We start from the raw sequence: 576,716 nt of genomic DNA, 5'->3' as shown, positions 1-576,716 counted from the left end.
TACACAGAATAATTTCAAGAGTTTGTAGTAATGACTGTACCAGATTAGTATATTTTGGCTATTTTCAGTCCATTGTATCCTATGGGATAGTATTCTGGGGAAAAACAAATTGTCGTCTAAATGAGATTTTCAAATTGCAAAAACACACTATTCAGATAATGACCCAGAGCCCACCTCAAACACATTGTAGGCCCCTTTTTAAAGTATTGAAAATTTTAACAATTTCATCATTATACATTCTGAAATGTCTGTTGGTGATCAAAAGAAATCAGAACAAAATGAAAACCAATACAGACTACCATAATTATGATACGCAGCAATGTAAAGATCTCCACTTACAATCAGTAACAAGGACCCGAAGTCAGAAACATGTATGTAATCATGGCATCAAACTTTTTAATGCACTACCAAAACATATCAAAGAGCTGGTAAATGAGGATAAATTTAAACCTGTTATAAAGAATCACATGCTTAACAAATGTTATTACAGTGTAAGTGAATTTCTATGCTCAACTGTATAAGAATATAAAGAACCACATGCTTGACAAATGTTATTACAGCATAAGTGAATATCTCTGTGCAACTGTATAAGAATATAAAGAACCACATGCTTGACAAATGTTATTACAGCATATATGTTTAAGTTAATGTTACAAATGAAATTACATCAATGAATATGTCTATCAAGCACATAATAAGATTAAGAACCACATGCTTTACAAATGTCACTACCGTATAAGTGAATAGTTCTGCTCAACTGTATAAGAATATATAATATCGTAAATGTGACAAATGAAATCACAACATCAAGGAATAGGTCTGTCAAGCACATAAGAAATTATGTTATAAGAACACTTATTAGTTGTATATTGTGTTAAACATAAGATAGATTCATATGAATTCAGCATAGAAAAAATGTTTGTTAAAATGTATCCTGACAAATCCTATATCACAAATGTGATCATTAGGATGATAATAAATAAATAAATAAAATAAATAAACCCAGCATGTTCTGTTGGTGCAATTAGTGTGTGTCTTACTTTTTCATTTAGAGTGATTTATTCCAGCAGATGTTTATGGTGTGGTGTAAATTGTCAGATTATTTATTTCTTGTTTAGAAGGTTCAATTAACTCCACCCATCATGTGTATGGTATATTTGCATATGTTCTTATAAATCAGTTAAATTCCCTACAAATGCATTTGGCACCATTACTTTGTGAGTGAAAGTGAGACATTCATGCTTAATGTCACTATCTTTCATAAGATCTTTCCATTTCCGACATGTGAAGTTCAATGCACTGTCTGTAAGAAATGCAATAGGTTTGCCAACCAACGGCATGTATGGTTTGTGAATTGTTCTTATTATAGCAGATGCTGCTGTTGACTTTAAGGCATCTAATTTAAATATTTAGAGAAAAGATCATAGAAAACTAGTAAATATTTGACACCTCCTCATGCAGTTGCACTGGCCCAGCTGCATTGACAAATACTAAATTCAATGGTTTTGTTGGCGGTATTGGGTGTAGTTCAATATTACAGCATTTATTTGTTGGCTTAGTCTTCTGGCACATGAGACAGGTTTTTAAAAGCTGTTCAGTGTATCCGCAAATATTTGGGAAACAGCAAAATAAATTAAGTTTTTTCACATGTTTAGTGCCACTGTAGTTAGCTCAAGCATAGTGAGTATGCCAGAATAAAGATTGTCTACATGCACTATGGATACATACATACCATTTATAACTAGTGACATTGTATTGGCAAAAAAATATGTCACTGTGAATCTTGTAATTTTGTCAAATCCCCTCAGATGGGTTGTCTGATAGAAGTGTTCTTATGTTATGCCACCTAGGATCTGAATCCTGCAATGTTATTACATGTATCTAAATAATACTGTATGTAGTGGGTGTCTTTCATCAGAAGTATTAACTGAGATAAGTAAGTTTACTTGCTCCTTGTGGGAGCCATGATAATGCATCAGCAAAAGCATTGTACTTACCTTATGTATGTGATGTTTCAAAGTTGTATTCTTGAAGAAATATAATCCATGTAGCAATTATAGGGTGCTGTGACTTACATATTTCATCTGTATATGTAATTTATTTATGCACACAATGTAAAAACATAATAATTATTTGAAATGAGCAACAAAAAGTTGTAAGACTGCAAGGAGCATCTATATCTATACTTTATTTTTGCTCAGAGGCAGCATGGAGAATCATAGAGGTTACACAGGACACACGAAATATTAGCAGATGATTCACATCACTGTCTACATCACTCCTTCCCAAGTGTCACTGATATTTGGGGTGGAAACGTATGCAATTTCCAAAACGAGTCATGACTTGAGGTTAATTTCGAAGCATGGATGGTGGTGCTGGGAGACTAGTTGTGTCTGGTATCCTTATAGAACTACATATAGGTAGCATCTTGGAATCAGCTGAGGTTAAGGCTGGCTTGAGTCTGCCAATGGGTATTACGACAGAAGTGTCATTGATATCAAATCAAACGTCATGTTGTAGTATGCCAGTACTGGGTGTGGGCCATCATATGGTGGTTGTATAGGTTTATTACAGCATGATGTCAATCAAAAATCTGTTTGCAATACTTTAAGTCACAGAAAATGAGTGGTCAGTGAGTAGAATGTTCTTTAGAAATGTCAGGATGGAGTTTATGGATCTGTGTGTGAAGAGGTTGCACAAAATCCAAGGCTCTTTAGAACACTACCTGCTATATTGGTACAGAACTCTCTCACCAACTGATGTGTCTGCCCATTCGTTAATGAACCTGTTGTTGCATTGAGGTTGTCTTTAAAGGCTGTCCTGAGAAAATAGTAGGTAGGCTGTCAGTCCAATGTTCAGTGGCACGGTATCTTAGCGATGCCTTTAATTGTCGATGAAGGCTTTCCACAAGACTATTATCTGTCAGGTGGTAGGCACACTTCAAATACAGTTCATGCCAAGCAATGCTGAGAGAACTTTAAAAGAGATTCGACTCACATTCCTTGCCCTGATCAGTAGTGACATGGAAAGGAACACCGAGGTGTGGGATCCACTCACAGAGAAAGGTTGTGGGTAGAGTTGCTACTGTGTATCTTTCATAGTATACACTTCAGGCCAATGAGAGAAACAGTCAATTTCTGTAAGGCAGTACTGGTATCCTTCTGATGGTGGCAAAGGTTGAATACTGTCAATGTGGAGATGTTCAGCGGGGCGAAGGTACCAAGTGTAGCTGTTACATGCCATGTTACTTTGTTGTGCTGACAGGTATTGCACCGGTGAACAAATGCCTTACAATCTTTCTCAATATTTGGCCAGATAAATGCCTTGTTCACCAGTTGTACAGTAGCCCTTACTCCTGGATGAGAGAGGCTGCACAGAGATTGCTTGCAAAAATCTAGTGCTGAAAGGTTGCACTTGTGGCACTGATGTGAGCTCAGTATCCGGATGTACTGAAGCTGTAAGCCTGACAATGCCTTCAATTCACTGTCATCTTTCTGGGTGTTGGCAAGTGCTACGAAATCAAGTTCCTTCACAATAGTATCAATACGAGACAGTGCATCTGCTGTTTAATTCTGCACACCATCAATGTCAATACTAAATTGCACAATGAAGTCCAGGTATCATAGCTGGTGTGGTGACGCCTTGTCTGCCTTCTGCCGGAAAGTAAACACTAATGGCTTATGGTCTGAGAGGAGCACAAAATGTCTACCCTCAAGCATGTGCCTAAATTTTTTTAGTTGAGGCGCATGTCACATAGAGCTCATGGTAATGTGTTGACCACTTTGCTTGCAAAGGCAATAACTTCTTGCTAAAGGAAGCTAGGGGTTGCCAGTTGTGTTGACACATTGGTGTAACACAGTTGCAGTTACCGTTCATCATGCATCTACCATAGCTGAGAGGAGTGCATCAGGAAGAGAATGAGTTAACAATATGACCCCTGCAATAGCAGCTTTCACTTTGGCCCAGAATGTTTCCTTTCATCAGTCCACTGCAGTGTATCTCCAGTTTAGGTGGACCTTTAAACATTTTGTTGAGAAGTGCTGCCAACAATGCATGATTACAAAATGTCTATAAAATTGGTCAAGCCTGAGAAACGACATAATTCTCATACTGTAGTGGGCTGAGGAAACGGAGAAATAGCTTCCACTCTCTTGTGAGGTGGCAGTGTCCATTGCGCATTGATAAGGCATCCTAGGAACTTTACTCTTATGTCACAATGAAGAAACATTTTTGCAGATTATTCATTAAACCATGTTCTTGTAGTCTAGTGAATGGTTGCTGTTGGTGTGCCAGATGCTCTGGCTCCTTATATGACATTACAAGCAGGACAGCAATGTGGGCACAAAAAAATCTAAATCTCTAGTTTCTTCCTCCATGATGCAATGAAAAGTCTGGGCAGCACTGCATAGTCCAAAAGGCATTTTGACAAATTCATAAATCTCAAATGGACTTCAGACAGTGGTTTTGGGTACATCTTCTGGTGCAATTGGTATATAGTAAAAAGCACAGATGAGGCCTGCTGTGGAGAAAACAGTCTTTCCATGAATGTGCATAGCAAAGTCTTTGATATGTAACATAGGATAATGGTAAGATATTGTTCTAGCATTTGACTGATGATAGTCACCACATGGGTACCACCTGTTATTCTTCTTGGAAACAATATGGAGTGGAGACGATCAGCTACTATTTGAAGAGTAACAGCTACCGTGGGCTAACATTTTGCTTTGTGGTCCTAAGTTTCTCTGGATGCAGAGAATGAAGCTTTCTATGAACTGGTGGTAATGGTGTGACAATGTGGTGTACCACTGAGTGTCTTACCAGTGCTGGAGTAGTTTGTGGGTGGGTGACTGCAGGGAACTGATGAAGTAGGTCATTGTACGGTGGATCACTCGTAATCACAGATTAGCATGGCATAAATGCCTATGACTAGACAGCTATGTTGTAGAATCAAGCAGGTGTTGATTGCGAGGATCTGGGAAGAGAATATAAAAAGATAACAAGTTTGCTCCAACAATCAGGTACAGCATATCGACAACAATGAATCTCCACATGATTTCATGTTGAAGATTGAAATTAAGATGTAAGCTGATGTAGCCATTAGTCTTAACAAGAGATTCATCTACAATATACAGATAAATGCCCCATCAGTTTTCTGTCATGGAAGACAAGAAGAAGGGTAAAATGAGAGATTTGCACCTGTGTCAGCAAGAAATTGTAGCTTGGTAGTATTCCCTGTCATAAATACCCAATCGCTGTTCGGCATGAAATCTGTCACCATTGCTACTGATTTCCTGTGGCACGTCCCTTGTCACAGGGTATTCGACACTGCTGTGCTTCATTTCTAAATTTTTTGTGATACCAGCAGATAGTCTTCCTGGTGGGTGAATGCTTGTTTCTGCTGGAAGATTGTGTCACTGTGCATATGTGGAGTGCTGTATTTGTAGGGCTATGACTTGCTTAGATAGTCCAACCACATGTGCTTTTACTGTTTACAGAGAAGTGTGTGTTTTGGCAGAATCTGTTGTGATGCCCATTGATGGATTCATCTTGATCAATTGGTCATTAGTTTGAGTGAGAGTCTCGAGATCACCAGTGCAAACTGCAAGTATTTTCTGTGTATCTTCAGGAAAGCATGCCAGCCATATATTCCACAGAATATCATCATTAATTGCATCGACTGCCAGTGTGTGGAGATGACAAAGTAGATGATCATCGAGTTCTTCACAGCAGAACAATTTTTCAAGGTGCTTTGCTTCTGACAGTGACTGGTGCATTACAAACTCATGCTTGATAGAGTCACATCTTTCAGTACTTGTGGTGAAGCTATGATGTCTTGTATTTCTGTAGCCATTTGCTCATTAAGTGCAGCCAGCACGTAACTATATTTTGCTTCATCTGAGGTGATGTGTGCCAAGACAAATTGGCTCTCAAGTTGGGTGAACCATAGAACTGGACCGCAGTGGTGGGGGTTTTACTGCATTTGGGTTAAGGAGCATGTCCGCCACTGGTAAGTCAGTGCTTTTCATGACAGGTGTTGATCACATAACGTGGGTGTTCATGGAATTCTGTGCACTGGATGCAAAAACTTAAGTATTATGCCTTTAATCAGTTTGGCTAGTCATTTAATTTTTCAGCCTACAATGAAACTGTTCTGGCACATAATTTGCAAAATTCTGGGTCACCAAATGTCACATGTGATGCAATTAATTTATGCACACAAAATAACAATGAACTAATTAATTACAACAAGTAACCAAAACTTTTAAGACTGCAAGAAGCGCCTTTATCTATGCTTTCTTTTTGTTCAGAGGCAGTGCAGAGAATCAGAAAATCTACATTGCACACATGAAATACTAGCAGATGATTCACATCACTGTCTACATATGTTAATAGAAAGCTAAGTTCCTGGAGATCACAGTATACTTTGATTTGTTTACATAACTGTAATAATTAAATTTCTTAAGAGCTCAAATGACAGCTAGAACTTTTAGCTCAGTAGAGCTGCATATCCATGTTCATATTCAGACAAAGTTCTACTTGCAAAACTGGCCATATCAATCTCAACTTTACCCTCTCTCTCTGACACCTGAAACAGGCAGGCTCAAATCCCTGAAAACGATTAAAAGCTCAGTTCCTATCAAACAGTCAACTACAACATGCTTTAAAATTGGGAATGGGCATAAAGTTACTCCATTACCTACAGAAATATTTACTTGAGTTTGGCTTTTGACAAGCTTTGTTCTTGCACCAAGAGCTCCTATTATCAGACAATTATGTACTGGGCATACTGGTACTTTGCTTACTTCTTTAATTCTATTAAATGGATTTTGCAACATGACATTCACAGAGGCACCAGTATCTAGAATAATAATGGTAGCGATTATTTCTACAATAGCATTTACAGATGCTTGCACAATAATTTGCATTTCATTCGAATCTGTATGCTGCTCATTGTAAAATTCTTTTCTAATATCATTAACTTGATTATAGTGTAACATTTTTATGTGACTGCCAACACTCCCCCCCCCTCCCCCCCACCCCCCATCCTGCACTACCACCAGCGTTCAAGAGCTTAGTGATGTCAAAACCTAGTTTGTTGAATCTTCAACAGAGGCAGCTGGCAGCAGTTTATTTGTTACTTCAATGATGTTCACAGAATGGCCTCGATTTGGCCACCTGTTGTCAGGCAGACCAGTTGGCACCTGACTATGTTGTGAGTAAGTACTATTTTCATTTCTCTGGTTCTGATTTGCAATGTGTTCATGCCAGTAACCATTATTATTGTCTCTGTAATTTCATCCACCATCCACCAGGTCAAACAGACTTGACCTTTTTGAGGAAGTTAATCTAGGAGTGACCATAATGTTGTTGTGGCTTCTACGTCAAAAGTTGGAGGAAAAAAAAAAAAAAAAAAAAAGAAGAAACATAGAGTTTTCTTAGTTGGGAAAGAAAATAGAAGTGTCATTAATGAATATCTTCATAGTCAGCTACAAGCATTCACTGCGGGACACAAAGATATTGAGCATCTTTGGTCAGAATTTAAAGGTATTGTCCACCACGTGCTAGAGAAATACTTGCCTAGCAAAAATATAGGGGAGGGAAAGGATCCATCTTGGTTCAACAAACATATTAGGAAGTTGCTGAGAAAGCAGAGAATTTTGCACAGTTGTTTTAAACATAGTCATTGCCCTGCTGACAAACAGAAATCATGCGAAATGAAAGCAGTCTCAAAAGGTCAATGAGAGGTGCTTTTAATGAATTTGAAAGCAATATTTTATCTGCAGATTCTAAAAATAACCCCAAAAAATTTTGGTCCTACATAAAACCTATGAATGCTACAAAATAATTCAATACCTTCTCTTGCTGACAGTATGGGTAATGTAATGGATGATGATAAACAGAAAGCCGAAATTCTAAACCTAGCTTTCAAAAACTCGTTTACAGTAGAGGACTGCAGCACCATTCCCCCTTTCAATTATCAAACAATTGCAAGGATGGCTGACCTAGTATTTAGTGTATCTGAGATTGTAAAACAGTTAAGGTCCTTAGAAGTCAGGAAGGCATCTGGCCCAGGCTGTATCCCCATAAGGTTTTATGTTGACTGTGCTACAAATATAGTACCATTCTTATCCATCATCTATCAGAGATCATTGGAACAGTGGAAAGTTCCACGGGACCTCAAGAAGGCCCAGGTCATAGCAAGCTATAAAAAGGGTAGAAAATTGGATGCACATAATTACCGACCAATTTCACTGTCATCGATTTGTTGTAGAATCATGGAACATATTTTGTGTTCAGACATAAAGACCTTTCTAGACTCTGAGAAGCTCATCTGTATAAACCAGCACAGTTTTAGGAAGCAGCAGTCATGCGAGACACAGCTGGCCCTCTTTGTGCATGATATATAACAGGCTCTAGATACCGACTCCCAGATTGACGCCATATTCCTTGACTTTTGGAAGGTGTTTGTCTCAGTTCTACACTGTCGCTTGCTCCAAAAAGTGTGCACTTACAGCCTATCTGGTGACATGGGCAGTTGGATAGAAAGTTTACTAACAGACAGAGAGCAGTATGTCGTCCTGAGTGGGGAGACTTCAGCAGAAACAAGCATTGGGTGTGCCCCAGGGCAGCGTAATAGGCCCACTGCTTTTTATGATTTATATAAACAATCTGGTTGATGGCATTTACAGTGGCATTAGACTGTTTGCTGATAATACTGTAATCTACAGAAAGTAGTATCAGGCGAAAGTTGTGAACAAATCAATGAGAATTTGCAGAAATTAAATGCATGGTGTAATGACTGGCAGTTATCTCTCAATATTAGTAAGTGTAACCTACTGCATATAACAAGGTGAAAATCCCCATTAATGTATGAGTACAAAATAAATGCCCAGTCTTTGGAAGTGGTAACATCCATCAAGTATCTGGGTGTGACTATTCAAAATGACCTCAAATGGAACAATCAGATTACACAAGTAATAGGCAAGGCGAACTCCAGATTGCAGTTTATTGGTAGAATCCTGAAGTGATGCAGTCCTTCAACAAAGGAAATTGCTTACAATACTTTAGTTCATTCAGTCTTAGAGTACTGTGGGTCTGTATGGAACCCTTACCAGTTGGGTCTGATTCAAGAGATTGAGAAGGTCAAAAGAAGAGTGGCAAGATTCGTGACTGGTACCTTTTATGACCGCAAGAGCATTACAAATCTCATAGAAAGTTTGAAGTGGGACACACTTGCAAACAGACGATGCACTAAACAGAACGGGCTGCTCACTAAATTCCAAAATCCGATCTTCGCTGAGGATGTAGGGCATATATTATTACCACCAACTTTCAAACTGCACGATGATCACCATTCAAAGATAAGTCAAATTAGAGCTTGTACTGAGCTGTTCAGACAGTCGTTTTTCCCTTGCGTGATCCACGAGTGGAACAGAGAGGGGGAAATATGACTTTGGCGCAAATAGTGCCCTCTGCCACACACCGCTTGGTGGCTAGCAGAGTATATATGTAGATGTAGATGTAAATTCCTTGATACCCAGGACGATACTGGGTGTTACTGTTATTATACCTTCAATTATTATTATTTCTGTTCAGGTTCTGTGGGCGATGATCAGAGTGGCTCCCTTCATACACTGGTGACATCAGCTGCGACATCACAAGGGGATTGCTTGTTACTGCTGTGCTGCTGCCTCGGCAGTAGCACGCTAATGTAGACATTGTAATTTTTATTAGCCTTCACATCTCTGTATATAAGGTCAGTAAGTCTAGAACAGACACAAAATGTTGTACATCATCTTCCAGTAGGTGTACAAACTTTTTATGAATATCTAATGACAATTTTGCCTGCAAAATTCTTAGCATAGCTTTGTGCATAACTGACTCGTCCCAGTAATGGGATTTGTTTAAATATTTTTCAAAGTAAAAATGAAAACTACCTTGCTTAGAATGGAATTGTTCTTGGTTACAAACCTGTTTTCTAAGTTTACACTGATGACCTCGAGACCAATATTTTGAGGAAAAGGCTTGTTTGAACTGTTCATAAATTTTACAGTACTCAGCTGTTTGTGTCACCCTTAGCACTCCATTACCTTGTATACATCCTGCCATGAAGTATATGTTTTGCTGCTCTGGCCAGGATGGCAGCAACGTACATTTGAAGGCCTTAATGAACACAATCGAGTGAGAAGTATTTCTTTCCATTATAAAAGACTGGAATTATTTGTGTTTGAGCAGGTTCTCTTTATGTAACACATTATGCAAATATGTGTTGCTGGTACTTCATATAGTACTCAGTAACAAACCACAAAAAGTCATAGCACTACCTTATGGCTTAGGAAGAACATTGTGATTAATGCATTCATTACATATTGGGTTTGCAGTCAGTGCTGCACCTTCAATTAAACCTGAATAATCATCTGGCCATGCCAGCCTGGTAAATCTTTATTTAAAATCTGTTTAATCTGTTTGAGCTCTGTTTTAACAGATTCACCACAACTGTCACAATCTGACACAGTGGCAGTGATCATTTCACTCGTAACTCATCTGAGTTGGGAATTTAATCTGTCATTAATTTCTGTATCTTTCTGTGTCAGCCATTGCAAAAATCATCAAAAATGACTTTGCACTGATCTTTAAACTGTTTTTCCCTTTTGCCCCCTAATAATCAACAAAAGTATTTACTTTATTTTCTAATTGTTTCATGGTACTGCATCTTGTTTTTCTCTTTCATCAAAACCGATATAGCTTGCAGAATAACAATATTTCATCAAAATATACAATCCATAAAGAATAAAGTTCAGCAACTAGAATTAGAATTGCAAACACTGGACAGTACCATTGTATGTATCACTGAACATTGGTGTAAGGAAGATGAAATGGTATTGTTGTGACTTGCCGATCTTTTTAAGTGCCGCCGCACAATTATGCGTGTCCTCTACATGCGGTGCTGTCTCCCAACCATGCAGCCGCAGCACCACCTAAGCGGCCAGCCAGCCAGTGGCGCTAGGTTCGGACTCAGTTATGATTTGACTGTTAAAGTGTACACACGTCTTACTCTGTTTACTTGATCTGTGACTTTCGTGTATTGCATCTTCCTTGAAATATATTGTTCAACTTGAAGTTATAACAATTGGCGATGAGGTAGTGATTTTTCTTTTCCATCGTTGACCCACATGTTTCCATGGCTACTTTAGAGCAATTATTGCAAGGTCTCATAGAACAGCAAACGCTTCTCAAAAATGCGATTCGTGATTTCGTAGTGGCATCATATGCTTCGTCGTTGTCTCTACCTCCTTTTCCTCCTTACGACGCGAGACGGTGGAAGACTGGTCTGATTACGAAAAACGTCTTCAACAGCACTTCTTGGCATTTAATGTCGCGGACAAACAAACATGTAAGTCTCCGTTCCTTTCATGGATTTCACCTCAAATGTAATGGTTGTTGTCACAATTGGCTCCTTTGAAAGATCCTGCGTCTTTGTCCTTTGCTGAAATGTGCTCACTTCTGTCCGTCTATTTTCAAAAGCAAACACATGTGGTAGCCTCTAGTGTTGTCTTTTATCATTGTCAAAAAGAACCAAATCAATCCTATCGCACTTGGGCTGCTGAACTTCACAGCCTCAGTAGAAAGTGTCAATTTGTTACTGAAGTTCACCAAAAATCCTACGTCAATTCCATGGTTATGGGATGGTATTATCCGATTGGCGCCTGACAAAGAAGTTAGGCAACATGCCCTTCAGTTGGCAAATCCAACTCTAGATGAAGTCCTATCCATCGCTCAGTCTTTTTAAATTTCTCGCACCGCTGGAGCGCAAATAAATGCATGGGGTGACGCTGGGGAAATACAACCTCTGTGCAATGTTGACGAAGCGTGTGGCGTGTCCCCACCAGCCGTACCAGCAGTACACTCCCAAGCACAGCCTCGGCCTAACCGTAAACAAACCTCTAAGAAACTGCAGCAAAACATCTGGCAACTTCCTTCATGTCCGCGGTGTTTTACGAAACATTCACGGGAGGATTGTCCCCAATGTTGGGTCGTGTGTCACAATTGCAAAAAGAAGGGTAATGTGTCATCCGTTTGCAAATCCGACCGCATACCTGGTGTTCATGACCGTGACGCTGATTCTGATTCTGTGTTGTCTGTCAGTTGTACTTCTTCCCTTTCAGGGAAGTTATTCCTTACTGTCCAAATACTTGGTCGAGATGTTCGCATGCAGGTGGATACTGGTTCTGCTGCCACCATCATCAATTCTCAGACGTATCTTCAGTTGGGTTCTCCAATTCTATCACCTGTCACTCGGCAATTACGGACGTACAATAAACAGAATATTTCTCTCTTGGGACAATTTAATGCTGAGGTATCTTACAAATCCATCGTTCGCACTGTTACCATATTTGTGGTCGACCATAGTAACAAGGAAAATCTTTTTGGTTTCCATGCTTTTCGCGTTTTTGGGTTCTCCATAGATGACTCTGTCAATATCGTCTCTGATGCCATTCCTTATACTCAATTGGATTCCTTGTCGACGACATTTTCGTCCCTTTTTTCTCCTGCGTTAGGCCGTGCAAATGATTTTGAAGCTCATATCCCGCTCAAACCCACTGCTCGGCCTAAGTTTCTTCGGGCTTGGCCCATTCCTGTGGCCCTTTGTGATCAGGTAAAACGGGAGCTGGATCGTCTCACTGCTTCAGGGGTCTTGCTTCCTGCCACTTCAAGTGAATGGTCCTCTCCTGTCATTGTCATTGCTAAGCCCAATGGTGATATTCGTCTCTGAGGTGATTTCAAAGCCACTGTAAATGCTCAATGACTCATCGACAGTACCCTATGCCCCAACCTGAAGAATTGTTCACTTAATTTGCTGGAGGCCAGTATTTTTCTAAAATTGACCTGTCAGAAGCTTATCCTCAACTTCCTCTCGACGCTGCTTCCTGGCAGTTTCTGGTCCTTGACACACCTTTCGGCCTCTTATCAGTACCAACAATTGCCATTCGGGGTTGCCAGCGCCCCTGCTCTCTTTCATCAATTCTTGGAACAATTATTGCTCCCTGTCCCTGGGTGTATCAATTACATGGACGACATTGTTGTCACTGGCTCCACCACTGAAGAACATCTTCAGAATCTCTGCACACTCTTTCATGTCTTACAGACTGCTGGTCTTAAGTGTAATATTCAGAAATCAAAATTTTTTCAGGCATCTATCATGTACTTGGGGTTTCAACTCTCTCGGGATGGTATTCGTCCACTTCAGCAAACTGTCGCTGCGATCGATGCCCTTCCTCGCACTACATCTGTTAAGGAACTGCAGGCCTTCTTGGGGAAAATAGCATACAATCACAAGTTTTTACCGTCTGCTGCTTCGGTGACTCAGCCGTTACATGGCCTGTTGCATAAAAACGTGCCTTTTCACTGGTCCACGTCATGCAATGCAGCTTTCCAGAAATTGAAGACTATGCTGAAACAGGCCCTGTGCCTGGTTTCTTATCGACCTGGCCAACATCTTGTTCTTGCCACAGACACCTCTCAATATGTGGTCGGTGCAGTCCTTGCGCACCGTTTTTCTGACGGTTCTGAACAACCCATTGCTTATGCCTCCAAAACACTCACGGATGCCCAACAAAAGTATTCTCAAATTGAAAAAGAAGCTTTTGCCATTATTTATGCTCTTCATAAGTTTGCTGTTTTTGTTTATGGATCCAAATTTCATAATGTTACGGATCACAAACCACTTGTTTCATTGTTTCTTCCATCAACATCACTTCCCGACAAGGCTGCACACCACCTCCAGCGTTGGGCTCTTTACTTGTCTCGTTTCAATTATGAGATTCATTTCCAGCCGATGGCACAACATACGAATGCTGATGCACTGTCTCACCTTCCGATGTGTCCTGATTTGGCATTCGATAGGAACGAACTTTTGTGTTTCCACCTGGATGTTGCCAAGCAGCGGGTTGTGGATGGGTTCCCCATCACCGGGGACCGGCTGGAGGCTGCTACGGGTTCTGACCCTATCCTCTCCCGGGTTTTACGCTGTATTCAGAAGGGTTGGCCAGATTGTCCGTCCGCTAAGACTTCTGATCCTTTGCAGAACTACTACACTTTACGTTACTGCCTCATGCCTAGGGATGGTGTTATCCTCCTTTCCACCGAAAATGCTTCGCCGCATGTTATGGCACCTGCATCTTTTCGTCCTTCGGTCTTGCGCCTCCTTCACCAAGGGCACTGGGGTGTCTCTTGCACAAAATCTCTGGCGCACCATCATGTGTACTGGCCCGGCATTGACTCTGAAATCGCACACATGGTCGCTGCTTGCGGCCCTTGTGCGTCACAGGCCGCCACCCCGAAGTCATCTTTGTCGCCATGGCCTTCGCCTGAGAAGCCCTGGGAGAGTATTCATGCTGACTTCGCGGGACCTTTTTTAGGTACTTATTGGCTTCTCATGATTGACGCCTACTCTAACTTTCCTTTCATTGTCCGTTGCACGTCACCTACCACCGCGGCAACCACCAATGCTCTAGCTCGCATTTTCTTTTTGGAAGGCCTTGCCTCTACTCTCGTTACTGATAATGGTCCACAATTTGCCTCTTCCGATTTTGCGGATTTTTGTGCCCGTCGTGGCATCATGCATCTCACGGCCCCACCGTTCCATCCACAGTCAAATGGTGAGGCTGAGCGACTGGTGCGCACATTTAAAGCTCAGATGAGGAAACTCTTAACTTCTTCTGCTACTGATGATGCGCTTCTCCAATTTCTGGCTTCTTACCATTTCACCCCCATGGGCGACCACAGCCCAGCTGAGCTCTTACATGGCCGATAGCCCCGCACGGTACTTCATCTTCTGTGCCCTTCCACCTCATGGCCGCGGGTGCCTTCGCTTGGCCAGTTCACCGCCAACGACCTTATATGGGTATGGGGATATGGCAGGTGGCCAAAATGGAGTCCTGGCCACATCTTACGACACCATGGCCATCGCCTGTATGAAATCCAGATGGACACGGGTGTTGCAGTGTGTCATTTGGACCAGCTTCGGCTTTGTGTGCCGGCAACGTCTGTTCCGGATGCTGCTACACCACCTTCGGCTCTACCTGATGCTCGGGTTACTGGAATCTCTCATTACTCACAATGCAGTCCTCTCACCATCATATCGGTGCCAGCACAAGAACTGACACCACCATGATACGTGCCCATGCAGGAACCAGATGACCATCATGTGTCGGAGCAACTCTACTCGCCTCCTTCTCCTACGGATGCAGACACATTGCCCATGTCTCCTGCTATAAAAACCGGACTTGTCGCAACAAGCAGATTGGTGCACGGGGCCCCAGCAGATTCGACCCCCACGTCTCCTGTCATCTCAACCCATTATCATCGGGGACACTTCCGTCCGTACGGGAGGCCTCCTCCTAAAGACTTTACGCCCAGTCAAACAACACCTATGGATGTTAGCAATCTACGGGCCACCTCCATCAAGACAAGTGCAAAAACTTCAAAGGGGGGAAAAGTGTTGTGACTCGCCGATCTTTCAAAGTGCCGCCGCACAGTTACGCGCGTCCTCTACATGCGGCGCTGTCTGCCAGCCATGCAGCAGCTGTCTGCCAGCCATGCAGCAGCAGCGCCACCTAAGTGGCCAGCCAGCCAGCGGCCCCTAGGCTCGGACTCAGTTATGATTTGACTGTTAAAGTGTACACACGTCTTACTCTGTTTACTTGATCTGTGACTTTCATGTATTGCATCTTCCTTGAAATATATTGTTCAACTTGAAGCTATAACAGGTATACTTTGCATTAAAATCATATGGTCTGGCCTATTTATGTAGCAGAAATTTCATGAAAGATGGGGGTTCACGTATTTGTGTGAAAAAAGTTATTACATTTAAAATCAAAAAGGACCTTGTAGCATTAACTGAAGACAAACAATTTGAATTATCAGCAGTTGAAAAATTAGAAAAGAGTATTTCAAAAACATTATTTGTATTTTGTTTGTATAGATCCCCTAGGGGTAATATGGACTTTTTTTTTCAAAACTAGTCCAAAAATTAACATTCTCATATGTGGAGACTTACATATCAACACAATGAAATCAGATGATATTAGTAGGGCATAATGTCACTCATAAACTGTCAAACTAGATTGGCTAAACAATCTTCCTCAATAACAGACCATGTGGCAACAGACATAGAGAGAAAGCACAGCAGGTTCTTTGTTCAAAATCTAGGCCTATCAGATCATTTCTGTCAGATATTAAAAGCAAATACTTATATAGAAAAGTCTGATAAATTTAACGCATACAAAAGGGTCTTCTCAGAACCAAACCTGTATCAGTTTTCATTCCAGCTACAACATGAAAGGTGGGAAGAAGTGTATACAGAAACAAATGTTAACAAAATGTGTAATAAGTTCAAATATAAACAAAATGTTTAAACTAAAATTTGAGGAAGCATTCCCCAAAACATTGCATTCCATTGGAGCATCAAAAAAAGTTATATGGATGTCCAGAGATATGGAAAAATCATCTGAAACTCTAAGGTATCTCACATCCATCAAAAATAAACAGAGTGACCCAGTGTTTCCAGAATTTTAGAAAAAATTCAGACAAACGTGTAGGCTAGAAAGGTATTAGTAGCAGCAAAAAAGCTTTAAAACAGTAAAACATTAATGAAGGCAGATAACAAAAGCAAAGAAATCTGGAACATAATCACACAGGAGACAGCAAATCTTGGGCCAAAACACATGGCAACACAGACTAAAAACAAACATGTTCAAATCAGCAACCCAAAGAAACTAGTAAACTTTTGTGAATGAATACTTCAGCAGCACTGCTAAGAAGCTGCAAGAGAAATTTCCAGATGTATATGTTCTACACCACTAGGATCAGCCACCACACTCAATGGTGCTCTTTACAGTAACAGGGGAATAGGTAGCACTGGTAACACACCAATTAAAGAATAAAAAACCCACAGGGTTATATGAGATTCCAGTCAGTGTCCTTAAGAAATGTATAACTAACATAAAAACCCTCTTAACAATAATAATCAATGATTCTTTCAGATCTGGCTGCTTTCCTGAATATCTGAAACAAGCAAAAGTAATACCAATACTAAAAAATGGTGACCCAGAAAATGTAGAAAACCACAGACCAATTTCTTTATTTTCTTGCATTTCCAAAACAATAGAAACTGTAATGAAAAATAGACTAATGAAGTCCTTAAATAAATACAGCCTTCTATGTAATGGACAATTCCGTTAAAGGCCTACAAGAAGTACACAAGTCAGCTATAGCACAGTTTACTAAAGTTGTACTTGAAGCACTAGACAATGGCAAAAACACACTAGGCATCTTTTTGGTTCTACCAAAGTCATTCAACGCAGTTGACCACAGAATTTCACTAGACAAATTAGAAAGATTAGGACTGAGGGGTATGTCACAGAACTGGTTTAAGTCATATTTGGAAAACAGGGTGCAAAGAGTTGAAATCTCACACATTTTTAAAAGTTTAGTAGTAAACCACTTACCAGAACTGAAATATATTAATACAGGCGTCCCCCAGAGAAGTGTATTGGGCCCAGTTTTCCTCCTTATGTATTAAATGATTTCCCTCTGAGTGTCAGGTATGAAGAAAAAATACTATTGCCAATGACAGCACTGTAGTGATTACAGACAAAAATTCAACTCAGTTAGCAGAAAAAGCCAATGGAGCTCTCAGAGACATCCATAACTGGTCATTAAGGAATAGAGTAACTTTAAATATGAAAAAGGCTAAATGTACAAACTTCTGACAAAATAAAAAACCCAATAATACTATATTAAAGTAAATAATGATGTACTAGATTGTGTAAACAATACCAAATTCTTGGGGATGAATGTAGATTGTCAGCTGAAATAGACAGAACATGTGAGATTTCAGCAAAGAAGTTATCAGAATGTTATGTCCTGCAAATCCTTGCAACTGTGTGCAGCATTTCATGCCTCAAAGTAGTCTACTTTGGATATATGCTTTCAGTCCTCAGTTATGGGATAATCTTTTTGGGAATAAGTGCTGGGAACATACAGACTATTTTCAAGATACAGAAAAGAGCTGTATGGATAGTGACAAATAGCTGTCACTGGACACACTGTAAAGATTTATTCAAAAACCTGGAAATTCTGAAAGTTCCATGTGAATATGTCTATCAAAACATCATGTATATAAGAAAAAATCTTCATCTGTACACCACAAACAGCACAATACATGACCATGGAACCAAATCCAGACAATGTTTACGTCTAAACAGAAGAAATGAGCCATAAACTCAAAGTAGTGAATTATACTATGGAATAAAATTGTACAACAGACTACCACAAGAAATAAAAGACGCAAATGATCCCCACACTTTTAGCCAAAGCCTAAAAAACACTGTTTGAGGAGTTTTGGACTTGTTTTCAGAAGGCATAGGGTGTGCTATGAATGTTTCTCCTCATATTTCTTTGAAATCCAAGGCTCAGCCACCTTTTTGTTGTGTGCAATCTATTCCTGTTGCCTTCAAAAATAAAGTGAAAGCAGAATTGGACAGACTTCAGTTCTATGAGTGGTGCAACCTGTTATGGCTAGTGAATAGTCATCTCTGCTATTTGTAGTTTGGAAGCCATTGGGGAAACTTCACCTCTGTGGTGACTTCAGTACCACTGTCAGAGTGCAGTCAATCATTGATAGATATCCTCTCCCATGCCAGGAGGAACTGTTGGCAAAAATGCATGTGGCCAGTACTTTTCTAAAATTGTGAAGTGTATCTGCAGGTTCTTGTGAATGAAGAATCTTGGCGAGTTCTGGTTCTGAATACTCCTTTTGGTCTCTATCAACATTTCTGCCTTCCTTTTGGTATGACTAGCGCCTCTTCTATTTTCCAATGATTTTTAACATAGTTGACTACGTCTGTCTTAGGTTGCATTAATTATCTGGATGATAGTGTTGTCATGGGCCCCTCCATGCTGATCACTTGAAAATTTGAGTGCCTCGTTTTCTGTCCACAGGCTTACAATGCAACCTTAAAAAAATCTCAGCTTTTTCAACCTTATATTCTTTATTTGGGGTTTGAGGTCTCGTGAGATGGGGTTTGTCCTCTGCCAGACCACACCTTCACTGTTATGTCTGTGCCTCGCCCCTTGTCCACGAAGGAGCTTCAGTCCTTCCTGGGGAAGATAACCTACTACTATAAACTCCCGCCAGAGGCAGCTACAGTGACCTGCCCTTTGCATGCCTTTTTATGTGAGAATGTACCTTTCTTCTGCAGCCTGAATTGTGGATGTGTTTTTCAAATATTAAAATCCAAACTAATCTCAGCCCCTTGTTTAGGTACGTTCTCTCTGGATCATCATATATTTTGATGACTAATGCCTCACAGTATATCCTTGGCATGGTCATAGCACAGTGATGTGCTGATAGCTTTGAATGACCTGTTGCTTTCCCCTCTAAATCCCTCGCTCTGACCCAACAGCGATACTCGCAGATGGATAAAGAGGCTCTTGCCATAGTCTACACTCTCCAAAAATTCCATACTTATTACTGAGTTCCAAGGATCACCTTATTACTGGCTTAAACCCTTGGTTTCCTTGTTTAACTCTCAAGCATCCTTGCCTGACAAGGCAGCACACTGTCCACAACACTGGGTGCTGTTCTTGTCTTGCTACAATTTGGAAACCCATTTTCAACTTATGTCTAAGCATGCCAATGTGGACACCTTATCCTGCCTGCCTGTGGGTGCTGATCCCAACTTTGATCATGAAGAATTGCTTTGCTTCCATCTTGATACTGAAATGCAGGCTGTAGTTGAGGGTTTCCCAATTACGAGCTCATGCATAGTAGCTTCCATTGGCATCGACATAGTTCTCTGCCAGGTGGTTCAGCTTGTTCAACAGGGCTAGTGACATAAACCACTGGGTCAGGCTTTGGACTCCCTGTGCAACTATTTTACCTTACGGTATTGACTCTTTGTTTTGACAGTGTTTTGGTATTGTCCATGGAAGACCTCTTTGCCCGAGTCGTCATTCCCACCACATTATGGCGCGAGGTTCTCCGCCTTCTCCACCATGGCTATTGGGGAGTCTCATGCACTAAACTGTTAGTTAGGAGACATGTTTTATAGCCATGGACTGATGACAAAATTGTCCATTTTGTCATGGCTTGTGAGCAGCGTGCCTGACAACAGACAGCTGGCAGTGTGTCTCTGTCCCCCTGGCCCATTTCATGCCAACCATGGGAACACATTCGTGTAGACTCTGTGGGTCCCTTCTTGAATCCTCAAGGGCTCTTGAATTGGATGCGTTTTCCTGGTTTTCTTACATTCCTCAGTATGCATCGATGTTGGGTGGGGTCACAATTTCGATGTTTTTGTGGGTTTTTCCTATTGAGGGGTTGCCTTGTACCTTAGTTTCCGATAATGAGTCCCAGTTTGTTCCTCACATCTTTCAACTGTTTTGTTCCCGCCACAGCACTTGTCATGTTATGGTTTCACCATTCCACCTCCAAACAAATGGTGAGGCGGAATGAGTAGCTTGTACATTCAAGTCCCAAATGAAAAAGTTTATTGTGGATTATTCACTGGATGATGTCCTTCTGCACCTATCCCTCCACATCTACGGGGGATCAGAGCTTGTCTGAATTGCTTCATGGCCAACAACCACACAAGCTCCTCCACCTTCCATGGCCTGCACCGTACATGCCACAGTTGGGTTCATCTGGCCTTTTCATGCTGGGATCGCAGGTGTGGGAGTGAGGATTTGGTCACTGGCCCAAGTGGATACTGCCCATTGTTGTGTGCCACAGGGGACACTTTCATCAGTTGCGCCCCTGCTCACCACCGAAAGCTACCAAATTGCAGGTGTGGCCCCCATCACCACAGCCTGCCTCACCGCCCTCCACCTTCAGCCCATCATCGTCTGCTATGAAGGTGTCCCCATCCCATTGGCTGCCTCCTCCATGTGTGGTGCCTGGGGTTTCAGCTTTTTAGTGCTGGGAACCAGTCCGTCTCCGGCCACGGGTCTGTTGCTGCAGCCTGCTGTTCTGTTCGGGCCACTTCCACCAGCCCCCTCACTGTCATCCCCTCAGCCATTGTCACTGGTCGGCCCAAACCTATCCTCTCCACACAGTGACTTGCCTGCTGATGACGTTGCAGAGATGGCAATGGCATCCGTCTCCCCAGTGTTGTCATTGGGCACCACGTGGGCCACCGCCCTCACAGGTGCCCACTTCTCCATGCGTTCCAGCCCAATGCTCTGTTGACCACCTGGCATATCATCCTGTCCCTGCAGTCGGCACTGGTTGCCACCACTTGGATATGTCTGCCATCAGGCCGCTGGCATCTCCTCTGTTGCCTTGGTGCCCTCTTCATATGAGTGAGAGGTGTACTGTATCCTGCCATTAGTGCCTGTGAGTGTGGTTGCACGAAGTGTAGTCTGGCCACGCGTGTGTACTTAAGTCAACTGCCAAATGTGTCAGCACAGGTCAGCCACTATAGGCCACTTGTTGTGAGTGTGCACATGGCATGGTCTCCACCAGGCTGCCAACGACTTGCACTAACATACATGCGGAACAGTGCTGACTCACCCTCCCTATGTTCTAGTAGTTTGTACTGCTCAAATCAGTTGTTCTGTGTATCACTTATGTTGCATCTTCTGTATGATTATTTTGTCTTGTTATATGTGGAGTCATAAGAGGCTTGTTTCTGTTACTGTTCAGAGTTTTATGAACAAAGTCACTTTTGTGTTACTTGGATTGGTTTCGTGTATTACTTGGTTATTACACAACACAAAATTGTGATTATACAGAATGAGCATGTGGTTACTGGATATGAACAATCCAAATTCCTAGGCTTTCAGATAGTTGGTAAGCTGTCAAGAAAAGCCAATTTTCTTGGTCTTGTTCAAAACCTGAATGTCAATTTATTTACCATTAGAACAGCATCTACAATAAGTGACACTCCAACATGAAAATTAGTCTCCCATGAAATATGGCATACTGCCATTTTGATGTTTATTATTAAGAATATGCCAGCCTCAGTAGGTGTGGCTTGAGAATGAACCAGCTGGTTTGACACTAGTTGTCAAACGTGTACAGCAACTGTGACAGATTGTTAATAAATGCTTCATGAAATATTAAAAAGGTTGCTGCTCCTGTGTCAGCAAAATGTTGAAACCAAAATATCATTATTATCAGTCTTTTAGTGTGTCGTGACATGGAATACAATTTCTGCAATGTCTGTATTTTATAGTGTTCAGATAGTACTATGCATTGTCCTTCAGATATGCATGCTTGTCTGAAGGACATTGCATAATGCTATGGAACACTATAAAATACAGATATTGCAAAATTTGTATTATGTGCCAAGACACACCAAGACACTGATAATAATGATATTTTGGTTTCAACATTTTGTTGACACAGGAGCAGCAGACACTGCTGATGATCTACAAGTCTCATGCATTAATCGGAAGATTCGGGTTTGAGTCCTGGGTCAACACAAATTTTCATGTGTCGCAAATAAATTGTACTGCTGACATCTAATAATATTCACAGTTTGCAAATACACTTCTTCATTTCACATGGCTGTAGCGTCTGCTCTTTCAGACATGCATGTATGTCTGAAATCCACTGCATACTAATATATAAACACTGTAAAATACAAACATTGCAAAAATTGTATTACATGCCAATAAAGGCCAAAAATATGATAGTAATAATGTCTCTCCCTGTGTGGGAATCACAGAAAGTGTGTGATTACTACAGGATGTGGAGACAGTCACTCATGCAGGTTTCGATCAGTCCAGGAAGTGTGCATGGATAACTGATGTGGTTAAGGTGACCGCTTGCATTAAGTGGGAAATCTGGGTCTGAGTCCCAGTCCAGCACAAATTTTCATGTTGTTGTTGTTGTTGTTGTTGTTGTTGTTGTTGTGGTCTTTAGTACTGAGACTGGTTTGACGCAGCTCTCCATGCTACTCTATCCTGTGCAAGCTTCTTCATCTCCCAGTATGTACTGCAGCCTACGTCCTTCTGAATATGATTAGTGTATTCATCTCTTGGTCTCCCTCTACAATTTTTACCCTCCACTCTGCCCTCCAACACTAAATTGGTGATCCCTTGATGCCTCAGAACATGTCCTACCAACCCATCCCTTCTTCTAGTCAAGTTGTGCCACAAACTCCTCTTCTCCCCAATTCTATTCAGTATCTCCTCATTAGTTATGTGATCTAACCATCTAATCTTCAGCATTCTTCTGTAGCACCACGTTTCAAAAGCTTCTATTCTCTTCTTGTCCAAACTATTTATCGTCCATGTTTCACTTCCATACATGGCTACACTCCATACAAATACTTTCAGAAATGACTTCCTGACATTTAAATCTATACTTGATGTTAAGAAATTTCTCTTCATCAGAAACGCTTTCCTTGCCATTGCCAGTCTACATTTTATATCCTCTCTACTTCGACCATCATCAGTTATTTTGCTCCCCAAATACCAAAACTCCTTTACTACATTAAGTGTCTCATATCCCACTCTAATTCCCTCAGCATCACCCAACTTAATTCGACTACATTCCATTATCCTTGTTTTGCTTTTGTTGATGTTCATCTTATATCCTCCTTTCAAGACACTGTCCATTCCATTCAACTGCTCTTCCAAGTCCTTTGCTGTCTCTGACAGAATTACAATGTCATCGGCGAACCTTAAAGTTTGTATTTCTTCTCCATGGATTTTAATACCTACTCCAAATTTTTCTTTTGTTTCTTTTACTGCTTGCTCAATATACGGATTGAACAACATCCGGGAGAGGCTACAACCCTGTCTCACCCCCTTCCCAACCACTGCTTCCCTTTCATGTCCCTCGACTCATAACTGCCATCTGGTTTCTGTACAAATTGTAAATAGCTTTTCGCTCCCTGTATTTTACCCCTGCCACATTTAGAATTTGAAAGAGAGTATTCCAGTCAACATTGTCAAAAGCTTTCTCTAAGTCTACAAATGCTGGAAACATAGGTTTGCCTTTTCTTAATCTAGCTTCTAAAATATGTCGTAGGGTCAGTATTGCCTCACGTGTTCCCATATTTCTACGGAATCCAAACTGATCTTCCCCGAGGTCGGCTTCTACCAGTTTTTCCATTCGTCTGTAAAGAATTCGCGTTAGTATTTTGCAGCCATGACATCTGTCAACACCTGCTTTCTTTGGGATTGGAATTATTATATTCTTCTTGAAGTCTGGGGGTACTTCGCCTGTTTCATACATCTTGCTCACCAGATGGTAGAGTTTTGTCAGGACTGGCTCTCCCAAGGCCGTCAGTAGTTCTAATGGAATGTTGTCTACTCCCGGGGCCTTGTTTCGACTCAGGTCTTTCAGTGCTCTGTCAAACTCTTCACACAGTATCATACCTCCCATTTCATCTTCATCTCTTCCATTTCCATAATATTGTCCTCAAGTACATCACCCTTGTATAGACCCTCTATATACTCCTTCCACCTTTCTACTTTCCCTTCTTTGCTTAGAACTGGGTTTCCATCTGAGCTCTTGATATTCATACAAGTGGCTCTCTTATCTCCAAAGGTCTCTTTAATTTTCCTGTAGGCAGTATCTATCTTACCCCTAGTGAGATAAGCCTCTACATCCTTACATTTGTCCTCTAGCCATCCCTGCTTAGCCATTTTGCACTTCCTGTCGATCTCATTTTTGAGATGTTTGTATTCCTTTTTGCCTGCTTCATTTACTGCATTTTTATATTTTCCCCTTTCATCAATTAAATTCAATATTTCTTCTGTTACCCAAGGATTTCTACTAGCCCTCGTCTTTTTACCTACTTGATCCTCTGCTGCCTTCACTACTTCATCCCTCAGAGCTACCCATTCTTCTTCTACTGTATTCCTTTCCCCCCTTCCTGTCAATTGTTGCCTTATGCTCTCCCTGAAACTCTGTACAACCTCTGGTTTAGTCAGTTTATCCAGGTCCCATCTCCTTAAATTCCCACCTTTTTGCAGTTTCTTCAGTTTTAATCTACAGTTCATAACCAATAGGTTGTGGTCAGAGTCCACATCCGCCCCTGGAAATGTCTTACAATTTAAAACCTGGTTCCTATATCTCTGTCTTACCATTATGTAATCTATCTGATATCTTCTAGTATCTCCAGGATTCTTCCATGTATACAACCTTATTTTACGATTCTTGAACCAAGTGTTAGCTATGATTAAGTTATGCTCTGTGCAAAATTCTACCAGACGGCTTCCTCTTTCATTTCTCTCCCCCAATCCATATTCACCCACTATGTTTCCTTCTCTCCCTTTTCCTACTCTCAAATTCCAGTCACCCACAACTATTAAATTTTCATCTCCCTTCACTACCTGAATAATTTCTTTTATCTCATCATACATTTCTTCAATTTCTTCGTCATCTGCAGAGCTAGTTGGCATATAAACTTGTACTACTGTTGTAGGCGTGGGCTTCGTATCTATCTTGGCCACAACAATGCGTTCGCTGTGATGTTTGTAGTAGCTTACCCACATTCCTATTGCTTTATTCATTATTAAACCTACTCCTGAATTACCTCTATTTGATTTTGTATTTATAACCCTGTATTCACCTGACCAAAGGTCTTATTCCTCCTGCCACCGAACTTCACTAATTCCCACTATATCTAACTTTAACCTATCCATTTCCCTTTTTAAATTTTCTAACCTACCTACCCGATTGAGGGATCTGACATTCCACGCTCCGATCTGTAGAACGCCAGTTTTCTTTCTCCTGATAACGACGTCCTCCTGAGTAGTCCCCGCCCTGAGATCCGAATGGGGGACTACTTTTCCTCTGGAATATTTTACCCAAGAGGACGCCATCATCATTTATCCATACAGTAAAGCTGCATGCCCTCAGGAAAAAATTACGGCCATAGTTTCCCCTTGCTTTCAGCCATTTGCAGTACCAGCACAGCAAGGCCATTTTGGTTAGTGTTATGAGGCCAGATCAGTCAATCATCCGGACTGTTGCCCCTGCAACTAGTGAAAAGGCTGCTGCCCCTCTTCAGGAACCATACGTTTGTTTGGCCTCTCAACAGATACCCCTCCGTTGTGGTTGCACGTACGGTACGGTTATCTTTATCGCTGAGGCACGTAAGCCTCCTCACCAACGGCAAGGTCTATGGTTCATGGGGGGCATGTGTCACTAATAAATTGTACAGCTGCTGTCTAATTTTATTTGTAATCTGTGAATACATCTCTTCTATTTCATACAGCCGTAGACTGTCAGCAGTGTCTGCTCCTTCAGTCATGCATGCATGTACTATATAGCCATTGTAAAATACAGACATTGCAAAAATTGCATTTTCAATAATCTACCACAAGGATTAAAAAGTCTTAGCGGTATTCCTTGCACTTTAAAGTCTGAACTGAATAATTTCTTCATGGTACATTCCTCGTACTCTGACGCAGAGTTCCTGGAATTCCTCGTACTCTGACGCAGAGTTCCTGGAAAAAATTGAGCTAATACCTGTATTATATGGTTGATTACGCTGAAACCTACTCAGCAGTTTGTTATCTAAATAGGATTCATTTAAAGTTTATTTTATCTATTATTAATGTTTGTGATGTTAATTTCATGTATACACTTGTTCCATGAACATGAGGATGTCGTCCTCAATATGGTCACATGGAACTAGTCATATAAATAAATAAACAAAAATAAATATTATTATTACCTTAGGTTATTTGAGTTTCTGATGGACTATAATATTATAGCTTAAAATCTGACAGTTTTTCAGTGCCTGTTTCTTAAATTTAGTTTTAATTTCAGGAAAAATATTAGACTACCCACATGAAAATGGACAGTGCAATGCCACAGTTTCAAGTAAAATTTGATAGTAAGTGGTTGTTTCAATACGTTAGATATTAGTTACACTTTTAATTTTGCACTAGAGCCTCATTTTTGTACAAGGAGACAAAGAATTTATTTTTAGATGTAAGTTAAGGCACTGAAGTTTCTAATTACTCTTAAATTATTTCTCAATGGATATGCTGGTGACAGTGACTTTAGATTTTAGAACAGGCAAACATTAAAAATTTTAATTAAATGCATTAGCACCTTTTGAGTTTAGAAGTACTGTGGTGTTAAAGGCAATCATACAATGCATGATAGGTCATTTCCACTATTTTACAGTAGCTAGCCGCTAGAAGAAACCAACTTCAAAGAATTTAAAATCATATAATAATATGTGGAATCCTAAACATACTTCTGATTTGTAACTTCATAATAAAATGAAGGAGAAGAATGAATCACAGACCCTGGAAAAATGATCTGTTGAGAAAATGGGTTAGCTACAACCTCTGGTTTGTGAGATTTTCACTTTGCAGTGGACTTTGAGTTGTTTGGAAACTTCCTGTGTGCTGGACTATGTCTTGAACCCAGTACCTTGCTTTATTCGAGCACAACTCTTGATACCCATTCTTAGCTTCAGTTCTGCTGGGACCTCTCCCTCATTTTCCACTAGTACCCCAAGATATGCAAGAGTGCTCCTGTAAAGTTTGGAGGATATGGGAGAGGTACTGGAAGAACTGAAGCTGTGAGGGCAGACAGTGACTTGTGCCTGAACAACTATGTGAGCATTTCCCACAAAAGGTCAGGGTCAAGGTTCAAATTGCAATTCAGCACACAGTTTTAAGCACTCAGGAAGTTTCAAAACAGTATACTCCCTACTCTCCACTATAGAGTGAAAGTTTTGTTCTGGAAAAAGCTATTAGAGTGTGACTTATCTATTTCTCCACAATATCATTTTTTTTAGGAATGCTAGTCCGGTAAGACATGCTGTTGGGCTTCTGTAAAATCTGGGAATTACTGGGTGATTACAATTTAAGTGCAACTACTCACCGAGGTCCAGTGTGGTCTGTAAATATCGAATGTCACTGAAATTTGGTTGGTGTGCCAATGTGAAAATGATTTACATTGGAAAAAAATTAGTTCCAATTTTGGCCATCATTGCAAATCTGACACTGTGAATGTAAGAAAGATATATAGAAATGTTTCCATATGTAATGGATCTGGTACAGGATGTAGACAGAACAGACCAAGCAAGTGAGAAAGATATAATGTTGATTTTACCATTAACTGCTGCTAACATAATTCTTTCAATATGAACACTGGAGACAACAAATGCTGGATCCATAAAATGACATGATTGACAGCTGCTCACAACAGTTCTGGTGGAAACTGGGCAACAGGGTTTTTTTTTATATTGACCTTCAGGTGACGTAAAACTAAATGTGTCCCTGGTAAACACGTTCCTTTAGATATCCTCAGAATCAGAAGTCACATGGATTCAGAACAAGTGATCTTGCAGACCCTGCATCTGGAAAAGCTCAGGAGATAACACGATCATGGAAAGTAGTATTAAGCAGCTCTTTCACTGGGCAGGAGACATGATGTGTTGCCCCATATTGTATGAAAACTGATTTCCACACAGTTGCTCTCTTCCAAAGCAGGAATCACAAGCTGTACAAGGAGGTCTCAATAATGTGCAATGGTCATGGTTCATCTAACGGTACTTCTGTGTGTTTTCTCTCCAAAGAAGAATGGGCTGAAAACAAATGTTTCGTGAATCTACACCACACAGTCTCATAAAACGAATGCAATTGTTCTCTGTGCACAACACGGAGTTTAATAGTACCTCAAATTTGGCAGTTCTGTGTATTCACTGCACCCTGTAATGTAAAATGTACCTCGTCACTCCATAGAATATTGCCTGGCCACATGTCATCAACTTTGATCCATGCCAGAAATTAAAGAGCAAGTTCAGAATGTTGTTGCAGATCATGAAGTTTCAGCTGCTGCACTGTCTAATCTTGTACATATACCAGTGTAAAATAGACTTTAAAAATTTCCATACTGTTGACCATGGGATGAATGATTCTCGTGATACTGTATGAGCATTAATGCTACCTGAGGTACATGCTACAGGTCAGATTAGATTAGATTAATACTAGTTCCATGGATCATGAATACGATATTTCATAATGAGTGGAACGAGTCAAATTTTCCAATACATGACATAATTAAGTTAATTTAACAACATAATTAAGTTAATATAACAACTTTTTTATTTATTTTGTTTTTTTAATTTTTTTTATAATTTTTTTGTTTGGTTTCTTTCTTTTTTTTTCTTAATTTATATCTAAAAATTCCTCTTTGGAGTAGAAGGATTTGTCATTCAAAAATTCTTTTAATTTCTTCTTAAATACTTGTTGGTTATCTGTCAGAGTTTTGATACTATTTGGTAAGTGACCAAAGACTTTAGTGGCAGTATAATTCACCCCTTTCTGTGCCAAAGTTAGATTTAATCTTGAATAGTGAAGATCATCCTTTCTCCTAGTATTGTAGTTATGCACACTGCTATTACTTTTGAATTGGTTTGGCTGTTAATAACAAATTTCATAAGAGAGTATATATACTGAGAAGCTACTGTGAATATCCCTAGATCCTTAAATAAATGTCTGCACGATGATCTTGGGTGGACTCCAGCTATTATTCTGATTACACGCTTTTGTGCAATAAATACTTTATTCCTCAGTGATGTATTACCCCAAAATATGATGCCATATGCAAGCAACGAGTGAAAGTAGGCATAGTAAGCTAATTTACTAAGATGCTTATCACCGAAATTTGCAATGACCCTTATTGCATAAGTAGCTGAACTCAAACGTTTCAGCAGATCACCAATGTGTTTCTTCCAATTTAATCTCTCATCAATGGACACACCTAAAAATTTTGAATATTACCTATATGCTTCTGATTAAGGACTATATTTATTAATGGCGTCATACCATTTACGGTACGGAACTGTATGTACTGTGTCTTATCAAAATTCAATGAGAGTCCATTTACAACGAACCACTTAATAATTTTCTGAAAGACATTATTGACAATTTCATCAGTTTATTCTTGTTTGTCAGGCGTGATTACTATATTTGTATCATCAGCAAAGAGAACTAACTTTGCCTCTTCATGAATATAGAATGGCAAGTCATTAATATATATTAAGAGCAACAAAGGACCCAAGACTGACCCTTGTGGAACCCCATTCTTGATAGTTCCCCAGTTTGTGCTGATCTTTGCATATTATGGGAACTGCTTATTTCAACTTTCTGCACTCTTCCAGTTAGGTACGAATTAAACCATTTGTGCACTGTCCCACTCGTGCCACAATACTTGAGCTTGTCTAGCAGAACATCATGATTTACACAATCAAAAGCCTTTGAGAGATCACAAAAAATCCCAATGGGTGGTGTTCGGTTATTCAGATCATTCAAAATTTGATTGGTGAAAGCATATATGGCATTTTCTGTTGAAAAACCTTTCTGGAAACCAAACTGACATTTTGTTAGTACTTCATTTTTACAGATATGTGAAGCTACTCTTGAATACATTACTTTCTCAAAAATTTTGGATAAAGCTGTTAGAAGGGAGATTGGACGGTAATTGTTGACATCAGATCTATCCCCTTTTTTATGCAAAGGTATAACAATAGCATATTTCAGTCCATCAGGGAAAATGCCCTGTTCCAGAGAGCTATTACACAGGTGGTTGAGAATCTTATTTATCTGTTGAGAGCAAGCTTTTAGTATTTTGCTGGAGATGCCATCAATTCCATGTGAGTTTTTGCATTTAAGCAAGTTTATTATTTTCCTAATTTCAGAGGGAGAAGTGGGTGAGATTTCAATTGTATCAAATTGCATAGGTATGGCCTCTTCCATTAACAGCCTAGCTTCTTCTAATGAACACCTGGATCCTACTATATCCACAACATTTAGAAAATGATTATTAAAAATACTTTCAACTTCTGACTTTTTGTTCGTAAAGTTTTCATTCAATTTGATGGTAATACTGTCTTCCTGTGCTCTTGGTTGACCTGTTTCTCTTTTAATAATATTCCAAATTGTTTTAATTTTATTATCAGAGTTGCTGATTTCAGACATGATACACATACTTCTGGATTTTTTAATAACTTTTCTTAATATAGCACAGTAGTTTTTATAATGTTTGATAGTTTCTGGGTCACTACTCTTTCTTGCTGCCAGATACATTTCCCTTTCCCGGTTACAAGATATTTTTATACCCTTAGTAAGCCATGGTTTGTTACATGGTTTCTTACGAGTATATTTAACTATTTTCTTGGGGAAGCAGTTTTCAAATGCATTTACAAAAGTGTCATGAAATAAATTATATTTTAAATTGGTATCAGGTTCATGGTACACCTCATCCCAGTCTAACTTCTGTAGGCTTTCCCTGAAATTTGCAATTGTTAAATTGTTGACTGAACATACTACTTTGGAGGACTGTTTAGTACTGCTGAATGGAGCTATGTCATATATTGTAACTAGCTGTGCACCATGATCAGTAAGACCATTCTCAACAGGCTGAGCATTTATCTGGTTAAACTTATCTTGGTCTATAAAGAAGTTAACTATCAGTGAGCTGCTATCCTTTACCACCCGAGTAGAAAAATCAATAACGGGTGTCAGATTGAAAGAACCAAGTAATACTTCAAGGTCATTTTTCCTATTACCCTCTTTCAGAGAATCTACATTGAAGTCCCCACAAATAATAATTTGCTTCCCCCTGTCTGACAGATAGCACAACAAGGAGTCCAAATTTTTCAGAAATAGATGAAAATTTCCCGATGGGGACCTATATACAGTTTTAATTATAAATGTGCCTTTATTTAATTTAAGCTCACAGGCACATTCTTCTATATGTTTCTCTACACAAAACTTTTTTGTTTCTATACTTTTTGCACAATGATAACTTTTGACATATATGGCAACTCCTCCTTTCTCCATATTTTCTCTAATTACATGTGCAGAGAGCTTATATCCACTTACATTTACCTTATTCATATCCTTAACAATGTGATGCTCAGACAGGCATAGTGTATCTATTTCATCCTCAGCTTCTAAATCTTCTAAACAAACCAGAAGCTCATCTATTTTATTCTTTAAACTCCCAATATTTTGATGAAATATACTTACATTATTTTTAATTATACTTTTATGAGAACCTTTCCTTATTCTAACATTTGCAGTACTCTCCTGTCTGAGTTTCTCATTGTGCTTAGGCCTAGTTCCTATACCAGTGGTCACATGGTGTTCAGAGAGGCACATTATGTCAACTGGGTTGGGTGACTTTAATTCATCAATGCAATTACCTAGGACTGAGATACAACTTGGTGGAGACAAAATTTCTGGTGATTGGTGAAAATTTATAACTGACAGCTGTGATTGGTGATCCAATGTGCTAGAATTGTGCTGTTTAATTTCTTTCCTAAACTGAAGATTTGTTTCAATCCTGACCTCTCGTAGAACTTGACATCTTTCTGTCTTACCTATCCTAAAAAAGGTGCTGCTCCAACACCTGTAACCACTGGTATTTTACCATTTATGGCAGTGCCTCCCCCCCTTAAATTTCCTGCTATTGCTCCAGCCAGTTTACCCTTCCCTTTCCTGTTGAGAGATGTAGGCCGTGTCTGGTATAGTCCCACCTACTGAGAGAATCAACAGGAACCACACCAATGTGAGCCCCTGCACCCGACCCAAGCAGCCGTTCCAACTCCAAATTAACTCTCCCAACAGAAGAGTTCAAATGAGGCCGGTCGTGGCGTCTCAGGACAGATACAAATTCAACAATCTTTACCAGGTCACACTCTATACTGTACCCAGGATCTCTGTCGATATTGTTCCCTGGCCCTCCCACAATAACCACAGTGTCTTTCCTGGTAAATCCTTTACAGAGTGAACCTAAATCCTCTGTCACCTGATCCAGACTAGCACTTGGTTTGAAAAAATTTGTGACCCGGTATTCTGGTCCTAATTCCTCCTGCAGAAGTTGGCCTACACCTCTGGCATGAGAACTGCCTAATAACAAAACTTTCTTCCTTTTCGATGACTTTTCTACATTTTTTTTCAATTTCCTATTGAAAGTTTGTTGTGTCCTGTCTACACCTACCTCTGCTTGAGGCTCATCAGTTTCTAACTGAAGCAACGGGTCAAACTTATTTTTGAGATTCACCACAAAACTGTCAGACTTAGTTCTAGTCCTGTTCCTTCTGTTACCTGTTGCCACTTCCCACCTCTCTTTGCCCTTCTCCCTCCTTAACCTGTCCAGATCTTCCCCAGCCTGATCTAGCTCAGCCTGAAGGGCAGCAATTTTCCCCTCCTGTTCCACTATCTTATCTCTGCTGCAAATCCTACATAACCACTGATGAGCCTGATCCACTTTCCCGACACCCACGCCACTGCAGTCCCCCCCGCAATGAAAAAAACTACCGCATCCATCACACCAAACTGCAGAACTAACAATTCTACGGCAAGTCAGGCACTTCTCACTCATGGCAAAAATAATACTTTAGCTAGAATAAATCAATTAAATTACTGAAAATCAAAAAAGACGTTACAAGAATTAAGCCTATTCACAAATGTATATAAGTAAGTTTCTGATTTAAAATAAAAGTTACAGCAAAAGCAACCTCGTCAATAACTTCCATCGGGATAGGACACCTTCCTGTTCCAGGTGCCACACCAAACTCACCTGTGTTTTTGAATTTGATTATCACATTTTTTTAAACCATTTAATAACAGTGGGCCTCTCTTCAAACTTTTCAGCCAGTAATACTCTCTCAATGCAGAACTGTAATTGCTACCATTCACATAAAGTAGTTTCACTAACTGGTTTGATGCAGCTCTCCATGCTACTCTATCCTGTGTGAGCCTCTTCATCTCCAAATAACTATCACACCCTACATCCTTCTCAATGGTGCTTCCTGTATTTCTTTCTTGGTCTACCTCTATGATTTTTACCCCTCACACTTCCCTCCCATTCTCTTCTTGTCTAACCCATTTATTGTCCACGTTTCACTGCCATACATGGCTACACTCCAGTCAAATACTTTCAGAAAAGGCTTCCTAACACTTAAATCTATATTCAGTGTTAACAAATTTCTCATCTTCAGAAACTTTTTCCTTGCTGTTGCCAGTCTATTTTTTATATCTTCTCTACTTCGGCCATCACAAGCTAATTTGCAGCCCAAATAGCAAATCTCATATAATACTTCAACTGTCTCATTTCCTAATCTAATTTCCTTACCGTCACCCAATTTAATTCAACTACATTCCATTGTCCCTGTTTTGCATTTGTTGACATTCATCTTATAGCCTCCTTTCAAGACAATGTCCATTCCGTTCAACTGCTCTTCCAATCCTTCGCTGTCTCTGAGAATTACAATGTCACTGGCAAATCTCAAAGTTTTTATTTCTTCTCATCAGACTTTAATTACCACTCCAATTTTTCTCTGGTTTCCTATGTTGCTTTTTCAGTGTAGAGATTGAATAACATTGGGGAGAGGCTACAACTCTGTCTCACTGTGTTCTCAACCACTGCTTCCCTTCGATGTCCCTAAACTCATATTATTGCAGTCTGCTTTTTGTACAAGTTGTAAATAGTGAATAGAAATGTCAAGGTATGCAGCGCTGAGTGGTTTCAAGTCAGAAACAGATGCGACTGAGCAAATTTGCAAAGGCTGCTGAATTCAGTCTTTTACATATGTCCAGGACCTGAACTGACCAGCTTAGTTTCTTGTTAATAAGTAATCCCTGCAATTTGGAAGACTCAGTTCTCAATATTTCTTTTTCTCCAAATTTTATTTCAACATCTTCCTTTTTTATGTGGTGTATGAAACTGAATGAACTGAGTCATGTTAACATCGAGAAACAGATCATTTGAAGTGAACCAATCTGAGCTTCTTTAATTGTGGTGGTCACAGTGATCTCTAGACTGCAGTCTGGTATTTTGTCAGTCATAATGGCTGCATCATCTGCAAATGGAATGAAGTGTGTTTTGTGGCACATACAGCATGGCAGGTTATAGATACAAATTGAGAATGGTGAAGGTCCAAGCACTGATGTTTTTGGTACTCCTCATTCCACTGTGCCTGTCAGGTGCCATTGCAAAATTATTCACCACTACACTATGACTTGTGATGCTCCCCTACTTTACCATTTAAGCCATTGTGCTTAGCCAAATGCTCTACAAAGATCACAAAAGATTCCAACTAGTCACATTTTCTTGTTTATGGATTTGATGAGTGTGTTAACAAATGAGAACATGGCTTTTTCATTTAAAATAACCTTTTGGAATCCAAACTGATTTTTACTATGGATGTTGTGTGTATTTACATGATACATAATCCTCACATACATAAACTTCTCCATAATTTTAGAAAGACTTGGTAGCAATGAAAATAGCTGGTAATTGGAAGCCTCAGCTTTTTTCGCCTTTTTTGAAGAGTGGTTTGACAAGCATATTTGAGTCTATTAGGGACAGTACATTGATTTACAGATTCAGTAATGTGAGAAGGAGAACTTTAAGAATAAATTTATAGCAGTTCTTCAGCACTGAATTTGTGGCTGAGTTTGCCCCTCTTCTAACTATAATGTATTGTAGATCCCACGGGAAGAAAGTGTCCAGTTCTTGGCAAGAAACACAGGTCACACCCATCTACTAGAAGGGTAGTAGACGTGATCTACAAAACTACCATTCCATATGCTTGATACTGAACCTTAGAACATATTCGAAGCTCAAACATAATAAGATAACGTGAACAGAATGACCCCAGTGCCAACCAGCATGGATTCCACAATTATCAATCATGTGAAACCCAACTCTCACTTCTTTTACATGACATACTGGAAGCTTTGGATCAAGGCAGCCAGGAAGATGAAATATTTCTTGATTTCCAAAAAGCATTTGACTCGGTGCCACATCTACGCTTACTGTCAAAAGTAAGATCATATGGGGTATCAAGTTAAATTTGTGATTGGATTGATGACCTTTTGGTAGAGAGGATGCAGCATGTTATGTTGGATGGAGAGTCATAATTAGAAGTAGAAGTATCTTCAGATGTGCCCCAGGGAAGTGTGTTAGGGAGAGGGGGAGCTGCTGTTCATATTGTATATTAATGACCTTTTCAGACAATATTAATAGTAACCTCAGACTTTTTGCAGATGACACAGTTATCTATGATGAAGTGCTGTCTGAAAGCTGCATAAATATTCAGTTTGATCTTGATAAGATTTCAAAGTGATACAAAGAAAGGTAACATCTTTACATGTTCAGAAATGAAAAATGGAGCACTTCACAAAATGAAAAACAAAAACATATTATACTATAATATCATTATCAATGAATATAATATCAACTGGAATTGGCCAACTCATACAAAATAACTGGGCATATTACTTTGTAGGCATATGAAATGGAATGATCACATAGCCTCAGTTGTGAATAAAACAGGTGGTAGTTTTCGCTTTGTTGGTAGAATATTGGGGAAGTGTGATCAGTCTACAAAGGAGACTGCTCACAAATCACCGGTGCAACTGGCTCTACAAGATTGCTCAAGTGTACTGGACATGCACCAAATAGGAATATGAACTGTATACAGAGAATGGCAGCACGAATGGTCACAGGTCTAAGATCCATGGGAGAGTGTCACAGAGATACAGAAGGAACTGAACAGGAAGAATTTTGCAGACAGACTTCAACTATACCGAGAAAGTCTATTAAAAAGATTTCAAGAACTGGCTTTAAATGATGACTCTAGGAATATATTACAACTGTTGAAGTATCATTCACAAGGGGATTATGAGGATAAGATTAGAATAATTATTGCATGCACAGAGGCATTCAAACAATCATTCTTCCTGTGCTCCATATGTGAATGGAATGAGAAGAAACCCTAATAATGCACAGAGGCATTCAAACAATCATTCTTCCTGTGCTCCATATGTGAATGGAATGAGAAGAAACCCTAATAACTGGTACAACGGGAAGTACCCTCTGCTATGTACCTCAAGGTGGTTTGCATAGTACAGATGTATATGAACTTTGATACATATATATTGTCCACATCAGTGGCATTTTGTTTTCATTTGTCTTATCACTTTCTTAATCTCTTCTGTTGCGATATAAGGGTACATGCTACTGACAACTTTTGTTCTGCACTGACTGCTGTAGAAGACTCACGGCTTCAACTACAGATCTCTTATAACAAATCTGATCAGCTATGGTGCTGTCAAAAACGACTGCTGAAGATATTGGCAACCACTTTATCTTCATCTATTATGCTGTCATTATGTCACACTTCAGTACTGTCTGTATCCTCTGAACATTTGTCAGTCCCCTTCTTTCCACCTTCAAAAATGTTTTTACTACATTATTTGAACTGTCAGTTTCAGATTTAATGTTTATGCTCTTGAATTCGTAATCACACTGATGCTACAGCATAATCTGTAGTGTCCCCATATCCTATCACCATCCAGTAAGTCAACAATATGCTAGATTTAAAGTATCAGCCCTGAGATGATCCGAAGTTATCTGCGTATCTTAGAATGACTTTTTATCTGAAATGACTTATACCTTAGGTTTGTTAAAAAGTCTTTAATCCAGTTCCAAACCTAGCTACTTGCGTAATACAAACATTTTCTTTAGTGAGTGTTGATATGATATTGAACCACTATTAAGAATTTAGAGACTTGTAGGCCTATGAGAGAAGTGGTCAGCAGGAGACCAAAGTGTAAGTTAATTAATGCAATCACAATATGTATCCATTGGAAATAATGAGTGATGTTTCAGTACTGCACTTTGTAAAGACAAGTATTACTACAGAAGAATATTTAGTATGGGCTTGTGAACCACAACGCTCTTGCGAAATTAACTTTGGAACGTTAACCAAGTGTGTCAGCGTAATAAAATAAAAAGCATAATCACTCCGTATGTAAGAGGGTGTAAGATATATAGATATATTTTTTTTTTCAATGTGATACAGACGTTTGAGCTACTTTGCAGGTATTGTTCTGAGATAAGTGACACTAAAAAAAGACCTGTAAAATGAATAATTCTTTTAAAATTTCCTATAATTCAAATGTGGTCTAAATCATTTCTGCGAAAACTCTTCTAATCCATAGAATTAATGACATAACATATTTACTCCTAAGTTCTAAAAGCAGATTGCTGGGAAAATCTTTCTGTGACGAAGTAATGAGTATCTTCCACAAAAAAAAAGTAGTTCTGAGTAGGCCAACTACAGATTCGTAATTACAGCAACAGAAAAACCCCTATGGTTAAAGTAGGCTATCATCGTTACCGAAGGTGAGAGTCACAACTACTTTTATAAGTAGCTACTACAATATAATCCGTTGCCACTACAATGGACACATCCGAACTATACAAATGACATTGACGGGCCTGAAACAGAACACTGGAAGTCTTGTTAAAACATAAGTACAACAATTCGCCAACAGAGATTAGTCTTTTAAAAGTAACGCAGCTTAGGGCGATGCGTAAATCTGTCGCGTCGCAAAATGCTATTCCAACACAGTGTTTCTGCATGAAACGCTCGTAAATATGCGTATAATTCTTTTTTACAATCCATTAGTAACATGTAAATAAAGTCAACTAGCTCTGTTTCTTACGGGTGTTTCTACTTTAGTGCCGAACACAAGCCACTTTCATGTCTGCAATAAAAGAATACGCTCGTTATGTGTACGTCCGACATTATGTTACACTAATTAACAACCGATACTCGGTAGTAAACATGATACAATATTTCAACAGTATAGTATTTAATTGTGTTGTCATGCTTCATATTGGATATACCCAAGCTCTGTGTAATATCCCAGGCATTTATCGCGCTTTCGAATGCTAATAGGCTTCCACAACCATGTTTGTTGAAAATCATTGTAATAAGTTTATGTTTCTTCATTCATTGTATGTATACAAGCGGTAACGCTCGCCATTCGCCAAGATAAAGTGTTTCTCCCAACTTTCTACGTAGCGAAAATAAGTTTATCCAATACGCTTTATGAATGACAGCTTCTCACATTTTTATTATCATCGTCGATTTAGTCGAATATTGAATGTTTGTGTGTTTTAATGCTTATAAGCTTTTTCGCTTTCATTCAAGTGACAGTTGCAGTTATCGATATATTTGACCATATGTGATTCAAACAACTGGCTGTGGAAGATCTCTGACGCAAACATGGAGCGGAATTGTCAACATGTGTTATAGAGAGGAGACTAAATTAATGGTACCAACAAATTGTCTATAGTTCAGTGTGCAAGTGTGGAGTCAAGGCTTGACCTATTGACAGTCTGTGAATCCAGGAAGCAAATGTGCGTCCTGTAGGGAGAACGCTGTAGTGATAATAGTGAATTAGACAACAATTTCCAAAATGCCAAAAATTAAGGCAAGAGGCTTGCACAGTTCATGGCTACACCATAGGGAACTTGGTCATCGTTTCCCACTGGGACACAGTGACCGATTTTCGAAAGAACTGTACTCGTCTCTTATGCCTTGTAATGGCTGGGACCAAAGTGAACATCTGAGAAATGCTGTGCACGGTGGTGTTTTCAATTTGGAGTTTTCACCCGATAGGTAGGAGCAACTTATCGCTCGACGTAACTTCGTAGTAAAATACCATATTAAGTGAAACTAATTAGTTTACTTTGCAGCTCCCTACTCGTGGCAGCTTGTGAGAAGAAGAGCATTTTAATGTTTGATCCCTTGTGCAGAAAGTTAATACATGCAGTGGACAATGCACATCGTGACTGCGTGAACTGTGTCAGGTGAGACAGCCTTGCGTCTAGAATTTCGATCAAAATGTAGACATTGACTATCACTTTAAAATTTGCATGACTTTTTTTTTTTATTGTCGAGTATCATGGAGCACATTAAGGTGCTAAACTGCAATACATGTAGTTCTGTTGTTGATTTTCTTTTAAATTAAAACTGTCCACTATGTTATCCAAGAAGGAATGTAACAAAATACCACATTAAGTACTTCTGATCTAGTTACTTTCTGTTGTTCTTTGTATGTTTCAGATAATTTTGTTACTCCACTCTCTCTGTTTGCTAGAATCAGGCATTCTTCTGTATATGTGTGTTCATGACCTACTGTTGGTTTGAGCTGTAAGCTATATAATGTTTTGCTGCAGGCTTTTCTTGTTTATAAACAAATTTCAGCATAGTATGTTTTCATTCCAGTTTTTTATCATTATGTTCTCAAGTAATTTATGAAGGTTGCATTTGCAATGAGCTTTGTCTGTAAGCCTTGTTGACATCAGTAAAATCAAATGATGATTCAGAAGCATTATTCAGTTAGCTACCTGAGAGCACATTCATTCATTACACAAAACATGTAAACTGTGTTGGATTACGTTAATCAGGAAATATTTCTGTAATTGTGGTACTTTTATGTGAAGATACTATGAAATTTCATTTACGTACTTTCTTATTCTGTCGTCTTGTTATATCATTGAATGTAGTGTGTTTTTTGTGTAGATTGAGTATACAGTGTATTGCCAAACTCATTTCAAGGTATACAATCAGAAATTCTTCTCTTGAAGAGTTATATTTTTTGAGGATCACAACTTGACAGTGAGACAAGATGCATTGTTTTATTAGTTTGAGAGACATCTTTTTGGTGAAAGATTCCTGGATATGACTTTATAAAGCAAAAACATGTTCTTTGTAGTATAATCTGACAGGAATCATTGGTGTGTTTTCTACGCCACATATCTTTTGCATTTTGTAAATCATAAGATGCATGGGAATGAGCGTTGTAGTGTACATTCCTAAAGGTAATATTTATTGTGGGTACATGCATCACGTTACTGAAATTCTGGTACAATCAAATAAGTTATTTTGTTTCAGCATAAAATTACTTTGTCTGGAAATGTAGTTAAAACATTGTACCACATAGTTTCTAAATTTGCTGTATTCATTGATTGTCTCATAAATCAACCCAAAGATCACTTAATCGCATTGACATGTTTTGTATCATATTCACAAGAACTGTATGATCATGATGTAAGGGGTGAATAAAATTGAACAGAATTGAATGGAATGACATTAGATCAAAAGTGTGAAACTTGTATGACTACTGCTAAGGAAGCTACTGTAACATGACATCATGACATAACATGTAAGCCTGTTTTTAGGCATACATATGTTGTACTTCTATGACTAAACCGGTTGTTCACCATTTAACGTAGTAATAAAAGTTTGTTTGTAATGGCCCACCACCTTAAGTACGTGACATAAAAGGCTGGTTCATCAATTTTCCCCATTCATTAGTAATAGTAATGTTGGTAGTAGTGTATGTAATTATTCATCCAAGGATCATCTAATAACAATGTAAGAATGTTCATGGTAATACAATTAAAATTAGTTGCTCAAAAGATGCAAACACATAGAATGTAGAAACATACTATATGAGGATAGGGAAAGTGTAGTTTATTTGTCCATAGACAAGTCACATTAATACTGTTTTAAACAAAATAGCCTATATACAGTTTGTTTACAAATTATCTGCAGGTATGGGAAAACAAAGGGATATATAAACTGTCTTCAAGTACTAAAATGCTTATTTTTACACAGATAACTACTTAACAACCAATATTAATAACACTGTCATAGACATAAGCAAAGCAGGCATATACAAAAAGTCACAAAGGTATGCCACACTGAAGACTCTTTCAGAAGCAGTTTTATATGAAATGTAAACACCGATTTTTTAAATGTGATTTGCATTAATCCATGCTGCGAAGGAAGTTGATGTGAAGAGGGAAGAGGAGAGAATTGCAGAAATTTTCTCATATGCAAGCAAAAACGTACAATAAGTAGTTGCTTGGTTTGAATGATGTACTGTTGAATTTTAGTTTGGAGGGTTAATGTCTGATTTCCATATAATCTTTAGTGCTGTTTGGCTAAGATTATCGTAACATTTTCATTTATTTTTGAGTAGCAGTCTGTTTTTATGATCTTACGGTGTTGTTTGTGTAAAAGAGCATTTATTGGGAAATTTCCAGATAGATGAAAGTATACGGTAATCATTCATAAATGTTGTATTGGTATATTATGTTCTTGGTCAGCGAAATAGGACAATTTAATTTCGAATGCATTATTGTTTCAGAGTACTGTCAATATTATAATTTAACAGTTTAATGTCCAGGTTGGAGCAACAACAGTTATGAAAAGGGTAGATTGCTACTCACCATAAAAATGACATGTTGAGTTGCAGACAGGTACAACAAAAAGGCTGTTACACACTTAAGCTTTCAGTCAAAGCCTTCTTCAAAAAAGAAGGGAAAACACATACATTCACACAAGTGGGCACTTCTCATAACTGGTCACTCAAGCTGTCCTTTCTATTATGAAGATGGCTTTGGCTGAAACCTTAGTGTGTGACAGTCTCTTCATTGCGCATGTCTGCAACTCATTTTTACAATCAGTAGCAATATATCCATTTCATAACTGTTAATATAATATAACTTGTCTTCATGTATCAGTCCGTTTTTCAACTATGGACTCATAACGTCAACTTCACACATTAGGCCTATATGATTACTAACTTTTTGTATTAGGTCAAGAAATCAACCAAAAATTTCCAATTTATTCGTCTAACATTTTCTGTTACCGTTTTTTGTATACCTACACTCCGTTTCACTTGTTAGAAATATGAAAATACTTTCTGTTAAACTGGGAACATTGTTTGAACTTCTTGTTATAAGATTTGTATTATCCATTAGTTTGTGTAATACCTCAGCATATTGCTGATTAAAAAATATTACTAACTTCATATGAATCCCTCTATTCCTTTCCTCCCTTTTGCAGTGTTATTTTACTGCAATCTGCCCTCTTTATTTATTTAACAAAGACCTGACAATGATACTGGATTCATTGTGGTAATAAAATGGAAATAAATAGCTCAAAAATACACACACACACACACACACACACACACACACACACACACACACACAGAGTATATAATTTTCATTTATGAGGATAGGGCAGGTGGTCAGCTGTGGTTTTGATGAAGAAACCATCCTGGCATTTACTTTAAATAATTTAGGAAAATAATGGAAAACCTAAGTCAAGATTGCCAGATAGATGCAAAATTCGCATTCCCGAATATTAGGTCATTGTCTTATCAAGTCCACTTTCGCAATCGGTTTGTCCCTATTCTACAATGTTCTTTGATTCACACACAATTTGCTCCAGATAACTTATAATAAAACTTAATTTTGCTCTTCCTTGCTGCATAAACTAAGACACCTGCTGGTGACTCCTGGACAATGAACACGCTGCTATGCCCCTAGAACTAACTCAGTTTGTTTGGAAAACTGCCTCCTGGCTCATAAGCATGCAATTGTACCCCATATACATCTTTATGGCCTCTCCTAGGTCCAGCTAAAAAAAACTGATGACTGAGGTGATTTCCGTGGGAAATTTGTTGTAAGATTTTTTCCCTAATAGAAAATGATGATTTGAATCTTTTGTTTTTCCTTGATAAATGTAAGTCCAAACTGGCTTTTGTTCCATGGTTTGTGTAGAACTGTTAGCGAAGGTAGTAATGTTTTTTTTTTTCCATATATGCGCAACAGATGGTTGATATACTCGCAGGGTCCAATAAGGATATCCAAGTTTTGAAACAGTTCCTTAGAATGAGCCTGCCTAGCACTTGTAGCATAAAAATTGTCATGTTTTGTGTCTTTCAATGCCCAGAAAATTATCCTTTATCTAAGAACTGAGTGTGTCATCACAAGACACTGGCAGTTACAAACTGATAATCCTAAGAGCAAAACATGCAGATGACCTTTTTCCCCAGTATCTTTGTGTGTTCATTACAAGTTAATTGAGAAGCAATATTCACCCTTAAAAACTTTGTGTTTGTTACACAATCTGTAGAATTGTCATCTATGTTTAATGTGACAGAATTATTTTCCATATTCATGCTGAAGTACATTTTTTTTTTTTTAAAAAAAATATTCACCGCTGATTTATTACACAGTGCCCAGCTGTAAACATCGTTGAGAGTTTTATGTGCTTTAGCTGATAGGAGATAAGGTGTTTTATCAGGGACTATGATGTTGCTACCATCAGCAAAGAGAATTTTTTTCCATGTCTTATACCCTCTGGGCGGTCATTGATATGTGTTAACACTTTAACTATTGGCAGCATACATATCTGTGCACAGTTGTCATGGCTTCAGTGCTAACAGCATATGCGTGCAACAGAAGCTAAGCATGCCTGGAGTGCTAATGTTGTATACATATGTTTTCGAGATTCCTCGTAAGTGTATGCTATAAAGCACACACTATATGTTGACTACTGGTACAGAAGTCCATCTCTGTTCAGCTATTTGCACTAAGGAACAAAAATTACAGTAGGTACAGTTTGCATGCACAGTGAAGGTACGCCAGAACTTGAAGCCAAACTGTAGTGAGATGGAATTTGGTTTAATAAACATTACAATGGTTTTGAAGTGGTGTGACAGAAGAGATGTACGTATGTTGATGACATATGTAAAGCTGCGATGAAATCGGCTATGAAAGTGGACTTACAAACTAATACTGAAAAATTTAATCTGAAATGTGTGTTTGATTACAGCAAGTGGGCAAAGATGTCAACAGAATGTGTTCGCAAAACACTGAAATGGTACAAAATACTGTTTTTTCACTCCTTAGATGTGTGTGTGTTAAATTCCCACATTATTTACAAGGTTCATGCCAAAAAGAATTCTTCACTCACCGAATTTCACCTCGGCCTAATTTGAGATTTTGGAGACATACCACTAAGAAAGGAAAGCATCAGGAGGTCGTTGATCAGTGGAGGAAAATCCATTGTGGCTTTGAGCAAGGAACTTTCCAAGTACTGTTAAATCATAAGTAAAATAACATGTACTTGTGAGGAGACTGTACTCAGTTGCATTACTGCTGTAAACAGTGTGATGCAAAACTCTGTGTTATGCCTTGTTTCGAAATGATCACACAAAAAAATTTCTTAAATGTGATTCTTTGTAATGTTATCTGTTTTTGGGAACTTCAGCAACTAAAATTTATTTTAAGTTCTTATTAGTGATAATAAATACAGAAGACCCTGTGGTGATGAAGATGCAGCATGGCAAATGCTGTAGTGCTCAACACCATATTGTGCCCAGCATTGTCCATTGCATTACCCTGAGGAACACCTATGTTTATGTGCTTGTCTGGCAGCTGTTTTACTAAAAGTTTACCAAGTGTAAACTATCCATACTTTTCGCACCCCGATTTTCGGGGTAAGATTGTAACCGTTCATTTGGGATCCTTCCTATGCTTAGTGCTTCTAGCTTATCGTGTATTTTATTTTCAGCTAGCTTATATTGTAATTTATTTTCAACAGTGTCAAAAGTCTTGGATGAGTCCTAAGAACATGCATGTAATGCAGACATCTGTGTCAAGACCTTGGAGTAGCACTTTAGTGAAGTCTCTAATGGCCGATACTGTACTTGTCCCTCTTCGGTAACCAAACAGTGATTTGTTGCAAAGGTTGCATTTATTCATGGAACTCATTATTTTTTGTTGCATGATGGATTCAGTTACTTTTGAAGAACACATACAGTAGTAGAGTTGCCTGCTGTTTTTAATACCCTTCTTTAACGAGGGCACAACACATGCAAGCATTAGATACTCCTGAGAAATGTCAGTTGAAGGACTCATTTATTATGTTTGTCAATGGGGCTTCTAGGCCGAACAGAAACTGGAACATCATCTGTGCTTGCTGACTCCTTATTTTTATCTTCCTGACTTCAAGCTCTGATATGGGAAACACCACTATTGTTCTTGCTGTGTACGTCAGTGTGAGTGCTATATGTATTTTAGGAAGATTCTGTTGGAACTTCTCCACAATACCAGAAATAATAATTTACAAAATTTCCCAATTTCTGAGGATTTTCTGCTATTCTACACCTGTCTTTGATTTATACTGTATTGTACTTGTTTCTGTCTTTTGTGTTTCATGTCATCCCATACTACTTTGCTTTTAGTTTCTGCTGTATTGTTTTGTCATGGTGTGTGTGTGTGTGTGTGTGTGTGTGTGTGTGTGTGTGTGTGTGTGTGTGTTGCAAGCAATACCATCCTGTACAGTTTTTATACCTGTGATACTAATTTAGAAACTGGATTATTGTAGTGGTTTTGTAAAGAACTGACAGATTTGAATTTCTTGGAGGACTTCCGAATACCCACAATCATCTACCTATTCTCATTAGCTGCTGCTGATGTTGTGGCTACTTTTGGAAATGTCTAATAATAATAATAATAATAATAATAAAACAATAATAGTCTAAACAGAATGCAGAATTTAGAGAATTTAGCATTTACATTATTTTCCAGTTACGCTTCATCCAAGGTTTGATTTGCTAATGCCCTATGAAAGTATGTACTTCTAAGAAGATCCTTGTAGAAGACTGCTGTTTTGTGGGTTTTACCAAACCTGCATTTAACTGTATTATCTGACAGTAGTGATTAGAAAGGCCAAGATTTCTTATAAATACTTTGCAACATTTGGTGTCAGTGTCTGTAAGTATTTGGTCCAAGACTGATGTTGAAATTTTTGATATCCATGCAGCAGCAGTTACCATACGTGCCACTCCAAAAGTGCTTAAAATGTTTAGGAAGTTATTAAGTTATTAATTTCACCTTCAACTCCTGTGTTAATATTCATGTCTCAACTCTTTATGATAATAGTTTTCGGGAGTCTCAAAGGACTTCAGATAATTTGTTGAAGAAAGTGTCCATTTATTTGGTAATTTGAACCTTCCCTGTTGTCATTTCTGTGGCACCACATGGCCTTAGAGGTATTATTTGAAGTTGTGACTTCATTTTGGTAAAATGTGCCTAACATGAGATTCATTAATCTGGTAATTTTCATATCTCGTTTTAAGTTCTTCCCTTGCTGTGAAAACAGTCCCTGCAGTCCATTTCTTATTATGATTCCTAATTGTTTGCCTGTGTAAAACAGGGATGGCTGTATTTTTGTAGTATCATAGAGTTGAATATTTTTACATTTGTCCTCTTCATTTTTAGCAGAAGGGAATTATTTGATAGCACACACTTTAGCCTTTCCCAACTGGACATCTTAGCTGCTGGTGAATCTTCCAGATTGTATGATCTTGGTCCATGATACGTTTTCATTCCTGACATTTCTTCCAGAGTTGCATTAGAGATCTTCAGAGATGCTCATGGTTTGGCTAAGTTGTAGGGGCTCTCCAGGAGCATTTCTAAATGTGTCCAGCTCACAGTGAGGGTGTTTGTGAGACGAAAAAAAAAATTGAATTTCATGTTATGTTGTTGTTGTTGTTGTTGTTGTGGTCTTCAGTTCTGAGACTGGTTTGATGCAGCTCTCCATGCTACTCTATCCTGTACAAGCTTCTTCATCTCCCAGTACCTACTGCAACCTACATCCTTCTGAATCTGCTTAGTGTATTGATCTCTTGGTCTCCCTCTACGATTTTTACCCTCCACTCTGCCCTCCAATACTAAATTGGTGATCCCTTGATGCCTCAGAACATGTCCTACCAACCCATCCCTTCTTCTAGTCAAGTTGTGCGACAAACTCCTCTTCTCCCCAATCCTATTCAATACTTCTTCATTAGTTATGTGGTCTACTCATCTAATCTTCAGCATTCTTCTGTAGCACCACATTTCGAAAGCTTCTATTCTCTTCTTGTCCAAACTATTTATTGGCCATGTTTCACTTCCATACATGGCTACACTCCATACAAATACTTTCAGAAAAGACTTCCTGACACTTAAATCTATACTCGATGTTAACAAATTTCTCTTCTTCAGAAACGATTTCCTTGCCATTGCCAGTCTACATTTTGTATCCTCTCTACTTCGACCATCATCAGTTATTTTACTCCCTAAATAGCAAAACTCCTTTACTACTTTAAGTGTCTCATTTCCTAATCTAATCCCCTCAGCATCACCCGATTTAATTTGACTACATTCCATTATCCTCGTTTTGCTTTTGTTGATGTTCATCTTATATACTCCTCTCAAGACACTGTCCATTCCATTCAACTGCTCTTCCAAGTCCTTTGCTGTCTCTGACAGAATTACAATGTCATTGGCGAACGTCAAAGTTTTTATTTCTTCTCCATGGATTTTAATACCTACTCCGAATTTTTCTTTTGTTTCCTTTACTGCTTGCTCAATATACAGATTGAATAACATCGGGGAGAGGCTACAACCCTGTCTTACTCCCTTCCCAACCACTGCTTCCCTTTCATGTCCCTCGACTCTTATAACTGCCATCTGGTTTCTGTACAAACTGTAAATAGCCTTTCGCACCCTGTATTTTACCCCTGCCACCTTTAGAATTTGAAAGAGAGTATTCCAGTCAACATTGTCAAAAGCTTTCTCTAAGTCTACAAATGCTAGAAACGTAGGTTTGCCTTTCCTTAATCTTTCTTCTAAGATAAGTTGTAAGGTCAGTATTGCCTCACGTGTTACAACATTTCTATGGAATCCAAACTGATCTTCCCCGAGGTCGGCTTCTACTAATTTTTCCATTCGTCTGTAAAGAATTCGTGTTAGATTTTGCAGCTGTGGCTTATTAAACTGATTGTTCGGTAATTTTCACATCTGTCAACACCTGCTTTCTTTGGGATTGGAATTATTATATTCTTCTTGAAGTCTGAGGGTGTTTTGCCTGTTTCATACATCTTGCTCACCAGATGGTAGAGTTTTGTCAGGACTGGCTCTCCCAAGGCCGTCAGTAGTTCCAATGGAATGTTGTCTACTCCGGGGGCCTTGTTTCGACTCAGGTCTTTCAGTGCTCTGTCAAACTCTTCACGCAGTATCGTATCTCCCATTTCATCTTCATATACATCCTCTTCCATTTCCATAATATTGTCGTCAAGTACATCGCCCTTGTATAGACCCTCTATATACTCCTTCCACCTTTCTGCTTTCCCTTCTTTGTTTAGAACTGGGTTTCCATCTGAGCTCTTGATGTTCATACAAGTGGTTCTCTTTTCTCCAAAAGTCTCTTTAATTTTCCTGGTGGCAGTATCTATCTTACCCCTAGTGAGATAAGCCTCTACATCCTTACATTTGTCATCTAGCCATCCCTGTTTAGCCATTTTGCACTTCCTGTTGATCTCATTTTTGAGACGTTTGTATTCATTTTTGCCTGCTTCATTTATTGCATTTTTATATTTTCTCCTTTCATCAATTAAATTCAATGTTTCTTCTGTTACCCAAGGATTTCTACTAGCCCTCGTCTTTTTACCACTTGATCCTCTGCTGCCTTCACTACTTCATCCCTCAAAGCTACCCATTCTTCTTCTTCTGTATTTCTTTCCCCCATTCCTGTCAATTGTTCCCTTATGCTCTCCCTGAAACTCTGTGCAGCCTCTGGTTCTTTCAGTTTATCCAGGTCCCATCTCCTTAAATTCCCACCTTTTTGCAGTTTCTTCAGTTTCAATCTGCAGTTCATAACCAATAGATTGTGGTCAGAATCCACATCTGCCCCTGGAAATGTCTTACAATTTAAAATCTGGTTCCTAAATCTCTGTCTTACCATTATATAATTTATCTGATACCTTTTAGTATCTCCAGGATTCTTCCAGGTATACAACCTTCTTTTATGATTCTTGAACCAAGTGTTAGCTATGATTAAGTTATGCTCTGTGCAAAATTCTACAAGGCGGCTTCCTCTTTCATTTCTTCCCCCCAATCCATATTCACCTACTACGTTTCCTTCTCTCCCTTTTCCTACTGACGAATTCCAGTCACCCATGACTATTAAATTTTCATCTCCCTTCACTATCTGAATAATTTCTTTTATCTCATCATACATTTCTTCAATTTCTTCGTCATCTGCAGAGCTAGTTGGCATATAAACTTGTACTACTGTTGTAGGTGTGGGCTTCGTATCTATCTTGGCCACAATAATGTGTTCACTATGCTGTTTGTAGTAGCTTACCTGCATTCCTATTTTCCTGTTCATTATTAAACCTACTCCTGCATTACCTCTATTTGATTTTGTATTTATAACCCTGTATTCACCTGACCATAAGTCTTGTTCCTCCTGCCACCGAACTTCACTAATTCCCACTATATCTAACTTTAACCTATCCATTTCCCTTTTTAAATTTTCTAACCTACCTGCCCGATTAAGGGATCTGACATTCCACGCTCTGATCTGTAGAACGCCAGTTTTCTTTCTTCTGATAACGACATCCTCTTGAGTAGTCCCCGTCCGGAGATCCGATTGGGGGACTATTTTACCTCCGGAATATTTTACCCAAGAGGACGCCATCATAATTTAATCATACAGTAAAGCTGCATGCCTTCGGGAAAAATTACGGCCGTAGTTTCCCCTTGCTTTCAGCCATTTGCAGTACTAGCACAGCAAGGCCGTTTTGGTTAGTGTTATGAGGCCAGATCAGTCAATCATCCAGACTGTTGCCCTTGCAACTACTGAAAAGGTTGCTGCCCCTCTTCAGGAGCTTTAAAAAAAAGTAATGTGGTACAGATTGGTTGCATTGCATAACAGTTAAAGTTGTGGGTTTGGATCTCTACAGGTGCTGTTGGTGCTATCAACTTTTTAATTTTTAAATCTTTATTGAAATGACTTTGATCATTATTTTTGTTCTCCACGTAGGAAAAATATATCTAAAAACAAAGATGATGTGACTTACCAAATGAAAGTCCTGGCAGGTCGACAGACACACAAACAAACACAAACATACACACAAAATTCAAGCTTTCGCAACAAACTGTTGCCTCATCAGGAAAGAGGGAAGGAGAGGGAAAGACGAAAGGATGTGGGTTTTAAGGGAGAGGGTAAGGAGTCATTCCAATCCCGGGAGCGGAAAGACTTACCTTAGGGGGAAAAAAGGACAGGTATACACTCGCGCACACACACACATATCCATCCACACGTATACAGACACAAGCAGACACATTTTTGTCTTTAAATGTGTCTGCTTGTGTCTGTATATGTGTGGATGGATATGTGTGTGTGTGTGTGTGTGTGTGTGCGCGCGCGCGCGAGTGTATACCCGTCCTTTTTTCCCCCTAAGGTAAGTCTTTCCGCTCCCGGGATTGGAATGACTCCTTACCCGCTCCCTTAAAACCCACATCCTTTCGTCTTTCCCTCTCCTTCCCTCTTTCCTGATGAGGCAACAGTTTGTTGCGAAAGCTTGAATTTTGTGTGTATGTTTGTGTTTGTTTGTGTGTCTGTCGACCTGCCAGGACTTTCATTTGGTAAGTCACATCATCTTTGTTTTTTTATATATATTTTCCCTTGTCGCATAATTTTATCTCTGTATTATTTTCTTCAATGGCTTTCATCTTTTCCTTCTTGACATTTTTGCCACTCTGTGTTGTCAAACATGTATTTTTCGTTACAAGATGTACATATTTTTTGGATTGTAATTGCCGTACAAACATTTAAAACATAAATTCTTATTACATGTGGACAAAGTAATGCAGATGAAGATTTAAGTGAAAGAATGGGTTATAAGTAAAATTAAATTCAAGCAAAATGGGGAGAAGAAATAATGAATGCAATAACATGGACAAAAATATAATATTATAAATATTATTAAAGTCACACGAATAAAGCTTCCAAGTGGAAGAAGACTGATAGGAAGAAAAATTAGAGCAATTGAAGAAGTTAATACAGTGATTGAAATGATGTGATGGACAGATAGAAATAAAAAGTTACATTTAAACTAATTAACTGAATCAAAATTATGATCCACAACTTATAAAGATTTAAAAATAAAAAATAAAATAAATATAAAATATTTGAAAGAAACTTTGGCAATACAAACCCACAGCTTTGGTATATGAGGACTGCACCTTAATCTTATACAATGCAACCAAACTGTAGAACATTACTTTTTTAAAGCTGTAGAGGTTCATGTGAAATAGCAATATTTTTTCGTTGATTACTCATACGTGAGGGCCCACCAGGGTGAATGGTTGCAGAGTATTGTACCTCAGACCTTAACCTACATCATCGTCTAGCTGGTTTCAAATAGTTGATCCCACCTCTGGGGACCTTTCCTTGTTAGATCTGTGTAAAATGTCATGAATAACCATGCAACTCAGAAGATTCACCAGTAACTAATTCTTTAATAACTGCCATTGAGAGGACTTCAAGTTCTTCTAAAACAACTAGTTATGAGAGTCAGGTGACTGGACCCCCTTAAAATTTTTTGTCACAATGTTCTACTGACCATAGGATACTTGGTTTTCTCACGTAGTCAGCATTTATTGCCACTACCCAACCCTCATGTTCAGGTGTGTGTGTGTGTGTGTGTTGTAAATCATTTTAAGTTGTAAAGGCTTATTTCATTTTCTCTTAGTTCATGTTTAGTAGTCTGTAGCCATTCAAGTCTCATGTTTCATATATAGCTGAAGGTATGTCGAATGATTAAAGCTGTACATTAAGTCAGAAGCAGGCATGTTTTGTGAATTACCAACAACAAAATATGACGAATGGAAAGTTACTTGGAAAGAAAACGGTACTTGGAAAGAAGTCGGCATTCTTCCTCCCACACAAATCACTTGCTGTTTTGATATGATAGATCTTACAAACATTTGTCTTGTATTGATTCTGAGATCACTCTCAGATGACTCTATAGTAGAAAAGTTAAAACACATTTAGTATTACCATTAGTGTTAAAACTGGACATTCAAGAATAAAAGTTGTATGTATTTGAATGCAGAGGGATGTTTCATGGATTGCCTTCCCAGTCATTCATTTTCATTCTTTTACACACACACACACACACACACACACAACCACACACACAGTGTCCTGTAAATTCCATAATGAAAGCAAGCATTCAGCAATGTGGAATGGGACAAAATATACATTAACCCTCGAGTGACTGCTTCCGTTCTTATTTTGGTGGGCATGCAGTGTACTTTGAACTCCATATCTATCTACCACATATTGAGCACTCAATGGAGCCATGTTTAAGTACTATCTCATTTATTAACATTTTTTTATTATTTAAAGTTGTGTAATTGACAACATTTGCTACAGATGGGTTGCTTCTAGCGGAATTGTGTGTGTGGGGTCCTTAATATATAAAAGTATGCTGACTTTGATATAAGCATTTTCCTTTTATTTTGTAAATTAAATGGATGTTTGTGTTAAGACTCTAATAAATGGAAGTGTTATCATGATTTGTTTTGTTTCGGTTTTATTGACAATGCAGATTTTCGTCCATGTACTCTGTTCGTCTCTTCCTAGGAAAGACATGTCATTTTTAAGCTTAGGAAAGATGCATAATTTTTTAAGCTAACTAATACTTCTGCCTCCCCCCCTTCTCTCAGAGGCTAAGGATTAATTTGCCGAGTAAAGCTTTGCATCCCTGGGGTTCCTGAGCTGGGGACTGGTAAGCGTCGTCAGTCCTCTGTCACTGTAAGCTCTGAGCATGCTTCAGCAACCACCATGTGGCACAGTGGTGCAACATTGTGCATATCAGGGAATGGGGATCTTGGCTTCATTGCCTGGATAGTGAGGATGGAATAAACTTTTCTAAAAAAACCTGTCAATCTCAAGGTGTGCTGCATGCTGATGAGATGCATGGCTGTTAAGGGTGAACAGTCATTAGCAGACAATCTCTGGGGAACTTGCTGCATGTCAGTTGCGTAAGGCTTATGCAGGGCTCTGTCCGAGTGGACCCTTATTTCCCTAGCTGCTCGTTGGACCAAAATGGATCCTCCGAAATTTTCTTTTCCTCCTCCCAGCATAAAGGGTGGACTGCTCATGAGTACTGACACCCAATCAAGTAAGAGGGCTCATATAGCCAGTCCTCCTGACTCAGGAGTGAAATCTAACTGTTTCATGTCTAGTAACAGAACACATGCTGGCAGTGAGAATGTTTGCTTTAATCGTCAAAAGGAAAGAGAGCAGCTTCGTGAAAGTTTCTCCTTGTTATATTCAATGAGGGTTGGAAGGCATTGCTGACAATTTAAAATCTGTTAAGCGATTGCATTGTGGGGCACTGGTGGCAGAAACTGCTAATTCCCAACAAGCAAAGAACCTACGAAATGCGCAGTGCCGGGGGGAATATGCCATTGAAACTGAGCTGCACACCAGCTTGAGTTGTAGCAAGGTGTTGTGATGTGCAGGAATCTGGTGGACATTTCCAGTGAGGAACTTTTAAGATGAGTGGACTCCAGAGGGAGTAACTGACGTGCAAAATATCATGAGGGGGGTGGACAGGGATCTTTATCCTGATATTTAATAGCAAGAAACTTCCTGAGCATGTAGGCAGGTTTCCTTTGCCTAAGCATGTAACCTTATGTACCCAACCCAACGCGGTGTTTCAGATGCCAGCACTTTGGGCATACTACTATTGGGTGTCATGGAGAAGCTACTTGTGGCAAATGCGTTAAGGCAGCCCACAACGGTGTCTCTTGTTCCTCTCCACTGAAGTGTGTAAATTGCTCTGGAGCTCACCCTGTGTGGAGTCAAGTCTGCAGCATGTATCTGGAAGCACAGAAAATACAAACAGCTTAAAACTGAAATGCATCCCATATGATAAGGGCAAAAAAAATGTATAAAGCCATGCTGCCCCCAACTTTTGCTGCCTCCTTCATTTCAGTTGTTAAAGAGTCAGTGCAGAACGCTGAGGCTGCTACACGAATGGAAGTTGCTAGTATCAGAACTAGTACCTATGTTTGTCCATGCTCTTGTCCTGCTGCAGTCATTTCTAAGCCTGTCCTTCTCCCCCAGAACTTCATAAAAAGCTGTGGTTGCTAACGTTGTGAAGCTCCCTGCCCCTCCAAAAGTTCCGTCTGGTATGCTGTCTGATTCTGCCACAACCACAGCCACTGCTATGGCTGCAAACTCTATGCAGGGGAAAAAATCAAAGGCAAAATGTCCACCACAGTTGGAATTGGGCAGTAAATAGCCTGATGATGTTCAGTCAACCTCTCTCATATCTCTGTTGATTCTTCTTTAGAGACCAGCAACCTGGATGTTGAACTGAGACAATCATCTTGCCCCCAAGAGAGACCCATTGTGGGCTCCCTCCACAGCAGGAAGTCAGGATGAAAGTGTTACCCCTGTAATAGGCAGTTTTCATCCTCCAGTGGAATATTAATGGGTTCAGGACACTTGGAAGAACTGAAGCTCCTGGCACAAGTATGCCCCCTTTGCATGTTTTTGCAGGGAACACATTTTAAGGCATCTGTCCTATGGGGCAGTACACTCCATCGTAAGGATGACCTGACTGGGGAAAGGGCCAAGGGAGGAGTTGCTGTGTTTGCTAACAATGTGCACCAGTCCTCTGCTCTATCCCTGGCCACTGACCTGCAAGTAGTTGCTGTTGAAATTCATGCACATTGGAGGTTTACAGTTTGCTCGCTGTAATTACCTCCCCTAGATACAGTAGAGTCTGTGGCTTTCACAGATCTTATGGAACAAATCCCTCAACCATTTCTCCTTCTGGAGACTTCAATGCCCATCATGTCCTTTGGGGCTCAACCTCTACCTGCCCTCAGGGTCAAGGTTTGGAGAGCCTCCTGACATTTGAAGAGCTGTGCATCCTAAACACTGGTTCTCCCACTCATTTCTGTGCTGCTGCTGGGTCGTTCTCGGCCGTCGACCTATCTCTGTGCTCCCCAGCCCTTGCCGACGCTGTTCACTGGGAGGTCATTGACGATCTTCATTCCAGTGACCACTTCCCAATCTGCATTCACCTACTTGATGGAGGATTGCTTCAACAGAACCCACCAAAATGGATGGTCAGCAGGGCTAACTGGACGCTGTTCAGCCACCTGGCTGTGTTTGAACTTTGCAACAGTGTCACATGAGTGATCCAGCGTGCCGCTGACTTAACCGTCCCGAAGTCCTCAGGTCACCTTAAGAGGAGACCTGTACTTCAGCAACCCAGTACAGGTGTGTGGCTGTTTGACAATTTAAATGCTGCCCTACAGCAGACAACCTCAGAGCCAAGGCTCGACGTGCAATTAAGGAGAGTAAGAAAAGGTCATCGTGAACCTTCTTGAACTCCATAAACTATTCCACTTGTTCTACATAATTGTGGGAAGCCATCCAGAAGATTTCTAGTAAACAGTCATTTACCAATAACAGCAATTCTGAAACAAGGGTGTCTCCAAACAAAACCTGGAGATATTGCTCAGATGCTGGCAGAGCTAAATATGTTCTTCCTGTACTAAATATCTTGTCTGTTCTGATTCTCTGAGTGCCCTTCACTCTGTACAATGTTCGTGCCCCTCAGATAAAGTAGTCCAAACTATCCAGGATGCCCTCCTCCAACAAGACAACTAGGGGAGGAGGTGTCTTTCTGCTGGGTACCAAGGCACATGGAGATCACAGGGAATGGAAGGACGGATGTAACAGCCAACATGGTGTGTCAGGATTCTCAAGTATTTCAATATACCATCCTCCTGCATGCTATAACTTTGCTGTTGAGTTCCAGTGTCTTGCATCTGTGGGAGGGTGAATGGCTGGAAGTGACAGACAGTAAGTTCCACTTAGTAAAGTCCACAATGCGTCCGTGGTGTACTTCCTTCCACCCACATCGGTAGGATGAGTTTCTCCTCACTCGTCCTCGTATAGGCCGCAACCCTCTAGTGCATGACTTCTTGCTCTGATGAAAGGACCCTCCAATGTGTGGCGCTTGTGGTGTACAGATCACTGTGCACTACATTTTATTGGACTGCATTTTATTTTCTGACCAGTGGGCTGTGACTGTTTTGCTAATGAGTCTGCAGTATGTTTTAGATAACATTCCAACAAATGTGAGTTATACAGTTTTGTGAATTGTCCAATGTTTTCTCCAAGATTTTAGGGAGACAATTTTAATGTGTTAACAGGGTGACTAGCTCACCCATATTTTACATAAGTAGTCAGCCAGTGACATTTTCCTGTTCATTTTAGCTCCTTTGTCGTTTTACTTGTGTTTTAGTCTCCGGTAAAGCATCTTTTATTCTTTCCTGTTTTGTTAGCGTGCATGGTCACATTTTAGTATGAGGGTGGTTTGAAAAGCTCTTTTAATCACCACGAGAGGTCAACGCTAGCGCAACGAGTTGTTCACATGATATTCATTGGACTGTTGCCTGTAAACACATGCCACGTCAGTGCTCATGGAAGAGAGCTGTGGCTCTGTTGTTCCTGTGTAGTGATTTGTGAAGATGGAAAAAGTCGAGATTCGAGCAGTGATTAAGTACTTCGTAAAGAAAGGTATGAAAGCAGAAGACATTCATGCCGATTTCCAGAATACACTGGGGGACTCTGCTCCTTCATATTCAACTGTTGCCAAGTGGACAAATGAATTTAAATTTGGTCGGAAGAGCTTGGATGATGATTTGCGCAGTGGTCGGCCAAGATGTGTCACTACTCCAGAAATCTTTGCAAAAGTGCGCTAAATGGTCATGGAGGATCCCTGATTGAAGGTGTGTGAAATTGCTCATGTTTTCCAGATGTCATCTGGTAGGGTGTTCACATTTTAACTGAAGAATTAGAAATGAAAAAATTATCTGCAAGGTGGGTGCCACAACTTTCGACACTGGATCCCACACGGGCCGTCGCCAGGCAAAATTACACGAACTAAGGTATGAATTGTTGCCACGGCTCCGTCAGACTTCCATCTCTTCCTAAAACTGAAAATTTTTCTTGGTTGATGAAGATTCACTTCAAACAAAGAATTGATAGCCGAAGTTGACAACTATTTTGCAGGTCTGAAGGAAACTCATTTTCGAGATGGGATCAAGGCACTGGAACAGTGTTGGACCAAGTGCATTAATCTACAAGGAGACACACTGAAAAATAAAAAAAAAGTTTCAGTGATGTAAGTACTTTTTCTCCGTTCTGAGAACTTTTCAAACCACCCTCGTAATTTTATTCATATTTGTTTCTTTTAATGTGTATAAGGGTCATGATAACTTCGCTGTTGAACACCCATAAGCATCACACACACACACACACTATTATGTTTACTACAATCATCTTCAGGATCGTAGTCCTACTCACTTTGTGAATCATGCTTGGTATAATCAATGGTGTCCTCTTCTTCATTGGAATTATCGTCATCGCCATCTGAAGACTGTACTTTAGCTTCAGAATTCGTACGGGATAGTTCATAAAGTTTGTCATTTGTGATGTTTTTGTGTCTCCTGGAAAAGAAGTCTTAAAAAGTACTGTATAGAACACTTCTATACAAAATCATACACAAAACAGCAGCTATGATACTGAAAGTAGAAAAACTAAACTAGAGAAATTTTACGTACATGACAAGGTGTGAGATATATATTATATGCCAAACTTGTGACTCTCATTTTTAAACTTCTCACAGACACACTAAGGTGTTAGATAATGGAAAAAACCTGCCAGTATTGTAGCTGAAACAGTAATGAAGGAATAGCTGATTGCCCTGACCCAACAAAGGATCTAAACTCACAAAAATTAAACTTAATTTGCGTTTAGTGCACTTCATATGCCAGTGTGGATGCTGTTGGGTTAACTGTCAGAATCACACTTGAAAGTTTTTGTGAAGAACTAGGCTGGCTGCGGAGTGCTAGATGTATCATAGAATTGAGAATTCTAAGGTCACCTAAAGGTTTCAGAGGACAATACTCATCAGAGGCTGATACCCAGGTGGCACTCTGGGTGTTCGTTGCACACAACGTCTTTTTAACGTAGGTGGCTCACCATGATAGCTGTAGGAGGCACTCCTCCCCCAATCACCACCAATTCTTCTCCTCTCTTTGAAGTATTAATGTAAGACCCAAAGCTATGGCCACCCACAGATGAGCCTTTTAAAAGCCTGGTGATAAATTGCTGAAGCATTTGCAACAGTGTCCCAGAGTGTGATGCAGTTCCAAAAAGCACTGGACTTCACATAATACCGTAGTCGTGTCAACGTATGATGATGATCCCTGACAGTTGGAGTGGGTTGGATTTGGCAGCTTCGCGGGGCTACTTCAACCAATCATGCAGTGCGATTTTCTAATCATCTTTTTGGCAATGGCTCAGTGTTGTCACATATCTGTTAACAGCTATTGTTTTTGGCTGTAGTTGTTTGTGTTTCGCAGTTGAAAGCTGACAACAGTGCTGATAGCTGTCAGGGATCATCTTACACCAACTCGACTGTAGGACAGAAAGACGGCTGAAATCTGAAGTTGATAGCAGTGAGATTTTTATAGTAAAGTAAGTTTGTATTGAAATAATAGCCTAATGGGAAATCTAGGAGGCAGACAAAAAACTGAGATCCACCAAGGTGGAAATTGAAGCTGCAAGTGAAACTATTTGGGCAAGGATGGGCATAAACTTATTACAAGAAATATGTAGCTTTGGCTGGAGCATGTAAAAGAAATGTGACTAAAGCTTAGAGAAATAGCTGACAAAGCACTGGATACATATGTTATAGAAGAACGGATCATAATTGGAAATAATATTTATTTATTGCTTATTTAACCTGATCAGATTGGGGCCATAAGGCCCTCTCTTACTGCTGACCAGGAACAACCACCCTTCTGGGGACACCACCTTACCGAAGGCACCCTTAACTTTAGTGCTGGGTGGGAGGATTTGCATGCCTCAGTGACACTGAGGACTATTCTGGTGGTAGCATGGCTACTGGTAGGGCCACCTAAGCCAGAGGTGCCTGACAAAGAGTGTCCCACGACTTAGGAAAGTGTTGGCTGTGTTTTGCCCAGGGAGCCCCACCAGCAGTGGTTGGGTACAGGTATGGCGACCCTGGGTTTCCACAGCTGGTGACTGCTGTGAACTCGGGGCATACTTTAGAGACCATCATTGGGAATGTTGTTAGTATGTTGTGTGCTTCAGAGAATGGGAGCCTTGGCTTCACCATCTGGGCCATGAGAAAGATACACATAAAGCTAGGTTGGTCAGTCCTCCCGTGAAAAAATCTGAGTTATAGTAGCGGGGCATAAGTTTCACATAACATCAAACCAAGTATCTAAGCTTCTGGGATGTTAGGCTTTGGGTGGCTACTCTGAGGTGGCTGAGTTACATGACATCCTTAACTTCTGGAAAGGCATAGTTACATGCTCTGATATAAAGGCAGTGGACCCAGTGGAGTTGCATGAAAAATGGAAGTGCAGAACTATAAGATGAAAGTCAATGGCACATTGGAAAAATCTGCAATGTTTGTTCTAATATTTAACATTCAGGGGTTATCTGAATGTATCCTTGCAGGTTACATTAATATTAAGGCTTGACTGTTTGCTCTCAACCAAATGCGATGCTTCAAATGTCAACAATTTTATCATACAGCTTTGGTATGTAATGAGAGAGCCGCACGTGGAAATTGTGGCAGCTTAGCTCATGAATCAGGTGATTCTTGTACACTTCCTTCAAAGCACAGAAACTGCTCAGGGGCTCATTCAGTATGGAGCAGAAAGTGTGGGATTTATAACAAGGAAAGGAAAATTCTGGAGTTGAATGTTATGAGATGCATACCTATAGTGAAGCTAAAAAAGCTTTTAAAGCTATACAATCTCCAGTATATTTGCTACTGCTTTTGCTTTGGCCCTTAAGAAACCAGTTGCTAAGTGTGATGCCTCCACACGAACCCAGACCACAGATTCATGTATGAGTATTTGCGCTTGCCGGTGTACCTGTGGAGGGAAAGCCATACTTCAATCTGAAATCTTTCAGAATCCATTGACGGTGGACCTGAAACCTCAGTCACCTACCACTGCACACCATCAGAAGGCCACTAAGCTGTCCCCCCTACCCATATGAGCAACTCCTCCCATAAGTAAGGGTAGACGTCATACAAAAGTCAAACCAAATTGAAGAAAGTATGGGCTAAACCTTCAGATTGATGAGTCCCCTCACTTTCTGATGTGATATTACTGTCAACGATATTGATATCCACATGGAGGAACCGGAGAGCTGGAGACCGCCTAACATTCCCTCTGACATTTCGGGTAAATTGCCTGTGCCAACTAAGGAGGACAACCAGTGCTAATCATCTCCCACAGGGTCTTACATGTTGCTGGCACATTTGGAAGAATTACAGCTTCTGTTCCAGTAGAGACTGTCCTGCATCTGCTCGCAAGAAAATCATTTTAAAGTTACTGTTACACATGCATAAAGGGGCTACCACCTGTACAGAAAGCACAGTGTTTCTGGAGACTTTGCCAAGGGTGGTGTGGCTGTTTCCATTGATGTCGGATGCCTCTCCTCTACTGTCCTATGACAGCCACACAAGCAGTTGCAGTGGAATTTCTCACACAGCAGTTAAATTGCAGTGTGTTCGTTATATCTTCCACCTCATGAAGAGATGAATGCAGATGCACTAACAACAGACCTTTTATGGGCACTCTCCTGTCCATTCCTCCTCGTGCAGGATATTAGTGCACACAATGTGCTGTGGGTCTCAGCTACCACTTGCTCCAGGGGTCGAACTCTCGAGGATCTTGCCCATTTAGACAATGCATGTCCTTTGAGCTCTTGTCATGGGACACACTTTTCCATAGTTAGAGGATCATCTTTGGGCATATCCCCTTATTTTTGCTCCCCAGCTATTGCAGACTGAGTTTTATATTTTATTTATTTTACTTGTTTAATTCCATAGGGCCAAATTGAGGCGTAAGTCTCCAAGGTCCTGGAACATGTCAGTACATGAAATTACATCACAAAAAAGTGCTAACAGACAAAATAAAAGTTTATGAATCCAAAAAAAGACAAGCCATAAGTTTAAGTAAACACAATCAACAATGTAACACAAGAATCAGCTTACTTTTTCAAGGAACTTCTCGAGAGAATAGGACGAGTTACTCATGAGGAAACTCTTCAGTTTTGATTTGAAAGAGTGTGGATTACTGTTAAGATTTTTGATTTCCTGTAGTAGTTCATTGAAAATGGATGCAGCAGTATACTGCTTGCCTTTCTGCACAAGAGTCAGTGAGGTGCAATCCAAATGCACCACTTATTGCCTGAACTGCCTGTTTGAGCCAAAAATATCATTTGAGAATGGGAAGAGTTACCCCAAAACATAATACCATATTTCATAAATGAATGAAAATAATCAAAGTAGAGTACTTTTCGTGTTGAACTATCACTTACTTTGAATGGTATAAGAACACATACTGTTCAAATAGTAAAAATGACAGCATTGAGTCTTTGAACAAGGTCCTGAATGTGGACTTCCCCTGACAGTTTACTATCTATATGAACACCTAGAAATTCGAACAGTTCTGTTTCACTAATCACATGTCCATTCTGTGAAATTGAAATGTCTTGTTTTGTTGAATTGTGTGTTATAAACTGTAAAAAATGAGTCTTACTGTGATTTAGTGTTACTTTATTTTCTACAATCATGAATTTCTCTCTTGAACTGCACTATTTGAAACGGTGTTGACGTTGCACACAACATGTCAGCAAATAGAAATATTTTGTAATCTCCTCTAATACTACAGGGCATATCATTTATATAAATAAGGAATAGTAGTGGCTCCAGCACTGATCTGTTGGGCACTCCCCATTTAACTGTGCCTCCCTCAGACCCCACATCATAGCCATTCCCAGCACAGTGGAGAATTGCCTTTTGCTGTCTGTTATTAAAGTAAGAGGTTAACCAATTGTAAGCTACTCCCCATATTCCATAATGCTCCAACTCCTGGAGTGATATTTTGTTATCAACACAAACAAACATCTTAATTTAGTCAAAAAAGATGCCTAGCATTCAAAAAGTTTTGTTTCATACATCAAGTATCTCGCAGAGAAAAGAGAATATAGCATTTTCAATTATTAAACCACTTCTAAAACCGAACTGTACATTTGATAGCAAATTAACTGAAATAAAATGATAAATTATCCTTACATACACAGCCTTTTCAATAACTCTAGTGAACACTGATGGTATAGAAATAGATCTAAAATTATCTACATTATCCCTTTCTCCCCTTTTGTAAAGTGGCTTTACTACTGAGTACTTTAATCGTACAGGAAACTGACCATTCTGAAAGGAAAACTTACAAATATTGGTAAGTACAGGTGCAGCACAGTACTTAAATATTCTGCTAGGTACTCCATCATATCTGTGAGAATCCTCAGTCTCCCCCTTGTCAGTATCACAGATGAGTATTTCAGACATCAATCTCGGAAGGGCATTTTCCAAGAGTGTAACATGATTCCCTGTGGAAACTAAGTTTTTATTTAATTCACCTGCAATGCTCAGAAAGTGAAAGTTAAATATTGTACATATATCCGACTTATCAGTAACAGAAAAATTTTTGCTACGAACTGACATTATATTGTTAAGCTTGTGCTGCTGACCAGACACTTCCTTCATGACTGACGAAATTGTCTTAATTTCGTCCTTTGAATTAGCTATTCCATTTGCATACCATGTACTTCTGCCTTACTAATAACACTTTTAAGCACCTTACAATACTGTTTGTAATGAGCTATTGTAGCTCAATTGTGATTACATCTAACATTTTGATGTAGTTCTCACATTGTTCTACGTGATATCCTTATCTCACTAGTCAGCACCCCAGGCTGCTGCTTACTGCTAGTACCTTGTTTAGAATGTTCTAATGAAATGCAACTTTCAAAGAGCATGAGAAATGTGTTAAGGAAAGCATTGTACATGCCATCTTTGTTATCCGCACTATAAACATCCTGCCACTCATGTTCATAACAATGTTTAAAAAACTCTCTTTGCCGTAGGACTAGTTTTTCTACATAGTTTGTAATTATATATAACATTTGTTTGAGCACAAAAACCTGAATGAATAAAAATATTGTCTATGGTTGTTCTGCTGTTCCCCTGCACCCTGGTTGGAGAAAACACAGTCTGCATCAGATCATATGAATTTAGGAGATTTTTCAACATCATTTTTCTTGCACAGTCACACACACAATTAATATTGAAGTCACCACATATAACTCATTTTTGGCACTTCCTATAAAGTGAACCAAGAATCCTCTCTACCTTGAGCAGAAATGCTTTGAAGTCGGAGTAAGGGGGCCTATAAATAACAACATTTAGAAGTTAAGTTTCACTAAATTCGACTGTCCCTGCTTAACATTCAAATACGTGTTCAGTCCAGTGCTGTAATATGTCTACAGACTCAAGTGGAATACTGTGTTTTTTTCATACATTGCCACTCCTCCAGTCCGCAAAGAACTCCGTGAAAAACACCCAGATAATCTGTATCCTGGTAAAGCCTCTGAATTGCAAATTATTCAAGTGGTGCTCTGATATACCAATAATGTCAGAGTCAACATCTATAAGCATTTCCCTAACTTTATCTCTAATACATTTTACATTTCAATGAAATAAGATAATTCTTTCACTACTTTAATACCTGACCTGTTTTGAAGGTGATTCCTCTGTTAGAGAGACTTCCTTTGACCAGGGATACCAATCAGCTGACTTCAGTGTAAAAACGGTGCAGCTCTAACACCAAATACAACAGGAATTTTTCCAAGAGTGATCCCACCAGTGCCAACTACACTGTCACCTATAAGTTTTGCCATCCTCCCCTTCCCATACCTATTGAGCTACAGGCCATGCTTAGTGAAACCTGATCTATTGATAGACTCAGCTGGCACCACTGCAATGTGAGCCTTGCCCTCCACCCTAATTGCCTTCTCCAGTCCATTGTTAACACACCTGACAGGAACATTAAGATGAGGCCTATCATGATGCTGAATGTTTGCACAAAGTGCACATTAGTGCCACCAGTTTGAGTAGCTATCTTTACCAGCCCACCACTTACATCATACACTACTGGCCATTAAAATTGCTACACCACGAAGATGACGAGCTACAGACGCGAAATTTAACCAACAAGAAGAAGATGCTGTGATATGCAAATGATTAGCTTGTCAGAGCATTCACACAAGGTTGGTGCCGGTGGCGACACCTACAACGTGCTGACATGAGGAAAGTTTCCAACCGATTTCTCATACACAAACAGCAGTTGACCGGCGTTGCCTGGTGAAACGTCATTGTGATGCCTTGTGTAGGGAGGAGAAATGCGTACCATCACATTTCCGACATTGATAAAGGTCGGATTGTAGCCTATCGCGATTGTGGTTTATGGTATGGCGCCATTGCTGCTCTCATTGGTCAAGATCCAATGACTGTTAGCAGAATGTGGAATCGGTGGGTTCAGGAGGGTAATACGGAACACCGTGCTGGATCCCAACGGCCTCGTATCACTAGCAGTCGAGATGACAGGCATCTTATCCGCATGGCTGTAACGGATTGTGCAGCCACGTCTCGGTCCCTGAGTCAACAGATGGGAACATTTGCAAGACAACAACGATCTGCATGAACAGTTCAATGATGTTTTCAGCAGCATGGACTATCAGCTCGGAGATCATGGCTGCGGTTACCCTTGATGCTGCATCACAAACAGGAGTGCCAGCGATGGTGTACTCAGTGACGAACCTGAGTTCACGAATGGCAAAATGCCATTTTTTCGGATGAATCCAGGTTCTGTTTACAGCGTCATGATTGTCGCATCCATGTTTGGCAACATCGCGGTGAACGCACATTGGAAGCGTGTATTCATCATTGCCATACTGGCGTACCACCCGGTGTGATGGTATGGAGTGCCATTGGTTACACATTCCGGTCACCTCTTGTTCGCATTGACGGCACTTTGAACAGTGGACGTTACATTTCAGATGTGTTAAGACCCGTTGCTCTACCCTTCATTCGATCCCTGCGAAAGCCTACATTTCAGCAGGATAATGCATGACTGCATGTTGAAGGTCCTGTACGGGCCTTTTTGGATACATAAAATGTTTGACTGCTGCCCTGGCCAGCACATTCTCCAGATCTCTCACCAATTGAAAACATATGGTCAATGGTGGGCGAGCAACTGGCTCGTCACAATAAGCCAGTCACTACTCTTGATGAACTGTGGTATCATGTTGATGCTGCATGGGCAGCTGTACCTGTACACGCCATCCAAGCTCTGTTTGACTCAATGCCCAGGCGTATCAAGGCCGTTATTATGGCCAGAGGTGGTTGTTCTGGCTACTGATTTCAGGATCTATGCACCCAAATTGCTTGAAAGGGTAATCACATGTCAGTTCTAGTATAATATATTTATCTAATGAATACCCGTTTATCATCTGCATTTCTTCTTGGTGTAGCAATTTTAATGGCCAGTAGTGTATTACCTGTCCCCATCATGACTGTCGTCAGCTCCACCCGCAGTCACTACCTGATCCTCTTTCATAAAGTTCCTCCCTTATATTAAGTCACCTGAGTCAACCCTTCTTTTTGTTAGGATGACTGACTGAGGCTCTCTAACTAATTAGGATTACTGCATGTGTCCTACACCTACAGCTACAAGAAGCTCCTCTCCACTAAACTCTGACAGTTGGTCAAGTCTATTGGTTATATGCAAAGCGTGGCTGTCTGAATATCTCCTCCTCCTAGCTGCCTTCTTACCAGCAGCCAGTTCCCATTCCCCAGCACCCTTTGCCCTCCTCATCCTATCTAATTCTTCATTTGCATTTTGTAACTGCACCTGAAGGGCACAGATCTTACGCTCTTGCTCCTCTGTCAACTTATTTCTGCTACAAATTCTGCACTTCCAGGAGAGGATCTCGCTAGAATGACCACTGGCTTCCCCACTGTATTCCCCCCAATGAAAATACTTTGAACAAATATCACATTGTAACCCACTATTCACAATCTTACAGCAAAATGTTAACAGTTACTGAAAAAACTAAACGTCTATATTACAATAAGGACAATAACTACAGTAGAACTATTTCAAGAACTAACAACAGTAATCTCGAATTTTGCTCTCTACTAAGAAAACAACTGCTTTTATTAATACCACTAAACCAGAGCTAATGCAACAAAAACTTCACACAATTCTTATATAAAACCAAAACTTCAAGCTACTACCGGAAAACTCAATGAAATTAAACACAGTAAATGAAAGTTTTACTGAAATATATCACTACAAACAAGAAATATCAGTTGAAAACTACCATACTAAATTTAATAAATGACTTCAAAACACACAAACAACTTAATAAAACACAGTGAGTGAAAGTTTCCAGAAGTTCATTAAACCATTATTTTACTAGAAACAGCATGAGACAACATTGAAAACTGCTAAATTTAATAACTGAATAACAGTGCACAAACAACTTTTTTGGAACTTACGAACCACTACAGCTGCAACTGCACTCTGCGAAATGTAAAAACACTGCTGAGACTTCGATGAACAATGTAAGCACACTCACGAATAACAGACCACTCGAATCAATAATACAAAAAGGAAGATCGAGATGAATCAAGGTCCACTAATATGTTACTTACTTTTAGAGCAAATTATTAACACCAAAAATCTTTAAAATAAGTATCTAAAGTATAAAACCTTGTAAACTATTGGTGTGTGATTTGAGTAGCAGTCCAGCACATGATGTCACACCAAAGTTCAGTGGGAAATGGCCACAGATTTGCATTTCAGTGATCACTTTCCAGTGTGTATTTATCTGCTGACTCGGCTGGTTGTCCAAGGGAGACCACAAAGAAGGAAGATTCAAAAGGAAAATTGGCCTTGATACAGTCAGTGGGCCATTTTCTAACAAGATTATGCTCAGAAGATAGTGGACCTCATCACCTGTGAGGTCCACTGAGCTGCCAGAGATTCCATTCACCAGTGTAGCTACCATGGCAGACGGCTCTCTGTCCCTGTTGCTCAGCAATCAGAGCCAAGCACGTGGCTTTGCAAAGTTTCAAACACCACCCTACCACCGAAAATCTTTCTACCTTCAGACCTGTGAGAGCACAAGTGAGATGATTTATGAAAGAACTGAAGAATAACTCCTGGAAGGAGTTTGCAGCTTCCAACAATAATCAGTCTGCTTCCAATGCCCAAGTTTGGGACTTAGTAAGACGAATTTCAGGCAAGAGAAGTACACACTTCCATTTACAACCTTGTTGAGTAATGGGGTCTTATTGGACACGTCGAAGACATTGCTCTGATTTTCGCTGAATATACTTTTACCGTCACTGCATCATCCAGACACACTCTTACGTTCTAGGTGTTTTGTAGGACTTTGGAGATCAGGAGGCTCCACTTCTTTTCGCGTAAAGCAAATTTCTACAATCTTCCATTTTCCTCGTGGGTATTGGAGTCAGTTCTGTCTGCAGCCAGAGGTGCTACTCCAGGCCAGATTAAATTCATTATGCCTTGCTCCGTCATCTGTGCTCAGAAGCCAAAGGCGATATCCTATCTTGTTTCAATCAGATCTTGTTTGATGGACAGTACCCCATGACTTGGAAGAAATAAATATAAATTTCTGTATGGAAATCGGGCAAGGATTGTACCAAATGAAACAGTTATTGGAGTGCCATTCTTACCAAATGTGTGGGTAAAACTGTTGAGCTCATAGTCATCTGCTGCCTCGTCTGGGTCTTCGAATAAGGAGGTCATCTGTGCTGCTCCCAGTGCTGTTTCAGCTGCTTCCATTCTGCCCTTGACATCTTAATTGTATTGGGGACTGCAATGCAAGATTTCTTCTAAGGCTTGATTGAAGTTTTTTTTTTATTTACCCCACCTCTAAAAAGCGTACACCACCACTTGGAGGTACGTCACCCTTCACCAGCTTCATGGAATGGAGACTGTGAACGTCTGCCACTTCTTATCCAATCCTTTCTCAAGGGCTGGTGCTTCTGGTATTGCTTTGGCGGTGCCTTATCTGATGGCTATTTCAGGAGAATAGATCCCCCAAGGCAGTGTACTCAGGTGTCGCATTGTTTGCAATTTCTATCAGTGGCACCTCCTCCACAGTCAGGAGCCTTGTTAAATGCTCTTTGTTTGTGGATGACTTTAGGTATCTGCTCTTCCTGTGGCCTTGCAATGACAATGAGGCAACTACAACTGTCTGTCAGGAGGCTGGAATCTTGGCGTAATAAAACGGGTTTTCAGTTCTCTCCAGAGAAGACTGTGTGTGAATTTTAACCATGCTCTTCAAAAGTTTAACCAACCAGAGCTCACAGTGGATGACAACATTTTACATTTTAAAGACACTGTGCAGTTTTTGCGTCTACTACTCTTTGATTCTGAATTAACCTGGCTACCACACCCGAAAGACGTGCTATCGGAGGAGTTGTAATCATTGAATATTTTAAAATGCTGCAGTGGAAAGGCGTGTAAGCTGACAGGTATCATTTTTATTTTGTCCACTAAAGGAATGCTTTCATCTTGGATCAGCATTCTTAAAATTTGTTTTTAAATCAGTTTTAATGTTTGCAGTATGGCCTGGTCCATTGGCTGTAGAAGTGGTGTAACATTTGGCGGCAAAAACTTTGCCACAATTTCTTCATCACACAATTCGTCAGTGCTGGGGTGAGATGGCGCGTTATCAGTCAAAAGGATTGCATGGGGAGACAAGTGATTTTCCTTAGAAAACTGTCGAACAGAGCAAACAAACTGGCTGTGAAACCATTCTTTGAACAGCTTACCATCCATCCATGCTGTTTTCTGATTGCGATAATATACAGGTAGGGACTTCATGCTGCAGTTTTTTAAAGCTCTGAGCCTAGCAGTTTTGCCGATCAGCATTAAATGCAGCTTGTGATTACCAGCAGTGTTGCTGCACACTAATAAAGTCACACAATCTTTGCACATTTTAAAACCAGGAGCATGGTCTTCTGCTTTTGATGCCAGGCTTTTTGTTGGCAATGCCCTAAAATTAAGGCCAGTCTCGTCAGCGTTGTAAATTTGTTGGGGCGAATACTTTCCGTCTCTTATCATTTTTTCAAACTCTCCCAAGTATTCCCTTGCTGCACAGTTAGAAGAAAGCTTCTCTCCAGTAATTGTTAAGTGATAGATTCCATGATGTTTTTTGAATCTGTCCAACCAACCCATACTCACCCTAAAAGACTCATTCATTAACTTGTTCAGGTAAACAGCCTTCTCCTGAACCAGTGCTCCACTCAAAGGAGTTCCCCTTTCTCTTTCCTGTGTAAACCGAAGGAAAAGCACTTAATCCACTTTATCATGCTGGGAGTGTTTCAAAGTCTGCCAAATTTCGAGTGTTTTTCCCGAAGACATTACGCAGGACTGTTCAAGCTTCACTCAGTTCTTCTTCCAATCACAAATGGTTGCTTTACCAACACCCATTTCCATTGCCAGTTGAGATACATTCTCACCATTGTCTATCCGCTTCAAGGCATTCAGTTTTTCTTTGAGAGTTAACATTGTATGTTTCCATTTACTCATGACGAAAATACGTACACCTGAACGAATACAGTACAACTGTTACGCGTGCCAGCGACCAATAACTAACATAACCAAGCACTTTGCGAGCCAACTGGCAGTGCACTGACCTCAGACACTACAAAGATCTCAACAATGCACAACAATGAGGGCAGCGAATGAGAGTGAGCCATTGTTCCCACACTTGTTCCCATTTATTACCATGGTGTACCTACTTATCTGCTTGGTATACTTCATTCTAGAAACTCACCACCATAATTCCAGCTAATTCGAACAAATTGGTAATCCGAACAAGGTCTTGTCCCAATTAGTTCGAATTAATGGGACTCTACTGTACTATATATATTACTGGCTAAGTAATAAAAAATTTTGAGGAAGATCGTTCACAAGTCAGGTACCTTATACAGAAAGTGATTTAGAGAACATGACAGTGTTGTGTTGTGATAGTGAGAGGATTTTACTCTGTTGAGAACAAGTATTGCTGCTGTGCTGTTGAGATGGTAGTGTAAAGGTTGAAGAAAAATGAGAGAGTGCGATTGAGAAGGCATAGAGCAAACACAGGGTATGGTAATCTCTAAGCATATCAGCACATAGCCATGGTAATTGTTTCTAGGCAAGAGTGATATGATTGAAATAGTGTGTGTCACAAACGTGTCGTACACAAGCACTTATCGCCAGTTCTAGGCGTCATGAGCTCCCGTACAAATATCCTTTGAGAATACAGTAGCCGTAATCAGTAATGGGGTGTAATAGTGATTGTGTGAGGTTTTTTTTTAAGCTCTTCATTGTATTCACTCGTGGTAAAGATAGTCACAAAGATACAGTGACTGCAGCTTAATGGCATGATAAATGTAAAACAAAGCATTGGATTATAGATAGAGAGATGGTGATACAACCTTTTTGATGCCAAATGGGCAGTGTGTCAATCGTACAGTGACTATTGTAGCATAATCCTGTCGAAAGATTTCTCACAAAGACCAAAGGAATTCTCACAATATTAGGAACTGAAATTGAATGTAGCAAACCAAAAGCAGAAACGCTGAACTTGGTTTTCAAGTGTTCCTTTATAAAGGCAGATACAGGAGTTCTGTCTCGGTTTCCTTATTGCACCACTTTGGGAATGATACAAGGAGTGATGTAGGAAACCACTGATATTTACAAAGTTAAGCAAGGTTTGAGGACCTGATATAATTCCACTCAGGCTATTTACAGAATTTGGATCTGAGTTAGCCTCCATACTATGTACTGTAGTCGTAAAAACAAAACAAAAATATGCCTGATGATGGTTGGGAAAAGGCATAGGCCATATCTTTCTACAGGAAATGATACAAAACAGCCAACCAGTTTCATTGACATCCAGTTGTTGTACAGTCTTGAATTCAGAGGTCAAATGAACAGAATTACCCCCTTCATGCCAACTCAGAATGTCTTCTATGGACGTGTCATGTGAACCCAATTCACACTTTTCTCACACAGTATCCTGATAAAGACAGTTGGTTATAAGCAGTATGCTTTTTGAAAAATTATTTTGCTTAGTATCAAGCCAATATTTATTAATGGAAGTTCAAAGTTTAATTCGCATCAGAATTGAGACTTTTTTGGTAGGGAGCGCACACAATGTTATATCTAATAGAGCGACTTTGACATATGCAGAAGCAAGTCCAAATGTACTCTAGGGAAGTGTATTGGGACCTTTGCTATTCATGATGTATATTGATTGATAACGTGGCTGATAGTGATAATAGCCTCAGCCTTTTTGCAGGTGGTATAGATATATACAATGGAATGCTATATGAAAAAACTGTACAAATATCAAGTCATATCCTGATAAGATTCCATAGTGGTTCAAAGACTTTTAATGCCCTGAAATGTAAAATGTGCTCTTGAACAAATCAAAACTATGACTACACTATCAGTAAGTCACACATCAGTTGTAGGGAAAGTTAGTGGTGCACTTAAAAGTTCTTTGGAGGGATACTAGTAAAAAGCAGTCGGTCTACGAAGGTGACTGCTTACAAATCACTTATGTGTCCCATATTACAATACTGCTCAAGTTTAGGAGTATTTAGGAATATTAAATACATTGAAAACTGTTTAATGTGAAAATACTTAACACAATAAATTGCTTTGCAGAGAATTCTACTGTAATCTTGACAAAAATAGCATGTAATCTCATACTTTTTTTAAAAAAACCTCTTTTTAAAATGCAGTAATTTCACTTTTGAGATGAACAGTTAACAGCTTTTCGCATCTGCAAAGTCAGCAATCATTATTGATTTATTTTTCATCATCAGACTAAATGAAGTAAACAGTGGTTGTGGCACTCGTCTTTAAATACTGCCATTGTCAAAACATTGCAGTCAGGTTTCGAATTGACACTCATGGAAGAGTGTGACAGAAATGCTAAGTAACATGAATTGGTATATATTTGAAAATATTGACTATCCTGCACAATCCCACATCGAGAATCTATATTAAGTTCAGGATGAGTCTGTCTCTGTGGTCTAATGGTCAGCATTATAAGCTAATGGCATAGAGATACCTGGTTAAATTTCCAGTATCCACATCACATTTTCCTGTGTGAAAATGCCTGTAGTGCAGCCAACTCATACCCATAGATCATATAAGAATGTGATTGAATCATAAAGCAGTGAAATTAACACGCAGTCACCAAACTGCTGACAAATAATAAGCCTTGTATCAGGCTGGGAGCCATTGGGAATTATTTATGTGTAACTGAAGGACATTGGACACTGGCGTAGTGCTTACTCCACGTACTGCCTCTACATCCAACCTTTCTATTATTCACTGTCCTCACCCCACCTTCCTGCAGAACTCACCCACCTCCCTCCAGAATTGTCTCCTTCCACCCTGTAGAAACCTCTTCTCCTTGCTAATACCATCCCTCCTCCATCCAGCACCCAATGCCACCTCCGAACACAACTGGCCACCAACCACTACCCCCACCCCCGTGAGCTTTAGTACTCCTACCACCGCCACCCTCCAGTAATCCCCTGCCAAACACATGTACCCCGTCTCCCACCATTACAGCTCCCACCTCCCACCCAACTGTAACACACTTCTTCCATGTGACTTCCCTCGTGCCTCCCCCTGGTCACACTCAGCCCCCTCCTTCCTTCCTTCCAAAAGTGACCCTCTTGCTACCTGACCCCCCCAGGTGCTCCCACTTAACACCTCATCCCTCCCCTCTGGTGACCACCAGTGCAGCCCTTGTACCTGCCTCCCCCTACAGGTACTCACTGTGTCCTTACACACACACACACACACACACACACACACACAGTATCACCCTTAACTTCCTGTCTTTACCGTGCCCCCCGCCATCTAGCCATGGCTCCCCCCCCACCACTCGTCATCTAGCCCTGCCTCCCCCCGCCACCTGCCATCCAGCCCTGCCTCCTCCCCGCCACCCGCCATCCAGCCCTGCCTCTCCCCGCCACCCGCCATCCAGCCCTGCCTCCCCCCCGCCACCCGCCATCTAGCCCTGCCTCACCACCCGCCATATAGCCCTGCCTCCCCCCCGCCACCTGCCATCTAGCCCTGCCTCTCCCCCGCCACCCGCCATCTAGCCCTGCCTCTCCCCCCACCCGCCATCTAGCCCTGCCTCCTCCCCCCCGCCACCCGCCATCTAGCCCTGCCTCCTCCCCCCCGCCACCCGCCATCTAGCCCTGCCTCCCCCCCTGCCACCCATCATCTACCCCGGCCTCCCCACTATCTAGCCCTGCCCCTTCCTTCAAATTTTGCCACCATTCTCTAAACACCACTTCTTGAAGACTCTCAGCCCCTCCGCCTCCCCGCCACTCGGCCCCTCCGCCTCCCCGCCACTCGGCCCCTCCGCCTCCCCGCCACTCGGCCCCTCCGCCTCCCCGCCACTCGGCCCCTCCGCCTCCCCGCCACTCGGCCCCTCCGCCTCCCCGCCACTCGGCCCCTCCGCCTCCCCGCCACTCGGCCCCTCCGCCTCCCCGCCACTCGGCCCCTCCGCCTCCCCGCCACTCGGCCCCTCCGCCTCCCCGCCACTCGGCCCCTCCGCCTCCCCGCCACTCGGCCCCTCCGCCTCCCCGCCACTCGGCCCCTCCGCCTCCCCGCCACTCGGCCCCTCCGCCTCCCCACCCCACTCGGCCCCTCCCGACTCCCCCCCTCCCGACTCCCACCCCCACTCGGCCCCTCCCGACTCCCCCCTCCCGACTCCCACCCCCACTCGTCCCCTCCCGACTCCCACCCCCACGCGGCCCCCTTGTCACCCCCCACGGCCCCTCCGCCTCCTCCCTCCCCCCATCGGCCCCTCCGCCTCCTCCCTCCCCCCGCGACCCCTCCGCCTCCTCCCTCCCCCCGCGGCCCCTCCGCCTCCTCCCTCCCCCCGCGGCCCCTCCGCCTCCTCCCTCCCCCCGCGGCCCCTCCGCCTCCTCCCTCCCCCCATCGGCCCCTCCGCCTCCTCCCTCCCCCCATCGGCCCCTCCGCCTCCTCCCTCCCCCCATCGGCCCCTCCGCCTCCTCCCTCCCCCCATCGGCCCCTCCGCCTCCTCCCTCCCCCCTCGGCCCCTCCGCCCCCTCTCTCCCCCCGCGGCCTCTCCGCTTCCCCCGGCCCTCGGCCCCTCCGCTTCCCCCCGGCCCTCGGCCCCTCCGCCTCCCCCCTTCCTTCCTCCCAGCCTTCCCCCCACCTCCCCCCCCCCAACTCCTTCCCAGCCCTCCGCCTTCCCCCCGACCTCCCCAGCCCCCGCCTTCTTCTCAGCCCCCCGCCCTCCCTGCCTTTTCCCCCCGGCCCCCCTCCTTCCCCCCTCCTTCCCTCCTCCTTCCCCCCTCCTTCCCCCCCCCCGCCTCCGCCTCGCCCCCCCCCCATTTCCGCCTCTTGTATCCTTCTGCCTCTGGCACTTCCTCCTCTGCCCATGGGCCACTATCTTATTCTGCCTTCTCCTCATTCCCCACGTCTGCCCCCCTGCCCCCTACCACTCTACCTCTCCCTTCCCCTCTGCTACCCCCACCACACTGCCCCTCCCATCCCCTCTGACCCCTTTTCTGCCCCCCCCCCCAATCATTCTGCCACTTCCTCTACCCATAGTCCTCCCACTCTATCCCTCCACTGCCCTTCTCTATGCGCCCACTCCCAACTACCTTCCCACTTCATTATTCTACCCTACTATTTTCTGTACTGTACTGCCTGTCTGTGCTTGCCCACTTCGTGACTGTCTGCTTCCAGTTTCCCAGTTCCTGCCTGCCTGCCTGCCTCTGCCTGGCCACCCGCTGCCTGCCTGTCTGCTTCCGCCTGCCTGTCTGCTTCCGCCTGCCTGTCTGCTTCTGCTTGCGTGCTGCCTGCCGGCCTTCATCCGCTTGCCCCCTGTCCTTTCCCTCACCGATCCCCAGTGCAGCCCTTGTACCTGCCTCTCCCTGCAGGTACTCACTGTGTCCTTACACACACACACACACACACACACACACACACACACACACACACACACACAGTATCACCCTTAACTTCCTGTCTGTACCGTGCCCCCCGCCATCTAGCCCTGCCACCCCCCCCCCCCGCCACTAGTCATCTAGCCCTGCCTCCCCCCGCTACCTGCCATCCAGCCCCGCCATCCGCCATCCAGCCCCGCCATCCGCCATCCAGCCCCGCCATCCGCCATCCAGCCCCGCCATCCGCCATCCGCCATCCAGCCCCGCCATCCAGCCCCGCCATCCGCCATCCAGCCCCGCCATCCGCCATCCAGCCCCGCCATCCGCCATCCAGCCCTGCCTCCCCCCGCCATCCAGCCCTGCCTCCCCCCGCCATCCGCCATCCAGCCCTGCCTCCCCCCCGCCACCTGCCATCTAGCCCTGCCTCCCCCCCGCCACCTGCCATCTAGCCCTGTCTCCCCCCGCCACCTGCCATCTAGCCCTGCCTCCCCCCGCCACCCGCCATCTAGCCCTGCCTCCTCCCCCCCGCCACCCGCTATCTAGCCCTGCCTCCTCCCCCCCGCCACCCGCCATCTAGCCCTGCCTCCTCCCGCCACCCGCCATCTAGCCCTGCCTCCTCCCCCCCGCCACCCGCCATCTAGCCCTGCCTCCTCCCCCCCGCCACCCGCCATCTAGCCCTGCCTCCTCCCCTCCGCCACCCGCCATCTAGCCCTGCCTCCTCCCCCCCGCCACCCGCCATCTAGCCCTGCCTCCTCCCCCCCGCCACCCGCCATCTAGCCCTGCCTCCTCCTCCCCCCCGCCACCCGCCATCTAGCCCTGCCTCCTCCCCCCCCGCCACCCGCCATCTAGCCCTGCCTCCTCCCCCCCGCCACCCGCCATCTAGCCCTGCCTCCTCCCCCCCGCCACCCGCCATCTAGCCCTGCCTCCTCCCCCCCGCCACCCGCCATCTAGCCCTGCCTCCTCCCCCCCGCCACCCGCCATCTAGCCCTGCCTCCTCCCCCCCGCCACCCGCCATCTAGCCCTGCCTCCTCCCCTCCGCCACCCGCCATCTAGCCCTGCCTCCTCCCCTCCGCCACCCGCCATCTAGCCCTGCCTCCTCCCCCCCGCCACCCGCCATCTAGCCCTGCCTCCTCCCCCCCGCCACCCGCCATCTAGCCCTGCCTCCTCCTCCCCCCCGCCACCCGCCATCTAGCCCTGCCTCCTCCCCCCCCGCCACCCGCCATCTAGCCCTGCCTCCTCCCCCCCGCCACCCGCCATCTAGCCCTGCCTCCTCCCCCCCGCCACCCGCCATCTAGCCCTGCCTCCTCCCCCCCGCCACCCGCCATCTAGCCCTGCCTCCTCCCCCCCGCCACCCGCCATCTAGCCCTGCCTCCTCCCCCCCGCTACCCGCCATCTAGCCCTGCCTCCTCCCCCCCGCCACCCGCCATCTAGCCCTGCCTCCTCCCCCCCCCCCGCCACCCGCCATCTAGCCCTGCCTCCTCCCCCCCCCCCGCCACCCGCAATCTAGCCCTGCCTCCTCCCCCCTCCCTGCCACCTGCCATCTAGCCCTGCCTCCTCCCCCCCCGCCACCCGCCATCTAGCCCTGCCTCCTCCCCCCCCGCCACCCGCCATCTAGCCCTGCCTCCTCCCCCCCGCCACCCGCCATCTAGCCCAGCCTCCTGCCCCCCGCCACCCGCCATCTAGCCCTGCCTCCCCCCCCACGCCACCCGACATCTAGCCCTGCCTCCTCCCCCCCGCCACCCGCCATCTAGCCCTGCCTCCTCCCCCCCGCCACCCGCCATCTAGCCCTGCCTCCTCCCCCCCCGCCACCCGCCATCTAGCCCTGCCTCCTCCCCCCCCGCCACCCGCCATCTAGCCCAGCCTCCTCCCCCCCGCCACCCGCCATCTAGCCCTGCCTCCTCCCCCCCCGCCACCCGCCATCTAGCCCTGCCTCCTCCCCCCCCGCCACCCGCCATCTAGCCCTGCCTCCTCCCCCCCGCCACCCGCCATCTAGCCCTGCCTCCTCCCCTCGGCCACCTGCCATCTAGCCCTGCCTCCTCCCCTCCGCCACCTGCCATCTAGCCCTGCCTCCTCCCCTCCGCCACCCGCCATCTAGCCCTGCCTCCTCCCCCCCGCCACCCGCCATCTAGCCCTGCCTCCTCCCCCCCGCCACCCGCCATCTAGCCCTGCCTCCTCCCCCCCGCCACCCGCCATCTAGCCCTGCCTCCTCCCCCCCGCCACCCGCCATCTAGCCCTGCCTCCTCCCCCCCGCCACCCGCCATCTAGCCCTGCCTCCTCCCCCCCGCCACCCGCCATCTAGCCCTGCCTCCTCCCCCCCCCCGCCACCCGCCATCTAGCCCTGCCTCCTCCCCCCCCCCGCCACCCGCCATCTAGCCCTGCCACCTCCCCCCCCCCGCCACCCGCCATCTAGCCCTGCCTCCTCCCCCCCCGCCACCCGCCATCTAGCCCTGCCTCCTCGCCACCCGCCATCTAGCCCTGCCTCCTCCCCCCCGCACCCGCCATCTAGCCCTGCCTCCTCCCCCCCCGCACCCGCCATCTAGCCCTGCCTCCTCGCCCCCGCCACCCGCCATCTAGCCCTGCCTCCTCCCCCCCGCCACCCGCCATCTAGCCCTGCCTCCTCCCCCCCGCCACCCGCCATCTAGCCCTGCCTCCTCCCCCCGCCACCCGCCATCTAGCCCTGCCTCCTCCCCCCCCGCCACCCGCCATCTAGCCCTGCCTCCTCCCCCCCCGCCACCCGCCATCTAGCCCTGCCTTCTCCCCCCCGCCACCCGCCATCTAGCCCTGCCTCCCCCCCCCGCCACCCGCCATCTAGCCCTGCCTCCTCCCCCCCGCCACCCGCCATCTAGCCCTGCCTCCTCCCCCCCGCCACCCGCCATCTAGCCCTGCCTCCTCCCCCCCCCCGCCACCCGCCATCTAGCCCTGCCTCCTCCCCCCCCCCCGCCACCCGCCATCTAGCCCTGCCTCCTCCCCCCCCCCGCCACCCGCCATCTAGCCCTGCCTCCTCCCCCCCCCCGCCACCCGCCATCTAGCCCTGCCTCCTCCCCCCCCCCGCCACCCGCCATCTAGCCCTGCCTCCTCCCCCCCCGCCACCCGCCATCTAGCCCTGCCTCCTCCCCCCCCGCCACCCGCCATCTAGCCCTGCCTTCTCCCCCCCGCCACCCGCCATCTAGCCCTGCCTCCTCCCCCCCCCCGCCACCCGCCATCTAGCCCTGCCTCCTCCCCCCCCGCCACCCGCCATCTAGCCCTGCCTCCTCCCCCCCCGCCACCCGCCATGTAGCCCTGCCTCCTCCCCCCGCCACCCGCCATCTAGCCCTGCCTCCTCCCCCCCGCCACCCGCCATCTAGCCCTGCCTCCTCCCCCCCGCCACCCGCCATCTAGCCCTGCCTCCTCCCCCCCGCCACCCGCCATCTAGCCCTGCCTCCTCCCCCCCCGCCACCCGCCATCTAGCCCTGCCTCCTCCCCCCCCGCCACCCGCCATCTAGCCCTGCCTCCTCCCCCCCGCCACCCGCCATCTAGCCCTGCCTCCTCCCCCCCGCCACCCGCCATCTAGCCCTGCCTCTTCCCCCCCTCCACCCGCCATCTAGGCCTGCCTCCTCCCCCCTCCACCCGCCATCTAGCCCTGCCTCCTCCCCCCTCCACCCGCCATCTAGCCCTGCCTCCTCCCCCCTCCACCCGCCATCTAGCCCTGCCTCCTCCCCCCCGCCACCCGCCATCTAGCCCTGCCTCCTCCCCCCCCACCCGCCATCTAGCCCTGCCTCCTCCCCCCCACCACCCGCCATCTAGCCCTGCCTCCCCCCCACTCGGCCCCTCCGCCTGACCCGCACTCGGCCCCTCCGCCTGCCTGCCTTCTTCCGCTTGCCCCCTATCCTTTCCCTCACCGACCCTGACACTGGGTTCCTGGGGCCCTCACTGACCTCCTCCCCCCTCCAGGCCCCCGGTGCCCTGACTGACCTCCACCCTCGCTGGACTCCCATGTCTTCGACGACATTCCCTCGTCATGCACCTGTCTCCCTCTTTAACCCCACTTGCCGACCACTCCCCCCTCTTTGCCAACCTCCCCCCCTCTCTTTCACTTCTAACTCTCTGTAGTAGTTCCTTCATTTCCACTTAATATTCTCCCACAGCATAGTGCTGCGAGTGAATCTTAAATTACTGATTCTTCATCCTCCAATCACCAGTCTAGCTATAACATATTTTCCGTAGATACTAAATAGAACTGGTTATAGGATGCACCCTTGTCTAATGCCTGTACGTGGTCCAAAAGGACTTACCTAGTGTGATTTGCTGCCGTGCTAATAGTGTAAAAGTTTCTGATAAGAGTAATACATTGATCAGGAAGACCCATTTCTGCTAGCACCATTCCACAGTTCTTTCACAAAAAACAGTGAAATGCCTAGCTACAGTCCAAGAAAGTAAAGAACTGAAGGGGTGTGTTCCTGTATAATGCACAAACACAGCTTGCTTTGATGATATTTCTGTATTTAAGCAGGCTCTTACGTATTCATGGATGATGTTTAGAAGAATCTTACTGGCATTTGAAATCAATTTAGTAGTTCTGTAATTCTGTAGTTTCTCTCAGCATATTTGTTGATCAAACAGTCCACGGGTGTATTGCTGGTCCATAGTGTCCAATGGACACAATGTTTTGGCAATCAAGACATCTCACCATTGTCAGGTGCATTGATGAACTCGGTTCCGGAGGGTGCGTGGCTGACTTGCATCCCATCTCATCACAAGCCAATCTCTCTCTCATCTACACCTGAGGGCACATCAGCACTCGTGGAGACGCTCGCACTGACATCAATGATAACATTGGTGTAGTTACTGTGTCACCAGATCGTTACTTGCTGTGTGTTCTTGACCTTTACAGGCATGTCCTAACATGCACATATTTTCTATTTAATGGAGAATGATATGAGCAAATGGAGGGAGTTGCTGACCATTCTCACCAGTGGTTATGAATTTGTATATAGAGCACTTCAAGGAAGGCCCTGGCATCCTTCAAATAGAAACCCGCTTTTTATGTTATGTGGAATACGAGTTCATCATGTGGCTCTGCAGAAGAAACAGACTCAGCCGCTTCTTTCTACATCTGTAATCAATATATCACAATATCAAATTCACTGTGGAGCAGAAGAAGGAAGACTACCACTCCTGGATGTAATGGTCAAGAGAAGAGCTGATGGCACCCTCTGCACAACATGTATCGAAAGGGAATGCACACTGGCCTGTATTTGCACACAAATAGCTGCCACAGACTGGCAGACTGCTGGGAAATGTCAAGGCCATACTGAAAAAGCATTGCATAAGAACTGTTTTTTTTTTTTTTTTTTTTTTTTTTTTTTTTTTTTCCTGCCTGGTAAACCATTAGCATTATTGGAGAGTGTCAGATATGACTTCAGTTTGCAGAAGACCAGGGTGTATCAGGTTCTGTGCCAGTGTGACAAGACATATATTTGACAAACAGTGCACACCTCTGAAGGTCGATGCTAAGAGCACCAGTAGCACACTCAACAAATGTACCCCAACAAGTCGGCAGCTGTGTAGCACTGTTTGTCGAAGAATAATGGGATGGAGTATGAGCATTCCAGGATTTTTGTGCATGCGTCCAAATACTGGGACAGTGTCATTAGAGAACCCATCGAAATTTGCACCATGGTAACCTTATCCATTGGGATTGTGGCTATAATCTCTGTAAAGCTTGGGAACCAGCACTAGGTGAAATTAAGATGGCACGCAGAAAAAACAATGATCTGGTTACCAGGCGGACAGAGGAACTGCATCGATGCTACCAGAGACGCCAACGCAAGCACCTCTCCCTGAGTGCTGAAGTGTGCCCTTGGGCACGATCCACAGATGGAACGACTTGTGGTGGGAGAGGATACAAGTCATCCACATGCCCTCAGGAGCTCAGTGTATCAATGCCCTTGATGATGGTGCCATACCGAATCGCTGAAATATTAGCCTGTAGGACACTATGGACCATTAGTACACCCATGGACTGTTCAATCAAGTAGTTCTGTAGTTCCCACAGTGTTGTGTGTGCCCTTCCTTATGAAAAGGAATTATTAACAACATTGTCCAGTCTTCCATTCAAGTTTTGTTATTCCATGTGCTTTTACATATTTCGTATTTGATTTACAAACCCAGATCTTCAGATGCTTTTATCATTTTGACAGTAATAAGGTCAGGTAACGGCTGAAAGCAAGGGGAAACTACAACCGTAATTTTTCCCGAGGACATGCAGCTTTACTGTATGATTAAATGATGATGGCGTCCTCTTGGGTAAAATATTCCGGAGGTAAAATAGTCCCCCATTCGGATCTCCGGGCGGGGACTACTCAAGTGGACGTCTTTATCAGGAGAAAGAAAACTGTAATTCTACGGATCGGAGCGTGGAATGTCAGATCCCTTAATCAGGCAGGTAGGTTAGAAAATTTAAAAAGGGAAATGGATAGGTTAAAGTTAGATATAGTGGGAATTAGTGAAGTTCGGTGGCAGGAGGAATAAGACTTTTGGTCAGGTGATTACCGGGTTATAAATACAAAATCAAATAGGGGTAATGCAGGAGTAGGTTTAATAATGAATAAAAAAGATTGGAGTGCGGGTAAGCTACTACCAACAGCATAGTGAACACATTAGTGTGGCCAAGATAGACACGTAGCCCATGCCTACTACAGTAGTACAAGTTTATATGCCAACTAGCTCTTCAGATGATGAAGAAATTGATGAAATGTATGACGAGATAAAAGAAATTATTCAGGTAGTGAAGGGAGACGAAAATTTAATAGTCATGGGTGACTGGAATTCGTCAGTAGGAAAAGGGAGAGAAGGAAACATAGTAGGTGAATATGGATTGGGGGGAAGAAATGAAAGAGGAAGCCGCCTTGTAGAATTTTGCACAGAGCATAACTTAATCATAGCTAACACTTGGTTCAAGAATCATAAAAGGAGGTTGTATACCTGGAAGAATCCTGGAGATACTAAAAGGTATCAGATAAATTATATAATGGTAAGACAGAGATTTAGGAACCAAGTTTTAAATTGTAAGACATTTCCAGGGGCAGATGTGGATTCTGACCACAATCTATTGGTTATGAACTGCAGATTGAAACTGAAGAAACTGCAAAAAGGTGGGAATTTAAGGAGATGGGACCTGGATAAACTGAAAGAACCAGAGGTTGTAGAGAGTTTCAGAGAGAGCATAAGGGAACAATTGACAGGAATGGGAGAAAGAAATACAGTAGAAGAAGAATGGGTAGCTCTGAGGGATGAAGTAGTGAAGGCAGCAGAGGATCAAGTAGGTAAAAAGACGAGGGCTAGTAGAAATCCTTGGGTAACAGAAGAAATATTGAATTTAACTGATGAAAGGAGAAAATATAAAAACGCAGTAAATGAAGCAGGCAAAAAGGAATACAAACATCTCAAAAATGAGATCAACAGGAAGTGCAAAATGGCTAAGCAGGGATGGCTAGAGGACAAATGTAAGGATGTAGAGGCTTGTCTCACTAGGGGTAAGATAGATACTGCCTACAGGAAAATTAAAGAGACCTTTGGAGAGAAGAGAACCACTCGTATGAATATCAAGAGCTCAGATGGCAACCCAGTTCCAACCAAAGAAGGGAAGGCAGAAAGGTGGAAGGAGTATATAGAGGGTTTATGCAAGGGCGATGTACTTGAGGACAATATTATGGAAATGGAAGAGGATGTAGATGAAGATGAAATGGGAGATAAGATAATGCGTGAAGAGTTTGACAGAGCACTGAAAGACCTGAGTCGAAACAAGGCCCCGGGAGTAGACAACATTCCATTAGAACTACTGATGGCCTTGGGAGAGCCAGTCATGGCAAAACTCTACCATCTGGTGAGCGAGATGTATGAGACAGGCGAAATACCCTCAGACTTCAAGAAGAATATAATAATTCCAATCCCAAAGAAAGCAGGTGTTGACAGATGTGAAAATTACCGAACTATCACTTTAATAAGTCACAGCTGCAAAATACTAACACGAATTCTTTACAGACGAATGGAAAAACTGGTAGAAGCGGACCTCGGGGAAGATCAGTTTGGATTCCGTAGAAATGTTGGAACACGTGAGGCAATACTAACCTTACGACTTATCTTAGAAGAAAGATTAAGAAAAGCCAAACCTACGTTTCTAGCATTTGTAGACTTAGAGAAAGCTTTTGACAACGTTAACTGGAATACTCTCTTTCAAATTCTGAAGATGGCAGGGGTAAAATACAAGGAGCGAAAGGCTATTTACAATTTGTACAGAAAGCAGATGGCAGTTATGAGTCGAGGGGCATGAAAGGGAAGCAGTGGTTGGGAAAGGAGTGAGACAGGGTTGTAGCCTCTCCCCGATGTTATTCAATCTGTATATTGAGCAAGCAGTAAAGGAAACAAAAGAAAAATTCGGAGTAGGTATTAAAATTCATGGAGAAGTAGTAAAAACTTTGAGGTTTGCCGATGACATTGTAATTCTGTCAGAGACAGCAAAGGACTTGGAAGAGCAGCTGAACGGAATGGACAGTGTCTTGAAAGGAGGATATAAGATGAACATCAACAAAAGCAAAACGAGGATAATGGAATGTAGCCTAATTAAATCGGGTGATGCTGAGGGGATTAGATTAGGAAATGAGACACTTAAAGTAGTAAAGGAGTTTTGCTATTGAGGGAGTAAAATAACTGATGATGGTCGAAGTAGAGAGGATACAAAATGTAGACTGGCAATGGCAAGGAAATCGTTTCTGAAGAAGAGAAATTTGTTAACATCGAGTATAGATTTAAGTGTCAGGAAGTCGTTTCTGAAAGTATTTGTATGGAGTGTAGCCATGTATGGAAGTGAAACATGGACGATAAATAGTTTGGACAAGAAGAGAATAGAAGCTTTCGAAATGTGGTGCTACAGAAGAATGCTGAAGATAAGGTGGGTAGATCATGTAACTAATGAGAAGGTATTGAATAGGATTGGGGAGAAGAGAAGTTTGTGGCACAACTTGACTAGAAGAAGGGATCGGTTGGTAGGACATGTTCTGAGGCATTGGAGGGCAGCGTGGAGGGTAAAAATCGTAGGGGCAGACCAAGAGATGAATACACTAAGCAGATTCAGAAGGATGTAGGTTGCAGTAGGTACGGGGAGATGAAGAAGCTTGCACAGGATAGAGTAGCATGGAGAGCTGCATCAAACCAGTCTCAGGACTGAAGACCACAACAACAACAACAAGGTCAGGTACAAGTGCTTTGTCATTTTTAAATTTAGCAGTAACTTTTCAGACTACTACTTTTGAGTTGGTGCATTCCTCTCCACTGGAATGTTTACATGAACAAGTTTTCAATTGTTATCCTTGTACAGCATCTTGCAGTATGTTCTCCACTCATCAGCAGCCAGTTACTGTTGGGTAGCAGTGTATCATCTTTGTCTTCTAGAGCCCATGTTCTTTGTTTGAAGCATCTATTAGTTTCTTTACTTCATTGAATGTGTGCCTCATCTTGTTGTAATCTCAGGACTTCTTGATTCTCTTTCCAGTTTTGTTGATGTAATTATTTTTTTCTCTGTAGCAGTTTCTCTGTATTAACGCCGATAACTTGTAGTACTGCAGAGTTCCCTGCAACCTCTTCATCTTCAGTAATGTTTGTCATCAGTGATTTGTATAATCTTGGCAGTAAGTCAGTTTTTTTCCCCCCTGACTACTTTCTCAGCAGCTTCAACCAGTGTCTGTCCTGAAGTTGGATTTCCATGCAGATGTCATATTACGTGACGGATTCGGTGAAAGTTTTTCTTGGACTTGATACCCAAAAATTTCCGTTTCAGCCTTTTGCAATAGTCTTCTTGTTTTTGGAATTGTCCACTTACATTTTGTCAATTTCATTCTCAGTTCAAGACATAAGAAGTCAATGATCAGAACCCCAGTCGGCACCTGGAAGCATCTTAATGTTTTTAATGGACAATCTCAATCTCAAGTGAATCAAAAATTAGTCAGTCTGATTATAGTGAGTTCCATCGGGTGAGGTCAAGGTGCAAAGTTTTTGTGGATGGTGTTAAAGAAGTTGTTGGTAATTACAAACTTATTTTCCTGACAGAACTGAATCAGTTTATCTCCATCAATTTTTGTCGAAATCATGATAGCCAAGTACTTCATTTGATGAGTCACATTTTCTTAATTTAACATTAAAATTTCCTTGAACCATTCTAAATTTGTTTTTGACTACCAATTCAAGGCGGTTGAAAAGAGACTTGTGAAACTTTTCTAGCCCTTCATTATCAGATGTTGAAGCTCATGCATATGCCTGTAGAACATTTAACTTACAAGGATTAGTACTGAATTTCACTAGTACTATTTGGTTACTGGCAGGCTTGTATTCAATCATTGCGGTCCATCCCTTGTGTACTAACAACGCAACACTATGAATGTGGAATTATCTGTCCTACATGAAAAATATACTGTATTGTCTTTAGCTGTTCTGAAGTGCCCACTGCCTTTCTAATGAGACTTTGCTATTTCCAGTGTTCCGATTTTAATTCACTGATGTTCTCTTTACACAGTGTAATTTTCCAACTTGGCATAATCTTTGTAAATTCGAAGTCACAATCTTGTGTATATTCTTTTGGATGTTTGTAGCTTTGTATGTGACTGCCCTCCCCCTCCCCCCCTACTGCCTAAGATTTAATGTACAATTGTATGTGAATTTTAGTTAAATATGTGCAACCTGTACAATGACATGTTTTGCATTGTGGTAGTTACATATTGCTATATCGGTAACGGGAGGCAGTATTAATTAAAAAATCTTTGTGCAAGGGATGATGTCAGTCAAGAGAAGAAAGGTAATCTTTCATCAGTATAGTGAAGTCTTTGATACTTTCTTACAGGTTTTTGGATTCTAGAGTTTTTGCAACATGCAGTGATGACAGCACAGTTGCCCTTTGGGATGCACGAAATTTAAAGTCACAGATCAGAACTCTGCATGGACATTCAAATTGGGTGAAAAATATTGAATTTTCACCACGAGATGGTCTTCTTGTTACATCAGGGTTTGATGGAAGCATTTACACTTGGGACATCAACAGGTGAGAACATCTTATGTCAAGTTCAGTTCCAAATGTATGTAACACTTACTGAACATTTTGAAACCACCCTTGGGTGGCATTTTCTTTTGAGAGAGAAATATAGGACCTTGTCAAATGGTGGGCCCAGTATTGCCTTGCATTGAGAACTTACACTTTCTTTCCAGCTACACAGAAACTGGTTTTGTATACACCAGAGTATTTCATACAAATGGGTTAATGAGAACTCGTCTTAACCCGGATGCTACAAAGATGGTAATTTGTACAACAAGCGGCTACCTTATGATTGTTCATGACCTTGATCTCACAACATTGCAACAGGACTTGGCTGGATTTAAGGTATATTATTTATTATTATCTGTTTATAGTTTCAAGATGTACTCTCATTTTGTTCATGAATGACTGTGACATTGCTTGGTAGTGTTAAGCAGTGATGTAGTTTTTAAAGGTATTTGTGACATGATAGTTTGGTTTTTGGGAATGTCATTGTGTGAATAAGAGGCTGCACAAATTTTTCTTCACAAGTAATACATATTTCAAATTCTTATTAGTTACATTTGTAAAAAGGAGATTTTTTGGAAAGTGTTGCTGAAATATGCACAAACTTTTGCATTTGTTTCAAGGTATATGTTGTTTTTTTTCTTAAGTTTATGCATTATTCTTAGAATTTTTGTGACAGTAGTGTATTCTGAGTAAGGTTCACAGCCCCGTTGTAAATGGTAATCTTGTCTTCTGTAGTACTCCTTGCAGACAAATGAAAGTATTGTACTTCTTAACAACCAGAAGAGAAATAAGGTCTGTCTAGAACAGACAGAACAGAAAGTAGTTGCATATGTAAATCAGTGGTGCTGTAGCAGTAAGGTTGTTAAGTTTCAACACTGCTGTTGCTAGACTTAGGCTTACTGTAACGTAACACCTTGCTCAGGTAACTGAGACATCCTCATTTTTTAAACATTGTAAGAATAGTGTCTCAGCATGCGTGTACATTCAGAAGCACCCTATAAACCGTAAGTATGCAGACCATTTTTATTTACAGTTGAGTCAGTAGAACACAGATGCTGAATGATGCTGTTCATCCACTCCCATCCTCTTACATGTTATCATATTTTTTATGTTTTTGTGTAATTATTGGTTGTAGTCATTCAGGTTATGATATTAACAGCCATAAGTTGAATGACTACATTCAGTGTTGTATTATTAGAAGTGTATGTTTCAGGGCTTCTTCCAAGTATTAAGGATTGTTGTCCCACATCCTCTCTGTTTCTGTTGGACTTGTGGTCATGTAAGTGAATCACATGAGAAGTGGATAATAAGAAAATAAAAAATGAAATTCCTCAAAAAGGATTTAAAAAGGGGCTGGCAGCTAAGTCAAAGATAATCAAAGAATGGTGTAAACCTAAAAGTCCAAGTGGATCAAAAGTGGTGTGAAGAAGAAGAAGAAGAAGAAGAAGAAGAATAGAGTAGTAATGAAGACAAATAAAAAAAACTGAGAAAGTTGTAAAATGCAACTGAGCAAAGTTGCGTAGTAGTTAGCATACTGGACTCACATTCGGGAGGATGACTGTTCAAACTCATGTCTGGCCATCCAGATGTAGATTTCTCATGACTACCCTAAATTGCTGGGCTGGTTCCTTTGAAAGGGCATGGACGATTTCCTTCCCCATCCCTGAGCTTGTGCTACATCCTAATGACCTTGATGTCGACAGAATGTTAAACTCAATCTTCCTTCCTCCTTCTAAAATACAAGACAACACAGACCTAAATCTTGATGGCAAGGATATGTCAGCATACTTTGATAGGATAATAATCCTGATAAGAAAGGATAAACTTGAAAATTGCATAGTGTTGTTTCCATTAGGAAACTAACTTTCAGCGGAAAAGAGCTAGCAGGCTGAACTTTCGGAATTAGATCATGAATTGTGATTGGGTAGGTTTGTCTATAGAGCATTATCCATGAAAGACAAAATCCACAGTTCAAATCTTGCATCAGCACAAATTTTTTTAATAGTTGACATCTTACGCAATGTGGAAATGTATCAGAAAGCTTCCTTAAGCAATTCTGTACTTATTTTCTTTCTTCCAATGGTATAAGTTCCACAAGGTATGCAGGGTAGCTACTGTGACATGGAGGATATTAGGAAAGAGGTATTGACGTATGAGCACTGTAAGAGACCATGGCATTTCATCAATTATTGTCATTTCATCTTATTTCAGTAGAAAGCTGGCCATAAAAAGCAGATCAACCTACAGTTTTCAAATATTGAGAACTGAAAGATTTGGCTCCTTGGAACTATCCTATTTCAGTTTTTCTCTGATTTTCCTGAATTTCGTAAGATGAAAGTATGTAAATGTTTTTGACAAGTTTATATTCAGTTCATTACTTTCATGTGAAAACAGATATAGAGCTTGTTTATCATTGACCTTGCTGGTGGTTAAAATGGATCATTTATGAGAGAGAAGACAACCTAGTAGATATATTCCACTTGCAAGAAGTATTCAAGAATGAGGTACTTAACTGTTTTGCGAAACAGTCCACTTCAACATGCTACGGTTCTCACCTCACACTATTGTATTCAATAGTGCCAGTAGCTTTAACTTGAGTTGAACTTTCATATCCATGTTTGTTGCAGGTATTTTTATGAGGTGATATGTTTCAGTTGTGACTCAAAACCTTTTGATTAAGGCTGCCATTTTTTTCTTTATATAAATTGTAATTTTGCCCTTTATAATAACAAACAAAATGTGAAATTCTGTGGTGTTTAAGACACTGGACTTATACTGATGGGCAACAGTAAAGGAGTGCTATAAAAGTTGAAATATCAACATCTGCTTACTATTTTATTTTACTTATGAAGTGGTGTTATTACGTGACACTTTTTACGGAAAAAAGGGATAAGGTAATATTTTACTACCACACCTAGTAGTGGTAGATAAAATCCACTATAGTATAAGTGTATTCTTAAGTCATCTTGTATGTTATATACTCTCTTTACTTGTATGCTCAAATTGCCCTCATCGCTGTTTGTTAATGTTGATGATGTATATACTTCATTAGTCAGTCTTATTTGTGTTATGAAGATAAAAATTGATAGTTCTCTCAATAACTTCATGTGCCAATACTGTAATTATTTGAGAGCTTTTGACAACATATTTCACTGTTACCTTATTTTTTGTTTTAGCCCAACATGTACCGCCTAATGCAACTAAGTCAGACTACAATTCCTGTTGCTGCTACTTACACACACCTATTTTCAAAGAGTCGCAAGGTGAATAGGGTTGAAATTGTCGCAGACTTTCCAAAGGGGGATGATGCAGAAGTTGTTTCATCACTCCAGATTCATCCACAGGGATGGTGTGCACTTTCTCGTAACATCAGTAATAATGAAACATCTGAGGTGGGTCACTGAATTGGTACAGGTTCATTACACATTGTATGTATTTTGATTATTGCTGTTGTGTTACTTACAGTCCTGAATACTTTTTGATAATTTTCATTAATACTGAACCTTTCATTGTGTTCAAATGTTCAGAAGTACAGAATGAATCAGCATTCATGGGAGCTACAATTCACCTGTATGGATATTTGAAGGCACACAGACCTCCTGAAAAGGCAGACAAATAGTGCATCACTTTTAGTGAATTGTAAACTCTCCAGTGGCAGCTACCTTGGTTATAATGCGTATAGAGAAATCAGCTAGAGCAGAGAACAAACTGTTCCTACAGGTGGATAACACACGATAGACACCCTATAAGTAATAAATGAGTTCATGAAATGGGGCAGGGCAATCAGTATACAAAGTAAATTGTCTACAAATCACTTGTGCAACCAGTTCTAGAATATTGCTCAAGTGTGTGGGACCTATGCCATATATGACTGATGGGATACTGAATGTGTATAGAAAAGGGCAGCACAAATGGTCACAGGTCTGTTTAATCTGTATGAGTGTGTCACAGAGATAGTGAAGGAAATGAACTAGAAGATCCTTGAAGATGGACGTAAACTATCCTTAAAAAGTCTGTTAATGAAGTTTCAAGAACTGGCTTTAAATGATGACTCTAGGAATTCACTGCAACCCAATATGCACTGCTTACATAATGATCAAGAGATTAAGATTAGAGTAATTACTGCACACACAGAGGCCGAATAAATGGTACAATGGAACGTACCCTCTGCTGTGCACTTCATGATGATTTGCAGAGTATGGCTATAGATGTAGACATAGCAAATGTGAGACTATGGTGAGAAAACTTTTAAAGCATGGAATTAATTGAATCTAGATATTGGTTAAGTAACCTTCATATCTTCAATTACAAACATGAGGAGAATGACAGATTCAAAATTAAGAAATTAAGTTTGGAAGGTAACTCCATACTATTTCTTACAATAACTTTGAAAGTATTTTTCAATTGATGTACTGGGGGGGAGAGGATTGAGCCTTAGTGGATTTTACTTGAAACAGCTTTGATTTTTTGCTGCTGCTGCTGCTGTAGTCATTGTTGTTGTTGATGCTGATGCTGCTGCTGCTGCTGCTGCTGCTGCTGCTGCTGTCGTCCACAGTCCAAAGACTGGTTTGTTGCAGCCCACCCCCCCCCCCCCCCCCCCACCTACACACACTTGCCTCCAGTACCCCTCTAGGTTCTCATAACTGTTCCATGAGTACATGATTTGTTGAGCACAGGCCCCAAAACTATTGGAATACATCTTTCCTTTCATTTGCTGTAGTCTCTCATCTCTGACAGTCCATTCTGCTTGTTGCTCACTTTCTCATGGTGGCAGCTATGATGTTGACCAGCTATTCCTGAATTTCTGCTTTCAATGTTGGAATCTTCTTTCACTCACCTTCTTGTGGCTGAAGTAACTTGGAATTCTTCTCTGTGTTTGACCTTCATTTTCCAAATTTTTTTGTAGTGCGGACTGACTGGGGAAGAAAAATGTAAATAGTGCCTACTGCATACAATGTCAAAGATCACCTGAGCACAATACCTGCATAGGCTGCTATTTGCACTTCAAAGGTAACACTGTAGCCAATCTGGCACACCCTTTTGATTGAACCTCCTGACAGGGATCAGACTGCTGAAGCCTGCAATGCTAGGTCCCCACACATGTCAAGGTGTAGATGCTCGTTTTCCTGAGGTATCAGAACTCCTGACAGTGGGCATCGTGCCAGGTGGCCTTTGCTGCAGCTGGGAGGAACCCATGGGGACAATCCTCGATTGAAGTAGGTTGCATCACAGGGTTTTTGCTCATGAAATGTATTGAATTACACCAGAACAGTGGCCATTTCGATCCGGCCCTCTCTTTAGACAGGAATCAAAACTTCAACGCAGACAGCTAAAACCCTGCTGCTTTTCCTATCCTGTTTACACTGTGGGAAGAGGGACAAACCTAACAGCTAGGATTGAAACAATTTATACAATAATTATTATGTATTTAAGCTGATATGGATACTTTTACTGTGACAAAGTCATTATTTTTGTGGAACATATTGAAGATAATTTTGAAGTAGTTGAGTCATTAGGAAAAATGCACGTTGGATCACTATTGATTCAAGTCCCTTCTTCTGCACAGTCTACAGCTCTTCATACATGTGAACATCTGGATGACATACCAGTGACAACTGCCCCACACAAGACTTTGAATATGGTCCTTGGAATCATCTGCCACAAGACTTAATGCTCCAAATAGATGAGGAGCATTGAAGTAATCTTGAGTGGCAAGGTGTACATTTTGTCTGACATGCCCAAAAAAGTTCCAAGGATAATAGAATAGAGACAGGTACCTTTAACTTTGCCTTTGAAGAGAGTGTCTGCTGAAAAAAATTAGTCATGACATACAGCTGTGATGTGAAACTTTATGCCCATTGCCCACGAGATGCTTGTGACGCTTGCACTTTGGTTATATGTTGTCCTGTTGCACAGCAGACCCAAAATGTGATAACTGTTGATGATCACTCCGTGGAGGCAGTCCTTGTGAACAACCACCTCTGTGTGTCAGTTGTACAAACACCATTCTCCATTTCGCTGGTTTGCCCAGTCTTCATGAAAGAAAAGAATATACAGGAAAATAAACCTATTGACAGTCTGTCATGTATTGAGGCATGTAATAAAATGCGAATGCCTGCATCCTGTTGAAATGATGTCCAATTATGTGAAAGTCAAGGCCATCACTGCCACTACCTTGATTTCTTTGAAATTGGTTCTCCCACCCCACCTTATTTCTTGCAGTTCCTGGCACCGTATTCGGGAACCACTTCTAATGTTTGACCAGGGGAGCAGTTTCCTCCTTCGGCGTCTACCAATGACAAGGCTTCTTCTTGGGAACCCTCTTGCTGGAAACCACAGATAAGATGCCCAATGCCAGCCAGTGGCTGAAGAAACTGTGCCTTGTAGGTCCCAAGGTTGCTGCTCTTCAGCTGTCCACATGCTCATTGCAGGTAGGCCCTCACAAGGATCCCAGCCACGAAAGGGTGTGAAGGAGAAGAAGAGGAATTGGGATGAGGCTAATCCAATGACTCTGCAGGCACCACATTCCTCCATGCCATGAGAATCTGAACCAATGCTCGTGACAGGCAGTGAGCGATCCTGGGGTGTTACCTGTCCTCCTGGCCCCTTCACTCCTAACCTGGACACAAGTAATGTGCTCATTCAGAGGAACTGTAATTGTTATTACCACATGTGCCAGAACTACAACACCTAGGGCATGGATGTGTGTGATGTCTTTAGGTTAGTTAGGTTTAAGTAGTTCTAAGTCTAGAGGGCTGATGACCTCAGATGTTAAGTCCCATAGTGCTTAGAGCCAAGCCAGAACTACAACACTTCATTTCCTCTTCTTCTTCATTATGCATTACTCTGCAAGAAATGCATTTGTGGTGGCCATTCCCCAACGCTGTATGGTTATCATGCATTCTGCTGAAACTGTGCTGCCCTGAGAGGGCATCTGGAGGTGTCTGTACATTGGTTCGCCAAAATGCCTTCAGTGAGTGGATTCCTCTTCATACCACATTGTAAGCAATAGTGGTACAAGTGCAAACCAACTCAGCAGTCATCATCTGCAACATTTACATACCTCCAGGCCTTCACTTGGTGGGCTTCTTACTGACCATGATCTGTGTTTTCTCAGTGATGGTACTCCTACCCACTTCAGTGCTGCCTATGGCGTCTTTTCACCTATTGGGCTAACAATCTTTTACCTCCTGTCTTGTGGCTTCACTGACTGATCACTATGGTCACTACATGATGATCTTTGTGACAGTGACCACTTTCCAGTGATTCTGTCACTTCCTTGCCATTGCCAGATGGACTGACCAGATTGCACTGACAAAGTTGTGCAAGACATTTCCGATGCAATCACCCACGCCGCCGCTGTAACTACTGTTCCCCTTTCTGCAGGTCCTCTCTACCTCTGGCTGTTGTCGTGTTGGACCGCAGACATTGCAGTAGCTCTTAGGATAACTGAACAGCGCTGCATCATTTTAAGTGACATCCTTGGCAGGCCAACTGTATCACTTTTAAGCGACTACATGTTAAGTCTTGCTATTTAATTAAACAAAGTAAAAAGAAATTCTGGGAGTGCTGAGTCTCCTCCCAGAGGATATATGCCTCTTCCTCCCAGGTTTGGAGCAAGGTCCTTATTCTTCTGGACTGCAAATGATCAACAGCTGTTCCAGGTCTTGAGCTTCAGGTTAGTCTTTGTACCGATGCATCGGTTCTTAATTAAAACCTTGTGATGCACATTGGCAGCATCAGCATCCTCTTCTTATCCAGCTACCTTTCTACTGCAGAAATGACAAGTTGACGAAATCTGCATTTGTTTCACTCTCCACCCAGGTGAATCATATTTTGAACCTTTCACGGACTGGGAACTGCTTCAGTATATTGCCGTGGTCCCAGCCCCTGATTCAGTTCGTAGTCAGGTGTCCCAACACCTGAATATTATTTATAGGTTATATATACTCTGGGACTCAGTAGCACATCTTTTTCTTATTGCACTGGGGATTTGCATTCCATAGTTCACTCAAAAATTGCTTCTTTTTTCCAACAGCTTTATTAATGGCTTTGTTACTTTACTGCAGTGTTTTACAAAATGATGATGATAATTCGCAGGAACCAGAAAACTCTGTAATTCTGTCACATTAGTGGGGGCAGGAAAATTGTCTACTACTTTTGTTAGTTATAGGTCAGGTTTTACACCGTACGAGCTAATAATTTGGCCCATATTGAACCTGTGATTTTGCAAAAGAACATTTTTCCGATTCAGGCTGAAATGTGTGTCTTGTAATCTTGACAACAGACTTTCTAACTCTGTAGTATGTTTCTCAATCATTTGGGAAAATACAAGAATGTCATCCAGACAGAGCAAACACACAGTTGGTTGTAAAGCTTCCAATAATAAGCTTGCAAGTCACTGGAATGTGGTGGGTGCATTTCGTAAGCCAAAACGCATCCTTAAAAACTCATATAGCATGGAAGATACTTACAGCCTGTCTTGGGATGTAGTCAGCCCTGCCTGATCTCATATCTGAAGTGATAAAGACTTTTTAATTCCCTAGTTTATCCAAAGTTTTGCTGATACGAGGCAATGGGTAGGTATCAGGCATGGTGACTGTTTACTGCAGTCATATCCTCACGTAGATGGTAAGTCTTTTCTCCATTAACAGATTTTTTAGGGACTGGAGGAATGTTGTATAATTCCAACTTCAAGCTATTGCTGAAAACACTCTTCAACTACTGACTGCAAGAGATATGGATCTGTAAGGTTTTTGTGCTGTTGGTGTGGTATCCATGGTTGCAATTTGGAGGTAGTTGGCAAATGTTGCCTCTCCTCAGAGAACAACACAAATTCCTCTAAGACTGGATACAAAAAACCTCGCTTAAACTTGGATAAGTGTAGTTACTTTCCCTACAAGCGACTTTTAAGCATTGCAGTAATTTTATAAATTTCTGTTATAGGCAAGGATTTCTGCTTCTTACTCGCCTGAAACTGTTTTCTTCCCTTTGGAGGTAACTCATCAGTAGTTATCTTCTTTTTACTGACCAGTACAGTTCCACAAGGTGTTAAGGCATCTTTCTTCCCAAAATTATCTGACCCAACTTGAACATACAATTTCTCACCTATTACCTTGACTTCACAGAGACCCTGTTTCATATGTCTTGTAGCTGGTAGAGAAACTCATTCTGGATGAACTGATCAACCAGACACAGTTCTGCCAAGCTCTTGGATTCCAACTGTCATCCAGAGGACTTCCTCTCTTCTGCTACATATAGTTACTTTGATGTTGGCTTTCAACACCAAAATACCTGGCTGTATAGAAACTTGGGAGATATGTTGCTCCCATCCCTCTGAGTTTCTCAAACGTGTGCATACTACTGCCATTGAAATGATTAATTGCTTCACCGAATTCGACAGTATGTGACCATTAGTCAGTCACACTTTAAGGACTGGTGCAGAAAATCATTCCCCTGCATAACATCAAAATCCTGCTTCTGTTTTCCTACTGTCACCATCTTGAGTTTATAAGTGGTTTCATCCATTATTGGCCCAACAAAACAAATTCTTGTAGGCATATTTATTTCAGATACTCAACATTTAATACAGCAGTGGTGTGGCTTCAGTGCCTGCTTTATTGCACGTGTCAACTAAAATTCTTGCTTGTCTTCCTCGCATTGTTTCAGAAACAATCACTTATTGCCACTCCTTGTACCCCACGGATATTGATGGGGTGTATAGTTCTTAATGGGGGCAGGATGGCTACGACTAACCCCTCACCCCACCCCCTGACCATTTCCCTTATTAGCTCTCATTTCTTTGGTAACCATAGTTTGACCTGTCTACTTCTGAGGGCAATTTATGCCCACGTCCTACTTCTCTATAAATGGGGCAGCAGGGAACCTGATGTTGTAGGTGGTATGACCTGCTCTCCCACATTGTCTGCAGTTAGTTTCATTAGTGAACACACAACACAGCTCATTATGGTTTGAAGGGGTAGAAACAAATTGCCCTGCTTTTTCACATAACAGTGGGAAACAAACTGCTTCGTCTAGTACTTAATTATGAAATGCATTCCTGTTGAGGGTGCATGTCTGACAGGAATTAGTTCCGGTCCAGTTAGTAAATGTCTTGGAATTCTCCCTCAGTCCCTGTCAGAGAATGAATTGTTTATCGTGACAGTAACTGACTCCCCATTTATCCGAATACCACTCTGCTAAACACTTTGCCAAAGTTTCAGATCCCTCTCTATTCTTCAGTGCATCAACATATTCAATGTACGTGTGTGCATCCCCATGTTCTTTATTTGTGCCATGTTTAATAAAAAAACTGTTTGGGCAAGAACAAATGCAGTCAGCATTGCAGACATTTTGCAAGAAAGTAATCAATTTTCATTAGATTTTCCTGAGAACAAGGAATAAAGTTTACCATTGGGGAAACTACTCACAGCAGTAGACGATGGAACAATTATACTTGCCTTGACCACTTTAGGCCCTCACTTTCTGGTCACTTGAATCTGATTTTGATGTGGCTGCACACATTCAAATCTTGCCTCCAACTGTAAACTTTTATGCAAGAGTTTCTGTATTTGATTTGACAGAGCTTTTATGGGGTCACCACCATGCCCTTAAGCAAGGCTTTCCTGCAGGGATCATGTCAAAGACTTGGTTATAAACAGAGGGGCCTATCACTTGCACTAGAAACAATAAAATTAAAGCAACGTGATTAATAACTCATAGAAAGAGGGAAAGTTCCCGCGTCTTCAATGCAGCTACACCAACTTAGTAATTTGCAGACAGACTGGTGAGAAGTGGTGAAAAGAGAATGACCAGTATGTGCACTGTGGAGGCAGAGATGGCAGCACACCATGTAGTGGCAAAGCCAGACAGAACCCATGGCCCTCGGAGAGGAGGCATTGTGGCAGTCATGATGACCAGGTGAAGGTGCTCCCATCGCTGGTGCTCAGACCCTCATGGAAATGACTGTGCAGGAGACAGCAGCAGAAAGGTTGTTCCAGCATTGGATGTCAAGAGGACAGCGACAGGAGATGAACTGAAGAGGCATAGCTGGGCAGCATTGGGGGAGGCCTGCAGTCAGCAGAACTTTGTGTGGCTGAAGACAGTGGGATTCGTCATGGTGTGCTCATGTGCAGCACACGTTAGCGCTAGATGCCTGGCAACAATGAAATGTGCCAGATGGCACGGACAAACTCCATGCCTCGCAGTGCTGTCTTAAAAAAGCCAGATACATCCAAGGGCTAAAGTCTGTTTACTAATAAGACTATGACTCTCACCCTTTGACAACAGTCTCATAACAATATCCAGCCATAGAGGACAGTAATTACTGGATCATTTGGTGGTTGCCGTCCTGATTCTGGTGCCAGACGTACATATGGGAATGTCTAGGCTTAGGAGCAGGCATACAATGTGGGTTTTTACTTGTAAAAGAGGAAGATTTGCCCGGGCAATTGCGAGGTATATTCTGTATGAAAATGGGTACATAGGCACACCTGTGAATGACACCAAACATTTTGGGAGGCCATTACACACAAAGTAAGGAATAATTAATAAGAGGGTAGGAAATGACAAATTGTCTGTTTGAGAGGCAGTAGCAGAGAGAACAAGCCCAACTTGGTAGGCCACTCTGCTATTTGCATTACAGTCCTCATGTGATCCTCTCCCTAGGTGTCCAGTGGTAGAGGGGATGCGAAGACACTCACCAAGGCATCCATTGGTCAGCAGTCCTTACCGTGGGGACTATGCTTATCCCAGCATCATGTGCTGGAGCAGTGCACAGGGTGTGAGAGTGTTCTCTCAACAAGCAGCTAATTGAACCAAGAAACCAATTCAGAATATTAAAGAAATAATAAATTTTCCAGGTTGTGTCCAAATGGATCACCTGCATATCTTCCACTCTTCCTTCCTTCCTTCCTTCCTTCAGTATCACCTTATTTAGTTAGACCAAATACCATTACCATTATGTACTCTTGTTGGTGCTCATTTTATAAGATACTATACAATGTGCTCAACACCTCTTCCAAATCCTTTGCAGTCGTAACAGAATTACATATTCATCAGGAAATCTCATAATTTTTATTTCTTCTCCATGGACTATAATTACCTTTCCAAATTTCTTCTTGGTTTCCTTCACAGCGTACTCGGCATACATATTGAATAACATTGGGTATAGGCTATAACTAAGTCTCATTATGGCTTTCCTTCTGTGTCCTTCAATTCTTATAACTGCAGCCTGGTTTCTGTACACAATGTATATAACCTTTCACTCCCTGTATTTTATCCCTGCTACCTTCAAAAGTACAAAGAGTGTAATCCAGTCAACATTGTCAAAAGCTTTTTCTAAATATACAAATGCTTATAAATGTAGATTTGCCTGTCTTCAGGATAATTCGTCGGGTCAAACGTGTTCCACATTTCTGTGGAACCTGAACTGATGTTCCCCAATGTCAGCTTCTAACAGTGTTTCCATTCTCCTATAAATAATTTGTGCCATTGTGTTGCAACCATATCTTATTAATCTGTTGGTTCAGTAGTATTCACGCCTGTCAGCACTGCCTTATTTGGAGTTGGAATTATTAAATTCTCCTCATAGTCTGTAGGTATTTCTCCTGAATTATATATCTCTCCCACTGTGTATAGTAGTTTTGCCATGGCTGGCTCTCCCAAGGATCTCAATAATTGTGAGAGAATGTTGTATTTTCCAGTGACCTTTTTTCTACTTAGGATTTCAGTGCTCTGTCAAATTCTACTCGCTGTATGAAATCTCTCATCTCATCTTCACCTACTTCCTCTTCTTTCTGTATAGTGTAGTTCATTACCCTTATATGGATTATCTATATATTCTTAACACCTTTTAGCTTTCCCTTCTTTGCGTAGTACTGGATTTCTGTCAGAGCTCCTTGTTTTCATACAGTTGCTTCTTTTTTTCTTCAAAGGGAAGATGAAAGTTCAAACCCTGTCCAGTCATCCAGATTCAGACTTTCCATGAGCGCTCTAAATTGCTCCAGGCAGCTGTCAGAATGATTTATTTCAAAAAGGGCATGTCTGATTTTCTTCACCATACTTCCATAATTTGAGCTTGTGCTTCATTTCTAATGACCACACTGTCTTCGGTATGTTAAACAACTTCCTTCCTCCTTGCTTTTCTCCAAAGATTTCTTTAATTTTTCTGTAGGTGGCATCTACTCTAATGAGCCAAAACATTATGACCACTTGCTTAATAACTTGTTCATCAATTTTTGGAATTAAATAAATCACTGATTTGGCTTATTGGGATCTGACAGTTTGTTGGTAGGTTTGTGGATTAGTTGTCTACGCACAGGTCATATAATTCACGTAAGTAATAGGCCACTGATTTTTGTATGCAGTGATGGTGCCCATTAGGGACCCAGATGGTTTCCGCATGATTTACGTCAGACAAATTACGTAACTGAGACATCAACGCGAGTTCACTATAATGCTCCTTAAACAACTGTAACACCATTCTGGCTCTGAGACAGCACAATTATACTGCTGAAAGATGACTTTGTCGTCAGGGAAGACATCAAGCATAAAGGAATGCAGGTGGTTCGCAGCTGTCAACATGTCTTCGATTACTACCACAGGTCCCATGCAAGCATAGGAGAATGTCTCCTATAGCTTAATACTGCTCCCACCAGTGCATGACTATGGTGCACTGCATGTTTCAAGTCACTGTTCACCTCGAAGTCAGCGTTTGTGGAAACAGTCATCAACCTAGTGTTCCAAAAATGTGATTTATCCAAAGCGCCAACACATTACCATTGATCAATGATCGAATCGTGATGGTCCCATGCCCACTGCAGTCATAATAGACGATGTCATTGGGTCAACATGTGAACATGTAGGGGTGGTTTGCAGCAGAGCTCCCATGTTCAACAATACACGATGAATTGTGTTCTCCAAAACACTGGGTGTGCACTGGCATTGTGCTGTTTTGGCAGAGATGCCACAGATCACCATCTGTCTTGCTTTATAGAGCAGACAAGGCTCCAAACCCCACATTCTGTGAAGAGTCATGGACATCCAACTATTTAGTGTATGGTTGTAGTTTCACTGTCCTACATCTTTCTGTAGATGCTCACGACAGTAGAACGTGAACATATGACTAGCTTCAGTGTTTTGGAGATACTTGTTCACAAGCTCTGTGTAATGATAATCTGCCCTTTGTCAGAGTCACTTATCTCAATGGATTTTCCCATTTTCAAGCCCTATCTTTGCTAGAGTGATCCCCCATCTGTGTCTGCTCTGCTTACATACTTGCATCACATGCCTGCAATGCCACCTGTCAGCGTCAAACATTGCAGTGGGCAGTGTTAATAAAGTTGTGGATGATCAGTGTGTCTTTCTTCTAGTTATGCATGCTTCTATAGCCTTGCACTTGTCCTGTGCACAAACTGACCTCTTGCTTATGTCCCATCAATATTCCATGGGATTCATGTTGGGTTATCTGGGTGGCCAAATTATTTGCTCAAATTGTCCAGAAAGTTCTTCAAACCAATCACGAACAATTGTGGCCTGGTGAAATGTCAAATTGCCAACTAGCTCTGCAGGTGATGAAGAGGTTAAAATAATTTAAGATGAGTTAAAGGAAATTATTCAGATGGTTAAGGAGGTCAAAAATTTAGATGTGTTGTGTAACTGGGAATTTGGCAGTTGGAAAAGGAAGGGAAGGAAAGATAGTGGGAGAATATAGGTTGGAGGAAAGGAATAGTAGACACACCTACATGAGCTAAAACTTGCTTTAAGAATCATGAAAGAAGATTGTATATATAGAATATACATGGGTACAGTAGATATTTTCAGATTGTTTAGATAATGATAAAACAGAGATTTAGAAATCAGATTTTAAACTGGTAAGACATTTCCAGAAGCAGATGTGGACTAATATTTTGGTTATGAACTGTAAGTTAACTGCAAAAAGGTTGGAAATTGTGGATATGAAACCTTGAATGAGTAGCAGACCTAGTAGAAATTCTGAACAACAAAGGAGATATTCTGCATATTGATGAAAGGAGAAAATACAAAATGCAGCAAACAAAGCAGATGTCTAAAAAATTAGGTTGGCAGAAAGTACAAAACGATTAAGCAGGAATGTTTAGGGGACAAATGCAAGACTTTAGATTCATGTGTGACTAAGAGAAAGATAGGTACCACCTATAGGAAGATTAAAGAGACCTTTGTGCAAAAGAGAAACAGCGTTTTGAATATCAAGAGCTCAGGTGGGAAACCAGTTCTAAGCAAACGGGAGGAAGCATGGAAGGAACATATAGAAGGTCTCTATGAGGGAAATGAACTTGAAGACAGTATTGTAGATAGGTAAGAGGAAGTGGATGAAGATGAAGTGAGAAATTTTATACTGCGAGAAGAATCTGACAGGCCGCTTAAAGACCGAAGTTGAAACAATTCCCATGAAATAGAGCTAGCCGTGGCAAAACCCTTTCACCCAGTGGGCAAGGCATATGAGATGGGCAAAATACCCTAAGAGTTCAGGAAGAGTGTAATAATTTCTCCAAAGAAGGCAGGTGCTGACAGGTGTGAATGTGACCAAACGATCAGTTTAATGAGTCATGGTTGCAAGGTACTGACTCAGAGCATTTACAGAAGAATAGAAAAAACGGGTAGAACCTGACCTTCGGTGTTAACAGTTTGGGTTCCAGATGAATGTAGGAACACGGTGGAATAGTGACGTGACTTACTTTAGAATGTTAAAGAAAGACAAACCTTCATTTACAGCATTTGTTGATTTAGGGAGAGGTTTTGACAGTGATGACTGATCTACAGTCTCTGAAATTTAGAATACATCAGGGGTAAAATACAGGAAACTAAAGTTTATACGGCTTCTACACAAATCAGACTGCAGATAAAAGAGTTGAGAAAGGAATGAGACAGAGTTAGATTTTATCCCCAGTATTATTCAATCCATGCATTGAGCAAGCAATGAAGGGAATCAGCAGAAGCTCTGGAGAAGGAATTAAAACTCTTGGAGAAGAGCTGTGAGGTTTGCCAATGACTTTGTAATTGTAAGACTGAACAGCATTTGAACATAATGGATGGTACTGGGTAGTTTAGTTAAACTGATGGTGTTTAGAGTGCTGCAGTGTGGGCTGTTTGTATCACAGGATGCTGAAAAAAATTAGGTATGTTCATTAAACAGTGCGTTCAGAGTATGCTGAAACAAATAATAGTTCCATTTTGTGCCATCAGGTGAAAACATGGTTCTTTAAGCAGTCAGAATGTGGTGTGGGTGCAAAAGGAGAGGAGAATCATCAAATCTATGATAATGGTAGTTCTGGCTCATTTATTAGGTACAAGTTACAACATGTGTTCAATAGTGTCTCCCATTTCAGCAACATGTTGCATCCGTAACACAGCACAGTCGACAGTTGCTCGCAGCATATCTGGTGTAATCCGAGTAATATGTCATCCTATTCTATCCTTCAGATCAGGAACAGTCTGGATACATTCTTGATAGCCACAATGTTTCAGATATCCCTACGACCAGAAGTCACATAGATTTACGTCAGAGTATCTGGAAGGCTTCACATCCTGAAATTTCCTATAGATGATGTGATCGTTACTGAAGGTTTCTTGAAGCAAATTTTCACTTGGCAGACAATGTGTGGTGTTGCCCAATCTTGCATGAAAATAGTGCTGTGGACGCAGTTATGTTCTTGCAAAGCTGGAATCACATGTTGTACAAGGAGATCACTATAATGTGCAGATGTCACAGTACACTTAACAGACCCGTGAGATGTCTTCTCGTCAAAGAAAAATGGACCGAGATTGAAGGAGCTTCTGAAACCACAGAACAATCACATAATTGGAGTGCAGAGGATGTTCCTGCATGGCATTTGGTGGAATATAAACCCATTTTCGACAGTTCTGTACATTCATGGCACTGTGCAGAGAAAAATGTTCCCCCACCCCATGTCATCCATTTCCATGCACGCCAAAAAATGAAGGGCAAAGTCACGGGATTGTAGCATTTCTTTGGAGTTCATGTGGTGCACATTCTTAATCTTGTAGGGATACCAGTGTAAAATTCACTGCAAAGTCTTTTGAACTGTTGAAAACCAATTCCCTTGACACAGATCGAGCACTGGCTGCAGAATTTGAGCCATGTGCTGCACAGTCAGCTGTAGCTACAGAAACTGTATCAACAACTAACATGGGAATGGGCCACCTGCCTCTCCCTGCTACATCACCTACTTCATCAGTTTCTTCAAATTAATTGTTGATCATATTCTTTAGCTCATTTGTTGACGTGGGGTTTCTTCGCAGGTGTTTCTGTTGGCGATATTCCTGCAGTGCTGCACTGCTATTGCTGCTGTTAAGAGAAAACTACTTTACCAGCAGTGCATAGACTTTCTTCTCAATAGCCAATGTGTTTTGTGTGGAAAACTTCACCTTCTCAACCCTTTACACCAACAATCACTTCACAGAAGAAATCAGCACTTGTCACCAAGTGACAAACGGCGTACTGATGTAAAAAACAGGAAACATTTCACATTATGACTGCTTACAGCACTATATTTTCACCTTGTGCAGAAAATGGAACTATTTTTTTTTCCAGTATACTCCATGAGTGCACTGATTGATGAACATATGTACAATGTTTTTATGTCCTGCGATGTATACAGCCAACATTGCAGCACTAGGAACACTGTCAGTTTAATTATAACCATCTGGTATCTTGAAAAGAAGGTATAAGATGTGTGGTAACAAAAGTAAACCAAGGATAATAGAATATAGTTGAATTAAACCAGACGACTGAGGGAATTAGATTGGGAAATGAGATATTAAAAGTAGTACATGAGTTTTGCTAATATCAGACAGTAAAATAACTGATGATGGGCAGAGTAGAGAGGATATGAAATCAGACTGGTGATAGCAAGGAAAACGTTTCTAAAAATGCACTTATTAGCATTGAATATAAATTTAGCTCTTAGGGAGGCTTTTCTCAGGGTATTTGTCTGGAATGTAGCCTTGTATAGATACCAATGTGGATGATAAACAGCTAAGACGAGATGAGAATAGAAGCTTTTGAAGTATGATTCTGTAGGAGAATGCTAAAGATTAGATGGATAGATCAGATAACTAATGAGGGAGTATTGAATAGAATTGAGGAGAAAATAAATTTGTAGCACAACTTGCCTAAAAAAATGGATCAGTGGCTAGGAACCCGTCTGAGACATCAAGGAATAGTTAAGTTGGTAATGGAGGGAAGTGTGTGTGTGTGTGTGTGTGTGTGTGTGTGTGTGTGTGTGTGTGTGTGTTTTGGGGGATGTACAATATATGAAAAAGAAAGAATATGTGGTAAAAGAGATTTATTTCATGGTATTGAAGATGTAGTAATGTTCATAGCATCTTATGGGATGCGTTTTAGAGCCTTTCTTGCTTTGAATGGTCATTCCTGTCATATTGACCTTTCCTCCTGGGACACACTGTAGAGCTTATAATTATAATATAGGATTATAATAAAGGGATCTTGTATAATCTCAGTGGTTGGCACTGAAATTTTACTTCTGTCATGCAAATTACACTTTTTGGGGGTAGTTATTGTTGTCACAGGTACAGATTCTGAAAAATGAATGCAGTTTCATCACTAACAGATACCACTGAGAGTAAACAACAGTTGATGATCTTGTAACAAAATTGTAGACATAATTTTAGACATAATTTTAGATAACATTATTGGGAACAGTGATTTGTAAGTAAAATAAAATTAATACGAAACAGTCAGTTTTTACCTGTTTTAAAATTGTAGACACTGGACATTGCGTCACATGTGCAGTTACTGAAGATGATCTTGCATGTGTTTGTCCACTGTGAGATGTATAGTGATTCATCACAGGCTAAGAATATGGCTTTGAAAGGCCTCAAAAATCACTTTTGTATAATTCTTCACTTACTCTTACATCCTCCTCTAAATTGAATTAGTATACCCATATAAGATGACTCACAAGGCCCTGCAAATCATATCAGTCATACACAGGGTATATGACACTATTTAATCACAAATTCTGCATCTAGGGAGCATCAGTGGTACACAGCCATTATAGCTCAACAGGGGTGACAAAAGTTGTGGGGTATCTCCTAATATTGTGTTGAACCTCCTTTTGCCCTGAGAAGTGCAGCAACTTGACATGGCATATACTCAGCTAGTTGTTGGAAGTCCCCTGCAGAAATATTGAGCCATGCTTCCTTTATAGCCACCCATAAGTGTGAAAAGTATTGCTGGTGCAGAATTTTGTGCATGAACTGACCTCTCGATTATGTCCCTGGATGTTTGATGGGATTCATATCGGGCAAAGTGGGTGGCCAACTCATTCGCTCGAATTGCCCAGAAAGTTCTTCAAACCAATTGGAACAATTGTGGTCTGATGACGTGGTGTATTGCCATCCATAAAATTTACATTGTTGCTTTGGCACACAAAGTCCATGAATGGCTGCAAACGGTGTCCCAAGTAGCTGAACGTAACCATTTCCAGTCAGTGATTGGTTCAGTTGTCCCAGAGGAGCCAGTCCATGCCATGTAAACAAAGCCCATACCGCTATGAAGCCACTACCAGATTTCACAGTGCCTTGTTGACAACCTGATTCTATGGCTTTGGGGGTCTGCACCATAGTTGAACCCTACCATCGGCTCTTACCAGCTGAAATCGGGACTTACCTTTGCAAAGGCTCTCATGTCTGTTGTCTGCTGCCATAGGCAATGAACACCAAATTTCACCACACTATCCTAATGGATTCGTTCATTGTACATCCCACATTGATTTATGTGGTTATTTCACACAGTGTTGCTTGTCTATTATCACAGACAATTCTACACGGATACTGCTGGTCTCGGTCGTTACGTGAAGACCATTGGCCATTGCGTTGTCTATGGTGAGAGGTAATGCCTGAAATTTGGTATTCTTGACACACTCTTGACATTGTCGATCTCTGAATGTTGAATTACTTCATGATTTCCAAAATGGAATTCTGCTGTTTCTTAACTCCACATATCATCCCACGGGAAAGTCTGGTAATTTCTGTCATGTGTCCATAATCATGTCAGAAACCTTTTTAAATGAATAATCACCTAAGTGCAAATAACAGTTCTGCCAATGCGGCGCCCTTTTGTGCCATGTGTATGCGGTACAACTGCCATCTGCATATGTGCGTATTGCTGTCTCATGATGTGTCATCTCGGTGCATTTCCCAACAGTCTCGTGTGTGCAACTTCTGTAGTAGTGCACTGACATATAAAGCAAAAAGGAAGGACATTTCAAAGCCTGAGTTTTAAAATTGCTTTTACTTTGATACAGACAAGAAATAAATGTTACTTTGGTAATGTTTATATCCGAACAGTTAATTCTCAAGATTAGTATTAACTCTTAATCCAAAATCTTTTACCTCTAAGAAGAATGGCAAATCTTCTTGGGAAATTCCTTTAAAACAGTTTAAAAACGCTTCTTGATTCTTATGTGAAGCAGGACTCATAAAATTTTCATTTATTTTTTTTAAATATGAGAACTGATTACAGTCCCTTGCGGATTTGTTTAGTATTCTGTAATTTAAAACCAAAAGATGCTATTCACAAGCTGAAATTTCTTTCATTTTAATGTTTTTTTTTGTGTTCTTGTTTTAATTTACAGTTCTGACCATCTTTCCTTTTTTCAGTGGACTTGTGTTCATGACATTCAGGATTTAGATTATCCTGACACGGAGAGTGAAGTAGATTTTCAAGAAGCTGAGGAAGAGGAATCATCCTTGTTGAGACCTGGGCACAGTCAAAATAGTGGAGGCAATAACGACACAGGGCAGAGTAGTTTCGCGCCATCAACTCGTGCAGGTGCAGGTGCAGGTGCAGGTGCTAGTGCTTCTAGTGGTTCATCTCAGACTGCATCATCTACAGAAAATGAGTCATTCGAAACACGTTTAAGACGTGATGCAGATGATTTGCTTGCACGCGCATCAGAATTGAGTGTTAGTCGTGGTTTCTCAGCTGCTAGTGTGGAGCTTCATGTTTCTTCAGCAGATGTGTGGGAAGCTCTGGTTGCCATAAGGGAGGCAAGAATACGCCGTGAGCGAGAACGTGAAAGGGAACGTATGGAGCATGAGTTTTCTTTGGACCAAGATTCTCTGCCTCGTGGCTTCCAGTTCCGGCTGTCTTCTGCAGCTAGTGCAGCTAGACGAATAATATCTGAGGAAGTTGCAAATGATGCAAGCATGAGTGATGTGCCTCATGGCCCTGAAGGAAGAGCAGCAAGGTTTCGAATATTAGTCCACAGGACTTTTGATGACGAACCTGCGCCTGGATCATCACCTCGCAGAAATTCCAATCAAGCAGATAATGGTGATGCACCTGATGCACAAGTGTCCTCCTCATCTAGAAGTAGGCCTGCTGTTTCAGGGAACACTGTAAACAGTCCAGCAGTCCTGATACGTCCACATGGAAGCAATGGCTCTGGTGCAATACTTATAGTAAATCATCGCGACGTGTCTCGCTCTTCTGGTAATTCATCTTCATCTGAGACGAGGCGTGTAGGACCTACAAGAGTGTATAGAGTAAATACAGGGACAATAAAGCCAGATCATCCAGGCAAACTCAATCGTCAGATACATCAGAATATGCAGCGACTTACTCATTACATAGAGGAACCAAATGTAGGAAAGGGTTTTATAAAGGAGCTGTGTTTCTCTTCTGATGGCAGGCTTATTTGCTCTCCTTACGGTTATGGTGTTCGGCTATTGGCATTCTCCCCTGACTGTGCTGAATTATCCTCTTGTGTTCCTGCTGTTCCCCCTGTGCGTTTGTATGAGTTAGCCTCACATGTATGCCATACAGATATAGTTGTTAGTACAAAGTTTTCACCTCAGCACTGTTTACTTGTGTCAGGTTGTTTGACGGGAAAAATTGTGTGGCATCAACCAGTGGTGTGATTGCACTAGACTTCAAGTGAAACATGGAGTGTCTGTTGCAGAAAGCAATTAAAATGTTTATATGTGTATGGACATGTTTCGTAAATGTGGTGATATAGTTGATGTTATGATAAGCTTGGCTTGGCACTGTAATCGTAGAACTGAAATTTGATGTTTGATGTACCACAATACTTAAAAAGTGTAACTGTAAAAAGAATCTCAGTGATAACTTTTTTATCATTTGTGTTTTGAGTAATTTCCAAAATTAATGTGGGCTGCTCCAGGATTTCCTTTTTATCTTTTAAAATTCCCATGCTACAGGAGATAAGACTTTATTTAGTTTATATATATGTATATTTTCAGCTGCATGTAAAATTCATTTGTGAAAGAGCATGGTGTCAGCATATTTAAATTCCAATTGTGTTCCAAGGCACACACCATTTTATACATTAATGTATATGTATGAAAGTAGTTACCATTTAAACCAGATTTGAGTGCTTATTACTGTGTCGGGGAATTATTCTTGTTTCTAAACAGGTTTTTATTCTTGATTAAAATTATGATGTGTGCGTATGTAAGAAATTAATGAGAATTTTAGCTCTTTCCGAGGTACACTGTTGTTACTGAAGTCATATTTTTCCTCTTCTGTAAACCTCATATCACACATTTTATTCCAAGCATCTTTAAACAGTAGTAGGCATATTTCATTAAAAAAATGTTTATTGTAATGTGAATCTCTAAGAGAGGATCATCTCAAGTTAAATCTTTTATAATTGACAAACAGTGCATGAGTATTACTGTAGACACCAGAGATTGCTATCAGCAGTTGAACAGATCATATTAAATGCACTTGATCGTGTAGATATCAATGTAACAGTATGTAATATGAAAGGCATTGCAGATAAATATTGTCAAAATAAATTTAGTGTAATATACTGGAACATGCTGTATGTTTGTGTCATTAATCAGTGAACTTGTTATAAATTATTCTCTGTGAAAGTTTACTTTGACCACATATTGAGCATAATGTGCACCTTGAGTAGTGGACGTGGTCAGAATGCATATAACTGAATGTGATTCTGATTCTGTGTGTGTAGTTAGTTTTGAGGTTGGAAATAAGAGGAAAAAAGGTGTGTGATGGTGTGAGTAAGAGTGCGATGATTGAAGGAGAGGCAACAAAATCTGGACAAATTTTAAGTTTCTTTAAACAAAATTTTATTTGTGAAATGTTATGTAATATCCTTTCACACTTTATGTGGACAACTTCAATAGAGCACAATTACTCAGTGAGTCCCCCTTTACATTCAAAAGTAATTGGCACATGCATTAAGACATTTATCATACTGGGTGACGAGATGAGCAATTGGCCTCTGATGGATCCACAACAGCACCTACCCTTGCACTTTGTCTGACTGAAACTGATGTACATTTTTCTCCTTCTTCATATTGCCAAAGATGTAAAAATTGCACAGTGAAAGATCCAGGCTGTACAGAGAATGTTGCAGCGCTTCCCAACTGAATTGCTGAAATGTAGCATTTGTTTAATTTGCAGCATGGGGAACGGCATTATTGTGTAGGACGGTTCTGTCCAAAAGCATTCCTGGGTCTTTGACTTTATGGTGCATCACAGTTTCTGCAAAATGTCTTCATAGCACTGCGTGTTGATTGTGGTTTCATGCTTGAGTAACTCGATGAGCTGAGGGGCCCCTGCAGTTGAAGAAGAAAGTTATAATGATCATACCAGAACTTGCGTGAACAGCTTTGGATTTCTTAGTTGGGAGACCGAGCGAGGTGGCGCAGTGGTAGGACACTGGACTCGCATTCGGGAGGACGACGGTTCAATCCCGCGTATGGCCATCCTGATTTAGGTTTTCCGTGATTTCCCTAGATCACTCCAGGCAAATGCCGGGATGGTTCCTTCGAAAGGGCACGGCCGACTTCCTTCCCCATCCTTCCCTAATCCGAGCTTGTGCTCCGTCTCTAATGACCTCGTTGTCGACGCGACGTTAAACACCAATATCCTCCTCCTCCTCCTCCTCTTAGTTGGGAGAGATGTGGGATGTTTCCACTGTTAATACTGCTGTTTGCCCTCTGTCTTTCAAAATGCTGTTGGATGCAATCATTTTGTTGCATGATAATGCCTGCCCCCATACTGCCAATTGGACAAAGGCTATGCTTCAGTGATGTAGTTGGGAAATAGTGCAACATCCTCCTTACAGCCTAGTTCTTTCACTGTGTTTTTTTCTCATCTTTGGCAACATGAAGAAAAACATTAGGACGAGAAACTGCAAGAGTAGGTGTGGTTGTTGATCCGTCAGCGGCCGACCGCTTTCTACGAAACTAGAATTGATTGTCTTGTCCCACAGTGGGAAAAATGTTGTAATGCATATGGTGATTACTTTTTAATGGGACTGTTCCATGGTCGTGTTGTGACAGGTGTTTGGCTTTCATTTTACTAGCTCTCGTAATATAACTGAGCGTCACTGAATAGTGGCTGAGGTGGTCTAGTGGTTAGAGTACTACTCTCTCACTGTGGAGGTCTTGGGCTCCATCTCAGGTCGAAGTGAGGTTTTTCTATGTTCTAGTTCCTGCAGGATGGCCTGAGGTCCACTTAGCCTGCTATTAGATTACAAACCTGGGCTTTTTCCTGGGTGTTCAAGGTGGCCAGGATGATTGGCTCACCATCCTTTTGCTACCAGAGCCACTGTGAACGAAAGGCTGCACTGTATCTGCAGTTAGATCAGAAGTCTGGTTATGATTGACTGCTATAGGCTTTACTTTCTGTCTCAGTGAGTGCTGCCTTAATGGTGTCACATAGGGATGTAGAGATTTGTTGGAGACCTTAAAACTACACTCCATACATATTAATTCAGAGAATTTAAATCAGGGCTGTTAGGAGGCTAGAATTCTCTAGACCAAAACATCAAAACTATCTGACATTCAGTTTTGCATCAGGCTGCTCATGTTGACCAGTGTACCATCTTGCTGAAAAAGATGAGGAATTCTAAGACACCATTGTTCCATCCATGACTTCACAGTATCTGAAGTTATTTTCAGATAAACTAATTTTGTGACAGTTTTCCTGTTTAAGAAAATGAGAGGCTATGGATTGCTCCTCACTGGACACAAAATAACACTTTGCACACGAAGAGTAGTGGGAAATTTTGTTCTAGCAATAGTGGGAAGTGGTCTGGATTGTGTGGGAACCAGAAATCATATTTCTGGTTGATTTTTGATCTTCTATATAAATTTTCTTGTCAGAAAAGAATCTGATTTGCTACACAGCATTGTTTTTCATTAAACTCAAGAGTGAGTAGCAGTTACTAACCCGCTTTGCTGCAGTTCCAGAGAGTATTTATCTTACTTTCTTTGTGTAAGATTTATATTGCAGATCCTTTTAGGCCATTATCTGTGTAGGAGTTTTGCTTTTGCCATTAATCTTCTCCAGTGATTGCCTCCCTAAATCAGTAATTGAATTCTTTTACCAACTTAGGGCATTTCACCATCAAATCTTTCAAATAGCTTGTCCTCACAATTGCACACTTAAATCTTTATTCACCAGTTTTGAAGGTAAATATTTTGCCACAACATCAAAAACTGTGGAATTCGGCTATTTAAAGAAGTGAATTACATGTGCTGCTGAGTGCCCATTGCAGGCAGTGAACAATCACGGCTTTTATCGTACTTTGCATTTTGTCTGTCTGGCCCCTGAGCACTACCCATGTCACATTCTGCCCCCTGAGGATTCCCCACATACTCTTCTAAATCCCTCACAACTCGCCACATGTACTCCCTTGCATTTACCATTGAGGAAAAGAGAGAGAGAGAGTGAAATCCTGGGTGATTTTATTAATCTTGGTGAATCATCCTTTTCCAGGTAAGTTAATTTTGTATGTTTGTTTACGTCTACCACTGAATTTCAATTATCATAAATATGCTATATAGTAGCTGAATTTTGAGCCCCTCTGAAAAAGTAGCAGCCCAGTGTGATAGTGGTTTAATTACATTAGTAGCACTCTTGGGGTATGACCAGTGGTTTAATTATATCAGTAATCCTCTTGGGGTAAGACCAACTATATTGTGTGCAATGTGACTTTCACTGTGGGGGCCTAAATCAAGTGACTGGATCCTACTGATAGTTCACAGCAGGATTCAGATAGCCTGGATTTGAAAATTGATGAGTGTTTTCATTTTGTATTTGGTATAGTACTTTGAATTTACAAAACTGGCATTTCGGAGGGGAGTGTCAGGATTTCAAACCATTGTCTCCCCTTCATTTGTAACAGCCATTGAGAAGAATTTGCTCAATCATCGTTCCATAGCTGCCATCCAGGTAGCATTGTAAGGACCAAATACTACCATACAAATAGTTTTTGTAGATTTTTTGTGTGTGGCAACACTGTTTCGTTCATACTGCCAGTGGCACAGTTCGTAATTTTGTTGGAACTAATCAATGTTTGCTTTTTGGAAGTTTTGTGAAATAACAACTGTCAATGATTTGAATGAAATGGGGTAAATGTCTTACTCAACTGGATTAATTCCACAGGTGGACACAATTCTGAAATCTTGGAATACACACACAGAAAATGGAAGGTGGACTCTGATGGAGATATCCAATATTGTAACTGCTGAGTAAGGCAGATGTTGCTGAGAAATCATCAGAAAGAAAACATTGTTATCCTGTCATTTACCTTGAAGGACCTGCCTCAGTTCAAATCATACAAGAAATCACATTGGACAGAATTCTATGGGCTGAGGCAATTTGCAGTAGCTGTTTTGTGAAGGAAACAGACTTTTTAGATATCATGTAGGGTTATCAGAAAATGACTTCATCAAAAGTGTAAAGCTAATGCAGTGATGAGCAGATGAATAACGATGAGTTCAAATACCGGTAATGGTGTTTGATTTATTATGTGTTTATAGAAGGGTTGTGAAATTGTTGTGGATAATGTGTTACTATTAAAAATGGATAAAATTCCTGATTAAGACACAATAAAGGTAGAAATTGATCAGAGGCTAAAAGACAGATAAAATTATACATTTGTGCTGCTATATGAAAGCAGATATGTTGGAGGAAGTCAGTTGCCACAAGCACTTTTATAACAGTTTCAATTAGACTGCACAGCAGCAGAAATATACTAAAAGTTTGTGGGGCTCCTCCCTTCCCTTTCCACTGCCAAGAAAAAGTACATGGACCCAAGTGAAAAAACAGGTATCTCCTGAAACTTCATATTCAAAGATATGAAACATTTTTGTAAAAAGGAAACCGTTGATACTGTTACAGTGGAAGACTGGATTAAGTGTGTATGCCATACTGAAGATTCACAAAAAATTGTCTGTATGAAGGAAAACACTAGGGAAATATTTGTGGGAGAATTGTCATTGATTCAAATGACTCCTCAGTAGCAAATGGACTCACCTGTCCGTCACCAGCATACGCACAATAGAAGGAAACACAATCACTTGTGAGCAAGTGGTCTAATGTATTGGTGTCACTGTTATCAAAACAGGAACAACGGAATTGGATCATGTGCCACAGGTCGTACAGCACGACAGTGTCATAAAGTTCTTCGAGAGGGGTGTGGGGAATCGGCAATGCCATACAGAACAGTGACATGTTACGTAAAAGCCGTCAACAAAGGTCAGCAAACTATGGCAGACATGCATCAGGCAGGTCATCCTAGTGTCTCTGAAGGAGACAGGCATGCTGTTGCTGCATTAGTGGACAGTGATCGACACCATACGATTCGTGAGCTCACCCAGGAAACCAAATTAGCGCGTATTGCTGTGCTTCACATCCTGAAGGAATGCCTGGGCATGCGAAAAATTGCATCATGAATGGTTGCATATGTGTTCACAGAAATGCAGAAATTGATGCATTAAAAGACTGCTCAGACGCACTTGGAGCCCTATGAGTGCTAAGGAGAGGCTTTCTTACGCAGTTTCGTAACTCTGGATGAGGCATGGGCCACATCGTACAAGCCAAAACTGAAACGTCAATCCAACGAATGGTGTCATTATGGGTCGCTGCAAAAGTTGAAAGTGTGCCAGAGCCCCAGTATGGTGAAAGTTATTTTGATTCTCGTGTACAACTGTGATGGTGTTATCCCAACGCATTATATTTCTCATGGCAGACCATCAGTGCACAGTATTACTGTTCAGTTTTTGAGCATCACCTGCGACCAGCTTTGTGAAAGAAGCTGCGACACTTTCTGTGCAACCCACCCATAAATTTTGCACAACAATGTGCAGGCGTGTGCAGCACAAGCTGTGGCTGCTCTGTTCGGTCGATGGGACTGGGAAGTACAGTACCATCCACCATACTCCCCAGACTTAAGTCCTTGTGACTTTGATTTGATTTTGAAGATGAAGGAACCACTTGGTGGCACTTGCTTCAGAACTGTTCCAGAGATTTGACAGACAGTAGACTGCTCCATTCGCACCATCAACAGAACGGGCTCTGCTAACGGTATTGTGTGCCTTCTACATAGCTGGTAATGGGTTCTACGCAATGTTGGTGACTACTTTGAAGGACAGTAACAGGTGCAAACATGTAATTCTTTCGTATCGGTTGTGAATAAATAGTTGCCACTATTTTAAGTTTCAACCTTCGTACAATAGGGTACACTTACGGTCATTTTTCATGTTCCTTCTATTCCCACTACTTCTCTCTCTCTCTCTCTCTCTCTCTCCCTCCCTCCCTCCCTCCCTCCCTCCCTCCCTCCCTCCCTCCCTCCCCCCCCCCCCCCCCTCGCCCTCTCTCGTCATTTTTATTTGTGCGGAACAAGGACGTATATTTTCTGTTTTATATCATAGTTTCTCTAACATCTGGAGCTAATTAATCCTTAAATGTTCAAATAATTGGAAATGAAATGCATTCTGCCACAACACAGTTCACAGTGCATGCTAAAATAAATTAATTAGTGAAAGATTAAAGAATGAAGCTTTGGCTGCTATTTCACCACATTATTTTCAGTCCTTTTCTTCACCTACAATTCTACAGACACAATACATTGTTAAAAGATGGTATTGTCTGCTTCTGGCTGTAATATTGTTACTGAAATGTACTGTTGATAAATTTTGATAAAGTGATGGTCATCTCACATGTGTCAAACAACTTAGTTAACAGTATTGTTGGATGGCAAAGGAAGCTGGGTCCGTCTAGACATTTGGGGATGCAGGCCTAAAAGCTTCAGATTTCTGACCTGATTCTACGCTGAGGGTGAGTGGCCTAGCATGCAGAATAAGTGGAGGACGTACACTCCTCCAGGCATCGGCCCCCCCCCCCCCCCCCCAGAGGGCTCACAGTTCTTTCGTGAGTCATACGTGGCGCACGCAGGGCCCCGAGCTATTGCAGCCCATTCTTCATTCTGTGGCTGCATTTCCCTCACCCCGTCCCCTCCCTCCCTATCCTTGATCTTTCCCCATTGCCACCTCCTCCCCCCTCCTCTTGTTATGATTTATATTGACCTGGCTATCCACTGGGTTTCCTGTATTGGTTGAAATTTTGTTCCTTTTGCGTGTTCTTTCATCCTTTGTGGCATTTAGGTCTCCACTCGAGGTTTGACCTACACTTCAAAATTTCCTGTTTTCAGTGTGAACCATATGGGGAAGAAATCTCTCCCTAGCATCTACGGTGTGGAATTCCTCTCCCCCCTTTCATTCTTGTCTCCCTTCCCCACTGCAGCCCCCTCCACCATGCTAGGTCACCAGCATGTGCAGCCAGTCCATGTGGTGGGGTCGTTATGTACCCGTATGGTTGAGCCCCCTGACAACATAGGGATCAAGTGGTACCTGAGCTGTTCCCTCCGCATGTATGCCAAGTAGTGGTTGCTTATCTTCTTGGAGCATCGGAACTCCCGGCAATGGCCACTGTGCCAGACAGCCCTTGCTGTGGCTGGGTGGAGCCCATGGTTGGAGTGGGTGGTATCAGGGTGGATGCTTGGTGCATAAAGCGTATCAAGCTGCAAAAATCTGACCGTTCTCAAATGGCCATCTCTTCGAATGGTGAAGGATCATTTTATGCTGCCAACCTTGCCTTCCATTCCGTGGCTACGCCATGGGAGGAGGACCAGGCTCGCCGTCTTCAGGTGAAACCCATTCCCATTACCTCATCTGTGTGAGGGCAGATGGGGACACATTCACCGCAACAAAAGCCATTGTTTTTTGTGGAAAATAACGAGGACAAGTTTGGTGGAGTTTCTTAGTAAGATGTCAGGCTCCCTGGTGATCAAACTGCTTCTGCCACCCAATCCGCAGCTCTTCATGCCTGTGATCATCTTGGCAATGTCTCGGTGTCCATCACTCCTCGCCAATCTCTGAATATGGTTGAGGGAGTAATTTTTCTTAGGGACCTCATGCTACAAACTGATGAGGAACTCCGGGCTAATCTGGAGTGGCGTGGTAATCATTTTGTTCGACATGTGCAGAAGGGTCGCAAAGACAACCGCACCGATCCTGGCGCCTTCATTTTGGCTTTCGAGGGGGGATACTCTCCCAGAGGAGGTCAAGGTTATGTGCTACAGATGTGACGTGAAGCCGTATGTCCATCCACCTATGCAGTGCTTTTGGTGCTTGTGTTTTGGGCTTATGTCTTCCCGCTGTACGGCAGACCCTTTGTGTGATGACCGTTGACACCCACTCTGTAAGGGAAGCCCCTGTGTTCCGCAACCTGTGTGTGTCAGTTGTGCTGACTGCCACTCCCATTGCTGGCTGGATTGCCTGGCTTACAAGAGAGAAAAGAAGATCCAAGATTACAAGTCCCTGGATTGCCTGTCGTCTGCTGAGGCTTGCCGAAAGTATGAGAGACTCCATCAGTATCACTGTTTTCAACTTTTGCTTCTGTTACTTCATTTCCTCCTCCCTTGTCCTTAACTCAGCCTTGTCCCTCTCTCCCCTCCCCCTCTCTTGTAGTTCCCACGACCTCCCGTCAGTGAGCCGCTCCCACTCCCCAGCTGAAGAAGTGCCCCCTTTCTTCAGCATCTGCTGGTGATTGGGCTCCCTCTCCCCAGCACCACTTGGTCACAAGGCCCACCATCTGTGCTCCGCAAGATATCCCGCTCTCTGTAGGTTCCAGATCTTGCAGAAGCCTGTACTCCCTCTGTACCCTGCCCTCCTGCACCTCAGGAAGAGAAGAAACCTCGTCTCCACCTGCAGGTCTGGGGGCAAGAATAGGCCCGAGGTATTCCTGCCTGTCCTAAGAGGCGACTAAAAGGAGTTTCACACATTTCGGCCTTTATGTGATGATCCCCTGTAGGGTCCGACCTCCCTTCTTCAAAATTTTCCCGAAGAGCGAGCCAGTTGGGGAAGGGCGCCTTACATGGTGCATCGTGCATTGAGATATTTAGCCCACTTTCTCGTTATCACACTTCAGTCCCACTCATTCTCCATCTCTTGGCCGAAGACACCTTCCTGTGTGCATTTTCCACCGTGCAATATGCAGTGTCGCTTTCTGTGTCGACGATGACCATGAACTTCTTTGCACCTGATATCCAGCATGGTAGCCAGCCCGTTTTGGTGAGGCCGCCATGTACCCTGTTGGTTGTAGCCCCTTGACCACACAGGGATTGCTCTGCTAATGGCTGCGCCATTAACTTCCCACATAGGTCAAGGGATAGATGCCCATACCCCAGGGGCATCGGGACTCCCAGCAATGGCCATTCTGCCAGGTGGCCTTTACTGCAGCTGGGTGGCACCTGTGGGGAGGGCCCCTGGTCAGAGTGGGTGGCTTCAGGCGAGAGACACGTGATGAAGCTTAGTCCATCATCTCTTGCTGGTGGTAAAATACCAGCAGTCTTTAAGCGTTCACGAACTCAATTCAATGCACAGAAGTATGACTCCAAATTGTTCCCCTCCCTGGCCACACCATGGGAGGAACGTCAGGCTAAGGATGGCAGCAGATCTTATTCACCCCGATACCTCAAGAGCTGATGGGGAATCTTTCATGATGATGAAGCCTCAGTTTTTTGTTGAGCAGTAGAGGACAAGTTTGGGGAGGTGGAGGGATTGTCCGAAATGAGATCTGGGCCAGTCTTGATCAAAACGCCATCCTGTGCCCAGTCATGGGCATTACTCGCTTGTGACAAACTGGGGGATGTTTGTGTAACCATCACGCCCCATAAGAGCTTAAATATGGTCCAGGGTATCATATTTCACAGGGACCTTTGTTTGTAGTCTGATGATGAGCAGCGCGCCAATTTAGAATGGTGAGGTGTAAATTTCGTCCGGCGTGTCCACCAGGGTCCGAGGGATAATCAGGTTGCCACCGGTGCCTTTATCTTGCCCTTCAAGTGTGATACATTGCCCAAGGAGGTCAAGGTGATGGTCTGCTGCTGTGATGTAAAGCCCTATATCCTTCCCCTGATGCGGTGCTTTAAGTGCTGGAAGTTTGGCCATATGTCTTCCTGCTGTGCTTTCAGTGTCACATGTCGAGATTGCGGATGCCCATCACATCCCAATACTCCATGTGCCCCACCTCCCATCTGTGTCAGCTGCAGAGAGCACCATTCACCTTGCTCGACAGACTGCAGGATTCTCCAGAAAGAAAGGAAAATCAATGAGTACAAGACCCTGGACAGACTGACCTACACTGAGGCTAAGAGAGAATTCGAACACCTGCATCCTGTGCGTATGACATCGTTCCCCCCAACTATCGGGGATGTCCATCCCCACTTCTAAGCCGGAGAAGTGCAAGTCTTTTTTCGCTTCTTTCCCTAGGAAGGGGTCCCTTGGGTCACTCCCTTTCCAGGTTTCTGCTAGTGGAAAATATGACACTCGCCAGTGGCTGAACAGCTCAAAAGCAGCTGAACGTAGGGCTTCATGCTCGTCCTCAGTCCCGGAGACAGCCAGTGAAGTCCTCCCAGCCAGGGAAACCCAAGCAGCAGCGAGAGAAATCCAAAAAGAAGACCCCTAAGACCAAGGAAATTGTGGTGGCACCCACACCACCACTACCTACAAGCTCTGCTTCTGAGGATGGAGTGGCGATTCTGGCATCCACTGAGGTCCTAGATGTCACCAGACCCTCAGACACAATGGATATAGACTGCTCAGGCAATAAGTCGGTGACAGCAGGTGAACCTGAGGTGTAAACTGCCTCACTGAATGTTCCATGCCTTCCCAGTCTCACGATGACGTCATCCTCCAGTGGAATTGCAGTGGTTTCTTCCACCACCTGGCTGAGCTACGGCAACTGTCAAGCTTTACCCTTGCTATCTGCATTGCCCTCCAGGAAATGTGGTTCCTGGCAATGCGGACCCCTGCCCTCCGCGGCTATAAGGGATATTACAGGAACCATAGCGACTATAATCGAGTGTCAGGTGTAGTTTGCATTTATGTCCTAAACTCAGTTTGTAGTGAAACTCTGCCCCTTCAAACCCCTCTTGAAGCTGTGGCTGTCAGAATAAGGACGACAAAGGACATAATCGTCTGCAATGTATATCTTCTTCCAGATGGTGCAGTACCCCTGAGTCTATTAGCTGTACTGATTGACCAACTCCGTAAACCTTTCCTAATTTCGGGAGATTTTAACGCCCATAACCCCTTGTGGGGTGGCACCGTGCTTACTGGCCGGGGCAGAGGTGTCAAAACTTTACTGTCTCAGTTCGACCTCTGCCTCCTAAATACTGGGGCTACCACATATTTCAGTGTGGCTCGAGGTAGTGACTCGGCCATTGATTCATCAATTTTCAGCCCAGAACTTCTCCCATCTATCCACTGGAGAGCACATGACGACCTGTTCGGTAGTGATCACTTCCCCATCTTCCTGTCACTACCCTGGCATCAGGCCCACAGACGCCTACCCAGATGGGCTTTAAAGAAGGCGGACTGGGGAAACTTTCACCTCTGCTGTCATGGTTGAATCTACCCCAAACGGTAACATCGATGTGATGGTTGAGCAGGTGAATACAGCAATCGTTTCTGTGGCAGAAAACGCGATCCCTCGCTCTTTAGGGTGCCCTGGCGTAAGGCACTCCCTTGGTGGTCACCAGAAGTCACTGAAGCAATTAATGAGCGTCGGAGAGCTCTACAGCGGCACCCTTCCCTGGAGCACCTCATAGCCTTTAAACAGCTCCATGCCCGCATTTGCCAACTTATCAAATGACGGAAGCAGGACTGATGGGAGAGATACGTATCGGCCATTGGGTGCCATAAGTCACATTCCCAAGTCTGGGCAAAGATCAAACGTCTTTTCGGGTACCAGAGCCCACAGGTGTTCCCGGTGTTAACATAAATAGCATGTTACCTACTGACACGAACGTGATTGCCGAGAACTTTTCTAAGCACTTTGCTTGAGCCTCTACATCGGAGAACTATCCCCCAGCCTAACGCACTCTGAAACGGCGGCTGGAAGGGAAAGTCCTCTCATTCACTACACGCCACAGTGAATCCTATAACACCCCATTAACAGAGTGGAAGCTCCTCAGTGCCCTTGCACATTGCCCTGACACATCTCCTGGGCCTGAACGGATCCACAGCCAGATGATTAAACATCTGTCATCTGACTACAAGTGATATCTCCTCGTTGTCCTCAATCGGACCCAGTGCGATGGCGTCTTTCATTGCAATGGTGGGAGAGCACGATCATTCCAGTGCTCAAATCAGGTAAAAACCCACTTGTGGATAGCTATCAGCCTCACCAATATTCTTTGTAAGCTGCTGGAATGTATGGTGTGTCGTCGGTTGCGTTGGGTCCTGGAAGCTGCTGGAACGTATTGTGTGTCAGCGGTTGAGTTGGGTCCAGGAGTCATGTGGCCTACTGGCTCCATGTCAGGGGGGCTTCTGCCAGGGTCGCTCTACCACTGATAATTTTGTGTCCCTCGAGTCCGCCATCCGAACAGCCTTATCCAGATGCCAACATGTGGTTGCCATCTTTTTTGAGTTATGTAAAGCATAGAACACGACCTGGCGACATCATATCCTTGGCACATTGTATGAGTGGGGTCTGCGGGGGCTGCTCCCGATTTTTATCCAGAACTTCCTGTCGCTCTGTACTTTACATGTCCAAGTTGGTGCCTCCCATAGGTCCATCCATATCAAGGAGAATGGAGTCCTGCAGGGATGTCTATTTAGTGTCTCTCTATTTTTAGTGGCCATTAACGGTCTAGAAGCAGCTATAGGGCCCTCCATCTCACCTTCTCTGCATGCAGACGACTTCTGCATTTCGTACTGCTGCTCCAGTACTGGTGTTGCTGGGTGTCGCCTACAGTGAGCCATCTACAAGGTGCAGTCATGGGCTCTGGTTTTTGACGCTCATTTCACTTGGCTCCCTCATCTTTGTCAGCTTAAACGGAAGTGTTAGATGCACCTCAATGCCCTCCGCTGCCTGATCAACACCACCTTGGGTGCAGATCGTTCCATGCTACTGCAGTTCTACAGAGCCCTTGTTCAATCCCGCCTTCACTACAGGAGTGTGTTTTATGATTCAGTGGCGCCCTCAGCACTGCGTTTACTCGACCCAGAGCACCATTGTGGATTTCGACTAGCGACAAGAGCTTTTAGGATGAGTCTGGTGACAAACGTACTGGTGGAGGCTGGAGTGCCTCCATTGAAGATCAGACGTGTACCAATGCTCGCCAGTTATGTTGCACGCATTCATAGCTCTCCTGAACATCCTAATTACCGTCTTCTTTTCCCAACCACAGTGGTGCACCCTTCGCATAGGTGGCCCAGGTTAGGGCTAACGATTGCGGTTCCCATGTAATCGCTTCTGTCTGAACTGGAGTCCTTCGCTTCACCACCTCTCCTCAAGGCCCATTCACGTACACTTCCATAATGTAGCTGTAGGCCGAAGCTTTGTCTGGACTTTTTGCTTGGCCCCGAAGGAGTCCGCTAACCCTATGGCTCTCCATTGTCACTTCCTCTCTATTCCTGAAGTGCTTCGGGGCTCTGAAGTGGTTTACACCGACAGCTCGATGGCTGATGGTAATTTTGGCTTCGCCTTTGTCCACAGAGGCCATATTGAACAGCATTCTTTGCCTGATGGCTACAGCGTATTCACTGCAGAGCTTGTGAACATGTATCGTGCACTTCTGTATATCCGTTCATGCCCAGAGATATCGTTTCTACTGTGTAGTGACTCCTTGAGCAACCTACAAGCTATTGACTAGTGCTACCCTTGCCATCCTTCGGTGACGTCCATCCAGGAGTCCATCAATGCCCTGGACCGGCCCTTTCATTGAGTTCCTTGATACAATAATTTACCAACAGCCGTATGTATTGTAGAAATTCATTTTATTTTACGAACTTCTATGTACTACCAGTTTCGGCATTACACTGATGCCATCTTCAGGCCCTGCTTGTCATAGTCGAGTGGGGTCTGAAGATGGCATCAGTGTAATGCCGAAACTGGTAGCACATAGAAGTTCATAAAATAAAATAAATTTCTACAATACATACGGCTGTTGGTAAATTATTCCATCCGTTCTGACTTACGCTGCAGGGATTTTTGGCTTTGGGAGACGGAATGGCATAACAGTATGCACAACAAACTGCATGTCATTAAGGAGACAACGAATGTGTGGAAGTCTTCCATGTGGGCCTCTCGCAGGGAATCAGTTGTCCTCTGCCGGCTCTGCATTGGCCACGCTTGGGCGACCCACAGCTACCTCTTGCGCCGTGAAGACCTGCTGCCTCAGTGTCAGTGCAGCGCCCAGTTGTCAGTGGCTCATATTCTGGTGCACTGTCCCACTTTGACTGCCCTGCGACAAAATCTTGGGTTACCGAACTAGTTGCCGGTCATTTTTTCTGACAATGCCTCATTGCCTGATTTAGTTTTACATTTTATTTGTGAGGGTGGGTTTTATAAGTTGATCTAAGTTTTAGTGCATGTCCTTTGTCCCTCTGTGTCCTCCATCCTAGTGCTTTTAGGGTGGAGGTTTTAATGTGTTGCAGAGTGGCTGGCTTTTCCTTTTTATTCTTGTGGTCAGCCAGCCACTGTAATCTGCTTTCTAGTTTTACTCTCTTTTGTTTCTAGCGTCTCTCTATTGTTTTCTTGTCCTCTTTTGTTCCGTTTAGTGTTTGTTACCTTTCCTTAGTTCTTGTGGTTTTTTTTCCTTTCTTTCCATTTTGTGTTATATGTCTCGTCTGTTTTATGCTCACACTTGTGCCATTGTTTTATTAGCAACATTGGACCGATGACCTCGTAGTTTGGTCCCTTCCCCCCTCTTTTAAATCAACCAACCATCCTTGTCGTTTATGACTACTGACCGAGTGATGTGACCTCCTCCTCAGCTTTTTCATGAATACCGTGGACTCTCGCCACATAATCATCCAGTGGAATTGCAGTGGAAACTATCGTCACCTACTGGAAATGTAATGTCTTGTCTCCTCCTATTTTGCGTTCTGTCTTGTTCTTCAAGAAACATTTCGATTTTGACCACTCTCAAATTTTTCTTGGTTGGCATACTGTCGGATCCATGCTGACCCCAGGGTAGCATCTGGTGCGGACTGCACTTTGGTTCACTCCGATGTTATTAATGACTGGATCCACCTATGTACAAACTTGGAAGCAGTAGTGGCTCGATTGCAAACGACTCCAGCAATCACCATTTGCAATTTCTACCTTCCTCCAGATAGGCCATTTCCTTATGTTGCACTGTCTACCTCAATCTAGCAACTCCCGCCACCATTTCTCTTCCTTGAGGACTTCAATGCACCTCATCCACTGTGGGGGACTGCCACTTCAACGGGTAGGGGTATCCTAATTGACAAACTTATCATGGACCTCGATTTGTGTCTCCTCAATGATGGTTCCCCTACCCACTTCAGGGCTGCTCATGGCAACTTCTTTGTATCGATCTCATGATCTCCGGTCTTCGTAGCTTACCTACATTGGTCATTGTGACGTCCCCTCTCCGCCGTGTGCTGGTGGTGTTGACGCCGTGGAGCTGTTACTGCTACAGCTCGGTCAGTAGAGTCGAGACGTGATGCGCGATGATGGATGTCTCCGTCGGTTAACGAGAGACAAGATCTGAAAAAGCTCTTAAGACATCGTTCCTCGCGTAATGATTAAAGTTTGATTGCAAGTTCGCACAGTTTCCTTAACTAACGCGAGATCCAGAGATACTCTTTAACAATGTCTTAATTATCTTTCGTTGTAATATTGTGTGTATCCAAACCTTCCTTGTCACAAGTAACAGTCCACGAATTTACTTCCAAGTTAAATAGTCACTGTTCATTAACTTTTGATGAACAATTACCAAATATTCACAGATTGATGGAGGCGACACGTTGAATTTCCACTTTTGATGAACAATTTTATTGTTTCTTTTCGTTAAATACTTTATAAACATCACGCCACACGCACACACGGTTAATTAGCACTGGCAGTTGTGTTAGTTTCAAGTATCGTGACAATTACGACAGCTTTAACCCTCGGCGTAATTGTATCTTCTTCATGTATTCGTGTCAATGTCTCCTACTCGAGACTGAACGTGTATTATAGTCTTTTGAAATTTTGTACATTCCTTTCTATAAGTTCATTTATATCAATGTTGAGTCCAATATTACCTACTTCCATTAATGAAGTCCAACAACTCGGTATACACAGTCATCATACTATCTCGGTTCAAGACTCTAGTCTGAATATCAGTTCACAAAATCCGTGCATCTACGTCGCGCAACGACGACTCTTGAAAGTAAAACAATCTCGTCGCGCTCCATTCGCTGAACTGTGGCAAGAGATGCTGTCATATGACTTGATAGCACGATAGCTAGCAAGCGACTTACTTTTTCCGTGAATGAGTATGTATTGTAGCTGCATTGAATTTCTTCGTTGCGTTTACAACTCTCTTCCACATAAAATTTATCTCTGACTTACATTTCTTTGGACTTAACTTTCATGGTATTAATTTGCAATTATTACTTAGATGTTTGGCAAATAACTAAAGATGACGTTTCTTTCTTCGTCCTTTCTACCAAAACACACTCTTAATGCATAATTTTGGTGTTTATCGAGACTTTCTGGTGTTATATCATCGGCAAAGTTGTTGTACCAGGATAACTTTTCCCTAATTTACATCATGATGGTCTTTCCTAATTGGGTTTTGGGGTTCATTAGGGTGTTACAGTTGCCCCCGCACGATGAAGTGGGTATTTTATTCCCCTTTTGAAGTCCCTACTTAGGTCGGGTCCTCGTTTTTTTTCACACTCTTACACATACATTTACAAATTTGAAATGTACCACCATTCATACACATACATAAACATGAAATAACACATCGATTTTTACAAACATATGAACATAAGGTTCATCACTTAAATAATTCATTTCATTGCACTGTTGTTGTCACATCGTCTCACTTATGCTGTGACAGCACTGGACCATGTGGGCTGCGAGACATGGCCCAGTTCGTAGCCTGCTTCTTCTGCTCCGAGCTTCTGGCGAAGCTGCTACATCATCATATCGTACAAAGCAGCGATTATGATCCGATTGTCGCCAGTTGAGGGTTGATCTCCGTGGTAGAATGCACTACAGCTCAGTACAGCCTGCAGCTTGGCTGTCCGCAACACCACAGTCAGAAATCTGGAACACTTATTTTACTCCTTTCCCTTGTGCAAACACACAACACTAATGATTTACTGTTTTTAACGACACTATGTTTTGCCTCTGTCTAACAATGTCATTCAGTAGTTTGAATAGTATCTTGGCATTCTACACAAGTTTCTTTAGTTTATTGATCATAGACTGTTCACAGTATCGTCACTTTACGTATTGGTTCTGTCACTTAAAACAGTTCTCAGTCTCTGGTACCCTCAATGCTTACTTGGTCGCTTTCTATACAGGCTGTGCTTGCTTTCCCCAAAATCAGTGATCTCGCTTTTAAAATTACTCTCCTATCCGAATTAATCCTGATTATAGTTCTCATTGTGCTTGTATGAACTTGTGTGTGGTGCTTCTTTCATCACAGAACATGTGAACAATTATTCTAAACAAACATTCATCATTAATCTAGGATAAACATATAATTAAGTAACTAAAATTCCAACACATCTCCTAGATGGTTCTAGCAATAACTCAGTGGAAACTATAAAAATAATAACTATTAACTGCTAATCTGCTAATCTAAATAGAAAATATAAACATTCTAAGTCTTCTCCTGCTTCACAAAATATCTTGATGCATAAAACAATTATTCTGGACTAACTAAAATACCTTTTTAATTCAAGATGAGGATAAACTCCTTTTATTTTTCTATGTTCTTCGTCTTTTAGAACAGGGTTGTCCAAACTTTTTAGTCTGCGGGCCACATTGACTCCTCCACAAAGTCATAAGGGCCAAGATCTACCTAGTAGGATTAAAGCACCCTAGAACTCCATGATCACCGTAATGTAAGGCTAAAGGAAAGATGAAATCGCAAAAATCTAAGGTTGTGGGAATAGCTAGCACTGTAACGAACTACGATTTTTATTTAATTACATAATTTTGATTGGTGGATGTACCTGACCGAAATTCTGGCGTATTTTATTCTGGCGAATTTCACCGACAAAAAAGTATGTCACTGCACATTCTGTATGTATTTTACAACGTAATAAAAAAAAAAGTGAAACCTCGCTTAAGAAGCATCCTCCATAATGATTGATTACTAAGGCTAGTCGCCGAAGTGGCGTCCATTTGAAAGACTTGCACCAGACTCGTGAGTAGAGTAAAATGCAAAGATTTTTTTTACTTAAAATGTTTTCGCCAAACTAGTCTGTTAACCGTTCTTTTTTTTTTTACTATCGCATGGAGAATGGTCTGTCTGTTTATTGCGGATAGCCACAAGTTTAACCATGACCTTCCGATTTGTAAAGATAGAGCTCCGACAATGTCGCGGTGTATTGGTCGCGATAGGCCTCGAAACTCAATTGTTGCCAGTATAGGTACCACCTCAAGTACACTCCTGGAAATGGAAAAAAGAACACATTGACACCAGTGTGTCAGACCCACCATACTTGCTCCGGACACTGCGAGAGGGCTGTACAAGCAATGATCACACGCACGGCACAGCGGACACACCAGGAACCGCGGTGTTGGCCGTCGAATGGCGCTAGCTGTGCAGCATTTGTGCACCGCCGCCGTCAGTGTCAGCCAGTTTGCCGTGGCATACGGAGCTCCATCGCAGTCTTTAACACTGGTAGCATGCCGCGACAGCGTGGACGTGAACCGTATGTGCAGTTGACGGACTTTGAGTGAGGGCATATAGTGGGCATGCAGGAGGCCGGGTGGATGTACCGCCGAATTGCTCAACACGTGGGACGTGAGGTCTCCACAGTACATCGATGTTGTCGCCAGTGGTCGGCGGAAGGTGCACGTGCCCGTCGACCTGGGACCGGACTGCAGCGACGCACGGATGCACGCCAAGACCGTAGGATCCTACGCAGTGCCGTAGGGGACCGCACTGCCACTTCCCAGCAAATTAGGGACACTGTTGCTCCTGGGGTATCGGCGAGGACCATTCGCAACCGTCTCCATGAAGCTGGGCTACGGTCCCGCACACCGTTAGGCCGTCTTCCGCTCACGCCCCAACATCGTGCAGCCCGCCTCCAGTGGTGTCGCGACAGGCGTGAATGGAGGGACGAATGGAGACGTGTCGTCTTCAGCGATGAGAGTCGCTTCTGCCTTGGTGCCAATGATGGTCGTATGCGTGTTTGGCGCCGTGCAGGTGAGCGCCACAATCAGGACTGCATACGACCAAGGCACACAGGGCCAACACCCGGCATCATGGTGTGGGGAGCGATCTCCTACACTGGCCGTACACCACTGGTGATCGTCGAGGGGACACTGAATAGTGCATGGTACATCCAAACCATCATCGAACCCATCGTTCTACCATTCCTAGACCGGCAAGGGAACTTGCTGTTCCAACAGGACAATGCACATCCGCATGTATCCCGTGCCACCCAACGTGCTCTAGAAGGTGTAAGTCAACTACCCTGGCCAGCAAGATCTCCGGATCTGTCCCCCATTGAGCATGTTTGGGACTGGATGAAGCGTCATCTCATGCGGTCTGCACGTCCAGCACGAACGCTGGTCCAACTGAGGCGCCAGGTGGAAATGGCATGGCAAGCCGTTCCACAGGACTACATCCAGCATCTCTATGATCGACTCCATGGGAGAATAGCAGCCTGCATTGCTGCGAAAGGTGGATATACACTGTACTAGTGCCGACATTGTGCATGCTCTGTTGCCTGTGTCTATGTGCCTGTGGTTCTGTCAGTGTGATCATGTGATGTATCTGACCCCAGGAATGTGTCAATAAAGTTTCCCCTTCCTGGGACAATGAATTCACGGTGTTCTTATTTCAATTTCCAGGAGTGTATTTGGCGGGCCGGATACCGGAGATGACCGGCCAGCTAACGCGGGCCGGTTTCGGCCCTCGCGGGCCGTAGTTTGGAGACCTCTGTTTCAGAAGATAACTCCCAGCATGAGGTATCAGAATAATTCGGTATGGTCCATTATATAGATTACACCATTTCTTATTCAGTCTCTTTTTTCTTGACGATTTAGGATGGTTTCTTAATAATGCAGAATCACATATTTTATAGCTAATTACAACGCCTATTCTCTTATCAAACTGGTTCTTGCGTATTTTAGCCTTATGTTTTAATCTCAAGTGTGCTTTACGTATCATTTCCTGGTGATTTCTTCCCTTCTGATGTATAGTTGGTAAAGTACCAAGCCAGTTGTCATTACTCTGCTTATTGTATAAGATTTCATTTGACGAATAACCAGTCGATAGGTGTGGTAGTTCATTGTACATGGTTTCAAAACTATCTATCAGCTCTACCCATCGATGGTGTTTGCCCACATACGTTCTTGTAAATCTATTTAGTTCTTGAAATATCCTTCCAATTGGGTTCCCTGACGGGTTGAAGCAGGCTATGAACACATGAGGCATTCCCCATGTCTTCATTGCTTCATGCCACATCTTACTTCTAAAGTACGAGGCATTATCTGAAATTAACCTCGTCGCTTTACCTACGTTAATTAGTCATCCCTGATTTTTCTCAACATTGGTCTGACGTTAGTGGACCTTAACGGATACAATTTTACATGTCTAATTGGATTTTGAGGTTTATTAGGGTGTTACATCATGCCATGATGACCTTCGTTACAGTGACTACTTTCTGGTGATTCTATCGTTCTCCTGCTACCGCCAGGCAGACAGGCTCCCATGTTGGGCATTCTGCACGGCCAATTGGCCTTTACATACATCTGCTGTCTACTTCGATACCTCCCTCTTGAATTCCATTGACGTAGTCGTGCAAGGCATGTCTTCCACAATTCCTCATGCTGCTGGCACTGCTGTCCCCCTATCTACAGGTTCCCCTCGTCATTGACCAGTCCCGTGGTGGACCAAGGACGTCGCAGTCGCTGTCCAGGGCCGCCAACAGGTGTTGCAGCGATTTAAGCGACACTCTTTACAGACCATCCTCCTCACTTTTAAGCGTCTCCATGCTAAGGTTCGTTACCTTATTAAGCAGAGTGAAAAAGAATGCCGGGAGCGCTATGTTTCCTCCCTGGGGACATATGTCTCTTCATAAGAGGTTTGGTCCGAGCTCCGTAGCCTTCTTTGCCCTTAGCTCTGTGCTCTGATCCATCACCCCCTCCGGGTCCGGGGGTTAGAATAGGCCCGAGGTATTCCTGCCTGTCGTAAGAGGCTACTAAAAGGAGTCTTTCACGTTTCGGCCTTTATGTGGTGGTCCCATGTAGAGTTTGACCTCCATTTTTCAAAATTTTCCCAAAGAGTGAGCCAATGCGCCTTACATGGTGCATAGTGTCAATCGTGTTCTGAGACCTCTAGCATCTTTCGTTGACATGGATCTGTGCTTCCGCCCATTCTCCAGCTGTTGGGCGAGGTCACACTCTGTGCAGTATCGCTTTCTGCACTATCGACGATAATGGACTTCTTAGCTCGTTTGTGCCTGATACGCAGCACGGTAGCCAGTCCATTGTAGTGGGGCCACAATGTACCATGTTGGTTGTAGCCCCCTGACCACATAGGGATCACTCTGCTGATGCCTGCGCCATTAACTCCTCATGTGTACCAAGGAGTAGATGCCTGTCACCCTGTGGCATCGGGACTCCTGGAAATGGCCATCCTGCCAGGTGGCCTTTGCTGTGGTTGGGTGGCACCCATGGGGAGGGCCCCTGGTTGGTGGCATCAGGGCAGATGACATGCCATGAAGTGTTGTTGTATGTCAAACACCAGCATTCTCGAAGCAGTCATGGTCTAACTTCAGTGCTAAGAAATTCGACCCCAAATCGTTTGCCCCCTCTGGCCACACCATGGGAGGAATGCCCGGCTAAGGATGGCAGCAAAGCTTATTCACCCCATTACCTAGTATGTACGAGACTTGATAGGGAATCTTTCTTGTCAATGAAACCTCAGTTTCTTGTGGATCATTTAGAACACAAGCTGGGAAGGTGGAGGGCTTGTCCAAAATGTGGTCAGGTTCACTCTTGATCAAAACAGCATGCTCTGTCCAGTCACGGGCGTTACTCGCCTGTGACAAGCTGGGGGATGTTTCTGTTTCCATCACGCCCCATAAGAGCTTAAGTATGGTCCAGTGTATCATATTTCACAGGGACATTCTTTTGCAGCCTTACGACGAGCTGCCCCCCAATTTAGAGTGGCACGGTGTCCATTTCGTCCAGAACATCCACCAGGGTCTAAGGGATAATCAGGTTGCCGCTGGTACCTTCATCTTGGCCTTCGAGGGTGACACATTACCTGAGAAGGTCAAGGTGATGGTCTACCGCTGTGACGTAAAGCCATATATCCCTCCCCCCAATGTGGTGTTTTAAGTGCTTGAAGTTCGGCCATATGTCTTCCCACTGTACTTCCAGCGTCACCTACCCACTGTGGGTCTGGGGGTTAGAATAGGCCTGAGGTATTCCTGCCTGTTCTAAGAGGCGACTTAAGGAGTCTCTTACTTTTCAGCCCCATGCGTTCAGGTCCCATTCTATGGTTTGACCTGTCACTTTCAAAATTCTACAGAAGTGTGGGCTATACAGGGAAGAACACCTTACGTGGTGCACGAGTTATTCATAGTGCCCTTAGATTCTATCTCCTGAATCTCTTATCATGGCTTTGCATCTCCACCTGCGGTTTAACTACTTGGGCGAGGACACTTTCTGGGATAAGTCAACTTCCTCTGTTGTCTCCTGTACTTTTTTGCCCCCATGATAATATTGGGTTTCTCTGTGTCCAGTATCCTGCACGGTAGCCATTCTGTTGAGGTAAGGCTGTCATGTACCAATTTGGTGGTATCTCCTGACAATACAGGGATCACATTGCTGATGCCTGAGCTGTAAACTCCACACGTATGTCAAGGAGTAGATGTCTGTCTTCCTGGGGCATCAAGACTCCCAGCAATGACCATCATATCAGTTGGCCTCTGCTTTGGCTGGGTGGCGCCCATGGGGAGAGTCCCTGACTGGAGTGGATGGCATCAGGGCGGATGACCCTCAATGAAGAGGACTAAGTCATCTCTTGCTTGTGACCATACGGCACCAGCAGTCACTAAGAAGGGCATGATCGAATACAATGCCAACAGGTATGAGCATAAATCGTTTCCCTTCCTCGCTACACCATGGGAGGAACTTAAGGCTACAAATGGAGAGAGCCATATTCGCCTCGGTTTTTAGTCTGTAACAGAACTGATGGGGACCCTTTTCTAGCTACGAAGCCTCAATTTTTCGTTGAACACCTTGAGGATAAGTTTGGAAAAGTGACAGCGCTGTCCAAGATGCGAAATGGCGCATTTCTGATTCAGAGAGCATCTCCACCCCAATCCTGAGCGTTACTCGCCTGTGACAAGCTGGGTGATATTCCTGTTTTCCGTGTCCGCAGCTCGTGGTCGTGCGGTAGCGTTCTCGCTTCCCGCGCCCGGGTTCCCGGGTTCGATTCCCGGCGGGGTCAGGGATTTTCTCTGCCTCGTGATGACTGGGTGTTGTGTGATGTCCTTAGGTTAGTTAGGTTTAAGTAGTTCTAAGTTCTAGGGGACTGATGACTGTAGATGTTAAGTCCCATAGTCCTCAGAGCCTGTTTCCGTCACTCCCCATAAAAGCCTCAATGTGGCCCAGGGGATCGTTTTCCATCACGATCTCGTCTTGCAGTCTGAAGACGAGCTCCACGCCAATTTAGAACGGCAGGGTGTTCATTTCAGCCAGCACGTATATGGGGGACCCAAAGACAACAGGGTTGTGATTCATTGCCTGTGACATTAAACTGTACATCCCTCCCCCTAAACGCTGCTTTAAGTGCTGTAAGTTTGCACTACAAGTGCTACGTGTCAAGATTGAGGATGTCTACTGCACTCAGATACTCCGTGTGTGACTCCTTCCACTTGAATCAGCTGTGGAGAGTACCACTCCCCCTGCTCGCCAGACTGCCCAGTAGTCCAAAAGGAGCGGAAAATCATGCAGTACAAGACCCTCTACCGATTAATTTACACAGAGGCTAAACGTAAATTTGAAAGATTACAGCGGTCGACGTCGACATACGCTGCAGCTACATTACCATCGCCATCCGAAGTGCCAGTGGTTCCTCACTCTGTGCCATGAACAGTGGGCCCTCTGGGCCATCAGAATACATCCGCCCCCTTTGGTAGGGGGGCAAATCTTCCTCTGTTGCTCTCAAAGCATCTACTTAGGGAGCAAGGCCCCCGAAATGCAGGGGACATCGATCCCCTCCTCCCTGCTGGAGAGGCAACAGTCTCCTCCGGCTCGTCTCGTGTGGAAGGGGTCCCTTGGGACCCTCTCTCCCAAGGTCTACACTAATGCCACAGCAGACACTCGCCAGTGGCTCGATGAGCCAAAAGCTGCTGGACAAAGAGCTTCATGGTCTTTGTCTATGCCTGAAGCTGCTTTGGATAAATCTTCCCAGCAAGCCCCTAAATCGAAGAGAGAGAGAGCAAGCAAACTAAGAAGAAGGCTTCTAAGAAACTGGACCCTCTGGTGGCCCCAAAACCACCACTCCCTATCAGTTCTGCATCTGAGGATGCAGTGGAGATCTCAGCATCCCTTGCAGACCTGGATCTCATTAAGGCCTCATCCACCATAGAAATGGCTACAAATACTTAACTGGTGGCAGCAGGTGATCCTGAGACATAACCTGCCTCCTAGAACGCTTCATACCTTCCCAGCCTCACGATAATGTCATCTCCAGTGGAAGTGTGGCAGTTTTTTCACCACCTGGCTGAGCTACAGACACTGTTAAGCTTTACATCTGCTTTCTGCATTGCCCTTCAGGAAACCTGGTACCCATAAATGCGGACCCCTACCCTCCATGGCTATAGGGGTATTACAAGAACTGTAGTGACTACTATAGTGTGTCAGGTGGAGTTTGTGTCTGTCCTGAACTTAGTATGCAGTGAACCTATGCCCCTTCAAACCCCTCTTGAAGCTGTGGCTATCAGGATGTGGACGATGCAGGAAATAACTATCAGAAATGTATATCTTCCTCCAGATGGTGCAGTACACCTGAATTCATTGGCTGCACTGATTGACCAACTCCCTAAACCTTCCTACTTTTGGGAGATTTTAACCCCCATAACCCATTGTGGGGTGGCACTGTGCCACTGGCCGAGGCAGAGATGTTGGAAATCTACTGTCAAAACTCTACCCGTGCCTCTTCAATACTGGTGCCCCCACATGGCACATATTCGGCCACTGATCTGTTGGTTTGCAGTCCTGGACTTCTCCCATCTATCTACTGGAGACCACATGATGACCTGTATGGTAGTGACCACTTCACCATCTTCCTGCTTTGCCCCAGCGCCAGGCCCATGGATGCCTGCCCAGATGGGCTTTTTAAACAAGGCGGACTGGGAAACTTCCACCTCTGCTGATATGGTTGAATCTCCCCCACATGGTAACATCGATGTGATGGTTCAGCAGGTGAATACAACAATCGTTTCTGTGGCAGAAAACGCGACCCCTGGCTCTTTAGGGTGCCTGAGGGGTAAGGCAATCCCTTGGTGGTCGCTGGAAGTCGCTGAAGCGATTAAGGAGCGTCGGCGAGCTTTACAGCTGCATAAGCGGCACCATTCCCTGGAGCACCTCATAGCCTTTAAACAGTTCCGTGCCCGTGTTCGCCAACTTATCAAACGACGGAAGCAGGAATGATGGGAGAGATACGTATCACATTCCCAAGTCTGGACAAAGATCAAACGTCTTTTCAGGTACCAGACCCCAACAGGTGTTTCCGGTGTTAACATAAATGCCGTGTTATCTACCAATGCAAACGCGATTGCTGAGCACTTTGTTAAGCAATTTTCTCGAGCCTCTGCGTCGGAGAATTACCCCCCCCCCCCAGTCTTTCGCACTCTGAAACGGCAGCTGGAAGGGAAAGTACTCTCATTCACTACACGCCATAGTGAATCCTATAACGCTCCATTTACAGAGTGGGAGCTCCTCAATGCCCTTGCACATTGCCCCGACACAGCTTCTGGGCCTAATCGGATCCACAGCCAGATGATTAAACATCAGTCGTCTGACTACAAGCGATATCTCCTAGTCGTTTTCAACTGGATCCGGTGTGATGGCGTCTTTCCATCGCAATGGCCGGAGAGCACCATCATTCCAATGCTCAAACCAGCTAAAAATCCGCTTGATGTGGGTAGCTATCGGCTTTGTAAGCTGCTGGAATGTACGGTGTGTTGGCCGTTGGGTTGGGTAGGGTCCAGGAGTCAGGTGGCCTAATGGCTCCGTGCCAGCGCTGTTTCTGCCTGGGTTACTATACCACTGATAATCTTGTGTCCCTCGAGTCCGCCATTTGAACAGTCTTTTTGCAGATGCCAGTACCTTGATGCCATCTTTTTTTGATTTACGAATAGTGAATGACACCACCTGGTGACATCATATCCTTGCCACATTATACGAGTGGGGTCTCTGAGACCCGCTCTCGATTTTTCTCCAGAGTTTCCTGTTGCTTCTTACATACCATGTCCGAGTTGGTGCTTCCCATAGTTGCCCCCGTATCCAGGCGAATGGGATCCTGCAGCGCTCTGTATTGAGTGTCTCTCTATTTTTAGTGGCCATTAATGGTCTAGCAGCAGCTATAGGGCCGTCAATCTCACCCTCTATGTATGCAGACGGCTTCTGTATTTCGTACTCTTCCACTAGTAGCAGTGTTGCTGAGCGGCGCCTACAGGTAGCCATCCACAAGGTGTAGTCATTGGTTCTAGCCCACGGTTTCCAGTTTTCGGCTGAAAAGTCGTGTGTTATGCACTTCTGTCGGTGTTGTCGTCGTACCGTTCATCCGGAACCAGCACTTTACCTTAATGACGATCCCCTCACTGTAGTGGAGTCATATAGATTTTTAGGACTGGTTTTCGACGCCCGATTGACATGGCTACCTCACCTTCGTCAGCTTAAGTGGAAGTGCTTTCAGCACCTCAATGCCCTCCGCTGCCTTAGCAACACCAACTGGGGTGTAGATTGCTCTATGATGCTGCAGCTCTACAGAGCCCTTTTTCAATCCCGCCTTGACTATGGGAGTCTGGTTTATGGTTCGGCGGCACCCTCAGCACTGCGTTTACTCGACCCAAAGCACCACTGTGGCATTCGACTAGCGTCAGGAGCTTATAGGACGAGTCTGGTGACCAGCGTCCTGGCGGAGGATGGAGTCCCTCCATAGCAGGTAAGGCGTGCACAAGTGCTCACCAGTTATGTTGCACACGTTCGTAGTTCTCCTGTGCATCCGATTAACATCTCCTTTTCCCATCCATGGTGGTTCATCTCCGGCATTGACGGCCCAGGTCAGGGCTTACAATTGCAGTTCGTGTCCAATCCCTTCAATCTGAACTGGAGTCATTACCTTTACCACCTATACTCGAGGTCCATTCGCATACATGTCCATGGTGTACAAGTAGACCGCTGCTTCACCTAGACCTTTCACATGGCCCAAAGGACTCAGTTCACCCCAGAGCTCTCTGCTGTCAGTTCTTCTCGATTCTTGACATGTACAGAGACCATGAATTGGTTAACACCGACAGTTCGATAGCTGATGGTCACATTAGCTTCGTGTATGTCCGTCGAGGACGTATTGAACAGCATTCCTTGCCCGATGGCTGCAGTAAAATCACTGCAGGGCTGGTGGCTATACCTCGTGCTCTTGAGCACATCCGTTCATCCCATAGGGAGTCATTTCTTCTGCATGATGACTCCTTGAGCAACCTACAAGCTATCGACCAGTGCTACCATTGTCATCCTTGGGTAGCGACCGTCCAGAAGTCCATCTATGCCCTTGAACGGTCCACTTTCAGTGGTGTTTGTGTGGACCCCAGGACACATCGGAATCCCAGGCAATGAACTTGCTGACAGGCCGGCCAAACAGGTTACGTGGAAACTGTTTATGAAGATTGGCATTCCAATAACTGACCTGTGTTTTTTTTATGCCGCCAGGTTTTTTTTCTTTTTTTTTTCTTTGAGAGACGGAATGGCATAACAGTACACTCAACAAAATGCGTGCCATTAAGGAGACTATGAATGTGTGGCAGTCATCCATGCGGGCCTCTCGCAGGGACTCTGTGGTTCTCTGTCGGCTCCGCATTGTCCACGCTTGGGCGACCCATGGCTACTTCGTGCACCGTGAAGGCCCACCTCAGTGTTGATGCGGTGCCCAGTTGACAGTGGCCGATATTCTGATGCACTGTCCCATTTTCACTGCCCTGCGACGTAATCTTCAGGTACTTGACCCGTTCCCGCTAATTTTATCTGACAATGCCTCATCGACTGATACAGTTGTATCTTTTATTCGTGAGGGTGGGTTTTATCATTTGATGTAAGTTTTGGCACATGTGCTTTGTCCCTCTGTGTCTTCCACCCTAGAGTAAAGGTTTTAATGTGTTGCAGAGTGGCTGACTTCTCCTTTTAATTCTCATGGTCAGCCACCCATGGTAATCTGTTTAGTCATTTTAATCTCTTCTACCTGTTTCTTGAGTTTCTGTGGTTTTTCTTCTCCCACTCTGTCCATTTAAGAGTTTGTTGCCCTTCAGTCGTTTTTGTGTATTTCCTTTCTCTCCGTTTTGAGTTTTCAGTCTGACTTGTTTTATTCCACCCTTGTGGAATTTTTATTCGGAACAAGGGACCAATGGCCTAGCAGTTTGGTCCCTTCCTCCACTCTTTTAAACCAACCAACCAGCATCACCTGTCGGGCTTGTGGATGTCCTTCACATCCCAATACTATCTTTGCCCCGTCGCTCCCCCCCCCCCCCCCCCAACCCCCCCAATCTGTGTCAACGGTGGAGAGCACCATTTGCCTTGCTCCCCAGACTGCAGGATTCTCCAGAAAGAAAGAAAAGTAATGAAATACAAGACTCTGGACTAACTGACCTACATTGAGGCAAAGAGAAAATATGAGAGGCTACATCCTTTGCATATGACATCAACCTACACTGCCACTTCGCCATCGGTTCTACCATCTTCTGTTCCGTTGGCTCTCAGAGCTGTCAGACTCCACCTACCCCCATGATGGTGGGGGCCACTTCCCTCCCTGTTGCTCCTGCACAGCCTACTTCAGTAGCAACACTCCCCTCCCCCCCCCCCCCCCCCAACCATCAGGAACATCAGTCCCCACTTCTGAGCTGGAAAAGTGCAAGTCTGCTTTGGCTCCTCTCGCCAGGAAGGGATCCATTGGGTAACTCCCTTCCCAGGTTCCTACCAGTGGCAATGCTGGTACCTGCCAGTGACTGAAGCAACCACAGATAGCTGATCGTAGGGCTTCATGGTCCTCCTCAGCCCCTGAGACTGAATCAGTGAAGCCCTCACAGCCAGACAAACCTAAGGAGCAGTGAGAGAAACCTTAAAAGAAAAAGACCCTCAAGAAACAAGGCACTGCGTTGGTACCCACGCCACCACTACCTAAAAGCTCTGTGTCTGAGGATGAAGTGGAGATTCTGGCATCCGCTGAGGACCCAGATCTTGCTGGGGTCTCAGACACAATGGATGTCGATCGCACAGGTCCTGATGTGGTGGCAGCAGGTGACCCTGAGGCGTAGACTGTCTCAATGAATGTTCCATGCCTTCTCAGTCTGACGATGACGTCATCATCCAGTGGAACTGCGGTGATTTCTTCCACCACCTGGCTGAGCTACGGCAACTGTTAATCTTTACTCCTGCTTTCTGCATTGCGCTCCAGACAACCTGATTCCCAGCAATGCGAACCCCTGCCCTCTGCGGCTATAAGGGATATTACAGGAACTATAGCAACTATAATATAGTGTTAGGTGGAATTTGCATCTATGTCCTGAACTCAGTATGTAGTAAACCTGTGCCCCTTCAAACCTATCTTGAAGCTGTGGCTGTCAGAATGAGGATGACACAGGAAATAACTGTCTGCAATGCATATCTTCGTCCAGGTGGTGCACTACTCCTGAACATATTGGCTGCACTGATTGATCAACTCCCTAAACCTTTCCTACATTTGGGAGATTTTAACGGGCATAACTCCTTGTGGGGTGGCGCCGTGCTTACTGGCTGAGTAGGGAAGTCGAAAATTTACTGTCGCAACTCTATCTCACATTTCAGGTGGCACATATTCGCCCATTGATCTCACAGTTTGCAGTCCTGGCCTTTTCCCATCTACCCACTGCAGGGAACATGACGACCTGTGTGGTAGTGACCACTTCCCCATCTTCCTGTCACTGCACTGGCGTCAAGCCCGCTGACGCCTACCATGATGGGCTTTAAACAATGCAAACTGGGACACCTTCACCTCTGCTGTCATCACTGAATCTCCCTCACATGGTACCATCGATGTTGTCGTTTAGCAGGTCACTACAACGATCGTTTCTGTGGCGGAGAACGCGATCCCTCGTACTTTAGGGTGCCACCTGCGAAAGACAGTCCCTTATTGGTCGCCTGAATTTGCTTAGCTAGTTAAAGAGCGTCGGCGACCGCTACAGCGACATAAGCAGCACCGTTCCCTAGAGCACCTAACAGCCTTTAAGCGGCTCTTGCCCGTGTTTGCGGGCTTATAAAACGATGGAAACAAGAGTGCTGGGAGAGGTACGTGTCGACCATTGGGCGCATCCCAAGTCTGGATGAAGATTAGATGTCTTTTTGGGTACCACACCCCAATAAGTGTCCCTGGCATTAACATCAATGGCGTGTTATCTACCGACGCAAACGTGATTGCCGAGCACTTTGCTCAAGCCTCTGAGTCAGAGAACTACCCCTCAGCCTTTCACATCCTCAAATGATGGATGAAAAGGAAAGTCCTCTCATTCACTACACGCCATAGTGAACCCTATAACGCCCCATATACGGAGTGGAAACTCCTCAGTGCCCTTGCACATTGCCCCAACACAGCTCCTGTGCCGGATTGGATCCACAGTCAGATGATGAAAATCAACCAGATCTGGTGCGATGGCGTCTTTTCATCGCAATGGCGGGAGAGCACCATCATTCCAGTGCTCAAAACCCGCTTGATGTGGATAGCTAGCAGCCCATCAGCCTCACCAACTTTCTTTGTAAATTGTTGGAATTTATGGTGTGTCGGCAGTTGGGTTGGGCCATGGAGTCACGTGGCCTGCTGGCTCCATGTCAGGGCAGCTGCAACCAGTGTCGCTCTACCACTGATAATCTTGTGTCCCTCGAGTCTGCTATCTGAACACGGTTTCCCAGACAACATCTGGTTTCCGTTCTTTGTGACTTATGTAAAGCATACGACATGACCTGGCGACATCATATCCTTGCCACATTGTATGTGTGGGGTCTCTGGGGCCTGCTCCCAGAACTTTATCTTAATGACAATTCACTTATCGTAGTGGAGACATATCGATTCTTAGGACCGGTTTTCAATGCCTGATGGACTTGGCTACCTCACCTTCATCAGCTTAAGAGGAAGTGCTGGCAGCACCTCAATTCACTGCGCTGCCTGAGCAACACCAACTGGGGTGCAGATTGCTCTACGCTGCTGCAGCTCTACAGAGCCATTTTTCAATCCCGCCTTGACTTTGGAAGTCTGATTTATGGATCTCCTTTTCCCAACCATGGCAGTTCATCATCAGTGGCCCAAGTCATGGCTTAACATTGTGGTTCACATCCCATCCCATTTGTCTGAACTGGCCTCTCTCCTGTTACCATCTCTCCTTGAGGTCCATTCATGTACACCTCCATCGTGTACAGCTAGGCCACAGATGCTTCTGGACCTTTCACTTGGTCCTTAGGACTCTGTTAACCCTGCGGCTCTCCACTATCACTTCTTCTCGATTCTCGACATGTACCTGTGCCATGAAGTGGTTTACACCGACGGCTCGATGGCTGATGGTTACGTAGGCTTCCCGTATGTTCATGGAGGACATATAGAGCAGCATTCCTTGCCAGATGGCTGCATTGTTTTCGCTGCAGAGCTGGCGGCCCTATCTCGTGCTCTTGAGGACATCCACTCATGCCCTGACAAGTCATATCTCCTGTGTATTGACTCCTTGAGCACCTACTAACTATCGACCATTACTACCCTTGCCATCCTTTGGTAGGGTCAATTCAGGACTCTATCTGTGCCCTGGAATTATCCCGTCTTTTGGTGCTGTTTGTGTGGACCCCAGGACACGTCGGAATCGCATGCAATGAACTTTCCAACAGGCTGGCCAAACAGGCTACGCGGAAACCGCTTCAGGAAACGGCCAACTCCGAAACTGACCTGCATTTTGTCTTACACCGCAGGGGTTTTCGGCTTTGGGAGACAGAATGGCATAACAGTACCCACAACAAGCTGCTTGGCATTAAGGAGACTACAAATGTGTGGAAGACTTCTATGCAGTTCTCTCGCAGGGAATCAGTTGTCCTCTGCCAGCTCTGCATTGGCGATACGTGACTAATGCATGGTTACCTTCTCCGTTGTGAGGACCCACCTCGGCGTCGCTGTGGATCACAAATGACAGTCGTCCACCTCTTGCTGGACTCCCCATTTTTAGCCACTCTGTGGAGGACTTCTAACTTTCCCAGCACCCTACCTTTGGGCGACAATGCCTCAACAGCAGCTTTAGTTTTAAGTTTTATTCGTGAGGGTGGGTTTTATCATTTGATCTAAGTTTTAGTGCATGTCCTTTGTTCCTCTGTGTCCTCCATCCTAATGCTTTTAGGGTGGAGGTTTTAATGGGTTGCAGAGCGGCTCGCTTCTCCTCTCTATTCTCATGGTCAGCCAGCCATGGTAATCTACTCTCTTGTTTTGATCTCTTCTAAATGTGATTTGCATCTCTCTGTGGTTTTCTTGTCGAAATTTGTCCGTTTTAGTGTTTGTTGCCCTTCTGTCATTCTTGTGGTTTTCTCCTTTCTACAGTTGTGTTTTGCATGCCTTGATTATTTTACTCCCACCCTTGCGGGAGGCCAATGCCCTAGCAGTTTGGTCTCTCTCCCCCTCTTTTAAACCAACCCACCTACCGCTGATCCATTGGTCCTTGCATAAAACCTCACAACACACTTTGCGATGACATCGTTGTGCTCTTCCTACCCTCCTACCTTTCACCAAACGAGGTGGCGCAGTGGTTAGCACACTGGACTCGCATTCGGGAGGACGACGGTTCAATCCCGTCTCCGGCCATCCTGATTTAGGTTTTCTGTGATTTCCCTAAATCGCTTCAGGCAAATGCCGGGATGGTTCCTTTGAAAGGGCACGGCCGATTTCCTTCCCCATCCTTCCCTCACCCGAGCTTGCGCTCCGTCTCTAATGACCTCGTTGTCGATGGGACGTTAAACACTAATCTCCTCCTCCTCCTACCTTTCTCCAGTTTCATCCGGCACCACAAGCACTATAATGTCCCCTCCCCCCCCCCCTTTCACTGAATGGGATTTGGTGCAGGCTCTTGGCTCTTCACAAGACACAGCCCCAGGCCTGAATTCCATCCACAAACAGATGATCCAACACTTGGATGTTCCCCAGAGGCAACAGCTCCTCAGAGTCTTCAACCACATTTGGCTCACGGGCACTTTTCTGTCACAATGGTGATACAGTGTAGTTATCCCCATCCTTAAACCCGGGAAAAACCCAAAATCTCTCGACAGCGACAACCCAACTAGCCTGATGAATGTACATTGCTCAAAAGGATGATCAGCTTCACATTATGTTGGGTACTATAATCTCGGGGGTCTTTTGTCCCCATATCACTGTGGCTTTCAGGCAGGGAAATCTCCAACTGACCATTTACTCTGATTGGAATCAGCAATCTGACAGCCGTTTACTCACCACCCGCACCTTGTTGCGGTCTTCTTTGGCCTACATAAGGCATATGACATGGCTTGACACCATCACATTTTAGTTACCCTCCATGACTAGGGCTTGCCTAGTCCCCTTCTGAATTTTATCCACCGGCTCTTCTGGGTTTGAGTTGGCACTTCACTCAGCACCCCTCAGATTCAGGAGAATGGTATTCCACAGGGTTCTGTGCTAAGTGTCACACTCTTCCTCATTGCCATCAATGGGCTTGTGACCAATGTTGGGCCTCTGGTTACCCCGACATTGTACATCGACTATTTTTGCATCTGGTGCAGCTACCATTCGGTAGCGTCTGCTGAGTGCCCGCTCCAAGGTGCTATCCAATGGACCTCTGTGTGGGTCACAGCCCATGGCTTCATTTTCTCCCCACACAACGTGGGTTATGCATTTTTGTCATAGACCCACAGTACACCCTGATCCACAACTTTATTTAGGCATTTATTTAGGTCTTCGTTTTTCCCATGCGCTGTTCGGGAGTGGAATGGTAGAAACATAGTATGATTGTGGTTTGATGAACCCTCTGCTAAGCACTTAAATGTGAATTGCAGAGTAATCATGTAGATGTAGATGTAGATGAAGAACCAACTCCTCGATGTTGTAGCACAGTCCCGTTTCTTGGGCCTTATTTTTTATAACAAGCTGACATGGCTGCCCCACGTTTTCCACTTAAAGATTATGTGTATGTGGAAGCTTAATGCTCTGTGCCTCCTGGCCCACACATCTTGGGCTGCAGACTGTTCCGCTCTTTTCCATCTTTATTGTGCTCTGGCCTTGTTCAGACTAGGTTATGGTAGTCAGCATCTCCTTCCAATTTGAAACTCGTTGACCCTGTCCATCATTGTGGGATGTGTCTGGCTATTGGTGCCTTTCGAACTAGTAGTCTCCTCACAGAAGCAGGGATTCCCCCTCTACACATCCTATGGAGCCAACTCTTTATTTCTTACGCAGTCGTCATTTGCCATTTCCCTGACCATCCTGTGCTCTTTGCCAACGATGGAGTTTCCCTCCTAACACCTGCCCACAGGTGGGATGCTGGGAGGTATGTGTCTCACTTCCCTCTGTCAGGATTTACATCTCCATTCACTGGACTGCACCCCCTGTCTTCGCTCCCATAAACCCCCCCACCCTTTGGAAGGTGCCTAGACCGCAGATTAGGACTGATATATTCCAGGGTCTTAAGGTCTCTGTCACCTCTATGGTGGCTCGTATGTACCACCCTAGCAGAATTCCAGGGTTCCACCATCTTTTACACTGATGTTTCTAAGACAATCAATAAGGTGGGTTACACTTTCACATCTCCTACTGGCTTCAAACCCTATTTATTGCTGGGATCATGTAGTGTGCTCGCAGCAGAGCTTCTAGCCATTCATAGGCCCTCCTTTTTGTTTCCCAGCCCTCCCTCCACAGTGTTTTAATTTGCTCAGACTCCATGAGCAGCCTGCAGGCTATTGACTGATGTTACACTTGTCACCCTTTGGTCCTTGCTGTCTATTACATTCTCTCTGCCATTGACCGTGCTGCCTGTTCAGTTGTCTTTCTCTGGGTCCCAAGTCATGTGGACATCCCAGGGACTGAATGGACTGACAGATTGGCTAGAGAAGCAACTACTTATCCTCCATTCCCTTTCATGATTCCAGCTGCAGATATGCAGATCTGTGTCAAAACTCTCTCTGCCCAAAAGTGGAATGACATCTGGAACGCTACTGCCCATAGTAATAAACTCTGCACAATCAAGGAGTCTACTGCAGGTTGGCACTCTTCCTTCCACTCCTCTTGGAAGGAGTCCACTGTTTTATGCTGTTTATGCGTTGGTCATACCCGGCTCAGCCATTCGTTCCTCCTACGTAACAACGCACCCCCACAATGTGGTTGTGGAGCCAGACTGACGATATCTCACATATTCCCCCCAACGGGCTCACAGTTCTTTCATGAGTACGTACATGGCGAGCACAGGGCCCCGAGCTATTGCAGCCTTCCTTCTATCCAGGGCTGCATTTCCTTGCCCTTCACCCTCTCCTCTCCCTCTCTTGGTGTCCTTGCTTATGTTGGCCCCGCTATCCTCCTGGTTATGTTCGTTTTGCAATTTAGTTTTGTTGCGTAATCACCTCATGCTTTTGGCACTCCATGGTCCCCCCTGGGGTTTGACCTCCATTACTAAATTTCTCTTCCATAGTGTGAGCCATTTGGGGAAGAGCACCTTACCTAGTGCCTCCGACGTGTGCCCTCCTAGTTCATTCCACCTTTTCTTTCACGTCGTTGTCTGATGCTAGGGTGCATAGCCAGCCCATGTGGTGGGATCGCTATGTACCCTTTTGGTTGAGCCCCCTGAACACACAGGGATCACACTTCTGATACCTGAGCTGTGACCACCTCATGCAAGCCTAGGAGTGGTTGCTTGTCATCCTGGGCATCGGAACTCCTGGCAATGGCCGCCTTGCCAGACGGTCCTTGCTGTGGCTGGGTGGCACACGTGAGAAGCGCCCCTGATCGGAGTGGGTGGTATCAGGGTGGACGCTATGCAAATGAAACACATACGGGTCCAGAACTCTGGTCATTCTTCTGCAGCTGTCTCTCTGTGTGGAATTGATTCTTCTAGTGCTGCTTCTCCTGCCCCTTCGGTCTTCCCTTCCATGGTTACTCCCTGGGAGGAAGGTCAGGCCCGTCGGCTAGGAGCGAAACCTTTCCCTCACTATCTGGTTTGCACCAAGACTGATGGGGATACTTTCAACAATACCAAAACTTTATTCTTTGTGGAAAACATTGAGGACAAGTTTGGCGAAGTGGACTCCCTGAGCAAGATGTGACCGGGTTCATTGTTGACTGCTTCAGCTGCCCAGTCTGCGACCCTTTGTGCCTGTAACCATCTTGGCACAATTCCTGTGTCCATTACCCCCCCCCCCCACCAGTCTCTAAATATGGTTGAAGATGTGATTTTTCACATGGACCTCATCCTTCAAACTGATGAGGAACTTCGGGACAATCTCGGACGGCGGGGTGTTTACTTTGTTCAGCATGTTCAGAAGGGTCCAAAGGACAATCGCATTGATACTGGTGCCTCTATCCTGGCCTCTGAAGGGGATACCCTCCCTGAGAAAGTAAAGATTATGGTTTATCGATGTGATGTGAAGCCGTACATCCCTCTTCCTATGAGGTGTTTCAAGTGCTTGCGTTTCGGACACATGTCTTCCTGCTGTTCACAGGCCCCTCTCTGTGGTGACTTACTCCATGAGGGGAGTTCCTGTGTTCCCCCTCCTGTGTGTGTAAATTGTCATGGCAATCATTCTCCACATTCAACAGATTGCCCAGTATATAAGGAGGAGATCGTCTAACCTACACTGAGGCTCATAAGAAGTATGCACGTCTTCACCCTGTGTCCATGACATCTAGTTATGCTTTAGTTACATCTTCACCCCTTCCTCCCCCTTCCTTACCCCAGTCCCCGACCTCTCTCCTCCCCTGAGGCTCCCACACCTTCTCCTCTGGGCTCTGCACCCCCTCCCCAGCCGGAGAAGTGTCCCACTTCTTCGGCATCTGCCGGTCAAGGGCGTTCCTCCCGGGACACCCCTTCCCGGCACCTTCCAGGACAAAGGTCTGCTGCCACACGACGACCGCGAGAACCACGGTCTGTTGGCCCCCAGGTTGCCCGATCTCTTTCTGTTCCTGATCTTGCTGCCGCTGGCTCCTTTATGCCACACAGCCCTCCTCGATCTCAAACAGAAAAGAAGAAGAAATGTAAGTCCCGGGACAAGGAGCCTCTGGTGTCACCAGAGGTCCCATCCCCTGCTTCACAACCAGATTCTGACCTGTTGTTCATGGATGTCACCCCTTCCTTGTTGGTGACGGGTGGTGACCCAGTGGTATGATTGGCTTTAGCCTGTTCAGCCCCCATTTGAATCATCGTTCTGTGGTTATCCAGTGGAATTGTAATGGATATTACCATCACCTTCCGGAATTGAAATCCCTTATTCCGTCTCACTCTGCAGCTTGCGTGGTTCTACAGGAATCTCATTTTACTGATGATCACTCACCGACCCTCTGTGGGTTCCGTGTTTTCTGTCGAAATCGGGTTGACCCCCTGCGGGCTTCTGGAGGCGTTTGTACGTTGGTCCATACAGACGTTACTAGCACGTGGATTCCTCTTCTAACTACATTGGAAGCGGTTGCTGTTAGGGTCCACCTGGACTCTGAGGCTACAGTTTGCAATCTTTATCTCCCTCCTGACAGGACTCTTACACTTGCTGCCTTAACTGCCCTTCTTCAGCAACTTCCTCCTCCCTTCCTCCTCCTCGGGGATTTTAATGCTCATCATCCCTTGTGGGGCAGTGCATTTCCATCTAGACAAGGCCTTATCATAGACCAGTTTATTACAGACCACGACTTGTGCCTTCTTAATGATGGCTCCCCTACTCATTTCAGTGCCGGTCATGGTACCTTTTCTGCCATTGATCTTTCTCTTTCTTCTACCTCCCTCTTCCCTTCATTACACTGGTCACCACACGACGACCTTTGTGATAGTGACCATTTCCCATTGATTCTCTTGCTCCCTTCCTGCTCCCCGATGAACAGGTTACCTCGTTGGTGTTTCCCACGTGCCGATTGGTCTTTATACACTGCACAGGTTGTGTTTTCTCCCTCTTTGTCTGGTTGTATTGATGACGCCCTACGTGACGTGTCTGCCAAGATTGTTGGCACTGCTAGCCTTGTTGTACTGCGCTCATCTGGACTATTTCGCCGCCGGCACGTCCCGTGGTGGAGTACGGCCATTGCCATTGCCATCCATGGTCGCTTTTTTATTAAACACAACCGCGTTTTGTTATGTATGGACTCCTGGCTATTGACCGGTGTTTTTCGCGTCATCCCTTCGTCTCTGCCATCCATGACCATCTCACTGATCTTCAACATGCTGCTTGTTCTGTTGAATTATTTTGGGTCCCTGGCCATGTGGGTATCCCAGGTAATGAGCTTGCTGATCGTTTGGCTGGGGGAGCAGTCACTTACCCCCCTCTCCCGTTTTTTATGACCCCTCCTGCAGTGGATTTATGGCTTCACATCAAATCCCACTTCGCACAATCATGGGCCAACTCTTGGAAGGCTACCTGCGTGTCTAATAAACTTCATGTGATTCATGTGATTAATGTGAAACCAGGCCCATGGAGTTCCTCGTTTCACCTTTCCCGAAAGGACTCGACCACACTGTGTCGTCTTCGCATCAGTTGACCCATGGTTTTCTTTTGCGTGATGAGCCACACCCACTTTGTGGTTGTGGAGCCTTCCAGTCAGTAGCCCACATTTTGCTTGAATACCCCCTTCTTTTGGCTCTGCGTGCTAAGTACAGACTGCCCCGCACTTTACCTTTGATGTTGGCTGACAATTCCCAGATGGTCGAACTGGTTCTCAGTTTCCTCTGGGAAAGTGGTTTTTATTCTCAGTTTTAAGGTTTTTAATCTCACTTTGGTTTTGGGGCAGGGCAGTGAGTGTTGGGGTATCTACCACTATAAGCTGTGTTTGGAGATTCCCGACTCCCCTCCCTGGCTGAGATCCTCTTTTCTTCCCCTTTTACTCTGTTTTTATCACTTTTTAGGATTGGTAAGTCTCCTTTTCCCATACACACTTCTACATTCTAGCGGTTGCACGCTTTTAAGTCGCAGGTGGTCTACTGCTTCAGAGGTAGGATATTTCCTGCCTCTAGCATAACGTTGGGATTGCTCTCTTGCTGATTTACCTCATTTTGTTTTTACCATTGATGATATGACTGCACTTTTACGTTTTTTAGCCTTTTCCTTTTTATCATTCTCACTTTTCTGAGATGTCACACTATCTGAATGGACCACATTTGAAACAAGGGACTGATGACCTTGCTGTTTGGTCCCTTTAACCCCAATCAACCAACTATCTCACATATTGGTGGAATGTCCCCTTCTTTCAGCTCTTCGTGTTAAGTATAGTCTTCCCAATTCCTTAAATTTAATATTAGCAGATGATCCATGGATGGTTGAACTGGTCCTCAGTTTCCTCTGTGAAAGTGGTTTTATTTCCAGATACGAGGTTCTCCTTTAGTCTGGGGACAGGGGCAGGTTGGTTGTGGATAGGACTTCCTTTACAGTCTTCTCAGTCTGTGAGTCCATGACACCTCCCCCCCCTTCCCCCTTTTTTCAGTTTTCAGATTTGGTCTCACTTCTTATGCCTTTATTGTGTGTGTTTAATGTTCATTTTTTCTATGATTTGGCTCCCCTGACTGGATCTGTCCACTTTAAGCAGACTCTCTTTCTTCAGTGGTGCACTTCGGAATTTCAGGACTGATGACCTCACCGTTTGGTTCCATAACCACTCTCAATTAATTAATCAGGCAATCAATCAATCAATCCAGGCATCAGTTTGAGGTCTAGAGTTCTTTCATCTAAATATTACTCACACTGAACAGTTTCCACACACAAAACTCTCATATTGTTGTTATACAGCATGACAGCAGGATTAGTTGCTGCAAATTTCAGGGTGGATACATATCTGTGCCCAAATCCAAAACTCACATTGACTATCAACATGTTGCTGTCAATCACATTTGTACCTATGGAATGCGTTATCTGCATGTTGGCACTAGCTTGCCTACAAAGTATACGTTGTAAGATAGCTAGAAAACATAGCTTTCTGAGAGGCAAATCTGTAATTTTGCAGTCAGGTGCAGATGGCGTACGTGCAAATAGCAGAGGAACCTATCCCTGTTGATTTGTTACTGTTTGTGCGAGTTAGAATGTTTCAAAAAATTAACAATTCAATCACATGTGGCTTAATGCCAATGGTAAAACTTCTCAGTGCAAAAGATCAGAATTGAGCTAAATTTCACAGTGAACAGTTAAGGACCTTCACTGATTAGTGCAACTAATGCGAGCCAGTGGTGTCTGCATTGAGGCAAGCCTTTATAAATGTGTAATAGGAAGACAGGATATTGACAGACTTGTCAGACGGATGAAAGGCCCTTTGGGCATATAAATGAGCTAGTGCTGGGCAGTCATTTCTTTAGACTACAGTTCATCAGTTTTCACACATTTCCCAGGAAACTGTAGTTCTAGAATATGTCATCAAATCATTTTCAGTTGTGTCAACAGGTGAGTTTTGTAAGCAAAGAACCTTTGGCTATCATTCTGTCACAACATCAGAATGAATGTAGTTCTTGGATGTGCCAGAGTTAGATGGGACATGACACCCTGCATATGCACATCTCACCAGAGAAACACACCAAACAACTGTGTCAAGGACATCTCCAGGTGTTCATCATCATGTGTTCTCACAGCATAAATCTTCTATTTTGTTACGTTAGAAACAAATAGGTAGATCAGAAAAATTAATAACTGTTTTTTTACAAACCTAGCGATCTGTTTGTTGTAATGAGCTGCTCAGGCAACTGCTTAGGTACTTGGCATGAAAGCAGACCATTATGCATTGTATTTAATCAAAATTATTTTGTGTTAGAGAATTCTTGACAGGGTTCTGGTTAGAAAAAGTTTCCCAAATGTTGAAATTCGGTAACATGGCTAATTGTGTTAATAATTTGTTGCCACACACAACAGTAAATTCGAAATGTAGTGCAAATCTTCCAGGACACACTGATGCCAGTTCCATATTTGCGCACTAAATAGTTTGTCTGTTTGAGTGAGTTCAATAAAATGTAACATTAGGCGTGCATTCTGTGCCAGACACGGCTGATGAGACGCATCAAGAACCTTCTGAAGGAGGAGGGGAGGTAGTGAGAAGGAACTCCCTCAGCAGAGAATATACTTAGAATTTTTTATTCGTACAAAACTGAGAACTTTCTCAGAGGATCTCTCTCTCTCTCTCTCTCTCTCTCTCTCTCTCTCTCTCTCTCTCTCTCTCTCTCTCTCTCTCTCTCTCTAATGAAAGCCACAAAAGTACAAGGATTACTGAAAGAGTTGTTTTGGGTGGCAGAGTATCCTACATTAGCTGTTAATTTTGATTCATATTATAGTATAGTTTCAGTGAAAAAACAACATTAAACTGAACAAAATAGAAAGAAGCATCACACTGACTGATTTAAAATATGTGAATTTTAAGTGGCAAGAGAAATGGCTAGGAAGTCTTTTGTGATGGAGTCCTTAGATAAAAAAGTTCTCCATAAACTTGGCAGTTTCATAGAAAACTGAAATAATCAAACATACTAGGGGAAAAAAGTATGAGAAATGAATAATCAGATCATTAACAGAAAAAAATAAGCAGCAGAACACATGTTATGTAAAAGCTCTGATTTAAAAATGGCCTGAGAAATGAAACTGACACAAGCAAAATGTAGAACAAGCAGCATGTTAAAGAGGGAGAAAATAGTGAAATTATAAGGCGTGACTGCACCAAGAACTGACTTAAATTACATGCAATAGAAAATTAAATAAGAAAAATTAACATTTTAAAGGTATGCAAAGGATGGCACACATTTGACCCCTGGAAGCAAAATGCCTGTTATTGCTAACAGAACCACTTAAAATAGGAAGTTGCAATCCAACATTTTGGAACTACATTTTTCCTATTTCAGGGAGGAAAGAGTTATTGGTTGTGGAAGGTTTAGAGGAAAAGAAGCAGAGAGAGAGGTCATTCAGGCCCTATTTTGGGGAGGACGAGTCAAAGGGACAAAATTAGAAGTAAAGATGGACTGAGAGGAAAGCAAATGAAAAGTCAAATGAATAATGCTATTAAGAAATCAGAGAGAGAAAATTAGTAGAAAAATAAAAATGAGTGAGTAAATAATAAAATATGACCATATGAGGGAGATGGAGAGTTGTCAAGTGAGGCTAAGCTTAGAAGGGTGATGGAATGAGAGGATATGTTTGAAAATGAATTCGCATCTCAGGAGTTAGGGGAAATTAGATAAGGTTGGGGAATTCAAATGCATTGTGTGTTACAGCTTATATTCTGGTCTCTTGAGTCTTTCTGTGGAACAGGCTCTGTGACTGTGTAATTGGTGTCCCCAAAGCAAAAAGTTCTTGTGTGTCAGTTCATGTGTACTGCCAGTTTAGTGATAATTATTTCCATATAAGAAGTTACACAAAGAACTTGTGGTAGGCATAATAATCGATTTTACATGTTGCAATGCCTTTGATGTTAGATGATCTGGCATCGGTAGTAACGAGGGTAGAGTAATCAGTAGTGGGGGAATGTATGGAGCTGGTTTTACTGCAGGGAGTATTGCTGGGACAGAATCCTTAGAACAGGAATAATAGTCTAGGAATGCCATTTGTTTTGACAAGGGTGTTGTGGACATTCAGGGGTGTGTGGTGTGTGTTGTGTGGTGAGTCAGTGGGGGATGATCTCCTTTCAGAGCTCGATCTGAGAAAGTCACATTCATTCAAAAACAATGTGCTTCTGACTTTTTTGGAAGAGGGAGCCATATTTGTTGCAGAGTCGAAGCTGTAGACTTACTAGGAGATTGGTTTGTGAACAAGATCTGTGGGGCAGTTGTGGAAGAGGTTAGTGCTATAGGTAGGGATGGGCAAGGTGAGAATGCATGTCATGAGGACTACTTCATGCCTTTCTCATAAATCATTCCTCACGAGACTCTCGGGAATGTAAGAACATTTCTCATGTCATGATTCTGTGACACACTGTGATTCTGATTACAACGGGCTTGGACTCGTACAGAATGCCCCAAAAGACTGTCTTAATGTGAGGTGTGACCTTCTATTTGCAGTGAATAATGTTGATCTGGTAGGCTTCCAAACACCAAACAATAGAGGGAGAAAGTTTGGTCATATCATTTGAACTGTATCACCTGTTTTGTGAAAGTAAGGAAACATTACAGTACTGTACATTAAAACCAAAACTTTTATGGCATATTGATGACAATGAAGAAGAAATTATGGGCCTGAAAATATTTCATGTATGACCCAGAAAATAAAGGGCAATGTCGTATTTGTTCCTTGTATTTTTGGAAGCAGAAATACTATGGCCAAAATTCACCACTTGAAGTAGCATAACATGTTTCAAGGCAGTCAGGCAACAAGCAGGTCTTCTTATTTTTGGTTACTAGTACAGGCATGACTAATAATAACAGTATGTCACTCACGTTTTGGAAGGGAATGTATTTTATACGTTTGTTAGGGATTAAACATTTTGATTGTCACTATATATATGGTATATGTGGGAGCCTTAATTAATTGCTGCCTTCTTTACTTGCTTACTACTGCTCTGTCTTCATTTAAACAAAGTATAAAATGTATTTGGACACACAAGTTTGCGGTTTGTGTAGCTGATGAGTCACAGTGTTAACAAGAGCGTGTTCTGCAGACTGTAGATGTTAATAGTATTTATTTTATATGTGATGCATGCACAGTAATTAAATATGTAAGTTTGCATCAGATAAAAGGAAACTTTAAACAGTCATCCAATGTAGAGACACACCAGGTATTTGTATATTTACAGTTTTCTTTTAATAGTGCCTGTGGTCAAATACTTGTGTTTACATCTATTGAATATGTCTGGGAACTGTTTTGGTGGCATAGAATATTGATTTAGACCATTGCTTATCCTTAAACACTGAACTGTAGTACTTTCTGTGCTTAACGATGTAGTCTAAATTTTATAGTTTCTCCCAGATACAGTCTCTTCAGAATGGTTGCCACAAACGATGTGTGTTGGGAGAGTTGAAATATTAATTTAATTCTTATTTTTTGTTCTTGACTGTGACAACTTGTAAGGCTATTTACACTGCTTTTATGAATCTGGTGTGTAGATAAGAAAACCTACACCACATTTCTCAACTATACATCAAACAGATTATGAGATGATGTCCATTAATTCTCAAGATCAATCATAGAATGAATCTGAAAACATTTCATATGTATTTTGCAGTTTAATTGTTGGTTGTTGATGTATGAGGGGAAAGGCAAATGGAAACTAAACAGTCACCACAATGGGACCATGGAATGGTTCCATTCGAAATAATCACCTCACATGTTAAGAAATTTATCCAACTGGGGGAGGAGATGATCAGTTCTGGTTTTGTAGTACGATGTTGGCCAATGATGGACCCACAACTGCACTAACTCTTGCACTTCCTCATCTGATTTAAACATTCGTGCATGTATCTTTGCAGGCGGCAAAGGATGTGAAAAATCATGCAGTGAAAGATCCAGGCTGTACGGGGGATGTTGCAGTGTTTTCCACTTAAATCGCTGAAGTTGAGCCTTTGTCCAATTAGCAGTGTGGAGGTGTGTGTTATCGTGCACCAGGATGATTCCATTCTGGAAGGATTCTGACAGCCTGAGGCTGAACAGCAAAGCCAACAGTGGAACATCCCATGTCGCTTCTGCCAAAGAAGTCCAGAGCTCTTCACACAAGTTTCAGGAAGGTCTTCAACTGTAGGGGCCCTCTGCCTGTAGAGTTCCTCAAGCATGGAACCACAAACAATGCTCAGTGTTAAGAAGACACTTTGCAGAAACTGTGATGCATTGTAAAGTCAAAATTGGGTGGAGTCATCCTGTTGCACAATAACACCTGCCCCCACACTTCCAATTGGACAAAGGCTATACTTCAGCAATTCTCTGTTTTTCTCCATTACTGATATTTTGTCCCAAGCTTTTGGAAAAGCTCTCATTATATTGTTTTCAATTGTAATTTGATTGCTTAAGTGTGGGATTCAAAAATGTTACATGAATTTGCAGCATGGGTAAATCAGGAGTCTTCAGTTGTTCTACAGTGTTGTACAGGAAGCAGTTATAGTATTTGTGACAATATGTTCAGTGAAAATGTACTGTTGAAAAGTAAAATTATTTTCTACATTCCACAAGTTGCCATACAGTGTGTGGTCAAGGGAACCTTATGTTCCACAGTTTCTAGTTTAATCATATTTTTTTTTTTTGCATTTGCACATGTTTGCATTCAGTATATTAGTACATCAAGTTGCCCATTATTCTCTCCATGAAATTCAGTTTTATGATAACAGGCCACCTTATGCACCTCCAAACAAGCATTGACTCCTTTAATTTGTGATTGGAATTACTGTAAGTTACATATTTGTAGTTAAAAATATAAGTGCCAGAAAACTATAATATCTTTGATATAAGAAAATACTAATTTTTTTCGTTAAGAACTGAATAAAAAATGTTCTTAATTTTATCTGGTATTACTTGCTATGAATCAAAAACTTCCATACATCTTTGTATTCCTTTTTCTGTGACTTGAGCATTTATGATTTTGAATCAGAAGTTTAGAACAAATCAGACCATAAGTTAATGTTATGCAAGGGCAAGTAACACTTCATTCAATGGAAAACAATAAAATGTGTTCATTTATAGTAATTATTTAAACTAGCTTTAATTTTATGTTATTTCTTTTTGTAAATAAACTATTCTTTTCATAATAACTTAGAACAGATGTTTTGTGCAAACAACTACTGTTGGAGATGGAGTATATCTACTCTTCATTCAAGTCAGCATCAACCACAGCAAGTCAGTAGCTTAATCTGATAGCCACACTCCTAGGGAGTACTTTGTACACCAATTGTTTGTTGATTTTTATATGCTGTTGAGAGGGCAGCACTTCTAAAGATGCTTTTCCAAGACTCTTGAGAATTTGGCCATATTTCTCAAGACTCCTGAGTGAGACAAATTCCTGTTCCTAGTTGTAGACATTGAGAGATTTAATGATGGAGCAGATAAATTTACCATAGTTGCTTTGGCTGTATGGATGGGAGTATTGGACTTGGAATGGGGTATGTCTGTCAAAGTGTAAATATTGTTATTTAATGTGGTTAGAGACACATGTGAGCCTCAAGTGAAATGTAGGACACCATTTAGGAAGGTAGCTGTGGATTTAGGGAAGAACAAGGCGAATTAAAATTGGGAAAAGGAGTTGAGCTGTCCTAGGAAGTGGAGATATTCATCATAAGTCCACGTTGTAGTTGTAGTTGTAGTTGTTGTTGTTGTTGATGATGTTGTCATTGTTGCCATTGTCGTTGCCATTCTTGTCTTCAGTCTGTTTGCTGCAGCTCTCCATGCTACTCTATCCTATGCAAGTCTTTTCATCTCCAAACAACTGCTGCAACCCACATCCTGTTTTCTCTACTCATCTCTTGATCTCCCTCTATGATTTTCACCCCCCTTCCCCCCACACTCCACCCCAGCACTAAACTGGTGATCTCTTAATATCTAAGGATGTGTCATAGCAATCAAGCCTTCCTTCTAGGCAGGCTGTGACACAGATTTCCTTTCTCTGCAATTCTGTTTGGTACCTCCTCATTAGTGACTTGATCTACCCATCTAGTCTTCAGCATTCTTCTATAGTGCCACATTTAAAAAGTCTCCATTCTCTTCTTGTCTAAACTATTTATCATCCATGTTTTGCTTCCAAATATGGCTATGCTCCATACAAATACTTTCAGAAAAGACTTCCTAACACTTATTCGATGTTAACAAATCTTTTTTCTTCAGAAACTCTTTTTCTTGCCATTGCCAGTATGCATTTTATATCGTCTCTACTTCAGCTGTCAACAGTTACTTTGCTGCCAAAATAACAAAACTCCTCTACTACTTTAAGTGTGTTGTTTCTTAATTTAACTCCCTCACCATCATCTGATTTAATTTGACTACATTCCATTATCCTCCCCCCAGGGGGTCCACAACTCTTTTGTGGATACATGCGTAGCGAGCACGGGACTCCGAGCTAATGTGGCCCTCTTTCCTTTCCGGGCTGCATACCTTCCTTTTCCGCATCCTTCCCTATCCCCCATCTTCGCCCCCCCCCCCCCCCTCACCTCTGGCTCTTTCCTTCCCTTTCTCCCCCTCTGGAAGTATGGTTTGTGCCTACGTCCGGAGACGGATGCTCGTAAATTTAACGCATTCTTCGCCTTCTCTGCTTGTATGTCTTCATCCTCCCTTTGTCCTTCTCTTTTCCTTACCTCTTCTCTTTACCCTTTTCTCCGCTGCGTCATTTGAGACCTCTCTTATTTCCTTTCCCTTTCTTTGTTTTTCCCTTTCTCTTTCTTCCTCCCTGTGCATGTCTGCAGGCCGACCCACGCATTTTCGTGCGTAGCCGGTGACGGGGTAACGCGTAATTCCCCGCCCCGGGTAGACAGGTAGGACACGTACGTACCCCCTGGTAACGGCCAGGCCCAGGGAGGGGTGATTACCCGAGCTGATACCTTCCGAAAGTGCCGATTCGTCCCTCCGTCCGTTTGTCGGGAGGTGTGACCTGAGGTGTGAACAATCACCTAAGGCGGGAGTGCCCTCAGAGAGGGCCCCCACAAGGGAGGAGCACGCCATCAGAGACGCCGGTAATCATGGGGGATTCTTCCGCAATGGTTTCCCCACCTTCCACTATGTCCGCTCACAAGCGTAAGTTCACTGAGTCTCAGCCACAGACAGTTCTTCCATCGTTGCCACAGTTCCTTGTTGTTTCTCGGTCTGATGAAGGTCACGACTTCTCCACGGTCAACCCTTTCATTATTCAGAAAGGTGTCGACGCAATTGCAGGTCCTGTAAAGTCTTGTTCCAGATTATGGAATGGCACCTTGTTGTTAGAAACAGTCAGTGCCCTCCAGGCACAAAAATTGCTGCATACTTCACTTCTCCACACCTTCCCTGTCCGGGTGGAACCGCACCGTACTTTAAATTCCTCGCGTGGAGTCGTTTATACACGCTCCCTCGATGGATTGTCTGACGAAGAAATTCAGCACTACCTTTCTGACCAGGGCGTCACGGCTGTTCATAGAGTTATGAAAAGGGTTGACACGAACATCATTCCAACCCGCACTGTCTTCTTGACATTTGACAAAGTTCAACTCCCATCCAAAATCAAAGCAGGCTATGAGATAATTTCCGTTCGCCCTTATGTCCCAAACCCTACACGTTGCTATCGGTATCAGCGGTTCAATCACACCAGCCAGTCCTGTTCCAATCCGGCCAAATGTGTTACATGTGGCAAGGATGCCCATGAGGGTGCTTGTCCACCTCCATCCCCTCGCTGCATCAACTGTATGGGTGACCACGCTGCTTCCTCTCGAGATTGCCCCATTTTTAAAGACGAAAAGCTCATCCAGGAAATCAGAGTGAAGGAAAACGTGTCAACTTTTGCTGCTCGAAAATTATTCGCCAGTCGACAGCCCACCGTGCCTCGGACAGGAAAATACAGCACTGTCCTTGCTTCTCCTCGGCCAACAAAGGAGGCGGCCACGCAGACTTGCGACCTCACCTTTAGTGCCAAGGTCGTCAGATCGGCCAGCGCAAAGATCGCCCGTTCAACCTCACCACTTTCGCCTGCCCACTTTACGGCTCACCCTTCATCGGGTTCTACTAAATCTCGAGCCCAAAAGTCAGACACCAAGACTTCGAAAAAAAGAGCATACTCGTGAAGATTTTTTACGTACCCCAACTTCACAACCATTGGTTCCTCCTTCATCTAAACATCATATTTCCAAGAAGGCTACTAAGAAACCCAGTTCCTCTCCTTCTCCGCCAAGGCGTGTCTCTTCTACAGCACCACCTGGCGGAAATCGCCCTCGGCCGTCTTCTGTGTCGCCGAGGCGCACTGCTGGCGGCCGATCAACCGGCCGATCGCTGGTGGCAGGAGCTGCTCCTGAACAACCTATGGGTCAGGATCTTCTGCCTTCGGCTGAATACCATTCCATGCTGTCGGTCGCAAGCTCAGAGCAGTCGTTGAGTTGACGGCAACCTTGGTCACATTCCTCCATTTTCTGTTCACCCTATGTCCATTATCCACTGGAATATCCGCGGCATTCGAGCCATTTGGGATGAATTGTCGATCCTCTTACGATCCTACTCGCCGGTCATCTTCTGTCTTCAGGAAACAAAGCTGCGACCCCATGACCGCTTTGTTCTCTCCCATTTTCAGTCCGTCCAATTTGATCTCCCCTCTGTCGAAGGCACTCCAGCCCATTGAGGACTCATGATTCTTCTCCATGATACTCTCCATTATCACCTAATCCCCTTAAACACTTCCTTCCAAGCTGTCGCTGTCCGTCTTTCCCTTTCTGGATATACCTTTTCTCTTTGTACTGTATACATTCCATCGTCCACACCCATGGCACGATCTGATCTCCTTCATCTTCTTGGTCAGCTTCCACCCTCCCCCCCCCCCCTATTTGCTGGTTGGGGACTTCAATGCCCACCACCCGCTTTGGGGATCTCCACATCCTTGTCCACGTGGCTCACTATTGCTAGACGTCTTCCACCAAGCGGACCTAGTTTGCCTCAACACTGGGGTCCCTACATTTTTGTCTGCCTCCACGACAAATTTCTCTCATTTGGACCTTTCGGTCGGTACTGTTCCGCTAGCTCGGCGCTTCGAATGGTTCGCCCTTGATGATACACACTCGAGTGATCACTTTCCATGTGTCCTTAGACTGCAGCCTCAACTGCCTTATATGCGCCCGCGACGCTGGAAGTTTGCCCAAGCCGATTGGACACTTTTTTCGTCTCTAGCGACATTCGATGACCGTCACTTTCCTAGCGTCGACGATGAGGTCACACATATTACCGACGTTATTCTTACAGCTGCGGAACATTCAATACCAGGCACCTCCGAATTGCCCCGGCGCCCCCCAGTTCCTTGGTGGAACGAGGCTTGCCGTGACGCAATACGTGAGCGGCGACGTGCTCTTCGCGTTTTCCGCCACCATCCTACTTTGGCCAACTGTATCCGCTATAAGCAGTTCCGTGCGCGATGCCGTCGCGTCATCCGCGATAGCAAGAAGGCAAGCTGGAAATTCTTTATTAGCTCATTTAACACCTTCACTCCCTCCTCAGAAGTTTGGAGTCGGATTCGACGGTTATCAGGCGCGCCTAGTTTCTCCCCGGTCTCTGAGCTCACTGTCGCGCGTGATACATTAGTGGACCCCGTCGCAATTTCTAACTCCTTGGGTAAACACTTTGCTGAGATTTCGAGTTCTTCAAATTACCCGCCAGCGTTTCTCCCGAAGAAACGTGCAGCGGAAGGGCAACCTCTTGCTTTCTTCTCTCAAAATCGCGAAAGCTATAATACTGTATTCTCCATGCGGGAACTCCAACATGCACTCTCTTCTTCTCGCTCCTCCGCCCCAGGACCGGATGGTATCCACATCCAAATGTTGCTGCATTTATCACCCCATAGTCTGCGTTACCTCCTTCGCATTTATAATCGAATTTGGACCGACAGTACTTTTCCCAGACGATGGCGGGAAGCTATCGTCGTTCCTGTTCCGAAGCCTGGAAAGGACAAACATCTCCCCTCTAGCTATCGCCCCATTTCTCTCACGAGTAGTGTCTGTAAGGTTTTGGAGCGTATGGTGAATTGCCGTTTAGCTTGGTGGCTGGAGTCCCGCAGTCTTTTAACACCTGCCCAATGTGGTTTCCGAAAGCATCGTTCTGCAGTTGACCATCTTGTTGCTCTCTCCACTTATATCATGAACAATTTTCTCCGGCAACGCCAAACAGTAGCAATATTTTTTGATCTGGAGAGAGCATACGATACCTGTTGGAGGACAGGCATCCTCCGCACACTGTTCTCTTGGGGCTTTCGAGGTCGGCTGCCCCTTTTTCTTCGCGAATTTATGGCAGAGCGCACATTTCGAGTGCGGGTGAACGCTACTCTCTCCCGTACTTTCTCCGTGCTAAGTGTTGTACTGTTTGCTATTGCCATAAATCCAATTATATGATTGTCTCCTTCCTGATGTCTCGGGCTCCCTCTTTGTGGACGATTTTGCGATCTATTACAGCTCTCAACGGACCAGCCTTCTTGAACGACGTCTTCAAGGATGTGTCGATCGCCTCCACTCTTGGAGCATCGAAACCGGCTTCCGTTTTTCTCCCAGTAAGACCGTTTGTGTTAATTTTTGGCGACGTAAGGAGTTTCTTCCACCCTCCTTAGATCTAGGACCGGTCAACCTTCCGTTTTCGGACGTCGCTAAATTCTTGGGTCTTATGTTTGACAGAAAACTGTGCTGGTCCTCCCACGTTTCCTATCTTTCGGCTCGCTGTCTGCGATCGCTCAACACCCTCCGTGTCCTGAATGGTACCTCCTGGGGAGCGGACCGAGTGGTCCTTCTCCGCCTCTATCGCGCCTTAGTGCGCTCGAAATTGGACTATGGAAGCATAGTTTACTCGTCTGCTCGGCCGTCTATTCTTCGTCGTCTCGACTCTATCTACCACCGTGGATTACGTTTAGTGTCTGGAGCTTTTCACACCAGCCCTGTGGAAAGCCTTTACGCTGAGACTGCTGAACCTCCGCTGTACAATCGGCGAGCAGTCCTTCTGAGTGGTTATGCTAGCCATCTGTCTTCCATGCCTGCTAATCCAGCCCATGACATTTTTCTCGACGCCTCCTTTGATGTAGGGTATGCAGGCCGCCCCTCCTCCCTACTACCACCGGGAGTCCGCTTCCGTCAACTGCTCCATTCTCTTTCCTTCCGCTTTCCTAAAACCTTCTTGACAACTTGGGGTACAGCACCGCCTTGGCTCCGTCCCCGGATCTGCCTGCTCCGTGACCTTTGTCAATTTCCCAAGGATGGTACCCCTTCACTTGTTTATCGTCGGGCATTTGCTGCTCTATGTGCGCAAATGAAGGAAGCCACATGTATCTACACTGACGGCTCGAAAACATCGTTAGGTGTAGGGAGTGCCTATATTGTTGGCGACACCCCAAATCAATTTCGGCTTCCCGACCAGTGTTCGGTTTATACTGCGGAGCTTTACGCTGTTCTCCACTACATCCACGCTGTCCACTACATCCGCCGCCCTCAGCGGATACAGTATGTTATCTGCTCAGATTCTCTCAGCTCTCTCCTCAGTCTCCAAGCTCTTTACCCTGTGCACCCTCTGGTGCACCGGATTCAGGACTGTCTGCGCTTGCTCCATCTGGGGGGCGTCTCGGTGGCGTTCCTCTGGCTCCCGGGACACGTTGGTATCGGTGGAAATGAGGCGGCCGATATTGCGGCCAAGGCTGCCGTCTCTCTTCTTCGGCCAGCTATTCAATCGATTCCCTTCGCCGATCTACGGAGCGTTTTATGTCGTCGTGTTGTTCTTTTATGGCACGCACATTGGTCGACACTTCCCCATAATAAATTGCCGGACGTGAAAGCTCTTCCTTGTGCTTGGACCTCTTCCTCCCGAACGCGTCGTCGGGAGGAGGTAATTTTAACTAGACTCCGGATAGGGCACTGTCTTTTTAGCCATCGACATCTTTTAAGCGGCGATCCTCCCCCACTCTGTCCCCACTGCTCTCAGCTGTGGACGGTAAGACACCTTTTAATTGAGTGCCCCTATTTTACTCCGTTACGCGCCCGTCTACAGCTGTCGCCTGATATATCGTCAATTTTAGCAGATGACACGCGCTCGGCCGATCGCGTTCTCGAGTTCATTAGTGCCAGTGAACTGACGTCAGTCATTTGAAGCTTTTTTTTTTTTTGGGACAACCAACCCCTTTCTGTAATGGATTTTTTTCCTTCTGCTTTTAGTTTCTCCAATTTTTTGAGTTTAGTTCCCATTGCTGCTGGTTTCCATTTTCGGTTTTTACTGTTTCCTAAGTCACGGACCGGGCGCTAATGACCATAGCAGTTTTGCGCCCTAAAACAAAAAAAAAAAAAAAATTCCATTATCCTTGTTTTGCTTTTGTTGATGTTCGTCTGATATCCTCCTTTCAAGACATTGTCCATTCTGTTAAACTGCTCTTCTAAGTCCTTTGCTGTCTCTGACAGATTGCATTGTCATTGGCAAAGCTCAAAGTTTTTATTTCTTCTCTCCCAACTTTAATTACAAATCCACATTTTTCTTTGGTTTCCTTTTTGCTTGCTGAATGTACAGATTGAGTAACATCAGGGATAGGCCACAACTTTGTCTGATTCCCTTCTCAAACCCTGCTTCCCTTTCATGCCCCTAAACTCCCCTAACTGCTGTCTAGTTTCTATATAAGCTGTAAACAGCTTTCCGTTCCCTGTATTTTACCCCTGATACCCTTCAGAATTTCCGAGAGAGTATTCCAGTCAACATTATCAAAAGCTCTCTTTAAGCTATAAATGTAGGTTTGCTTTTCCTTAACCTTTCATTTAAGTGAAGTCATAGGGTAAGTATTGCCTTCGGTGTTCCTACATTTCCCCGTAAAACATTTGTGTTAGTATTTTGCAGCCATGACTTATTAAACTGATAGTTCAGTGATATTCACACCTGTCAGCACCTGCTTTCTTTGGTACTGGAACTATTATATTCTTCTTAAGTCTGAGGGCATTTCACATTTCTCATACATCTTGCACACCAGATGGAAGAGTTTTGTCATGTCTGGTTCTCCCAAGGGTACCAGTTGCTCTGATTGAGTGTTGTATGCTCCTGGAGGCTTTTTTTGACATAGGATTGTCAGTGCTCTGTCAAATTATTCTCACTGTATCCTAATTCCCATCTCATTTTCATGTATGTCCTGTGTAATATTGCCATCAAAGTCCATCTCCCTTGTATGGACAAAGACATACAGTGAACATGTCAGCTGATTAATAGAGCTTAGTATTGTATGTAGTCCTGTTACATATTTTTTGAGCGCTTGGATCAGAGTGGGCCGTATTGAGTGGTTGCATGGAGGCAGGTTCTACAACAGGAACGGGTAGAAACCATAGGCTATTAAAACAGTGGGTTTTAATAAGAATGTTGTAATGGTTGGAAACGTGAATGTTAGTGGTACTTTGAGGAAATTTGTGAACAGTGAACTCATTTGATATTGTAATGGGAGAGGCAATTGGCATAGGTGCTGAGGAAGTTATTGTTGGAGCAGGTTTGTTGTCGAAGTGGAGATTATGTTGCTTGTTGGGTTGTTTAGTATAGGCCATTATTTGGATGCTCTGAAAATATTGGTTCCGTTGAGAGCCCTAATTCCCAGGCGTCTCTCAGTTTTACATCTTAATTTAAGTACACTGCCCTAACGTAACTGTGTAGGCTTCGTCAGCCAGTGTCAAGTTGATTAACATTGTCTGATGTTGTACTGTGTCACTTTATAAAATATAAAATACTTTAGAATATAAACTACTTTAAGATATAAAATATGTTAAAATATAAACTATAAAAGTGACATTCAGCCATATTACAAAGGCTTTCATCAGAACAAAACTGGTTTTTCTGGAGGAAGGGTGCCCCTATTTACTGGAAACTATTGGTGTCAATATGTCATATTTCTGAAACTTCATTGCCCCTGGAATATAAGAGACTAGTCATGCCGAAAGGGAGAGAGTGAGGTGGCGGTGATTCGTGGACTGTCCAGCTTATCGATGATGGGTGCTTATCTGCAAATCGGCATACCATTGACAGTTGCTATATAGCCACTTGTTTAAGCTGTCACGTCCGTGCCTGGATAGCTGGCAGCCAGGACACTGGAAGTTTGTAGCCATCATCTCCATTAATGTTGTCAGGCTGCTTAATGATTTCAAAAGCATTTTGCATATGTGTGTCAATGACTTTTACCAGTACAGGGCTTCCTGGAACATGATAGGTTGTCCAGTCATGCTGGTGTTCCGCTACCAGGATTTATTGTGCTATGCTAATTGCACATAGCATTCATGTTTTGCTATTTCTGTTCTGGCTGCCTCCCTTCTCCCCTTTGTAGGCAGCTCTGCACTTATAATGTAGCTCAGGTACTCTAGTATTAAGGTTGTTCACTGCATCCTTGATGAATCTATCATGTCGTGGAGCCTGTTGCTACTGTGTGAAACCAGTTTGAATCATTGTTGGCAGAGAACACTTCGTATCCATTCACTGATGCCCTGCACATACAGGAAGTGCACTAGTAGAAGCTTCTCTTCCGAGGCTGCTTTTCTTCTTTCATTCAGGTTGGCTTGGGTTGCCTGTATAGTAATGTTGTTGTCATACCCATTAATATGAAAGGTGTGATATAGCTCTCTCAATTCTTCTTTAGTATCACTTATCCTGTAAGCATGACCAATCATTGTATGTAGGACAGAGCACTACTGAGCTTGGTGCTGGCAGCTCCCACGTGTAGTTACTGGTTTGTGTGGCTGGTACATCTGCTGTCCAAGCCTGCCACACCTCCATGTGCAAAAATGGGAATGCACTGTTGTTTTTGGTTTTGTGCATGAACTGTATGTCCTTATGCAGACTGATGAACTGCTGTTGGAAGTTTCCTGACTCTGATTCACCATGTAGCTAGATGATGAATGTGATATCTACATTTTGTAGTGAATAATGGGGTGTCACTGTGCAGATGCAGAAAAGCTTCCATGAAGAGGTCTGCAGCAACTGCCACTCTACCAAATTACTGGTATAATTTCCCACACCATGTTATGTTGATAACAGCAAAAGTGCACCATATCACAGATATTGGGTGGGATCTGCTTCTTTATTAAGTAAATAGTCTCCTCTACAGGTATATTGGTGAAGAGAGACTTCATGTCAAAAGTAACCTATGTGTCAGTAGACTGTATACATTGTTTCTTTCTGAATTATAAAAAGTGGGAAGAATTCTTTGTGTACAGATTGTTGCTCCCCACTAGATGATGTAATTTAGGTGCCAGGTGTTTCGCTACATTCTTGGTACGTGGATCGATTATGTTCAGTAAAAGATGATAGTAAATGGTTCTCACTTTTCTAGTAGCAATTTGTCGCCGCATCCTGATTAATTTCGAGACGACGTGTTGGTCACGACATCTTTTGAAGAACAGCAGATCATTCAGCAGTTTCACCTTCCTCTTCCTCAGCAGTTCCAGCTTCCATATGAGACGTTAAATTTACTATCCATACAGGTCACTGACATAACTGCCCTAGCTTCTGCAACATTACGCCCTTCTGTTGGCTAAGGTATGCAGACGACATGTTTTTTATCGGGCCACATGGGAAAGTGAAGTTGGTAATTTTCCAATGGCGAACTACTGTGTTCATCATAAGAATAAACCTGATTTAAACATTGTCATGCTTCCGCGTTTTCTAGGCTCTCACTGATTTTCGTTTCACATGGAGCTAAAGACAAGCTGTCTCGAGTACAGTCTAGTACGACAATAAGGATACAGTTTATGCTGTTCGTCACGCGCACATCTACTGAGCGATAATACAGGACAACAGCTTTACCGGCGCATTTGACTTGGACAGCACTGCTGGTCCAACTAACTTGCAGTGACGTGAGCAGTTGTACTTACGACATAAAAAAGAGACGAAACACAAATAATACAGCTTCGAATTAGATTAGATTAGATTAGATTAGATTAATACTAGTTCCATGGATCATGAATACGATATTTCGTAATGATGTGGAACGAGTCGAATTTTCCAATACATGACATAATTAGGTTAATTTAACAACATACTTAAGTTAATATAACAACTTTATTTTTTTGTGTTTTTTGTTTTTCTTTATTTTTTATTTTTATTTTTTTAATATTTTTTTCTTTTTTTTCTTAATTTATATCTAAAAATTCCTCTATGGAGTAGAAGGAGTTGTCATTCAGAAATTCTTTTAATTTCTTCTTAAATACTTGTTGGTTATCTGTCAGACTTTTGATACTATTTGGTAAGTGACCAAAGACTTTAGTGCCAGTATAATTCACCCCTTTCTGTGCCAAAGTTAGATTTAATCTTGAATAGTGAAGATCATCCTTTCTCCTAGTATTGTAGTTATGCACACTGCTATTACTTTTGAATTGGGTTTGGTTGTTAATAACAAATTTCATAAGAGAGTATATATACTGAGAAGCTACTGTGAATATCCCTAGATCCTTAAATAAATGTCTGCAGGATGATCTTGGGTGGACTCCAGCTATTATTCTGATTACACGCTTTTGTGCAATAAATACTTTATTCCTCAGTGATGAATTACCCCAAAATATGATGCCATATGAAAGCAATGAGTGAAAATAGGCGTAGTAAGCTAATTTACTAAGATGTTTATCACCAAAATTTGCAATGACCCTTATTGCATAAGTAGCTGAACTCAAACGTTTCAGCAGATCATCAATGTGTTTCTTCCAATTTAATCTCTCATCAATGGACACACCTAAAAATTTGGAATATTCTACCTTAGCTATATGCTTCTGATTAAGGTCTATATTTATTAATGGCGTCATACCATTCACTGTACGGAACTGTATGTACTGTGTCTTATCAAAATTCAGTGAGAGTCCGTTTACAAGGAACCACTTAGTAATTTTCTGAAAGACAGTATTGACAATTTCATCAGTTAATTCTTGTTTGTCAGGTGTGATTACTATACTTGTATCATCAGCAAAGAGAACTAACTTTGCCTCTTCATGAATATAGAATGGCAAGTCATTAATATATAATAAGAACAACAAAGGACCCAAGACTGACCCTTGTGGAACCCCATTCTTGATAGTTCCCCAGTTTGAGGAATGTGCTGATCTTTGCATGTTACGAGAACTACTTATTTCAACTTTCTGCACTCTTCCAGTTAGGTACGAATTAAACCATTTGTGCACTGTCCCACTCATGCCACAATACTTGAGCTTGTCTAGCAGAATTTCATGATTTACACAATCAAAAGCCTTTGAGAGATCACAAAAAATCCCAATGGGTGGTGTTCGGTTATTCAGATCATTCAAAATTTTACTGGTGAAAGCATATATGGCATTTTCTGTTGAAAAACCTTTCTGAAAACCAAACTGACATTTTGTTAGTACTTCATTTTTACAGATATGTGAAGCTACTCTTGAATACATTACTTTCTCAAAAATTTTGGATAAAGCTGTTAGAAGGGAGATTGGACGGTAATTGTTGACATCAGATCTATCCCCCTTTTTATGCAAAGGTATAACAATAGCATATTTCAGTCTATCAGGGAAAATGCCCTGTTCCAGAGAGCTATTACACAGGTGGCTGAGAATCTTACTTATCTGTTGAGAACAAGCTTTTAGTATTTTGCTGGAAATGCCATCAATTCCATGTGAGTTTTTGCTTTTAAGCAAGTTTATTATTTTCCTAATTTCAAAGGGAGAAGTGGGTGAGATTTCAATTGTATCAAATTGCATAGGTATGGCCTCTTCCATTAACAGCCTAGCATCTTCTAATGAACACCTGGATCCTACTATATCCACAACATTTAGAAAATGATTATTAAAAATATTTTCAACTTCTGACTTTTTGTTCGTAAAGTTTTCATTCAATTTGATGGTAATACTGTCTTCCTCTGCTCTTGGTTGACCTGTTTCTCTTTTAATAATATTCCAAATTGTTTTAATTTTATTATCAGAGTTGCTGATTTCAGACATGATACACATACTCCTGGATTTTTTAATAACTTTTCTTAATATAACACAGTAGTTTTTATAATTTTTGATAGTTTCTGGGTCACTACTCTTTCTTGCTGTCAGATACATTTCCCTTTTGCGGTTACAAGATATTTTTATACCCTTAGTAAGCCATGGTTTCTTACAAGGTTTCTTACGAGTATATTTAACTATTTTCTTGGGGAAGCAGTTTTCAAATGCATTTACAAAAATGTCATGAAATAAATTATATTTTAAATTGGCATCAGGTTCACGGTACACCTCATCCCAGTCTAACTGCTGTAGGCTTTCCCTGAAATTTGCAATTGTTAAACCGTTGACTGAACGTACCACTTTGGAGGACTGTTTAGTATTTTTAAAGAGAATGAAATAATATTCGGCAAAACTCTACCAATGTCAACCAATGTCACACCTTTCTCTAGGGGACCAGACGGAAAACAAAACATGCTCTCGTTCTTAACTAACTTAGTATCATAATTAAAAACAAGAGCGATGAAATTTCCGTATTGAAACACAGCGTAATTGTTCTGCGATAGACACGTGTAATGCAAAAGCATATTGCAGGGATTTCACCATATAGTTACATATTGAAGCCCCTGAAGGTATTACTTACAATCGGTCTCTGGTAATTTCTCAGTTACTTCCCTATCCGAATCCGAGAAATACATTTCAGTATACCTGCTACACTGGTCACTGGTTAACGAGTCTACCATCAGCAAAATCTACGAAGCCATCCAAGCGTCACATTTTCCTTGCTCTTCTCCCCCCCCCCCGCCCCCCCCTCCCCCCCGCCCCCTCCCCCTCCCCCCCGCGCGTGACAGAACTTCGTGCGTTAGTATGTTTGTTATTTCTCACGACAAATTCCTTAACTTCGCTCCAGATCAGATCTGATGGTTTCGCACTGCAGTCGTAGGATGGCAGCTGTAAAAATGTAGCATCTGTGCTCATGCTGTGAAAATTATTATTGTCCATGTTTTCACGACACTTACGGTATCACACTAGCTCGTGTGTGGCCAAATCTTTGGTACAAAATGTTGGACGTAGCCCGACTAAAGTGTGTTTGATTTTTCATTTTTGCCTTAAAAATTTAAATTGTCATGTTTTATTAATTTAAGCAACCTTTGTTAACAATCTTTTATAGAAAACCAATAATTGAGAATTTATATTTGTAATGAAAAATTGGAATATTGGGTGCAATATATAACTAAAAACAAGACGACGTGCGTTTTTCATTAAAATGATTATACGTGATAATTAGCATATATATTGTTGAATTTTACAGATGTAGGTATTCCAAACCGAACAAAAAAAGACGAAAACGGGGTTTGAACCTGCAATGCTACAGACTCTTAAAAATCTCTTCACTTACCGTAGTAAATACAGTTCCCCGGAAAGGTTGTTTTTCCTGTAAACTTGAGAAAAAGATTACGATCACGCTATTGCTTGCCACTGTAAAGGTGTTTCACGCGCGTGTTTCACTGCGGGGGCAGGAACCAGCGTCAGCCATTTCTACACTGCGTACCGGTACCTTATTAGCAGCACGACTGTCAGAGCACAACAACAGACACTGCCACTGTACACTGTACACGATTGTTGAAATAAAAACTATGTAGCGGAAAGATGATGGAGAAAAACGTTGATGGCTAATATATTTAGAATATCTTAATGTTTCATTTACCATAACGTAGTAATAAGATATCTAATTCATAAGTAGGCCCTACTTTCAAGAGTGTAACAACTCCAGTGTACATGTGTTACGGCTGCTGGCCGAGCACCGCGTTTGTTTGTTTACATCAGGTTCATTCTTATGAAGAACAAAGTATAGGACACAAATTGTCCAGGGAGCCAACCCACACAAACAGGTACCTGCATGTGGAGAGCTACCATCACGCAGGTCTTAAGTATTCTGTCCGGTATATGACTGACTGCCCATGCCTACCAGATAGATGATACTTAGGAACATCTTGAAGGATTTGAGTGTCTTGTCCACTATGACAAGTACACCACCTCCATTTCCCATTAGCATATACGAGGGTCACTCCAAAAGAAATGAACACTATTTTTGTAAAAATACAGTCTTCATTCTGCATGTGTGAAAGTTTTACAGTGTGTAGACACATCCTTCCTGCTTGTTTTCAAACTTAGTTAAACCTGTTCCCGTGAGTGGCGCCGTCACAGCATGTCTTCAATATGGCTGCTACACTTGACGTTCGTCAGAGGCAACGTGCTGTCATAGAATTCCTGTGCTGTGAAAATGAGACAGTGGGAAACATCGACAAGAGGTTGAAAAAGGTGTATGGAGATGCTGCTGTCGATTGCAGTACAGATAGTCAGTGGGCAAGCAGGTTACGTGATGAAAGTGGGCAGGGCAATATTGAGGATTGTCCTCGCAGTGGCAGGCCTCGTACTGCACACACTCCAGACAATGTGCAGAGAGTTAACGAATTGGTGACTGCTGACAGACGCATCACAGTGAACGAATTGTCACGCTATGTTGGGATAGGGGAAGGAAGTGTTTGCAGAAAGTGTTGGCGTTAGAAAAGGATTTTTCCAGGTGGGTCCCGAGGATGTTGACAGTGACTCACAAAGAAACAAGAAAAACGGTATGCAGCGAACTTTTGGAACAGTATGAGAATGGTGGAGATGAATTTCTTGGAAGAATTGTGATAGGTGATGAAACATGGCTCCATCATTTTTCACCAGAGACGAAGAGGCAATCAATGGAGTGGCATCATGCAAATTCACCCAAGAAAAAAAATTAAAAACCACACCATCTGCTGGAAACGTTATGGCCACGGTGTTTTTCGATTCCGAGGGACTCTTGCTTGTGGACATCATGCCAAGTAGAACCACCATAATTTGTGCTGCATGTGTGACGACACTGAAGAAACTTCAAGCTCGACTGAGTCGTGTTCGACTACATCGGCAAAAGCAGGACGTTTTGCTGTTGCACGACAATGCACAGCCACATGTCAGTCAAAAAACCATGGAAGTGATCACAAAACTCGGATGGACAACAGTGAAACACCCGCGTTAGAGTCCTGACCTGGCTCCATGTGACTATCATCTCTTTGGGAAAATGAAAGATTCTCTTCGTGGATCAATGTTTGAAGATGATGACTCCCTTGTGCATGCTGCCAAACAGTGGCTCCAACAGGTTGGTCCAGAATTTTACCGTGCGAGTACGGAGGCGCTGGTTCCAAGATGGCGTAAGACAGTTGAGAGGGATGAAAATTATGTGGAGAAATGAAAATATTGTTCCTAAAGGATGTATCTACACACTGTAAAACTTTCAAACATGTAGAATAAAAGATGGATTTAAAAAAAAGTAGTGTGCATTTCTTTTGGAGTGACCCTCGTACATTTAAATTCACTGTCAACTTCAGGTTTTAACCAGATTTCCATACCTACTATTATGTGAGCTTCACTGCTTTTTAGGAGCACTTCAAGTTCTGGTACTTTGTTGTGAAAGCTGTGGAGTTAATCACTAGGGTTTTTATACTTTCATCTATGGAGCGCATTTCTTTGGATCATAAACTGTTCCTTCTGAGTTTCCTACAACTGTCATTATCTAGACTGGATGGAGAGTGCGTAATCTAAAAACCTCTTATGTGCACCTCACACACAGCCAGTTACCTGGGTAGATGCATCTAATGTGTAGTGCACACCTGGCACATGTAGAGGGTCCTTACAGTTGTCGACACTATGGCGGCAGTCTAGGAAGTCACAAACTAGCTTGTCACTTAACCTTTGCAGTCCATTGTTGAAGCCTCCCTCTAGACTCAGACCCAGGGGACCACGATCAGTTCTGAGGACAACGGTGAAACTTGTGAGCTTCGTTGGAGCTCTTGTGTGCAAACTGGTCTTTTCAACCTTATCTGCCAGTCACTGTAGTGAACCAAGTATGACGTCAGACCCTAGATTACAGTCATCGTCTGTTCCAAAATGTGCCACAAACTGTAGATGGTTGCAACCTCTCCCATCAATGGCTGCCGCAATAAACTGTTCAACATGCTGAACGAGGCCACCAGGCATGCACACTGAGTGCACCTGGTGTTCTTTACCATCCCTTGCTGCCATTTCCCCAAGGGATACCATTATCTGCTGTACATTTGAACTGATAATGATTAACAGATCCATACCGATTTGCTTTTGCGACCTCTTCACACACGACACGGCTAGTTTCCCAACAAGCGAAATGAGTCTCACTAGCTCAGTTTTAAGTTTCATGGAAGAGAGAACCTCGAACCTGTTTGTTAGGTGGATTAGTGTGTAACGCGTCCTCGTATATTGTTATGTTTTTGCCATTGTTATTGTTAGAAAAATCTTTATTCAGTCGGTCGTCGGAATTTTGAAATAAAAGTTATTGTGGATGTCGCGTAATAAATATTTCGCGTGAAGCGCTGTTGCGACACAGGCAAAGATCAATTGTGGAAACTAAGCCACTGAATATTACAAACAATGTTGTTAAAGAGTACGGCCGACTGACTACATCAAATAAGAGGGCACGTACATTCGCGAATGAGTGATAAAGAAAATCGTTAATACTGTGTAGGAAATGAGTGTTAAATATAGTTACGCTTGCACACACTCAAATGTATGCGAACGTACGAACGGGATACAGGCACGTACATTTTGAGTGCTATCATCCCCCGTGGCCTAGATAAAAAGAATTACAGTTAAATGCATTTATTCGTCTTAGAACGTAAATATGTGGACTTCGAAATCAAATGAAAAGAAAGACTGCAGGTTGTGAATGTCGCGGCAAATATATTGAAATTGACGGTAGAGGCCGCGAAAGGAAAAAGATGAACACATTCACGTACCTCTATTGTTGAGCAGCGTCGCCGTGAAGATCGTCGCCTCCATCTAAATTCTCTGCATAAAATTAAAATAATAGTAATAATTTTCCAGAATTTCAGGAGCTGGGACCCATGGTATCATTAAAGACGAAACGCTCTGCTTCAAAATCACTTTCATTAATTAACCCAATTTTATTAGTAAGAAATGGCACAACACGTCTTAACACTAGGACAGGACAACAGCGAAAGGGTAACTTATTTTAAAACTAATAAACGAAGAGCGTAAAGCTTCTTTTGTTCAGCAAATGCTTTATGCATCAATCTCTGGTAGTTGAACTAGTGTCTACAAATTCATAAAAAAATTGTATAATTCCTTTACTATACCCGCCTTGGGCGAATTGTCCGAAGAAATGTCAGTTTCCGGGAAACGAGCCCAACCACTTGACACACTGGTAGTTCTTAACTCCTCTACACACGTACTTAAATGGCATTGTTCATTTCTTTAATGGAGTTCTCTTCATCATTTAGTTTATATAGTCTTGGTGCTGGCACTGGTACTTAACATGGAAAACAAAACGTACACACTAGGGCATACAAAATACATACTAGATACAAAAATTATTACATCGTCCTTTACATTAAATACATGGATATTACGTTACATCATCTTTTAGATCAAACACATGGATATTACATTACATAGTCCTTTCGATCAAATTTATAGTTCAGTTCTTTACAATTCACAGTGTCATTGTTCCTACGCACAAAAAACATCTTCAGTCGCACATTGACAATAACATTACATTTCGCAAGTCTTTTCTATGATTCTGCAGTTACATTATTGCTGAAAACAAAGTTTGACAAGAACGTCGTATATTTTAGTGTATCGATCCAGGCTGTATCTGGAGTAGTAAGTGGGAGAAATTCTTCCTTATAGTTGCTTATGCTCTCCACTTCCTCCCTCTTTTATACCAAGATCTATCTGATAATGTCCTTTCTGGGTTTCATAGTTGTCTCATCATGAGCAAGATAAACATGTAACAAATGAAATTCACAGAGATTAGTACTTATTCTAGCTTAACACCAATATATACACAAACATGGGTACTGTTCAATCAACATGGGTGCCGTTTTTATATTTTGTTTTTTAACGTGGGACGTAAATCATGAGCTATAGTGGTAAGACTTTATTTAGTAGGTCAGGAAATATAGTCTCTACGCCTCTTTGCACTATGGTGAGCGTCCATTTGAACGTAGATTTTTGTTTCCTATTCAAATTGCCCTGCAGCTTCACGCTGTCAGTCAATAATGTGTCAGTTACAAGCAACCGCAAGCGCAACAATGAGTCTGGTGGCACGCTACGCGCCGTTTGGAGTCCAGTAGTCAAGAGTTTTAGGGAGAGCATATGGGAACAATTGTCACAAATGGGGGAAAGAAAATCAGTAGAAGAAGAATGGGTAGCTTTGAGGAATGAAGTAGTGAAGGCAGCAGAGGATCAAGTAGGTAAAGAGACGAGGGCTAGTAGAAATCCCTGGGTAACAGAAGAAATATTGAATTTAATTGATGAAAGGAGAAAATATAAAAATGCAGTAAATGAAGCAGGCAAAAAGGAATACAAACGTCTCAAAAATGAGATCGACAGGAAGTGCAAAATTGCTAAGCAGGGATGGCTAGAGGACAAATGTAAAGATGTAGAGGCTTATCTCACTAGGGGTAAGATAGATACTGCCTACAAGAAAATTAAAGAGACCTTTGGAGAAAAGAGAGCCACTTGTATGAATATCAAGAGTTCAGATGGAAACCCAGTTCTAAGCAGGAAAGGGAAAGCAGAAAGGTGGAAGGAGTATATAGAGAGTCTATACAAGGGCGATGTACTTGAGGACAATATTATGGAAATGGAAGAGAATGTAGATGAAGACGAAATGGGAGATACAATACTGCGTGAAGAATCTGACAGAGCACTGATAGACCTGAGTCGAAACAAGGCCCCGGGAGTAGACAACGTTCCATTAGAACTACTGATGGCCTTGGGAGAGCCAGTCCTGACAAAACTCTACCATCTGGTGAGCAAGATGTATGAGACAGGCAAAATACCCTCAGACTTCAAGAAGAATATAATAATTCCAAGCCCAAAGAAAGCAGGTGTTGACAGATGTGAAAATTACCGAACAATCAGTTTAATAAGCCACAGCTGCAAAATACTAACGCGAATTCTTTACAGACGAATGGAAAAACTAGTAGAAGCCGACCTTGGGGAAGATCTGTTTGGATTCCGTAGAAATATTGGAACACGTGAGGCAATACTGACCTTACGACTTATCTTAGAAGAAAGATTAAGGAAAGGCTAACCTACGTTTCTAGCATTTGTAGACTTAGAGAAAGCTTTTGACAATGTTGACTGGAATACTCTCAAATTCTGAAGGTGGCAGGGGTAAAATACAGGGAGCGAAAAGCTATTTACAATTTGTACAGAAACCAGATGGCAGTTATAAGAGTTGAGGGGTATGGAAGGAAAGCAGTGGCTGGGAAGGGAGTGAGACAGGGTTGTAGCCTCTCCCCGATGTTATTCAATCTGTATACTGAGCAAGCAGTAAAGGAAACAAAAGAAAAATTCGGAGTAGGTATTAAAATCCATGGAGAAGAAATAAAAACTTTGAGGTTCGCCGATGACATTGTAATTCTGTCAGAGACAGCAAAGGACTTGGAAGAGCAGTTGAACGGAATGGATAGTGTTTTGAAAGGAGAATATAAGATGAACATCAACAAAAGCAAAACGAGGATAATGGAATGTAGTCGAATTAAGTCGGGTGATGCTGAGGGAATTAGATTAGGAAATGAGACACTTAAAGTAGTAAAGGAGTTTTGCTATTTGGCGAGCAAAATAACTGATGATGGTCGAAGTAGAGAGGATATAAAATGTAGACAGGCAATGGCAAGGAAAGCGTTTCGGAAGAAGAGAAATTTGTTAACATCGAGTATAGATTTAAGTGTCAGGAAGTCGTTTCTGAAAGTATTTGTATGGAGTGTAGCCATGTATGGAAGTGAAACATGGACGATAAATAGTTTGGCCAAGAAGAGAACAGAAGCTTTCGAAATGTGGTGCTACAGAAGAATGCTGAAGATTAGATGGGTAGATCACATAACTAATGAGGAGGTATTGATCAGAATTGGGGAGAAGTGGAGTTTGTGGCACAACTTGACAAGGAGAAGGTTGGTAGGACATGTTCTGAGGCATCGAGGGATCACAAATTTAGCATTGGAGGGCAGCGTGGAGGGTAAAAATCGTAGAGGGAGACCAAGGGATGAATACACTAAGCAGATTCAGAAGGATGTAGGTTGCAGTAGGTACTGGGAGATGAAGAAGCTTGCACAGGATAGAGTAGCGTGGAGAGCTGCATCAAACCAGTCTCAGGACTGAAGACAACAACAACAACAGTCGTGCAAACACCGCTGGATAGCGATGTCGCGGTCGCCGATCAATACATTTCTGTGAAGTGTTTTGTGCAGCGTTCGTAGCTTTTACGAAACTACTGCATCTGCTTCCACTCGTTGTACTCCTTGGCCGTGAGAAGGGCACCTCCTACGGTCACTGCACGAAGGTAATTACTGCACTTTATCATTTAGCTTGCGAACGGCACACTGTCCTATACTTCGCACAAACACTCGTGCCATAACAGGCTTTCTCGATTTACCAAGTCTTCTTTATTTCAAAGGAGAAAGCTTGTGGTGTAATAGTATTCTCACCGGTTCCTATGCGTAAATCTCACATGTCACTGACACCGAGTAACTCACTGTCGTTGGTAACTATACGCCGTCCCGTTGATTTTCTTTCTGTCGTCCCCCCCCCCCCCCTCTCCACTCAAACAAAATTATTTATATGTATATAGCTCATGAGACCACTGGCTGATTTTAGTAGTTTATGCCCAGGTTCGTTATTTGCTCCTGTATTCTCTTTCAAAACTTTACTGAGGTACATATTGCTCAAATTATTTTATTATAGAAGTTGGTAGGAGAATGTGTTCACAGAACGTACGTGCCTCTAGTACTGCAGTTTGCAATCGCAATACTATCTGACATCTCACAGGGCATAAGAAAACACGTTTCGTGAACAACAACACTTTCCTAACTTAGGATCGTGCTAAAGACACACTTACACGTTGAAATGACACTACGAAAAATGAATGAACAAAAAGTGCTTACAGAAATTGTCTCTAAATGAGGCAAAGTCTGTTCATTTACTACCCGCGAGTTACTGTGGGTGGAAGGGGGGGGGGGAGAATTTCATCTTTACATCACCTAAGATTGTAACAACAAGAACAAGTAGAAAGAAGTTAAAAAACCAAATAAATAAATAAATCACTATACTAAAATTCATACATAAATAGAAAAATTGAAATGTTAGGCAGTACGAACAACAGATTGATAATGAAACTTGGCCGCTGTACGCTATACAGCTTTCTGAGTCTGTGTCTGTGTTTGTGCATGTTTACTTGGGTGCATCATTGTATCACTGGCACGTGTGTCTGGCCATTAAAATTGCTACACCACGAAGATGACGTGCTACAGACGTGAAATTTAACCGACAGGAAGAAGATGCTGTGATATGCAAATGATTAGCTTTTCAGAGCATTCACACAAGTTTGGCGCCGTGGCGACACCTACAACGTGCTGACATGAGGAAAGTTTCCAACCGATTTCTCATACACAAACAGCAGTTGACCGGCCTTGCCTGGTGTAACGTTCTTGTTGTGCCTCGTGTAAGGAGGAGAAATGCGTACCATCACGTTTCCGACTTTGATAAAAGTCGGATTGTAGCCTATCACGATTGCGGGTTATCGTATCGCGACATTGCTGCTCGCGTTAGTCGAGATCAAATGACTGTCAGCAGAATATGGAATTGGTGGGTTCAGGAGGGTAATACGGAAAGCCGTGCTGGGTCCCAATGGCCACGTATCACTGGCAGTCGAGATGACAGGCATCTTTCCGCATGGCTGTAATGGATCGTGCAGCCACGTCTCGATCCCTGAGTCAGCAGATGGGGACGTTTGCAAGAGAACAACCATCTGCACGAACAGTTCGACGGCGTTTGCAGCAGCATGGACTATCAGCTCGGAGACCATGGCTGCGGTTACCCTTGACGCTGCATCACAGACAGGAGCGCCTGCGATGGTGTACTGAACGACGAAGCTGGGTGAACGAATGGCAAAACGTCAATTTTTTAGATGAATGCAACTTATGTTTACAGCATCATTATGGTCGCATCCGTGTTCGGCGACATCGCGGTGAACGCACATTGGAAGCGTGTATTCGTCATCGCCATAGTGCCGTATCACCCGGCGTGATGGTATGGGGTGCCATTGGTTACACGTCTCGGTCACCTCTTGTTCTCATTGACGGCACTTTGAACAGTGGACGTTACATTTCAGATGTGTTACGACCCGTGGCTCTACCCTTAATTCGATTCCTGCGAAACCCTACATTTCAGCAGGATAATGCACGACCGCATGTTGCAGGCTCTGTACGGTCTTTTCTGGATACAGAAAATGTTCGACTGCTGCCCTATCCAGCACATTCTCCAGATCTCTCACCAATTGAAAACGTCTGGTCAGTGGTGGCAGAGCAACTGGCTCGTCACAATACGCCAGTCACTACTCTTGATGAACTGTGGTATCGTGTTGAAGCTGCATGGGCAGCTGTACCTGTACACGCCATCCAAGCCCTGTTTGATTCAATGCCCAGGCATATTAAGGCCGTCATTACGACCAGAGGTGGTTGTTCTGGGTACTGATTTCTCAGGATCTATGCATCCAAATTGCGTGAAAATGTAATCACATGTCAGTTCTAGTATAATATATTTGTCCAATGAATACCCGTTTATATTCTGCATTTCTTTTAGTGTAGCAATTTTAATGTCCAGTAGTGTAGAATACACTCAAGAATTCTGCAGCAACCCCTGTTAAAGATACTGGTATGTAATTATGTGGGTCCGTAGTTTTGCCCTTTTTATCTCAGGGAGTCACCTGCGTGTTTTTCCAGTCATTCGAAACTTTGCGCTGGGCGAGAGATTCATAATAAATGGAAGGTATGCAAGGCACCAGTGCCGAAGAGTACCGTCTGTAAAACGTATCGAGTTGTTAGTTGAGTTGGGTTGTTTGGGGAAGGACACCAGACAGTGAGGTCATCGGTCGCATCGGATTAGGGAAGTATAGGGAAGGAAGTCGGCCGTGCCATTTCAAAGGTACCATCCCGACATTTGCCTGGAGCGATTTAGGGAAATCACGGAAACCTAAATCAGGATGGCCGGACGCGGGATTGAACCGTCGTCCTCCCGAATGCGAGTCCAGTGTCTATCACTGCGCCACCTCGCTCGGTGAGTTTTGCTTTTTAACTCTTTCAGATGCTTCTTTGCGCCAGGGATGCCTATAAATCTACTGTGCCCTCCATACGGGAGTCCTTGCAACTCCCAACGACGATACGTCTGTACGATCCTCCTGTGTGAATGGTTTCTTAAACGCGGAATTTAAAACTTAAGCTTTCCTTTTATTGTATCTGCAGAAACACCAGGCCGATCGACGCGTTACTGTGTAGAAACCTACGACCCGGCACTCGCTTGTTATTAAACCACGGTAGACCTTTTCCATTCTTAATTCATCTAAATGGCCCATAATTTTCCAGAGCGCAATTTACAATTAGTTTAAATATTACTCATAATTCCTCTGCGTCCATCATATGGGAACTAAATGGTGCTAACAACTGCTTATCTGCTAGTTCCAGCATAAATACTCTCCTAGCCGTCTTGATGGATTTATTCAAGTGATATTTGATATTGTGATCACTAATCCCTGTTTCTACAGTGACACTGTCAGTAAGATCAAGACTGTTTGTAGCTACGTGGTCTAAAACAGTTCCATCGCACGCAGGTTGTCGAACTTACTGCCCAAGACAGTTTTCAGAAAATGTGTTCAGAACTACTTCCCAAGGCTCTCTGCCCATATCACGTGCAATGAATCCATAAACTTCCCAGTCTACACTCGGTAGATAAAGGTCACCTCTAACTAATATTGCATTATGGGTGTATCTCAACGCTACTGGACGTAGGCTTCACTTGAATGAGTCTAAAAAAGCTATGGCGGAATCGTGTGGCCGATAAAAACGTCCGATGATTAACTCAAGTTCAGCTAGGCCAGTTTCTTGTTAGTCATATCCAGATAACTTTACAGTCATACTCAATTTCGACCTTGGTAGAAACAATATGTTTGTCGACTGCAATTAACACTCCTCCTACTACAGCGCCAAATCTATGTTTTCGATATGCTTTCAATGCCTTGTTAAAATATTTCGGAGAACTGTACTTCTGGTTTCGTCCAGTTATCGGTTCTGAGAATGCTCTGAGTGCGACAACATTCCTGGAGCAAAGGAAATTCAGAAACTTTGTTACGGACGCTTCGGCTGTTTACTGTTAAAATTTTGACAGTCGAAGTGCCTTTACTTTGTACGTGATTTGATTTCCCTTGATGTTTCGAATGCCAAGTGCTCATCAGAGAACCTCAAACTATCACTTAGCCTTCAAAGCTTCCATATGCACTCCACAAGTACTCTGTTACCTGAGTAACTGCTTCCTGTGTGTAGCACATCCATGACATATCAAGGGAAGTCCTACAATTCTCTACTCCATAAAGCAGGTCTAGAAATCTGCAGCTAAGGCTCTTGCAGAATTGTTGGAGCCTCTGGTTGGGATCCTCCACACTGCTCCAAACTAAAGGAAACAGATCAATTCTGGGTACGATGCTGCCCATTGTGAGCTCCGCTTGCTCCCTGCGAACAAGGCCAGCAGGCTTCCCTGCTTCTGCCAGCTGCCCGTATGAACTGAGGATGACCTCGGAACCTAAGCGACAGGCATCATTGGTGCCGACATGAACCACAACTTTCAGATGACTACACCCTGCACCCTCGATAGCCGACGGCAGAAATCTCTGATGAGGCCTCCCAGCAGACAAATTGAGTGCACACTGGATACCTTTCCAAAACTGGACACCATTTCCCTAAAAGGTTCCACAACATACCTAACAATGGAGCACCTGATAACTAACCCGGCCCTCTCCCTGTGTGCCTGCTTGGGACCCTGCTGAAGAAGCAGCCAGTTGTCCAAACATTGACAACCAAACATTCACTATGCGGTGAGCACAGATACACTGTGTCGGGTATGCTGAGATGTTTCTCGATCGTAGAGCCCTTGGGTGAAACAAGCAACAACTGGAGATGTTTCATGGAATGCGCCAGGTTCTCTAGCGCCACTACACTCTGAAGACTGTGTCGAACACTGTCTTCAGTTGTTCACGAAAAGCAGCCAGCTCCTGTGACTCCGCTCATCATGCACTCACCCTATCCATCCTACTACTACTAATTTAAGAACCACACAGAATAAGCTAACTACGTAATTTTTTACTCTCCCGGTGTGTCACAAACGGAAGCTAGCACCTGAATGAGCTCTTTCCAGCTCTACCTCGCTGTTCAAAACAAAGGACAACTGCAGCACAGGCTGGGTAAACATATGTACATTACGAAGTTATAAACCGTGAGGAATATATGGCTAAATCACATAACTAATGAGGAGGTGTTGAATATAATTGGAGAGAAGAGAAATTTGTGGCACAACTTGACTAGAAGAAGGGATCGGTTAGGAGGGCACATTCTACGGCACCAAGGGATCTCCAATTTAGTATTGGAGGGCAGCGTGGAGGGTAAAAATCGTAGAGGGAGAGCAAGAGATGAATACACTAAACAGATTCAAAAGGATGTAGGTTGGAGTAGGTACTGTGACATGAAGAACCTTGCACAGGATAGAGTAGCATGGAGAGCTGCATCAAACCAGTCTCTGGACTGAAGACCACAACAACAACAAACCGTGATACTACACCTCTTACGTAAACAAATAAGCAAAAATTTAAGAATTGGATTATAAAAACACGCAGAAAAGCTACTCCCCTGGTGTGTCACGAATGGAAGCTAGCGACTGACAGCACCATGCTGGTCGTAATTTGGTTTCTGCATTTACAAAAAATTAATTTGAGCACTCCCGCCATAGAGCGTAATACTAAAATACCTGAAGGTTTTATCCATTCTTTTGCTTGATTGTGTTAAATTTCATCCGTATCTATTTTAGGAGAAAACGCGATTCAAAACTATATTTATGGATAAGCAAAATTTTTCATTTTCCCTATTTGCTTTGTACGAATAGATCTCTTCAGCGCCTTTTTCCTGTGAGTTCCATCTGAGCATTGTGACTGCCTGATAATTTATGATTCTTTGAATTGTTCTTTGGTATTCAGCTGGGCAGATAATTCAGATTTTGGGCTATTTTGGTAAGCAACTTTTGTCATCAACAGATGGTACGAAGTTGGCTTGCCGAAATGTTGCAAAATATGAACAACACTGCCCAAATAAATAATAGAGGACAGTTGAAAATAATCATAAACAATGGAACTTTAAAAGCAAATGGTTACGATGCTATTTTATTGTGTTTTTCTTTTATTATGCTGTGCTAGTTGATCGGAGTGCTTTATTGTCAACATTTGGCCATCATTATCAGATAACTACGTATCTATTCCGCAAGTCGGCGGACAGTAAAGCTCTATCATCTTCAGTAACTGCTTGCAACACTTCATATGCCAATTGAACATCTGTTCCTACCTTTATTCTGGAATTCGGCGGACAGCACAGTTCACTGTTTTTATTTTAAAATCACTGAAATTATTTTGGTCTAAAACAATTATTCAATAGCTGTTCCACCCATGCCATTAAAACGTCATTAGGATATGTGCTGATCGAAATTCTCCGGAAGTGGACATTAAATGACTATAACTGATCTACAGTATTTCTCGCTGACAGAATATCAATATTATAGTCTCCGCAGGTAATGACTTTCCAGTTAAATTTTCATAAGTATGCTAATACCATCTCTATTGCATTGATGAAACGTGAGATATTTCTCATTGGTAGCTGTTTGCTGTCGGGAATACTATTCCATCCATTTCCAAATCCAGTAAAGCAGCCAATATTTTCCAGCTCTATGTGTGATATAAATGAATCCATAATCATTCATCCTTGTAGGGTGGATAACACACTTTAATCTTCTTTTTCGGTTGCCTCTGTACTTTATCCCTATAAGCTGTTCGTATAAGTAATATTGTGTGGTTTCTGGATATACATCAGCACATACGGTGTGCTGCTCTTATAAATGATTATTGTTATACTATCGCCACGAAAAGTGAACAATATTTAAAAAAACATTTAATCTCTTCTGCTAGAAGAAGCTGTAATGAAAGCCAATAATATCCTTAGAATGTTATGTGCTGCCCTGATGAAGATGTGCCGTGAGTACATTGAATTACGAGAAACAACTGCCTCTAGTGTCATCTAATGGGCTTAAGGAGCAACACTGTGATGACAGGAGTTATCTTTCACTGTGTGGCTTGTAATAGTGGATAGTTGGTCTACTGTGCAGCAGATCACTCTTCCATAAAAAGGTGAATTACAATAACTTGTGAGCAGCTATACAATTCATGACATGTCCCTGCTGTGAGCCGAAAAAACACAGCTTTGCATGCAACCCTTCTGTTTGTTGCACCTTGAATACCGATGGTTGGATCTGAGCAAAGGCATCCTATCTACCAATAGGGCACCATCAGCGAGATGGTGGATTTTTTGTCATGTGGGAGGTGTTTACAAGGGATAAAATGGGTCTCTGGAATATCAGCCATTATGCCTCGTCAGTGAATGATACAGAACCATCTGTCTCTTCATGTGCTTCTGTATGTTTTTCTGTACTACCCTGAATGTGACATGGACATTTAGGACGATTATGCACTACCCATTTATTCCAGAATTTTGGCAGAATGGTTCGAGGATGCTTGATTGGCTACCTGTGTCACCTGACCTCAGTCCCATTTGAGTACTAAGTGAGATATGCATACCTTGGTCTCAGCTCTCATCACTCTCTGAGCCTGAGAAACCGTTAATTGACAATCGAAGATTTCTTCATGCTTTTTGTGTTACTTGGTGACCATGCCATGATGCATCACTTTCTCACCAAAACAAAGAGGGATGCTATATGATACTAGATATTTGTGCCTAATTCAGTTGCATGTGAGTGTAGTCTAATATATGTAGTTAAAGTATCTTGAAGACAGCTGCTTTGCTTCCATTCCAGGTTACTTCATTGATACCCACTGTTCTGAAACCCTGAAAGTTCTTTCCCATTGATTTGTATTGCTATTATGTCTGCTATCATAAAAAATGAAAGTGTAAGGAATAGTATTGTCCAATGTATTCAGAGCAAGGTGCACACAATTTTGGCTTATAGATGAGTAATGCAATTACCTGTCTTGTGTTTGATGTGTAGCAGTGAATCTTGACATCTAAACAGGAATTCTTTAAATAATCTATTGTGATGAGGCTCTTTCTCTGCTCCTGTGCACAATATACATATTTAATTTTGTGTTGATTTAATTTACTTTTATTTCCTATTTTACATCAGAATATTTACAATAATTTGATATATTTGATGCATATATGTTAACAGTTCAGTTTGGCAGTTATAATTTGTACACTGTATCAAAAATAAAATCTACTTTGAGGATATACTGATATCAAGTTCTGAAAAGTACAAAAATATGATTCTTGGAACAAGAAAGTAGAGACTTACTACTAAACATTGTATAAAAAAACAACAAGAAATTAATTATATGTACATTTCAAAATTGGTTTCATTGTAATCCAGTATAAAAGAAAAATAGCTCTTTCTCTATTACTAAAATTACTTGAGGACAGACTTCCACAGTTCTGAACAACCTGTCAGATAGGGTAAATGTTATTTTTACCGTTTATTAGGAAAAATTGAAGTAGATGGAAATTTTAGATTCCTGGAACCCATTTTAATGCAATATAAATGAAATTGCTGTATTTGAATCTTTTTTTAGGTGCTCCAGTTGCATTGTTATATTTGTGAAGAATAGTAAAGAGATACAAATCTGAACAGCAGTAACAACTTTTAGGTATGTTATTTTGCTATCAGTATTAATTTTTTGTATTTTGAAGAATAACACTGTCAGATTTCAGTCACAGTAATGTTTACAAACATTTATATTTGCACAAGGCAGAATAAGAAATGAGCAGTTTGGTCACCAATAAAAAATATGAAATCAAGGCAACATTTCTGCAGTCCAGCTCAGAATATATGGTCAGAATGGTACATAATGAAGGATGAACAAACAAAAATACTGAACCAGCATTAAGTATTACTTTCTTCTGACTGCAATGAAATCAATAAATTACAGCATGTCATAGTATAATTAATAATAACTGGCTTAGTTATTTATAATTATGACTCTTTTATTTCTTATTTAATCTTCAAAATGTAAAAAAAGAATAAAGAAAACTTAGCTTATAAAATTAGTTAACTAAATGTGAAATATTTTGAGCAGATATTTTTGTATGGTGAAAATGTGGACATTTGTAATGATACATTGAGAAACAAATCATTGGCGAGTATACTTCATTAATTTCTAAGTAATACAAATAAACATGATGATCACAATGACAGTTTAGATTACAAAATAAGGACGCTACACATATACAGAATACTATTGTTTAATTTCATCAGAATTTTAATAAATGCATGTATTAAGTATTATACTTCCATTCACGCATCTATGTTTTAACTGGAATGGAATGACAAGTTTCAGATATACACAATGAATTACCCTAGGTTTCCTTGAGGAATATAGTTGATGCTTAATAAATAGCTGAATTTGTTTGTGTGATGTACATGGAAAGGTGAATTTCCAAATTTATTGTTAGCATGCATAATACTTAGTAAGTATGTATTGTCACTTGTAACTACCTCCATAACATTTGCATGAAATTGTAAAATGAATTATAATAAATAAATGCTGAGGATGAAATGTGTAATAAATATGGTTTAAAATTACATCAAAAGTGCACTTGAATTTCAAAATTATAATGTGGCAGTACACCATGGTTCAGTATGTAATTTCAAGCAACTGAATGATTAGCGAAGTTTTTTCTTAATACTTCATAATACTCATGAAAACAATTTGTTGTGATTTTGAGCTCAGACGTGGTAGAGTACATGTTTATTAAATTTGCAATGATAATACATCACTCTGTGCTGTTGCTGACTCTGCTAGGAACTTGTAATAGTTTCTTCTGTCAGTACTACACAATTGTTTGACAAGGATGGTAATCACTTTTAAAATGAAGAAAACATAACAGATCACTTAACAGTTCTCTGTTTACCCTGACTCAACTGTTGAAAGGAGCACAGAAGGCATATATTTACATTACAGCCAAACAAAAGTGGCTACCAGACACATTATTAATGCCATGCTCTCTCTGTGGACTGTACATGGAGAACCATTTACAGCGTTACCCCTGTTGCCAACTCGCATGTCCTCTACATGTATGTGCTGCCTGTCTTCTTCCTGGTCATCATCCTTATCACTAACATGATGACCTGGTTCGTGATGTGGAACAGGTGAGCGTTTGTTCCGACTGAGCCCTCTGGAGGTGGTGTGTGGATCTTCCCTTTGCACAAAACTACTTTGATTTATGTGTTGTGTAGGTTCTGTGTGCTGACTAATGTTCTTGCTCAAGACTGTTTTGTCTGGTGAAGCCATTTCCTCACTTTTGAAGCCACTAAGGTCATCCGTGCTCTCAGCAAATGGTATTGCCACTTTCTTTGCGGTTTTAAATTTTCTTGTTTTTACAGGAATTAAGAATTCTTTTATCTCTGAGGCTTCTGGCGTGAGATCTGAAGAAGCCTCATCCGTACTTTCTACCTGTCTGACCAAAGACAGCCGTGTGCTTCGAGCCGAATGAGTGCCTGGATAATTCGTTTTCTGTTCACCAGTTGAGCGTTGTGAATCACCAGGAGAAAAATGCAGTGGTAAGGTTTGTGCCCGCTTTTGGTTCTGAATTCTGAGTTGTGGTATGTTTTCTGTCTGCACTACAGCAGGTACAGGTGGAGGAATTTCTCCACGAAATGGTCCAAACTGTGGTAGCTCTCTAATAAGGGCAGCAGTGCCAGAGGGACTCCGATAATTGGATGAGGATTCTCCAGGAGGGTTAGAAATAGAGGACGCTAGAGACGCATCTACCACGGACTTCCCATCGTATGTTACTACTGTACCGGGAGCAATTGTGGCGTCGATACTGGGCGATATACTTGGCTGATGATTTCTTACAGAACTCGTTTTATATTCAACTGGAGGTAGATAATACGTATCTAAACGTTCAGCCGCCATTGGTGTTTCATCTTGAGATTCTTCAGACTTTTGCTGGTGCCTGAAAGAGGGGACGTTACCTCGAGGTGGAACTCTAAATGTACCAGCATTGTTGTTAGGATACAATGGTCTACGGACATTACCTGGTCTCGGTCTATTTGCGAATAAATGTGGTGGGCTTCGTAGAGGTTGGCCACTGTTTCTGTGATGGATGCTGGCTGCCGGAGGTATTAGATCGTCTGGCAGCGAAACAGGTTTCTTGAGATTCACGTTTGAAGTATTACTGTTAATTATTCTATCAGGAGGGGAAGGAATAAACATTGGTTCGAACAGTTCTGGTCTCTGACCTTTAAATGGGTTTTCATTCTTGCTCTCTTCCGAAGATTCTGCAACTACATCAGACAGCAATTCCGCGTCTAGCCTTTCAGAAGATTCCGCGAGAGTTTCACTTTCGGCAGATGATCTGTCCTGAGCAGCTGCGTTTTTCTGTGTTATGGGCTTAAAGCCGCCTTCCACAATAACAGATTCGGGGTGGAAACCCGTGTTTATAGCTGCAGGCATCAATGCCGACGGTTCGTCTCCGCCCTGTGTCGCTGCCGACGCGAATGTTGCAGGTGATTTGCTTTCGGCGTTCTCCTGTGATTGCGGTTTGTTAGCTGAGACTACGTGTACTGCAGGGGGCGTAACTTTGGGTGCGACTCGCTGGGCCGCCAATGACGGCAGTTTGGTCACAGTCTCTAATCTGTTAGTTGGAGTTGCAGTTACTCGTTGCACATTTCTCTGTGAGAATGTGGTCTGTCTTTGGTAAGTCGTCATCGATGGTATGGTTCTCGGACTGCTAGGATATAAAGTTAACGGCCTTTGATATACAGAGGAACTTACTAATGGTCTATATGTGCCCATGTTTGGCGTCCTGTAATAATGTTTCTTCATACCGAGTGCATAATTTTGCGGCGCTGCTGTTGATATGTGCGGCTTCCTCATTGCGGCTGGGATTAAGGGCCTGTGCATATGGGGCGGGGAACGGTGAGCGACGGGTCTTCGAAACGAAAGGTGCATCTGTTGAGGTCTGTAACTTATCGCTTGCGTGTACAACCCACTTGTTGGCGGTTTTGAGGCCGGAATTGTCTGTTTTGTGGTCGTCAGTTCTGTAGAGGATTGTCCGTCTAGGTTGGCTCCAGCAGATTCAATTTTGAGACCCGTTCCGTCTACATTTCCCGGTTTGGGTGTTTCCGACTGTCGCACAGTACCTGTCGGAGGAACCGGTTCGTGTTTCAGTTCCTGCAGGGTGTCCTGCGTTCTCAGTGGTGCTTGGGAAGAAACTTCCGCCCCGCGGTCTGTGTGGGCGGCCAATGAGTAAGGAGTGGTTGCGTGGATCACCGGCCTCCTCATTGGATCGACAGGCGTCAGTTCTCCGTGACTGGAGTGGTAGCTCTCTTTCCAGCGGGATACGTCCGTTTCCGTGCTCCTCGTGGCATCGTCGCCTTTAGTTTTGTCAGTTTTCGCTTCTGCTGCTTCACCAGCGTGTTGTTCAGATTTTGTACCCAGTTTCTCCGATTCCCGATGAAATTCGACACTGGCCTGCTGTGATGATGCGGCTAAAGGATTTTTACCTGGGGACGCGGCGAATTCGTCGATGTCTGACGAGATGTGCCTCTCGCCTTCATCATCATCTTCATCATCCTTCCCAATTGTGGAGTACGCGTAGGGTGTCACGTTGTCTTGGGTGTTACCGTAGAATACTTCGAACGCGTCTCCTTTTCCGTCGCTCGCAGTCTTGCTGTTGTGGTAGAAGACGCCGTTCGGCTTGACCCTGGTGGAGACGCGGATGCTGGCCCCGGGCTGCAGTTCGCCCTCCTCAGAGTCGTCGTAAGCGGGCGGGTCTTGGGGCCCACGGCTGACGCTCGCAGCCACCGGCTCGCTAGCGCTACCGCTGGCGTCGCACCTGTCCAGGACGTTTATCTTCCAGCCCAGGTATCGATGAGTGAAACACTGAAAAAGAAGGACAAAAATTGTGCATCATTTTCCAAATGGACAATATCACGACATAATTTCAGCTACAAATTACTAGATTCCTGATTTCCTGTCAGAACAGTCACAGTTTGTGGTAATTGAAACCAGTCATACCTGGGATTCATCCAGGGAAAGTTGTAGGTATGGATAGAAGAAAATAGTTTTCACCAACTTTGACCCCATACGGAACCGTTGTGCACAGCGGCTGTATATCATTACAAGGAAGGATAGGAATACAGCGATCAGTCGCAACCCAATTATTTATTTACACTATTGGCCATTAAAATTGCTACACCAAGAAGAAATGCAGATGATAAACGGCTATTCATTGGACAAATATATTATACTAGAACTGACATGTGATTGCATTTTCACGCAATTTGGGTGCACAGATCCTGAGAAATCAGTACCCAGAACAACCACCTCTGGCCGTGATAACGGCCTTGACACGCTTGGGCATTGAGTCAAACAGAGCTTGGATGGCGTGTACAGGTACAGCTGCCCATGCAGCTTCAGCAAGATACCACAGTTCATCAGGAGTAGTGATTGGCGTATTGTGACGAGCCAGTTGCTCGGCCACCATTGACCAGACGTTTCCAATTGGTGAGACATCTGGAGAATGAACTGCGAGGGCAGCAGTCGAACATTTTCTGTATCCAGAAAGGCCCGTACAGGACCTGCAACATGCGGTCGTGCATTATCCTGCTGAATTGTAGGGTTTCGCCTGGATCGAATGAAGGGTAGAGCCACGGGTCGTAACGCATCTGAAATGTAACGTCCACTGTTCAAAGTGCCGTCAGTGTGAACAAGAGGTGACTGAGACGTGTAACCAATGGCACTCCATACCATTTCGCCGGGTGATACGGCACTATGGCGATTACGAATACACGCTTCCAATGTGCGTTCACCGCAATGTCGCCAAACACGTATGGGACCATCATGATGCTGTAAACAGAACCTGAATTCATCCGAAATAAAGACGTTTTGCCATTCGTGCACCCAGATTCGTCGTTGAGTACACCATCGCAGGCGCTCCTGTCTGTGAGGAAGCGTCAAGGGTAACCGGAGCCATGGTCTCAGAGTTGATAGTCCATGCTGCTGCAAACGCCGTCGAACTGTTCGTGCAGATGGTTGTTGTCTTGCAAACGTCCCCATCTGTTGACTCAGGGATCGAGACGTGGCTGCACGATCCGTTACAGCCATGCGGATAAGACGCCTATCATCTCGACTGCTAGTGATACGAGGCCGTGGCGTTCCGTATTACCCTCCCGAACCCACCGATTCCATATTCTGCTAACAGTCATTGGATCTCGACCAACGCGAGCAGCAGTGGCGCGATACGATAAACCGCAATCGCGATAGGCTACAATCCGACCTTTATCAAAGTCGGAAATGTGATGGTACGCATTTCTTCTCCTTACACGAGGCATCACAACAACGTTTCACCAGGCAACGTCGGTCAACTGCTGTTTGTATATGAGAAATCGGTTGGAAACTTTCCTTATGCCAGCACGTTGTAGGTGTCGCCACCGGCGTCAACGTTGTGTGAATGCTCTGAAAAGCTAATCATTTGCATATCACAGCATCTTCTTGCTGTCGGTTAAATTTCGCGTCTGTAGCACGTCATTTTCGTGGTGTAGCAATTTAAATGCCCAGTAGTGTAAATATTATTGCATACAGGTTTCAGCTGTAAACAGTCATCTTCAGTCCATTCGACTGAGTTATAACCCAACAGACTCCCAGCAGTGCATGCCACCATACGACTTTATTCTACTCACGCATACATGACCATATTTCTTTGGCAGCGGCTTCAGCTGCCAGAGACTGTGGTCATGTGCGTGGGAGTTGTGTTTGCGCGCGCGCGCGCGCGCGTGTGTGTGTGTTTTGTCTAATTTCGAAGAAGGCCTTGTTGGTCGAGAGCTCACTTTACAACAGTGTTTATGTTGTGCCTGTCTGCGACTCAGCGTCTCCTCTGTATGGTGAGTAGCAACTATCCTTTTCATAATATTAGTGCAGATACAGTGATTCAAAATTACAGCACAACATATTTTGTAGAATTAAAATATATCAGTTCACTACAAATTTTTTGCATAGAACGTTGGAAAGAGTTTTACACACTTCCCTTGCAAGTAGCCACTATGGTGAACGTTAGTTGCCTTTCGTGCTAGGACGGATGTGCTGTGTCTTCATTTTCTGCAATGTTGTCCCAGTTGTCCACGTGTTTTTGTTGCGACCCCTACTGCTGCTAAGTTGTTGTTTCTGTTCCTCATCCATCAGAAACAACTTCATGCTCTCTAATAATGTGGGATACAAGCTGTTAACTGCAGCAGCAGTCGTATATCAGTAATGTTGTTATGATGAGTGATGGTAAATAAGCAAGCTGTTGTACATGCAATAACGCCAGCCGCCTTCATGTGTCTGCGTGTTTGGGTAAGCACTGTTCGTATCGTGGCCCATCCCCCACCCACCCAACTGTCCCAGTCCACAGCGCAGTGATTCGCACAGCACTGCACTGCGTCGGCAGGAGTGGCACACCTAAGCATTATGCTACTGAAGCAGCTATACATTATACAACATGTACATCATGCAATAAATTTAATGAGTTTTTAACATTTTTTACGTTCACTGGTGTAAAAAAATATGTTCCAGTGCCTACTTCACCCTCTTAGAAGTTTATTATTATGTTTTAGTTTCTAAAGGAGCCTATATTCTTCTCCAGGGTTCAAGCTATCTCCACGTCAAATTTCAATGAAATCGGTTCAGCGGGTTGGTCATGAAACCGTAAAAGGCAGAGTTATTGTTACATTTAATAATACTGCTATGGAAGTATGGATTAAACACATTGAAGGTTGTATGAGCATTGAGTTGTATACATAGAACATATCAACCAATAAAAGCATTTTCACAAATCTGATGAAGTTCAGAAGTCAAAGATTAATAGTTTTTTCAAAGAGTAAATATTTTCCCTAATTTCTGTAATATTCTTCAAATATGCGTTGTCTTTTTTGTTTTAAGGGCTCTTTTTTCTGCGGTCGCAGTGTTAGAAGTTACGTGGGTTATACCGTCTTTTACAACTGTAATACAATTATTATTAAGACAAAACGAGCTTCACTTTGTTGAAAGCGTCTTCAGTGGTCACTGTAACAATATGCCTTTTCTTACAATTTTGTCTACTACCTTCATGAACAGTTATCATGCTTCCACTGACTGTCGTAAATAGTATTAAATTATCATCGGTACTCTCGGTATATTTGTTTCTTACGTCGTTCTTCACGTTCTTCTGACATATGTGGTAGATTTTAGAACAGAACACTATCACTAACACTACGTATATTCAGGTTTATTTGTTGTGAAGGTCCGGCCGGCCTTTGTGACCAGACTGTTCTAGGCGCTACAGTCTGGAACCGCGCGACCACTACAGTCGCAGGTTCGAATCCTGCCTCGGACATGGATGTGTGTGATGTCCGTACGTAAGTTAGGTTTAAGTAGTTCTAAGTTCTAGGGGATTGATGACCTCAGCAGTTAATTCCCATAGTGCTCAGAACCACTTGAACCATTTGTTGTGAAGGTCCACTTCCCATCTCTCCATTTCGTGTGCCCCGTTTTGATATTGCAGGATGGATTCATCACGTTTTTGTCGTTGCAGGAATGTCTGCTACTGCTCTGTGTGTGTTTGTATTTTTCGACTGGTGTGTGTGTGTGTGTGTGTGTGTGTGTGTGTGTGTGTGTGTGTGTGTGTATGTGGTTTTATGATTTTTTTTCGACTTTTGTGTAATAAAGAGAGAGAGAGAGAGAGAGATGTCTTTATATGTGTGTGTAAGAAGAGTTTACATGCCCAGTAGGTCCTAACTTCCGTGTGCATAAACCTGTACCATAGTAAAGCAATAATTTTTGCACACAGAAGCTCTCCTTAAACACACACACACACACACACACACACACACACAAACAGGCAAACCTGTTACCATCAAAACAAAAGCAAAACAAAAGACGAACGCGTGCCGCAATATCAAAAAGAAGTACAGGCAATAGCGAGATCGCAATGGGTCTTCACAGAAAAGGTTGGGTTGGGTTGGCCGCGCCGGATTAGCCGAGCGGTCTAGGGCGCTGTAGTCATGGACTGTGCGGCTGGTCCCAGCGGAGGTTCGAATTCTCCCTCGGGCATCGGTGTGTGTGTTTGTCCTTAGGATAATTTAGATTAAGTAGTGTGTAAGCTTAGGGACTGATGACCTTAGCAGTTAGGTCCCATTATATTTCACACTCATTTGAACATTTGGGTTGGGTTGTTGTGGGGGAGGAGACCAGACAGCAAGGTCATCGGTCTCATCGGATTAGCGAGGGACGGGGAAGGAAGTCGGCCGTGCCATTTCAAAGGAACCATTCCGGCATTTGCCTGGAGAGATTTAGGGAAATCACGGAAAACCTAAATCAGGATGGCCGGACGCGTGATTGAAGCGTCGTCCTGCCGATTGCGAGTCCAGTGTGCTAACCACTGCGCCACCTCGCTCGGTTACAGCAAAGGAAATGGAAAATAGTGGATATATTTAGCGTATCCGAAAGTGTTCTGTACTACAGTTTACAACATGTGAACAATGTCCTTTCCACATTTCCAATGACATGTCTGGTTTAAGCTCCTCGATACATACTTTCCGTTGTTTCTTTTTCAGTTGTGTTCATTTTCTAAATGACATGGGAGTTTAATGCGAAGACGTTTATAAACTAGGACACGTGAAGCGGCCATGTCGTGTTTTGCGCCCAACGCTATGCTTGTTGCATAGATGTTCACACGTCTCCATTCCCCATTAGTGAGCGTACAGAAAGTCACTTTTTTTACAGTTTTACAGGCACCTGTTTTACATGTGTATTGTCATCACTTGGCATTGCTTGTATCAGAACTAAATTGTTCAATTTCCTCGGAACGTAGTACACCACACACGTTTGTCTCGAAAAACCATGCAAACTTGAACTAACATCTTTGTGTTTATTGGGTATGAGGCTGTAGAGTCGGCCAATGTGCCATGGATCGTGCTAAGGAACCCTACTTTTAAGGGTTTCCTGGAGAGTATCAACGGACCTAGTATACAAGATGAGTAGACATTGCAGAAGAAATATTTGAAACAGGTGTATAGGAAAGCTGTTGCCGATGCAGAAAACAGACGCCGGTGACCACTATACTTAGCTTCCAGTCGATGAGACCACTGACATTTATGTCAGATTTGTAGCTAATGTCGTGGTGGGGAAAGTTAGATTCGTGTGCACCAGGAAAACCCCGACTACTACTGTGAAAAGAATAGGAGAAAACGAATCACAGTACTGTAGTCCGAACTGTCAGGTATGCCATGCGCATCCTATGGCCAGGAGAAAACAGGGGTGAGAAATTTTTGCTGTTAGCGAGAGCAGTGCTGCTGCCAATATGTTAAAAGCGGGAGCAACACAGAGAGAATTCTACCCTACTATGAGCCTGCCTTGATGTGGCCTATGGTGTCTAGCAGAGAAGTCAGGAATAATTTTCCTAAGGTTAACATTATAATTTCCTCTATTAAGAAAGTACTTCTCAAAGCTCCTACCCGCATCCAATCATTTAAGCAAATAGCGCTAAACATTCCCCTTCCACCTGAAACCATTCGTTGAGCACCTGCCTCTTGGCAGCTTTAAATTACGCCGAATGCCACCAAAAAGTCAAAGATGTAGTAGACACATTCGATTCTAGTAAATCATCTTTTAATGGAAAAGGCAAGATCGCCCTTAAGAACAACAAGGATGTTACATCCTTGGCATTTTTAAGAGTTCATTTCCAACATCTATCTGTTGCAATTCACTGCCTACAACCTGTATCTCTGCCACTGAAAGATGCTGTAAACGTCCGTCTCCGAGGTGCAGATGTATCTGGAGAAAATACCTGGTTCACTGTGTCACTAAATTAAGCAATATTCTTCCGAGGACTCCCAGATATGAAGAAAATGTCCGACATCAATCACGGGGAGAATTTTGAAGGTGGACTGCATCGGGGGGCCTCGAGCAATTGCGTCGTTGAATTATGCACCATTGACCTCATGTGGTGAAGAGAGATATTTCCCAGCGTCCAAAAAAAGAAGAACTGAGAGACAACAGGAAAATTTTCACTTCACAAAAACTTGGAAATGTGGGTAAGTGTGTACTGCAATACCAAAATGTAATATAAAATTGCTTAGTAGTTGTAGCATTAGGCTACGTATTGTGGTCAGACGTAGGTAAAAATCTCAAGTCTGAGTTTTTATGCGAGTGACACATGAAAATAACTTTTGAGTCAAAGACTCTTCATTTAAATATTATAAAAAGAGAAAATAATTGTTGCACAGGTAAATATCTCAATTGTTAATGCATTTTTTCGAGTGCCGATATGAAGGGATAGTTAATTGGCCGTCAGTGACTGATCAATAGGTCAACATTGCATTTGTAACTATATGTATTGCTGTTATTGTACCTTTTATTTAAGTCATTGACCTCTGCCACGTAAACTTGAGTCTACGTATCGTATATTTATAAACGTATTTATGCAATTTAGGACCTCCATTACGTATTACATACTTAACGATTGTGATATGCTGTTATTTGCCGTCAATTATTGAGTTGTAGGGCAATAATACATTTTTATCTGCTTATTCCGACTACTATTGTATCTTTAAATATATGTCATTGGCCACTGCCTCGTAGACGCCGTTCTACGTTTTGTACACTTCTATAGCAATTTATAAAACTTAGGCATTTCTTTTATAACATGAAAGTGTCCTTTTATGTTGACTGTTATGATATTGCGCACTGTTTTAACTATGTTTCTGCACGTGTAGTACACAATGACTGAAAATATGCAGTAACTTACGCACATAGACGTGGAGCGCTGTTGGGTTGCACGAGTGGCCCATATTATTTGTCGTCAGTGATGGTTTTGTAGGGCGATGTTGTGTTTACGGCGTGGATAGCACACAGATTGGACGTTTGAAGTAACCTAGACATCGATAACTTATCACCTAGACGTGCGGTTCTGTTTTGTTGTGCAGATGATGTATACATCCAGATAAACTTTGCATATTCTCTAAAGAATACTAAGTTTGACTGTTAGATGTGTATTTGCGTAGATTTTGTTTGCTGCAATAACTCTGTAAGCCAGTCTCTCACGCCATGTGTGTGACATCATTACGATGTACCGGGTGATCTAAAAGTCAGTATAAATTTGAAAACTGAATAAATCACGGAATAATGTAGATAGAGAGGTACAAATTGACACACATGCTTGGAATGACATGGGGTTTTATTAGAACCAAAAAATACAAACCGCTTCATCTGATCAAAATAGCAATAATTAGCATAACAAAGTAAGACAAAGCAAAGATGATGTTCTTTACAGGAAATGCTCAATATGTCCACCATCATTCCTCAACAATAGCTGTAGTCGAGGAATAATGTGAACAGCACTGTAAAGCATGTCCGGAGTTGTGGTGAGGCATTGGCGTCGGATGTTGTCTTTCAGCATCCCTAGAGATACACTTGCGACTTCAGGTAACCCCAAAGCCAATAATCGCACAGACTGAGGTCTATGACAGGGTGTTGTGTGATGTCCTTAAGTTAGTTAGGTTTAAGTAGTTCTAAGTTCTAGGGGACTGATGACCATAGATGTTAAGCCCCATAGTGCTCAGAGCCATTTGAACCATTTGACTGAGGTCTGGGGACCTGGGAGGCCAATCATGAGGCAAGTGGCGGCTGAGCACACGATCATCACCAAACGACGCGCGCAAGAGATCTTTCACGCGTCTGGCAATATTTTTTTTTGTTGATTCTAATAAAACTCCATGTCATTCCAAGCATGTGTGTCAATTTTTACCTCTCTATCTACATTATTCCGTGGTTTATTAAGTTTTCAAATTTATACTGACTTTTTGATCACCCTGTACATTGACGCACACTCTTCGTGGTATGTTGGTCGTGTTTATATTTTGTATAATTTTAAGCCAGCCCATGTTAATGGGCTTTCTACTGGAGTCGCATTCGGGAGGACGTCGGTTCAATCCCGTGTCCGGCCAACCTGATTTAGGTTTTCCGTGATATCCCTGAATCGATCCAGGCAAATTCCTTTGAAAGGGAACTGTCGACTTCCTTCCCCGTCCTTTCCTAATCCGATGAGACAAATGACCTCGATGTTTGGTCTCTTCCCCCAAAACAATCCAACCCAATGGGCTTTCTTTTATCTGTACACATATCAAATGCTTGTTATATCCTTATATATAAAATTCTCGTGTCACAGTGTTAGTTGCCATATCCCTCCGAACCGGCTCGATCGATTCTGATGAAATTTTACCTGTATGTTCGGTTGGTCTGAGAATCGGTCGTAATCTATTTTTCATACTCCTAAGTGATAAGGGTGGTAAACCCCAAAATATTTTTTCTTATTTTTTAGACAGAACTATTTTTGTTTTTTATGATGTGGCATTAAAATACAAGCAACCCTAAATTTTCACCCTTGTACCACCAACCCCTATTTTTAATAGCGATTTTAGAAATTTAATAATTTTCAACCCCAGTCGATAACTGATCAATTATCGCTTGATCAACGGCTCTATCGATTGTGATGAAGTTTTACATGTATATTCGGTACGTCTGAGAATCAGTCGTAATCTGTTTTTCATACCCCTAAGTGATAAGGGTGGTCCACCACAAAATTTTTTTTCTTATTTCTTGGACAGAACTTTTTATATTTATTTTTTTATGATGTGGTATTACAAAATACACGTAACCCTACATTTTAACTCTTCTACCACCAACCCCTATTTTTTAATAGTGATTTAAGTAATTTAATAATTTTCTACCCCGATCGATAGCTGATCAATTATCACTTGATCAGTTATCCCCGCCAGGTGTCTATCGCTGATAGTCTTTCACTATTCGATAGATAGGTAATTGAAGAAACGTACCAAAAGCAACGACTCGAATATCCCTCTTTGAATCGACGTAACTAGACCGATAAGTTTAACTAGGCAGCATGTGTCATTCGCCAAACTGACATTTAGGCCTAGCGCACACGCATCGATTTTTATCGTACCGAAATAGAAGTACCATATTTTTACGTACGATAAAAATCGATGAGTGTGCACTTGGCCTTATTCATTATGCTGGCGAACACTTTTCGACACGAAATTGCCGCAATGTTTGTATGCTCATGGACGAGCCGTGTATCGGCTGCAATTGTTAAATCCGCGCGATCTACCGGAGAAACGCTAGAACTAATAGTGGCCGATACTGCCGGACTTCCCCCTAAGCCTTTTCTCACTCCCTACACAGTTTTCGGCCTTTATTATTGTTTGTGTCACGAGCTCCCGCGGACAACGGCTATTGTGTTACACGTAAACATTGTGTGACACGTATGCATTACTTTTCTAGACTAGAGATAGTTTATATGGCAAAACGCCGTTTGCCGGGTCAGCTATGACATATAAAGATTTTTAGAGGCGGAACGAAGTTCGCCGGCTATAGCTAGTAGATCTGTATAAAATAACATACTATTACTCCTTTCATTTTGATAAAATTAGTACGCCAACTGCAAAACTTCTTCCTGTGCAGCTTAGAGTTTATATTTGTGCATCTTGTCTATTTTACTCTAGTATTTCATTGCATCAACTGTGAACTGAAACTTTTTTTCGTTTCATTTTATAACTTAACTGTTGTGTATTAGTTATAACGCTACTTGAAACTGTAATGTAATGTGCTGCCATCTTCTGTCACATTCTTTACCTATGGGTCTCAGCACTTCGCATCGGTCACTGCTTACAATCAGCTCATGGAATCTATGACTGCCGCTGTCACCATACATAATTGCTGTTTCCTGTGTCACTTTGAATGCGGGAGAACAGTGCGTACCTACACTTATTATGTATCCATGTTACAAGCACGAGTTCACAGCTATGCCTGTAGTGTCATGTTCTATGTAACTTTAACGCTATTATCTTGTCATATATGGCACGCATAGACATACATTATGATTGTTATACCTGTATTTTACGTCTTTTTATTGTATGACAGCTGATGCATGTACTTTAGAATTGACACTCCCGTGCGTTGTTGACAGCCAACTGACAAAAGTCTCCTTTTATCTTAAAGACGACTTTTTACTCTCTGGTATGTACTGTTCAATAACCTTGTTAAAATCTTTTGAAAATCTATTAATGTTGAATACAATTCCTGTCTTGTAACCCTCCATTCCAATATCTTTCAGATCTGAAGATGCCTGGAAACGGTCGAACCCATTTATCTATTTTCCAACATTCGATTTTGTCTAATAAAGAATTTACAAAAAGTCAGTATTCATTGGACTAGTCGACTGTTTATTTTCTATCAACAAGTAGAATAGCTGTGTAAAAAACATAATAAAATTTTCTATGTAAATATTAGTTTTCATGATATTTTTCGTCACAAAACTAAAAAAGTTAAAATAGTTTGTTTAAACCTTAAAAGGGCTATTACAAGAAAATAAAATGCTAAAATCTATCTTGCAAAAAGCTAAAAATCCGGGCCGTAATCATTATTATACGAAAACAACGAAATTAAATGTGGAGTCTCCTAAGTTCTTCATTTGTCAACTGCTGTTGAGTTTCGTGGTCGCATCGAGTGACACGTCATTTTCACATCACTTCATAGCAAGCCAAAGTGACTCTATCTTCTCCCGCTATAGGGATGCTGAAATCAAGAAAGTGACGTCGTGCTCCTTCTGTTAGTATCAATGGTCGAAGTTACTACAGTGAACATAATGCGGCTCAGTCACTTCGAATCACCACAAGAAAAGGAAGCTTTAGTTTCAGAATGGCCGTCTCGTTTGCTTAACGGATACTTCTGAATCTACATGATTACTCTGCGGTACACAATCAACTGCCTGGTAAAGGGTTCACTGAACCACCTTCCAGCTACTTTTTTACCGTTCCACTCTCGAACAGCGTGCGGGGAAAATGAACACTTGAATCTCTCCTTGCGAGACTTCTATTATTTTCTTACGATGATCGTTTCTCTCTATGTAGGTGATCTCTAGCAAACATTTTTCACTCTCTGAGGAGAAAGTTAGCGATTGTCATTTCATAAGAAGATCCAGCCGAACGAAACCCGCCTTTGTTTTAATGATTGTCTCCCCAATTACCTTATCATATCCGTGGCACTCTCTCTCTTCTTTTACGATAATACAAAACGAGCTGCCTTTCTTTGAACTTTTTCGATGTCCTCCGTCAATCTTATCTGTTGCGGATCCCACACCGAACGATAATACTCTACAGAGGACGAGCAAGTGTAGTGTAGGCAGTCTAGTGGATCTGTTGCATTTTCTAAGTGTTCTACCAATAAATCACAGTCTTTGGTTTGCTTTCCTAACAACATAATATATGTGATCGTTCCAGTTTAAGCTATTTGTAACTGTAATCGCCAAGTATTCAGTTGAATTTAAAGCCTTTAGATTTGTCTGATTTATCGTGTAACCGAAATTTGTCGGATTCCTCTCAGTACTAATGTGAATGACTTCACACTTTTCATAATTTAGAGTCAGTTGCCGCTTTCTGACCATACAGATATCTTGTCTAAACCATTTTGCAATTGGTCTTGATCATCTGATGACGTTACCAGACGGAAAATGACACAATTATCTGCAAAAAATGTAAGAGGGTCGCTCAGATTGTCTCATAGATCACGAACAGCAGAGGGCCTATAACACTTCCTTGGGGATCGCCAGATATTACTTCTGTTATACTCGATGACTTTTCTTTAGTTACTACGAATGTGACTTCTATGTCAGGGAATTACAAATCCAGTCGCACAACTTAGTCGATGCTCCATAGGCACGCAATTTGATTAGAAGTCGCTTGTGACGAATAGTATCAGAAGCCTTCTGTAAATCTAAAAATACGGAAACAATTCGACATCCCCTGTGGATAGCACTTACTACTTCGTGAGAATTAAGAGTTAGTTGTGTTTCGCAAGAACGATATTTTCTGAATTCGTGTTGGCGATTAGCCAATAAACCGGTTTCTTCGAGGTAATTCATAATGTTCGGAGACAATGTATTGTTGCAAATCGACGTTAGCGATATGGGTCTGTAATTCAGTGGATCACTCCTATTTCCTTCCTTGGGCACTGGCGTGACTTCTGCTACTTTCCAATCTTTAGGTATGGATTTTTCGATGAGCGAACTGTTGTATATGATTGCTATGTCTGGAGCTATCGTATCAGCATACTCTGAAAGACACCTGACGGGTATACAATGTGGATCGAGGAATTGCGTTTATTAGGTGATTTAAGCTGCTTAACTACACCAGGGATACATACTTCGAAGTTACTCATGATGGCAATTGTTCTTGATTCGAATTCTGAAATATTTACTTCGTCTAATTCGGTGAAGGAATTCCAGAAAGCCGTGTTTAGTAGCTCTGCTGTAGTGGCAGCGTCACGACTAACATCACCATTGTTAACGCGCAGTGAAGATATACCCACGACGAGAACATGGCAAGTGCTACAACCGAATTTCCCAGAAACTTCGCTCAGTGGAGATGGCGTCAAAATCAGCGAACACATGTCTCGGCTAATCTATAGATATTCTACAATTTTAGTGAAAACGACGGCCACAGTTTTCGAGGTACCTTATGTGCTTTTTAGCGAGTAAGTCATTCAGTCGAAGTGGTAGCGTGGTGTATAGCGTCGCGGCTTCTCACATTTGCACCCCGTGTTCGAAACCCGATTATTGTTATTTTTGTTGTTCATTTATCTACCCTATGTAGGCATAAGATTACTACAAGAATGTTTTCCTATGTATAGTGAAGTAAGTGTCCCTTACCCGTTTAGTTAGTGTGTTGACGAATGAGTAAAAAAAAAGAGAAAGAGAAAAATAAATGAATGAGAAAATTATTTGAAAATGTTTCGTTGAAATTCTTGAACTGTACCTTGATTCATAATCAAGTGCCAGTTTTCGGAACACTGATCCATTGCGCCTGGTTTGCCGCCTAATTATTGCCAAAGCATGAAATCTTCAGCAGTGCCGACATTCTATCCGAAGGAAGTTTCATGTCAGTGTGGCAAACCTGCTTTTCCGTGATGTTCGTGGTCTTCCGAATTTCTATGTTTCGAGTGTTTCTATAATCACTATTATCTAGGACAGGCACCAAGTCTTCCTGAAGAACAAATAAACGAATTAAATATACAAATTAAGTAAGAACTGATATAAGAATACGAGAATTTAAAAAAAGCTCGTAACCTCTGAAAATACCGTACGCACTCACATGGAAGCGACAAAGAAACTAGTATAGGCACGCGTATTCAAACAAAGAGATATGTAAAAAGGCACTATACGGCGCTCTGCGGTCATCAACGCTTATATAAGACAACAAGTCTGTGGCGCAGTTGTTAGATCGGTTACTGTTGCCACGATGGCAGGTTATCAAGAGTTAAGTGAGTTTGAACTCGGTGTTATACAGAGCTCGCGAGAAAAATGTATACACACTTTAAGGAACGAAAAGTATTACTTATATGTTTATTTTAAATTTAATAATTGATCACACGTGTTGTACAACCTTCCGTTTAGCACATGGTTACTTTAAATGTTCAAAATTTTGACCGTTGGCGGTTATACACATAACAGAACGATAGCGGTCGCCGCAACTACGTCAGTCAATGAATTTTACAGTGGATGTCGCTGTAATCTGATGGCGAAGTTCAACCGCGTACGTGGCTTACGTCGATAGACGTTATCTTTCACAGTTCCCCACAAGTAAAAGTCCATAGGTGTTAGATCTGGTGGACGTGAACTCAATGGGCCCTCTTTGTCCAATCCAGTGTCCCGGAAAACTGTCATTCAGGAAAGCTCATATGACTAGGTGGTAGTGTGGTGGCGCCCCGTCCTGTTCGTAGAAGACCTCTTCATTAGCTACACAAAGCACACGTATACCTGTCAAAATCGATGCACGTAACATTTCTCTAGCGATAGTAGCATCAAAGAATAAGGGTCCTACTAAGCCCCTAGATGATAGTCCACACCACACATGAACCCCTGGCAGACTGACCGTTTTATCCATATAAACATGCGGATTTTCCGGTGCCCAGTACACACTGTTATGCCGATTCACGGTTCGATTAAGTTTAAATTATGCCTCATCACTCCACACTACCTTCGTCACAAATTGTTCGTCATCAGTACCATTTGTTGGTACCTTTCGCAAAATTGCATACGGCGATCAAGATCGTCATCATTAATCGCGTGCAGTAATTGTGGAATGTAAACTTTCCACTTTGCAGCTTTCAGAATTCTTCGTACACTTGTACTGCTAACCCCCACTTCACGTGCACGTTGCGCAGCAGACTTTTGTGGAGAATTAACAAGCGTTTCCAACACGAGAGCCGACGAAGCAGGACGTGTAGCTGTACACTGTCTTCCTGATCTTCCTTTGTGAATTTCACAAATTGTTCCACGCAATTCAAACTTGTGAATGATGTGTTTAATTGTTAGTTGGTTTGGTTGTTCTGTTTCAAACTCCCCCTTCCACTGACGTTGCGCTTCAACGGCTTTATCAAACTTGAAAAACCACTTCACAATACACTTTCGTTTCTCGAATGTCAAGCATACTCCAGCCATCTTGTTTTCTCAATACGGAGACGAAAGTACTAACATATGTTGAGCCAAAGACCACACTACAACACATTCGTAACTCAAATCGAACGATAATATCGATATCTCGATAGAGCCTGACAAAGAGTGAATACATTTTTCTGGCGGACTCTGTAGTCGGCGCACAAGCGATGGGACACAGCATCTCCGAGTTAGCAATGAAGTGGAGATTTTCCCGTGCAAATATTTTACGAGTATACCGTGAATGTCAAGAATCCGGTAAAACATCAAATCTGCAACATCACTGCGTCCGCAAAAAGATCCTACAAGAACGGGACCAACGACCACTGAAAAGAATCGTTCAACTTGACAGAAGTGCAGCCGTTCCGCAGATTGCTGCATATATTAAGGCTGGGCCATCAACAAGTATCAGCGTTAGAAACATTCAACGAAACATCATCGCTATGGGCTTTCGGAGCCGAAGGCCCAGTTGTGTACCCTTTATGACTGCACGACAGAAAGCTTTACGCCTCGCCTGGGCTCGTTAACACCGACATTGATTGGAAACATGTTGCCTGCTCCAAAGAGTCTCCTTTCAAATTGTATAGAGCGTATGGGCACGTACGGGTATGGAGACAACGTCATGAATCCATGGTCCATACATGTCACCAGGAGACTGTTCAATATGGTGGAGGCTCTGTAACAGTGTGTGGCTTGTGCATTTGGAGTGAAATGGGAGCCCTGATACGTCAAGATATGACTCTGACAGGTGACACGTACGTAAGCTTCCTGTCTGATCACCTGCATCCATTCGTGTCCATTGTGCATTCCGACGGACTTGGGCAATTCGAGCGGGACAATTCGAACCCTATAAATCAAGAATTGTTGCAGAGTGGCTCTAGAAACACTCTTCTGACTTTAAGAACTTCTTCTGGCCGCCAAATTCCCCAGACATGAACAGTGTTGAGCATATCTGGGATGGCTTGCAATGTGCTGTTCGCAAGATAACTTTACCCCCTCGTATTCTTACGGATTTATGGACAGCCCTGCAGGTTTCATGGTGTCAGTTCCCTCCAGCACTACTTCAGATATTGATCGAGTAAATGCCACGTCGCGTTGTAGCACTTTACGTGTTCGCGGCGTCGTACACGATATTAGGCAGGTGTACCAGTTTCTTTATCTATTCGCTGTATATTGTGTAATAGATGTATGACATTGTGAGACGCAGCTGTAATTTTACAGTCAATATAATATCCTTGAATCCACTAACTTGATAAGAAACATTCGTATAGTAACCTTTTGCGGACATGGGTAGATTATTGAAAAATGTTAAATGAAATAAATACAAACAATAACCGGATTTCGAACACGGGGCACCAAAGTGAGAGGCTGTGACGCTAGCCACTGTGCCACCATTTTGGCTGAGATTATAGCGCCCTAAATGACGTCAAAATTAGGTTGAAAACTTTGATCATTCTTTTCTCAGGAACTCTTGAGTATCTATGGATAACACGTGACACGTATTCGCTTATTTGTACTCTTCCTCCACCGAGCGAAGTTTCTGAGAAATCGGGTTATGGCACTTGTCGTGTTCTCATCATTAACAGTAGTGTTTTAACAGTTACATTAAATATCGCCCATCCGTACTCTGTGTATAAAGGCGCTGGCCTCCTCACACTGTGTGTGCGTATTGAAGCATCCCCAACTCTCTTGTGGTTCCCTTTTTAGGTACTCCACGGCGACGTCTGCTCTTAGATACGTCTCGTCGGTAGGTTTTCCGGCTTTACTTCCCGATGTGACAGCGACGACTTTCCGATGAGGTGCGGGCCTTGTGTTTTGCTATTACTGCGAGTCTTGTAAATATCGCTTTTATTTATTAATTTGCCCGGCTAAAACTCTCCCCTTTTATGATTAAGACAATCTGCGCCAACTTTCGGAGGGGGTGGGGACCTCAAAGAGTCACAAAAGTTCATATTAAGCAGTCCGTAAAACACGTAAACGTTCACTTCACTTAGCGTGTTAGTTAATGCCTACGCTTTCCACTAGATGGTGCTGACGTACTGCTGTATAGCTTTGGTTCAGTAAAATCTTCACTGATTAGTACTAGGTAAATGAAATAAGTACAACATTGTATTTCACTTTCACTCTATATTCAAGGATTAAGATGGTGATGGATGATGGCCTATTTAAAAGGTTCCTAGCCTGGAGGAATCAAAATAGTCCGCAAAATGCCGATATGCACGCGCTCTACGTCCAGATTCGCAACTAACGGCACACGACACTTTCAAAAGTCCACACGTTAATATCTGAATACCGGTACCTCTGAATTCACTCGTATCAGCAGATAATTTGAGTTTCTGTCGTCTATATGTCCGTAAAGTTCCAATCTAGCATTAAAGTCCTAAAATCCCCTTAATACTCCGTTGCTACCAACAGTCAGAGGTCGTACACTACATCACTTTTAATCTCCGTAGTCTTCTAACAGTTTATCGTGAATTTTAACACGATAAGTCCAATCTATTGTCTCGCTGACTGACACGGGTTCCCCGCCCTTTAACGAAACAATCAAGGAAAAAAAGGGCGGCAATAATGACGATCAGGCCTTTTTATAGGTTTTCATCACAAGAGCTTTTAACGTCACTGCCTTCTCCATGACGGAGCTTCCGTGGCTTTGCTGTACTTAGACATTAAACTACTTGCTTGTATATTATAATTTTGGTCTGCAATTACCGAACTCTGATTCTACACTATTTTCCCCTCTAAAAATTCTATTCTTAATTTTAAATTATTCTTTCTACAGCTTTTATCACTGTAAACTGAACCGAGGTATTACAGTATATGTTGAGGCGGTCTCACCTGGTAGTAGACGGTGTCGGGCGTGTCCGGTCCCGGCGTCCACTGGACGACGCCCGGCTCGCCCTCGTCGCACTGCAGCGTCAGGGAGCGCTGGTAAGCGCCGAACGACGCGAACTCGTCCGCTGGCGGCTGGTCGGGGTCCGGGGTCCAGTTGCACAGCCGACCCGTGCCGGTGGGCACCACGTCACCCCGCCGGTTCACCGACACGCCCGCGAAGATGCGCACCTCCTGAAAGCGCACGTCATCGCTTGTATCATATCCTGCACGAGCTTTAAAGGACTAAGAAACCCGACTGCAACTGTGGAACAGCAGGTACGGAAGTGGAAATCAGTATAAAGACACGAATGTTTGCAGGAAAATTAACATTGTCGGTTGGCGTAGTTATGCACAATGTACACAACTGGCCATTAAAATTGCTACACCACGAAGATGACGTGCTACAGACGAGAAATTTAACCGACAGGAAGAGGATGCTGCGATATACAAATGATTATCTTTTCAGAGAATTCACACAAGGTTGGCGACACCTACAACGTGCTGACATGAGGAAAGTTTCCAACTGATTTCTCATACACAAACAGCAGTTGACCGGCGTTGCCTGGTGAAACGTTGTTGTGATGCCTCGTGGAAGGAGGAGAAATGCGTACCATCACGTTTCCGACTTTGATAATGGTCGGATTGTAACTTATCGCGATTGCGGTTTATCGTACCGCGACATTGCTGCTCGCGTTGGTCGAGATCCAATGACTGTTAGCAGAATATGGAATCGGTGGGCTCAGAAGGGTAATACGGAACGCCGTGCTGTACCCCAACGGCCTCGTATCACTAGCAGTCGAAATGACAGGCATCTTATCCACATGGCTGTAACGGATCGTGCAGCCTCGTCTCAATCCCTGAGTCAACAGTTGGGGACGTTTGCAAGACAACAACCACCTGCACGAACAGTTCGACGACGTTTGCACCAGCATGGACTATCAGCTCGGAGACCATAGCTGCGGTTACCCTTGACGCTGCATCACAGACAGGAGCGCCTGCGATGGTGTACTCAACGACGAACCCGGGTGCACAAATGGCAAAACGTCATTTTTTTTCGGATGAATCCAGGTTCTGTTTACAGCATCATGATGTTCGCATCCGTGTTTGCCGACATCGCGGTGAACGCACATTGGAAGCGTGTATTCGCCATCGCCATACAGGCGTATCAAAAAAATAGCTCTGAGCACTATGGGACTTAACATCTCAGGTCATCAGTCCCCTAGAATTTAGAACTACTTAAACCTAACTAACCTAAGGACATCACACACATCCATGCCCGAGGCAGGATTCGAACCTGCAACCTTAGCGGTCGCGCGGTTACAGACTGAAGCTCCCAGAACCGCTCGGCCACCAACGGCCGGCATACTGGCGTTATCACCCGGCGTGATGGTATGGGGTGCCATTGGTTACACGTCTCGGTCACCTCTTGTTCGCATTGACGGCACTTTGAACAGTGGATGCTACATTGCAGATGTGTTACGACCCGTGGCTCTACCCTTCATTCGAACCCTGCGAAACTCTACATTTCAGCAGGATAATGCCCGACCGCATGTTGCAGGTCCCGTACGGGCCTCTCTGGATACAGAAAATGTTCGACTGCTGCCCTGGCCAACACATTCTCCAGATCTCTCACCAATTGAAAACGTCTGGTCAATGGTGGCCGAGCAACTGGCTCGTCACAATGCGCCAGTCACTACTCTTGATGAACTGTGGTATCGTGTTGAAGCTGCATGTGCAGCTGTACATGTACACGTCATCCAAGCTCTGTTTGACTCAATGACCAGGCGTATCAAGGCCGTTATTACGGCCAGAGGTGGTTGTTCTGGGTACTGATTTCTCAGGATCTATGCACCCAAGTTGCGTGAAAATGTAATCACATGTCAGTTCTAGTATAATATATTTGTCCAATGAATACCCGTTTATCATCTGCATTTCTTCTCGGTGTAGCAATTTTAGTGGCTAGTAGTGTATAAACCAGAACGAAGATACAGACAGGGGATTTAGCAGTTTATGCTACAAACCATTGACTAAGATTCTCTGCTGGCCAGTTACTAGAAGAGGAAAGGTCCTGCAATCGTTGAAAATGCAACAGATGCATGAATTGAATTACCCCCATGTGAAATTGCGGGGTGTATCACTTGCTATGGCCGTGTGTAATGAGCTGAAGCGTCTTCGACAGCCGGCGGAATACGTTCTTCATGGTCAGGCATATGAGCTAATCTGGGTCTACCTTGGTCCGACATTTTAGTGCTGTGGATTCCTTCTCAGCAACACCAAGATTAAGAACAGTTTCTCATGAAATCTTATTGGGCTATCACCAGACTCCTGGTGTCGTGTTGTCGCAAGGCTGTCGTTGGCGAGGAAGGTCTGCCTACCAAGGTACAGTGCATGCGCGAAACCTTTCGCAAGAACCGCTACTAGGGAGGCGCAAAAAAGGTGCTTTCTCCAACCGGGCAAGACGAAGAAAGAAAACAATACATAAGAAGAAACCAAGCGCCTGGCATTGCTTCCGTGCGCAGAGCCGCCCACAGCCAAATAAAGGAGAAGCGCAACATAAAACATTATTCACCTCTCAACGATTAAAACGAAGAGTATGCTTGGGTCACTCAAACCAGGGCTTCGGGCACCCGGTGCCTGCGGCTTCAGTGGTGAGTGTGCCAGACGCAGCGATGCGTCTCCCAGCGCTGTTCGGAACATGTGAGGAGCGTTCCCCTCGCCCAAACTGACAAGTCTGTAGTGGCACAGTACAGCGTCAACAAAGAAACCACATTTGTCTCTGAACAGAAAAAGGTGCTGTGCCGCACCAAGATCTGCGATTCGGTCATGAAAGAGGCGGTGGAAATATGAGTAGAAGAGGGTGTTGCACTTGGAGGATAGTGCTCCTAGTAACACGTGAGATATAGTGGTCAGTGTTCCAATCTTACAACAGATTTCAGAATCACATGAAGGAACGTGCAGTAGGGAAAGCCATAAGCAGTTTTCGGCGTTTTTTTACTGTTTTTATCGTCTTGTGACGTGAGATTCTTAAATGTTACGAGTTCTACATACTGAAGTGTTGGGTAACATGTTGAAGCTTTTCGGAAGCTATTGGTAATTCTTCAGATGCAGAGTTTTATGGTGAATAAAATTCTGTGTCTTTTTAAAACTAGTTACATAACGTGTAGACAGATAAGCCATATTTCGTCAGTCATGCATCATCTTGCACGTTGAAACGGAAGGTATTCTATGATGGAGCGAATGATATTTACAGATGAACTGAGGTTTTTTTATGTCTAAACAATTTTCGCTTTCTTGTGGATGAAAATTTGTGATACTTGCAACAGATTCTATTTCAAAATATTGTAACTTATAACTGGTTTCTGATAAAACTTCTTCTTCATTTGGTTTCACTTGCATGCTGTCGATGTGGAGTGGAGTAATAACGTAGCTCACAATCTATTAAATACAGTACTGGCAATGTTTTCTAGAGTCCAACACTTTTAAAGTTGAATAGAGTATTTGTTCCTAGGTACCTGACCATGTTGTACCTGGGAGCAGATTTCACTTTTGGAAAAACTTTAGACCCTCAGAGAAATTTTTGCAATTTCAGAAAAAAGATTGTAACACACAGAAAGTGAACGATATCAATTCAAAATGGAATAAGAAAATGTATTGAACTTCTGTTACATGGATAGTTAGAGAAAAAAGTTGGAAAGTGTTTCAAGTTATAGTTCTCTCCCCTTAGTGACTATCTCGGCAACCGGGACTGCGGTTTACAATCGATCTCCGCGTGGAATGCGGCATTAGCAAAAATACATCAGGAATGCTCTGATGAAAGCAGTGGAGGCAATGGGGGGAATAGTTAGACAGCACCAGGACTCGAACCCCGGTCCGAACCCCCCATCCACCTCACAGACTCCCCTCCTCCCCCCCTACCCCCCCGCCCCATCGTTGGCTGCGACACTCCACCGGAGGCATACGACTGCCCCACCTGTTGCGTCCCCGACAAAGGAGTCTGTGGTCCAGCGGCCATAAAGGAACGAACTGGACATGAAACCAACTTTCTAGTCAAAATGAGTAGGAAACTCGTCGAAACGTTGCGGCAACAGGACGCAACTACTCTTCTAATAACACGATTTGCAGACACAGAAGCCATATACGGGGTGAAACTTCAGAGAAGAATTCCTGACTGGAAATGGAGGAAAACAGGTCTTACGAAGGTGTCTCCGGAAGCGTATCGCTGCCATGGTAGATGAGGCTGACGAATGGGAGTTCCTCTGGCCACATGCCGTATGTTCCTTGTGTGTTGTAGGCTATGTGATAGACGCAGCGTACTGTAAGCAGCAGAATGGTCCATTATTCATGTCGGGAATAAGCAGAGATGGTGTTTGTGTTCGGTCAAGCAGATGGAAACGGTCTAGAAGCAGCACGGTGGCCGAGCGGTTCTAGTCGCTTCAGTCCGCAAGCGCGCTGCTGCTGCAGTAGCAGGTTCGAATCCTGCCTCGGGCATGGATGCTTGTGATGTCCTTGGGTTAGTTAGGTTTAAGTAGTTCTAAGTCTAGGGGACTGATGACCTCAGAAGTTAAGTCCCATAGTGCTCAGAGCCATTCTGAACAGCACGGCAGTACCAAAACGAGTACCCTCACAGACACCAACCACATCGCACAACACTTCAAGCCCTTTTTGGGCGTTTGTGTAATCACGGGTCCTTTGAGACAAACGAACGTGTAGGGAGGCGGCAGACTGTGCGTACACCAGATTCAGAGGATCATGTTCGGCCGTATATTGAGGCGAGCCGTAGTACAAGCTCCAGGCAAGTGACCCGCCAACGTGGTGTAAGCCAAAGTACAATTATGTGTATCCTGCATGACATCCGCTACTATCCCTATCACCTACAACCAGTGCAAGGATTACCAGCAGCGGAGTTTCCTCCACGGGATGGATTTTGTGATAGTTTTTGCACCGGACCGTCATAATTGTGGAATTTCTGGCAGCAGTCCTCTTTACCGACAAAGCAACCTTTACCAGTACTGGCGTCATCAACCTGCGTATTCATCTGAGGCTACGGACACGGTGCGTGCTCAGAGGACCTTTCATTCGCCAGCGCCATCTACCGTGGCATCGACGCATTTCTGGACACATGTTCATAGGGCCCTTTTTCCTCCATTTTCAGTTAGGAATCTGTCCCTGCAGTTTATCGGTTTTAATAATGTTCACCCTGTTTACCATTGGTGTACGACAAACAGTTAAGGAGATATGACTTCATAAGCATTGAGCAGTGTGAAAACTAAACTGCAGGGCGAAATTCGCTTGAGATACAGGTGAAATATGTTAACTATACGTGACATGTGCGTACGCGAGCAAAGACACGGATAAAAAGTTCCTCCTAAACCCCTGGATAGATTTCAGCCAAGCTTGGTGCACATATTACTAACTATTTGGGAAGATAATACTGTGGGGTGTAAGAACCAGTGAGTTCATATTGGGGGAGGGGGAGGTGATAACGTGGCGTAAGAAGGGTAATGAGGAAGTGGAGAGACAGAGAGGAAGAAGGAGGAGATGGACAGAGAAAGAAAAGAGGAGAAGATGGACAGAGAGAGGGAGGAGGAAGAGATGAACTGGACATATAGAGGAAGCGGAGGAGTTGGAGAGAAAGAGAGGGGTTGGGGCAGATCGACAGAGACAGGGACAGCAGATGAGCAGACAGCCTTATAGGCGGGGCAACCACAGCTGTGAGTATTCATCTTGGGTATTAATAATCGCCGCAGCTGTGTTTTGGTCCTTTATTACTGTACCATTGCCGGTTTCGTGGCGTTAAAGCCACATCTTCAGGTGACATCTGTATAACAATAAATCCAGAAGGAATATCAACTCTGACACATACACTGGTATGGTAAATTGTTTTAAGTTTTAAAAAAATATTAAAAAAAACTTTTTTCCCAACATTCGTTGTCTGTCAAATACAAAACACCGCTAAAAGACGGTATGTCATGGATTAAAAACTGTCAAATTCCAATACAGTGGATGGGTCCAAAACAAATCGTATGATAGTGATCTATTGGTAAGAAGAAAACAAATGAATACAATTAAGATCTGATTTTGGACCATAATGAAAAACCAAGGAGTGTTTGCCACACAGTGGAGGGCTGCTCTACCTAGACAAAATCGTCAAGTAAATGGCTAATGAGGGAAAAACAGAATCTGAGAAACGCACTTACCGCTTCTCCAATCTATATGGAACCGCGTACAGGGGACGCGGCCGCGTGCTCTGTTATTGTATACTGACGGCAAGAAAGCAAACAGCTTGCCTGCGGACGCCTCGCGCATGAGCTGATGAAGCGCGGGCACGACCCAATGATTGGTGGTCTTTTGGAGATTACACGAATGGTGAATGAAAACAAGGAATGTTGGGATACAAAGTGTAGCAACTTTTTTAACCATCTGTACAAAATCAGTATAGTAGTGACAGCTCACATTTTTCGTTGATGACGCCCCTAAGTTATGTTAAAACTAGAGTGTAAAAGAGGAACATCACGTGCATATAAGCTAGCGCAACGAAAATGGTGTGCTGGCACAGTCAAAAATGGTTCAAATGGCTCTGAGCACTGTGGGACTTAACTTCTGAGGTCATCAGTCCCCTAGAACTTAGAACTACTTAAATCTAACTAACCTAAGGACATCACACACATCTATGCCTGAGACAGGATTCGAACCTGCGACCGTAGCGGTCGCGCGGTTCCAGACTGAAGCGCCTAGAACCGCTCGGCCACTCCGGCCGGCTGGCACAGTCCACTTAAAACTTCAAAATATTTTTGAGTAAATTAAAATTCTAAAAATTATGTTTTGTAAAAATGCTTTAAAAATTCTTCATTTTGACAGTTAAAAGAATCCAAGACTGAAGTGAATTTTGATACTTAGTAACAGTCACTAAAATTTAAGGAAATTTACAAAAACTTTAAATAAATACTTGTAAGGAAGACGTGAGAAACCTGAGTCAGTCCGCAGCTCGTGGTCGTGCGGTAGCGTTCTCGCTTCCCGCGCCCGGGTTCCCGGGTTCGATTCCCGGCGGGGTCAGGGATTTTCTCTGCCTCGTGACGACTGGGTGTTGTGTGATGTCATTAGGTTAGTTAGGTTTAAGTAGTTGTAAGTTCTAGGGGACTGATGACCATCGATGTTATGTCCCATAGTGCTCAGAGCCATTTGAACCAAACCTAAGTCAATAAGGCAGATGCATAGGAGGCGGGAGGCGAGGCGAGGTGAGGAAAATAGAAAGGGCGAGGAGGAACAAAGGGACTGGGTGATGAAAGTACAGAGTATTGCGTCCAGTTAACTTAGGCAATCGAAATTTTCCAAAATACTGCGATGTCTCAACTCCGTTTGTCCAATATTGAAATTTGGCAGTTTTTAATCCATGAAATATCATCTTTTAGCGGTGTTTTGCATTTGACAGACAACGAATGTTGGGAAAAAAGATTCCGAGCTTTTACTCTCTAATGTTTTAACCATGTGGGTAATAACATTTCCATATTCTCATGTAGAAGTTTTTTTAATATTTTTTAAAATCTTAAAACAGTTTACCATACCAGTGTATGTGTCAGGGTTGTTATTCCTTTCGGATTTATTGTTATACAGATGTCACCTGAAGATGTGGCCAAAACGCCACGAAACCGATAGTGGTACAGTAATGAAGGACCAAAATACAGCTGATGCGATCGTTGATACCCAAGATGAACAGAGAGTGGGTGAGGAGGAGATGGACAGAGAGGGGAGAGGAGGGAGGTAATGGACAGATTGAGGGGGAAGGAGGAGATGGACTAATAGAAAACTGGATTAAATACGTGCCTGGGCAAAACTGAGCTAGTGTCAAATATAAACATATCTTCATAGCAATATACCATCATTGAGGATACAACGAATGCATCAGCAGGTTGACTTTTAAGAGAAGGCTAGAAGGTCGTAATGTAGCCAGGATGAAGAACCGACAAAACAGATTGGTGCACAGTGGCTGACTCGGTGTAGCACGGCACTCACCGCTCGCTCCTCCGGCGTCTTGTGCTCGTAGCCGCCCACGGGGTCGTCGGTGATGTAGAACGGGTGATAGCGCGCCGGCGTCTCAGGGTCGAGTCCGCCCTCCACCACGAACGTGTACGTCTTGCCGCGCACCACGTTGATCTCGGGGATCAGCAGACCGTTGATGTACCACGAGATGCCCCAGCCGACGTGGCCTGCGAATATCAGGCCCGCTTACTGAGGAGCACAAAGCACACACTTTAAAATCTCAGGCGTAGACAAATCATTAGACGCCAACGGAAGGTTTATTATGTCTAACGAGCACCTTGCCTGTTAAAAAAAAAAGTACGAGGCGCAGTCCAAAATTAGCGCCCGATTCGCATAAAAAGTTCGCAACAGATACATCCCAAAACCTTATAACAAAGGTGATACACAATCTGCTCAAAAGTATCCGGACACGTATTAGTGGACATCAACGTGGAGTGTGTCCACCCTTCGCCGTCATGACGACGTGAACTCTGCTGGAGACACCTCCAGTGATGTGTCTGAATACCGGTGGAAGAATGGCAGCCAACTCATCCTCAAGAGCTGAAATCAGAGAAAGCAGTCATATTTGTCCTCGGAATCTTTCGTGACGGCCTACATGAATAAAACGTTCTCGGTTTTCAAGCCGCGTCAATTCGAATAAAATCGTCGAGCTTTCGATGACCATCTCCGCCATCGTCGTCAAGAGTCCACTGAACTCAGTGAACTCCTGACGACGCTGGTGGAGATGGTCATCGAAAGCTTGAGGATTTTATTCGAACTGACGCGGCCCTAAAACCGAGAACGTTTTATTCAAGCAGTCATATTAATTATACGCTGCAGCCTGGAGCGTAGTCGACGTTCGGACTCATCCACAACTGTTGGGTTCCGGTCTGGACTTTGGGAGGCCATGAGATTTCAAAAATGTTGTTGTCTACAAATAATTTGCCTAACGCAGGCTGCTATACGACAGGGTGCATTGTCACTCTGATAAAAACACTCATCGTCTTTGAACTGTTCCATTGCTGCATGCAGAACACAAGGCTGTAAATTATTTTCATAGCCTTCCCCATTTATTGTTTTCTTAAGCGCAATAAGGGGACCACACCATGAGCATGACCAACACCAGTTCCTCCGTACTCCACTGTTGGCACTACACGTGATGGCAGGTAACGTCTTCCAGGCATTCGCCAGTACCAAACCTCTCCAATGGACTGTCACATGGTATAGCGTGATCCATCACTGGAAATCACTTGTTTTCATACCCACACTGTTCAGTGGCATCGCTCTCTACAGCACCTTAAGCTTCGCTTAGCGTTACTGCAGGAGCTGCTCGACAATTGTATTCTATCCATGTTAACCGCGTGGGATTAGCCAAGCGGTCTAAGGCGTTGCAGTCATGGACGGCGCGGCTGGTCGCGGCGGAGGTTCGAGTCCTCCCTCGGGCATGGGCGTGTGTGTTTGTCCTTAGGATAATTTAGGTTAAGTAGTGTGTAAGCTTAGGGACTGATGACCTTAGCAGTTAAGTCCCATAAGATTTCACACACATTTGAACATTTTTTATCCATGTTAACCCCCTGTGCAAAGTCGGTGCGTTCGTTACACTGCTGGTAGCACGTTGGATCTCACGTGTGACTCTTCCGCTGATTTCATGAGATACACTATGTGATCAAAAGTATCCGGACACCTGGCTGAAAAATATTTACAAGATCGTGGTGCCCTCCATCGGTAATGGTGGAATTCAATTTAATTCAATATGGTGTTGGCCCACCCTTAGCCTTGACGACAGCTTCTTCTCTCGTAGGCATACGTTCAGTCAGGTGCTGCAAGGTTTGTTGGGGACTGGCAGCCCATTCTTCACTGAGTGCTGCACTGGAGAGGTATCGATGTCGGTCGGTGAGGCTTGGCACAAAAACGGCGTTACAATACATCCCAAGGGTGTTCTATGGGATTAAGGTCAGGGCTCCGTGCAGGCCAATCGATTACAGGGATGTTATTGTCGTGTAACCACTCCACCACAGGCCGCGCATTGTGAACAGGTGCTCGATCGTGTGAAAGATGCAGTCGCCATCCCCGCATTGCTCTTCAACAGTGGGAAGCAAGAAGGTGCTTAAAACATCAGTGTAGGCCTGAGCTGTGACAGTGTCACGCAAAACAACAAGGGGTGCAAGACCCTTCCATGAAAAACACGACCACACCATAACACCAACGCCTCAGAATTTTACTGTTGGCCCTACACACGCTGGCAGATGACGTTTACCAGGCATTCGCCATACCCACACCCTCCCATCGGATCGCCACATTGTGTACCCTAATTCATCATTCCACACAACGTTTTCCCTCTGTTCAATAGTTCAAATTTTACACGAGGCGTCATTTAGCATTTACCGGCGTGATGTGTGGCTTATGAGCAGCCGATCGACCACGATATCCAAGTTTTCTCACCTCCCGCCTAACTATCATAATACTTGCAGTGTATCCTGATGCAGTTTGGAATCCCTGTGTAATGGTCTGGATAGATGTCTGCCTGTTACACTTTAAGACGCTCTTCAACTGTCGGCGGTCTCAACAGACGAGGTCGGCCTGTCCGCTTTTGTGCTGTACGTGTCCCTTCACGTTTCTACTTCACAATCACATCGGAAACAGTGGACCTAGGGATGTATAGGAGTGTGGAAATCTCGCGTACAGACGTATGACACAAGTGACACCCAATCACCTGGCCACGTTCGAAGTCCGTGAGTTCCGGGGAGCACCCCATTCTGCTCTCTCACGATGTGTAATGTCTTCTGATTTCGCTAATATGGGATACCTGGTAGTATGTGGCAGCACAATGCACCTAATATGAAAAAATATGTCTTTGGGGGGGAGGGGGGGGGGCTGTTCGGATATTTTTTATCACATAGTGTATTTTACAACCACCTTCCACGATGTTCAATAGTCCCTGTCCGTGTATACTTGTTGTCTGTCTAGTATTGGTTTAGCTGTTGTTGTTCCTCCCTGTTTCCACTTCACAATCACATCACCAACAGCCTATGTGGGCAGCTTTAGAAGGGTTCAAATGCTCCTGATAGATTTGTTACTCAGATGACAAGCAGTGACTACTCCACGTTCGAAGTCAATGAGCTCTCCTTACGGGCCCATCCTGGTGTGACTACTTTTCTGATGACAACACAATTTTTTCTGCCTCCTTTTACACTAGTAGGTCTGCGTCTTGTTAGGTCTAGTGGTCCAACCCGCATTACACAGGGGTGCATGGGTACTTCTGATCAGGTATTGTACGTATGTTCCACAACCAGTCAAAATGTTTAAGAATTTTTAATCTTACGACATCGTGTCGCGTTTCGAGTCAGTAGTGCTCACAGTCAGATATCAATACAAATGAATCAGTTACGCTATTAATACACTCATGTTCAGAAAGAAACAGAACACGTCTAGGACGTTCATACGCACGGGATATGTACATTAGTATGTTCTGCAGAAATGACTAGCATTAGAACCTTGTCGGCCTGCCGGGTCAAGGTCCACATCGACAACGCCGCGCAACAGCACCTACGGGTAAAGTGTGCGTGCGACTCTCGTTCTCGTGAATGTAATGGATCACTGAGACACGAGCAAACGTGCACGACGCCTCGCAGAAGTGTGGACGAACTGTGCCATCAAATTAGTGAGTTTGAAAGACTGAAAGACTGTGATACATCCAGCCGGGAAATTGCTGCTTGTGTGGCACAGTGTTTTGGCAGTGCAACGGATGCGTGCAGAATGGTTCACGGAAGGCCGTAGAACACGACAACGACACCTCATCCGAATGTCAGTGCAGGACAGACTTGCGTCCTCCTCTGATCTAGCACAACAGTTGCACATTGTAACACATTATTATGACAAGTGCGTCACCGTTTATTCGGCATGGGTTACATGCGGGTCGTCCACTTCTCCGCCTACCTTTGACGAATGTGCAGAAACATGCTAGGCAGCAATGGTGTATGGAACGAGGTCACTAGAAACAGGATAGTGTTTTCGGACGAATCGAGGTTCTGTTTGTTTAAAAATGATGTCCACATTTTCCTTCGCCGCAAACAGGGGGTGCGACTTCACAGTGACTGCTTTCGCACACGAGGTACAGCGCCAAATCAAGACCTGATGGTGTGGGGCGCTAACCACAAATCACAGTGGGCACGTCCAGGGCAGTGTGACCAGTGCGACCTACATGAATGACATCTTGGGACCCGTAGCGGTACCCTTTCTTTACAACACCCCGGATGCCATTTTTCAGCAAGACAATGCACGATCACATGCTGCTGTACAAACACGTGCCTTCTTGGCGTCACAGGAAGTCAGCCTTTTGCCCTGGCCCGCCAGGTCACCAGGCTTGTCGCCAGTCGAAAATGTGTGGGATATGATGAAATGACGGGTGCAGAGCTGTGACCCAATGCCAACTACGTATACTGAACGGAGGGGAATGAAATGCTGATCATTTCTGCAGAACATGCTAACTTATATGTCCTATGAATATTAACGTCCTGTCTCTAATCGTTCAAGGTGTTCTGATTTTTTTTGAACATGAGTTAACTATTGGCTATATTATCGCTAATTAGTTGTGTTGGCACAGTCCTTGTTAGGTCCAGAACACATACGGGGTGATTCAGCTGCCCCTACCTAAGGATTTTATGCAACCCACAATGCCTTCAAAAAATCACATGTGAGATTTTCATATTCCCTTTCTCACTACACGCAAGCTCTTAGTCCTATAGAAAAAATGAGCAGGAGCTTTTTGTAGGAAATTTAACATAGTTAAGTTTTGTGCTGGGACACGTTTTCGCTGGAGGCCACGTTTCTCGAGTTATTCAAGAATAACGTACAAAACTGACCTTGAAAAGCTTTTTCATTGAATAACTCGAAAACCGGGTCCTCCTGGGAAAGCGTATCCCAGTACAAAATTCTACATTAAATTTCCTACAAAAAGGTGCTGTTCATTTATTTATGTAGGACTAATAGTTTGCACATAACGAGCGAGAGAATACAAAAATCTTGTCCGTGGTTTTTGAAGGCGTTATGGATTGCATAAAACCCTTAGGTAGCCGCAACTGAATCACCCTGTACATCCATACATACAAAAAGGAAAGAGAAACTACTGTATTGCCACAAGATGTGCTCTTATGTAGAAGTTTTTGGTGATACTGTGCTGATTACTTTCTGTATTTATGTCAGCTGGTTGCTGCGATGGTCTCGCATCTATTCTCCTTACTGTAGTACTTTTTTGCACTCAAGTCACGTTTCACCTTCCACAGTGATAACTAGATATACATACTGTTGGTCCAGAACGTCTTCACCACTTATTTAAAAGCGTGTTGGTCCTCCTTTTGATCGCAGAATAGCAGCGATTGTGAATGGCATGGATTCTACAAGCCCTTGGTACATCTGTTTTGTTGGCCCAGCGGTGGCGCCCGATAGCGACCCAGATGTGTTTCATTGGTTTCCGATTAGGCGAATGTGGTGACCAAGACACAGACCGTTATCCAGCAGCGAGATGTCATCGCCGTCAGGGAAGACATCAAGCAAGAAGGGACGCAGGTGGTTCGCAATAATGTCCATGTTGTCCACAGTTATCATGGTGCCTTCGATTACTACCACAGCCACCACTGAAGTTCAGATGAATGTTACCCATGGCACCAAAGTTGTACTTTGTCGTCAGATCTGCCGCAGATGGCCATTTATCCTGCTTTACAGAATGGGCATGTCTTCCATCTTCACGTTCTATGACGACTTGGACGTCCAACACCTAGTCGCTTTCACCATTCTTCAAACACTCTCCATAGATGCTCACGACAGTAGCATGCGAACAATCGACCAGTTCCGCCATTATTCAGGTGCTCCTTACTAGATGTCGGACCATAACAGTCCGCCTTTTGTCAAAGTCACTTATAACAGCGGATGTCCTCATTTGCGGACTGTATCGTTGTTGCAACAATTCCCCATTAATCTCTGTTCCACTTATATACTTTCCACACCGCCTCGGGTGCCTGACAAAAAGTGAAGCACCCATAAGACATGGGTGAATATCAACGTAACATAGTACATGTACACACCATCGGCGGATATGTAGAGCTGCTATTATCTGTGACATATTGAACGACCACCAGAGTGCATCAATGTTGCTCATGTTCTATAATGTTACCAGCGGTCAAGTGCTACCCAGAACTCCTTCTCAGATAAGAAAGTTAACTATCTACAGTGAGCGTGGACACTGTTACAAAACATGCTTCCCCTGCATTACTCCTCTCCATTGCAGCACTTGCAGCCTGCGACGCCATTTAAAGACAACCAAGGTAAAATGTGTGTACTATACTTACTATACTTATTGTTCGTATATTAGTTGAGTGCTGCATTGCATACTTCTGAACTGGCAGAAGTTGGAAGATTCTAGGCTGTTAATGCTTTATGTCTGGGCACAGACACAAATAGTAATATAATAATAATAATAATTCTGTGTATAGCGCTATAGTAGACCTCATGTAGTTGCTGCTATGTCGTGCTGTAAATTAATTAATTCATCTGTTTCGAAGCGGGTAATGTAGCCATTTCCCGACTATTGTAGGTACTATCTACAACATCGAGAAGACATTTTATTGAGATATTTAGCGTTTGTTAGGTATATGTCTTACTTTTATCATCAGCGATATACGGGACAAAGCACAACTTATGTGTGTAGTGGGTGGACTATACGAGGTGCATTCAAGTTCTAAGGCCTCCGATTTTTTTTCTCCGGACTGGAAAGAGATAGAAACATGCGCATTGTTTTAAAATGAGGCCGCGTTCATTGTCAATACGTCCCAGAGATGGCAGCACCGTACGGCAGATGGAATTTTACCGCCAGCGGCGAGAATGAGAACTGTTTTAAATACTTAAAATGGCGGCGTTTTCCTTACTTGAACAGCGTGCAATCATTCGTTTTCTGAATTTGCGTGGTGTGAAACCAATTGAAATTCATCGACAGTTGAAGGAGACATGTGGTGATGGAGTTATGGATGTGTCGAAAGTGCGTTAGTGGGTGCGACAGTTTAATGAAGGCAGAATATCGTGTGACAACAAACCGAAACAACCTCGGGCTCGCACAAGCCGGTCTGACTACATGATCGAGAAAGTGGAGAGAATTGTTTTGGGGGATCGCCGAATGACTGTTGAACAGATCGCCTCCAGAGTTGGCATTTCTGTGGGTTCTGTGCACACAATCCTGCATGACGACCTGAAAATGCGGAAAGTGTCATCCAGGTGGGTGCCACGAATGCTGACGGACGACCACATGGCTGCCCGTGTGGCATGTTGCCAAGCAATGTTGACGCGCAACGACAGCATGAATGGGACTTTCTTTTCGTCGGTTGTGACAATGGATGAGACGTGGATGCCAGAAACAAAGCGCCAGTCAACTCAATGGAAGCACACAGATTCATCGCCATAAAAAAAATTTCGGGTAACCGCCAGTGCTGAAAAAATGATGGTGTCCATGTTCTGGGACAGTGAGGGCGTAATCCTTACCCATTGCGTTCCAAAGGGCACTACGGTAACAGGCGCATCCTACGAAAATGTTTTGAAGAACAAATTCCTTCCTGCACTGCAACAAAAACGTCCGGGAAGGGCTGCGCGTGTGCCGTTTCACCAAGACGACGCACCCGCACATCGAGCTAACGTTACGCAACAGTTTATTCGTGATGACAACTTTGAAATGATTCCTCATGCTCCCTACTCACCTGACCTGGCTCCTAGTGACTTTTGGCTTTTTCCAACAATGAAAGACACTCTCCGCGGCCGCACATTCACCAGCCGTGCTGCTATTGCCTCAGCGATTTTCCAGTGGTCAAAACAGACTCCTAAAGAAGCCTTCGCCGCTGCCATGAAATCATGGCGTCAGCGTTGTGAAAAATGTGTACGTCTGCAGGGCGATTACGTCGAGAAGTAACGCTAGTTTCATCGATTTCGGGTGAGTAGTTAATTAGAAAAAAAATCGGAGGCCTTAGAACTTGAATGCACCTCGTATGAGGAATCTGTAACCTTCACAGCGTTAATGCTACCTCATTGAGCAAAAGTAATTATTGATCATCATTTTCTTCATCGTCATTTTCTTTGTGCCTTTGTCCAACTCCAGCGCGGGGTCGGCCTTGTTACTACGCATTTACGATGTTAGTGTCAGACGGTGGCCGGAAGCCCTTCCTGTCGCCACCCCGCCAGAGAGAGGGCGGCGATTTGGGAACTGAGATAGTGCCCTGACATTGTTGTCTTACCTGGTGACAAAGAAAACATTATTGTTATTCCTTCCAACAAGGATTACATTGAGAAGGTGCAGAGCCTGCTAGATGACGACTCATACAGGATGATCAACGCTGATCCCAGAAAGAAGCTGGAGAAAAAGATTAGGGCTCTTTTCAAGGACGCGGATTAGCAGAGGGGGCCCTGTACCGGCAAGACTTTATGGACTCACTGAAGTCCACAAAGATGGGGTGCTGTTGTGCCCAATTGTCAGCAATATTAGGGCATATACATGTTTGCTTGCAAAATACGTGACGGAAATGCTAAGCCATTATGTGGGTAAATGCCCTCATCACTTCCTCAGTTCTGTGAATTTCGTAAAACGCCTCGACAGCTTCAAGATGAAAGACTCAGACATCCTGGTGAGTTTTGACGACGTTTCGTTATTCACTAGGGTGCCTCTACGAGACTGACTGGAGCTTGTTGGTCGGAAATTTGACGAGAAGAGCACAGAGCTTTTCAGGCATATCCTGGCTTTTATGTATTTTCTGTTTCCATATTCCTACATAATAGTCGTAAGAAGTGTGACCAAAAAAAACTTAAATGTTTATTTGAAACTGCAATAGTGAAGCCATTGTCACAGTACATAACTTTTTTTCTGTAAAAAGGGGGTTACATTACAGGTTTCAACGAACTACGTCGTCGTTTTTAAATGTGAACCATCAGTTGAAGAAAATATAATGAGAATTATGACCACACATATTACAAAACTTACGAGAAATTTGCCTGGTCCTATTACTTCCCGTAACTTTTGTAAGATGTATATATTCTCCAACTGATTTTCTACATTTGAAAATGACGGCGCAGTTCGTTGAAACCGGTAAAATAACCCCTTTTTTAAAGAAAAAAATTATGTTCTGTGGTTACGGATTCACTATTGTAGTATGAAATAAACATTTATTTTCTATTTCATGGAGATTAATATGAATGGAGATTACTATAAACTAACGGAAAGAGTCGCAATGGGCAGCCCACTCTCGCCTGTGGTCGCGATTTTCTATTAGGTAGGGCATTGGAATAGGGTAGTTAGCGCAGCAATGTTAGCTATAGTGCTGTGGTGGTGTAAGGGCTAGCATTGTTGCGTTAGTATGCAACGAGACCTGGGTTCAAGCTCTGGCCACGGCACTAGTTTTAATTCATTATCATAGATAAAGATGACACTCAAATGTCTCGAGGAAAATTATTGAAGTCAATAGATCGGAGGCTGGTCAAAAGATCGAACAGAACCCGAAATCTCTCGAATTGCGACGTAAAGTGTTCCAACAGTTCGAGTTGTGCTCAAACACAGCCCAACTTGGGTCAGTGAAAAGTGAACTGAAACAATAGAAGCCGATTTCTGCAAAAACACTATGAGATACTTATCGTAATATGAAACAACAGAGGGCCGCGCGGGGTAGATGCCATGTCTAAAGAGCCTTGCCACGGTTAGCGTGGCTGCCCCCGTCGGAGGTTCGAGTCCTCCCTCGGGCATTGGTATGAGTCTTGTCCGTAGCGTAAGTGAGTTTAAGTTGGATTATGTAGTGTGTAAGCCTAGGGATCGATGACCTCAGCGGTTTGGTTCCATAGGAACCTACCACAAATTTCCAAATTTGAAACAACAGATGGTGCAGGTAGTCATCTTCTGATACAAGTGAAGACGTATTCATTTGTCACATCCCGTTGACATCCAGTGATTTAAATATGCCCTTCGACTTAAAGCAATTGCAGTTTCCCATGTGGCTTGCATTTGATGTCAGTATGAACAAGGCACAGAGCCAATCACTTTGTGTGGTGGCTCTTAAACATCCCGGGAAACGCCGTGCGCTGCAGCTAGTTAATAATAAGTGACCCAAACTCTGGCCGGACATGGGGGTTGAACCCGTCTACCATCCTCCACACCTACAAAGTCTTCATCCATCCCATCCTCTGTTATGCCAGTCCCACCTGGATATCCATCCCCCAAATTCTGTAAGTCCCTCCAGATCCTCGAGCGCCATGCACTCCACCTCACCTTCTGTATACACCTCCTGTCTCCCACACGGATCCTCTACGACCTGATTCCTTTCCCCCATCTGCTCCTATTCCTCGAACATATCTGTGTCCTCTACACCTCTCGCCGCCTTGATCCCCCCCATCCCCTGGTTGCTCCTCTCCCCTCCAACTCCCGCCCTCTGCTGCACCTTCACCGTTGTGTCCCCCCTACTCTCCATCTCTTCACCCTTCATCTCTTTTCTCAAGGTGGCTTCTGTCGACTCCCCTTCCCGGATGATGCCCTCTCTCCCTCCATTTATCCCTCCAATCAACTCTGATCCTCACCTTCCCCTCCCTTCCTCTGTCCTTTTTTCTGGGCTCCCTCTCCCCCCCTTCCATCCTGTTTTCTCCCTGCCTACCCTCTCTCTGTCTCCCTTCTCTACCCCAAGTCCTTTTGCATTTCACTCCGCTGCCATCCCCCATTCCCTCACCGAGCGAGGTGGCGCAATGGTTAGCACACTGGACTCGCATTCGGGAGGAAGACGGTTCAATCCCGCGTCCGGCCATCCTGATTTGGGTTTTCTGTGGTTTCCCTAAATCGTTCTAGGCAGATGCTGGGATGGTTCCTTTGAAAGGACACGGCCCACTTCCTTCCAGGTCCTTCTCCTATTCGATGAGACCGATGACCTCGCTGTTTGGTCTCTTCCCCCAAAACAACCCAACCCAACCCATTCCCTCTCACGTCTGCCCTGCCCCCCCCCCCCTTATGAGTCCTCTCCCTCTGTCGCCCTCCCCTCTTCGTTTTTCCTCTGATCCCCCCTTTTTCTTTCCCCTCATCTGTCCAGGTCCCCTCCCCCCCCCATCTGCCCTTGTCTGTTGTGTGTCATATTTGTGCCATCTTTTTAGTGCAGTGTTCCAGTGAGTGTTCACTGTTGTGCGTCTTTCCAAAGTGTTGCGAACAGAAATCATGCTGTGCTGGGTGTGATTTTTATATCTCTTGCGAACAGAAACCAGACTGTCGCCGTGTTTTTTAATTATTTATCTATTATTTTACCTGTCTGCTCCCTGTGTTTTTTTATTAGCATCGCCAACCCTTTGTTTTATGTTTTAGCCGGCTGCGGTGGCGGAGCGGTTCTAGGCGCTTCAGTCCGGAACCGCGCGTCTGCTACGGTTGCAGGTTCGAATCCTGCCTCGGGCATGGATGTGTGTGATGTCCTTCGGTTAATTAGGTTTAAGTAGTTCTAAGTTCTAGGGGACTGATGACCTCAGCTGTTAAGTCCCATACTGGAGTCATTTGAACCTTTCTTTTTATGTTTTAAGTTCCACAATTTTCAGCCATCTTACCATTTAAGTCACCGATTTTATCGCCTGCTTTTATTATTGATTATTTTCATTTACTTGCTATAAGGGTTCCATTTTTACCGACTTTGAAGATTCTTTGCTGATCACTGTGCTAAACATTTAAGCCATATAGGCTTTTGTAACTAAGTCTCACATATCCCAGGGCGGGGAAGGGGGGACTCGGCGTTGACTGTTCTGCCAGAAACGCTGGACCACCTCGGTACGGCTCTCCGTTGAGTTCTCAAGTCATCTGTCTGGTAGACGTCACTGTCACTTTGCAGTAGGAGGATACAAGATGATTTGAACAGGATAAATGTAAATTAATGCAGATGAATAGGAAGAAGAAGCTCGTAATGTTTGAATACTCCATTAGTGGTGTACCGCTTGACACAGTCACGTCGATTAAATATTTGGGCGTAAACATTGCAGAGAGATATGAAGTGGGACAAGCATGTAACGGCAGTTGTGGGGAAGGCGGATAGTCGTCTTCGGTTTTTGGTAGAATTTTGGGAAGATGTGGTTCATCTGTAAAGGAGGCCGCTTATAAAACACTAATACGACGTATTCTTGAGTACTGCTCTAGCGTTTGGGATCCCTATCCGGTCGGATTGAGGGAGGACATAGAAGCAATTCAGAGGCGGGCTGCTAGACTTGTTACTGGTAGGTTTGATCATCACGCGAGTGTTACGGAAATGGTTCAGGAACTCGGGTGGGAGTCTCTGGAGGAAAGGACGCGTTCTTTTCGTGAATCGCTACTGAGGAAATTTAGAGAACCAGCATTTGAGGCTGACTGCAGTACAATTTTACTGCCGCCAACTTATATTTCGCGGAAAGACCACAAAGATAAGATAAGAGAGATTAGGGCTCGTACAGAGGCTTATAGGCAGTCATTTTCTGTTTGGGAGTGGAACAGGTAGAGAAGATGCTAGTTGTGGTACGAGGTACCGTCCGCCACGCACCGTATGGTGGATTGCGGAGTATGTGTGTAGATGTAGATGTAGACATATGGAAGTGGAACGGTTTCGATGTGGTTGATTACCATGAAAGAGATAGCGGGGTTGTTGGAAGCTGTGCGGGTGTTGCGTCTTACCGGTGATAGCGGAGTAGCCTCGCTTGCCGCCGGTGGGCCCCATCTGCGCGTAGAAGACGCCGTCCTCCGGCTCGTAGCACTGGATGGCCGGGATGTGCCAGGCGTCGGCCACTCGCGCCACGGGCGCCGGCGTGGCTCGCGGGCGGCTCGGCCTCCGCGGCGGCTGCAACACGGAGGCTCAGTCCAGCTGTCTGAGTACACTCGCTGGAGCTGGAGGGAAGCGACTAGCTGCGCCTCCCTCCAACAGCCACGTCGCGGGAGGCAGCACTAGCTCACTAACTAGCGAAGTAACGTACCGGCATTCACTATGGTATCGCGATCTGTATCAGGATGTCTAGACGTCGATGAGAATCTTTCCTTCTTTCCTGCTCATAATTTGGTCTCATGGCAGTTCTTCGCGACCGACTTCTTGGGTAAAGACATCTCTCGGTTGTTGAGCTGCAGTAATTTGGTGTCCGAATACCAGCTTTTGATGGCGGGCCCATTGCCACTTACATCTACACTACTGGCCATTAAAATTGCTACACCAAGAAGAAATGCAGATGATAAACGGGTATTCATTGGACAAATATATTATACTAGAACTGACACGTGATTACATTTTCGCGCAATTTGGGTGCACAGATCCTGAGAAATCAGTACCCAGAACAACCACCTCTGGCCGTAATAACGGCCTTGATACGACTGGGAATTGAGTCAAGCAGAGCTTGGATGGCATGTACAGGTACAGCTGCCCATGCAGCTTCAACACGATACCACAGATTCATCAAGAGTAGTGACTGGTGTATTGTGACGAGCCAGTTGCTCGGCCACCATTGACCAGACTTTTTCAATTGGTGAGAATGTGCTGGCCAGGCAGCAGTCGAACATTTTCTGTATCCAGAAAGGCCCGTACAGGACCTGCAACATGCAGTCGTGCATTATCCTCCTGAAATCTAGGGTTCCGCAGGGATCTAATGAAGGGTAGAGCCACGGGTCGTAACACATCTGAAATGTAACGTCCACTGTTCAAAGTGCCGTCAATGCGAACAAGAAGAGGTGACGGAGACGTGTAACCAATGGCACCCCATACCATCACGCCGAGTGATACGCCAGTATGGCGATAACGAATACACGCTTTCAATGTGCGTTTACCGCGATGTCGCCAAACACGGATGCGACCATCATGATGCTGTAAACAGAACCTGGACTCATCCGAAAACATGACGTTTTGCCATTCGTGCACCCAGGTTCGTCGTTGAGTACACCATGGCAGGCGCTCCTGTCTGCCTGTCTGCCGTCAATGCGAACAAGAAGAGGTGACCGAGACGTGTAACCAATGGCACCCCATACCATCAAGCCGGGTGATACGCCAGTATGGCGATGACGAATACACGCTTTCAATGTGCGTTTACCGCGATGTCACCAAACACGGATGCGACCATCATGATGCTGTAAACAGAACCTGGACTCATCCGAAAACATGACGTTTTGCCATTCGTGAACCCAGGTTCGTCGTTGAGTACACCATGGCAGGCGCTCCTGTCTGTGATGCTGCGTCAAGGGTAACCGCAGCCATGCGGATAAGATGCCTGTCATCTCGACTGCTAGTGATACGAGGCCGTTGGGATCCTGCACGCGGTTCCGTGTTACCCTCGTGAACCCACCGATTCCATATTCTGCTAACAGTCATCGGATCTCGACCAAAGCGAGTAGCAATGTCGCGATACGATAAACCGCAATCGCGATAGGCTACAATCCGACCTTTATCAAAGTCGGAAACGTGATGGTACGCATTTCTCCTCCTTAAACGAGGCATCACAACAACTTTTCACCAGGCAACGCCTGTCAACTGCTGTTTGTGTATGAGAAATCGGTTGGAAACTTTACTCATGTCAGCACGTTGTAGGTGTCGCCACCGGCACCAACCTTGTGTGAATGCTCTGAAAAGCTAATCATTTGCATATCACAGCATCTTCTTCCTGTCGGTTAAATTTCGCGTCTGTAGCACGTCATCTCGTGGTGTAGCAATTTTAATGGCCAGTAGTGTACCTTCCACACGCCAGCTTAAGAAATGTGTCTCGGGGAACCTCTGGAACCTCTGTAATTCTACCCCCTTCTCTATTCTATTCCCGACTGTCGATGAGCTTCCGTGTTAGCACTCATTTCTCTGCCCATTACGTCGCGGTCATTTCGCGAGGTGTATGTGGGAGAGAGTAATATTCTGCCTAAGACCGTGGAACGCACGATGTCGAAACATCAACAGTAAACAGATCCGTCATGCACAAAGCCTCTCTTATATAATGGTGATTCCGATTAACGCTTAAAAACTCCTGAAGGGACGTATTTAACGCTGAGCCATGTAATTTGATATTAGACACATGGGCCCGCAAACGTCGGGAAGTACCAAAAAACTGTATCAGAAATATTGAATATGTGACGTCACCAGATGGCGTGCCTCACCGCACATGAAGCAGTGGAGTTTTCAAGTCGGTGTGACTCCGGGCCTACATGCGCGACTATAGTATGTGTGGTTCAGGAGTCTGAGTCTTGCGTCCCTTATTTTCTTCCACTGTGTTGACAGTTATGTGTCTAAACTGAGGTAAGATTTATTAATTTGTTCACCGATCCCGCATTCTCCGCCAATTAACCGAAAAGCAGTCCGCCCCGGTAGCTGAGTGGAATCCGGCACGGTAGATCAGCGTGTTCGGTCAGAGGGGTGCTCGCCTTCTGTAAGAAAAAAAACTGAGTAAAGGAATCAACGATCAACTTGAACGGATGTCTTGTGACGTCCGGCCAGACCAAACGCAACGAACAATACCGAACAAAATGGAAAAAAAGTGGTCAGCGCAACAGAATATCAATCCTAAGGGCTCGGGCTCGATTCCCGGCTGGTTCGGAGGTTTTCTCCGCTCAGGAACTGGGTGTTGTGTTGTCCTAATCATCATCATTTCATCCCCATCGACGGGCAAGTCGCCGAAGAGGCGTCAAATCGAGAGACTTGCACCCGGCGAACGGTCTACCCGACGGGGAGAGCAACCGACCGTATTGCGTCACAAGTAAATAAGTATAAGCTTCCGAACTGCATCGCTACCAGTAAATGATGTACATGTTCTCTACAAAACAGTGTCTGTAAACAAATAAAAAAAACAAGGTACGAAGGGAAAGACACAAAAATTTAGTACAGGTTTTGCTCGGTTACACCGAGGACAATAATTTTCTAACTTCTACGTGTACAACAGATCACATTTACAAAAGGTGTTCGAAAACAGAGTAGTCTAGCGGAGAGATGTTAGCACAGCCCCCTACCAGCGAGGATGGGAGCGACAAGCCCAATCGCTGCACGTGTGGCGAGCTACGTCATCTGGTGACATCACATCTTCAACATTTGTCATCCACTTTTGGGGTATTCCCTGACATTTGTACCCCCCTATGTCTCATACTGAATTACTTTTCTGGGTCTCACCCACGGCGCTTCAGGGGTTTTCAAGTGTTAATAAGAACCATCCCCTGTAGTGACTGCCACTGGAGTATGATGAGCATCCCTGTGACGCTCCCGATTTTATTAAACGACCCGTGACGAAATGAGCTGCTCTCCTTTGTTTCTTCTCTGCTTGCTATATTAGCGCTTCATGGCAGGGAAGAGATCAAAAGATTCAATAAACAGCTGCATGACTCGTCACGCCTTTGTTTAGTAAGCGTGAAGCTGTCTCAGGGATGATAGACAAATTGCAGTGGCAGTCGTTACGTGAAATCCGTTGCGCAGCACAAAGAGTTATCCTCAAAAAATTCCGACAGTCACTTTCCAAGATAAGTGATGAAATTTATTATACTGCCGGCCATTCATTTATTCCTCATCCAGTACTGGGTACGCACAATAAGTAAAATTTGTTGTCTGTTATTTCTTATCTTTCCTATTGTTGGAATTGTAATGATCAGAATTAACTTACCACATCATACATACACTGTAGTACAGATTTTGCCACGTACCACCTGCGGATAGCACAGGAAGGAGGCATAATGATGCTGGAACATCATGCACTTTCGCTACAACCCGAACAGTGGCTTGCGGGGTAAAGGCGTAGATGTAGTGTCATTGCAAGTGTCAGGAAGACAGTGGCGAAGAAGATGAGGTTGACGGGGTGGGTGGTGAGAAAGCGGTACAGTGCATGCTCTTAATTGTGTGTTAATGGACAGATGGAATATGCTGCAGGGGACTTGATGTCCACAATCACAGCTACAGCCATCGACCTCTACATCTGGAAACATCCAGGCAGCTTTTCAGCAAGCCAGAATAGAGGATGTGGAAACACTCTAAAATAAAAAATTCTCTCTTGACTTTCCATTTTACTTTGTCTATTTTTAAACTCTGGATGCCACAAGTTAAAAAGCGTTCATCTGTTTCGTACTTGTTATTAATTTTGTATTTGTTGGCACTCCAATTCCATTAATTAAATTATTCAAAATCAAACATAGTTCTTATTGCCCATATAGTGTACTAAACATTTATTTACCTTCACATATTCCTCCTTCAGTCCTTCACAGATCGCTTCACTCGTTTCTGGAATTATTTTGGTTAATGTACAAAGTGAAATTCGAGTGCTGTGTTGGAAACTAGAGTAGCTCTCTCATGTATCAAGAAATCGCATTGGCACAGTTTGCCTGTCTGCTGCACATACAGCATTTCTCAAGAGTGTAGTTCGCGCGGCTCCCCCCGTCGGAAGTTCGAGTCCACCCTCGGGCGCGGTTGTGTGTGTTATCCATAGCGTAAGTTAGTTTAAGTTAGATTAAGTAGTGTGTAGGCTTAGGGTCCGATGACCTGTGCAGTTTGGTCCCATATGACCTTACCACAAATTTCCAAAATTTTCAAGAGAGTATTCTGTTTCGTAATATGAGAAGCCACTTTCCTGAGCAAATACTGAAATACACTCTCATCCATTCGTAAGTAATTTGTGTGTTATGACTTGACTTCCTCCACTTGCAACTCACGTAACAAATTGTGCTAGATGCTTTTATTATCTCGATGTAACACCTAGGGCTCCATCCAAGTATGATTCCGTTTTTTACGCCGCTTTTCTTCCAAATACACGCACAATGAAATTGTGGTACTAGCAATTGCAGCGCATAATAACGAGTTGTCGTCCGCCATCTTGAAATTTGACGAAAAATATGACAATAGTATAATATCCCTTTTTAGCGGTACGTCAAAGGTCTTTGTCAAAGAAATTTGACGAATATTTGATCATATTTCTTTGTTAAACAAATATGATAGTACGAGGGTCACTCCAAAAGAAATGCACCCTATTTTTGTAAAAATACACTTTTCATTCTGCATGTGTAAATGTTTTACAGTGTGTAGATACATCCTTCCCGCTTGTTTTCAAGCTTAGTTCAACCTGTTCCCGTCAGTGGCGCCGTCACAGCATGTCTTCAAGATGGCTGCTACACTTGACGTTCGTCAGAAGCAACGTGATGTCATAGAATTCCTGTGCTGTGAAAACGAGATAGTGGGAAACATCCACAAGAGGTTGAAAAAGGTGTATGGAGATGCTGCTGTCGATCGCAGTACAGTTAGTCGGTGGGCAATCAGGTTACGTGATGAAAACGGGCACCTCAATATTGAGGATTGTCCTCGCAGCGGCAGGCCTCGTACTGCAAGCACTCCAGACAATGTGCAGAGAGTTAACGAATTGGTGACTGCTGACAGACGCATCACAGTGAACGAATTGTTACGCTATGTTAGGATAGGGGAAGGAAGTGTTTGCAGAATACTGGAAGTGTTGGCGTTAAGAAAGGTTTGTGCCAGGTGGTTTCCCAGGATGTTGACAGCGGCTCACAGAGAAACAAGAAAAACGGTATGCAGCGAACTTTTGGAACAGTACGAGAATGGTGGATATGAATTTCTTGGAAGAATTGTGACAGGTGATGAAACAAGGCTCCATCATTTTTCACCAGAGACGAAGAGGCAATCAATGGAGTGGCATCATGCAAATTCACCCAAGAAAAAAAATTCAAAACCACACCTTCTGCTGGAAAAGTTATGGCTAGAGTGTTTTTCGATTCCGAAGGACTCTTGTTTGTGGACATCATGCCAAGTGGAACCACCACAAATTCTGATGCATATGTGACGACACTGAAGAAATTTCAAGCTCGACTGAGTCGTGTTCGACCACACCGGCAAAAGCAGGACGTTTTGCACGACAATGCACAGCCACATGCCAGTCAAAAAACCATGGAACACGTATTATGTTCGAGTATAATGTCTTTTCTGGAGACTAGAAATCTATTCTGTAGGAATGAGCATGGGTTTCGAAAAAGACGATCGTGTGAAACCCAGCTCGCGCTATTCGTCCACGAGACTCAGAGGGCCACAGACACGGGTTCCCAATAGATGCCGTGTTTCTTGACTTCCGCAAGGCGTTCGATACAGTTCGGCACAGTCGTTTAATGAACAAAGTAAGAGCATATGGACTATCAGACCAGTTGTGTGATTGGATTGAAGAGTTCGTAGATAACAGAACGCAGCATGTCATTCTCAACGGAGAGAAGTCTTCCGAAGTAAGAGTGATTTCAGGTGTGCCGCAGGGGAGTGTCGTAGGACCGTTGCTATTCACAATATGCAGAAATGACCTTGGGGATAACATCGTAAGTTCACTCAGGCTTTTTGCGGATGATGCTGTGGTATATCGAGAGATTGTAACAATGGAAAATTGTACTGAAATACAGGAGGATCTGCAGCGAATCTCAATGTAGACAAGTGTATTGTGCTGCGAATACATAGAAAGAAAGATCCTTTATCATTTAGCTACAATATAGCCGGTCAGCAACTGGAAGCAGTTAATTCCATAAATTATCTGGGAGTACGCATTAGGAGTGATTTAAAATTGAATGATCATATAAAGTTGATCGTCGGTAAAGCAGATGCCAGACTGAGATTCATTGGAAGAATCCTAAGGAAATGCAATCCGAAAACAAAGGAAGTAGGTTACAGTACGCTTGTTCGCCCACTGCTTGAATACTGCTCAGCAGTGTGGGATCCGTACCAGATAGCGTTGATAGAAGAGATAAAATGGTTCAAATGGCTCTGAGCACTATGGGACTCAACTGCTGAGGTCATTAGTCCCCTAGAACTTAGAACTAGTTAAACCTAACTAACCTAAGGACATCACAAACATCCATGCCCGAGGCAGCATTCGAACCTGCGACCGTAGCGGTCTTGCGGTTCCAGACTGCAGCGCCTTTAACCGCACGGCCACTTCGGCCGGCGATAGAAGAGATAGGGAAGATCCAACGGAGAGCAGCGCTCTTCGTTACAGGATCATTTAGTAATCGCGAAAGCGTTACGGAGATGATAGATAAACTCCAGTGGAAGACTCTGCAGGAGAGACGCTCAGTAGGTCGGTACGGGCTTTTGTTGAAGTTTCGAGAACATACCTTCACCGAAGAGTCAAGCAGTATATTGCTCCCTCCTACGTATATGTCGCGAAGAGACCATGAGGATAAAATGAGAGAGATTAGAGCCCAGACAGAGGCATACCGACAGTCCTTCTTTCCACGAACAATACGAGACTGGAATAGAAGGGAGAACCGATAGAGGTACTCAAGATACCCTCTGCCACACACCGTCAGGTGGCTTGCGGAGTATGGATGTAGATGTAGATGTAGAAGCGATCACAAAACTCGGATGGACAACACTGAAACACCCGCCCTATAGTCCTGACCTGGCTCCATGTGACTATTATCTCTTTGGGAAACTGAGAGACTCTCTTCGTGGAACAAGGTTTGAAGATGATGACTCCCTTGTGCACGCTGCCGAACAGTGGCTCCAACAGGTTGGTCCAGAATTTTACCGTGCGGGTATACAGGCGCTGGTTGCAAGATGGCGTAAGGCAGTTGAGAGGGATGGAAATTATGTAAATATTGTGTGGTGTCACCGCCAGAAACCACACTTGCTAGGTGGTAGCCTTTAAATCGGCCGCGGTCCGTTAGTATACGTCGGACCCGCGTGTCGCCACTCTCAGTGATTGCAGACCGAGCGCCGCCACACGGCAGGTCTAGAGAGACTTCCTAGCACTCGCCCCAGTTGTACAATCGACTTTGCTAGCGACGGTTCACTGAAAAAATACGCTCTCATTTGCCGAGACGATAGTTAGCATAGCCTTCAGCTACGTCATTTGCTACGACCTAGCAAGGCGCCATTACCAGTTACTATCGATATTATGAATAATGTACCGTCAAGAGCGACGTTCACCATTTATGGATTAAAGTTAAGTATTCCACCGGCTACGTCCTTTTTTTCTAAAGTCTAATTTCCCTGTCCTGTTCCAGACCTCACGCCAGCCTGCGTGAGCTAAAACGCGTGCCTTTCGGCTTCCTCTTGTAACCCGGTGTTGGCTCTCCTGCCAACCCACAATATATTGTTCCTAAAGGATGTATCTACACACTGTAAAACTTTCAAACATGTAGAATAAAAGATGGATTTAAAAAAAATAGTGTGCATTACTTTTGGATTGACCCTCGTATTGTATCACCCAATGGCAAAGCGAAGAGAGTAGAGGTATCAACTAGCGCTACAGGTGGTCAGACAACGAAACGCGTTCGAGTAAATCCACAGGGTTCTGCAGGTCGAATCTAAGTGCGCCAGCACGAGTGTCGCCTGCTGCGAGGCACTCACCTGGGTGGCTGGTGGCTCCTCTGTGGTGGTGGTGGTAGCCCTGGAGGGCCCCCGGCGGCGGGAGGGAGCGCCCGTGGTGATGCTGGTCGCCGCAGGCGTCGTGACGCGGGGGGCGTCCGTGTCCGGCAGAGGGCAGTTCCAGCGCGGGGACCGCCCGAAGTCGATCAGCACGTTGTCTGCACACCAAAGAGATAACACAACACGTGGAGAGGCTGTGGCACGATATTCAGCGCTCCCTGTGCAACTATAGTAGAGCGTCGATTGTCCGAAGTAATTGGGGGACATGGGTGTCCGGAAAACTGGTTTGTTCGGATAATCGTACTGTACATGTTTATTTGCCAAAAAGAAGTACAGTACAGTAAATTTACTCATAAAAACAGGCAGCTCTTTTAGTATTACAAAGTAACATACAAAGGCAACTTCAGTAGGAATATACAGGGTGTTACAAAAAGGTACGGCCAAACTTTCAGGAAACATTCCTCACACACAAATAAAGAAAAGATGTTATGTGGAAATGTGTCCGGAAACGCTTACTTTCCATGTTAGAGCTCATTTTATTACTTCTCTTCAAATCACATTAATCATGGAATGGAAACACACAGCAACAGAACGTACCAGCGTGACTTCAAACACTTTGTTACAGGAAATGTTCAAAATGTCCTCCGTTAGTGAGGATACATGCATCCACCCTCCGTCGCATGGAATCCCACTGTATCACAGCCGTCCACAATACGAGCACGAAGAGTCTCTACATTTGGTACTGGGGTTGCGTAGACAAGAGCTTTCAAATGCCGCCATAAATGAAAGTCAAGAGGGTTGAGATCAGAAGAGCGTGGAGGCCATGGAACTGGCCCGCCTCTAACAATCCATCGGTCACCGAATCTGTTGTTGAGAAGCGTACGAACACTTCGACTGAAATGTGCAGGAGCTCCATCGTGCATGAACAACATGTTGTGTCGTACTTGTAAAGGCACATGTTCTAGCAGCACAGGTAGAGTATCCCGTATGAAATCATGATAACGTGCTCCATTGAGCGTAGGTGGAAGAACATGGGGCCCAATCAAGACATCACCAACAATGCCTGCCCAAACGTTCACAGAAAATCTGTGTTGATGACGTGATTGCACAACTGCGTGCGGATTCTCGTCAGCCCACACATGTTGATTGTGAAAATTTACAATTTGATCACGTTGGAATGAAGCCTCATCCGTAAAGAGAACATTTGCACTGAAATGAGGATTGACACATTGTTGGATGAACCATCCGCAGAAGTGTACCCATGGAGGCCAATCAGCTGCTGATAGTGCCTGCACACGCTGTACATGGTACGGAAACAACTGGTTCTCCCGTAGCACTCTCCATACAGTGACGTGGTCAACGTTACCTTGTACAGCAGCAACTTCTCTGATGCTGACATTAGGGTTATCGTCAACTGCACGAAGAATTGCCTCGTGCATTGCAGGTGTCCTCGTCGTTCTAGGTCTTCCCCAGTCGCGAGTCATAGGCTGGAATGATCCGTGGTCCCTAAGACGCCGATCAATTGCTTCGAACGTCTTCCTGTCGGGACACCTTCGTTCTGGAAATCTGTCTCGATACAAACGTACCGCGCCACGGCTGTTGCCCCGTGCTAATCCGTACATCAAATGGGCATCTGCCAACTCCGCATTTGTAAACATTGCACTGACTGCTAAACCACGTTCGTGATGAACACTAACCTGTTGATGCTACGTACTGATGTGCTTGATGCTAGTACTGTAGAGCAATGAGTCGCATGTCAACACAAGCACCGAAGTCAACATTACCTTCCTTCAATTGGGCCAAATGGCGGTGAATCGAGGAAGTACAGTACATAGTGACGAAACTAAAATGAGCTCTAACATGGAAATTATGCGTTTCCGGACACATGTCCACGTAACATCTTTTCGTTATTTGTGTGCGAGGAATGTTTCCTGATAGTTTGGCCGTACCTTTTTGTAACACCCTACATAGTATGTGGCACGGTTTATTAAACAAAAATATATACATATTACATACGTATTTTGCATGAACAATACACACAGTATATAAAATTAACGTTTAAAAAAATCCTTCATTTTGGGCTGCCTACGCTACACGCTTACCGGCAGCTAAGTCACATACTTTTTTCATTACAGATATCTGAATCTGGTCACTTTCATCTTGGGCTTCAAACCATCGCAACGCCTCAGAAGCTGTTGGTATACTTTCATCTTCACTTTCTGGAGCACTGATTGATGGGATGCTGGCGGCGTCATCTTTATCAGTGACGACGTTTACAATCTCGCTGTCCTGCATGATTTGGTGTCCTGGATCTGCATCATCGATATTCATCCATTCATGAACGTCTTCTTCCTCATATTCGTGGCAATCTATTTCTTTCAGCATACCGAGAATTACAGACATATCATTCTGTTCGTCATTTTCAATCATGTAAGCTCACGAATGCCGTGTCTTGACTTGAAGCGTTTTAACCAGCCCGTGCTCGCTTTAAAGTTCGAAGGCCCACTGCCGCTATTTCTACTGCCAGTGCCAAGCCGACAGAAGTGTGCTGATTGTTGAAACACAGCGACAGGCGGCTTGGCCGGTCAGCGGCGCCTTGTGAAGGCCCCATTAGAAGCAATGTTCCGCCAGCAGTGGCCCAGTGCGGCGACTAGTGTGGGAAACTTGGTATGGGAGTGAGGGGGATGATGGACGGTAGGGTACGAGCGTTTGCAAGACAAAAACCACCAGCACGAACAGTTCGACGATGTTTGCAGCAGCATTGACTATCAGCTTGGAGACCATGGCTGCGGTTGCCCTTGACGCTGCATCAGAGGCAATGGTGTACTCAGCGACGAACCTAGGTGCGCGAATGGCAAGACGTCATTGTTTTCGGATGAATCCAGGTTATGTTTAGAGCATCATGATGGTCGCATCCTTGTTTGGCAACATCACGGTGAACGCACATACACTCCTGGAAATTGAAATAAGAACACCGTGAATTCATTGTCCCAGGAAGGGGAAACTTTATTGACACATTCCTGTGGTCAGATACATCACATGATCACACTGACAGAACCACAGGCACATAGACACAGGCAACAGAGCATGCACAATGTCGGCACTAGTACAGTGTATATCCACCTTTCGCAGCAATGCAGGCTGCTATTCTCCCATGGAGACGATCGTAGAGATGCTGGATGTAGTCCTGTGGAACGGCTTGCCATGCCATTTCCACCTGGCGCCTCAGTTGGACCAGCGTTCGTGCTGGACGTGCAGACCGCGTGAGACGACGCTTCATCCAGTCCCAAACATGCTCAATGGGGGACAGATCCGGAGATCTTGCTGGCCAGGGTAGTTGACTTACACCTTCTAGAGCACGTTGGGTGGCACGGGATACATGCGGACGTGCATTGTCCTGTTGGAACAGCAAGTTCCCTTTCCGGTCTAGGAATGGTAGAACGATGGGTTCGATGACGGTTTGGATGTACCGTGCACTATTCAGTGTCCCCTCGACGATCACCAGTGGTGTACGGCCAGTGTAGGAGATCGCTCCCCACACCATGATGCCGGGTGTTGGCCCTGTGTGCCTCGGTCGTATGCAGTCCTGATTGCGGCGCTCACCTGCACGGCGCCAAACACGCATACGACCATCATTGGCACCAAGGCAGAAGCGACTCTCATCGCTGAAGACGACACGTCTCCATTCGTCCCTCCATTCACGCCTGTCGCGACACCACTGGAGGCGGGCTGCACGATGTTGGGGCGTGAGCGGAAGACGGCCTAACGGTGTGCGGGACCGTAGCCCAGCTTCATGGAGACGGTTGCGAATGGTCCTCGCCGATACCCCAGGAGCAACAGTGTCCCTAATTTGCTGGGAAGTGGCGGTGCGGTCCCCTACGGCACTGCGTAGGATCCTACGGTCTTGGCGTGCATCCGTGCGTCGCTGCGGTCCGGTCCCAGGTCGACGGGCACGTGCACCTTCCGCCGACCACTGGCGACAACATCGATGTACTGTGGAGACCTCACGCCCCACGTGTTGAGCAATTCGGCGGTACGTCCACCCGGCCTCCCGCATGCCCACTATACGCCTTCGCTCAAAGTCCGTCAACTGCACATACGGTTCACGTCCACGCTGTCGCGGCATGCTACCAGTGTTAAAGACTGCGATGGAGCTCCGTATGCCACGGCAAACTGGCTGACACTGACGGCGGCGGTGCACAAATGCTGCGCAGCTAGCACCATTCGACGGCCAACACCGCGGTTCCTGGTGTGTCCGCTGTGCCGTGTGTGTGATCATTGCTTGTACAGCCCTCTCGCAGTGTCCGGAGCAAGTATGGTGGGTCTGACACACCGGTGTCAATGTGTTCTTTTTTCCATTTCCAGGAGTGTATATAGAGTATATTCGTCATCGTCATACTAGCGTATCACCCTGCGTGATGGTATGGGGTGCCATTGGTTACACGTCTCGGTCACCTCTTGTTCGCATTGACGGCACTTTGAACAGTGGACGTTACATTTCAGATGTGTTTCTACCCGTGGCTCTACCCTTCATTCGATCCCTGCGAAACCCTACATTTCAGCAGGATAATGCGCGACCGCATGTTGCAGGTCCTGTACGGGCCTTTCTGGATACAGAAAATGTTCGACTGCTGCCTTGGCCAGCACATTCTCCAGATCTCTCACCAATTGAAAACGTCTCGTCGATGGTGGTCGAGAAACTGGCTCATCACAATACGTCAGTCATTAATCTTGATGAACTGTGGTATCGTGTTGAAGCTGCATGGGCAGCTGTACCTGTACACGCCATCCAAGCTCTGTTTGACTCAATGCCCAGGCGTATCAAAGACGTTATCATGGCCAGTGGTGGTTGTTCTGGGTACTGATTTCTCAGGATCTATGCACCCAAATTGCGTGAAAATGTAATCGCATGTCAGTTCTAGTATAATATATTTGTCCAATGAATAGCTGTGTATCATCTGAATTTCTTCTAGGTGTAGCAATTTTAATGGCCAGTAGTGTAGCTAGGTAGTGTCTCAAGTATTAATTTCATAAACTTATGATCATCCAACATCGTCGTTGTACATTAAACTGGCCAGCTTGGCTACCGTCTTGTACCTTAGGTCTTTTCATGGTGCGAGATATGCGCCAGGTGCCCTCTATTCCTAAAGTGCGCCATCCAGCAGCAGCAATGGCCACCTGGCTTAATGGCCATTGCCCGGAGTCCCGCTGCTGCTAGACGGATGGGCACTTGCTCTTCGGCATACGTAGGAAAGTAGCCGCCTGGGCAGCAATAGAGCGCCACACGTGCAGTCAAGTGCCACCACCTTACAGGTAACTGATGGTCCCCCACATGGGCTGGCTACCATGTTGGGTAGTGGCCGAGCTTCCTCGCATGATCCACACTTTTGTAAAAAAAAAAGTAATTTGAAAGGGTTGCGGGCAAACCCAGATGTGGGGACCGAAGAACATAGTTAACCGAAATAGGTAAGACTGAGAAAAGCATAGCAAAGCATAAAACAATGCAACGGCTTGGGCCCCATGTTCGCCATCTACGTGCTCACATAAAAGAGCTGTGAACCCATTCCTCTTGCTGCTCTCTTGCGTTTGTTCTTCCTCTCATCACTCGTTCTGCAGCTGTAGCACTTTTGCCTACTGTCTGTGCTGTCTGACAGCATGTTGCTTCTCTGCCACTTATGCCAATGATAAGCTGCACATGCACCGTCTCTGGACATGCTGTGTTGCGATCTCCATCTAAAAAGTTCCAGTACCGTTGGACACACGTAATACACGTCATGTGCTCACACCATTCTTCATCTACATCAGTACTCCACAAGCCATCTGACAGCGTGTGGTGGAGGGTACTTCTGGTACCACTAACTGATGTTGCCTTTCCTGTTCTACTCGCGAGTGGTGCGAGACAAGAATGAAATGAGTTACATTTCTTCCTTTTAATCTCAGTCAGGCCTCTGCTTTTCCTACTATTTGTTTCATGTGGTCATTCCATTTAAAGCAGCTCTGGGTAGTTACTACTAGTTATTCTACGTTAGATAATGTTTCCAGCAATTTGTCATCAATAGTGTAATCGTACGGATAGTGGATTTCTTTTCATATGTACCCGTAATGTGTTACGTTTGGTGACGTTAAGTGTGGACTGCCAGACCCTTCACCATACATGAGTCCTCTGCAGGTCATTCTGCATGCCGATACTGTCTTCTGCCGTTGCTACTTTCTGACAGGCAGTTGCATCATCTGCGAACAGTCTTAAAGAGCTGTGGACGCTTTCTACTAGGTCGTTTATATACGTTGTAAACAGTAACGGTCCTATCGTGTTGAGTTGTGTCTGCAAAGAAGTCTTGAATCCAATCGCAAATCTGGTCCTATATTCCGTAAGCTCGTATTTGTTTTTCACTTAACGGCGGTGCGGGGCGGTGTCAAATACGTTCATGAAGTCAAGGATCAGGGCATCAACCTGAGCAACGTTGTTTATAGTGCTCTAGATTTGTCTACGTCTACGTCTACATCCATATTCCGCAAGCCACCTGACGGTTTGTGGTGGAGGGTATTTTGAGTACCTCTATCTTATAAGAGAACAGAGCGGGTTGAGTTTCGCAGGACCTTTGTTTGCTGAATCCGTGTTCATTTTTACAGAGGAGATTTTCGTTCTTCAGAAACACTATGATCGTTTGGTCTGAAACATGTTATATAGTTCTACACTAGATTGTCGCCAACGACATAGGCCTATAATTATGTGGATATATCCCACAACCCTTCTCGAAAACGGGTATGTCATGCACTTTTTTCCAGTCGCTTGGTACCTGTCGTTGTTCCAGCGAACTAGAATAAAGTTCTGCTAGAAGGGGAGCAAGTGCTTTCGCATGATCCTTGTAGAGTCTTATAGGTATCTCATCTGGTCTTGATGCCTTTCCACTAGTAAGCGATTGTAGATGCTTTTCTATTCCTCGATCAAATATCTCAATATCTGCCATTTTACCGTTCATATGATGACTGGAAGTTGGGACCGTTTTAGGATCTTCCTCGATGAAAGTAATGCAGAAGATCGAATTCAGTATTTCTGTCTTCTCTCTGTTGTCTCCCGTTTCGGCACCAGTGTGGTCATTGAGTGACTGAATAGGTGATTTCGAACCGCTTACTGATTTTACGGAAGACCAAAACCTGTTATGATTTTTAGTCAGATAGGTTGACAAAATTTTAGTATCAGAGTCACTGAATGCTTGTTCCATTGCTCTGCCTACGCTCATTTCATCTGTTGTTATGGTTTTTGTTTGTGATTAAACTATCAGAAAGAAGCTCACGTAAGGTTTACATTTTAATCAACATATCCTACAGTAATTTAGGCAAAGCAGCATCAGTTTGATAGCGTTGGTCGAGGAGTTAATGGTGTGGTGTGCGTACTGTAAGACCTTCAGTACACACACCATCAGATTAATTGACTTGTCGCTCTAACGAAGTAGGCGAGTGTCAGCAATATGTCTCGTGGTCTTATCGTGGCTTGTTTATCTTCTGCCGTTAGGTTAGACGATAGAAATGCCACTTGCACGTTTTGAGTAGCAGATTGACGGTTGTAAGTAGGCTGTTTAGGTTTTTTTATTGGTAACGCCACCTCTGTATGAAAATCACTGGCTGTGCTGTGTGCAGTCTGTGGCTGCTTTGCATTGTTGTAATACTCGCCATTGTAGTGTTAGGCAGCTGGCTGTGAACAGCGCGTAGCGTTGCGCAGTTGGAGGTGAGCCGCCAGCAGTGGTGGATGTGGGGAGAGAGAGATGGCGGAGTTTTGAAATTTGTCATGAACTGCTATATATATTATGACTATTGAGGTAAATACATTAGTTGTTCTCTATCAAAATCTTTCATTTGCCAACTATGCCTATCAGTAGTTAGTGCCTTCAGTACTTTGAATCTTTTATTTAGCTGGCAGTAGTGGCGCTCGCTGTATTGCAGTAGCTTGAGTAGCGAAGATTTTTGTGAGGTAAGTGATTTGTGAAAGGTATAGTTTAATGTTAGTCAGGGCCATTCTTTTGTAGGGATTTTTTGAAAGTCAGATTGCGTTGCGCTAAAAATACTGTGTGTCAGTTTAAGCACAGTCAGGTATAATTGTTCAAAAGGGGACGTTTCATATGTCGACCCTTAGCCGAGGATACCTCACTGGAATCTTCTGATTTTTTCCTTGTAGTTTGTGTAATTAACGTAGTTTTGTTTATTGCTAGCGCATAATTGTAGAGTGAATCTCCTTTGTAGTTGCAGTCTTTCATTGTTGTACAGTAAAACAGGTGTGGCACGCATGTAAATTTGCACCAAGTATTTCGCAGTTGCGCTTGCAATTAGCTAGATATTATTTTCAGTGCTATGTTAATGTGTTCTCTTATTTTTGCTCTTCAAATTGTGTTTTTCTGTGTTGTCGTGTGAAATATTGTGACAATAATGGCGTGTGAAAAACGTAATACTAGGCTCCAAAGTAAACTGAGAAATGACAGTGAAGACGAAAGCAGTGTGTTAGCGCCACCGTGTAATGAATTAACTAATGTTCAACATAGTAATTTGGTAATTGTGCATAGGGAAATGGAGCGGGCGGCAAACAATGGCGTAGGCAGTGAAACAATTAGTGAAGAGGGAAGCATTATCGATCGATCGCTCGGCAACAGCTCGCCTCAGGAATCCGAAATGACAGGACACAATTTTGCAAATACTGTAGATTCAGGTTTTGCGTCCTCACCGTTTTCTCAAATGAGTCAAGACACATTTTCCGCTTGTCAAAATGTGAATGTTGCCGGTGCAAATTCACTGCCGAAAAGCACTGAGGAACATGTTCCAGACACCAGTGCATTGTTATTACAATTAATGCAACAAATGGGACAAAAGCTTGAAAAGTTAGACACAATGGAACAAAATCAGAGACAAACACAGCAACAGTTAGACACAATGGAACAAAATCAGAGACAAACACAGCAAAAGCTTCAAAAGTTAGACACAGTGGAACAAAATCTTAAAAAGTTAGACACAATGGAACAACACCAGAGACAAACACAGCAACAATTAGACGCAATGGAACAAAAGCTTCAAAAGTTAGACTCAGTGGAACATAAGCTTGAACAAACACGTGAAGATTTAACTACTGAGTTACATAACATCGAATCGAAATGTCAAAAAGTCTGTAATGACGTAAAAACACAAATTTGTGAGCATTTTCAACCTATTTTTTCGCGGCATGAAAATGCATTACAGAATCACGAAGCAGCCATAAAAGAACTGCAAACCATTGTTCATGAAAATCACGACACCTTGCAAGCTAAAATTAACTCAGTTGCATCTACCGATTCGGTTAAGCAACTTGCAAAAACTCAGGAAAATTTAAAGGACACAGTAAATACTCTGAAACTTGGTTCAGAAAAACACACTGAGGAAATAAGTACACTATCGGAGAAAGTAGCCGAACTTTCGGATCAGTTCACTAACTTATCTACAAAGGTAGATGATGATCTCAATGACACAAGACCGGTAGTCTTTAATGACACAGAAGAGTGCGAACAAATTAGGAAATTCAAACAAAATCAGAATCAAATAAATACGCAGCACCAAAGAGAAATCCGGGAAGTACAAGATCAGCTGACACAGGTAATACAAAAATTACAAATTTCAGAGGACACTCGCGCTCCAACACGGGAAGAGGGACTTAGAAATACGGAAAAGCCGCAAAATAATAACACAGGGCATTTCGGAAGTTATGAAAGAAATTGGCAATGTGCACCGAATTTTGAGATGGAACGGCCGACACGACCTAACAATGACCGATATGCGACTCGCCGACATGATGATTTTGACTATAAGCTGTTCATTACTACACGTAAATTCAAAACTCCGCCATCTCTCTCTCCCCACATCCACCACTGCTGGCGGCTCACCTCCAACTGCGCAACGCTACGCGCTGTTCACAGCCAGCTGCCTAACACTACAATGGCGAGTATTACAACAATGCAAAGCAGCCACAGACTGCACACAGCACAGCCAGTGATTTTCATACAGAGGTGGCGTTACCAATAAAAAAACCTAAACAGCCTACTTACACGGTGACCCACTTTAAACAGAACTTGATTAATTTTCACACACATTTATTAAAATAATAACAAGCATAAAAATTAGTTAACTTGGTTCTGGATGCTATTTACAATTGACAATCTGAAGTTCCTTTGGTATTGGTACGTTAATCTTATTCTCACATATATCTCTGATACTTGACAAAAGTGTCTATACATTTATCTTCATGCCTATGTACAGGAAGATGGTAATCTTTTTAGGGGCAGACTGAAACTTGACTATAGACTGGTACAGACTGGTGCAGACAAATGCAGACTCACTAATCGGAGGTCTGTACACTCGTTATAATACCTTGCGCGTTCGTGTATCACAGCGCGAGTGTGATCCGCGAGGAGAAAAGGTTCTACGTAAGCAGCAATCTCATTGGCTGCGTTACATACGAGGGTTGTTTTTTAAGTAAGGGCCGTTTTTATTTTTTAAAAAAGATACAAATACTTTTGTAAAAAACTTTTATTTTCTGATTCTACACACTTTTACCTATTTTTCTACATAGTTGCCTTGTTTATTTAAGCACTTGTCATACCGTACAACTAAGTTTTTAATTCCCTCTTCAAAGAATTCGGCCGCCTGCTCCGACATCCAAGAGTTCACGGCCGCTTTCACTTCATCGTCGTCATTGAAGCGCTGCCCGCCAAGATGGTGTTTCAGGTACCGGAAAAGGTGAAAATCGCTAGGAGCAAGATCGAGGCTGTATGGTGCATGGTCCAAAACTTCCCAGCCAAAAGAATCAATCAAATACTGAGTCTTTTGAGAGGTGTGAGGCCTAGCGTTATCGTGCAGGAGCAAAACTCCTTTTGTCAGCATGCCGCGCCTTTTGTTTTGAATTGCCCTGCGGAGCTTCTTTAGAGTTGCACAGTAGGCATCTGATTGTCGTTCCTCGTGGCATAAAGTCCACTAGCAAAACACCGCGCCGGTCCCAGAACACAGTTGCCATAATCTTGCGCTTTGACAGCGTCTGTTTGGCTTTGACCTTGACGGGTGAGGTTGTGTGTCGCCATTCCATTGATTGTCGCTTGCTTTCGGGAGTGATATGGGATACCCATGTTTCATCTCCAGTGACAATTTGACTCAACATGTCATCCCCTGCTTCCTAGAGATGGGCAAAACTGTTCTTTTCAGAGATTGGATCAGAACTGTTCACTCCCTGAAATGAATTAGCTGTTTTTCATGACTCACCACTCATTTACAAAAGAAAATAAATGAAAGGCACATTGCCCTTTAAACTTGGTTTATTCCAGTACTATACCTGTATTTTGATCTTATTTGATCCTATTTTGAAGTAACATAGATAATGAGTAAGAATTTTGTATTGTTTATTGAAATTTCCACGATATGACAAAGTTTTTGATTATTGATTTATTTTGCACTAGCGTGGTTTTTTGGGTGATCGGAAAATGTTGTAACTTGAGATTTACATTAACAATATATTTGGCTATAATGTATTAAAATTTCATTAACCTCATACAAATACATCGCAAGCCATATATTTTTCCTTTCGAAGACGCCTAAAATCGCAAAATCCGTACCAGAATAAGAAAAAAAAATATAAATTTGACTGTAAAACGAAAGTGCTGCATATAGCCTTACGCAGAATAAAACAAGGAAAATATTGGTGTATCACATTTTGCGATACGTTTATCGGTTCGCTCGTAATTAAAGCGTAAATTCGAGTGTCCATAATAAAAATCCTATAGTAAGAGTAGTCATCAGGAACCTAATCTAATCAGTTTAAACAAATAAAAATAAAATAAAAACAATTGATGTATACATAACATAATAATGTAATATACATAGCGGTATTACTATGAAGAACAATATCCAGTGGGGACAAACTCCGATGCAGAGGCGCTGAGTCGAGCAGGTCGAGCCGCGAGCTGTATTACTGCGTGAGCTGAGACTGCAGAGACCAGAGTGACACCAGAGTCGCTTTGCTCGACGCTCTGGCTAGAGTCGAGACGGTGGGGTGAGCGTTGAGCGGGCGAGTTCCGAGGGTGGGGGGAGCTCACCCGCTCCGAGACAAATCGTCCGCTCCCTTGCGAGCAGGTTTTTGCAAGTAGTTCCTATGTTATCCGCTAGGTGGCTCTCTGTCCTGTTGCTGGCATCAACTGCCCAGAGGGCAGGACGTGCGACTGAAACGATCGCCGACAGAGTGCGATGCGAAGTTAAGCTGCGCCAGACACTGCACAGTGCACACGGCAGACCCGCACAGAGACGGCCCGGCATATGTGAAACACAAAATCCAATGGGGCACTGCACAATGCAGGCAGCCAAGGTAGAAGCAGGGCAGAGGCCGGCGCTGGCTGTGTTGTGTGGCGTGCACTGTGCTCTGACCAGCAGAGGCGCTGCTGATATGCTCCGTCTCTCTCTCTCTCTCTCTCTCTCTCTCTCTCTCTCTCTCTGCCTGGGAAACGTTTGGAGCTACCGTTCTTTTTTTCTGAATCACTGATTGTTCACTCCTTTGAAAGATTGAACTCTATGAATTAGTTCAAGAGCGGATCCCCCATCTCTACTGCTTCCTCGTAACGAATCAAAAAGTCCAATGAAGTGGCAAATCTCTTCCCTTTGTGGTCCTCTGTGAGGAGTCTGGGTACCCACCGAGAACACAGTTTCTTAAAGTTTAGGTTTTCAGACACAATTTTGTACAAAACCGATCTTGAAACTTGTGGAAATGCCAAAGAAAGAGTGGAAATTGTGAATCTTCTGTCCTCACGAATCTTTGTTTCGACTGCAGCCACCAAATCATCAGTGATCACAGAGGGCCGGCCTGAGCGTTCTTCGTCGTGGTCGTTTTGACGGCCATCTTTAAACTCTCTAACCCATTGACGCACTTTACCTTCACTCATTGCATTCAAGCCATAAACTTCTGTTAACTGACGATGAATTTCTGCAGCTGACAGGCTTCTCGCGGTCAGAAAACGTATCACTGACCGTATCTCACACCCGGCGGGCGATTCAATAATCGTAAACATTATAAAGTAGCACAGCGATGCTTTCACGTCAGCTACAGAGCTGCAACTTGCATCAGTGTGAACGGGAAGGATGCCGGCAAGTGGCGCGAACTACGGGACTATACGCGAGAACGGCCCTTACTTAAAAAACAACCCTCGTATTAATACGCGGATCGGCGGAAGCAGAACTTGGTCTGTCTCTATGGCAGCGTCATCTCGTAGTGCGGAGACGGACGAGCGCTGCGCCTGCGCTGTTGTGCATAGCGGGGCGCGCTCTAGTGGGAAAGTTGTGTACGCGCTGACTACGCGGAACTATGTACACAACAAATGGTACAACACTTTTAATTTCTGCCAGTGTAATTGAAACTCACTAACCTACATTGAGCTCTACACGCTCTGCATTGACCTATAGAGAGAGACTTTGTATTTCTTTTCTGTGATTTTTTTAAATTTTTTAAATTTTTTTATTTATTTTTTTTACTGGGGCCACTATGGTAGGGGGCAGTACGAGAGCATGCGACTTACGCTTGTTGAAAGTGTGGTGGAAGGAGACCTCTCGGCGATCGTTGAGCGGTCCGACGGCCCAGATGACGGCCTGGCTCTGGTTGGTCAGCACGGGCAGGTCCAGCTCGTCGCGGGCGCGCAGGTGGCGCTGGAACGTCACGATGGAGTAACCGTTCACCAGCGCCGCGTTCAGAGGCAGCACGGTGTTAGTGCCCTCCTGTGAACACCACGAGCGCAGTCAGCGGTTGACCCTGTAGACAAGTTTCTGCAGCGAAAGCTGATTCTCTTGAGTAAAAATTTGTATGCAGGGTCATGCTTCTAGAAGCTTCGAGGGATGACAGAGCACATCAAAGCAAACTGCTGTTAATATGACTGTGTGAGACATAATGATGGCCATCAAACGTGCACGATCTCATCAAAAGAATCCATACACCCTATGTGTTGCGGAATTCACCAGTAGAGGTCACGACAGGCGTACCTGCCATTATACACTGAAGTGCCAAAGTAACTGGTATAGGCACGAGTATTCAAATACAGAGAGATGTAAACAGGCAGAATACGGCGCTGCGGTCGGCAACGCCTATATAAGACTACAAGTGTACGGTGCAGTTGTTAGAATGCTTACTGCTGCTAGAATGGCAGGTTATAAAGACTTTAATGAGTTTGAACGTGGTGTTACAGCCTATGTATGAGCGATGGGACACAGCATCACTGAGGTAGCGAAGAAGTGGGGATCTTCCCGTACGACCATTTCATGAGTGTACTGTAAATATCAGGAATCCGGTAAAACATCAAGTCTCTGACATCACTGCGGCCGGAAAAGCATCCTACAAGAACGGGAAAGTTTGGAAATTTGTGGTAAGGTCTTATGGGACCAAACTGCTAAGGTCATCGGTCCCTTAGCTTACACACTACTTAATCTAACTTAAATTAACTTACGCTGAGGACGACACACACCCGTGCCCAAGGGAGGACTCGCACCTCCGACGGGGGAAGCCGCGTTGGCAATGACAAGATGCCTTAGACCGTCGGCTACCCCGTGCGGCAAAGAACGGGACCAATGACGACTGAAGAGAATCGTTCATCGTGACAGAAGTGCAACCTTTCCGCGAATTGCTGCAGATTTCAGTGCTGGGCCATCAACAAGTGTCAGCTTGCGAGCCATTCAACGAAATACCATCGATATGGACTTTCGGAGCCGAAGGCCCACTCGTGTACCCTTGATGACTGCACAACACAAAGCTTTAGCCTTGTCTGAGCCCGTCGACGCCGGTATTGGACTGTTGATGACTGGAAACTGGTTACCTGGTCTTGTTTCAAATTGTATCGAGCAGATGGACGTGTATGGGTGTAGAGTCAACCTCATTAATCCATGAACCCTGCATGCCAGTATGGGACTGTTCAAGCTGGTGGAGACCGTGAAATGGTGTCGGGTATGTGCAGTTGGAGTGATATGGGACCCCTGACACGTACGTAAGCATTCTGTCTGATCACCTGCATCCATTTATGTTCATTGTGGATTCCGACAGACTTGGGCAATTCCAGCAGGTCAGTGTGACAACCCTTGCTTCCAGAATTGCTACAGAGTTGCTCCAGGGACACTCTTCCGAGGTTAAACATCCGCTGGTCACCAACCTCCCCAGACATGAACATTATTGAGCATAACTGGAATGCTTTGCAACGTGCTGTTCAGAAGAAATCTCCAGTCCCCTCGTACTCTTACGGATTTATGGATAGCCCTGCTGGATTCATGGTGTCAGTTTCCTCCAGCACTACTTCATACATTGGTCGAGTCCATGCCACGTCGTGTTGCGACACTTCTGCGTGCTGACGGGGGCCCAGTACGATTCTACGCAGGTATACCAGTTTCTTTGGTTCCTCAGTGTATGACTGTATGAGGCATAATGACGATCAACAAACGTGCACAATCTCATCAGAAGTATCCGAACACCTCTATGTATTGCGGAATTCGCCAGTAGACGTCACGACAGCCGTAACTGCCATGGGAGTATTGTGTTCTCAGTAAAGAAGTGGTAACAGCAGAAAGGGTCTACTAGGAGAACTCACTGCCTTCGAACGTGTCGCCAGAGTAACATATCCACCATGGACATTTCAACCCATGTAATGCTGTCCATGTCGACTATTGATGATCTGATGTTGAAGTGAAAACTAGAAGAAACAACCACAGCTGAACTAAGACCATGCAGACCTCATTTAATGACGGACTCAAAACGTTGAGCATTGCAGAAGATGACTGTAAAAAAAAGCACGAAATCAGCGGAAGGAATCACCCCTGACTGGGGAAACTAGTCATCGTACTCCCCTAACAGTTAGTGGTAAGATGGCCCAGTGGATGACCCATCAAAAACTGAACACAGCCGAGTATGAAAACAGGAAGAAGGTGTACTGAACTGTGGAAAGAAGAAGCAAAACCGGAACAACGAACGGTCCAAGCTCATGGTGTGCAACATCGAGGAAATTGCAACAGCCACAGCATCATGGTTGTGTGGTCACGGTGTTGGACTGTGCTTGGGGAGATCCTCGTCAAATCTCCCTCGCACCCCATTATTTTTTTTCTTTCTTCACAGGTTTATGAACTGTCCGTTCGGTCATTGACGTGTCTGTTAGCTGCATTCAAATCTGTGTCTGTCTCGTGGTGTAACGTCCCTTTGCAACAACGAATTGTAAGGAAGGGACCTCCGCACGTATGTACCTCCTATTTGTTCTGCACAAGTACCACACGTTATGGCTCGAGTGCTCCTTTTTGAAAGTGATGACTCTTGAATTCATTTGTTGCAACATAGTTTAAGCTCGTTTATTTGTTGTTTTCATTTCTGTGAGAGGTCTATGAGGCATCTCGCCTGTTCTCACTATTCTTCACATTTACTTGCGACGGCAATCTATGTGGCGTCGATAGTTACGATGCCAGAACGTAGGTGCACGCTCTCGTAAGTTGGCACTACGAGAGAAGAGTGACTACGCCGACCACAGCGCCCTCTGGCTGGCGCTGTGGAGCTCACGGAGTGCCGTCTTGATTTCGCCCCATTTGATCAAGAGCAGACCGGCTGGACATAGCGTTTCTATTACCGAGTGAGCTAGCTTGCTATTGAGACTTTGTATTAGTTACGTTCAGCTAAAGTTTGGAAAGCAATGAGTATTTGTTAGTTTTGAGATTATACAGAACAGTCATCCTAACTTCACAGGATTAGACATTGGCTACGGCTTCACACCTAAGTGCTCATCCTAGCCAAAGTTATGGTTCAAATGGCTCTGAGCACTATGCGACTTAACTTCTGAGGTCATCAGTCCCCTAGAACTTAGAACTACTTAAACATAACTAACCTAAGGACATCACACACATCCATGCCCGAGGCAGGATTCGGACCTGCGACCGTAGTGGTCGCGCGGTTCCATACTGTAGCGCCTAGAACCGCTCGGCCACCCCGGCCGGTGCCAAAGTTATGTATGCATTTGATATTTACTTGTGTTTTTGACTTTATTAAAAGTGTTAAAGTTACATGCAGTGCCGAAGTGCTTCACCTGTCCTGCTCCTACTCGCTTCCTTCACTCTCGGCTTATATTACAGAAGCAGTTCACAGGAGCAGACCCACGCACCGCCTATCCAGGCAGGATACAAAAATCTATTCTTGCCACGTGTGTCGTTTCTGTAACCAGCTGCATTGTATATCAGTTGCCAAGACTACAGAAGAAGAACAGACACATCAGTGACTGGACGGACAGTTCATAATTTCGTGAAAAAGAAAAAAAAATGGGGCACGAGGGAGATTTGAACACGGATCTCCTACTTTGCTGTCCCACACCGTGACCACACAACGACGAAAACGTGGCTCTGCCAATTCCCTCGATCTTGCGCTTCTTGGGCTTGAGCCGTTCACTGTTTCTATTTTGGTTCTTTTTTCACAGTTCAGTACACCTTTTTGCTGTTTTCATGGTAGATCTATGTTCGGTTTCCACTGGACCATCTTACCACGTGTGGGGGGGGGGGGGGGGGCGATGAAGAGTTTCCCTTGTGAGTTCTGAAGTGTTACAAGTGGTCCACCTAGCTCAATGACTTCGCGTAGGGAGTTAAAGAGTAGTATAATCGTGCAGCTCGTCTTAAACCACACAGTCCTGTAGTCACTTATAAGCGACGATTGAGGTGGTGTAGAGGGCAGCACCACTGGGCAATGGACATCTGGAAACGAGTGACTTGTAGTGATGATTCATGCTGTACCCTGTGGCAGTCAGTTCGAAGGGTTCGGGTGCGGTGAATGTCTGGAGAGCGTTGGCCTGAAGTGCCAACACTGAAATAGGAGGAGGTGGTGTTACGTTATGGGGATGTTTCTCGTGTTAGCGTGTGGTCCCCTTATTGTGCTTAAGATAACGGTAAATGTGGGAGGCCATGAACACATTTTACAACATTGTAACATTGTGTACTGCGAGCATGTACAGCAGCCGTAGAGTTCGGGAACGATTTATTTCATTTTATTTTACAAGTCTAGTTCCGTAGGACCAAATTGAGGAGCAAAGCTCCAAGGCCGTGGAACGTGTCAGTACATGAAATTACAACATAAAAGTCCAAGAAGGTTATATGATTCCCTGGGGAAGTGTTTATTTAATTCGCCAGCAATGCTCAGAAAATGATTGTTACATACTGTTAATATCTCTGATTTATCAGTAAGAGAAATATTTTTACTACGAACTTACTTTATATCGTCGACCTTGTGCTCCTGACCAGACACTTCCTTCAGAACTGATAATATGGTTTTAATTTCATCCTGTGAATTAGCTATTCTATTTGCGTACCACATACTCTTTGCCTTTCTAATAACATTTTTAAGCACCTTACAATACTGTTTGTAATGGGCTACTGTAGCTTGATTGTGACTACTTTAACATATTTATGTAATTCCCACTTCGTTCTACACGATATCCTTATCCCATCAGACAGCCACTCAGGCTGCCTTTTACTGTTAGTACTCTGTTTAGAACGTTCTAATGGAAACAAACTTTCAAAGAGCATGAGAAATGAGTTAAGGGAACCATTTGTCATCTATGTTATCGTCACTATAAACATCCTACCACTCTTGCTCCTTAACGAGGTTTAAAAAACTCTCTATTGCCGTTAGAATAGCTTTTCTGAATAGTTTCGAATTATGTATAACATTTGTTTGAGTACAAAAACCTTTTAGTGTTTAGATTGTGCTTCATGGTCTGAAACACCATTCACCTTTTTACTAACAGAATGCCCCTCTAGTAAAGAAGAACGAATAAAAATATTGTCTATAGCTGTGCTTCTGTTCCCCTGCACCCTGGTTGGAAAAACACCGTCTGCATCAGATCATATACGTTTAGGAGATCTTTCAACATTCTTTTTCTTGAAACTTCCTGGCAGATTCTTTTTCTTGCACGATCACATACAAAATTAATATTGAAGTCACCAAATAAAACTAGTTTTTGGTACTTCCTATAAAGTGAACCAAGAACCCTCTCTACCTTGAGCAGAAATGCTCTGAAGTCAGAGTTAGGGAACAACAACAATTAGGAGTTTAGTTTCACTAAATTCAGCTGCCCCTGCACAACATTCAAATACCTGTTCAGTGCAGTGTCGTGATACGCCTGCGGACTCAAATGGAATACTGCTGTTTACGTACATTGCCATTCCCCCACACCGCAAAGAACTCCTTGAAAAACAGCCAACTAATCTGTGTCCTGGTAAAGGAAGCCTCTGACTTGTCAAATTATTTAAGTGGTGCTCCGGTATACCAATAATGTCAGAGTCAACGTCCATAACAAATTCACTAACTTTAATATCTCTTATATTTTGATGAAATATGCTAATTCCTTCTCTACTTGGATACCTGACCTCCTCTGAAGGTGATACCCTTCTTAGAAGACGTTCTTTATGTAGGGATAATGTTGCGGCGTAACGACAAGAGCCGGCACGACGAAGAAGAACGGAAGATCACAGAGGGCTGTGAGACGACGCCAGGCGATAGTACGCTGACTAGGACGACACCCCGACAGGAGCTGCATCTTCACGAAGAGAACATAAGCGCCGCCCCGCCTAGCCGCCCCCCCCCCCCCCCCCGCCCTACTACTGCGTCACTGCGCCCCACCCTCGCCTCTTTCCCTCCCACGTCCTTCCCTCCCTGGCCCTCTTCGGCGCGCCCCCTGGCGGTCTCCCCCCCCCCCTCCTATTCCTCTCCCTCCCTTCTTCCCTTCTCCCTCATCTCCTTGCGCCTGGCGGATCCTCCGTTTTGCTCATGGTCATCAGTGTTGTGTTTGGTGCTGTTCTCCTGTGCGTCGAGAGCTGTGATTTTAAATGTGTTGGACTTGTACATAGTGTTACTGTCAGTGATTGTTATGTGCTACGCCGTCCGTCGATACTTTTATGCTCCGGTCATACTTCACCTCGTGTTGTTTTAATTGTCCCAGTGTGTGGTTTTTTGAGTGCGTCACTTTTTACGGTTTTCATCTCCATTTTACAGTCGCCCCTTTTTGTCTATTGTCTTTTTTGTATCTATGTACACCATATTTTCTCCTTTATGTTATTTTTAAATGTCTTCTATTGTATATTCTATGTCTTTCGGCTGAAGAGCAGCGCATATGCTGCTGCCAGCCCGCCCCGATGGGGATTTGTAATACAATAAAGAAAAAAAAAAAAGAAAAAATATAGCCACGACCGGATTGGAAGACTAGCCGTCATAATAACGCTACAGCAGTGACTTATGAACTGAACTGTTTTGCTTACGTTGAAATTGTCCTACCGAAGAACACTGATTATTTGCATGTCGCCATTTGCTTGCGACACACATTTGTGAATACGCCGAGTTGAGTATTGTCAATTTAACTTACTGTAATAAACTCCATTAATATGATTTGTTTGGAATTGTTGTCTAGCGATCTGAGAAACAGCTTTCTAGGCACCCTATATTAGACGAGTGGGCAGGATACTACATATACCTATCAGCTGATTATTGTTTGTCTCAGCATGAGAACGCACCTTGTCATAAAACTGCGTCTGTGAGACAATGATTTGTGTACAGCAACATTTCTGAAATGGACTGACCTACCAAAGCTTCCCATCTGAGCCCAATGGAACACCTGTGGGGTGAGTCACAGCGTCGACTTCAGACTCCAACTTCCAATATCACTAACTTCTCTTCTTCCGGCTCTTGAAGAACAATGTCTCCACAGACATTCCGACACCTCATTTAAAATGTCCCTAGCAGAGTTACAGCTGTCGTATAAGTGAAGGACGGATTCAGCCTATATTAATGGCCATTAAAAGATGTTCAGATACTTTTGATCATATAGTGTAAAATCTACAGCAAGCTGGTCACAAGAATGCCTACGGGAGATAAAGCGAGCAGGGTAACAGTCCTTTTCCCTCGCTTCCCGCGACAGTCCGAAAAATACTGCATTACCAGTAAACTTTATTTCCAGCCATGTTGTGTTTCGTTATTTGCCGTTTATGGTCTCAGAGTTTCTTTAATTTTTTACGTACAGCACCAGTGCCAAAGGGGGAAATTATAGTGAAACGTGCGTACAGGCATCATATTCGCATTATAAACCAGAAGCGGACGAGAAAGCCCTACCACTGTGTTAACGAAAGAGCTGACTCTTCATGCATTAGCCACAGATATCAAATACACACAAATCAAGAGTTTGACCGATATTACTTCTGAAGTATTTGAACGGTGAGGAGATGAAAAGATTTTATATATTTACGTTCCTAGAACATCTTCATGCCAGTCACATCACTTTGATGTATTCCATTCATGAAAATCTCTTTAGAATGGTATGTAGTATTCTGTATGCACGCATCAGGCTAATAGTAACTGTATTACTGTACCGCGCATTCTTTTCAGCTGCTACATGATAATTTTTGAGTAGCGGCGTTCTGATATGATGCATCTATATAAAATTTATATAGACTCAATAGAAATGTATTGGTAGCGAAAGTATCGAATGCTATGAGGATAAAATAATAACATTTCATTACTAGTTTAATGGCATGTTATCAATTTGAATAGCGGAAAAATATCCAAGACTGTGGAACATATCGTGTGGGACAGGAAGAAAGACAGGTGCCAAGTGAGTTCTTGAAGTCAGGAATAACTGGTCTGAGACGAATATAGAGGTGGAAGAGAAGGACGTTTACAGAAACAAGGACACACTGACCAATGTGACAGACATCAACAGAGAAGAATACGGAAAAAGAACTGAGAGTCACCAGAGGAACAGGAAAATGAAGAAGAACTCAGGGCGAGAAGAAGGGATGGGATGAAAAGTTGTCGAAAGAGAACAAGAAAACCCAGTCCGTGGAACGGCTACCTATGGTCCTACAGAGGCCGTAACGAAAGATAAAGGAAAAGAAGAAGAAAAAGAAGAAATTACATAATACGTGCAGTGCATAATGAAAATACCAGACTTCAGCAAGATGTACCATTAGTATAAAGTATGTATCTGTTACCATTGGAAATTTCTTACAGGACTCATGTAAAGAAACGTAGGTATAGGAAAAAGTCAATATTATTAGGTGGCATATCAGAAAGAATGATTCAAATAGACAAGACTTTTTACTACGAAAATAAGTTTTCTTGTAATAATTATGTAATAATAATGTAGCATGTAGTTTACGTTAAGACCAATAATTTTGTTTGTGTCTGGAATAATATTGTCCTTTACCTGATTTTATACTCGCGTTTGTTCATGGAAACAAAGCACAACTTTCATATTTTGTCTTGAATGCGATATTAGCCATTTTGTATTAAAGAAAATATTGAAATATGTAAGAATGCAATCAATGCCTTTCAGTACTTTCGGTACAGACAGTTTTGTTCCATTACTGTCAAAGTATCAATACAACTACCGATACAAAATATTGTTTTGAATACGATATAGGGCTGTCCCTTTATGTGAGTGTTAGTAGCAATTACTGAGTAGAGGTTTGAGAGCTGAAAAAGGGGCAACGTTAAAGATTGTCCTCATTGTAAAGGGACTTCGGCAGGTGAAAAAAGGAATAACTTGTGAATCACTTGCTAAAACGACACCATTAGAGAATATATGATGTGCTGCAGCGAGTGAGGATACATTGGAGGATGGACTCTCCAGAATATGAACACAATTCTGATTTGAGTTACTGACACTTAAAGCGCAAGTGGCAATATTTAAATTTCGAACAATCATTTGGTTTTCTTATATTCATTCATGTTTTCTGTCTTTTTTCCAGACGTTTCCGGTTTTTTGTGTAATCATATATTTTCACGTGATTTGTAAAGAAGTACCAAAGTTGGAAAAGCGATCTTACGAAATGCAGAGGCAGACAATAAATTACTGAGACTGCTGGAATCTGAGAAAACTACGTAATTCTGCTTATTTACTCTGTGTGTGGTTGTGGTAGTATTATCATAAGCTGAAATCAACATTGAACTAAAACAAGATAACAGAGCTCAATATTTCTCACGTCACTAGAACACCGTCTCTCACTTACTTTCATAAGTATTTCTCCTATCGTGTCAGCAGTTTCAGTTACAATGTCGAAGAAAACGATAAAGACTTAAAATTAATTAGTTTAGATCACCTTAAAATATCTATAAGTCTACTTAATTACTACAGGCGAAACAAAAACTGACTGCAGTGTGTAATAAGTAAGACAACGCAATTAATGATTGTCGTTGAAACGTAAATATGACCCTGCAGATTTGTCCGTGTGCACACACATTTTGGACGGATCTGAGAAATTACCTTTTACACTATTACTGAGCAGCTATCCAACGGTTGCTTCGTCCTTACTTGCAGAGTATAGAGTGATAGAAGTGTAGAAATGTAAGGCAGAGATTGTATACAACAGAGTTCGCTGCGGAATTACTTCCTCCTGCCGCTGTGATAACAAATGAATGTTCAGATCCAATAAGCTATTCGTGTTCTTCTAGTTGTCGTCCTGCGTTACATTTTATTAAATTTGTGATAATTTTATCGCCGTTCTTTTTATGTAATGTTTGTGCTGCAGAAGTTTACCGCAGAACGAGGTGAGTTAAAATTCCAGAACATTTTATACACTGCTGTACTGTAAATGAACCTTCGATTACCTCTGACAAATTACTCTTACTCTCTTTCGATTCGTTTTAACAACCAGTAATTGAAGCATCCCAAAAGAGTGGAAAATTTTCTTACTTTTTAATTACAGCACATATGAGCCTTGAGTAAATTATTTTTATACACATTCGCATACAAACGTGAGGCACTGAGATAGGTGGCGCAGTGGTTAGCACACTGGACGGTGGTTCAAACCCGCTTCAGGCCATTTTGATTTAAGTTTTCCATGATTTTCCTAAATCGCCTCAGGCAAATGCCGGGATGGTCCCTTTGAAAGGGCACGACCGACTTTCTTCCCCATCCTTCCCTAAACCGACGGGACCGATGGATGTGCTGTTTGGTCCCCCTCCCCTAAATCAATGAACCAACCAAACGTAAGGCACAAAGTATGGGGAACGTGACTTCGTCATTAACGATGCGAAACTACAGTACGTTTTTAAGACGCTAACCATATCCTGAACGTTTTCTTTTATGCTACACAGTAATCTCAGCTGCAGTTGTTTGTATCATGAAATCAGATGAATAGGCCGATGTTACATTCTGTAATCTGAGGACACGTAAACTATACTGCAACGAAAGTGTCGATCGTCACCGAAGCGTGGTGGTTAGCTGTTGGCTAAAACCGAAGAATTCGATGGATCGATTCTCGATAATCACTTCGGTTTTTCTGTTGGGGAAAGGTGCGGAGCTGGATCCTCTCAACCTCTCGATGTCAGATAATAAGATGTCGCTCGCATACATGACTAACAACCTGCTGAAGTAGGATCGAATTCAAAAGATAGTGCTAATTTAGGGGCCACAGGACGCTCATTTCCTTTTATCGAAAGATTGAGAAAGAAAGTTTGAAGTTTTTGGGCTATTAATGATAGTTCCTGTCGACAGAACGAAGCGGTGGATAACATGTAGATAGTGAACCAGATTACGAAACCTTAACTATTTTCAGTGGACTAATGTTAAACACCTATCTGTAAGTCATGTTGTTATAAAATGATTATATCGGAATATGTTATAAGGGGCAAAATTTAAGAGTCACTGTGCTGTTGCTTATACATGTTTCAGTAGCGACGTTGACAATGGTCGTAGTGAGGTATTATGGGAACGCAAAGGTGTTCGTACCCAGGGGGAAAATACCAGATAGACGACGTGTTTCCAAGCGATGAAGTGAAGGCACTCTATCACCTTTTGTAATGAAATATGTTAGAAATCAACTGCGGTCAAGAACCCGAGGTGACCCCTGCGTAACTATAAAATCAGGTTGCAAGGGGACGGAAACTGGCGCAAACTTCCCATGATTAACTGAATTACAATCACAGGAAGTGCACTGTCCATGGAAAAATGTAGTGATCAATCTGCGTCAGTTTCTGTGGAACTGTTGAACTCGTTTGTTTACGAAGAGGTTATTTCGCCTATGTTCTTATACCCTAATGCTCCCAAAACACTGGGCTACACTATACGATGCAAGAAAAGTCAAAGGGCAACGAAAACTCCGAACAGTAGCGGAAGCTCAGTTTCGACGCTAAAATTCTGCAGTACAAAAAAGTGTTCATCCTGGTACTGACCTTAGTGAATCTGTTTGAATATTTTCAACTCTAATTCTTTTGTATGTGATAGTGTTTATAGTGCCAATGGGATCCGAAATTACTTTTGAGCGGTTTTCTCTAATGCGTCACGAACTACATAACGTTTTACAACACATATGACTCAACACACACGCACACACACGCACACACACACACACACACACACACACACACACACACACACACACACACACACACATATATATATATATATATATATATATATATATATATATATATATATATATATATATATATATATATGTGTGTGTGTGTGTGTGTGTGTGTGATATGATTGTCGAGCAAACAATACACACAACTGCTGGTAATTTACTGTACATATAGTATTCTCAAATTTCTTCATTCACTGACACATTTAAGCGACTTTTATCAACGGTTTTCGAGAGCTCTTGAAGGTACTAATAGCCTACAGTAACATAAAAAGTATTAAAGTCAGAAGCGGTATCTTTGATAAAAGCATAAAACGTCGGCACAGTTCAGATTCAACGCTGCTGCTACGTAAACATCAGACAACAATTTGGAAAATGAGTTGCCTTTATTTTTAGTATTTGTTCATGACTAGTGCCACACATCAACAAGCGTCTTCTACTGCTGTACCTAGGAGGTATCGAATGCTGTAAAAGAAATGCAGAGAAATTCATTTGAAACCATAGTTGTTTTAGAATCTCGATAAATATAGGTAATAATGATTACTAAATATCGGATTATATGCATCATAAACACCTTAAAATATGCATGTAAATATACGTGAAAAATGCTTAAAAATGCATGAAAAGCGTCGAAATATGCGAGATCAAATAATAAAACAAATATGGCATTTACTGCATGCAACCTGTGCATATCAATTACGAGGAAGAGCGCCGACCACGCGAAAAATCGGTACATTTAGAACGCTGATAACATTTTCTGAATACTTTCTGGCAGAGCTTAGAAAGGGGGCCTTTGTGGGACTGTTTTCTAAAAATTTGCAAAATGGGGACGTATACTGTGTTTCAAGAATTGTTCCTTCTTTGCTATTGTTGGCGGTAACAAGCAGATGCGATCTGAGTGAGTCGCACCGAAACAATCGATATCTGCAGTACCAAATTCGAGATATATCGCACGCATAGGGGCATGCCCAAAAACTCCGTAATATTTTATTTAAAAAACAACATAAAGCCATGAATTTTATGGAATAGCATTAATGTTTAATTACTACTATGGGATCAAAACACCATTTACAATTTATTTTACATTTTCCTACTACTGTAAACATAAATGACAAATGGGAAAGGAATTCCGCCTTATGAAACACACCTTTTTTCTGTTTTGTTTCACCCAGACATGTTTCAGCACATTCTGTGCTATCTTCAGTGGGTTACTTTCTAACTGTAAACTGTTGTTTCATATTTATATTTAGCGAAACTTTGGTACATAATGTTTACAATTGTGAATGAATAATTGTTGTAAAATATTATACATCACTTGTTCATAGTTCACAGATGAGATAATTATTAACGACCTGACGCACTATGTGTTGTTTATAGCATTATGTCAAAGTTCTGTTAATAACAAATTGGCACCGAGCGAGGTGGCGCAGTGGTTAGCACACTGGGCTCGCATTCGGGAGGACGACGGTTCAATCCCGTCTCCAGCCATCCTGATTTAGGTTTTCCGTGATTTCCCTAAATCGTTTCAGGCAAATGCCGGGATGGTTCCTTTGAAAGGGCACGGCCGATTTCCTTCCCAATCCTTCCCTAACCCGAGCTTGCGCTCCGTCTCTAATGACCTCGTTGTCGACGGGACGTTAAACAACACTAACCTAACCTAACAAATTGGCAAAAATTAGTTTACATATCTTACATGATACTATTGGACATTTATTTTGGTAGCTATTTTGATAAACAATCTACAATTTCTCATCTGCAAAACAGCAAAACGTAATTTTTATTTTTCTGTTTATTATGCTTTTACAAACGGAAATGAATATAGATCACATTTTTGGGTTTAATTTACGGTTTTGATATTGTGTTGCTTTCTCATCTGTTGTAGGCGAAGTGAACAGGCAGATTTCGTGACCTGTGGTCGCTTGACACTGCACTTTCTCCGATTTTTCAAAACATAGGCAGAGTTTTCGCCGGCATTATGTGTTGTTGTGGATGTGTAGTGTTCATTTGTTTCGAAGCGCATTTGGCTGGGTGAGGCGTACGAGTGAAAAGTGTATTTGGCAGCTGTGGTGTTTGGTTTGTTTGTTTGTGTTTGTGTGTGTGTGTGTGTGTGTATTGTTTAAAATGTATTCAAATTTTTCTTTAAGTTTTCGTGGGAATACCTAAGATAATGAGGAGTTCACTAAAATAATTTTATTCATTAATTCAATAGCTTCATTCAGCGCTAAACCTTGTGTTTCACGCTTGTTAATATTTGCTGGTATATGTGAAAAATGAGTGCTGATCACAGCAATGTCTTTTTTAATACTGGAATCATTAAAAGCTTCCTTGCAATGGCAAACTCCCAAAGCCTCTGCATTATCGAAGTAGTTTACTACTCCTCTAATGGCCTCGAAATGTTCATTGTAAAACAACACAGCTTCGACCCACGTACCCCAACGAGTTACCACTGGTTTGGGAGGCAGAGGCACATTTGGTACTTTTTCTTTGTATGTCTTGACGTGAGCAGGAGCCTTTAGAAACACTTTCTTTGTGGATGAAATCAGTTTATTTACATTCACAAACGTGGAACGTACTTCTCCAGCAATGCGATGTGCTCTATGAGCAAAGCATGTCACATGAATCAAACTGGGATAAAATACTCGGAGGGCTTTTCCTGCTTTGATCATATAAGGAGCAGCATCTGAAATAAACACAAACGCCCTTTCATCTGCAGAAGATTCTGGAAATATTTTTCTAATACCCTCATTCACAAATCTGGCGATCGTTGAATGATTTACTTTTTCAAGTTCTTGCAGGCAGCTAAATAGGAAGAAGAAAGCTCTTTTTTTAAAGTTCCAACAATTAAATTTGCAATGTAACGGCCACAAGTATCTGTAGTTTCGTCAACTGAAATCCAGATGATGCTGTCCTTGAGTTATTTGTGTATTTCTTCCAGAACATTTATGTAAATTGTCGGTATGTAACTTTTACGGAATGTTGATTCACCTGGTATATTTTAATTTAAGCGATATTTGCGCAGGAAGCCTTTGAGGATATGATTTGTAAGTTTGCTTGCAATGAATGCTTCACATAGATCCATGTTAAACCGACTGTTTTGGTTACCTTTGGACAAATCCCTGCTACTGCAAAAGCCGTTGTGAGAAGAGGTCGTGGTCCTTTCTTCTGCTTTCCTGCGATATGAAAACTTGTCTTGAGATGCTGGTCTATTTGAAACTTTTTTTTGCACGAAACGTTTTTCTCACAAACTCGACAATATAAAACAACTGCGTATTATGTAAATGTCCCAGAATAGTCAGTTATCCACGATACGACGTTTCTTTTTGCAGGCGGCATTGCGCACAGCACATTACACGCTACACGTCGTATACATGTTCGATGTGTATAAGTAAATAGAAAGCTAAACTGAAACAATGGACGTGCGACTAGAAGCTTGCGTAGTTTAATTGTTGCCGACGATTGCGGTATGACAGCGGAGGGTATTAGCCGGGGGCACGGGCGCAGGAGCATTGACTCTGCCTGTTCCTGTTCCTCTTCTGTAATTATTTCGCTAGACAGTGGCCTCTCGGTTAGCGATTGCACGCAGTTCTTGGTCGCGGTCAATCTGTGAGACATCAAAACTAAAACGGGCTACAGACCGCCCGTCTAAATTTTTAAAATATTGTAACCACAGAGCGAAAATATGCATCGTCACTAGTTTTTAGTTAAAATATGCAATAACCGGTGAAAAGGAGCCAAATATAAAAATGCATATGCAAGATGCAAATACTTATAACCCGGTCTGTAATGGGTACCATTACCATACAGGAAAATGCTTGCCATTTGTGTACTATCATATACAAATTTCCTCATATCGGTGTGTGACCCGTTTTGAAATACTTGTTATATGCTTTTAAACAAACTGTTACATGAATGTCATATTTCAGAATATCGTTACAGAACCTTCCCTCCAGGAACCACCTCTTTGCCTTTAGCACTTCTAAAATATTTGCTAAAGGGAGACAGCTGCTTTGCAGCGACTACGAACAAGATGAAAGCAATTGTTGTAATCGGGTTAGTAACGTGATAATTTGAACCAGATGCAGACTGGGCGGAGGCCACGCTGAAGAGTAATGAATTTAGCGTAACTCTCTTACGGTTAAAAGTAAACAGAAATAGTAGTACTATCATGTTTGTTATGTTGGAGGGAGAATATAACGTTAGATCCTTCATTATGTAGCAAAGTTAAGTTGATAACTATACTCTGGTTTTTGTTACACAGCGAGAGAAGACTTATTTGGACAAACTACATTTGTTGCTGATATTACAACAGAATAAGCTGCACCATCTCATCATCCCGCTAAGGAAACAAGTGTTTTGCAAACTTTTAATAATAGGGGTTAGACCATTGCCGATGACAATCACATCCAGTCCAATCTTAATTAAGCATTTGATACCCGTGTTCTAGGAAAGTTTCAACAAGAAAAACAATGCGGAAGCTTCGTGGTACAATCGGCGAAGGACGCTTCGTGACTCAGCGGTATAGGCTAAGCTCGTAGAATTTCTTCCGTGTGCGATGACTAGTCAAATAGAACGCGTTTTCAAGAGTCGTGAATTGAAACGAACTTTCTTTCACACTCCACTCCTTTCGTGAAATGTCATTCCCCATTAAACGAAAAGTCGGACGTATAGTATCATGTATTGTCAAGATAATACTGTGTGCCGATATAGTGATATCTGTACTGTGCAAAAAGAGATAATTGACTAAATAATGAAAAACGTGACGTCATCCACATGAATACTAAGAGAAATGCTTTAAATTTCGGTTACACGATAAATGTCACGAATCTAGAGGCTGTCAATTCAACTAAATACTTGGGGTGGAATGATAATTAAATGGACACCCTAGCTGCAAACAGGCGTTGATGGACTTCATCGAGGACATGTTGAAAATGTGCGCCGCGACCGGGACTCGAACCCGGGATCTCCTGCTTACATGGCAGACGCTCTATCAAAAAAATGGTTCAAATGGCTCTGAGCACTATGGGACTCAACTGCTGTGGTCATAAGTCCCCTAGAACTTAGAACTACTTAAACCTAACTAACCTAAGGACAGCACACAACACCCAGCCATCACGAGGCAGAGAAAATCCCTGACCCCGCCGGGAATCGAACCCGGGAACCCGGGCGTGGGAAGCGAGAACGCTACCGCACGACCACGAGATGCGGGCGACGCTCTATCCATCTGAGCCACCGCGGGCACAGAGGACAGCGCGTCTGCAGGGACTTATCCCTTGCACGCTCCCCGTGAGATCCACATTCCCAACATGTCCACACCACTACATTCGTAGTGCGCCTAATAGATAAAATAAATACTTGGGGATAGATATAATAAATACTTGGGGATTACAGTTACGAACAATTTAATTTGGAACTATCACGAAGATAATACAGGATGTATCAAAAGGGATCATCCGATTAAAAAAAATCATAACTATTACGTTATTTGAGATATGTGCGTGAACAATGTACTGTTGGAAAGAGCAAACTCTCGAGTTTTACTTGGTTCCCACCGGTAGCATCAGTGTGCGTCCACTTCAGTTCTAGTAAAAACGGTGTCGGGACAACAGAAACCGTTTTTTGTTCTGAGTTTTGCGCATTTCGGGTCAAACTGTTCAGTGTGAATTTCGTACTAAGTATAGTGTGGATCCTCCTGCAGCACAGAGCATTAGACGATGGTATGAACAATTCCAAGAAACAGGTTGTTTGTGTAAAGGCATATCGCCGGGCCGCCCGGACTGCCTAACACAGACGTCGAACGCATCCGCCATAGTTTCACAAGGAGCCCGCAGAAATCCGTTCGCCGTGCAGCTCGACAGCTCAGCATGTCCCCATTGTCGGTCTGGCGTGTGTTGCGTCGACGTCTGCACATGAAACCATACAAAATTCAGCTGCCGCAAGCTCTTCGTGAAGGTGACAAACAACAACGTGTGGAGTTCTGTAATTTCTTTCTTGGCAAGATCGAAGAAGACATTTTTCTTCCACGTTTAGTGTTTAGTGACGAGGAAACATTCCGTTTAAATAGAAAGGTGGTCCGTCGTAATGTGAGAATATGGAGTACGGAACAACCACATGAAATTGTGCAACATGAGACAGACTCTCTAAAATTTAATGTGTTTCGTGCAGTTTCACAGGAAAAGTGTATGGTCCCTTTTTCTTTGCCGAGAACACTGTTACAGGAAGCACATATTTCGATATACTTGAGAAATTTGTTTTCCCACAGTTGGAAACTGATTCGAACGACTTTATTTACCAAAAGGATGGGGCACCGCCACATTGACATCTGGAAATATGGGAATTTTTAAATCAAGAGATTACTGAACCTTGGATCGGATCAAACGATTCTGCCTTACATCACTGGCCACCAAGGTCACCAGACCTAACTGTATGTGATCATTTCTTGTGAGGGTTTGTACAAGACTCTAGTTATGTGCCTCCGTTACCAACAATAATGAATGAACTGAGACATCGCATAACAGCAGCTGTGGAAGCTGTAACTCAAGACATGCTCGCTGCAGTGTGCAACAATTTGAATACCGTATTGATATATGCTGTGCATCTCAAGGGATGGCATAATGAACACTTATGAAAAGGAATGGAAAAGAAAAACTTTTTGAGTTTCCCGTTCATCAAAAAACAAAATTCATAATAGATGTTTATAAGTACCAGAAATATAGACGTGCCAAATCGAATGATTCTCTTTCATACTCCCTATGTTGTGGGGTATGCGAACAAAGGACTTCGTTTTATTAGCAAGATGCAACAAATCCATGAAAGAGACTGCCAACACTACGCTTGTGAGTCCTTTACTAGAGGACACTACGCTTGTGCGTCCTTACCAAACAGGCTTGTCGACAGCATCGAAAGAGTTCAAAGAAGGGTAGCTCGTTTTGTACTATAGCGAAACAGGCAAGAGAGTGTCACGGATGTGATACGCGATTTGGGATGTCAAGAACGGGAGGGGCACGCAGTCAGTGACATGACGCCTCAAACCGCGCGGCCATTCCGCGCGGCCTCTGGTTGAAGGCATACGCGACATTCATGGGTGAATACAACGTGATGCCAATCCTCAGCGGTCCATTCGGCATGTTGTTGGGCCCATCTATACCGCGCTACATGGTGTCGTGGTTGCAAAGACGGACCTCGCCATGGACGTCGGGAGTGAAGTTGCGCATCTTGCAGCCTATTGCGCACAGTTTGAGTCGTAACACGACGTCCTGTGGCTGCACGAAAAGCATTATTCAATATGGTGGTGTTGCTGTCAAGGCTCCTCCAAGCCATAATCGGTAGGTAGCGGTCATCCAATGCAGTAGTAGCCCTTGGGCGGCCTGAGCGAGGCATGTCATCGACAGTTCCTGTCTCTCTGTATCTCCTCCATGTCCGCACAACATCGCTTTGGTTCACTCCGAGACGCCTCGACACTTTTTTGGTGAGAGCCCTTCTTGGTACAAAGTAACAATGCGAACGCAATCGAATCGCGGTATTGATCGTCTAGCCGTGATTGAACTACAGACAACACGAGCCGTCTACCTCCTTCCTGGTGGAATGACTGGAACTGATCGGCTATCGGACCCCCTCGGTCTAATAGGCGCTGCTCATGCATGGTTGTTTACATCTTTTTTTGGGCGGGTTTAGTGATATCTCTGAACAGTCAAAGGAACTGTGTCTGTGATACGATATCCATAGTCAACGTTTATCTTCAGGAGTTCTGGGAACCGGGGTGATGCAAAACGTTTTTGATGTGTGTAGTACTTATCATTTCGTTATGTAATTTCTTCGAAAACTGCTGTAAATTTGTTAATGATTGACAGCCGTTTATAGAATAGAAATGAAATGGCTCTGAGCACTATGGGCCTTAACATCTGAGGTCGTCAGTCCCCTAGAACTTAGAGCTACTTAAACCTAATTAACCCAAGGACATCACACATCACACATCCATGCCCGAGGCAGGATTCGAACCTGCAACCACAGAAGTCGCGCGGTTCCAGACTGAAGCGCCTAGAACCGCTCGGCCACAACGGCCGGCTTATAGAATAGATTTTGTCATTGTGCCCTGATATCTTACACTGTCGTCGCAGTCTCGGTAACGTATCGATAGTGTGTGTACAACAAAGTAATTGTCAGAGATTCTCGGAATAGAGATTAACTATTAAAACAAGTTTACAGCAGTCTTAGAAAACGTTTCATACAGCAGTAATGGACGCGCTTTCAAATAGAAACTGAAGAGTTTCTTCATGGGTCAATCTTTCTATTCTCTCGAGGAGTTCCTTGAAAAATTAAACTGAATGTTGTTGTATTGTTAATTGCGTTTACTTAAACATAAGGCTTGACTTTTTTAGGGTTCATAAACATTTTATTTTATCTGTTATTACTTTTACGATATAATTTCATGTACTGACACGTTCCATGACCTTGGAGATTTGTTCCTCAATTTGGTCCTATGGAAGTTGACATGTAAATAAATAAATATATAGGCATATATACATATACGTTTGTACACACACACATGCACACACACAAGCACAAACACACACACACACACACACACACACACACACACACACACACACACACATGTACACACACACACACACACACACACACACACACACACAGGACTGTAGCGGTCATTGTACAGGGTGTACATAAAGTCCGGGGGCACTTTCAGTTATTTATTACACAAGAACTAAACATTGTACAGATGTAATACATATTGCAGAGTGACCCGGGAGACGTCAATACGGTAATCGAATTCTTGCCATACCCGTCCCAGCATGGCATCGTCGACTATGGCAGTCGCTTCTCGTACTCTCTTCCGGAGCTCAGCTACATCACGTGGTAGAGGCGGTACATACACCAGATCTTTAATGCGTCCCCCCAGAAAAAAGGCACACGGAGTGAGCTCTGGTGATCGGGGAGGCCATTTTATGAAACAGCTGTCCCCTTCTGTAGCACGGCCTATCCATCGATGCGGCAGCTCCGTGTTCAGGTAACCGCGAACTTCACGATGAAAATGGGGTGGAGCCCCATCCTGCTGAAAGATGAACGGAGAGTCCGATTGCATTTGAGGCATCGGCCACTGCTGCAACATGTCCAAGTAGGAATATCCAGTGACAGTGCTCTCGGCGAAGAAGAATGGCCCGTACTGTTTTCGACGTGACAATGCACAAAAAACAAATTTGTTGTGCCAGTGGTAAACGGCTTTCCTTGTTGGTGGCTTCTTGCTGTACTTCTAAACATACGTTGAACAGCTGTAGCAGATTTGTTTTTGTCGAACTCCAACACACAGACAGCTCGCTCCGCACCTGAACTCGCCATGTTTGCGACTTGCACTGACTATCGACAAATTACCAAACTGCGCTGTGGCGGTATACGTGAAAAAAAAAATAACTTCTAGGGTTTCTCGTCAAAATGACGTATGTATGATGTCTGTACAGTGTTTGGTTCTTGTGCAATAAATAATTGAAAGCGTTCCCGGACTTTATGTACACCCTGTATAAGTATCTAATGATAGTCGTGCCCAGTGGTTGTGTAAGTAGCGGCAGTGAAGCGAATCCCTGGTTATACTTGCGAACTCAGGTGCTCGCTCTCCTTTCTAGTCGTGCCCATTGGTTGTGTAAGTAGCGGCAATGGAGCGAGTCCGTGATTATACTTGCGAACTCAGGTGCTCGGTCTCCTTTCTGTTTGTATAGTCCACTCGTACCCAACAACAGTCTCCAGTGATGTGTGTCCAATTAAATGGCCAGGGGCAGAGACTCGCGTGTCCGAGAGCACAGAGACGGCGAGTTCGGAGATGACGTCATAGGACCCGCTGGTGAGTTTAAAGCGAATACATAGGTGCCACTGAGTGAGTCTAGAGACGTACCCTGATGCGCTCGTCGGGGCAGCTGCCGGTGCCGCCGGAGCACTGCGACTTGGCGCCCAGGAAGTAGTCGTCGGCGCCGCCCTGCAGCGTGTCGTGGTCCACCCACGCCACCGCCACGTCGCCGCCCACCATCCTGGACCGCTCCGGATGCCCCGAAAGACCGAACGCCATGTAGTCGCCATTGGCTGCAAACAGTCAAGCCAACTTCAATTTTTTAAACTCCTGAATTATACTTTAATGAAGAAAACTTGATAGTTGGAAATTTGTGCCAGATCGGAACTCTCGAAATTGGTTTTCCTGCTTATGGGCAGTCGCCTAACCCTTTAGGCTAAAGAGTACTCATCCAGGGCAGACACGGGCCACGGGCTTTCATCGCTACATATGTTTTAATCTCTGTGATTTCCATACTATACTGTCAAATGTTCTCTCATGGGGCAAGTGGGAGTGTCACCACTAGTGAAAAAAGTCTGTGGAGAACAGTACCTTATCCTACCATAAAGATTATAAGACATGTATTAAATGTACCGAAATGATATGAATGGATACAGTGTGATATATGCAGGTCCTCTATCAGCCACAGTAATTTTCCCGCTTAGTTTCTCCGGAAATTCATGACATAAATCAACAAAAGTGTTGCGTCTCCCCGATATACCGTGCAGGTATGTTGCTATTGTGGCTTTCCTCTACCGATCGGTAGGTCACTCCTGACGTTGTTTGTAAACATACACACAGTTATCAAGAGCCAGAACCCGCTCTCGATTCCATTGCACTTTTTAATTGAAAGTAAAGCACCATCAGGAACGAATTAGAGACATCAGTGCAACAGTAAAGTGAACATTCATTATGCCACGAAGGACAGTCGCGAACAGTCGTGGGGCGGCATCAACACGCTACGCGCAGAACGCACGTGAACCATATAAGATTTTGACGTCAAAATGATGTGGTGCGGACATGGAACGGGTTATAATGAACAGGTAGTGTTGAGGACTTTCACTGCACAGGCAGCACAATTTCGACAGATGCACTGAAAGATCGATGTCAACGAGTTTTGGATCAAAGAAGCCGGCCCCTGTGGACGAGCGGTTCTAGGCACTTCAGTCCGGAACCGCGCTGCTGCTACTGTCGCAGGTTCGAATCCTGTCTCGGGCATGGATGTGTGTGATGTCCTTAGGTTACCTGGGTTTAAGTAGTTCTAAGTCTAGGGGACTGATGACCTCAGATGTTAAGTCCCATAGTACTTAGAGCCATTTTTTGTATCAAAGGAATTGTGGGCCGAGTACTCCAGAACTGCATGCGGCGCTGGAGGAACGTCATGTATCGCATTGAACTGTGACGAGATGCTTACATAATGCGAATCATCGTTCCGAAAGACTTTGGTAATCACCACGTTGTACCCCAAAACACCATGCACTCCCTTCCAGAGGAAAAAGAAATCTTTCAGAATGGACACCCTAGGATTGGTGTCACGTGTTGATTACGGTCGAAACTCAGATCTGTTTACACTCTGATAAAGGCAGACAACGCGTTTGGAGATAACGCCTTAATATCGAAGCCTCCAACACTGATCCCAAATGTGTAACAAGGCGGTGGTGATGTTTTTGGGGTGGGTTACATGGTGCCACTCTACACCTCTCGTGGTTGTTGGGGGCAATCTCACTGCTCTGCAGTACAGGGAGGAGAATCTGCGACCAGCAGTGGGACAGTATCGCTAACATTTTGGTGACAGTTTCATCTAAATGGATGGCAGAAGTCTAATGAGATATCTATTAAAGCAACAATAATGGTTATCATTGTCCCTTTACGTATTCGTTATCCTTGTACATCCTTCTTTCCAGGCACAACTACCTCATTTCCCAGTATTCTCAGCTGGTGTAGCCTCCTTCAATTTCCTTCCCTTAACAACTCGCTGTATCAGAAAACATCTGTTTTGTACATATATAAATTCTTTTTATGTCTTCCACAATCACTATTTTTATTACTGTCACTGTTACTATTACTATTATTATTATTATTACTATTATTATCATTACTAGTGGCAGCAGTAGCAGAAGTACAAGTTCTGCCAACATTAACTTTATTAGTTCAAAGTATATATTTCTTACATTGTCAGTATGGACACTAAAAATTTTTAATACTATTTATCATATTAAAATTATTTCTTTGATTATTGTGATGTAAAAACGGTACTGTAATTCAGCGTGCTAAGGATCACGAAAACGGAGTGACTAGCTTCTTCTCCGGAAATGAACCCAATCGAACATGTGTGGGATCGATTGAAAGGAACTGTTTTTGTACATCGACAACGACCATGTACTATTCACGACTTATGTAGAATCGTCACTGAAGGCTGGGACAACTTGGACCGAGCCTGGCTCGATCATCGCATGCCTCATAGTCAATTTTTGTTTCCTGTCCTATTAATTTCGAAATAAAAGTGTGATGCAAAACTTTTCCTGATGTATGTATTTTGAAAGCCGTTCAACAGAAGACAACTGCGTCTCATTTATCTTGACCCGAGGTACAAGTCACTGGAAAGATGCCAAAACACTCTACTCACGGGTTTCGTCTGCTAGGAATGGAGACTGGCTATACTGCAGGTTTTTTCATTAGGTCTTTTTCCGTATCAGGATTGGAAGATAGGAAGGGTAACAAGGTATGTAAATCAATAAGTAATAATACGAGTAAAAAATGAAGCAAATAAATTTCTTGAACGACGCGGGTTTGTGAAGAAACCTTTCAATTTTTCTTGTAGGATGCTATTTTTTAGCATTTGTATCGCTGCTGCCACTTCTTTCCTTCGTGTGAAGGAGACGAGATAGTTGTTATTCTGTTTTATGGATAGACTAAAAGAAGGACGGATTATACACTGAAGAGCCAAAGAAATTGGTACACATGCCTAATATCGTGTAGGGCTCTCGCGACCACGCAGAAGTACCGCAACACGACGTGACATGGACTCGATTAATGTCTCAAGTAGTGTTGGTGGGATTTGATACCATGAATCCTGGAGAGCTGTCCACAAATCTGTAAGAGTACGAGGGGGTGGAGATCCCTTCCTAACAGCACGTTGCAAGGCATCCCAGATATGCCCAATAATCTTCATGTCTGGGGAATGTGGTGGCCAGCGGAAGTGTTTCAACTTAGAAGAGTGTTTCTGAAGCCACTCTGTAGCAATTCTGGACGTGTGGGGTGTCGCATTGTCCTGCAGGAATTGCCCAAGTTTGTCGGAATGCATAATGGACTTGAATGGATGTAGGTGATCAGACACGATGCTTATGTCCGTGTCACCTGAGAGTCGTATCTAGACATATTAGGGGTCCCATGTCACTACAGCTGCACACGCCCTACACCATTACAGAGCCTCCACCAGCTCGAACAGTCCCCTGCTGACATGCAGGGTCCATGGATTCATGAGGTCGTCGCCATACCCGTCATTCCATCCGCTCGATACAATTTGAAACGAGACTCGTCCGACCAGACAACAAGTTTCCAGTCATCAACAGTGCAATGTCGGTGTTGACAGGCCCAGGCGAGGCGTAAAGCATTGTGTCGTGAAGTCATGAAGGGTACACGAGTGAGCCTTCGGCTCCGAAAGCCCATATCGACGATGTTTCGTTGAATGGTTCGCTCGCCGACACTTTTTGATGGCCCAACATTGAAATCAGTAGGAATTTGCGGAAGGGTTGCACTTCTGTCACCTTGAGTGATTCTCTTCAGTCGTCGTTGGTCCCGTTCTTTCAGGATCTTTTTCCGGCCGCAGCGATGTCGGAGATTTGATGTTTTAACGGATTCGTGATAATCACGGTACAGTCGTGAAATAGTCGTACGGGAAAATCCCCACTTCATCGCTACCTCGGAGATGCTGTGTCCCATCGCCATCGCTCGTGCGCCGACTTCAACACCACGCCCAAACTCACTTAAATCTTGATAACCTACCATTGTAGCAGCAGTATCCGATCTAACAAATGCGCCAGATACTTTTTGTCTTATATAGACGTTGCCGACAGCAGCTATTCTTCCTGTTTACGTATCTCTGTATTTGAATACTCATGCCTATACCAGTTTGTTTGGCGCTTCAGTGTATATATTTCGAGGCGCAACTACGCCACACTCTAATTGTAACTTTATCTCTGAATTAACAGGTGAGTCTTAGTGCGTATTGCCCATTCTGCCCTCTGTATTAATCGAATACTGCGTATTTTATTTTTGCAGAAAAATTTACCGAAGAATCTCTAGCATTTGCTCGACAGCGTCGCCATTTTTTCCAGAGTAGATAAAACATAATCGTTGAAAGTTAATAAGAACCACCACAGCTATAGTAAGGTGCATTGATTACGTCATGACAGGTTTCATTCGTTGCAGATCTCCAGGTGGCACAGCAAACAGTTTTCATAAGAAATTCTATATCGGCACAATTCTGTGAGAATTTGTTACAGAGACTTTTATCACTGCTGCTTGATGCTGCATATTGAACGAAACCGTCCGTGACATAATAAATGTGTCTTAATATAGCCGTGGTGTTGGCTCGTATCAGCATTAACTTGAATCACCTGTGATGGACAAGATTATGACCTGGAGATATCGTTCCAAAGTAAAAGAAAATGTTAGAACCTGGAAGATAGGGAAGGTAGGTGTAAACGTGGATAGGTAAAGATACATTAAAAATAGCGACATTCTAACATACAGATGAAATCAATGAAGAAATGTTGTTTTAAGTATCGCATTTTCCATAGACTGGAGGTTAGGCATACCTGAACGCTTTGCATTGCTATCTTTTCATGTGTTTGCTTCTTCCCTGATTTCGCGCCCACCTGTCTATTCATTGCATTGAATTCAGTTCATTTTGAGCTAAACTTTCATGGAGATTTTTAATTTCTGTTCTTTCCTTTCCATTGTGTTAAACTGTTTATTTACCAGACACTTTAGTCTCTTACACACATAAACAGATACTTCAACATACTATAGTTTCTCAGATTTTGTCTGAGGTGTATCGTCCCAGAAAAAAATTAAATTTAGCCCCAATCCATGAATTCAGACCAATACTTCAATTAAGTTCTGAACGAAATGTATGCTACTGATAAACTTACTAACATGTTAGAACTGTGTAGTGGGTGGTATTCAGATCGAGACCATTAGCTTTCACGCGAAACCATTTTACCGACGGATTATCTAGATACGACTCAAGAAAAGTATTCACTTTCCAGGAAAGCTTGCAGAACAGCTTCTGTGAATTGGTATAGCTAGATATGAACAAGGGATTCGGCATACAAGGCTCACAAGGTATATAGGAGAGGTTATGTGGAGCAGTCTAGATAGATACTCAGCACCGTTTTTGTAGACTAGTACAGCAAGATTCGTAGGAAAGTTTCTGCGAATTAGTCTATCAAGGTGTAAAGGAAAGTTATTTGGCCTAGTGTAGCAAGATACGGAGGAAATTTTCTGTGGAATAGTTTTGCAAGGTAGACAAGATAAGTTATGTGGACTAGTCTATCGAGGTATACAGTAGAATTTGTTTAGATTAGTCTAGCAATGTATGCAGGAGAATTCGCACGGACGAGAGTTTCTTCCGACTAGTGCAACAAGATATGCAGGGTAGGTTTTCTGGAATAATCCTTCGTGATGTGTGTAAAATATTTTTTGAAGGGATTTCAGTCTACAAGTGCATTGCCTGAGGAGACAATGATTCTCTTTCGAGGCTTGGCCCGGCATACAGTTTTGTTACCTGAGAAAGTTCTATGTTGAACTGCACTAGACACTACATTAGAATATTAACCAGATATAGTCCAAGAAATTTCGCACAGAATGTTTCACTTAATGTATTACTATTTATGGCTATTTAAGGCAGTATGTTCTGTTCAGTTAGAGACTTAAAGTTTATTATCAAACAACCATTCGTCCCATGTAAGTCAGTGTAGATGAAGGTGGGCAGGATGATTTGATAATAGCGACATAAGCGTGAGCGCATATATATGTGTGTGTGTGTGGGAGAGAGAGAGAGAGACATTATGACTTCAAGAGGTGTTTAGAAAAATAAGTGAGTCCTAGGAGCGCACGCCAGGCTTCTTTGCTCTCGGTATTTTTATTTTCTTGGCAGAATGTCAGAGGTGAGCTCATTTTCATAAGAGACTCAGTTTGCGTTGCTAGCGCGGCACCTAAGAACTAACATAATGCCGCGCTAATGCACCTCTTCCGCGCTACAACAGGTCATTTGCGAGTGAAAGGGCGGGCTGTGAAAGCTGGGGGGAAAGCTGGATTGGAGACGTTCGGGAGGAAAAGAGAGAAGAAATGTCACAGCCGTTGAAGCGCTGATGGCAGCTTAATTCGTCTTCCATTCGAGCGAAGCGTTACCTGGCTGCTATGTTACATGACAACTCTCTGCCGCATGGCATATCTCTTGCAGCCCAGATAAGTACGACAGTAAACCATGTGACAGAGCAATTTGTGTTCCACGATCTTGATGATGCAGTCGCTGTCTAATAGAGTTCCAGACCTTACGTGTCAGAATCAAAAGTCAAAAACCGAAAAAATTAGGGCTTAACGGCCCATTGATTTTAAGAGATTAAACACTATCTCGTATTTGGGAAGGATCCCGGACTTTTCCTTAGGTGATTTAGGGAAACCATGGAAAATCCAAATCTGGATGGCGAGATCAAGATTTGAGCCTCCGTCCTCCTGAACGCACTGCGCCACCACGTTCGCTGATACATTATTTTTCAGACAACAAGGAGTCCCGACAAAACTGATGAACAACTTGTTCGTTTGAAAGAAAACGTGTGTAAAATCAATACTGTGTCACGGAAATTGCTGTTTTCATATACCATGTCAGGCTGTTTGCCTTCAAAATTGTGAAACGATGTTTGACGTTCTTTGTCCGAAAGTATGGAATTTAGGAACAAAGAACTCTGCGTGTGGTATAGCTCCATCGGATATATCATTTATAAGACGCCAAGGCATATTTCAGTAAGCAAATCAATTAGCTAAGGTTTACATGATCCATGCTTTGCAGCCATCAGTAACTTTTAAACACCACAGAATGTGAAGCCTAAAACGTATCCAGTACATGAAATAAAAGTATAAATGTGGAGATGACGTAGGTAGTGTTCCTTAGTAACTTCAGTTAGGTATACCTAAAATTTCTCGCCAGCACTACTTATGCCATAAAGAAGAGACCTTCCATATGATTCAGCAAGTTTTTTATTTTTAATTTATTTATTTACATTCACCATTTGAGAATTTGGGGCTGCAGACTAGCTAATATGAGACGGACGGGACAGATTACGTTGTAATCTCCCTGGGAAAGGGTGTGAAATGCTTTGAAATGCAGGGTGTTCGGAAATTCCCGTTACAAACTGCTAGAACTTGTAGAGGCGAGTGAGCACATTATATTTTGAAGAGAAACCCATGTCTGGAAACGTATCTTTTCCGTGCTTCATTCGTTTGAAAACATGTTTGCTAGCTAGGTTTGCAGCATGGTAATCATGTTGGGGGGGGGGGGGTTGTTGCCGGATTGGTTGGCTTTATGTGACATCTATCCAACCTCTCTGGCCTGGTTGAAGTCTCATTCATGTGTCTGTGTTATAGCAACACGGTTTAGTACATGTTTGCAGAATACACGTTTGTGACTCAGGTTTGTGGGAGACGTAGAATAGGTGAAAACGTCCTTGGTATTTGGTGAGCTATGGGGAATTGATCCTTCTGTATAGTGAAGCTCACGGTAATGGAAGAGCTGCTCGTTTCCGGACATGGTTTCCTGTTCAAAATATTATCTACTCACTTCCCTGTACAAGTCCTAGAAATTTGTAACTGGAATTTCCGAACAGCGTTTATAAGAAAGATGGTACATTGGGATAACGACGCAACATGTAAAAGTCCTCAAGCGTGAAGGATACGATGGACCGTTTTGACTCAGGTTTGCGGGAGACGAAGGATAGCTGTGGGAAAATTGGTAACCCGGTACTGAATGCAGGGAGGTAAATGTAGCCAGACATAGAAAACGAGAGGAAGTGTAAGGCGTTCAAGGATTTGGGGGAAGTTTTAAATTCGGTTGCGTGCTGTGTAGGACCCCGTGTTTGGCCAATTAGTATTTTAGTCTGTTATGACTTTTCCTTTAGGTGACTGATAGGAGGTTCAAATGGCTCTGAGCACTATGGGACTTAACATCTGTGGTCAGCAGTCCCCTATAACTTAGAACTACTTAAACCTAACTAACCTAAGGACATCACACACATCCATGCCCGAGGCAGGATTCGAACCTACGACCGTAACAGTCGCGCGGTTCCGGACTGAGCGCCTAGAACCGCTAGACCACCGCGGCCGGCCGACTGATAGGAGGGAATCCGAAGCTATTTTATGTTCGAATGCTACTTCTAGTAAGTCAACCAGTTAAAGTTATGTTAATAACCATATCTTCGAAACAGCAGACAACGAAATCATGTGACAAATACTTTGAATTCGAGTCAGTATGGCAAAGTTAGTGAAAAATTACGTAGGTATCATTTGATAGCATATACAGGGCTATTACAAATGATTGAAGCGATTTCATAAATTCACTGTAGCTCCATTCATTGACATATGGTCACGACACACTACAGATACGTAGAAAAACTCATAAAGTTTTGTTCGGCTGAAGCCGCACTTCAGGTTTCTGCCGCTAGAGCGCTCCAGAGCGCAGTGAGACAAAATGGCGACAGGAGCCGAGAAAGCGTATGTCGTGCTTGAAATGCACTCACATCAGTCAGTCATAACAGTGCAACGACACTTCAGGACGAAGTTCAACGAAGATCCACCAACTGCTAACTCCATTCGGCGATGGTATGCGCACTTTAAAGCTTCTGGATGCCTCTGTAAGGGGAAATCAACGGGTCGGCCTGCAGTGAGCGAAGAAACGGTTGAACGCGTGCGGGCAAGTTTCACGCGTAGCCCGCGGAAGTCGACGAATAAAGCAAGCAGGGAGCTACACCTACCACAGCCGACGGTTTGGAAAATCTTACGGAAAAGGCTAAAGCAGAAGTCTTACCGTTTACAATTGCTACAAGCCCTGACACCCGATGACAAATTCAAACGCTTTGAATTTTCGGCGCGGTTGCAACAGCTCATGGAAGAGGATGCGCTCAGTGCGAAACTTGTTTTCAGTGATGAAGCAACATTTTTTCTTAATGGTGAAGTGAACAGACACAATGTGCGAATCTGGGCGGTAGAGAATCCTCACGCATTCGTGCAGCAAATTCGCAATTCACCAAAAGTTAACGTGTTTTGTGCAATCTCACGGTTTAAAGATTACGGCCCCTTTTTCTTCTGCGAAAAAAACTTTACAGGACACGTGTATCTGGACATGCTGGAAAATTGGCTCATGCCACAACTGGAGACCGACAGCGCCGACTTCATCTTTCAACAGGATGGTGCTCCACTGCACTTCCATCATGATGTTCGGCATTTCTTAAACAGGAGACTGGAAAACCGATGGATCGGTCGTGGTGGAGATCATGATCAGCAATTCATATCATGGCCTCCTCGCTCTCCCGAATTAACCCCATGCGATTTCTTTCTGTGGGGTTATGTGAAAGATTCAGTGTTTAAACCTCCTCTACCAAGAAACGTGCCAGAATTGCGAGCTCGCATCAACGATGCTTTCGAACTCATTGATGGGGACATGCTGCGCCGAGTGTGGGAGGAACATGATTATCGGCTTGATGTCTGCCGAATCACTAAAGGGGCATATATCGAACATTTGTGAATGCCTAAAAAAACTTTTTGAGTTTTTGTATGTGTGTGCAAAGCATTGTGAAAATATCTCAAATAATAAAGTTATTGTAGAGCTGTGGAATCGCTTCAATCATTTATAATAACCCTGTATTTATAATACGAAAAGGGAATATGTGCACTTAATATTTTTAGGTGACATGTGATTTCGTGATAGCGTCTCTCGTCATCCATTAACATTTAGAGTGAGCTAACACACTTTAAAGATCCATCTTAGGTGATCTCCGCACATGCATCAGCTGCAGGCGTGTTGAAGTTACGCAAATCGCTTTCAATTATCCTTTAAAATGAGTTCGTCGTATGTCTCACATTGATTTCTGTGGTAATTTCAGGCATTGTTGCTTATCTGTTAGCACTGACAACTCTACGCGAACGCCGCTGTTCTCGATCGTTAAATGAAGGCCGTCGGCCACTGCATTGTCCGTGGTGAGATGTAATGCCTGAAATTAGATATTCTTAGCACACTGTTGACACAGTGGGTGTCAGGATATTGAATTCCGTAACGACTTATGTCCTAAGCGTCTAGCTCCACCTACCATTCCGCGTTCAAAATCTGTTAATTTCCGTCGTGAGGCCATAAACATGTCGGAAACCTTATGACATGAATCACCTGCGAATAAATAACAGTTCCGCCAATGCACTGCCCGTTTGTACCTTGTGTATACGATGCTACCGTCGTCTGTAAATGTGCATATCGCTATCCCATGACTTTTGTCACCTCAGTGTGTTCAAAAAGTACGATTTTGCATCACGATAATTCCGACCCTCATACAGCTAATGCATTCAAAGTATTGATTTTGAGCTGCTCGAGCAATCACTGATCTAGCTCCAACAGATTATTCATTTTGTGGATCGATGAAGGAGCACCTGTGCGAATCTAACTTTTCCACGGTGTCACAAAACGTCTTCCGGGACGGAATCAGAAAGCTTGTCAAGAAATGGATCAAGTGCATAGAGGGTGTAAGATATCGTGTAGATAAATGATGTTACTTTATATGTTGCTGTTACGATAAAACGTTCCTTAAAACACTGTCTCTTCATTTTGCTTATGCATTCTACTCCTTATTGTAGTTTTCTCCAGGCTACTCACCGACTTTTCCAACGAGCTGGACGACGATGCTGTCCCCAGCGATGGCCCATCGCACCTCCAGAGCCAAGTCGTCGTGCAGCACCTCGCAGTTCAGCTTCGACTGCAAGAAAAAAAAAAGATGTAAAGCGGCGGAAAGGCACATTTACTAATAGGCAAAAGCAATAGCTCATCAAATTCGTAAAGCAGTACAGCATTATTCGCGTTTTACCGGCGATCTCATTTCAGCATCTCGTTGCTGATCAGCTGGTACATCACATTACGCGCTTTGAACGTTAAGAACTTTAACTCAGAATGAACAAAAAGAAAATATTACATTTATTCGTAAACTTTATAGTTACACAATGGGGTTATCGTAAATTAGGTGAAAACAGAAGGACAGAAATCCTTTGACAAAAAACATAAACAACTGATACAAGAGTTAAGTACGTTGTGATCACAGGTAGCGCTTCACGAAACTAACACATGCAAACCAACGGCCGTTTAACCCCTCATATAAGGGGAGGACAAAAATATGGAAACACGAAAAACCCCACGCATTACCATGCCTAATACGGAAACCCGCTGACATTCAAAACTGATTCCAGTCGCCCTGGAATGGATAAATGCAGGTCCTGTGCGACTTCAAGGGAATCTTATACTATTATTCCTGCAAAATAGTGACAAGTTCATGTAACCATGATGGAGATTTGTAGCGATCACCCACCCTTTTCTCCAAAGTAGACCACAAAGGTTCAGTCATATTAGAATCTGGTGACTATGGTGGCCAGCAGGGATGCGACAGTTCATACTCGAGCTCAAAAAAACAGTCCTGGGACAATGGTAGTTGTGTGAACAGGGACCCTCTCGTCGTGGAACATAGCGTCACCATTGAGAAACAAACCTTCTGCTATGAGATGGACCTGATCAGTCAAAATGGTCACATAATCCCTGGCAGAAATGCGACCTCGCAGACTGATGGAATTCCACAACACTGCTGCGAATCATAACCGAATCCCCGCCATGTTATGCTCTTGGAACGTAAACTCATCCCCAAGTTAGAAACAGAGAGAAACAAGTCTCATCCGACCAAATGACATTTCGGCATTGCCCCACAGTCCACAGACCACGGTCTTACGCTGATGACCGGGCATGAAAGAGTCCCAATCCGAATGTATTGCGCGGTAGTTTTTCAAGCAAACATGGACGCGTCAGGTTCCTTACGGCGACTTGGACAATTATTCGTACCCAACATCGGTGTAAAAAGAATTATGACATATAAAATTACGACCAAAAATGACCTATGACATACGCCTAAAAATTTCGCGATCTTGGTTAGTAGCTCATTCTAGCTCTGTTTCTCTTATCAAAACACCGAATTGTGGGTCAGTTTAAATTATTTGATGTGGCAGCTCAGAGTTACAAGAAATCGTAACATTTATTAAAGAAATGACTAGAATCGGCTATTATAGACTTTCGTAAGGCTTTCGACCAAATATCATACATATGTTTGTTGAAGGAAGGTGTATGTCCGTAACCATCTAACATGATTTGTGACTGGACTGAAATTTTCATAACAGATAAAACGCAACAAAAAAAATGTTCAAATGTGTGTGAAATCTTATTGAACTTAACTGCTAAGGTCATCAGTCCCTAAGCTTACATACTACTTAACCTAAATTATCCTAAGGACAAACACACACACCCATGCCCGAGGGAGGACTCGAACCACCGCCGGGATCAGCCGCACAGCCCATGACTGAAGTGCCTCAGACCGCTCGGCTAAACCCGCGCGGCTAAAACGCAACACTTTTTCCTGGTTGGGGAGCCATCTTGTCTTTTTGTATAGTTCTGTGAAAGGTTTTGGAACCAGATAAAGACAAAATTCTCGCAAATTTAGTTTTCCAGAAAAAATTGCATGAACAAATATTATTTTAATTTACAGAAAGTTTTTAAAAATCTGATACTGTGAAATTATTGTTTCAGCTGCACGAACAAATTCTTCACTAACCAAGCATGGACGCCCATTTTGTTCGGCATTGTGCACGCGGTAACGTCATTCATTGCACTGTCAGACCTATCTCTGTAAAATTCACAAAACCTTTGGATGAATGCCGAGTGGTTCAGTGTTCTTCGCATTCAGCAAACGAATTAAAATCTCATAAGCGACGGGATTTTCAGTTAGCTTCGGTATTCTAAACAAGCACTATACAGAATAACAAATACACAACCAACTCTAAATGGTGTCACCTCCTCCTCCTTGAGTCAAAGCAACTACCGCGCACATACCGAGCTGCGACTGCAGAGCTGCTGCGGAGGGAAATGCAAACAGAATTTATTCTCTGGACGACCTTGTATTTTAAGTGCTTTAAGGATATGATTAGTTGTAATCTCAGACTTGTGGCAGTTTGTGTGTTTAAATCACCTCGGGGTATGACCATGCGGTACATTTGACCTGTGGTAGTCACTCGGTGGCGCTGGCAGCAGTCCACATACGCAGAGGTGTGTTGGTGCATGTCAGAGTACAGTGCAGCGAGTAGGTGTGCAAATGTTTTCAGACGTGCTAATAGTGACTGTGTGTTGAAAATGGCTCAAAGAACACACATTGATGACGTTACTTGAGGGGTAGAATACTAGGGCGACTGGAGGCTGGTCAAACACAGCAGGTCGTAGCACGGGCCCTCCGTGTGCCACAAACTGCGATCTCAAGAGTATGGCAACGATTCCAGCAGACAGGAAACGTGTCCAGGCGCTACATTACGGGACGTCCACAGTGTGCAACAGCACTAGAAGACCGATATCTCACCATCAGTGCCCGCAGACGGCCACGGAGTACTGCAGGTAGCCTTGCTCGGAACCTTACCGCAGCCACTGGAACAGTTGTCTCCAGACACATAGTGACAGACGACTGAACAGAAGTCGTTTACTCGCCCGGAGACCTGCAAGGTGCATTCCACTGACCCCTGGTCACAGGAGAGCCCGTAAAGCCTGATGTCAAGAACACAGTACATGGTCATTGGAACAGTGGTCCCAGGTTATGTTCAAGGACGACTCCAGGTATAGTCTCAACAGAGATTCTCGCCGGGTTTTCATCTGGTGTGAAGCAGGAACCAGGGACCACCACCTTAATGTCCCTGAAAGGGACCTGTATGGAGGTTGTGGCTTGATGGCGTGGGGTGGGATTATGATTGGTGAATGTACACCCTTGCATGTCTTTGACAGAGGAACTGTAACATGTCAGGTGTATCGGGACGTCATTTTGCACCAGTATGTCCGCTTTTTCAGGGGTGCAGTGGATACCGCCTTCCTCCTGATGGATGATAACACACGGCCCCACCGAGCTGCCATCGTGGAGAAGTACCTTGAAACAGAAGATATAAGGCGAATGGAGTGGCCTGCCTGTTCTCCAAACCTAAACCTCATCGACCACGTCTGGGATGCTCTCGCTCGACGTATCGTTGCACGTCTTCAAGTCCCTACGACACCTCAGGTGTTCCGACAGCCACTGGTGCAAGAATGGGAGGCTATACCCCAGCAGCTGCTCGACCACCTGATCCAAGGTATGCCGACCTGTTGTGCGGCCTGTGTACTTGTGCATAGTGATCATATCCCATATTGATGTCGGGGAACATGCGCAGGAAACGGTGGCGTTTTGTAACACATGTGGTTCGGGACGGAATTCTCAATATATCACCAACACCGCGGACTTACAGGTCTGTGTCGTGTGTGTTCCTTATGCGCCTACGCTATTAGCGCCAGTTTTGTGTAGTGCCACGTTGTGTGGCACCACATTCAGCAATTATCCTTAATTTATCAGCATGAGCGTAGTAATATCCTGTCACATGTAGAATAAATGAAAATCATGGTATGAAGGCCGACAAATAGTCTGCGAAACATGATCAAAGGATCGCTTTTTTGAAACCCCGTCGCTGTCTCCCATTGCGCAGCAAAAGTTTGAAATTTGTCTCAAAGCCGCCAGAAACCTCCCTCTCTTGTGATGCAAAAGCGTGGTGCTATGTGATGTCATTCTCGAGCTCGGCGATGTTTCAGGCAGCAAGTTGTCGACACATGCGAAAGAAAGGCCACAGCTCAGAAGTTAATGGGAGCTGTAAGGTGGGTTAGCACCAAACTTCACCTCGATTCTGCCCAACGCCACTACGGACGTGCCACACTATCCCAAGGTCGTTACAGTCTCTGTTACCCACAATTCACCTCTTCCTTTGACGCCTCTGCGATGGAGATCAGAACCACGACGCCTAGAGCTCAAATTACACAGGTTTCTTCAGGTTTCTTATGGACAACCGAGGAGACCATTTAGAACATACCGCCGCTGATAATCGACATCAAAAGGCCTTAGGGGTGGTCCAAATGGCGTCAATAAAACCACCCATTCTTAGGGGCGCTCATTTTTACACATTTCGTTCTCGAAAAGGACATTTCGCAGTGCGATGACCAACAGGACGACGTTCTCGACAAATTTTGCGACTGCTGATACCTCTTTATAAGAACATAAAGTGTCTACAATCCCGCTGAACGTGGGCGAATCCCTTTGGAGTGTAGCATGGCCACGAGTTTTGTTTTGGTATACGGAGTAGAGCTATTAGGGACTGTTCAAAACCATTCGACGAAATTTGAAGGCGATCCGAAACAGGAGGGTGTTTACACTTTTTCGTTCTTCCTTTTTCACAGTATCCTGTGGCATGTGTATGATGGGGTGCGACACATAAACGCATTTGAATAAAACTGCAAAGACTCCGTCTAAGATCGCCCAGTTCGGCTACACCCTCGATGCACCTGCGCACCTTTGTCGGACACTTTAAAAATGTCTCTGCACACAGACACCATCTACCGAACTCTGTCTACAAGCCAGACTGGCTTCCCTTTCGATACGTCTTTGATTTCGTATGCAGCCAGCAGGCGCTAGTGTGGAGCGAGATTCTTGTCTCTCCTGCGGGTAGCGATCGATGTATGAGTATCTCAGTACAGGAACATTTTTAAAGTGCCCAAAAAAGGTGCTAGAGTGGCACGAAGGGTGTTGCCGAACTGGGGGTCTTAGAGGACCCCTTGCATTTCATTCAATGCCGCACCAGGACATATACACATCGCAGGACGGTGCGAAAAAGGAAGAATGAAAAAGCATAAACACCCTTTCCTGCTTCGGTTCACTTTCAAATTTCGGTGAACGGTTTTGAACAATCCTTAATGGTTCCAGTCAGGATACTGAAACAAAATTTGTGATCATGCTACACAACAAGGGGGTGATATGAAGTTCTACAGGGTTTCAGCACCGCGACGTCCTTAGAAAAGGATTGAATCTCCCGTGAAATATCAGCCGCGCAAAATTTGTCAAGAACGTCTGCGTACCGTACATCGCACTGCAAATTGTCATTTTCGATCGCGAAATGGGTGAAAATGAACGCCCTTAGGGAAGGGGTTGTTTCATTCCCGCCTTTTAGGCCACCTTCTGAGACCTTTTCGGGTCGATTCTGAGCGGCCATGTGTTAGAAATGGTTTCCTCGGCGACTCACAAGAAACCCGCGTTGTATCAACGCTAGACGTTGAAGTTCTGACTTCCATCGCAGAAGCATCAAACGAACGGGTGAAACGTGGATAAGACGGGCTGTGATGACCTTCCCATTCGTGTGGCATGTCTATTGTGGCGTTGGGCACAACTGTGGTAAAATGTGGTCCCAATGTGACATCATTTACCCACCTTACAGATTATATGAACTTCTGAGCTGTGATCTTACTTTCGCACGTGTCGACACCTTGCTGTCTGAAGTATCGCCGAGTTCGAGGGTGAAATCATAGAGAGCCACGCTTTTACACCATTGGAGAGAAAGGTTTCAGGCCCCTTTGAGCTAAATTTCAAACTTACGCGTCGCGACGGGAGGCAATAACGGCGTTTCAAAACAATCATCCTTTATTGTGTTGCAGTATTGTTCTTAACGAATACAAATGTGCACTAAGCTAAACTAACGCGTTGGCTGAAGAATTGACGATCACATAAACTCTGCGTAAGCTAAAAGAAATGGTTAGCTTCGTGTTGCTGCTAGACCACTGATCAACTGCCATTTATCTACGAAGAGTATTACTTACAAATATGTATCTAGTCCGTTTTGGAACGTAATTAAAATTTATTAAGATCCGTGTTAGGCTGGACTAGCAAGGGAAATGGTGCGAAATCAGTAAAGAGCATTACAGACGGTCACAGGTCGTTTGCCTCTCGGGATGGTGTAAACGGTGAGCTAAGAAAACATTAGAAGGAGGATCTTGAATATCTCCCGGAAGTCTATGGATAAAATTCCAAGAACTAGATTTCATGATAGTATAGAAATATTTCTAGGTACTCTATTATCATCTCCGTGCATGCCATGACGATAAAAAGTAGATACATGTAACAGCTTGAAAAGAGGCATATAACCAGTCAATCTTTCTGGGTTGCATCCATTAATAGAACGAAAAGAAACCGTATTACAGAGCAGAATAATGTCTAGCTCTTCACAACGGTTCGTCTAGTACAAATGTAAATTCAGAAATTTTAATTTTTCCGCACAGAAATTCAGTTATAACTCACGTTTCACGACCGAGGGAATTACTCAAGAAAAGAACTGAGATTTCCTCTTATGTAACATCGCTCAGCGTGAGCACCTTTCTCTTTCCGTCAGTCTGTAAGAAGGAAGAAAATGCTATTCTACATTGTGCATAGCGCACATCTAGTTTTATTACACGGTTAAATGAAGGGAAATTAATATTCTCTCAAAACTTTCTCTTAAAGCCTGTTTTGTCTACAGTCTGCAGTATGGAGCGAATGGCATCTCTCAGCACCGAGGAACGAGTAAAATGTCGAATTTCTTTATCATAGAACGTTATCAGTATCTGGCGTGCAAATACGAAGTGCGTCTAAACATGGAGTGCGGAGACTGTCGAGAACGGCCACGTAGCCTTGAGCCGCATCTACGAGGATCGTTCAATAAGTAATGCCCCACATAAAAAAAAAAAAAATTAATATACGTAGAGAAACGTTCTTGTTGGTGCTTCACATTTGATGTTTGTTCTGTGTGCCTGTGAAGTTTCGAACCGTTCTGGCAGATGGCAGAACCGTAGTACAGCGTCAAAATGGCGTCTACATACGGCTCCGTTACAAGCAGCGTGCTGTTATTGAATTCTTGAGTGCAGAATAAGAAATCAGAGTGAAATCCATAAACGTTTGTGTGGTGTCCCCGCCAGACACCACACTTGCTAGGTGGTAGCCTTTAAATCGGCCGCGGTCCGTTAGTATACGTCGGACCCGCGTGTCGCCACTATCAGTGATTGCAGACCGAGCGCCGCCACACGGCAGGTCTAGAGAGACTTCCTAGCCCTCGCCCCAGTTGTACAATCGACTTTGCTAGCGATGGTTCACTGACAAAATACGCTCTCATTTGCCGAGACGATAGTTAGCATAGCCTTCAGATACGTCATTTGCTGCGACCTAGCAAGGCGCCATTACCAGTTACTATTGATACTGTGAATCACGTACCGTCAAGAGCGACGTTCACCATTAATGGATTAAAGTTAAGTATTCCACCAGCTACGTCCGTTTTTTCCACATTCTAATTTCCTTGTCCTGTTCCAGACCTCACGCCAGCCTGCATGAGCTAAAACACGTGCCTTTCGGCTTCCTCTAGTAACACGGTGTTGGCTCTCCTGCCAACCACAACATTGGCGACGAGGCAATACCGCGTTCTTAACTATACTGCCCTGATTTACTTGTGTAATGGCTTCGCCACCATCTCCAGATGTACTGTCCGAATTTTATCGCTTACAGAATCAGCAGATGCAGGCCTTACTGGATGCCCTTGGACAGCTCGTCCAGGGTCAATGTGCAATGCAAAACGATGCGGCAGCCGCCGCTCCACCGCTAACGCATCCACATCACGCTGTTGCACCAACTTTTCGACCTTTTGATGCTGCACTGGAAAGCTGGACGGAGTGGTCACGCCAATTTGGATTCCATCTCGCCCCCTACAGAATTCAAGGTAACGAGCGGCAGCCATTTTTGTTGTCTTCGGTCAGCGTACAAACGTACCGTGTGATAGTCAAATTATTTCCCCGACGCGACGTAGCAACTCTGTCCTACAACGACATTTTGTCTGCATTAGATGCATATTTCAAAGACTCAGTCAATGTAGTTGCCAAACGGTGCACCTTCTTTCGTACAAAACGTACGGCAGGTCAGACTAATAGGGAGTGGGTTGCAACCTTGCAAGGCCTTACTAGGGATTGTGCTTTTGAGTGTCAATGTGGACTCCCTTATTCAGATACTATGGTATGTGATGCAATTGCACAGAACGTTTCTGATGTTCATATAAGGGAACAGATTTTGAAACTAGTCAATCCCTCCCTTCAACAAGTGATGGACATATTGGATCGGCAGGACACACTTGACTTTGCTCAGGAATCATTTGCAACTTCGCCACCCGTGTGTCAGGTTAACCGGCCCGCCGGGCGAGCTGCACGGAGCAGTAAACAGCCCTCGCGCCCGGCCGCGCCGCTGCCGCCAGGCTCTCCGCCACGTGTACCACGGCAGCAAGCAAATGCAGTGCTCAAATCATGCCTGCGGTGTTCTACTAGACATTCGCGTGAGAATTGCCTGTCACGCCAAGCTATTTGCTTTTACTGTAATAAAAAAGGACATGTTCAAAGTGTTTGCCAGAAAAAGCTCAGATCGGAAACTCAAAATCATTCCAGGCCCTTTGCTTCGCGCCGGAATCGGAATCGAACCAAGGATACTCAGGCTCGCGAAACTTCGCCCATGGAAATTCATATAGTCCATTCCACTCCGCCCAGTGCCACTCTCTCTAACAGTGACTGTGTTCGTCCCACAAATAGTGTGCGTCGACATCGCCCGAACTCCCGTCAAGTGGCAAGTGATTTTGTACCAGTGTCAGTTCACATTGCACGAGACAGTCGCTCTTGTCGCCAGCGGGGCAATAAACTTTTTGTGGACTTGGACATTAATGGCAAAGTGATACCATTCCAACTCGATACCGGGGCTGCAGTTTCACTGATCAATCAAGACACTTACAAACTGTTGGGCACACCTCCGTTGCGTGCCGCAACTGTTAAGTTAACTAGCTATTCAGGTCAAGAGATCCCTGTGTTAGGACAGTCAGCCTTCTTGCAACATACAAGGGACAAACAAAACTTGTGTCATTTTATGTTCTTCGTTCTTCTTCTGCAGTGAAGTTGTTTGGTTTAGATTTATTTCAGTTGTTTAACTTGTCTATAATAAATCAGGTCCCATCAGTGAACCAGACTGTGCCTTCTGACAGTGTTTCTCGTCTATGTGAAGAATTTGCAGACATTTTTGCACCGGGCTGAGCTTTTTCTGGCAAACACTTTGAACATGTCCTTTTTTGCACCGGGCGGTTGCGCTATGAACTATAAAGCACATTTGGAACTGAAAGTAAACGCGCAACGGAAATTTTTCAGAGCGCGCAATGTTCCCCAAGCATTGCGTGATGAGGTCGCAAAAACATTACACGATTTGGAATCGCAAGGTGTAATTGAACGTGTGCACGCTTCTCTCTGGGCATCACCCTTAGTAATTTTGCCAAAACCTTCGGGAAAATTGAGACTTTGTGTGGACTTCAAGGCAACAGTGATTGCGCAAGTAGTGATTGCAACTTTTCCTTTACCCCGCCCGGAAGATCTTTTTGACAAACTGTGCCCGGTTAAATACTTTTCGAAGTTGGACCTAGCGGATGCGTACTTGCAAATACCGGTGGACGAAGAATCCAAGCGCGTTTTGGTGGTTAACACGCATCTTGGTTTGTATCGATTCAAACGACTGCCATTCGGGTGTGCATCCGCCCCTGCATTGTTTCAGCAATATCTAAAAACTGTTTGTGTGTCGGTCCCTACTGCAGCAAACTATCTGGACCATATTGTGATCTCCGGAAAGACGGAAGAAGAACATATAGCCAATCTCAGAACATTATTTCAGGTCTTGCGACAAAATGGTCTTCGCATGCGGAAGGACAAATGTGTGTTTTTTGCTCGTGACTTGCCCTACCTGGGACATGTACTCAATGCCCAAGGCATACATCCCAGTCCCGAGCACCTCCGTGCCATACAAGACTTGCCTTCGCCGCAGAATTTCAAGCAGCTACAGAGTGTGCTGGGAAAAATTAATTATTCCAACAAATATGTGCGCCACGCCTCTTCCATTTCAGCTCCGCTTCATCGCTTACGCCGTAAAGGTGTTCCGTTCGTCTGGACGACGGAATGCGAACGCGCCTTTCGCCAGTTTAAATCGGCGTTGCTTTCCAATACTTGCCTTACGCCATTCGATCCCCGGAAACCCCTTTTGTTGATGGTAGATGCCTCGGATTTCGGGATCGGTGCTGTGCTTGCGAACAAAGATGGTTCGCATGATCGTCCTATTGCCTTTGCGTCCAAATTGCTCTCGTCTGCGCAAAGAAATCATTCACAGATAGAGAAAGAAGCATTGGCTCTCGTATTTGGTGTTACAAAGTTTCATGATTTCTTGTATGGTGGTCACTTTACCATCATCACAGACCACAAACCTTTGACATCGCTTTTTCATCTGACCAAGCCTGTACCTCCACGTACGGCGCAGAAATTCATTCACTGGTCTATTTTCCTCTCGCAGTACCGCTACGATATCTTGTATCGGTCCACTGCGAAGCACGGAAACGCCGATGCGTTGTTCCGTTTGCCTGTTGCTGAGGATAGAGCATTCGATTCCTCCGAACATGCTTGCATGTTCATTGATTCGGAAACCGATGACGTGGTCGAATCGTTTCCGATTGATTTTCGTCGTGTAGCTACATCCACAACTGCCGACCCTGTCCTTGCTACCGTTCTGCGTTTTGTTGCTACGCAATGGCCCTTGTCAAAAAAAAAATGGTTCAAATGGCTCTGAGCACTATGAGACTCAACTGCTGAGGTCATTAGTCCCCTAGAACTTAGAACTAGTTAAACCTAACTAACCTAAGGACATCACACACATCCATGCCCGAGGCAGGATTCGAACCTGCGACCGTAGCGGTCTTGCGGTTCCAGACTGCAGCGCCTTTAACCGCACGGCCAGTTCGGCTGGCGCCCTTGTCAAAGTCACGGATCGGGGACCCGTTGGTTCGCCGATTTTTTGCTCACCAGGAGAGACTTTTTGAACGACATGGTGTTTTGCTGTTGCGTTCAGATAATGATCAGTCCAGGGTCGTGGTACCACGTTCGTTACAGTCCACTGTCTTACAGCTTCTCCACCAAGGACATTGGGGTATAGTGAGAACGAAACAAGTTGTTCGTCAGCACTGTACTTGGTTCGGAATCGATGCCGCGATTACGAATATGTGCTCTTCTTGCATGGTGTGTGCTGAACAACAATCAGCACCACCGCGGACATTCTTCGCATGGCCAAAAGCCCCTTCCTCTTGGCTACGCTTACACATCGATTTTGCTGGTCCCTTCTGGAATGCTCGATGGTTGGTTGTCGTCGATTCATTCAGTAATTTTCCTTTTGTTGTCTGGATGTCTTCCACGACGTCATCTGCCACCATCCAAGCGTTATCTGCTATCTTTTGCATTGAAGGTCTTCCACAGACTATTGTTTCCGACAATGGCCCACAATTCAGGTCCGCAGAATTTCAGTCATTCTGCAAGGCCAATGGTATTCAACATCTGACGTCCGCGCCGTTTTCGCCACAGTCAAACGGTGCCGCTGAAGGATTGGTCAGGACTTTCAAGTCGCAGATGTTGAAGTTGAAAGAGTCGCATTCTCGGGAGGATGCATTATTGCTCTTTTTGTCCTTGTATCGCTCTCAGCCTCGAGATGGTCACTCGCCGGCTGAGTTGCTCCACGGTCGCCCTTATCGAACCTTGATGTCTTTTCTACAACCGCCGCATCAGATTCCTGTGCAGCGGCAGACACCTGCTTTTGCCCCAGGCGACGTTGTCTACTACCGCCACTATCGAGGTTCACAGCGTTGGCTCGAAGGGCGCATTCTTCACTGCCTCGGCCGCGCTATGTATCTGGTTTTGGGGGCCTCTGGTGAGGTGCGTCGGCATCTCAATCAGCTGCGCCTCTGTCGTCGCACGGGATCTGCCGCTCCCCGTCTGCTTTCAGCGATGGTGCCGTACGGTCAGCGCCCTGGGGACCCATCTACTGGCTCGCCTCAGCCCCAGGTGTTACCGACGCTGCCTTCCATTTTGCCCAATGGCGACGCGCCGCCGCCACCGCCGCCGCCGCCTGTTCTCCCGCCGGCGACGCCCGCAGTCGACGCGTCGCTGCAACCGCCCGGCGCCTCCCTGGGTCACGCGCCGCCGATCGCTTCCCGTGACCAGTTGTCCTCCGACATGGAACTCTTGCCCGCTCCGGACCATATGTCGTCTTCACCCGTCGGGTGCCCCGGCCCGATGGAGGTCTTCGGCCCCTCCTGTCTCTCTACTGGCGCATACACCGCATTTTGACGTTCACCCTGGAGCAGGTTTTCAGGCGTTTCCTAGCTCCCCTCGGTCCGAATGGCAGGGTGCGGGTGGCACGGCCTTGCCTGTTGTTAGGCTCCCCACCTCGTCGCATATGTCAACATGGGGTCCTTCCCCCGGCGGGCGGAAACCTTATGGCACAACCGTCCGCAGATTTTCGGGGGAGGAATGTGGTGTCACCGCCAGACACCACACTTGCTAGGTGGTAGCCTTTAAATCGGCCGCGGTCCGTTAGTATACGTCGGACCCGCGTGTCGCCACTATCAATGATTGCAGACCGAGCGCCGCCACACGGCAGGTCTAGAGAGACTTCCTAGCACTCGCCCCAGTTGTACAATCGACTTTGCTAGCGATGGTTCACTGACAAAATACGCTCTCATTTGCCGAGACGATAGTTAGCATAGCCTTCAGATACGTCATTTGCTACGACCTAGCAAGGCGCCATTACCAGTTACTATTGATACTGTGAATCACGTACCGTCAAGAGCGACGTTCACCATTAATGGATTAAAGTTAAGTATTCCACCAGCTACGTCCGTTTTTTCTACATTCTAATTTCCTTGTCCTGTTCCAGACCTCACGCCTGCCTGCGTGAACTAAAACGCGTGCCTTTCGGCTTCCTCTAGTAACACGGTGTTGGCTCTCCTGCCAACCACAACAGTTTGTGTATAGTGTATGTTGGTGCTACAGTTGATAGGAGTACAGTTGGGTGATGGGTAAAGAAAGGTACAGCCACAGGAAATCCAGAAACAGTGTTCCATGATCAACCACGCTCGGTACGTCCTGTCGGAGCCACTGCTCCAGACATGTTGAATCATGCGGATGCCATTATTCGTGACGACCGGCGCATCACAACTCCACAATTGGCTCTACAGTTGTCGGTCAGCACTCCAAGTGCGTCTTCAATGATCGAGACTCCGATATTCAGAGGCGCTCACGATGGATTCCACGAATGCTCACAGCAGACCACAAGAGTCAAAGAAAGGCCATTTCATCTGAATTGTTGGAGCTTAAAGATTCTCTCCAGGGAACACGCTTTGAAGATGACGAGTGTGTCAGTCATGCAGTGAAAACATGACTACGCCTACAGGACAAGAGCTTGTACCAGCAGGGAATACATGCTCTTCCACAATGTTGGCATATGTCCATAGAACGTGATGGAGACATCGTAGAAAAATGGGACATGGACAAGACATGTTGATGTATATTGTCACCAAATTCTGACTCTCAACAACAAATATGATGTGAAAAAAAAGAGTGGGGCATTACTTATTGAATGACTGTCGTATCTCCAATTTTCGTTACAAATAGCTAAAACTGGCGACAGAGACGTACGTGATAGGTAAAATTAGTGAGGGTCAATGGATATGAGCAAGTTTTTCAACTGGAAGCCACTTTGGCGAATTGCATGTCTGTAATCTGCACTACTTGTCCAACTGGCAAAAGGGGACCAACTGTATAAATTTATAAATTGGTATGCGAGTCATGTGTAGTTCCTGGCGATTCCTCACATCATTGAGGGAAAAGGCAAAATTTAAGACCGACGAAAATTTCCTTCATCCCACTGGGATTCGATACAGCGACCTTTCGGTTTCCAGAACATGCTTTACTCCTGCACAACCAGGTCTGACATGTACGTGGTGAAGCAGCACAGTTATCACCAGATATGTTTACGACTCCCTCTATATATATATATCTGCATATGTACACCAGACCTACCTTTCGGATTGAGGTGGTATGTGCTTCATTTACCGTTGCCACTTCATTTCCTATTCCAGCTGTGAATGGCGTGCACGAGGGAAGAACGACCGTTGGTAAGCATTCGATTGAGGTAGACTCGATTTTTACATTGGTGGCTCTTTCGCGAAATATGTGTAGGAGAAATTAATAAATTGATTGACTCTTCTAGAAACATCTGAACGTCCGCTCTGGGAATTACCACCACCATCATCAGTATTTCCTTCCAGCGAACCGGGTAGGAAATTTGTGAAGGACATGACTCCATTGATTTCTGTATTCGTATAGCTATTGTATTTCCACTGCATCCCACATCCTGGGATCTTCGTTAACCTGGTCTGTCATCCGCTCTGGGAATATTAACTGTGAACTACACCGTGATGTATGACACCCCTCTTGTAGAGTCTGACACTGGAATTCTATGAGCATCTCCATGACACTTTTGCTGTTACTAAACGAATCCGTGACGAAACGTGCTCTCCATATACACGGTGCAGTCAAATTGTGTTCAATATCAGTGTGCAAAGACAAATCAAAGATGGCAGGTTGCAGCGCTAGTAGTGGAGGATATATAAAGCGTGTTGGGGGACGTTGAAAACAGTGCAGTCATTGCTGTCATGTGGAAACCGAGATAGTTATCGTTCAAAAGGGCTTGATCATTGGCTTTCAGGCCAAAGGTGGAAACATTATGTGGTCCACCGTGGTTAAAGTATCCCGTGCAAGACAAAATGGCGCTATCAGAAACTGGTGTCGAGCCAACTGTGGTGCACCACGGACCATAGATGACATGGCGCAATCACAGCTGCAGAGTGGTGCACAGCCGAATAGACGTACAACTGTTTTCCAACTGACAGCCCTGAAGAACCAAGGGACTCCCAACAGTCTCTCCTCAACGACAGTTCAGCGAACGTTTCTGCGTATGGACCTTGTAAGACGTCGTGGTCTCCTGACCTTCATTGCTTACATATTCCGCCCTCACAATCATATTCCGCACATCAAGACGCTTCATTCGAACCCAAACTCGATAAGATAAAGTCAGTGTTGTATGAATTCATGTAAACGATATGCAAATAACAAGTAAGCACACTGTGGTTGAAATACTCGAGGCTGGCGTACACACACACATTCAAGACACGACGGTCGCAGGGGTTGGCTTTTAGTTCGGGAGAGAAACCACACAACGGAACGCCGGCCCCTTCAGAGGACGACTCAGCCTATCTACGTCGGCCGGTGACAACCCATAGAGGAGACAGCATTGGCCTGAGTGAAAAGGGGGAACAACCCCGTCTTCGGCTTAAAAGCAAATTCCGCTACATTGTGTGGGAGTGGCCAGCCTACGCATTCTTTACACATAGCATGTAGTTTCAGAGATTTTCACAGGGAGACAGCAAATGCCAATGCTATGGATTTCCGGATTGGTCGTCTTAAACGAAACGTCATTCTCCCATTTTAGAAGAGCAATGCTGATTGGCAGACAATATTTCTGACGCCTGGAGCTGAAGGAGTAATGGAAGAGACTGAAAGATATACCCCTTCACGTCTGGTGTGGAGAGGGGCCGTTCCGTTGTCGCTCTTGGAGCGAGAACACATAACAAGAGCGTGCGCGCTCGTGCATGTACTCAAAGAGCGAGGAACAAGTCTCTCCTCAGTACTTCACTGGGAGAGCACCTCTGTCGAGCGGGAATCGAAGTGCGACTCTATATTGAGTCCTTGAGATTAAGCATTGTTCACTGTGTTGGCCGACACACTTATTGTGCGGTGTGAACGGACAGAGTTATAGTTAAACGCATGCGAGCGAATTTTCGAGTGGCATCGCAGTGGACTGGTTATCTGACCGGTGTACCACGCCAATAGTTAGACTAGGGGCAAATAGGAGTCCTTGACTTCATCAAGGCGTAGGGAGAGTTTGATTGGCGAAGGTCAATCAAGATAGAATGAGAGTTATCTTAGTTGTCAGCAGCGCAGACAGCTGTCATCGCAGCTTACGGTATTGTGCGCTACAGCTATTGCGAGCCCCATATTTCCTCCACAACAGTACACTGAATTTCACACGCGACAGCCTCGACCGTAGCTAGTAACATTCTAATGGATAATTATTCAAGTTGAATAGGTGCGGCTCTCAGCCATTCTTCAGCCATTCTGCCAAGTCAATAACAATCTTAAACTTTGTATAGCAATTTCGTTAGCGAATCCTATCCTTGAGAGGTAACTTCACATTCCGAAAAGAACCAGGATATAATCCCACGCTCACAACCTCCTCAGCAGGTGCCTGGCTAATGCACCCATGATGGCTGCTGTTAGTCAGTGACAAAGGATGGAATTTGCACACCAGCACCGTAACTGGACGTCCACTGAGTGGTGACAGGTGAAATCTTCAGATTAATCACGTTTTATGGGCCATCTGACACAAGGCAGTTGGCGTGTATGTGAAATGTCTGAAAGCTAACATCGAGCAACCAGGAGGGAGCGTCATGTTCCTCGAATAGATTCGTGGCATTCCCTGAGTAATTTCATCATTATGGAACAAACAATGGATCAGCACAAGTATGCATCTATCCTTGGGTACCATGTCCACCCCTACACCCAGTTTGTTTTTCCTTGGCATGACAACATCTGCCAGCAGGACAATGCAACGTGCCACACGTCTCACAGTGTACATGCATAGTTTGAAGAGCACCAAGGTGAGTATACTGCACTCGTTTGGCCACTAAACTCCCATGGAGCCTTAGAAATTGAAGACATGTAGGCAAAGAGTGTAGCTCTCCTGCGAAGTTATCTGGAAAGAATAATTATTTTTTTCAAAGCTGACATTAAAAGCTGCAGTAGCGTGGTGAGCGCCACCGGTCCTGACTGATGGCACAAACATTCGCTGTGAGATCAGTCTGGAAACGACACCGCTCGAAACAGGCACTTCGTCATCGGTGCCGTACATACAAGGCATCTGCCTCAACACTCCTCAGCTGGCGGTTGGGTTTCGTTACAGTGGTGCACAACAATGGTGACATGTTGCTCCAATGGCTTTGGTTTTTCCTATCGAGGAACAGTTGGTAGCTTTTTACTGCAAACAGTTAGTGTAAGATACAAACAGAGCTTCCGAAAAGTTAATAAAAAGTATATTATTGGGGGGTGGGGGGAGGGGATGATGGGGTTAATTGCGCTTGAGCAGTGCAAAGGAGATCTCCCGTCCACTGGATTCCATAGATTATGGAATCTGCTCATGTAACCACAACAGCTTTTAAAATGGGTATTTTTTTCCTTTATTGAGTTTCGATTCCCCCCCCGAAGGGGGCGGGCTGGGAGAAGCTTAGTACGCCGCTCTTCAGCCTACAGAATTAGTTTTAAAAAGATGAAGATAATAAATAATAAAAGCAGACGATAAAATCGATGACTTAAATGGTAAAATAGCGGAAAATCGTGGAACTTAAAACATAGAACAAAGGGTTGATGATGCTAATAGAATACATATGAAGCAGACAGGTAAAAGAATAGACAGACAAAAAAACACAGCGACAGTCTGGTTTCTGTTCGCAAGTGATATAAAATTTACACCCAGCGACAGCATGGTTTCTGTTCACAACACTTTGGAAAGATGAACAACATTGCACTAAAAGCTTGGCACAAATATGATATACCACAGCCGAGGGCCGATGGGGGGAACCTGGACTGATGACGGGAAAGGAAAGGGGGGAAGAAGAGGAAAAACGCAGTGGGGGTGGAGGGGAGAAAGGAGCCGATGGAAGACGAGGACCCATAAGAGGGGGGTGGGTGGTGGGCAGATGCAACAGGGAGTGGGGAAAGAAAGGGGAGGGGTATAAAAAAGGAGTCGGGGGGGGGGAGACAAAACAGGATGGAAGGGAGGGAAGAGGGAGCCCGGGGAAAGGACAGAGGAAAGGAGGGGGGAGGGGTGAGGATCAGAGTTGATAGGAGGGATAAATGGAGGGTCAGAGGGCATCATCCAGGAGGGGGATTTGACGGAAGCCACCTTGGGAAAGGAGATGAAGGGTGTAGAGATGGATGGTAGGGGGGACACAACAGTAAAGGCTAGGCAGAGGGCAGGGATTGGAGAGGAGAAGAGCAGGGGGATCGAGGTGGCGGGAGTTGTAGAGTTTGCGGTTATGTTCGAGCAGATTGGGGAAAGGAATGAGGTCGTAGAGGATCCGCGTAGGGGACACGAGGCGTATACAGAAGGCGAGGTAGAGTGCATGACACTCAAGGATCTGAAGGGACTTAGAGAATTTGGGGGGGGGGGGGAGGCGTAAAATGGGTAGTGCCACAAGTTACTTATACAGTCACATTTTAGAGTCAGGCTGAGGTCGTGATTATTTATAGATGACTTCTGAGGGTAAAACGAGAAGAAAAACTGGAGTTAGATGGAGATTATACAGGGATTGTTAGCGCTACATGTTTCCTCATAGGGCTATATCTTCCACATGAATGAAGATATAAATCTGAGGCAAATTTTAACTTAGGCATCGTAACTAGAAGTTTACATGAGCGCCAGTTGTAAGTTGCTGGTTCATGCGGTTATCGATAGGGGTCTCTCTGGTGCATAATGCCAGCTCGCAGTGTGCGCCGAATCTCAGTGGCGATGAAAAACAACAAAAGATTTTTGTAGTGAGTACAGCCGTGCACCTCCTACAGCTCAAAACTTTCGACGTCGGTGCCAACAGGCTCAAGACAATTGTTCTCTACGTAATGGGAGCTCCACAGGTGACTCCTGTGTGTTCGTTCAATCCGCTTTGGTAATTTTGGTTGGCTGGTTGATTTTGGGGAGGGGTCAAAACAGCGAGGTCATCGATCCCGTCGGATTAGGGAAGGATGGGGAATGGTAGGATCATCGGCGGTACTGGTAGCATAGATAGGAGGAAAACATAAATGGATATGTGTGAGAGAAACTGGGAGACAATGACTTCTCTTTCCTTCTTGATCTTTTTTTTTGCGTGTAATTAGAACCTCGCGTCGTTCAGCGTTAGCCTATTGCGTATTTTATATCCTTACAAAATCTAAATTCCATTTTATAAGTAATAGAAATTAGTTGATCACGCAACTTCTGTGCTTTTGTGTAACCAAAGGAATCACTTTTAATGCAAGTACAGTTTTCAGGCACAAACAAAAAAAAATCTATTTAATTATTGTTGCTATTTTGTACTCAATAGAACGTTATTCTTCTTAGTCAAAGGCAAGAGTTTCCTGTCATTATTGGTAAGGGCGAAAGTTGTTTAGCAATAACAGAAACATGTTTTATATAATCTCGATGAAGTAATGAACCGATGTTTGATACCTTTTTGTTCTGCTTTTTTCTTTAGAATTTTTTTTGAGGAAATTACATTCTCTAGCGCTATATGATAAATATTTATATTTGAAATACTTTTACTACAACATCCCCCTGTTTCACATTACAAATCAACAATTTTCGTGTAAAACCTCAATTATCCCTTGAAAATTTCAATTTTGCTATAAATACTGTTTATTCTTAAGAAGAGACTGGAGGGTAACTACATGGATCAAAAATGTTCCGTAGGTTGCACTGCCCTTTATAACTCCTCACTCAGTTTCTAGATGGTTCACCGCTTCCGGTTTCCAGAGGAATCTAGTAAGACACTGATCGCATATGCAAAGGAAGTGATCGAAATGAGATAATGCCCAATAGATGTGCAACATACCTAATGCATAGGTAATGCGGTTACGAACTTAACTGACCAAACCTACTAGAGAAACTACCGTGGTCTACACTTACTTACGATAGTGTACGGTAGCCGATGGTACTTTTACAACTCTAATCTAACTTGTATTGAAAACATGTTTGTGTCTGAAATCATAAAGGACTCAGTTACTACAAATTCTTCATGATGATGATAAACAACAACGTGTACAGGTTTGGAATTCATTCTGGGCTTGGCAATGGAAGGCAACAATTTCTTTTCGCGTTAAGTGAGTGTTCAGCGACGAGGCTACGTTCTATAATTGGGGAAGTCAGCACCCACATAATATCGTCCAGCACGGGAGCGACTCTCCAACGCTACTTGAGTTTAGTGCGTTTCCCGAAAAGGGATCTAAGGATTGTTCTTTTTTGGGGAAGAGAGGTTATGATCACAAAGTGTGTGATTTGACGAATGTTTGTTTAACACGTGGTCTATGTAGCTCATTTTTCACAACTTTAGGTGAACCCCGATGTCACATGCGGCAGCAGTAAATTAAATGACACGAGACGTACTCGCAAAAATATAGGACGAGGCATCCGCGGTTTCCGTGGAGAACGCGTTAAACATTAGTGAGTGGTAAATGAAAACTTCGACCATAAATTTAATTGTAAGAAGAACCTCATGGATGTATGTGCATGCATGTGTAAGACATAGCCTGATAAAATCAGATGTTTCTTTCGAAAATAAAAATTTTGTGGTCCTGTACTTAGTAAAAATTAACCCAAAGCTTCTGCCCTCATTCGTGTAGAAGATATGGTCTTATGAAGTCGTTCGAAACATACCTGTATCATAATGCGGAAAGCTGATCCAGCTCCGCCGATTAACAGTTAATTTGCCGACAATGACTGAATTATGTCTCGTAGAGACATTGCGTGCGTCACGAAGGTCTAAAGCGCGCGGACGTCAGAAAGGACGTGCTTTCGTGACAAAACGCTGTTAAAAATTGGAGGAGTCGCTTATTTTGCAGCTTAATATATTCATAAGCATTCACCGAATTTAAATACAGATCGCTAATATGCTATTATGGAAATTTGTGCAATACAGACTCGAAAACTTTGTAACTTCGTAATGTAATATTTCTAATTTATGCAGTCATAAATATTACTTTGATCACGAAACCTACGTATTATACACTCATTAAGGGGCAGGGAAGACTTTATTGACAGTCTGAATGCAGACGGACAGCATGGTCGCTTGAATTAAGCTTCAGGATGCAAGACGCTGATAACATCAGACGGCATTTGTTAACGGTAAATGAAAACTTTGATCCTAAATTTAATTGTAAAACTACCCCAAGGTTGTATGGGCATGTATGATTTCCGGAAAGTATTTGACACGGTGTCCCGCTGCAGACTGTTAACGAAGGTACGAGCACATGGAATAGATTTCCACATGCGTGAACGGCTCGGAGACTTCTTAACTAATAGATCCCAGAATGTTGCCCTCGACAGCGAGTGTTCATCAGAAGTGAGGGTATTATCAGGATGGCCAAGGGAAGTGTGACAGCAGTGTGTCGAAGTTGAGTGACCGTAAGAGGATACAAGATGACAGACGAAATCTCTACTTGGTGTGATAATGCGCTAAATGCAGAAAAATGTAAGTAAATGCGGATGAGGAGAAAAAACAAACACTTAATGTTGGGATACAGTGTTAGCAATGTCCTGCTTGACACAATCGCATTTCTTAAATCTGGACGTAACGTTCCAAAGCGGTATGAAATGGAACGAGCATGTGGAGACTGTATTAGGGAAGACAAATGGTCGACTTCTGTTCTGTTCGGAGAGTTTCAGGAAAGTGTGATTCATCCGTAACGGACACCGCATGTAGGACGCTGGTGCGACCTGTTCTTGAGTACTGATCGAATGTTTGGTTTTATATCCCGCCAGGAAGGCGGCGCGTGCGTCTGTTCCTGTAAACTGAAGGGTAGGTTGAATGTTGGAAGTGAGTAGGAGCATTAAAAGGTAAAACACGTCGGTACTGCGTATCAACTTATGGATGTTTACTATCGGCAAAAACAAGTTAATAAATTAAAATATCCACGGGTGTACTGCCGGTCTACAGTGTCCAACGGGCACAGTATTTCGGCGATCATACATGTCGCCATCATCAGGTGAACTGACGGACTGAGCTCCTGTGAACGTGCCGGCACGGAGATCCGTACACTATGGCTGCTCAGGGGGAACTGGGTTCGGTCGCGGCGGCGGCCGATTTAAATACCCTCCGCCCGCGGCGCGCTCACTCCGCCGTCCGCGCCCCGCGCCACGGTCGCGCGGTGGAACAGATTGCGACGGCGTCTGAGATGACGTCGGTGTGATGGCTCTGTCCGCCGTGGTCGTCACAACTATACATTTGCTCGATTTACTCTTGATTAACCCAATCGCTGGTTCCCAAGCCTTGCTAAGATTATAGCCACAGTCACGGTTTATGAGGTCGTCATTGGTGCGAATTTCGATGGCCTCTGTAACAACGCTGTCCCAGTATCTCGACGTCTGTACCAGAATCCTGGTGCGTTCATACTCCATAGCGTGATTTTCCGACAAACAATGTTCAGCGACCGCCGACTTCCTCGGATACATCAGTCGAGTGTGCCTCTGGTGTTCACGGCATGGATCCTCGACGGTACGCATCGTCTGACCAATATACGACTTGCCACATTGACACGGAATCTGGTACACGCCGGCCTTCCTCAAACCGAGGTCATCTTTGGCGCTCCCCACCAGTGCACGAGTTTTATTCGGAGGGCTAAACACAGTTCCGACCCGGTGTTTCTGTGGTGTCACCGCTAGACACCACACTTGCTAGGTGGTAACTTAAATCGGCCGCGGTCCTGTAGTACATGTCGGACCCGCGTGTCGCCACTGTGTATTCGCAAACGTAGCGCCACCACAGGGCAGGTCACAAGACACGGACATGACCTCGCCCCAGTTGTACGGACGACATAGCTTGCGACTAGTCCTACCAAGTATTCCTCTCATTTGCCGAGAGACAGATTAAATAGCCTTCAGCTAGTCCATCGCTACTACCTAGCAAGGCGCCAGGTGTATCATTGCTAATTGCTTACTACTATGCAAGAGATGTATTTCAACAAGAAGAACATCATTAAAAGTTAAGTAGATGACAATCTCTCTTCTTTTCTTTATAGTTTTTCATCCAGTCTCCTGTTTCAGAATTTACGCCCGTCTGCGTTAGTTTCGCGTGCACCTAGCCACTCATTGTGTCGAGACCTTAGGGAATCGACACAACAATATTTTGGCGACGAGGATGGGATGCCGCGCCCACGTTGCAGTCTTTGTGTTCTATTTGCTCTAATTTGCTTGTGTCATGGCTTCGCCGCATTCTCCAGATGTACTGTCCGAATTTTTTCGCTTGCAGAATCAGCAGACGCAGGCGTTATTGGAAGCCCTTGGACAGCTCGTCCAGGGTCAACGTGCGCTGCAAACCGATGCGGCAGCAGCCGCTTCATCGCTACCGCAGCCACACAACGCTGTCGCACCGCCATTTAGGCCCTTTGAGGCCACAACCGAAAGCTGGACTGAGTGGGCCGATCAGTTCAACTTCCACCTCACTGCTTATGGAATTCAAGGTAAAGAGCGGCAGCCGTTTTTGCTTTCTTGTGTCGGTGTGTCTACCTACCGTGTGATAGTGAAATTGTTTCCCCGACGCGACGTAGCAACTCTGTCCTACGCAGAAATTTTGTCTGCTTTGGATGCCTATTTCAAAGAAACAGTTAATGTTGTTGCAAAACGGTATACGTTTTTTCGTACAAAACGTACGGCCGGTCAGACTAACAGGGAGTGGGTAGCAACTTTGCAAGGCCTTACTAGAGACTGCGCGTTTGCCTGTGAATGTGGCCTCCCATATTCAGATACTATGGTGCGTGATGCAATTGCACAGAACGTTTCTGATGTTCGCATAAGGGAACAGATTTTGAAACTCGTTAATCCCTCCCTGCAACAAGTGATAGACATATTGGACAGGCAAGACACACTTGACTTTGCTCAGGCATCATTTGAACCTTCGCCGGCAGTGTGTCACGTTAATCGGCCCGCCGGGCCCGCTGCGCGGGACGCTAAGCGGCCCTCGCGCCCGACTTCGCAGCGGCCGCCTAGCTTGCAACCACGTGCGCCGCGTAAGCAAGCAAATGCAGTGAAATCTTGCCCGCGGTGTGCAACTAGACATTCGCGTGAAAATTGCCCGTCACGCCAAGCTATTTGCTTTTACTGCCAAAAGAAAGGACATGTACAAAGTGTTTGCCGGAAAAAGTTAAGATCAGACAATCGCACAAATTCCAGGCCCTTTGCTTCGCGCCGGAATCGCACCCAGGACAATCAGGCTCGTGGACCTTCGCCCATGGACATTCATGTCGTTCATTCCCACCCGTCCAGTGACACTTTAGCTAACAGTGACTGTGTTCGTCCCACCCAACGTGTGCGTCGACGTCGCCGGAAATCCCGTAAAGTCGCAAGTGCTTCTGTACCTGTCTCCGTTCAAATTGCACGAGACAGTCGCTCTTGTCGTCAACAAGACAATAAACTTTTTGTGGACTTAGACTTTGCAGGAAAAGTGATACCATTCCAGCTCGATACCGGAGCTGCAGTTTCATTGCTCAATCACGACACGTACAAACAGCTGGGCGCACCGCCATTGCGTGCCGCAAATGTTAAGTTAACTAGTTACTCAGGACAACAGATCCCTGTGTTAGGACAGTGCAGCCTTCTTGCCACATACAAGGGACAAACAAAACTTGTATCATTTTACGTTCTTCGTTCTACTTCTGCAGTGAACTTGTTTGGTTTAGATTTGTTTCAATTGTTTAATATGTCTATTGTAAATCAGGTCCTATCCGTGAATCAGACTGTGCCTTCCGCCAGTGTTTCTAGTCTTTGTGACGAATTTGCAGACATTTTTGCACCGGGCCTTGGTTGCGCTAAGAACTATGAAGCGCATTTGGAACTGAAAGACAACGCGCAACCGAAATTTTTCAGAGCGCGCAATGTTCCCCACGCATTGCGTGATGAGGTCGCAAGAACATTAGCCGAATTAGAATCTCAAGGTGTCATTGAACGTGTGCAGGCTTCTCTCTGGGCCTCACCCTTAGTAATTTTGCCAAAACCTTCCGGAAAATTGAGACTTTGCGTGGACTTCAAGGCAACTGTGAATCCACAACTTGTGACTGCTACTTTTCCTTTGCCCCGCCCGGAAGATCTTTTTGACAAACTGTGCCCGGGAAAATATTTTTCAAAATTGGACCTAGCAGATGCGTACTTGCAAATACCTGTGGACGAAGAATCCCAGCGCGTCTTAGTGGTTAACACGCATCTTGGGTTGTATCGCTTCAAAAGACTACCGTTCGGGTGTGCGTCCGCCCCTGCTTTGTTTCAGCAATATTTACAAACTATTTGTGCGTCGGTCCCTACTGCTGCGAACTATCTGGACGATATTGTGATCTCAGGAAAGACAGAAGCCGAACATTTGCAGAATCTCCGGACCTTATTTCAGGTCTTGCGTCAGAATGGTCTTCGCTTGAGGAAGGACAAATGTGTGTTTTTTGCTCGTGACTTACCGTACCTGGGCCATGTCCTTAACGCCCAAGGTATACATCCGAGTCCAGAGCACCTTCGTGCCATTCAGGACTTGCCGTCACCGCAGAACTTAAAACAGCTACAGAGTGTGCTGGGTAAGGTAAATTATTATTCAAAGTTTGTGCGCAATGCTTCTTCCATTTCAGCTCCGCTTCATCGCTTACGCCGTAAAGGTGTTCCGTTCGTCTGGACGACGGAATGCGAACGCGCCTTTCGCCAGTTGAAATCGGCGTTACTTTCCAATACTTGCCTTACGCCATTCGATCCCCGAAAACCCCTTTTGTTGATGGTTGATGCATCGGATTTCGGGATCGGTGCGGTGCTTGCGCACAAAGATGGCTCGCATGATCGCCCTATTGCCTTTGCGTCCAAATTGCTCTCATCTGCGCAAAGAAATTATTCACAAATAGAGAAAGAAGCTTTAGCTCTCGTGTTTGGTGTTACCAAGTTCCATGACTTCTTGTATGGTCGTCATTTTACAATCATCACGGACCACAAGCCTTTGACATCGCTTTTTCATCCGAACAAGCCTGTCCCTCCACGTACAGCGCAGAAATTCCTTCGCTGGTCACTTTTTCTCTCGCAGTACCGCTACGATATCTTGTATCGGTCCACTGCTAAGCACGGCAACGCTGATGCGTTGTCCCGTTTGCCTGTTGCTGAGGATAAAGCATTCGATTCTTCCGAACTTGCTTGCATGTTCATTGATTCGGAAGCCGATGACGTGGTCGCATCGTTTCCGATTGATTTTCGTCGTGTAGCTACAGCCACAGCTGCTGACCCTGTCCTTGCTCCCGTTTTGCGTTTTGTTGCTACGCAATGGCCCTTGTCCAAGTCACGGATCGAGGATCCTTTGGTTCGCCGATTTTTTGCTCACAAGGAGAGACTTTTTGTACGACGTGGTGTGTTGTTGTTGCGTTCCGATAATGATCAGTCTCGAGTCGTCGTCCCACGTTCGTTACAGTCCTCTGTCTTAAAGCTTCTTCACCAAGGACATTGGGGTATAGTGCGAACTAAACAACTTGCTCGACAGCACTGTACTTGGTTCGGAATCGATGCTGCGATTGCGAATATGTGCTCCTCTTGCGTGGCGTGTGCCGAACAACAATCCGCACCGCCGCGGAAATTCTTTGCATGGCCGAAAGCCACTTCCCCTTGGCAACGCTTGCACATCGATTTTGCTGGTCCGTTCTGGAATGCTCGATGGTTGGTTGTGGTCGATGCTTTCAGTAATTTTCCTTTTGTTGTCCGGATGTCTTCCACGACGTCTTCTGCCACCATCCAAGCCTTGTCTGCTATCTTTTGCATTGAAGGTCTTCCGCAGACTATTGTTTCCGACAATGGCCCACAATTCATGTCCGCAGAATTTCAGTCATTCTGCAAGGCCAATGGTATTCAACATCTGACGTCCGCGCCGTTTTCGCCTCAGTCAAACGGTGCCGCTGAACGATTGGTCCGGACTTTCAAGTCGCAGATGTTGAAGTTGAAAGAGTCGCATTCTCGGGAGGACGCTTTGTTGCTCTTTTTGTCTTCTTATCGCTCTCAGCCTCGCGATGGTCGCTCGCCGGCTGAATTGCTCCATGGTCGTCCTCATCGAACTCTGATGTCTTTGCTGCATCCGCCACATCCGGTTCCTGTGCAGCGGCAGACTCCTGCTTTTGCTCCTGGCGACGTTGTCTATTATCGCACCTATCGCGGTTCACGGCGTTGGCTCGCAGGGCGCATTCTTCGCTGCCTCGGCCGCGCGATGTATTTGGTTTTGGGGGCCTCTGGTGAGGTGCGTCGGCATCTCAATCAGCTGCGCCTCTGTCGTCGCCTGGGTTCTGCCGCTCCCCGTCTGCTTTCAGCGACGGAGCCGTCAGGTCAGCGCCCTGGGGACCCATCTACTGGCTCGCCTCATCCCCAGGTGTTACCGACGATGCCTTCCATTTTGCCTCATGGCGTCGCGCCGCCGCAGCCGCCGCCGGCGCCGCCAGCAGCGGACGCTTCGCTGCAGCCGCCTCGCGCCTCCCTGGGTCACGCGCCGCCGCTTGCTTCCCGTGACCAGCCGTCCTCCGCCATGGACCTCTTGCCCGCTCCGGACCAGATGTCGTCTTCGCCCGTCGGGTGCTCCGACCACATGGAGGTCGACCCCGCGGCTCCTCTTATATCATTCCGTGCGCAAACACCTCATGTTGACGTGCACCCTGGACTAGGTTTGCAGGCGTTTCCTAGCTCCCCTCGGACCGAATGGCCGGGTGCGGGTGGCACAGCCTCGCCTGTTGTTAGGCTCCCCACCTCATCGCATACGTCAACATGGGGTCCTCCCCACGGCGGGCGGAAGCCTTATCTCACGACCGTTCGCCGATTTGCGGGGGAGGAATGTGGTGTCACCGCTAGACACCACACTTGCTAGGTGGTAACTTAAATCGGCCGCGGTCCTGTAGTACATGTCGGACCCGCGTGTCGCCACTGTGTATTCGCAAACGTAGCGCCACCACAGGGCAGGTCACAAGACACGGACATGACCTCGCCCCAGTTGTACGGACGACATAGCTTGCGACTAGTCCTACCAAGTATTCCTCTCATTTGCCGAGAGACAGATTAAATAGCCTTCAGCTAGTCCATCGCTACTACCTAGCAAGGCGCCAGGTGTATCATTGCTAATTGCTTACTACTATGCAAGAGATGTATTTCAACAAGAAGAACATCATTAAAAGTTAAGTAGATGACAATCTCTCTTCTTTTCTTTATAGTTTTTCATCCAGTCTCCTGTTTCAGAATTTACGCCCGTCTGCGTTAGTTTCGCGTGCACCTAGCCACTCATTGTGTCGAGACCTTAGGGAATCGACACAACAGTTTCTTCAACATGCGGGCGATTTTCCCCGAGAGTGCGCCTGTATATGGGATAAACGCAGTGCCCACCTCCTCCCTCGTGATTTCATCCATCTCCACAGGTTGTGCTGTAGTGGGTGGGCGGAGAGCACGTTGAATCTGCCACTCTGAGTACCCATTTTTTCGAAATACAGTTCTCAGATGTTCCAATTCCTGGGGTAGACTCTCTGCGTCAGAGATAGTGCGCGCCCTATGTACTAGAGTTTTAAGCACCCCATTCCTCTGTGAAGGGTGGTGGCAGCTGTCTGCGTGCAAATACAGATCAGTGTGCGTCATCTCAGACGCCGTCGCAATCTGTTCCACCGCGCGACCGTGGCGCGGGGCGCGGACGGCGGAGTGAGCGCGCCGCGGGCGGAGGGTATTTAAATCGGCCGCCGCCGCGACCGAACCCAGTTCCCCCTGAGCAGCCATAGTGTACGGATCTCCGTGCCGGAACGTTCACAGGAGCTCAGTCCGTCAGTTCACCTGATGATGGCGACATGTATGATCGCCGAAATATTGTGCCCGTTGGACACTGTAGACCGGCAGTACACCCGTGGATATTTTGATTATCAAATACGCCGGGAGAAACTCAAGAATCACAAGTTAATAAATGGTTACACAACTTGGCAATGATGAGCAAGCTTTAGACCCGTTGTAAGTAGTGCAAAGTCTCTATGAAGCGAAACTGAAGCAAAGTGTCTCGGCCGTCTGCTCTTGATGAAATGTGGAGAATGTGGAGCGGAGTTCGTAGAGCTATCCCGCTCCGGCTAGAGTGCGCTGTCGTCGGTGTCTGTCGTAGTGCTAACCTAGCAGAGCGCACCTACATTGCGGCATCGTAGCTATCGATACCACATTTGGTATCCGTACCAGGCCTGATTAAAGGAAGGCATCGAAGCAATCCAGAGGCGGGCTGCTACTTTTGTTACCGGTAGGTTCGAACAACAAGAAGTGTTACGGTGATGCTTCGGGAACTCAAATGGGAATCTCTGTAGCTGTAGTGACGTTATTTTGCAGGAACTCTACTGAAAAATTTAGAGAACCGGTATTTGAAGCTGACTGCAGAACGATTCTACGGCCGCCAACATACATTTAGCTTAAGATTCACGAAGGTAAGGTTCAAGAAATGGGCAATATACAGTCGGTTTTCCGTCTCTATATCTGTGAGTGGAACAGAAAAATGACTAGGAGTGGTACAGGTACCCTCCACCACGCAACGTACGGTGGCTTGCAGAGAATGTATGTAGATGTAGACGTAGATGTAGAACGCATGAAGATAGCATAAGAAGGAGAGTAGCGGCTTCAGAGGGCCAGAGCAGAGGATAAAGCTGGTATATTATTGGAGCTACAATACTGAATGCGGGGATTAGTTGATTTTTAAGGTGAGAATATACTCCATAATGTTGTTAATTCAATGTCAGCGTAGGTATCGAAGCCACAAAAATAAGACGAAGCTCTTCTGGCAAAGCAACTTAAGCATGATGAGCCAAAACATAATGACAACTGTTTACTGCGAGACTGAATGCCGCCTCGTGGTGTTATAGGCGCATCACGCGGAAAGGAAAATATATAAAAGGAGCAGAAACGAATGAAGTTCATTCTAGCGACAATACGGGCCGCAAATGGGGAAATCCATCCGACTTTGAAGGAGGGTAGATATTTATGGGCGGCACCTGAAAATGAGGGTTTTGGAATCGACGTCCGCCTCCGTAGCGCAGCGGTAGCGTTACCACCTACCACGCAGGGGGCCCCGGCTTCGATTCTCGGCAGGGGACTGGGTGTTGTGTGTCCTTCATCATCAAATGGTTCAAATGGCTCTGAGCACTATGGGACTTAACAACTGAGGTCTTCAGTCCCCTAGAACTTAGAACTACTTAAACCTAACTAACCTAAGAACATCACACACATCCATGCTCGAGGCAGGATTCGAACCTGCGACCGTAGCGGTCGCGCGGCTCAAGACTGTAGCGCCTAGAACCGCTCGGCCACTCCCTTCATCATCATTTTCATTATCATTGACTCGCAAGTCGCCGAAGAGGAGTCAACTAAAAAGGACATGGCGGCCGAACTCCCCTGACTGGGGCCTCCTTGCCAACAATGCAATGCGATCATTTTTTTTCTTCTTCTTTTTTTTTTTTTTTTTTTTTTTTTTTGGAAGCGACGATATTGCTGTTAGCGTGCTACTGTCGAGAACGTCTATGGGAGGTGGATGAGGGACGGTGGAACCACGAGTAGGTGACAAGGTGTTGGACGTCCACAGAAAGGGGAGGTCGGAGGTTTTCCACGCTGGAAAGTACGATAGGTGGCACACTGTGGGATATCTGACGACAGAGTACTACGCTGGTGCAGGCACAAGCGTTTCGGAGCACAGTGTTCAACGAATGTTCGTGAAGACGGGCCTTCGCAATTGACTATCCCCATATGTTCCCACGCTGACGCAAAGACCTTGTAAAGTTAAGGGGGGACGTTCATGAAATTGACCGAACACGTCAATTTTGAATTTATTTTTTATTTATTAGCAGAATTCGTGGACAATAAGTCCCCAAAGTTTCGGTGATGAAATACACTATGTTATCAAAAGTATCCGGACACCTGGCTGAAAATGACTTACAAGTTCGCGGCGCCCTCTACCGTTAATGCTGGAATTCAGTGTGGTGTTGGCTCACCCTTAACCGTGATGTCGGCTTCCACTCTCGCAGGGATACGTTCAATTAGGTGCTGGAAGGTTTGTTGGGGAATAGCAGCCCATTCTTCACGCGGTACTACACTGAGGAGAGGTATCGATGTCGGTCGGTGAGGCTTGGCACGAAATGGGCGTTCCAAAACATCCCAAAGGTGTTCTGTAGGATTCGGGTCAGCACTCTGTGCAGGCAAGTCCATTACAGGGATAATACTGTCGTTTAGCCACTCCTCCACAAGCTGTGCATTGTGTTGAAAGATGCAATAGCGATCCTGGAATCGCTCTTCAACAGTGGGAGGCAAGAAGGTGCTTAAAACATCAATGTAGGCCTGTGCTGTAATAGTGCCGCGCAAAACAACAAAGGGAGCAAGCCCCCTCCATGAAAAACACGACCACACCACAACACCACCACCTCAGAAATTTACTGTTGGCACTACACACGCTGGCAGATGACGTTCACCGGGCATTCGCCATACCCACACCCTGCCATCAGATCGCCACATTGTGTACCGTGATTCGTCACCCCACACAACGTATTTCCACTGTTTAATGGTCCAATGTTTACACTCTTTACACCAAACGATGCGTCGTTTGGCATTTACCGGAGTGATGTGTGGCTTATGAGCGGCCGCTCGACCATGAAATCCAAGTTTTCTCACCTCCCGCCTAACTGTCATAGTACTTGCAGTGGATGCTGATGATGTTTGGAATTCCTGTGTGATGGCCTGGACAGATGTCTGCCTGTTATACATTACGACTCTCTTCAACTGTCGGTGGTCTCTGTCATTCAACAAACGAGGTCGGCCTGTACGCTTTTGTGCTGTACGTGTCCCTTCACGTTTCCACTTCACTATCACATCGGAAACAGTTGACCTAGGGATGTTTCGGGGTGTGGAAATCTCACGTACACACGTATGACACAAGTGACACCTAATCACCTGACCACGTCCGAAGTCCGTGAGTTCCGCGGAGCGGTCCCATTCTGTTCTCTCACGATGTCTAATGAATACTGAGGTCGCTTATATGGAGTACCTGGCAGTAGGTGGCAGCACGCTGCATCTAATATGAAACACGTATGTTTTTGGGGGTGTCCGGATACTTTTGGTCACATAGTGTAGCATGGCTGAAATATAATTAAATGTGTGACACGATCTTTCTGCTACGTCCACTTTTTGAAGCAACGCTTCAATACCAGCTCAGTGAACAACGAGTCCGTGGGTTACTTTCAAGCAGACTTGCACGGGATACAACCAGAAGGCTGTGATATGCACTCTTTGGTTTTATATATCATCTTCGGTTTCTTAGAAACAACAACAAACCAGCTGCTTTGTTTATGAAGAAGCAATTCTTGTTTTGCCTTGTGCTGCTGACGGAGATTTACGCAAGTGTTCTATTGCAATGCAGTTCTTTAATGATGGGAACGTAGGAAAGATAGAGGTGTTAGAGAGAATGGGCTTTAAGATAGGAAATTTCACTGAAGACATCTTGAGAAAAATAGATTTACAGCACCTCTCTGCAGCTGAGAAGCCACTTGAAGACCTAGTAAAGGAAAGAAGGCAGAAAACAAGAAACGACAAGAGAAGTCTTGACCGGAAAGAGGACCCTTAATACAAATCTTGTGGCTTCTGAAGAGGTAACATAAAAAAGTTAGGTTGAACTTCAAATTGCATTTCCTGAAAATTACGTTTATGAAGTTTATACCTTTATCTCAGTATCTACGAAGGCTAGAATTACGAAATTTTGTGCAATTATTTCTGTAAATGAATAAATGTTGTCTCAAGAGTTTTGAAATTCTGAGTGCGAGCTGAGATACCTGGCAAAGGACTTGAGATTTTGCATGAATTTGTATTATATTCATAGTATTATAATTAAAAATTATAGAAATGCTCCTATTCAATATATTTTAAAACCCTATGAGAGTAGCTTATCTTAAGCAAAGGGACTAAACAGAGAAAATTTTGTAGAAATCTGTTGAACAGTTTCTGAGAAAAAAGTACGTATATTTTTTTAAATAAAATTTTTAAATCCCATAGAAAAGTTAAATATATATAATCCAAGGAATGTAACAGTAAAACGTGTTAATTTCTTGTAAAGCATGGTGCAAAATTTGATTGATTTGATGCCTCTTTTAAGTAGTGTGTTTTTCATGAACGACACGCCTTGGTGCGGGATCATCAAAATTGGAGCGTGCGGCAATGGAACCGTGTCGCCTTTCTTGTTACAACAGGTTGATGGTCTTGTCCGGGTATACCGTGATTCAGGAGAACAGCTGCACCCCGCGACGGACGCAGGACGATACGGGCAGTATTATGCTACGCGGGACAGTCATAGGCGATTCCGTGGGACCTGTGGCAGTAATCGAAGCACCATGGCAGCTGTGGAGTACGTGAACATTATTCCAAACCACCTGCATCCCTTCACGTTTGATGTCGACCCCGACGGCGATGGCATATTTCAGCAGGATAACCATCGGTGTCTTGCCGACCAGTCATCTACTTGTATCCGACGGAACAGATCAAGGACGCTATGCACGCCAGCTACTCGCCCACAAACATTGGCTCGTAATTTCCGGGAATTACGTGGCCTCTGCATAGACTTCTGGTGCCACATACCTCCGGAGAATCATCAATGACTGCGCCTTGCCACGGTTCGCGCGGCTACCCCGTCGGGGGTTCGAGTCGTCCCTTGGGAATAGGTGTGTGTGTTGTCCTTAGACTAGGTAGTGTGTAAGCTTAGGGACCGATGACCTAAGCAGTTTCGTCCAATAGGAACTTACCACCAAAATCTGAGTGTGAACTTTACGATTTAAGAGCACTGTAAGTATATTGCTCGTATTCTGCGTTATTATTGTCTGCATCCGTTTTCCGTATTTTCTCGCATTTAGTGGAGAATTCCATGTTAGCAGGTTTTAACAGTGTTGGTATTCAGCTTTATTATATCTCCTCACAGAATTAGTATGTAATTCCGCTTTGAATGGTGTTGCTACTGAGTGCCGCGCATTTCACAGTGTCTTCCAGAGTATGAATGTAGATGTAGATGAGTACGCGCTGTGTTTTGTAGTCTTGGTGACTAGAGCAATCTTCCTTGGAAATGTAGAACAATGCAACAGTAGTTACGCAAATGTATTCACACTTTACTGACATGTATTGCAAACAGTACATTTTAGCAGAAGTCAATCAATATCTCGGAGGCCTCCAGTTAATGCGGGAGTACGAAAAACTGATGGTAACAAAAACAAAGTGGAACGGGAGCAGTATACTTACAGTGCATTTAACTCAACAGTTCGCACACGGCGACTGGTCGCAGCGGAGGTTCGAGTCCTCCCTCGGGCATGGGTGTGTGTGTTTGTCCTTAGGATAATTTAGGTTAAGTAGTGTGTAAGCTTAGGGACTGATGACCTTAGCAGTTAAGTCCCATAAGATTTCACACACATCTGAACGTTTTTTAGTTCACACACGGATTCGTAGAGTCCACGGAATAGCATGCGACGAAAACAGTTTATGTTCATGGGAAACAAAAACAAATATGGAATCATTTACTCCGCCCAATAATACGAATGAGAGCAAACATTAAGCAGAATACGAACAGCATATTTACGTTGCAACTCAAAGAGTGTAATACGCTCAAGATCGTGGTAATTAGGAAAATAATTTCCGCCTAATAACAGCTACACGGCTGAAATTGCAATATTGGGTTTTAAAAATAAATACACGTTACCACTAGACCACCAGACCCACCAATATTGGGTTTTAAAAATAAATACACGTTATCACTAGACCACCAGACCCACCATAAAGTATAAATAAAAAATACTATCATCCAGTACTAGTATTTCGAAAAGCAATAATACGAACTTCCGCGCAGTATTTCTGGTATTCAAAGTTAACTGACATTCGTAACATGGGCCTTGCACTTCTTATCACTGAAGCGCTAAGGAAACTGGTATAGGCATGCGTACTCAAACACAGAAATATGTAAACAGGCAGAATATGGCGCTGCGGTCGGCAACGCCTATATAAGACAACAAGTGTGTGGCGGAGTTATTAGATCGGTTACCGGTGCTACAAAGGTAGGTTATCAAGATTTAAGTGAGTTTGAATGTGGGTGTTACTGTCGGCGCACGAGCGATGGGACACTGCATCTCCGAGGTAGCGATGAAGTGGGGATTTTCCCGTACGACCATTTCACGAGTGAACCATGAATACCACAAATCCGGTAAAACATCCAATCTCCGACATCGCTGTGGTCGGAAAAAGTTCCTGCAAGAACGGGACCAACGAAGACTGAAGAGAATCTTTCACCGTGACGGAAGTGCAACCCTTCCGCAGACTGCTGCAAATTTCAGTACTGGGCCATCGACAAGTGTCAGCGTGCGAACCATTCAAAGAAACATCATTTATATGGGCTTTAGGAAAAGAAGGCCCAATCATGTACCCTTGATGACTGCATGAGACAAAGCCTGGGCCCGTCAACACCGACATTGGACTGTTGATGACTGGAAACACGTCTGGTCGGACTAGCCTCGTTTCAAATTGTATCGAGCGGATGGACGTGCACGGGAATGGAGACAACCTCATGAATCCATTGCCCATGCATATCAGCACGCCACTGTTCAAAAATGGTTCAAATGGCTCTGAGCACTATGGGACTTAACATCTATAGTCATCAGTCCCCTAGAACTTAGAACTACTTAACCCTAACTAACCTAAGGACATCACACAACACCCAGTCATCACGAGGCAGAGAAAATCCCTGACCCCGCCGGGAATCGAACCCGGGAGCCCGGGCGTGGGGCCACTGTTCAAGCTGGTGTGGGGCATGTGCAGTTGGAGTGATATGGGACGCCTGATACGTCTAGACACGACTCTGACAGGTGACACGTAGGCCTACGTAAGCATCCTGTGTGATCACCTGCATACATTCGTGCCCATTGTGCATTCCGACGGGCAATTCCAGCAGGACAATGTGACACCAGGCACCTCCAGAATTGCTACAGAGTGGCTCCAGGAACACTATTCTGAGTTTAAATACTCCTGCTGGTCACCAAACTCCCAAGACATAAACATTATTGAGCATATCTGTATCTGGGATGTTTTGCAATGAGCTGTTTAGAAGACATCGCCATACTATAGTACTCTTACGGATTTATGGACAGTGCTGTAGAATTCGTGGTGTCAATTCCCTCCAGCGTTACTTCAGACATTTGTCGAGTCCATGCCACGTCGTGTTGCGGCACTTCTGCATGCTCGCGGGGGCTCTACACTGTATTAGGCAGGTGTACCAGTTCCTTGGGCTCTTCAGTGTACTTTGATGTTCTGTGGAGCAGACGGTGAGATTAGCGACTAGCGCACCCTCGCAGACGCCAGAAGTAGTGGGTGGCCGGCACCCCTTCTTCCCTGGAGATGAGGTAACTGTAAACACGGAGGTGGGCACGCAGGAACGTAACACTGGCCCACATCCGTTAATTGGCCAGCGCGGAGGGCGTGGCGCGGTGGCGCCACGGCCGTTTCCGAGCGGCGTCGGATTCCGGACTCGCACGTTCCGGCAGCTGCTGGCGCCACGGCTGACCGCCGCAGGCGAGCAGGCGCCGTCCGGGCGCGAGCGGAGGCGAGGAGAAAGAGCAGAGCGCGGCTAGGGTTACGTCGACCGCAGCCACCAGAGGGCGGCCTGCGGCCCGTAACCGGAATCCCGCCGGACGGCGCCAGCCCGGCACACTAACACCGCCGGGATTAGGCGCTCGCCTTCCCCTCCTCTTTATTCACTCCGAGCGCAGTTTCTCCTTCCGCACTAGTAGGACACTCGCCGGTTGGTAGGAAAGAGAGTGACGTCAAACACCTCGTCTAAATCCTGAGACGTCCGTTCGTCTCTTCCTCAGTGAGATCGCAGCGTCGCATATAGTCTCATTGTGGCCGCCGCAGGAATTTATGCGACGCTGTCACGCGAGACATATTACGCGATGTACACTGAGGTAGGATTACTCCTAATATAGTGTCGGACCTCCTTTTGCCCAGGGTAGTGCAACAACACGACGTGGCATGGACACAAGTCCTTGGGAGTCCCATACAGAAATACTGAACCATACTGTCTCTATAGCCGTCCATTATAGCAGAAGTGTTGCCGGTATAAGATTTTGTGAACGAACTGATCCATCTGTTATATCCCATAAACATGCGATGGGATTCATATCGTCCGTTCTGCGTGGCCAAATCATTCGCTCGGATTGTCCAAAAAAATGTTTCAATGGCTCTGAGCACTATGGAACTTAACATCTGAGGTCATCAGTTACCTAGAACTTAGAACTACTTAAACCTAACTAACCTAAGGACATCAAACACATCCATGCCCGAGGTAGGATTCGAACCTGCGACCGTAGCGTTCGCGCGGTTCCAGACTGAAGCGCCTATAACCGTTAGATTGTCCAGAATGTTCTTCAAACCATTCGCGAACAATAAGACTTTGACATGAAATCCGTGAATGGCTGCAAATGGTCTCCAAGTAGCTGACCATAACAATTTCCACTCAACGATCTATTCAGGTGGACTACAGGACCCATTCCATGCAAATACTGCCAACATCATTGTGGAGCTACCACCAGCTTGCACAGTGCCTTGTTGACAACATGGGTCCATGGAATCGTGGGGTATGCGCCACACTCGAGCCCTACCATCAGCTCTTATAACTGAAATCGGGACTCATCTAATCAGGCTACAGTTTTCCAGCCGTCTAGCGTGCAATAGATTTGGTCACGAGCCACAGACCATTCCTAAGGACATCACACACATCTATACTCGAGGCAGGATTTGAACCTGCGACCGTAGCAGCCGCGTGGTGCTGGACTGAAGCGCCTAGGACCGCTCGGTCACAGCGGCAGGCTGGACACTGATTTCTGTCGTTATTTCAAGCAGTGTTGCTTGGATATTAGCGCTGACAGCTCTACGCAAACGCAACTGCTCTCGGTCGTTAAGTGAAGGCTGTCGGACACTGCGTTGACCGTGGTGAGAGGTAATGCCTTAAATCTGGTATTCTCAGCACACTGTTGACACTGTGATCTCGAAATATTGAACCCCTTAATGGTATCCGAAATGCAACGTCCCATACATCTAGCTCTAACTACCGTTCGCGCCCAAAATCTGTTAATTCCCGTCGTGTGGCCTTCATAACGTCGGAAACGTTTTCACAAGTCACCTTAGTTCAAATGACAGCTCTGCGAATGCCGTGCGCTTTTATACCTCGTGTGCGTGATACTACTACCATCTGTATAGGTGCATATCGCTATTCCATGACTTTTCTCACCTCATTGTATTACTCGGCGCGTGGAACTACTGGCTGGGCAACCTTAAATGACAGCTTTAGCCACCATGTCATAAATGATTATTTCCTTCGTGCAAGTTTTCCCTTTTGCCTGCAGCATGTGGGAGTTGTCTTAAGGGTATCTAACGAAACTACGACGGTTGGAACTTTAATAGTTGCAACTATTTATTTACAGCTCGTACAAAATAGATAGGTGTTTCAAAGTTTTAGTGACCTTCAAAGTAGTCACCAGCATTGTGTATCACCTGTTGCCAGCGATGTGGAAGTCGTAGGATACTCTTAGCAGTGCTAGTTGTGTTGACAGTTCGAGCGGCGCGGTCTATTGCCCGACGAATTTGTTGCAGTTCTGAAGCGAATGCCATGAAGTGTTTCCTTCAGTTTAGAAATCGAGTTGAGCTCATGATGGCTTAAGTCAGGGGACTGCAGTAGGTGGTATAGCACTTAGCATCCCCATCAGTCGAACAAATCAGTGACAGCTTGCACTGTCCGTGCTTGAGCAATGCCCTGCAAAATGATGGTCAGGTCCTGCAGAAAGTGTCACCAGTTCTGTCTCTAAGCTGGTCGTAGGTTGTTCTAAAAATGAACAGCATAAAGACAGAAGTGATGACACTTTCTACATGACCTGACCATCATTTTGCAGGAGAATGCTCAAGCACGTACAGCGCAAACTGTTATTGATTTGTTTGACTGATGGGGCTGCTAAGTGCTATACCACCTACAGCACTCTCCTGACTCTCCTGAAGCCATCATGAGTTCAACTCGATTTCTAAACCGAAGGAAACACTTCACGGCATTCGCTTCAGAACTGCTACAAATTCGTCTTGCAATAGACAGCGCCGCTCGAACTGTCAACACAACTGGCACTGCTGAGAGTATCCTACGACTTCCACATGCTGGCAACGGGTTATACACAATGCTTGTGACTACTTTGAATGTCAGTAAAACTTTGAAACACGTATCTATTTTGTATGAGCTGTAAATAAATATTTACCACTATCAATGTTCCAAACCTCGTATATGGTTCCAGAGACCTTTTCAAGTCTCAAACATGTATCATGTATATATACAGACTCAAGCGACGAATGAAAATTTGTGCCAAGGCCGGCTATCGAACTTGGGTGTCTTTTGATTAAAGCTCCTATTCTCGATTTTCAGGCAAGATCCCACATTTCGTTCGATGCTGAGGTGGTATTCCAATACAGTTAGAGTTCCTTTGCAATGCTGTTTGAGTTTATGCGGAATACTAAGTGAATTGAGGCCTGAGAGGGAATTTGGATTGAGGAGGGAGGCGTGCTGGTGTAGTGTGTGCAGTTCTACAAAGTCGCTGTGACAGGGTATTGCAGAGGTTATTACATCTGCCTAGTGAGCGGGAGAACCGGGTTCGAATTCCGGCCCCGGTGACCAATCCCCACGTCGCCTCCATTCTCACCACCGATGGTCATTCGGAATAGTGCAAACCCGAAATTAATCACTGAACACAATCATCAGTCCATGCTTCCCCACCATGGCACCACTCAAAACGCAGCCGTTTCTATTGTGATATTAACGACAGCCTACGCATCGGACAGTAATTCCATGGCCCGGCTGCCGCTAATCCCTGATCAGAGGTGTGGAATGTCACAGTTCGTTCAGGGACTAAATCACTTGTTTTCGGATGGCGGGTGTAGGTGTGAAGAGGTTATGATGTGCTTGGTGCACAATACGGCCATCCTCTCTGGTGGTGCTCAGACTTTTCCGATCGGGACTTGGCGACGTATATGCCTGGCTCACGTTCCCAAGTAATCCAACATGGAGACACCGTTACATCTGAATGCCTCACAAATCAGGATACTGCACGATTCGAATTGCTGGACAAATGGAAACTCACAATGACACACCTCTCAAACTCTGTCAGTTGCTGATATCGCTGTCTCATACGATTACGCGGCATCTTTGTATCTTTCACAGTGACCACTAGATATCCGACGCTGTTCACGCGCGTCATATGCCCCACCAGGCCTTTTAACAACATTAAACACGAGAAACAGTAATCCACTCCGGTGGCCGATTCGCCTGTCACAGAGAATTGCAACCCTTAATTATTTGCATACTCTCCGATGGTGCGTATGTGCACGAGCTTACATTGACATCATATCACGTGTCCTGGCTGCTTCACATTTTTGTCAGGCAGTGTAAATGGTACGTGGGGAGGAATACAGTCGGTACTGTTTTGTATAATCCTCAATTTTTCCAGCTTCGTCGCAATGGTCATGACGTACGATATGTGCTGCAGGAAGCAGTTCGACGTTGCATTTTGGATCGTTGGCCTCTAAAAATGTAAGAGTAAGGCTTTTCACGAATCAGTACTTGATTCTTATGGCGTCGGTCATTGCAGTTTTTGAGCGTTTTCGTGACACTCTCATGCTGACTAAATTGATACATGATAATCCTCCAGTTCCTCTTTCAATCTCCTCTATACCTTACGTTAATTCAACTTAGGAAGCGTTTCAGACTTATAAACAACGCTCTATAGGTAGTCGGACAAGCGTTTTGCAAGAGACCTACTTAGTTAGCGAACTGCGCTTTCTAAGGATTCTTTCAATAATTATCGGTCTCCCAGTCAACAACGGCATATGATCGCACATTTGGTCTCCACAGATGGCAACTGTCACAATATCTCAAGGAAAAACATGCAGAGCCCTTCGTTCTTGTAACATGATGCCATTCCACACGTGAAAACAGACGCCCTTCACAGCATTATGCTGTCTCCCGAAGCCCACTGAAAAAATTTTCACTCGACCAAATTATTAAAGCTACATACACAGTGAGAGTCAGATTTTTGAGATATTTCCTATGCTGGGGTCGACAAAAAATCGAACTCTAAGTCTCCATTCAATGATGCTAGAAATCCAACTTTTTGGTTTCACCAGTAACAACTTGGTGAGTTCAACTGGTTGTAGTCCATTCCAGGAATCTGCTCAGGAGACCCTCCTGTGTACCATCTACACATTCAGCACATAGGTACGATCATGAAGCTCTACATCTGATCAGTACCGTTCATAAACATCTATGAGACAATTAAGATTTTGGCAGAATGTACGAAATTACAGTAGATTTCCTTCATTATGATATGCTGAAATTAGGTACTTTATGGCAGTGTCATATAAGTCTAATCAAATCTAGGAGAACGGAAAAACTAAGTGTTTCCCCAGCAGTCTATTCTCATTAAGGTATCATTCCGTTAGTTAGAGTTTAACAACATCTGGTGCCCTGTCAGTTGAGTCACTACTCAAAAATGCTGCTCGTTATTTCCTTAAGTCGAAGAAAACGTGCTCATGTGCTACACTGTCTTAAAGCGAAACGTTTCATAGTTAAATCACGTCATGGTATCAAGCGACGCAGTTTGACTAAATAGATTTAATGCGTGTTACATATCATTCTATGTAGAATGCTCTGAAATTATTTCGAATTACTTGTGGCACTGGTATAAGAGATTTTCTCATTTTTACAAACAATAGAAAATCCAGGATGGAATGTAACAATATTATGAGACGAAAGTTGCTACTCACCATATAGCGAAGATGCTGAGTCGCAGATAGGCACAACAAAAAGACTCTCACAATTATAGCTTTCGGCCATTAAGGCCTTCGTCAACAATAGACACACATACGCACACCCACACACACTCACGCAAACGCAACTCCACACACGACCTCAGTCTCAGGCAACTGTGTGGTTTCACCAGTGTGGTTTCAGTTACCTGACACTGCAGTCGTGTGTGTGAGTTGCATTTGCGTGAGAGTGTGTCCGTATGTGTGTCTATTGTTGACGAAGGCTTTAATCGCCGAAGGCTATAATTGTGAGAGTCTTTTTGTTGTGCCTATCTGCGACTCATCATCTCCGCTACATGGTGAGTAGCAACTTTTCCTTCTCATAATATTTTTTCATATATACAGTAATTCTGTTACTGTATAATATATTACTGCATATCACTGTATATTATAACTTTCAGTTAAAAAGTGCCCATTGAAAGCCCAAATCATTTGGGGAAACGAATGTAAAAGTTCTCAAAGAATATTTTATCACAGAAAGTTAATTTGTTCCGGTTTCTGTCATCTAGATTTCAATGGAGAATATATTTCGTAAATACTTACAACATATTCCGATGTTATTAATGTGCGAGCTCACCTTCCATCTAAGTCTTCTGTGTTTTCCCCGCTTTTCCTTTTTTCTTCGTACTTAAGGGCCCAAAAGGAATCAACTGCTGATAGTTGTCACTGTTGAGTTCTGTAGTGGTATTCTATATGATAATACAGTGCCGTACTAAGTGATTTCCTAGTAGTGTAGAAAGCAGAGAATACAAGCAGTTTAGCCGGCCGGAGTGGCCGAGCGGTTCTACGCGCTGCAGTCTGGAACCGCGCGACCGCTACGGTCGCAGGTTCGAATCCTGCCTCGGGCATGGTTGTGTGTGATGTCCTTAGGTTAGTTAGGTTTAAGTAGGTCTGAGTTCTAGGGGACTGATGACCTCAGATGTTAAGTCCCATAGTGCTCAGAGCCATTTGAACCATTTTTCAACCAAGCAGTTTAGAAAATATTCTTCTTCTTAACTACCTTATTTTGGTTAAGGCCTTTCACCTGCAGCTATGTTGCTATTGTGTCAGTGTCGATTCCTGCAGTGAGAAGTTGTCAAAGGAACTGTGTTGTTATTTATTCAAAATATTTATTAGAAATTTGGTTAAGGTGTCCAGCAACGAAATGGTAGAAGTTTATTTATATGCTAGCGGAATTATCTGAAACATTTTGGATGATAGTTAACAGATGAAAATCGAGGCACTAGTGCCTGCAAGTTAAAGATTTGCTGAGTTGTAGTCTCCGTCAGATGCAAAACCGGCTGTTCAAAAAACGAGCAAATTGCTAATTCCTATAAAGTTTATTTAAGTCGATGCACACATAAATGGTTTAATGGATATCCTGGTTACGACTGTCTACCCATTACAAATAGGCGATACATTTTTCTTAGCCGATGGTTGCATTAAGGATGCTAGGAGTCTCATGGAAATGTTGACTCTTAACATGCTCTGAGGCAGCCATCGACTAAAAAATGTTTATGGGCTATTGATAACCTGGATATCCACTAAACAATTTATGTCAGAATTGAATGAAATAAAATTTGCACTTAAAAGTACACGGCGTATATGAATGTGTTCTACCCAAGCAAAGTAATGACAGACTGATTAGCATTAGGACCATCGAGCGTCCATGATGTGCTAAACCCGTCGAACTAAAAATTAGTTACTTTGTGCGTTGTGGTACTAGCAATTTCATCCGACTGTATAAAGATGTGGGAAGTATGGTAACTGAGTGTTGAGTGTGGGATAGCGTTTAGTATTCACGAATTCCTTACAATGTAATTCCATTTCTTTACATCGAGTGGAACGTGGCAGAAAACCGATGCCATAGAACGAAGCATCTCTCCTGTGTCCTCAGTGTTTCATTCTGGCTGCGTGTGCTGTGGTTCTGATATTTCCTATCTATACGTATTATAAATTAAACCCCCAAGCCGTTGTTTCTGTCTGTATATTCACGTTAATCTCTAGAAACACTGAAGGGACTTTGATACGATTTTCACTAAAGATAGAGTGATTAACACAAAGATTTTTGTATATAGTCTATTACCGTTAAGTTATGATAAGTGTGAAATCTATGTATTGTTACCTGTTCAGTTTGTGTTTGGAGGAACATAATCGTAGCAACGACGGCAGCTCCTAACTGGTCAGCTACAGAGGAGGCGGTATCTAGCGGGAGAGGCACCAACAGCTGCCGCAATTGTAGAGAGCAGCGAAGCTTGACGAGAATCTATGTCGGGCCTGGTGCCCTAGAGTAAAGTGCGCGCCTGGAAACCGAAAGGTCGAATCCTGGGCGGACCACCGATTTTTCAGTCTGTTTCTTAACTTAACATTCACCTTTCAGTGATGTGGAGATTCGCCAGATATGCACGTCATTCGAATTCCACGTTAAACTGTAGGTCCCCTTTCCCCAGATACATTACTATGGTAGGTTATGGCTGCGCAGTTCGCGGAAGTGGCGTCCAATTGGAAAACTTTCACCAGACAACTGAGCTACATGAAAATATTATTACCAGCATCTATACGTCTATACACATATTCTTCTTCGTCTACACACATTATAAAGTAAAGCCCGCTGCCACGTATTTGTAGGCTGATCTCAACAACTACTGGAGGAATTTCGATGCAGGTTTCACTAATATTTATTTATTTACACAGTGCCCACATTGGAACACTAAAATCAAACATACAACAGAGTCTACAACGAATAAGTTTACATCTTAGCACTCAACAGTTTCTTTCTTTACCAAAAGTTTTTCATTCGGAGTGATCTGGCGACTCTTTCTTCTGAAGATACGACGTACTTCTTCCGTTGTCATGTTTTGTATGTCAATCATATGTATTTGTTCTTCAGAAGCAACTTCTCTTCGATACCTTCAATTTGCCGCGCGGAGTGGTCGCGCGGTTTAGGGCGCCATGTTACGGATTGCGTTGCTCCTCCCTCCGAAGGTTAGAATCCTCCCTCGGGCATGGGCGTGTGTGTTGTTTTTAGCATAAGTTAGTTTAAATAGTGTGTAAGTCTAGGGACTGATGACCTCAGCAATTTGGTCCCTTAGGAATTCACACACACACGTTCAATTCGATGTATGATAATGTTCAGATCATTCATATCCATTTGTACTTCTTTAAACCAGATTTTTTATGTCGTGCTGTCCCAGAGGTGGTCAAAAAGTTGTTTCGGGAGTCTGTTATTCGGCAAGCTAGAAAGTGGCCAAAAAATTCAACCTTTCGTTTTCGCATCGTATCAGCAATGGATTCACTTGATTAGTGTACCACCGAATTGGGCAAGAGTCTCCACTGACCATTAACTTGATGCCTTTTTTTTTTTAAATAACAGTTTGGAGTATTCTTCTATCAACTTCCTGCAGTTTATCAGATGTTGTTTGAATGCGTAGTTTAAATAGAGTTTCACTTGTATACCTTGCCTCCGGCTTAACGATGAAGGAATTGTTATGATTCTCGTCGTCAGATGTTATGATGAAAGGTAGCCAATGCTAAATAGAAACATATATTGCAGGTTTGGCAGTGAAGTCGGTAAGGAGCTGGCTGCATAGTCTGTATCTGCAACGGCTGAAATAATTATTAGTCGTTGGTTAAAAATAATATATATTGTACTTAGTTTGTGTTGCAGGCTTCTTCATATGCTGCATACATATAATTACAAACAGATATCTAGAGAGGCATTACTTGTGCCATACTTGACTAAGCGCCTTGTTAGAGGTTGCTTCCTGTAAGCTGAAGGCTGTGCTACGCTCCTAGTCGACGTCCCGAACAAGAGTGGACGAGAGTTCGCTAGGTACTTGTCACAAGCCGCGAAGCGGCGCTAGTCGCGACTCGCGGGTCCAGCGATATGTATTACGGACGGCGGTCGATATCTGCAACGCCTAACAAGTGTGATACCGAACCTTGATACCACATAAATAATGCCGAGGTTTAGCATTTTTTGAAAGATATCGTTTTTTGTAAGTTAGTCACGTAGTTCTCTGGGTTGGTTGTAGTTTTAATGCTCTATGTCTCAATGCAATTCGCATTCCAAGTAATAATCTCACCAAGATATTTAAACTTTTTTATCATCTTGTTTTTTGAGCATTATGGTATTATGGCTTTGTCAACTGGGAAGGAGAGCATCATTCCTGTTTTCTTAAAGGAAATTTGCAATCTACCCTTTTTGTCGCTGACAGTTCTAGCTCTTCTGTCTGAAACTTTGCTTCATCGATACTGGTTGCTAACAACGGCAAATGATCTGCAAATGCAAGCAAGACAGTTAAGTCGAATCTTCCATCCAATCTTAGTAGATATTGCACATACCTTGGTCCAGTCACGCATGATTTTCTCCAGCACACGGTTAAACAGTAATGGAGACAATCCATTTATATAAATGATGCAGGAGGATGGTTTGTGTATGTAGTTTATTACTGTTACGGCAGACAAGTAGGCTGGCCATGTATACTTAGCACACGATATGCAGAGTCTGCGTTATTCCGAACTGTGATGATATGTTCCTTTGGACATGCATGCATGACCAAAGGAACAGACACTACGGCGACTACAGCCGTTATGAAATACATTAAATGAATTCGAAATTGCGAATATGGACAACCATCAGCTGTGTAATGGAACGACGGCAAAGAAAATTTGTGGTGGACGGGGAGGCGAATCCGCATTTCCCGCTTACCGCGAGCACTTGCGTTACCATTAAGCTATCCGAACACAGCTCACAGCCAGACTCACGCTTCCATATGCAGCGAACCATGAGTTTACAATATATACTCCGACACCAATTACGTATATGTCCGTAGACATTTTACTTGAAAGGCGCTTGCCTTGTTTCGGCGGATAACACAGGCGCTGCAATATCTTGTTTATCCGCCCACAGCGGGCAAGCGACTTTCAAGTAAACTGTCTCGCATGTACTGGAATATAATAATGGATGTACGAGTACAGGTTGTAGGCACGTGGTTGACGACGTACGGGTGGTCGGTTCTTGTCGTAAGTCGTGTACAAATAGTCAAATGGTAAAACGACTGCTGGGGATAAGCAGGAAATCCAGTTTCGAGTCACAGTCCGGCACAAATTTTCATCGTCGTCATTCCATTCTACAGCTGATGGTTGTCCGTCAATAAACAAAGGAAAATGAAGAAAAAAACAGTAAAGCTGTCACCACTGGACGTTCACTACATGATTAGCTTTTCAGAGCATTCACACAAAGTTGGCGCCGGTGGCGACACCTACAACGTGCTGACATGAGGAAAGTTTCCAACCGATTTCTCATACACAAACAGCAGTTGACGCGTTGTCTGGTGAAACGTTGTTGTGATGCCTCGTGTAAGGAGGAGAAATGCGTACCATCACGTTTCCGACTTTGATAAAGGTCGGGTTGTAGCCTATCGCGATTGCGGTTTATCGTATCGCGACATTGCTGCTCGCGTTGGTCGAGATCCTATGACTGTTAGCAGAATATGGAATCGGTGGGTTCAGGAGGGTAATACGGAACGCCGTGCTGGATCCCAACGGCCTCGTATCACTAGCAGTCGAGATGACAGGGATCTTATCCGCAAGGCTGTAACGGATCGTGCAGCCACGTCTCGATCCCTGAGTCAACAGATGGGGACGTTTTCAAGACAACACCCACCTGCACGAACAGTTCGACGACGTTTGCAGCAGCATGGACTATCAGCTCGGACACCATGGTTGCGGTTACCCTTGACGCTGCATCACAGACAGGAGCACCTTTGATGGTGTACTCAATGACGAACCTGGGAGCACGAATGGCAAAACGTCATTTTTTCGGATGAATCCAGGTTCTGTTTACAGCATCATGATGGTCGCATCCGTGTTTGGCGACATCGCGGTGAACGCACATTGGAAGCGTATATTCGTCATCGCCATACTAGCGTATCACCCGACGTGATGGTATGGGGTGCCATTGGTTACACGTCTCGGTCACCTCTTGTTCGCATTGACGGGACTTTGAACAGTGGACGTTACATTCCAGATGTGTTACGACCCGTGGCTTTACCATTCATTCGATCCCTGCGAAACCCTACATTTCTGCAGGATAATGCACGACCGCATTTTGCAAGTCCTGTATGGGCCTTTCTGGATACAGAAAATGCTCGACTGCTGCCCTGGCCAGCACATTCTCCAGATCTCTCACCAATTGAAAACGTCTGGTGAATGGTGGCCAAGCAACTGGCTCGTCACAGTACGCCAGTCATTACTCTTGATGAACTATGGTATCGTCTTGAAGCTGCATGGGCAGATGTACAGGCCATCCAAGCTCTGTTTGACTCGATGCCAAACTGCGTGAAAATGTAATCACATGTCTATTCTAGTATAATGTATTTGTCCAATGAATACCCGTTTATCATCTGCATTTCTTCATGGTGCAGCAATTTTAATGACCAGTAGTGTAAAAGAAAAAGAAAGACTTTTTCCATTTACTTTTTTCTGCAGTTGCGCCATACCCTGAAGCCAGAAGTGGTTGTTCTGGGTACTGATTTCTCAGGATCTATGCACACAAACTGCGTGAAAATGTAATCACATGTCTATTCTAGTATAATGTATTTGTCCAATGAATACCCGTTTATCATCTGCATTTCTTCATGGTGCAGCAATTTTAATGACCAGTAGTGTAAAAGAAAAAGAAAGACTTTTTCCATTCACTTTTTTCTGCAGTTGCGCCATACCCTGAAGCTTGTTGTCTTTTTCGGCAGACGAAATGTGGAATTCAGGAGACAGACTGTTGTGCGCAATGGTTTAGTATGAGGCTGGTACGGAAACATCTTCCCCGCAGCGTTCTGAGCGCCGGCGACCGCGCCTTAGAGCCACCTAGAGGCGCCGGCTGTTGTGTGGGAGCCGTTTCTGTAGCAGCCAATGTCTGCAGTGGAATCCAGCGCGTGCCAGTTCGCACCGGGCCACACGGTTATACGATCCACATGTTGGCGGAAGAGTGGCCGCAGCGGATCAGTTCCTGCACAAGTACCGGCCATCTCTAAGCCCTGCTCGAACCACTCCCGCCTTCACTTGCCCGGCCGTACCCGAGACTTTATCCACAATATTCCATTCTTTCTTTCTGAAGCTTTTATGTAGTTGTAGAACGCTTTAGTTGTAATAAGCTCTATTTGCAATCTCAGCATCGAGACTGAAGATTTGCATCGTAATAAATCATTATTCAGAGATTGGTCGATTCCTAACACCATCCTTTCACAGACTTGTATTAGTTTCGCTTTGTTTTCAACGAGACGGTGAATAAAAAAAGTGCTTCGGCTACGACCAACTACGTTCGTTTCTAATGCGGGCAGTGTTAGTTTTATTACCTACTGAATCTTCATCTAAAACCAATACGGTGTTTCCTCAAACTTTCTTCGTTATTTTTTGCTTCTCTCTTCATTCATAGGTAACCTTGAAATCTGTTTTCTTAAGAATATCTTCCCCGTTTCCCCGGCGGTCTCACTCTCCTCGCTTAGCATTTTTTCCCTTCACATTCGCCAGGTAATCGTTACGTTTTTCCCCTTCATCTGATCAGTGGGTACGTTGCTTGTTTTCTCTTTAATTTCTTATCTGTTATATTCTCTAGAGCCACTTCATCATCGTCTATCTTGCTTCTAGACGTTGTCAAACCTTTCATGTTCTTTTAGTATCACACACCATAAAATCGTTTAGACAAACTCTTTGTTCCAGGCGATACTAAATGTCTTGTTTACAGGTAGTTGCCACCTTTCTGTAATAAGACACCTTGATACTGGAGTCCTTTTTCGTATCTCCGTGCACTAACTATTGTCTGTTGCAATTATAGTATTTAAATCAGGCAAGCTATCGACTTGTATTTTACTTCTGAAGATTTGTTATTTTTCAATTTTTCGTTTACTAAGTGGGGTTCTGTTGGTGTTAAGTTTAAGTTAAATTTTTTGACTGTCGCAAATGTCATCTACATAACACGTAATTATTCACAGCATGCCACTGCAGCAGTACTATCTGTAAATTATGCCTGTGTAGTACAGTTGTTCCCAACCAGGGTAATTAAACCCTGAAGGATATCATTAAATTTTCTGTGAGGTGAAAACAAAGGAATTCAATTGTGTTTGTCACGAAATTAAATTTCCTTTTAAAATATTTTTACTATGAGCGGTATTTCATAATACTTCATACTCATTACTTGAGTTACGAGTAGTTACTTTTTCAAATACTAGCTTTAATGCGCGATACAGTGTGATGATTACAGCTTGTGAAACGAACGCATGAATACAATCTTCCTCCCTCGTTCCATCCACTACACATGTATTTTATACCATTCATCTATGCCACTAAAATTGACAATTGTGGGTCACATAAGCGTAAATATAATACGAAAATGCCTTCTCCATGTTGTACATAGCTCCCGCAATAGACCAGAAATTCCTTCATTATACGCTTCACAATAGATAAACGTAGTAGCTGACACCACAACACGGCAGTAACTATAAAACGACTACTACGTTGCTATTGAGCCTACTCAGTACTATTATTATTATTATTATTATTATTATTATTAGCGGCAGTGATCAACTTCAAAGCATTAACAGCCTGAAGTCTTCCAGTGTCTGCCAGTTCAGGAGTTAGGAATTCAGCAGTCGACTGATTTACAAACATTAAGTCCAGTGCACACATTTTAATTTGGTTGATTTTAAATGGGATTTGGGAGGGAGCTGTTTCAAGATGTCGGAGAAAAAAGTATCACTAGGGGGAGAAGTAGGACGAAGGGAGCATGTGTTGTAACAACACTGACAGAAAGGGCAACGTGGGCCATGCAATCCTCAGAAGCTGCTATCGGCTTAAGAGGGGCTAGGAAGAAATTTGCCGTGTTCTGCAGGGGTGGACATTTACTGTCCTAAGAGAATGCAGGGCGAGTAGATGATTAAATTCAATGCTAGAGGCCAGAGAACCCTGTAGAGTGGGTAGTGCAGGCGGGAGGTTACACTCTGGTGGAATGGAAAAAAGTTCAGAATAGCGTCCTTAAGAAGGAATGCGCAGGATCACAAAGGATGGTCGCAGGCTGACTTCTAAGGAATTTTCTCACAGGAAGTGAGGGGGCACGCTTCCCATTGAAAAGCAGGACGTGTATTTTATTGGCAGAGTCCTAAGGATGTAGGAAGGAAATGGAAATTTCCAGAAAATCTTCGGAAAGGAGTATGAACTTCAGGTGACTGACTGGCAGATTCATGACCCATATAGTGTGAGCGCAAACATAGACGCTGCTTGTACAGGGCGGAGTGGGATATGCCATGGAGAGGCACTTCTCTGCAGGGATTAATAGAAGACATTCCCTCTGGCGAGAGTCACAGTGGATAACCTGGCAATTAGATTCTGAGAAGTGTTGCTTGGGACATAACAAGCACATGAAGTCATTTCTCTGTTGTTAATCTCTTTACTCGAGTGATGATTCCTTAGCTGCCTGTGGTGTCTGACATACATTGAAGTGCTTCTTTATGGGAGAATACTTGGTTCGAATTTCTGTTCATGGCTAGAGATTAAACGGAAATCTTGACTCGTGTTCTGTCTTCTACTGAAGCAATTTCAGCCCTAGCAGTATGTGGACGGCATATTACGTCCACTTTGTAGGCAGAGAATTGGGGGTATGTCACGCACATCATCTGCACAGCGGCCAATACCCCAACGAGCAGATCATCGGTGTAGTACAACAGTTGTCCGTACTTCAATAGGTGATAAGTGCACTCCGATTCGGCGGAGAGGAAAACATCACAGTAAATGTGTTCAGTTTCATTTGCTTGCCCCATGAACTTGTTCTGAAAGTGCCTATCAGGGTGTAGGTCTTTCGTTTCTCATTGCTTATTAGTACCAGCCAACTTTGAGTCCATCAAAAAGCGGGGGTTGCTATCTATAGAAAATAAAACATATGTTCTGCCCCTCTCTAAATTACAAGGAGGGTAGAAACCGACATTGTATACTTGCTATTTATACAATTTTTTGCACTCTACATTTTCTTGAGAATAAATAACTTACGGTATTAATTTGTGATTAATTCCAGTAGCATCCCCATAGGAATGACTGGTTTGATGTGCTACACTGTGGTGAAGTAAAACCACAACACGATACTTGATTTCATGCAAATTCCTAGGTGTAGATTGTCAATGGCAGGGTCATTTTCATCTTTTCTAAGCATGAGAATTCCTTTGCGGAGACAACATTTGGCAGAACATAGTAGCTACACGACCTACATGTTACTTACATCACGGGTAGTTACAAGGAGTATACCAACTTTCAGTAGCAATGCACTATATATCTGAATTTAGGATTCTTGTCACAAGTTTTCAGAAGTTCTGAAGGTAGGTGGTCACATAAAAAATGGTTCAAATGGCTCTGAGCACTATGGGACTCAACTGCTGAGGTCATTAGTCCCCTAGAACTTAGAACTAGTTAAACCTAACTAAGGACATCACAAACATCCACGCCCGAGGCAGGATTCGAACCTGCGACCGTAGCGGTCTTGCGGTTCCAGACTGCAGCGCCTTCAACCGCACGGCCACTTCGGCCGGCGGTGGTCACATACATTCCGTTATCAGATTGTCGGGTTGCTTAGAATTTGAGGTGTTACATCCTGTGCTCAATACGTTTTTTGTAAATTGTAAATTTGTGCTAAGGTTCTATGGGACCACACTGCTGAGGTCATCGGTCCCTAGCCTTACACACTACTTAATCTAACTTAAAATAACTTACGCTAGGAACAATACACACCCATGCCCGCGGAACGGCTCGAACTTCCGACGGGGGCAGCCGCGCGAACCGTGACAAGACGCCTAAGACCGCGCGGCTATCCCCGCGGTATGTTTTTTTTTTTATACTGGCTTCATGTACGGCGAATTAGATGTCTTAGCTGTCCAGTGTCGCAGCAATACATGCTATACTTTGGGGCATAGTGTTACAATCCACGAAAGTTAAATCTACTGAAAAATAAAATCCCTCAATTTTCTCATTACAGTGAAATTCATCTGTAGCCGGCTCTATTACGAAGATGCTTGGTGAAGTACCTACTCTAATCACGATATCCAACTAGACTATGAATAAGGGACCTTTTTTTCATCCAGTGCGCTATGTACACTGCTGGCCACCGTAAATGCAACACCCTGAAGGAAGCATCCGAATCAAGTGAAATTTACACCATGAGTTTGCAGCGATGAGATATGCAACTGATTAGAATTTCAGCGCAGACGCACATCACGCGCGCCTGTGGCGCCACCTCATAGCGCCATTTAAGGCTTGGCGATTTCGACGAGTGTACTTTCGGCACGTGTGTTTATCTTGTGGTTTTTTCACAAGACGATCAGTTATGCCTCGTAGACAACAGCGAACTTCTTTTGATCAAGTATCCGAGTTCGACAGAGGAAGGATAGTGGCTTACCGAGATTGTGGATTATCATACAGAGAAATAGCTAGTCGTGTTGGACGAAACGAAACAACTGTAATGCGGATATGTGACCGTTGGATGCAGGAGGGTACGACGGACCGACGTGGTCGATCGCATTCACCTCGGTGCACCACTGCACGTGCTGATAGGCAAATTGTGCGCATGGCAGTGACGGATCGCTCAGTGACATCCCGAACCATAGCACAGCACATTGCGTCTGTAACGCATCATCCAGTGTCTGCGCGTACCATTCGACGCCGTTTACAGCAGAGTGGTCTGTCCGCAAGACGTCCATTGCTTCGTCTACCATTGACGCAGAACCACAGACGTCTCCGTCGCCAATGGTGTGATGACAGACGGATGTGGACGGCAGAATGGAATGACGTTGTCTTTACTGACGAGGCACGCTTCTGTCTGCAGCACCACGATGTTCGGATTCGAGTGTGGAGACACTGTGGAGAGAGGATGCTGGACAGCTGCATTATGCACCGCCACATTGGTCTTGCACCGGGTATTATGGTATGGGGCGGTATTGGATATTACTCTCGCACGCCTCTAGTAGGCATTGCCGGTACTTTAAATAGCCGGCGCTACATATCCGAGGTGCTGGAGCCAGTTGTCCTTCCTTACCATCAGGGCTCGGCCACAGCCATATTTCAACAGGATAATGCGCGACCACACGTGGCACGCATTGTCCAAAGGTTCTTCGTCAATAACCAGATTGAATTGCTTCCCTGGCCGGCTCGCTCTCCGGATCTTTCGCCGATAGAAAACATGTGGTCCATGGTTGCTCAACGAGTGACCCAGATTACATCCCCAGCTGACACACCAGATGATCTTTGGCAACGTGTGGAAGCTGCTTGGGCTGCTGAACCCCAGGAACACATCCAACGTCTCTTTGACTCAATGCCGAGACGTGTGGCAGCGGTGATCTCCAACAATGGCGGCTACTCTGGCTACTGATTCTGGCAGGAACCACATGTCACAGACGTCTGTAAACATGATCATCTGATACTTGGTCAACATGTTATCTACAAAATAAATTTTGTTGTGCTACCTCTTGTCTTTCTTGGTGTTGCATTTACGGTGGCCAGCAGTGTATAAACAAACTGACTTTGACACTTTAGGAAGCTTTGGGTTGACTTCTTTCGGGATGATTAGTGGCAAATTTTACATCAGAATAATATTTTTGTCAGGTTGTCGTTAGTACTTATTCCTTTCACTTGCATTACAGATGCCTACAGATATCTTTAAATGACTACCAGATATCTGATGACAGCTTCTTTGAAAACCAATATTTCCAACGGAAGCGGTGTCGCAGAATTTTTCACTTATATGGCATGTGTGAATCTCAGTATGCAAAGAAAATCAGTTTAGAAAGTTTTGATTTTTAATTTATTAAGCTGTCAGTTATACTACTAAATTTAATGGCTTTGAGAATACCCAACGCAATTTTGTAATTTTTAATTTCGATTTTTACACTGGAGGCTGAATCGCGAATCAACACCAAGCTATACTATGTATGCATTAATGCGGAAACAGCTTATTCTTTCCGAACTTACTGTTTTATTCTCGTACCATGTAATCCTATAAATTTCCTGCCTTGGAGATATAAATGCAAAATATTTTCCAGAGTTGTATCGTGATTTATCTTTTCGCATGCGCATTGAGAACTATTTGGAAATCTGAAAAGATGATACAAGCTAATACACAAAATTTCGCCGCGTTCCATAGCTGAAAAGATGTATTGAGCTGCATAAAAAGCATATGGTCAAAGAGGAAGGTATCTGACGGTACTATAGAACAGAAACAGGTCTATCTCAAATGTAATATTAGGAAGAGGTACAAATGGCAATCATGTCACATTGTTTTGTATATTGACTCTTAAGAAGAACAGCGAACACAGAATACATTTGTTTCAGATTTTGATTCGGGTTAGCAAAATTACAGAAGTACAGAAGTTTCGTCAAAATCTAATACTGCAAAAAAGGAGACAGACTAAGGAAAAGAACAAAAAGAATTAGAAGTAGAGAAAGTCATCCTTCGTGATTTTATTTCCTGCAATATGTTACGTCCATTAAAAAAAAACCTATGGTTGAAACCTGTGATGTCGATTCGTAATTCAGCCTCAAGAAAAGCGGCTACTACTCATTCATTACCGTAAAGCCAGTGTACTTCCACTACGTCAATTAATGGGCTTCGTTAGTTGGTCACAGTTCCTTGCCGTGCATCGAAGTCTCCAGGGAACTTGCAGACTTGAACAAATGAATAACTTAATGTTCGAATAATTTCAATTAGGGAATAACCTACTGATTCTTGAGAAAGGTAGAAAGTTATTCCTTCGCTTAATACACAGTACCAGAATTCGGGAGTACCAGGGTTCAAATCCAGGTTCGACCGCAATGATTTAGGATTCCCGTGGTTTCCTTACATCTATTCAGACCAGTACCAGGATGCTTCCTAAGGCAAGACCACTGCCGACATTATTCGCCGTCCTTGCCCATCTGGTCGCTAAACACTATGACATCGACTCGATGTTTATCTAGAACAGTCCATTAGTGTCTGACACTACATTATAAGAAACGAGGGCTAGCTTAGCTTGATGGGATTACGCGATTAGTCACCCAAATCTGAAGGCTGTAAATTCAAAATACTTAGAAATTACAATTACAAAGAACCTGAATTGGAACTATCACATAGATAACGTCGTGGGTAGAGCAAACCAAAGACTGCGATTCATTGGCAGAAAGAAGGTGCAACAGGCCTACTAAAGAGACTGCTACACCACGCTTGTCCGCCCTATTCTGGAGTATTGCTGTGCGGCGTGGGATCCGCATCAGATGGGACTGACGAATGACATCGAAAAGTTCAACGAAGGGCTGCTGGTTTTGTATTATCGCGAAATAAAGGAGATAGTGCCGCAGACATGATACATGATCAAGAGTGGCAATCATTAAAACAAAGGCATTTTTCGTGTCGACTGGATCTTCTCATGAAATTTAATCACCAGTTTTTTTTCCTCCGAATGCGAAAACATTCTGTTGGCACCCACCTAAATAGGGAGAAAAGATAATCACGATAAAATTAGAGATACCATGGCTCGTGCAGAAAAATTTAAGTGCTCGTTTCTCCCGCACGTCGTTCAAGAGTGGAACGGTAGAGAGACTACTTGAAGGTGGTTCATTGCACTTGTGAATAGCAGAGTAATCACGTAGATGTAGATGAAGATGTAGGAACGAACTGTTCGTGGTATTTTTTCAATGAATCGATTTCTTACTCATTCGAATAGATTTAGAAAAACTAGGCAAAACGTAACCTGAATACTTTTTTTGTTGTGTGAGTATTTACATAACAGCCACTACGGATGTTATTAAAAGAAGAAAGCAACACAGTAATCTACAGCGGAAGCACCCTGGCGCTACAAACAGAAGAATAAAATTAAGTGTGTTTGGGATTTGGTATGTGCTTAACACTGACAGTAGTACTGTCATGACTGAATTCGGGACAGATTGTTGTGCAACGAGGCTGATATGTTCCTCCTGGCAAGAAAATGGAGACCGAAAAATTGGTTTTGACTAATTCCGTGTCTGTTTTATTGTAGGGTGCGTACCATTACTCACAATCGTTGTAATAATGGACAAAAAATTAAAGCCTTGTACTAACATCGCACGAGCTCGTTACACTCGACTAGTAAATGAAAATATCTATTAAAGCAAGAAGACTGACGAATTGTAGATTGTTTTTTCACTGAACAGGTATTGGAGCTGTGAGTAGTCCCAAGTAAATAGTTGTGAAAAGTTATATTAATTCATACTATTTTACGGTGGGAATTGCTATTTAGTATCAGCTGAAAATCCTTCCTATTGACAGAGAAAATAGCATAGAAATGTCCATCTTTCCGCACGCAGCTTATGAGCCAATCTACGTTACTCCGAGGACGGCTGGGACACTATAGCAAAAAATGGTTCAAATGGCTCTAATTACTATGGGACTTAACATTTGAGGTCATCAGTCCCACGGACTTAGAACTACTTAAACCTAACTAACCTAAGGACATCACATAAGACAGTATTCGAACCTGCGACCGTAGCAGCAGCGCGGTTCCGGACTGAAGGGCCTAGAACCGATCGGTCACAGCGGCCGGCACAGTATAGCAATTTCAACCTCTTGCTTCTTAACTGAGATTTTTGCTGCGTGTACCATTTATTGAACATAGTACCTCGCTGCAGGATCAAACTAAAACTAAATACGTGAGCGTCGTAGTACAAGCGTTACGTTTACAGTGTGAATCGCTTCTGTTGTATACTGTTTTTGTAAGTGTTCACCGATAGTTAAGCGCGTTTCACATTCAGCTTTTTTTCACATTTCTGGATGTTTTTGATGAAAACGGCAGGCCTCTTACTTTCACCTTCACGGGCGTCATTTCTGGCAACAATTTGTCCCAGACGAAGGCGATGAAACCATAGTCGAAAGCTTTCCAAATATGACACGACAAAAAAACTGCACATTTTATACCAGGGGACGCTGTCACGAAAGTGACGTCATTACTGCTTCTTCAGCAGAAATTTCACCTTCCGTAAGTGGAAAATGAAATACACGACGGATCATTCTCCTTCCAGAGTATGAAACGCACACTGTTATCGTACGATACTATTCTAAAGTTTCCATCGGATTTCACAATTCTGTATCTTACAATTAGTACGCTCATATATGCAGAGTTGTCAAAAACAGTCTGAAAAGCTTCAAGGGTGTTGCAGCGTAGGTTGGGCTGAGAAATAATTGTTACGAAAAAAATTTGATACGTTGCGCCGTTTCCGAGTTAGTGACCAGTGAAGTAAGCCAGTCACATCGTAGCGCGACTAAATTCAAGCGGCCCGCTAAAAATGGACGAGAGAGCTATACAAAAATTGGACATGGGACTGTAGTAAGAATTGAACCCGAGCCAGAGGCTGAGTAGTCTTGTTATCATCTATGCCCTGCAGACAACTGACGCTAACTGTGTCTGCTGAGCCTCTTACCCCCGCAATGACCTGATTGTCTAACTTCAATGCTAGTTAACTCAATAACGGCGCAACGTATCGAAGTTTTTTCTTTATAATTATTTCTCATCACAACCTGTCCTGCAGCACCCTTACAAGTTTTTCAGACTGTTTGTAACCATCACCATATTGATTGATTGGGCGTGGGCAAGCTACAGAAGAATGAAAGTGCAAAGGGTCTCTGAAAAAAAACTGGTGGGGTTAGTCAATGTTTTATATGTAATAGCCAAAAATCGATTATTGGTTCAAACAGTGGCTTAAAATATCGTAGGTAACTTTTTGCAAGATTTTACGATCACTGTTAAAATTCAAACTTTTACCTATGCATTTATTTTGGGAATTGTGCTCGGTGGACAAAATAAAACTAACCAGGAAAATATTTCATGCACCATAACACAGGAAACCCAGCTTGTGTCTTCGACACCCAGGGCGAATGATGTGTGGTGGGTTGCCTGTATTAAGGTGCACGAAATGCTGCTGTGTCTTGCTCGTTTGAGACAGGTTGATATGTTAATAATGCTCATTATTAAAATAGCAAGCTGTCAAAATTAACGACAGAATATGTGAGAAAAAAAAACACGTAAATTTAAAGATGATGCCATTGTAATATATATGGCACATTTTTCTGCTGCAGAAAATGACCTAAAAGGCAGAAACTGGTTAGAATGCAATGTTAGACTGCAGTAAATACAATGGAAGTGGAAAAATGACATTTTATTTATAGGCATCATCCTAGTAAGCAAAAGGAGAGTAACCAGAGATCAGTGTCAGGGTTATCCAACCACACGCAGTTTCTTTAGAGCTAAGACATATATGTGGTAAGATCCTACGCGACCAAACTGCTGAGGTCATCGGTCCCTTGGCTTACACACTATCTAACCTCCGAAGGGGGCAGCCGCGCGAACCGTAGCAAGGCGTCGAAGACCGCGCTGCTACCCACGTGGCTTTAGAGCTTGCTAGATGGGCTTCTTTCGGGGATCCTGTAGAAGCACGTAAGGGGCAGTTATGAAGGCACATGGCACCTTGCTGTAGTTACAGCTTGGATGGTCCCTCCTTCTCCTAACGTAGAGAGTAGCAGCTTTTCTGCCTTTCTCACAGATTCAATTTTTCCAGGTGACACGAAGAAGAAGCTGGCGAATTTCATGGTTGGACTTTCTAGTCGCAAGTAGCCTTGTTGTGGTGAAGATGACCACCCCGAATTCCAGCCAGCCATAGGATTAAAGCGTTGAGTAACAAGTCCACAGCGCCCTGTACATATACTGGTTGTCGTCTGGGACGAGGTACTGGCAGAAGTAAACCTGTGAGGACGGGTCGTGAGTCGTGCTTGGGCGGCTCAGTTGGTAGAGCACTTGCCCGCGAAAGGCAAAGGTCCCGAGTTCGAGTTCGAGTCTCGGTCCGGCACACAGTTTTAATCTGCCAGGAAGTTTCATATCAGCGCACACTCCGCTGTAGAGTGAAAATCAAATTCTAGGATACCCGTGTTCGAATCCCGGTCCGGCACAAACTGTCACACTGATTTCAATCGATGCCCATTCGCAGCCAATACCTGTAATTTCTTTGTGTCTTAAATGCCATTTTACTCGGATTCGTCCATCAGCCGTCGGTATGCGGCCGACTTGGTCGTAAGCAGTGGACTCTTGCCAGTCCCTGAATATGTCGTGGGATTAGTCGGCCGCGTGTCATCGTATACGGCCGTCCAACTAGTCGGACGGATACGATTCCAGTGGACACTCAGCCAGAAAGCTTGGACGGCCGCGGTACTGTAGGCTGCACGAGAGCAGCCGTCCGAATATTTTTAGGGCGCGCGTGGCGCGTGTTCCCAGGCGGCCGAGATGTGTTCCGGAATGTAGGAGGGCGTCTGCGTGGCGCCCAAGGTTACCGCTTTTGTTAATGTAGGGCAGTTTTAGAGATGTGAATAACCTTGGAGGCACGCGCGCGCCTCTCTCCTCTCTTCGCCTTCTTTTTCTCCAGGTGGGCGGAGGAGCAGAAGGCGGCTGCCGTTGTCACGCACTACCGGCCGCTCCTTCCTTCTTTCTTTCTCGGGCGCGTGGCGCGACCCAGTACAGAATGTGTTTCAGGCGCCTACTTACAAGCAATCACGCGCCTCTTAAACACACCGTCTAGCGTGCTTTAAAAATAACGCGCGGCCGATCATTAGTGGGGCCTCGCAGCACGTATTTACGGAGAGATTACGGGCGGTAGGTGTCTATTTCTCCGGCGACCGGGGCTGATTGTGTTATTACCGGCGGGAGAGCGGCGCGCGGGGCGAGCTGTCACTGGGGCTGAGTCCGGCATCGCTTACGACCTAATTTACGACCGCCGGCCACAGCCCGAGCCGCCGCGACTTCTCCTTCCCTTGCACGGGAGCAACTCGTAGCGTCTTGTTCGACGGTTGCGACAGTTATTAGGTTGGTGAGTAAGATCGCAGCGTTTTTGTTTCACCTGCTATTTCAGTTGCTATGGGCGTATGAAAGTAGAAAATATAAAAATGCAGTAAATGAAGCAGGCAAAAAGGAATACAAATGTCTCAAAAATGAGATCGACAGGAAATGCAAAATGGCTAAGCAGGGTTGGCTAGAGGATAAATGTAAGGATGTAGAGGCGTATCTCACTAGTGGCAACATTACTGCCTACAGGAAAATTAAAGAGACCTTTGGAGAAAAGAGAGCCACTTGTATGAATATCAAGAGCTCAGATGGAAACCCAGTTCTAAGCAAAGAAGGGAAAGCAGAAAGGTGGAAGGAATATATAGAGGGTCTATACAAGGGAGATGTACTTGAGGACAATATTATGGAAATGGAAGAGGATGTAAATGAAGATGAAATGGGAGATACGACAGTGCGTGAAGAGTTTGAGAGAGCACTGAAAGACCTGAGTCGAAACAAGGCCCCGGTAGTAGACGACATTCCATTAGAACTACTGGCGGCCTTGGGAGAGCCAGTCCTGACAAAACTCTACCATCTGGTGAGCAAGATGTATGAGACAGGCGAAATACCCTCAGACTTCAAGAAGAATTGGTTCAAATGGCTCTGAGCACTATGCGACTTAACTTCTGAGGTCATCAGTCGCCTAGAACTTAGAACTAATTAAACCTAACTAACATAAGGACATCACACACATCCATGCCCGAGGCAGGATTCGAACCTGCGACCGTATCAAGAAGAATATAATAATTCCAATTCCAAAGAAAGCAGGTGTTGACACATGTGCAAATTACCGAACTATCAGTTTAATAAGTCACATCTGCAAAATACTAACGCGAATTCTTTACAGACGAATGGAAAAACTGATAGAAGCCGAACTCGGGGAAGATCACTTTGGATTGCGTAGAAATGTTGGACCACGTGAGGCAATACTGACCCTACGACTTATCTTAGAAAATAGATTAAGGAAAGGCAAACCTACATTTCTAGCATTTGTAGACTTAGAGAAAGCTTTTGACAATGTTGACTGGAATACTCTCTTTCAAATTCTCAAGGTGGCAGGGGTAAAATACAGGGAGCGAAAGGCTATTTACAATTTGTACAGAAACCAGATGGCAGTTATAAGAGTCGAGGGACATGAAAGGGAAGCAGCGGTTGGGAAGGGAGTGACACAGGGCTGTAGCCTCTCCCCGATGTTATTCAATCTGTATTTTGAGCAAGCAGTAAAGGAAACAAAAGAAAATTTGGAGTAGGTATTAAAATCCATGGAGAAGACATTGTAATTCTGTCAGAGACAGCAAAGGACTTGGAAGAGCAGTTGAACGGAATGGACAGTGTCATGAAAGGACGGTATAAGATGAACATCAACAAAAGCAAAACGAGGATAATGGCATGTGGTCGAATTAAGTCGGGTGATGCTGAGGGAATTAGATTAGGAAATGAGACACTTAAAGTAGTAAAGAAGTTTTGCTATTTGGGGAGCAAAATAACTGATGGTGGTAGAAGTAGAGAGGATATAAAATGTACACTGGCAATGGCAAGGAAAGCGTTTCTGAATAAGAGAAATTTGTTAACATCGAGTGTAGATTTAAGTGTCAGGTAGTCGTTTCTGAAAGTAATTGTATGGAGTGTAGCCATGTATGGAAGTGAAACATGGACGATAAATAGTTTGGACAAGAAGAGAATAGAAGCTTTCGAAATGTGGTGCTACAGAAGAATGCTGAAGATTAGATGGGTAGATCACATAACTAATGAGGAGGTATTGATCAGAATTGGGGAGAAGAGGAGTTTGTGGCACAACTTGACAAGAAAGAGGGATCGGTTGGTAGGACATATTCTGAGGCATCAAGCGGTCACAAATGTAGCATTAGAGGGCAGCGTGGAGGGTAAAAATCGTAGAGGGAGACCAAGAGATGAATACACTAAGCAGATTCAGAGGGATGTAGGTTGAAGTAGGTACTGGGAGATGAAGAAGCTTGCACAGGATAGAGTAGCATGGAGAGCTGATCAAACCAGTCTCACGACGGAAGACCACCACCACCACAACAACAACAACAACAACAACTCTTCAGTTTGCATCACGAGGCTGAGTGCACCCCGAAAAATGGCAGTAGCGCATGGCAGCCCGGATAGTCACCCATCCAAGTGTCTGCCACGCCCGACAGCGCTTAACTTCGGTGATCTGAAGGGAACCGGTGTATCCATCGAGTGGTGCTATGGATGCTAGAAAATAGAGTGCCAGTTCGAGAAATCGGAACATTACCGACATATTATTCTGTTTGAGTTTAGTAGAGGGGCACAGCAATGGAGGAAGCCAGAAATATTTGCACAGTGTGTATGGGGATAATGCCACTGGGCAGAGCACGGCAAGAAAATGGTTTCCTCGCTTTAAGGAGGTTCACTTTGACATTACTATCTCTCCACGTTCAGGAAGACCTTCAGGGTTTGATGAAGATCGTTTAAATGCATTAATCCACAGTGATCCAAGTCAGTGTGTACTCGGCAACTGGCAAACGTGAGGAACTGTAATCATTCCAACATCGTGCAACATTTGCACGCAGTGGGCAAAGCTAAAAAATCATGTGTATGGGTACCGTATGCTCTATACCAAAATCACAAAAATCAGCCGGTGACTATACGTGCGTCTCTGCTTACTCGCAATCAACTTGTCCCCCTTCTTGCAGCGGTGTACCGTAGGTCTCTAGAGAGAGCGTAGCGTTCCAAAAGCTTGGAAAAGGGCACAGGTCATCCCCGTTTTCAAGAAGGGACGTTGAACAGATGTGCAGAACTATAGACCCATATCTCTAACGTCGATCAGTTGTAGAATTTTGGAACACGTATTATGTTCGAGTATGATGACTTTCCTGGAGATTAGAAATCTACTTTGTAGGAATGGCTCTGAGCACTATGGGACTTAACTTCTAATGTCATCAGTCCCCTAGAACTTAGAACTACTTAAACCTAACAAACCTAAGGTCATCACACACATCCATGCCCGAGGCAGGATTCGAACCTGCGACCGTAACGGTCGCACGGTCCCAGACGGTAGCGGCTAGAACCGCTCGGCCACCCCGGCAGGCCTACTCTGTAGGAATCAGCATGGGTTACGAGAAAGACGATAGTGTGAAACCCAGCTCGCGCTATTCGTCCACGAGACTCAGAGGGCCATAGACACGGGTTCCCAATAGATGCCGTGTTTCTTGACTTCCGCAAGGCGTTTGATACAGTTCCTCACAGTCGTTTAATGAACGAAGTAAGAGCACAGGGACTATCAGACCAATTGTGTGATTGGATTGAAGAGTTCCTAGATAGCAGAACGCAGCACGTCATTCTCAATGGAGAGAAGTCTTTCGAAGTAAGAGTGATTTCAGGTGTGCCGCAGGGGAGTGTCGTAGGACCGTTGCTATTCACATCTCAATGTAGACAAGTGTAATGTGCTGCGAATACATATATAGCAGGTCAGCAACTGGAAGCAGTTAATTCCATAAATTATCCGGGAGTAAGCATTAGGAGTGATTTAAAATGTAATGATCATATAAAGTTGTACGTCGGTAAAGCAGATGCCAGACTGAGATTCATTGGAAGAATCCTAAGGAAATGCAATCCGAAAACAAAGGAAGTAGGTTACAGTACACTTGTTCGCCCACTGCTTGAATATTGCTCAGAAGAGTGGGATCCGTACCAGATATGGTTGATAGGCGAAATAGAGAAGATCCAACGGAGTCCAACGCGCTTCGTTACAGGATCATTTAGTAATCGCGAAAACGTTGCGGAGGTGATAAATGAACTCCAGTGGAAGACTCTGCAAGAGAGACGCTCAGTAGCTTGGTACGGGCTTTTGTTGAAGTTTCGAGAACATACCTTCCACGAGGAGTCAAGCAGGATATTGCTTTCTCGTACGCATATCTCGCGAAAAGACCATGTGGATAAAATCAGAGAGATTAGAGCCCACACAGAGGCATACCGACAACCTTTCTTTCCGCGAACCATACGAGACTGGAATAGAAGGGAGAACCGATAGAGGTACTCCGCCACACACCGTCAGGTGGCTTGCGGAGTATGGATGTAGATGTTGCTGTAGAGATCAATTGGCTCGCTAACAACACCGACCACTCTTACCCTGTGTCTTTACTGGTGACGAGAAATGGTGTCTTTATGCTAACATAAGGAAGAGAAAGGAGCGGTTGAGCCCAAACAAAGCACCGATTTCCTGTACAGAGACCTGTGCACTCCCACAACCTATAATGTTATGCATCTGGTGGAACAGCCACGGTATGGTGCTCTACGAATTACATCTCCGAGGTTTAACGGTCACTGCTGACATTTACTGTCAACAAATGAGACAATTTGCAGACGCAATCCAAGAAAAACGACCAGGAAAATTGCGTGAAGTGATGCTGTTCCACGATAACCCCCGCCCGCATTCTACTGGACTGACAAAAGAAATTGTACTGGAGTTGGCTTGTGGAGTCAGTCAGCACTCACTTTATTCAGCTCATCTGGCACCCTCGGATTTTCATCTTTCCTTCTCTCTATCGAACTTCCTTCCCGCATTAAAATGTGTTCCGAACATGGCTCAACGAGTTCTTCGCCTCAAAACTACGTGATTTCTAGGACTGCGCAATCTAAAAGTTATCTCAACGTTGGCAGACTGTTGCAAATAGTGAAAGAGATTCTATTATTGATGACTAAAGTCTCTGTTATGTGTTTCTGTTGTGTTTATTACACCTTTGGGAAAACCAGTGCACCAATCTAAAACAATTAAACTTACGCATTATGACATTACTGCCAGGAACTTGAGGATGTGACAGGATGTGACAGCTGTACACATTACGCAGGTTTTTAGAGGTTGATATACGTTCTTCTGGCACACATCGCAGAGTTCTAATTAGCACTCGACCCTAATCTTCAGGCGATTTCCCTTGTCGCAGTAGGCAGTGCTTGGTCGCCGCCTTGTTCGTCACCCATCTTTGATGCTACACTGGTCGCTGCGGAGAACTGCTACACTATCTGATCAAAAGTATCCGGACACCTATTAGCGGACATTAACATGGGGTGCGTCCACACTCCTTGTTTCTGACGGCTTGAACTCTGCTGAGAACAGTTACAAATAAAGTTTGTATATCCCTTGAGGAATGTTAGCCCGTTCTTCCTCAAGAGCCTAAACCAGATAGTCCTGACTCATCTCAAAGGTGTTTCACTTAGTCCAGATGACGATTCTGGGTAGGCCAGTCCCCTTCAGAAATGTTGTCGTCCACAAACCACTGCTTCATAGATGCTGTTTAGTGACAGCGTGTATTGTCATGCTGATACGAACAGTAATCATCTCCGGACTATCCTTCTACTGTAGGCAGCACACAGCGCTGTAAAGCGTGTTAATATCCTTTCGCTTATTGCCTTTCCTCATGGCCTAACCGAGAAAATACCCCCGTACTATAGCACCATTTCCTCTGTATTTCACTGCTGGCACAACATACGCACTCAGTTAACGTTATCCAGACACTTGCCAAACGCAAGCCCCGTCTATCGGATTGCCACAGGATATAGCGTGATTCATCACTCCAGATCACTAGTTTTTGGTGTTACATGTTGGAACTTTGCCGGCCGGAGTGGTCGTGCGGTTCTAGGCGCTACAGTCTGGAACCGGGTGACCGCTACGGTCGCAGGTTCGAATCCTGCCTCGGGCATGGATGTGTGTGATGTCCTTAGGTTAGTTAGGTTTAATTAGTTCTAAGTTCTAGGCGACTGATGACCTCAGAAGTTAAGTCGCATAGTGCTCAGAGCCATTTGAACCATTTGTTGGAACTTTGTCTCTTGCACAGTGACAAACTGTCAACCAAAATCATTCTAACTGTTCTCGTTGCTGAGAAATTCGTCGTCGTAGATGCTTTTGCGCAGCATTCAACAAGTGTTTCTCATAGTTATTTTCTGCGTAAAAGATATCATACACACCCTTTCCTCTGATGTGGTTGTGGTGTTGTCTATTCGATACACCTATTATCGGCGATTATCCGGTGCCATGTTATTCACTTTCTAACACGGTTCTGGTCTTCTAAGCCCTTCGGGAGAAGTACGAGTACAATAACGTGTGAATAGTGACTAATTTCTGCGCTACTGAAAATGTAGAAGCAGACACCCTAGAAACTGCCACCACTTTCGGATTTTGCCAAATTATCAAAATAAAGAATTTTGTGATGGAACTGTATTCCATTTTATATATTTCAACGAAACACATACGATAGAAATACCTTAAAAAACTATTCCGAAGATGCAAATGACTCTTGGATCATGGAGCAAGTACATAAAAGAAATGTTTCGTTGGTCTCATATTCTTCTGAGCTGATTGCTTGACCATCAAAGAAAGAACCCACATTGAGTTCCCAGTACCGCTAAGAACGTATCCTTGTTGTTTTTCGTGATGGTTGGGGGAGAGGAGGGGGAGGGAATGATTAGCGTGCACTCTGCTTCGATTTTAACAGTTGGCAGCGTGCTGAGGTAACCATCGCACTTCCACACTGACGTCCAAACGACGCCGCAGGGAGATACGTGACACAGCATTCAGTCCATCGCGTGATCTTTTGGGTCCCTCGCGGGGTTTAGTTTACTTTCTCTCGGCTGATGTTGTGCAACAGCTTTCTAGGCTCCGCAACACGACGAAACGCTAATTTGAAAGGATAAAAAAGTCAGAAGCGCGGAGCCGTTAAACATTCAGAATGTACAGACCTGGAAGTGAGACAGCTCCCTAAACACCAAGAAACCTAGTTTATATGCAGATCGCCCAACAGGCATTGGAAAAAAAAGCAACCTAACGAAGTGGAACGTGCTGTCTTATTTGTGGCGAGTTTAACACGAGAACATACAAGGTGGACTAATCTCAATGCCCAGATGACTATACACACCTTACTTAGCGATGGTGACTGCCATTAAAGTTTTGGGCACAGTATAAACACCTCATAAAAACGCAAAATTGCGTAGCGCCGCAATTTTAACACTAATCTCAAATTTTTTAAATGCAAATACGCTAGTTAAAATTTTACATATTGTTTGACAAAATCACCTTTAATATTGCGTCTAAGTGTGTTCCTCTGAAATTTTGATTTGGATTTGTTTGTCACCTATGTCATGTGTAAATCGTTTGTCGCATTTTATTACGAATTACTGCCTAAAAATGGAAGTTCCTTATCTTATATTCCGCCTTGCAGATGTAATTAATGTATCTTGTGTTATTATTATGGATTGACATAATGCGTCCTACTGGCATGAAAAAAGAAAGAATGAAGTCTCAGCAGTTTCGAAGTGAGCAGTTGCGTAACATCTCGAAGTTACTATCTCCTGATGACTTTATCTAGAAATTTTGGCCTGTTCTTGCATAATTTGTAACTGATTTATTTAAATTATTTCTTTTAATATTGGTGGCTGTTGGACAACCACTTCGTTTACCACCGCCATTCTATCAACAGTGCTTTTGCAACAGTGACACTTCGACAATCCTTGTCTGAAAAGAGTTGGGGAGGGAAGCCACCTGTTATTTTTGAGTCTATGTATGTTCATCTTTTCAGAGATGGCTGCGGTACGTGGTTGTTCGCTACAGGATGTCAAATCAAACGTCTCGATACAATCTAAATTCCTGGCAACAGACCAGTAGCTCATTTGGACAAGGGTGGTGAATGAAACCGTCTCTAATCTTATGAAAGAGAACAGTCCAATTTTTTCTTCAACGATTTAAGAAAAGTCATGGGATACTTAAAACTGGATGGAGCGGAATTTGAACTACAATATCCAGTATATGAATACAGTGTCTTGGTGCAACGAAGGAGCATAGCTTGGGTGTTGTATGTACCCGTAGACCGCTGAAATTACCAGAGGACAGGAAGGAGCAGCTCTATAGGTTACATCGGGAATGGTAAGATGTTGCTGATGGTTGCTGTCTGCAACTCGACAATGGAGGATCGCTGCAGGAGATGTGCAGTCGTGTCGGTCGCTGCTGTTCGGAGAAACACTTCGGTTCCTACTGCAGTGCTCTGAGGCGCTCTATTATACGTCTTTTTGTTTCCAGCGCCGTTATTAGCAGGCACACGTAGTAATCAGAGTTTTTCCCATCTGTTTTGCTCTGTTGTGATAGCTTCACTGCTCTGGTCGTTCAGGGTTAATACGCTTTAGCTGCATCCTATTTAATCAGTACAGCACCTCGCTCAGTCCGTCTCAGTTCTCCAGACTGAGCAACAGAGCGATACCACATACTGCTAGAATATTTGGTATACAAGCGTGAGGTGATTAGTTTCAATATCATATTCCATAAAGTCAACCGATGGTTTGGTATGTATTTTATACGTATTTTTGTATAGTGTGGGTTACTTCATTTGTAGTTGGGTAGCTTGGACCGCCAGTTTTCGAACATTTTCGGATATCAGAATCATAGAGCATATTCTGAGCTCAAACGAAACCGAGTATCTCCATAGTCGAACAGCGTCACCTTCATCATGTCAATATATTGAACAAATGATTATGGACAATGGGAAGGAAACACATTATAAAATTGCACTTTATTGTTTTCTAAATGTGTATTAAGCTCAAACAATCGAACAATACATAGATAAACGCAACTATTAAATTTTAGATTCTTCAAAATATCCATCCTGTGGTTCAAATGGCTCTGAGCACTATGGGACTTAACTTCTGAGGTCATCAGTCCTCTAGAACTTAGAACTACTTAAACCTAACAAACCTAAGGACATCACACACATCTATGCCCGAGGCAGGATTCGAACCTGCGACCGTAGCGGTCGCGCGGTTCCAGACTGTAGTGCCTAGAGCCGCTCGGTCACTTCGGCCGACTATCCATCCTTTGCTTTAATCACTATCTTGCGTACGCCCGGGAAACAATGGGTCAATATTGCCAGCGTTTCAGTTGGAATTAGTCTCTGTTCTTGCTGCCGAACTTCCCACAAGTGTGTCTCAGTCAAGACTCCTCGTTTCCGGATCCTCACGTCCAACTCATCCCATAGTAGTTCGATTGGGTTACAAGCGGTGGACTGGGGAGACCATTCCATGTTTTTCGAAACTGGACGAACCTCCAAAGACTTCACACACACCAGCCTAATATTGTGTAGCGCCCCTCGCGCACGCAGAAGTGGATCAACACGACGTGGCATGGATCCGACTAATGGCTGAAGTAGTGCTGCTGGGATCTGACACCATGAGTCCTGCAGGGCTGTCCGTAAACCCGTAAGATTATGAGGCGTGGAGATCTTTTCTGGAAAGCACGTTCCAAGGCATCCCAGGTATGCTCAATAATGTTCATGTCTGGGGAGTTTGGTGGCCAGCGAAAGTGTTTGAGCTCAGAAGAGTGTTGCAGGAGCCACTCTGTAGCAATTCTGGACGTGTCGGTTTTCGCATTGTCCTGCTGGAATTGCCCTAGTCCGTCGGAATGCGCAATGGACATGAACGGATGCAGGTGATCAGACAGGATGCTTACATACGTGTCACCTGTCAATGTCGTATCTAGACGTATCAGGGACCCCATATCACTCCAACTGCACTCTCTCTACACCATTACAGAGCCTCCACCAGTTTGAATAGTCCCCTGCTGACATGCAGGGCCCATGGATTCATGAAGTTGTATCCATGCCCGTACACGTTCATCCGCTCGATGCAATTTGAAACGAGACTCGTCCTACCAGGCAACATGTTTCCAGTCATCAACAGCCCAATGTCGGTGTTGAGGGGCCTAGGCGAGGCATAAAGCTTCGTGTCGTGCAGTCATCAAGAGTGCACGTGTGGGCCTTCGGCTCTGAAAGCCCTTATCGATGATGTTCCGTTGAATGGTGCGCACGCTGACGCTTGTTGATGGCGCAGCATTGAAATCTGCAGCAATTTGCGGAAGGGTTGCACTTCTGCCACGCTGAACGGTTCTCTTCAGTCGTCGCAAGTCCCGTTCTTGCGGGATCTTTTTCCGGACCCAGCGATGTTTTACTGGATTCCTGATATTCACGGTACACTCGCCAAATGGTCGTACGGAAAAATCCCTACCTCATCGCTACCTCGGAGATGATGTGTCCTATCGCTCGGACGCCGACTATAACACTACGTTCAAAATCACTTAAATCTTGAAACGTGCCACTGTAGCAGCAGTGACCGATCTAACAAGTGCACCAGACTCTTTATAGGCGTTGCCGACCGCAGCGCCGTATTCCGCCTGTTTACATATGTCTGTATCTGAATACGTATGCCTGTATCTGTTTCTCTGGCGCTGCAGTGTAGTTCTGACACAAGCGGGATGTGTGTTTAGGATAGTTCCCAATCAAACGCAAACCAGATTTCTTGGCATGTCGCTGGAAAATATCATGATATTACATTTGGCCCCTTTTTTCCATCTACTTTCAACGAATCTACGGCATTATTCCATTCAAAGATCTCCACCCATACCATCACAGAACCCCCTCCATGCTTCACAGTAGGAACCACGCACTGAGGATTCAAGCGTTCTTGGGGTAAACGGCTTTCGAATTGACGGCGTTTACTTCCTAATATTTTGAACTTAGATTCATCACTGAATAAGACTCTTTCCCAGTTCCCTGCTGTCCAAGGTTGGTGCGACGTGGCCCACTGAAGCCTTTTCTTTCTGTTAAAAGGTCCCAAGAACGATCCCCTTGCTGCCACGTAACCCTGGATGTTGTTTTCCGACAGGCGCCGTCTTACTGTTGACTCACTCACTGGTGTATCCCTAGTTTAGTTCAATAGTCAGTTCACTGACAGTTCTAAATCTGTTACGTTTACTGTCCACTACAAAATACTTTTGCTGGAGTTCTGATATTTTCCTACGTGCACCTGAGCAAAGACGATCATCATGGGAGCCTGTATCTCGATGCCGGTGTATGGCCTTGACAACTCCTTCGATATTTGTCGGACACTATCACCTTTTTTTGGTGTAAAGTGATTATCTTTACCCGTGAATCATAAAAAATCTTGCAGTTTGGGGCTGTTTTCATTTACTTTCGATGCGTGTAATACCTTGTTTCTCGCCGTGTCCCACATTCATAGAAACGGAACTACAGTTGAACAGAACTGTAAACAACGTACCTCTACATAGTCGTGCCGTTTACTGGCGCCACCTGCGTTTTTAGTGAACTGGTTGGAAGATAAAGTCAGTTTCTATAAAACTGAGCAATACCATTATGAACGTATATGTACAATAATTACTTGTTCAATACTGTAAATCTCACTGTTAATCGTTATTTTAGGATACTATTCTCTACAGATCACTCTCATCTTGCTCCGATGTAATACGCAGCGCGGTGTTTCAAAGCTTGTGGCGGGAAAGCACTCCATGTCACTGAGAGGTTAATTTAGCCAACTACTTAATTAGGTAATCTGATAGTCCATATATCGTTATCATGCTGTGGAAGGAGTGGAATACCAAAATTTTATAGGCAGGCACATGTTACGTATTTATAGATGACTATGAGAAAGTTTGAAAAATAGCTTCGTTTAACAACAGAAAATAAGCATGTCATTCTTTTACCCTGAATATGTCAAAACTTTCTAAACAAAAATGAAATAGAAGCTCCAGGCATTTTACACGATTACGCAGATGACGACAAAAGAATTATATAATTCAGCCTTTTATGAGCCAAAATCACTTTTAAACAATAATAAAGGAGGTAACTTGTTTTCGCCTAGTAACATAATCATGAAAATGATTATTTCTTTGAAACGGGTGAAGTATTTACAAGTAATATATTTCAGTGAATATGTTTATTTTCTGAATATATTTTATTTAAAGTTTTTCTTTAAAGAAGTTAATAAAATATGTGCCTGAGCAGATGTTATCCGCACTTCGGAGCTCGCAAAACATTGTCTCTAAAAGATGAGCCGTTGCAGGATGTTATATCACATGACATTAGCGTATGAATATTACCAAAATAAAATATCGATTTGTTTCACAAGAGCTTGAATTGAAGACATGGAAGAACGCTAATACTCACCTTGTTAAAGTTTCAGCGTTTCAATTTTAATTGTCATCTATATCCACACGTAAAATTTCAGTAATTTCCACTTGCTAATTCCTAACCTTTTGTTAAAATTATGCATCGGTTTGTCTAACCGTTGAGCAAAATTGTTTCCGAAATTAAGGCAGTAACTCTCGGTAGTATCCTTACAAACATTCCTCTGTTTCCAATGATTGTGATTTTGGTGATCGCTGCAAAATTTTGTTATAAATTTTGTTATACTTCGAAAAAACCCTATCCACGTGAGGAACAATTTTGCACTTCAATTTGAACCATGTTGAAGAGCATAAATAAATTTTTCTCAGTGTGTAATCTCTTTTACAGCTTCATTATGTGACCCATTTGGCTCAACTGTATGTGTTTTTTTTGTCACATATGATATGAAACAACGATTAGTTAAACCATTGAAGCAATTAAACCTTAGATTTTGTCCATTTTTGAATATTTATCCAATGAAATGCGTTATACACATCACAAGAAAAAATGCATTTATTTCCTTATTTAACACCTATAATATTTAGAAAATAGTTGTGCGAATGTGAATTTCAGCAACCTTTCTGAAATGCTTATTGTGTTTCTGCAGCAGTGTATGGAATAAAACCCCTTGCTGTAACTTCTGAGCTACAGTCTTCTCTTTAAGAATGATTACTAAACTTGCATGTTATCTGCGAAGTTTTATGTATGATTTTCTGATGCAGATGACTGGTGATATTACATTTTTCTGCAACCGTTTGCCTTATTCATTTTTACGACATTTTACAACAACTGCGAAAGTTTTATTTATTCTTGGTACTGAATTAATGTTCAAAAGTTAACGATAATCAGTAAAAGAAAAGTTGCATATTAACGTTAGTGGCCGTTAAGGTTTTTTGACAAACAAAGTACGCTAAGTGTACATAAAAGGCGTACTGAAGAATCTGAATTGCCGCTTGATTCGAAGATGACGAAAAACAATGCATTAGACTAATAATGTCTGTCATATCTACACTATCCTAGAAAGTCGTTGCTGGAGATTACAGCCTAATGCTCCAAAAGTGACATTTTGGGCACTGTTTTGAATGGAAGAACTTACAGATGCTTGATCGGTTAAAGACAGCAATTACAGCAACGTGGAATGTCTTCATTTCAAAGTTTAGGCGACGATTGCAAGAAACACAAGTTGTTTCTTGTAATCCAGTTTAGGATCAGACTTGTTTTCCTCTGTTACTCTAGTACTGCAATACCCAATAAACCGAACATGCCTTGGAATATAAAACCTATTTCTGAAGATCACCTTTCACAACTTAACAGATTGTTCTAAAATGTATTTACAAGTAAACAATATCGACAAATTCGAGTAGATTTACCAACCAATCAGACGCAAACTTCCATTCGAAATTACTTCTTTAGAAGTACATTAGATGTGTCTCAGACTGAAAACGTTCTGTGAGCATTTCCGTCCAGTACCGTTTCCAGTAAATGTGATGTCGTTTTTGCGTTATACTTAACGAGCGCTGGTGAATATGAAGGTTTCTTTTCAGTTTAAAAGACACTCTAACAGAGAGAAAATCGCGTACCTAAGTTGGGGTAGGGGTGCGGCGTCATATTAATTTTGTGGAAAGGGGACGGGTGGAGGAAACGACGCACAGTTTCTTACAAAATAAAACTCATAACTATTAAAAATGTGTTTATTAATCGTCAAACATACTAACGCTATCACTGTAATATTTTACAGTGACCCACTATTTAATTTACTATCAGAGATTTGTACATATTATTTTTGTGACAGGCAGATAACGTTGAGATACGTATGCATTTTAGTACTTTTTTACCTTCGCTGGTTAAAAAAAATTGCAAATTGAAGCTACAGCGCCGCTGGAAGCTTTTAGAACACAAAGTTTTTTATTTGCAAGGAGAACAGTGGCAAACGGGGAAATAGTTTTGAGTTTTACGAAGAATGGCTTGTTTTACACTTGCCAGTAGCCATTATCTGTTATACGTTCTGGCTTTCTTCAGGCTGATACTGAATTGATAAGTATGTCTGTGTGGCGGGACGAGGAACGAGTTCGACTTGCGAAGATCAAAATTATTATTATTATTATTATTATTATTTTTGAGTGGGCAGTTCCTCTCCATTGAACCTCGTTTGGGAAATCTTTGGCTAAAGCCCTTTGAGTTATAATTTTTAAAAGGCTATTCAATTTAAATTTTCAATTTCTTGGTTAAAAAATTTATTTGTAAATAGTGACTCTAATTGATCATAAAGCATGTTACATTGTATACTAGACTCTTGTTCTTACTAGATAAAAATATTCCTTCTGTACTGTAATATTACCATGGAGTTCCAATTGTAGCTTCACCTAAGAATTGTCATTGTTTCCAATAGTGGCTGATAACATTTTATCTATAATCAGAAGCAAAACTACATTTTCGTAAACAAAGCACACATGTGGCTTTCTGCTATACGCAGCTTTTGCTTCTTATAAATAGTACAGCTATACTCTGAAGTATTGTCGGAAGACTTCTACACACATTACGTAAGTGTGTCAATAAAGTACTGTAGATGTGTTTGATTCATTCAGTAGGCTAACCACCTGAAAGAAGGAAAATTGTATGTAAGGTAACATGCACGCCGTTCAATAAGTGCGACTCATACTGCGAACGACACAGTCCTTACTTGCACACAAACTGCCAGTTTGAACAAAATAATTTAGTAACGTCGGATTCAGTTGACGTGCCTGAAATAGATAAGCACTGTAGAAAGCTTTGAAATGGCGTGTAAACATTTGCTGTTCACGAACAGAAACTTCCTAATGATGTTCATATTTCCAACGTGACGAGTACCGACGTGTATGCAGCTGTAAGGTATGTGGGTTAAAATTAAGGGGAATTTAGGCTGCAGAATAAGGGGATGACTGAAGTGTTTCTCACATTACTCACGCTACTTTCATGTACAATGGGTCAGGCCAAGAGATAAATTCCTCAGAAACGGATTACATGATTCAGAACGACAGGTAGGTAACTATCCATGTTAGAGCTATGTAAGCTAAAACTGAAACGTTAAGAAGGAGATGCAAAGGAACTTACAAATGGTGGAAAACTTAAGCTTTGCGTGTAAAAATGGGACATCTCCGTAGTGCAATGCAAAATCTTTCGATATTTAGATATTATACTCTCGAAATACCGATAGTTATATTCATTTTGGTGAAGAGGATGAACTAACCTTTTTCCAATCGTTGCATCTCAGCAACATTTTTCCTCCTAAACTAAAAAGCCATGAATCAGGATCTCTGTAATATCCAAGGCTTTATTGGATAAGTTATACGTTATAATTATGCCATTGCGATCAAAAATGACAATCCTTTGGAGGTTTGGCGGATTGGTGTTGCCGGATGGTCTCAGTGTTCAAGACTATCACTATTGAAGTTATCTGTCTCCCGTATTTCCAGGATTTTTACCCGATTCTTAAATATTAAGTCACGTAAAGTTTCAATTGTAGGGGAAGAGCAACATCCGTTGTTAAAGTGGCACCTTTGAGCCATTCTCGCTATCTTGTGATGTACTTACTGTAAATGGCATTAAAAGGCGTACACTAAATATGCTAGGTTTTATACGACTTACGTACGCGATCATTATTTTCAAAAATAGCTGAAGCGCATCCTTTGTTACTTGGTAATGTCGTTGCTAGTGATTGACAGGAGAGTTTTTAGCTCCCCCGTGGGTGCAAGTGCTTAAATATGTCTCAAGTTTCTGAGCAATGGCTTTCTTCCACTGTAACATTCTGAAATGGCGACGTTAACCTATCGACAACGACGGAAACATTTCGAAAACTCCTCGATATTTAAACACATAGGGGACGCGGAAGCTGGGTGAGTCTGCGATAATAATGATAACTGCGTTCAGGATACTTGAATGGATAGATTATGTAACTGAAGATCAGTGGACCAGACGCACAGGAAACAGTTAATAGCTACGTTGTACATTGATTCCGTATACAGACGATGTAAACTATCTTGTTTAAAACATACTGCATGTTTAGGTGACGGTTTACCTGTTAAAGGTTATTAAGTCAAAGCCATTCCAAGTGTTGTTAAAAACGTTCATCCATATCGAGCAAGGATCACAGTGATTAAGACACTGAACGCTTATTCGGGAGGATGGCGGTTCAGATCTCCGTCCAGCCATGGGGGATAAAGGTTTCCTGTTCTTTTCCTAAATCGAAATAGACAAGTACCCAGACATTTCCTTTGATAAGCGCCGACCATACCACTAACTCTGAGAATGGAAACATAAAATGATTGTGCTGCGATTATTTATGTTCAAAAACTGATTTCTACTTACAAAACCGCCAGAAGACTTTTGTGAGTTATTTATGAAATTGTTCTACTAGTGAGGTTTGAAAGGAACTTCGATATTAGCATTTTTGTGCGTAATCACAAAATGGTTCTAATGGCTCTGAGCACTATGGGACTCAATATCTGAGGTTATCAGTCCCCTAGAACTTAGAAATACTTAAACCTAACTAACCTAAGGACACCACACACATCTATGCCCGAGGCAGGATTCGAATCTGCGACCGTAGCGTGCGTAATCACATTAAAAAAAAATTCCTAGTGCTTCTTTCCACCACCAAGTAGTCAGCAGTTAATAAAGAGCCGGATATGCGGAGAAATGTCCGTAGAGCTTCAAAAGAAAAGTTTCTAAATAATGTATTAACACATGGAAATTAAATAGTTTCATTTAATTATAATTTCTGAATGATATGAGTTTAATTGATTGCAAAGTAACGTCTTTAAAGCAAATGATAGGCTCATTTATTTATTTCACATTCCGTTGGACCATATGAAGGAAGGAAACAAGATTAGTCCGTCAAGTCACGTCGACATTTCTGTCATTAGACACGTGACAAAAGCTCAGAATCAGTATGGACGGGAGTGAAATTAACCGTTTTCTTTCTTTCTGAAAAGAACCATAGCGTAATTTGTCTATAGTGGTTTTGGAGAACCAGGAAAAAGATGAAACTGGATAGCCGGACGAGTATTTCATTGTCGTGCCTGGAATTCGAGACCAGCGCTTTAACCACAGTATGGTGGCAAAAAGTTCAAAAAAAAAAAAAACTAAAAGAGATTAAAAACACGAGAAGCAAAGATTTGTGATAGTATGTAAAAAGTAATAACGCCACCTAAGGGCTCTGAACTACTGGAGCTCCTGTACAGAATGAAAAGTGTGTGCCACAAGGAAGCTTTCTAGATTAGAGTTGAAGGTCTTGGACTGTCACTCAACTTTTTCGTTTCCTCTGGAAGTCTACTGAGAACTGATCTGCAGAATATCATGATAAGGAAATTTATCTAAGTGTGAATCACTTTTCTGTCTAGTGACCACTGAGTCAGTATTGCAGTGGCTTTTATACATGGCCACTCGACTAAGACAAATCACCATAAATATATCCACAACGAGTAAATACAGGGTGTTAAAAAAGTGTTCTCTAAAAAGGTGGTAATATGGACCAAAACAAGATGCAAATGCCCAGTAAACGTGGACTCTAAATTGTTGTGAAACATTTCTTCTCCTGCAAGCTCTTCGGTATTGCGAACGACCTACAGGATTCAGCAAGAAGATAAGGACATATTCCATTACTATTGTTCTACCAAATGACTTCCCTATCCTGCTAGAGAAGGGGCCATTCCAACGGCTGGAGATGTAGTTCATTCACTACGGAGCACCAGCCTATTTTATCCGAAATCTCCCAGAACATCTCGCAGAGACATATAATGGCCAGTGGATTGGTCAGAAAGGTTCCCTCGCTCTTAATCCGTTGCATTTTTGGTTGCGAGTACACATGAAATCTGTGGTGTACGTAGGTCCCATTAATAATGTGGGCTACAGACACTACAGGAACCCATCTTCAATAGCTGGCAGCGCGTCCGTGACCAACCTGGAGTTTTTCAGAGCGTGCGCAATATGTTGCTATGAATGGACAGCATGTTAAGCAGCTTCTTCAGCGATTGCTCAGAAGTACGGGCAGTATGTAGCAGCAAGCAAATTGCATTAAAAGTTCTGCTGTCGCTCAGTAACAGAGAAATCTGTTCTCATTTGTTTACTCATTTGTTTACTGCTTTGCATAGGCCGTTCCTAATAGCAAAGAGCTTGCAAGAAGATATGTGTTACAGAGCAGCCAAAATCAACAAGTGTTCGCAGCTCTTTAGGTATGCATTTTAGAGCCCATGTTTTCTGGACATTGTTTCTTGTTTTGGTTCATACTACAATCTCTCAAAATATGCAATAATTTTAAACACCCTGCGTATCTACGTAGGTAAATTCACGAAGCGTAGTTTTAGTTAAATGTTTGCTTATGTTTGGTGCAGTAGAGCATAGGTTTGTCGGATCCCTTGAAGGCGGGTCAGTTGTTTGCAGCGACCAAGTTTCGCTCGTGCGATGTCGTTCGAAGTGCTCTTTGAAGGTTTTTTTACGGTCCCACAGTGAAAAGTACTTATTTACATTTGAAAAAAAGAATTTGATGCCACACTTCGGCATCTTCAAACATTAAAAATTATTTGCGTGCTTGAGAAAATTCGCCAGACTGTCCGCGGTTACTTATTGAAAACAGCACCTTGGTACATTTACTCGTTCTGGATATGTTTTAAGTGTCTGTCTCAGTTACCTTACCCTGTATTTACAAGCAGAGTTAAAAATCCGAAGTGCTTCAACGACGACCGGTGCCAAGTTCGTGCACCTGTACTGCAGACCGTTCTCAGTATCATTTTCTGATATAATAATATTATTTTTGAATGGGCAGAGTTTCCAAAAAAAAGGCCATAATAGATAATTGTGTTGAAGTAAGGATTTTTTAGAAAATTGGGTAACTAAATTTTGTCTGCGAAGGACATAATTCACAAAGCTTTTTAATGCCTTTAGCTGAATACTGCTCTGTCGTATGGGCATTCTTATCTGTTCGAAACGACAGAGGTAGTAGGGCGTATACAAAGATAAGCGGCGCGAATATTCACAGACTTATTTAGTTGACAGGAGAGATTAATACAAACATAAATGCTGAAAAATCGCATTTTCAGGCATTCGAATAATGACATTACCTGTCCAATAGAAACCTGCTTAGAAAATACAAAGATCTTGTTTCCAAGATAGACACTACGGATATTCTCAGTCCTTGCATCAGAATCCTGTAGAGGTCGTGAAGATAAAATTACACAGAGGTGTTCAAGGAGTCATTATTCACACGCTCCATAAGTGAGGAGAACGAAACAAGAATAAGTGATTCAATAAAAATCATCGTTAAACTCACACTGTCTAGTGATTATAAGAGCATTGGCGTGGAGGTACATGTTTGTACATGTAAAGTTCATTACCTTATAGAAAAGGCTATAATATCGATAGTGAAAAGTGTCTGGTTGGTTGTGCACATGATACTCCTTTTCTTTTGAGAAATACGCATAGATGCTAAAATATGAGATACAAAGCTAACAAATTTCGGAACCAGTTGTGCATAACAGATCGTGAAATTGAGAAACCAGTAAAATCCCTTACGTAGTGTTTTAAGTGATTGGTAGCTAAGAAAAAAAGACGATACAAACACGTCAGGAATCAAGTTTCATACAAAATTTTATTTTGTGATATTTTTTATACATTTATATATAAAACTCTATGTACATCATTATAATAGTGTGACAGAGTTAGTCATTTAACATAAATGATTTAGAATGTTTTGATAAATTTCATTTCGAGTGAACTGCTCATCAGTTAACTATCGTAATAAATAATTCTGAGTCTGATATGATAGTATAAATAAATGTGATAGATATAGCTGTGAAACGCAATAAAATGTTTGTGGAAATAGCAATTTGTCCAATTCCTCCTGTTAACGTACCAACATGCGTTTGCTTCCAAATGCTGCTATTAACGTCTTTTAAAAAGATGAGTCATCGCACAGTCAATATCTACGTGTACGAAGCGCAGTAAAAGAGATAAAGCAACGCAGGGATCGCCATCTCTTTCGAACTCGTCGGTCTGCTTAACTTTCATAATCTCAGACATTCATTACATTATCGCTCTTAGGTGAGAGAAAAAGCGCAATCCTATGGGAAACGCCGACCACTCGTGCTAAAAAGCGGAACCTTTTCGTTGCTGATTTATTTGTGCAGTGCAATAGTCTCCATTCAATATACGTTCTTTGTTTTGCCAACAACTTTGCGAATTAAAGTTTCATAAGGCGTGGTAGGCTACAGCAAAGTTGTAAACTACTTTCGGTACGAGCCAACCAGTTCTGATAACAGCCAAATCACACGAAGTTTATATCTGCTTTGTTTATACGAGGGACTTTTCAATAATTAAAGAGACAAACGGATGCGGAAATGAAATTTGTGAGAGGAGTTCTTCTACTTTCATGACTTTAGGTTGGCATCACTAGTATAAAAAATGTTTTGTGTGTAGCCTCAGTATTGGATTCAACGATGCTGTTTCCCCGTGAAGTTTCCACAGCAGTTGAACAACGTTCAGTGACCCGTATTTTACTTTCTGAAGGTGAAAAACAGGCTAAAATCTTTTCTCAAACGATTTTACAGTATGGTGAAAGTTGGATGAATCTCGGAAATTTTTGTGAGTGGGTGGAGCGGTTCGAAAACGGTAGAGCCGGAGTGAATGGCGAGCTACTTCCTGGCCGGCCATTTGAAGTGCCAACTCCGCCTCTTGAAACCCGTAGTGACGGCATTATTCCGACATGTTACAGTTGAACATATAGCAAAAACAATTACAGAAACTGTTGACACAATTTATGCCGTTATCAGTAACAAGCTCAAGTACAGCAAAAAAAATGAAAGGTGGGTCCCGAGAGAGTTAACGGAACAACACAAGGAAGTAAGATTCGGTGTGTGTACGCACTTGAAAGATAGGTACGTAAGGGAAGGCGATCCTTTTTTAAACGAGATTTTAACGTGCGATGGGTTCAAGTTTTTGATCCAGAGTCCAAAAGGCAAAGCAAAGAATTGAAGCACACCAGCACACCTGTCAGAAAGACATTCGGAAGGCAAATATCAACAGGTAAGTCATGTTGTTCATGTTTTTGGAAGCCAAAGGTATTCTCTTTTGTGGTTATTGGGATTATCAGCGTACAATGAACAGTGCCTACTACTCAGACGGGCTGATGAACAAAAAAAGGCAGCAATGAGAGAAAAACGTTGCGGTTCTCAAAGAAATGCGTGATATTTCTACGCAACAATGCTCGCCCTCACACCGAAACCACTGAAAAAATGGGTTGGGAGGTACTACTTCACCCTCACTACAGTTCAGACTTGGCTCCCATCGGATTTTCGTTTGTCTGATCTACTCAAGGAAGTATTGTGCGCAAAAAACTTTAGCAATAATGAAGAGGTTAAAGACTTTGTGGGAAAACTAAAAAAATCAGGTAAAAAGTCTAGTTCATAGTTGGGACAAGTGTAGGAACAGCTGCGTTTTGTAAAAATATTCAGCTTTTTTCTACATCAATTTATCTCTTTAATTATTAAATGATCCTGGTCCGTAACTTTCTGGTTCTTGCTAGAAAACTATGCACTACTTTTTAAGTGATTTTGTGAAGTGAACTGTTTGACGATACGAAGAGAGACATTAAGAGTGGACGTTGTAATTCGTGCGAGTATGACTAAGAAGAACCACAGTGCTCGGGCGCGGAGAGCGACATGAGTGAAAGCTCAAATGTGAAAGGTGCGGACGGGACGGCAGTGCGCTGCGGGCATGAGAAGCATGTGGACGGCCGGCGGTCGGCTCTCTCTTTCCCAGGACCTTGTCGAGGGTCGCCGCTGCCTTCCGCGAAAGTTCCCAGACATGCATTAACCAATGAGCCGTTGCGTAACGCCGTCTTGCTCCCGCTGGCTTGCGTAACCATCACCGGTGGGCGATGCTCCCAAAGCCGACATCCTCCTCACGTTTTACCACGTGCTGTCCAGACAGCCACACGCCTGGACCGTCGGGGGCTCTAGGGCTGCCAGGTCGCCTAAGGGAAAGGAGTTACGAACTCTTTAGAAAGTTGACGAAGACAAAACTCTTTTTTTTTCGAGTTGTATGGATGCTCATGTTCACGTAAGTGGAAAGTATCTCATATACGTGTAGAGCTTATGTTTCAGCGAGGCTGAGCTATTTCCACGGAGAGCAGCCGATCAAAATTTACCCACACAGTAGCAGTAGCGATTACTACGTCACGACTTGCATACATTTTCTGGGTTTTGTAGCAGGTTTATATCTCAGCGCGCTATCATTTGTACTTGTCCCTTGAACTATTTGGTGAGCTGTACCCAGGTATTCCGACAAATCGTCGTGCCCCAGACTTGGTGCAAGCATTTCGATTTCGGAAAATTTCGGAGGTATGCGTGTTAGTTTCGATGTCTGTTTTGTCAAGATTCTACTTATTAGGATTCGCAAACGGCGTGAATTTTCCGTTCTAGATATTTCCACCACAGAAAGACCGTAGGTGGTCACCGTGAATCGATTTCGGGATCGTCGTTTTAGTAATCACCAGCGCTCTGGTTCGGCAAGGCGGCCTGCTTATGACAGCTGAATCTATACAGACAGTTGAACCACCCCTTGATTGCACCTGCGACGCATTGTTTTATTCGCTCTTTTTTCTTTCTTCTCTATCGCTGGCTTTGTTTGCCTGCGTTGAAGTTTATACAGCAATAATTTCGTCCTGTCAGCATATAATAGTAGTTTGCCTCTTGAACTCAGGAAGTGATGAACCTCCCAAGACAAACTATAAGACACTGTTTGCCGTGTGTAGCACATTGCTCTTGTAAAAGGAGATTCCCAGACAAAATAGTGATGAATGCTATGGAAAGAATTACCGTCACTGTAACTGAGACTTGTTCAGTTTGCTCCTACTATTGTAGCGTGAGACATTCGGCATGAGACATGCTGTAGTTCCCAAATTCATATTCTGCTGACGCAGGCCTTCCTTCGCTATCGGTCTTTTCAGGTGCTACATTTTATAAGTGACATCTTTTTCTATCGTCCAGTGGCTCCATCCCTGCTGATTACGAGCGAGTTCGAGGATGAAATAAGGGCTACTCAGGAGCATTAGGTAGAGTCTCTCTAAAAAAAAGTAAAAAGTCCCTGCTGGGAACAACTCTCTCTTTATGTCTATTTGCTTCGATTTGGCTGGGAAGTACCGAGAGCTCTGCCAACCGTCTATTCTGAAGACTTGAGTAAGAAAAGATGTAAAACGTCAGTAGACAGTGTTGCTTCTAAAATGTTTCCTCCTGTTATACAGTACAGACAGTACGTAATAAATCTTCAGAATAGAGAATGCTTCGCCTCCGGTGGATTACGAGTAAAGGGTTGCCGCAGTCGGTTCGTAGCACAAGGGGTTTACGCCTAGATGAAGGTGAACAGCCGCGTTAGAGAAGAGATATGGAAACCCTCTCCAAAATGTTCCCAAATGGGGAGACTCTTGCTTCACTGTCTGCTCGCTTCATTTGCTTGTAAACTACTGAGAATACCGTCAACGGGTTGTTCTGCGCATATGGTTAGGAAAGAAAACGTAGGAATCAGGCGGTTATTTGTTCCATAGCATGGAGTTGCACATCAGCGCGAGGAACGGCCCCACTCTGGTGGATTACGATAGAGAGTTCAGGCCCGAAATGAGGAGAACTAAGCGCGTTAGTGAGAGTCCGGAGACCATCTCCAAAACATTCCCAACTGGGAAATTCCTTCTCCCGTTGCCTTCCCGTTTACACATGGCTGTAAAGTTCCGAAAATACTGTTCTTGGTCTACACTGTGCGCTTGGATAGGCGATTATTTATTCCTTAGGCAGTATGGAGTGGCGCTTCACCATGATGAATAATTCGACACTGGTAGATTACGAGATAGGTTTCCAGAATGAGATTTTCACTCTGCAGCGGAGTGTGCGCTGGTATGAAACTTCCTGGCCGATTAAAACTGTGTGCCGGACCGAGACTCGAACTCGGGACCTTTGCCTTTCACTGGCAAGTGCTCTTCCAACTGAGCTACCCAATCACGACTCACGACCCGTCGTGGAGAGACGTCTACAGACGTTAAAGTAACCTCTGGCGTGCCACAGGGGAGTGTTATGGGACCATTGCTTTACACAATATGTGTAAATGGCCTAGTAGATAGTGTCGGAAGTTCCATGCGGCTTTCCGCGGATGATGCTGTAGTGTACAGAGAAGTTGCATCATTAGAAAATTGTAGCGAAATGCAGGAAGATCTGCAGCGGATAGGCACTTGGTGCAGAGAGTGGCAACTGACCCTTAACATAGACAAATGTAATGTATTGCGAATACATAGAAAGAAGGATCCTTTATTGTATGATTATATGATAGCGGAACAAACACTGGTAGCAGTTACTTCTGTAAAATATCTGGGAGTATGCGTGCGGAACGATTTGAAGTGGAATGATCATATAAAATTAATTGTTGGTAAGGCGGGTACCAGGTTGAGATTCATTGGGAGAGTTCTTAGAAAATGTAGTCCATCAACAAAGGAGGTGGCTTACAAAACACTCGTTCGACCTATACTTGAGTATTGCTCATCAGTGTGGGATCCGTACCAGATCGGGTTGACGGAGGAGATAGAGAAGATCCAAAGAAGAGCGGTGCGTTTCGTCACAGGGTTATTTGGTAAGCGTGATAGCGTTACGGAGATGTTTAGCAAACTCAAGTGGCAGACTCTGCAAGAGAGGCGCTCTGCATCGCGGTGTAGCTTGCTGTCCAGGTTTCGAGAGGGTGCGTTTGTGGACGAGGTATCGAATATATTGCTTCCCCCTACTTATACCTCCAGAGGATATCACGAATGGAGGCTTTCCGGCAGTCGTTCTTCCCGCGAACCATACTCGACTGGGACAGAAAAGGGAGGTAATGACAGTGGCACGTCACACACCGTTGGGTGGCTTGCGGAGTATAAATGTAGATGTAGATGTAGACGAAGGCAAAGGTCCTGAGTTAGAGTCTCGGTCCGGCACACAGTTTGTCTGCCAGGAAGTTTCATACGAGAGAGGTGTTGAATGTACTGGATTATAAAACCAAAAGTTCAAGGACGAAGTTGGGCGACTCAGACGCGTTACAGAAGAGATGGCGAGCCCAGGGAGACGTGAACACTTCGAAACGCAACTTTTGTCTAATAAATAATTGGACCGATAGCCCTAACCGGCTATTCTAAGTCAATCCTAGGAGACATCTCCGAAGGGGCTTGTTAGGGGGCTGGGGTGAGGGGGTCGTTAGTTCTGCGAGAAGGAGGCGCGTCCGCGTTGCCGGCGGACGGCGCGCGCCCGCTGCCCCGTGTACGACAGTTCGTCGGCGTCGGCGTCTGCGCGCCTCTGAGCTTCGGCCGCTTCCTCGGCCTCCTGCTGCTCGTAATACTGCGAGCTCTGCTGGCGCGAGTGGCTGCCGCCTCTCCTCTGCTGCCTCTGGCGCTGCTGCTGCTGCTGCTGCTGCTCGTGCTGCTCCCGCAGCTCGTCCGGCGTTAGCGACACCGAGGGCACGATCTGCACCGACGTCGACTCCGCGGCGGAGTCCCTGAACCGAAAGGCGCCGCGCGACGGCTTGTACGTGGTGGCGCGCAGCTGCTCCTGGTACAGCTGGGCAGAGCCAGCGGCCGAGGACGCGCCCTGCTCGCTGTCGTAATGGCGGGGGGCGGGGCCGGAGGGAAGATGGTGCTGTTGTTGTTGTTGTTGTTGTTGGTTGTAGAAGGTGTTAGTCTGGTGGCCCTGGTCGAAACCGTGGGAGGCGCTACGGTCAACGACGCCGCTGAGCGTGTGGGGCGCAAGCTGTTGCTGATCGTACTGTTGAAGAATTTGGGATATTTCGGGAGATCTCGGTCTTTTCTGTAACAGACAGAAAAAGACAAAACAGATAAAGTAGGGTGCAGGTGTGTGTCCCTTTCGTTATTATACTAAAAGCTTTTAATAAAAATTGCAGAGAGAGAGAAACAGAGAGAGAAAATGGCAGAAATTATGCGAGTGGTTAGAAAATGAAGCAAGCGTAATAGGATGAAGCTGGGTCATATTAGGAGGGGCATGCGTTACTTTGTCACCGAGCGTCGTCTGTGAGGCAACGCCTCAATGTTGCTGAATATTAAATTGCAGTCGTGAGTCTGCTATGAAAGAAAGTATATACGTTTAGTACAGTAGCGCCAAGCTAGGTAAACAGAGAGTACAATGCACTTGTTACGTGCGAAAATTTGGCTCGGAGAGAATTTTTAAGCTTGTCAGACAACATTGTTTTGGGGTACCAGGGCCACCATTGCTTTCTACTCATTAATGATTTGTAATTAGTTAGAAGGGAAATATAAGTAGCTTTCAATGTTTGCGTGTCTCATGGCGATGAGTATTCCGTGAGATTGTGGTATTTAAGAGGAAGGCTATTGTTTCTTAACTGAGGCGAGGCCACCACCATTTGGGTTAATATATAACAATGAATGTATGGATTTCTAATGGCTCTTAGGGATTGTAGCTTCGTAGTCAATAATTTGTAGAACGCTTTCTGACTACGCTGGACATGTTCAAATGGTTTCTATTTTGGTGACAGCAATGACCTAATTCTGGTACTTGCAGCGTACGAATTTTAGTAAATTAAATATTAACGCACTGCATTTTATCTTCCTGGATGAAAACAACTGTAAATTTCACTAAAGTTCTGTCCTCTACTTTAGGCGGCAACGAGACGATACTGATAAAAATTATTTGTTCAGTTTTTGATGGATGCCAGTCGAAACTATTAGATGGAGATCTTGGAGCGTTACGCATCAAACTTAAGTTGTCTGCTCTACTATTTTGTCTTTCTCATACAGGGAGAAGAGTACAAATGTATCACGTGTGAATGTGTGTTTCGGCGTGAGGGGGCGTTTACATGCTTACAACTATATCACTTGCGCGCGCGCATGCGTGTGGTTGTATGTGCATGAGTGCGTATGCGTGTGCGTGTGTGTGCGTGTGTGTGCGTTGATGGCGTACTCACACGTGAAGCGTAACATGGTGCAGTGCCGTGAACTATGAGAAACGCACTACAGAAGGAGAAAACGAGAATGCTGGTCCACCGAATAGTACTTTCACCTGTGCACACGAAGTAATGCTGTAAATCCAGTGGCAAATAGAACGTGATAGTTGCCACGCCCTCCCCCCATGAACCATGGACCTTGTCGTTGGTGGGGAGGCTTGCGTGCCTCAGCGATACAGATAGCCGTACCGTAGGTGCAACCACAACGGAGGGGTATCTATTGAGAGGCCAGACAAACGTGTGGTTCCTGATGAGGGGCAGCAGCCTTTTCAGTAGTTGCAAGGGCAACAGTCTGGATGATTGACTGATCTGGCCTTGTAACAATAACCAAAACGGCCTTGCTGTGCTGGTACTGCGAACGGCTGAAAGCAAGGGGAAACTACGGCTGTAATTTTTCCCGAGGGCATCCAGCTTTACTGTATGATTAAATGATGATGGCGTCCTCTTGGGTAAAATATTCCGGAGGTAAAATAGTCCCCCATTCGGATCTCCGGGCGGAGACTACTCAAGAGGATGTCGTTATCAGGAGAAAGAAAACTGGCGTTCTACGGATCGGAGCGTGGAATGTCAGATCACTTAATCGGGCAGGTAGGTTAGAAAATTTAAAAAGGGAAATGGATAGGATAAAGTTAGATATAGTGGGAATTAGTGAAGTTCGGTGGCAGGAGGAAGAAGACTTCTGGTCAAGTGACTACAGGGTTATAAACACAAAGTCAAATAGGGGTAATGCAGGAGTAGGTTTAATAATGAATAGGAAAATAGGAGTGCGGGTAATCTATTACAAACAGCATAGTGAACGCATTATTGTTGCCAAGATAGATACGAAGCCCACACCTACTACAGTAGTACAAGTTTATATGCCAACTAGCTCTGCAGATGACGAAGAAATTGAAGAAATGTATGATGAAATAAAAGAAATTATTCAGATAATGAAGGGTGACAAAAATTTAATAGTCATGGGTGACTGGAATTCGGTAGTAGGAAAAGGGAGAGAAGGAAACGTAGTAGGTGAAAATGGATTGGGGCTAAGAAATGATAGAGGAGGCCGCCTGGTAGAATTTTGCACAGAGCACAATTTAATCATAGCTAACACTTGGTTTAAGAATCATGAAAGAAGGTTGTATACATGGAAGAACCCTGGAGAAACTAAAAGGTATCAGATCGATTATATAATGGTAAGACAGAGATTTAGGAACCAGGTTTTAAATTGTAAGGCGTTTCCAGGGGCAGATGTGGACTCTGACCACAATCTATTGGTTATGACCTGTAGATTAAAACTGAAGAAACTGTAAAAAGGTGGGAACTTAAGGAGATGGGACCTGGATAAACTGAAAGAACCAGAGGTTGTAGAGAGTTTCAGGGAGAGCATAAGGAAACAATTGACAGGAATGGGGGAAAGAAATACAGTAGAAGAAGAATGGGTAGCTCTGAGGGATGAAGTAGTGAAGGCAGCAGAGGATCAAGTAGGTAAAAAGATGAGGGCTAGTAGAAATCCTTGGGTAACAGAAGAAATACTCAATTTAATTGATGAAAGAAGAAAATATAAAAATGCAGTAAATGAGGCAGGCAAAAAGGAATACAAACGTCTCAAAAATGAGATCGACAGGAAGTGCAAAATGGCTAAGCAGGGATGGCTAGAGGACAAATGTAAGGAAGTAGAGGCTTATCTCACTAGGGGTAAGATAGATACTGCCTACAGGAAAATTAAAGAGACCTTTGGAGATAAGAGAACCACTTGTATGAACATCAAGAGGTCAGATGGAAACCCAGTTCTTAGCAAAGAAGGGAAAGCAGAAAGGTGGAAGGAGTATATAGAGGGTCTATACAAGGGCGATGTACTTGAGGACAATATTATGGAAATGGAAGAGGATGTAGATGAAGATGAAATGGGAGATACGATACTGCGTGAAGAGTTTGACAGAGCACTGAAAGACCTGAGTCGAAACAAGGCCCCCGGAGTAGACAACATTCCATTGGAACTACTGACGGCCTTGGGAGAGCCAGTCCTGACAAAACTCTACCATCTGGTGAGCAAGATGTATGAAACAGGCGAAATACCCTCAGACTTCAAGAAGAATATAATAATTCCAATCCCAAAGAAAGCAGGTGTTGACAGATGTGAAAATTACCGAACTATCAGTTTAATAAGCCACAGCTGCAAAATACTAACACGAATTCTTTACAGACGAATGGAAAAACTAGTAGAAGCCGACCTCGGGGAAGATCGGTTTGGATTCTGTAGAAATGTTGGGACACGTGAGGCAATACTGACCCTACAACTTATCTTAGAAGCTAGATTAAGAAAAGGTAAACCTACGTTTCTAGCATTTGTAGACTTAGAGAAAACTTTTGACAATGTTGACTGGAATACTGTCTTTCAAATTCTAAAGGTGGCAGGGGTAAAATACAGGGAGCGAAAGGCTATTTACAATTTGTACAGAAACCAGATGGCAGTTATAAGAGTCGAGGGACATGAAAGGGAAGCAGTTGTTGGGAAGGGAGTAAGACAGGGTTGTAGCCTCTCCCCGATGTTATTCAATCTGTATATTGAGCAAGCAGTAAAGGAAACAAAAGAAAAATTCGGAGTAGGTATTAAAATCCATGGAGAAGAAATAAAAACTTTGAGGTTCGCCGATGACATTGTAATTCTGTCAAAGACAGCAAAGGACTTGGAAGAGCAGTTGAATGGAATGGATAGCGTCTTGAAAGGAGGATATAAGATGAACATCAACAAAAGCAAAACGAGGATAATGGAATGTAGTCGAATTAAGTCGGGTGATGTTGAGGGAATTAGATTAGGAAATGAGACACTTAAAGTAGTAAAGGAGTTTTGCTATTTGGGGAGCAAAATAACTGATGATGGTCGAAGTAGAGAGGATATAAAATGTAGACTGGCAATGGCAAGGAAAGTGTTTTCAAAGAAGAGAAATTTGTTAACATCGAGTATAGATTTAAGTGTCAGGAAGTCTTTTCTGAAAGTATTTGTATGGAGTGTAGCCATGTATGGAAGTGAAACATGGACGATAAATAGTTTGGACAAGAAGAGAATAGAAGCTTTCGAAATGTGGTGCTACAGATGAATGCTGAAGATTAGATGGGTAGATCACATAACTAATGAGGAAGTATTGATTAGGATTGGGGAGAAGAGAAGTTTGTGGCACAACTTGACCAGAAGAAGGGATCGGTTGGTAGGACATGTTCTGAGGCATCAAGGGATCACCAATTTAGTATTGGAGGGCAGCGTGGAGGGTAAAAATCGTAGAGGGAGACCAAGAGATGAATACACTAAGCAGATTCAGAAGGATGTAGGTTGCAGTAGGTACTGGGAGATGAAGAAGCTTACACAGGGTAGAGTAACATGGAGAGCTGCATCAAAGCAGTCTCAGGACTGAAGACCACAACAACAACAACAGTTGCCACGCTAATTTTCTGGGTTGTAGCCAGTGTGTGATCAGGTACTTAACGCATTCATTGGATGGGTAGTGTACGATTTGGGCAGAAAGATACGTTTGTCAGTCAGTTATCGTTTCTTCCAGGATGGGTGCGCTTTCATGGTTCATAGGATAACGGAATGTGGGAGAGAACGTATAGGTTTGTGTCAAAAATGTGCAAATATAAATTACTGAGTGGAAGGACATATAAATTCACAGCTCGCAAATAACAGTCGGCCGCTTATATAGATAAGGAGGCCAGAAACCGCAGAGTTTGTCATTTTTGTGCTAGTGGGTTATGTTCACCCCGTGAGAGGCCATAAATTCCACACATGGAAGCCTGGACAGAGATGCTTTTCCTCCTGGTGAAATTTGACAGTAGGTTGGTTATACTTCTCCCATTTTCTGACACATGGATTAAATGTTACGAAATAGTCCACAAAACCATGGAAAATTCGCCGGTCTGTGTTTGAATGTCTGTCCCGAGACGACAGGAAGTTCTGGAATAGGGTGCTAGAACGTTACAGTTTCGGCAGCAAAATTCAGAATCTAATATTGCAAGGGACATATTGAGGTAATTAAATTACTTGAAGTGAGGAAACTGTAACAGCGTGTGAGCCTCAGATGATTCATGTGTAAAGTCCTTTCAGTGTTCTATTTCTTCAACTTTTTGCTAGGTAGTAAGAGCGTATATAGAGAGTAGAAGAGCCCACAGCAGTGATGAGAAACTTCCGATCCAGTGTACAAATTTAGGAATTTTCTGAACAAGTCAGGACCAGAGCTGCTTGGGTATGTATACCTTGCCTCGTGGGAAATAGCAAGGTGGGTGGGTGACCTGTAATTAGCTACACGGGGACCTGCGCCACCGTGTGCAAGAAGAGGGGGAGCCGTTACAGACTCAAGTTATACTGTGGCCCGAGAGAAATGTCCGGGTACTATGACCGCAGAGAAAATCCGAGTTTAAGCCGCAACTCGGCACGCAGCTTTAATCCATAGTAAAGTTTAATTGACTGTTATTTTACTCAGCTTCCCACTCCAAAGCACTGATATTTGTCGCTACGAATACGCTGTCAAATAGAACACATAGCGATATCTCAACGTTTTGGGAACCGTTCATACTGCAGCTTGTAGAAAAAAGGCGACAAAATTCTGTAATTTTGTATTTTTTAACAGCTTTGTATATCGTATACTTTTTCTATCTTCTCCAACAAGCAGGTGTCTCTGTGCTCTCTAGAAGCAAAGATGCAGATGTGGGAATGTGAGTGGTTACTGTCTGATCCATTTAATTCAGAGTACTCCATCTCCGTGGACTACTCTAAACTGACATTCGGGAGGAATTAAATGGAGTCTGAAACAAATAGCATTATTGTATGACTAACATTGGAGAAAAAGTGTACTTCTGCGATCCGTAATGCGCTGTAAAATCTGTGTAAAAGGAGGGTTGTCATACAGTAAGTTTAACTTTCGTCCAGTTTCATTAATCAATAATCACTTGAAGAATGACTGGCTGTATGCGAATGTACAAGCCGTATGTAGTCCAAGTGAAACTCCGCTGTCTGTATAGGAACGTTATGTATGAGGGGCAGTCAAATGACAACGGGAAAAATGGAGAAAAATAAGTAAACTGTTTATTACGTCAAAAGTAATGGCCATAATTGGTAATACATTTATCTCACTGATGGCCAGTGTGTTCGTGGGAAATATTTGTGGCTGCCTACGGAACCATGATTATACTCAGGTGTCCACCTCTACGTCCGAAGGGAATCAATGGCCACAAATGTCTTTCTTCAGGGCTCCTAAAATTTGGAAATCGCACGGAAAGACAGCGGAACTTCTGCAGCGTAGCAGAAACAAACTTGGCACCATGTGGTCGGGCATTTTGCTGGCAGGTTATTTCAACTACTCTGCAGGAGTTTCGCTGTCTCCCCGTGCGATTTCCAAATTTTTTGAGCACTGAAAAAAGACATTTGTTACCATCGATTTGATCCGGACAACGTGGTTCCGTAGACAATCGCAAACATTTTGCACGAAGGCAACGACCGTCTTATCTCACAGTGGAGTAAATGTATTGACGATTATGACGATTACTTTTGGCGTAATAGACAATTTACTTACTTCTTTCTATCTGTCTCATTTTTATCTGATTGCCCCTTACAGAAGACTATATTCCTGCAAACCTTTTTAGAAATTTCTTAGCCACATTACATGCTTATTCCAGTTCCGATTTTTCATTTCTGTGACACCCTCCCATATTTGTTATACAAGTGTTTTATATCCCTGTCATATGCTAACTGCAATCCCACAGAATCCTCTTCATATCCCAGCCCACAGACATTCACTTACGGTGCATGAATTATGTCAGTTGTGACTCATGAATCGTATAGTCAAAGGCAACCTTTCCTGAAATGCGCGTTCGTAACAATCGAGCTTCTCTGAAACGCAGGGTCTCCTAAAATCAGCCTAATTACACGATGTGTCCCACCGATATTTGAGCAAGACGCTCTCCACTCTGCACTCAGACGTTGATCACGGATTTGCGGATCTGCGCTAGTGCAGGAAAATTAACAACACTTGAGGAGGCGACGACTGATGGATCTACATAGAAACTGACACTACCAGTTAGAGTAAAGCTTCGTAGCTCCAGATACCTAAGAACGTAAGCTATATTACATTTGATCGTAATATAAAGCTTAGGATGTAATGAAATGTTGCAATTGTACATTCTAAATAACTGTGTGAAGAACAGGAGAGCCTTTGCCAACCGCAGCCCAAGTTACAATGACCTGAGTATGTGACTGCTAAGCGATGATGCCTTAAAGCTCCTGATTCACATAGCTTGAGCTAATGCCTTGGCTTGCTTCTCAATTCTATCCAGAGACTCTAATAGAATGACCGAGCGAGGTGGCGCAGTGGTTAGCACTCTGGACTCGCATTCTGGAGGACGACGGTTCAATCCCGCGTCCGGCCATCCTGATTTAGGTTTCCCGTGATTTCACTAAATCGCTCTAGGCAAATGCCGGGATGGTTCCTTTGAAAGGGCACGGCTGGCTTCCTTCCCCGTCCTTCCCAAATCCGATTAGAGCGATGACCTCGCAGTTTGGTTTCTTCCCCCAAACAACCCAACCCCTCTAATAGAATGAGGGAGTATGACACTATTGGTGGAGATCCACCAGTTGGATAGTTCCGTTAAATCTGCCTGGCCTGCTCCCTAGTTTTCGAGTGTAGTTGGTTACGACAAGGTACCAGTTTTCAACCTTTTCTGTTTATGCTTTCCATAGACATCCATGCCAACAAAAACACAACACTGCAGGTATTCATCAGTCGACCATGTGATAGAGACCCTCACTTGACACTTAAGAGCAGATCGGATGAAGGCAACAGCAAACTTACTCGCCCAAAGCGGTAGTACTGGATTCTCGAACTGTTCACAATAGCCACTTACTGTATGTGAGACGGACGCGATGCGGTAGTATGGAGAGTTGGTATATTAAATGCCAATTTTTTTCTTGTAGCAGTTCTTTTGCGAACTTTTCTGTTGATCTTTGTTGTGATGTGAAGGAGAAGTTCGAGGCTGAAAGTCTAGAGGTTCAGGGGTGCCAACTTTCTTAACTGAAACATATGCACCAAGAGTTGCACAAATGTCTCTCAATGGAAATGTGACTTTATTGGCATCGGTTAGGTTGCCTTTTTAGTATCTTTTATATTTCTAAGATCACATTTTATTTCAGTGGCTTACTATCTTCATCACGTCCGCTATAGGAGAGAGTTATTTGTAACAACCTGCTTCTAAACATCGATTTCAGTTAACAAAACATTTGTTTGTATACGTTATTTAATTTAAAAGTAATTTATATTTAGTACGTTTTCCACTCATTTACTTCGGTGCAATCATTAAAATAGCTGTGGCGTCACTCATTTGTTTTTGAGGAGTTTTCTATGTCGTTAAAGATCGAATCACATTGATAAAAACCTGTATGAAGAAAATAAGGCTGCTTTAACACTTAAAGAAGAGGTTTCATCTATAGAGAGTCAGAAGTAGATGATGTTTGTTAAATGTAAAATTTCTGGTAAGTATATTTCTGATATGTGTCCAGGTGTAAATCATTTCAAAAGAGAAAAACAGTGCTGCAGTTGTAAGAACATAGGTGCCAGTATTCATTTACGAATATAAGTAAGTGCATTTAACTCAGGAAAAAGAACGCTGATATCGAACTTCATATAAGATTTACGCAACTCAAAATTTGTCTTACTTTATCTATTTAGATTAGGTTGTTCTTTCCAAAAGACACCAAGAAAAGTCGGTTTATCTACCGTAAGCGCAGTAAAATTTGTTGCCAGTTGAGCGCACACAGATCCCGGCCTATTATGCGGCGTGCGTACCGTCGATAGGAATGGAACTGCGATATTAACGGAGGTTTGTTGCTAATGACATTTCAGTCAATTTGGAGGGTGTGCAGCAAGCACGTCTAAGACCACAGCTCGCGGCGCCTGACTAAATCAGTACCCTATTATTTATGCAGAGAAATTGAGTTTTCAGACCTGTTGTACATCTAGAAATAAGAAGTACGATAAAAAAATTGGCGGATAGTGAAAAATGTGGCAATGATTGTACAGGTAGTGAATGCTGTCAGTAAGTGTTTCCTTCATGATGGACCGAATGAAATGTGATGCAAATAACTGTCTATTGTGACCCTGATAGTTGTCAACTCTATTCAGCATGGAACTGGTAGTATTAGGTATAATCTACTATGATGATAGATCTGTCACATGCGTCAATGAAATTTCCAGCAGTTGTAATCTATAGCGACCTACGCTTGTCAGTCAATATGTTGCGCCATAAATCTTTCTGAATGATGGCGTTAACACTGTTCTAAGTAATCTCTTTGTATCAGACTCGGAATAACTGATTTTGTGACAGCATATATCGCACTTGGTAAATCTCGCCTGTCGTCCTGGTTGTCGCCAGTAGATCTAAACCAATTATGATGTTAATTGTTCCATAAAGTTTCGAGAAAACTGGAGAATGTCTATAAATTGCTGCCCCGATGTTTCGCTTCATAGTCTTCTGATCATCATCAGGTGCATATTGGTGGAAGTTCACTGAATTCCTGGCGCATTTACTATGTACTCACAGCTCTTACGATCGTGACGATATTCGTATTTCCAACGATTCCTTATGGCCCTGGTCTCAGGATCGTTTCCCGGCATACATTCCAGGTTTTTCTGTCGCGGAAAGAACTGGAATGGTGTACATTTGAAAGACTTCGGTTGCTCACAACAACACTTTTCAATTGAGCGTGAAAGTGCGCCACATATTTGTCTTCTGTTCTCGCACCAGAGTAGCATAGTCAGTTAGGCGGCATTAAGGTGCATTTACACCTTTGCGACTTTCCGTGCGCACTAGGTGCATGCAACTGTTGCACGAAGACGCAAGGAGGCGCAAGCGTCTGAGTTGTGCGCAGGGGCGCGCAGGTGTCTCCCCGTACCAAACAGGAAGATACCTGCTCCTATTTCCATGTGGGGCAAGCACAGTCACACGGCGACTAGCCACAAGGTGCACAGGTGTAAACGCATCTTCACTCTACCTGGCTCAGGCAAATTTCGCTGAGCAGTCTCATTCAGGTGGTGCGTCCTGCGAAACTCGAAGTCTTCGATCTGAATTAGCCAATACGAACCTATGCTGCTTGAAATCGAATGGAGACAACGGGTTTTGAAGATAAAAGCCCTATACGACCGCCTCACGCGTGATAATGACTTTCTGGTTGTGGTTTTGCGCACGGCAGATGCAGGTGTGCAATTTCAACTACCTTTCTGAGGCCGCTGCATACTTTTGATATAATCGTGCATTTCGTGTGTATCTTGCGCCTTGGCAGATTGTGTTACTTTTGAATCAGACAGGTACAGGATATATTCTAGCGACACTTGTTTGATAAAATTATGAAGAAAACTTACTTTTCTTTGGGATGAAATCGGCACCAAGTGGCTCAGCAGAGAGTGATATTCATTTGGTATAATCAAATCCATGAAAAATAATGGTAAAGAAACTATCTTTCTCTCTCTCTCTCTCTGTCTATCTATCCATCTCGCTCTCTCTTTCTCAATGTCAGCTTTTTTGAAATTTTTGATTATGTGATGTGCAGATGTTTTGCTGATTTTTGCGTGGTGTTTCAGACGCATTGTAAGCACACACATAGGGTTCTCTTTCGTGTTTACAGTACTTTTGAGCATTAGAATATCTTTCTACCACAGTTTGGCTTTCATCTTTTCGTTACTGTAAATGGTTTCCTTTGTCCGACCTGCAACCATGGAACTTTATATGTTTGCACTAGTATACTGTTTCCTTATAGTATCTGCTCCCCTTTTTATTATTTATTCACAGTACGAAATACACTTCTTTTACTTTACAGTTGACTTACGTTGTCTTTCATTTATAGCTATCAATAAGTTACCGAGTCGGAGCTTGCTGATGTGTGCTGTTCGAAGCAACATCACCAGATCAGTCTCTTCAATACACTTTTTTAATGTTATTAGGAGCTGTAAGTTATCTAAGTGCTTAATTTCATATTACACACATGAAAATACATTATCTAGCTCTAGTTTTGTCTGTAAGGTGGAACCTAATACGCAGACAGGCATTAAAGCAACAACTTTACTTTGTAAATCTTATGAAAATGTGTGTTTGTGGAACTTTTAACGAATCTCTCCGTTGTGCTTGCGAAAGCACTACCATTGTTCTTAGAGTTTACGAGTCAGATTGTGTTATCAGGGAACAATGCTTAGATTTTGCCCAATTTGAAACATTTTGCAAGAGGAAGGTAGACTTCCACACTTCATGGGCATGTGCAAGCACGCAATTTTAACAGCCGACGATATACAGATTTTGCGGCGTCGAAGGAATTTTCCTCGACGCACTCGGAGTGTCGCTCACAGCTACGTTGGGACAAGAGCTTTAAATCTCCCGCCGATGCGAAGCCGGGCGATATCGCTCTTCCATCGTTGGCTGTTCTCCCCTCATGGGGGGGGGGGGGGGGGGCGCCACACATACAAGCCACCAGAGGACGAGAAACTGAAGTGACATAACTGCCCGCGCCTCTGACTGGCTGGCTCACCTCTTTGTGGAGTCGCAATTCAGATCCAGTGCATTATACACTTATTCACATGAGTACACAAGATTCCAGTGAGGACATTACATCAACATAACACGAAGCTACTACACATTTCTGATATTCATAGACTCATACAGGTTGAAAATTGCTTAAACAGACAAACTGTGGGAGGTTGCACGGGAAACCAATGCAAACAGTTTTCTCTAATTTTGTAACTACCTGTGAGCAGTTTTTAATCAAGTAAAGGGGGTCATCGCTCTTAGCACCCATGGAATTGCACGTAACGTGGAGACTAATCAGAAGAATGTAAGAAACTTCCTCCACGAGCGATTGTTTATCCTTTTCACTTACAGCGTGTGCACAGCCTGGAACCAGATGGTTATTCATTCAGAGCACAGTTTTCGCAGTGCTGTCTGGAACAGTGTCAAATGAGCCCCTCATTTCTGTCCTCTGTGCTGTTTACAGATGAAGCAACGTTCGGGCGTGATGGGGTCTTCAACATCCACATTTCGCATGGTTTGAGTGTGGTTAATCCACGTGTCACATTTATCCGCGGTCATCAGTTGTGGTTCTACGTGACCGTGTGGGAAGATGTTTTGGTGACTGTTTAATTGGGATATATCTCCTACCCTAGGCCATTAAATGACAGGCATTATTGCAATGTCCTCGCCAGAGCATTGTCAGAGCTGCTGGATGACATGCCACTCGCTACCAGACAGCGGAAGTGGTTCCAGCAAGACGGGGCGCCGACACATTTCCTGTACCATGGTCTATTCGATTCCCTGATGTCACCCCTCTAGACTTTTTGTGTGACGAGAGATGTGCAGCCTTGTTTACAAAACCCCTGTTGATTCCGTTGTAGGGGCAGTAGGAATTACGAACATTCCTGCAGTCTTTAACCGTGTTATACACGACATGGCCCACCTATGTATCCTATGTTCCTATTGCAACTATATTAATATTGTTGTCTCTAGGTAATGAAAAATAACCTCTTGTTTATGTTACGTTTTGTCCACATTAGAAAAAGTGTTTTCATTGCCCCATGCAACCTCCCAGAGTTTATTAATTTAATTATTTTTCGTCCAGAGAAAACTCCCTCTACCAGTTTAAAAATACCGTCACAAGAAAATATAACGTGGGAAAAATATTTGTTTCAGTGTCCCGTGCAACCTCCCACAGTTTTTTGGTTTAAATAATTTTCGTCTTTTACAAGTGTATTAGCATTCAAGACCATTTGTTAAAGTCAAAAACTTTACTCTTTTTGTTTGAAATTCAGCACCACGGGAGAACCTACAGCATTCAGAGTTATGTGTAACTCAAGTGTACATAGCGTAAATAAACTTGTAAATGTCTTATCTTTTTGTAGATATCTGACTATGTTTATTGGCCACCTCCACTAATGACACAGTAGATATAAGATATTCTATTAGTCCTCTGAGTTCACAACAGGCACTTTGCAAACATGAAAGTAAAAGCAATAATTTCATCTTGAACGCCGCGCGGTTTAGGGCGTCCTGCACGGGCTGCGCGGCCACTCCCTGCGGAGGTTCGAGTCCTCCCTGGAGAGTGGGTGTGTATGTTGTTCAAAATGTTCAAATGTGTGTGAAATCTTATGGGACTTAGCTGCTAAGGTCATCAGTCTCTAAGCTTACACATTACTTAATCTAAATTATCCTAAGGACAAACACACACACCCACGCCCGAGGGAGGACTCGAACCTCCGCCGGGACCAGCCGCACATTCCATGACTGCGGCGCCCCTGACCGCTCGGCTAATCCCGCGCGGCTGTGTATGCTGTTCTTAGCATGAGTTAGTTTAACTTAGTTTAAGTAATGTGTAAGCCTAGGGACCGATGACCTATGCAGTTTGGTCCCTTAGGAATTCACACACATTTTGAACATTATCTCGAACTCTTCCGTTGGTTCGTGTTTGCATACAAAAATAACAAGTTGGGATTATGGGTCTGCCTAGGTGAAAAACACTTTTGTTACTTATTTATTTATTCCCAAACTAGTTTTAGCGACAAATATCGCAATTATCAGTGGGTTCTTTGATTCTGAAACATGCAGAAATAACATACTTACAGAACATTGTAAAATATTATTACATATGTTTTTCTTGGTTCCGAAAATTGTTGTCTGTGAACAATACGTCACAGCATCGTTTTACGTGTGTTGCCACTGCTTCCGGCATATTTTCTGCGTTTTTTGGTGCAGTTTTTCTCGGTATACATCGTGTCAGCTGCAGTTGTATGAGTGGCTGTTAGTAAACAAATACAAAAGCGTGAACTAATGTATGTCAACACTATACAATTGGGATTGCGGTAGTGTTGTGGATAGAATTTTAGAGTACTAGGTTCTTACAAAGTTTGTCATGTACTCACGTTCGTTGGACGGCTTGCAAGTACTTTTACACACAGAAAAAACATAACTTTCGCGCCTTGTTCGTAATCCAAGACATTACGCCATCTTGCTGTTCGCGTGTATCGCGATAAATTCATCGCATATCGAGAAAGTTATGAAAATTGTAGCTGGCGTTCTGACGACTTCTGTTCCTTGTTTATGTCTTTGTGTGTGTTGGGGGAGTGGTTTTATGTGTGTGTGTTCTCTGTATCCTGTGTCACTTTTCTAGAGTGGTAGTAGAGAGCTCTAAAGAGTGACAGCACACATTCCACTTTCACAGAACATCTAATGAACAAAAACCACCACCCCAATAATGTAGAAAGTGATCTACAGAGCCTGAAACGCAGCAACAATTTATGGCGAAAACTAACAATAGAAGAAAATTATTGTAAACAAAAGACTGCGGTAAAAGGGAAAACGTAAAAAACGAAAACACACTTTTGAATAACACACTCTTTACCGCTCTAAGAGAACTGACAGGACACACTCACTCTCACGCACACATACACACACACACACACACACACACACACACACACATAACCACGCGCGCGCGCGCGCACACACAAAACCGCACCCCCAACACACACACAGACAGAAATAAGGAACAGAAGTCATCAGAACTTCCGCTAAAATTTTCATAAGCTTCTCGCAATATGCGATACATTTCTCGCGACACACGCGAACAGCAAGATGGCGCAATGGCTCTGAACATTATGGGACTTAACTTCTGAGGTCATCAGTCCCCTAGAACTTAGAACTACTTAAACCTAACTAACCTAAGGACATCACACACATCCATGCCCGAGGCGGGATTCGAACCTGTGACCGTAGCGGTCGCGCGGTTCCAGACTGTAGCGCCTAGAACCGCTCGGACACTCCGGCCGGCGATGGCGTAATGTTTTGGATTGCGAACAAGGCGCAAAAGTTATGTTTTTCTGTGTATAAAAGTAGTTACCAGCCGTCCAACGTAAGTGAGTACATGCCAATCTACGCAACAACCTAGTACGCTCCAAAACTGTATCCATAGCAATACCGCAATCCCAATTGCATAACAGTGACATGCATAAGTTCATGTTTTGGATTTGTTTGCTAGTAGCCACTCATACAGTTGCAGATGACGTGAAGTATGCCGAGAAAGGGCCAAAAAAAAAAAAAAAAAAAAAAGCCACAGAAAATACCTAAAAGATGCTGCGACGTATATTGAATAAGGTATTACGAAATTATTCGCAGAAAACAATATTTGGAACCAGGGAAAACACACGTAATAATGTTTTACAATGTTTCATAAGTGTGCTGTTTCTACACGTTTTAGAATAAAAGAACGCACTGATGATGACAAAATTGTCGCTGGAACTAGTTTGAGAGTAAATAAATAAATAACAACATTGTTTTACATCAGGGCGGACCCATTTATTTATTTATTCGTACGGCTCACATGCAGTTTAAAATTTCAGGTGTAACATTAGCAATACTATGTATAACAGGAATACGAAAATATAAAACTACATATAAAACTATCTAAATGTCAATGTCTAGGTTCCTAATCAGTGTAAGAACCGTATCGTCAGTTTCATGAGGTCGCTTCTACTCCCCTGGTAGGAACGCAAGGGGCGTTCATCTCAAATGCGCTTGATTGTCTGGTTTGGAGACCCACAATCACAAACCGGAGACTCTGTAGCACCCCATTTGTAAAGAGAGTCTGTGCACCGTCCTTGCTCAGTGCGAGCTTCGTTGAATTTGACCCACAGTTTCCTGTCGAGTTCTGTGCCTGCAGTATCTCAGTTATACCAGAATCCCGTATTGTCGATGGAAGTAAAAGGCCAAAAGCAACAAGAGGAAAAATAAAAGCGGAACAGTCTGAGAAAGTCGTCTTAATAGGGTTGGTGAGCAGAACGACGTTTGCAGCTGTCGAGGCCGGGCGGCCGAACGGAATCCCAGGACCACAGTAGAGCAGAGCAGAGCAAGCAGCGGGAAGCGGAGCCGGTGCCTACCTGGGCGGAGACGCCGAGCATCTTGAGCGAGGGCGGCACGTTCATGTTGGCTGGGACGCGCACGTGGCCGAAGTCGACGGCGAACGCCTCACACCAGACGCCGAAGTGGCCGATCTCGTGCACGGTGAGGTCGGCGGGCAGCGTCAGCACCAGCGTCTTGCGGTCGTAGCGCCGCAGCGGCTCCTCGCGCCCGTTCTCGTCCGGCACACGCGTCCCCTGCGAGCTGGGCTTGCTGCCGCGGCCCACCCAGAACTTGGCGTCTGGCAGAGAAGAGAGTGCGGTCAAAGTACAAGGTCAAAAAAATTCATGATAAAAGGCTAAATGTACAGACGGGTGGCTCTGTTGGCTGAGAGACTCGAAGGGAAGGTAGAGCCGCCTGGAAAGGTTTTTTCTATGTTTTGCATACAACGGCACTTTCCTTCGCGAAGTATGAGAGCTGTGTGCTTTAGTATATCTGATAGGCGTAAGTGAATGTATTGGGGTGTGGTGTCAAGTTCTTTTATTGGATGCTCATGTGAAAAATGGTACCGGTGCATTGCCTACAGCTCTCGAATAAAATTAAGGGGATCAGTAAGGTTAATGCCCCAACCCGACGCATGGATCTATGCCAACGTATCTGTTGTATCAGGGTCGGTACCAACCTACCGGCGTACCATAGTTGGCAACTGGCACTGAACATTATGGGACTTAACATCAAACACATCCATGGCCGAGGCAGGATTCGAACCTGCGACCGTAGCGGTCGCGCGGATCCAGACTGAAGCGCCTAGAACCGCTCGGCCACACCGGCCGGCGTTGGCAACTGAACTGCAGCTTTCTGTCCAGCGACGAGAGCGGTCGTGAGGTATCTGCCGGACCCAATTGAGCACCCCCTCTGAGCCAGGCCTCCAGCGGCTTTGGACAACGTGCGCCTTCGACCGCCACGACATACACTGAATAGCCAAAGACACTAGTACACCTGCCTAATATCGTGTAGGACCCCCGCGAGCACGGAGAAGTGCCGCAACAAGGCGCGCCATGTACTCGACTAATGTCTGAACAAGTGCTCGAGGGAATTGACACCATGAATCCTGCAGGGCTGTCCGTAAATCCGTAAGGTGACGAGGGGGTGTAGACCTCTTCTGAACTGCATGTTGCAAGGCATCCCATATATGAAACCTCCTGGCAGATTAAAACTGTATGCCGGACCGAGACTCGAACTCGGGACCTTTGACTTTCGCGGGCAAGTGCTCTACAAACTGAGCTACCCAAGCACGACTCCCGCCCCCTCCACACAGCTTTAATTCTTCCAGTACCTCGTCTCTTACCTTCCAAACTTCACAGAAGCTCTCCAGCGGGAGACCTTCTGTGAAGTTTGGAAGGCAGGAGACGAGGTACTGGAAGAATTAAAGCTGTGATGACGGGGCGGGAGTCGTGCTTGGGTAGCTCAGTTTGTAGAGCACTTGCCCGCGAAAGGCAAAGGTCCCGAGTTCGAGTCTCGGTCCGGCATACAGTTTTAATCTGCCAGGAAGTTTCATATCAGCGTACACTCCGCTGTAGAGTGAAAATTTCATTCTAGAAACATCCCATATTTGCTCAATAATGTTCATTTCTGGGGAGTTTGGAGGCCAGTGGAAGTGTTTAAAGTCAGAACAGTGTCCCAGAAGCCACTTGGTAGCAATTGTAGACGTGTGGGGTGTCGCATTGTGTTACTGGAATTGCCCAAGTCCGTCGGAATGCACAATGGAAATGAATGGATGCAGGTGATCAGACAGGATGCTTGCGAACCTGTCGCTTGTCAGAGTCGTATCTAGACGTATCAAGGGTCCCATATCATCCAACTTTACACGCCCCACGCCATTTAAAGATCCTCCACCAGCTTGAACGGTCCCCTGATGACATGCAGGGTCCTTGGATTCATGAGGTTGTTTCCGTACCCGTACACGTCTATCCGCGCGATACAGTTTGAAACGAGACTCGTCCGACCAGGCAACATGTTTCCAGTCATCAACAGTCGAACGTCGGTGTTACTGTGCCCAGTCATCAAGGGTACGCGAGTGGGTGTTCGTCTCCGAAAGCCCACATGGAGGATGTTTCGTTGTGTGGTTCGCACGCTGACACTTGTTGACGGCCCAGCATTGAAATCTGCAGCAGTTTGCGGAAGGGTTGCACTTCTGTCACATTGAACGATTCTCTTGAGTCGTCATTGGTCCCGTTCTTGCAGGAACGTTTTCCGGCCGCAGCAATGTCGAAGATATGATGTTTTGCCGGATTCCTGATATTCGCGGCACACTCGTGAAATGCTCGTACGGCAAAATCTCCACATTATCGCTACATCAGAGATGCTGTGTCCCATCGCTCATGTGCCGACTTTAACACCACTTTCAAACTCAGTTAAGTGTTGATAACATGCCATTGTAGCAGCAGTAATCGATTTAACAACTGTATCAGACGCTTGTTGTCTTATATAGGCGTTGTCGACCACAGCGCCGTATTCTGCTTGGTTACGTATCTCCGTATTTGAATACGTATGCCTGTACCAATTTCTTTGGCGATTCAGTGTAGGATGGCCGGCAGTAGCGACCAAGCCATTCACGCTCGGAGCCACTTCGCTACGTCACCTTCGTTAGCGCCTCATATTTGCGGACATTGTGATAGCTGGAGTCTGTTTCTTGCTCTAGTACTTGACTCTGCATATTTGGAGCAACATGAATTAAATGAATCTTCTGTTTCTTGTGTTAGCTTGTTCGCTAATCATTTCTGCTCCTGTCCAGCTTTCGTACGACGGTAGTTGCTGCACCGCTCTGTAGCCCACTTCTCCTTACCGTTGTGTATGAAGTCGTACACAGCAATATCCTCTCTTCATGAGGGACTGCAGACAGTGTGAAGTTCCTCTTGTTTTTGGGCAGCATTTTATTTTCTGGGACTCTGCAGCTAGCAGAGTAGTTCGGTGCCTTAAGCAGCGCTGCAGAATACGGTAGGACCGAGTGAGAAGCCGGTTCTCATGTTGACATTGGTAGCGAATGGACCATGGGGTGTAGTAGTGAGCCATTGTAGCGCGGAGAGGTGCACGAGCCGTGAGGAAAGATCTTTTTTGACAATCTATACGTATCACTGGCGCTCTGGCGCTATACTCATAATTTTATTTATTAAATAGAATTTTATTTATTAAATTCAAATGTCGAAGTCCACTTTTGGCATAGCAAATACAAGGAGTAGCCTACGAGTGATTAGAACTTTAATACAAAAATAAGACTATGCAGTAAACCAGTTAAATCAGTAGACAAATGAATTTTATTAAGGTTTCGACGACGTGCGATTAGCTACAAGGTATGCAAGAGATTTCAGCTTCGCGCCAACCTCGCCAGTCGGTGATAGGAGGTTCTCAGAGCTTCGCGATAATTCTCATTAATTGTCCCGTCTCGACTGATCACATGTTTCGGTTACTCTGAATCATCTTCTGGTCTAAGTAGTTGCATCAGCAACCCGCCTTGTCTACACAGAACCACATATCAGAGGCCGGCCGCGGTGGTCTCGCGGTTCTAGGCGCGCAGTCCGGAACCGTGCGACTGCTACGGTTGCAGGTTCGAATCCTGCCTCGGGCATGGATGTGTGTGATGTCCTTAGGTCAGTTAGGTTTAAGTAGTTCTAAGTTCTAGGGGACTTATGACCACAGCAGTTGAGTCCCATAGTGCTCAGAGCCATTTGAACCATTTTAACATATCAGAGGATAGGTCTGCACATACAGTACTTTTTGCTGATTGTAAGGAAGAGTTAAAAGGCCTCAGGCCACCTGCGGACACCAAAAGTATTCCGAAGAAGATTCCAGCAGTGCGTTCGAAATATCAGGTTTATAGAAAAGGTGGAAAGGACTGTCTGCTGACAACTTGCATTATTCTTTCATTAACGATGGTCACAGAAGCCTGCCTATTTATACAAACAATACTTCAAATAGAAACAAATTAGGTGTGACATGTTAGCTTTTTTTTACCGAGAACTGTAATAATACAACGTGTATTAGCCATTGTAAGCTCATGGGATCTCATCACAGTGCCATCACCTGATAGGACACATTCAAAATGTTCTTTCGTTTGATCGTGAATTATGGTATGTACAGGGTGCAAATCATAACGATTTACAGCATACCACAGTGGTGTAGGGGAAGTTGTGACAAGCAATTTGATAGGACGCTTGCGGTCTATCAAGCGGGAAAACAGCCTCAGATTGACCTACAAAAGCCACGTAAGCGCCGCGTGACGTTTTCAATATCCTCTCGCCCACTTACGACGCCGGCTTAGACGGCAGTTCCGTTAACATTATCAATTTAAACTTTCCCGTGAGGGTGATGAAATAAAAAAAAAACTTTTGTAATCGTTTTGCGAAAACTAATTTCGTTTAAATTTCATCTAAGCTTAATCCTTACAAGCACAATAGTTTCGTAATAAGGTCAGACGAACAACACAATTTACTTCTCAATTTTATGCTGTCAAAATTCACAATAATTGGAGTTTTACACAAACCTCAGTTTATATTCTGTAAATGCAAGATCAAGAGTTTTTAATATTCAAGGATGATTTTAGACAGAATCTCCCGGAGCGCGCATGCGATTTAGTTTACGCGGCTTTTGTAGGCCCGTTCCCCCAAGTGTGCTGAATCAATGTATTTGTCTCAACTTCACTTACACCAATGTGGTTCTCTGTAAACAGTTATCATTTACTCCCCGTATATGTGCAAAAGATGTGCAACGTTAAAGACGGGTTACCCACAAATTTTCCCACGCGATCAATGTAGACACATCTGAATGTAATCAAATCGACACGATTTATATGATGAGTTCAGGAGCCGTTTGAGTCGTATCGCTGATTTCAGTGAAATGATACGGTAACCAGGATAGAAATCTTGTAATAAGGTTATCGGTAATGATTTACCATTTGACAGAGCAGAGCAATATTTTGATTTATTGTTTACAAATAGAGATGCTATATTTGCACAATATATTCATTCTACATGATTCTAAGTAGATGAGATTGAACCCTATCAGTAAGCCGTGATTGGCGTACAGCAGGACGTCTAGTGCTACACAACAAATCAGAAGAGAATATTCACTAAATCTATAACCATGTAAAGATGCAGATAGGACTCTGTTTTACAACGTGAAAATAAAAGAAAAGTATTCGGCCAAATTAAAGCGGTCATTACTAACCTGGAGCTTCACCATCGTATGAGAAGTGGGGCACGAGCAGTGTCTGGGCGTCGACGATGACGATGTTGTCCGATGACACGGCGTGCACGCCGTCCAGCGGATCGATCTTCTGCGGTTTCGGATAGTCGAAGTTCTTGGGGATTTTCACGTCGCCGAAGTTCACCTGCAACAGCACAGCCACCGTAGCATGAGAAATTTCGTGTTTACGTATGGACTGGTTTAACTTTGTCGCTTAGGACGGCAGATGTTTAAGTATTTGTTCTGAAATAGGCATCTCACAATCTCACTTCGTTTTTGTTTTATTTATTTATCTTTAGTTCGTTTGGCGTCGTGATCCCCATACTTAAGTCTCTCCTTTAAAAGTTGTGAAGAAGAACATGACTAATGTCCAATTTATATTTTCTATAATGTTATTTATTGATCTCTTGTATAAATGACTTTAGGTGACCGAATAGTCAAACTAACAGAACTCATTAAAAGAAAAAAATAATCATGATTGAGCCGTGCGTGGCTCGTGTTCGTGCCATCTATTATGTAACATCTTGTTTTTACCATACGGCCAACTCGTCATTTTAATTTAAATTACTGGTGTCACTGAATTGCTGTCTTGCCTGCCTGTGAGCGGCACCAGAAGCGCGTGTCGATAAGTGCACTGTTGTACTATCTCTGGGCGACCGATAGTATTTCCGGGTCGTCGTGTGTTTGGTAGTTAGTTGGAGACTGTAGCAGCAGTGCAGTCGGGTACGGAGCCCCAGTGAGGTGCGCACAGCCATCACCAGTTGGGACGACCGTTGGTTGGTCGTTCGGTCGGTCGTCTCATCGACGACGTGTATTTGGGTCGGTTCCTTCCCATGCAGAGATGTCGGTTGTGTTCCCTCTGGATGGTTGGATCCGAGCCAGTGTCTCCGGGACGTCGTCCGTCCGAAGGAAGTCAGTGAGTTAGAGACACACCAGCAGTGCAGTCGGGCATGGAGCAGCAGTCGCGGACGGACCAGCAGTCTAGTCGGTCTGTTGGCATGGAGCAGCAAGCAAGTCCCCGTCGTGCGGAGTCAGGCTGGAGCCGCTGGCGGCGTGCATGCTCGGTTGGAGTGTGAGGTGCTGCTTGCTAGTGCTACGAAGTTCGTCGCCCACCAATGTTGGATATGAAAGTTGAGTCTTCACTTAACTTACTATCGAGCCTCAACTGTTTACATTTCTTTGTTTGATCCTGGTTGTTGCTTTTGGGACATTCCGGCGGGCAAACGACGTGTGTGTATTTAAGTCGGGTAAGATTCCAGCTGTCTTCCAGTGTAATTTAACTTTATTTATTCCGTGTTATTGAAGTTCACCAGCGGTATCTTCTGTCTTGTAGCCGTTGATGTTCCGGTTACCTGCCACGGTCGTTGACGTAATTTTAGGCAGTGTATTTTCCTCCTCACGTTGTTGCTGTCCAGTGCGGCGTGTAGTTCGACAGCTGAGGTGTTGTTAGTCGCTGCGGACGTCAATATTCTGTGTGTCGTTTTATTGAAATCTTGTGCGGTAGCGTTCTCGCTTCCCCCGCCCGGGTTCCCGGGTTCGATTCCCGGCGGGGTCAGGGATTTTCTCTGCCTCGTGATGGCTGGGTGTTGTGTGCTGTCCTTAGGTTAGTTAGGCTTAAGTAGTTCTAAGTTATAGGGGACCATTTGAACCATGTTGAAATCTTGTGGTAGTTTTGATGGTTGCAGGTAGTGGTAAATGCAAGGCTATAGAAACATCTGTTGTGGATGTAACAGTAAGGTCTGGGGCACAAGCCCATGACTGGCCTGGCTGCAGGTAGGTTCCAATCTTTCTCTTTGCCACGGCAGTAGGAAGGGATGGACCCCTCGCACTAGCCGCCTTTTACCCATGCCAAAGAACCCGGGCACTCATTTTGACAGCAGGGTGTGTGGTCCTGGGACAGTCCTGGACGGACTGGAACGAGAAAAATCCTCCCTCCTCCCCTATTAAGGATCGAACCCAGGGAACTCGAAGGCTGGAGTCTAGTGTACTATGTGCTAGACCATCATGCTCTCAGAAATATGTTTGACTTGTACAAATATAGATGCCGCCTATAGGAAAATTAAAGAACCGTTTGGAGACAAGAGGAGCAGCTGTATGGATATCAAGACGTCAGATGGCAGGGTAGTACTAGGCAAAGAAAGGAAAGCTGAAAGGTGGAAGGAATAAACAGAGAGTCTATATAAGGGAAACAAACTCGAGGACAATATTATAGACCGAGAATAGCAAGTAGGTGAAGACGAGATAGGAAAAAGGATACTGCGAGTGGAATATGAAAGAGCACTGAAAGGACTTCGTGAAAACAAGGCCCTTCGAGTAGACGACATTCCTTCAAAATTACCGAGATCTTTGGAAGAGCCATACATGACAAAACTATTCCACCTGGAGTGCAAGATGTAGTACACAGAAGATATATCTTCAGACTTAAAGAAGAATGTAATAATTCAAGTTCCAAACAATACAAGTGCTGAATATTACAGAACCATCAGTTTAATAAGAGAACGTTGAAGAATAGTGACATGAAGTATTTACAAAGAATGGAGAAACATGGTAGTAGCCGAGCTTGGGGAAGATCAGTGTGGATTTTTACATTTAATGTTAGAAGATTCGTTGAAGAAAGACAGACCTACGTTTACAGTATCTGTTTATTCAGAAAGAGCTATTACCGGTGGTGACTAGACTACACTCTCTGAAATTCGTAAGGTGGCAAGGACAAAATACAGTACAAAGATTTTTTATAGCTTGTTCAGAAACCAACCTTCAGTTGTAGGAGTCGAGAGGCATGGATGGTAAGCAGTGTTTGAGAAGAGAGTGAGACAATGTTGTAACGTACCCCCAATGTTATTCAATCTGTACATTGTGCACGCTGTGGAGGAAAACAAGGAGAAATTTGGAAAGGGAATTAAAGTTCAGAAAATAAAAAGAGGGTTGCCAATGTCATTGTAATTCTCTCATAGATGGCAAAGGACTTGAAAGAGCAGTTGAACGGAATGGATAGTGTCTTAAAAACAGATTATAAGATCGCCCGCATCTCGTGGTCGTGCGGTAGCGTTCTCGCTTCCCACGCCCGGGTTCCCGGGTTCGATTCCCGGCGGGGTCAGGGATTTTCTCTGCCTCGTGATGGCTGGGTGTTGTGTGCTGTCCTTACGTTAGTTAGGTTTAAGTAGTTCTAAGTTCTAGGGGACTGATGACCATAGATGTTAAGTCCCATAGTGCTCAGAGCCATTTTGAACAGATTATAAGATCAACAAAAGTAAAACGGGGATAATGGAATGTAATCAAGTTAAGTCAGGAGGTTCTTGGGGAATTAGAGTAGGAAACGAGACACCAAAGTATTAGATGAGTTTAGCTATTTGTGCAGCGCAACAACTGATGGTGGTCAAAATAGAGGGGGTATAAAATGTAGACTAGAAATAGCAAGAAAGGCACTTCTGAAAAAGAAGAATTTGTTAACATCTAATATAAATTTAAGTATTAAGAAGTGTTTTCTGAAAGTATTTGTTTGCGGTGTAGTTTAATGCGGAAGTGAAACGTGAATGATAAGGAGTTCAGACAAGAAGAAAATAGATGCTTTTGGAATGTGGCGCTGTAGAAGAATGCTGAAAATGTTTTGGGAAGATCGAATACTTGTAAGGATATACTGAAAGAATTGGATAAAAAGAAATTAACTAACAGGCGGGTGTCGGTTGATGGAACTCATTGTGAGGCGTCAAGGAAGCCAGTTTGACATTGGAGGGGGGAGGGGGGGGGGTAAAAATTGTGGGTGGGGACCTAGCCTTGAACACAGCAAGTTCAAATGGATATAGGTAGCCGTGGGTATGCAGAGATGAAGGATGTCGCGCGGGATAAGGAACGCGGCTGCAATCTACTCGTGCCTTCCAAAGACGTGTACCGCCTGCGGGATAGGGTATTTGCACGCTTAGGAAACTAATAGTAAGTCCGAGAGAAAGCAGGAAATGCTTGCTTCTTATAAAGACTAATTACTCCGCATTTGTTTCAGATACAGCGTGAAGTAAGCGATGCTACTACATACAACCAACGGAATAATGAGCTGAGTTACCACAATGGCGCTGTAATTGATTCCTAAATTCCTGTAAGCAGTAGTTCCGTTTCTGCCAATGCCCGTATCCTTCAATTTCAGAGTTTTTTGGGATAATTACTTCTCCATCGCCGCTGCTCTATGTCTCAAATGAACCTTAACTTCGGATATTAAATTTACTGTCGTAATTTGTAGTTTTCAATTATTTTGAACAAATGTTAATTATATATGGGCTTTAATCAATTGTAAAGCGTTCACGAGTACTTGTTACGTAGCATATTTATTAGACTCGTCGCAGAGCCCACTATAACTCCGGTGATGCGGTGTCCGCAGCCAGTTGGTTCTTATTCTAGTGTGAACAGCAAATTTTGACCTCGTTACTTGGCCGGCAAGGGAAGGAAGAATGGGATCATAGAGTTGCTGTTCATCAACCTTTACCCCAATGTAAAGGGGAGATGTTTAGCAAACTCAAGTGGCAGACTCTGCAAGAGAGGCGCTCTGCATCGCGGTGTAGCTTGCTCGCCAGGTTTCGAGAGGGTGCGTTTCTGGATGAGGTATCGAATATATTGCTTCCCCCTACTTATACCTCCCGAGGAGATCACGAAAGTAAAATTAGAGAGATTCGAACGCGCACGGAGGCTTTCAGATAGTCGCTCTTCCCGCGAACCATACGCGACTGGAACAGGAAAGGCAGGTAATGACAGTGGCACGTAAAGTGCCCTCCGCCCCACACCGTTGGGTGGCTTGCGGAGTATAAATGTAGAGGTAGATGTCTCGGGCTAAATCAGAAACATAACCGCAGGATCTTATGAGGGCACTATTGTTAATCTCTTTCGTCTCAGCTTTGATTTTCATCCTTTTCCCTTTTATTTCATAGTCTCCCATAATTCAAAACCACAACATTACATTGTACCTCACCACAGTGGTCCACACGACACGGTAGTCCCATCTACGTCTACACCTACAAGCCACAAACCACAATATGGTGAATGGCAGGTACAGGTACCTCTGTTGTTTACCATCTTAGCTGTTACATTCGCTTATACTGCACTGGGAAACTAATTTCTTATCGTGGCCATTTCGAGAAGTGTATACAAGGGGGAGTCGTTTGTTCCCTTACTCTCCTTGGAACATGCGCTCTCGGAACGTTAACAGCAAACTTATCCGTCAGTCATGACGCCCATCTTGCAGCATCTGCCATTGGAGTTTGATAAGCATTTCGTTTGCACTCTCGATCTTACTAAAAGAACTTGTGACGAAACTCGTTGAACGAGAATTGCCGGCCGCGGTGGCCGGGCGCTTCTAGGCGCTTCAGACCGGAACCGTGGGACAGCTACGGTTGCAGGTTCGAATGTCCTTAGGTTAGTTACGTTTAAGTAGTTCTACGTTCTAGGGTACAGATGACCTCAGGAGTTAAGTCCCATAGTGCTCAGCGCCATTTGACCCATTTGATTTGAACGAGAATTCAGAGGACTGATTCTTAAACATACCGGCGTGATGCGCTTGCCACATGGATTATTGGTCATAGGAAATGTTACGGACACATATATCCCTCACACAAAACCGAAACTTGACTTATCGGAGAAGGCTAACTGTAGCCAGTCTACTGTCCAGTTTCAATAGCGCTGATCAAATTTAAATCATTTCCTTGATGACACCTGGTAGTGTAGTACGTAGCAGGGTTAATGAAACTATTTTGGTAGATGTTAGACTAAAGATGCCACTCACGTTGGAGAAATTCACCACTATAATTTCTCGCAATAAATTACAGCTTCAGTCAGCGAAATGTTGAATGGAGAATGGCAGAAGTCGTCGAAAAAGTAGTGGAAGACTTTACGCACAGATATACAGGGTGACAATTATTGAGCTATATGAATAAAGAAGTAAATTAGTTACAAACATGGCGTGCACACACATTATTAAACATGTACACGTCACCACAGATAATCTGATTTAGGTTATGACAGCTTGACGTGGTGGCCGAGCGGTTCTAGGCGGTTCAGTCCGGACCGCGCGACTGCTACGGTCGCAGGTTAGATTCATGCCTCGGGCATGGATGTGTGTGATGTCCTTAGGTTAGTTAGGTTTAAGTAGTTCTAAATCTAGAGGACTGATGACCTCAGATGTTAAGTCCCATCGTGCTCAGAGCCATTTGAACCATTTGATTTGAACGAGAATTCGGAGGACTGATTTCTCACGCCCGGGTTCCCGGGTTCGATTCCCGGCGGGGTCAGGGATTTTCTCTGCCTCGGACATGGGTGTTGTGTGATGTCCTTAGGTTGGTTAGGTTTAAGTAGGTCTAAGTTCTAGGGGACTGGTGACCATAGATGTTAAGTCCCATAGTGCTCACAAGGGAACCTCCCCATCGCACCCCCCTCAGATTTAGTTAGAAGTTGGCACAGTGGATAGGCCTTGAGAAACTGAACACAGATCAATCGAGAAAACAGGAAGAAGTTGTGTGGAACTATGAAAAAAATAAGCAAAATATACTAACTGAGTAGTCCATGCGGAAGATAAGCAACATCAAGGGGATGGTGGGGTCAGTAGCGCCGTGGTCCCGTGGTTAGCGTGAGCAACTGTGGAACGAGAGGTCCATGGTTCAAGTCTTCCCTCGAGCAAAAATTTTTACTTTCTTTATTTTCGCAAAGTTATGATCTGTCCGTTCGTTCATTGACGTCTCTGTTCAGTGTAATAAGTTCAGTGTCTGTGTTTTGCCACCGCACCGCAAAACCGTGCGATTAGCAGACGAAAGGACGTGCCTCTCCAATGGGAACCGAAAACATTTGTTCGCAAGGTCATAGGTCAACCGATTCCTGCACAGGAAAACACGTCTGGTATATTCTATACGACACTGGTGACGGCATGTGCGTCACATGACAGGAATATGTTGTCGACCGACCTAACTTGTACACTTGGCGAATGGGTGAAAAGATTCTTTTACCTTGCCCGATTTAGGTTTTCTTGTGGATGTCATAATCACTCCCAAGAAAGTGATTAAAACATAAGAGTTTGTCACATAAACTGCAACAAATGAATGCAACAGTTTCACAGTCGCACAGTTTTCCCTGTGCTCTGTCAAAACATATGTTTTTAACGTTATCAAATTTTTCCGTGTGTAGACTGTCAAATCCTGCATATGTCCAAGCAAATCTGAACATGTCCTGGAATTTTGGAGAGCGAATTTGATTATGCGTGAGTACTTGAACTTTGATAATTGTCTGAAAATAAAAAATGAAACTTTTCACGCGAGGGAAGACTTGAACCAAGGACCTTTCGTTCCGCAGCTGCTCACGCTAACCACGGGACCACGGCGCGATGTTGCCTATCTTGCGCATGGACTACTCAGTTTGTATATTTTGCTTATTTTTTTCATAGTTCCACACAACTTCTTCCTGTTTTCCCGATTGATCTGTGTTCAGTTTTTCAAGGCCTATCCACTGTGCCAACTTATAACTAAATCTGAGGGGGGTGCGATGGGGAGGTTCCCTTGTCAGAGCCATTTGAATCGGAGAACTGATTCATAAACATACCGGCGTGATGCGCGTGCCACTTGTATTATTGGCATAGAAAATGTAACGGACACATACATCCCTCACACAAAACCGAATGTTGCCATGAACGTATACACTGGCATAACAGAAGTCATCGGATATCTCCTAATATCGTGTCGGACTTTCTTTTGCTAGGCGAAGTGCAGCAGTCCAACATCTCATTGAAAGTCCTCTGCAGAAATATTGAGCCGTGTTGCCTCTGTAGCAGTTCATAATTGCGAAAGTATTGCCGGTGCAAGAATTTCGATTATGTCCCGTGAATGTTCGACGAGACTCCTGTCGGGAAATCTGGCTGACCGAATCATTCGCTCGAACCGTCCAGAATGTTCTTCAAACCAATCGCGAACAATTTTGGCCATAGGACATGGCTCATTGTCATCCATAAAAATTCCATTGTTGTTTGGGAACATGAAGTCCATTAATGGCTGCAAATGGTCAATGTTCCAGTCAGCTGGACCAGAGGAGCCAGTGCGTTCGACGTAAACACAGCCGACACCATTACTGAGCCAACACCAGCATGCACAAGGCCTTGTATAGAAATAAGGTCTATCGCTTCGTGGGGTCTGCTCCACACTCGAACTATACTATCAGTTCTAACCAACTGAAATTGAGACTCATCTAAACAGGCCACGGTTTTTAAGTCGTCTAGGGTCCAACCGATAGGGTCACGAGCCAGGAGAGGCGCTGGAGGCGATGCCGTGCTGTTAGCAAAGGCACTCGTGTTGGTCGTGTGCTGCACTAACTCATTAACACGAAATTTTTAAGTGCAGGCCGTCGGCCACTGCGTTGTCCGTGGTGAAAGATAATGCCTGAAATTTGGTAGTTTCGGCACAATCTTGGCACTGCGGACCTTGGAATATCGAATTCCCTAACGATTTCTGAAATGAAATATCCCATGCCTCTAGCTCCAACTGAAACTTCTTTATTAAAAATTTTACTTTAACTGCTGAGTGAAATTGAATGCATGTGAACCTACTTTCTCTTTACTTATCGTGTCAACACTGACCCACTATATTCTAGCGCAACGCAATCTGACTGCTCAAAAAAAGGATAACCTGAGTTCAAATAATTAATTCAAAAGAATGGCCCTGACTAAAAAGAAATCCTAACAATATCCTGTACGTTTCATTAAGCACTTACCTCACAAAAGTCTTCATTACGCGAACTACTGCAATACAGCGAGCGTCAATACTGCTAGCTAAATAAAAGGTTCTAACTACTAAAGCCACTAACTACTAAAAGGCATGTGGTTAGCAAAGGAAAGATTTTGTTGCAAACCAAATAACGTATTTTTTCAAACACGAATATAAATCGTCATTGACATCTAGTACAAAGGTATATAATCATGAATAATATTCAGTCTCCAAGTCGAACATGTACAGATCGTTAGCCTACGCTAACACTCCAGACCTGGTAATTTCCGAGAATGATTGCCTGTCGAAGTCGCGGGGTGCAAAGGATACATATCGAACGTGAAATCCTAAATCGATCACGCGACTCTGGTGGTCGGCGTTATGAGTATGTTTACGGTGGTCACTGCAGCAATGACAAAAGAAGACCGTTACAAAAATACTTGTAATCACAAGAAAGATGGCTCACCTTACTCGTCGTTGGTGTTGTTATGTGAAAGGCCATGTGATGTATACACTACGGGAACAATTCCCTTTTTGCCATTAACTCACGAAGGTATGTAACAAAGAGCAACTAAGGGAACGACGGAAAACAGATAAAAATGACGATCACAAATAATTGATGATAACGCCCGCAACCAGAGTCGCGTGATCGATTTAGGATCGCATATTCGATATGTATCGTTTGCACCCCGCGACTTCGATAGGCAATCATTCTTGGAAATTACCTCAGACCTCTACCCTCCATCAATGCTAACTTCTCACATTCAACATCTATCACTGCTGGCCGTTCACCTCCAACTGCCCAACAGTACTTCCATTACTGCTGGCGACTAATTTCCGACAACGAGTCCAACCAACCACAGAGTCTCTTACAAAGAAGCGCAGTCAGAGATCCAATGCAAAGCTCTACACAGTGTTGCCAACACAGAAGCAGCCCACTTACACAACTACCACTCCGCGTGTAAAGTCTGTTAATTCCCGTCGTGCGGCCATGATCACGTCAGAAACGCCGGCCGGAGTGGTCGAGCGGTTCTGGGCGCTACAAAAAAATGGTTCAAATGGCTCTGAGCACTATGGGACTCAACAGCTGAGGTCATTAGTCCCCTAGAACTTAGAACTAGTTAAACCTAACTAACCTAAGGACATCACAAACATCCATGCCCGAGGCAGGATTCGAACCTGCGACCGTAGCGGTCCTGCGGTTCCAGACTGCAGCGCCTTTAACCGCACGGCCACTTCGGCTGGCCTCTGGGCGCTACAGTCTAGAGCCGCGCGACCGTTACGATCGCAGGTTCGAATCCTGCCTCGGGCATGGATGTGTGTGATGTCCTTAGGTTAGTTAGGTTTAAGTAGTTCTAAGTTCTAGGGGACTGATGACATCAGCAGTTAAGTCCCATAGTGCTCAGAACCATTTGAACGTCAGAAACGTTTTCACACCTGAGTACAAATGAGAGCTCCGCTAATGCACTGCCCTTTTTTACCGTGTGTACGTGATGCTACCGTCATCTGTATAAGTGTACATCTCTATCCCATGACTTATGTCACCTCAGTGTGTGTAGATGTAGTATGTGTTCAATGTGGGTGAGTGAAGAGGAAAGAGCTGATGAATTAATAAGCTAATATGGTAGTTGAGTGGGAGGGGGATTGCAAATGGCAAAAGCAAGGTGCAGTGTATGACATCTATTTTTGTTTCCTGTGGCAGTTGGCCGTGGGAAGGTTAGTAAGAAACGAGGGATCCCTTCGGGCACGCTCGTGGTGGACTGATTGGCAAGCGGCGCTGCGTGCGGGTTGCGTTGCCGGCACGCAGCCTTGCGTGCTCTCCCACGACCGCAAGCGTGGCGTAATGCCCCATAATTCCATACGCGACGTCCGCTCATGAATATGCGCGTAGCGCTGCTGCGCCTTCGCGAGGCAACAGCCGGAACGCAGCGCGACCGCGCCTCGGGAGACGGCGACTCCGCAATGACGGCTCGAATTTAGGCCGTCGCCTGTCGCCTGGTAATGAGCCGGCAGCTGTGTGTGACGCCGAAAAACTCTCCCAGGTAATCAAGCAGCCGAAACCGAGGTAGGGATGATTTATTGCGGCTGGCTGACTTTGCACCAACTCGAGCGTTCACCGGATCCCAGAGTTGCGTTTCCACCGCTTCTGCCTGACCGGGTACCATTCAGGTGCGAAAATAAATCCTGCGTTATATGCGAATGTAAACTAGCTCGGCGTGTACGAAGACTAAGATTTCTCGACAGTGTAATGGTACTTGAATTACGTACCATTACGGCACCTCATCTGAACCTCTCGATACCAGTAATATTCTACTGTGTTTCTGTAAAGTAGTTTACATATTTCTGAGACAACATTCAGATTTGATTTCATTTGTGATACTTCGATATGTTTATATTGCAACGATATTATTCTTATGTGTATTCTTTCTTTTTGTCACTACGATCTTTGACGTACTTGTAACTCTGATTTTTGGGCGCGTAATCGATCATTAGTTAGTTGTTGACTTGTTAGAGAGTCGGACGTTGAGAAAGTCAAGTCTTGGACGTCGTGTTGGAAAGATGCATATTGTAGTTGGCTTATAAAATGTTTTGTGTGTTACGTGATATTGCAATAAAAGCAATTAAAAGGAAGTGTAACTTAAATTCGGAGTGCTGATTATTTTTTTTACATCACTATTGTGCTAACTTTGAAAGGTTTAATCTCCAAGAATGGTTTGTGAAGTGCGTCTACAAAACTTTTGAATATAGCAGAATAAAACCTAGGCCTCTTTGCATCCGAGCTTGGAATCATAACCACCTAGATTTTCAACGATTGAGCCATGATTTTACGACAAGACCAGCGTGGGAAACACAGAAAGATGAGTGCCTAGTTTTTCGATTATTACATTAAATGACTTTATTAACTGTGCTATAATGACACCTGCCACATAATATGACTGTTGTTGCCCGAAAATGCAGTATTTAGCAGCGTGAGCAACACTACAATCGTTATTAAATGCTGACCTTTGTTGTGGTAGGGTTGTTAGCTCAACTGACTGATGTGCTGATCTACAGTTGCGCTTTCAGGATCACCATAAGATCGTATGTGCCAAAGAGAGCACATTTTATTGTACCGTATAACTCGTGCAGAGCAAACTGGAATATAATGAATTTGCAAGAGAAGCAAAGGACTGCTCTGTTAAACTGCGCTAATACAGAAAGCATCGCTCGTGGGAGCGACAGGTTGCTCTTTCCACAGATGATATCCTGGAAACCATGAATGCAGACTGTAATGGTCCTTTATTTACGTGACCATTACGGCAGTCCAACCCCAGTTCTCGATACCAGTAATATCGTAATACTTTTCTGCGAAGTAACAGACATATTTTTGTGACAATATTCACATTTGGTTTTATTAATGTATAGGTACTCCGATGTATCGATGTATTACAGTGATATGGTTCTTGTGTGTATTCATTTCTGTGAGACTGTCATAATCTTTGACTTACCTGTAACCGTTTTGGTGCGAATGCGCACAAAGCAGTCTTTCTTTCACTTTGCAGAAGTTAAGTTGTTATTTCGCTTTGTAAAAGAACAGTCAAGTGTTTGGTTGAAGTGGAAATTAAATATATGAAGATTGATACAAAACTGTTTTCTTGATGATGTGACAATTTAGAAGTACATGTGAATTTACAAGAAGTTTAATGAAAATGTGGATCGTGAACGCCAAATCAAAAATTATTTCTACCATACCATTGTTCTGATCTGGGATTGTTTGATCATTAAGAATTGGCTGAAAAACGCATTTGTTAGGTCTTCAAATATTGCTAAAATACAGATCTGGACCTTCTAGCAGTCAAAGTGGAATCACCCTAGAATCAACAAGATGAGCCATAACAACTTCGACGAAATCTACGTGGAAATCCATTTAAGATAAGTGCCAAAATTAATGATTGTTTTACAATGACTTCATTATTTCCATTCTGACGATACCATCCAGCCGGCCGGTGTGGCCGTGCGGTTCTAGGCGCTACAGTCTGGAACCGCGTGACCGCTACGGTCGCAGGTTCGAATCCTGCCTCGGGCATGGATGTGTGTGATGTCCTTAGGTTAGTTAGGTTTAAGTAGTTCTAAGTTCTAGGGGACTGATGACCACAGATGTTAAGTCCCATAGTGCTCAGAGCCATTTGAACCATTTAACACCATCCACAGTCAGTGACTTTGTTGTTTCCTGATGAAGCGAACATATGCTGCTTGAGCAACATTATTAATCTGATTTCTAACCTACTTTACAAGTGGTGGTATTGTTAGAAGACCCATACACAGATTCCATATCCCTACATTTTCTGAGCATTACCACATCTCAGGCTGTTGACAAAGATTCGATGATACAGCTACATCTACATACATACTCCGCAACACACCGTTCGGTGCGTGGTGGAGGGTACCCTGTATCATAACTAGTCGTTTCCATTCCTGTTCCACTATAGAGCGAGGGAAAAACCACTCTCTAATGCCTCAGTACGACCCGCAATTTCTCATATCTTATCTTCGCAGTCCCTACGCGAAATGTAGGTTGGTCGCAGTAGGATCGTTCTGCAGCCAGCTTCAGATACCGGTTCTCTCTAAACTTTCACAGTAGTGTTCTTCGAAATGAATGTCTCCTTCCATGCATGGATATCCACTTGAGCTCTCGAAGCATATCTACAACACTTGCATACTGGTCGAACCTACTTGTAACAAATCTAGCAGCTCGCTCCTGAATTGCTTCTATGTCTTCTTGCAATCCGATCTGGTGCGGATCCAACACGAGCAGTACTCAAGAATAGGTCACACTAGCGCAGGGTTTCACAACATACGTGCTCGCGGAGCAAGCTATGAGCAGCAAGGCGCGAGCACGGAGCAGCGCGAGCACGCTACCCCCACTACCGGACCAGAGCGGAGAGTGGGGAAAGTCACGTGGGGCACACAACAGCTGCCGCCAGTCAATGTAAATCCGCGGCCACCTGCAGGGATATCACTCACGAATTGTTACTGCGACAAATGAAACAAATAAAGGAGAATGTACACATGCCACATAATTTTATTAGCTTTGCATTAATTTGTGAACTGTTACACAATAAAAGGTGTCACTGAAGTGTGGGATTCTCAGTTATCTTGTACTTTTTGCCCTTTACAATTGCGTCTATGTTCGGAGTAATTGTCCTTGTGCATTTTAGGCGCAGCGTGCAGTTTAAATTTCGATCAGACAATGCGTTTCTCAGGCGCGTCGTGTTACATTTCATTGCAGAGAACAGTTGTTCACAAACATACGTGGAACCGAACATTGATATTATTGTCGCCTCCAGTTTGTGCAAACGAGGAAATCTATCTTGAGGGAAGTGTCTGTAGAATTCCAAAATGTTTGTCTTGTTCTGAAAGTTGTCTCTGTATTCTCTGTCACACTGCAGGTCAATAATTTCTTGCTGCAGTTCAGGACGAATCTCTTAAATATTCGCTGAATATGGAGAGAACAGATCAAAATCACTGTCTAGTGCTGTCAGATCTTGAAAGTGCTGATTAACTAAACTATGTGAATAACGTTCACAGTCTTTGTGACATCTTGCATGGATGATAATTTAGGAAAATGAGCTAGGTTTCCTGTTTCCAGCTGACTCACCCAAAGTGTCAATTTCATTTTAAAAGCTCGTATTCGATCTATGAAATGAGTAATTAGCAGATCTTTACTTTGTAGTAAAATGTTCAAAGCATTCAGATGGCTAGTTAAATCTGCTACGAACGCGAGATCACATTCAAACGTGCGCGCGCATTTCCCCTCCCTCCCCTCCCTCCCTACTCCACGACCTTGCACCTGCTCGCGAGCACGTGCCTGAGCAGACGCGAGTACTCGCGCTCAAAACTGGCCAGTTGTTAAGCCCTGCACTAGCGTTATATATGCCACTCCTTTGCAGATGAACCACGCTTTCGTAAAATTTTCCTAATAAACCCAAGTTGACCATCCGCCTTCCCTACCACAATTCTCATATGCTCGTTACATTTCATATCGCTTCGCAGCGTTACACCCAGATATTTAAACGACGTGACTGTATCAAGCAGGACACTACTAATGTTGTATCCGAACATTACGGGTTTGTTTTTCCTACTCATCCGCATTAACGTACATTTTTTCACATTTAGAACCAGCTAGAAATTTTGTCAACTTCATCTCGTACCAACCTACAGTAACTTAACGTCGCCACCTTCGTGTACACCACAGCATCATCAGTTAACAACCACAGATTGCTGCACATCCTGTCTGCCAGATCATTTACGTGCATAAAAAATAGTAATGGTCCTATCATACTTCCTTGAGGCACTCCCGATGTTACCCCTGTTTCCGATTAACACTCGCCGTCGGGAACAACATACTGGGCTCTATTACTCAAGGAGTCTTCGAGCCAGTCACATGTCTGGAAGCCTATTCCGTATGCACGTACCTTCGTTAACAGCCTGTAGTAAGGTACCGTGTCAAATGATTTACGGAAATCTAGAAATATGGAATCAGCCTGTTGCTCTTCGGCCATAGTTTGCCGTGTATCACGTGAGAAAAGAGCAAGCTGAGTTTCACACGAGGGATGCTTTCTACAGCCTTCTGATTCGTGGACATGAGCGTTTCGGTCTCTAGGAAATTTATTATATTCGAACTCAAAATACGCTCTAGAATTCTGCAGCAGATCGATGTTAAGGATACTGGTCTGTAATTTTTCTGGTGCGTTCTTTTACTCTTTTTATATACAGGAATCATCCTCACATATCTGACAAGCTCTAGCATTATGAGCGACACCCGAGAGCATCGTCCAGGACGCCGGGTCTTTATCAAAAACAAAATTATGGCTACAAGGGCCCAATGCACAGTGTCGCTCTTGTTTCCCTCAGATATAAAAAATTCAAACAGATTAAAGTTTGTGTTCACTATTTTATTGAAGAAAATTGTTCCGACGTATCAAAACGCTGTCACGAAGATGAAGAAGGCAGGAGTAGAGAAGGCTGTGAGACGACGTCAGCAAGTAGCACGCTGATTAGGACGTCTCCACGGCAGGAGCGGCCTCTACAAGAAGAGAATATAAGTGCTGCTCCTGCCAGCCTCAGACGGACAGTAGAAGACAGACACTAGTAGACCGGACTAGAAGAGAGCAATAGAAGAACTGTCACGTGTGATCTATGTCCATTACTTGCATGGATATTCTATATAGCGAAAGACATAGATTATTTGCATGTCGGCAGTAGCTTGTGACACGAGATTGTAAACCAAAGTTAAGTACTGTCAATCTACTTTATTGTAATAAAAACCATTAATGTGATTTGTTTGAATTGTTGTATAGCCATCCGAGAAAGCAGCATCCTTTAGGCACCCTATAAGAGACGAGTGGACAGTGCCCCACACAAATAATAAAATAGTAACTTCAGTCTCTCTGCAAAAAAAGTAACGAGTGATGATCCAGGTAATATCCACTTTTTTGTACCGACTTGAAACCACGTTAACGTACAGCATCATGTATACTAATAGACCTTCCAGTAATAAGAAAGTGTAATAAATTTCAATTTTAAGTTATGTTACAATTCAGTTGAAAAAATTAGAGTAATTTTTATGGTAAAAATTAAACAACTGCTCCGGTCAAAAGCCGGTCAAAAATTCTTTTATTGCTCTCAGAACGGATGTAAGTTTATAAGTTTTAGGACTTGATTTATTCTTAGAGCGCAGTTTTGCATTGTTGTGGGAGAAAGTAGAGCTACGGAAAAATGTAGGGAATGTGATATTGTGCTGCGGACAGTTATTACAAAACTTCCCTATAATGCCGTCAAATGGGTGCAGTAAGGACCTTGTTTTCTGATTGAATAGCTCAGAGTAATTTTCCAGTCAGCTTTTAAATTAGGGATCATTCAGAAGCAATACGGTGTCTGCTCCCGGACAAAAAACAGGTAGGGTGAAACATGCAGTTTGATACCACTGACACTAGAAAGAGAATATGGAAAAAAATGGGAGGAAGGAATATCTCGTTGATCAGAAGGTTATTTGAAACAGAGTACGGGGACGGCGCAGGAAATCAGCCATGTCCGCTTCAAGGTAATCATTCCAGGGTTTTCCTAAATCAGAATGACCGTACAGGGATACTAAGGAAAAACCTAATTTTGATTAGCAGTACGGCAATTTGAACCACTCTGCTTCCGAACGGGAATCTAGTAATTTATTCACTGCGTCACCTCACTCGGTAAAAGAAATTTTGAGGCACTTTGGCTGAAACCGAGAGAACAAAATTACCTAATGACGAGAAACCAAATTAACTGTGGTGTGGCTGAATTAAGAGCTAAATTTTTGGTGTAATTTTTTCCGTGATGGATGAAGAAACACTGTGACTGTGTCGTGTATTAATGATAAGCAATTGCAGCAACCACTCGCTACTTTATCGTATTTATTTTAACACGCTTTACCGGTTTCAGGAGTTCTCACATCGCTGTATGGAAGGTGCACCGCTGTATGGAACACGTATCTGACATGAACCGTAACTTATAACTGATTTTCTTAACATTATCGATCTATTTCACCACAGATTACATTCGTTTTAAAGAAGTATTATTTCCATCGTACTGATTATTGTTACAGATTTATTTTGTATTATAATTGACATACATATTACTATTTCATTTAAATAGCTGTGCCAACTACTAATTACGGTTTTACAACTCCCATCTTGCTGGAAGAAATACACTTGTTGCGGAGAATAATGTAATACTTAAGAACTTCCTTTCTTCGGCCATTCTTTATAAATTTGCTTCTTTGATAGGAGAGGTGTTTCAGTTCTTCTATTAGTACATAGGCATTAAATTGTCCTAGACACTTCTGAAGAGCAGAATACTAACTGTATCTTCTTCAGTTGCATAAATCAGTGTGATTCCACAAACGAGCTACAGCGAGATCTAGCAAAACCGGAACGCCTTGTGCCGCCTTCAGTAACATCAGTACTATCGTATTAGAACTGCTAGTAATACGAGCGCTGACAAGTGGGAATTCTAGTCCACATGTTGTGCAGACAACTATTTTTTTTCAACGCCAAAACATGTTTCAGCATATTTGGCTCTCGTTGGTTTCTAAGGTTTGTAAAATGCATACATGTTCTAAGTACTAATTATTCCAAAGTAATATAGGCCTAAACCATTTAGCGTCATTGTGATTATCGTAATAGACATAAAACTTTTTTACTCCTGATTTTTATTCCAGTATTTATTACTTAATACGTGTATGAATTTCACAAACTTTCAGAGAGCACCTACTGAAGATTGGACAATTATGCCAGGCGATGTGTGGGCGTTGAAAACAATAGGTGTCTCATAATGTGTGGATCTGAAAGCCGATACTGTAGTCCGCAAACATGGCTGCTGGTAAAACTTGAAAACCAAACGGTAATCACTCGAAAACTGCGTTTAATGGTGAGGCTTTTTCATTGCTGTTTCAAATTGCTAACAAATTGTAAATTAAAAGATTTTGTCCTGACAGAGAACAATTAAGTAACGACAGATCCCTAATTTGGACTGTCCATAGAGGCGGGCGTTGTAATCCCTCATCTTCTAACAGACAAAAATGAGTATTTATTTATTTTTGTTCTTTTATGCGTTTCGATACCATTCATACGATTACGATAATACTTTTGTGCTCAAATCCGCGAAGGTTTCTGAATTGGTGCACCCAACCACTCCTACCTCTCTAGGGGTGGAGACTGGGTGAAGGGTGAGAACCCGTGGCATCTAAAAAATGTTTTATAACGACGGATATTAATATCGAATCCACACTTTTCAGGGGCGCTAGGCTTATTTGTGACAGTCCCGATGACGGTTTCACCTTTACAAGGTAGCGGGGGGAGGGGGGGGGGAGAATTTTCCAGAATATTCTTCAAACCAATCGCGAACAATTGTGACCTCGTTGCATAGAGCATTGTCATACATAAAAATGCCATCGTTGTCTGCCTCTTTTTCTTTCTAAGTGGATACATCTATATTCCACACATACACACTATATACACTGTGGTCCATTGATAGTGACCGGGCCAAATATCTCACGAAATAAGCATCAAACGAAAAAACTACAAAGAACGAAACTCGTCTAGCTTGAAGGGGGAAACCAGATGACGCTATGGTTGGCCCGCTAGATGGCGCTACCATAGGTCAAACGGATATCAACTGCGTTTTTTAAATAGGAAACCCCATTTTTACTACATATTCGAGTAGTACGTAAAGAAATATGAATGTTTTAGTTGGACCACTTTTTTCGCTTTGTGATAGATGGCGCTGTAATAGTCAAAAACGTAACATTCCGCCAGTGTTTTAGCTGCTGTCCCGGCTAATCCGCACATCAGTAGCAGACAAATTACGCGAAAATCGGGAATCTCAAAAACGTCGGTGTTGAGAATGCTACACCAACATCGATTGCACCCGTACCATATTTCTAAGCACCAGGAATTGCATGGCGACGACTTTGAACGTCGTGTACAGTTCTGCCACTGGGCACAAGAGAAATTACCGGACGATGACAGATTTTTTGCACGCGTTCTATTTACCGACGAAGCGTCATTCACCAACAGCGGTAACGCGAACCGGCATAATATGTACTATTGGGCAACGGAAAATCCACGATGGCTGCGACAAGTGGAACATCAGCGACTTTGGCGGGTTAATGTATGGTGCGGTATTATGGGAAAAAGGATAACTGGCCCCCATTTTATCGATGGCAATCAAAATGGTGCAATGTATGCTGATTTCCTACGTAATGTTCTACCGATGTTACTACAAGATGTTTCACTGCATGATAGAATGATGATGTACTTCCAACATGATGGATGTCCGGTTCATAGCTCGCGTGCGCTTGAAGCGGTGTTGAATAGCATATTTAATGACAGATGGATTGGTCATCGAAGCACTATACCATGGCCCGCACGTTCACCGGATCTGACCTCCCCGGATTTCTTTCTGTGGGGAAAGGTGAAGGATATTTGCTATCGTGATCCACCGATAACGCCTGACAACATGCGTCAGCGCATTGTCAATGCATGTGCTAACATTACGGAAGGCGAACTACTCGCTGTTGAGAGGAATGTCGTTACACCTATTGCCAAATGCATTGAGGTTGACGGACATAATTTTGAGAACTTTCGCATTAATGTGATATTTACAGGAAACCACGCTGTAACAGCATGCGTTCTCAGAAATGATAAGTTCACAAAGGTACATGTATCACATTGGAACAACCGAAGTAAAATGTTCAAACGTACCTACGTTCTGTATTTTAATTTAAAAAACCTACCTGTTACCAACTGTTCGTCTAAAATTGTGAGCCATATGTTAGTGACTATTACAGCGCCATCTATCACAAATCGAAAAAGTGGTCAAACAAAAACATTCATATTTCTTTACGTACTACACGAATATGTAATAAAAAGTTGGGGTTCCTATTTTTACAAAAACCTAGTTGATATCCGTTTGACCTATGGCAGCGCCATCTAGCGGGCCAACCATAGCGCCATCTGGTTTCCCCCTTCAAGGTAGACAAGTTTCATTCTTTGTTGTTTTTTCGTTTGAAACTTATTTCGTGAGATATTTGGCCCGGTCACGATCAATGGACCACCCTGTATATGTATCGTTTGTGTGTTCGGAATACCAGTGTAAGCACTTAGAAAGAAAAAGAGGCTTTAAATGTATGCCGAGCACAGCTAGCATTATGAAAACACTTCGATTTTGCTTAATCAGAACAATATATGTTGTGTTTGGCAGGTATACACTCAGGATACACAGAGCATAGCCAGTGTTTGAACTCGATACTTCAGAAAGTCCAGTAATGAACATCATCAAACGAAGTATCGTTCTTGTAGCCTGTTGAGACTTGGCACATACCATTTCGTCAGAGGGAAGGTAGTTATGGAGAAGGTAACCAGAGCGTGCAGTGTAATGTAGGGTACTCACAGCGAATTCGTCGCACCACACGGAGAACCACTTGATGTCCCTGAGCGTCTTGTTGTCCGGCAGGGTGACCGTTATGTGTTTCTTGCGGTAGCGCGGCAGCACGTTCGTTCTGCAACAGAATGCCTCCGTTCTTAGGTGAACCGGGCGCCAGGGACAGCACATAACAGCGACAGAAACGAGGAGCTACTTACGTTCCTTTCTCGTCGTTCACCTTGAAGCCGTAGCTGCTCGGGCTCTTGGTATCTCCAGCCCAGAAGAACGCAGCTGAAACACACGTGGAATTTTTGTATCAGTGCACATTCATCAGGTGGTAATTCGTGTTATTATAAAAATGAGCAAGCAGGGGAAACTTTTCAAAGTATTTTGCTCATATTATGAGATGGTAAAATAGTGCAAGATGTTCTAAACTCTGTCATAAGTAAGATTGAGTGCATGAGTAATTTAGAAGCAGATATCTTCGGAATAGTGAAGCTACTTAAATCAGTTAATAAAAGCAAGTCTTCCAGTCCAGACTATGTACCAATTGGGTTCCATTGACAGTAAGCTAATGCAATAGCTCCATACTTAAAATCATATACAACCGCTCGCTCTACGAAAGATCCATACGCAAAGTCTGGAAAGTTGCGCAGATCACTCAAGCATTTAAGAAAGGCAACATGAGTAATCTGACAAATCCATATCATTATCGTCGATATGCAACAGGATTTTGGAAAATATATTGTGTTCGAACGTTGTGAATTACCTTGAAGGGAACGGTCTATTGACACACAGTCGACATGGATTTAGAAAACACCGTTCTTATGAAACACAACCAGTTCTTTACTCACACCACGTGTTGAGTGTTATTGAAAGGGATTTCAAATTGATTCCGTATTTCTAGATTTCCAGAAGGCTTCTGACACCGTATCTTACAAGCGGTTGTAATGAAATTGCGTGCATATGGAATATCGTCTGTTATGCGACTGGATTCATGATTTCCTGTCAGAGAGATCACAATACTTAGTAACTGACGAAAAGTCATCAAGTAAAACAGAAGTGATTTCTGGTGTTCCCCAAGGTAGTGTTATAGGCCCTTTGCTGTTCCTTATCTATATAAACGATTTAGGAGACAAGGTGAGCAGCCGTCTTCGGTTGTTTGCAGATAATGCTGTCGTTTATCGTCTAGTAAAGTCAGTAAAGTCATCAGAAGATAAAAAAAATTGCGAAACGGTTTAGAAAAGATGTCTGTATGGTGTGAAAATTGGCAATTCATCCTAAATAATAAAAAAAGTAGGCCATCCACATGAGTGCTAAAAGGAATCCGTTAAACTTTGGTTACTCGATAAATGAGCCAAATCTCAATGCCGTAAATTCAACTAAATATCTAGGAATTACTATTACGAGCAACTTAAATTGAAAAGAACACACAGAAAATGTTGTGAGGAAGGCGAACCAAAGGCTGAGATTTATTGGCAGGACACTTAGGAAACGCAACAGATCTACTGAAGAGACTGTCTGCACTGCGCCTGTCCTTCTTCTTTTGGAATACTACTGCGCGATCTGTGATCCTTAGTGGATAGGATTAACAGAGTACATCGAGAAAGTTTAAAGAAGAGCAGCAGGTTTTGTATTATCGACAAATAGGGGAGGGAGAGTCACGGACATGATACAGGATTTTTGGGGGGGGGGGGACACATCATTAAAACAAATGCGTTTCTCGTTCCTGGGGGTCTTCTCATGAAATTCCGATCACCAACTTTCTCCTCCGAATGGGAAAATATTTTGTTGAAGTCGACGTACATAGGAAGAAACCATCATCTTAATAAAATAAGGAAAATCAGAGCTCGCACGGAAAGATGTAGGTGTTCGTTTCTTTCGCGCTCTGTTCGAGAGTAGAGTAATAGTGTATTATTGTGAAGGTTTTCGATAAACCGTCTGCCAGGCGCTTAAGTGAGATTTGCAGAGAATCCATGTAGATTTAGATGCAGATGTAGATGTAAATGTAGGAAAAGGAGGGGAATATACTATACGTACGAGAAGCAAGAGGGAACAGTTACGTTCTTTACGTGTCTGGGTCACCGAGTATACTGCATATTTCCAGTAAACGGCCACATGGACGGCTTTGTCATTTGCTATGATAAGGTCTGCCACTGTGCAAATTTTGCTTATTTTTGGGCATATCATTAGATGTTGATAATCTTGTATTGCATCATTCCCTCAGGAGTCGATCTCTTCATATCCCAATTTTCTCTGATTGGTATTGCGCAGTGTGTCGTCAGTTCCAGCGTTTAAGCACTCTCCATGTCAGAAACTGGAGACGGTACCTTGCAGCCGGTTGTTCTTTAGACTTTATTAGCGTCTGATTAATGTCTGATTAATATAGTTTTGCCATACATTTTCTCTCCGTGTTTCAGGCGGCTCGTCTGAGAGAACGATAAGAACGGAAGATCAATAGATCTGGAAGACTTGAAATCAAATAAGGCAGAAGGGATAAATAACATTCCATCAGAATGTATAAAGTCATTTGGAGGAGTGGAAACCAAACGACTGCTCAAGTTGATGTGGAGAATCTATGAGACTGGCAAAGTAAGTGTAGAAGGAGAACTGTTTCCATCGAAATAATGTTTATCTTTAGTCATGCTTCATCAACAAATAAAGACCTTCAGTGTGAATTATTAATCCACAGGAATTAGTAAGCTGGAAGGAAAGAGGATTACAATTCCTGATCAGCGACGAACTTTACAGACAGCTATTGAAAATTTATTCAGCAACTTGACAGTTCCCAGTGAAAATAACCACTCAGAGAGAGAGAGAGAGAGAGAGAGAGAGAGAGAGAGAGAGGGGGGTGGGGGGCGAAGTGAACTATCGATGCTGAAAACAGAAACTATTGTACATGTGTAGCTACATCAAAAAGGAAAAGCGAAACTAAGTTCCGTCAGAGTTGACGTAACGTGCGCTAACTGCTGAATGTTAGGAGATTTAATTTTCGTCGTAGTCCAGGACGAGATTTGCACTCTGCAGCGGAGTGTGCGCTGATATGAAACTTCCTGGCAGATTAAAACTGTGTGCCCGACCGAGACTCGAACTACGGGACCTTTGCCTTTCGCGGGCAAGTGTTCTACCATCTGAGCAACCGAAGCACGACTCACGGCCGGTACTCACAGCTTTTACTTCTGCCAGTATCTCGTCTCCTACCTTCCAAACTTTACAGAAGCTCTCCTGCGAACCTTGCAGAACTAGCACTCCTGAAAGAAAGGATAAAGCGGAGACATGGCTTAGCCACAGCCTGGGGGATGTTTCCAGAATGAGATTTTCACTCTGCAGCGGAGTGTGCGCTGATATGAAACTAACTGTGTAGTGCAGGTTGACGACATCGTTTATAATAGGGGCCTCTCTTGTCGAGATGGTTCTTCATGTTCTTTTACCTGCATTGTCACTAGTAAACGCTATGACAGTCTTTTGCACGCCAACGCCATTCCAATTTAACAGCGAGGACGTTAGGATGGAATCACTTTTATGCAATATGGCGCTCCTCTGCACAATGTACAGCCAGTGAAGCGGCTGCAGACATTTTGGAAATGCTAGAATCATCAGCCGTCACTGTCCTACATCCTGGCAGTCCAAATCACCTGATCGTAATCCGTCTGAATTCTGGCTGTGGGACTGTCGGAAACATGCTGTGTTTAGTGCTGCGATTGCAAACGAGGCTGAATTGCAGGCATGCATTGCGCTACCCATTCTGAACTTGACCCCTGCACTCCGATCTGTTGTGGAAAATTCTGTTTCTCGATTTTATCTTTACCTAGATTGTAACTCAAGATGTAACACAATGTTCTGTCAAACATTTTCCAGATTTCCAAAAAGACATAATGCGATATTCACGTGAATTTTTTTACGGTAAGGAACACACGTTTCTTTTAAACTTCAAAAATTATTCTTTTGGCTAATTTTCTGTGATACTCTATCTTTTTTAGAAATATCAATGCTTTTGCTACTTGGGTTTTGATATTTTTCGAATGTTTTGGTTTGAAACGTGGAAAGAAACATTTATGTCAAAGGCGCTGAATTTTGAGCAAAGAAAGCGGTGAATGTTAGTTGCTCAGGAGTCAACAACAATTCAGAACAACTGAAATATGTCATAGCAGGTGAGGAAACATGGGATTACGCCTATGACGTCGAAATCTAGGCTCAATCATGTAAGTGAAGACATTCTGGATCACCAAAACCGAGAACAGCTCGGCAAGTGTTGTGAATGTGAAGGTTATTTTCGTTATTTTCTTCGATTTTAACGACATTGTTCTTGCCAAATGATCAAAGGACCAATAAGGGAGTACTACATACAATTTCAACACCGTTTACGGGAAGCATTCCGGAAAAAAATCGCCCGGATTTATGACGAAACTCATGGAAAAGCACTGTAATGATTCCCCAGCCTCCATATACGCCAGATATGGCCCAGTGCGACATTTTTCCAAAACTTTAAAGACTCGTCGTTTTACACGTTTAGGCGAGATTGGAAGCATATCGCCGAAAGAGCTAAGTGCTGTCCCAAAGATCGAGTTCCAGAAGTGTCCGGGGACTAGAAGTACTGGCATTATTATATAACATCTGATGGGGACTACTCTGAAGCAGATGACATTAATGTGGATGAATAAATAAAATTACTTCCAAAAATGGAAATTCGCGAAACATTTTGAAACATATCGTGTGTAGCCGAGGCAGTGCTCATGTTGCCCAATGTAACTCGATCCCAGGGCGACCATAATTTACAATAAGCATGGCTATGGTCACCCCCGATTTGGGATGAGGACCACTAACAACTTAGTTATTTCTTTCCTACAATAATTTTTAAGGGAGTGAGTTCATGGATGGCGAGATGATGTAATATGTACAACAAACGTAAAATTACTATACAGATTTAAAGTGTTGGCCTCTGTTGTCACACTGGAGGCTGACAACTGTAACTTACATTTCCCTTAATACTTGTAATCGAAATCAGGTTACGCCAAATATGGCATATGTAAGTCATTTGTTGTCCTCATATCCATGATCCCTACAGCGGAATAACTACAGTCGGTTACTGAATGAGACTTAGGAGGAAGGTTACACTCTGCAAGTCAACACACGTTAGTGTCCAACGAAGAATTCCAATTTGCTAGTGTCACTGTTCCGGTTTTCGAACTGACGCTCATCTGCATCCTACTACTAGAATACTCCAGGAAGAAGAACATTGTTTCCAAATTCCTGTCGACCCCCTATAAATAAATGTTTTATACACACTTTGCGATCACACAGCATTTTGGTAGGATCCCCTGTCGGTGCGAGCAATCGCAGGATAGCAAAATGTATAGGACGTTAGCGGAAAGGTTCAGTACTAAATCAACATAATCTTGCCTGGACACTCAAAGTCAACTCAAAAATTGAGACGTATTTGTTTCAGAAATGCTCTTATATTCATTTACTTTTTCGAATCCCCGCCCACTCCTTCCCCCACCCCCGCACAATCCAAGTAAAGCTAAGGTGAGGCATTTCGAAGGACAGACCCCCCCCCCCCCCCCCGCGCCCGATCTTTAAATAATCGAACTCACATGTATAAAATCTCAAGTCTCGTGAGTTATGCTGCCTAAGGGTATACACACAGTTTCCGGCTTTTGTACTTCTCTTAGTGTCATACCTTTTGCCTTTTAATGAGTAGGTTATGGCAGCATTTTAAATTTGGACAGTAATTACAACGTGAATTACTGAAAATAAAATTATTGTTGGTCCTGAAAGCCTTTATATAGGCAACCTGCAATGGGGATTCGCACCGTTTTAGTAATACTGATAGGAGTAAAATTTGTAGTAAGTTGACAAATAATCCAAAATGTCTGTGTTCGTTTCCAGTTACATGATGTGTTATTATGATCTATTATTACCTACTGCTTGCTCTGTAGGCCCTCACATTCGTTTATTTTAATCATCATATGCATCACGTAAGTAATTCGATAACTAATGACGTTGTAGCTATATGAAACGAAAATAAAAATAGATCCAGGCCACTACACGTATTGATTCAGGCCAGTGATGTTTGTATCTAGCTTCACATACAGTCGCAGTGTTCCGTGCTGGAGACCAGCCTCTACCCCGTTAGGTTGCGTTCGTAATGCCAGCGTCAGACAGCGTCGCCAGAGATCGCCCGATGACATCGGACGACAGCTTGGTCACGCTGCGCCCGATCTCGTTCATCAGTTTTTGGCGGTGTTAGATTAGAATCTCTTCCATGTATGTAGTAGGTTATATTTTAACCTCAAAGTGTGGGTGGACACCACGACACGTCTATTCTTGGAGACGAGTGCTGCGATGCGGTGTTTGCTATAAAAAAAAGTGCCCAATGAGCTGCATCTGTCTCGTGAAGGACCTGTCTTGTACTGTACACTCTGTCTTCAGTTATTCGAATTACCAGACACATTTTACGAAGTGCCACTGTATTACGAAAACATGTAGTTTCAGTGATATACCGCGCTATGTATCTCTCCAAAACATGTTGTTCAGCGTTAGGTTTATTATGATACAGTGGAAACATTTTGTATAAAGGTTTAGCCAGGCTACGAGCACATAATGGCGAATTCAAATGGTGAAAGTAGATGTTTCTGTTATATGAGGAATTGATAAAATTTGTGTTTCAGTAAGCAAGTATTATTTAATTAATGAAAGGTGGATTTGTGGTTTCACAGCATCTCACTTTATTCTTAAGTCGGTGAATATTAATTCAGTACTGGCATTAGGTATAATCAGATTCGAATGCTGGAAACTTCACTACTGTTTGCCCAGTGGATTTGAGAAAGGACGTAACAAGATTTCTGGTGGCAGTATTATTTCAGATTCAGTGTAACTTTTAATAAAGAAAATCAACTATATTACAGTTTCTTTTAGTGCACTTGCACGCCGGCCGGAGTGGCCGTGCGGTTCTAGGCGCTACAGTGTGGAACCGCGCGACCGCTACGGTCGCAGGTTCGAATCCTTCCTCGGGCATGGATGTGTGTGATGTCCTTAGGTTAGTTAGGTTTAAGTAGTTCTAAGTTCTAGGGGACTGATGACCTCTGAAGTTAAGTCCCATATTGCTCAGAGCAATTTTTTTTTTTTTTTTTTTTTTGCACTTGCACGATGCATAGCTCCAAAATTCGGTATAGAATAAACTCAAAATTTCGTAGTATTTGGGATGCACGAGTGAAAATGTTAACTTTTAAATTAGTATTTGTGGCATTGTAAATAGCATCCAACATATAACACAAAATTTTTGAAACTGTACTTTCCAGAACATGCCATATTCCTAATCATTGGAAAGATGTAATCGATAGATGTCAAACATAAAAGTGTCACTTCTAGTTTTACTTGAGCCAAAACTGCATATTTAATGTGAGTATCGGACATTTTAAGAGAGCCCAAATCACATTTCTACAAGCACTCGAAATCTGTTTTGCTGAAGTCATTTGAAGATGTGCAAACATGCGTCGATTACTCTTCAATGACTATCATTCAGCATGAAAGACAAACATGTAGCTTCGAATAAGATACTCTGAACACCTAAAGCACTGTAAAGTGCAAACAAATACGTACACCATATTTGAAAAATTACCAGCCTAAACTCATAAAAACGCCAGTTAACAGTAATAGTATTTATAGACAGCTATTGTCGGCCTACCACAACCCAAAAACATCCGCTATTGTAACTCTACTCATAAGATACACCATGCTTGCCACTTGAAAAAAAAAAAAAAAAAAAGTAGTTCAAATGTGTGTGAAATCTTATGGGACTTAACTGCTAAGGTCATCAGTCCCTAAGCTTACTCACTGCTTAACCTATATTATCCTAAGGACAAACACACACACCCATGCCCTAGGGAGGACGAATCTCCACCGGGACCAGCTGCACAGTCCATGATTGCAGCGCCTGAGACCGCTCGTCAAATCCCGCGCGGGTTGCCACATGAACAAATTATTTTTCGAGGTTATAATCTACACCTGAAATTTCCGTTAAAGATTTTGCCTACTTGGGGTTTCCAATAAACTTGCGATTTCAACCCATAGATTTCGAACTATATCCCGACTAAAGTGTTTTTCATTCTCAGGATTCCAGAAAGTACTCCTTTGGAGTTACTAGTTTCTCGCTGTCCATGACATCCCTGTTGTGTCAGCCATTATGACCGAAAAAACAAACTGCACTGAATTTCACCGACAGTCGTCCGAAATTTGTACGTTCGGGCGATGAGGTCGTCTACATTGTGATCGTGCATGTAGCTGCGTACTGGTTTGAAAAGATCGGCCATCTTAGGACGATGTCGGTCGTCGTTGGAATCCACCGATATCGGTGCCATTGTGATCGCGGCCTTAGTCGCATGGGGTCAATGACCATGGCGTCATTAGAACGCACAGTGTCGCCTCAGGTTGTGCATCGGCGGTCACTCGCCTCCTAAAACGTACCCCCGGAAGCAAAACTTTTTGTTTCCTGTCGCCATCCCGACGTTTGCAGCAGTTGTGTTCGGGAACAGTCCGACGTGCAAAAACCTAGCCCCGAAACACGGGCGCAAAAGCCGAAGGGGACCGGCCTACGCGCGGTCCTGCTCGCATCCCAATTAGAAGCCCCTACCCCTCCCCTGTAACTCACTCGCAGGCCGGCAGAGAGTGCCAGTGGCGGTCACATTCTGCGCGCCCCCTTCCGCGACCTTCGTTTGTTTTTCAATGGCAACGACCTTCAGTGAGGCGGCCACCGGTCCCGCTACTGCCTCTGGAAATAGCTCGCGATGCGCCACGGGCGCCCATAGTTTATGGCGGACATTTCTTCGCGTGACACAATTTTTTTGCGGACTGCGCGTTTCTGGATTCCTGTCAGTGGCGCCGGGCACGGCTGTCCCTCCTTTATTTCTTACTCGCACTCTCCTTCTATTTCTTTTTTCGCTTCCGCGCGCCTACCCCGACTCGCTCTTCCCCTTGCCTTACACTCGGCCGTAATGGTCGACAGGCGACGCTCCGAAAGGCGGAGCGAGGTTTTATGGAACTATTTTTGTACGGGACCAGATGTCACCGTTAGGTTTCGCCGTGGGAATCGCTCGCCTTCGTGATGGACATCAGTTTTAAATTAAACCTTTATTTTTATCGTTTGAAGAAATGGGACACTTAAATATAACTGCGTCCATTTGCAATCGTACCTGGACGTCGTTCGCGATGTTGTTTACAAAACAACACCAAGGAAACGAGAGGTGTGTGATCGTTTATTTGAGTGCCTGTTTTCTTTTCGAATTGCAGCAGTAAATATTCTGCTCGCGTTTCCCATTTGAAATGTGTGCGTGTGTGTGTGTGTGTGTGTGTGTGTGTGTGTGTGTGTGCGCGCGTCTATGTCAGTCGATAAGATCAGTTCCCCTTGGGTATGAATTACAAACTGTAATTTATGTGAAACACGGAGCAATTTCAAATCTGCGCAAGCTATTAAATACGCTTCCGTTTCCGATAAGGACTGGTTCTCATGCAGAATGCGTTACTGACAAAATTGACGTTGTCGGTTCCAATCTGATCACATTTTACGCTGTGCGCGTAATGACAAAATTCCTAGTGTTGAGAAATCTTCAGCGCGGTACAATATGATATAGCGTGCCTCCAGCTAGTGTAGAAATAAATGTCAGGTGATTGGCTATCAGTGTATGGGTAACAAGAATACTAGAGACAAATATCTTGCATATCACTTCATCGTCCTACTTTGCAGTTGTGCTTCGTAATTATTCTCGAGGTGACATAGTGATAGATTCGTGAGCGATATCATCTCAGGTTTTGAAAGTGTATGTGGTAATAATGGTTTGTACTGAGGGCGCATTTCGGATGAAGGCAATGACGCTCATAAATTGGTAAATCCCGACTGAATCTTGTTGTCTGCTTGTCTGACGGGACTTATGTAATAAAATTTGACTTGGAATGCAGTTTTCAGAATGCGGTATATGTTAAAAGCCGTTATTTTAAATCTCACTATCACACACACTTATGAAGATACGAAAACGCACCCTCTGAAATAATACATAACGCACGTATGACAAGTAAAAAAGGAAGCTGAAATGAAATAACATTACAGATGAAATTACATAGTTTTACCGCTTGGCCAAACAAATGAACGAGCGAACTGCTCTCCTATCATTTCAGATAAAAGACGCTCACCGAGCGAGGTGGCGCAGTTGTTAGCACACTGGACTCGCATTCGGATTGATGATGATGATGATGATTGGTTTGTGGGGCGCTCAACTGCGCGGTCATCAGCGCCCGCACAAAGTCCCAATATTTACACAGTCCAATCTAGCTACTGTCACGAATGATGATGGTAAGAATGAAATGATGAGGACAACAAAAATACCCAGTCCCCGGGCAGAGAAAAATCCCCAACCCGGCCGGGAATCGAACCCGGGACCCCGTGATCCAGAGACAGCAACGCTCGCTAGCTACTTTTTTTAAAATCTCATTTTGTTCTTTGTTGACCGTTGTGTTTGTTCGGGCCGGACGTCCCATGACGCTTGATCTAGTTCATCGTTGATCCATTTACACAGTTTTTTTTATTACATAGGGCAGCTAACCCTCTGACCGAACACGCTGAGCTACCTTGCCGGCATCACTAGACCATGAGCTGCGGATATTCGGGAGGACGACGGTTCAATCCCGCGTCCGGCCATCCAGATTTAGGTTTTCCGTGATATCCCTAAATCGCTTGAGGTAAATGCCGAGATGGTTCCTTTGAAAGGGTGCCGCCGATTTCCTTCCCCATCCTTCCATGATCCGATGGGGCCGATGACCTCGCTATTTTGTCTTCCTCCCCCCCCCCCTCTCCCCCCGCCGCCCAAAAATAAACACAAAAGACACACAACATAAAACAAGTATTTCTAGATAACGCTCATGGTGTCATCAATTTATGGTAACCCATATAAGAAATACCAGTCTAGTGCCACACTTATTACAAAATTTTGTACATGGCTGCACGTTCAGAGACTGCTAGGAGTGTCTTCCTCAGAATTTAAATCAAAGAATGGTCCATATTCTCTAACATGGTCACAGAATTATGGCTAAAAACGTATGATAGGGTATAAGTACGGAATCATCGTGAAAGACTGGCAGTTCTTATATGTCATTTATAAAAAGGCCATTTTGCAACTTGCACCACGCAAGTAACGAGCAGCCCTTAGTGGCTGGCCATCACAGTTTTCTTTATCTTAAATATCTTTGTGACTAATGCCCTTTTGGCAGATTTATTATTTTATAAATAAATAAATACTGCCAGTCTTTCACGATGATTCCGTACTTATACCCTATCATACGTTTTTAGCCATAATTCTGTGACCATCTTCTATGATTTAAATTCTGAGGAAGACACTCCTAGCACTGTTGAAACCAGGCTAATTTGTTAAAAATAGTGACCGAGGGCTGTTTTTCTTTCAATTGCCACACTTATTACTTTAGATTGTTATACACCGCCGAAAAAAAATGCATTCCCTGCAAGGACTGTGTTCAGTGGCATCAGCATATAATATTTACACATTAACAGGTTGATTCATTTGTCACGGACTTCGGCGATCAAATTGTGCTCAGGAGCTCTGCCTGTGCACCCTCTGTTTAGACTCTGCAGGTAGTAACTACACTGAGCTTGTAGGTGAACAGTGTTTGCAACATTCATTCTACACTACAACTGACGAGTATGTACATCTATCTAATAGCGTCAGCCATTTGAACGGGGTCGCACAGTGGGCGATTGGGAAACTGGATGGACACATTGACGGATTGCTGCACTTGTTGGACACAGTGTCTCGGTGGCGTGTGGATGCTTTCAACACTGTTCTATGGAGCATTCCTTCACCTGCAGTCCAAGTTCTGGACGACCACGTAGTACAAATGCACATCAAGATAGACACATTGTGCGAGCGGTAGTGGCCGGCAAAACATTATCCAGGGAAGAAAAACGCGCACGTGTCGCACCTATCGTGTCATCACAGACCATTGGGTATCGTCTGCTTGCAGCAGGATTACCGTCAAGAGTGCCCCAGTCCCGGCTACCAATGACACCACAACACTATCCAATACACTGGTGTTGTGAAGGATTCGACTGGAGAGTGGCGCCCTATTGTCTCCAGTGATGATAGTAGGTTGCGTCTATCTGTGAGTGATGCGCGTATATGTGTGTGGCGTAGACCTAGTGAGCTTTCTGTTCCAAAGTGCATTCGCCTACGACACACAGGTCTCATTTCAGACTTCTCGCTGCGTGTGTGTGTGTGTGGGGGTGGGGGGCGGGGCGGCGGGGAGGGGGAAGGGCATGAGTTACAACTTGCAGTCATATCTGGTATTTCTGCAGAGTAAAGCAACCAGTGTACGCTACATTGCACAGACTGTTATCCCCGTACAATTGCCATTTCTTCGACAGGTTGGTGATGTGCTTTTCCAGCAGGATAATGCACTTTCGCATTCGGATTCTGCGACGCAACGTGTCCTTTGTACTGTGCAACAACTGCTCTGCCCAGCAAGATCTCTCGCCAATTGGACACACATGGGACATGATGAAGATAGGACTTACTCGTTCTCCAGGGCTTACAAAAGCTACTGCCGAACTGCAACAGAAGATGCAAGGTGCTTGGGAAAATCTATCGCAGGATGCTACTCGGCACGTTTGCATGCGAGAATAGACCCCTGCGTTGCTGCCACGGGGGATACATTGGGTACTGATACGACTATTTGAGCACCGTTAATTGACGTATATGTATCATTTGGTCTGGATTTATCATATACTTCTGCAGGGACAAACTACCTGTCACCTAACTTGTCAATAAAGTGACTTTTTCCTCGAGTGTATTGCCTTTTTTCTCCCGGCAGTGAATACTTCTATTGGAGAGGAGTTTTGTCGGTGCTTCCTATAATACAAGGTAGTAACTTAGAACTTTTATCCATGACTTTAACCCCTTTTTCGGAAGGAGAAAGATTTAGTAATGCGTTTATGTTACGCAAAGTTTAGCGCTAATTAGGATGACGCGCTAACTCTTTCAGTCTGACTTCCTAACAATTTTTTAGTACCAACAACCTAGTCCGGAGCGATATTAATTGCGAACGGAAGAAATTTTATGGATTCTGCCGGTGTTTAGAGAACGTTACTCGTCTCCTACCAGAAAGATTTGAAATTTTCTTCTTGAAATGCAGCAGTAAGTATAATTTGCGGTGACAAAGGCATAGTATAACATTTTACCATGTTCAGTATTTCTACTTGCACCTGTGTACTGTAATGTGTTTTAGAGTCCTAATGCCGCGTTGTGGCATTTTTCAGGCCAGTGTTGCTAAATTTCTACTGCCTCCATTGTATTCTTGCCAAGGAACCAAGACCAAATTAGCAATTAGGGCGGGCGCGAAATCAATTTTCCTTACCTATATACAGAGAAGAGCGCAGTCTCGGTTTAAAGTACACACTGCCAAGGATTTTATAGTGTATTTCGACATCTTTATTTAGATACAGATGTAACTTCCTTAGGCTACTTTCAGAATTATATAGTTGGGATCTGCATTTACGAGGTCATCTTAAACACACCAACCAAGAGAAGCACATGGTGTTAGCAGTTCTGATAGAAATTTGTTTTGTGTCGTTCGACTTCAAGGGTATAGTGCCAGAAACAACTCTGTTCTATTAGTAGAAATTATCTCAAATATGTATTTCTCTCAATTTGCTACCCGAATATATTGAAATGATTACGGTGTGTAGGCTATTATTTTCAGTATTGCCTGCAGGGCTATCTTCAGATGATACTGACCCTAATCACACATCGCAAACAATTCACGTTGCCCACATCCAAGGTCTGAGGTTCAGTAATCTTCATCTCAATAGTATTTATTTTGTAGACGACTAACCCCCAACATGTTGACCTATCATAGCGACCGCGAATACCAAACTGTCTCATTTCTCAATATATTCGGCTATGTAAAGCACGAGGAAACAAAAAAAATTTGGAGAAGGAATTATAGTTCAGGAAGAAGAAATAAAAACTTTGAGGTTTGCTGAAGACATTGTAATTCAGTCAGAAACAGCAAAGGACTTGGAACAGCAGTTGAACGGAATGGACAGTATCTTGAAAGGAGAATAAAAGATAAACATTAGAAAAAGGAAAACGAGGATAATGGAATGTTGTCGAATTAAATCAGGTAATGCTACGGGAATTAGGTTAGTAAATGAGACACTTAAAGTAGTAGATGAGTTTCATGATTTGGGAAGGACAATAACTGATGATGGTGGAAGTAGGGAGGATATAAAATATAGACTGGCAACGGCAAGAAAAGAATTTCTGAAGAAGAGAAATTTTTTAACATCGAGTATAGATTTAAGTGTTAGGAAGTCCTTTGTGAAATTAGCATGGAGCGTAGCCATGTATGGAAGTGAAACATGGACGATACACAGTTTAGACAAGAAGAAAATAGATGCTTTTGAAATTGGTGCTACAGGAGAATGCTGAAGATTAGACGGGTAAAGGAGTTACTGAATAGAATTGGCGAGAGAAGAAATTTGTGCTACAGCCTGACTAAAAGAAGGGATCGGTTAGTAGGACATGTTCTGAGGCATCAAGGGATCATCAATTTAGTACTGGAAGGAAGCGTGGAGGGTAAAAATCGTAGAGCGAGACCAAGAGATGAATACAGTAAGCAGATTCAGAGGGATGTAGGTTGCAGTAGTTACTCGAAGATGAAGAGGCTTGCACAGGATAGTGTAGCATGGAGAACTGCATCAAGCCAGTCTTTGGACTGAAAACCACAACAACAGCAACAAACCATGAGGACGTTTCATTGCCTAATTCTATTACTTTATTTTCGTACAGCAGTCTTATTTACAAAAGAGAGCTTTAGACCTTTAGACGAGGAGGAGTCTTAACTTTCTTGTAGAGTAGCCTTTAACTTTTCCTTGGAAGGATAGTTTTTAATTTTAAGACTAAATGGCTTTTATGTTTCAAAAAAAGAATTTTTGGCGTTTGGAAGATATCCCTTAGAAAAAAGATACTTCATTGTTCTCGGAAGAACAATCTTTAAATTTTCAAACGACAGTCTTTTCATCTTTGGAAGGCAACTCTTTCTTAATTGATAGTCCTTCAGCAGAAGGAACCAAAGACAAAACCTAGAAGAGGACTTTTGTCTTCTTATTCTAAAACAAGCAATTTAATTTTCGATTTGAAAGAATCATGTTTAATGTCAAACCAGCTTTTTTTATACAAAGCAAGACATTTATTTTCCACTAGAAAGTATTTATGTTTGACATCTTCAGCAACACTGACGACATGCTCGAAATAATTTCTCTAGTAAATTTTCAAAATAATTTAATGGCCTAGAACGAAGAAAGCTTATATTGGCAAGGGTAAGGTGGGAATGAAAACAGACTCTTGCCCTCACCCTCTCCAAAAGAAAAGGTCTCGACGAATCATATCTGCCTTGCGAAACGAAGGTGATCGGTTTGGGTCCCTCCCTGGAGATGGTTCTTGCTTTTTGAAAGTGGCGTTAATTTATGTGCCCTACATGACAAATGAATGTGAAATAATAACATATAGATCAACCACAATAAGGTGAGTTCGTATTATATCTAACGCATGAGTAAAACGATTTGAGGGCGATTAGCTGAGAACTTTGGGTTACGAACGCTGGGGTGTATATATGCAGAAAGAGCTGACATACAAGACAAGAATGATGTTGTGTCTATTGTATAGGTTTTTTTTATGAAACTGATGGACGTCTATTTTGTAAAACTGAAAGAAGTTCGATTATGAACGGCTGCCAAAATGTTAAAATAGATAATTGTTATTTGATATTTATCGTACTGCTGAAAGAAGGTTTGCATAAATTATTACCATTGGTTTTTGTGTCAATATTTGTAATAAATATGTGCAGGAGACGTAAGGTAGGTAGAAAACTCGCCATGTTGACTATATTAGTAAATACTGAATAAGCAATTTAACTGAATGATTTGTTACTCTATGAGATATCAACGAAGGGAACGAGAAGGAAGTAGTAGGCGCATGTGTTAGATTGAAAGATATTGATCGGTTTACTATAGAGAGCGGAATTATGACAATCGATTTTGTGCAACTGAAGTAGCTGTGTTATTTGTACAGTGCACAATCAGACTTACTATCAAATGGAACAAAATCAAGCAGGCGTATTTCTCTTGAGAATTTCTACAAAAAATAGGTCGGTTGGATTGAGTTATGGATACGAGGATTAACGCTAGTATTGAAGTCTGAGTAGACAAGAATTTCTGAAGTGACTGGTCACGTGTGTAGAAAAGTGGGAACTGTGCAGATGTTCCTAGGAAGATTTGTTACAAGAAGTCTGATCGTGTGTCTTTACCATGATATTACCTTTCACGTATCAGCTGTATTAACAAGAAGCGTCTAGAAGTTGTCAGTCTGACTAGTCTTTGGGAAAGAGAAGATCGACTGAGATGTCGCCGTAGTCTTTTGAAATGCCAGAAACGTTGCTGATACGTTACTTTATGGTAAGTGGACACAGGGCGCCAGTGAACCTGATCCTTACCTGGCCCTTCTCCATCGTAGCTGAAGTCCCTGATGTGTAGCGTACGCGCGTCAACGGCGTACACTTCGCCCGTGACGCCGTGGTGGAGCGTCTTCAACTTCCCGATGTACTTTCCGTAATAGGGCTGTGCTGCTTCGCCCAGTCCTGCAACAAGCAACACGTGCTGTGTGAGGTGCGTTGCCTCTTGTATGTTTTCTCTTTATCTGTTTATCTATTTTTCAGGTTTCATTTGGATATAACGATATATGAGGCAGACCAGCTGATATAAAATTATTGTCGCAGAAATAAAAATTAAAAAACAACTGCTCTCATGGTCGTTCTATTCCATCAGATATATATCGTTATATCCAAATGATTTATGCATGTTAAGCTACATTCAGGTACCTGGTGCTGTACTAATAGTAATGTATATAGTGTAACTCATGTAAGCCCTCCCTCAAACCTGTCATGTTATATCTTCACAGATCCGATGATGGCACCTTTAGTGTCTTGAAACCAGTCATCTAGTAAACAGTGTTTAAGCGATCTTGGCTTTTGAATTATTTATACAATAGAGTGATCGCTCCACAACGCACTGTGTTCACTACAAAAGAATAATTGTCATTTTCTGTGAATATACCTTTCTTGAAGCCACTCAGTGAGTTTGATACGAAGTTCTCATCTGATGAACCTAACCAGTCAGGCGTAGAATAATTACAGTGAGCTACCACAAATGTGAACCAGGGAATATGCAAAGAACAAATTAAATAATTTTTTTTCTGAAAAATCGGCTTATGTTTTGTGGAACAATTTGTCTGAAAGTAAGAAATAAAATAATCAGAGAAACATTTGACCAACCTCATTTGCTGTACATGACTTTGAACACGACACAACGGCGCGTCAAATGTTTCTGCAATCAACTTCTTTCTTCCTTTTACACAAATAATTTCACAAAACATTTTAATGACCATTTCAATTTTTTTATTTTCAAGTTCTGATCAGAAAGCATGATCTTATTGACACCTCATTTGCTTTCCTAGCGTCTTTCATTTTCTAAATGCCCCGAATTTAGCACTTCATTCAGGGGAAACGAGTTTGACACTGAAATATCACACGAATGTAACTTTTTATCCGAAAAGTAGCTAGGTCTTGAGATGAACTTTCTGACACTTCATTTACATACTGTTCGTGAAATATTTCAATTTCCTTTCAAATCAATAATTAAGTTTTTCTTAATTTCCATAACTACTTTCAAGAAATTAAATATTTTTTGCCGATTTGTCCATTTTCCTCTCTGCGTTTGACAATAAAAGTTCGTACTAAAAATTTCGCCCACATCACTAATTAATTTCTTTACGATACTGCAGTGCCTGTCTTGTTAGGAAGAAAGATGCAGTGTTCCTTCGAAATGAAAGTATGTGCGAAGAACGTAGGAACGACGACATATTAAAGTTTGGGCCTGGCCGTGAGTCGTGCACGAGTAGTCAAGTGGTTAAGGCAACCATTCGCGTAAAGAGGAAAATCCGCTTCGAGTCCCGCTCCGGCACAGATTTTCAGATTCGTCATTCCCCTATACGGCTGATGGTTGTTCGTATTCGAAAGTGCAAATATATCTTATGTAATTAATTTTTTGTTAACTATCAGGATTACTATCAAGCAAATAAATTGGTTTATGCATAACTAGACCTCACGGTGGTCAGTTTGATATCGCATTTGTCCATTTCCCACTCTTCGTTTGGCTATGAAAAGCTAGACAAAAACCCATTGTGTAATTTATAGGGAGGCTTTTTTTCCGTTACGCTTCAACTGTACTAAGAAACAGACATATTCGGAGAACTAAACAATAAAATTAAAGAACGTAAGGGCACAGGGTCTCTGAAGCTGGTGGTGCTTTGTTGTCGTGATATTGTCTTCACCACAGATATTGTAATATGTGGTTTTCTTGGGCTATGGCGTCGTCGTGTGTGCAGATTTCGACGTAAAACGGATGTAGTTTTGCCTGAGTATGCTAGCTCTTATTTTGTTTTATGTGAATAAATTCAGTTATTGTACTACAGTCACTTATGAGAACTCAAGAAAGCTCGTTTAAACTTAAAGAGTTTTATAGTCACTGTGTGCGATACTAATGAACTGTTTATTGCATTCGCTACAGAACAGGCTGCGTCGACGTAATTATCTGGCCTGAACTGATTCTGGTTTTTAATTAAATGTTTGCTAAAGTTGATTGTCTTTTCTAGTTTTTTTGTGCTTTATATAGGCCAATAAATATTCATTACCAAGTTACCAAAATGCTCCAGCTAGCTTAAAGTTTACGACTGACCAGAGATTCTAACAGTCTGCAGAACTGAAATTTTATACTAACACTTGAATGTTGATACTGTTAACTTTTGCAAATATTCAAACTAAAATGCAGTTAATTTCACCTTTTACTTTTTACTTGATAATGCCATTTAATGTCAAATATCACAAATCTTTAGTTGTAATCAGTAAAGAATCTGTCTTTCCCTCTCTTTATACAAATTCAAGTCTCTGAAACTCTGTCTTTGGATGATGAAAATTACGCTGACTTGGCGCCGGAAAATTTTTATAAAATGATCGGTACACTTTTTAAAATAACTTGGTATATTTTCAGTACTTCACTGTACGCAACACGCAATATTAGCAATCGCAACAACAGTAATAACCGCAATCACAGAACAGGGGTCGGAGTAGTGACCGGAATAGTAATAAGCTAACAATGATGGTTATGTGCATATACAGAGGGGTCCAAAAAATGTATCCACTGTTTAAAACTCCATAACTGGCAAACTATTTGACGGAGTTGTATCATCTTTGGTAGTGTAATATTTTGTAGTTCCGGCAATCGCCACACAAGCTTTGTATTGCGTTGTTTTGTCTGATGACAGTCACCAGATAGTCAGTGTTTTGTTCTTAGTTGCACCAAGTTACTGAAGTAAACACGGCTGGCGCAAGGCTTACATTCGATGAAAGGAAGTCAGTTTTGAAGTGGTATTTAAGTACGAAAACATTAATGAGGTTCAACGGCAGTGGCGAAATGAGTATCAAACAGGGCCACCGACACGTTTAACGATTCGTCGCATTCGAGGCAAATTTGAAGCCGAAGGCTGTGTTAAAGATGTACACAAACAACAATCTGGACGACCTGTAACAGTAACAAGTCCAGCTAACTCCCGTCGTGTGTTACAACAATTCACTCGCTCACCACAGAAGTCTGTGAGACAGTGTGACCGTGAAACTGGAATGAGTCGCTCAAGTGTTCGGCGAATTTTGAAGACAGCAAAGTGGAAGTGCTACATCCCACGATTACTACACGCAATGATCGAGGACGACCCAGATTGTAGACTGGAGTACTGCGAGTGGTTTACTAACATGGTGCGCAACGATGAAGAGTTTGCAGAGATGATTGTGTGGTCTGATGAGGCACAGTTCAAACTCAGTGGTACAGTAAATCGCCACAGTTGCATCTAATGGGCCTCCTAAAATCCGAACATCCATGTAGACAAAGCCGTGAATTTGCCAGGAGTAAATGTGTGGTGTGGGTTGTCTTACTGGGGCTTGATTGGGCCATTCTTCTTTGACGGCACAGTTACCGGTGAGGTGTACCTTCAGAAGCTTCAGACATCCATTTTACCTGCTATCCGAGACTTGTATGGAGACGGAAGAGTTTAGTTTCAACAAGATGGTGCCCCAGCCCACTATCAAAGTCGTGTTTGGGCGTATCGCGACGAAAATCTACCAGGAAGATGGATAGGCCGTAGAGGTGCTGCGGAGTATCCACCACGTTCCCCAGACCTAACTCCTCTGGACTTTTACCTGTGGGGTACACTAAAAGACGTCGTTTATCGACAAAAGCCACCCACATTGGATGAACTTCGAGAATCCATCGTACATTCATGTGCAAATATCCAACTGAACACGTTGCAGTCAATAGTTCGTGCTGCAGTTCGGCGGCGTCGTTTGTGTGTGGATGTTAACGGTGACCATGTCGAACACCTACAGTGATATCTTTAAGTTGGACTTTAAGCTATACTTTCACCAAAAATGAGACAACTCCGTCAATTCGTTTGCAAGTTATGGACTTTTAAACAGTGGATACATTTTTTTGGACCCCTCTGTATAGGCAAAAATGGGGTATTACAGCATTGTTCTCTTGTAACTTTGTTATCAGTCATTTCAGTTCCTTTTAATTAAAATTTTTACTTAAATATTTCAAATAATGATAATTAAAAATTATTAACAAAGAAAGAATTACTGAAATGGCTTCCATAACACCGACGGAAGTGTGAGAGTGGTTACGTTTCCCGAAAATTTGTTGATTACTTTGTAGAAGTTTTGGTAGCCGTTGGTAAAGGGCGCTCACAAAGCGTGCAGGAGCGCGCTGTCGTTGCGAAATACGAGGAACTGAATTGACGTGCGGCTCGGCTGACGCGCGAACAGGACAGGACGTACAGTGCAGCGGCAGGTGGTGGCAGCGGGCGTCGAACCAAGGCCTGGCACGCGGCCGTGTGGGAGCCGGGCTGGCGGGCGCAGCCCACCGTTACGTGTGACCCGCGCTGCATTAACGGGCCGTGCGCCGCGCTCGCTAATTAGTGCAGGCCACGTGTGCACGCAGGGTCACGTACGCACACTTTGTTCCTCCTTATGCACCAACTGTTAGTAACTACTGCTAACGGCCACCAGCATCCGGGCTCTTTGGATTCCGCTAAATCGCCTCCAGGCCCGCCTCTGACGCTTGCTTGTGACAAGCAGTCGGCGTCCCGGGTGCCGAAAAACTAATGTGCATTGTGTGGTGTGCGTACTGTAAGACCTTCGGTACACACACCATCAGATTATTTGACTTGTCGCTCTAACGAAGTAGGCGAGTGTCAGCAATATGTCTCGTGGTCTTATCGTGGCGTGTTTATCTTCTGCCGTTAGGTCAGACGATAGAAATGCCACTTGCACGCTTAGAGTAGCAGATTGACGGTGACCAACTTCAAACAGAACTTGATTAATTTTCACACACATTTATTAAAATAATTAAAAGCATAAAATTACTTAACTTGGTTCTGGATGCTATTTACAATTGACAATCATAAGTTCCTTTGGTCTTGGTACGTTAATCTTATTCTCACATATCTCTGATACTTGACAAAGTGTCTATACATTTATCTTCATGGCTATGTACAGGAATATGATAATCTTACTAGGCGCAGACTGAAACTTTGCTACAGACTAATTCAGACAAATGCAGACTAATGCAGACTGATTAATCGGAGGTCTGTACACTCGTTATAATACCTCGAGCGTTCAAGTATCATTGCGCGAGTGTGATCCGCTTGGAAAAGCGGTTCTACGTTAGCAGCAATCTCATTGGCTGCGAGACATATTAATACGTGGATCGGCGGAAGCAGAATTTGGTCCGTCTCTACGACAGCGCCGTCTCGTAGTGCGGAGACGGACGAGCGCTGCGCCTGCGCTGTTTTGCTTAGCGGGGCGCGCTCTACTGGGAAAGTTGTGTACGCGCTGACTACGCGGAACTATGTACACAACACATTGTTACTGTGGTCTTCACTCAAAAGAGTGGCTTGACGCAGTTATTCATGCTACTCTACCTGCGCAAGCTTTTTCAGCTTCGCATCACTACTGTAACCTACAATCATTTGAATATGCATTGTTTTATTCGAGACCTAGCTTGTCTAGAATTGTCATTGTTTTTGTCCGCATCCGCTAATCGAAGCTTACAAATTGCTATTATGTTAGTTCATCCACAAAATGAACAATAGCTAGAGGCCTACTGGTACAGTATCCTAACGCTTTGAGTACAAATAAAAACTCCCCGGACATAATATTGGATTTGTGCATAAGTTTGTACCGCTTTTCGACAAGTTTAAGAAACACAACAGATACACATAACAGAGAATTTAATCATCAGATACGGAGTGTATAAAAAAGAATCATTTGATTTTAAAAAATCATAACTATTATGTTATCTGTGACATGAAGAGCTTATTTCAATAGTGGTACAAGTCCATTTTTGTTCATTGTTAAATACAGAGTCCTAAAGTTAAATGAGCGCTGCAAAATCTGCAGTTGAGATACCAGAAATATTCAAGCATACGGCTTCTTGCTAGAGATGTACCTTTCTTTCTGTTTGTTTGGATCATTCATTTCAGAAGCATTATAGGCAGAAAAGTGGAGGTAATGGACTTGAAGCACTATTGAAATATGCCTTTAATATGTGCGTGAACAACGTACTGCTGGAAAGAGCAAACTCTGGAGTTTTACAGGGTTCCCGCTAGGTAGCAGCAGTGTCCGCCCACTTCAGTTCTAGTAAAAGTGCTGTCGGAACATCAGAAAGAGCTTTGTGTTCTACGTTTTGCGCAGTGCAGGTCAGCAATAACTGTTCAGCGTGACTTTCGTGCTAGGTATGGTGAGGATCCTCCTACAGCACAGAGCGTTAGATCATGGCATGAATAATTCCGAGAAACAGGTTGTCTGTGTAAAGGCAAATCGCCGGGCCGTCCCCAAGTGTCTGACAGACGTCGAACGCACGCGCAATAATTTCACAAGGAGTCCGCAGAAATCCGTTCGCCGTGCAGCTCGGCAGCTCAACATGCCCCCGATGTTCGTCTGACGTGTGTTGAGTCGACGTGTACACATGAAACCAAACAATATTCAGCTGCCACAAGCTCTTCGTGAAGGTGACAAACAACAACGTGTGGAGTTCCGTAATTTCTTTCTTGGCAAGATGGAGGATGACATTTTTCTTCCAGGCTTAGTGTTTAGTGACGAGGCAACATTCCATTTAAATAGAAAGGTGGCCCGTCGTAATGTGAGAATATGGGGTACCGAACAACCACATTAAATTGTACAACATGAGACAGACTCTCTAAAATTTAATGTGTTTCGTGCAGTTTCATAGGAAAAGTGTATGGTCCATTTTTCTTTGCTGAAACACTGTTACAGCAAGCACATATTTCGATATGCATGAGAACTTTGGTTTCCCACAGTTGGAGACTGATGCAAAAGACTTCATTTACCAAGAGGATGGGATACCACCACATTGGCATCTGGAAGTGCGGGAATTTTTAAATCAAAGGATTATGGAACGACAGGTCGGTCGCACTGGAGTAAATGATTCAGCCTTACATTGCTGGCCACCAGCGTCACTGGACCTGACTCTATGTGATTATTTCTTGTGGGGGTTTATAAAAGACTCTGTTTATGTGCATCCATTACCAACAACAATGAATGAATTGAGAAATCGCATAACAGCAGCTGTGGAAGCTGTAACTCAAGACATGCTCGCTGCAGTGTGGGAGCAGTATTGCCATATGCCGTGCATCTCAAGGGGGCACGTTGTACACCTATGAAATGGTATGAAAAATAAACTTTTTGAGTTTCCCATTAATAAAAAAAATTCATTGTATATATTAGTTTCAGATGTATAGACATGCCAAATCGGATGAGTCTTTTTGATACACCCAATATATTCTTCACTATCACAACAGTCTGCCAACTCTGGGGTAACATTTCGATTCCGTGACTGTAGAAACCACGTGATTTTGAGGCGAAAAACTCGTCATGTTCAGAGTACATTTCAATCTGGAATAGTACCTCCCCCTTCCAACCCCCCCCCCCTTCCTCACTCTCCCAATCACCACTTCCCTCTGTTATCAAACTGACTGTTTCTTCATGCCTCCGGTTGTGTCCTATCAACCAAACCCTTCTTTTAGTGAAGTTGTGTTGTAAAGTTATTTCTCACTAATTCGATTCATTCTAATCTTTAACTTTCTTCTGAAACATTGTATCTGAAAAGCTTCTCTGTCCTTCTTGTCTGTTCTGCTTATTGTCTACCTTTCACATCCAGATGAGGCTTCAACCCAGACAAACTCTTTAAGAAAATATTTCCCGACATTAAGTATATATTAAAAGTTAAAATGTATCTCTTCTTCAATCACTTCTTGCAATTACTAGTCTTCATTTTATAGATAGTTAGTTTCAGGCTGCATTCATCATTTGCAAGGTATATCATAATGATGTGACATGAATCAATTATATCCTCTATAATTCTGCCATCGTCAGTTTTGCGTTGTTTAGTCCTTTTTAGCATCTCATTTCTTAACCTAATTCCGTCAGCAAAGCCTGACTTAATTCGACTATAGTTCATTACCCTTGTTTATGCTTGTTAATGTTCCTCTTGTAACCTATTTAGAGACACTATTTATTTCAACAATTTTCCAAGTTCTTTGCTGTTTCTGATAGAATTACAGTGCTATTGGCAAACCTAATATTAAAAAAAAAAAACTTCTGTTTGCGTAAAGTAATGATCAAGGCGATGTATATTCTTATTTCTGTTTTACGCACAGTTACATAATTTAACATTGCATAACTGGTTTGGGACATAAGATGGTCATGTTCAGACCCTACAATAGGAAAATGATGAAAAAAAATTAAGGAATGAAAAGATCGATAGCAATGAGCTTGTTTCTCTGAGTAATGAACCATAAACTACCCGAAAAACCAAATCTTTGATATGTAAATAATAAATTTAAACTTAGGATTCTCAGGTTAGATTCCCCATCATTTACAGAAGTCTCGTATCCCATGATTTTGTTCGAGCTTCAAATATGAAAGAGAATATCAGTGAATAAGCAATTATTTGCCTGTTATCACTCTATTACATAGAAATACGACTTGGTTTCTTGTTATGAGGAACCATTTTCTTCTCAAAGCAGTCTCTGAAGGCGAAATACTTTAGTTATCAATCTACTTGCTAAGTTTCTTCATGTCTTCCTTGTTCATTTTTTTAGGTTACGACATGATCCGTTTTAGCGCATCACTTTGTAGTGTTCCACCATGCTCACAACATAATCCTTAAATAAATCAGCTCCTGAAAAGAGGTGCGAAGAGCATTTTTACCACAATGACTAGCATAGTTGTAGACGAAATATCTAAAGTGAATTTGACTCATCTCAGATGTGAGGTAGTAGCAGACGGTTGCAGTCTGAAAGAGTTTATATATAAACTAGATAAAAGCGGCTTAAAACAAAAAGAAGAATGTTTTTATGTCATACTGCTTCAACTTGGGATGGGCAGTTGAAACAGAGAGAGAGAGAGAGAGAGAGAGAGAGAGAGAGAGGGGGGGGGGGGGGAAGAGAATCGATCCCTCTGTAATTTGGGGCAACTCCTGGGTTCAGGTGCCGAGAGCAGTCATTACAAACAGAGAGAGAGAGAGAGAGAGAGTCGATGGCTCTGCAATACGGGGCAATGCTCGCGTACAGATGTCAAGAGCATTCATTGGAAACGGAGAGAGGGGGAGAAATAGGGAATCGATACCTCTGTAATATGGGGCAGCTCTTGAGTTCAAGTACCAAGAGCAGTCATTGTATACTGAGAGCTAGAGAGAGAGAGAGACAGAGAGAGAGAGAGAGAGAGAGAGAGAGAGAGAGAGGGAGGGAGAGAGAGGGTGAGAATAGATGTAATGTGAAGCAGCTCCCGCATCCAGGTGTCGAGAACAGTCATTGGAAAAGAACGATAAATCGTGATGCGTCGAACCGGACTTCACGCCTCCAGTCAGCTGCTACCCAGTTTCTGTTTTGTGTCGCCCAATGAAGACGTGCAGATTTATATGTTCCGCTGTGTGCAATCGCCTTGTACGAGATACCCAACTCCACCTACCCACAGAGTTCAGTTCCCTTAGCAATTTTCGCGCGGAAACTCGTTGAGATTGGCCTGCATTCTCTGACGGCAGCAACTGATGTCGGGGTTGAAACTGATTGTCATTGGCATCTGTTGGTTAGAGTTTTTTTTACGGTGACTGTTCTTACGCCCTGTTACGTGGTTGGAGGTGCCACTTCGTTCCTAGATGACACGTTTGACAGTCCATGTTGGTAAAACAACAATTCGAGCAACTTCATTCACGATGTGATCACGGGAAGGTCCAAACATGATAGCTTCTATGTGGTATTCTGTCATGTTTTCACGTCGAGCCATTTTACGAGATTCATTCCATACAGCCGACTGGCACATTAGTACCACTTCACTGTCATGTCTTCCGTCAACGATGGAGCGTAACATGAGAACCTGGTGCCAGTTCTACACCATTTGCAACTCTCCAAAGTGCGCAAAGTGCTCTATTAAGGAGTGATTAATAGTATAGCCGGGAGCTTATATTTGCACGCAATACATTAATCTTCTGTACCAACAAGCCTCCAGCAATTGTTCATTTTGCGGCTGAACTAATACAACAGCTTCAGGTTAGCGGATTTGGATAAAAACACTGATAATATTGGAGTCACTCAGTCGTCTTTTATTGTAGGAAAACTGAAAGCAAAATTAGTCCGTAGCAAAAGTTTCATTTTCTATCTTGTACGACAGAGCGGGCTGTAGGAGATCCGACCCATTGTAGAGTCCTCTTCTTTTCGTACAAATTCTACGCTAGCTGGTAACTGAGCAGAGGGGATCTGAGGTAGAGGAGGAAGAGCTGCGAGCTTCTCATGAACAGTTGAAGTACCGGATCATCTAAGCTGTGAATAGTTCCTTGTGACCTTGTGGCTAATGTATAACTACGAGTGAAGCAGTATTTGTATGTCTGCAGCTCAATACCCTTAGTGATCAAATCTCATACAGTTTTTACTAATAATGTGCTGATGCAATTTTATCTTCTGATTCTTTCAGTTAAGAAAAAAGATGGTTGTTTAGAATTATCCTGTCTTATTTATCAGTGAATCCGCTTCCATAGCTGAGTGATCAGCGCAGCCATGCGAAGGGCCTGGGTTCGATTCCTGGTATTGCCAAGAATTTTTCCTTGGTGAGAGGACTGGAATGGGGTGCACTCAGCCTCGTGATGCTAACTGAGGAGTTACTTAACCGAGTAGTAGCGTTTGTGCTGACGCCACGCCCCTCCACATCGCATCCAATGACGCCTTTGCCAGAGGACGACACGGCGGTCGGTCGGCACCGATGAGCCCTCCATTGCCTATGGACGGAGCTTAGCTTATTTGTCTACGGTCATTATTTGAGAAAGAAATACTGGAAAATTAGCTTTATTCGAAAACAGGAATTGCTCTTGTAAATAAACATTCTCCCAAATTTTACCAACGGAGCACGTGAAATAAGTGGAATTCACCATTCCTTTCGCGTCTCCTTTTCTGCTTCTGTCCGTCAGTGCTAAAGAAAGGAATAGAGAGAATAATCTTTGACTTGAAGTATCTCCCACGTATTTCTCCTTTGATCATTCACGAACGTGGATCGATTGTAAAAGAACTGCACTTCGTCGCAAAAGGCAAACGACCTCCGCTTTTATGCCAGTGTTAACGCTCTAACGTTCTGCTACCTTTCGCTATACATTGCGAACCTGATTTTAATAACAAACGGCGTTGCTAAAGCGACTAACTTAAGATTCCATTGTGTGTCAAAGTTACTCAGTGAGGAAAGACACATAATGTATGACGCGTGCAAGGTGCAGGATCGATGGTTTCTCTTACTCTCTGTCTGCCTAATTCTCGGCAACCCATAGGAGGAAGACTGCGCTTCGCCGACTTAAGCGGGTCCATCACGCACACTGGTTGAGTCGCGTGCTCGAATTAGTTTGGACTCTTATACCGGTGATGGACTAGAGGCGCCATACTGCTATACGATGCTCTGGCCGATTGGCAAAGCTCAACTCGGCGCTTTCTACTACCGTGTGGTTTCTGCACTCGAGGCCTAGCTGTTAACTTCGAGAAGCGCCTTAAGAAGGAAGTTAGCTTAAGTAGAATAATTATGAGAACATGACATTGAGGGCTATGAAAGCGTTATTCCACAACGATCCCAGACGATAAGATTGTTTGGCGAGAGAACTTCAAGCTAAAATTGTCTTTGCCGATTTCACTGGAAGATTGGCACTGAAAATTCGCTTATTGCTGCTTTCCGTGTTAATATTTAATGAGTATGATTATCAGTTTCATTTATGATGAACGATAACATTTTCCTTATCTCTCTCTGGGTCGATTGATGACAGTTGAATACTGTGTTAAATTTTTTAAATAATTGCTTCAGCTGGGCACCTTGTGTAACCATTTTTAAGTAATTTTGGGAGAGTGAATGCAGAAGATAGCTTCTGAAGCACTTAATCGTAAATATTTTATGTATATTTGCTGTAATCTTTAAATATTTCGAAGTGTATAACTGGCAACTTCCGTGTTTTGGTAGCCAGATTTTATCACTTGTTTAAACTGATGTTCAAATGTTCTAAATTGTCGTTTTTACTGGCGTCTCTCTCTGTATGAGTTATGGCTATGCATTATTACTTATCCTGACAGTTATTGTAATTCAAGGGCTCCATTTAGCTGGTTTTGCCGATGACAGTAAACCAGAAGTATTTCGTTAATTTTCTGAAGTAAAAATAATTTGATTTATGGAGTTAGTTTAAGCCTTTTATTGTTCGTTGATCTTACTGATAGCGTTTAACTTGAATGAAGTAAAGGTTCTTTTGTGATACATGTGTATATACATTGAAGAGCTAAAGGAAGTGGGACACCTGCTTAATATCGTGTAGGGCACCCGCGAGCACGCAACACGACGTGGCATGGACTCGACTAATGTCTGAAGTAGTGCTGGGGAGAACTGACACCATGAATCCTGTAAGGCTGTCCATGAATCCATAAAAGTACGAGGGGGCGGAGATCTCTCCTGAACAGCACGTTGCAAGCCATCCCAGATACGCTCAATAATGTTCACGTCTGGGGAGTTTTGTGGCCAGCGGAAGTGTTTAAACTCAGAAGAGCGTTCCTGGAGCCACTCTGTAGCAATCCTGGACGTGTGGGGTGTCACATTGTCCTGCTGGAATTGCTCAAGTCCGTCAGAATGCACAATGGACTTGAATGGATGTAGTTGATCAGACAGGATGCTTACGTACGTTTCACCTGTCAGAGTCGTATCTAGACATATCAGGGGCCCCATATCACTCCAACTACACACGCTCCACACCATTACACAGTCTCCACCAGCTTGAAGAGTTCCCTGCTGAAACGCAGGGTCCATGGATTCATGATGTTATCTCCATAACCGTACACGTCCATTCGCTTGATACAATTTGAAACGGTACTCTTCCGACCAGACAACATGTTTCCAGTCATCAACAGTCCAATGTCGGTGTTGACGGGCCCAGGCGAGGCGTAAAGCTTTGTGTCGTGCAGTCATCAAGGATATACGAGTGGGCCTTCGGTTCGGAAAGATCATATCGATGATGTTTAATTGAATGGTTCGGACGCTGACACTTGTTGATGTCCCAGTATTGAAATCTGGAGGAATTTGATGAATCGTTTGACCTATGTCTCGTTGAACAATTCTCTACAGCCGTCGTTTGTCCCTTTCTTGCAGGATCTTTGTCCGGTCGGAAAGATGTCGGTGATCCGAAGTTTTACTGGATTCTTGATATTCACGTGAAGTGATCGTACGGGAAAGTCACGACTTCATCCCTACCTCGGAAATGCTGTGTCCCAACGCTCGTGCGTCGACTATAACAGCACGTTCAAACTCACTGAAATCTTGATAACCTGCCATTGTAGCAGCAGTAACCGATCTAACAACTGCACAGACGCTAGTTGTCTGATATAGACGTTGCCGACCGCAGCGCCATATTCTGCCTGTTTACATATCTCTGTATTGCAATACGCATATCTATACCAGTTTCTTCGGCGCTTCAGTGTATATATGAGAAATTATACATGGAGATTAGAAATGAGTACATTACGTTTTGCGTATGTGTGATTTCAAATAAATATTTCTAGGTGGGACATAACGTTTTGACAGTTCTCTACATTCACAACTTCTGTCTTACTGAATCATTGGCGGCCTAGATGTTGCGCGGCTGTCTGGAAGGCTATCCGATACAGCTGGCCGCTGTATCGCGATGTGTGACGCCGTGTGTGCACGATCAAGGCGAGCGAGAGGCGGGATCGCTGTTCTACAGTCCCGCAAAGCGAGGCGCAGCGGAGGAAATGTTTCAAGGCCCGCTGCCACGGCCGATGCTTTCTACTCGGGCCACGGCCGGCCCGTGAGGCAGCTATGTGCTTCATGGCCGGGCGATTTTTGCAACAGACCTTTCCACGACTCGCTTTGCGTTATTTGAGCTCATCGACAGGGTCGGCCATCGTGATCTCTCGTCCTGCATCGTTACACGTATGAAGTACAGGCCTCGATAAACCTCCTGCATCTTTGGTTATAAAAGTGAATGTGCTAAGGTGGAGAAACCATTTTTCTATGGGTCAGGTTTATATCTAAGAACAGGGAGAAAGAGAAAGAGACAGGGAGTGAGAATGGTTGAAGGGGAAGGGGTTGTGGGGAGGAGGGGGCAAAATAAAACTGACCAGAAAAATATTTATAAAACTGAAATGGAGCTGATCCTTGTTAATGAACGGGAGATCGACCCATGACAGAAAATGCTGGAAACAACGATTTCGATACACCATTCGTTTATTGTCACACGTCTGCACCTGTGTATCTCCCAGTTGCTCTGTCATGAGTACTTCACTGTGTCATTATATGGCGCCACTTATCGACACCACCCTACTGGCGTCTTCAAGTTGGCGACGGAATTGCAGGTTTCTGTCAGACGCCGGTAGCAGTTGTGTGGCATCCAGTGGGCGCAATGGTGCACACCCAATGGCCATATCTCCAGTGGCTCCGTACCAGGAGCGCCCTCTGCCACCGCAACATAGGACGGCTGGTGGCATCCATTCAGCCCACTTGCACTTGGAGGCTCTTCATTACGTGACATTACACAGACGCTGTCTAGTCGCAGCTCCAGCTCCATCGTTTATGCAAGTATAGAGAGCCTCTTCCCAGTTGACACTCGGAGCTCGACTCTATTTCTTACCGAGCGAAGCGGCGCAGTGGTTGGGACACTGTACTCGCATTCGGGAGGACGATGGTTCAAACCCACATCTAGTCATCCTGATTTAGGTTTTCCGTGATTTCCGCTTCAGCCAAATTCCCAGATGGGACCTGTGAAAGGGCATGGCCGCCTTCCTTCTGTAATCCGATGGGACTGATGAGCACGCTGTTTGCTCTCCCCCCCCCCCCCCCCCCCCCATTCAACCAACCAACCTATTTCTTAATGCTTATTTGCAATGAGTCTTCGTACAATTGGAGAAATACAAGTAAAACTTCTGTTTACTGTGTTAACTTGTTCGCCAATCATTTCTGCTCATGTCCAGCTGGCGACTGTTACCACACAAATCTGTAGCCCACTTCTCCTCAACACTGTGCACGAAGTTGTAAGCAACAGATTACATTTGAGTCGGTGAGGGGAACAGATGGGTTCTTGGTATCGATAGTTCCGATGCCACATCGTAGGTGGCCGCTCGTAGGTTGGCACTACGAGAGCGGACGAACTGCACCGACCACAGCGCCCTCTAGCCGACGCTGTGGAGCTCAATGAGCGCCGCTGTGCTTTCTGCCAGTTTGATCAAGAGCAGATGGCCTGGATACATTGCTTCTACTATCAGAGTGAGCTAGCGTGCTACTGACAAGGGAACCTCCCCATCGCACCCCCCTCAGATTTAGTTATAAATTAACACAGTGGACAGGCCTTGAAAAACTGAACACAGATAAATCGAGAAAAAAGTTGTGTGGAACTATGGAAAAATAAGCAAAATATACAAACTGAGTAGTCCATGCGCAACATAGGGAACATCAAGGAGAATGTGAGCTGAGGAGCGCCGTGGTCCCGTGGTTAGAGTGAGCAGCTGAGGAGGGAGAGGTCCTTGGTTCGAGTCTCCCCTCGAGTGAAAATTTTATTTTCGCAAAGTTATGATCTGTCCGTTCATTCATTGACGTCTCTGTCCACTGTAATAAGTTTATTGTCTGTGTTTTGCGACCGAACCGCAAAACCGTGCGATTAGTAGACGAAAGGACGTGCCTCTCCAATAGGAACCGAAAACATCTGATCGCAAGGTCACAGGTCAACCGATTCCTCCACAGGAAAACACGTCTGATATATTCTATACGACTCTGGTGACAGCATGTGCGTCACATGACAGGAATATGTTGTCAACCCACCTAACTTGCACACCTGGCGAATGGGTAAAAAGATTCTTCTACCTTGCCCAATTTAGGTTTTCTTGTGGATGTGATAATCACTCCCAAAAAAGTGATGAAAACATAAGAGTTTGTCACATAAACTGCAACAAATGAATGCAACAGTTCCACAGTCGCACAGTTCTCCCTGTGCTCTGTCAAAACATATGTTTTTTACGTTTTCAAATGTTTCTGTGTGTAGACCGTCAAATCCTGCATATGTCCAAGCAAATCTGAACATGTCCTGGAATTTTGGAGAGCGAAGTTGATTATGTGTGAGTGCTTGAACTTTGATAATTGTCTGAAAATAAATTTTTTTTCACTCGAGAGAAGATTTGAACCAAGGACCTCTCGTTCCGCAACTGCTCACGCTAACCACGGGACCACGGTGCTCCTGAGCCCATGCTGTCCTTGATGTTGTGTGTCTTTCACAGGGACTACTCAGTTTGTATATTTTGCGTATTTTTTCATAGTTCCACACATCTTCTTCCTGTTTTCTCGATTGATCTGTGTTCAGTTTTTCAAGGCCTATCGCTGTGGCAACTTATAACTAAATCTGAGGGGGGTGCGATGGGGAGGTTCCCTTGTGAGACTTCGTACTACTTACGACGGGAATACTGCTTCGCACCTACGTGCGCATCATCGCAAAGTTATGTTACCATTTATTAACTTGAAAAAAGAGACAGCATTGGTCGTATATTTTTTTTTATACTATTGCAAAATCGATTTTCTGTCACTGAGTGACCATCTTCAGTGCTATATTGTATAACTTAAATTGGGATGCACTGTTGTCACTCTGCTTACGGCGATCACATAGAGTGACAACAGTGCATCCCAATTTAAGTTATACAATATAGCACTGAAGATGGTCACTCAGTGACAGAAAATCGATTTTGCAATAGTATAAAAAAAATATACGACCAATGCTGTCTCTTTTTTCAAGTATACCTGTTATCTGGTCGTTGTGCACAAGACAACATGGAGTCTCCAATCAATTTATTAACTTGTTTTTGCCAATAGTAAACATCTTTTAATTTACACGCAGTACCGAAGTGCTTTACCTCTCCTGCTCTTACTCGCTTCCTTCATTCGGCCTATTTTGCAGATCACAGGAGCAGACCCACGCGCCGCCATCCAGGCGGGATACAAAATATGTTCAGCAACTTAGATAAAACAACACTTGTTTATTGTCGAGTTTTATGTGAAGCGCAATTCGTGGAAGATATATCCAGAACCGTTTTCACAAAAGTTGAAGGGTAGTAGTATCTTGACAAAACCTCCATCAAACTCTGAAATGCAAAACTTGGCAGCAAAATGGAGCGAAATGGTCTCTGCACGGCGAAAGAAACGTGATGTTTATTAAAAAGGCTCCATCCTACGTCATTATTTTCCAGCCCACATTTATTTTGCCACTGGAGTAGTATTTTGCATGAGTTGATTTCAAATCCCCGTCCTCTCAAACAGATAAATATGTTCCGTGGATTTGAAGATTTAATTAAACTGAATGGCGGTACTTTTCAAAAGGACACGATCGACTACCTTCCCTTCCTTGACCAACATGACTTTGTCGTCAGTGCAACGTCTAATCCTAATTTACTTTTATAGACGTGTTCTGAAGAGTCGTTTGCCCTATGCATGACAGCTGTTTATAAGATTCCGTGTGTGTGTGGAAAATCACGTACAGGGTAAATGACGCGCACTGTTCAGAAGTGCATCGTGGAATAGCAGCGGCGTACTCGTCTCCTCCAAGCCAGGAAATCCACTATCGCAGAACACTGTATTTCTATTGGGAATTCGGTGAAATACGGGGAAACAAAAATTGCTGCCCATACTTCAAACATTTGGAACTCTGTTAGCGATGAATCAGTGGTAATAGACTGTCTGAGGCTTTTCTTCTTCTGGACTGTAGTTTCCAGCTGAATAGTGCATGGAATCCTGTTATAGGAAAATTTCCTGTACATTTCATTCATCATAAAAATAATCCTTCAGCTCTTCTACATGAACGATTTTTAGAAAGAACCACAATTTTTTAGAGTTATTACGGTTTTTATCACTTGAAGTGTCCTATAGTTCCAATATACTTTTTATGAATTTCCACCATCAAGAATTCAGATTTTTTATTCCTTTTACTAAGCTTATATTTTAATCTAAAACCCTCATGCTACACACAATTTCTCTCGTACTGTAACTTATTTGGAATTATCTTTTGTCTATTTTTCTCGCACTCAGTTATGACTTCAACGTTTTTTCAAGCATTGTAGTTCTGATGACTTCAAGCAACATACAATATGTCAACTTGCACCTGCAGTTGTATTTTCATCGATGCAAAGTGCCTCCATCGTAGTTACGACGTCGCTTTCTATGTGCGTCTACGACGACCAACGATTATTGCAGCTACATCACCACGGGACCAGCGTCCGTTAAATACATCTTTAAACATTAACGGCCACCTGAACACCATCTCCGTGGTAACGGCGTCCTCTTCATACGTCTTTGATTATCTACGGCCCTTATATGGCGACTCCATGGAAATGGCGTCTTACAGCATAATCTTTGACTACCAATAGCCATCCGATCAATGTTTCCATGGAGACAGAGCCACTATAAGTACCAAGAAGCGTCACCAGCAGGTGTTCAACGATCCTGTAACTGTTTCTATTGGCGTATCTACTTTAAAGTCTTTCAAAAATTTATAGCGAGATTATTTAACACTTGTATTATTTGTCTGGACAGTTACATTAGTATAATGCTATCATCCTTTATCCTTTATCATTTAGCTACAATATAACAGGTCAACAACTGGAAACAGTTAATTCCATAAATTATCTGGGAGTAGGCATTAGGAGTGATTTAAAATGGAATGATCATATAAAGATGATCGTCGGTAAAGCAGATGCCAGACTGAGATTAATTGGAAGAATCCTAAGGAAATGCAATCCGAAAAAAAAGGGAGTAGGTTACAGTACACTTGTTCACCCACTGCTTGAATATTGCTCACCAGTGTAAGATCCGTACCAGATAGGGTTGATAGAAGAGATAGAGGAGATCCAACAGAGAGCAGCGCGCTTCGTTACAGGATCATTTAATAATCGCTAAAGCGTTACGGAGATGATAGATAAACTCCAGTGGACGACTCTGCAGGAGAGACGCTCAGTAGCTCGGTACGGGCTTTTGTTGCAGTTTCGAGAACATACCTTCACCGAGGAGTCAAGCAATATATTGCTCCCTCCTACGTATATCTCGCGAAGAGACCATGAGGATAAAATTAGAGCCCACACAGAGACAGTCTTTCTTTCCACGAACAATGATGATGATGAAGTCCCATACTCCGCGATGGAGCGTAGGGGAACGATGCGAGATACCCGCACCGCCGTACTAGGCAAGGTCCTAGTGGAGGTGGTTTGCCATTGCCTTCCTCCGACCGTAATGGGGATGGATGATGATGGTGAAGACGACACAACACCCAGTCATCTCGAGGCAGGAAAAAATCTCTGACCCCGCCGGGAATCGAACCCGGAACCCCGTGCTCGGGAAGCGAGAATGCTACCGCGAGACCACGAACAATACGAGAGTGAAATAGAAGGGAAAACCTATAGAGGTACTCAAGGTACCCTCCGCCACGCACCGCCAGGTGGCTTGCGGAGTATGGATGTAGATGTAGATGTAGATACAGTTGCCCAATTATTTTTTAGATTTTATTCACAAGTTATAATGTTTTTTACGTAAGTTACCTCTTAATTGGCTGGAGCTGATGTAATATAGCAACCGCGCGTTTTCGTGCACTACTTAACCCGTGGCAGAATTATCACTAGCAGAAGTTACTGTTGTGGCCACACGCCGCCAACTCCAGCCAAATGGGTAAACACCACACTATGGTATTTCTGATCTTTTGCACTCGTTATGTACACCTCCAGCCAAATACACTCTTAAGTATTTCTGATCTTTGTATATGTTATGTAAAGGCTGACTTCCCTAATTAACCTCTGCCTCGTGATGGCTGGGTGTTGTGTGCTGTCCTTAGGTTAGTTAGGTTTAAGTAGTTCTAAGTTCTAGGGGACTAATGACCATAGATGTTAAGTCCCATAGTGCTCAGAGCCATTTGAACCCTAATTAACAAGTACCTGCATACATTCTTATGATGCATGTAATCTGAACGTGGCCGTTTAAACGTGTCGATCATTTTAATAAATGAGATGTTTTGCGATCTTGACTGTTTTTTCTAGTTGATCATAAAGAACAGATCAGTGTTATCTATTTACCAAGACGGTTAAAATTATGATTCCTCGACTTAGCTGGGCCAAAGATCACCGAAGTTAAGTGCTGTCGGGCAGAACCCACGTGTCTGCCGAGGGCTGTTGGTAAGCGGGGTGCACTCAGCCCTTGTGAGGCAAACTGAGGAGCTACATGGTCGAGAAATAGCGGCTCCGGTCTCGTAAACTGAGATACGACCAGGGAAGCGGTGAGCTGACCACATGCCTCTTCGTATCCATATGCAATGACGCATATGGCCTGAGGATGACATGGCGGCCTGTCGGTTCCGTTGGGTCTTCATGGCCTGTTCGGGTGTAGTTTAGTTTATTTCTACTGAGCTGGCGTCGTTCTGTGGTTTTGCCGTGTGAAGTAAAGGTGCTCATAGCAGCGCACAGACTTGCAGCAGATGTCCACGCGCTCTAGTATCGATTGCACAGTCACAGCTGGATATAGTATGCACGCACTGGCGCGGTTGTAAGCAGGAGAGCTCAGTGTACTTCTGCTAGTATGCACCTGAAGATGAGCAGACGAACTGCGCCGCAATATCGTGGCAGCAAGTTATTGACATCCAGCACTTCAAAATGAAATTTTCCCTCTGCAGTGGAGTGTGCACTGATATGAAACTTCCTGGCAGATTAAAACTGTGTGTCGGATTGAGGCTCGAACTCGAGACCTTTGTCTTTCGCGGGAAAGTGCTCTACCAACGGAGCTACCCAAGTACGACTCTGGACCCGTCCTCACAGCCTCATTTCCGCCAGTACCTCGTCTCCTACCCTCGTGGGTCGTGAATCGTGCTTGGGTAGCTCAGTTGATAGAGCACTTGCCTGTGAAAGGCAAATGTCTAGAGTTCGAGTCTCCGTCCGGCACACAGTTTCAATCTGCCAGAAAGTTTCAAGCCGGCCGCTGTGGCCGAGCGGTTCTAGGCGCTTCAGTCCGAAACCGCGCTGCTGCTACGGTCGCAGGTTCGAATCCAGCCTCGGGCATGGATGTATGTGCTGTCCAGAGGTTAGTTAGGTTTAAGTAGTTCTAAGTTCTAGGGGACTGATGACCTCAGATGTTAAGTCCCATAGTGCTCAGAGCCATTTGAACCAGGAAGTGTCATATCAGCGTACACTCCACTGCAGAGTGAGAATTTCATTCTGGAAACATTCCCCCGGCTGTGGCTAAGGCATGTCTCCGCAGTATCGTTTCTTCCGGAAGCGTTAGTCTTTCAAGGTTCGCAGGAGAGCTTCTGTGAAGTTTGGAAGGTAGGAGACGAGGTACTGGCGGAAGTGAGGCTGTGAGGACGAGTCGTGAGTCGTGCTTGGGTAGCTCAGTTGGTAGAGCACTTGCCCGAGATAGGCAAAGGTCCCGTGTTCGAGTCTCAGTCCGGCACACAGTTTTAATCAGCCAGGAAGTTTCATCTAGTAATTCTCCCGAAATTCCGTGGAACAATACTAGCGTTACTTTCTTTGTACAAATGGAGCTGTTTATCACCAGGTACTAGAGGTGAGATAGTGAATGTCACAAACTACAGGACTGCGAGCTCTCGGCCTGGGACCCCAGAGCCGTGCTGCAGCTGCGATCGGCGCATAAAACGCGGAACCGGCCGCGCGGTAGCCGACTGCATTACGCATGCGCAGATAACTCGTTTACCGGTGAGCGGCGCGTTACACGGGTCAGGAAAGGCACAATGCGAGAGAAGCCATCGCTTATGCCGGCTCGTTGCAATTCGTGGCACGCGGGCGCGGCCGTTCGCCGCTAGCGCGCTCCACGTACGGCGCCGAGCGGAACCCGCTTAACGAGTCGCCACCACACATCTCCGCCGCACAGCCAACGATTTCCTCACTTGTGCACCCGCACTCCAATTCTGCCAGTCGCGCCCCAAAAATTAATTCGTTTCGGAGTTAAGCATCGTTCTTTCCCCAGGGAAGTGCGAGAGGACCGCTGTTGTTCTCTCTATATATAAATGATTTGGCAGAGAAGCTGGGCAGCAATCTGCGGTTGTTTACTGATGATGCTGTGACGTACGCTAAGGTGCCGAAATTGAGTGACTGTAGGAAGATACGGGGGTGAGTCAAATGAAAACCTTTAACAAATCGAAATATCGCGCCGTTATCCTGTAAGTTGGTAAGCGTGCTACAGACAGCGTGCAGAATGGCCTGTAGGTGGCAGCATAGTGCAGATGCACTCATACCGTCCCAGCTTCAGTATGAAGATGGCCGCCCCACTTGCGACTTGCACAAGGGAAGAACAGCGTTCTGTTATTCGGTTTTTGTCTAGTGAAAGTGTGAAACCTATTGAAATTCATCGACGAATGAAGGTTCAGTACGGTGATGCATGCTTCTCACAGCAGCAAGTCTACGAATGCATTAGGAAGTTCGTAAATGGTGTGATGCTCCTCGTCCAGGTCAGGCACAACGAGTTGTGACTCCACAGAACATTGCAGCAGTTGAAGCCACAATGAAGGAAAACCGCCAAGTGACACTGAATGGCATTGCAGCATGGTTACAGATTAGTCATGGGTCAGCACACCACATTGTGCATGATGTGCTCTAGTTTCACGAAGTGTCTGCAAGGTGGGTGCCACGGCAGCTGCCTCCTGAAATGAGAGAACGACATGTTGATGCTTGTGAAGAACTTCTTTGGCGCTTTGAACGAGAAGGTGATAGCTTCCTTGCAAGAATCGTTACTGGGGACGAAATCTGGGCTCACCTCCACCGACCGGAAACGAAGAGAGTGAGCAAGGAATGGCGCCACTCCTCATCACCAAAACCAAAGAAGTTTCGAACAGAACCGTCAGCAGGCAAGGTTATGCTGACTCTCTTTTGGGACGAAAAAGACGTCATTTTGAAGCATTACATACCTTGAGGGATCACTGTCACCAGTACATCATACGCAGATCTCCTAAAAAATTATCTGCGGCCTGCAATCAAATCAAAGCGACGTGGATTGCTGTCATCAGGTGTCCTTTTGCAACAAGACAATGCAAGACCCACACTGCCCGCACAACAGTTGCAACAATCACAGACCTGCATTTTTAGTGTCTTCCTCATCCTCCATACTCAACAGACCTTGCCCCAAGTGATTTCCATATGTTTGGACTACTCAAATACACAATGGGAGGAAAGAAGTTCCGTTCTGATGAAGAGGTACGCCACGCGGTGCATGAGTGGTTGCCCAGACTACCAAAAGAATTTATTTATAAAGGAATTTTTGCACTTTGTAAGCGCTGGAGGACTTGCATTGAGCGTGGGGGAGATTATGTTGACAAGCGATACATCTTTGTACCACTTCTGCACAGTAAATAATATTTAAAACAAAATGTAAGGTTTTCATTGGACTCACTCTCGTACAAGACAACTTAGACAAAATTTCTAGTGGTGTTGCGAATGGCAGCTAGCTCTAAATCTTGAAAAATATGTTAATGCGGACGAGTAGGAAGAACAAACCTGTAATATTCGGTTGCAGTATCACTAGAGTCCTGTTTGACCAGTCAAGTCCTTTAAATATTTTGACGTAACGTGTTAATGTGATATGAAATGGAACGAGCATGTAAAAACTGCGGCAGAGAAGGCGAATGGTTATATTCGGTTTATTGGGAGAATTTTAGGTAAGAGTGGTTCACCTATAAAGCGGACCGCATATAGGACCTCCGGTCGCAGGTTCGAATCCTGCCTCGGGCATGGATGTGTGTGATGTCCTTAGGTTAGTTAGGTTTAATTAGTTCTAAGTTCTAGGCGACTGATGACCTCAGAAGTTAAGTCGCATAGTGCTCAGAGCCATTTGAACCATTGAGCATATAGGACCTGGTGCGACCTGGTCTTGAGTACTGCTCGAGTGTTTGGAATCAGTACCAGGTCGGATTGAAGGAAGACATCGAAGCAATTGCGAGGCTGGCTGCTAGATTTGTTCCTGGTAGGTTCGAACAACGCGTAAGTGTTACGGACATGCTTCGGGAACTCAAATGGGAAACCCTGCTGCCAACCCACACTGCGTGTAAGGACCACGAAGATAAGATTAGATAAACTACTGCTCATACGGAGGCATTTATACAGTCGTTTCTCCCTCGCTCTGTTTGCGAGTAGAACAGAAAATGAAATGATTAGTAGCGGTACAGGGTGCCCTCCGCCACGCACCGTACGGTGGCTTGCGGAGTATCTATGTAGATGTAGGTGTAGGTGTACATTTTACTGGAAGTTATTGGGTTAGTACTTCTTCCTAGATTGTTGTAATAGGCATTGTGTGTGGTATAATGGATAGGCGCAGCGCTGATGCCTGTTATCGACACCACAAACATACTCCTTGCTATCGGAGCATCGCTGGACAATCCAGTGGGTCGGAAGTAGAACGGCATGCTCACAGAAAATCTCTGCGCCACCATTGGCGGCCTCTCTTGAAACAGCCCGACACAGACTCGAAAAAAATGGTTCAAATGGCTCTGAGCTCTATGGGACTTAACATTTGAGGTCATCAGTCCCCTAGAACTTAGAACTACTTAAACCTAACCTAAGAACATCACACACATCCATGGCCGAGGCAGGATTCGAACCTGCGACCGTAGCAGTCTCATGGTTCCGGACTGAAGCGCCTAGAACCGCTCGGCCACCACGGCCGGCCACAGACTCGAGCTCAATTCTATACCAGCTACGTTGCAGTCAACGCCTAGTCCACAACAAGCAGCGGGTACAGTACTGCGTAACGCAGCGATAGAGACAAGTAGTTAGACTCTCCAAGTTAATATGCAAGTCCTCGCACGTGTTTGTGAGCTTGGTCTTTCAACAATACTACGAGAAAGAGTTTCTACTGAACGAACAGTGTTACGAGAAAGAGTTTCTACTGAACAGTGCTTCGAACTGTGTTACCGACGACAGTCTGTTTCATCACAGGTGTTAGAGTGCTTCTATCAACGTATATAAATGTACCTGTGCTCTGACACACAGTCACAGCAAAGAAGTTGTACAACAAAAGAGAAGTATTCATTTGACTGTAAATATATTTTAATTCCTACGTTTTATGCGTGAAATAATTATCTCATTTATAACCTTTTCAAAACCCAATTCATTTGTGACAACAATCTGCTCCAAAATCTGAGCTCCTGTAGTCTCTCGCACACTATACTACAGCTTACCAGCATGAGGATTAATTACAGTTGTGTTACAAGATAAAACTGGTGAAGATGCACGTCTGTTGACATCTTATTATGATGACTGGATTAAAAAATAATAATAATAATAAAAATAAAATACAAATAAAAATGGTTCAGATGTCTCTGAGCACCTTTTCAAAACCCAATTCATTTGTGACAACAATCTGCTCCAAAATCTGAGCTCCTGTAGTCTCTCGCACACTATACCACAGCTTACCAGCATGAGGATTAATTACAGTTGTGTTACAAGATAAAACTGGTGAAGATGCACGTCTGTTGACATCTTATTATGATGACTGGATTAAAAAATAATAATAATAATAAAAATAAAATACAAATAAAAATGGTTCAGATGTCTCTGAGCACCTTTTGAAAACCCAATTCATTTGTGACAACAATCTGCTCCAAAATCTGAGCTCCTGTAGTCTCTCGCACACTATACCACAGCTTACCAGCATGAGGATTAATTACAGTTGTGTTACAAGATAAAACTGGTGAAGATGCACGTCTGTTGACATCTTATTATGATGACTGGATTCTACTGAACGAACAGTGTTACGAGAAAGAGTTTCTACTGAACAGTGCTTCGAACTCTGTTACCGACGACAGTCTGTTTCATCACAGGTGCTCACATCATCTTAGGTCGTCAGTCCACTAGTACTTAGAACTACTTAAATCTAACTAACCTAAGGACATCACACACATCCATGCCCAAGGCAAGATTCGAACCTGCGACAATAGCGGTCTCACGGTTCCAGACAAGCGCCTAGAGCCTCTCGGCCACAGTGGCTGGCGATGACTGTAATGTATAAGAAACTATCAGCCTCGATTGCGGTAATGAAACCAACCTTTACCTAGGTTTCAGCCGAAATAATTGAGCCTTCTTCAGAAGATGTAGCTGATCTATAATTTGTCTAAGAGGGCACTGCAGTGACATTGCAGTGGCGCCTTCGCGAATAGCAGAGACAACGTGAGGGCGAAGAAGCGCGCGGCGCGCATAACGGGCTGCAGAATGCCAGCGGCCGACGCTATGTGGGACGTTAACGTAGGGCTGCGCTGCGCTGCCCGGCTAGGCTTACATTAGCCCGAGCGGCCCGCGCTGGTATGCACGCGGCAGCCGCGGCGCGCAAACCCGTACGGACGCTAGCCGGAGAATGTGCGCGCAGTAGCTTGGCCCCGTGGGCCTCACAGCTAAACGCACTACTGGCTTACTGCGATGCCGATTGTACAGAGTACCTCTGCGGCGGCGATACAGACTTTCAGGGAACGTCGAGAGGGACAAACGTCTCATTTTGAAATCTGGTCTCAAATAATTGAATCGAAAGCTACTGAGTCATGCGTGTTGTATGATAACTGTGCCAGTGAACTATGAAATCGTATTAACCATCGTGCTTTCTAAAAATCAAAATTATTACCTCGGCTGCCATTAATACTCGGCCATTTCACTATTTCTAGTCCTAGGTGTTTAGTTTCTTGTAGCGACTTTGTATCATGTTAGAATTGTGACTGTATTTAATTTTTTGATAATTTTATTTTTATGATTTAGGACCTCAATCTACAGTGGTATGTATTCTTTACACTGCCTTTGTTAGTGAGCTATTATGGGTTGCCATCACACCGACTTCAAAATTTCCTTTATGACGCTAACTAAACTGCTGTAGAAGACCACTCGCTAAGCTCCAGACTTAAAAATTTGGCGTTCCTGTTCGTTCTTACCTGTGTATCAATACGCAGCAGCTCAACAATAACATATACTGCAAAAGCGAAGCAATGCGTCCCGACTTCACAAGTGACCGCTCGAAAATTAGAACTAATTGATGTAGCAGTTTTTATAGATATCGTATCACAAGATGCCAGGTACATCCAGAGGTGGTGAGACGTATTCCCAATAACACAATAAAACAATTAAGTTGTAAATACGCCACCCGTAGTCCACGAAAGGAAATATTAATTTTTTGGTAAACATATTTTCCACGTTTCATGCGAACATTACTTTGGTGGTAAGCATACTTTCCACTGGTCATTAAAACAACATTATGTCGTGATATATTTCCTTTCCACGGGCCCTGAAAAGTACAAGAGACATTTAACTGCAATTAAAAGCTTTATTTCACGTCGAAGCGAATATACAGCTGATGCAACAAACTACCACTAAATGTCAACCGGCCGGAGTGGCCGTGCGGTTCTAGGCGCTACAGTCTGGAACCGCGCGACCGCTACGGTCGCAGGTTCGAGTCCTGCCTCGGGCATGGATGTGTGTGATGTCCTTAGGTTAGTTAGGCTAGAGTAGTTCTAAGTTCTAGGGGACTGATGACCTCAGAAGTGTCCCATAGTGCTCAGAGCCATTTTTTGAACTAAATGTCAGGAGCGTACCGAGATGGTAACCCGTAGTCTTACGAATACAGTAAAGAAATACTTCCCGATGCCCCAGAAATAAACAAAAGAAATTTCGATAAATGATAAATATATTCTCTCAATAAATGTGAACTAGGGCATACAATTTCTTAACAGAATATGACAGTGTTATTTTAAAATAATAGAGATAACAAGGCAATATTATCTAAAATAATGGTTCACAGAACATTATAGTGTCTGTAATAGGCGGGCGTGACAGTGACTGTGATTGACGACCGAACAACAGGGACTTACATGCATTGAGAATAGAAAATAGTTCATTGGGAATGGCTAGGTGCTAGCCGAAATCTGGACTTGCGCAATAACATCTAAAAAAGGACGACTGATTGCTGCACTATATACACTCCTGGAAATGGAAAAAAGAACACATTGACACCGGTGTGTCAGACCCACCATACTTGCTCCGGACACTGCGAGAGGGCTGTACAAGCAATGATCACACGCACGGCACAGCGGACACACCAGGAACCGCGGTGTTGGCCGTCGAATGGCGCTAGCTGCGCAGCATTTGTGCACCGCCGCCGCCAGTGTCAGCCAGTTTGCCGTGGCATACGGAGCTCCATCGCAGTCTTTAACACTGGCAGCATGCCGCGACAGCGTGGACGTGAACCGTATGTGCAGTTGGCGGACTTTGAGCGAGGGCGTATAGTGGGCATGCGGGAGGCCGGGTGGACGTACCGCCGAATTGCTCAACACGTGGGGCGTGAGGTCTCCACAGTACATCGATGTTGTCGCCAGTGGTCGGCGGAAGGTGCACGTGCCCGTCGACCTGGGACCGGACCGCAGCGACGCACGGATGCACGCCAAGACCGTAGGATCCTACGCAGTGCCGTAGGGGACCGCACCGCCACTTCCCAGCAAATTAGGGACACTGTTGCTCCTGGGGTATCGGCGAGGACCATTCGCAACCGTCTCCATGAAGCTGGGCTACGGTCCCGCACACCGTTAGGCCGTCTTCCGCTCACACCCCAACATCGTGCAGCCCGCCTCCAGTGGTGTCGCGACAGGCGTGAATGGAGGGACGAATGGAGACGTGTCGTCTTCAGCGATGAGAGTCGCTTCTGCCTTGGTGCCAATGATGGTCGTATGCGTGTTTGGCGCCGTGCAGGTGAGCGCCACAATCAGGACTGCATACGACCGAGGCACACAGGGCCAACACCCGGCATCATGGTGTGGGGAGCGATCTCCTACACTGGCCGTACACCACTGGTGATCGTCGAGGGGACACTGAATAGTGCACGGTACATCCAAACCGTCATCGAACCCATCGTTCTACCATTCCTAGACCGGCAAGGGAACTTGCAGTTCCAACAGGACAATGCACGTCCGCATGTATCCCGTCCCACCCAACGTGCTCTAGAAGGTGTAAGTCAACTACCCTGGCCAGCAAGATCTCCGGATCTGTCCCCCATTGAGCATGTTTGGGACTGGATGAAGCGTCGTCTCACGCGGTCTGCACGTCCAGCACGAACGCTGGTCCAACTGAGGCGCCAGGTGGAAATGGCATGGCAAGCCGTTCCACAGGACTACATCCAGCATCTCTACGATCGTCTCCATGGGAGAATAGCAGCCTGCATTGCTGCGAAAGGTGGATATACACTGTACTAGAGCCGACATTGTGCATGCTCTGTTGCCTGTGTCTATGTGCCTGTGGTTCTGTCAGTGTGATCATGTGATGTATCTGACCCCAGGAATGTGTCCATAAAGTTTCCCCTTCCTGGGACAATGAATTCACGGTGTTCTTATTTCAATTTCCAGGAGTGTAATTTATAAGTCACATAACAGTCGCTGAGTGCACCCACTTTCCGAATTTGAAGGTAAGCTGAGGAATAATACTGGAACTCAATACTTCTTGGGATATCAATTCTACGTTATAACACCTTTAAAACGCTCTTACATGCTACCGACTATTTTTGGTTTGTACTGAGGCCCAATTAGTTGCCATTCTTCCTTCAAATTCTTTTTTAGTCCTTCTTTAGAGATTTTAAACATGGCTGAAACAGCAACTGTTGAAAATCTTCACGGTAAATGATAACAGGCAAACAGTTGCAGGATAAAGATTTATTAAAATTCTTGACCACGGTCTCGGTATATCTAAATATACCTTCATCAGAAGCAAAATACATTAAAATCACATCCTGCAGTGGAGATACATAAAACAATCGTGCCAAAGGCGTGGTCAGTAGTTAAAACATCATCTCTATTTATACAACATAATTAACAAGAGAAGTTCGATGTGAACACGGCGTAGCATCAGTACTTCGTCTGTGTGTAAATCCTTGTCCTGCAACTGTTTAACTGTTATCATTTACCGTGAAAATCCTTCTTTAGAATTTACTGCACTTTTCCTGATGTTTATACCGAGTTCGTCCCGTAAATTCTCTTTGGGTTTAAGGGCTGGTGATTGAAGTGGCGTCTGAGCAACACTGGGGCAGTTATAAAGAAGCATTTCTTTAGTAAGATATGATGTGTGGTTTTGCTCACCATCTTGAAAAATTCGAATGTAGATCTAAGACCGTATGTTTCTACACTCCTGCACAAAATTTGTTTGTGGTTGAATAAATGCTTCACAGAGTTCTCGGGGCGCAGGTTTGTATTCAGTTTCGAATTTTTGAAGTCTTACACCGTTGTCATCGTCATGAGATTTCAGTAGGCGGTTACGTTCTCCCTTCAGTTATTCTAATTATGAAGAGTTCACGAAGTCATGGAACTTCCATATCCCACCCGAGATTACGTCGCATGTCGATGTCTATGACTGAATAAAAAGGGCTAATTTTGTTAGATGATTTTTTTTCCTTTCAGCATCAAGCGATCGTTTCTGTTTTGACAAGACATCAAGTTATCTGTGACTGGGAAACGTAGTTCTGACTCTACTTTAACGTTGAGCCTTTTGTCCGGGTTCACTTCGTCCACGTGAAGCTTTTTGCTTGTCATCTTTCTGTTGTATCCATTCTCTCTGATAATTCCCCGGAAAGTCGATTCACTTGCTTGCTTAGCACATAATGGAGCAGCTGGATTGCTATTTGAGATACACTTAAAAGCGGATTACTCTTATTGTTTCTTATGATTAATTTTCTATCTCTTTCATTAAGCTCCCTGCGCCAACCCGTTGAGAGGAACACATTCTATGCGATCTTTCTTCTCAGATCATCTTTCAACATCTGCTTTCGTACTACTGGGTATATGTAGCAACCTAGCAATATCTGTCTGACTGCGACCTTTCTCACGGCGAGAAGTGAGAAGTTGTCGCTGTACGAACATCGTGTCAGTTTTCCTGCATCCCATTGTGACCTTGTGGACAGCGTGGCAGGACGGAACAGTTGTAAATGAGTGGACCGGGACAAATAGGCCGGTGTTCCGCACAACGCACCCATTTATACAAGGGAACTCAGGTCTTACTATTACGTAAGCTTACATTCATTTCTTTACGACCCTTTGTATGTTTATTAACATTCTCCAGTGATTCGGTGACGCTTTATTATTTGACAGCTGTCTCTCTACTGATCAAGAGTACTTGTGTGTTTGTTTGAAACGTGCTCACTCAACATCGAACGTGATTAAAAACAGAGTCTAACGTAATATTAATGACAGTATCGGTATGGTCTGTCACAATTTCAGGGTAGGCAAACTCGATCAACGTGTAGGCGTACATTGTGAAAGGTGCACTACATATGGAGTGATACGTATGCTGACATGTTTAGTCCTGATACTCTCTGCTTACAAGATGAAATGTACCATCCATAAGGAAATAGCGCTGTATCCTTATGCGGATTTACAGTACAAGTTTCTCGTGTACAGACAACCAAATGGAAACTGTAGAAATACTGATAGGTTTTATAGGCCCAAATAAACAGTTAAGACGACTTCAGACGCACACCATGTTTCCAAGACTACAGGACAAGTGATACAACAACAAAACGATCTAGAAGAACAACTAACCGTATAGTCTTCCAACCTGGAAGAGGCAGTGCTTGCTCATGCTGATGAGAAGTCGTCAGTGAGCACTCGATCAATTGCAAATGTGATTGATGTTACGTCCAATGTAATGTTCAAATTAATGGGAAAAAACATTAGCTTGACTCCTACCTGTTACAGAAAGTGCAAGCCTTAGCTCCTACTGACATCGGATCTCACGGCTTATTGGACCAATTGTTCAAAAAATGGTTCAAATGGCTTCAAGCACTATGGGACTTAATATTTGAGGTCATCAGTCCCCTAGACTTAGAACTACTTAAACCTAACTAACCTAAGGACATCACACACATCCATGCCCGAGGCAGGATTCGAACCTGCGACCGTAGCAGCAGTGCGGTTCCGGACTGAAGCGGCCGGCAACGTGTAAGGAAGTGAATTGTTAGTGCAGTGGCTACGAGCACGGTTTTTAAATTTCGAAACACGTGTTCAAATCGACTCCTATGTTTTTTTTCTTTTGTTGTTGCGGCAGTACATGACATCAATATTTATTTTCATATCGTGAAATACAAGAGAATTATTGACAAAAGAAATGAATATTAAGAATCTTATTAACCCCAAAACACTAACGGCGGGGAAAATGCTACAGTGCTACAGTGCTGTGCTCAAAAATTTATTCAAAGAAAGTCATAGTCTATGAATTAGTTATTAACTGTTATTGGATCTGCAATGGTATGCTACATAAAAAATTAGTACGAAATGACCTATATCATAACCTACTGTAATCTCAAATTTTACGAGCGTTTAGTAATCTAGGAATAAAACAAATTTGATTATCACAAATCTTATATAATTAACAATAATTGAAATTTAAAACATACGAAATCTAGCATTTCGTTTTATGCACTGATTTTTTCTTTCATGCTTCAAGGGAACCAGTGTATACCCCATGGCGATATGTATCACAAAAATGATCGAAACATTAAAACAGGAGCACCACGAGCAACGCGCGAAGGCGCATATGTCATGGACGCATTTGTTTGTGTGAATATAATTAGTTAAACACCCACGTTAAAGCGGCTAAATACCACTCGATCTAGCGATAATGTCGCGGCAGATTACGCATATCGAAACATTTGCTCGATAGCTGGAGCCTCCAGCTGATTCTGGATCACGGCGTGTATTTTGATTGCATCGCTTCTACTTGTGATTACCCTTCACTGTGCTATAAAACAGAGCACTGCTGTAAACGGCCAATGTAATTTTTCACTTGTCACTTGAAGTATACGTTGGCATAAAGGCATACACTTTGGTGGAACTACTTTTAATGAGCACGTCAGTACTCCGTTGTTATTGACAAACAGTCTGTCTTATAAGAAAGGATCGCTTTGCGCGCCGTACAAGTCAATAATGTATAGAAGAGGGTCAGTCTTTACGTAAGGCCGCAAAACTTTGTCCAAAAACTAACGATACGTTTCTTTGGAGAGCAGTCCAGATTTTGTGATTGTTTCCACTACCTTTTTAGAAGGAAACAAAAACCGTTAAAATAAGTTTTCTGGAAACTGTTAATCCATGCCAGTCGCGATGATAAAATGTATTTTAAGTAATATTTGAAATGCTGACTTCTTTCGTCAATAATTACATTTTATTTCAGGATGTCAAAAAATATTGATGTCACGTACTTTAGTGGAAAAAAAAAAATAAAAGAAAAGATTGGTTGCGAAGAAGGGTCGCGAAAACTGGAAACTGTGGGCTTGACCACTGCGCTACCAACTCACTTCCTTACAAGTTGCGCCTGCGGACTGCTAAAGAGGCGTCGAGACACTGACCGTCATTTCCTCGGAAACTATTAAGTGTTAGCACCTAAGCCAAACTAGGTGTACCTTTTTTTTTCACTGTTCTTTTGTGCTGCTAAGTTTCGACAATATCAAAGAACGACCTGTGGCGGGTTCCCCTTGTTGGATTGAAATCCAGGTAGGGATTTTGTAACAGTTAGCTATGTTAACGAACATGTATCACTGGCTTCTGTGTGGCCGAATATTTGAGAATTTTGTGAGGAAAAACACTGTGTGGTCCGTGCACACGTGCGGGACTTGGGGCCGCTTTTGCTTCGAGCTGAAGTTCCTTTTCTTCTCGGAAATAAACTTTGCGATGGTGTGCAGTCTGCTGCTGCTTGTTAGGAGTTGGCAGAGATGGGCGCGCTTGAGTTGGCAGTGCCCACAGCCACGTGCGGTGCGTCGCAACGAAAGGCGACGCGACGAGGCAGTGGAGCGGCCGGCGAAAGTAGCGAGCGGAGCCACTTAATGTGTTTACACGGCCGACCGGCGCGAGCAGTGCCGCTGCATCGTAACAGCGCTGTCGAAACACCCGCTGTGTGTCCGCCCCAAGGTGCACTCCGAGGCGTCAGACCGTGGTGGGAGGCCCATTACGTCACTGGTGCAGCGTCTTCCGCGTTCGGTGGGGGCCCCACGGACGGGGAAGTTTTACATAACGACGCACTTGAGTGGACGAGGCAGTGTGTCTCGGCTTACCGAGCAAAAATATTGGTATGCTGTCAAAGTTGTTCCCCGCCTCTGTAGTCGTTGATGCCAAGTCATGTTAATGTAGCGATGTTCGACCAGGAGGTACCCAGTGCGAATCATAGTGGTGCAGCAAATTTCCATTGCGAATGCAAGGCAGCTTTTCGATTCGAACGAAATAGTGGCCTGCAGAAAGTATTACGGGGGATCGGAAAGTGATGTATTGAAAGTTTACCGTCATACCTCCTTGCCTAGTGACGTCAGATGAAAGTTGATGTCGTCAAGCCCTGAATCAAAATTGCGCAACGGATAACTTGGGAGGGGAGCTTGACAGCGCTACCTAGAGAGCGTGCCCTTTCTGTACGATACTAGGCAAGGGGCGGGAGGGCTAACACGCTGATGTGTGGGTCCCTGCATTCTATATCTTTTATTTTAAATAAATTCCTTTAACTTGACTTCTTTGTGATTTTTAAGGTATGTTAAAGATTGATGACAGTTGATTCCTATTTATTTTAAACATTATCACTCGACTTTACAGCGATAGCAGCAATTGTTTCAGTTTACAGATATTACAATTTTACAACTTATAGCTCGGGTATATTATATACTAATCTGCACGCACATTTCTACGGGTAAGACGGAATTGCGTTGGCCAAATGTATACCACCAAAGTCTCCCAATATTTTACATAGGACATTCACTATGTAAGGAGGATAACGGGCAAACTGGGGACCAGATACTTTAACACAGGGGGTCAAATTTCCGGAATTAAACGAGCACATTCATTACCTTACACAATCCGAAGCTGGAAATAAAAGAATTAGTGCAAATATTCAAATACCTCTCTTCCATGCGTGAACATTGAGACAGACGCACTGAGGGCACGTCTGCTCACTTACCCGTCTTATGTAACACCACCCTAGGATATGGCGGGCACCCGGAGGTCTTCCTGGGCCCCGGTGGAGGGGGTGGTCGAACCACTTGGCCGTGACCAACCTCTCCACCCCAAATCTTGTGACACTGGAAAGTCTTTGACTTTTACCTGCCTGTGCTGTCTCTCTGATCCCCTAGCCAGGAGTAAGGTTGGCACTACTATACTACAGAACTACTTCCCAACAAAGATTTGGCCACGCTTTACGGAAAGGTGTGAGGTGGATTAGGAAAGTTCATGTGCAGATTCACATTCATGTACAAGAAATGCATAATACACGACACATATAAATACGTATTATGAAGCCTGACACATTTCTTTCCACTCGTCCACATGGGTTCTGTTGCACCCGCGGCCGGCCGCGTCGTGTAATAAAATTGGCTGCGGAGCCGCATCTGTTTCTGTTTCCCGGTGCGAGCGAGCAGCGAAACCTGCTGCTTATAGAGCGGAAGCTACCGTTTCAGTTTCCACGTATGTAGATATTCGTTTGCCATCAGCTCACTTGTCTACTTCATAGTCGCCCCAATCATTTTTAAGGTTAGGGTCTCTTGCTTACTCGTAAATAACTTATAATGAAATGGCCAGCCAAATATCAGAAGACGTACATAACCGGCATCGTATGCTTTTTCTGTTTCGCAAGCACAGAAACTCAACAGTTACTACCAAAATCATTTTAGATGTTAACCCAAGTGCTTATCCAAGCGCATTAGAGGTTCGCAAAAGCAAAATATCGTTTTTCTAAGTTATAATTCGGTAATTTTGATATTTCCGACTCGTATCGATCAGGAAGACCAGCAATTTCAGACGATGACATGATAAGGACGGAATTGGAAGGAGATCCATGCTAGACAATCGAGAAACTGTTAGACACTCGTAACTCACCTTAGTCGACCATCCAAGAACATTTGCAGCAGATTGTTAAAGACAAGCAAAGCTAACCGACCCACCGAATGCAACGTAATGCCTTAGCGGCACAATACAGAAGCTTTTTTTGACCGCTTGGTCACTGGAGGTGATAAATGGGTCATCTACGATAATCCAAAGGCAGTGGCTCCCTCCGAGCGAATCTCCAAGAAGGAGAGATAAGCCAGGTTTGCTACCAAAAAGGCGCTTTCGTGTGTTTGGTGGAGTATTCGCGGTGTTGTTGATTTTGAAGTGCTGAAACCTGGACAAACTTTCAATGAAAACTTTTACTATGAACAGCTGCATCGACTAAATCAATGTTTAATCGAAAAATTCCCAGAGATTGTCAACAGAAAAGGTGTTACTCTTCAATGCGATAATGCATGACCGCACTGCACAAGACGAACCCTGGGAAAAACTAATGAACTGGGAGGAGAGTTATATCCTCACCCATCCTCGCTCGGTATGCGCCATCGGTTTTCCAAGTACGGTGTTTCTATAGTTTTGACCCTTTTTCGCTTGGCTCACTCCTGAAATATTTACGTGCGTTTTGAAATAAGTGTGCTTCATTTAGACAAAGCAGTTTCACGAAATTCTTATAATGCTATCATTTTACATATGGTTTAGTTAGTTTTACGTTTTCCAATTTGTCTTGCGTGAGTTACCGAAAGTGACTACAACTACGTAAATACTGATTTGTTTTTAGATTTACGTTACATTATCACTTGTTCCAAAGACCATTAATACGACATTTCGTAATGATGTGGAACATGTCAGCATAATATAAGTTTTCTTTAATATCAGTTTTTCCTACTTCATATCCAAAATATTTTCTTACAGTTAGTGCTTCATATCTAAAAATTCATCTATTGTGTAGCAGCAGTTGTCATTCAGAAATTCTTTTAATTTGTTTTTAAATGCTGGTTAGCTATCTGTCAGACTTTTAATGCTATTTGGTACATGACCAAAAATTTTTGTGGCAGCATTATTCACCCCTTTCTGTGCCAGAATCTGATTTAACCAGAATTGTGAAGATCATCCTTTCTTCTAGTGTTGTACCTATGCACTTTGCTATTTAATGACAAATCCATAAGTGAATATATTACTCTGATTACACGCTTTTGTGCAATCAGTACTTTTTCTCTTAATGATGGATTACCCCAAAATATGATGCCATATGGAACCAGTGAATGAAAATAGGCATAGTACGATAATTTACTGATATGTTTGTCACAAAAATTTGCAATAACCCGAATAGCGTAAGTAGTTAAACCTAAAAGTTCAGCAGATCATCAATGTGTTTCTTCCAATTCAATTTCTCATCAATGGATACCCCCAGAAATTTTGAATGTCCTACCCTAACAAAAGACTTCTGTTCAAAGTCTATATTTATCAATGGTGTTACGCAATTTACTGTACAGAACTGTATAAACTGTGTTTTCTCAAAATTTAGTGAGAGTCCATTTGCAGAGAACCACTTAATAATTTTCTGAAAGACATTATTCACGAGAGTTTCCCTTAATCGCGAATTCCGTGATGGATTCTTTGAAAAAAAGCATGATTCAGTTTCTCCCCCATCCTTATCCATTCCAAGAATGTACTCAGTCTCTAATGATCTCTTCGTCGAGGAAGATTCATAATCACCCCTACTTTCCGTTTGATTAGCCTGTTCAGCAGTGATTTTCCTAAATCACTCCAGGCGAATGCCGGGATGGTTCCTCTGAAAGGGCACGACCGACTTCCTTCCCTATCCTTCCTTAATCCGATAAGACCGATGACCTCGCTGTCTGGTCTCCTTCCCCAAAACAACCCAACCCAACCTGTTCAGCAACGTACTGCCCCCTCGATGTTGTCAGCCCACAGCTCGATCTTGAGTTTTATGTTGCCTACTACTAAGGCGCAACGACGCGTCGCGCTTTGGACGCTACCCGTGGATAGGGAAAAACACATTTCTCGAACTGTCGGTTACAAGAAAACGTCCTCCAGATGTAAGTAGGGAGGGGCACTGATGTGTGGTCAATATTTAATTATATCACTGAAACTTCCGTTCTACTCGCATGCACAAGGCGGTATCTAAAAACTGTGAACTGATCGTACAATTGTAATAATCTTTCATGAAGCAGAAATTTACTGGTGTTATATAATGTGCTATAGAGAGCATTGAGTATTTCAGTAAATCGGTGCAGAGCGTCAGAGAAGGACGAAAAGGATGTACTGTTACATTGCTTTGTTTGAACAAAGGGTTTCAGTTATAAGGGGGATATTCGGAAAGCAAGGTCTGATAGGTCGCGAAAGGGAAACCACAGTGAAAATAAAAAATAGTTTATTTGCAAGAGATTGATAAACTTTCGAGCTGCTCCTCTGCATAGTCATTGCTCCGATTTAGGCGTTTGTTATAGAGTTGTACCAACTTTCCAATACCCTCGTTTAAGGAGGCAGCCGCCTGTGCTTTCCGCCATTTCTCTGCTCTTTCTCTGTGCCAAAATGTTGTCTTGACAGCCAGCGCTTTATGTGAGCAGAGATGAAACGCAAGGGAAGCCAGTTACAGGCTGTATTGTGGGTTATTAGAATCTTCCCATCGAAAACTCTGCTGGGGCGTCATAGTTCCCTGCAGCGTGCGGCCGAGAATAGAAGGAAATGTATGACATGTATGTTATGTGGGGTTGCATGAAATCAGGCGAAACCTTGCAGCGGGCGCCCGTACTTGGCGGGAAACACTACTTTTCTACGCATCTTTGCGTGCTCGCTGTGTGCTCAGAACTGAAAACAGCGAGGTGACGTGAACGAACGACAGGTATACTAGAGACACTTCCTAACAAATGTGAGCAAAGCTACATCGGATTTTCACTGTCATTTACGTTTCGCGACCTATCGGGCTTTATTGTCCGAACAGCCCTCGTAAATAAGCAACATAGTATTTCTTCTTCTCTTGGAAGAACAAAACAGGAAGCTCTCTGGTACGAAATATTCAACGAAGTTAACGTAAAGTACATCGATATAACTGTGACACATAAATAGTTTTCTAACTTTGTCCACAGTAGTGGTAAAATGATGTGCTGCGGTATAGCATTTGAAGAAGTTCATTTACAGTGGTCTTTTCAGAGAAAACTCGTCTTCACACTGAAGCGAATATGGGGAGAAGTTTACAGTAGCCGGTGATTCTGTCCGAATGTTCATTCAGGCCTTAACTGCAGTATATCATACAAAATATTGGGGATTATAGGCCAAGTGGTGGAACGATTATTACGTAGCAACAGCGCCGAATGTATTCGTACGTCTTCGCCTCTTTAACGTCTTATCACTTAATACTCTACGCTGCCAGTTTACTTCACATTCTTCGATCATGGAGAAGAAATTCCACTTAGAAGGAGAGGGATACCAAACATGGAGGCATACTGCGTTTCATCAGTCTCAAATTACTATGACTTTGAACTCTTTCAGCAATAGTTTAAAAGTTTTAACCGGCAAGAAAACGAAGACGATATTATTAAACAAAGCTGGCACATATCGTTGAGATTGGGCGTGCTCTCGATGGTCCGCGTCTTCCTAACGCCGTAGCTCGACGTCTTTATTAAGTGTTCCCTGAGGCTGTGAACACCTGATAGAGGGCGTCGATTTAAGACGTCGAAAAATCGTGCTAGGGAGACGCTGAATATCGGAAGAACATTCGAGTATGCTGTAATGAGGGGTGGCAGAGCTGTCGCTGTTCCGAAGGCATGTATGGAGGACAGAATCCTCGACGAAAAGTTGCAGACAGGTGAAGTAGACATCTGGTGTAATGAAAGGTAGCTGGCGTTAAATAGGCGTAAATATAAGACAGTTCACATATGCTGCATGCAAAATGGACTATATATTTTGATCACAGAATTAGTGATAATGTTACAAGACTGGGACACAGCAATGGCATTTCTAAAATTTGTGTGGCAGCCATTAATATTAGTTCAAGGGACAACTGGAAGTCATTAAGAGAGATCTGAGAAATTATACCACTCTTGGAAAGGGATTTCTGTGCGACCTATTGTTAAGTATTGTTCCAGTGCTATCGGTCTCCTTTAGATTACCGTAGATAAAATGAGGTCATCGAAAGCACTCAGAAGCATACGACCGTATTTGTGATCGGGAGGTTCAGTCATCCCGAAAGAGTTGTGAAGATGGTTAGGAATGTCAAACGCGGATCTCGAAAAGGAAAAAGTTCACTAGGAAATGATCATTAAAACAATATAATAGTAATTTTGGCGCCTACTGTGGCGTAAACACGGTCATTTCCTTGGAATCCATCCGTACGAAACAGGAAAAAGGCTGATAAATAACATCTACATTTATATCTGTGCTCTACAAGGGACGTCAAGTGTGTTAGAGGATACTTCTAGTTTGAATCTTATTTCTCCCCTTCCCTGTTTAATTCTCCAAAGATACATGGAAACAAAGGCTGTCGATAAACTTTCTACAAGGAGAGATCAAAAAGTTTTCGTTTGAGGATGAAATGAAGACAAGGTATTAGTGTGGCATTCTTGTCTTTTCCGACGTGCGTGCGGTAAATGCGGTAACGTGAACTATGACGTGTTATTACCAAATGCGCCCAAACAGGACCAACGTGCTGTTACTCTATCCTTGGCTAAAGACAAACACCGGTAGATGCCCACCAGAGAATGAAGAATGTGTATGGGGCAGCACGTATGTCGAAAACCACCGTTGTGGAATGAAACGCCAAGGGCTACTGCTGCTTCGTGATAGCGCACATCCCCATATCATAAATGTGATAACTCGTAAGTTTCGCCAGCTCAAGTGCGGGTTACTCGAGCATCCGCCCTATAGTACTGATCTCTCGCTATGCGACTGTCAACTTTCTTCCCCTTAAAAAAGGCCTTGAAGGGTCGACGATTCTTGTTGGATCAGTATGTGTGGACATTTTCATGCAGCAGGACACGGTATTTTAAAGAACGGGTATCTTCAGTCTGGTGTGTTGGAGGTATTATCGCCTAAGTGCTCACAGCGATTTTGCTTGATTGGCATACCTATAGTTGACTGTATGGGCTTCGAACAGAAGCCGTAGTCATTTTGCGGGAGAAAGTGGCATGTTAGTCGACTCTTCTTGGAATGTACACTCTCAGATTTTCATAGACAAACATCTCCGTGAAATGTATCTGATATAGCGTCTGCAACTGGAGTTTGTCGGGCACCTCGGTAATGTTCGCTCACCGACTAAACGATTAGGTAATGATGCGCTCCGGTCTCTATATGATACTCTGTCTTATCTATCAAGGGTCTGGCGTATCTATCAAGGGTCCAAGACTTATTACGAATACTTAAGAGTCGTTCCTACAATGTTTTCATAACCCAGTTCATTTGTGGTTGAATTACATTTCCTTGAGACTCTCCCACTGAATCTAAGCATGTCCTCTGATTGTCCTACAGTTAGTTTTATGTGGTAATTTCACTGTAGATAGCTTCGGACGATTGCACTCATGTATTTTACGGTTGCTCCCGTCTCCATTGCCTCCGTAGCTGAATGGTCAGTGCGGATGACTGTCATGCGGAGGATCTGTGTTCGCCAGAATAAGATTTTCACTCTGCAGCGGAGTGTGCGCTGATATGAAACTTCCTGGCGGATTAAAACTGTGTGCCGGACCGAGACTCGAACTCGGGACCTTTGCCTTCCGCGGGCAAGTGCTCTACCAACTGAGCTACCCATGCACGACTCACGCCCCGTCCTCACAATTTTACTTCTGTCAGTACCTCGTCTCCTACCTTCCAAACTTTACAGAAGCTCTCCTGCAAACCTTGCAGAACTAGCACTCATGAAAGAAAGGATACTTCGGAGACATGGCTTAGATGGTAGGAGACGAGATACTGGCAGAAGTAAAGTTGTGAGGACGGGGCCTGAGTCGTGCCTGGGTAGCTCAGTTGGTAGAGCACTTGCCCGCGAAAGGCAAAGGTCCCGAGTTCGAGTCTCGGTTCGGCACACAGTTTTAATCTACCAGGAAGTTTCGATCTGTGTTAGATTCCCGGTACTGTCAAGGATTTTTCTTTCGTGGGAGGGCTGGAACGGACTCCACGCAACCTCGTGATAGCATCTTAAGAGCTACTTGATCGAGTGGTAGCAACTACAGGTCACGAAAACTGAGAACGTCCCGGAGAGCGTTGTGGTGACCCCGAACCCTCCATACCACATCCAATGACGCCGTTGGCAGAGGATGACACGGTGGTCGGTCAGCACCGATGGGCCTTCCACTAATGGACGGTATCCACTGTTTCCAATGAGTTTTCGACAATGGCGTAACCCAGCACTAATATATCTCTTTTCCTGTTGGTGCGGAGTACGCTACGTTCAGGGACAACCGTGCACTCAAGTGCCGTACGCTGCGTACTTATACAGACGTAAATTTCAAGCAAAACGGAATCGGTGAATCACTCGCTAGAACTGCCCGTCGACGGTTTTCCCAGAACTTGTCAGCCTGGCGGCCCGCTGCGCGCGGCGACAGTAGCATGTTTTCCGACGGCGTAGTAGCGGCGAAACTCGTTCGCTTGTACGCGACTTGATGACCATCGCGGTTTTTGTGTCATTACCGCGCCGGCGACATTCCTGCACTCCTTTCAGCTGCGGGCCGGCAGCAGTAAGCGTTAGAACGGCCTGCTTGTCACTTCACTTCTCTCGAGGCCGCGATCATCCGCAGCTTCCTGGAAGCAAGAAAGTAAAGGTGTTCCCCGGGCGCCGTGATTTATGGACCGGAGCGCTTTACGAGCCGCTGACCGCACTCTGTTCCCCGCGCGGCAGCAAAATTATTAAAGCTACCTGCGGTTGCGTCGCCGCTTTCGTCGCCCCACCCACCGGCTGTTGTCGGCCTTGCTTTCGCCAGCTGTGCTGCGCTAGCTGGTCTATCACTCCTCGTGCAACACACTGCCGTCGTATATTTTTTTTTTTTTGCTTCGCCATCAGCTACAACAACTAAACCAAATAGCAGTCCAAAGTATTACGACCGCAATAGAACAGCGGCAGTCATAAATTTTCAATTATCGGCTCGGAAAAAATTACGTAACATTTTTCTTGTGTTTGTTTGCAGTAAATGTCTGTAGTCGCAACACGCACTAAAATTCCCGCGCCACAATACAGATCAAAATGGCATAACCTGTCTCGACTTTATTAATGGGTTGCACCTTTTGTGTTAGCTCCTGCAGTGGCGTGCTACGGTGCTCTGATGTGGAAATTTTAGTGTGCACCATAACTCAGACTTGCATCTGTAGACAAACTAAAATTCATATATTTGCTTGGATGACCATCCACCGCAGCATCTTATCTCCGTGAATTATTATAATCGGTTTTCCGCATTAAACTTACTGCAGTTAAAAAGTACTTTTCACCAAATGCGTTTCGTTTTATAGAACGAAATTCTGGAAATATGGTGTACACATCTCTAGCTTTTGGTATTTATAGATTAAAAACTATTTAATTATAAAATTGGCGTACAACCTACTATGTTTCTGCCTCCTGTTTACATTTTTTTGAAGGTCACAGCTGTTTCTTCATTGTTAGCAGAGACTGAATATCATGGATGCACAAACAGTTCCCGCAGCTGTTCGCCTTTTATGAAGCCACTTTATCTTACGCTTCGTTTCTGTTTTATTTTTCTTCACCTCAGTTCCGTAAACTTCACAAGTGAAGTAGTACTGTAGTCTCACGTATTCATCTACTTATCATAGTGTTTATATCTATTCATTTGTTTTCTCTGCAGGCTGTGAGTATTGCCAATCTTGTGAAAGCATTGTTAGTGAGTCCTCAAAACAAAAAAAATTAAAAATATGGATTCACTAGAGTAGCAGTACTCACAAGCCACACAGAACGCAAATGAATAAATACAAAAATTGTGGTGAGTGGATGAACATCTGAAACTACAGTACTAGTTCTCTTGTGAAGTTTACGGAACGGGGGCGAAGAAAAATAAAAGTGGGTCCATAAAAGGTGAAACATGATGTGTACAACCATGGTATTCTATACTTTAGCCAGCTCTAACAACGATGGACAGATCCGTAAAGTTCAGCAAATGTGAACAAGAGACAAAAACGCCATAAGCAAAATTTACACCAATTTAAAAAATAAATTCTGTTTTTAATTTATAAATGCCGTAATGTAAATTCATATGTGTACCATATTTCCAGAACGGCCACAGAAGATGCTTTGTATGTCAAAGGGAAAGTCGTCTGGTAGAAAATACTCTTTAATTTCAGTAATTGTAAGACAGAAACCACTAATAACTGATAAACAAAGATTTAATTACACAACTTTATTTTTTCGGGTGATGATTATAACTTATGACTGACTCTCGTGCTATCGTTTTCGTAAACGCTGAAGAACGTAATTCATAGAAGAGTTAGAGGAGATGTTTTTCCAGCAATGGGCGGCGAATGGCTCGTGACAATGACTAGTGAATGAAAGGAGCTCCTAGATTTATAAGGATTATCAGTAAATCTGTAAAAAATAATGGAAATACTGTTTATCGTTTCACGTACTTCAAAGTGATGTGGAACAGTATTCTTTTTGTATATGTGACAATTAGACTAAATAAGAAAGGGGAATATATGGGATTTCTTTTAATAATGGAAAAGATTAGTAGGAGTTGGATTACAGCGGTGACGAACATTCTTGGGAATGAAGTCACGTCAGATCGTCTAAAGGATAAGTCTTTTGCACAGTTCTTTCCTGTTATTATTGTATGGTTGACTGTCATATAGTGAAAGACGCAGTCGTTATTTCAGTTGGCACCCATGATAATGTCGCCACGTCATCATCATATGCATCAGGTGTAGTTCTGCGTCACTGCTTTCTTGGATTTTCTAGGGTATGTACCAAAGCCTCACATCATTGCCGCGAGATTTTTATTTTGACGAGTTTCTCTATTATTCTATCGAAAGAACTGTTCGTCGTACTTAAAATATTTGTTTCGTTAAACAGAACTTTGTGCCAGTTTTATAGGGCGTGTTTTACCAAGACTGTCTTTTCTGGATAGCAGAAACGCCAAATTATTTCACTATCACTGTTACACTGCTCCATAGTGCGCACTGCATGTCCCATGTACCATTTTCCGCACGGAATGAAAAGGCATATGCCTGTTTTGTGCTTCTTCATGTCTTTTTTGTTTATAAAGCAATTAAATATGCTAATTTTTCATAGAAATTATGGCAACGACTAGAAACTGGTTCCTTTCCTCAATTCAGGATGTCAGCCATATAATCAACTAAAATGACAACATCAAAATTAGTGAAATAGAATGTATGGCCCAAATATCTGGAACTGACTGGAATGAGCACATCGTGAATGCGTCCCATCTTTCGTTACGTTGCAACAGTAACGGAAGGAATTAATTTATAACTCTATTGCAACGTAAGAAGGAACAGAAGACGTGAGGCTACGGACAATCCAGCGTCCTTTTTATACTTAAGGGTCCTACTTAACAAATTTCTCATCAAAGTATTTAATCTACTACCTTTCTTCGGTGTTTGTTGCGAAGGCCCAAATTATACGCTTCTAGAATTTTGCATATTAACTTTGACGTTTGTTTTTATTTAACTATGGAAATTTATTTAAAAATGAATTCCTCCGAAGCCTTGACCATTCGGCGTCACGGAATCTTACTTATCACTGATCCCAATACTCGCAGTCACAATGGAAGCCTTAGGCTATCGATCACTTTTACAGATATCTAAATCATGTCCTCGGCCTGATGGGAAAACCAACATCTGTCTCATAACGGATGCAGTGCTCGTTCAGATTGGCAGATAGTAAGATACAGCAAGTAAATGACCGGGAGTGATTCAGAAGCCTTACAACATCTGATTGTTTTCCAAAGATCGTATGACAACTGTGATTGCTTAACCCTGTTGTCAACAGTAATTTTAAGTTTCCTGTCATTAGCTATAATCATATACTTATCAAGTATAAACAGATGTTTCGTAAACTTCAATGTATTTTATCCCCCGTGTATGTCTATCTCAAAATAACTCACAATGCTTTGTCCAGGTTCTTCGCTAAAAGCGTACTTTCTCAACCTAAGCAACACAGCGCCACCACATCAGGTTGTGTAGTTATTCCGAATTGCTGCTGAAAATTTAAGGACAAAACACAAATATTCCAATAAAATTTAACCACAGAGGAACAGTATGGTGTACAGAGGTAAAAATTTTTGTGATTAAGAATGATACAGTCTTGAAGGTCATATTTTTTCGATCTGGGAGGTGTTCAGTAATTATTTCAGTCACATCAAAAATATTCCAATTGGTTTCTGACACATTTTTGCTGGCACATAACGGCGATATTGGGAGGGGACGGTAATGGAGAAGTGAAAGGGCGTAGGAGGCAGGGAAATGGGGAGAAAAGACTGGACTTATAGAGTATTGGCGTCTTTATAAAACTGTTACAAAAAAGCAGGGTATTTAAGATTCACAGCGGGAAACTGTAGTACATGAAAATGCAATAACCTTTTTCCCATTGTGTACCATCTAGTCCGAAAATATGAAACTTTATTCGTTTTCACTGATAACACCAAGTCGAATATGCATTCATCGTTTGATATGGATCAAGAGATTTATTGAATCAGACTTAGTGAACGTGACAGTCTGCAGTGTCCGCCCCGGTAGGTGAGTGGTCAGCGTGACGGATTGCCGTCCTATGGGCACAGGTTCGATTCCCGGGTGCGTCGGGGATTTTCTCCGCTCAGGGACTGGGTGTTGTGTTGTCTTCATCATCATTTCATCCCCCTCTGGCGCGCAGGTCTCTCAATTTGGCGTCGAATGTAATAAGACCTGCACTAAGGCAGCCGGACCTGCCCCGTAAGGGGCTTCCCGGCCAATGACGCCAAACGCTCATTTCCATTTACAGTTTGAAGTATAAGTTTTCTATTTGCAAGACATGTTCTAGGCAGCAAAAGGGGTCGAAGTAAATCATGTAAAAGAACAGACCAGTGTGATATACGAAAGAAATAAACCAGGTGGTAGCCCATAGATCAATCAGAGTAAAAATGAACAGAGTCTGACGAGATTATTAAATGCCACCAGGAATTCCGTTACTTTTAAAGTTGAGTCGAGAGGCATGAAAGGGAAGCAGTGGTTGGGAAGGGAGTGAGACAGGGTTGTAGCCTCTCCCCGATGTTATTCAATCTGTATATTGAGCTAGCAGTAAAGGAAACAAAAGAAAAATTCGGAGTAGGTATTAAAATCCTGGGAGAAGAAATAAAAACTTTGACGTTCGCCGATGACATTGTAATTCTGTCAGAGACAGCAAAGGACTTGGAAGAGCAGTTGAACGGAATGGACAGTGTCTTGAAAGGAGGATATAAGATGAACATCAACAAAAGCAAAACGAGGATAATGGAATGTAGTCGAATTAAATCGGGTGATGCTGAGGGTATTAGATTAGGAAATGAGACACTTGAAGTAGTAAAGGAGTTTTGCTATTTGGGGAGCAAAATAATAGATGGTCGAAGTAGAGAGGATATAAAGTGTAGACTGGCAATGGCAAGGAAAGCGTTTCTGAAGAAGAGAAATTTGTTAACATCGAGTATAGATTTAAGTGTCAGGAAGTCGTTTCTGAAAGTATTTGTATGGAGTGTAGCCATGTATGGAAGTGAAACATGGACAATAAATAGTTTGGACAAGAAGAGAATAGAAACTTTCGAAATGTGGTGCTACAGAAGAATGTTGAAGATTAGATGGGTAGATCACATAACTAATGAGGAGGTATTGGAGAGAATTGGGGAGGAGTTTGTGGCACAACTTGACAAGAAGAAGGGACCGGTTGGTAGGACATGTTCTGAGGCATCAAGGGATCACAAATTTAGCATTTGAGGGCAGCGTGGAGGGTGAAAATCGTAGAGGGAGACCAAGAGATGAATACACTAAGCAGATTCAGAAGGATGTAGGTTGTAGTAGGTACTGGGAGATGAAGGAGCTTGCACAGGATAGATTATCATGGAGAGCTGCATCAAACCAGTCTCAGGACTGAAGACTACAACAACAACATTAAAGCTGAGAGTTTTGAGTACGTCCGACCAAGCATTTCTGCAGAATGCAAGTTATTGACTTTGCCTTAAGGAGAGATACTTTTCAGAACTTCATAAAGGGATCAATTCTTCCCAAAATTACGAATTACGATGCAATGTACTTCGGACACATGTCCAAACGAGCATTGCATCGTATTTATGAACAGCACAGGCACAGCAATATTGTATTTATCCTCCGACACCGGGCAAGCGCCTTTCAAGTAAACTGTCTCCCCTGTAGAGGAATTTACATAATGGACGTAGGAGTACAGGTTGTAGACATATGGTTAACGACAGATGGGACTTTGGGTCTGGCCGTGATTCGTGATCGGATAGCGTAATGGAAGGGCGACTGCTCGCGATAGCGGGAAATCCGGGTTCGAGTCCCGGGCAGGCACGAATTTCCATTGTTGTCATTTCTGCAACTGATGATTGTTCATAGTCGCAACTACGAATACGCTTCATATCTAGGGGAATTGGTTAGCCGTTGCCTCCTTGTATTACGACTAATGGCTTTGAGCCCTATGGGACTTAACATCTGAGGTCATCAGTCCCCTAGAACTTAGAATTAATTAAACCTAACCAACCTAAGGACAGCATACACATCTATGCCCGAGGCAGGATTTGAACCTGCGATCGTAGCGGTCGCGCGGTTCCAGACTGAAGCGCCTAGAACCGCTCGGCCACATTGGCCGGCAGATACGGTTAACTGAGGATGACTGTAATCAGACTTCCTAGTGTCATGTTTGTGTTGCATGATGATGAAAGAAGGGAAAGGATGAAACAGTGCCAACTCATTTCGAATAGCACCACGGGGGCTGCCCAGTTTGTCGCGCAATTATTCAGACGAATGGATCACCGCCAACAATGTAACACACTGTGGAGAGGTTAGGAATTTCAGCCAGAACACTGGAGTGTAGCTTGCGATCACTAATTTTACAGCAGCGCCTGTCCACTTCACGGCCAAATAATGATGGTGAAAATTTCTCCCATTACCAAGATTGGAACCAGTTGCCTCCGATCGACCTTCACCTTACTACCGAGTATTGGCAATCTCAGCTACCTTTCCCCCGTGCGATGACGGGTAGGAAAGTAAGAAGAGAAGCGCAACCTGACTTCTTGAATTGCGAACAGCTCTAATACGCCTCGCCCAGTCCTCGTGAGCAATCACTTTCGCGCATGGCGCGAGTGACCTCGGATCGGACTAGCGGAGGTCGCCGCTTCGACCCGGCGCTGCGCACCTGTCCCGCCACAGCTAGCCTCGCTGCTGCTCTCAAGGTCATCAGCCGGCTTCTCTACAACATTCACCGTTGCTCTCGCATATTTAATGTCTGTTAGGGATACTGCTGCCCGTCAGCTACGTGTTGTGCTCACACTTTTGCATTGATACTGTCCTGTTTCCCTTGAGCGTTCGCTCTAGTTTTATTCTCCAAAGCGTCCTTTACAGCTCAGTTCGCGAGGACTAAAGTATCGCAATGAGGTCTCTTCTTATTATTGCAGATTGATCTATATATCGTATGGCCTTTTAACACGTCGAGACAAATACATAAAGAGTGAGCATAATATTTACGTTATGAAATGTAGTAAAGAAGCATCTGTAGCATTTATGTAATCTATCGACTTTGAAGTTGTCGCAAGAAGTCTTCTGGCCTACTACTGTATGATACTGCCCACTTTTCTGTGATGTGTCTGATGGTCACTGGTTTTCCGCAATCACGAAGTGGGGGTCATTGCTTACCCAAATTACGTAAAAAAATATGCACACCTACCGTGTTGGGTTTTAATTCTGTTTAGCACTTGAGAGGTGGCATGAGCCCCTTCTCATATTTATATCTTACTCCGAGTAATTCGATTTGGGGAAGTATGGCCGAGTATTGTCATTACAAGGGTAGTATTGAGAACTCAGAAGATACGAATATTTTCCTCTCTAATTGCATGTGGTGAAAAGTTGCTATTGCTCCACACACGGACTTCCGACGCAGCGTCTCTCGTCACCCATGTGGTCCAGCGACAGGCGGGTTCTGCTGATCTTGAAAGGGTTATTCTGACGGGTGTGAGGGAGTCGAGTGGATGCTGTCCTGACACCGACATTGTCATAAGAGCAGGGGCGACACGCCCACAGGGACCTGAAGGAGCGGCTAGGGCTAGAGATTCCGTTACTTCGTAGAAACATAGTGAAAACACTTTCTGACAGGCTACCAGCGAGGCGTGGGAATGTTTTGCGTTCACAGGCAGTCTTGGCAGGCAACTTCCCGCGTTTTGTGCAAAATCATAACTGTGATTGGCTTGCTCAGGGGATAGCTCCGTGATGTAGCAAAATTGGCGCCAAGTATCTCCATTGGTGGAATAGTAGTGCTTCGGCAATAGAGTGGAATTTTCCGCGGGTTTTCGAGTTGCTGATTGTAACGTTTAACCACGGCCACAGTCGTGGGTGCGGGATTGTTCTGTGTTCGGCTTGTACGGGTGCTCTCGAGCTAGTCGGCTCTCGCCTTACGGTCGGAGTAGGTTACAAGACTGAGCTCTCGCTGTTCTGGACAGCCTGCCTTCCGCTGGCTGTCTATTATACTTTCATTTAATTGTAACTGTTTGACGAAGTTGCTGAAGTTTCGACTTCAACGTAACTTTCCGAGTACAGTTGGCAACTGAGCGTTCTGAGTACAAGCGGCCTATGTTGTCTGTCTTGAGCCGTTGTGGCTAAAGTTGACTGTATCGTACTGTGTGACTTCGCTTGTTAAAATCAATCACTGTACCGTCAGTGATTGTGTAGCGAGCCTTCTTCTTCTCCCTCAGAGGCGCATTTGCGTCGCTAAGAAGTCTTTAGTCTGGAACAACCAGACCAGGATAATTTGTTTCGGGCTATACTCGCGACATTATCATCACCACGTTTCTCATGACAAGTCAAATACTGGTGTTTTTTGGGAGACACACAGCAAATTATTATTCTGTTGACCAGCCAGTTATAACGTCCATGCATAAGTAACGTTGAACTCATCTTCCACACCGATCCTTACTATTATTGTTGGTGTGTTGAGTGGAGTCGGTTATGGTTTGCATCGTCGACATCTTGATGGATTGGTAAATTTCTATTACCCACGATCTTTTTGTATTGGTTAGTGAGAGTATTTATGCGACGTAGTTGAAGGGGTGGAATGTGGATCAGAACAGGCAGCCATTCTGTAAGTGTTGATCTGATAACGCTAGTAATCATTCAAATGCCATTATTTAGTTGGCCATCTATCTTTCGTGCATTTGGGCTGTTTGACCTAGCTGTTTACAACAATCAGCGGTTTGGAAGACAAGACTCAGAGCACAAGAACATAGGGTTGATACTGGTGCTCCCACAGGTTGTACCACGCAGTTTTTGGAAGATGTTGTTTTTTGTTTTAAGTTTTTGGCTGTTCTTGAATGATTCTCTATGAAAGATGGAATTCTGTCAAGGGTTATCTCCAGGTACGTTGGTGTTTTATTATGGGTGAGTTTAGTGTTTTCAAAATTGTAGTATTATATATTGATACGTGGGTGTCACAGTTGGCGACAGAATTGCAAGTTTCTGTCCGATGCTGGTAGTGGTCGCGGGGTATCTGGCGGACCCAATGGTGCATACCCACTGAGCCACACCTCCAGCATCTCCGTATCACGAGCGCCCTCTGCCGCCGCCAGCGGCAGCCAGTCAATTCACTTGCACTTGCAGCCTGTTCACAATGACACGATCGTTCATGCTTAGTACAGCGAGCCTCTTAGTTGTGGACGTTGATAGCTGGACTCTATTTCCCGGTGCATTATTTGTAATGAGTCTTCATATGCTTGGAGAGATAAAAGTTAAGTAAATCTGTTCGTTATCTTGTTCACTAATCATCTCTGCTCCTATCCAGATTTGTTACGACGGTTGCTGCACTACTCTGTAGCCCACCTGCCCTTATCGTTGTGTGCAAAGTTGTACACAACAAAAAAGTATGTTGATATTTTGTATGGCGAGTTTATTATTTAGGTGAAAGCACGAAACCTCCGTTTTTGTGGCGTTTGGCTGGAATCCCCATTTGTGAAAGTACTTTCCCACTACATCTGGCGCCTCCGTTAGGATTTCTTCTGACATCAGTTGAAGTGCATATTGTTGCAAGTACCCATTCGTCGTTGTAGCCAAACTTCCTTGACTTGGTTTATGGTACGACTTCAGTGTACAAGCTGAAGAGAAGTGGAACATGGGCTGATCCCTGTCGTAGGCCGATTTTTAACTTTGTTGGAGAGCTGATGCTGGATCCAATGACAACTTGGCACAGCCGGTCGTTTACCATATTGTCAATTAGGCGAGCGACTGGTTTGCAAGGAATTGTGTGAAGAAGCTTGTATATCACGCCTTCTTCTCCACGCCATGTCATAGGTCGCTGATAAGTCAATGAATGCAGCTGCAGTTTTAAGTTTTCCTTGAGACCCTGCCTCGATGTAGTGGCGAGTGGCAGAACTTGGTCTGTTCATCTTCGTTTTGGGTGTAATCTTACTTGATTGACTGGGATTGCTTCAAGTCATCTTGTACTTTGTCTGTTATGAAGAAGCCATTCTCATAGCTTGCAGGTCACAGGGTTATTGATCTGTAGCTCTTATGGTTATCAGCTGGTTTGCCGTGTTTCAAAATAGTGATTATTTTAGGACTTCGAGCGTTTTAATTCGTGAGGTGTATTGTCGCTTTGCGTATCATCTGCGAAGAAATGAGTCATCCACGATTTTGTATATATGTCACAATGTGTTAGGAATTCAGGGTGGATGCTGACAAACTCCAGAGTTTCTTCTGGCTTAACTTGTTGTGACTTCTTCATAAGTGAAGGGACAGGTTTGTTCGATTCCTGTGGCTTCGGATTTTAGGGTTCTGAGTTCCTAATACACTTTGATTATATGTGCTTTGTCTTGTAGTGCTCTTGGTGTTACCAGTGGATGTGAAGCAATGCCATTTGGGTTAACTGTTGCCTTATTCCTTTGTATGAGGGCCGCGCGTCCTATTTTCCTTAATAACGTCCATGGTCGTCTAATAGATGTTTGAAAATTCAGGCTTTCTACCGTTTCCACTGACTTTGCCGCCTCACCGCATCTAGACGGCAGACTTCAGAGTTCGAAGCACACAGCAGTCTCTTCGGCGTAGTAGCGTATCTCAGCTAGCAGGCATGGCAGCAGCCATATAGGGGATTCAGAGGCGCTCTACTAGTACCGTAAGAAAACGATACGGTCAGTACGAAAGCATAACAGCAGCTGGAGGACAATATTCCATTTGTCAAACTGGCTCTTACACGAGTGGCGTTCAATAAGTAATGTAGCATATTGTTTTAATCTACCAGTTTCGGTTGAAAAAATTCAGAATTTGCTATAGGATGTCGTGAAATATTTCCACTTCAGCCCCTGTAGTTTCATGAAGTTCCGATACCCTTCGAAATTGCATCTGTAAAGGAGGTGCGTTCCTAGCAGAGAGCTGTTACTGTGTTTCCTTTGGCGGAAAACCACAGCATCACAGATACTCATAGGCGCTTGCAGAACGTCTACGGCGACCTAACAGTGGACAAAAGCACGCTGAGTCGATGGACGAACCGTCTGTCATCATTGCAACAAGGTCGCGCAAACCTGTTGGATCTCCCGCGTGCCGGCAGGCCTTACACATCCGTGGCTCCTGCAATGTTGGAACGTGCGGACACTCTCATTCGAGGTGGTCGACAGATCACAGTCAAACACCTCGCTGCAAAACTGGACGTCTCTGTTGGTAGTGGTGACACACTCGTGCACCAGTGGTGGTACTCGAAGTGTGTGCCCACTGGACCCCTCGACATTAAGAGCAACGAAGGACCATCAGTGTGAAACTGCTTGCGTGTTACGAGACTGACCGTGAAAATTATTTGTCAAACATCGTTACAGGAGACGAAACATGGGTTCATGACTTCGAACGGGAAACAAAACGGCAATCCATGGAGTGGCACCACCTACCTTTCCTCCGACGAAAAAGCTCAAAGCCGCACCCTCAACCGCTAAAGTCATAGCAACGGCCTTCTGGGACTATGACGATGTTATTGTGTTTTATGTCTTCCCTCATGGTGCAACTATCTACACTGAAGTATACTGTGCCACACTCAGGAAACTGTAGAAACGGCTTTAGTGAGTTCGTAGAAAAAAAAAAAAAACCGAAAAGCGCATTTTTCTTTCTCCATGAGTAATCAGAACCTCACACAAGTCTGTGCTCCAGAGAGGAGCTCACAAAACTTCATTGGACTGTTCATCCACCCTACAGCCCAGATCTCGCGCCTTCCGACTTACATGAGTTTGACCCAATGAAGTATGTACTCCGCAGGGAGCAGTAAGTGGGTGATGGGAAGGTTATTGGTGCAGCAAGACCTTGGCTCCGACGTGGAGCAGTAGAGTGGTACGATGCGGACGCACAGATCCTCCCAGTAAGGTGGCGTAACCCTGTCACACTGAACCGTGATTTTGATGAAAACTAGTGGTTTGTAGACAAAAGAGGGGGAGTAAAATGCTGTACTGGAATCCCAAATAAAACCAAACTGCTATCGCAAAAACATGTGTTGAATTAGTTATTGAACGCTCCTCATGAAACAGTCTTATTTAAAGAAACTTCCTGGTAGATTAAAACTGTGTGCCAGACCGAGACTTGAACTCGGGACCTTTTCCTTTAGCGGGCAAGTGCTCTACCGTCTGAGCTACCCAAACACGACTCACGCCCCGTCCTCACAGATTTTACTTCTGCCAGTATCTCGTCTCTTGCCTTCCAAACTTCACAGAAGCTCTTCTGCGAACCTTGCAGAACAAACACTCCTGGAAGAAAGGATACTTCGGAGACATGGCTTTGCCACAGCCTGGGGGATGTTTCCAGAATGAGATTTTCACTCTGCAGTGGACTGTGCGCAGATATGAAACTTCCTGGCAGATTAAAACTGTGTCAGACCGAGACTCAAACTCGGGACCTTTGCCTTTCGCGGGGCAAGTGCTTCTGTGAAGTTTGGAAGGCAGGAGACGAGTTACTGGCAGAAGTAAAAGTTGTGAGGACGGGGCGTGAGTCGTGCTTGGGTAGCTCAGGTGGTGGAGCACTTGCCCGCGAAGGTCAAAGGTCCCGAGTTCGAGTCTCGGACTGGCACACAGTTTTAATCTGCCAGGAAGTTTCATATCAGCGCACACTCCGCTGCAGAGTGAAAATCTCCTTCTGGAGTCTTATTTACAGCACGATCACCTGGTTTTGGCTGTTAGTCATTCAAGTGCGTACTCGTATGCTCGTAAATTTACAGCGACACCCTCGGCGAGTTTATAAAAATCTACACCCGTCATTTCAATACAAAATCTCTGTCACAGCAAACACGATCAAGAATAATGTTCTATTTTTCCCAACGCTTTGAATTAACATTACTGCCGATTCGTATGCGTACATAAACATACAGACTCATAGTACAGCTCACAGTTCGTAGTGAAATCTGGGCTGATGCGACAATGTCTAGTTTACAATAAATAGCTGTTCCCGTTTCTGGACAGTGTCGATTAAATCTGCGTAGAATAACGTTTTGTGCGATAATGGGAGTTTTTATGTTTATGTACGTATGCCACTTCTGCAGTAGTTGAGAAATATAGAACGTTATTCTCGCTCGTGTTTACTGTGACAGCGGTTTTGTATTAAAATGTCAGATACACGTTTGTATACGGCCACAGAGGGTGACTGTGTAAAACAGCGATTATATGGCAGTCAAGGGAGGAAATGTAATTGTCCTTCGATAAATTTGTGCCTGTGGCACCCGAAATGAAACGACTTACTGCAGCAGTGATGCTTCGACAGCTTAATTAGGTATCTTTGGGAGAAAGCGATATATTTTCCGTAAAACCTCATAGGGTAGTTGTTAAATACGGTAATTACCTCGTATAGCTGTCAGAAATTTGATGAGGAATGAGTCAACATCATCTATTCGTTAAACATTGTAATTACAGATAATGACTGTCGAAAACTGACAGCAATAAGCGGTAATTACCATGTCCAACAAACACACGAAAGTTGTGGGCCTGCCCTTCATCAAATCTGTTGCGCCAGTTTAGGACAACGGCATTGGAGAAAGACAATGCGACAGTTACGCTGCGTTGCTCGTTTATTCCGTGTTCGGATCAAGAGCATAAGATAAGAGAGAGTAAGGCAGTACAGAGGGAACAGCCAATTTTCCCTCGTTCCATACCTGACAGAACATTCCTGATAGAAGCTTCTGGTATTGTTTCAAATTATCCTCCACAATGCATTACACTATGGCTTGTAGAGAATACAGGGACAGTCGAGTAAGACATATACACCCTTTTTATTTCTTGATCTATTCGAGATATCCAAACTAGATTCTCAACAAATGACAGTGCGAAGAGGTTTACGTAATTCTGATGTATGGTTGTTATTCTCGTCTCTTGTATCGAATGAGGTATAGAAACATGTAGTTTTTTGGAATATGTTTCTTTAAGCAGTATTCGAAAGCTCTTGAAAAGGTGACTACTATTATTTAACGAGTCTTGCGGTAGCGTTCTCGCTTCTCACACACGGGGTCCCGGGTTAGATTCCCGGCGGGGTCAGTGATTTTCCCTGCCCCGAGATGACTGGGTGTTGCTGTGTCGTCTTCATCATCATTCATCCCCATTACGGTCGGAGGAAGGCAATGGCAAACCACCTTCGAAAGCACCTTGCCTAGAACAGCGGTGCGGGTTTCCCGCATCGTCCCCTACGTTCCTCGGAGTATGCTACCTCCTCATCATCTTTATTTTGACGTCGAAACTTTTCGCAAAAACCTGCGAGAAATGTGCTAAACTTGAGTGGGAAGCCTATCGTAATTGGCTGTTGCCGTGTAAACACCACATATTCCGGCTTTCATGTCAAGCCCCGTCATTTATATGAAGAAAGAAGAGAGGCCTACACAACTACCCTAAAACATATTCCCTGTTCATGCGACATAGATACGGGATCAGCTACGATTGTTGTAAACGCAAGTATACTGCCTGGCGAAAAAAGTGAAGCATCCAGAAGGGGACGAAAAAATGAAATGCAATTTCACGGGTTGAGAGGATATATGGTCGTTATTTCAATGATTACAATATCGAATTAAATTTACTAAGAACGTAGCAGTATGAGCCCACTAACCAGTATGATGTTTCACACCCTCTAGTCATACCCGGTGGCTCACTACATCATGACGCCAGCTGTAACATGGTTGTGCCTCTCCAAAACTTGGGAAGAACGGGTCCTCCCTTCAAGTCGCCGCCATACTCGCCAATCATGGTCATCCGGGGTAGCGCAGAATGACTATTCAAAGCTGTACGCAACTCAGTGCCGTTCATAAGCATTGATGAATAGAATTCGTTGTTAATCAACAGTCTAAGCTTCCCAGTCATGACACCACTCAAAACGCAGCCTTTTGTGTTGCAGTATTAACAGTTTCCTGGGATGGTAACTCCCCAGTTTGGCTGCTGTTAATCTCCGGCCAATGGCGCGGGATGACACAGAATTTTGCGGAGGGTTCATTCTTGATCTCGGATGGGAGGTGCAGATGGTATGGGTCACGATGTGCTTGGTGCGCTATAAGGCGACCACCCCTTGTGGTAGTCAGACGCGGTCGACCGGAACCAGTTGGGATACTGTGACATCAGAAAGCTTTACAACCTTCGATATTGCACCGTTCAGCTAGCTGTCCAAACGTAGACCCAAAACGAGGACCCATTCAAACTCTTTCAGGGCTGATAACGCTGTCTTTCACGAGTACGCAGCATCTTCGTGCGCCGGCCGCTGTGGCCGAGCGGTTCTAGGCGCTTCAGTCCGGAGCCGCACTGCTGCTACGGTCGCACGTTCGAATCCTGCCTCGGGCATGAATGTGTGTGATGTCCTTTGGTTAGTTAGTTCTAAGTATAGGGGACTGATGACCTCAGATGTTAAGTCCCAAAGTGCTTAGAGCCATTTGAGCCATCTTCGTGTGCTTCACACTAATCGCTCAAGATCTGACGCTGTTCATGCAACTTGTATACCCTACACGCCTGGTAAACTAGAAACAACTATAATACACTTTGGTGACCGCTCTACCTGTCAAGGAAAACAGCAACTTTAATCATTTGCATACCAGCCGATGGTGTGTCTGAGTTACATTGACATTCGACAACATCAGCTGAGTGCGTTACTTACCTTGTAAGGCAGTTTATGTGCAGACTTCCAGCGTACCAGAAGGGACTTAGACCAATCGTTTCCCACGTGTGTATGTACTCACGTTTAAGTGAAAAAGTGCTAGTGGAAACAAAGTCTGTCGGCTTGAAACAACGACGGAACCTGATGTGGGAGCTCCAATTGGCGGTGTCTAACCGAGAGAGGTGCACGCTGGACTTGCATTCGGGAGCACAAAGGTTCAAATCAGCGTTCGACTATCCAGATATAGTTTTCCGTTCAAAAAATGGTTCAAATGTCTCTGAGCACTATGGGACTTAACAGCTGTGGTCATCAGTCCCCTAGAACTTAGAACTACTTAAACCTAACTAACCTAAGGACATCACACATATCCATAGCAGTCGCACGGTTCCGGACTGCGCGCCTAGAACCGCGAGACCACCGCGGCCGGCCTAGTTTTCCGTGATACATCTAAATCGCTCCAGGAAAATCTCGGGGTAGTTCCATTGAGAGCGAACGGCCAATTTTTTCCCCCATCCTTGAATCATTCCGTGCTTGTGCTCCATCCGTAATGACCTCGATGACGAAGGGACGTTTAACTGTAATCTTTATTCCTCTCTTTTTTGGCCATGTTTACACTACAACAGCAGATTCCGACCGCCATGCCTTACATATTTCTGAGATACTTTCCGAAAAGTTAAAACTCGATTATCAGCAACCGTTATATCAGTGTACTCGCGTTTTTGAAAACTGCTGTAAGCCGTTAAAAAGATACACTGATCAGCCAGAACATTATGACCATCAACCTACTACTGATATAAACCGTGCAGGCGATAGCAGTGTCACCTGGCGAGGAATAACTGCTACTCAGACACATGCACAGTGCATATAATATTAGTGAGCGTTCTGTTCGTGTGCAGAAGGGTGAAGGCGTGCGATCTATCTGACTTTGACCGAGGGCAGACTGCGCTGGCCTGGAGGCTCGGCACGAGCATTTCTGAAACTGCACGACTTGGTTGTTCGAGAAGTGCAGTCGTAAGTGTCTTCAACATGTGGCGAAAGCAAGGTGATACCACGTCTAGATGTCGTGGGGTTGGGCGGCCACCCCTAATCACAATGTCGCACGTCGTAGACTGAGCAGACTAGTAAAACAGGACAGGCGGTGAACTGTGGCGGAACTGACATCAGACTTTAATGGTGTGTCTGAACACATAGTTCACCGAACCCTCCTAACGATGGGCCTCCGCAGCCGACGATCCATGCACGTGCCAATGTTAACACCACGACATTGGCAACTATGATTGATATGGGCACATGACCATCGGCACTGGACGTTGGCGCAATGGCAGAGTGTTGCATAGTCTGATGATTCCCGATACATTCTTCCTCATGCCGATGGGATGGGTGCGAATCCGTCATCTTCCAGGAGAACACCTCCTTGACACCTGTATTGCAGCATGGAGACAAGCTGCCGGTGGCTCCTTTATGCTCTGTCGAGCATTCACACGGGCATCCATGAGTGCAGTGTAGCTCTTGCAAGGCACCATGATGGCCAAGGAGTATCGTACACTGGTTACAGACCACGTACACACTTTGATGATCGTGTTTCCCGATGGCAGCTGTATTTTTCAACAAGACAATGCGCCATGTCACAAGGCCAGTAGTGTGATGAAGTGGTTCGAGGAACACAGTGGCGAGTTCCAATTGATGTGTTGTTGACCCAACTCGCCAGCTATGAACCCGATCGGACACATCTGGAATGTGATAGAACATGGCGTCAGAGCTCATCACCCCCCTACCAGGAATTTACGGGAATTAGGTAACTTGTGCGTGCTGATGTGGTGTCAACTCCCTCCATCGACCTACCATGGCCTCATTGCTTCCATGACACGACGCGTCGCCGCAGTTATCCGCGCCAAAGATGGACATACCGGCTATAAGGTAATTGGTAATAATGTTCTGGCTGATAAGTATATATCATTCTGTTTAAAAAATAATTCTCATCCCAGTATCTCGGCAAGTATAACGTTTAAGGGGATTACGTATATGAAAAATTACGTGCTTATTTGTATACTATCATTTGCCGAAACGCACGTTTCTGTTACCTCGGACCAAATGGTCCAAATGGCTCTGAGCACTATGGGACTTAACAGCTGAGGTCATCAGTCCCCTAGAACGTAGAACTACTTAAACCTAACTAACCTAAGGACATCACACACATCCATGCCCGAGGCAGAATTCGAACCTGCGACCGTAGCGGTCGCGCGGTTCCAGACAGACGCGCCTAGAACCGCTCGGCCACTCCGGCCGGCTACCTCGGACCATTTACGAAATAAAAGGAGTGTTATATCTTACAGGATATGCTCTATATATGGAGATTACATGTTTAGCGCCATCTTAAACTTAGTTTTTCTTTCGACACAATTTCAGCACTACTACAGTTCTTTCATAGTATGAACGATAAATATACAGCATTTTGACGCTCTTTTCATTTTCCGCACTGTTATACGAAATCTCTGTTCTTGCACCAAGATTACCATAGAAACTAAATTAAGCAAGGACAGTAAACACGAGCAGAGTCGCGTAAATGTCTCGGTCGCCGTAGTTCTAAGAACGGCCTGCCTTGTAGAGGGTGATGCGTGTCATGGCCATTCAGTCGCTCGACTGGTCGTAGGCGGCTTCCCGGCTGCCATTTACACTTCAGGCTTATAACATTTGCATAGCGTTACGTTCCCCGTTACTCATTTCATACTTTTCTTCTTTACCCTGCGGTTACCTGCTGATGGTCAGGTGGATGATGTAACACTGCCGGAACAGTGGAGGCTGAAATATATGGAGAGGACGGATCATGGTCGTAAGTTCGTTAAGAGAAAGAACGAAGAGAAAATTTATACAATTTGAGTAATTTTGGTGTCAAAATTCAGAGACCGCAGTAATTTGTTGTGTAGTGCATTGGTTGACATCCCTCGTATTGAGTAAGGGCTGTTTCGGACGCATCCCTCTGATAGGAATCCATTACATTTGATATATCTTGTGCACTGGGTGTCGGCTATGGGGCATATTTTAGGGATGTCGGAGGAGGACGAAAGTTGCAGAACATGATAGGGAACCTAGGTCCGGAAATACGGTAGTAAAATGATGTAGGCTGTAGGTTCGCGTCTATAGCACTGAGACATCTGTTTACACTGGAAATTGCTATGAAATTATCGGCAGGAAATGTATGTTAATATCTTCTCGTTCAATCTACAGCGTTTTTCTGGAGTGGCTTCCTTACCTATTCATTCTCAGTTTTACAATCCTTAGTTGATCGATATTCCTCACTGAATGCCTGTTGTTGATATTTTATAGCTTCATATTTCCGACAGTGTTAATTTTCCTCAGTACCTGCCCATAAAGGTCTCTATCGTTTCAGTATGGTTCTGATTTTAACTGCCTTGTCCTATTTGCTTTTAGATAGCCTATCTATAAAGCTGTAACAATCTCGAATAATACACGGATATGCTTCCTGTATGGCGTTTGTTTCGTAGACTAGCTGTAATTTGCCATTATGCTTTCAATAAGAGTAGGAATGATGCTGGCCTGACGCACTAATATTGTTAGGTTCTTTGTAGAGTAACTTCACTTGTGACTCTGCAGTACTTTAAGCGGAGTTCGCTACATTTTTACATAACGTAGAGAATGCTGCGTTAGCCAAACTCCTTGTGAGCCGTAGAGTGGATTTTCATACTGTTTTAATTCGATGGCATTCTCCTGCATTTAACAGTATCGTTTCTCTAAATCATGACGCTATCTTTCGTATTGTACCTTTTACCATACGTTCGTATCTCAGCATTGTGATCCAAACCTTTATGAGAGGAAACGGTGCAGCTGGAACATTTCTGTCACATAAAAGATGTGTTTTCATCTTATCTAAACACTCTAAAATTTGGTATACGTAATTTTTTTCTTTCTGTACATTGTTTTCTAAGAAATAGAAGGAAATGTAATTAGTAACAACTGTTAAACCATTCCAGGCGAAAAAGTTCATTCAGAGACTTAAGACACTGTACTCATTTATCGCATATTTCAAAACGTGAATTCAGTCTCACTTAAAGAAGATTAAATAACATTCGTCTCTGATTATGGTTTATTCTGAGAACACAAATTTGAGATCGTTACCCTCCAGTGCATCTCTGATGGAATTGGAACAGTTTCTTTGGGAGACATCGCGTTCAACTACTGGAGGATTTCTTTGCATCGCTACGTATCGGGGCTGTGTATTTTAGATGTCAAAAAGAACAGCAGACAACATTTCGTCGATGCTTATGTTTTTTATTCAAATCCTGTAGATCTGAACGTCATTGGGACTTTAGGGATAGTGCGAATTCGATTTTGTTTGGCCGGCCGGGGTGGTCGAGCGGTTCTAGGCGCTACAGTCTGGAACTGCGCGACCGCTACGGTCGGAGGTTCGAATCCTGCGGCCGGCCGGGGTGGCCGAGCGGTTCTAGGCGCTACAGTCTGGAACCGCGCGACCGCTACGGTCACAGGTTCGAATCCTGCCTCGGGCATGGATGTGTGTGATGTCCTTAGGGTAGTTAGGTTTAAGTAGTTCTAAGTTCTAGGGGACTGATGACCTCAGAAGTTAAGTCCCATAGTGCTCAGAGCCATTTGAACCATTTTTTTTTTCGATTTTGTCGGGAAATAAACCCATCGCACGTACACTGCACATCTTGAGCGAGTCATTGACTTTGCGCTGTACACTTTTAAACAAATGCACTGTCAAAAAGACCAAACATTCACATTGTTTGTTTGGCAGAAACTAAAAATAATTTCCAGCTCTTGAACGTGACCAAGGTTTACCGGAGGATTTCTGTAGCTGCAAGGCAAATGTCGGAAGTGGTAAACGGCTCTCCAATATTACCAATTAGGACTTCCTCTGTCTAAGTAGCAGCTCAACTGCTGTTTGGCTGTAAAATCACTGACTTTAGATGGACCATTACTCGATCAGCCTAGATAATGCAAGATATTTTTCAAAAATCGTGAGTTTAAATTTATCCATTATGGATAGTGTTGGACACAGTGACTACATGTTAAATGTATACTATAGCTGCCACTTTTTGAAATATTGCTTTATTTTTACTAACTCTCGAGCCATTTCTCAATCAACTGCAAATGAATCAGATGATTATGTAAATTTGACGTCTCTACGCCACACTAAAAAGTGAGCCTGAAATAACACGAAAACTAATTATTGAACATAAAGTAATATTACAAAACTACAGATCGGTTTTACGAACCGGTTGAAACAGTCACTCGGTTCCATTTGTAGGTTACCTATCTAACGGCTTCCACGGGCAACAAAAATTTAATTTTTACTGTTTCATATGATTATAGATTTGATTTAAAAATTTAAAATGCTGTCATAATCTACTCATTAAGAGATATGATAATACGTTAAAGCTTTAACACAATGAGACGAGTGTTGAAGTGTACACGTCTCGAAGCAAAGTAGCTCACAGCATGCAAATTAACCAGACTATATTCATCCAGTGTCTGAGGATGAGAACACTTAGCGACTTCCACAAAACTATACACACAATTTCAAACTTTTTCGCTTACTATATTTTCGCGGTCCAGTAGATCTTCGGGAATGACGCTTTGATTCATTACATCTATCTCTCCCTCTCAAAAAAAAACTTCCAATGTGTGGGAAATCTTATGGGACTTAACTGCTAAGGTCATCAGACCCTAAGTTTACACACTACTTAACCTAAATTATCCTAAGGACAAACACACACACATGCCCGAGGGAGGACTCGAACCTCCGCCGGGACGAGCCGCACAGTCCATGACTGCAGCGCCTTGGACCGCTCGGCTAATGCCGCGCGGCATTACTTCTCTACCAATAACTCTATATGCAGCACATTTTGCATATGATATCCACATACATTACTGAATTAACTTGGAAAAAATATGTCAGTGTTCGGCACATAGTGAAGGAGATATGACGTTTAAGCGTCAAAATACGTGGAAAACTCAGTTTTCTTAAAACGGAGTGCAAATTACCCAGCTTCCAATAAACTTTAAGCATAATTTCAGACCTTTCCTGAACGTTATCTGTTATAGCCTACGGAGTATTGAAAGGATACAGCCCTACAGAGCATGGAAAGTAAATCACATTATTTACTATTGAAAACAGTCTTGATCACAATTTATTTATTTATTACGGTGACCGGTTTCGACGACTACTGTGGTCATCTTCAGACCAATGATTAAGAATCTCCTTCTGCTGGAGAATCACTACTTTGAGTAGTGATTCTCCAGTAGAAGCTGGAGAATCACTACTTTGAGTAGTGATTCTCCAGTAGAAGGAGGTTCTTACTCATTGGTCTGAAGAATCACTACTTTGAGTAGTGATTCTCAAGCAGAAGGAGATTCTTAATCATTGGTCTGAAGATGACCACAGTAGTGGTCGAAACCGGTCAGCCGGCCGCGGTGGTCTAGCGGTTCTGGCGCTGTAGTCCGGAACCGCGGGACTGCTACGGTCGCAGGTTCGAATCCTGCCTCGGGCATGGCTGTGTGTGATGTCCTTAGGTTAGTTAGGTTTAAGTAGTTCTAAGTTCTAGGGGACTTATGACCTAAGGTGTTGAGTCCCATAGTGCGCAGAGCCATTTTTGAAACCGGTCACCGTAATAAATAAATAAATTGTGATCAAGACTGTTTTCAATAGTAAATATTTGTAACACATTGATCACTGTCACTCCCATAATGTATTCAAAAGTAAGAAAACACATTAATTCATTTAAAACGTGGTTAGACATTTGAAGCTTTGTATGCATTGGAGTTCGATGTTTTGAAGAGTCGGGGGTTCGGGAGGGCTTACTGGAGTCATCTAATCGTGAGGTTATGCGGAGGAATTTCGCTGTCATGACTATCGTTTTAGTATATTGGGAACCGGATTTATGAGGCAAATGTGGAATCAGCGAACTAATGAGGAAACAGTGTGAGCTGGGTGGAAATGAGGTTGCGGGCTGGCCGAGACCTTGGCTGCTTGTCGGTTTCGTGCAGTCAGCCGCGCGACAAAAACGCCAGCGACCGCGAAAGCCACGAGCGGCACCGCTAGCTAGATTTCTTGGCGTCTCCCGGCGCCGAGGCATCACGGCGTGCGAAAGCTGCCCTGCCGTGTCTTCTCTTCTCTTTGCGACTGCCGTCGAATTTTCTTTTCTCTTCGCCGCGGCACGCCGAGCAATACGCCGGAGAAAGTTGGTGCGCGTCGCGTAACTGCGAGAGGCTCTGCGGGTTAGCGCTGCGAGAACTGCCTTCGACGGCCCAATTAACATCGCGGGCCGGCAGTGTGAGGAATGGCTCCGCTGATGGACGCGAGGGGTGCGGCCGGCCGGAGTCGAAGGAAAAGGCGTCCCCGTCGGAGGAATGCAGGCGAGATGCCGCTCGCGGCTCGCCCGGGGCGGGGCGGAATTCTGCGCACGCCTACCGCACTCTTACCGCTAGGCGGGACCTTGAGCGGTCGGGTTCGTCGCTCGGCTGGTGCGCTAAACAGGACCGCTTAACGGCTGCGAAGGAACCGGCGTGAGACCTGGCACGTCACAGGCTGACCAGCCATTTCCCACGCGTGCCGCTCTCAGAGAGTCTATAGCTGCAAAGAGGAGCACTTAGTGGCTGTTGTTTTTACAGTAGACTGCACTGTCGCGAGTGAGTGTATAGTGTTATAAGATCGCAAGTCGGACAACGTGTTCCGAGACCTGGCTCTCATCTTCACGCAAAATCTGTATTACTAAACGGTTGAAACGATCACCAGGTCGTAGTCGCTGGTCGCCTATCCAACGCCTTACAGGAGCAATAAAAATTTGATTTTCAGTGTTTCATCTGATTATCAATCCGCCTCGGTAACTGCAGGGCAGTTTGCAATCGCAGTTTTTTTGCGATTTCGGGCCGGACCGGAGATTTTCTCCACTTGGGGACTGGGTGTTGTGTTGTCCTCATCTTCGTATTGTAATTTTTTTTGAGTCATCAGTCACCTGACTGGTTAGATGCGGTCCACCGCTAATTCATCTCCTGTGCCAAACTTGTCATCTCAGGGCAGCAGTTGCAACCTACATCTTCAATTATTTCCTTGTTCTATCCGAGTCTCTATATTCCTATACAGTTTTCACCCCTAACTGAGACGAAAATCACTTGTATGGTACCACGTGACTAGTCAAGGCCTATGTAACGTCATACCAGGATACGGCTTGTCCGTCATGAATCTTCTGAATTGTAAAAAACTGTCTTACTGTTGAGATGGATGAATGGGCACGTAAGCCAATATATACAATCCATCTCTACAGGGGAAAGACAATACGACAATTCGACAATTCAGAATATATATATATATATATATATATATATATATATATATATATATATATATATAAAATGTGTGTGTGTACCGTTGGCTCTGAGCACTATGGGACTTAACGTCTGAGGTCATCAGTCCCCTAGAACGTGGAACTACTTAAACCTGGAATGAGATTTTCAATCTGCAGCGGAGTGTGCGCTGATATGAAACTTCCTGGCAGATTAAAACTGTGTGCCGGACAGAGGCTCGAACTCGGGACCTTTGCCTTTCGCGGGCACCGAGTTCGAGTCTCGGTCCGGCACACAGTTTTAATCTGCCAGGAAGTTTCGATACTTAAACCTAACTAACCTAAGGACGTCACACACATCCATGCCCGAGGCAGGATTCGAGCCTGCGACTGTAGCGATCTTGCGGTTCCAGACTGAGCGTCTAGAACCACTCGGCCACACTGGCCGGCACCCTTGTTTTAATTTTACTTATGTTCACCTTATAATCTTTTCTCACGACACAATCCACTTCGTTGAACAAATGTTCTAAGTCTCTTGCCAACTCTGACACAGTTATCATGTTGTCTCCTCTGCTTCTTCAATTTCTTCTTCTTCTGCATTTCAAGGTTTACGCAATAGTGCCTGTTCCGTCTTCTCTCTTCACAATCGCCATGCCCTGTGAATTCCCTCTTCTTGAACTATAATTACGTTTCCAAATTTCTCCTTAGTTAACATTCCTGCTAAAACATAGCTCATTTTTAATGTAGATAAACGCAGTACATTGTCTATGGACAAGATAAAGAAGCCAACGGTATCTGGTACTATGATTAGTGGTTAATTTCTGGAGCCTCTCACGTATTATCAATACCTAGTGGCAATGGTGCGTACCAGTATGATCAAGGATGGACTCGTACAATGAGCAATAGAAATGACGGTTGCAAGACATAAATTACTCTAGAGGATTCTGGGAAAGAATGGTGTATCTTTAAAGGGACCTACATACAAGACGCTAATGGAATCTAGTCTAAGTGCTGTTGGCCACGCAACGATGTGGTGCAGTGCTAAAACACTGGGCTCGCATTGGGAGGACAGCGGCTCAAATGTCCGTTCAGTCATCCAGATCGAGGTTTTTCCCAATTTTCTTCAATTGCTATAGCTGGATGCTAAGGTGGTTCCGTTGATTGTGACACGGCCGATTTATTTCGTCATCTCTCTCACATCTGAGAATGTGTTCAGTCTCTAATGATCACGTCGTCGACGGTACGTTACACCCTAATATTCTTCCTCCTCTGCTTCTAAATTTTTGTACAGCGTTTTTGATCTTTGTAAAGTACATCCACAGCAGAGGTCGAACGAATACAGAGACAAAATGCTAGGTTCGAAAAGGTCAGTGTAGTCCACACGAAATTCTAACAGAAATGCTCGGGAATCTTAAACGGAGACATTTGAAGAATGGCGACGTCGTCCTCGTGAAACCATGCCGTATAAATCCTGTGACTGAATGTTCAGTGTTGACTGTGCAACAAAAATGTTGTCTTCATCATTTTAGGATCGTGGCATGAGACGTTAAGGCGGTCACACACGTAACTGCATGTTTCACAAGCATGCTTGCGCAAGCATGCTCAAATTCTTCTCGCCTCCACGCGGTTCAAGCACGCCTGTACAAACATCAGTTTGGTTACCATAAAATGTCGAGCTCAAATGACGATGCAATACCTTTGGCAGCCTTTATGCTTGTGTTACGAAATAAAAACAAAAGAGGAAACGTGACATGTGGAGTAAAGTGTTGTGAAAGATACTAAAATATTATTTCCATGCTAACTATTCTGGCTTTGCTGTTTTCCTTGTCTTGTTCTCTGTATAGTACTACATTCCTCGGCTTGTCCTACATTACAGAACAATATTTGTACAGAATGTATTATCGCAGGACTAAATAAAAATTAAATCAAGTCACTGACGAGTGCTTACACAAGCCTCTCTATTTTTGGTACGCACGCTCAGGCATGCACACTGATGAACGCTTGCACAAACATACATAAATGAAATTCGATCAAGCTGCTTTCACAGTCCTGATCCTTACGCAAATTTATCCTGCACACTCAAGCATGTTTGCGCAAGCACGCTCGCTGTTTATAGAACTATACCAGTTTCTGGCAGCAGCGATTCAAAGAACGTGGTACAACGATCTTCACGCTGTAGTGTCACAATGTTCAGCTTAGTAGTCACTACAGTGAGTAGCTATCTCGGCTTCCCACTTCCCAAATTTGCTAATGAGTGCTTCGCTGTACATTCACTAAACTAATTTTATGAAAAATCGATCCGCTTGCTAAAAAGTTATTTATTTTGCTTAAGTGGAGTGAGAACTTTTTAGTAAGTGAAGCGGTCATCCATCAATTCATTACATAGGTGCGGAGCAGCAACGCTCTCCAAGGATGGAGCAGTTCATAACGTCACGTAGACATTTGGCAGGTTTAGCATTACGAAAGAACTGAGTGAAAGGAACCCAGTATTTACTAGCTAAGGTAATTTTCGTTTCTACTCATACTAACTTACACATATCTCTAAGGTGAGTTGAATATAAGCCGTATGGAATGTATGAATAAGGGGCTTGATGCACATAGTTTTGCCTTTCTACGACAGATATATAACGTTTTAAAGGATGTCATTTTAAGGTTTAATGTGTAGTAAGTACCAGGACATTTGAGACGGAACGTAAACTCGTATTGCACAAGGACGAGACAATTTATATATCCGATCTTTTCGAATGAACTGTTCCGATGTTGGTCTTGCTTGGCTTAGCAAAAAACAGTATATCAAAATCTTAATGCTTGAGCATTAAACAGCAAACGAAAGTTTTGTTTCACAGCTCTAACAGTGTGCCGGAGAGGGACACAAACCTCGTTTAGATTCCCATTCCGCTGCAGAGTGCATGTTCGATTCTGGAAGTGAAAAGAATACTATCAACTGGAAAAATAGAGGTCTGACATCGCTTCAACTTTTGAAGATCAGGTTTCTGTCGTCAGGGATTTGAGAAATTAGTGACAGGTTCCTGTAGCTGCTTACGTAAGCCTATCGAAAATACCGAAGAGTATCGTGGTGCTCTTGTCATATTACTTGGTAGTGTCCTCGGCAGCAGCATTTCCATATACCGGAAAATGTTTATCGTAAATGACATCTCACATTACCCACTCGCTGTGGATCATCAGACAGTCTGTAGAAGAGGGTTTCAGACTTAATGGAAAACTTAACTGACCACAGCAACACTACACAAGTGGTAACTTTCCTCAGAGGAAGCCTTCGGTCTAATACAGATGCTTTACCGAGTCAGCTGTGTCCGTCAGATGTCCAACTGCCGTTCGTACAGATGAATAAATAAAAAGATCCGAAGCAATTTTTGGTAAACAAGAAGTGTTTGATAGTTTTTGTTGGCTACATTTCAGTGTTAGTTTATTGTTGTACCTGCTGAATGGTTCCAGCAACATGATGTGTGTTCAGCACGTATCCCTTTTCTGCGAGAATTTAAATTAAAATGTGTGTTTCAAATATGTAAGATGAGAAAGGTAAGCCACTGAAAAAAACTGATAGATGCACAAAAAACATGAAATGTTTCATATAGTACGGTCACGAAGACAGACAATTAGTTCATTTTCCGAAAAATCCAATTAACAGTTACTTTTATTTAATTGTTGCCTAAGGATATATTTACGTAGTTACTTAAGGCAATTCCATCAAACAGATCTTAGACATAACGTATACTGACAATAAGTAATGATCGATTTTCTCACTGGTCCCTATTTCCGGTACTACTGCCTTCCGAATACATTTCGTGTATAATGAAGTTGAGTGCCTGATGTAATAGGAACATAAAATAATTGCACAGGAAACTGGAATGATGAACAACAGACCCAGCAGAAGTCGCCATTATCCTTTTTGATACTATTCACTCCCAGAACTTTGTTATGGCGTGAGGCATATTTTTCTGGGTTCATTTCCTCTACATATTCACGAAATAAATACGCCGTTCTGTTCAATTTTTTGCAAATTGACTGACAGATTACTAGTTAAATGCTCTACACTTACGTGTTTCATCTGAAAGTAGTCCGGTTTATAATCATGTTGTTCCTGTTAAAGATTCTTCAGTTACGACTTCGAATGGTTTCCTCAAATCACTTTAAGAAAACTACGTGATGTTGCGTTCAGTAAATCCCTATGAATTTATGCAGCTACGCTGCATCTGTCTTTTAAATGACATTGATGACACCAGATCCTCAGACTCTCACCATCCCTTTCGTTTATCACACCTTCAAAGGCATGTAGTGTCCGTATTTCAGGGTCTTGTGATAGTTGCGCCTAAAACTAGTTTCCATTTATTTTCTCGAGTATATGCTTCTGTAATATGTGAGCAATGGAAAATTTAGTCGATATAGAGAATGCCCCATACGTATACAGTGATTTCAAACAGTGAATTCTCTGCAGATAGTCACAGTTACCGAACATGAAATTTCGCGCGTTAGCGTACTATGACGAATGCGACTAATTATGATATTCAAGAAATTTTCTTCCTGCAGTAACACGAAAATAAGGACTGCAATTCGTGCAGTTTCCATGCAGTCTACAACATGGCAGAAGAGTGATACAAAATCATTTCACAAACTACTCTCCTTTGCACATTACTGTGATGAGAACACAACCTGTTGCAAGCTACGTCGTAGCGAAGAGTAAAAAAGAGAAAGTGGAACTATGGCGTGGCCACTCAGTGTTGGTGGTAAGTATATTACACAATGAAAATACTTTGATATCACCACTTGGAGCAAAACACGGTTTCCTCTATTTTGCCCTAACCTACGCGAGTTTCGGTACAGTAGTGCTATCATGAGTGGGTATTGTGGTTTCTAGGCGAGGTATGCTAGAAGCTAAATGTATAATCGTAGATACGAACATTTTGGATTTTGCCGAGAATGTTTACAAGACCGATATCTCGGTTTTAAATTTATATTTGTATGAGACGGTCTGTTTTAGTTTTTGCAGGCATTTTTATCTTTAGTTTGCTGAGATGTACATGTAGACGTGGAACTAAGGTACGAGTCTTGTAAATATTCAACGAAAAGAACTATTCCTTCTGTTTCTATTCATGTAACGTGTCTTGTTTTAAAACAAAATAACTGTTTCAAATATAAAGGAACCGCACTGACATTTGTACACATGTCCCGTAATTTTATAGGCGAAAGGAAAGAATAAACTGTGTGTGAATCAGAGTGGTGACCTCACAGTATTTTATTACCAAACAAACATGAAGAAGCTAAATCAGTGGCTTACAAAGTTCCCAGAAATGTCGACATTACTAAAAATTCTGTGCTAAAGTAGGCCACTTTGCTTAGGTACTTCATATTCTTAATGTTAGGACGGAGATGTTGAGATAGTGCGGTATCTGAAGTATAGAAGAAAGAGTGAAGATAGAATCCATTGCGTCGTTGAGCAAATGCTCAACTGTAGAACTTGAGGGAGGGAAAAAGCTACGCCTCTACATCTAAGTCTACATGTACTCCACAAGCGACTGTACAGTGAATGTCAGAGGGTACATCGCACCAATTTTATCAATTATGTTTTATTCTGCAGACGCAAACTGAGGATGGGAAAAATGATAATCTGTATCTCTCTGAAAGCACCCTGATCTCATTTATCTTATTCTCATGGCCGTTACGCGAGATATACTACTGTGAAAACATAATGGCAGCACGGTGTTCTTCGAATGCAGTTTCTCTAAATTGATCCAATAGGGCTTCGCGACAACTACGTCATCTTTCTTCCAAAGATTCCCATTTAAGTTCACCGAGCATTTCCGTTACACTTTAGTATGAGCTGTAGACACCTATTACGATCCTAGCATCGCGCTCGTGAATCCGTTCGATTGTTGTCGTGCCAATTTGATAAGGACTCCGAAAATTGCATCAGTACTCTAGAATTGGTCGCACTAGCAGTTCCCTTTACAGGTGCAGTCGATCCCCACCGACCCCACCCAGTACAACTAAGACTTCCGTTCGCCTAATACTAATTTTACGAGATCGTTTCATTTCATATCACTTCTTACTGTTACCCCATATACTTACACGATGTGAAGTGCTCAAGATGTCCAGCACTAATATTGTACCCAGATGTTATTGGTTATTTCTCTTTATTATAAATATTGTCTTATATTTGTCTACATTTAGAGGGAGTTGCCATTCATTACACAAAACAGAATTTTAGTCTAAGTTTTTTGCAACTCCGAACTTTAATCCAACGACGACGCCTCACTCTGCACACCAGAATCGTTAGCGAGCCATCTTACAGTGCTGCTAATCCTATCTGATAGAGTGGTTTTGTATATTATGAGTATTATAGGGCCTATTACGGTTCCCTGGGGCACACCCCATATTCGCAGCCCAATATACAACGCTTCCGAAGAAATTTCCAAATTATTCGTCTATATTGGCTTACGGAAACAATGGAAAATATAAATGGTGAAGAATGGATGGGGCTTCGAATCCCACTTCTCCAGAAAGAAGGGAACGAGTGGCTAACTATCTTTACGTAATCCTATGACAAGTTCCAGTAGTCGGCTTCTATTGCAGATTTCACCCTTCCAGTTTAGCACTGAGTCCTAAGTTTGCCACATAGGTTGGGATACAGAGCGGGTGGCTAGGGCGACTACTGTAACTGTGGGACGGACGGCACGGGAGCACTGGCGCAGGCCCCGGCTGGCGGCTTGGACTCACCGAGGGCGGCAACTGCGAGCAGCAGCCGCAGCAGCAGCTTGCACGTGTGGGCCTCCATCTCCGGCCTGCCAGTCTCTCTGGTCACAACTGAGCGCCGCCTCCCGTGTCGACCGCTCTTGTAGGACAAGTTGGAGGAACACAGCCCCCACTCCGTCCCCCTCCCCCTCCTCCCTACACCCGCGACCTACTAGCCACACCGCCGACGTCGGCTCGCGGCTCTCTCCACCTGCGAGCAGCCGCAGGTAAACAAACTGTCCACGCTGATTACGCCGATGGACCTTCCGTATCCGCGCGCACAGCGTGCCCAACGGGCGATCTGACTCCGGGAGGAGAGCTGAAACCATTTCGTGATGGGAGCCCTCAGTGGCTTCCAAGATGTAGAATTCGAGCTATTCTGTGGAATCTAACATGTGACACATCGTGGTCTTCAGTCAAAGACTACTTGACACAGCTGTGCTCCCTAGACTATGGTGTGCAACACTCTTCATATCTGAATAACTACTGCAATATGAATTACCCTTAAAGCTACTTATTGTCGTAAAGCCTTGGTCACCCTCCACACTTTACCGCCACTCTTCCCTCCAAAATTAATGATTCATTGATACGTCAGGATTTTCCTTATAAATCGATCTCACCTCTTCTGCAAAATATGGTTCAAATGGCTCTGAGCACTATGGGACTTAACATCTGAGGTCATCAGTCCCCTAGAACTTAGAACTGCTTAAACCTAACTAACCTAATGACATCACACACATCCATGCCCGAGGCAGGATTCGAACCTGCGACCGTAGCAGTCGCGCGGTTCCGGACTGAAGCGCCTATAACCGCTCGACCACCGCGGCGGGCCATGTCTTCTACATCTACATGTATACTCTGCAAATCACACTTACCTGCCTTGCAGAGGGTCCTTCACAATAATTCTCTATTACCCCACTCTCGTGCAGACCGAGGAAATGGCTCTGAGCACTATGGGACTTAACTTCTGAGGTCATCAGTCCCCTAGAACCACTTAAACCTAACTAGCCTAAGGACATCATACACATCCATGCCCGAGGCAGGATTCGAACCTGCGACCGTAGCGGTCGCACGGTTCTAGACTGTAGCGCCTAGAACCGCTCGGCCACTCCGGCCGGCGCAGACCCAGGAAAAAATGAACATCTATAGCTTTCTGTGCAAGCTCTGATTTCCCTTATTTATTCTAATGATCGTTTCTCTCGGCATCAACAAAATATTTCTCATTCGGAGGAGGAAGTTGGTGTTTCAAAATTCGTGACGCCTTTGTTTTAATGATACCCTCCCCAAATCCAGTATCCTGTCAGTGTCACACTCTCCCCTATTTCGCGATAATACTAAACGTGATGCTCTTCTATTACCTTTGTCGATGTACTCCTTTAATCCTATCTGGTAAGGATCCCAGACCGGACAGCAGTACGCCAAAAGAGGGCGGAAAAGCGTAATGTAGACGGTCTCCTTAGTAGATCTATTACATTTTCTAAGCGTTCTGCCAATAAAACGCCGTCTTTGGTTTGCCTTCCCGATAACATTTTCTATGTGTTCTTTGCAATTTAAGTTGTTCGTAACTCTAATTCCTAGATATTTGGTTGAATTTACGGCCTTTAGATTTGACTAATTTATCGCGTAACCGAAGTTCGACGGATTTCTTTTAGCATTCATGTTGATGACCCCACACTTTTCGTTGTTTACGGTCAATTGCCAATTTTCGCACCACACAGATATCCTTTCTAAATCGTTTTGTAATTTCTTTTGATAGTCTGATGGCTTTACCAGACGATAAACGACAGCATCATCTGCAAACAACTTAAGACAGCTGCTCAGATTGTGCCCCAAATAGTTTATGTAGACAAGTAACACTAGAGGGCCCATAACACTACCTTGGAGAAAGCCAGAAATCACTTCTGTTTTACTCGATGACTTTCCTCTCTGACAGGGAATCACGAATCCAGTTGCATAACTGAGACGATATTCGATAAGCACGCAATTTCACTACAAGCCGCTTTTGTGGTACAGTGTCAAAAGCCTTATGGAAATCTATAAATACGGTATCGGCTTGAAATCCTTTGTCAATAGCACTCAACACTTCGTGTAAGTAAAGAGCTAATTGTGTTTCACAAGAACGATGTTTTCTAAATTCGTGTTGACTGTGTGTCCATAGACCGTTCTTTTCAACGTAATTCATTATTTTAGATACAATATATGTTCGAAAATTCTGCTGCATACCAACGTTAATGATATGGGCCTGAAATTCAGTGGATTACTCTTACTACCTTTCTTGAACAGTCCTGTGATCTGGCAACTTGCGTCTTTGGTACGGATCTCTCGTCGAGCGAGCGGTTGTATATGATTGTTAAGTATGGAGCTATTGCATTAGTATACACTGAAAGGAACCAAATTGGTATATAGTCTGAACCGGAAGGCTTGCTTTTATTAAGTGATTTAAGTTGCTTCACTACTTCGAGGATATCTGTTTCTAAGTTACTCACGTTGCCAGCTTTTAGTCAAGTTGTACAATACGTTCCCTTTATTCCCAGTTCATTGTTGACTGTAACAGCGTTTCTCAACCTTCATTTGGGGCACACCAAAGTAGGTTTAAAACTTTCGCGACTCCAATACATACTTTATTTTTCCTAGATACGAAGAAGCAAAGACACAAAGTAAATACAATACATTTTTTATTGTGGAATGACTGTGAGATACAAATTTTACATATTTATTACTCCAAGAAACGATTTGGTGATAAATTTTTTGTATTGTAGATGTTTTATCTACTGAAGATTAGAAGAGGTGAAAAATCACGCGCCACACGTGAGATGTGTGTTGCCATGACACGGCGCCTGAGAAAAGCTGGACTGGAATATATTGTTTGAAATTCTGAAGGTACCAAGGATAAAATTCAGGGATCGGAAGGTTATATATAACTTTCATAGAAGACAGACTGCAGTTATAAGAATTACAAGACACGAAATGGGAAGCAGTAATTGAAAGGAGTGAGACGGGGTTATATCCTATTCCCGATTTTATTCAGTCTTTAATATTTTTTTTGTGGGATCTAAAATTTAAAAAAACCTCTCTCACACCGGCCTGATTTAGCTTCACTGATCAGGACAGTAAAAACATGCGTTTATTAAGGGAATTTTCATTCACAAAGCAGGCTTATCACATTCACACAGTTCAATACTGTTCTATCCTGATTAAATTGAGCTTATCTTAAATTCCGTAAGGCAGTGAAGCAATTTCGCAGTCTCGGTGCGACGAAAATTGTCAGTCGATCTCCTGAAAACATTTGTAATAATTATTAACCTTCGGTGATCACATGGAGATTTGCTGGTAAGACCGTGTTAGCCTATTTATTTGAAGTAATAAACTGGATATCTTGAGCATACAAAACGGCAGGTTCGTCCAGTGTAAATCAGACGTTCCCCACTGATCCCGTGCAACACAGCGCAGTAAGCAGACACTGTCAATAATAATCAGTTAAATAATACGCGAACACACTTACTTTAGTTCATGTATTAAATTCCTTCTCAAACAGAATCTCATCAAGATGGCGACTAGCTCAACAATACATACATATACATCCTCCTTCTTTCACGGCTAATCGGCAAGATCTCCTTCATTCTTTTCATTAGAGAAAACATAGATAGCAGAGAAGCTATTCCATGGAGTAAGTGGACGCTCCAGGGATTAATAGGGCTTGAAACTACTTTGCATTGATAATCATCGTATATTAAAGTTTAGGAATCGGTAAGATAAGAAGAGATATTTCGGGATTTGTACTGAGTTATATAATTTATAAAATTTCTGAAAATATCGCGGAGAGACCGCTGCAAGAGACATTACAAGTCTTTACATTGAACGGGCAGTGAGGGAAACCAAAGATAATTTTTGAAGGCACTGGAGCTCACGAAGAAGAAATAGAAACTTTGAGGTTTGCTAATGACATCTTAATTCTATTATAAACAGCAAAATACATACAACAGCAGTTGAACGAAATGAAAAGCAGTTATAGGATGAACATCAACAGAAGTTGGGCATGGGTAATGAGATGTACACGAATTAAATCAAGCGATGCTGAGGGAATTAGGTTAGGAAATGTGACACTAAAAATAGTCGATGATTTTTGCTGTTTGCACAGTAAAATAACTGACGATGGCTGGAGCAGAGAGGAAATAAAATCCAAACTGGCAATAGCAGGGAAAGCATTCTGAAAATGAGAATTTTTCAGATCGAATATAAATTTTGTGTTGGACTGTCTTCTGAAGGTATCCGTATGGAGTATAGCCCTGTGCAGAAGTGAGCATAAAGAGTTCGGAGAAGAAAACAGAAGCTTTCGAATTGTGGTGCAATAGAAGAATTTTGAAGATTAGATACGTAGATCGCATAAGGAATGATTAGGGACTGATTCCAAAATACATTTATGGCACAACTTGAGTAATAGAAGGCCTTGATCGATAAGACACGTTCTGAAGCATTAACGAATCGTCAGTTTGCCACTGGAGGGAAATGTGTAGGGGTAGAAATTCTAGACGGAGGAAGGGGATGAGTGGACAGAGCAGGTTCAGATGGATATAGGTTGCAGTAGTTATTCTGAGATAATGAGGCTAACACAGGACAGAGTAGTGTGAAGAGCTGCAGCATACAGTCTCCGAACTGAAGACCGCAACAACAACCTCTTCCCTCTTAGTTATTCGATGTACCTATATAACTTACAGCGTTCTCCTGTAGCAGCACATTTTACAAGGTTATATACTCTTTTTGTCTGCTGAACCGCCTGCTATCCATATTTCACCTCCATACAGCGCCATACTTATAACAAGTACTTTCCGAAAGGTTTACTGACAGTGAAATTTGCATATAATGTTGAAAAGTAATGTGATACTATATAGACCTGGATGACAATTATGAATAGGACAAGACAAACGAAAATTTCCTTCAGACCGGGACTCATGGTACTAGGTTCAAAAATGGTTCAAATGGCTCTGAGCACTATGGGACTCAACATCTGAGGTCATCAGTCCCCTAGAACTTAGAGCTATTTAGACCTAACTAACCTAAGGACATCACACACATGCATGTCCGAGGCAGGATTCGAACCTGTGACCGTAGAGGTCGCGCGGTTCCAGACTGTAGCGCCTAGAATCGCTCGGCCACATCGGCCGGCTCATGGTACTAGGGCTCGCACTTGTCGCAAGTAGTCCCCTTAAACGGTTTTTCTCTATAGGTAGATACATTTTACAATTAAATAATGAAAAAAATTACCTTTTTATTCTTAAAGCAAAATATTTTGTGAAGTGAAAATATTCACCAAGGGCATGGCACTTTTTTCAAGAGTAGCAACTTTCTTCCAGAGCAATTCACAATTTGCACATTGTTCTTATGCTCTTCTCACGAACACCGTGCCGTTCTTTACCAGATAATTTAATGAAAATATGAACATTCTGTGTATGCCAAAACCAAGATAAGACAACCAAAGTTCTTTCCTGTGTCAGAAACGTATCGTCTATAAAACATTCACACTAATACCATTCAGCTATTCGGCTTTAATTATGATTTTAAATGTAGATAGACTTGCCTAACTAATCTGCCTGTTGAAACAAAGAAAGGACCTCAAAGTGTGTGCACAACCTTGCAACTTAATCTTAGAAGTGTTGCGACTTATGAACATGAGCTCCCAGTAGTCTTACTAAGTCAAAAGTTGCTTTTTATTCCTTTAGTATTTTACACGTTTATTGCCGTGTGACAGCCGGTGGCCATAGCAGAGCCTCTCGCCTATGGACTGGACCCGGCGAGGCTGTGAAACATTCATCACTAACCAGCTTGCGACAGTTAATTGGTATGGAGTTACATGGATATAAACGCCTATATCCAGACTGGTTGATACTTGGAAGAATCTCCTTGAAGTAATCCACGCGTTTTCACCTCCAACATGACCTCCTCCTAGCCCGAATCTACATTCTATGCTGATTACAATTCTGATTTTTGTGCCATTAGCCGGTGCCACTGTAGTAGTCAAATTCGGATTAAAATAAAATTCCCTTTGCACTACAGCCGACATATTAGATCCTCCGCTAAATCCTTTAAGAATAATACCGGATTTGTCTCCTTGGAAAATTGCCCTTGGCCAGTGTCTCGGGTTCTTTATCCGACGTTTGTTTGACGATTTTTCTGGCGTTTCGCCATCATGAGTGGCTGGCAGTGTCAAAGCTTCACCCACCACTGCTGGTGGCGGATTGCAGTAGAGGGTGAAGCTTTGACACTGCCAGCCACTCATGATGGCGAAACGCCAAAAACATCGTCAAACAAACGTCGCCCGAAGAAGCCGAGGCAGGAGCCAACAGACAGTTTGTCAACAAGTGGCCAGGAAAGCCTTAACAGCTTTATCCGTCTGGCCACCACAGTGGTAGACACTCACTTCATTTTCTTCAATCTCCTTTTTTTTTCACTTGTTGCTGAGCATCCAGCACTTACAAATTGTAAAGCATTAGCTGTACTCAGCCGTTGTAATAAAATCCAAGTGTTGGTGAGCATCACGCATTGAACGGCGACCAGGAGCACCACTGTTGTTACAAGTAGGATTACCAACCCAAAATTATCAAAAGCGGGATAGTGTTTCACAAAAAGCAGATCGTTTTATAAAAAGCCTGACAACTTAATTTGGTATCAATTGTTTATATTTTAAACAGTGGATAAAAGAAGTAAACATACTCTAAATTCAATATCAGCGGAAAGTAATTCATAGGAAACTTGCTGTAACATTAAACAATGGTACTTAATTGCTACAAAAGCAATGCAGTTATCTTGAAATAATTTTCAGTCTTTTCCACTTATGTTTGCTCTTGAAGAGTATTTTTAAGGAGAATTTGTTGTTGTGGTCTTCAGTCCTGAGACTGGTTTGATGCAGCTCTCCATGCTAATCTATCCTGTGCAAGCTCCTTCATCTCCCAGTACCTACTACAACCTACGTCCTTCAGAATCTGCTTAGTGTATTCATCTCTTGGTCTCCCTCTACGATTTTTACCCTCCACGCTGCCCTCCAATGCTAAATTTGTGATCCCTTGATGCCTCAGGACATGTCCTACCAATCGATCACTTCTTCTAGTCAAGTTGTGCCACAAACTTCTCTTCTTCCCAATCCTGTTCAATATCTCCTAATTAGTTACATGATCTACCCACCTAATCTTCAACATTCTTCTGTAGCACCACATTTCGAAAGCTTCTATTCTCTTCTTGTCCAAAGTATTTATTGTCCATGTTTCACTTCCATACATGGCTACAATCCATACAAATACTTTCAGAAACGACTTCCTGACACTTAAATCTATACTCGATGTTAACAAATTTCTCTTCTTCAGAAACGCTTTCCTTGCCATTGCCAGTCTACATTTTATATCCTCTCTACTTCGACCATCATCAGTTATTTTGCTCCCCAAATAGTAAAACTCCTTTACTACTTTAAGTGTCTCATTTCCTAATCTAATTCCCTCAGCATCACCCGATTTAATTCGACTACATTCCATTATCCTCGTTTTGCTTTTGTTGATGTTCATCTTATATCCTCCTTTCAAGACACTGTCCATTCCGTTCAACTGCTCTTCCAAGTCCTTTGCTGTCTCTGACAGAATTACAATGTCATCGGCGAACCTCAAGTTTTTATTTCTTCTCCCTGGATTTTAATTACAACTCCGAATTTTTCTTTTGTTTCCTTTACTGCTTGCTCAATATACAGATTGAATAACATCGGGGAGAGGCTACAACCCTATCTCACTCCATTCCCAACCACTGCTTCCCTTTCATGCCCATCGACTCTTATAACTGCCATCTGGTTTATGTACAAATTGTAAATAGCCTTTTACTCCCTGTATTTTACCCCTACCACCTTTAGAATTTGAAAGAAAGTATTCCAGTCAACATTGTCAAAAGCTTTCTCTAAGTCTACAAATGCTAGAAATGTAGGTTTGCCTTTCTTTAATCTTTCTTCTAAGATAAGTCGTAAGTTCAGTATTGCCTCACGTGTTCCAACATATCTATGGAATCCAAACTGATCTTCCCCGAGGTCGGCGTCTACCAGTTTTTCCATTCGTCTGTAAATAATACGCGTTAGTATTTTTACTGCTGATAAAAGAACTGAAGTTTTATCTTAAAGAGTTTAACTAAATTCCGAACTAAACTCCACAAGGTCACAGGCCACGTATGTGGAGAGGCATGTAGTTAGCACGTCGCTCTCCCGGCCGTTGTCAAGCGTCGTGACCATAGCCGCTACTTCTCAGGCACGTAGCTCCTCTATTGGCCTCACAAGAGCTGGGTGCACCCCTCTTGTCAACAGCGCTCGACAGACCAAGACGGTAATCCATCCAAGTGTTAGACAAGCCCGACAGCGCTTAATTTCGGTGACCTGACGGGAACCAGCGTTGCCACTGTGGCAAGGCCGTTGGCATCTCGAAGAATACAGCTCTAATAAAATTCCTCACAGGACATCCCCTTGAAATTGTACTTTACGAGTAAAATTTCATTTACTGAGTCTATCAACAAACGGTCGTTTTCTTTTGCCCACTGAGCGGCTACGAAAGAACGCCCACGTTCTGTAGACGCATTGCTACTTGTGGTCGCAAAGAAATTTGGAAAATTTTCAGAATTTCTGAAAATGTTTCGACATTTTGACACTTTTGAAACGAAAAGCACCACTATTGGTCTAGTGTAGAGTTTTACCCATCATTGCAGACATGGCACAATTCTTGATTTTGCAGAACTGATCGAACTGTTTCGAATCATCTGTTTCATCCCAGATTTTATTGTATTTACACTGAACACAGTGTAGCGTACCAAAGAAAAAAATGTAGAAGGACTTGGAGTTCAGGAAGAAGAAATAGAATCTTACAGATTTGCTACTGATGTAACTGTGTCAGAAACAGAAAAATATATAGAACAGCAGTTGAACGAAATGAAAAGAGATTATAAGATGAACATTAACGAAAGGTGAGCATAGGTAATGAGATGTACTCGAATTAAATCAAGCGATATCTTTGGTTTGTAAGTACCGAAGAGATGGAAGAACAACCTCCAAGCAAAGGTCCTTAAGTCTTTGAGTTCAAGCCATTTGATGCAGCTGAATTATTCCATTGGCTGTATCCAGTTTTCTATGTATTCAGTAGAAGTTTTATAGAAAAAGATACATTTTCCACGTACACCTGGCACCCTTTTCCAAAGCCGGCTTCTGAAAGGAAATTCATATTTATCTGACAATCAGAGGGATGAGCTTAAACTCAAGTCTGTTTTTCAGTTAAATTAATACAGTTTCTAATAAGTCTACGATAGAATGGTTTTCCTTTCGACAAACATGAAAAATATGCATGGTTGAAGAGCCTTTTCCTCCTGTCACTACTTTTTACCTGAGAGGACGACCTAACCTAATTAGTAGGGTGCAGTCGTATTCGGCTACAGTAATTCACTACAATTCTCAACGAATCAGCTCTTCTAAACACAATGAAATTTGCGTACATTTCAACAAGATAATGCCTTACGCACAGGGCGAAAGTTTCTATTGCTTGACTCCGTGCTTGCCAAGCCATACCTTGCCCAGCTATGTCGCTGGATCTTTCCCGAATTGAGAAGGTTTGGAGCATTATGGTCAGAGCTCTCCAAACAGCTCGAGATTTTGACGATCGAACGCACCAATTGGACAGAATCTAGCACGATATTCCTCATGAGGACATCCAACTACTTTATCAATCAATTCCAAGTCGAATAACTTATTGCATTAGGGCCGTTGGTGGACCAACGCGTTATTGACTTGTTTAATTTGTGACGCTCTTTCTCTTGAATACAACGTCCAATTTTTCTGAAACTATAGTCATTTGTTTGTCTGTACATGTACGTCACATCTACCGATTTCCGTCCCATTCGGACAATTTCTTACAAGGGAACCTGCCCATCGCACCCCCCTCAGATTTAGTCATAAGTTGCACAGTGGATAGGCCTTGAAAAACTGAACACAGATCAATCGAGAAAACAGGAAGAAGTTGTGTGGAACTATGAAAAAATAAGCAAAATAAACAAACTGAGTAGCCCATGCGCAAGATAGGCAACATCAAGGAGAATGTGAACTCAGGAACGCTGTGGTCCCGTGGTTAGCGTGAGCAGCTGTGGAACGAGAGGTTCTTGGTTCAAGTCTTCCATCGAGTGAAAAGAGTCTTTTTACCCATTCGCCAAGTGTACAAGTTAGGGTGGTCGACAACACATTTCTGTCATGTGACGCACATGCCGTATAGAATATACGACGCACAGTGTCGTATAGAATATATCAGACGTGTTTTCCTGTGGAGGAATCGGTTGACCTATGACCTTGCGATCAAATGTTTTCGCTTCCCATTGGAGAGGCACGTCCTTTCGTCTTCTAATCGCACAGTTTTTTTTGTGGTGCGGTCGCAAAACACAGACACTAAACTTATTACAGTGAACAGAGACGTCAATGAACGAACGGACAGATCATAAATTTGGGAAAATAAGGAAAGTAATGTATCACTCGAGGGAAGGACCTCTTGTTCCGCAGCTGCTCACGATAACCACTGGACCACGGCGCTCCTGAGCTCAGACTTTCCTTAATCTTGCCTATCTTGCGCATGGACTACTCAGTCTGTATATTTTGCTTATTTTTTTCATAGTTCCACACAACTTCTTCCTGTTTTCTCGATTGATCTGTGTTCCGTTTTTCAAGCCCTATCCACTGTGTCAACTTTTAACTAAATCTGAGGGGGGTGCGATGGGGAGGTTCCCTAGTTAGTGATGCGTCGTTTTTGTCTCACAAGGAGACCCTTCAAATATGTTATAGAGGCACTTATCCTGAGTACCTGGCTATCCGGTTTTTTAACGACGGGCCTTGGTTTTCGAGAAAATCGATTTTGAAGTTCATTGCGTGCTTTGTATACCCATAACATTACATACATTCCGAGCAAGTCAGCGTAGCGCAGCGGTAAAGGTTCACAGCAACCACGGTGGGGGTACCGTGTTCGAATTCTGCTCGTGTACTTTTTTTTTTCAAAACCGACCGAATTTTACAATTTTATTTCAAAGAATATCAATAAACAGTGTAAGGTGTGCGAAATTATAAAGATACATTCGGTTCCAAATGTTTGTACAACTGTCGCTGCTTATATTACTTGAACTCGAACTCCGTCCAATATCACTGAGCGGTTCAAGAAAAAACATAAGATTCGGCAAAGAAAAATTACAAAGTTCGTCAAATTTAAAGAATTTTCGACGATAGACAAAGTTTTAGCAGCTGCCGAACAATTCCGCATACAAACGAGAATACTTACGGAGAATTTCGACCTTGACTGATCAAACTGGCTGCCAGTATCAGACAACGTATAACAGATAATTTTCGGAAAAAGGAACGAAAAACGTTGTCGTCCGAAAAAAAGATTTAAACAAGACTACTCAGTCTTATCCGGTCCAGTATACCATAACAGCCTCAGGAAAGGTGATCCCATGTATTTTTTTATGTATGCAAGAACCATCCGAAAAATTTGGTCCTAACGTTCAAAAACGAGTAGACGAATTAACTGGGAAATACAGAAATTTAGTCGTGTCCTGCACGAAATACGGGAAGTTCACGGAACTGGTGTACGAATAAATTTTGCGTTCCGTAATTCTTCCGTACGTGGGACAGAAAAAAAAAAATTTGTACATTATCGATTCGTGGGGAGGGCAAACTGATTCAAGTTTATACGATCATCTATTCACTGATGAAAGGAAAGTGAGCACCTACACCCTAAAAGTGGTCCTACCAAAGTGCACTCCTTATTGCCAGCCCTGCGATGTTTATTTTTACCTACAGGTGAAAATCTTCACTGAAATTATTCAGAATGCTCCCGACTTGATGAAAGACAATAGACAGATCGCTTCTAGGGAAGATTCGATAAAATTATATTCGCTAATTAGATATGCATTGTTCGCATCGAATTTAGCGCATAAAGAGAAATCTTTTTGAATGCAAAAGAATCGTTTCCCGCTGTCGCTCATGAAGAAACCGTGCGCCTGCAAGACGGTTGCTTTCATAAAATGCGGGTGGTGCTGCGAACATTTGTCCTTCGGTTGTTTCTATGATAAGTATCACCCACAATATTGTTCTGACACATCAAGCGATATGGACGATGAAAAATAAGATTTTGTAATATTGTGTGACAGAAAAAATTAATAACTGAATATATCTTTATAATTTCGCACACGTTACACTGTTTGTTGATATTCTTTGAAAAATTCGGTCGATTTTGAAAAAAAAAGTACACAAGCAGGATTCGAACACGGTACCTCCAGCCCGGTTGCTGTGAACCTTTACCGCTGCGCTACGCTGACTTGCTCGGAATGTATGTAATGCTACGGGTATACAAAGCACGCAATGAACTTCAAAATCGATTTTCTCAAAAACCATGGCCCGTCGTTAAAAAATCGGATAGCCAGGTACTCAGAGTAAGTGCCTCTACAACATACTTGAAGCGCATCAAAATCCGTTATGTACAGTATGGAGGGTCCCCTTGTTAGATTGTATGTAGTGAAGTGCCTCCATCGTATAATTCAGCCCACTTACTGAAATTCGTAAGATGACTGCTACGCGATGTGGGATCCTTACCATATAGGATTAACGGAATACATCGAGAAAGTTCAAGGGAGAGTAACCCGTTTCGTACTATCGAGAAAGAGGGGAGAGAGTGTCACGGACACGATACAGGATTTGAGGTGGACACCATTAAAACAAAGGAGTTTCTCTTTGTGGCGGGATCTTCTCACGAAATTTCAATCACCAGCTTTCTACTCCGAATGCGAAAATATTTTGTTGGCGCCGATCTACACAGGGAGAAACGATCATCGTAATAAAATAAGAGCTCGCACGGAAAGATATAGGTGTTCGTCAATTTCCGCCCCGTTCGAGAGTGGACAACAGAGAATTATCGTAAAGGCGATTCGATGAACCCTCTGCAAGACACTTAAATGTGATTTGCAGAGAATCCCTGTAGATATAGATGTAGATGATGAAATGTAACATCATTCCAAAGAAGCGGGCATTTTCTAGGAAACAAAAATCTCGACTGAACATTAAAAAAAGCACCGGAAAGCCGGACATGTCGTGAAAAATCTGGGCGGTTGGTAATCCTAATTATAAGACAAAAAAATTGTCGCAATAGCAGCGGAATGTCTTAAACTGAATTAACTTCTGATCAACTTTTTCTGAGAAAATGTCCATAAATGTCACAAGCTTAGATATTTCGAATCCATATGACCGCACAACATATCTCTCAGCACTGTAATGTTTTCAGGCTTTACATAATTTTTATTTCCTTAACTTCTGGATAATCCTGAACATCACCACGACCAAAGTAATGAAACACCGCACCAGTTACGTCTTTTTTCATGCTCAGCACGACGAGTTTCTAGAATTAATTCTCATTATCAAATGCAGCTATTTACACGAGTGTTTAGCGTGATGTTTCCTTGTGTGGTGTTTTGATTCCATTGCATTTTGAGGTTATACTGCAATAGGGAAATCTGAAAAAAGAAATGTTCGAATATTTTGTATGAACAAAGGATAGAAATCGTATTTTATTTCTGTTTGGTTTCAGGTTTTGTGCCCCCTCCACCAAGCAGAAAGTACACACACGTAAACCATCACTAACAGTTTGTTCGTAAAATCAAAAGATGTTTCAAATATACTATGACAGTACGGCTTCACAAAGAAATCGGATATAGTCAGAGATGTTACATTTTCTGTACATTACATAATTTACACGAAGCTGTTGCTTATAAAGTTTCACTTAATATTACTAGCTTTAAAATTGTCGATTACGTTTTATATGTTATTTTGTTGCAAATACTGAGTAGAGAGTATGAAGAAATGAACATATTTATGAATTATAATAATTATGAAATTATAATTATTATGTACTGGAAACACATTTGAAAAATTAACTGATTCACTACCTAATGTTTCAGTGAGAAGCTTTTCCCCTTGCTCTTTATGGTGTACGAAAATTTCCAGCTCCTCCATTAAATCCATTGTAAGTGATTTCTAAAGCTGATAGAGTATTTTAAGAATTTCTACCATGTTTCTGAAAGAGTGTCCAGTGTTTCTGTATGTTGCCAATACTGATTTTGTGAATTGGTTACTGGTTATGTGGCTAATAGATAGTTGATGTATTCAGCGCATTTAGAATGAAAGTTCCTGCCGGTCTGTTCCATGTGAATTCTCAAAACCCTTTGTACTAAGCATGATAAGAAAGATTACTGGTGTCGTGTTTCATTATTTAAATTATGAATGACTTAGCTGCAGGTTTTTCAAAAACATCGATTATAATGAATGAAATTAACGGTCAAAGTAGATAACTGTAGTATTGCGTTTTGTCTTCACAAGTGAATATCAGTAGATGTCCATCCATCACACCCTGTGATTCCGTACAAGCGTTGGGGCCAGATGGAGGGGTGTCCAACGTTCTGCAGGCCGCCTTGCAAGAATGAAAGCTTAGAAATGAAGTGTTGAGCCCGTTAATGTATGTTAATCATTCATACCGAGCATTGTGACGCAGCGATTAGCACACTGGACTCATTCGGGAGGACGACAGTTCAAACCCGCGTCCGCCCATCCTGATTTAGGTTTTCCGCAATTTTCCTCAGTTTGTGTCACGATAGTTCCTTTGAAAGGGCGCGGCCGACTTCTTTCCCCATCCTCCCAGTCCGGTGTGGCCCATGACCTCGCTGTTTGGTTCCCTTCCCCCCCCCCCCTCCCCGCCCTCCACCCGCCCCCCCCCCCCCACCCGCAACGGACCAAACAATCATTCAGTCAATTTGACTTACGATTCCTTTCAAACTCCCTTTCATTCTGTGAAGATAACACTATAAATCTAAATATCTCTACATATTTAGTGTTTATATTAATATTTATGTATAATGTAATGCATCATAATTTTTGTAACTGTTAGAAGCTGATTTGGTTTTATTTTGGTATATTTACTGTAGTTTGTTTAACACTGTTGGTTTATTTTACAATCATTTGCATATTTCTGTATTGAAAAATGTTTAATAATACTCATGGAGCGAGAGTCTATAATGTGTATCGATAGTAATGACTTTCGCTACAATAATTAATTGACTCCTCTTACGGGTGGGTTGGTTTTTGATCGGCACGCGAGAATGGATAGCGAGTTGGTTACCACCAACACACACCCAGTTACCATTGTATTGTGAACTGAAAAAATTGTGGACTAAGTGTATTTAGATGTGTAGTGTCTTGGATTCATCTTCAACGTAATGTTATAAAGATTGCGAGTCGGAAATAGTGCAGAGACATGTTTATTAACGGGACGGTTCATGAACTACAATGCGAACTGCCGTATTAAAATTCCGACATTCGACGTGACATTCATTGCGAACTGATGTACTGTGCAGAATTATGAAAGCAGTAGCTATAAGAGGACAAGTTTATCGAGTGGACCGATTTCAATATTGAGAATATACTCGGAACTGTGTACCGTATACAAAAACTGTTACATCAGAGCTGTGTTTTTGGTCCCGGCGGAGGTTCGAGTCCTCCCTCGGGCATGGGTGTGTGTGTTTGTCCTAAGGATAATTTAGGTCAGGGGCGGGCAAACGTTGCACGCGGCTCATGAGCGCACAGCGCTGCACGTGTGCTGCTCGCGTGCAGGCGTCGACCGGGGCTGTGGCGACAGCCGGCAGGTTGCGGCAGTGTAGTGCCAGGCTAAGCTGCGGACGTTGATGCGAAGCGAGCACTATGTAGTGAACGTTGTATTTCAAGAAACGGAGAAGTGGAGATTTGCTATCTTTTAAAAAGTAATGGGAGAATCATTTTTTCTTTGTGCAAAAACGTGAAAATTCGAATTGTTTAATATGTGGCAGTATTCTCGCTGGTCAACGGAACTTTAGTATTGAAGGCCATTATAATAAATTTCACAAGGACGAGTACAATTTATTGTCGGATTCTGAGCGGATGGGGAATTGACTGAGCTTAAGAAGACCGATCTGACGATGAATCTGTCGTAGTTGGCCGGCCGGAGTGGCCGAGCGGTTCTAGGCACTACAGTCTGGAACCGCGCGACCGCTATGGACGCAGGTTCGAATCCTGCCTCGGGCATGGATGTGTGTGATGTCCTTAGGTTAGTTAGGTTTAAGTAGTTCTGAGTTCTAGGGGACTGATGACCACAGCAGTTAAGTCCCATAGTGCTCAGAGCCATTTGAATTTGTCGTAGTTGCTGTTGTCACGAGAGATCTGCGACTTTTTCTCGTTATGTCTCTCATCTAACTGATCTAACATTTTATGGAGCACTGTTTTCAAGTTTTCAGGACGACAACAATAATAGCCCAGCGGTATGTGCAAGTTATAAGACTGCGCTTAATATAGCGAGAGCTGGAAAACCATTTGCTGAATTAATAAGTCTCGGTTAAGAGCAAACATCAGTGATGAAAATTTACGTAACTGTTTGTGTTTGTCTGTATGTAGAAATTTTGTTTCAGATATTAAACGTATTGTAAACTCCACCTGTGATAAATAAAACGTATCGTAGGTAATAGGTACTCTTTCAAACCATGATTTCTTTCAAGCACTCCTACTAACCTTATTGATTCACTCAATAAAGCAAGCTAGGAAACAAAACGCATTACAGAGGAAGGAGCGGACAGAAGGTATGGTGGGGATGGGAGATAAGCGGGTGGCCAGCTTGCCGCTGTGTGCTCGCGGAACACCTGTTAACTGCACGCGTGCAAGTGCACCGCACATGTGCAGGATTCCTGCCCGCCCATGATTTAGGTTAAGTAGTGTGTAAGCTTAGGGACTGATGACCTCAGCAGCTAAGTCCCATAAGGTTTCACACACATTTGAACATAGAACTGTGTTTACACGTGCTATTACACGCAGTGACGGTGCCAGACATTACGTCTTTCAGTGCGCAGTACTCCTGTTTTGCTTCGTCGACTACAAGGAGACGATACGAATCTTTTACTGCATCATCGTACTAATTATCTTTTTCAAGAGGAAAACTGTAGTAGCATAATGTAACAAAGACTAAAATCACTGGAAGATGTTTGTGTGTCGCCGGCGTGGGACAGCTGCCTGCCGTTTCTTACAGCAAGTTTCTTTCTCCGAAAATTCGAATGGTGAGACAACTCTTCTCTCGGATTTATATATATTTTTTGAAATGATTTACTAAAGAAAACTTAACTTCGCTTTGGTGATCTCGTATGCATATCCAGCTTTCTCACTGTTGTTGTCCACCTCATATAAATTTGTGACGGATCAATTTGAATAATACTTGCAGTAATTTCAAGTACATTCAATTTATGATGATTTTGACAGTTATATTTCCGGCCGGGGTGGCCGAGCGGTTCTAGGCGCTATAGTCTGGAATCGCGCGACCGCTCCGGTCGCAGGTTCGAATCCTGCCTCGGGCATGAATGTGTGTGATGTCCTTAGGTTGGTTAGGTTTAAGTAGTTCTAAGTTGTAGGGGACTGATGACCTCAGAAGTTAAGTCCGGGTTCGATTCCCGGCGGGGTCAGGGATTTTCTCTGCCTCGTGATGGCTGGGTGTTGTGTGCTGTCCTTAGATTAGTTAGGTTTAAGTAGTTCTAAGTTCTAGGGGACTGATGACCATAGATGTTAAGTCCCATAGTGCTCAGAGCCATTTGAACCATTTTTTGAAGTTAAGTCCCATAGTGCTCAGAGACATTTGAACAATTATATTGTCATACAAATATTATCTGACTGCGTTAAATTCTTTTGGTACTTGGGTGCATTACGCACTCTTGACTTTCTACGGTAATGAAACACTCTGTTTAATTTTTTTGATGTTTTGTCTGATAATATGTAAACTGGCACTAGCAATGTATATACGTGTTGCTCTTTCTTTGGTACGTTTAGTGAGTTTTTGTAATAGATTATTCAATATTTTATTCGAAGCGCTACTGAAATATGCATGTCGTAAAGTGGGTACCATTAAGCCCGTTAGTGTCTACCAGTCCCAGCTAAGTAGCTAGATTATACATTGATAACGTTTTCAGACGGTGGGAAAGCTTTGAACTGGATAGTTTCGTGCTGAATAAAGTTATTTGCATACAAGCACTTACACTGCAATGTTTCAGGGTCATTGAGCAAACTTGACAGCTACGTTGGTGAATATCAATATTTATTCTGTTACAAGCGAGGCTACTGTTGGGTAAATTCTGGACACAGTAGGAGTTTTTAAGTTTTTGTAGTTCTCCCAGCATTAAATAAAACTGACGTTTTATTGTTTCAGTAGCAAGCAATCACGTTTCTTCCCCATTCTTTAATGTTATTCGCCAGATTTCACTGTTAAAAACGGCCCAATAAAAATTTTGTTAGATTTTTTCATGTACTCGGCCATTACTGATAAGACGATTGATGAATGGAGGGATCCCATTTCTTTACAACATCACCAATTTAAACAACTTTCTCGTGACTACACATAACAGTATTCTGTGTCAAGACATGCAGTTTCCATAGGTTGTCTGAAATCTGTCCCTATTACGAAACAGGGGATATTTTCTTGTTTCAGTTCATCATGAGCATAAATTCTTCGTTATTTGCAAAACGAAAGTGTACATTCCTTCGCGGTTTTGACACAGTGGCCGCACTGTACTTAGGGTCATATCACATCCACTCTCCTACAATAGAAGTTCCATATAAAGAGCAATTGAATTTTTTCTACAATTTCTTTTCACTTTCCGACATATACACACCTCACACCCTGTACGAAGCGACTTTTAGGCTACATGACCACAAATCCATACCTGTCTTAAACGTTTATTCTCCAATGTTTTTGACTGTTATTTATTTCCTGGAGTCGTGGAGTACTCAGCCAGATGATTAAGGTTCGTATTAAGCAGGAAATCCGGGTCCTAGACTGGCATAAATTTTCAGTTGTCATGACATAGTATTCCATGTTCAGCGTGTGTGAACAGTTTCCTCTGTTACAAAGTCGTGTTATTGCACCTCCATTGATTTCAACCCCATCAATCTAGCCCTTTGAATTCGTTGCGTTTAATTCCTCTGAGACCACAGTGGAGTCTGCTCTAGCTTTCCACTAAAGAACATAACGTGTTAAGAGTTAAACTTCATTTGTTTCCATAAAACAAGGAAACATCGTACTCTAAACGCCAACTGTCGAACCGTAACAGGTAAAAACATTTAACATCTGAAGGCATATTTTCCGTTGATATCTGATGGATATTAGATGGTACTGGCCTCTCGCCAATAAATGTATGTGTCTCTTCATTTTGCAAGGTCTGAAGTCCTTTACACAAGTTATCACGCCCACAGCAAATACTGTCCACTTGCGCTACCCACATTGTGAAATCTACTGTGCACATTGCTTATCTTCATCCTTGTGATGGCTGCAAGGAGAACTGGCCATAGACGACATCCAGTCGTGGTACAATTCATCCTGGACCGTAGAAGCAAGCATCGGATGTCTCGCTCTCCACAGATCTTGAATGTCCTCGGTTCAGCCTTCTGGGTAACGGAATTATGGTTGGAAATTGTTGATAATGTCTATGAACAACAGGAAGACGAAAGTTAAACCGTATATCCTGCTCAGTCTGAAACTTAGTGTAATGTGCCAGTGAATGGAGCTCAGTCAACAGTTCATCATACCCTACTGGCCGTTAAAATTGCTACACCACGAAGATGACGTGCTACAGACCGACAGGAAGAAGATGCTGCGATATGCAAATGACTAACTTTTCAGAGCATTCACACAAGGTTGGCGCCACCTACAACTTGCTGACATCAAGAAAGTTACCAACCGATTTCTCATACACAAACAGCAGTTCACCGTCGTTGCCTGGTGAAACGTTGTTGTGATGCCGCGTGTAAGGAGGAGAAATGCGTACCATCACGTTTCCGACTTTGATGAAGGTCTGATTGTAGCCTATCGCGATTGCGGTTTGTCGTATCGCAACATTGCTGCTCGCGTTGGTCGAGATCCAATGACTGTTAGCAGAATATGGAATTGGTGGGTTCATGAGGGTAATAAGGAACGCCGTGCTGGATCCCAACGGCCTCGTATCACTAGCAGTCGAGATGACAGGCATCTTATCTGCATGGCTGTAACGGATCGTGCAGCCACGTCTCGATCCCTCAGTCGACAAATGGGGACGTTTGCAAGACAACAACTATCTGCACGAAAAGTTCGACGACGTTTGCAGCAGCATCGACTATCAGCTCGGAGACCACGGCTGCGGTTACCCTTCACGGTGCATCACAGACTGGAGCGCCTGCGATGGTGTACTCAACGACGAGCCAGGGTGCACGAATGGCAAAACGTCATTTTTTCGGATGAATCCAGGTTCTGTTTACACCATCATGATGGTCGCATCCGTGTTTGGCGACATCGCGGTGAACGCACACTGGAAGCGTGTATTCGTCATCGCCATACTGGCGTATCACCCGGTGTGATGGTATGGGGTGCCATTGGTTACACGTCTCTGTCACCTCTTGTTCGCATTGACGGCACTTTGAACAGTGGACGTTACATTTCAGATGTGATACGACCCGTGGCTCTACCCTTCATTCGATCCCTGCGAAACCCTTCATTTCAGCAGGGTAATGCACGACCGCATGTTGCAGATCCCTTACGGGCCTTTCGACTACTGCCCTGACCAGCACATTCTCCAGATCTGTCACCAATTGAAAACGTTTGGTCAATGGTGGCCGAGCAACTGGCTCGTCACAATACGCCACTCACTACTCTTGATGAACTGTGGCATCGTGTTGAAGCTGCATGGGCAGCTGTACCTGTACTCACCATCCAAGCTCTGTTTGACTCAATGCCCAGGCGTATCAAGGCCGTTATTAGGGCCAGGGGTGGTTGCTCTGGGTACTGATTTCTCAGGATCTATGCACCCAAATTGCGTGAAAATGTAATCACATGTCAGTTCTAGTATAATATATTTGTCCAATAAAAACCCGTTTATCATCTGCATTTCTTCTTGGTGTATCAATTTTAATGGGCAGTAGTGCATAAATGATGCTTTGGCATCATTAACCAAACAGTATGCTAGCTGCCATCTTCTCACGAACGTTCATAGCAGCATCAAATTCCCTCTTGAAATGCGTCAGCCAAGTGTTGAGCTGACACGTTGCACGTTTTATTGCACCGATTTATGGACATCTGTAAGACGCTAATATGGAAACTGGTGATAATTGCGAAGACTGAGTCGTTAACACCCGTCTGATTTTACCCACCTAACCGCTTAGTTGCATGTTACTGATTTAATGAGTTGCACGTCTCCATAGAGCAACTGAATGAGCTACGGAACGAATTCTCAAGTGAGGCCGCCCGGGCACACGGCAGTTCCCTGGGCGCTTATCGGCATTTAGAACCTGTGGCCACGCCGCTTTGTGCACTGTGGCGCCGGGCTGTCGCATGCCATCTTTAGAATAGCGATCTTCGTCCTGTGCGGCAGGGACCATTTTCTAAAAGAGCTAAGCTTGGGGATAATGTAGGACATCAGGCCAAACCATAATAAATTATTTTACGAGCTGCTATCTCTGTTAAAAGAACATCTTGGTGGCGCGTTTTTTGCCGTAAAGTCTTCCGAAAAAGCTGGAGGGTTACGTGCGGAGGAAAAGATAGCTAGTTCGCTGTTTTCACATGGAAAAGCTGTGTGGCAGGTATTCTTAAAGCATTTCTGCTTTTTGCAGAGGATAAATAGCGTCACCCAAATACGACATCATGCGATGAATAAAATTTTCTCTCTCCCGACGCGGTAAAGCACCTCACTGGGTGGCCTAAAAATATCTACTAGGTGAGGAGGTGGACCACTGTTTCTTAAAATGTCGTTGGGTAGTCATTCGTCGAGCTTTCCCATTGGTGAAGTAAAGTTTTTTTGGACCTTTTGCAGGATACTTTGGAGCAGAGGAGCAAAGTGGCAAGTGAAATTTTCAAAAACTCGGGACTTGGTCGATAGAAGCGCACTGAGATACTCGGACGAGTGGCAAAGATTTATATTCGAGGTTCGGCTCTTCACTTTATGACTGATGAGTTGTCGCTGCCAGCAGGCCACATAGAACACAGATCTTAACACCCTGAGTCATCGTTTTAGTGAGAAAAGATATCATGGAAAAAATGGTTAGGTTTTTTCGTTTCGTTTTTTTAAACTTCATTAAATAACTTGCCTGGATATTGCGTCTTGTAGTTTTTTACGCTCATGCACGACTGAGCAGATTTAGATACTTATATGTGAAACCAGTATATTATTTCCTTGTACAATCAGAACCACTACTATGCACCAGAGAGTGATCATGTTTTGAGAGGAGGATCTGTTGAGATGACTGTCCCTCCTACCTTAGCAATTCCTTGCGGGCCTGTCAAGTATTATTCCGATGTTCTCTGTTTATATTTTTTTCTTGTTTTTGTATCTGTACATCACATTAATGTGTGCTTCCTGCAGGTGTCTGTACTCACAAGAGCATACGAAACTAGGGTTAAGCTGAACCTACATTACCAATTCAGTAGAGAACCTTCCCCAGTTATTAATCTTCAATGATTTTGTGAGAAACGGTACCTAGAACTAATTAACGGGGCATTTCCTTTCCTGTTATGCAATAAGTTGCATGACAGATGTGATTACGTATCTGAGTTTATGGGGAGAAACGTGTCTCCTGATCAGTCCAGCCGGAACAGATTGTAAAAACGTGCGAAAGGTTTGTTAGCTCGAGTTGGCGTCTTGTACTCGCAAAGATATACTTATATGCCACGTAGAGCTGATGGGAGATAACGGGGGCGCCACTGATTTGCCTTCTGTGGTTTTGTGTGCTGCTACTAAGTATTCAACTTATTTCTTTCAAAGCTGGTAGGGGCAGCTTGTAGAAGGAGTTACTGTTGTAATTAGTTTTGATGATAGGAAGTTACTTCACGTGCTATAATTTCAGTGCCACAGACAGCCATACTCTCTGAGACGGACGGGATCTTAAAAGGGAATTTCGGAACACATTTCGAACCGTATTGGAGGTGAGATATTCTGTTTGTCGGTAACATTGTGGAATTAGGAAGGAAGGAAGGAAGGAAGGATTATTACGGTGGACGACGTCCGTGGAACCCGTACTGGGGAAGGATGTGGATAGAAACTGGCCGTGCTCATCTCAGAAGAACCACATCGCGGTATTTGTCCGAAGCAATTCAAGGAAACCACGGAAAACATAAATTTGGCGAACCGGATGGGGATTTGAATCTAGTGTCTAGTGTCTTACCACGATACCAACTCATAAATTGGGAGAATTTTCAGTGCTCGGAGTTTTCAGAGATTATTCCGTGACATCACGCGAACGATTCTGGTCGTTTGTTTGACACTTCTTTCCTGCCTTTCATTCCAACGTACATGATCCGTTTTTTTCTTGATGTACGAAATTTTATTTTCCTTTCAGTTTAACTTTGTGACCGTATGCCTCTCCTATCGCCAGTTAACCTAAGTGAGAAAAGTCGTGTGCACCATCTACGTATCTGTGAATTGTGGAAACTTTGTCCTTTGTGTTGTTATATTTTAATTCTTTGTTTATCGTATTTTCTAAAGGAAGGTTCGGGAACTGGCCCCGTATTCTCGTAAACAGACGCGGAAAATCGCCTAAAAACCACACTCAAGGTAGTCAGTGTGCGAACCAAACGGTCGTTAACCCGCAGGGCACTATCCATACGGCTCTCTGGCTCACCTCCATACGTTTCAAGTTAGCCGAATCTTGGAATTACCTGACAGGGGGAATCTCTAACTTGTACCTCGGCTTTCGAAGTGTGAAGAAAAACATTCAGGGGACCACAAACATAGCGTGTCTACAAAACTGTAGTTTGTCTACGTAACGAGTTTAATTGTTTGGATTGAAAAGTCGCATGTTCTTATTGAGTCATCCGACATGAACTGGGAAGTATAGCAACATTTTAGTTTAATGGAGATAGTTTATTCAATAATATTAATGTATACGTTTCGCCACTGCACAGTGTCATTAATTTAACGTACCGAGAAACAACTACTGTTACCGTAAGTTTTTCTACGTCTCCAAGTATTTGGAGGTCGCTGTGGAGTAAGAGAAGGGAAACAAGTTCGGAAGCAGCAAAATTATTTGGGTAATGTGCATGTGGTAAGCACCAAGTCCGGTAAATTACAGACAACTGCATATGAATAATTATTTGTTCTAAGGGCATAGCTTGTTGTTGTTTGATTAGTTATACTGTCGGACACAGCTTGTATTATGTACGACGAATAATTCTGCACTCCCGAAGAAGAAAAACTAACGCCGTGCACTTTGAAAATAATTCCTCCGAAATTTTTGCCCTTTGACAACAACGCGAAGTACATTTCTTTTGATATGTGGGCAAAAAAACAGTGTATGTTACGTGCCCAAAATGGAGAAGTACAGATGGAAAGGACCTCATAGACTTGCACTCTTTCATTTGTCAGGACCTATATTCATCTCGATAAAACGTGCATAGCACTGAAACACAAGGAGAGAAAGTTTATTTATAACTTGTGCAGAAACCAAACTGCGCTTATAAGAGGCAAAGGACATGACACGGAGGCCGTGGCTGAAAAGACAGTGAGACAGGGTTATTCAATCTGTACACTGCGTAAGCACTAAAGAAAACCAAGGAGAAGTTTGAAAAGGCAAGTAATGTTCACAGAGAAGAAATAAAACTTCAATGAGTGCTGGTGATACTGTCATTCTGTCAGAGACGGCAAATGATTTGGAAGAGAAGTTGAACGGAATGGATAGTTTCTTGAAAAGAGATCATAAGACGAGCATCAATAAAAGTAAAACAAGGGCAGTGGAGTGTAATGTAGTTAAATCAGGAGTGCTGAGGGAATTAAGTTAGGAAATGAGAAATTAAAAGTTGTAGAGGAGTTTTGCTATTTGGGAAGTAAAACCCTGATGACGGCCAAAGTGGAGAAGATATAAAATGCAGACTGATAATAGCAAGAAAAAATTTCTGAAACAGAGGAATTTGCAAGCATATAATATAAATGTGAGTGACAAGAAGTTTTTGCAGGTATTTGTCTGGAGTAGCCTTGTACGTAAGTGAAAGGTGGACATTAAGCAGCTCGGACAAAAAGAGTGTAAAAGCGTTTGAAACTTGGTGCTGCCGAAGAATGCTGAAGGTTAGAGGATAAATCCAATTGAGAAAAAAAATACAAGCAGAAATCGGTTGATAGGAGACATCCTGCGGCATCGAAGAATGTCAAATTGATAATGAACTGTGGGGGGTAAATATTGTAGAGGGAGACCAAGGCTTCAATAATGTAAGCAGGTCCAAATGAATGTAGGTTGCGGTAGTTATGCAAAGAGAAAGCGTCCTGCACCGTATACACCAGCATGGAGAGCTGCATAAAAGCAGTATCCGGACTGGAGAAATAACAACAATAATAGCAGCAACAGCTCTGAAGCTTATGTCGGAAAAAACACTTATGCAACATTAATTTTCCTACGGAACTGGCAGCAAGTAGATGGTGTTGGAAACCTCGCTATTTCGGTTGCTTCTCTGATTCCGTCCCATGGAATTACATGCAACACAGTCCATAACTGTCATTCAGACGAATCCAACAACATCACAGGATAATGATTGGTCATATTATTTTTACAGTAAACAATTTAGTAGTGGTAGTCATCCTGCACATGTTTTACGTGTTTTGCAGTAAAAATTGAGAATTTTTGTGCCTACTGAATACGTCCTCTGTTTGTTTTATACCTATTGTACTTCATGTACTCTAAATCTGATATTGGAATAAGAGATAAAGTTTCCGCTTCAGTACGTTCAAAGTATGTACACTACCATTGTTGTTTTACTCTCAGGGGAAGTCCGTCATATCTTCGTTTTGAGCATTTGTTTTGAATAGTATTCTTACTTAGCTGATCTTGACGAGTAACCTTTGTGTTGTTACTTACTGTCGATTTTTCTATACGGTGACAGTTAGCTGTTACAGTCACTGTGTCACATTAAACGGAGGGAAGGGAAGAGGATGATAACTGAAAAATAAAGTAACACGAAGACTCGACGCTTTTCCGATGATACGCAGGAACTCGAAAGTATTCAACGCATAGATTTTAACAGCGGTAGCACATTGCGCTGTACGCCTAAATACCTCAGAGAAATAACAAAATAACAACTGGAGAATGTGTTTGCTTCATCTAAGTCTTGAAGGTTTTGTAATACTTTTTCCTTTGGGAGAGGTCGAGTGAGGTGAATAAGGTTAAACAATTAGTGTTGTACTAGTGACACCTTGGTCGAAATTCGACCAGTTTTGTTTATAAAGTAAAGTAACTCATTTTTTATTTTTTAAATATAAGTGATTGGAATTTATTCATATGCAGATTCTTAGTTCTTACCTGAACAGTATGTAGATTTTAGATCTGACCTGAGTGCTACGAGGAAGGGAGTAACAAAAGAAAAAGAGGAATGGTTTAATGCATAGAATGATATTTTTTTCATGTTTTCATCTGCATCCCATTCTTGTCCTGCTCTGAAGTAAACATATTGTGTCTGTGGCAAATGAATATTAAGCCTAATGATAGTGTGCGACTGAAAATGCAATGGAAATTGGCAGGTATGCCACAGCGCTTTAGTTGATCCGACATAACGGCCATTCACAAAATTAATCACTTCATCAATCTGAACTTCTTCATTCGCACGTGTTCTTTCATTGGCTACTTCTATAGCTTCATTAACATGTCCCTTATATACGTATTTATAAATGTATTTAACACTTACAGCTGTGGAGCAAACTCCAGCATTCACATGGAAATCGAATTTAGGGAGTACAGAATTTTGAATAGGTGCGCCACATGTTCCATGCATCATATGTTTCGCAATTTATTCGTACAGTTTACAGTGTGTTCGAATGTCTAGAATTTCTACACGTAGGACTTTATCGTTGTCACAAATGTCTACTATTTATTGATTTCACGTAAACGGATTAAAATACCGGCATGTGGCAGTCCTCTTTTCTGAAATCAAATGGCTCTGAGCACTATGGGACTTAACAGCCGAGGTCATCAGTCCCCTCAACTTAGAACTACTTAAACCTAACATCACACACATCCATGCCCGAGGAAAGGTTCGAACCTGCGACCGTAGCAGCAGCTCGGTTCCGGACAGAAGCGCCTAGAACCGATCGGCCACCGTGGCCGGACTTTCTGAAATCAATAGTGTAAGTGATTGCTGAACGCCACCAAAATACGTTTCGTTACTACCGCATCAATTAATCATTTTAATTTAGCCGTGAATACTAGCACAACAATTTCTGGACGGAAGCTGGTAGATTCACGTGTATCAATTTTGTTAACAATTTCTGCCTAATTGGGACTGAAAGTTGTTGCAATAAATAATGAAGGTTTCCAAAATGTTGAACGATGGACATTGTATCCAAATAATTTTGATACATATTTCTTGGAGAACCATTAAATGAAGAAGATTTCTGACCTTAGAACAGACTGACTTAGCCTTTGGAATTGGAGTCTTGTACCTTCAGTATTTACACACATATCAACAATCCACTGCAAAAATAATTTTTGTGAATGATGTATACGTTTGAAATCATCTCTAATTCAATGGTGATAGCATGTATATTGCAACATTGTAACTTTTTTTCTAGGCAGTGGATGTGTTTGGTGTATTATGGAACAAATTAGCATGCCAAATAGAACTGATGATATTTTTAAAAATCTCGAGAATACGATTTTTCGATATTTAAAAAATATGATTGTCGGTTCTCGATATATCACAGAATACTGTTGATATATCGACAAAAAAAAAATCGACGTACCTGTCTATAAAAATATCGGCTGTACACTATAAACATACTGATGGTTTTAGAACTGTACTTATTATTAGACATTTCGCACATCAACAAGCTAGCAGGCTGCTTAATCCCCTTAGAGCAAGAATTGAAAGAGAAACGATACTCGTTTACGCTTCGCTATAGCCATTTCGCTAACAGTGGTGCCTGCAGGTAAGTGGCACAGTAAAAGGTGTCCGATGATGCATGGGACATGTCGTTCGATTTCGTCACATATCGCATTTGTCCGGCATATTTCATGTCGACTTTCTTGTTTTCTCATTTCTGCAAACGCCAGCAACCTAGCAGTTGTAGTGTCAAAATTGCTTGGTGAAGTTAAAAGTTGCATTTTCTGTTGGCAGCGCACGGAGACTTGGCTATGAAGAAGTTGTGGGCGAGTTGTGTGCCACGATTGCTCATAGTCTACTAAAAGCGCACCCGGCGCAACGTTTAAACACAATTTCTGCACCGATGTATGACTGTCGGTGAAACCTGGATCCATCATTACACACCAGGGTCAGAACGGCAGTCAAAACAATGGACAATGGCTAGTGAAAGTGCACTGAAGAAGGCGAAGACCATTTTGTTAGCTGCTAAGGTGATGGGCAATGTTTTTTTTTTATTTTTTTTATTCCCAATTGGAGAAAGGCACAACCATAACTGAATCCTATTATGCTTCATTTTTTGATTGTTTGAAACTTGCTTTGGCTGAAAAACGACGAAGGTTGCCGCTCAAAAAAGTACTCCTTCACCAGGATAATGCACCATACCTCGCATCAGCGATAATAATGGCGGAAGTGCACTAACTGGGCTTAAAGTGGTTCCTCACCCACCTATTCACCAGAATTAACCCCAAGCGACTTCTTACTCTTCCCCAACTTAAAACTCCAGCTTGCTGGGAAGAAATTTTCATGAATTGAGGAAGTGATAGTTCCACAGTTTGTCAGAAGCTATGTTTCCGGTGCGATGAAAAAGCTAGAGGATCGCTGAACCAAATGTATATCCCTCTAAGGCAACTACGTTGAGAAGTAATCAGAGTTGTTTACAAACCCAACATTTTTTTCTTGCTTTTTTTATCAGGCTTATGAAACCCCCTCGCAGTAGCGACTTTATGACACTCCTTTGGGATAATTATGAAATTACCTTTACACTTATCAATTTTGTTCCATTGAGAACGACATGTTCAAATCTATATGGAAAATGTCGTGTATCCAAATAATACTGGTACTATACCTGGTAGGCTCGTATATTGTCTACTAAATGACAGTGAGAAACTGTATCGAATGCCTTCCGGAAGTCAACGAACTCGGCATCAACCTGAGGGCCTTTGTGCATGGTGCTTTGGCTCTCATTGACTAAAAGAGCGGAGTAAGTTCCGCAAAATCACCTTTGCCCAATTAGAGCAGATTTTTAGAAAGGACATTTTCTCCTCCAAGACAGTCATCGATATAGGCCTATAATTATGGTTGTATGTCCCACGAACTTTCTTGGAAACGCGAATGACCTGTGTTTTTTTCAAGTAGGTGGCTGATCTTCACTGCTCCGATGACCTGCGTTAAACTACTGCCAGAGTGGGAGCAAGTTATTTCGCATAATCTATGTAGAACCTCACATGTATCTCACTTGGTCCAGTTTGCAATAATTCTCTCTGAAATTGTTTCTCAATAACTTCTTGATATAAATCCAGACGTACAACGAACTATCAGATCAGACTGTTCCTTTTCTTCTGTAAATCACAGATGAGATTATGGCTTATGTTTCTCTGCAGCCTGCCGACTTGAAATACATCTTTGAAACTAATTTACGTTGTTATTTGGCGAAGCAGAAAAATATATGATTTGTCAGCCAACTATAGAAAAATGGAACAATCTAATCTGCTGGAATGGGAGTCATAAGCCTTCACCCTGCCCTGCTCCACATCCGTTTTACACGTTTATGGCGGTTCTCCATTACTATGATTCGTGTCAGTGGCCAACGAGGAAGTGATAAGGCTAGGAGTCTTATCACTTTGAAATGTACGACTGAATTTTATCACAACATATTTTATTTACGCAAAACAAAATCATTTGATGTGCTGTTACTCTTCATGGTCTTCGGAAAGGCTCTACAAACTTCAAATAAAATAATAGAAAGAAAAATAATTTTACTGAAATTCTAGTAACTGGTGTGGGAGAGAGATGGAATAAACCGCAGATTGGTCCCAGCGATTTCATCATTTTTGTTGAATACTTACGCGCCATTCTGGTGACTCCTACGACTGTATGATAATATGGAGAGATTTGACTTCGCAGCGAAAAATCCGCCTGTTAATTTCACATCGTTGGCAAGAAGTAGTGGTGTTTTACTGTCTATTTGAAATATCAGTCTCGTATTTTAGTTTTTAATCATGAGCCCTTTTGGTTTTTGACCTAGGTGAGCTTCCTGGTTTCAGGCATGAAAGGTAGTGTGAGTAGACCTGAATTTCCGTTATCAGCAACGTCGCGTGGTAGTGCGTTAGCTGTTTGTTGCACTTCTTCAGATAACACAATACAGTGTGATGGAGATCAACGACGATTAACATGGACAAATTAATGCACTAGCTCAGTTGATCAGGACTGACGGATTAATCAGTTATCTAGAAACTGGTTATAATTGGCTTAGAAAAATCATGGCTGCACTAGATGCAGTTCTCCTGAGTGGGAGCAATGCACCATATCGCTCGGTTTTCGATGCTAATATTAAGGAGTAAGTTTATTACACAGAATTTATAGGGTACAGCAGAAACTCTTTTCATTTTTCTATTTTTGCCCTTCAGTAGCGATCAGCGAATAATTGTTGGATTCTCGTTGTAAAAACATACGTGGTGCCACACACAAACGATGAATGCTGAAGTTGACAGAACACATATACAAAATAGCTGAAGAAAAATATTTCAGTAGCATGAAAATTAGAACTGGTTGGGATGGAAACAACATGTCCCCAACCTTCAGTAGCATCCAAATGCACAGGAGTAATATGTCTATAAGGACTATAGCGCATCGTTCAAGTTTCCGCCGCAGTTCGGCGCCACAGTCACGGTCTTGCAGTCGCTGTTTGCGGCGGGAAGTTCGAATATCGAAGATGGCAAAAAGTTAAAATATCCTTGATAGCTGAAGCAAGAAAATTAAAAAATACAAGATGGTGGAAATTTAAAAATTCGTAAGTTTCAAAAAAAAAAATTGAAAAGTCAAGAAAAGAAAAATCCCCGCACTGTGCTAACGGATACGTTCGTCCTATGTCCCACATTGATCTCTTTCACAATGAGTTGCTTGTCTGTTAGCTCTGATAAACCTATGCAACGACCGCTGCTCTCCGTCGTTAAGTGAATATCATCGGTCACTGCATTGCTCATGGTGAGACTTCATGCTTGAAATTTGGATACTCTTGACGCTGTGGATCTCGGAATACTGAATTTCCTAGCGATTTCCGTAACGGAATATCCTATGAGTCTAGCTGCAACTGTTATTCCGCGTTTAAAGTCTTTTAATTCCCGACATCGAGGCCATAATAAAGTTGGAAAGACTTTCACATAAATCCCTTGAATATAAATGGCAGCTTGTACCTTGTGTATGCAATATTATCGCCATCTGTATATGTGTCTATCGCTATCCCATGTCTTTTGTCGCCTCAATGTAAGTCATTTGTATTGCATAAAAGACTTGTAGAGGCTAACACAAAGTGGCATTACTGGTTGTCACCATTCAGATGTACTATGTGAATGTTGTCTGTGCTATTTTAATTCCGAGGAAAAATCAGTTGCGCACTTGGCTGACTGCGCAGTTTAAACCAGTCGACAGTATACTGCATAGTTGCAAGAACGAAATTATAAAATTTAGCGAGTTCAGTAACAATCTGAAGTTACATTTTGTAATATGTACAGGTATAGAATCCTGTTTAGAACCTGTTACAGTCATAGTAGTATTTCTTATTTGTATTAAAATCAGGTACCTTTATATAAAGCAGTGAGCATTGCTTACTATTTACATTGGAGATATTCGGAGTTTAAACTGCACGGAGGCAGTGATTACGTGGAATGGTTCACTAGCAGTTGTATGCAATAGCTGAGACTGTGAACTGCTTTTAACTGAAAAAAAAGGTGGAAATTAGCGCCGAAAAAGAGTTGGTGTTTGGCTTGGTACAGGTCTACTATATTTTCAGGGAACCGTTTGAGGAAGAAGATGTTAAACACAGAGACCATTGTCATACCACGTGTGTATTGAGGTGCAGCACATCCCAATTGTAACGTAAATTACAGAACTCACTTAGCCGAGCGGTCTGAGGCGCTGCAGTCATGGACTGTGCGGCTGGTCCCGGCGGAGGTTGGAGTCCTCCCGCGGGCATGGGTGTGTGTGTTTGTCCTTAGGATAATTTAGGTTAAGTAGTGTGTAAGCTTAGGGACTGATGACCTTAACAGCTAAGTCCCATAAGATTTCACACACAAAACTCACTGTGCAGTCCCCGTAGAATTCTATTATCTGAGCAACTGCCAGGCATCTCCCGATCAAGAAAATTTGCGAAAAATAGACATCAAATGTTGACGAAGAGATAAATTATATCTAGGTTGCATTTCTGTTCTGCCATCTAATGTGGAGAAATATAAATATATTACGAAAAGCATTGCAGTATTGCAGAAAGAGTGGCACCGTAATATAAGTTTCTCATTTATCGATTCGCAAAATTTCTTCATGTGCTCACCGAAAAGCATGCATCGTGCCTGAAATCAGATGAACTCAAGATAATGCGGTCACATTTTTCCGATGATCGAGACTTTAGTCTAATTAATCAGAATGGAATTTTTTCATATGAGTGTTTGAGAAATGAATCGTTTTTACTGGAAGATCACTTATTCTAAATTGGTATGTCCAAAAGTTTTTAACAGGCGTAATGATAACAGAAGCCGAGTACCCAAGAGCTTGCAATGTGCGGAATATTTTCAAGTGTAAAATATTTGGAGACTATTGCGATTTGTATTTGAAAATTTACATGCTGCTCTTTGCTGCTGTGTTTAAAAACTTTCGCGGTCATTGCCTTAAGACATATAGACTGGATCCTGCTCACTGCATTATTTCGCCTAGATTGGCTTTGGTTGGGATGCTCCACTAAAAATTACTGAAGCGAAATTGCAGCTTATTACCGATATCAAAAGACTCCAGTTTGCTGAAAGAGCCATTAGAAGCAGTACTGTTGATTGCTCTTGCAGACATTATGTTGCAAACAACAATTTCTTGGCCAACTATACTGACAACGTTGACGATTCTTACATCATTTGTCTTGATGCGAATAGCCTGCACAATTGGACGATGTTGCAGTTTCTACCAGTGTCCAATTTTCAATGGCGTTCTTGTGAGAGTGTTGAAACTTGTGTAGTGGAAAACATACCAGACGATTCCAACATGGGTTACACTTGAGAAGTAGATCTCGAACATCCCAAGAGTATTCAAGATTTTCATTGACATTTGCCTTTATTAAAAAAAAAAAAAATAAGTCACCACCATGCGCTGGTAAGAAACAAAGTAAATTATTTTCATCCTTGTACTCGTATGATAAGAGAAACTATATTGTACGTTACAGGATCTTAAACAACGTCCGTCCCATTAGCTGAATGGTCAGCGCATTCGAATGCCACGCACGGAGCCCCTGGTTCGATTCCCGGCTGGGGTAGATTTTCTCCCTTCAGGGACTGGGTGTTGTGCTGTCCCCGTCATCATTTCATCCCCATTGTCGACGCGCAAGTCGCCCAATGTGGCGTCGCACTCAGTAAGACTTGCACTTGGCGGCCGAATTTCCCGCCTGGGAATTCCCGGCCACTGACGCCATACATCTTAAACAATGTTTACGACATAAAGTGATTAAAAAAAAATGTTCGTGGAATTTTATCACTTAGGCAAGCTTCCTGGATGAACCCATACATTGAGATTAATAGACATACAATAGACGTATAAATGATTTCGTGAAGAACTTTTAACTTTTTCAGAGTAATGAATGTTAGTGTATTTGGAGAAATCATGCAAAATATGCAAATGATGTGGGACAGAAGACATCACTGGAAAGGAGGTGTTGATCAGCTGCATTAAATGCTGAACCAAATTTTAAAAGGAGTGTAATGTTTAGCGAAAGTTTTTTCCCCATTGATCTGAAGAGGCTTATTGTAGGCTTTAATAAATGCATTCCATTAGGTATGACCATTTAGGATATTTCGAAAATCCTTACGAACGACTAATATTATGGATGCATATTAAACAAGTTTCTGATAAATCATCTAAAACTGTGCTACATAGACATCGACACTGTAATCTACCACATTACAGCTCCAAAAAGTTACGAGGATATAAGGAATAATAATCAAGATTTGGTACTTCGTGTTTCACTGAAGATAGCAGATACGATATTCCGCTGTAAATAAAAGAGGTTTGCTTAATGAAAGACGAAGTGGAAAGTCAACCTATTACAGAATTTGTCAGTCTACAAGCAAAAATGCATGTTCTCGAGACCTAGTCTTGGCGCATAATGCACAGAGCAGTGGGCATAAAACAGTCTTCTGTTAACAGGTTAGCCATCGATGATTTGAAAGGACAAACAACTGTGCAATACATAATTCAGTCAAACCAGCCTGTCGTTTCTATTATTAGACTGGACAAACTGGATTTATCTCCACACGACGATAAATGTTTCATACTTCCTGATAAGGTAATACAACGACTTAGGACCATTACCACATGAAAACTGATGATGAATGATTTTGTTGTAAATACCCAAAACCGTAAAAACACAAATACCTGAAAAATGTGAATTGTGGATTCTAACTTGACGTCACTACTATCTTCGTAACTGATTTGAATTCACGTACTCTTTTCCGATTAAATTCATTTCTCTGAGTTCATTTGATGTAGACTTCTCGATAGAAATGTTGTATACTTCTGATACATCATAATTTCCTAGTTAGAGAAAACTGTGTATGCAAAAACTATGAATGTGACACAGTAGGGAGCATGGGCTTAAGAATATGGATGTACTCGTTTTTATTTCGACATATTATAGAGCAAAATCTGTATTTATAATGATAAGCAGAAGGTTATAAGCTGCTTAAGGATTTCAAATATATAAGAAAATTTAATTGAGTAAATGATGTAGACAGACTACATCGAACTTGACAATTTAATCTTTACACCCAAGGCCCACAAAAGGGTAATTTACAAGTCATAGCAAGATGTAACAATCTTAACAACAAATTCTTCAGGAAACAAATATTTAAGAACACTAAATTAAAAGATTCAATAAATTTTAACAGTTTTAACAACCAATCCTTCAGAAAACTTAGACTCTAAGAAGACTAAAAGACACAGTAAATAGTGACAGTTTTAGTAACCAATCTTTCAGTAAACAACCTTAACAACTACATTAAAAGATAAGATAAATTGTAACAATTTTAGTAATCAGTTTGGAGGTAACACCAACCTTATATCTAGACGAGAAGATGTAGTAAACTGCACTGTTTTAAAAACCAATTTTCCTAGGGAGCTAACGAATGGCCAGAAGTCACCAAACAACGAACTGATAATGCCATAAAGCGAGAAGAAGGTTGAGCGGTAACGTCGTAAAAACAGCAATCAGCCACAATTCAACGTACGAAGTAAACCACTGCCATGACTCCAGCCGTGATTAGGTGTTGAGAAAACACCACTTGAATAGCTTTTGGTGGCAGCACAACGGCTGTTGGCATCCACAGCCTGGCTAACCGACTCCTGAGCCGCCGGTACCTGATGGCTATTCATTCAGTTGAACGCACAGTCGGCAATACCTCTGGCACGTAGCAATCACCTGAAAGTTGGCTTGACTGGACGTGGCATCCACGGCTTCCACGGCCATACCGGCTTCCGTACACAACAAAGAAAGAAAGAAACTATCCACATTCTGGTAGTCCTTGCACTCGACCGCTGCACCTCCGCCGTTCACAGGCCGAGACCGGCTACGTCCAGTTCCCCTTCTTTCTAGACGCCACATTCTACATATACGAGGTGCATTCAAGTTCTAAGGCCTCCGATTTTTTTTCTAATTAACTACTCATCCGAAATCGACGAAACTGGCGTTGCTTCTCGACGTAATCGCCTTGCAGACGTACACATTTTTCACAACGCTGACGCCATGATTCCATGGCAGCGGCGAAGGCTTCTTTAGGAATCTATCTTGACCACTGGAAAATTGCTGAGGCAGTAGCAGCACGGCTGGTGAATGTGCGGCCACGGAGAGTGTCTTTCATTGTTGGGAAAAGCCAAAAGTCACTAGGAGCCAGGTTCAGGTGACTAGCGAGCATGAGGAATCACTTCAAAGTTGTTATCACGAAGAAACTGTTGCGTAACGTTAGCTCGATGTGCGGGTGCGTTGTCTTGGCGAAACAGCACACGCGCAGCGCTTCCCGGACGTTTTTGTTGCAGTGCAGGAAGGAATTTGTTCTTCAAAACATTTTCGTAGGATGCACGTGTTACCGTAGTGCCCTTTGGAACGCAATGGGTAAGGATTACGCTCTCGCTGTCCCAGAACATGGACACCATCATTTTTTCAGCACTGGCGGTTACCCGAAATTTTTTTGGTGGCAGTGAATCTGTGTGCTTCCATTGAGCTGACTGGCGCTTTGTTTCTGGATTGAAAAATGGCATGCACATCTCATCCATTGTCACAACCGACGAAAAGAAAGTCCCATTCATGCTGTCGTTGCACGTCAACATTGCTTGGCAACATGCCACACGGGCAGCCATGTGGTCGTCCGTCAGCATTCGTGGCACCCACCTGGATGACACTTTTCGCATTTTCAGGTCGTCATGCAGGATTGTGTGCACAGAACCCACCGAAATGACAACTCTGGAGGCGATCTGTTCAACAGTCATTCGGCGATCCCCCAAAACAATTCTCTCCACTTTCTCAATCATGTCGTCAGACCGGCTTGTGCGAGCCTGAGGTTGTTTCGGTTTGTTGTCACACGATGTTCTGCCTTCATTAAACTGTCGCACCCATGAACGCACTTCCGACACATCCATTACTCCATCACCACATGTCTCCTTCAACTATCGATGAATTTCAATTGGTTTCACATCACGCAAATTCAGAAAACGAATGATTGCACGCTGATCAAGTATGGAAAACGTCGCCATTTTAAGTATTTAAAACAGTTCTCATTCTCGCCACTGGTGGTAATATTCCAGCTGCCGTACGGTGTTGCCATCTCTGGGACGTATTAACAATGAACGAGGCCTCATTTTAAAACAATGCGCATGTTTCTATCTCTTTCCAGTCCGGAGAAAAAAAATCGGAGGCCTTAGAACTTGAATGCACCTCGTACAGTTATTACGTTTCCTGCTCCGCTCGCAAATGGAGCGAGAGAAAAATGACTGTTAATTTGCCTTCAAACGTGCCCTAATTTTTGTTATCTTCGTGGTCCTTATGTGAAATACTCGCTGGTGGTAGTAGTTCGTTCTTCAATAAGCTTCAAATACCGGTTCTCTAAATCTTCTCAGTAGTGTTTCACGAGAAGATCGTCCTCTTCTCTCCAGGGATTTCCATTTAAATTCACGAAACATGTCCGTAATACTTGCAGCAGACATGTTTGTAGAAGCACGCTTCTGAACTGCATCGATGCCTTTCTTTAATCCGAACTGGCGAGGATCGTAAACACTAGAGCAGTACCCAAGATCAGGTCACACTAGTCTTCTATACGTGGTCTCCTTCATATTCGTAGCTACACTTCCCTAAAAGTCTCCCAATAAACCAAAGTCGGACATTCGCCTACACTACTACCGTCCTTACGTGCTCGTTGCCTTTCATATCGCTTCGCAACGATACGCCTAGATATTTAATCGACGTCAGTCGTATCAAGCAGCACACTAAACATTACAGGGTTACTGATCTGCATTAACTTACATTTTTCTACATTCAGAGCGAGGTGCCATTCACCACACCAATTACAAACTTTGTCTAAGTCATCTTGAGTTTCCCTAGAGTCACTCAACGACGCCACCTTCCCGTACAACACAGCATCATAAGCAAACAGTCGCAGACTGCTGCCCACCCTGTCTGTCAGATCATTTACGTGTATCGAGCGATCTTGTAACACTTCCGGCTCAAATGGCTCTGAGCACTATGGGACTTAACTTCTCAGGTCATCAGTCCCCTAGAACTTAGAACTACTTAAACCTAACTAACCTAAGGACATCACACACATCCATGCCCGAGGCAGGATTCGAACCTGCGACCGTAGCGGTCGCGCGGCTCCAGACTGTAGCGCCTAGAACCGCTCGGCCACTCCGGCCGGCTGTATCACTTCTGTTTGGCACTCCTAATGATATCCTCGTTCCTGGTGAACATTTGCTGTCGAGGACAATGTAATTGATTCTATTATTTAAGAAGTATTCGTGCCACTCACATATGTGGGAACCTAATCTGTATGCTCGAACCTTCGTTAATAGTCTGCAGTGGGGTACCTTGTCAAACGCTTTCTAGAAAACTAGCAGTATGATTGTATGTAAACGTAGGCTTCCGCGGCCGTTGTCACAGTCAATAAAATTCTTCTGGGTTTGAGGCCACATTGTCATCTGTAAAAGTCCGACGTTTCGGCGGCTGTTGCAAGGCGCCTTCCTCAGGGTGTATTACTAACTGCTAAATGAGCACTAGTTTGGGTACCTATATACTATGGAGGAGTGCTGTCAATGGATGTGAGGGTGAGGAGCAAGGGTATTAGGAGTTCATTTTGTTGGTCTTTGCATTGCATGTTGTCATTGGCGGATGTGGGCGTTTTCCATTGGAGTTTCCTTTATTGCTTGCCATTGGTGGAAATCGGCGGAGACTCAGCGGCGACTACAGCGTAGCGTTGTTTACTAATTGCCTAGTGTCGACTAGACCGCATCAGCGCTCTGTGCACCCTCCACCGCTGTGGCCGACCGCGCGCCTGTTGCTCTGCGAGAGCTGTCCTTCCGCAGAGCTCTCACTGCTGGCAGCCAAGACGCTGGAAGTCGGTACCCGTCTTCTCTATTCATATTGACGGGTCGCTTGGCTATTTCTATAGCCTCTATAATCTTCCTCCTCGCCAGTACGCGGGCCTCTAGAAATTCGATCTTCATCCTGCATTGTTCCTGATGCTCTGCCACCACTGACTTGTTGTATTGTTTGAGGCGGATATATCTCTCGTGTTCACTTAACCTTGTACTAATACCCTTTCTCCTCACCCTCACATCCATTGACAGTACTCCTCCATAGTATAGAAGATTAGATTAGATTAGATTTACTTTCATTCCAATTGATCCGTAGTGAGGAGGTCCTCCAGGATGTGGAACATGTCAGAAAAACAACAATACATGACAAATATTTACAACTAAAACAAATAAGCTAATGTACCATTCCACAGGTCCCAAGTGGAATGATCGTCATTTTTTAATGAACACTAAGAGTCATTTTACAAATACTAATGTACTGAATTTAAAATAAAAAAGTTTTTTATTTATTTATAAGGTAATAAACATGTAATACAACTACTGTAATACTTATTTACAATGAACACATTACTGCACTGAAATGGTGCAGAAGTTAGATTATACTTACACACACACACACACACACACACACACACACACACACACACACACACAAATTTTCAATGAACACATTACTGCACTGAAATTGTGCAGAAGTTATGTTGTACTTATATACAAATCAGTTGGTTTTACTACGAAATTCATCAATGGAGTAGGAGGAGTTGGTCACCAATAAATCCTTTAGGCTTCTCTTAAACTGAATTTCATTGGTTGCTAAGCTTTTTATGGCTGCTGGCAAGTTATTGAAAATGTGTGTTCCTGAATAATGCACACCTTTTTGTACTAGACTAAGTGACTTTAAATCCTTGTGAAGATTATTCTTATTCCTAGTATTGATTCCATGAATTGAGCTGTTGGTTTGGAAAAGTGATATATTTTTAATGACAAATTTCATTAAGGAATAAATATATTGGGAAGCAGTAGTTAGTATCCCTAGTTCCCTAAGTATCCAAACTAGTGCTGATTCAGCAGTTAGCAATACACCCTGAGGAAGACGCCTTGCAACAGTCGCCGAAACGTCGAAATTTTACAGATGACAATGCGGCCTCAAACCCAGAAGAATTTTATTGACTGTGTCAATGTGGTATCTGCCTATTACCCTTCATACAAGGTGCACAGGATGTCATGTGAGAAAAGGGCAAGCTGAGTACCACATGAGCGATGAATTCTAAATCCATGGTAATTTGTGGACAGAATCTTTTCTGTCTCACAGAAATTTATTACATTGGAACTTAGAATATGTTCAAGAATTCTACTCCAGAGCGATGTTAAGGATATGATCTGTAATTTTGCAGGTGAGTTATTTTACCATTCTTATACACAGGAGTCACATGCACTTTCTTCCAGTCGCTTGGGAATTTACGCTGGGCTAGAGATTCGCGATTTATGCAAAATCGAATTCGATCCAGACCTAGTGACTTATTCGTTTCTAACTCTTTCATCTGGTAATCTATTCCAGAATTCCTTGTTACCATGTACTGAATACGGGAGTCTGTGCGGCGGTCAAACGACGGTATGTTTTTACGATCTTCCAGCTTGAATCATTTCTTAAGTGTGAAATTTAAAACTTAAGATTTCTTTTTGCTATCTTCTATTGCAGCGCCAAGCTAGCTGACGAGTGACTGGACTGAGCCTTTGACTTGCTTAATCACTTTCTGTAGGACCAGAACGATCTCGGATTCTCAATAAGAACTTCCGCTGTGTTATGATGATGGAAGTTGTTGTATGCTTTGCACATTGATCTTAGGCCCTGCAGCCACGACCAAAGAAGCTACTTCAACCACCACAACTGTAGGAGCGGCACTTATCGTTCAGGACAACCACAGTCGTTGACTCAATGGCTCAGAATCTAAAAATTTTTTCTGTAATTTATGGAATGTAAAGACATTGAATGCAAAAACATTGAATGTAGGTATACTGAACGTAGAAACACTGCATGTAGAACATCGTAATAATTTGAATAATAAATTTTACAGTGCAACGAAAAACCAGCCAGATTTGCAAATTGCACTTTCTTTATTCACTCTATGAGTAGCTTTGTTCTGCGATTCATTTTCAAATCATCGTAACATAGCAGCAAAAAATGGTATGTGTGTGCATGTGCACATTATATGTATGTGTGTGTGTGTTTTAATAACAACCAAACTCGAGTGGCCCATCAAGTCAGTACTTGTTCCTATACTACTGTGGGAGGTGTCAGCCACAAGGTGAATGTCAGCATTTGGGTCAGGTTTGTCAGATACCAGGTGGAGTGTGTCAGATATCAAGTCGGGAGATGTCAGTCACAGGGTGGGGTTGTTCAAAATGTTCAAATGTGTGTGAAATCTTATGAGACTTAATTGCTAAGGTCATCAGTCCCTAATCTTACACACTACTTAAAGTAAATTGTCCTAAGGACAAACACACACACCCATGCCCGAGGGAGGACTCGAACCTCCGCCAGTATCAGCCACACAGTCCATGACTGCAGCGCCTCAAACCACTCGGTTAATCCCACGTGGCGGGGTGGGATTGGGTCAGTCACAGGATGGGGGTGTCAGCCACCAGATGTAGGATGTCAGCCACTGGCTGGAGGTGTCAGTCATGGGGTGGGGGGTTTCAGACACAGGGTGTAGGATGTCAGCCACAGTGTGGGGGCTATAAGCCACAGTGTGTAGGTTGTCAACCATGGGGTGGGGAGTATCAGCCACCAGCTGGATGCTGCCAGCCATGGGGGAGGGGTAAAAACCATCAGAGGGGGGGTGCAAGACACTGGGTGGGGGTTTCCTCCCCCAAGTGTGGGGTATCGGACACTGCTTGGGGTGTGTCAGCCACTTGGTGGGGTATTAACCATCAGATGGGGGAGGTGTCACCTACTGTTGAAAACTGTATTCCTTTCATTCACTCCAAAGTACTCATATATTATAGTGTTGTTGCCTCATTAAAATAAGCGTTAACGAGAGAGATGATAATACAGATGCGGAAATATTAAGTCTACGCAGAAGTGAGATGGAATTTAATAACGAGTCAGTACAGTATTTTAGAAGTGGAACGTGATGCGGTATGTGTGTGTGTATTTGTGTAAACAGTTCACAGTAAAAACCTTTGAAGATAACGCCATCTTACGTAAATAATTAAGAACATGAGGGCTATCGAAGTGAAGGTTACATAATTTTTTCGTAAATACTGCATATCTTCGCACTTGAAGCCAGTTGAAATGAAGCTTGAGCAGTTTCACAACTTGAGTCTGACTGGCTGCTCTCATATTAGTACTACATTGAGGCTGGCTAAAGTGTGAGAGGGAGGAAAACGACTGCAAACCACAACTGGACTAGTGGCACTTTCTTTTTGAATTTTTTGGAAATATTTTTAAAATTTGTTTTTCTTCCAGGCATTTTACGTTTTTGAATTTCTCGCTGCTGCCATATCACCATCACGCAGTCTTAGATTTCCCTCCATACATCAATTAGGATTTTTGAAGTTTCCGTCGTCTACCATTTCAGAATTTTTATCTTCTCCCTACCGGCAGCGACTGCAGAATTGCGGCTCTGGCGCAAACAAGCGACGGAAACTACGTTCCAGAGTCCTCATAGATATACGGCTAACAGAATAATCAACTTCAATATTTGTATCTTTGTAAACACTTGACAAGTCGACTATGCAGGTCATGGCACAGAGTTCCATGTGCCAGTATTTGTCCCTCATTCGTTCCACTCCCCAAACGAGGCGCCCCAGTGGTGAAGGCACTCAACCCACAGTCAAAAGACGTGTGCTCATGCAGATAAAGGAGTTATCCTTTTTCTCTGCTGTAATTAAGCCGAATAGTGCAGTGGTTGGAAGGGACTCTACCTATTTTATTCACCAACCTTGTTGTTTACGAACTTGTGGTCACATTCTAATGACCCTGTCGTCTAAGTACGGTAAACTACAATCTTCCTTTGTCAGTGAACAGAGATACTGGTTATATAGTCTTAGGACGAACAGAATATGCTTTGTATGCTTTATCAGATCCTCAGTAAGCACACGCAAATACATTCAGTCAGTCGTGCTTCGGTAGCTCAGATGGTAGAGCACTTGCCCGCGAAAGGCAAAGGTCCCGAGTTCGAGTCTCGGTCGGGCACACAGTTTTAATCTGCCAGGAAGTTTCATATCAGCGCACACTCCGCTGCGGAGTGAAAATTTCATTCTGGAGTACATTCAGTATTTATATTATAATTTACTGTTAGTTCCTATACATCCAACAACCATTTATGTCCTTTGATTTCCAAATACTCGAATATGCAATTAACTCGTCCAAAAACAGAGAAGATATCTAAACTATTGGCGAATCTCTTTGAAAGAATGATTTCCTTTACTTCAAAAGGGAACCATGTACACCAAAATATGAAGCTGTGTAGTCGTGAATATGGTTTCATTCCCTTGCTTTTGTTCCATCTTTCCCTTCTCCTCTTTCAAGCCGGCCGAAGTGGCCGTGCGGTTCTAGGCGCTGCAGTATGGAACCGCGAGACCACTACGGTGGCAGGTTCGAATCCTGCCTCGGGCATCGATGTGTGTGATGTCCTTAGATTAGTTAGGTTTAACTAGTTCTGTGTTCTAGGGGACTAATGACCTCAGAAGTTGAGTCCCATAGTGCTCAGAGCCATTTGAACCATTTTTTCCTCTTTCAAGCGTAACCCATACAAATATATCTCTTACCCTCACTTCCTCTTCTGATCTTCCTACTGCTTTTGTTTCTTGCACAGTCATGCCCTTTTTTCGCTCTGCTCTCCTTCACTGCCATCATACACGTATCTCTGCTTCTTCCTCTACCTCTAACTGTCCAAATACCTTTCTGTCTTCTATTGTCATTCTTTCCGAGAATAAGTTCTTGAATTTGTGTTACACATTTTAACATTTTATCATATAAATAATGTGGTTATTATAGCATACTGGTTACATATTATCATCTATTGCTTTCTGTGATGATATAAAAGTATATATCTTCACTGTAAAATGTAAAGTGTCTGGTAAGGATAATTCAGCGCAAACAATAGAATAAATAAATGGATAAACGAAGTCGTGACATACCTATTTTTAATATCCTAATCCATCAGTCTTAGAGATGCGATAGTCTCAGTCATCACCATCCAATCACTCTGTGACGAGACAACTGGCGCCTTACGTTAATTCGCTCAGTTGAATCCCAGAGCAATTCGTAAAATTGTGAGTAATGCTTGTACAACTATACAATGATCTGATTTGGTTAATAAGAGGAAATTATCCCGAGATAATTTGTGTGCACTTTGGTAGAAGAGTATACAGAAATCAACTTGAACGAATAAGTTAGTTTTGGAAATTACACAGAACAAACCAGCATAACAGGACGTAATTCATTTTGAACAGAATCTATTCAAGGGTCCACAGTATGTTGGCGTTATTATTTTAACAGTATTGCGTCAGCCTACGTGACTTCTATAACGCGCTGGATTTATTAGTTGTCATTACATCAGATAATGGGAAACACTGATATGTCAAAAGGTTTTATTAACGATCACAAACAGTTGCTGAAACGAATAAATAATTACATTTTATTCGCACTGTCAGAGCCCATTCACAGCGGAAATTTAATTTCACGCTTTCTAGATAAGGAAAGACAGCTGAGGCTGCGCTAATCGGCGTTGGTTAGTAGCTAGCTTGCTAAATGGTTAAAATGTTTCTGATGAAGACTGGCGCATCAGTGGAAGTGTTGTTTTGTAAACCAAATGAGAAATAAAGGGCCAATATTTTAGAGAAATGCCCTAGGATCCTGAATTTGCATATCAGAATGGGATGTTAATAACAAGTACAACTCTTAGGAAAATCATGATTGCAAGAGGTTCTCAAGTTTGGCATTAGACTGAGAGAGATATTAAATATATCCTTGTTCACTTTTCTTCACATCATATTCCAGCACTAGTTGCATTTTTTTTTAAAGTGTGTGGATTACTTTGTCGTTTTGAAATAATGGGTAATAAGAAACGCAGTCGATAATGTCAGCAGCTGAATCGTTGACGCAATCAGTTCGATCACTGGGCTTAGCCCTTTCAACAAATTTTCTGTGATGCATGCGTTGTTAAGGTTCCTTCCATCAACAGATAGGGATAAATCATTCCACTAGGATGCCATATACATATCATCTGCAGAGGGCTCAACATTCCAGCCCCATGGTTTTCTGGAGACAAGGAATATCGAGCATCGGTTAGCTCCTCACTCACTATAACTGCTTTTAGTGTGGGCAGATATGCCGGCCGGTGTGGCCAAGCGGTTAAAGGCGCTACAGTCTGGAACCGCGTGACCGCTACGGTCGCAGGTTCGAATCCTGCCTCGGGCATGGATGTGTGTGATGTCCTTAGGTTAGTTAGGTTTAAGTAGTTCTAAGTTCTAGGGGACTGATGACCTAAGTTAAGTCCCGTAGTGCTCAGAGCCATTTGAACCATTTTTTTGTGGGCAGATACCACCTTAACCAGACGTCATTAGCTGCCACGGCTCTCTGATGAGTAGTGTAAGCCCAGCCTGATGCTGAACCTGAGAGTCACCCCAATGCAGTTGTTTTCTTGCATGAAACAATACTGGACACAAACGTTTTGCAAGGGAAGGGGGGAAGGGGAATTGGGCAGAATTAAGAAACATGATGTTCCATGACACTCACCACTATTGGCGGCAAAACATTACTTCTGAATAGATGATACATTGAAAGCCTCTATGAGGGTGAAGATTTGTCTGATGCGATAGAAGAAGAAAGAGGAGTCGATTTAGAAGAGATAGGGGATCCAGTATTAGAATCGGAATTTAAAAGAGCTTTGGAGGACTTACGGTCAAATAAGGCAGAAGGGATAGATAACATTCCATCAGAATTTCTAAAATCATTGGGGGAAGTGGCAACAAAACGACTATTCACGTTGGTGTGTAGAATATATGAGTCTGGCGATATACCACCTGACTTTCGGAAAAGCATCATCCACACAATTCCGAAGACGGCAAGAGCTGACAAGCGCGAGAATTATCGCACAATCAGCTTAACAGCTGGAGAACACTGCCTGCCATTATGTAATACTGCCAACAGTTATGTAGGAAGGAGGTGGTATTATGACATGGGGACGTTTTCTGTGGTTAGGCTGTGGTGCCTTACTGTGTTTAAGAAAACGCTAAATGTGGAAGAATGTGAACACATTTTACAGCACTGTGTACTGAATACGGTAGAGGAAGAGTTTGGAGATGATGATTGTATCAGCATGACGATGCATCCCATCATAAAGCAACTTCCGTGAGGCAATGGTTTATAGACAATAACATATCTGAAATGGAATGGCCTACCTAGAGTCCTCATCTGAACCCAATCAAACACCTTTGGGATGAGCTGTACTAAGATGGATATGTATGCTTAATGAGCAAGGCCCCAAACAATTTGAGACTCCTTGATACATTCAAACCTGCAAGTGCATTATTTCTTATGGCAGAGATGTGGACTCCACATGTATCTGTCAGAGTGAGACAGCTGTATAGTACTTGGTTACCAAGAATAATTGAAGAGATGGTCTGTATTGTTAAAGAAGGAAATGGATGTTATATTTAATAGTTACTAAATGATAAATTCTCTAGAATAAGCTATGTTCTGCAAGTCCCTGTAGATGACTATAACGTTATGGATCCGGATTTAACGCAAGATTTTGCTGGAATTTTTACAATGTGGAGATGTGTGATTACCTAACTTCAAACGATGACTTCTGTGTGCAAGGAGGCTACCAAGAAGTAGCAGTATGGTTATGTACCATGATAAGACACCTGGAATAGACAGTTCAATGTGCATGAACTCAATTTGTAGAATGAATATGTGTAACAACTCTATATCTCAGATCACAATTACAGATATAGGTAACTGTCCTATTGATTTTATGAAGTTCCCTCATATGTCAAATTAAAAGGTCCAATTGCAGATATTCAGATGTGCTTAGGGAGATTTTAGTCATGTATGCTGTTTATGTCCACCTATATGTAGACTATAATAAATGTTACATTTGTTGCACATGTGTGTAGTGTGGCACATTAGCAGAGGTTGGTTACTTATCACTGTCCCTTTCTCTCTCCCAGGTAAGACATGGCGGTGTGTGACACGCCAAGGCGCTGCGTGACACGCCAATGGAGGTGCCAGTGACGAATGTTGCCAAGGAACAACAGTGGGGTGTGATACAATTTCTTTGTGCTTAAAGTGTCTGTCCAGCAGACATACACAGAAGAATGCAAGGTATGTATAGTGCAAAGTGTGTTTCAGACAAAACAATGCATAAGTGATGTCGGCGTTTTCATGGTGGCAGGGGGACAGTGACAGATCATCCACAATACGGGCAGGTGATGAACCATATTCCTGCCGAGACAGTTGCTGCTACTGACAATTGCATTCAAACTGATAGATGGATCACCTTGGATGCTACTAGTGCTGGAATGTCCCATGGCAGTGTGCATGCTATAGTGCACAATAGACATGGTTACCGGAAGGTATGTGCTTAATGGGTCCCCAAATATTTGTCTAAGGAACAGTGACACAACAGAATGGGAATATGAATTAACCATTTGACGTGATATCAAAACGTCGGCGAAGATTTTCTTTCCAAGATCACTTCTAGAGATGAATCCATATACCCACTGTTTCAGCCGGAATCCAAATGGGAGAGTATGCAGTGCAAGCATGCAGGGTTGCCTAAACCAAATAAACTCCACAACGTCAGCTACTAAGGTGATGGTGACTGTGTTCTTCGACGAGCAGGAGCCTCTGCTGGTGGAGTTTCTCTCCCAAAGAAGAAAAAATAAACGCCAATAATACTGCAACGTTTCCTTCAGCTGCGGCTACCAATGAAGAATAAAAACCAGGGTAGTCTCGCAAAGGACATCATCTTATTGCACAACAATACCTGACCTGATGTTACCAATCAAGCATAGGTGTCATGGAAATAAGATATGGTAGACCACCCAGCGAACAGTCCTGACTGGAGTCCCTGTGATTTCCACGTTTTTGGGCCACTCAAGAAACGCCTTTGGGAGCACCACTATGGATCGGATGAAGAAGTGCAGCAAGCTGTGGCAAAGTAATTCCATACTAAACTCAAGGAGTTCTTCTTCCAGGGCATTTATCAACTCATGCCAAGATGGGTAACTGCCTCAACAAACATGGTCATTGCATATAGCTGTCCAGTAATAAAATCTGTATATGGAAATGGTCTTTTTCATTTGACTGCACCTTATACAAAAAAAAAAAAAAAAATTACGCCACCCTCGGCTAAAGAACATGGTTTTGTTAAACTGGAAGCTACAATTGATAACAAAAGAGTGGATGGTGTGTATGATCCTGTGGAAGACTGTCCTTGTGTATTAAACACCAAAGAACAAGATTCACAATATGCTCCACTGTTCACTGTGTCAATCGCTTCTATGTAGTATAAAATGGTGGATAATTTAAAGAACATTTGCTGTGTTGTGTTAACAGTGTTTTGCAATGTCTGAAGTGCGGCGATAAGGAAACAGGGAAATAGACTGGTGTACAAATAAACCTTTCAGACTATCAAGCACGAGGAAAGATGACAAACTACGTTATGTCTCCCTATAGTTATAATTATTTACCAGTAAATTATGAGGTAACTGTTAACGCAGACTCCAACAAAGACGGTATAAGTACTGAACACAAGTGTTATTTTAACGCTGGAGAAACAGCCCATTGTTCTTCACACTGCCGTCAGATAGAAATATTGCCAAATTAGCATTGCTTCCCGCCAATAATGTTGTTATGCAGGTCTTAAGTAAAAGACAGCATGCACTGAACAGATTTAATTATACCCTGTTACTGAAATTGCCCCTTTAAATGTTGTTAATGTGTTATGAACACACAAAAGAAAACTGGAAATGAGCGAGACCGAAAACAAAAGCCAAAAAGAAAGAATATATAGTACTAAAAAAAAACACTGCAGGTGTGCAAACAAGACTTACAAATTACTTTAAACATGAATCTGTGTATGACTGGTGAATACACTATATCAGCATTTACTGTAAGCACGGAAAGTGTCCTTATGTTGGAGTACTCGTAGAAAATTATGAATGCAAAGACGTTTACTACATTAGAGGATATTCGAAGAAATTGTTTATCCACATCCAATCCCGCCTGCTCCGCTTGAAAAAAGAAATTGAAATTTCTGATAAGGTTCTATGGGACCAAACTGCTGAGATCACCGGTCCCTAGGGTTACACACTAATAAATGTAACTTAAACTAACTTACGCTAAGGACAACACATACACCAATGCCCAAGGGAGGACTCGAACCTTCGACGGGTTGAGCCGCGAAAACCATGACAAAGTGCCCTACACCACACGGCTACCCCGCGCGGCGCTTGCAAAAAGGTGGTTGCATTGTATCCAAATGGGATGGTCGCCACGTTGAGCATTTAGCAACAGAAAAGTCCTTTTCAGAGTTTAAAACTAATGGAATAACTGCGTTTAATGATCGTCTACTGAACTGATAAACTTAAAGTTCAGTACGCAAATTCCGCTAGAATATGGGAAGGGAAGAGCCATGCAGCGTTTATGAGTTTGCATGACGGAACACCGTGATGTTTTCATTTCTCAGATCCCGTCCGTGACTGGTGGATAGAAGGAGACCGAGCAATCATCATGTTGATCTAAGTGTATACAAAGCTAACGTGTCACATTTGGTGCTTTTCGTACTTATACTGAAGTACTGACAAAATATGCAGTATAAGTGATACACTGTATTAAAAATCTCTCCAAAACAGGTCGTTCGTAGTACGCTTTGTCATGATAAAGTGTCATCTTGGCGCTAGCTTTTTGTTTATTTAGTAGTTGATTGTTATAAGGAAAGGAGATATACACTGTAAACTTTTGAGAAAGCCATAGTTCCGACCGGCAGATGTCTCAGCCTTTGTATCTCCGAACCACCAGTAGCACATCCTTAAGAAGGTCTAAGATAGAAAGTAAGAAAAAGGTATATTAGTTGGTTACATTCTTCAACAGTAAAATGGTGCTTGGTGAGAAGAAGTATTACTGTTTTGGTAAATACACTTGCACAGTATGAAATTAGGCGGTCAAGCGATAAACCACGTTAATGATCTCTTCAGTATTTGAATTAGGAGAGAGAGTGTGCGTGTGTGTGTGTGTGTGTGTGTGTGTGTGTGACATGTATACTTGAACTTGTATGTTGCACCAATAGTGTCAGTAAAGTGAGACGTATGTGTTTTGGACTAATGTGTAACTATAATATAGACAATTTAGACTTGGAAATAACATTGTGACCCTAAAGATGCAGATCTACAGGGCCTTGCGCCAAGTAAGATCCAAAGATCGAACCGAAGTCATCCACAAGTGTACCTTAACGTCTAACGTACACAGTAATGGCAATAATGTGAGCCACATGTGTTTTATACTAATGTAGAAACATATTTGCGTATTTTGATAAATAATACAGACAATATTTGGTTTTTGTACAGTACTATTTTACTTTTGAGCACCTCTGAGTTGCTTTCAGTAAAGCTTCTCAGATACTTATTTAACAGAAAATGTAAATTAATAATGCTTACTTTTGCCTTCATGTATGTGGTTCGCTAAGAGTAGAGTTTTCTTCTTAGAAATGTGTTTAGGATTTCCTATAGGCTACTGTTGATGGTTTGCATCCAACGGTGTGGCACCCAGCCATCGTTAAAAACTGCTGATAGGAGAGGAATGTATAGTGAGTGCTAAAATATAGTAGACAGAGTTGGACTGAGATGCACCCACTTTACACGTTGGTAGTCTGCAGAAACACTTAGACAATGTGGCAATGACGAAAAGTGCAAGGTTTCCACTGGAGAGACTCCTGGAACGAAGGATTAAGAGAAAGAATCATCTAAACCATCTATTGGCAGGCACTGATACATCATCACTGAATGATAACATGTAATAACAAAATTTCAGCCCTCTGGAAGCACAAGAGAGTGAATCCTGGATCAAAACTAGTTAGCTGGAGAGTGAAAGGACAGCTTATTTTCAAATATGGTTCAAATGGCCCTGAGAACTATGGGACTTAACATCTGAGGTCATCAGTTCTTTAGAACATAGAACTACTTAAACCTAACTAACCTAAGGACGGCATACACATCCATGCCCTGTTGTTGTAGTCTTCAGTCCTGAGACTGGTTTGATGCAGCTCTCCATGCTACTCTATCCTGTGCAAGCTTCTTCATCTCCCAGTACCTACTGCAACCTACATCCTTCTGAATCTGCTTAGTGTATTGATCTCTTGGTCTCCCTCTACGATTTTTACCCTCCACGCTGCCCTCCAATGCTAAATTTGTGATCCCTTGATGCCTCAAAACATGTCCTACCAACCGATCCCTTCTTCTAGTCAAGTTGTGCCACAAACTCCTCTTCTCCCCAATTCTATTCAATACCTCCTCATTAGTTATGTGATCTACCCATCTAATCTTCAGCATTCTTCTGTAGCACCACATTTCGAAAGCTTCTATTCTCATCTTGTCTAAACTATTTATCGTCCATGTTTCACTTCCATACATGGCTACACTCCATACAAATACTTTCAGTAACGACTTCCTGACACTTAAATCTATACTCGATGTCAACAAATTTCTTTTCTTCAGAAACGCTTTCCTTCCTCTCTACTTCGACCATCATCAGTTATTTTGCTCCCCAAATAGCAAAACTCCTTTACTACTTTAAGTGTCTCATTTCCTAATCTAATACCCTCAACATCACCCGACTTAATTCGACTACATTCCATTATCCTCGTTTTGCTTTTGTTGATGTTCATCTTATATCCTCCCTTCAAGACACTGTCCATTCCGTTCAACTGCTCTTCCAAGTCCTTTGCTGTCTCTGACAGAATTACAATGTCATCGGCGAACCTCAAACTTTTTATTTCTTCTCCATGGATTTTAATTCCTACTCCGAATTTTTCTTTTGTTTCCTTCACTGCTTGCTCAATATGCTGATTGAATAACATCGGGGAGAGGCTACAACCCTGTCTCACTCCATTCCCAACCACTGCTTCCCTTTCATGCCCCTCAACTCTTATAACTGCCATTTGGTTTCTATACAAATTGTAAATAGCCTTTCACTCCATATATTTTACCCCTGCCACCTTCAGAATTTGAAAGAGAGTATTCCAGTCAACATTGTCAAAAGCTTTCTCTAAGTCTACAAATGCTAGAAACGTAGGTTTGCCTATCCTTAATCTAGCTTCTAAAATAAGCCGTAGGGTCAGTATTGCCTGACGTGTTCCAGTATTTCTACGGAATCCTAACTGATCTTCCCCAAGGTTGGCTTCTACTAGTTTTTCCATTCGTCTGTAAAGAATTCGCGTTAGTATTTTGCAGCCGTGACTTATTAAACTGATAGTTCGGTAATTTTCACATCTGTCAATACCTGCTTTCTTTGGGATTGGAATTATTATATTCTTCTTGAAGTCTGAGGGTACTTCGCCTGTCTCATACATCTTGCTCACCAGATGGTAGAGTTTTGTCAGGACTGGTTCTCCCAAGGCTGTCAGTAGTTCTAATGGAATGTTGTCTACTCCCGGGGCCTTGTTTCGACTCAGGTCTTTCAGTGCTCTCTATATACCCACCGAAACTCTCCGTTCCTCACGTTTTAGCGTACAGTGTGCGGCTCGATCTTAGACGAGTTAAAATTATTTTGGGGCCCAGACTGAGGTTCGATATTACACGAGGTACCACATTTTGACGTCCGTCATGTAGTCAATTGAAGTTGAATCCCATTTAAGTTACCGTAGGGCTTACAACATATCACAGCCTATTTACATTCCAGTGGGGCTGGGGGTGGCAGGTAAGAAAAATGACTGTTGCGTATCAAGTGCCCAATGTATCGAGCACAATTATCGAATCCTAGAAAATGGTGAGAAGCGATTGCAGCGATCGTTAGCTCTCTATGTATGTAAATGGCGATGACCCACCTTAGTACATAAATATCTCACGTCCTATTGTTTGCACGGATCATAAGCAATAAATCTTAACACACTGTTATCGTTTAAATAGTTCGGATTGACACTTCAGAACCATTTGTGCAGGACTTTTTTGGCTCGAGGAAAAGAAATCTAGAATTCAACTTCCTGTCGATGTCGAGGACATTAGAGAAATAGTACCAGCTGAGGTTGCGCGAGAATGGGGAAATAAGTCGCCAATGTCCTTTTCAAAGGCATCATCTCGGCATTGGCCTAAACTGATGTAAGATAACCAAGGTAAATCTACGGGTGCATGCTGAAAACTAATGCCCCCAAATTTATGTTTTAAATAAAACAAACCTTATTAACATTCTACTTCTTTGTTCTTCATGTCTACATATTTATTTCTCATCGAGTCACCCTGACGAAGAACACATTTCTCCCAACAAGAGACCAGTTTGTTGATGCCGTCACTGTGGAGTGTCTGACATTCTTGATGGAGCCACAACCTCACCTCTGCTTGTATTGTTCGTCACTGTAAAAGTGAAGTCCCCGAAGGTGTTCTTTAAGTTTTCGAAGCGTATGAAACTCGGACGCGTCCTAGTCGTCACTGTACGGAGGATGATCGATGACAGTGACCCAAGGCGTCAAATTGTTGCAGATGTCTCAAAGCTAGGGTGTGCTCTAGCATTGTCATGCTGAAGGACAAGGTGCTTCATGTGTGGACAGCTCTTCAAATTCGTGCTTTCAGTTGTCTAAGGGTTTATCACGCACCGACATAGTTACGCTACACACCGCCTAGTTACATGCTACATTTCGGAGCCGTCTAGTGTCGGAGGGTGGCAGCTTGCATCAGCGAAGCAGGAAAGTCGACTGAGTAATATGCATGACACGTAGCACCTCAACCGATATTGAAAATAGAATAGATAATTCGGAGGCATTAATTTTCAGCACGCCCTTGTATATCAAAGCAAGCTGTTAGCGAATACGAGACACTGACTTAAACATTACATCATCTCGCCCGGTCTATTTAATTGGTACGAAAGTGCGAGAGAGATACATTAACTGCATTGGTATGAACAGTAGAATTTGCAGTCACTTCTCCCCTCCAAAGGTTGAAGCGACCTCATTTCATATGCAATGGGATGCTTTACAAAAAAGATGTAACTCAGTACACAATGAACTCTTACAATCTGGAGAAGCTAAGATTCTTGGTACATTTTCATCCCATGCTACCGACCTCTCACTTACATATCGCGAGAAGGTTTTGGGTGAAACAGTCAAGATACACTATGTGATCAAAAGCGTCCGGACACCCCCCAAAACATACGTTTTTCATATTAGGTGCATTATGCTGCCACCTACTGCAAGGTACTCGATATCATCAGCTTCAGTATTCATTGGCCATCGTGAGAGCAGAATGGGGCGCTCCGCGGAACTCATGGTCTTCGAACGTGGTCAGGTGACTGGGTATCACTTGTGTCATACGTCTGTACGCGAGATTTCCACACTCCTAAACATCCATAGGTTCACTGTTTCCATTGTGAGAGTGAAGTGGGAACGTGAAGGGACACGTGCAGCACAAAAGCGTACAGGCTGAACGTCTGTTGACTTGCAGAGACCGCCGACAGTTGAAGAGGGTCATAAGGTGTAACAGGCAGACGTCTATCGAGACCATCACACAGGAATTCAAACTGCATCAGGATCCACTGCAAGTACTATGATAGGCGGGAGGTGAGAAAACTTGGATTTCATGGTCAAGCGGCTGCTCATAAGCTACACATCACGCCGGGTAAATGCCAAACGACGCCTCTCTTGGTGTAAGAAGCGTAAACAGTGGACGATTGAACAGTGGAAAAACGTTGTGTGGAGTGACGAATCACGGTACACAATGTGGCGATCAGATGACAGGGTGTGGGTATGGTGAATGCCCAGTGAACCTCATCTGCCAGAGTGTGTAGTGCCAACAGTAAAATTCAGAGGCGGTAGTATTATGGTGTGGCCGTGTTCTTCATGGAGGGGGCTTGCTCACCTCGTTGTTTTGCATGGCACTATCACAGCACAGGCCTAAACCTTCTTGGTTCCCACTGTTGAAGAGCAATCCGGGGGATGGCGACTGCATCTTTCAACATGATTGAGCACATGTTCATAAAGCACGGCCTGTGGTGGAATGGATACAGGACAATAACATCCCTGTAATGGACTGGCCTGCACAAAGTGCTGACTCGTATAGAACACCTTTGGGATTTTGGAACTCCGACTTCGTGCCAGGCCTCACTGACCGACATCGATACCTCTCCTCAGTGCAGCACTCCTTGAAGAATGGGCTGCCATTCCACAAGAAACCTTCCACCACCTGATTGAACATATGTCTGCGAGAGTGAAAGCTGTCATCAACGCTATGGGTGGGCGAACACCATATTGAATTCCAGCATTTACGATGGAGGGCGCCACGAAACTGTAATTTCCAGCCAGGTGTCCGGGCACTTTCGTTCACATAGTGTATGAAGCTGTCTATCGGAATCCGCCACACGATATTTCGCGTAGTATGGCTGTGAATGTAACAATGGTTTTCAGAAACTTGCCCAAATAGAATGAAGGGCTTAATCTCCCATTTGAGTTTTAAACGCACAAGTGCTGTGCTGTGAAAACACTTCTTCTATGATTATTACATGTTTAGACAGTCAATGGTAAACTCTAACTACCTTTATTTTTTGATATGGCTGAAATATGCTGAGACGTACGAAAAACGTGTAAGACTAAGACCGATATGCAGCCTCGATAAATAATAACTTGTGCAATTGTCTCAGGAATCACCTAAAAATTTAATGAACAGAGAATCTTATATACTAGTTGGAGCAGAACAATTGAAAACCGAATGAACTTGCGAATAAACTGAACAAACGATGTTTTAAAATTTCTTTTCCTGCTGAGTTGTTAGCGGACCTAACTCATGTGCTCATGTGGAGATTGTTGGTGTATGACACCACCTATCATATTTTTTCCGAGTAGTGATGCTGAAGTGCCTATTACTCACAGTAATATCCGTACACACTATTACGTTGTTAGTTTATAGCTTCAGGTAGTCTATTAATTTCATCATGATTCTAAATAGTTGTCTATAATGACGTAATCTGGAGAAACCAAGTCCGGCAAGTACAGTTATTACTTTTGCTGCTGTTGCTATGTGCACACGAAAAACTTTAATCACAAAACAAAATGCGTTAGAAGCAGAAATTTCGTTAGCTTCGTTCTTACAATTCTGAGTGCAGTCTTTCCTCATTTAGATACAGTATTACAAGAGTTTTTGTGAGAAAGATCGTTTCTGGTTGTGATGTGGCCGAATGAGTGAAAATGCACATTTTCTTTCGAAAACTTTTATAATTTACGCGATAACACTGACATGTCCTCACACGCCTACGCTTGGAATGAAAATGGGCCGCGATGGACAGGGCTCAGTATCAGAAGCTGAAAATGGTTAGTGTCACTTTCAAAGGGACCGTCTCGTTATTTACCTCAAGAGATTTAGGCACGCCACGGGTATTTTAAAACTTCTTTCGTGGGTGGGAGTTTGAACACTGTTCCCATGAAAGTAAGACTTGTACATTTACCACAGCACTGTCTGTATCTACGGTGTTTACATTTGAATGTAATTTAAATGGAAAGATAGAAAACATTTTACTAGTCTTTTTAACAGTAGCAATAATGCGAATATCCGGTCGATAGACGATGTTTGTCTCGTATCATTTTTGTATTTTTATAGGACGCACCGAAGTCGGTTTTCCACATCCGAATAGGTGAATGCTGGGCTGGTAGGTAATAACACTAGATGCAGACACAAGAGATACACTAATTCCGTCCCAAGACGATGGAGGGTGTGGGGGGATGGGAGGGGGTAAGGAGTAGTGACAGGAAGCGCATCCACTACCATTATCGTTGCCAAGTCCATATTTATATGTCGCTCTAGTGCAGACACGGGATTGGGCCAGCAAAAAGAAGAAATGTAGAATGTACCGATTTCACTGGGCCAGAAAAAAGAAGAAATGTAGAATGTATCGATTGCACTCCGTATAACAAAATAAACAAAGGTACGAAAATGCTTCTCATTATAATAGACGGGTACGTGAGAAGCAGTTCCTAGTTATATAGGAGGAGTGACCAGCCTTTTATCTTACCTAGGCTGCGTTGGAAGAATAGGAGTATTTTCGAGCCGCACATAAAAGGACGATTGGAGGTATACGGTTAGCACATTTAAGTAATTTAAACTGTGTTAATTTATGATTCTTTATTTTAAAATATCAAGATGGAATTAATTTGACACTTTTTATGACATTTACTTTTGAATTATAAATATAAGTAATTAAAATTCATAGAATTAATGTCACGATTGACGTTGAATTTGGGGAACTAATTCATCAGTACGAGGTGCGATCGACGTGGTTGCAATTCTCAGGGCGTTCTCAACGCTTTCATCTGATATTTTGTTTGATAGGGGCTGAGGTGTTACGGCCAGACAGTACAGTACGACCACGTTATAAAGAACTTTCTCTTCTGTGGGGGAGTGTGAGTGAGCGTGATGACCGCTACGGGGCGACAAAGGGCAAGGGCAGCCGCATCCGCCATCATGTGCAGTACTAACACATTTTGACTTACACCGATCGTCTGCTGTGGTAGACATTGGACACGAAAGTAAAAAGATTTTGTGGAAGCCCGTTTTAGAGATGATCAGTTCAAATGTGGTTGTTATTTGTAGCAACGGATATGACATCAAATTAAACCTATTACAACATAATTGCAGAACTTGTAGATAGCGAACATCGGCAGTCATTGCAATCCACATGAATATTTCTAACTTCTACCTAGTTGTATCGATCAGGTTCGCGTGAAACAGGTTCTTTATCAGAATTGTACAGAAGAAACAAAGAATTTCCTTGTATTTACAGAAATTAATTTCGTCATACGTCTCTGAGTCTCTAGTTTCGCAGTTGCAACTGAATTACCCGTAAGATAACAGACCAGCGTGTCTGACATTGGCCGATTGTAAGAGACGAGACTGTCGAGGGAATTTTATGGACTTTTTTTACTGTTCGTGTGACAGGTGCTCACTTGTTGCACCACATTGATACTTGCTTTGGGCTGCGTCAGGCCGGCGGGTCACGGGTTGGACACCCCTGGCCTGTAGACTTTTCAAAGCTCAATCCTATGGATTTTTACTTGTGAGGACGTTCAAAAGATTTATATTGCACAAAGGACGTCTCAAACTCAAGGACATTTTGTTAACAGTCCTACGATGCATGTATTCCTCTTCCGCCCACAGGATCCACCAGTATGCGCTGTAACGGCGAACGAATAGCCATACGTAACATTTTCTAAGAGTGTCACAAAGCCTGTAATGCCGATTGTTGACACTGGGATTGCTCTTTCGTTGGAGTGATGAAACACACAGTTTATCTTTCCGATTTTTAAGCACACTGTTAGTGTTGAAAACTTATATTGTTAACAAGTCTTGTTTTACCAACACACACTCCAAATTTTGGATCTCTTTAGGATTATTTTTACAGATCGTTGTGACATTTTCCTACCAAGCATTGTTTTTCATCATTTTAAGTACTCGGAATCGAAGCTCTCCTGGTATATGTTTACATGTCATTTTCTCCGTTGCTCTGTCTAAATACAGCTGACATACATGAACAGCACACCTTACGGCAGATGGAATATTACCGCAAGCGGCGAGAATGAGAACTGTTTTAAATACTTAAAATGGCGACGTTTTCCTTACTTGATCAGCGTGCAATCATTCGTTTTCTGAATTTGCGTGATGTGAAACCAATTGAAATTCATCGATAGTTGAAGGAGACATGTGGTGATGGAGTTATGGATGTGTCGAAAGTGCATTCGTGGGTGCGACAGTTTAATGAAGGCAGAACATCGTGTGACAACAAACCGAAACAACCTCGGGCTCGCACAAGCCGATCTGACGACATGATCGAGAAAGTGGAGAGAATTGTTTTGGGGGATCGCCGAATGACTGTTGAACAGATCGCCTCCAGAGTTGGCATTTCGGTGGGTTCTGTGCACACAATCCTGCATGACGACCTGAAAATGCGAAAAGTGTCATCCAGGTGGGTGCCACGAATGCTGACGGACGACCACATGGCTGCCCGTGTGGCATGTTGCCAAGCAATGTTGACGCGCTATGACAGCACGAATGGGACTTTCATTTCGTCGGTTGTGACAATGGATGAGACGTGGATGCCATTTTTCAATCCAGAAACAAAGCGCCAGTCAGCTCAATGGAAGCACACAGATTCACCGCCACCAAAAAAATTTCGGGTAACCGCCAGTGCTGAAAAAATGATGGTGTACATGTTCTGGGACAGCGAGGGCGTAATCCTTACCCATTGCGTTCCAAAGGGCACTATGGTAACAGGTGCATCCTACGAAAATGTTTTGAAGAACAAATTCCTTCCTGCACTGCAACAAAAACGTCCGGGAAGGGCTGCGCGTGTGCTGTTTCACCAAGACAATGCACCCGCACATCGAGCTAACGTTACGCAACAGTTTCTTCGTGATAACAACTTTGAAGTGATTCCTCATGCTCGCTAGTCACCTGACCTGGCTGCTAGTGACTTTTGGCTTTTTTCAACAATGAAAGACACTCTCCGTGGCCGCACATTCACCAGCCGTGCTGCTATTGCCTCAGCGATTTTCCAGTGGTCAAAACAGACTCCTAAAGAAGCCTTCGCCGCTGCCATGGAATCATGGCGTCAGCGTTGTGAAAAATGTGTACGTCTGCAGAGCGATTACGTCGAGAAGAAACTCCAGTTTCATCGATTTCGGGTGAGTAGTTAATTAGAAAAAAATCGGAGGCCTTAGAACTTGAATGCACCTCGTAATGCTCCCACATAAAATTTCTTTTTGGAGCCAAAAATAACATGTTCAGAAACCTACGGTTTTCTTTATCAAAGAGGAAGCACAACTAGAATGGACGAAAGCCACATACTAATTTGATGATAGTTGGTTTGCTACTGTACCTATAGTTGTAAGCAGACTACTCTTTTGTCTTTGATGTCTGGTTCTGGAGTACGTGAAAGTATGTATTCAGAAACATGTCTGGAATGAAATGATCTATTTTTCATAAAGTTTTGACCAAATAAGTGTTTTATAGTGTGATGTGACCAGATAAAAAATAAAAAAGAGTAGTTACCGTTTACTCTACTCAACGAAAAGCATATATGGCATAAATAAATATTTTAGTGGAGTATATAGTCAGAATTACTACTTAAAGATAATAATCTGATTTCGAGAACGTGTCGATAACTCACCTTATAGTGGAGATACGTGCAGTGAACATACGAGGCTCAGCCTGCAAACCTACCGCTTTTCTACCTAGAAACTGGAGACAGCAGCCAGAACTCCCGTAATCTCCGTGCTGTCACTTACCTTCAACCTATAGGATATGCAAAGAATGACAGAAGCGTTCTGCTGATTGGAGTTCTTAAAAGGTGTATACTGACTGCAATAGTACCACACTTTGACCAGAATATTTGACAACGGCCTTGTCGCAGTGGATACACCGGTTCCCGTGAGATCACCGAAGTTAAGCGCTGTTGGGCGTGGCCAGTACTTGGATGGGTGACCATCCGGCCTCCATGCGCTGCTGCCATTTTTCGGGTTGCACGCAGCCTCGTGATGCCAATTGAAGAGCTACTCGACCGAATAGTAGCGGCTTCGGTCAAGAATACCATCATAACGACCGGGAGAGCGGTGTGCTGACCCCATGCCCCTCCTATCCGCATCCTCCTCGGAGGATGACACGGCGATCGGATGGTCCCGGTAGGCCACTCGTGGCCTGAAGACGTAGAGTGCTTTACCAGTACTTTTGCTGAACGTAGAGAATGTCTAAAGGAACAAGCTGTAGTAAATTAATAGAGTCTTTAGACATGAATTTATCATCAGCATGGGAATATGAATAAATCTTAGACGCTGTTGAAGTTAAATTAAAAATTATTACGTCTCAAAGTATAATAATTGATACAAGAAAGAGAAAAATTGTCCATACGTGAAACACATGGTACACTGTGCCACAAAGACCTTGTAAAAATAGGCAGAATCTCCGAGGACGCTGCGAGAGCGGGATATTTTGAACCTTAGGTTGGACGCCGTTATGGTGGTAAGACTCTGGTAATTTGATGTGCATTGCGACTTGTAAGGACACAGATGGAACATTTCATATTTATTGATGCATACCTGCTGGCCGGGGTGACCGAGCGGTTCTAGGCGCTACAGTCTGGAACCGCGCTACCGCTACGGTCACAGGTTCGATTCCTGCACTCGGGCATGGATGTGAGTGATGTCCTTAGGTTCGTTAGGTTTAAGTGGTTCTAAGTTCTACGGGACTGATGACCTCAGCAGTTAAGTCCCATAGTGCTCAGAGCCATTTTTGATGCATACCTACACCATTGGTTAGTCGTAACTGTACTGTCTGCACATTCCGATGTACGTGAAGGGCAGTGGTGAAGAGTTGCGCAGCATTTAACTGCACGAATAAATTCGGAAAAGATAGCAATATTATCTTTCACGGCAAAATGCTTTCACGGCAAAATGGGTATGTTTAGATGTTATATGTTAGGGAACTTGAGCTATCACACATTTTCAGGAGTGATACGTCACTGACTTTACAGTCAATTTTTTAACGGTAGCTGTTATTTTTGACAGTGCTGGGGGACTTGAGGCTCAAAAAGTTTCATTTTTATTGGGTTATAAAGTAGCTCCGATTTTGGTGAGGACATCACGTACTCAGGATTCACCTGAGTACTGCATGTGACATGAAATAATGTAGTATACCAGATACCGGAAAAATCAAGTGATGCTAAATACAGTTCACTTCAAAAATTTGTAGCACTAAATAACAAAACGCTACAATCGGGCATGCTAACGTAATAAGCTACACTTGCTTGTGAACAAACAATTATTTCTTGTGATACGTAAAAAAATTGATAAAGAGCTACTTGTAGTTACGTAATCCAGTGAGACATTCTGTTTGCGACATAACTCAAACGACGATGTGTTACAACCGAAGGCGCGTAAGTTTACTACCAAAGTGTTTCAGACTATCTGCTGTTCACAGTACACCACTTACGGGATTGGGGGCCTTGGTGTTCCATCTCAAATGTAAAAATTGGATGTCAAGAAATTCTATATGCATTGGATGGTTCAAATGGCTCTAAGCACTATGGGACTTAACATCTGAGGTCACCAGTCCCCTAGACGTAGAACTACTTAAACCTAACTAACATAAGGACACCACACAGATCCATACCCGAGGTAAGATTTGAACCTGCGACCGTAGCAGCAGCGCGGTTCCGGACTGAAGGACCTAGAACCGCTCGTCCACAGCGGCCGGCTACATTGGAAGATGCTGGAAACGTTTAATTAAACGAGTATGTGATTAATTCCATAAGTCTGTTATTCAGATGGAGCCAATGAAACCCAGTTTTGTGTGATGAGGCTTGAAACTAACCATCTCACTGAAGAACGAATATTACATCCGAACGTAAATAAATGCAACTAAAAGATATGAAAATGATGCAAACAGTATGACACCAATCTGGTAGCCAAATTATTCTCGCATGAGAATAACCAACTAATAGCCACTAGAGAGTAAGAAAATGCATCACTGATCCGTAGTAGAGCTGCAGCAGGTAACCACGAATGAACAACAACAGGAAACCCTGGCCAGACTCCACTAGACTTATTTGTGTGTTTCTAAAGGGCATGTGCACAGAGAACATGCGGCCGCACTTACTTGCTATTGAATATCGTCCTCGCCAAAGCATCTTTAGATACACCTTCTCAGATAATCTAAGTGTATGGTGTCCTCAGTAATACCGTACAGAACATATTTGAAGTTGTTAAAGATCCAGAACACCCCAAAAAGGAATAGTTTTGAAATCTGATATAGTTACAGATAACTATCACTGTTGTAGTCCTCTTTCAACAGACGGTTAGAAACTGCGTGACTAGTATGAGTGATAGTCTTACACATACAAATATAAGCACTGAAAACATGAAAGCACAACACATAGAAATAGCGCGCACTAAATTTCGTCACAGCATCTCACACCCAGAATATACTGTGTGAGAAGTAAAGGCTTCCTTATACAGGGATTTTGCGTGACGCTGATACAAACCTCCAAGGATGATGAAGGAGGACAGCCCGCATCTCGTGGTCGTGCGGTAGCGTTCTCGCTTCCCACGCCCGGGTTCCCGGGTTCGATTCCCGGCGGGGTCAGGGATTTTCTCTGCCTCGTGATGGCTGGGTGTTGTGTGCTGTCCTTAGGTTAGTTAGGTTTAAGTAGTTCTAAGTTCTAGGGGACTTATGACCACAGCAGTTGAGTCCCATAGTGCTCAGAGCCATTTGACCCATTTTTTGACCCATGAAGGAGGACAAATTTGTCAGTCATAAATAGGGAACACTGGTACGGCAATGACTGAACAGCGAATCAAAACATGTTCGTGAGAAACCACACTATCTGACAAAAGGTAGTTGTCACGAGAGGCGGATACACCAGTATCAAAGGAGGCGAGGAGTACTGTGTTGGCAGGAGAAAAGGAGTAACGGCGGAATGACTCGGTCAGTAGAGTTCAGCGACATCGGACGTTACTAATTATGGAATTTCGGCTGAGTAGCCAAACCATCAACAATATTTCGACCGTTCTGAAGCTGCCCAAGTCGACTTTTGATGACGTGACTGTGAAATGGAAGCCGGCCATATTGGCCGAGCGGTTCTTGGCGCTACAGTCTGGAGCCGCGCAACCGCTACGGTCGCAGGTTCGAGTCCTGCCTCGGGCATGGATGTGTGTAATATCCTTAGGTTAGTTAGGTTTAAGTAGTTCTAAGTTCTAGGGAACTGATGACCTCAGATCTTGAGTCCCATAGTGCTCAGAGCCATTTGAACCATTTGTGAAATGAAAACGCGAAAGAAAAACCGTAGCTAAATCAAGACCAGGCTGACCTCAGGTACTGTGGGACACAGATCGCCCAGCATTGTGGAGGGTAGTTGTAGAAAACCGCATGAACTCAGCCGAAAGAATCACTCATGAGCTCGAAAGTGGTACCAGAAATCCAGCTAGCACAGTGATTGTTCGCAGGGTGTGGAATGGTCGAGCACCTCCTCATTAGCCACACATTTCTCTAGTCAGTGCTTGTAGATGGCGCCTGAGATGTTGTATAAGGCGACGCCATTGGAGAGAGCTGAACTGGAAACATGTGATTTGCAGTTGAGAATCACAGACTGTGGCAGTCCGATGCAAGGGTTTCGGCTTGAGGAAAGCTTGCCATTATGTGTAGTTCAAATGGTTCAAATGGCTCTGAGCACTATGGGACTTAACATCTGACGTCATCAGTCCCTAGAACTTAGAACTACTTAAACCTAACTAACCGAAGGACATCACACACATCCATGCCCGAGGCAGGATTCGAACCTGCGACCGTAGCGGTTTCACGGTTCCAGATTATAGCACCTAGAACCACTCGGCCACAGCGGCCGGCTGTGTGTAGTGGAAACAGTGAAGTAAAGAGGAGGTAGAGCTACGGTATGGGTTTGTTTTTCTTGGTTAGGCTGCGGTTCCCTTATCAGGCTTAAGAAGACGTTAAGTGTGGAAGAATATGAACATATTGTACAGGGATTCTATACTGCGTATAGTAGACAAAGTGTTGTGAGACAATGATTGTTTGTATCAGCATGACAGCGCACCCTGTCAACCGTGAGACAGGGATGTGTGGACAATAACAGCCCTGTAAGGGAGCCGCTCGAGGTAACCGCGCCGTCTTTGGCGCCTTGTCACGGATCGCACGGCTTCTCCCGTCGGAGGTTCGAGTCCTCCCTCGGGCATGGGTGTGTGTGTTATCCTAAGCGTAAGTTAGTTTTAGATTAAGTAGTGTGTAGACCTAGAGACCGATAACCTCAGCAGTTTGGTCCCATGGGAACTTACCACAAATTTCCAAATTTCGTGCCCCAAGTTCCCACCTGAACCAAATGGAACATCTTTGTGATCAGTTGGAACGTCGGCTTTGATCCAGACTCCACCGTCCAACATCACTTCCTTATCTGATTTCGGCTCTTGAGGTACTGCCATTCCTCCATAGACATTCAGACACCTCTGTCCCAAGCAGAATTCAAGCAGTCATATAGGCGAAGGCCATAATACATATAGATATTCACTAACAGGTGTCTATGTACAGTTGATCAGAAAGTGTATGTATGCGCGGTTTTAAAAATTTCCTGGTAGATTAAAACGGTTTGCCGGACCAGTTCTCGAACTTGAAATCTTGCCTTTCGTGGGCATTGCTCTATCACTTAAGCAATACCACTCTCACTGCTTTACTTCCATCAGTTCCTCTCTTTTGTCTCCAACTACACAGAAGTTTTGCTACGGCAGGTCATGAGTCGTGCGTATACAGCTCAGTCGGTCAGGGCACTGCGCCTTAAAGACACTGCTTTGAGAGTCGTTTTTGACGACGCCATTAAAGAGTCTCCATTCTTTTGAGACTTATTATACGTTAAATTTCGCTGGAGAAACGTTGTTACTGTAAACCATGTTACGGTTCGTTGAAAATTACATGATGAACTCTCGTCTTCTCCTTCTGCTCCACGAAAAAAAGTTTCTAGCCATTAATACTTTTTTTTCCTTTAACCTGGAGCATAACGGTTCAAATTTAATTTTAGTCAAGGCTCTTCTGCTTAAAGAACTTAGGGCAACATGCTGTGACATATCTTCTAGTTGTGAGCAGAGAAGACGTTAGAATTCTTTTGTTTCGGCGATTACGATTTCATGCACAATGGCGAACTCTGGAATGATGGAAGTTGACCTCCACAAATCTTTTACTTTCACCTCACTGCCTTCACAGTAATATTCGTCTTTCGTCTCTCTTTATAAGGCAGTTTAGTAAATATTAGGGAATTTGATCTAATAAGATGTCTCGTATTCATTCTTCTATAATTTTTAATTTTTGTGCTTTATAGTGTTTCCTTTATGTTTTAAATATATCGTGGTCCTTTATTACACATTACTCTCACATGTAATGTAATGCTGAGACACAGATAGTAATTCGTGGACTAAATAATTTGGAGTAGGACACTAAGGCTAATTAAGTTCTCTGGGCTTACCAAAAGAAGTAAGTGTACATCAGTAGTTTCTTAACATTGTTTTTGGTTACATTTCACAACAAGTACTAAAAAGCTTTTAGCTGCAAGGTATTAAACAAAACATATTCAGTTCGACTATAGGTGCCAATAATAAATCAATTAGTTGTGTCGATGTAATGCAGGTTCTCACACTTAGGACACTGAGATTTGTTTTTGGGGAGGGTTCGCCTTGAGCAAAACACAATTTTTATTTTTATTTTCCAGATATGTTTCGCTGAAGAGTCAGCATCATTAGAGGGTTTCTTACTAGCTTCCTACAAACGATTTAACGCTTTTTACTACTTGCACACATATAAATTTGAATTTTCAAGACAGTATTTAATTATTCGAAAAACAGACAAGTTTTGAATGTTTTCTGGGTGGGAGTTTTGAATCTTTTTGGGGAGTGCCTGCCATTTTGTTTGTTTGTTTGTGTGTGTGTGTGTGTGTGTGTGTGTGTGTGTTTTGAAAAAGAGGTTTGGGGTGTTTATGGTTTCGTGCTGACAGCTCTTTGAGGGCAGAGAACAGAGTTCAATTGCAGAGAACTGTGTATTATTTTCCTTCAATTATGGCTTTTTGTATTTGTTATTTTTCTTCAATTATTAGTTTTTTTGGGGATTGTTGCTTCATTTCAGAATTTTCAAGTCATTGTTGATGTTTGCTGGGCTATGTTTCATTTTCATAAGATGTTCAGCAAATGTAGAATGACAGCTGTTACTTTTTAATGCTCTCTTGTGTATCTAGTATTAAAGTTTATGCTTATCTATTCTGTATAAATTAGGAGCTTAGGAGACGGACATTAATCCGTAAATGAGGCTAGTACTGTTAATAAGATGAGAAAGTTAAGGAAAAGTCTCTTCACACTCCACTGCAATGCAAAGTGAGACCGTGCTTCTGCCGTATATCTTTCCTGTCTAAAAATCTGTTAATGCATTTTGCTAAATGTGGGTGAATTTGAAATACATGTATCACATGGGAGCTAGTACTTTTGCATCCTTGGTTCTGTATAACAGCAATCTGTGTACTGTAATCAGAAAATGTATTCCACATCGCGTCTGAAGATGCCCCCTACAATAACTGTCAAATAATTCAAGAGTTTGATGGGAATGTTGGTGTACAGTCTAATCATTGGTAATGTTTTCTACCCAGTCAGCGAAAATGATGTGAAAATTGAGGTACGTGAACATAAATATGAATGGTCGACTGAGCGGCCTCGTTAACGCAAGTGAGTGAGGAATCGGAGCAAGGATACAACCGACATGCCTGCCGGAAACGGAACCTTGGAGACTTAAGTCGAGAGTTTGCCCGCAGCAATGGATAGAGTTTTTGCAAAGGAAAGGCCTGGACTGAAGGTATTACCTAACTTCGAACCTTGATGAGTATTGTGAACAGGTTCTGCGTACAGTAGCAATTTAGTCCATTCTGTTATGAAGAGTGTTCCGAATACCATCGCGAAACGCGATGATGATCAAAATAAACAATACTTTTTGTAGTACATTGAAACCCTTATTAACAAACGAAATAAACCTTTACAACCATATAACGGTGATCGTAATAGAATAGTAATGGATCCCTTAGAGTATTTACGTGCAATGCGTTTTATTTACGAGTATTTATGTTCCGAATACACTGCTAGTCCACGCACCGATCTTCGATCCTGCTAGAATCTGACGTTGCAACATTCATATAGACAACGGCATCGTCCACGAACAGCCTAATAGAGCTACTGAAGTTATCCACTAGATTGGTTGTACACTGAAGAGCCAAAGAAACTGGTACATCTGCCTCATGAGGGGCCCCCACGAGCACGTAGAAGCGCCGCAGTACGACGTGGCATGGACTCGACTAATGTCTGAAGTAGTACTGGAGGCAACTGACACCACTAATGCTGTAGCGCTGTCCATAAATTTGTAAGACACGAGGGGGTGGAGATCTCTTCTGAACAGCACGTTGCAAGGCATCCCAGATATGCTCAATAATGTTCATGTCTGGGGAGTTTGGTGGCCATCGGAAGCGTTTAAACTCAGAAGAGTGTTCCTGAAGCCACTCTGCAGCGACTTTGGACATGTGGGGTGTCGCATTGTCCTGCTAGAATTTCCAAAGTCCGTCGGGATGCACAATGGACATGAATGGATGGAGGTGATCAGACAGGATACGTATGTAAGTGTCACATGCCAGAGTCGTATCTAGACGTATCAGGGGTCCCAAATCACTCCACCTGCACACGCACCATACCATTACAAAGACTCCACCAGCTTGAACACTCCCCTGCTGACAGGCAAGGTCCATGGATTCATGAGGGTGTCTCCATACCCGTGCACGTCCATCCACTCGATACAATTTGAAACGAGACTTTTCCGATCAGGCAACATGTTCCCAGTCATCAACAGTACAACTTCGGTTTGAGAAGCCCAGGCGAGGCGTAAAACTCTGTTTCATGCAATCGTCAAGTGTACGTGGGTGGGCCTTCTGCTCCGAAATCCCATATCGATGATTCTTCATTGAATGGTTCTCGCGTCGACGCTTGTTTATGACTCAGCATTGAAATCGGCAGCAATTTACGGAAGGATTGCACTTCAGTCACGTTGAATGATTCTCTTCAGTCGTCATTGGACCCGTCCTTGCAGGATCTTTTTTCAGCCGCAGCAATGTCGGGGATTTGATGTTTTAACTGATTCGTGATATTCACGGCACACTTGTGAAATGGTCCCAAACATCCCCACTTCATCGCTACCTCGGAGATGCTGTGTTCCATTGCTCATGCGCCGACTATAACACCCCGTTCAAACTCACTTAAATCTTGATAACCTGCCGTTGTAGCAGCAGTAACCGATCTAACAACTATGCCTGGCTCTTGTTGTCTTAAATAGGCGTTGCCGACCGCAGCGAATACGCATGCCTATACCAGTTTCCTTGCCGTTTCAATGTACCTTATACAGGCTGTTTCACGTATTCTACAGGATGTAGTATTGATCAAAACTACAAGAAAAGTTTTTATAACGATATTTCTCTCAAACCTGATGAGACATGGACTGATTTGTCCTCTTATTCTCATCTGTTACATCGCAGTAGCTACCATCGGCAGTGCTGCACCTGCTTACCTGTGAAATCCTTCAGGTGTTCCTTGCATTGAATCGCGCAGTCATTGAAATACACCAGCGCCTGTTCGAATTGCACCACTTATATTGATCCCACTCTCTTATGACGCCTGCATATTGTGGAGGGGGATGGACGTACACCAATAACTTTAAATGTCCCCATAACTAGAAATCCAACAAATTTAGGTGCAGTGAATGGGGAGGTTACGGTACCGGGTCCCCACGACCTAGCCATAGCCCCTGATACGACGCGATGTAATGTCGCGTGATCCGTAGACCTTGGGGTGATGTTTCATCCTGCATAAAGCACAGCCGTTGTCTTTTTACAAGGGTAACGTTCTCCAACATCGCTGATAATTCATTCCACAGAAACGGGTGATACACAGGACTTGTTAATCTGCTTGGTAAAGCGTACGGGTCCTATCAGTTTGTCTCCGACAATTCATGCCCATACATCGATACCGAAGCGATCGCGATGCATCATCGTTATGATTGCTCAAGGATGTGCATCTGTTCAGACATGCGTGTTGTGGTGCGCGGGTTGGACAAAAATATGGAAACCTCGCGAGAAATACATGATAGAGCATAAACTCAGATGCTAGCCAAGCCTGTGGAGTGCCCTATTGTATTTGACACAGAACGACACCTGTGCCATGTCTCAATACGTTGCAAGTTTCAGCCGTGGCAAGAACAGTGTTCTGTGTGGTTGTGAGTGCATTACGTCGGAGCTAAGTGACTTCGAACGTAGTCAAATTGTTGCTGTTGCTCATACAGGGCTAAGTCACAACTAGGGCGAATGTGTGTGTTGAGTGATTAAGAGGATTGTCAGGGAAAGTAAGAGGACGACAGCTGCAAAAGTCACTGCAGAACTAAACGTTGTACTCGCGAATCGCGTCAGCACTAATACAACACGAACGTAGCTGCAAAACCAGAGAATTGCTGGGCGAGCTGGAATTCCAGAACCTCTTATCATCGATGCAAATGCCCGTAAAAGGAAAACGTGAACCCGAATCCATAAAACCTGGACTGTGGAGCAGTGGAAGAATGTTATATGGACCTAGGAGTCTTGTTCCACACTGTTTCCAGCTTCTGGCGGCATTTACGCCTCGAGAGTGAAACATGGCGGTGGTTCGGTGATGGTTTGGTCAGATGTAGTATAGTATTCCATGTGCCCCCCTGGTTACTGAGCAATGTCGCACAACTGCCAAGGATTATGTGACCAGTTTGGCTGATAAGGCCCCTCCCAGGGGTACAATGTTTGTTCCCCAATGGTGAAGCTGGGTTCCAAGAGACATGGTTCCTGTTTTCACGACTGGTTCTGGGCGCACGGAGGTCAATTATCGTATCTCTCTTGGCCACCACATTACCAGATATCGCCGTTCGAGTGGTTCTAGGCGCTTCAGTCCGGAAACCGCGCTGCTGCTACGGTCGCAGGTTGGAGTTCTGCCTCGGGCATGGAAGTGTGGGATGTCCTTAGGTTAGTTAGGTTTAAGTAGTTCTAAGTTCTAGGGCCTGATGACCTCAGATGTTAAGACCAATAGTGCTTAGAGCCATTTACCAGACATCAATATTATTGAGTCTTTGTGGTCAACTTTGTAAGGAAGTCTGCGTGATCGATATCCATTTCCATCATTATTACCTGAACTTGTCAACTATTTTGCAAGAAGAATTCTGTATGATTCTCTTTGAAAACCATACAAGACCTGTATTTACCGTTTCCGGGACGAACGGAAGCTACTTCGAACGCCAACGGGTTTACCGTGCGGTATCAGGCATGGTAATGTGTTATGTTTTTGGTGTTTCTGTATTTTTCTTCGCCACTCTAATTTGCTATGCAATCCCTTGTGAACTGCGCCTCATCTGTGAGTAAAACGCGGGCTGTGAACTGCGGCTCTTCAATGGTCCATATCTCAGCAGGTATTTGATTCCGGATATATCATTATAGGACCTGTACCCTAATTTGACCAATGTTAACCTCGTGTAGGAATATGTGAATGGCAGAGGCCCTACAACATTCACTTGGAGTCTTTCGAAAATTACGTTTAGGTTTATTTACGACAGTCATCCTTCCCACACACTACACGCGAATGCAACTGGGATTTGGGGAAATGATAGTGGAAGGTAAATCAGAAGTACCGTAGATGGCTTGTGGTGTGTAGCTGCAGATGTAGACGTAGATGTAGCTGTAGATGTGGAAGCAAAAATGGTTCAAATGGCTCTAAGCACTATGGGACTTAACATCTGAGGTCATCAGTCCCCTAGACTTAGAACTACTTAAACCTAACGACATCACATGCATCCATGCCCGAGGCAGGATTCGAACCTACGAACGTAGCAGCAGCGCGGTTCCGGACTGAAGCGCTTAGAACCGCTCGGGCACAGCGGCCGGCTGTAGAAGTCAGATCAGGGTTTAACGCCCCATCGACAGCGAGTTCATCATCATCAGAGACGAAAAACATGCTCGGAACTGGTGAAAGGGGGAGGGGGGGGGGAGAGACAATCGGTCATAATTTATGAAAGGAACCATCTCTCGATACAGATTAAGCTATTTAGGGAAATTATGGGAAGCGTAAATCTTAATGGTCGGCAGTGGACTAGAACTGCCGTACCCTCGAATTCGAGTCAACTGATTAACCACCGCGCCAGCTCGATCGGTGGATACTTGAAAGAATTTAAAAAAACTGTATACTACTGACATCGGAGGCTTGAAGAAAAGAAAAAAAAAAGAATATTAGCGTTTAGCATACACTCCCCCACCCCTCTGCCGACGATGTAGGAAGGAAGGAAGATTAGGATTTTACATACCATCGACATCGAGGTCATAGGGACCGTACTGTACCGAGGATGGGGAAGGAAATCAGCCGCGCTCTTTCTAAGGAACTTTCTCGACATTTGCCTGGAGCGATTTGGGGAAATTGCGAGGAACGTAAATCAGAATTACTGGATGGGGATTTGAACAGTAGTCCTCCTGAAGGCGATTGTACTAACTACTGCGACACCTAGGTCGGGCCCGATGACGACGGTATTAGAGACGTCAGATCCTTAGACCTCAATGGAATTTGTGTTGGGAAATGAATTGTTATCTTCGGCCAAGTATTATTCAGTAAATTTGTTACTAAAATTTTAGACCCACGCTCGTGTACTGTTTTCGACTGTAGCGTTGGTTGGCTGGTTGATTTGGCGGTGGGGATCAAAGAGGGAGGTCATCTGTCTCATCGGATTGCGGAAGGATGGGGAAGGAAGTCGGCCGTTCCCCTTCAAAGGAACCATCTCGTCATTTGCCTAAATCAGGATTCGGGAGGACGACGGTTCAATCCCGCGTCCGGCCATCCTGATTTAGGTTTTCCGTGATTTCCCTAAATCGCTACAGGCAAATACCGGGATGGTTCCTTTGAATGGGAACGGCCAACTTTCTTCATTCCCTAACCCGATGAGACCGATGACCTCGCTGTCTGGTCTCCTTCCCCAAAACAACCCAACCCAACCTAAATCAAGATGGCCGGACGTGGGTCTGGAACGTTGTCCTCCCGAATGCTAGTCCAGTTTGCCAACCACTGCGCCACCTTGTTCGGTGACTGTAGCGTGAACTCGCGACGAGGGTGCGGCGACGGTAATGTTATTAGTGACCGGATGCGGAGAGCGGCGGCAGGCCAGCCTCAGCCTCCGTGTGGTAAGCCGCAGCGAAGTGGAGCAGCCGTCTGCGCGCACCAGGTCTGGCCTCGCTGTCCAAGGCCCGCTGCGAGCCGAGGCCGTCTCTAGGTCGCGGCCGCGCCAACCTCGGCCACAGCTGGACACGCCGAGTCCTGGAACGGCCCACTGCCACCCTGACGGACGGTGATTACAGCTCCAGACTGAGTCTCGTGTTTCCTAATACGCAGCAGAGAGCTCCCGAATCTGAAGCTCCCTAGACGCGACCCAGAAACTGCTGGTTTTCCGTCCTCTCCAGCTAGCCTGACCCGAGATACATGATGTTGCGATGGAGGCATGACGGGTATGGAATCGTGTTGCTGTATTGTAGTACCTGCGGAATCTAGCAGACCATTACCAGCTTTGTAAAGCTCCAGCACAACCCATACTTTCACCTCTGTGTACTATCACACAACTGATACAATCATCACTCTGTTTACAGCATTTGCAAGAATTTCAGCAGGAACTAACAATATGCCCAGGTCGCCATCGGATCTCGACGTGGTATAAACGAAGGTAAGTCAAGACTGGCTTTTATTACAACTAAAAAAAATTTGTGTTCTGCCTTACGGCAGGGGGAAGCCACGTCAGAGAGGTCCACCGCATGACCGTCTCCAGTGGTGTTTCCCATTGCTTTCAACTGATGATGAAATGATAATGACGACAACACTACGCCCAGTCGCTGAGCGGAGAAAATATCTGACTCAGCAGGGAATCGAACCCGGGCACCTTGGCGTGACAGACCGCCGCGCTGACCATTCATATATAGGGGCGGACTTTATCACAACAATCACTCCCAAAATGGTTGAAATGGCTCTGAGCACTACGGGACTCAACATCTGAGGTCATCTGTCCCATAGAACTTAAAACTACTTAAACCTAACTAACGTAAGGACATCACATACATCCACGCCCGAGGCAGGATTCGAACCTGCGACCGTAGCGGTCGCGCTGTTCCAGACTGAAGCGACTAGAACCGCTCGGCCACCAGCGGCCGGCTATCACTCCCAATTTACCACAATGTGGTGATCTACTTTTAGGAATCATAAGTTAAATCATACGCCAATTGTTTACGCTAAGTCAGGTAGACCATGAACTGATCCTCGTTAGGGAAAACACCAACGTCAATGGAACAAGAAATCTTATGGATAGCAGTCGCTGAAAGCAGGCCTCTATTTTGCCTGGACCAGAGGTGGCATTCTCCCTACGCGTCGGTCAGAGAGCCTGAAGATGACATAATTTTTTTTTTTTGGTCATCAGTCTACTGACTGGTTTGATGAGGCCCGCCACGAATTCCTTTCCTGTGGTAACCTTTTCATCTCAGAGTAGCACTTGCAACCTACGTCCTCAATTATTTGCTTGACGTATTCCAATCTCTGTCTTCCTCTACAGTTTTTGCCCTCTACAGCTCCTTCTAGTACCATGGAAGTCATTCCCTCATGTTTTAGCGGATGTCCTATCACCCAGTCCCTTCTCCTTATCAGTGTTTTCCACATATTCCATTCCTCTCCGATTCTGCGTAGAACCTCCTCATTCCTTACCTTATCAGTCCACCTAATTTTCAACATTCGTCTATAGCACCACATCTCAAATGCTTCGATTCTCTTCTGTTCCGGTTTTCCCACAGTCCATGTTTCACTACCATACAATGCTGTACTCCAGACGTACATCCTCAGAAATTTCTTTTTCAAATTAAGGCCGGTATTTGATATTAGTAGACTTCTCTTGGCCAGAAATGCCTTTTTTGCCATAGCGAGTCTGCTTTTGATGTCCTCCTTGCTCCGTCCGTCATTGGTTATTTTTCTGCCTAGGTAGCAGAATTCCTTAACTTCATTGACTTCGTGACCATCAATCCTGATGTTAAGTTTCTCGCTGTTCTCATTTCTACTACTTCTCATTACCTTCGTCTTTCTCCGATTTACTCTCAAACCATACTGTGTACTGATTAGACTGTTCATTCCGTTCAGCAGATCATTTAATTCTTCTTCACTTTCACTCAGGATAGCAATGTCATCAGCGAATCGTATCATTGATATCCTTTCAGCTTGTATTTTAATTCCACTCCTGAACCTTTCTTTTATTTCCATCATTGCTTCCTCGATGTACAGATTGAATAGTAGTGGCGAAAGGCTACAGCCTTGTCTTACACCCTTCTTAATACGGGCACTTCGTTCTTGATCGTCCACTCTTATTATTCCCTCTTGGTTGTTGTACATATTGTATATGACCCGTCTCTCCCTATAGCTTACCCCTACTTTTTTCAGAATCTCGAACAGCTTGCACCATTTTGTATTGTCGAACGCTTTTTCCAGGTCGACAAATCCTATGAAAGTGTCTTGATTTTTCTTTAGCCTTGCTTCCATTATTAGCCGTAACGTCAGAATTGCCTCTCTCATCCCTTTACTTTTCCTAAAGCCAAACTGATCGTCACCTAGCGCATTCTCAATTTTCTTTTCCATTCTTCTGTATATTATTCTTGTAAGCAGCTTCGATGCATGAGCTGTTAAGGTGATGGTGCGATAATTCTCGCACTTGTCAGCTCTTGCCGTCTTCGGAATTGTGTGGACGATGCTTTTCCGAAAGTCAGGTGGTATATCGCCAGACTCATATATTCTACACACCAACGTGAATAGTCGTTTTGTTGCCACTTCCCCCAATGGTTTTAGAAATTCTGATGGAATGTTATCTATCACTTCTGCCTTATTTGACCGTAAGTCCTCCAAAGCTCTTTTAAATTCCGATTCTAATACTGGATCCCCTATCTCTTCTAAATCGACTCCTGTTTCTTCTTCTATCACATCAGACAAATCTTCACCCTCATAGAGGCTTTCAATGTGTTCTTTCCACCTATCTGCTCTCTCCTCTGCATTTAACAGTGGAATTCCCGTTGCACTCTTAATGTTACCACCGTTGCTTTTTTTAATGTCACCAAAGGTTGATTTGACTTTCCTGTATGCTGAGTCTGTCCTTCCGACAATCATATCTTTTTCGATGTCTTCACATTGCTCCTGCAGCCATTTCGTCTTAGCTTCCCTGCACTTTCTATTTATTTCATTCCTCAGCGACTTGTATTGGTGTATTCCTGATTTTCCCGGAACATGTTTGTACTTCCTCCTTTCATCAATCAACTGAAGTATTTCTTCTGTTACCCATGGTTTCTTCGCAGCTACCTTCTTTGTACCTATGTTTTCCTTCCCAACTTCTGTGATGGCCCTTTTTAGAGATGTCCATTCCTCTTCAACTGTACTGCCTACTGCGCTATTCCTTA

At 43.4% G+C, this 576,716-nt stretch overlaps 2 protein-coding genes across 2 annotated transcripts; one reads left to right on the top strand and one right to left on the bottom strand.

Moving 5' to 3' along the window:
• Positions 1–39,049: 39,049 nt before the first annotated feature.
• Positions 39,050–109,461, top strand: LOC126251693 (DDB1- and CUL4-associated factor 10). The gene is made up of 6 exons (XM_049952280.1): positions 39,050–39,479; positions 39,557–39,670; positions 86,402–86,599; positions 86,764–86,935; positions 89,776–89,991; positions 107,285–109,461. The coding sequence occupies exons 1-6, from the start codon at positions 39,277–39,279 to the stop codon at positions 108,545–108,547; spliced, it is 2,166 nt and encodes a 721-aa protein (XP_049808237.1). The 5' UTR covers positions 39,050–39,276; the 3' UTR covers positions 108,548–109,461.
• Positions 109,462–184,317: 74,856 nt separating this feature from the next.
• Positions 184,318–500,653, bottom strand: LOC126253083 (protein Skeletor, isoforms D/E-like). Its single transcript, XM_049954182.1, has 14 exons — positions 500,580–500,653; positions 427,221–427,364; positions 410,885–410,957; positions 410,694–410,802; positions 389,989–390,151; positions 384,807–385,066; positions 282,068–282,167; positions 271,219–271,403; positions 249,485–249,680; positions 235,902–236,077; positions 227,249–227,411; positions 214,567–214,760; positions 206,521–206,748; positions 184,318–189,044 (listed from the first exon to the last, which is right to left on the bottom strand). The coding sequence occupies exons 1-14, from the start codon at positions 500,635–500,637 to the stop codon at positions 186,111–186,113; spliced, it is 4,983 nt and encodes a 1,660-aa protein (XP_049810139.1). The 5' UTR covers positions 500,638–500,653; the 3' UTR covers positions 184,318–186,110.
• Positions 500,654–576,716: the final 76,063 nt, after the last annotated feature.

Source organism: Schistocerca nitens, chromosome 4 (genome assembly GCF_023898315.1).
Source record: "Schistocerca nitens isolate TAMUIC-IGC-003100 chromosome 4, iqSchNite1.1, whole genome shotgun sequence".
NCBI lineage: Eukaryota > Metazoa > Arthropoda > Insecta > Orthoptera > Acrididae > Schistocerca > Schistocerca nitens.
The sequence above is the reverse complement of the archived record's forward strand: the minus strand, read 5'-3'. Positions and strand labels throughout refer to the sequence as shown.

Coding starts and splice junctions, on each gene's coding strand:
- LOC126251693 (XM_049952280.1), top strand. CDS start 39,277: ATGCCAAAAATTAAGGCAAGAGGCTTGCACAGTTCATGGCTACACCAT. Junction 39,671..86,401: donor GACTGCGTGAACTGTGTCAG/GTGAGACAGCCT, acceptor ACTTTCTTACAG/GTTTTTGGATTCTAGAGTTT. Junction 86,600..86,763: donor TACACTTGGGACATCAACAG/GTGAGAACATCT, acceptor CTTTCTTTCCAG/CTACACAGAAACTGGTTTTG.
- LOC126253083 (XM_049954182.1), bottom strand. CDS start 500,637: ATGGAGGCCCACACGTGCAAGCTGCTGCTGCGGCTGCTGCTCGCAGTT. Junction 390,152..410,693: donor TGTGGTGCGACGAATTCGCT/GTGAGTACCCTA, acceptor GTGCTGTTGCAG/GTGAACTTCGGCGACGTGAA. Junction 206,749..214,566: donor AGACGCCGGAGGAGCGAGCG/GTGAGTGCCGTG, acceptor GTGCGCTTTCAG/GAGGTGCGCATCTTCGCGGG.